The sequence below is a fragment of the Bos indicus x Bos taurus genome, chromosome 1 (assembly GCF_003369695.1).
Source record: "Bos indicus x Bos taurus breed Angus x Brahman F1 hybrid chromosome 1, Bos_hybrid_MaternalHap_v2.0, whole genome shotgun sequence".
In the NCBI taxonomy this organism is placed as follows: domain Eukaryota; kingdom Metazoa; phylum Chordata; class Mammalia; order Artiodactyla; family Bovidae; genus Bos; species Bos indicus x Bos taurus.
Genome location: NC_040076.1, coordinates 125,668,719 through 126,158,498, shown reverse-complemented (window position 1 = coordinate 126,158,498; position 489,780 = coordinate 125,668,719). Strand labels below are relative to the sequence as shown.

Below are 489,780 nucleotides of genomic sequence, written 5' to 3'. Positions count from 1 at the left end.
GCTAGTGGATTGGTTTATTGTTCTTCATTAACTGTGCGGAGTGGCATATGGACTCTTAGTTCCCCAACCAGGGATGGAACCCATCCCCCTGCATTGGGAGCTTGGAATCTTAGCCACTGGACTGCCAGGGAAGCCCCTTGGTTCATTGTTCTTGATTCAGGAGTTGCTCTGAGTTCCGTCACATCTGCATCTGACTCGGTTGCTGCTCCCCTCTGTTCTGGGCTCAGGCCCCAGAGGTGGCCACTAAGGCTTTCTTCCAGGCTCATTCCCAGCCACTGTCTCTCCTTACACTTTCTCGTCTAGCGGCAGGCCCAGAATTAAAACTTGGAGCAGCCTCCCACACTCTTGAGAAATGTGGATTCATTCCTCAGGGCTGGACCAGAAGTCTATGAGGCCACCATTCCCTGCCACTCCCTGAAGGGAAGTGAATGGGGCTTCAGGGCTGAGCCCAGGGACGCCGCCCCCACCCTCTCGCACCTGATGCCCTTCTCCCTCCAGGGAAACTGGCCACTGTCCCTCCCTCCTAGGATGACCGACTGTCCCTATTTGCCTGGTCTGAGGGGTTTCTTAAAACACAGGACTTTTGATGTTAAAACCAGAACAGTTTTCCTTACTACTGAGAGAGCAGGGGTCCACAGGGGACTTCCTTTGGGATCCTGGTTACTTCATGCTTAGGTGCCAGCCACTGCTTTTAGACAGTGAGTACCCTGAGTCTTTTCCCCTCCAAGATGCACAAAGTAACTGCTGAATGAATAAGTGAACAAACAACTTAATATTTGCAAGTCCTTATCAGACTTTACCTTCTGCCTGATGTGGCCACAAGACGCAGAGGGCAGTGCGACCTTCCTAACGTCTGTACTTCATCTGGGCGTGTTGTCCTCTGACCACAGATGCAGCCCTTCTCGTGTGGAGGGGGGTCTGGAGCTGCCAGCCCTGAGCCTGGCAGCTGGAACACCGGGACTAAGCTCCAGAACCCCATGTGAGCCTCCTTTCTCTTCACTCTTGTTCATGAGCTCAGTCTAACTTGGGTTAGGCTCCTGCCTCAGTACCTTTGCTCATGGCTGTGTTTGCAGTCCTGCCCGCAACACCTCTATAGGACACGGGTGGACTTGGGTGGTATGGCTTCATGTTCCCCACTTTGCAGAGGCCCCTGCCAAGGCCCTGAGCAGAGCCCTAGCAGGCTGTTCAGTGTCCTGTGATTTATGGCATCTGCAAAAGTGGATTCTTTTTGTATTATTTTCTTAAATGGGGCCCTCCAAATTGTACAAGCTTCAATTCCCAGAGAACCATAACCCTCCCACCAGGGGGGAAGTGGGGGAAGGGAGGGATAAATTGGGAGATTGAGACTAACATATACACGCTGCTGTATATACAATACATAGCTAATAAGGACTTACTGTATGGCGCAGGGAACTCTACCCGATACTCTGTAATGACCTATATATGGCAAAAGAATCCAAAAAAGAGTGCGTATATGAAAAAAAAAAGAGTGGGTATATGTATATACCTGATTCACATTACTGTACACTCAAAACTAACACAATCTTGTAAAACAACTGAGCGAGTGAGTGAAGTTGCTCAGTCGTGTCCGACTCTTTGCGACCCCATGGACTATAGCCTATCAGGCTCCTCTGTCCATGGGATTTTCCAGGCAAGAGTGCTGGAGTGGATTGCTATAACAACTATACTCCAATAAAAACTATAAAAAATGCCATAATCCTCCCCACCTTTGCAGAGCCCTCAAAGCCTGGACATGCTCATCTGGACCCCCAGGTGGTCTGGAATGCTGTCTGCACACACTCTGACTACCACAGTCCCCAGTTCCGCATTCAGAAATCCCTGAATACTGACATCAGCAAGGATGAAGGCTGTCCACCCTATACAGACTACTCAGAGCTGGCTTCCTCCATCTGGGCCAATTTAAGATCCAGCCCCTGACAATTCTCCCCATTGTTCTGCTGAGGTCCTTGCTTGCCTTCTTGTTAAGCCCATTCACTCCCCAAACCAGTCAAACTGGAAGGGGGAATGGGGGGGAAATCCAGAAATTCAAGTTCTCAGGCTAGATGTTCATCAAGACCTGAAAATAAAAGAAGACTTTGGGTCAGACCAAAATCTAGGGGAGAACTGGAAACTGAAGTTGAAAAACTATACCAGAAAACACAGGCTAAAGGAAGTTAATTTTTAAATAAAAAAGGAAAGCTTAGTTCCTTGCTTCCTAGCAAACAAAGCATAAAGGGAAACGTGAATTTCGTATCTGTGCAGAGGGAAAGGAGTCATGTGAGTAACAGTTGTGTCAGTCGCTATGACCTTACTTGTACGATCCTGAACTAATTCTCTCCAGAACCCAGGGAGGCGCACTGTGCTGTTACTGTGGGGAAAAACCACCCCCTCAAGGCTGCACAGCTAGTTTGTAAAGAAAGCAGGCTTCTTCCCCTATACAGTGGGCCTTCAGATAGCCTGAAATATCAACCTGTTTCCAGAAGTAAATAAGAACATATCCTGCCACCTGATAGGTCTGTACAACTCCACGGCATAGCTGCCACCATGTGGAAGATGTCTCCTGTCCTTAGCAGAGAGGGAGCTGAAAAGGTCCATGGCGTGTCTAGACCTGGCAGGGGCCCTGGTGAAATCAGTGTCCTCTACATGACTGAGCTGCTGGGAGCCTCAGAAAAGATTGCCATCTAATCTCTGGGAAACCAGAGCCACACCTGCCCAGGGATCTGCCCATCTCCATGCCCTTCTGAGGCATTCAGTGTAAGAAACTTGAGCTGACCCATTCGTCCGTGTCTTAAACTCTTCCCTCCTGAAAGGGATTAAGTGCCAGGAAATCTTTTCATTCACTCACCTGTCTATATACCTTGTGGGAGGGGAAGGAGCCCTCTCTGACCAGGTTTTTTAACACAACTTTCATGTTTGTGAACACCCAGAAGCCGGAAAATTCTGAAGCAAGGCCATTCTGCCTCCCCTCCTCATCCCAGTCATCCTGTTTCACTCGTGGTCAGAATCCTTTATTCAATGAATTGTTTAGTCACTCGGTCATGTCCGACTCTTTGCAACCCCGTGGACTGTAGCATGCCAGTGCCAGGCTCCTCGGTCTTTGAGGTTTTTGAAGCAAGAATGCTGGAGTGGGTTGCCATTTCTTTTTCCAGGAGATCTGCCCAACCCAGGGAACAAACCTAGTTTTCCACATCTCCTGCATTGGCGGACAGATTCTTTCCTGCTGAGCCACTGCAGAAGCCCTTCTTCAACTAGGGACATTATAAAATCTCAGATAAATGAGTTCTGTGAGTTAAGATTTAAACCACATTCAAGAATGGCTGAAAACACTCTTGGATACAAATAAAACTTTGTTTTTTGAGGAAAATTTTGAATTTTTGGTAGAAGGCAATTTTAAATCCAAAATAAAAAATGATACTGTAGAAGAAAATGTGGAAAACAAGCTGTTACTAGATTTAAGGTAAGTTTTCAAAAATAAAACTATCTCAGCCTTTTGACTAGGAATAAGCCAAAATAAAGAAGGAAACTGCTGTCTACTGCTTAGCTTCTATTGGCATTATTTTCTTCCCGGATTCCACAGGATTCTTTTTTTTTTAAAGTCATATTTATTGAGATGTACAGTTCAATGAATTTTGACAAACATATGCAGCCATGTAACCACAACCACCACCATTACGATAGAAAATGTCTCCATCACCCTAAAAAGTCCCTTTTACACTCAGTATTCCGAGTCCTTTACTATAAGGTGATGTTATCTACATATATAACTCAGAACTCTTGAATTTAGCTGATTGATCTCAGTCATTTCATATACACCCCATCCCAGAAAGAAGTTGCCAGTTCAGAAGAGCCAGATGTTTGAACCTAGGGGTTTTGGAGCTTCCTAGGTTGCTCTAGTGGTAAAGAAACTGCCTGCCAATGCAGGAGACATAAGAGACACAGGTTCGATCCCTGGGTCGGGAAGATCCCCTGGAAGAGGGCATGACAACCCACTTTAGTATTCTTGCCTGGAGAATCCCACGGACAGAGGAGCCTGGCGGGCTACAGTCCATGGGGTCACACAGAGTTGGACACGACTGAAGTGACTTAGCACACACAGGGATTTTTACCAAATGAAATGTTTATGTAAAGCTAAACAATAGCTTGAAAATTCCTGATTCATTCCTATGACTTGAGTGAATCCACACTGCTTGATATGGTTCTTAGCAATGAGAACATTCAGTAGGCATACATACATTTTATCCTGTCAAGGAAGGAAAAGCCCTGTTTTGTAAACTCTAGATAATACACTTTAATAAACTCTCTTATCCTGAAATATTAAGATAGATCCTTTAACTATAAAGAGGATGAAACTCAGAATAAAATCTAATTAACTAAGAACACAAAGTAAAGAAAGAAAGAAAACACCATAAAGAGTAAACAGTAGATGCTAAGTTAACTGAAAAAGAATTATAGTAGACACTCATAATTTGCAGTAGTTATGCTCTAGAAGGTTATGGCCAACACTGAATTGGCCAATACTGAGTCATTTCTCCCAGAGGAAATACAGGGTTAAGCTCCTGCATTTTCTGGTCACATTTGCAACAGCTGATCAATGTTCTGACCTTGTTCAATGTGTGTTTCCATTTGTGTGTGTGTGTTCAGTTGCTCGGTTTTTATTTATTTATTTTTTTAGTTGCTCGGTTTTTAAAGACATGTCATTTAATATTGTTGATTCATTGCCATTGAACTTAGAGCCAACAGCACTATAACTGATGCCTGAGTGAAGTGTATCTAACACGCGTATTCTCCCTGCAGTATATATTGTGGCCTGCCTGGGCTGCAGAGCACTTCAGAGCATTTCAGTACTATACTTGGGGCCATTTTAAACATAAAATCACCAACAAAAAGCACAAGCATGTGAAAAACGTGGCACTGAATAGACTATAGGAAGGACATGTGTTTACAGTATGAAGAGTGAAACAAGAAGGCAGAATGTCTTATTTGAGCTCAGCTGGAATGTGCACTCGCTGTCTCTAAGTCTCTCTGTATTTAGATTTAGTAACACATTTATTCGGAGAAGGCAATAGCACCCCACTCCAGTACTCTTGCCTGGAAAATCCCATGGATGGAGGAGCCTGGAAGGTTGCAGTCCATGGGGTCGCTGAGGGTCGGACACGACTGAGCAACTTCCCTTTCACTTTTCACTTTCACACACTGGAGAAGGAAATGGCAACCCACTCCAGTGTTCTTGCCTGAGAATCCCAGGGACGGGGGAGCCTGGTGGGCTGCCGTCTATGGGGTCGCACAGAGTTGGACACGACTGAAGCGACTTCACAGCAGCAGCAGCAGCAACACGTTTATTGGTCTTCCCTGCTGGCTCAGATTGTAAAAAATATGCCTGTAATGCAGGAGACCTGGATTTGATCCCTAGGTCAGGAAGATCCCCTGAAGAAAGGCATGGCAGCCCACTCCAGTATTCTTGCCTGGAGAGTTTCATGGACAGAAGAGCCTGGCAGGCTACAGTCCGTGGAGTCACAAAGAATTGGACACAACTGAGCAACTAACACTTCCACTATCTTATTTTCCCAGCAATGCTTTTCATATCTCAATCAATTTTCATCTTTCTAGGCCAGTTTCATTTTTCTCAGATTATACCAGTAAGTAGTGTCATAGTCCATGAGTGGCCTGGAAAAGAATTTCCATACATGAGACAGAATGAGAGGAGAATAAAATTTATTAAAAAGGGAGACGTGGTTAGAACAGCAGGCTGGCTCAAGGGAGAGCTGAACCTTTTTGCAGACTAGCAGTCAATTGTTATAGCCTCAAGACAGAAAAAATTCCTACTGGAATTCTGGCATCAGATGATTGGTTAGGATGCTATAGACCTTGGACTGCTAGGAGATCCAACCAGTCCATCCTAAAGGAAATCAGTCCTGGGTGTTCATTGGAAGGACTGATGCTGAAGCTGAAACTCCAATACTTTGGCCACCTGATGCGAAGAGCTGACTCATTTGGAAAGACCCTGATGCTGGGAAAAATTGAGGGCAGGAGGAGAAGGGGATGACAGAGGATGAGATGGTTGGATGGCATCACTGACTCAATGGGCATGAGTTTGAGTAGGCTCTGGGAGTTGGTGATGGTCAGGGAGGCCTGGTGTGCTGCAGTTCATGGGGTTGCAAAGAGTCAGACATGACTGAACTACTGAACTGAACTGAACTGAATAGGGTGGGTAATGAGTGAGTGTTAGTCGCTCAGTCATGTCTGACTCTTCGTGACCCCACTTACTGAAGCCTGCCAGGTTCCTCTGTTCATGGAATTCTTCAGGCAAGAATTCTGGAGTGGGTTGCCATTCTTTCTCCAGGGGATCTTCCTGACCCAGGTCTTCTGCATTGCAGGCAGATTGTTTACTCTCTGAGCCACGAGGGAAGCCCAGGTTGGGTAATAGGGTGGGTATTTTACCTAATATGAGGTCAGGGACCTGGCTGGGTCATGGCCACAGTTGCTATGGGGCTTGATCAATTCCAGAAATTTTTATCCTGTGACCCTGTTGCAGAGCTCCACACCTGTGACCTTGATATGGGGCTCGACAAGTAGTCCTTTCAGTGAGGATCTTTGAGGAATAAACCTCCATAGTTTCTGAATATCTAAACATATATCTTCACTCTTAAAAGATAGTTTGACATAGTAGAGAATACTAGTTTCACACTGTTTGCACTCTGAAAACACTGTTTCATTGGCTTCTAGGTGTAATTACTAATGAGAAGTCTGCTGCCAGTCTAATTCTCATTCTTTTGTGGGAAGTCTATCTTTTCTCTCCGGGGCCTTTAAGATTTTCTATTAAAATTCAATGTTCTGGTCTTCTCATGTGTTGTCTTCTTAGATGTGATCCTGCAGATTGAGGCCCTGGCCTTTAGTTTGGAAAATGCACTGCTGCTTTGTACATGTTGCCTTCTTCCTATTCTCCCTAACTTCTCCTATTAGAGATTTGATTTTAAAAATTATTTTGACACAGCTTCAGACTTACAGAAAAGTTACAAGATAGCACAAAGAATTCCCATATACCCTCTACCCAGATTTCTGAGACATTAACATTTTACCATATTAAGCTTATCTTTTTCTATTTATCTATTTATCCATATTTTTTTCTGAACCATTTGAGAGCAAGTTGCTGGCATGATGCCCACTTGGGTCAGACCTTCCTAAAAACAAATATATCCTCTTGCATAATCATCGTACACAAAGCCATTAGCTAATCTAGTGTTCTTATTCAGATTTCACCAATTCTCACAACAGTGCCCCTCACAGAAAATGAAAACCCCACACTGTGTGTTGCATTCAGTGTCATATTTTTTAGTCTCCTTTCGCTTGGGACCATTGCTCTGTTTTTGTCTTTAGAGATACTGACATTTTTGAAAAGTATAAGGCAGTCATTTTGTAGATAGTCCTTCATTTTAAAAATAATTTAGAATTTTTATTTATAATATTTATTTGGCAGCCCCTGGTCTTAATTGTGGCTTGTAAAATCTAGTTCCCTGACCAGGGGATCAAACAGGAGTGTGTGTGTGTGTGTGTGTGTGTGTGTGTGTGTGTGTGTATGTTAGTCACTCAGTCATGTCCAACTCTTTGCAACCCCATGGACTGTAGCCCACCAGGCTCCTCTGTCCATGGGATTCTCCAGGCAAGAATACTGGAGTGGGTTCCCACTCCATGGGAGAAGGGAAGCCATTCCTTTCTTCAGGGGATCTTCCCAACTCAGGGATCAAACCTGTGTCTCCTGCATTGCAGGCAGATTCTTTACTGTCTGAGCTACCAGGGAAGCCTGGATCAAACTGGGGCCTCCTGCATTCAGAGCTCAGAGTCTTAGCCACTGGACCACCAGGGAAGTCCCAAAAGTCCTTCATTTTGAGTTCATCTCATGTTTCTTTGTGATTTGATTCAGGTTATGCACTTTGGGCCAGAGCAGCACAAAAGCAACTTGCTCTTCTTAAACAGGGCTGGGACTTGGATAAAGCAGAGGAAGTACCCAGTGCACAACATTTAAGGAGATATCCATTCTTAGCTACATGCAAGTACAAGGTCAGCCCTAAATGCCTCATTTCTCCCACCTGAGTCCAGTCCTGCTTGCCAGTACATCATCTTAAGAAGTATGTGGTATCTATTAGTTTAATATGATGTTTGTTGGTCACTTGATAATGTGGTGCCAGATTTCTTCATTATGCAGAAATCTGAAATTAATAAATGTCTTTTGCAGTTAATGAACATCTGATATGGAGATACTTTGAGACTATATAAATATCCTATCACTCTTCAAACTCTCACCCAGTAAGTTTAATGTCCATTGATGATCCTTGCTTTAATCAGTGAAAAAAAAGTGAAAGTGTTCGTCACTCAGTCGTGTCCAATTCTTTGTAACCCTGTAGCCTTTCAGGCTCCTCTCTCCATGGTATTTGCCAGGCAAGAATGCTGGAGTGAGTTGCCATTTCCTCCTCCAGGGGATCTTCCCAACCCAGGGATCAAACTTGGGTTTCCTGAGTTACAGGCAGATTCTTTACTGTTTGAGCCACCAGGGAGGCTCTAATAAATTATTAAGATGGTTGCCAAATGGTGATATTTTAAAATTCCATCATTCTTTCTGTATTTATTGACTGACATTTTTATAACAGAAAAATTTGGGTTCATCAAACAACCTATATGTCACAATGAACTTCCTCTCCCAGACTGGATACCAAAATGTTAAATGAAACATGTGAAATTGAAAGAGGAGTCCATTCTTTCTTGCCCTGTTTCTCATCTGTAAGGCAGATATCCAGATAAATTTTCCTTAAGATCAAGGAAACTTTTTTTAAAAAGAGATATTGATGTAAAGCCTAGTTGCAGTCATATTTCTAGACTAAATAATCTTTATTCTTGTTTATATGTTTTATGGCCACTTATTTAGCACTTGAAAGTTCAAAGTCTATTTGACTGCTCTGCTCTGTTTTCCCACTTTGAGAAACTGTGGTTCCTAAACGGGTTGAATTCAATTAGTACTTACTAGAAGTTAGTTTGCATGTGTTCCCTGATGCTTGGGTGTTAGCAATTTGATATATATGTGAAAATTAAATCCTTCAGTTGGTCATGTTGGCTTTGATTTTCCTGATTATGATAGTTTGTCTGATGCCGGCAAAAAAAACCTGATTAGAATTATAGTGGCAAAGGCCTGTTTTTGATTAATTTTTATAGTATTAAAATTTAGTTTTTATTGCTACAGCTCGATGAACTTTTGCCCACAATGGCAACCCACTCCAGTACTCTTGCCTAGGAAATCCCATGGATGGAAGAGTCTGGTAGGCTACAGTCCATTGGGTCACAAAGAGTCGGACAAGACTGAGTGACTTCACTTTCACTTTTCACTTTCATGCATTGGAGAAGGAAATGGCAACCCACTCCAGTGTTCTTGCCTGGAGAATCCCAGGGGCAGGGGAGTCTGGTGGGCTGATGTCTATGGGGTCGCACAGAGTCGGACACGACTGACGTGACTTAGCAAATAGCAAAATATGATTTGGAGGATTAATCAGGTTTAATTGAGGAGACTCATTTCTCCATTGTATTTAACATCTCTGGTTATAAGAACAGTGTTGTTGCTACCTGTTTTGATAATAAGATAAGATTTGAATTTCAGTTTAATGTAATGCCTCCTAATCAGGATATTCTGTTCTTTTTTGTCTTGACAATAAGATAAGATTTAAATTTCAGTTTAATGTAATGCCTCCTAATCAGGATATTCTGTTCTTTTTTGTTTTGATAATAAGATAAGATTTGAATTTCAGTTTAACGTAATGCCTCCTAATCAGGATATTCTGTTCTTTTTCTGAAAACTAGAATAATGTCATCTGAAAAGTTGATCCTTTTATGTAAACAAAGCACACATTTTGTTTAAGCATGTTTTAAAAAATACCACATGTTGGAGTAAACAAACAATCTTTTATTAAGTTAGAATTAAAACGCAGGCAGGCTTCCTTTATAGTTTATACTTTGCAGAAATTGCATTTTGTACAAACTGAAGGTTTGTGGCAGCCTCATATTGACCATATATAACAGCACCATTTTCCCAACAGCATTATTTTTAAATTAAGTTATGTCCATTGTTTTTTCAGTCATAATGCTCTTGCACACATAAGAGTCTACAATATAGTGTAAACATAACCTGTATATGCACTGAGAAACCATAAAGTTGACATAACTCACTTTGTTGTGATACTTGCTTTATTGTGGTAGTCTGGAACTGAACCTGCAAAACCGTTCTTCTCTCTGAGGTATGCTTGTATTGAAAATAAGAGGAAATTATTTGGGGAAAAAAAAGTTGCTTAATGGAGTTAAGATAGACAAACAACCCAATTTAGTAATGGGCAAAGGAGTTGAATTGACGGCTCTCAAAAGAAAGCATGCAGATGGGTAACCAGCACAGAAGAGGTGCTCGCCGTTATCAGCCGTTAGGGAGACGCAAATCAGAACTGCAGAGGGGCACCACTTCATACCCCCTAGGACTGTCATAATTCAAAAAGGGAAAGTAGTAAGTGTTGGTGAGGATGTAGGGGAATTCGAACCTTTGTCCATTTCTGGTGGAAATGTAAAATCATGTAGCCTTTGGGAAGAACGGTTTAGAGATTCCTCAGTATTCCACCTACCACCCAGAAATTCCACTCCTACAATTATACTCTAAAGAATTGAACATAAGTATTTAAATAAAAACTCGTATGTGAATGTTTATAGCAGCACTATTCATAATAGCCAAAACATGGTAACAACCGAAAAGTCCATTACATGGATGAAGGAATAAAAAATATATGGTATATCTATACAATGGAATCATATTCAGTTATAGCAAAGAATGAAGTAGTGAGGCATGCTACAACGTGGATGAGGCTTGAAAACACTGTACTAAGTGAAAGAAGCCTGACACAAAAAATTGCTGACAAGTGTCTTGACCCAATTTAAAGTCATGGTGAAAATTCTTATTTCCTCTTCGTGGGCGGTTTGCTAAGCCTCCACCCTAACTACTTCCTTCTGGGGCTCTGGCACTCCTGGGGTATATATGCACATTCCCTGTCGCCAGAGGTCCCCAGATACCCAACAGGGGTGACCTCTTCTTCCTTAGACCTACATGATTTTTCAAAATTCCCAACTCCCAGGAAGCCCATAAAATCGAGTTAACCTCACCCTGCTGGTTATATGTGAGCTGCTTCCTCCAGCTCCAGCCTCTTCCTACCCTGTCTCGGGTTCAAACCCAGTTTGGTCCTTCAGGGAAGCCTTCTCTCATTTAGAGAAGTAACAAAGTGTTCTGCCTTTTCTCCACCCAGAATGTCTTTGTGTTGTGTCCTGTCATCCAAAGAATCTATAGTTATACTTAATATCTTGTAATTATTATCCTGTTTTTATAAATACCCAGAATAGGAAAATCCATAGAGATGAAAATCAACTTTGTGGCTGCCAGGGGCCACGAGGAAGGAGAAGCGAGAGTGACAAGTAGGGTTTCCATCTGAGCTGATGGAAGAGTTCTGCGGCTACGCACAGTAGTGGTCGCCCAGCATCAGACACGCACTTAGTATCACTGTGTTGTATACTTTTAAATTGTTAAAATGGTAAATGGTAAATGGTAAATTCGGTTATGTGTGTGTGTGTGCTTAGTGTATTTTACCACAATTAAAAAAAACTACAAGACAAAAAATAAGACCAAGTCAAAAAAAAGAGAAAGAGAGGCTAAAGGTACATGTTTTAAAATATGTCAATTCCTGTGAGTGCAAGAAAAGAAAGTCTTAACTTCTTTTGAGGTACACTTTTTTTCTATAACTAGATTGACTCTGGGAATTCCCTGGTAGTTCACTGGTTGATTTCGCCTTAAATGCAGGGACTGTGGGTTCAATCCCTGGTCAGGGAACTGAGATCCCGCACTTCATGGGGTCAAAAAAAAAAAAAGACTAATGGTATTAATGCATTTATCACAGAATAAATAATACTCTACACTCCAACAGAATAGCTAATACTAAAGATGAATAAAACAAAGTATGGTGGACATGTGGGATAAATTGAATTCTCACCCATGGATGGTGAGATGGTATGACCACTTTGAAAAAAGTCTTACAGTTCCTTATGTTACTGCTGCTGCTAAGTCACTTCAGTTATGTCTGACTCTGTGCGACCCCATAGACGGCAGCCCACTAGGCTCTGCCGTACCTGGGATTCTCCAGGCAAGAACACTGGAGTGGTTTGCCATTTCCTTCTCCAATGCATGAAAGTGAAAAGTGAAAGTGAAGTCGCTCAGTCGTGTCTGACTCTTAGCAACCGACCCCATGGACTGCAGCCCACCAGGCTCCTCCGTCCATGGGAGTTTCCAGGCAAGAATACTGGAGTGGGGTGCCATTGCCTTCTCCATCCTTATGTTACTAAACGTATGCATATCCTATGACCCACAAATTCCATCCTTAGGTATTTACTCAAGATAAATGAAAACAAATGTCTACAAAAAGACTTGTACAAAGACATTCATAATAGCTTTATTCATAAGAGCCCCAAACTGGAAACAGATCAGCTGTTTATCAGTTGGAGAATAAATCTCAAACTATGTTCTTCTCACAATGGGCTACTATTGAGAAATAAAGAGAAGCAAACTACTGATATACACAATAACATGAATGAATCCTAAAACACTGAGTAAAAGAAACCCAGTATAAAGCATGTATACTCTATATTGAATCCCTATATTTATACACCTGAAACTAATAATATTGTTTATAGTTGTTTTTTAAACTCCAGTTTTTTTTTTTTTTAAAGAGAACATACTGTATTTTTCTGTTGACATAAAGTTCTAGAGCTGACACAATTAATTTTTGGTGAAAAATTTTCAGAATAATGGGTGCCTCTTGGTACTTGGGAATTTATTGGGAAAGGGTGCGAGGGAATTTTCTGTGTGTGATGTTCCTGTTCTGTATCGTGGAGATGATTTACACTGCACATGTGTTTACTGTTTGTTGGACCTCACAGCCCGCTTAAGATTTGTACATTTCATGGAAATTTTACCTGTAGAGAAACAAAAATGAACCATACAATATTGAATTCTAGTTAGTGATGTGCATGCTGAAGTGTTTGGGGGAAGCATACTAACATCTGCAACTTACGTTGAAATGCCTACAACAATAAGATGGATTGGTAAATGAAAGAGAGGTGGACTGATGCATAGTAAAATATTAATGGTAGAATTAGGTGATGTGTATATGAATGTTCAGGAGTTGTTTTATTTTTTAACTTTTATGTATGTTTGGAAACTTTTTATAGTAAGATACAGGAGGGACTTCCCTGGTGGTCCAGTGGCTAAGACTGCACCTTCCCGATGCAGGGGGCCTAGGTTCCATCCCTGGTCACGGAACTAGATCCCACCTGCTGTACCTAAAACACCCTGCACATGGCAGCTAAGACCCAGTGCACCAAATAAGGAGATAAATAAACAATAAAACAAAGATATTGGAGAAAATAATAAAATATACGTTGTCAAACCCACGCTTATTGTCTGGAGTCTTAAAACGTCACAAGAAAATTGGACAAATATTCTTTAAACCTAGCCAAGTACCCCAAATTTTAAGAACTGTTTCTCTTTGTCTAAAAATCTCAGTGATCACCAAGAGCTGTTACAAAGCTTCTTTGTCTATCTGGACTGCATGGACTTTTGACAGCTGGGACAAACATTCCGAGTCAAGCTTCTTAGAATCAATTACTAAGCTTTAATGGCCAATTACATTGTGAACTGATGAAACCCTCTAATTTGGTGGAATGGATCCTTTACTGCCTGAGGGTAACTACTGTTCATTGTCAGTCTCTATTTCCCTACCAGCCAATATCCAACTGTGGTCTTTGCAGCCTCCTGGTTTTCCCTCTTCCTCCCCTTTTCACATCTGTTGCTGTCATCTTTCCTGAGAAAGCGCACAGATTACTGCTGAGTTGTGTGCTCACTATGCAGTAATACTATACAATAGAAGATGACCGATTCATGATCCATAAAGGAGAGGTTCCTGAAGCAGATGGGTGGTGATCCTAGACCTGGCCCTGCTGCTTCGTAGGTGTGTGACCTTGGGCAAGTCACTCAACTCCTCTGAGCCTCAGTTTATCAATCTCTGCAGTGGATGAAGCAGGCTGAGAGGTGCTCCAGGCAAGTTTTAACCCTAAAACTCACCTGCCATTCTTTCTTGGCCAAACTTCAGTTCAGTTCAGTCACTCAGTCGTGTCCAACTCTTTGTGACCCCATGGACTGCAGCATGCCAGGCTTCCCTGTCCATCACACACTCCCGGAGCTTGCTCAAACTCATGTCCATCGAGTTGGTGATGCCATCCAACCATCTGATCCTCTGTCGTCCCCTTCTCCTCCTGCCTTCAATCTTTCCCAGCATCAGGGTCTTTTCTAGCGAGTCAGTTCTTCGCATCAGGTAGCCAAACTTTTGAAGTTTCAGCTTCAGCATCAGCCCTTCCAATAAATATTCAGGACTGATTTCCTTTAGAATTAATCAGTTTGATATCCTTGCAGTCCAAGGGACTCTCAAGCATCTTATCCAACACCACAGTTCAAAAGCATCAATTCTTCAGCACTCAGCTTTCTTTATGGTCCAACTGTCACATCCATATATGACTACTGGAAAAACCATAGCTTTGACTAGATGGACCTTTGTCTGCAAAGTAATGTCTTTGCTTTTTAATATACTGTCTAGGTCGGGCATACCTTTTCTTCCAAGGAGCAAGGGTCTTTTAATTTCGTGGCTGCAGTCACCATCAGCAGTGATTTTAGAGCCCAAGAAAAGAAAGTCTGTCACTGTTTTCATTGTTTCCCTATCTATTTGCCATGAAGGGATGGGACTGGATGCCATGATCTTCATTTTCTGAATGTTGAGTTTTAAGCCAGCTTTTTCACTCTCCTCTTTCACTTTCCTTAAGAGACTCTTTAGTTCCTCTTCATTTTCTGCCATAGGGGTGGTCATCTGGGTGTCTGAGGTTATTGATATTTCTCCTGGCAATCTTGATTCCAGCTTGTGCTTCATCCAGCCTGGCATTTCTCATGACGTACTCTGCATATAAGTTAAATAAGCAGGGTGACAGTATACAGCCTTGATGTACCCCTTTCCTGATTTGGAACCTGTCCATTGTTCCATGTCTGTCTGTAACTGTTGCTTCTTGACTTCCATACAAATTTCTCAGGAGGCAGGTCAGGTGGTTGGTATTCCCATTTCTTTCAGAATTTTCCACAGTTGTGGTGATCCACACAGTCAGAGGCTTTGGCGTAATCAATAAAGCAGAAGTAGATGTTTTTCTGGAATTCTCTTGCTTTCTCTATGATCCAGTGGATGTTGGTAATTTGATCTCTGGTTCCTCTGCCTTTTCTAAATCCAGCTTGAACATATGAAAGTTCATGGTTCACGTACTGTTGAAGCCTGGCTTGGAGAATTTTGAGCATTACTTTATTAGCATGTGAGATGAGTACAATTGTGCGGTAGTTTGGGCATTCTTTGGCATTGCCCTTCTTTGGGATTGGAATGAAAACTGACCTTTTCCAGTCCTGTGGCCAGGACTGGAGTTTTCCAAATTTGCTGGCATATTGAGTGCAGCACTTTAACAGCATCATCTTTTGGTCAAACTTAAAATGTACTAATTTCCAAATGACATTTCCTAAAACTGTAATGTTTCTCCTGTTGACTTCGACCAATTTTATTACTTTTTCTCAAGGTTTAACATGTACTGTGTAGATAGAGTTCATGTTGAACAAGGCTTGTTTATGAAACAGCAGCCCACTCTTCCTGACATTTGTCCCTCCTCAGAAGTACTTACAATTTTTTCTTTTCAATCTGCAGGAGAGTTGAAAGAATAGTAGTCAGCATTCATACCTGAACAGTCCTCATCTAAAGGGCTCTTGCTGGCATCTGACCATGCTCCATCTTTTTCTACACTTCCTTTATGCCAGGCCATCTGAGAGTGGGAGGCAGATATATGCCATTTCACTCCTAAATACAACAGTGTGCACCTTCCAAGATTATGAAAATCTCCTACATAACTGCAGCATCATTGTTGTACCTGAGAAAATTGACCCTAATTCAATGGGGTCAGGTCAATAACAGCACCCATTTTCAAAGATACCCATTGTTCCATAAAATGCCTTAGAAATGTTAATTTTTCCTAACTTAGGTCCAGTCAGGGTTCACACATTGCATCTGATTGTTGGTTTTCTTTCAGCTCTCCCTGTCCTCCCTGCCCCTGAAGAGAACAGGCCAGCTATCTGGCCTGGATAGATGCCATAAAGTTTCCCTCTACTAGAGTCAGGACAAGCATTTTTGGCAAGAACACCACACTGGAAAGCCTGTGTCCTCCCCTGACATCATGTCAAGAAGCACAGAAGGTCAGTCCTTCTCTACCAGTTTCGCAACTATTGCCACACTTGACCACGTGCTTCAGAAATAGTGACTGCCACGGTGGAGGTACATTCTCCCTTGTACTTAATAAGTAATCCGTGGAATGATATTTTTGAGACTGTGAGAACATCTAATTCAGGATTTTTAAATCACTAATTGTTCTTGAGGTGGAGGTTTCACTTGTCAAATGCAGAATTTCCACCTATGGACCGTGAGAATAATAATAATAATAATGTGTTAGGGCTGAGAAAGATGTGAAAGATCTTCCTAGTTGATCTCTTTATTGTTCTATTTCATTTCCTCATAGGCATTCACACTAAATCTTCTTTCATATTTCCTTCCATTAGTGACATGTTTGATCACTTTTGGGGCATGATTCTTTCACCATGGAAGAATATATGCACATTTCTATCCACAACCACATACGTGCACTCTTCCCACCTTCCTAATTCAGTTATAACATGGTGTTTAGATTGTTATTTGGCTTCCATTATTGCACCGTACATTACAATATGGTTATTATAACCATAATCCGCAGTTGACCCCGTGTATCAACACTGTGTTCTATCTCTTCTGTTTACTTTCCTAGACTCACTTTTCATCCTTCTTCATTCCACTGGGTCCTCAAGGTTGATAGGCATGAACTCCATCGAAGGGGTCCCTTGCCCCAGGGTTACTCAGTTGGTTTTGACCAATAGAAAGCACCAATAGGACACTGGAGAGAGAAACAGTGGTCACAGCAGTTCTTCCCCAGACCCTGCATTGCTAGGCTGGCGTGCATTAGCTGCTTAGTTCTGCAAAAGTCACAGCTCTTGTCAGGCAACACCCTCTGCAAGATAGTCTCCTTGGAGTTGAGTGATGGCGTGTTCTTTTTGCCTTTTTTGTCCTGGAGTGGCAACATTCCCTAGGCTTCCCAGGTGGCACAATGGTAAAGAATTCACCTGCCAGTGCGGGAGACACAGGAGACTTGGGTTCGATCCCTGAGTCAGGAAGATCCCTTGGAGTGACAACCCACTCCAGTGGGTTTCAATTTTGTTTCAATTTCTTAAAGCCATCTCTTTTGGAGCTCTCTAACTTTTTCCAATTTGTACCAGTCAACTTCTAGACCTGATGGACAGCTTTCATAATGGGATCTCACTTTGCTATCATTGAGAAATTTATCTTGTGTAAATTAGAATTTCTCTTTCCATCTGGTTTAAATCTTCAGTCTTGGCTTACAGTTTCATGTTGCTAGTGCATATCATCTAGTAGTTTCTTCAGAAAGGACACTTAAAAGTTACACTATTTGAGATTTTTATGTTAGAAAATTTCTTTCTTATATCCTAACATTTTCTTGATAATTTAGCTAAGCATAGAATTCTATGTTAGAAATTATTTCCTTTCAGAATGTGAAAGAGATTGCTCCATAATTCTCTAGCATCTGGCACTGTCTTCCAGGTGTGTGTATGAGTGTGTGTGTTAGTCACTTAGTCATGTCCGATTCTTTTCGACCCCATGGACTATAACCCACCTGGTTCCTCTGTCCATGGAATTCTCCAGGCAAGGATTCTGGAGTAGGTAGCCATTCTCTTCTCGAGGGGATCTTCCTAACTCAGGGACTGAATCCAGGTCTCCTGCATTGCAGGCAGATTCTTTACCATCTGAGCCATGAGGGAAGCCCACCTTTGAGATCTTTGAATCATTATTATTCCTAATTGTTTGTATGTGATTCTTTTTTTTCTTGAAGGCTTTCAAAAGCTTCTTTGTCTCAATGCCATGATGATAGACCTTAGCATATGTTCATTCATTGCTGGGTCATTGAGGAAAACTTCGATCTGAAGAAATCTCAGAAAAAACTTCAATCTGAGGTGGTTGCCAGAGGTTGAAAGGAGGAGTGACTGGAGAATTATTAATTAATGAGCATACAATTTTAGTTAAGTTCTACATGAATTCAGTTTAGAGGAATAAGATCTAGAGACCTGCTGTATAATACTGCATCAATAGTCAACAATGTCATGTTGTACACTTAAATCCTGTAAAGACAGTAGATCTCATGTTCTGTTTTTACTGCAACAAAAGAAAAAGCTTTGAAAGTGCCCTTCTCAGAACACTGTGGTGAGAATTAAATGACAATACTATAAAGCACTTCGTCTGTAAGCAGTATTGCTGTTTTTCTTTGGCAATAAGCCAATTCTGAGAAGAGGACCTGCATAGAGCTAATAATCATGAGGATGGAGAGAAAAGAGCAGCTATAGGAGATAACATTGCATCACGGCTTGCAAACTACATGTGGGGGGTGAAGAAAAGGAGAAATCAAAGATGCTCATGCGATTGTGACCTCTATTATTTACTAGTAATAAGTGTAGAAACAATCATATGATGATACTTCAGCCAAAAATGATGACTTCTTTCACTTAGTGGCACTAAGGAAGTGTCATTGGAGAATTATCTTCTGAAAACCCCAGAGATGCTGTTTAAGAATCCACTGGTGTTTGATTAAGTTATTGAGGTGGGGGAAGTGGTTTGGGTGTGTTGAATTCAGGAAGCATTTATCTAGCAATGTTGGAGAGTGTGCATGCCTGCTTAGTCTCTCAGTCATGTCTGTTTCTTTGCAACTCCATGGACTATAGCCCACCAGGCTCCTCTGTTCATAAGAATACTGGAGTGGGTTGCCATTTCCTCCTCCAGGGGATCTTCTCGACTTAGGGATTGAACCTGCGTCTCTGTTTCCAGCATTGACAGCTGGATGCTTTACCACTGAGCCACCTGGGAATCTCTACCAATGGTGGACTACAGCTTAAAGAAGGAAAGCAAAGATCACAAAAGCAGCATTAATCATTTGTTTCACAGCTTATTCTGCAATATTTAGCTCCTGGATTCCTTGCTACGGACACCTGCATTTGTCTGATACTGTTAACTTGAGCTTTGCTTCGTATTCTTAGTTGAGTCTCCTTAGGGGGACTCTATATTACCCCATAATGGCTTTTTTTCTTTTCAGAGAGGAATAAATGAAATCAATGAGCTGTGACTAATATCTATTGTTCTTAGGCAAGCATCTATGTGCTCATTCTCCAGAAAAGACAAACATATTATTTTGCAACAATATTCCCAATCAAAAGTCCCTCTTTGGCTGGAAATCATCAGCTTACTTTTAAATGTTCTGATTAAAAAGAGAGAGAAAAAGAAAACTTCCCTCAAGGGTCCTGAATGAGGTAGGAGCCTTGTGTGATAAATATATAGTCATCTCTTTGTGAAGGGAATAAAGACTGTATGCTGGCTGATTCCTGGCTTTTCTTGCTCCTTTGAAGTTCTTCCCTGGAAACCTGGGTTTCCTGGCAGCACTCAGCACATAGTAGGCCTTCAACTAACACTTATGGAACCATATCAAAGCATCTCCTTCAGGTGGTGTTGCAGGTTCTCCCTTCTGCAACTGCCAGCCCCAGCCCTGCTAAATCTACCCTGGTCTCTGCTGGCATTTCCTCCACTAATTTATTGCCCTTGCTAGAGAGCTCACCTCTTCTGGTACTGTGTCACTCCTTGGATCCCCCTTTTTTTTTTTTTTTTAATAATCTTTTAAAAGTATTTTTATTTTATTTATTTAGGTCGTACCATGCAGCATGTGGGATCTTAATTCCCAGACCAGGGATCAAACCTGTGCCCCCTGCAGTAAAGGCGCAGACTCTTAATCACTGATCCACTGGGGAAGCCTCACCCTCTCCATTCTCCGAGGAGCACTTCTGCCTCAGCTATGTGTGGAAACGCCCACTGGCCTATTTGTACCTGTCACTGGCCCTGTAACCCGAGTCACAGGAGTGGGAATGTAGTCCTGGAGGAACCGACCTTAAGTACTCCTAGCAAGTAGTCAAAGCCAGTTTTGAGATAATGCTCTGTTTTTTAAAATGTTGGTTCATTCATTCACTCTTGGCCACATTCCTTAAAAAAATATCAGCTATGGAGGGGCACAAAACCTGGCAAGTTTGCACCTAGAGATCTGTACTGTCTTTGCAGTCTGTCCAGCTGTACTGCACACTAAAGATCTGGACCACAAATTTCCTCTTGTCAAATGAAATAAAGATCGATATACTGTCATAAATAGTGGTTCCTGCCATCCTGGTGCTGCAAACGGTTGTCTCTCGGGGTTGTTGTTCCAGAGGTATGAGTTGGATAGAGAGAGACCTGGATCCATTTTGAGAAGCTATCAACCATGAGGGCTTCCTCGAGTGTCTAGATTCCTGATGGTGCTGCCTCCAGAAAAGCAGGGACCCAGGACAGTTTGCTTTGGCAGTCTGATGTGTAATCCATTCTCTTTGGTCTTTCCGACTTTAAGTACAATTCTAGGCCATTCTGAGTGATTCCTTCACTCAAATAGTCTTGGATGTCCTGCAGGGTAGGTTGTTTTTCTGTAAAAGACCTCCATTCCAGGATAGAGAACTCTGCTGACATCTAACAAACTCTTTGGGTTCCACAGGTAGTTTGACCACTGCTCATCCAGTTAGGTGTCGTATCAGTCATCCAGTTAGGTGTCGTATCAGTCATTTGACAACCTGAGCAGAGCTAATTGCTCAATGAGGTGCTTGAGGGAGCTCTGCTAATGTGGATGGATGGATATGTAATGAAGCAAGTATGCTGCTGCTGCTGCTGCTGCTGCTAAGTCGCTTCAGTCATGTCCGACTCTGTGCGACCCCATAGACAGCAGCCTACCAAGCTCCCCCGTCCCCGGGATTCTCCAGGCAAGAACACTGGAGTGGGTTGCCATTTCCTTCTGCAATGCATGAAAGTGAAAAGTGAAAGTGAAGTCACTCAGTCCTGTCCGACTCTTAGCGACCCCATGGACTGCAGCCCACCAGGCTCCTCTGTCCATGGGATTTTCCAGGTAAGAGTACTGGAGTGGGGTGCCATTGCCTTCTCCGAAAGCAAGCATAGTAATATGTTAATGGTATTATCTAGGTATTGGTTATGATCCCCTGGTAGCTCAGAGGTAAAGAATCTGCCTGCAATGCAGAAGACGCAGGAGACTCGGGTTTGATTCCTGGGTGGGGAAGATCCCCTGGAGAAGGAAATTACAACCTACTTCAGTATCTGTGCTGGGGAAATGCTATGGACAGAGGACCTTGGCAGGCTACAGTCCATGGGGTCACAAAGAGTCGTACATGATTGAGCACACACAGGTATTGGGTATATAGATGTTTACTGTACAATATTTTAAATGTTGCTATCTATTAGAAAATTTTCATAGTGAAACGTTGGAAAAGAGAAAAAAACTCCCTTCAAGTGTCTAGCGCTGTGAGTGGTGATCAGCTATCTTTAGCTGTTCGACCAGGTGTTCAGAGAAGCCTGTAGACCTAGGAAGGGGAACATCATTGTGGCAGAGCATGCCAAGTCTCAGAGATACTTGCTGACAGAAACAGACAAGTTTCAGAATGATGCCTAAAACATGACACCATTTTCATAAAATAAAAACAAATAAAAACTTTGTTAAGTAGTTATATGTGCAGATAGTGTGTGGCATCAAAAAAAGATACATACCTTTTTTGTGTAGGATACACATCACATGCTCACAGCAATTACCTCGAAGGTAGTCACAAGATTTTACTCTTCAGTTCAGTCGTTCAGTCGTGTCCAACTCTTCGCGACCCCATGAATCGAAGCACGCCAGGCCTCCCTGTCCATCACCAACTCCCGGAGCTCACTCAGACTCACATCCATCAAGTCAGTGATGCCATCCAGCCATCTCATCCTCTGTCGTCCCCTTCTCCTCCTGCCCCCAATCCCTCCCAGCATCAGAGTCTTTTCCAATGAGTCAACTCTTCGCATGAGGTGGCCGAAGTACTGGAGTTTCAGCTTTAGCATCATTCCTTCCAAAGAAATCCCAGGGCTGATCTTCTTCAGAATGGAGTGGTTGGATCTCCTTGCAGTCCAAGGGACTCTCAAGAGTCTTCTCCAACACCACAGTTCTAAAGCATCAATTCTTCGGCGCTCAGCCTTCTTCACAGTCCAACTCTCACATCCATACATGACCACTGGAAAAACCATAGCTTTGACTAGATGGACCTTTGTTGGCAAAGTAATGTCTCTGCTTTTGAATATGCTATCTAGGTTGGTCATAAATTTCCTTCCAAAGAGTAAGCATCTTTTAATTTCATGGCTGCATCTGCAGTGATTTTGGAGCCCCCAAAAATAAAGTCTGACACTGTTTCCACTGTTTCCCCATCTATTTCCCATGAAGTGATGGGACCGGATGCCATGATCTTCATTTTCTGAATGTTGAGCTTTAAGCCAACTTTTTCACTCTCCTCTTTCACTCTTTTTCACTCTCCTCTTTTACTCTTACTTGCTTTCAAAATTTTAGGAAACTTAGCCATGTAATACTTAAATGGTTAAAAATTAATTTAAAAGGAAGAAGTAGACTAGAACATGGGTTTGGGCATTCAACAGATCTCTTCTGAATTTCAGCTCAGGAATATATTCTATCTTTGGGCAAGTCAGCCTTTTTTTTGTCTTACTTTCCTTATTTGTGAAATGAGTTAATACCATTTTTATGTTACTATGTTTTGAAGATTGAAAGTGTTATATGAAGTGAATGGTACCTAGTGGATAGCCTGTACCTAGTAACTGTTATTATCACTAAGCCTGGAGCACAAACCTTCAGTGCTATATTCATAGAGGCATAATTAATGACAGGATGTGGGAGAAAGTAATTCTCAGGAAGACTTGGAGCTCTTGTCTTGTTTCTAGATCCAATATGCCATGAATTGCAGAGAGAATCTCTGGTAAAATATTAATGTGTCAGCCTGAGAAGGTAATGCTGGAAACTCTGATTCTACATTTCTGTTTCTCTTTGCTGTCCAACATGCTACGCAATATAGGGAGTTTCTAAGAGTTAGTGAGGTTGCATCATTCTTCCTAAATGACTGAAATGGCTGTTTGTCTCTGATTTCCACTCTCTTTAATCTGTTCTCTGCAATGACACCAGTTTTCATCTTGAAAGAAAACAACCCCTTCTTAAAATCATGTGATGGCTGTTATGAGAATAGCATTTAGGAGTACCTCACATCCTGACCTTTTTTGCTTCAAAGAACATAGCTCTTTAGGAATGGGCTGCGGCAGCCATATTTGTGTTAGTTGATCTTACTTGCTTACATGGTGATGGACATCTGACACAAATAGTCATTTGGAGTTGAGATGGAGAGACGCTAGCCTTAGGCTGGTTGCTGGAACTGAAGCAATGTCCAAAGGGAATATGGAAGCCCGGTGTTAAACAGAAAGGCAGAGGTGAGACTAGAGAAGGGAGGTATCTTCTGATAGCTTCCTATTCTTGGTCCAGGCCCCTATGAAACTCAGGTATGTTTCTGCTTTTTGGTTCTAGATTTTCTGTGTTCATATAATACATTCTATTCCCTCCTTCATTTTATTTTTTTGAGTTACTTTAAGTGGGATTTTGTTACATCCAAACAAAAAAGCTTGGACTAAGCTTTTGGCCTGAAAGTCAGACACTTTAGCATGGTTTGCAGTGTTATGGTCTTATGCCTACCTTCACCTCCATTTTTCCTCTGATCCCGCTTAATCTGCACTATATACAATTCAGCTCTGGTCAATTTCCTTCCCTTGCTTGGCTCCTTTAAGTTTCAGCTCTTCTAGACACCCTGATATCTTCCGTCTGTGAGATATCCCTTTCTTCTATGTACTTGTTATATTGCTATTACTCTTGGTGGTTTAGTTGTTCCTTCTCTGCTAGACTTCATGGATGATCAAGACTCGGTCTAGGTCTTATTCATAACTCTATGCCTGAGCTAAACCCTTAAAAGATACCAATAAATAGCAAATGAAATGAATGAAATAATATGTTTAAAATAAAACTAGAGAGAATTGATATAGAAACTAGATTAGAAAGCCTAAGCTTTAGAGTAAAGCAAAGTAAATACCATAGGATTTGTAATCAGACTACTGCATAGGTGAAACCTGCCTACATGGTAGGGTCCTGAGAATTAAAGGAGACGATCTTTGTAGACCAGGTAGTATATTGGCCTGTGATATTAAATCCTTAATAAGGATTTAATAATTAGTAGGTATATTTATTTATTGTTTCTATATTTAGGAAGTCAGTGAAACATGGCTAAGACTCTTGCAACTGTAGGAATACATGACTTCATAAAGGACCTCAAAATTCTAAAGGCAACCATTTCCTAAGCTGAAGGAGTTTACTGGGATTACCCTTGTATGAAGGCTGTTTGCAGGCACATCAGAGTAAACTCCGATTACCATTAGGGCAAAGCTGTTTTACAGAGCCTCTTTTAGGTATGAACTGTAAGGACTGATTGCCAGCTCAGAATGTGGTTGTTTCTTAACAGCCTGCCTTTGAGAGGTCCAGGTTTCCTCAACAACCCACAGTCCAGTAGTGGTAGCCCCTCAAGGTGACCTGCCCCAATCCCCAACTATAGATGCTGGAACAAACACGTGATCTACAGAGGGTCACACTTCAGAGCCCATGGTCCCATGGAGAATAAGAGTGTGCATTTGAAAGTAACACCTCAATTAAGGTTCGGTTCCTAAGAAGCCTCGTTGTACTTCCTGGATTGGATTCTCTAAGACAGTCCTGAATTCTTACAACAAATTTCCTTTTCTTAAGCTAACTTGAGAGGACTTTGATTTGTTTATTGATTTTCAAGTAAAAAAACTGGCACTAAGTACCCAGTGCTTTAAATATATTACCCATACAAGGGGTGTTGTTTTCTTCCCTTAGGACATGAAGAAACTGAGGCATAGACATTACATAACTTGCCAATCCTAATATAATGACATATTTACAATTAGAGGCAGAGCCAGGATCTGAACTGTGGCATCAGAATCTATAGTTCAGACTTTCTCCACCAATCATCCTGTCAGATCAGATCACATCAGATCAGTTGCTCAGTCGTGTCCACCTCTTTGTGACCCAATGAATAGCAGCACGCTAGGCCTCCCTGTCCATCACCAACTCCCGGAGTTCACTGAGACTCACGTCCATTGAGTCAGTGATTCCATCTGGCCATCTCATCCTCTGTCGTCCCCTTCTCCTCTTGCCTCCAATCCCTCCCAGCATCAGTCTTTTCCAATGAATCAACTCTTCGCATGAGGTGGCTAAAGTACTGGAGTTTCAGCTTTAGCATCATTCCTTTCAAAGAAATCCCAGGGCTGATCTTCTTCAGAATGGAGTGGTTGGATCTCCTTGCAGTCCAAGGGACTCTCAAGAGTCTTCTCCAACACCACAGTTCAAAAGCATCAATTCTTCGGCACTCAACCTTCTTCACAGTCCAACTCTCACATCCATACATGACCACTGGAAAAACCATAGCCTTGACTAGCCAGACCTTTGTTGGCAAAGTAATGTCTCTGCTTTTGAATATGCTATCTAGGTTGGTCATAACTTTCCTTCCAAGGAGTAAGCATCTCTTAATTTCATGGCTGCAGTCACCATCTGTAGTGATTTTGGAGCCTAGAAAAATAAAGTCTGACACTGTTTCCACTGTTTCCGCATCTATTTCCCATGAAGTGGTGGGACCGGATGCCATGATCTTCGTTTTCTGAATGTTGAGCTTTAAGCCAACTTTTTCACTCTCCACCTTCACTTTCATCAAGAGGCTTTTGAGTTCCTCTTCACTTTCTGCCATAAGGGTGGCGTCATCTGCATATCTGAGGTTATTGATATTTCTCCCGGCAATCTTGATTCCAGCTTGTGCTTCTTCCAGTCCAGCGTTTCTCATGATGTACTCTGCATATAAGTTAAATAAGCAGGGTGACAATATACGGCCTTGATGTACTCCTTTTCCTATTTGGAACCAGTCTGTTGTTCCATGTCCAGTTCTAACTCTTGCTTCCTGACCTGCATACAAATTTCTCAAGAGGCAGATCAGATGGTCTGGTATTCCCATCTCTTTCAGAATTTTCCACAGTTTATTGTGATCCACACAGTCAAAGGCTTTGGCATAGTCAATAAAGCAGAAATAGATGTTTTTCTGGAATTCTCTTGGTTTTTCCATGATCCAGCAGATGTTGGCAATTTGATCTCTGGTTCCTCTGCCTTTTCTAAAATCAGCTTGAACATCAGAAAGTTCACGGTTCACATATTGCTGAAGCCTGGCTTGGAGAATTTTGAGCATTACTTTACTAGCGTGTGAGATGAGTGCAATTGTGCGGTAGTTTGAGCATTCTTTGGCATTGCCTTTCTTTGGGATTGGAATGAAAACTGACCTTTTCCAGTCCTGTGGCCACTGCTGAGTTTTCCAAATTTGCTGGCATATTGAGTGCAGTACTTTCACAGCATCATCTTTCAGGATTTAGAATACCTCAACTGGAATTCTATCACCCATTGACACAGATTCAAACATCAATATAAATGGATATGAGGTTTAAGTGAATCCTGTAATCTATTTTTAATATCACTGCAAACATACAAGAACAAAAGCTTATGAAATCATTCTCAAATGTTTAATTAAAATCCATATAGCATTTAACATGTATAGATGTTTAAACTCTTTCAGTGACTCATATTTTAAAATCCTTTTACACAACATTTTGAGGCTAACTTCATGCCAAAAATCTACAAATGTACAGTTTAAAACAAAAATACATTTGGAGTCCATTCCAATGCAAGTTGAAAACACTTTAATTGCAGACAATGTATAGATATTTAAAAAAACAAAAGCTAAAAAATGAGCACATAAAAGTCTTCCCTTTTGAATTTTTAATAAAATACTGCTTTGTATAAGATCTAATGAAAAATTCCAGTTACTTATAAAATACTTTTGTGAGGGAAAAAAAGAATTAAGATCTATACGTATGAATTATACTTATATTGTTTAAATGAAAAAAATGTTGAACATGTTGATGATACAGTACACTATTACTCATATATTAAAATAGATGCAAACACTCAAAGAAGCAATTGGATGCAGGCAAAAGAAAATATGAGACTTAAGGTAAAAAAAGCCCCTAAGTTCCAAAACAAACAAAAAATTCACTCCTATTACTTCATGAGAAAACAGTATGAAGATTTGGTTCCAATCACTAAAACATCTACAGGCATTTAATTATTTGGCCTTGGCAATTTACTAGTATGTCAACTGCTGAAATAACAGCAATAGGTGTATTGTTGGAAAAAAATTAATTTTTATAGGTTTAAATATGTAAAACTTTATCTACTGGAAACCAGAGTCTCCATCACGAATTGCACTTGAGATGGCTGAATGCATTGATTGAGCAAGGCATTATTGTTGATTCACTGAAACACACAAACAAACACAAAAGCAGCTATGGATTTCCGATATTCTTAACTATGAAGACTAGTACCTGTTTTCCTCTCTGAAAGACGCATCAGTGGTGTTGGAGATAAGCCAGTGAAACTCCAGCCTGTCCTCGTTCTGATCGTCATGGTCTCTTACTGCTCCCTGGCGGAAGATGGAGCAGTCTGAGGGAAATATCAGCCAGCTCTGTCTGAAACATATCCTAACTAGGAAAGGAAGCTCCTGCAAAAGACTGCTTCACTGACAAAGCTTATAAGATGTACAGAAAGAACACTGCCAGTTTAAGGTCTGTCACTCTCTATAAAAATGATAAGGGGACTTCTGTGATTCTTTTTTTTTTTTCAGAGGTAGAGAATGTCTGTCATTTCTCTCCAATAAATGAATTCCCCTCCCCAGTAAAAACACGATTTGGAAGCAAGATGGTTCTAAGAAATATAGCAAGCTCAGAAAGCTGGGAAATCATACATAGTAGCTTTTTAAAAAAAGAGGCTCTGGACAATGAGCTGAAGCATATTAGAATGAACTTTAGTGGGGAGGGGGACAACTCTAGCTATCTTAAACTAGACAATCACTATGATAATGTATGATTTACTAATACAAATAGAACAGATGATTTAAAAGTGAGTAAATAAATCACTGCAGTTCATCTATGTCCTTGAGCTAGGAAGAGTATAGTCTGAAAATGCAGTGAAGGACAGGTCTTATTTAACGGGTCTCCTTCTGCCTTCTGCCTCCCTATCTGCCCCTCCTCCCAAATCCAGACTAGTTTGAAAAATATCAGTTTAAAACCAAAGCAAGTACCTGATCATGAAAAAGGAAATAAACAACAAAACCTGCCGCAAGAGTTCTTCATCTCTTCCACCAATAGGAAAAAAAAGATCAAACTTTTGTTTGCCTGTTCTAAAAGAACTACTTATCCCTCTGAACAGCAAGGAAAGTCTTAAATTGAAACCAAAGTACACACAGAGGTGAAATTAATTTTTCAGGCAACTGAGTCTCAGATGTTTAAGACATGAGTCTGCATGATATTTAAATCAATTAATACAGTCTATCTGTAAAATGATAAGACTCAGGTAATGTATTGGAAATGGTAAAAAGGACTGAAAGGACCAAGCTTCACAATTCACTTAATCTGCTCAAAAAAAAAAAAAGAAAAGAAAACTTTATTGAACAAAGTTATCTAGAAATAATGTTTTAGTAAGGAGAGGAAAGTTTAAATAGATTCAGCTGCTCTTGTGACGTGGAAACATGAAGCATTTTGGGGAATCTGCTCTTCTGTGCTCTACACAGTCCACGGTTTCCACACACAGTCCACAACAGATTCAACAGCTGAATGGGCATATTTCTAAATTTTGGGGTAGTCTGAGTCTGTGCCATCCACAAAGGAAAAACTGTAAGTTTCCCAAATCTATCAGTGGACCTGGACTCCTCAAGACTGTCATGAGATACAGTCTCTGCTTCTCACATCCTCTCCAGAGAGAGCACACCTATTGCTCTCAGGCCCATCTCTGGAACAGGTATACAAGGTGAAGAAAATATAGACGAATGCATGACACTATCTGGTCATTATGGGTTTCTCTCCCATTTTAATTTCTCTTTAGTCTTGAGTTGCTTTAGGAGAAGAAGGAAAAGAAAACACTTACTGCCTATCCATCTAGAATTGTCAGTTTGCTTTGTTTGAATATTGAGGAAACCTCCTTATATGGGTTCAGTGGCACTATGCTTATCAAAGTTTCTCTTGAAGTTTTTGGAAGATGGCATGTGCTCCTTCTTCAGTGCTTAAATAAAGATGTGGGCTGTACACTGTTCATATAGGGTGGTCACAGAGAAATGATGAGTGAGGCAATTCTTGAATGCTGGAGTTTGTACAGATACATAAGGTGAAAAATATCATACACTTTAAAGTAGTAGAGGTTAACATAATCTTATGTCACAATTCAACTTTTTTGTATTTCCATAAAAAAAAAATTACTTTGTGAGGCAAAAAGGACACACTCTCAGAATTACTTGAGCCTCATTACTTCAGATCCTACTACAGAGAAACATGTATTCCCAAAAATGAAATGTTGGGAACCAATGAACATCTGAATCTAGGAAAATTAATAGAAAATAAAATCATAGAAACTCACATGACTATCATAAATGACAAATAATGAACACTTATTTCATACTAAAGGCACTACTAATATACAAATATCCTATTAACACTTAGAGAAACTCTTAACATTTAGCAATTAGAGAAAGAAATCCATTTAACTCAATAGTAGCGTTTTAAAAAACAAACAGACTAAGACTCATGGCAGAGTTTTCAATGAGCCAAATGAAACTAGATATAATAATAAGCAGCTCCATACAAAGATTGTGGTTCCTACTTTTAAAATACTTTTAAAAAAGTATGATAACTTACTTCCTTAAAAATATAAGCATATCACAAAAACTAAAGCATAAATATATATATGTATATATATATATGTATATAAATCCAGGCCCTGGTACCACTGAGAAATTTTCATAAACTCTGATATAATTTCAACAGCCACAGATTGAATAACACACACCCACACATGACATGTACAGATAAAATGCCAGAGTCACGGCACAGTTCAGCATAAAGCTAAAAGTATGGAAAGGGAACGAGGACGGGCATTTGTCATGTAAATAACGTGTATTATATACTAATTGTGCCTGTGCAAACCTTGGAATTTTTAAAAATTTAGAATTTCATCATCCCAGGAAACACTACTCATGGATCAACAATGGAGCTGTCATGTATGTTTAAGTAAGCAAATAAAAAGCTAAACAAAAGGCTAATACATTTTAACTACATGATTAATATTTTGTACTTCTATCAGAAGATTAATTTGTAATCATTATACCCTGTAGATTTTGAAACTTAATTTTTTTATTAGAGGTTAACTAATGCTGGTTCTTGAATAATCTAAAAAATTGTAATTATTTCCTCAAATCTAGATCACTATGTATAGTTCTAAGCAGTTAAATGAAATATTCTGATCAGTATTCTGAAATTGCTTTGGTACAAAATGGAGAATAAAGCAAAACTGGCAGCACCAGCACAATGTGATCACGTCACAACAGGTCTAAAGGACCCTCAGAGATAACAGAACATAAGTTAAAATACCTATAAATAAGCGCCACTCTCCTGACAATTCTATTACATCATTAAAAAGAGAAATAAAATCTACATTCAGTAAATTATACTTGAGGCCCAATTTTCATGCTCCATTTAATTATCCCTCAATGACAGTGTAAAAAAAAACGTTTATTATTATTGCAGTACCATGTCTAATTCATAGTTCAGGATGCTTTTAATGACAAGGCCAATGGTTAGAGTGGTACATGTGAATGCTCAGTCCACTGATAGTATTTTAACACAAGGTTTTAGTTTAGTTTTGTTTTTTTTACAGCTTTGTTGAGGTATAATTGATGTAAAACAAATTGTACATACTTAAGATGCACAATTTGATTTACAGTCTTTTAAATAGCATGAAAGTGCCTGGCAACTAGAAAATTAAAAAATTTAATTGAAATGTATTGTTTTAAAATAGTACATTGTAATTTCTTGTGAGACACAGATATGGATTTATAAAAAGGTGGGAGGAAAGGAAAGAAATTTAATTCCAAGTACCAAATTTATTCAGAAGGTTTAGAAACGCCAAAATTGACAGCCAGTTTTCTTGATTTTCTTCTTGAAGAGCTTGGTGCCGACTTCTGGTGAGGCATACTATGGCCTGGGGAAGCAGCTGCAACTTGAAAAGAAGATGCAGGTTGAGGGATCTGAGAGGATGGTAAGGAAGCTGATGAAGTCTCCTGTGGAATTCCTTTGGTGACATCAGAAGATGCTGACTGGCTAGTGTGAAGCGGGGTGACTTGATAACTCTGGGCCTCCTTATTCTCAAAGTTCTTTTTGTTCGCAACTCTTTTTTTAGTTACCTTTGAGGAATAAAAGAATAATTAAGTAACAATGTAGGCAAAAAAAACTAGTGTCAGAAAATACCATAAATCACGCTGCTAATACTTGTCAAGCATTGCTGACTTGTGACTTTCACTTATAATCTCCAAACCAGACTTTAGAAATTCAAGGAATGTAGTTATGAATAAGATATTTAAAATTTATCCATAATTTCAGTATAAAGAAAATTTATGTTCCTGATTTTAAATCACTGTTTTAGAAAAGGACATTATTACTTGCTACAATTATTTATTAGAACACAAACTCAGACAGCAGGAATTAGGTTAGACGGTTCACCAGTGGTCAAAATATATTCTCAGTACCCACTCCAGTACTGATCAGGCTTCTACTTGGCACTAAGTATGAAATCACTGAATAAATAAAATTTTATCAATAGCTTTGAACAGTAAAAAAAATTCTCTTAAAAATATAGCAATTATCTTCTAGGTCTCACCTGTAGAGGTATGAACTGATTGTGTACACCAGCTGGCATCCCCCCAGCCATGGGCATGGTCCCAGCATACGATGTATGATGGAAGGGCTTCCCAGGAACTGGCATTGGTGGTCCCCATGGCACTGAGCCAAAGAGATGAGATGATGAAGGCATGATATTAGCTATTAAAAATCATGGAAAAGCTATTTTAGCAAAATGGCATCATTAAAGCCCTGAAATTTAAGACCTCCCTTTGCTACTTTTCCTTTTAGCTTATTTCACTTTGGCAAAGAGCATACACTTAAGTTCTATTTAACCTTGCTTACAACATTCAAAGTCCTCTTAAGGAATATGAAACACCTACATTCAGCTTATCATTATGCTGTCTGGCCTATGAAGGCCAACAGTACCTTATATTGATACAAGCCTTAGGAATATTTGTAATACTACTAAAAAAAAAAAAAATAGGGTCATTAATCTGTCCCTTGGGGGAGAAAAGCCAGGGCAGAAAGAGAGAAATCTTAAGGATCTCACCTGCCCCCAATGCTAAGTTGCTTCCATAGTGATCCCAGCCTACAAAAAAAAAAAAAACAAACAGAAAAGCTCAAGTCTTGAAATTTGATCACTTTCATATGATATACACAATCTTTCTCTTTCCTATTCTAACATTTGTAATTCAAGAACTAAAAAAAAAAATCTCACAGCTTGTTTCTTGCTGAAAGTGCACTGAATCAGGGGTTCCCAAAACTGATTTGTTTGTCTGAATCACACGGAAGCTTGTGAAATACAGATTCCTGGGCAATACTCCAGACGTACTAATCAGACTCCGAGGGCCCAGGAATCTGTATTGTTAATAAGCTCCACAAGTGATCCTTACACAGTCAGTACCAGTGCAGTATTTGTGAACTACTGCACTGAACAGTAACAACCAAGACTCTGGCACACTGCCACCAAAGAAAGTCTGTACTGTGCTCAAAGTTTCTTTTCAGAGAGAGAAAAAAGCAGACAGAATTTAAGACTATATAGTCAACTAAAACTCAGCTACGTTTGAGAGAAGCTTGCGAGTATACCTTTAGATAACCTATATGTACTAATTACTTAAAACTAATTTATATATAGTTGCTGGATTTTTTTGATGTGGGTAATTTTTAAAACTTTTAATGAATTCATTACAATATTGCTTCTGTTTTTATGCTTTTGGTTTTTTGGGCCATCAGGCATATGGGATCCTAGCTCCCCAACCAGGTATTGAACCTGCATTGGAAGGTGACGTGTTAACCAATGGACCGCCAGGGAAATCCCCTGGATTCATTTTTGAAAGTGAAAAAGCAATCAAAATGGATTTTCCAAGTTATAGTGGACTTACTACCTTGAGTTATATGAAAACATCAGATTTATTATGCCATAAAAATTTTATGACTAACCATTGTTTATACAGGCAAAGGAATGCCAGTGTAGTATAGTAACAAAATTGTGGGTTTTGTTAACAGATAGATTTGCTTTTGAATGCTACTACTGCTACTTAGTAAGTTATGGCCTCAGACAAATTGCATTTTTTAAACAAATCAAAGTAAAAATAATTATACACATACATATTGTAATAAAAAGGGTTTTCAACAAAATATAGCAGTCATCTGGTGCCTCCCAGGTTTAATTGTTTTAGCTATTTATTTGCATACTGTTCAATAATTTTCTTATACTACTAGCTGATTTTTCAACGTTAGGCATTTTTAGACTAAAACTACTATGATAGATCAAAATTCAGTTCTTTTATACCACACTTCACTACTCGCCCTGTCCTCCCAATATATTATAATATTCGTTTAAAAAATACAGTGTTTGTGGTATGTCACCATATAAATATTATCACTTCAAAGCCAAGTAGGGTACTCTGATTATTTTTTGTTCCTTGTAAAACTTAAAAAAACTCTTTTAAGAGTAATTATCTTTTAAAAGCACCTTAGTCTTCTATGCATCTATCCTTCATGTTTTTTTTCCAAATGCTGCCCATCTATCAGATCATTATCTCACCTGCCAAGACCTTCCTCTGCCCTCTCAGTTGAGACCAGTTACTTTCTACACCTGCTGAGCAGCTGGCATTCTGGAATTTCCATTCATTGCATATTAGGTATCGTGCAGTTTAGTTTCATGTGTGTGTGTGAAAGTCGCTCAGTCGTGTCTGACACTTGGCAACCCCATGGACAATTCTCCAGGCCAGAATACTGAAGTGGGTAGCCTTTCCCTTCTCCAGGGGATCTTCCAAATCCAGGATTGAACCCAGGTCTCCCACACCGCAGGAAGGTTCTTTACCAGCTGAGCCACAAGGGAAGTCTAAGAATACTGGAGTAGGTAGCCTATCCCTTCTCCAGGGGATCTTCCTGACCCAGGAATCAAACCAAAGTCTCCTGCATTGCAGGCAGATTCTTTACCTACTGAGCTATCAGGGAAGTCTTTAGTTTCATGGTTTTCTTTAAAACAATCAAACAAACAAAAAAACTATTGCTTTGCTTTTTGGATGCAGAATTCAGTAACTTCTAAAGAAGAGTACATAATAAGAAAATGTGCCTGTCTGAAAGGTCTTCATTCTACCCTTGCACTAGATTCACACTTTAGCTTTAGAGAGAAATCTGAGATGAAACTAATTCTGTCTCAGGATTTTGAGGTAATCAATGTTCAACTGCTTTCTAGCTTCTAGTCTCTGTTCAATGATGCAAAAACATTCTGATTTTTGATCTTTTATTTGTATTTTTCCTTCATCTCTGACCTCTCTTTATTCAGTTCAGTCGCTCAGCTATGTCTGACTCTTTGCTACCCCATGGACTGTAGGATGCCAGGCTTCCCTGTCTGTCACCAACTCCCGGAGTTTACTCAAACTCATGTCCATTGAGTCGGTGATGCCATCCAACCATCTCATTCTCTGTCGTCCCCTTCTCCTCCCGCCTTCTATTCTTTCTCAGCATCAGGGTCTTTACAAATGAGTCAGTTCTTCGCATCAGGTAGCCAAAGTATTGGAGTTTCAGCTTCAGCATCAATCTTTCTAATGAATATTCAGGATTGATTTTCCTTTAGGATGGACTGGTTGGATTTCCTTGCAGTCCAAGGGACTCTCAAGAGTCTTCTCCAACAACACAGTTCAAAAGCATCAATTCTTTGGTGCTCAGCTTTCTTTATTGTCCAACTCTCACATCCATACATGACTACTGGAAAAATGAGAGCCTTGACAAGATGGACCTTTGTTGGCAAAGCAATGTCTCTGCTTTTTAATATGCTGTCTAGGTTGGTTATAACTTTTCTTCCAAAGAGCAAGTGTCTTTTAATTTCATGGCTGCAATCACCATCTGCAGTGATTTTGGAGACCCCCAAAATAAAGTCTCTCACTGTTTCCACTGTTTCCCCATCTATTTGCCATGAAGTGATGGGACCAGATGCCATGAGCTTAGTTTTCTGAATGTTGAGTTTTAAGCCAAGTTTTTCACTCTCTTCTTTCACTTTCATCAAGAGGCTCTTTAGTTCTTCACTTTTTGCCATAAGTGTGGTGTCATCTGAGTATCTGAGGTTACTGATACATCTCCTGGCAATCTTGATTCCAGTTTGAGCTTCATTGAGACCAGTGTTTCTCATGATATTCTGCATATAAGTTAAATAAGCAGGGCGGCAATATACAGCCTTGACGTACTCCTTTCTTGATTTGGAACCAGTCTGTTATTCCATGTCCAGTTCTAACTGTTGCTTCATGATCTGCATATAGATTTCTCAGGAGGCAGATCAGGTGGTCTGGTATTCCCATCTCTTTCAGAATTTTCCACAGTTTATTGTGATCCACACTGTCAAAAGCTTTGGCACAGTCAATAAAACAGATGTGTTTCTGGAACTCTCTTACTTTTTCGATGATCCAGTGGATGTTGACAATTTGATCTCTGGTTCCTTTGCCTTTTCTAAAACCAGCTTGAACACCTGGAGGTTCATGTACTGTTGAAGCCTGGCTTGGAGAATTTTGAGCATTACTTTGCTAGCATGTGAAATGAGTGCATCTGTGCGATAGTTGGAGCATTCTATGGCATTGCCTTTCTTTGGGATTGGAATGAAAACTGACCTTTTCCAGTCCTGTGGCCACTTCTGAGTTTCCAAATTTGCAGGCATATTGAGTGCAGCACTTTCACAGTATTATCTTTTAGGATCTGGAATAGCTCAACTGGAATTCCATCATCTCCACTAGCTTTGTTTGTAGTAACGCTTCCTAAGGCCCGCTTGGCTTCTCATTCCAGGATGTCTGGCTCCAGGTGAGTGATCACATCATCATGATTTTCTGAGTTGTGAAGATCTTTTCTGTATAGTTTTTCCATGTATTCTTGCCCCCTCTTCTTAATATCTTCTGCTTCTGTTAGGTCCCTACCATTTCTGTCATTTATTGAGCCCATCTTTGCATGAAAAGTTCCCTTGGCATCTCTAATTTTCTTGAAGAGATCTTTAGTCTTTCCCATTCTATTGTTTTCCTCTACTTCTTTGCATTGATCACTGAGGAAGGCTTTCTTATCTTTCCTTGTTATTCTTTGGAACTGCATTCAGATGGGTATATCTTTCCTTTTCTCCTTTGCCTTTCACTTCTCTTCTTTTCATAGCTGTTTGTAAGGCCTTCTCAGACAACTGCTTTGCCTTTTTGCATTTCTTTTTCTTGGGGATGGTCTTTATCACTGCCTATTGTACAATGTCATGAACCTCTGTTCATAGTTCTTCAGGTGCTCTATCAGATCTAATCCCTTGAATCTACTTGTCACTCCCACTGTATAATCATAACGGATTTGATTTAGGTCATACCTGAATGGTCTAGAGGTTTTCCCTACTTTCTTCAATTTAAGTCTGAATTTGGCAATAAGGAGTTCACGATCTGAGCCACAGTCAGCTCCTGGTCTTGTTTTTGCTGACCATATAGAGCTTCTCCATCTTTGGCTGCAAAGAATACAATCAATCTGATTTCGGTATCGACCATTTGGTAATGTTCATGTGTAGAGTCTTCTCTTGTGTTGTTGGAAGAGGGTGTTTGCTATGACCAGTGTGTTCTCTTGTCAAAACTCGTTAGCCTTTGCCCTGCTTCATTTTATACAACATGGCCAAACTTGCCTGTTACTCCAGGTATTTCTTGACTTCCTACTTTTGCATTCCAGTCCCCTGTAATAAAAAGGACATCTTTTTTGGGTGTTAGTTCTAAAAGGTCTTGTAGGTCTTCATAGAACCGTTCAACTTCAGCTTCTTCAGCATTAACTGGTCAGGGCTTAGACTTAGATTACTGTGAAAATGAATGGTTTGCCTTGGAAATGAACAGAGATCATTCTGTCATTTTAGAGACTGCATCCAAGTACTGCTTTCGGACTCTGTTGTTGACTATGATGGCCGCTCTATTTCTTCTAAGGGATTCTTGCCCACAGAAGTAGATATAATGATCATCTGAGTTAAATTCACCCATTTCAGTCCTTTTTAGTTTGCTGATTCCTAAAATGTCGATGTTCACTCTTGCCATCTCCTTTTTGACCACTTCCAATTTGCCTTGATTCATGGACCTAACCTTCCAGGTTCCTAAGCAATACTGCTCTTAACAGCATTGGACTTTACTTCCATACCAGTCACATCCACAACTGAGTGTTGTTTTTGCTTTGTTTATTGTTTCTCTTTATTACTGGTATTCTAAATTCCAAGGCAATCTGTGTCTCTTTTCATTTAGTGCTAAGCATCTGGCGGCCCTTTCAGTTTATAGATGCATGTCCCTTGGTCAGAAGAAACTATTTCTTTGATAACTTTCCTCCTTCCCATGATCTCTGGTCTCTTTCTGGAACTGCAATTAGATAGGTATTGGATGTATGGACAGTTCCTCTAAATCTCTCTTACTTCTTTTTTTCCTCCTTTTACATTGATCTTTTTCCTGAGAGTTCTATGACTTTGCTTTACCTATTGAATTTTAAAATTTTGGCTCTACAATTTTTGTTCTCCAATTATTTATTATTCGTGAATTCTTGTTCTTAATTTTTTTTGGTTGCAATACTGTTTCATTTCATAAGAATGCTAACCAAAGCTGTCTCTGAAGTTCTCTTCTTTCCAACACTATCTCCAGATCCCTTTCATTTATCTTCATTTAGGCTCTTATAGTGGAGAAGGCAATGGCACCCTACTCCAGTACTCTTGCCTGGAAAATCCATGGACAGAGGAGCCAGATAGGCTGCAGTTCATGGGGTCGCTAAGAGTTGGACACAACTGAGCGACTACACTTTCACTTTTTACTTTCATGCATTGGAGAAGGAAATGGCAATCCACTACAGTGTTCTTGCCTGGAGAATCCCAGGGGTGGGGAAGCCTGGTGGGCTGCCGTCTATGGGGTCGCACAGAGTCGGACACGACTGAAGCGACTTAGCAGCAGCAGCAGCAGGCTCTTATAGAGATTTTCCTAAAATGTTCAGTAGTCTATTACTTCTTCATATTAAAGACCAAGACATTAAAACTATGATTAGAAGCAGTGTCAGTGTTGGGAGGGTGTAGGGCTAGATGACTTGAGATCCTCAGCTTCTCCCTAGGATGACTGAATAGTGAGCCAGCCTTTTGGTTGGGACATCCTCCAAAAGTTGGTGGGTCTTTTGCTTGGAATTCAATGAATTTCTCAAAAAACCATCCCCCAACTTCCTATCTGGGCTAAGGCTTGTTACAGTGTGGGAATAGGATGGGAAAAGGAACTTTATATAACCTCAGTTTCCAGCCTAGTATCTCATTCTCTATTCTGTACCTGGTGTCTCATATGTATGGAACCTTCTGGAGACCATACCTCCAGGCTTTCGCCTGTAGATGTTAACTGCTTGACTGTGTGGGTGAAGGCTCTGGGGAGGGGTTCCATCACTCTTGCTACAGATGTTGAACTGACCCCCTCTTTTCAGGCCATGCCACTGGTAGTGTCTGACACTTTCAAGTTGTGAATCTCTTGGGAACTGTGAGGGACAATCTGCTCATCTTTTGGTTTGTATCCTCTTTTATTCACTCTTCAGTCTGAACATAACTCTACTCTGTTGCATTGGTTTTTATTTCTCTTCTTTTCTCATCACAAACTGTTTTCAAATTCTAATGTGCACGAATCGCCAGTCCAGGTTGGATGCATGATACAGGAAGCTTGGGGCTGGTGCACTGGGATGACCCAGAGGGATGGTACGGGGAGGGAGGTGGGAGGGGGGTTCAGGACGGGGAACACGTGTATACCTGTGGCAGATTCATGTTGATGTATGGCAAAACCAATACAATATTGTAAAGTAATTAACCTACAATTAAAATAAATAAATTTATATTAAATAAATAAAATGCAAAAAAAATTCTAATGTGCTGATATTTCTTTTCTCATCTCTTTGTCTTTATAGGTTCACATTTAAAATAGTTTATTATTCAGTTTAATGGAGTCTGGGCAAAGAGAAGAGATAACCAGTTTAATACTCCCTGCATTTCTAGATAAATCTGCAGGCTCTGGTTTCAGGCTTACCCCTTACAACTCCTTACATTACTGAGATATTTAGATCATTTCTTGGTTTCCTTGAAGTGATGCTTCTTAAAAGAACTTACTAAAAACAATAATTAAATGGTAAATATTTAGACGAGAAAGATACCTTACCAGTAGGCTGGGGAAAAACTGGAGGAATGGTTCCAGGTGGTACAGCTGGAGGATAACTTGGAAATACTGGTGGAGGCAAAGGGAAATTCACTCCTAAGGAGCCCTATGGAAGTATTTAAAGTTATAAAACAATGCATCAGAAACATCTAGAGGGATTATTTAAAGATTTAGTAGAGAATTCATGGGCAGTTCTCACCAATTGTTGTATAGCAAAAAATGCAGCTTTTTCCTTGGCTTCATTTTCAGAATGGCACTGTGGCCCATGTACCAGTAAGCCGTTAGATAATTTTACCTGGCAAACTGTCATTGTCTAAAAAAAGAGAACAGGAATGTTTATGAAGTTATCTGTCCAGGAAGTTGACCTCCTTCTAGAAAGCTTAAACAAGTAGAATAATTTCATCTAACATTCTGTAAAAAAAAATTTCAAGAATTCAAAGAGGGACTATAGCTTAAGTTTTCAGTTATGATACAAAAACTTTAAAACTGTTGCCTTATCTTTCAGTGTTTACAAAGTTAAAATGATCTATCTCTAAGCTAGCTGAAGGGTCGGAATCCTATTGTAAATGAAAGTCAGCTAAACTTTCTTCTTTACATCGAGGATCAGGAAACTAGGTTTCCTACTTGTTTTTGTACGTAAGATTTTATTGGAGCACAGCCAAGTCCACTCTTATGGTTTGCCTATACCTACTATAACTGCAGAGGGAAGTGACAGAGACCACATGGCCCACAGAGCCTGAAATATTTACTATCTGGCTGTTTATAGAAAAAATGTGCTGACCCCTGCTTTCCACCATCCTTTAAATAGCAGACATTTTACTAACATGAATTAACTGCCAAAATCTTAAAAACTCTGAAGTTCTGACTGATTTTATATTTACATTTGAATGACAATTCTTTACTGTATACTTTTTTCCTTTGATAAAAAAGATTTTTAAGAAAAATGCTTTTTCAGAAAGTAGTCATATTTATGTAGTAGTGACCTAGAGCCAGACATCCTGGAATGTGAAGTCAAGTGGGCCTTAGAAAGCATCACTACGAACAAAGCTAGTGGAGGTGATGGAACTCCAGTTGAGCTATTCCAAATCCTGAAAGATGATGCTGTGAAAGTGCTGCACTCAATATGCCAGCAAATTTGGAAAACTCAGCAGTGGCCACAGGACTGGAAAAGGTCAGTTTTCATTCCAATCCCAAAGAAAGGCAATGCCAAAGAATGCTCAAACTACCGCACAATTGCACTCATCTCACATGCTAGTAAAGTAATGCTCAAAATTCTCCAAGCCAGGCTTCAGCAATATGTGAACCGTGAACTTCCTGATGTTCAAGCTTGTTTTAGAAAAGGCAGAGGAACCAGAGATCAAATTGCCAACATCCACTGGATCACAGAAAAAGCAAGAGAGTTCCAGAAAAACATCTATTTCTGCTTTATTGACTATGCCAAAGCCTTTGACTGTGTGGATCACAATAAACTGTGGAAAATTCTGAAAGAGATGGGAATACCAGACCACCTGATCTGCCTCTTGAGAAATTTGTATGCAGGTCAGGAAGCAAGAGTTAGAACTGGACATGGAACAACAGACTGGCTCCAAATAGGAAAAGGAGTTCGTCAAGGCTGTATATTGTCACCCTGCTTATTTAACTTATATGCAGAGTACATCATGAGAAACGCTGGACTGGAAGAAACACAAACTGGAATCAAGATTGCTGGGAGAAATATCAATAACCTCAGATATGCAGATGACACCACCCTTATGACAGAAAGTGAAGAGGAACTCAAAAGCCTCTTGATGAAAGTGAAGGTGGAGAGTGAAAAAGTTGGCTTAAAGCTCAACATTCAGAAAACGAAGATCATGGCATCCGGTCCCACCACTTCATGGGAAATAGATGGGGAAACAGTGGAAACAGTGTCAGACTTTATTTTTCTAGGCTCCAAAATCACTACAGATGGTGACTGCAGCCATGAAATTAAGAGATGCTTACTCCTTGGAAGGAAAGTTATGACCAACCTAGATAGCATATTCAAAAGCAGAGACATTACTTTGCCAACAAAGGTCTGGCTAGTCAAGGCTATGGTTTTTCCAGTGGTCATGTATGGATGTGAGAGTTGGACTGTGAAGAAAGCTGAGCGCCGAAGAATTGATGCTTTTGAACTGTGGTGTTGGAGAAGACTCTTGAGAGTCCCTTGGACTGCAAGGAGATCCAACCACTCCATTCTGAAGAAGATCAGCCCTGGGATTTCTTTGGAAGGAATGATGCTAAAGCTGAAACTCCAGTACTTTGGCCACCTCATGTGAAGAGTTGACTCACTGGAAAAGACTCTGATGCTGGGAGGGATTGGGGGCAGGAGGAGAAGGGGACGACAGAGGATGAGATGGCTGGATGGCATCACTGACTCGATGGATGTGAGTCTGAGTGAACTCCGGGAGTTGGTGATGGACAGGGAGGCCTGGCGTGCTGCGATTCACGGGGTCGCAAAGAGTCGGACACAACTGAGCGACTGATCTGATCTGATCTGATTACTAAGTATAGTATTATTACTATTATTATTAATACTATGTTAGTATCATTATACTAACACAGTATCATTATACTAACATAGTATTATTACCATTATTACTAATGGTTGTTTTAGGTAAGAATATGTCAAGAGTTTGGATAAAGGATAAAACAGATTTCCTGTAGTGGTTCTCAAGGTGTGGTATGGGGACCTCAGAGGTCCCTGAGACCCTTTCCAGAGCTTCAAACTATTTTTATAATAATATGAAAATGTTATTTGCTCTTTTCACTCTCTCTTTCTCATAAGTATAGAGAGAACAAAACGTTCATTAATATAATTTCAAATTCTACAACTGCACTAACTTTAAAGAAAATACCATGTTTTAATGTTGTTTATCAAAAAATATCCACAATGATATGAAAAGGCTATTAAAATTTTCTTTCTTTTTTCCAACCATTCGTGTGAGGTCAGATTTTCTTCATGTATTTCAACCAAAACCATGTATTACAAGAGATGGATAGTAAGAAGCAGAGATGAGAATCTAGCTTCTCCTGTTAATCTAGAAGATGGAAAAGACTTGCAAAAATGTAGGGCAATGACATTCTTCTCAGTAAATTTTTTCAAAAAGTCATTTTTAATTAACTACTTAAAATTTTTTCATTTTTAATTTGGTAAATATGGATATAATACAAGTAAACAAAATTTCTTTGGGGTTCTCAAAAAAAAAGATGGGTAGTTTCTGAGACCAAACAGTTTGACAGCTGCACTGTACGCCAAGACCCCTAGCCCTGTCACCACTCTGAAGAATCCTGCGAGGTGACCTGCTGCCCAAGTTCCTGTCAGTGTCATGAGGGCTCTGGTTATGCATAAATGGAAAAGTATTCATCTACGCTTCTCATAAAGTGAAAAATACCAGCTCCACTATATTATTTTCAGCCAAAGATTTTCAGTTGATTTGTTTAAGCTCAGTGATAATAACTTATGCGAACAGAAGAACAGTAGTTTACCATACCTGTGGTGTTCTCAGAAAGGAGAAATCTGGTTGTGGCATTCCAACAAGGGAACAAATTCGAGAAAGTTCAGTTACTGGTGTGGACATAGGAGGAATCTGGCCAGTAGGCCAGCACACACTGTCCATAGACTGAACATTATGGTACTCACTAGCACTGTGAGGCTTGTTCATATAAGATGCTACAAAAAAAAGAGAAAAGGACGTATCTACATTAAATGATAATTCAAACTATGCAATTATGGCAGGGCTTTACAGAACAGCAAGTAAGACATAGTTAGAAAGTGAAAAGAGGAACATTTCCTATGAAGCAAATGTAAGAACTATTTAGTCTTGCCTAAAATAACTAGAACTAAATGAAGATTTTTAGATGATTATAATTAATTACTGATATATAATTAAGATAAAGATTAAAAAATATAAGTTGATGACTGCCAAAAATTAACATCGTGAGAGATTAACACATTGTAGGCAAAATCTAAACAAGCAAACGGCTTTCTTGAGCTGATTTATAATTAATTCTTAATGTTTTTTTCCTTTAATTTTATTGGAGTATAGTTGCTTTACAGTGTTGTGCTAGTTTCTGCTGTACAGTAAAATGAATCAGTTATATGTATACATATATTCACTCTTTTTTTTAGATTTCTTTCCATTTAGTCACCACAGATCACTGAGTAGAGTTCCTTGTGTTAAAATTCTTAAGTTTTGAGGCTTCAGCTTTGGTTTTCTCAAAATCCATCTTACTTTCTGAGCCACATGGATCAATGTTTTTTGCTCTAAAATAGTGCTTCTTGAATGTTTTTTCTGAAATCAAACCTTCCAAGTGCCTTTATATAGAATATGATTTTAAAAATTCTGAAAGAGCACATTCTTTATAATCAAGAAACTCACCAACAGAACAAAAGCACACCCTAGCGGAGAATGAATCTAAACCTCTAACTATTATAGATTAAAAAATAAGTGGCTTGCCCAAAGTCATAATTAGTTCTGTTACATGGGCTGGGTTCTGAGCTCTTCATTCTAAGGTATATAATACTTTTTACTGTACTGAAATATAGTAAAAGTTACTTGTTTTTGACAGTGGGATCATACTTAGCTGATACTGTTTTAAAATTTTATTTTGCTCTATTTCAAGAATACATCTGTCACTATGATATATATTGTTTCCTGAGAGTTATTGGAATTTTAATTATTTATCCTGATACTCAGTAGATAAATGAAGCTAGGCTCTGATATTGTTCCAGATTTTGATCCTTAATAAATTCAAATTGCCTTATTTCAAAATGTTTTTTACCTGAGAAACTTTTGTCCCCACCTACCATTATTCCTGGTGGACTTTTGAAGATAATTACAGAGACAAATATTAAGTATAGTGGACACAGAATTAGGGGCAATGACCGACATCTAGTGAAGTCCAGCTGTGTGCCACATGTTATGCTGTAGGCTTCACAGACTTATGGTGAGTGCCACTTTCCAATGTGTGCCTCCATTAATTATTTTTAATTGATTTTACAGCTTCTTCTTTTTTATGTGAGTCAAGTTATTTTAACATAATACTAATACCAATTATTGGCACCTAGGATGTGTTAGACACAGTGCTAACTGCTTTATATATGTCATATAATTACTGCAACAGACATCTGCAATGTTATTTCATAGATAAAAGTTAAATAATATATTTAAATTACATAATAATTTTTAAATTATTGAGAAAAAGCTAAAATGTAAAAACTTTTCTAGGTTTGGAATCTACAGAATGAGTATCTGTTACAGTATAATTTAAGTAGTTACAAGAAGATAATTAGAGATCTACTGGTTACAGTTATTTAATACATTGTTATGTAATGACATAAGCATAAGAAAACACACTTATTACCCTTCATTATACTTAAAAAAATAAAAGTAGTTTTATCTTTAAAAATTCCAAGATTAAAAAACCAAATGAACTGAATTTTTGAAGTTGGCTATTAGCTCACTTAATTTCTTATTAAGTACTTAGCTTACTTACTCAATTTCTTATTTTGTTTAGGTTGTGAGGAAGATCCATATTCATCTCTTCTACTAGAGGAAACAGTGACTTCATTACCAAACTGTTTCATTTCATTCTTATGATCCATACTGTCAGAGCTGTCAATTTTTAGAATTTCTTTAAGCATCCGAGTTCCTTTCTGCTTTGAAAATGATTAGTGTGGAGATGGTGGGGGTAGAGAGAAAAGTTAAACTTAGAGTTACAGAGCTTACTGATCCTCCTTTTAATAAGTTCTATTGTTAAAAATTAAGACAATAACTACATTCAGATAAAGAATAAGGAAAATCAATAGAGTTGAAAAAAAATCCACATTTCCTGGCAAAGAAATAATAATTATCATTCCTGCTTAATTTCTGACCAAACAGTCTGGGAACAATGTTTGAAAAACAAGGGATTCATTTTGATATTTGGCAAAACTAATACAATTATGTAAAGTTTAAAAATAAAATAAAATTAAAAAAAAAAAAAAAAGAAACACAATGCAATTTCATATGTGCAAACAGCTTAAAAGAACTAAGTAAAATCTAAAAACAAAATAACTATGAAAAAAAAAAAAAGAAAAACAAGGGAGCTATGGTGGCTAAATTGCCCAGGACAGCCCAGTTTTCCTCACAGGATGAAAATAATATGCCTCACATCAGTCTATGTAAGAGAAGGTATCTTAACTGTTGCACAGGGTACGTATGGCCAACAATAATAAAATTACCATATTGTACAAGCTCCTACAAAATACGAACCATAGCAAATGACTGTGGTGACAAATGTTCTTCACTTGGAGGCTCTTCATGATGAGATGACTGTATTTCACTTTCTTTGGAGATATTCAAGGATGCTAAGAAGTTCTCAATTCCAGGATTAGGCTAAAAGAATAAATATTTTGTGCATGAAGTTTTGAAAGTACAAGGACCTGAAAATCACTAAGAGTTTTATGTACAAAATTGATCATTTAATTTTCACTCACTCGTCTTTCCAAGTGTTAAAGTGTGGGAAGATAAACTGAATGAATGGTCTTTTACCTTATCAACACCACTTGGATAACCAGTCACAACCTTTTGATTTTCTGAGACTTCTGAATTTTCATTTCTCTTCAGTAGCTTAATATTACATTTGGCAGGCCCTCCAAATGCCTATAAAAGAGTAAGAATGGGTTTTTGTGCAAATAAAATTATAGTTACTACTTAACAGTATTCTAAATAAATCACTGCCAACTTTTTGGAGTGTTATTTTTTCTTTTATATCATAAGAAAAAAGGGGGGCCCATAAACTTGATGAGGGAAAAAATTACATCTTAACCTCCATTAATTTCTAAATAAGATTTAGCATTCCCTTCAATTATGAATGTAGGCAATAAACTATTAATACAATGGTGGTGATTCTAATGGCATTTCAATATAATTGGTTTTCTTTCAAATCTTATATATTTTATTGTAACATTAATACTATTATTCTCAGAAAGAGTCCATATACTTCACCAAAGAGGCCCACAGCACTAAAGAGTTTATGAACCCCTTTTCTAGAAGAAAGGAAATTATAGCATAAGAATTTCAGAAGGAGAAGGTTTGAAAGTCATGTAATTCAACCCTTTATTGGTATCTGAAAATTAATGGGTTCCATTACTGAGAACCTGTTATGTGCCAAGATATCTGCTAAGATATCTTTTATAAATATAGCTTATAAGAGATCTAACTTTTTAAAACACTTTGTTATAAAACATAATATGCATATAAAATGCACACATGTGAAGTATACACATGTGTACATGTGATTTAAAGTGTTTTTTATTATAAAATGTATATAGACTATCAATCAGCAGAAACTCTTAAAATAAAATATAAATGATCTCAGTTTCTCTTATTAACCTAACTCCACAGAATTAACTGTTAACTTTTCCATGTTGGTCTATATACTTTCATTGAATATATAAACATGCATGCATGCTTAGTCGCTCAGTCGTGTCCAACTCTTTGTGACCCCATGGACAGCAGCCCGTATTTCCAAATAGTTTATATATAAAATGTACACACACTCATATAAGTAGGCATGTTTGTAAGTACTTATATAGGGCTTTCCTGGTAGCTCAGCTGGTAAAGAATTCCCATGGAGAGAGGAGCCTGGAGGGCTGCAGTTCATAGGGTAGCAAAGAGTCGGACAAGAGTGAGGGACTAAGCAGTAGCACCAGACTATATATAATGAATGAGAGGCACAAGTGATATATTTTAGTCTCCATTTTAAAGATGAAGAAACTGAGGCTGTGAGAAGTGCAGTGATTTGCTCAAGGCCACTGAACCATGAAACAGCAGAACCAGAATGTATCTCTAATTCCAAGTCTTGGACTCTAGTTGCGCAACCTCCCATCCAAGGGACTGATAGGCTCAGCAACCCTCTTGCCACACACATTATGAATCAGGTTGAAAGGGCTGCAAATTTAAGGCAGATGCCACAGAGCCACCAATTCCAATAAAAAGTGGACTACTAGAAATTTGATTTTAAGAAGCTTACCTGCCTATTTGACATTTTTTGTGACCGACTTTCAGTTTTAGGACTCTTACACTCTTCTTTAACTAGACACAAGAAAATAGAAATTCTGTTAAATGAAATTTGTTCCATACCTATTAAATTTACCAAATATTTACCACAGCAAGGCACTGTGCTAAAGAATTCACTGAATTCCACGGAGGGAGAAAAAGGCCCTGCTTTTGAAGAACTTGTAATCTAGATGAGGGGGAGAAAAGATACAGGCAACAACAAGGGAAAAAGAAAGGTGGCATCTAATTGAGTCTTGTAGAACGGCAAGTTTCCAAAGGGCAGAATAGGGGGCTAAGTATTTCAGCAAAGAAAATAATAAGAGAAAAGACAAATAATAGGAGTAGCAGAAAGCAAGGAATATTTGTGGCACTCTAAATAGACAAGTTCTGCTGGAGGCTAAGAAGTATAATGCAGCTTAGTTGAACTAGAGGAGCAGGCTGCAGCCATAATCTGCCAAGGACTGAAGACTATGGAATTACACTGGAGGTAATGGGCATAATCACAGAAAAGTTTTGATCAGGTAGGAATCTGATCAGAATTGAGCTTTAAGAAAATTAAAATATAGCAGTGGCCTATTATATACAAGGAGTTAGAGACCAATGAGGAAGCTATGTTAGTATTCTTGTTAAGGGGAAATTAGGAGAACAGAAAGAAAATGAAAAAGGATAGATTAGAAGAGGAAGGAGGGAAGGGAAAAAGGAAGAAGGAAAGAAAAGAAGAAAGGAAGAAAAAAGGAGGAAGAAAGAGAGGGACACAAACGGAAAGAGAGGATGAGGAAAGAAGTAGAAGGAATGGATAGAAGGGAGGGAGGGGTTGGAATGAGAGAAAAGGGAAGGAAGGCACAAAGATGAGAAGGGAAGGGAGAACAGAGAGGGTAAGACAAGAAGCCAAGGAAGAATTCCTGGATTCAACATTAAACCTTTGTTGAGACACACAAGAAAACTAATTGGAATTCCACATAATGTAAATGGCTTACACACTTTTATATAAAGAATAACTTGAAGAAAAAATCACAAACATTTTAATTAACTATAAAATCTTGAAGCTTTAATTATCAGATTTATGGGGACATGAATCTATATTTTGGAGAAGGCAATGGCACCCCACTCCAGTACTCTTGCCTGGAAAATCTCATGGATGGAGGAGCCTGGTAGGCTGCAGTCCATGGGGTCACTAAGAGTCGGGCATGACTGGGCGACTTCACTTTCACTTTTCACTTTCATGCATTGGAGAAGGAAATGGCAACCCACTCCAGTGTTCTTGCCTGGAGAATCCCAGGGACGGTGGAGCCGTCTATGGGGTCGCACAGAGTCAGACACGACTGAAGCGACTTAGCAGCAGCAGCAGAATCTATACTTAACTTAAAATGTAAAAGAAACAAAAATAACATATAGATATTTGGAGAAGGAAATGGCAACCCACTCCAGTACTCTTGCCTGGAAAATTCCATGGATTGGGGAGCCTGGTAGGCTACAGTCCATGGGGTCACAAAGAGTTGTTCACAACTGAGCGACTTCACTTTCTTTCTGTAATTCCTTTTGGAGAAGGAAATGGCAACCCACTCCAGTGTTCTTGCCTGGAGAATCCCATGGACAGAGGGACCTGGTGGGCTATGGTCTATGGGGTTGCAGAGTCGGACACGACTAAGCAACTAACACACACACACACATTGGTGCAAAACAAAAACAAAAATCTGAACCAAAGCTATAAAACAAGAAAAGTTTTTTCAAAATAATTTTTAAAGAAAAACACCAATACAGTATACTAACGCATATATATGGAATTTAGAAAGATGGTAACAATAACCCTGTGTTCGAGACAGCAAAAGAGACACTGATGTATAGAGCAGTCTTATGGACTCCGTGGGTGAGGGAGAGGGTGGGGAGATTTGGGAGAATGGCATTGAAACATGTATAATATCATGTATGAAATGAGTCGCCAGTCCAGGTTCAATGCATGATACTGGATGCTTGGGGCTGGTGCACTGGGACGACCCAGAGGGAGGGTATGAGGAGGGAGGAGGGAGGAGGGTTCAGGATGGGGAACACAGGTATACCTGTGGCGGATTCATTTCGATATTTGGCAAAACTAATACAATATTGTAAAGTTTAAAAAAAAAAAAAAAAAGACTCCTGCTAAAAAAAAAAAAAAAGAAGAAAAACATTTTATAAAGACTATTCTTAAACTATAGGAAATATATAAATACATAAAATACCATGTGCATATAAAATATAATCAATTAGACTCAGGACTCGGCACTTGGTATTTCCTCTGCTGGAAAGCTCTTCAGTAAGCTGATTCCATTTCCCTTTCATTTGGGTCTCTATTCAAATGTGTCCTTGGAGAGGTATTACTTGACTACCATATTTAAAACAGCATTTGCATCACTCAATCTTCTTACTCTGCTGTATTTTTCATCATAGATTTATCATTACTACAGATTATGGAATTTACTCTGCCTATTATTAGTCTCAACCTTAGAATATAAAGTCCATTAGGTCAGAAAACTTGTCTGACTTATCCCCAGCACCTAAAACAATACCTTGCACATAAAACAGCTGAATAAATAAATGAATAACAAAAGAGTCATATTTTGAACATGAAGAGCAATTTGATACAATTTTGGAATACTATGATCAAGAGAAGAGAAAAAGTACTGTAAGATGAAGATTCTCATATGTGTATCTGTACTCCCTACTGTGCCTAAAACACAGTGGATTACTGAAACAAATGAAGAGTCAAAATACATAAAATACGTTAGAGAATATTAACAACAAAATACTTGCACATATTCTTAACAAAAATCTGTAATATAATTTGAATTTATTTATTCATTTATTTTAAATTTTTTGGCCATGCCTTGCAGCATGTAAGATCTTAGGTTCCCCAACCAAAGACTAAACTTGTGCCCCTGCAGTGGAAGCATGACGTCTTAACCACTGGACTGCCAAGGAAGTCCCTGGAGTAATGTAATAGGCAAGTGTTTATATACATAAAAAGGTAACTGGATTACTCTAAATAAAATTTAAATTTATCTCAAAATGTGGTTAGTGAGGTGACATCAGCAAAAATACTGAAGGACCTCTACAAATTCTTTTCTCCATAAAAGCAACAAGAAAATGAATATAAATCACCAGAATCCTAATTTTCAGAATGATAGAAATTAATCAAAGACTTGCAACAATCTGGGATGTATTTCTTCAAGAAAAAAGACTGAATCTAGTAAAAACAGTGAGTTTTGTGACATTTTAACTTGCCCTGCCCAGTTCTCTCTCTTACTCTCCAGTTCCATGAAGCCTTGAAAAAAAAAAACAGGTAGTATATTTTTGGTGAAAATCCATAGCCTGGCTGCTACTTGAGATTAGAATCAGGCTAGAGTTCTTTCAAAGTGTTATTCCAACATTCTATGAGCCCAGTATTACCATGATACCAAAATTAAAGACATCACAAGAAAATTACAAATGTCCTTTATGAATACAGATGTAAAGATCCTCAACAAAATACCAGTGAATAGAATCTTGTACTGTATAAGGAGGATGATACACCAAGATCTAGTGGGATTTATTCCAGGTATGCAAGGTTGGTTCAACATATGAAAAACAATCAGTGAAAAAAAAAACACATTGAATGCATAAAGGACAGAATCCATGTGATCATCTCAAAAGTCAAAGACACAGCATGCGACAAAAACTAATATCCCTCCTAGGTTAAAAAAAAATCAACAATCTAGGAATACAAAGAAACTTCTTCACCTTGAAGGGCAGCTACCAAAACCCTACAGTTAACATTATATTTAATGATGAAAGACTGAAAGCTTACCCTTAAGATCAAGACAAGGATGCATACCCTCACCACTTCTATTTGACTGGTGGTTATAGCCACAACAATGAGGCAAGAAAAATAAATAGAAGGCACCCAGATTGTATAGGAAGAAGTAAAACTACATTTGCGGAAGCCACAAAAAACTAGGGCTAATAAATAAGTTCAACAAGGTGGAGGAATACAAGATCAATATACAAAAGTCAGTGTTATTTCTATAAATTGTAATGAACAATATGCTCCCAAAATTAAGGAAACAGCTCCACTGACAACTGTAATAAAATACTTATTAATAAATTTAACAAAAAATTCAAGACTTATACACTGAATACTATAAGACATCGTTGAAAGAAATAGAGAGGCTTATTGGGTAGTATTGATGACAATACTACCCAAAGTGGTCTACAGATTCAGTATAATCCCTATAAAAATTCCAGCTGCCATATCTGCAGAAATAGACAAGCTGATCCTAAAATTTATACGGAAATGCAAGAGACCAGAACTTGACAAATAATCTTGAAAAACAAAGTTGGAGGATTCAAATTTTCTAATTTCAAAACTGATAACAAAACTATGGTAATGAAGATGATGTGTTGTGCACAAAAAGATGGAATATAGATCAGTGAAATGCAATTAGAGACTAGAAATAAACCTATGCATCTATGGTCAACTGATTTATGACAAGGGTGCCAAGACAATTCAATGCAGTGCAAAGAAAATTCAATGAGCAAAGAACAGTCTTTTAATAAATAGTGCTGGGACAACTAGATGTCTATATGCAAGAGAGTGAATATGGACTCATACCATATACGCACTTATTCAAAAATGGAAAAAAGACCTAAATGTTACAGCTAAAACTGTAATGCTCTTAGAAGAAAACACAGGTGTAAATTTTTGTGACCTTGAATTAGGTAATGGTTTCTTAGATGATACCTAAAGCACAAGCAACTAAAGAAAAATCAGAAATAGGTAAATTGGATTTGGTCAAAATTTAAAACTTTTGTGCTTCAAGGACACTGTAAAGAAAGTTAAAAGACAACCACAGAATGATAGCACATAGCTGCGAATCAAATATCTGAACAGCATATAGTATATAGAACATAAAAAGTACTTCATAGGATATGGAATATTAAAAGTACTCTTACAACTCAAGAACGAAAAGACAACCTAACTTTAAAAAATTTTATTTCCAAGCAATGTATTTTTAACTCGGATGCAAACAAACAAACAAAAAAGAGAGAGAGAGAAAAAGAGAGAATTCCTTGGGGACCAAAACTGTAAATCAAGGTAGGATTAGCTGATTTGTCCCTCTGGGCAGTGTTCCTGACCCAGTTTGATTTAAACTTCGGGTATTTGGCTCTTTCACTTTGCAGGTGGAGAACTGAAGGCTTGTAAGGGGCGTGGCATTTTCACATGGACATGACTTCTTAGGGGCACGGTTTCCTAGGAGAGGGGACCTGAGGCTTTGAACTCAATTGCCACAGTATGTGAAAGTGCAAGGTCATGGTTCTTATGTTCTCACACTAGTTCTCCCATTATTGTTATTACTACTATTGCTGCTGCTGCTGGTGTCATTAATAAAAGCACTGAGTGTTCCTGATGGAACCCAGAACCCAATGGCTGTTCCAAGGAGTCAATAAGGGCAGCTCAGCTGAGTCAGTCTTTTCTGGGTACAAATACCCTTAAACTTGACCACTGTCCACTGAGGACGATGCTGTTGTTCCATCTTCCAGAAGAGAAGCCTGAGGCCCAGCATGGAGAAGCCCAGGCTTGGCCAGGATTTTTGAAAACCCAGGGGTACAAGGAGAGGGCAGGCTGCATCCCAATACACTCCTGCTCCTTCCAGAATTCAGGGTGGAATGGCCACGGGGTCACCAAGGCTTGGCCACTGACACAGCTACTCCCTTGCCGGGCCTGCCACTGCTGGGGGCTGGGTACCAGGAGCAGTGGGGTACAGGCTGGCACACTTTCCCAGCTGAGTGTGTGCCCAACTGGGGTGCATGCTCCTTCCACACTTGCCTCCGGCCTGAGAGACACATAAGCCGTTACCCCACCCCCATCTTCCCCCAGACCCTGACAACCACACATCCACTCTTTATCTCTGTGGATTTTCTTGTTCTGGACGTTTCGTAGAAATGGAATCACACATTCTATGGCCTTCTGTGTTTGGCTTTTCTCACCTGCATTGTATCTGGGGGCTCATCTGCTTTGCAGGGTGTGTCACTGCCAAAGTTTGAATTTGTACTGCCTGCCCTGTGTCCCTGGGACCCCAGCAGCATAGCACCTTCCCACAGCCTAGGATCTGGAGAGGCACCCCACCACACCCCTGGCATGGAGTGTGGTGTGGCACATACACCCTGGGCCCAGTGGCTACTTGCACAGCTGGCCCTCTAATCTCTGCCTAGAACCCTTTGTCCTTCCCTTTCTGCAAGCCAACACTCACACACCCTCTTGGCCTCTTCTCACCTGCCTCCTCCTCAGGGAAGCCCTCCACGCAGGCATGGACCCCTGAAAGCTTGTCTCTTGGCTCCGTCCACTTTCCCCACCTTGCCCCTATCTTGTAGGGTTTGGAATGACACTTCATCCTGCCACCCTCTGTGCCTTATCTGTCTCCTGGGTTAGGCTGCAGATTCAAGTGGCCTGGGTGTGTGTGTTAGTCACTTGGTCATGTCTGACTCTATGCGATCCCATGGACTATAGCCTGCTAGGCTTCTCTGTCCATGGAATTCTCCAGGCAAGAATATTGGAGTGGGTTGCCATTTCCTCCCCCCATGAAGACAACCTAATTTTAAAATGAGCAAAGGATTTGAATGTTTCTCTAAAGAAGACAAATAAACAGCCAATAAACACATGAAAACATGTTCAGCACTATTAATTATTAATGAATTAGAAATGAAAACCACAAGGAGACTCCACTTTACATTTACTAGGATGACTATAACAAAAAAGTTGGATAACAACACTCCATAACAAGTGTTGTGAAGGATGTGAAGAAATTGGACTGTCGTATTGCTGGTGGGAATGTAAAATGGTCCAGCCATTTTGGAATACAGTGTGGTAGTTCCACAAAAAGTTAGGCATAGAGTTAACTCAGTTAACTCAGTAAATAAATAAAAGACTCAGTTATTCCTTTAATTCATATATGCTCAAGAGACCTGTAACCATATGTTCACACAAAAGTGAAGTCACTCAGTCGTGTCTGACTCTTTGCGACCCCATGGACTGTAGCCTACCAGGCTCCTCCATCCATGGGATTTTCTAGGCAAGAGTACTGGAGTGGGTTGCCATTTCCTTCTCCAGAGGATCTTCCCGACCCAGGGATCGAACCTGAGTCTCCTGCATTGTAGGTCGATGCTTTACTGTCTGTGCCACCAGGGTTTTCACACAAAAATTTGTACATAAATATCCACAGTAGCTGCCGTCTATGGGGTTGCACAGAGTCTGACACGACTGAAGTGATTTAGCAGCAGTACCAGTAGCAGCAGCATTATTTATTATAACACAAAAGTGCAAATGACCCAAATATCCATCAATGGGAGGATGCATAAACAAAACGTTGTATTCATATAATAGAAAATTGTTCAGTCTTAAAAAGGAATGAAGTACTGATATATGCTTCAACACGGATGAATCTTGAAAAGATTACACCGAGTGAGTGGAGTCGGTCTCAAAGATCACGTATTTTATGTTTCTATTTATAGGAAATGTCCAGAACAGGTCAATCCACAGAGGCAGAAGTAAGTTAGCAGTTGCCAGGGATAGGGGAATGACGACTAGTAAGTACAGACTAATGAGTATGACTACTAATAAGTATGATATTTCTTTTTGGGGTGATGAAAATGTTCTAAATTTAGATACTAGCATTTGGTTGTACAACTTTGTGAAAACACTAAAAAAACACTGATTGAACAATAAAAGGATGAATTTTATGATATGTGAGTTATAACAATAAAGCTGTTAATTTATAAAAATAAAAGGAAGCACTTAGCACCATATGTATACTTTCTAACTCATAACTTACATTTTCTGTGAGGCTCATGTTTTCTCGGCTTAACGCTGTTGTCATTAAAGCCAGTTTTATGATGTTGAGTTACTTGACTTATTTCTTGAGGTAGAACTGCACCCTGAAAGTTAAAATTCTTATAAATGATCTAAATAAACTGTTAATATTAAAACTACTTTTCTTTCTCAATGCTTAATAGTTAACTTTATTATTTTTTTGTAAAAATTATAGACTTACCTAGAAAAAGATTTAAGGAATTCAGAAAAGTAAAGAGAATTTAAGAAAACCATTCAAATTCTACCACCCTTGAAATAACTATTATTGACATTATGATCATCAGTCCAGACACTTCTCTATGCACTAGATAGCAAGGTACATAGAAAACAATCACTTTACAAAAATGCTTTCAACAGAAAGAATTAAGTTTAATTTTGTTTGAAGTTAATACAGAAACTAAAGATTAAATTTTAGTTGAATGTTTCTTCACAACAGAAATATCAGCCTCTAAAGATCTTTCTAAATTTGCTTCAAAGTAACCCTTCCTCTAGAGTATGTGAGATGGGAAATGAGTAGGTATTAAGAAGAGAGAACTGGACATGTTCAAGGTAAAGGATGAGTACTATTCTTTTGACTTCATTACTTTAAATATTTCCATTAATGAATTTTTAAAAATTTATTATTCCTGCCCCTATGTTGTAAAAGTTGAGGGTATCAGTCCTTCCACATCCCTTCCTTCAGCACCTGATCTTTATTAATATTTATATTGTCAAGGTATCCAAGTGCTGGAAGACTACTACTACCAGATAGCAAGACTGATTGCAAAGCTACTGTAACTGAGACAGCACATGAATGGACAAAATTAGCAAAATGACATATGAGTAAGTTTCACATAAAGATCATATCTGATCTTTTTGCTTTCTGATAGGGAGAAGAGGCATGAAGGCAAAAAGAGACAGATAACTTGCCATAGCAAGTGAGAGACAGAAGCAGAGTGGAGGCTGGAGATGTTCAATATAAATTAATCTCTCTATAATGATTAATTTTGCTTCTGGTGGACCCTATTTATTTTCTTCTGAGCACAGATGAATGAACACAGGGTATGAGCAAAGGCACCTCATGTTCTAGTTGGCAGTGGACATGCTCCAAAACAGCTGTGATATGCACCAAAGTGTGAAGGAAGGTCTAGTGAACTCACATGCACAGGAACATTTAGGGTTCTTTGGTCTTTAAGACTAAAGAAAAGGGCCAAGAGATTTCCATCTGCACAGCACAATGGCTGGTGGGGATTTGGGCTAAAGCAGTTCATTTGAGGGGATTCTGATGTTACAACAGGGAATCAAAACATCAGGATACAAATATTGTGTGTCTATTATGTGCCAGGCATAGTAAGATGTACTTTGCATCCATTATCTTAACATCATTATAATAATGCTACAATCATAAAAATGCTATGGTGTAGTCAGATTCCATGTTACAGATGACAGAACTGAGGCTCAAAATGATAATGGTTATAGGACTAAACAACAGGAGAGCTGACATCTGAGCCCTAACTCTAAAACCCATGTTCACAGTATGATTTCAGAGAAAAAGTGCCATAACTTTAATAAGAAAGAAAATATTCCACTTTTAACTATAGTTTTTTGAATTATTCTGTTTGATGTCTACATATCTATTTATGTTAGTTGTATTGTTATATTCTGCCAATAAAGACTTCATTTCTTAAAAGACTTTTTAAAAAAGCAGTTTTATCAGATCAGATCAGTCGCTCAGTCGTGTCTGACTCTTTATCAACAGGTTCACAATAATACTGAGAGGAAGGTACAAAGATTCCCCTATTCCCCTCACCCCCACCTCCATACATGCACAGCCTTCCCCATTATTATCATCTCCCACTGGAGTAGGACATTTGTGACAACTGATGAACCTACATTGACACATAACTGCTACTTAAAGTCCGTATTTTACATTGGTTCCACTCTTGTTGTTATATATTCTGTGGGTCTGGACAAATGTGTAATGACATTTATCTACCATTATACAGAATATATTCATTGCTCCAAAAATCTGTGCTCCATCTATTATCTCTCCCTTTCCCAATAATCCCTGGCAACCACTGATATTTTTACTGTCTCTATGGTTTTGCCTTTCCCAGAAGCTTGAACACCTTAAAAAAAAATCATGTTGAGTTCTCTAGAATTTGCTTATTAGATGAATACCAGGCTGCTTATTAATGCTTCATGGATATAAGGGTTATATGTGGTAGCTCATAATTCTTAGAATATAAAGTAGAAAAAACATGGGAGTGTTCAGCTGATATGAATAATGAAATAGCACCTTAATAACAGGAGATGCATACAGAAGATTCTATGGAAATACAAAATATCAAGTGTTGCGGCTGCTGCTGCTAAGTTGCTTCAGTCGTGTCCAACTCTGTGCGACCCCATAGACGGCAGCCCACCAGGCTCCCCCGTCCCTGGGATTCTCCAGGCAAGAACACTGGAGTGGGTTGCCATTTCCTTCTTCAATGCATGAAAGTGAAAAGTGAAAGTGAAGTTGCTCAGTCGTGTCCGACTCTTAGCGACCCCATGGACTGCAGCCTACCAGGCTCCTCCATCCATGGTATTTTTCAGGCAAGACTACTGGAGTGGGGTGCCATTGCCTTCTCCGGTATCAAGTGTTGAGTTCCATCTAAAGGAAATTGGTGATAATATGCCAGTAGACCTTTTGGCAGTGAGAGAGGAAAGAGAAGGAAGGAACAATGCAAACATATAACCTGAAATGGAAATTATCTGTTTATGGGAGAGGGAAAATAAGGAGATCAATTTGACTGGAAGAGAGTATTTTACCAAACAGCTGGACATACTTTATATAAGAACTGTACAGGGTTGGATTATAGAAGACCTAGACATTAGTTTGAGTTAAGGCTGAACTCCAGTAGTTTTAAACAGGGAGCCCTATACATTCTAGAATATTTGAATAACACTGTTTTAGGGTTTGAAAAGACCTCAGAGTTCAGCTAAGTCCAATGCCTTAATTTTATACCTGAGGCCAAAGAAGCCCAGGGAAATTAGATTTGTGCAATTTGAGGCACAAAACCTGATTTCCTAATTTTGAGTCTAATATCAGATTTATCTTCACTATACTGCCTCAGGGTATAAAGTGAGTTCAAAACCAGGAGTCTTGGACTTCCCTACGGGCATAGTGGATAGGAACCTGCCTGTTAACATAGAGGTCACGGGTTCAATCCCTGGTCTGGGGAAGATTTCACATGCCGTGGAGCAACTAAGCCCATGTGCCACAACTACTGAGCCTGAGAAGCCACAGCAATGAGAAGCCCACACACCACAACTAGAGACTAGCCCCCTTCACTACAACTAGAGAAGGCCCATGCAAAAGGACGAAGACCCAACGCAGCCAAAAAATAAATAAAAATTATAAAAAAACCCCCAGGAGTTCTTATTAACTAGATACTTGGCTCAATTATGCTATGGGGACAACACAGGTGAAAAGATCTTTAGGAAAGATTGTGTAGGTAGTACTACGTAAGAAGAGCTGCTGCTGCTGCTGCTAAGTTGCATCAGTTGTGTTCGACTCTGTGCGACCCCACAGACAGCAGCCAACCAGGCTCCCCCATCCCTGGGATTCTCCAGGCAAGAACACTGGAGTGGGTTGCCATTGCCTTCTCCAACGCATGAAAGTGAAAAGTGAAAGTGAAGTCGCTCAGTCGTGTCCGACTCTTCACGACCCCATGGACTGAAGCCTACCAGGCTCCTCCGCCCATGGGATTTTCCAGGCAAGAGTACTGGAGTGGGGTGCCATTGCCTTCTCCGAAGAAGGGCTAGAAAGACATAACAAACAGGAAGCACAGATAGGAGGTTTATCTAGGGCTAGGGGCACAATTTAAGGTCTGGTTGTAAAAACTGAGAAGGGGCAAAAAGATTTGGGATCTCAATGCAAAAAATATTAGAAAGAAGCAAAAACTTTTAACTTTATCCTTTCCAGATTATATGCCCGGGTAAATTATTATGCTGGAAATAAGGATAGAAGAGGTTTTAGGTGAGGTCAGTTGTGAGATATTTTGAAGTTGAGGTGATGGTATAGCATCCATCTATACCTGTCTTCTAGAAAGTGGAGATACTGGGTTGATCTTGATTGAAAGGTTGGAATCAGAGACACAGACAGAGTGGTAATTAGTAGAGAAGTAAGAGTCACCGTTAAGCAATGAGGCAACAAGGAAAACAAATCTGTTGTGTTTTGGGAACAGTCCCCAATGAAAGGTTGAAAGCACAGAGGTTAACAAAGAACTTGAACACAGAGGGAAGGGAAAGAGGAGATTCAGAGTAATGTTTTCTCTTAGAGCAGAACTCCTTGAAAGAATTACCTATATTTGCTTCCTCCAATTTCTCTCTTCCTCTTCTCTCTTAAACCCAATCTTATCAGTATTTTACTATCATTCAACTGAAACTGCTCTTGTCAAGGTTCCCAATGGCCTTCATGTGTTAAATTCTGTATGTAGTCAATTCTCAGCTTTTATCTTAACTGATCCATCTACAGCATTTGACACAGTTGATTACTCTATTCTAACATCTATTCTTCACTTGGCATGCAGAAACCACCCTTCCCTGGTTTCCTTCCTGTCTCATGGGCCATTCCTTCTCAGTCTTCTTTTTAGTCTCTCCAACACTTGAAGGATGGAACGCTCTAAGGTTAAGTTACTGAACCCTTCTTCTATCTATAACCAAGAAAGTGGATGTAGATAACATATATATATATATATATCTTGGGTATATTTAAATATATATATATATATATATATATGCACATATATTCACATCTGCACATACATACACACAAACATAAAATGATTCCAAATTTCAAATCTATCTCTCCAGCCTGGACAACATTTATGACCTTCAGACTCAAATGTCCAATTCTACATCTCCACTCAGATATCTAACTCTGATATCTCTTCTTAATGTTTAACATACATCTCAAACTTACCAAAACTGAACTCCTGATATTCCCCCACAGATCTACCAGACCTGCAATCTTTCCCACCTCAGTTAACAGCCCATCTATCATTTTAGTTACTCAGACCTGAAGAATTATATCCTTTAATACATTATTTCTCTTTTACCCCATATCCATTTCATCATCAGCTGGAAATCCCTTCCAATATGTTAAGAATTTGACTACTTCTCACAGGGTCCTACTATCCTGATCCAAGTCAATATCAACTCAATCTTGATGATTTCAGTAGTTTCTGAACTAACCTGTTTCCACCTTGGGTCCTCTATATTCTGTTCTCAAGGTAGTAGGCAGAGTGATGGAATTAAAATATAAGTCAAATCATGTCACTCTGCTGTGCAAAACCCTCTACTGATTCCTTATCTCACTGAGTAAAAGCCAGTGTCCTTATAATGATCCAGAAGGCCCTACTAGTATCTATCTGTTACCTCTCTAATCACATTTCCTACAACTCATTGTACTGATTCAGACACATGGTCTGCTTCCTTGTGTATGTCAGAGACCATCACTCCCAACAGAAACTTTGACTTCGTCTGGAATACTCTCTCCTCAGATATCTGTATATCCTCTTCTTCATTTCATTCAAATCTTTGCCCAAATGTTACTGGAACATTCCATTTAAAAAATTACAAAACCTTGCCTGCCCTCTCCACTAAATTCCCTATCCTGCTTCCCTACAATTTTTCTCAAACTTATATTATCATCTAATAACATTTATTTTCTTTTGTCTTATTTATTATCCTTTTCTCCCTACAATACTAATTGTATGTGAGTCCGGATTTTTGTTTTGTTTACAGCTATATTCTTGGTGCATAGAACAATGCCTGGCACATGGTAGGCACTTAATGTGCTGAATGAATGAAAGAATGATTTAAAAAAGCACTCCTGAAGAATGAGTGGTTAGCAGTATTAAATAAACAGAGGAATAAAGGGTTTAAAAATCTGGATATGGGTTACATTTATGTAGAAAGCACTTATGAATGTCTAAGGAAAACTTAAAATACAGCATATTGGCAGAGGTGACTTGTGCACTGTCACTCTCAGCTTTTTTTTTTAATTTTAGATTTTTTCCCCCATTTTATTATTTATTTATTTTAAAATTGAAGTATAGCTGACTTAAAATGTTGTTGTCACTCTCATTTTTATTTTAATTTCACCATCATTGCCTTTGCTTTTTTAATGGAACCCCACTCCAATACTCTTGCCTGGAAAATCCCATGGACAAAAAAAAAAAAAAAAAGAAAATCCCATGGACACAGGAGGCTGGTGGGCTGTAGTCCATGGGATCGCTAAGAGTCGGACACGACTGAGCGACTTCACTTTCACTTTTCACTTTCATGCATTGGAGAAGGCAATGGCAACCCACTCCAGTGTTCTTGCCTGGAGAATCCTGGTGGGCTGCCGTCTATGGGGTCGCACAGAGTTGGACACGACTGAAGCGACTTAGCAGGAGCAGCAGCAGCAGCACTGATAATGCTATCATTATCGAAGGTATTAGAATAAATTAGGCCCTCATGGTGCAGGCCACTGGTTTATAAACTTGAGAGGACGTTCCTTTTTGACTGAAGCTGAGAAGAAGGTAACTAGCTAAAAATGTAATAGGAATTTGTTTCTTTTCATCTTCTTTTATTTGGTGACTGAGTCTACTCTTTTAGCAGAATTTCTTTCCTCTTCTTAATCTTGATCAAGGATTTGCTCATTCATATTTAAGACAATCACCTGCCAGCATAAAGCTATACATTCAAGTAGAGGTGAATAAGTTAATACATACCATTAAAGCCTTTATTAAATTTAAAATATAGTTATTATGATTTGTAAACAACTAGAAAAAAATCCAAAACTGATTTAAAATAAAAATTTTCTATAGTCTTACTCATTGGTCCAAAAACATACGTGGTTGAAGAGAACTATGAAAATTTAAGATCCAAAGTGTTATTTCTCTTTTATGAGATTTCAGAAGAAAAACTAATCACTGCATACCTAAAAGAGAAATATAAAATATATTAAAAAAAAAAAGAAATGTCCATTAAGCAAGGTATACTAACCTTCTCTTGTAGCAGTGGCTGAAAGTGTTGAACCTTTCCAGATCCCTGTAAGGACTGCCAAATGTTACAAAATTCATCATCATCTCTAGCAGGTACCTGGGGAAGTACAAAAAACTTCTTAAGGAAAACTGAAGCATAAATATGCACCAAAAAAAACAGTAGTTATCTATAAGATTTGAGGATTTTTGCTTGTTTCCTTTGTTATCATCTACTTACCTGTTTCTTAATTAGTCTATAATAAACCTGTTATTTGGATTTAAAAGTCTCCTTAAAATTTTAGACCATGAAATTAAATCAAGTATCTCACATAAAACAATTCAAGTTTTGCCCTCAGGGAAATGAAATAAAGGAAATCACACATGAGTTATATGGTGGGCATTTGAAAACTGCTTTTGAAAAACATGATATAGCCCCCTCCTTTTTACCTTTCCAATTAATGTCATTTCGTAGGGGATAACATAGATCATTTGGGTGATATAATTCAAAATATAAGAGTTAATCCATGAAGTAAATGTATAAAGAGAAAACAGTTATTTTCAAGCTCATTATTTAAATAAAAATCTTACTTGAGTAGGAACAAAAAGTGATTGAGGGGAATGGTTCAGGCCTCCCAAATGCCCAGATGAAACTGATGAATTTGAGCTATAGTGATTCACAGCTGGCTGTGGTTTCACAATGGCTGTCAACTTCTGATTTCCAGTTTCAGAGCGACTCCCATGAGAAAGGTTTACCAAGGCACTTGTTGGCAGTCGATAACCTCTACCAGGTGAGCACCTAAAAGTAAAAAGTTGTAACAGGGTAAGAGGGAACTAAAACTAAATGTGCTAGGGAGAAGAATCAAATAATTTTGGGTGGACTGTTCATAATTTAATTAATAAATATTATTTTTATTTTCAATTAATTGATTGATTTATGGCTGCACCAGGTCTTAGCTGCTGCATGAAGGCTTTCTCTAGTTGTGGCAAGCGGGGCTACCCTCTAGTTGGGCGGTAGCTGCTCGGTGTTGTGAAGCTCTAGAGTGTGGGCTCAGTAGTTGTGGTGCACAGGCTTCATGTCCTTCCCACCCCGCTGCATGTGGAATCTTTCCGGACCAGAGACTGAACCTGTGTCCCCTGCATTAACCACTGGACCACCAGGGAAGTCCTGAATATTACTTTTAAATTCAGGAACTTGAAATTAGAGAAAAATCTCAATCTGTAAGATGATATATCTCTGGAAAGTTTTAGAATAGACTATTCAGCGCTATTAAGTGGGAGAAAAATGTTCTAGAGGTGTAGTTTTAAGTGGAGGGGTGTGTGTGTGAGCTAAGCTTGTCTTCAGAAGGCTTGCAAAAGAATAGCTTAGTTAACTAATGAATAAAATTCCAAACTTCTTTAAAAAAAATAGTGGTTTTAACAGTCTGGGTTATAAAGCTAGCCAGTGTGCAGCTAGTGTGGCTCTACTGATGCAACAGGAAAAATGTTAGCTTTGATCACTTCCATCTCCTGATCAATTGTTGAGTCCAGCTCTTTTTATCCTCATCTTTCCATCTTAAAGTTCTAGAATTGGGAAGGCTAAGAGACAAGCATTTGTGATTTCTTCCTTCTTGGTCATGATAAAAGTATTTAGATATTAAAATAAGCCCTCTGTGGTCAAAAGCTTTCAACTCTGTTACTTCTTTAGAATGTAATATTCTTATATTCTGAGATCATGGGGAAGTAGAATTCTTTCATAAGAAATCTTTGTAAGATTTCCAGAAAATATTTTTGTGAGAACTATACTATAAGATTCTGCATTATGAAATGAATATACTGCAGGCAGGCAATCTTTAATATAACTCTCAATCAATTAAGAAAGAAGTTAATCTTAAAAACATATTTCAAAAGTTATTTGGCTAAGGTTATTGGTAACCAAATGAAAATCAAAATCAGATATGGGATCCAGACTCTGCTGCTGCATTTAAAGGCACAGACAATGTCTTTGGGTAACAGGCACATTCAAGTTGCAAAACAATAATGGCATTCTGAAGGTGATCACTTGCTGTAAGGACTGAAGATTGTGATTTCATGCAAAGAGATTAAATAACAGTAATTCACTTTTAATTTTAATTACCACTAATCAAAACAGAAAAGAAACTAAACAAACTGCAGTTCAGTTTTCCAGCTGGTGTTTAGAAAAGAAAGGAAAACTGGAAAGGATTTCATTTAATCCTCACAATCACCTAGTGAAGTGTACATCTTCATTATGGATGATATTGAGGGTCAGAATGCCTCTAACTAATCTACCCAAGGAAACAACAAAGTTAAGTGAGAGAGGTCACAATTCTAATATTCCATGGAGCCTCTAACGATCCTTTTTTTCTGTCACTTTAAACTTTCTATTAATGGTCACCCAAAATAGACTTGAGGAAGTCTCCGCCATGGTAAGCTAAAAACAAACAATACAACCATCTTGCTTTAAACCTCCGAGTTCAGTTCAATAGTTGTCATGTCCAACTCTTGTGACCTCATGGACTGCAGCACGCCAGGCCTCTCTTCCATCACCAACTCCTGGAATTTACTCAAACTCATGTCCATTGAGTCAGTGCTGCCATCCAACCATCTCATCCTCCATCCAACCATCTCGTCCCTTTCTCCTCCTGCCTTCAATCTTTCCCAGCATCAGGGTCTTTTCAAATGAGTCAGCTCTTTTTGGTATCAGGTGGCCAAAGTACTGGAGTTTCAGCTTCAACATCAGTCTTTCCAATGAATATTCAGGACTGATTTCCTTCAGGATGGACTGGTTGGATCTCCTTGTAGTCCAAGGGACTCTCAAGAGTCTTCTCCAGCACCACAGTTCAAAGGCATCAATTCTTTGGGGCTTAGCTTTCTTTATAGTCCAACTCTCACATCCACACGACTACTGGAAAAACCATAGCTTTGACTAGATGGACCTTTGTTGGCAAAGTAATGTCTCTTCTTTTTTAATATGCTGTCTAGGTTGGGCATAACTTTTCTTCCAAAGAGTAAGTGTCTTTTAATTTCATGGCTGCAATCACCATCTGCAGTGATTTTGGAGCCCAGAAAAATAAAGTCTCTCACTGTTTCCCCATCTATTTTCCACGAAGTGATGGGACCAGATGCCATGATCTTCGTTTTCTGGATGTTGAGCTTTAAGCCAAATTTTTCACTCTCCTCCTTCACTTTCATCAAGAGGCTCTTTAGTTCTTTGCTTTCTGCCATAAGTGTGGTGTCATCTGAGTATCTGAGGTTATTGATATTTCTCCCGGCAATCTTGATTCCAGCTTGTGCTTCATCCAGACCAGCATTTCTCATGATGTACTCTGCATAGAAGTTAAATAAGCAGGATGACAATATACAGCCTTGTTGTACTTCTTTCCCGATTTGGAACCAGTCTGTTGTCCCATGTCCAGTTCTAACTGTTGCTTCCTGACCTGCATACAGATTTCTTAAGAGGCAGGTCAGGTGGTCTGGTATTCCCATCTCTTTCAGAATTTTCCATAGTTTGCTGTGATCCACACAGTCAAAGGCTTTGGCATAGTCAATAAAGCAGAAATAGATGTTTTTCTGGAACTCTCTTGTTTTTTTGATGATCCAGTGGATGTTGGCAATTTGATCTCTGTCCTTTGCCTTTTCTAAAACCAGCTTGAACATCTGGAGTTCACAGTTCACGTACTGTTGAAGCCTGGCTTGGAGAATTTTGAGCATTACTTTGCTAGCGTGTGAGATGAGTGAAATTGTGCAGAGGTCTGAGCATTCTTTGGCATTGCCTCTCTTTGGGATTAGAATGAAAACTGACCTTTTCCAGTCCCATGGCCACTGCTGAGTTTTCCAAATTTGCTGGCATACTGAGTGCAGCACCTTTACAGCATTAGGATTTGAAATAGCTCAGATGGAATTTCATCACTGCCTCTACCTTTGTTCGCAGTGATGCTTCCTAAGGCCCACTTGACTTCACATGATGCCTGGCTCTAGGTGAGTGATCACACCATCGTGATTATCTGGGTTGTGAAGATCTTTTTTGTATAGTTCTTCTGTGTATTCTTGCCACCTCTTCTTTTTTTAAAAAATTAATTTATTTTAATTGAAGGCTAATTACTTTACAATATTATAGTGGTTTTTGCCCTATATAGACATGAATCAGCCACAGGCGCACATGTGTTCCCCATCCAGAATGCCTCTCCCACCTCCCTCCCCATCCCACCCCCCAGGGTCATCCCAGCGCACCAGCCGTGAGCATCCTGTCTCATGCATCAAAACCTGGACCGGCGATCTGCTTCACATATGATAATATACATGTTTCAATGCTGCCCTCACTAATCATCCCGCCCTCGCCTTCTCCCACAGTCTAAAAGACTGTTTTCTACATCTGTGTCTCTTTTGCTGTCTCGCATATAGTGTCATGATTACCATCTTTCTAAATTCCATATATATGCATTAGTACACTATATTGGTGTTTTTCTTTCTGACTTACTTCACTCTGTATAATAGGCTCCAGTTTCATCCACCTCATTAGGACCGATTCAAATGTATTCTTTTTAATGGCTGAGTAACATTCCATTGTGTATATGTACCACAGCTTTTTTATCCATTCATCTGCTGATGGACATCTGGGCTGCTTCCATGTCCTAGCTATTGTAAGCAGTGCTGTGATGAACACTGGAGTACCCGTGTCTCTTTCAATTCTGGTTTCCTCGGTGTGTATGCCCAGAAGTGGGATTGCTGGGTCGTATTTGCCACCTCATCTAAATATCTTCTGCTTCTGTTAGGTCCATACCATTTCTGTCCTTTATTGAGCCCAACTTTGCATGAAATTTCCCTTGGTATCTCTAATTTTCTTGAAGAGATCTCTAGTCTTTCCCATTCTATTGTTTTCCTCTATTTCTTTGCACCGATCACCAAGGAGGTCTTTCCTATCTCTCCTTGCTATTCTCTGGAACTCTGCATTCAAATAGGTGTATCTTTCATTTTCTCCTTTGCCAGTTATCCTAACTGCCAGTTATCTTTTCTCCCCTTCAAGGTCAAACTTCTCAAGGGTCAGCTGTTTCTTGTCTCCTTTACCCCACTGGCTGTTCACTCCTCAAACCATTCCAACCTAGCCTGAGCGTCTACAATTTCACTAAATCAAATGACAAAGAGTTATCATGTCTCTTAATTCAAAGAATGTTTCTATTCCTCAAGTTATTCAACCATTAAAAAAATGCAGTCTGATCATGTCACATCTCTGATTTTGATAGCTTCACACTGCTTTAAGGATAAAGGCCAAGATACCACAATCCTTAGCATGTGCTGAAAGCAGGTTACCAGTTCCTGCACAGTGTGGTCCTTGTTCTTTTCCCTTACTCTAATCTTACATGGCTGCTGAGGCTGACACACCTGCGTTCTTTTAGTTTTTAAATGAGTGAAAATGTCCTCTGCTGCATATGCTATTCTGTTTTTCTGACCACCTGTTTCTACTCTTTCAGTACCTAGTCTTCATGTCCCGTTTTAAACATCACTTTAAGAAAGCCTTTCTAGAATGCTCAGATCACACTCTATTATAGACACCTGAACTATTAATACTTCTTCCCAGCACTTGTCACATTTTAATTAAAAAATTACTATTTTTAGTAAGTTAGTTATATCCCTTACTAAAGTGAAAGCTCTGTAAGGGTAGAAACCATGTCTGTCTTATTCAGTGTTACAACCCTATTACAAGTATGAGTCTCATATGTACTAGGAACTGAAATTGTGGACAAAAAAGCAAGTAATGTAAAGTCATTGGCCATATGGACATATTTTCGAAGTGTAATTATCATCTGGAAATACAAACCTTATTGTTAAGCCTCCAGGAAATTCTTCATCAAATAATACTTCAAATAGTACATCAGCTTCTCTATTAGCTGTTTAAAAAAGAGAGATTGAAAAATCATATGATTAAAAAAAATAGAATGTGAGTTTTTGGAGTATTAGAAGCATTACAACTATCAATACAGATGCAAATGAAAAGAAGATAAGCTCACAGATTCCCTTACTTGTATTATCTTAAAGAAAAATAATAGTATTTTAAATTAGATGCTGTGAGAATTAATTATATTTTTATCTGTTTTTTATATGTTGGAAATTATTCACAAAAAGAGAGTTAATAAAAGAGAGAACTCTGGAATTTGTAGTTTAGAAGGTTTTACAGTTAGACAAAGGAAACGGAGATTTGAAGACATGGCAGTAATGAGGGAAAGAGAATGGAGACAAAGGATATATTACTAGATAGAACTGGCAGGAGTTTGTGACCTGTGTAGATAAAAAAACTGGAGATGGCAAAGATGACTCCAAGGTTCTGGCAGGAGATGACTTGGTAGATAATGGATGTCATGATTGAGACATGAGACATGTGAGAAAGACTATGGTACAATAAACCTTAAAGACGAGCAGAGAAGAATAAATTTGGCAGACAGGCTAAGCCACTTCAGTCGTGTCCGACTCTGTGCAGGCTCCCCTGTCCCTGGGATTCTCCAGGCAAGAACACTGGAGTGGGTTGCCATTTCCTTCTCCAATGTATGAAAGTGAAAAGTGAAAGTGAAGTTGCTCAGTCACGTCCGACTCTTAGCGACCCCATGGACTGCAGCCTACCAGGCTCTTCCGTCCATAGGATTTTCCAGGTAAGAGTACTGGAGTGGGGTGCCATTGCCTTCTCCATTGGCAGAGAGGATGATAGGATAAAACTGGAAAGTTTAAATTTACCAAAGTTCCAAGGTAAAGTGAAATCATTAGCTATAATAACATTTGAATTCTAAGCCCAAATTAATCAGAGTCTATCACATAACTTCAGAACAGAATCTCTCTCTCTTCCCACCTCTACCCCCACCCTTTCCATTCCCTTGGTTTTGCTTCTCTGGAGAACCCTGACTAATACCATATCTGATACTGTGTTAACCCAGGGTAGATGTGGGGGATATTTCCCTCATTCTCAGTCTTTCATTGTCCAATTGGAACCAGGCCTGCAGAGCTTACTCATTCTCTCCCAGCAGCTTTATCTTTCATCTGACACTTTTACCTAAAATCTAAACCCAAGAAAGTGGGGCTCAATGAGAGGCAAGAGTCTCTTCTGTGAAGGTTTTTTTTTTTTTTTTTTTTTGTGAAGGTTTAAGATCTACTTTTTAGGTTCCTTTTCTTGTCTTAGGGAGGAGCCACTTACTGAAAAGATTATTGACCAAAGGATTGTTCACCCCCTTTAGTGGAGAATTCTATGGAGATGAGGCATCAGGTGAAGGCAGTAAGACAAATATTCCCCTTTATATTCTATGTCCATGGGATATATGTTTAATAAATGACAATGCTTTTTCCACTCAGTGTAGACAGATACAGCTTTAAAATTCTTCTCTAGACAAAATTCCAACTGGTCACTATTACTGACTGGGGTTGTCAGAAGAAAGGAAACTTCTGTTATCAGAACTAAGGCCTTCTCAGGACAACCTAATCAGAGTAGACTCCACTAAGCTCAGAATTTGAACTGCCAATGCGTGAGGCCGGGCAGACAGCAGGAGGGTTGCTTCATGACATGCATGTGACCCTTACCATACTTAGCCTGGGTTTGTTAACCTAGTTGACTGTCTTGTCGTTGTTTTAAGCACCAAAAAACACATCTAAAAAATTCAAAGAAGAATCAGAGAAGAAAATTCTCTTTTAGAGGTAGACCCCAAGAAGATGTGCAAAATACAGAGAACTAGCGCTCAAAGTCAGAAAAGAATCAGGGGAAGGAGTTCAAACCCCAGCTCTGTCACTTATTTGTGTAAACTTGGGCAAGTCACTTGAACTCTTGGATGACACAATATCAGGACTTCCCTAGTGCTCATTGGTAAAGAAGTCGCCTGCCAACGCAGAAGACACGGGTTTGATCCCTGATCCAGGAAGATCCCACATGCCTCAGAGCAACTAGGCCATGCACAACTATTGAGCCTGTGCTCTAGAGCTGGAGAGCCACAACTACTGAGCCCATGTGCTGCAACTACTGAAGCCCAAGCACCTAGAGCTGGTGCTCCACAACAAGAAAAGCCACCTCAATGAGAAGCCCACGCACCACAACCAGAGAGTAGCCCCCACTTGCCACAACTAGAGAAAAGCCCACACGGCAACAAAGACCCAGCACAGCCAAAAATAATTAAATAAAAAAAGAATAATATCTACTTCTCAGGTGGACGGGAGGGTTAAATGTAAAAGTGCCCAGCACACTGTTGCCAATAAATAAGCAATTCTCTTAGGCTCATGGCCTGTCTGCTCTTCCATCTTTCTGGACAGTGAGACCAAGATTGGGTGCCTGGGATATGGAAGGACAGTGCTGCCGGTGCCCTAGCCTCTAGGTACCCGATGTGTTCCTTTGTGTTGGGGTGACTAGTTTTAGAATCTGTATTGCAAAGCTTCTCACTCCAGGCATCCCTTTGAAGAATTTTTAGATTCTTAGCTAATTCTTCCCTTTTCTTTCTATACTCATTTTTCCTTTTTTTTTGGTAAAAAACACAACATAAAATTTATGGTTGTAACAATTTTTAAGTGTATAGTACTACAGTGTTAACTATATGTACATTGTTGCACAATGGATTGATAGAATTGTTTTATATACACAATCTAGTTGTACTCATAAAATTAAAATTAACATGTAAATCTCTTAACTGTAAATAAGCACATACATCATGTTTGTTTATTTCTCTGCAGAAATCAAGTGACTACAAGGACAATTAAGGCAAAGCCCTGGACACAGTTAGATGAAACCTAACGAAATGTTTGTCTTAGTTTCATGAAAACACATGTATGTATTCTCACTAAGCATTTAGATAATTTTAATGTGTTACACATAAGCTACCAAATTTTCAGCAGTCCTTCTCCAACTTTCACATCTTTTTAATAACTTCCCAGATGATTACACAGACGGAAAAGGACAATTTCCTCTGAAAACTAAAGCTGGGAAAATAATTAACTAAAACATAAAAGGATTTAGTGTTTTTCCTGATTTACAGTTGCTTTCTGCTTGTATATAAGACATACAGTATAAATGCAGATGGAGACATATCAAGTATTGAGTTATTACCCCCTTTAATTCCTATGATGGTGCCCCGAAGGCCAACTGGAACAGAAAAGTTCTCTCTCACATTTACAACACGGTCAAAGAGACGAAATTCTGCATCCCGATCAGGAATAACCCCATGTTGCTGTTCCAAAGGCTGAAAAGAAAGATGTAAATATAATTATCGACTCTCATTTAAAATTTTTTCTACTAATATACTGAAAACATTTTGTTCCTTCTGTACTTTCAAAGCAAAACAACAACTTAGAATTCTTTGACAGGAAACTTACTCTGTATAGCAAATGGGGCTTCACTGTCACTCGAACTTTCTTATTATTCTTTCTTTGCTGAGGAAAGAAAAATTTAAAAATATTTTTAAAATTAAAAATTATTATCTCGTATTTGCCTAAATTTTAAAAAGCCAGAAGAAATGAGTAATTTTAAGACTATATGACTTTCTTTAGATGCAAGCAAGGATGAATAAATTAATTCTTGAATCTTTTTAAAGTAAAACTTTTTTGTTGACATATAAGACATATAGAAAAAATTTTAATAAGATAAAAAATGACGGTCTTACTGACAAGTTTTCAGCCCAAGGCAGACCAGAAGTACTAATAAGGTACAACTGGCGCCTACTGAAAACAGCAAGAAAGAAAGATATGAGAAGAAATTTAAAGTAGTTTAAAAGAACTGTGCCTGGAAGAATGCATATGAAAATACAACCCATATGCTTAACACATCCCTAGACATTATTACTATCAATAAAAGTACAGCATTGATGAGAAAATATGGCATTCAAACCTGATTATGAGGCAAATTAACAAACAAGGGTATTTTCACTATAGGTCCTAATCCATAGCTACTGAATAAAAAGTTATGGGGAATAACTACTCAAAGTGTGATCACTTGGGAGCTTGTTAGAAATGCAGAACATCAAGAGCTGCTCATCTGAGAGCTGCTGCTGCTGCTAAGTTGCTTCGGTCATGTCCGACTCTGTGCAACCCCATAGACGGCAGCCCACCAGGCTCCCCTGTCCCTGGGATTCTCCAGGCAAGAACACTGGAGTGGGTTGCCATTTCTTTCTCCGCATCTGAGAGCTACTGAATCAGAACCTGTATTTTAACAAGATCCTCCAGTGATTCATTTGGACATCAAGTTTAAGAAGTACTGCTCTGAAGGTGGAATCCAGACTGTGTGTTTTTAAAAATACTTCTCCAGTAATTTTGATAATTAGCTGAGTTTGGGAACCACTGTCCAATAAGAAAACTATGGATACTTTTAATCATGACCCTGCATTAAAAAGAAAAGTTTAAATTATATTCAGAATGTTATGTTCATTTTTTAGTTTTTCTCCTTCTTTACCTAATAACACTATAAAACCAAAAAGGGAAAAAAAAATCACTCATAACTTCTCAACCTTGACTCATTAATAGGTTAAAAAAAAATCCTGTCTTATCTATATGTACACACATTTTTTAAATGCTATCATCAAAATGACAGACTACAACTTTGCATGTGCATCATCAGTTTGCAAAATAAGGGGAGAATGTGTAAAACATTTTACAGTGCTCTGCATCCAAATGGGTTCAGATAAAATTTGGGTACTTAAAAGATATAAACTTTTTGTTAAGTGGAAAACTCATTTAAAAAGTAATGCTGGACAAATAGACTTTACATTGAAAGACAATTATTAAAAAGAAATGCAGATTTTCTATCTTCAACTGAATATCATTAACCTTTCAAAATATCAAATTCTTGGCTTCAAGCGTTACATTTTTTTTTTTAAGAGTCATCTAGTGGTGATTTTCCAGGCTGTATTCACAGCTCTTCAGCATGTGATAAAAGAATTCAAATAATAACAGCTAAGTATTATTAAGCATCAGTAATAGCCAGGCATTATTAGAAGGAGTTTATATGTATTAATGCAGTTAATTTTTTTTTTTGAGGACTATATGAGATGGAATTATTTTATTCTTATTTTACCAGTCAGGAAATGCAGGCATGGAAAGGTTAACTATCTTGCCTAAGGTTTTAAGTATTGAAAGATGGATGGGGGACCAGGGCTTGAGACCCAGTTCTTAACTTAGGCTCTGCTATTAGTTCAAACAAGAGAGCACTGTGTGAGCAAAGCAACATTATTTTAATAAAAAGGCAAATGTGTGAAAAATAAAATTGTAAGCTTAGAAAAGGAACATAATTAGCCCATTTTCTATTTCATCAAGACAGAGAATCAAAATAGACAAAAACAGTTAAGCCTACACAGAAGGTTATTACTTTTTAAAATCAAGACATAAAAAACAGATAATTTAAGTGGAGTTTCAAAAATACACAGTAGTTGAATGAGTTTATCAGTGGGAAAGTATATTTTAGGAGTGATTCTGTAAAAGTGAAATAAGTGTAATTTTCACGTTTTATAAAAAGATGGGAACTTCCCCAGTGGCACAGTGGACAGGAATCCACCTGCCAATGACGAGAACATGGGTTCAATCCCTGGTTCAGGACGATTCCACATGCCATGGACCTAGGCATTATGTTCCATAACTACTGAGCTCAAGTGCTGCAACTACTGAAGCCAAGTACCTAGAGCTTGTGCTCCACAACAAGAGAAGCCACCACAATGAGAAGCCAGTGCACTGCAACCAAGAGTAGCCCCACTCGCAGGGACTAGAGAAAGCCCATGCACAGCAACAAAGACCCGGTGCAGCCAAAGGGCAAATAATTAAAATAAAAATGAATTGTATCTTTAAAGAACTTAGAATAGGAAAGAACTGAGAATTAACCTTATTTCTCAATCACAAACTTTTTATTGACTAGACTCATAAAATATTAATTCTTAAAATCAGAAACAGTCCATGGAATTCTCCAGGCCAGAATACTACAGTGGGTAGCCTTTCCCTTCTCCAGGGAATTTTCCCAACACAGAGATCGAACCTAGGTCTCCCGCATTGCAGGCGGATTCTTTACCAGCTGAGCCACAAGGGAAGCCCAAGAATACTGGAGTGGGCAGCCTATTCTTTCTCCAGTGGATTTTCTTGACCCAGGAATCGAACTGGAATCTCCTGCATTGCAGGTAGATTCTTTACCAACTGAGATATCAGGGAAGCCCTCAGAAACACTACAAGGACATAAAAATTTAAATGCTATGGGCTTTCTTATATTGACATACATTTATATTTATGTAGACAAACTTGATGGACACTATAAAAGGCTGGAATACTTTTTAAAATTATAGAATAATTTGATATAATTTAGAATCACTAAATATATGCTTTATTTGACTGAAACAAATTATTTATAGGATAACAAATAGTTCATTTAACTTTAAATCTCATCAGTAATCTTCATTATTGAAAATTATACCTTGCACTTTTCAATTTCTTCTTCAATTTTCTCAACAATAGCTGCATCCAGAATTTGTAAATCACAAGAAGACCGAGACAAAGTACTGACAGGATGTCCCTTTAGCCAAGTAATAATTTCTTGAACTTTCTCAGCACTGTATTAAAAACAATAATTTTTCACATTAATTAAAACTTCCTGAGGACTTATATAAAAAGCCTGATATACACTTTCTGAAGGCTGTGACTTATAAATGATATAAAATATTTAATTAATCACTATACTTAATTAGGGCTAATTATAAATCTAATGTAAATATGGACATGTTACTTCTCAGTCATTTTAAAAAAACACAAAAATTGGTTTAAAAGTACTTTACTGATATAAATGAAAGAAAAAATCATTTTAAGATCTTAAAGCAAGAACAAAACAATACAAAATTTTCCCCCCAAAAAGTAATATAAATTCTTGAGAAATCAACTACACTTAAAAGTGGAACCACTAAACTCCGAGGCGATGAATCTCGTAACTTTTGCTTACCCGTTCTCATTTTCTCCAGGCCAAATGTCATCTTCATAGAACACATCCTCTTGGCTATTTTTGGCTATGTAACTGAATAGCTCTGGAGCTCTAGCCAAAGAAACAAATGACAACACTGAGTTTAAAAATACACATGGCAAATTTCATAAAAACTTCTGATCAAATAATTCTGGGTCTTAAGGGGATATATTAAATATATTGAGAACTGATTACTATATACACATAAGGGATAGAGACTAAAAGATTGAAAGTATTCCCAGGCCCTCATAAAAAGACGATGGAGAAATGACAATTCATAAATATAATAAACTATTACAATACTTACAAACTCCAGTCACTGATTCTATCCTTCTTGGACTATAATGACAGGTGATAAGTATATAAAATAATATGTACAGATTCACAATAAAGCTAGAGCACTTCACAAGAGAACGAATGAAAATCCATTAAAAATTTCTTCTGATATTCTTCAAAATTCCATTGCTCCCTGAACAGTGTAGCAGTACTTCTAAATATAAATACCAGACAGAATATATGTGCTTATTTTTGTTTCTTTCCCAGCCCACGAAAACAATAGTAAAGGATAAAAAAGGGCATGGACCTAGAAGACAGATGAAGAATGAAGCAGAGAATCTGATAGCATATGTGAGTTAACAAAACTTTAGAAACTGAAAACTGAATAGATAAGTGTGAAATGATTTGACAGATGGGAATAAGCTGTACGCTAAGCCACCAGAGTGGGAAGTCAACAAGAACCAAGTTGATGCGAAATGTGGAAGTCTGAAAAAGCTCAGGAGATATGACCTCTGTATGTTTTAATGCCCCACTATAGGGTGAGGTTTATGAGGCTTTTAGTTGAAAATTTTGTATAATAAACAGTTAGGCAGTCACCTCTACCTCAGTGTAAATCCTGTAGTTTATTTTCGGAGAAGTTGAACAGGGGCTGCTCAAACCTTGTGTATTGCAGGCACAGGAAACTGGATGCGAAGGGCATGAGGAGGAGAGGCTAGGTGCTCTACTGAAAACAGGGCATCAGTGAAAGTATAACTACTCTACACTAGGAAGCAGGGTAGGAAGTATAACATCTTTAAGAAGCAGTCCCTGAGATGGAGATAAACATGGAGGAAGTTTATTAGTGTGGGCTGTGAAAACAACACCTGTGAAGGAAGCAGAACCGGGCACATGTAGAAGTTGGGCTGTGGTTCATTCTTAATGAACTCCTTGGCCAGCAGCACAGAGATCTCAAACCAGGATGGCTCCCCAGACTTATTCTGAAGTGGGACAATCAGGCTGGCTGAGCCTTTATATCACTTTATTTGTTTATTTTTTTAAACATATCTCCTTGTTGATGGGGTACTGGACATGAGGCTATTGCGGGAAAGGGATGTAACTGTAGGTGAGGCAGTTCTCTTCTGCCAGGCAATTTCTACAGAGGTCTTACTGCTGAGGGCTGAGAGACAGCAGCATTCCTGCTGCGCAGGGAATAGATTTTTAATTCTGAAGAGGCATCTGGAGGGGTACTACAGAATCCACTATGTAATGAGACCCTATTCCTCTGATTAATTTCCAGAACACTCGAAGTTTGTTTTGTTCTCCACATCTGTCCTCCAAGCAAAACACTGGAGAACACATTTCTGGGAAAATTACTCAGCCCACCAGAAAAGATATACATATAGGTAGTGATATTTCGAGATGCTCTGCCAAAATAGCCCAGTCCCACTGGACAAGCCTTACTGAAGCACATTAAATTTCCAATCAGTTTTTTAACACTGCACACTAAAATACGGTAAGACACTAAAGAACTACCACGCCAAAAGAAAAAAAAAAGCCTCAAAATAAACAAACAACACTCCCCTTCCCACCCCAAATCTGAAAACTCTAACATGAAAGGAGAGATCAAATCAAACAGAAAAGAAAAAAAAGAAAAGCAATCTGTAGAAAACAGAAAATACTGAGAACAGAAGAAAATCTAGATTGCTATCATTAGATAATAAAAGATATTTCATTTATTATAAGAAAAAGATTCTATAAATAAGGAATGTCAGAGAATGAGGACACTCTTTTAGAAATTAAAAATGGTTAAATAAAAATAAAAAATAGTATCAGTTAAAGGTGAAGAAATCTCCCACAGAGTAGAACAGGAGTATAACAATACAGAAAATGGATAAGAAGAGATAAGAAAATTAGGAGAATTAATCCTGTAGGTCTAACATCTATCAAAAGGAATCTTGGAAAGAAAATAACAAAATGGTGACAAGGAAATCATCAAATAAATAATACGAGAAAGTTTTTTGGAATAGAAGGGCACAGTTTCAAGTCTGAAAGGGCTGAACAGCAATATGAAAGAAAAATGACACACCATAGCATTATTAAACAGCTTTGGTAACGGAACATTCTAGAAAGTTTTCAGAAAATGAAAATAGATCATCCATAAAGATTCAGAATCAGAATGGCACAAGACTTCTTGACAGCAAAGGAAACAAGAAAATGGAGCAGTGCTTTTCAAATTCTGAACGAAGAGAATCTCCAATCTAGGACTCTAGACCCAGGTGAGCTATCAGTGAAGAATCAGGGAGGTTTGAAGAAATGTCCAGACATACAAGCTTTCTCAGGAAGCTACCTGCATATATCAAGATGAAAAGTCAAGGAAAAGCAGGCTAAATATGACATTTTAAAAGAAATATGGAGGTAAATAGAAGAAATAATCTAAATTTTCAGATGGTAATTTGGGGTTGAAATGAATCCCCTCCATCCCTCTCAAATAACAGATGAAGTTTCAACTCCTAGTACCTCAGAATGTGACTTTACTGTGAAATACGTTTTTTTTAAAATGTCTTTTTAAAAAAACTGAAGTACAGTTGATTTACAATGTTGTAACAGTCTCTGCTACACAGCAAAATTATTCAGTTAAAAATATATATATATACACATTATTTTGTATATTCTTTTCCATTATGGTTTATCACAGGATATGAATATAGTTCCCTGTGCTATTAGGACCTTGTTGTTTACGCATTCTAAATGTAATAGTTTGCATCTACCAACCCCAAACTCCCAATCCATCGCTCTCCCTCCCTCTTCCCCCTTGGAAATCACAAATCTGTTCTCTATTTTTTTTATGCTTTTAAAAAAATTGAAGTATAGTTGATTTACAATGTTGTAGCAATCTCCGCTGCAAAGTGACTTAGTTATAAACGCATTTTTATATTCATTCCCATTATGGTTTATCACAGGATACTGAATACAGGGAATAGGGTTCTAAAAGAAGTAGTCAAACTAAATGTCATTCAGTTCAGTTCAGTTCAGTTGCTCAGTCATGTCCAACTCTTTGTGACCCCATGAATCACAGCACGCCAGGCCTCCCTGTCCATCACTAACTTCCGGAGTTCACTCAAATTCATGTCCATCGAGTCGGTGATGCCATCCAGCCATCTCATTCTCTGTCGTCCCCTTCTTCTCCTGCCCCCAATCCCTCCCAGCATCAGAGTCTTTTCCAATGAGTCAACTCTTCGCATGAGGTGGCCAAAGTACTGGAGTTTCAGCTTTAGCATCAGTCCTTAAAATGAACACCCAGGACTGATCTCCTTTAGAATGAACTGGTTGGATCTCCTTGCAGTCCAAGGTACTAGCAAGAGTCTTCTCCAACACCACAGTTCAAAAGCATCAAGTCTTCGGCGCTCAGCTTTCTTCACAGTCCAACTCTCACATCCATACAGGACCACTGGAAAAACCATAGCCTTGACTAGCCAGACCTTTGTTGGCAAAGTAATGTCTCTGCTTTTGAATATGCTATCTAGGTTGGTCATAACTTTCCTTCCAAGGAGTAAGCGTCTTTTAATTTCATGGCTGCAATCACCATCTGCAGTGATTTTGGAGCCAAAAAAAATAAGGCCAACCACTGTTTCTACTGTTTCCCCATTTATTTCCCATGAAGTGATGGGACCAGATGCCATGATCTTCGTTTTCTGAATGTTGAGCTTTAAGCCAACTTTTTCACTCTCCTCTTTCACTTTCATCAAGAGGCTCTTTAGTTCCTCTTCACTTTCTGCCATAAGGGTGGTGTCATCTGCATATCTGAGGTTATTGATATTTCTCCCAGCAATCTTGATTCCAGCTTGTGTTTCTTCCAGCCCAGCGTTTCTCATGATGTACTCTGCATATAAGTTAACTAAGCAGGGTGACAATATACAGCCTTGACGCACTCTTTTTCCTATTTGGAACCAGTCTGTTGTTCCATGTCCAGTTCTAGCTATTGCTTCCTGTTATTAGGATAAGCCCTAATCCAATATGACCAGTGTCCTTATAAAAGGACGAAGAGGTAGACATAAACAAAGGAAAGATGATATGCATCAAAGGAACCCATAAACAAAACAAAAAGATAACTCAAAGAATGGGAGAAAATATTTGCAAACAAAGTGACTGACAAAGGATTAATCTCTAAAATACACAAAAAGGTCACATAGCTCTATGTTAGAAAAACAAACAACTCAATAAAAAAATGGGCAGATCTATGAGAAATATATACATTTCTCCAAAGAAGAAACACAGATGGCCAAAAGGTACATGAAAATACGTTCAATAGTGCTAGAGAAAGTGTGCAGAAAGGGGAACCCTCCTACACTGATGGTGGGAATATAAATTGATACAACCACTATGGTGAATAGTATGGAGGTTCCATGAAAGACTAAAAATAGAATTACTATCTGATCCAGCAATCTCACTCCTGGGCCAGTATCTTGAGAAAAACATAATCCAAAAAGATAAATGCACCCCAATGTTCACCACAGCACTATTATTTACAATAGCCAAGACATAGAAGCAACGGAAATGTCCATCAGCAGAAGAATGGTTAAAGAAGATGTATGCATATATTCAATGGAATATTACTCAGCCATAAAAAGGTATGAAATAATGCCATTTACAGCAACATGAATGGACCTAGATTATCATACTAAGTGAAATAGTACAGAGAAAGACAAATATGATATCACTCATATGTGGAATCTAATTCAAAAAAAAAGAGACAAATGAACTTATATATTTGTACAGTATACAAATGTACAAAACAGAGACAGACTTTCACAAACAAACTTATGATTACCAAAGGGGAAACGTGGGGGACAGGGATAAATCAGGAGCTTGGGATGAACACACATACACTACCATATATAAGACAGATAACCAACAAGGACAGAGGAGACTGGTGGGCTACAGTTCATAGGGTCGCATAGAGTTGGATACAACTCAAGTGATTCAGCACGCATGCATAACCAACAAGGACATATTATAAAGCACAAGGAACACTATTCAATATTCTGTGATAACCTGTAAGGGAAAAGAATGTAAAAAAGGAATGAATATATATATGTTTTAATATAACTGAATCCCTTTTTGTATATCTGAAAGACAATGCTTTAAATCAACTATACTCCAATAAAATTAAAAGAAAAAGATGATATTAAGACACATAGGGAGAAAAACCATGTGAAGATGGAGGACTGGGGTAATACAGCTATAGGCTAAGGAACAAAACTTATGAGGCTACAAGAAGCTAGGAGGGAGGCATGGACAGTTCCTTCCCTAGCACCTCCAGGGGACGTATGGCCCTATCAACACCTTGATTTTGGACTCTGGTCTCCAGAACTGTGAGACAATAAATTCCTGTCATTTTAAGCCATGCAGTTTGTGTACTTTGGCAAAGCAGCCCTAGAAAACTAATGATTCTCAAATATGAGAGAGTTAGAAACCAGTGAAGCAATGGAGAGAACATTCAATCATTTAATAGAAATAAGAGATATTTCCTGTAAATCTTTGACACTGAGTAAACTCAGTAAATCCTGGTACTCAGATTTCTCACTTTTATAATGAGGAGTTAAGACCTGTTGATTTTTCAGACTATTTCAGTAATAAAAATCAATAATTTAGGATAATAGTCGACTGTCCAGCTGGAGTTTTAAGAAAATTCACTATGCCAAGGGTCGTTGTATTTATACATACCAATTTTATTACTACTGACACAGACATTTAGACTAGAGAAAAATTTATGACAGTAAGTTTAAGAAATTTTTAATTAAAGGGAGGGCCAGTCTCATTATCCTTTTTCACTGTGAATAATTTAAGTACAGTATTTTCCCACTCTGTTTTAGTTAATGTCTATAACACTCCATGACTTTAAGTTAATTTATATGTATCATGTTTTACTAAAGGAAACACTTTCCTTATCAGGAAGGCAAAATCCTTATCACATTCCTACGTTTTTGGATGTCTAGTAGGATCCTGCCATAGGAACTTACCTCTCCAAGTACTCTGCAAGAAGTTGTTCTGCTGCAGATGAATACATCCATTCGTTTCCAACTTTCTTAGTATATCCAGGTACCTCCTCATTTTTTTTGTTGAATTTGAGATTCAAACCCACATTTGCTTTATGGTCTCCATGAGGGCTGAATTTAAACCACACACACACATACACACAAAAGTTTTAAAATTTTGTTCAAAGAATACAAAGCTTTGCTTTCAATTTTTAGAAAAGTTTTCTATGTTTTAGTTATCATGGTTATTTCCAAAGTAGTAGAAGTAGAAAAACTAGAGGAAAGGCTTCAAAACCCAAGTTAACAAAGCATATAAACAGATTATATAATTAGAGAGGAGAATGAAACAAGAAAATTCAGGGAAATATATTATGAGATTCACACACACCTTCTGATACCTTTTTTCAAGGTTCAATTTGTTAGCTGCTAAAAATAAGAACTGTCTTTCCAACCACCTACAGCATGTGCCATTTAGATGAAAGACCACCATCAGAGGATTTATACGTAATTTTTAAGGAAAATTCAAAGCAATAAGAGAAAATAATTACTGAAATATTAACCATTTTATTTTTATCATTTATTTTTTTCTGCCACTTTAGGTAAATTTCTCTAACATAAACTTACTTTCTCCTAGATCCTCTTCCAATAAAAATACTTCCTGTAAACCTTGAAACAAGGTATCCACTCACTCCAAGGCGACTGGCCAACACATATCCTGGGTTGTACTTTATAGAATATTTCTTTAAATATAAAAACAAAAAAGTCAATTATGGAAACACAAAGAATTAAAGCAGTATATCTTTACCTTTAAAATCTGGAGACAATCAAGACATCACTAACATTTTGGATTGTGGCAATGAAAAGATTTTTTAAAAAGTAAGTGACCTATTTTCCCACCCCACCTCACCCCCAACTTTTTTTAAAGAGGATTTATAGGTAGAATTTTTCTACTCTTTTCTATCCTTAAAGGACAGGATTCCCAAGGATGAATGAAAGGGGGAGGAAATAACACAGTCTGTGAAACTGTCTCAAGACAAAAACTCTACTGTAAGTACTAAATGGCAAGTTCTATAGATGAGAACTAGTTTTAAAAAATTACTTTTCATATTCTAAAAAGGACCTGGTAGAGTACCTGGGACAAAATGAGGTCTTGATAATTACAACACTGAATTAAAACATGAGTATGTCATCAAAATAGTTGCTACTGAGCAAAACTGAGTGCCCTTCATACGTGGATATATGTAATATTTATTTCTCCTAATTGTTAATTATCATACGAAAATAACATGTAGAGGCTCATAATAGCATCGTTAATATAATTCAGTCAATGAAATTTTATGTATTTAGGGGAAGAAACTATGAAGACAGTCAAATTAAAAAAAAGTATCAGATCATTTAATTTTTAACCCCAGGAAGCAAATTACTCACACATTCAGTACCAACAAGGGTAAGCTATCATATACTACTAATATCATGTGTACAATAATACACACATACTTATTTTATATAGATTTCATATACTATATTCTTATAAATGAATATATAAATACAATAAATGCTATATTTATTAATAAATTATATAATTATTTTATATTCTTATTTCATGGGAATATAAGGATAGTTTATCAAAAGTAAAGCAAAATTTCCAGAGATTTGTAAGGAATTATTTTCCACCATTTTTTTTTTTAATGATCATATCTATAATGATCCCTAAATGAACAAATTCTTTAGGCACTTGAGACATAGAGTCACTTTTTTTCTTAAAGTCACTCAGTTGTGTCTGCCTCTTTGTGACCCCATGGACTATACAATCCTTGGAATTCTCTAGGCCAGAATACTGGAGTGAGTAACCCTTCCGTTCTCCAGGGGATCGTCACAACCCAGAGATTGAACCCAGGTCTCCTGCATGGTAGGTGGATTCTTAACCAGCTGAGCCACCAGGGAAGTCCAAGAATACTGGAGTGGGTAGCCTATCCCTTCTCCAGCAGATCTTCCCGACCCAGGAATCGAACGAGGGTCTCCTGCATTGCAGGCAGATTCTTTACCAACTGAGCTACTAGGGAAGCCCCATAATGTCACTATCACAATACATTAATATGCTAGTAAAGAATGCAACACAATTTTTCCATCAAAATCATTATCAGATTTAGAAATAACACAAACAAATCAAGTAATGCTTTCCAGAATAGAAAGGAAGAATTAAGGCAGTAGTTCTCTATCACAGATAGTACTGCTTTTTGAATAAGCATTTGAAAACAATAAATGACACAGCCTACAAGTACTTAGTGTCCAGGGACCAAGGATGCCAACTGTCCTGCCATATACAGGGCAGTCCTCTTTAACACACAGTTGACCCACTCAGAAAATAATTAGTACTCCTTTTGAAAAATACTGGGTTATAGTATGGTTAAAATTAATTAAATCACCACAAATATCCTAGTATATGTAAAATAAGCAGTAGAGAAAGAAGGTTTGAGTGAAAGTTAAAGAAAGAAAATATACTGGAGAGGGCATTCCTAGCAACATTGTCCCCTTAGAACTGGGCAGGCTGTTTCAGATCTAGAAAAAGCCAAGGATGAAGCAACACAAGTTCTTCTACCTCCACTGACTCCCAAACAAAGCTCCAGCTTCTTCATTTAAAGGTTCACTTTCCTGATTTCCTGACTTCTGCATTATTTCTCCAAAAGAGACCCTGTGGCAAGATTTTAGGGCCTTCTCTGCTCTCCATAAAGGTTCCTCACGTGTATGCTAATAACTAATGCCTTAAATTCATTTCACAGGAAATAAAATTTTAGATTTTACCACTAGTGAAAATAAAGTATAAGTAGCAACAGCTGGCTAAATGTGAATTAATTTCAGTCAAGTTAATTATCTAATCAATCAGTATGAACAAATGATAGATATCAGGATTACCACCTTATTTTAAAAGTGAAAAATAAAAGAATGTCATGAACTTAAGTGAAGTTTCTAATTTTCTCCAGGGACTGTTCATCTTTAGCTGAATAGAGATGCATAACCTTTGCAAGAAGGTCATTTGTCACTTGTAACTGAAAGTTCAGGCTTTAATTATGAAAGGCTTTAAAAAACCTGTCTATTCCCAGAAGGTATACTAATCAATGTGCCACTTACAAGCTTGAACAAAATAACCCATAACAACTATTACAGATTAATAATAGGATTTGCCTCCCAAAGATCTGTTTTTTTCCCTCCCAAAGATCTGCATGAAGTTTTGAGCACAGATGCCATATTTATTTTTAAATAATACTAGAGGCAACTGTGAGAGAATTTAATCAGTGTTAAATAAAATATTTGCAATAACTTAAAGGAGGTACCAAAAATGTCCTTCTAACATTTTAAAAGTTAATTCTAAATTAAACAATATGGACTATTATACTCACATGCTGGTTTTGTATTAAAGCATCAAGATTGGGTTCACATGGAATGCTGAAAACCACACGAATTCTGCCTTCTGTAATCACATCCCCTGAATCCTGAACCTTAGAGGAAAAAAAAAAAAGTCACAATATATTTGAGTCTCTTTCATTACATTTTATTTACTTATTTTTCTACTTATTTGAACAGTGTTTATTATTTCTGCAATACAGTAAAACAAGGTGGATAGTGGAAATTTTCTTGGAACTTGTAAGTCAATGAGCTTATATTATAAATTTGAGTCACTGTACTTTGCTTTAACCAGTTGTTAACCAGTCTTTAAAAAAAAAAAAAAACTAACTTCAATTTGCAAGTAAGTTCAAACTACCAAAAAGTTGCAAAAATAAAAACAAGTCAAAGAACATTTACCCAGATTCACCTATTATCAGCACTTTACTAACGTTTGTGCTCTATGTGTATTTGTGTGATTCCATACTCAGTCACTAAGTTGTGTCCAACTCTTTGTGACCCCCAAGGACTATAGCCCAACCAGGCTCCTTTGTCCATGGGATTTCCAAGGCCAGAATACTGGAGTGGTTTGCCATTTCCTTCTCCAGGGGATCTTCCTGACCCAGGAATAGAACCCGTGTCTCCTGCTTGGCAGGAGGATTCTTTATTGCTGAGTCGTTGGGAAGCCCCATGTGTGTATTTACATACACATAATTACTTTTTGGAAATTTCTGAGGGTATATATTATATATATCATATATGAGCTTCCATGGTGGCTCATGGTAGGGAATCTGCCTGCAATGCAGGAGACCCTTGGATCAGGAAGATCCCCTAGAGAAGGGAATGGCAAATCACTCCAGTATTCTTGCCTGGAGAATTCCATGGACAAAGGAGCCTGCAGGATACATACAGTCCAACGGGTTGCAGAGTTGGACATAACTAAGTGACTAACACTTTCACCATGTATGTATTTACATGTACATAATTATTTTTTGGAAATTTCTGAGAGTGTATTATATATATCGTATCTGTAACCACTAAACATTTTGGTAAATAAAAAGAAGGATATTTTATTATATTACCATAGTATAGTTATTAAGTACATAAACTTATGACAAATACTTTAATTTATTGCCTGTATATCAATTTTGTCTGTTGACCTAAAAATGACTATATTTATAGAAAACTCTTTTCTCCCTCTACCACAGGACCAAGCAAGGATCAGATACTGCATTTTGTTGTCATATCTCTTTAGCCTCCTTTAATCTAGAATTTACCCAGAGTGCCTGTCTTTTATACACTAACCTTTCAAAGAATCTATTTCATTCCTCCCTCTCCACCCTGTGTTTTAAAAAAAAGTTCTACAATTTGGAGTTTTCTAGTGCTTTTTTGTGATTAGGTTAATGTTATATATTCTCAGCCAGAAGAGTGCACAGAAAATATGTCCTTTGTAGACTATCCTGTCTGGAGGTACAGAATATTCATCTGTCCCTCAATGATATTAATATTAATCATAAAATCAAGATGTTGCTCAACTTCTTAACTGTACAATGATAGTTTTTTGTTTTCCCTGAAATGAAATTAACAACCTATGGGGAGACATTTTCTAAGACCATGAAAATATCTTGTTCCTGGATCAAAGGCTCCCTTTAGATTTATCTTCCAATGACTGTTGCCTGATCCAACCTGAATCACAATGCGTGTTAAACGGTGGTTTTCCAACTCCCTCTGGTTTTCTAACTCCCTCACTCCCTCCACAATTACCCTTTAAATAATACTAGAAGCAAAAACTCTTCCCCTCCCCATTCATTTATCTATTTCTTATCACTATGGAATCATGCATTCCTAATGATTTATAATTAACATGTACTTGATTAGTTTAGTACTTAAACAGTCCCACATTTGGCCAGTCGGAGGCTCTTCAACCTGGTTCCTGTGTTTATGTGATATGCTCTCATCACTCTTGTGAATACTTCCTTGCTTTCCCACATAACTAGAGGTTCTAGGCTCATCTTCAACTTATTCTGCCCCAGCCCTGTATTCAGGCTTTTCTTTGAGAAGCCTCATTCCTTTTATTGGGATATGGTGTTAGAGATCAAGATCAACATGTTACATGGTACCACGGTGTCTTTGCTTCCAATTCTTAAAGCAAATAGAGCCAGAAAATATATCTATGTATTGAGACATATACATTTATGCATCTACAAATATACACACAAAGATATATACACACATGTGCCTATATACATACCTATAAATCTTTAAAGGTATTTTAGTAATTATGAGTCCACATTACTACCTCCAATTTTAATCTTTCCTCACAAGTTCTTCTTGCATTCTCCTGTTCTATACATGCATGTACCTCTTCTCATGTGAGAGGTGGAATTCCCCAAAACATCAACACATATATAAATTCATCATAATTTACATCTAAAATACATAATAATACATCTAAAATAATTTCAGAACCGCCTCATGCATGCTACCACAATAAATAAACCTACAAAAAACCAGATCAGAATCTGAATTCTTTTTCCATCACCTCCTGATCTCAATGTGCTCAACACTAAAAATATATAGCCAAATACTGTGCTTATAAATTAGATGAATAAATTTTTTCTTATTTTTCCCCTTCAGTATTACATTTTTACTTTACACCTAAATGAAGAGAAGTTAAATAATTGTATTAACTTGAAACCAGGAAGAATTTTAATTAGTAATAATAACAGAAACTAACCTCTCCAGTGCATCCATAGTAGGGTGTTCCCAGCATAAAGACCATACTTCTAGGAGGAAACAAGTCATCCAATGTTTTTATACTGGAGAAACGGGAGTCAAAAGCTCGGATGTCCTATGTAGAATGAAATACAAAAGTGAGTCATCATGGTCAAAATTTCTATAGATTGTATATCAAGATTTTTTTCCTATGGGATTATGACTATGTAGTCTACAAATGTCAAATGTAAAGATTTTCTACATAACAATACTAGAAATGAAATTTTATCTCCTTACATGCCACACACTCTTCTAGGTACTTCACAAATTTATTAGCTCATTTCATCCTCAAGACAACCCTCTGTAGCAAAGGCCATTACTAGACCCACTTTATAGATGAGGAAACTAAAGCATGGAAAGAGGCAATCTTGTCTTAGGTTATATAGCTAAGAAATAAACTCAGTCGGTGCTCTTACTCACTATGCTACACTATCTCACCAAAATTACATTATCGCTACATGCTTTAAAAAAACTTGGTCCCCTCACAACATCTAAGATCACAAACACAATAGCAATAAATATACTACTTTATTTAAAGCAAGATTTTTTAAGGATAAAAATAAATAAATACAAAAGACAAGTTTCCTAGACATACCCAGAATGAGTGTCTGAGCATGTTATACTCCTTTTAAAGACCATAGTATCTTGCAAATTACATTAAATAACAATATCAATTATATGTTGCTGCATATTAATATGATTTAATCTTTTCTTCATACAGTGTACAACAGTGTACATTAAGATAGGACGGAGACCTGATGGAGACTTACTTTGACAATGGTTTGATAAACAAATGGAAGAACTTGTTTTGACCACTGTTTCTCTAGACGGACTTCTCCATTTTGATTTATTTGATATTTACGACCTGTGAGTAACTGACCATATACAACTGCAGATGTTTCGTTTATTATTATTCCTTTTCTTCTCAGGTAGCTCAAAGAAAAAATAAAAAATAAATGAAGTCGTGTACGAGTGTATATACATTCTATAATGATAATCAACATCAAACCACCAACTCATAATCAAATCCATAAATAAATTTTAAATAAATATGCTAGTAGTTCTGAGTACCTAATAAGACTTTTTACACTATTCTGTGGCTACCCTTCCCAAAGTCTGTAAGATTAAATAAGAATTTAGAGAGTTATAAGAAACTCCTATGTTTCATACCCACTAGGCTGGCTATAACAAAAAGCAGCAAAAACAAGAATGGTGGAAAGGATATGGAGAAACTGAAACACTTGTACACTGCTGATGGGAGTGTAAAATGGTGCACCCACTGTGGAAAACAGTTTTTACAGTTCCTCAGAAAGTTAAACACAGAAGTGCTAAACACCCCAGCAATTTCACTTTTAGGTATATAACCAAAGAACTGGAAACATGTCATCAAATAAATATTTATAGACCAATGCTCATAGCAGTGCTATTCACAATAGCAGAAAGGTGGAAAGAAACCATATGTCCACCAACAGATGAACGCATAAACAAAAGGTGACACATACGTACAATGAAATATTTGCCCATAAAAAGAAGTAAGTACTGATATACTACAATGTGTATGAACCCCCTAAACATGCTATGTGAAATCAGCCAGATAGAAAAGGTCACATATTATGTGATTCCATTTGTATGAAATATCCAGAACAGGTGAATCTAAAAACACAGACAATAGAGACTGACTGACAGGCATTCAGTGGGCCTTTTCAATCTAAACCAGGGGTTGGCAAGCTATGGTCATTGGCCAAATTCAGACTGCTTCCTGCTGTTGTAAGTAAATTTTGTTCAAACAGCCATTCATTTATTTAACGTCAATGGCTGCTTTTGTGATACAACAACAGAGTTGAGTAGTTGTAACAAAAACCATAAAATCCACAAAACCTAAAGTATTTACTCTCCAGCCTTTACAGAAAGTTTGCTGATCCTTTCTCAGCTTGATTTTTTAGCTCACTGATTCAGTCTTCAGTATGCCCATATTAATACTTAGAATATCTAGTGAACTAATTATAAAAATCACAATTTTAATTTTTGTATACACGCTTATACTTAAATATATGTATTATATATATACCTAAGTATATTATATAATATGTATATATTATATTATAGTTACCTACATAGTATGTAGTTTAATAACATTACTATATATATTTTTTATAGCAAAATTTAAATTATGGTGAAAAAGCCAGATGTGTTCCCTATCCTTATGGAGCATACTATCCATGAAAAGAATCATTAATCATACTCATAAATCTATTAATTCTATTTACGTGCTATAAAATAAAATTCAGAATAATGTGAGCCATGACAAGGGTATCTGACTTACACTGCTGCTGCTGCTAAGTCACGTCAGTCATGTCCGACTCTGTGCGACCCCATAGACAGCAGCCCACCAGGATCCTCCGTCCCTGGGATTCTCCAGGCAAGAACACTGGAGTGGGTTGCCAACTGCTACTGCTGCTGCTAAGTCGCTTCAGTCGTGTCCGACTCTGTGCGACCCCACAGACGGCAGCCCACCAGGCTCCCCCATCCCTGGGATTCTCTATGCAAGAACACTGGAGTGGGTTGCCATTTCCTTCTCCAGTGTATGAAAGTGAAGAGTGAAAGGGAAGTCATTCAGTCGTGTCCAACTCTTAGCGACCCCATGGACTGCAGCCTACCAGGCTCCTCCGTCCATGGGATTTTCCAGGCAAGAGCACTGGAGTGGGGTGCCATTGCCTTGGGAGGCAAAAAATGCTCTACTTTTCCCTCTAACAGCTATCCTTTTATGCTGGATAGCTTTTCATGGTAGTTTTAAAATTTTTCCTGTTTAATAATTTTAGAATATTATGGCCTGGTATTAGCTCCTAAATTACAGAAGAGATATCTTCTTGAGTTCTTATTTATCAATAGATGCTATTACAGTTTAAACAAGAGGACTGATGGATGTACATTTATAACAACACTTTATGTGCCACTGCCAGTTTCTATTACTCTATCTTGATTTAAGGAATTCCAGTGTTTGGATGAAAAAAGAGAGGTACTGTTAGAGTGGGATCATGGGACACAAAGCATCCTGAAAATCCAGGGTTAGCTTCTTCGTTCATTAGTTGGTATAGAACTTGCATTTCTGAATTCAGGGGCATAAGGGGTTTGGACATAGGGAGACAGAAGCGTAGGGAGGAGGGAAGGGTGAAAAACAAAGGAGAGTATTCCATCTTATTCTTATTACTTACATGTGGCCAAGAAATTCATGACCTTATGGTTAGTAAAATGAATGCTGAAATTCAGGCAACTTATTAACTGTGTATTCCTAGGGTAAGTGATTATGTCTTTCCTTCCCTCCTTTCTTTTTCAGTACGTGGTGAAGTATTTTACTGACAAACTGGACAAGGTTCTAACTGCTTTTAATTAGGTTTTATTTTAAATTAGAACTCATTACTTTTTTAATATATAAAATGAAGATGTGACCACAGTGTTAAGTGAAAAATCAGTTAAAAAATAAGTACATTAGACCAGCACATTCTAGTTCAATGACATTAAATACTGTTTATAATACTCACTATTCTGAAATTCCTTGTACTTCTTTTGTCCAATTACATTGTTCTTTGTCTCCAAGATGGACCACTTTAGATGGTGGTGCAGTTCTTCCCAAATAAAGCTTCTGTGTTCCTGGAGGTTCTTCCAAGTAAAACCTTGAAAATTAAAATAAAAATTAAATTACCCCCAAATTTGTGGTTTAACATAGAGTTCCAGTAGTGTGAGTCTTCAGAGTGAAAAAATTTCTACATGGTATAATAGAAAAAAAAAACCAAAAAACCTTTTTTAAAACTGTAAAAGGAATTTCAGAACAAGGACTTGTAAAATATTTTAATCAAAATTTAAAAACAAATAGTATTCTGTCTCTTTAAGAAATTAAAATAAATACATAATAAAATACAAATTTTTAAAGAATTAATAATCTCAAATTCAATACAGTATTTTTGCTGAAAAAAAGTTTAACTTGATCCTAATCAAGCCACCATACCTAACTCCCAGTTTACAGGAAATATGTGGGATGGAGGACCAATTTAAATGACACTAATAGGAAACAACTACATAAATTCAGAATTCTACAAAATAACTGACCTGAACTCTAAGAAAAAAAGGCAGGGAAGTAAGTTTAGCTAGGTCTTAGGACATAAAATTAATATACAGGATCAATTATATTTCTGTATACTAGCAGGGGAAACGGAACCTTAAAATATAATACCATTTATTGTGGTTGTTTAGTCGCTAAGTAATGTCCGACTCTTTTGTGACCCCATAGACTGCAGCCTGAGAGGATCCTCTGTCCATGGAACTCTTCAGGCAAGAATATTGGAATGAGTAGCCATTCCCTTCTCTAGGGTATCGTCCTGACCCAGGGATTGAACCCACATCTCCTGCACTGTAGGCGCATTCTTTATCACCGATCCATCTGGGAGGCCCAATACCATTTATAGTGGCTTCAAAAATTTTAAATACTTATGTAGGTATAAACCCACTCCAGTGTTCTTGCCTGGAAAATCCCAGGGACGGGGGAGCCTCATCGGCTGCCGTCTATGGGGTCGCACAGAGTCGGACACGACTGAAGCGACTTAGCAGCAGGTATAAATCTAACAAAATATGCACAGGTTCAGTATGCTGAAACAACAAAATAGCGATAAAAGAAATCAAAGATTAAAATTAATGGAGCAATAAAAGGAGATCCATTTGGATCAGAAAATTCAACAAAGATGTCAAATCTCCCCAAATTATGTTTAATAAAATTCCTATCAAAATCTATCAAGGATTTTTTATAGATATTAAAAAAATTCTAAAATATATATGGAAAGGCAAAGGACCAAAAATATCTTAAAATAATTTTGAAAAATAAAAAAATGGTGGAAGGAATCCTCTACCTAAGGTTAAGACTCACTACATAGCTACAGTAACAACACAATGCGGTGCTGGCATAAAAACAGACACAGAGACAAATGGAACAAAATGGGGAACCCACAATGCAGATCCATACACACATGCTCAACTTATTTTTGACAAAGATGTAGAAGCAACCTAATGGAGGAAGGAGAGTTTTTTCAACAAACAGTGCTAGAGCAAGCAATTCAATATTCATAGGTAAATATATGAAACTGGACCTCATACCTCATATAAAAATCAATTCAAAATAGATCATGGATTTAAGTGCAAAAGGAGGAAAAACTATAAAAAAATTTCAAGATAATCTTTGGGACTTAGGGTTAGGTGAAGAGTGCTTAGACCAAAAGCATGATCCATTAAAAAAAAACAAACAACAACTAATAAAAAACTAAACTTCAACAAAAAGGCAGGGGAAGTGAATTCTGGTGATTAAAAAAGAATCCTCAAGATTCATATTAGGGTTGACTTCTCACCAACAAAATTAAATGACAAGACAAACTGAGATATGTTTGCAGAGATCTAAGGTTTCTAATTCTAAACATATGTGGGGGAAAAACAACACAAAAAATTTTTTGGATAAGTAATAATTCAGAAAGCATTAACATCCTTACATTTTCTCTGGAAAAAAAATTACTTTAGGAAGTTTTAAACATGAAAAAAGAATAAGACGTCAGACCAAGTTTATATGATATAAACATAAAAGATGTCAAAGAATAGATTGTCTAAATACTCACTGATAAAATGATTGTGAAATTTAATAAAGTGTTAAGAAATTATCTTTAGAATAGAAGATATATGTTTTAAAAATTACATATTATTTAAATGAAACCTGGGAAGGGTATGGAAAAGGTAAAGTTACATATGCTAGTCAGTCTTGTCAGAAATAAATATATTTGCTAACAATGACAACTGGTAGAAAAGAATTAGGATATGGAAACTTTCAAACTATTAAAAGGAAAAGAAGGCAAAAGGGTAAAAATAATATATGCATCTAAAATATATGCATCTCAAGGGATGTACAATAAAATGTCAACAGTGGTTGAACTTGAAGCGTGTGATTAGAGAACTTTCATTTCCACTAGAAAGTGTAAATATTTTACAAATACTGTATCAGTTAAAATGTATGAATGCTGCTACTGCTGCTAAGTCGCTTCAGTCGTGTCTGACTCTGTGCGACCCTATGGACAGCAGCCCACCAGGTTCCTCTGTCCACAGGATTCTCTAGGCAAGAATGCTGGAGTGAGTTGCCATTTCCTTCTTCAAAATGTATGAATAAAAGCCATCAAATAGCAAAGCATATACACACTTTAAAAATTACAAATAAAATCTTACTTAGTTTCTCCATCTGATACACCAACAACTCTAGCTTCTTCAAGATGAGGCCAATTAACAAAGACAGACTTCCCAAGCACTGATGAAGCTATATTTTCTACACTCTTAAAGTAAAAGCAGAAAAGTTCATTACTGTTTTAGGTCCAAGAGAAAATTTTACAGAGGCAAAATTAAATAATTAAAACTGGCTTGTGTTTACAACTGTGTACTTGAAATCTATAAAACCCCACCTTAGTAATTAAAATATAAAAATATTTGATCACTCAAGCTAATTATTCCCTGCTAGTAACTCCTCTTCACTACTTTATTTCAACTTAATTATTCTATCCAGTCAAATTTTGCTTTTTAAATTTCTCTTCTCTAACTTGTGCCTTTATTGCTAACTACTCTTTTTTTTTTCTTTCTAGGATTTCTGTTCCTTTAGATTTTTGGTTTTTTCCCCTTTCCTTTTTTAAAAAAATAGTTTTAAGTTGTTTTTACCTATCTGCCTTATTTCACTCTTTATAATTTATTATGAATCTGTGGAAGTTTACCAACATAACCTTCTCCTCTGCCAATCTCTTATTAGACGGGAACTATGACCAACTTAAGTACTTTTCAACAGTATAAATATCACACTAGGAAGCTTGCCTCCTCCTCATTTCTTCAACAGCATTGGCAGTTATTACTGAAGTATAGCCCACTGATTTTAATCCTAAATGAGATTACTTGGTGAGAAAAGAGATATCAGTAAATTCAAACAAAAGAACACTGACCTATAACGTGAGTATTATTGCTCATAATATAGCCAACATTAATAGAAATAATGTTCACCAAGAAACTCAGGTTTTTAGTTCTGCTTCTAACTAGCTGAGCCAATGTCTGCTTTTCAATCTCCTTAATTTAATTGTTTTTAATTTGTAAAATTAATGAGCTGGATTAGTTGCTTTACAAAATTCCATCCAGTAGTAAAATTCTATGATTCTATTATTCTCATGATTATCTGTTTATTTTTCTCATTGGAACTGAAAAAAGTGAAAAGAACAGCACAGATATCTAGAAAAGAGCTTTACTCATTATTGTATATCAGACGGACAGCAAAAAAAGAATCTAAGAAATGTGATTTCGTTTGTGATTGGTATGATTAAATAAGAACACTAGACTTATCTCAAGTTAGAAACCACGGGTTCAAAATTGGATTCTATTTCTTTTCAGCTACAGAGTGTTAAGCAAATCCTTTAATCCCACTGAGTCTGTTTTATGAGAAGCTGTAACATCTACCTCACAATATTCATTTAAGGATAAAATAATATACACAAAAACCTTTGTAAACTATAAAATGCTGTATAATCAGCTTTTTGTATCCATGGGTTCCACATCTGCAGACTCAACCAACCTCTAATGGAGAATACTTTGAGGAAAAAAAAAACTTCAGAAAGTTTCAAAAAGCAAAACTTGAATTTGCCAAATGTTGGCAACTATTTACATAGCATACAAATTGTATTTACAATTATTTATATTGTGTTAGGTGTTATAATCAATAAAGGGAGTATATATGTAGGTCATATGCAAACATTACAGCTTTTTTTTTGGGGGGGGGGGCACATGGATGTAGCTGCTCCGCAGGCATGTGGGATCTTCCCGTATCAGGGACTGAACCCATTTTCTCCTGCATTGGCTAGCAGATTCTTTACCACTGAGCCACCACGGAAGCTACAACACCATTTTATATAAGAGACTTGAGCATCCACTGGATTTTAGGATCAACCGAGTGTCCTGGAACCAATGCTCCATGGATACCAACTGATTACTGTATAAACTGTTTGAAAAATATCTTAAGTAAAAATTCTTAAAAGGAAACATTACTACTATTGGTTAGACAGCTTTGTAGTAGAAACTGAAGTTGAAGTATAAATTTTCATCCCCTTTTTATTATGCTTGATCATTATAAGCAAATATTTCTTTAATAATTAGAGATGACTATTTTTTGACTTTGGGAGATAACTTTATTGTATTTATTATATGAAGACATTTCTTACTGTGAACATATAAAAAAATGACTATTCTGATACAACAAGTTTCAATATTATTAGAACTAGGCTCATACTTTTCCTTTCTATATATCTAATTTCATTCTCCCACACTTCCCTTCATTTGGAGGAAAATTTATCCTACTTGCCCAGATTAATCCTTTCACTTAAGCCCTACAGGAAATCCCTTATTTCTTCACATCCGTTCCCTCCACGGTGACTTTAAGACCTCCGTTGTTCTTCAGCCCTACTGCTCTGCTTAAGAAGCTCTACTGTTCTGCTCTGCTTAACAAACTGCCTCTTCTTTACCTACAGCTATGTTTCCAGCCTTTTTTTCAATGAGAAACTTCTGAACTAAGGGGTTAAGATCTGCTTCCTTTACTTTCCATCTAACTAGTCGCAGACTAGTACTCAGGAACTGGACTTCTGCCTCCAACAACCTACTGGAATGGAATTCTCAAAGTCCAATAATGGTGACCAAAGGACCTAGTTTAATTCACTAGGTCTAATTCACAGACCTAGTTTTCACTGTTCTTGAACTGCATGTACCATCTGCTCGTGCTTTTGTGATACTACTTAACTTGGGAATCATTCTCTTTCTTCTCTGAGCACTCCCACTTTTACTGGCTCCTTTTCTACCCTTTATACCTGTGAACCCTTTATACCCTTTATACCCTTGAACCCTCAGAATTCCCTTTTTTCAGGGAAGTCAGCCCCAAGGCCCCAGCCATCATTTCCCTGCTCACGACCTGCATATCCCCATTGCCCTCCAAGCCTCAGCTCTACGTATTCAACTGAGTATAATCATCTTTCTTGACTGAAGTTTTTAATCTGAACCACAGAACACAAAAAACAATTGGACTAGGGATTTTACTAATTCTCCTAAGGATGATACATAACTAGTACTATTCCAAATGCATAAAAACTAATTTAATTTTTATAAGCAAATGGATGACTTAGCACATTAGGGCTTAAATCTCTTGTGGAACCCTGCTAAGAAAGGCTGACAGGGCAGCTCCAGATAAATGTTCTAGAACCAACTTAAAATTCTATTACTGATCATTTATCCCCTCAAACAAGTGCCTCTCCCATTTTAACTTCTTTATTCCAATAAATTTTTCAATTGATTAGTCTGATATTTAGAGTCAGTCATATTTAATATTTTCTTTTTCTTTTCATCCCCTATTTTTGAACAAATGATGGAACTTGTGAATTTAGTCTTGTTCATCTAGATCTATTACCACTTTCACAGTTTATGTCTTTATTATCTAAGGCTTCTACAACCACAACCTCAACTTACAGGCTTTTCCATTTTCTTCCATTTCTCTTTTATGCAATTTAGTCTATTATGCTGCTACCAAATTAATTTTTATGAAAATACCAATTTCAAGATAACAGTCACAAAAAAATAAGTCCAAACTCCTTAGCCTGGTATTCAAGGTCCTCCATAATCTGGCCTCAATCTGTTTTTTCAGCCTTATCTTCTACTATTTCCCAACACAAGTCCTCTGCTTCAGTCAGGTTTATCTATTCCTTCTCCTCAAATACATCACATTTACTCTAAAAAAAGAAAAAGTATTAAAAATTTCAGACATACAGAAAGGTTAAAAAGATAATATGCTAATATCACACTTACTTTTCACTGTAATTCCCAGCTCATGTTATTTTTTTCAACTGGCATACCCTTCCCCTCCTTCTTCCTCTTTGTGATAAGCTTTCTGTTAGTACCCTGCTTAAATCTATTTCTATCTACAGACCTGTACTTAACCTAAATTCACACAGCTCATCTTCCAAAATTCCTCCAGCATTTTTTAGCTCATTATGTCACAATTATACACATCCTTTAATCTGTGTAAATGTTTCTTTACTCTATCCTTATTTCCTGTGAACTTGTGGAGTTCCTACATGTTATACTACTTTGGCAAACACACTGCAGCTAGAATGCTTTTATGTATAATATACAGTAAAGAAAATACTTACAAGTTCATCTGACTCAGCATTCACTAAGATTTCCAACATCATGTTTTCTCCACGACTGCTTTGCTGGAATACTTGAACCCCACTTTTCTTTAAAAAAAACTTTAAAAGAATTCGTAGAATTTAATTTTTAATTATTTTTCCACAATTACTTCACTTTCAATACAGTAAAAAATTTCTGAACTAAATAGCCACTGACTTTGTGTTTGATGTGTTTCAAAGTAGGAAATCCACAGAAATATAATGCCTTCTGGTCAACCTTGGTTATGTTGTTCTTGCTTATATCTATACGCCAAGCATCTAATGATATTATTTTATACCTAGAAAATAAATCAAGGTATTTGATTTAAAATTCATACATTACAAGCAATCATAGTTTTTCAGCATCCCTTCAGTATTTTGCAAGAGTTACCCTTGCTTTTAAACATGAGAATAACAATTTGTCCTTTAGGAAAAAGAAAATATAAAGCAGCAGATTCTCTGTTGTTACTAATTTAGACACAACCATGACTGTAACATACTGAGTGGAAATTTTCCCATTTATTTAAGAATACATATAATATATATATATATATATATATGCATAAATATATATAATATATAAATTATACATGTATATATGATTTTTATACTAAAGGAATATATAACACATACTACAAATCTCTACATCTTCCATTTTCCAAAACCCAGAATGGAAAATAAACACTTTATAATGTCTATTTCATCTTTCCCTTTGCTTTAAGAAAAGGAAAAATTGTAATGGAGAGACATTTACTTTATCTGCAACTCAACTTCCATCTGGGTATTACTGCAGGGAAGATGAGAAAAGAGAAAAAAACAAGGAAAACATTTTAATGAAGAAGAGAAAGAAGAAATGGACTGAAATGGATTTGAGGCAAGAAAAGAGAGGAGCTCTTTTATTTCCTGCTTTTCTTCTTTCCTGTTGGGTGGTTAGGGAATGTAAAAGGTAAAGTCATAGCATGTCAAACAATGCTGGGAGTAGACACTGGCAATGAAAATAAAAATTCACACATTTCTTGAGGAAGAGAAGAGATATACACCATGGGATGCCAGGGGCAGTAAGTAGGGTGGGGAATAACTTTAATAGAAGAGAGAAACAGAGAAGCAGAATTGGACCAAAGCAGAGAACTACAGAAACAACTGAGACAGATAGAGAAAATTCCTTGGAAAGTTGGATGTAATTACCAGTTGCTTACATGTCATAAATTATCTGTTAATTCTCGAAACAGATATTTAAAAGCTTTGTAAAAGTTAATTTTATTATCTTATTTTTTGCACTCTCTGTTTTTGAAGAATTACCACACATTACCTTGCACAGCATCGCTCTACGGGAGGGAACTTTTCTGGCCATGGAGAGGGGTAGGTGAACTCTGTGTTGCTGTCAAACCAGCACATTAAGCACTCACTATGTTGATTTCTTTTTCTCTCTTCTTTTTTGAGGGAGTGGTTACATGTCTCCATGGCTTCTAACAACCGCTTCTGAATATAAGATTGAAGAGAGAGGTCATTAACATAAAAATTCTGTAATCCTAACACATAGAATGAATCTTTTCCCTCAAAAAACAAAATTACTATTTGTGTTCTTAAAAAGAAAAAATCTTAATAATAGAAATCTTTTCAATTTAATTATATGAAAAACTGATATACTATTCTTGTTTCTAAGGGCCCTAGAATATTTCTTGTCACTACAAATTCCTCTGAAAATATTACTCCAAGAACAGCCACTAAAGTGTGGATAAGAACAGCAGATAATCAAAATTTAAATATGAATTTATCACAATTCACTGCTCCTTAATCTCTCACATTGCAAATGTGCATTAATATATAAATATTCAAATTTATGATTATCTTTTATATTTAATGCAATTCAAATGAAAATCACAATGGTTTAAAATATATTTTTCAAAGGAAAAATGATGTTAGTGTTCATACTGGAATAATAAAGGCTGAACTAAAAAGTTATCAAGAACTTGTCTTACAAGATCCTATCTTTTTATAAAATCACCTATAAGCAAAACACTTAAGTACTGACACCACAAAAGACCCACAGAGAAGAAAAAGATAAATAGTTAAAAAACAAATTCAAATATATGTCAAACATAGTATTCCAGACACTTAAAATAATGTTTTGTCCATATGTGCTTTGTCCAAGAAAGCACATATATATTTCAATATCATACTATATATAAAATAAGTAGTAATAAGACAACAAAGTATTATAAGAAAATCTAGGAAAGTATTGATAATTACTTATCAATTATAAGTAGTGATTATTATCAATTATAAGTAGTATATCAAGTAGTGAAAAATTCTCAAGTAAGGCAGAAAAAAGCCTAGCCACTTTAAGGAAAAAGACATTTTTAATAAAAGAAAATGTATGTGATAAAAGAGGTCATGAACAAATCAACAGGCAAATGCCACACTGGGAAAAAATATTCCTAGCATACAAACAGTTGCTCAAAATCAAAAAAGAAAATGAGGGAAAGGATATAAACAATTTATAAAAGGGAAAATGCAAAAGACAAACACATATAAAAATATATCAAGTTAGGGAGCAGGTAAAAATAACTTGAATAATAATAAAATGGCATTCTTTATCATCAGTAGACTGGACAAAATTAAACAACAACATTCAGGACTAGAAAAGCAGAGAAGTAGGTACTCTCAAGTACTGATGGTGTGAATTAGACCAGTCTTTTTGAAAAAGAATTAATTAAAACAAAAACCATACACTCCCATTAATCAAGCATTTCTGCTTTGGGGATTCTACCTTATAAAAATAAAACTACCAATACATAAGAATATATTAACAAACAAAAAGAATACATAAATGCATAAGTACTTTTATCATAGCATTGTGTACAATAGCAAAAACATGAAGAATTGTAAGAATTTGTAAAATTAGTATGGTGTGTTCCCATGTACTTTTCACCCAATGATAACATCTTACATATAACCACAGTACATTATCAAAACTAGGAAACTGACACTAGTACACCATGACTACAGACTTACTCAGATTTCAGTGTGCTTAGTCGTTCAGTTGTGTCTGACTCTTAGGGAGCCTATGGACTGTAGCCTGCCAGGTTCCTCTGTCCATGGGGATTCTTCAGTCAAGAATACTGGAGTGGGTTGCTATGCCCTCCACCAGGGGATCTTCCCAACCCAGGGATCGAACCCAGGACACCTGCATTGCAGGTGGATTCTTTACTGTCTGAGCCACCAGGGAAGCTCCAGATTTCACTAGTTTTTATATGTAAATACCAAATAGGAAAAGCAGTATGTCAAGGCTGTATATTGTCACCCTGCTTAGTTAACTTATATGCAGAGTACATCATGAGAAACGCTGGGCTGAAAGAAGCACAAGCTGGAAATCAAGATTGCCGGGAGAAATATCAATAACCTCAGATATGTAGATGACACCACCCTTAGGGCAGAAAGTGAAGAGGAACTAAAGAGCCTCTTGATGAAAGTAAAAGAGGAGAGTGAAAAAGTTGGCTTAAAGCTCAACATTCAGAAAACGAAGATCATGGCATCTGGTCCCATCACTTCATGGGAAATAGATGGGCAAACAGTGGAAACAGTATCAGACTTTATTTTTTTGGGCTCCAAAATCACTGCAGATGGTGACTGCAGCCATGAAATTAAAAGACACTTACTCCTTGGAAGGAAAGTTATGACCAACCTAGATAGCATATTCAAAAGCAAAGACATTACTTTGCCAACAAAGGTCCATCTAGTCAAGGCTATGGTTTTTCCAGTGGTCATGTATGGATGTGAGAGTTGGACTGTGAAGAAAGCTGAGTGCCGAAGAATTGATGCTTTTGAACTGTGGTGTTGGAGAAGACTCTTGAGAATCCCTTGGACTGCAAGGAGGTCCAACCAGTCCATTCTAAAGGAGATCAGCCCTGGGATTTCTTTGGAAGGAATGATGCTAAAGCTGAAACTCCAGTCCTTTGGCGACCTCATGCGAAGAGTTGACTCACTGGAAAAGACTCTGATGCTGGGAGGAATTGGGGGCAGGAGGAAAAGGGGACGACAGAGGATGAGATGGCTGGATGGCATCACCGACTCAATGGATGTGAGTTTGAGTGAACTCTGGGAGATGGTGATGGACAGGCAGGCCTGGCATACTGCGATTCATGGGGTTGCAAAGAGTCGGACACGACTGAGCGACTGAACTGAACTGAACTGTGTATGTACAACAGTATGGAATTCTTATCATACGTGCAGATTCATGTGTGTGAGCTCAGTTGCTGAGTGGTGTCCGACTCTTTGCAACCCCTATGGACTGTAGCCTGCTAGGGTCCTTGTCCACAGGGTATTCTTTAGGCAAGAATAATGGAGTGGGTTGCCATGCCCTCCTCCAGGGGATCTTTTCAACTCAGGGATCGAACCCAGGTTTCCTGCATTGCAGGCGGATTCTTTACCATCTGAGCCACTACGGAAACTTCATGTAACCACCCCTAAGACTGGAATACAGGACTGTCACATCATTGCAAAGAAACTCCTTCACATTATCCCTTTATAGTCATACCCTATCCCCCAATGACCTGTTTTATGATAATTTCATCACTTCAAATATATTACATAAATGGAACCATATAAAACCTTCTAAGATTGACTTTTTCAGTCAAATGAACTTTTTCCCATCCTTTGTTTATATAAATAGTTCTTTTTATTGCTGAGTAGGATTCCATTATATGAATGTACTACAGGTTTTTTTTAATCCATTCACTCATTGAAAGATATCTGAATTTTTTTCCAGTTTGGAGTTATCACAAATAACTTGCTCTGGACAATAATATACAGGTTTTTGCCCACATTTATAGCCAGCTGTTTCAGTACCAATTGTTAAAAAGCTTTTCTTTACCTATTGAATAGCTCTGATGTCTTAATTGAAAATTTAACTGGACAAGTAGAGATCTAGGTTGTTTGGCCTCTATTCTGTTTCACTGATCTATGTCTATTATGATGTAGGAAACATACTGCCTTGATTACTTTAGCCTAATGATAAATCATGAAATCAGATAATGAAAATCTTTCAGTTTTGTTCTTCTTACAGATTGTTTTGGCTACTCTGCTGCTGCTATGTCGCTTCAGTCATGTCCGACTCTGTGCGACCCCAGAGACGTCTGGCAGCCCACCAGGCTCCCCTGTCCCTGGGATTCTCCAGGCAAGAACACTGGAGTGGGTTGCCATTTCCTTCTCCAGTACATGAAAGTGAAAAGTGAAAGTGAAGTCGCTCAGTCGTGTCTGACTCTCAGCGACCCCATGGACTGCAGCCTACCAGGCTCCTCCATCCATGGGATTTTCCAGGCAAGAGTACTGGAGTGGGGTGCCATTGCCTTTTCCGTTGGCTACTCTAGATACTTTGTAATTTCATCCAAACTTTAAAACTGGATTTTTGATAATCTATACAAACATTTGCTGCATTTTTGCTGAGATTATGTTGAGCCCAAAGATCAATATGCGAAGAGGTTATTTCTTATCAATATCAAATCTTCTATTCCTTGAACATGGTATATTCTTCCATTTATTCACGTCTCCATATCGCAACACTATTTGTAGTTTTCACTGTGCATGCTGTTAAATTTATAAATGTGTATTTTATATTTCTTTTGCTACTGAAAGTAAAAGTCTTTTTATTTAAAAAATTTATATTTTCCAATTTTTTGTTGTTAGTATATATAAAAACAATTGAATTCTGTATAGATTTTATATTTTGTGACCTTGCTAAATTTACTTATTGTTAACAGTATCTTTTTGAAGATTCCTTAGAATTTTCTGTTTTTGTGGCAATGTTATGTGCATATAAAAACAATTTTTCTTCTTCCTTTCTAATCTACATGCCTTTATTTCTTTCCCTTGACTTAATACAGTGGATTCCTAGTACAGTATTAGAGAGAACTGATTAGACTAAACATCCTTGTCTTAAACTTGATTTTATGAAGAAAACGTTCAAAATTTTACTATTAAGTATACTGTTAACAGTGCATACGTGTGTGCTAAATCACTTCAGTTGTGTCAGACTCTTTGTGACCCTATGGACTGTAGTCCATCAGGTTCCTCTCTCCATGGGTTTTTTAAACATGCACTTTATTTGGTTTTGACTTCCCTGGTGGGTCAGACAGTAGTAAAAGCGTCTGCCTACAATGAGGGAGACCAGGGTTTGATCCCTGGGTCGCGAAGATTTCCTGGGAAAGGAAATACTCTTGCCTGGAAAATCCCATGGACGGAGGAGCCTGGTAGGCTACAGTCCATGGGGTCGCAAAGAGTTGGACACGACTGAGCAACTTTACATATTTGGTTGAGGAAGTTCCCTCTTATTTCTAGTAGTTAAGCATTTCTATTAAAATTGGATGTTGAATACTCAAACATGGTAAATCACATTGAAAACCAATTTTATATTTCTAAAATAAATCTCATTTGGTTATGAGTATTATCCTTCTATATTATTGATCCCATCTGGCTTGACTGTGTTAAAAGTTTTCCATCTACTTTAGGAGGAATATTATCAAGTAATTTTCTTTTCTTATAGTATCATTGACTATTATGCTGGCTTAATATAATATATTGGGAAGTGATTATTCCTCTTCTATGTTCTCAAAGTTTGTATAAAATTTGTATTATTTCTTTCATGAATGCTTACTAGAATTCACAAATCAAGACATCTGAGCCTAGAATTTTTCTCTGAGACGATTTTAAATTATGAACTAAAATGTCTTTAAAAGATATAGGATTACTTAGATTTTTATGTTTTTTTTCCTGTCAGTTTTTCTGAATCATGTTTAAGGACCTGTGTTCATTTCATTTAGGCTGTTAAATTTGTTGGCATAAAATTGCTTACAATATGCCTTATCAATTTTAAAAATAACTATAGGATTTATAGGACACCTCTTCTTTCACTCTAAATTTATGTGTTCTCCCCTGGTGCTCTAGTTTTTTTAAGCCTTTTTTGATCTGTCTTCCTAGGATTTATCAATTTCATTAATCTTTCAAGAGGATCAACTTTTGGTTTCATTGATTTTTCTCTATTGTTTGTTCCTTTTCCATGGATTTCTGCTCCTGTCTTTTTGTTCTCTTCATTCTGCTTAGTTTAGATTTAAATTGCTCTTGTTTTTCTAGCTTCTTATGGTAGGAAGTTTAATTTACTTCAAAATATTTTCTTGTTTAGTATAAGCACCTAGAGCCTTAAGTTTCTCTTTTAGGTCTTGCTTTAATTTTATCACACAGATTATGATATGTGTTCTCATTATCATTCAGATAAAACATTTCAAATATTCCTTTAAATTTCTTTAATATATGGATTATTTAGAAGTGTGTTATTTAATTTCAAAATTTTTATAAATTTTCGGAGATCTGTTGCTGATTTTTAACTTAATTCTATGTGGTCAGAGAACATTCACATTATGATTTCACCCTTTTAAATTTATTCAGACATTTTTATGCCTTACCAAATAATCTTGGTGAACAGTCTTTCACTTAAAAATGTGTATTCCTTAGTTGTACTACACTGTACTACTACTGTACTACTACTACTACTGTACTACACTGTAGTACTATACTGTACTACAAATATTAATGAGGTTAAGTAGGTTTATAGTGTTATTTAAGTCTTTGATCTTTGGTAATACTCTCTGTTCTGAAGCCTACTTGGTCTAATATTAGTAAAGCAATGCCAGCTTCCTTATAATTAGCATACACAGAAGTTTTGATGCACAGAACAAAGATGAGAGTAGTTAAAACTCATTAACACAAATGGTGATTAAAATCCATTGTTCATTCATTTATGTGAAGTAATCTCTAATTAAAATACAAGTGTATATATAACCATTTCATGCACTGACCTCATCAATAAAAGGTATTAGTACCACAGCTTCCCATTCCTGTTGTTTCCCATTTAGGTCAGTTTTAAAATCAGGTGGATAATATTCTATAATTGGCGAATCGTCACTGGTCATCAAATGCTGTGAAAACATAAAACAGTATAATAGAAATGTAAGAACTAATATCAATGTAACTTTTTGTTAATATATTTATAATATTTACCTATTACAATTTAAAATTTCTAAGCAAAGCAAAAGTAAATTTTCACATCTTAGGTATGTTACAGTATACTTATTATATTTTGATTTTCAAATATGAGACTTCTAATTTCACTGCCACTCATCACTTTCTCATTCCACTAAGCTAATTATATAGCCAAACTATCCTTACTCTGAATTTTATTATTTCTGTCTTCTATAGTCTTTTCACTCTACAAGGCTCATCTAAATTCTGTTTTTCCATTCAGATTTCAGTTCATTTCACACACTCCATTTTTAATCTTAGACAATTTATTTTCATGTCATAATCAAAGAGTCAGACACGACTGAGCGACTGAACTGAACATAATCAACTGATTTTATTAAGTTATATAACTGTCATCTAAGATAATTTAAAAAGAAAAAAAAAATCCTAAAATACAAGAATCTCTTTACCACCAACAGCAAAGATAGAAAGCCCAATAAGACATGTTTTTAGTTAGAGATTTTATAACAGAAGTAGATAAACCTAAAGATATCCTCTAGGAAATGAATATAGAAGATCATGACATAAAAAATTTTAAAGAAATAAAAGCATATTTCTCAGGGTAATATTCAAAATAAAATAATCAGTTGTCATGGGTACAGAAGAATCAAAACTTATGTGGCTACAAAAACCTGCATGGCTATATTAATCCAGAGTGGTTGAGTATCAATTCTTAATGTATTGAAGGTAGGAAAAAAAGCATCAAAGAAACTAAAGGAAGGAAGGCCATGGGCCAGGATCAAGGCCCATGAAGGCCCATCAAGTTAAGTTTCAGAAAGATTTAGAAGGAAGCTGGATACTGTTCAAGCAGTGAAGGTATGTGATATCTATACATTTATGTGTGTCTATTTCAATTCCTGGCACAGACCACAGAATTAGAAGAATCGACTGATGCTCTAGAAGAACTAAACTGAAGTTTACCCTCAAAATCAGTTTAGTAGGCTTAGTGTAATTTTGGTGACCCAATCACCCCTGAAACAGCTTTCTCCTGGTATATGAAGTACGTTAATCAGAGAGAAGTTTTTTATTCCATAATTTGATAAATGAAATTCTTAAAATCCAAATATAAATGGAAGTAGCATTTTGTTGAGATAAACAACTTATTAGAATCATCCATATTCTATTAGGTAGAGGGTAAAAGAGAACAGAAACAAAATCTGTAATATCTGGACAGAGCAGATGGCTTTAGATTTTGCCAAGCTCTATTTACTTTCATCAGTGCAGAGACAAACTGGAGATGCGCTTAAAGATACTGAAAACAAAGAAGCTATGCTTTGAATGGTTTATGAAATGTGTTTGCATTTTTAAAACAAGTTAATTTTAAATCAAGGAATTACTTTTCAAGGGACTTGTTTAAAGAATACTATATTTGAAACTGAAAATAAATATATTTAGCTATTAAAGAAATTTGGTATGATATTTCTAGGTTTGGAGGAGGAACTCCTAAATATTAAAAAGAACACAAATATATTTAATTCTAAAACCCACCTGGTAGCATGCAGGAAGTAAATTTTTGCTAGCTGCTGGAAGTACAGCAAGAAGCTGTTCAAATGGCTTAAAAGGTTTTCCCAGTTCAAAATGGATTTTGAGTGTACTGATGTTGCGGATATCAGACAGGAAAGGTGCATAATGGTACGGATAAAACCTGTAAGACAAAACTGAGCTTTAAACAATTGACAAACTTTATGAAACAGATCAATAGTTAGTATATACTTCTCAATATTCTATTCTAACAGCTGTGCCTCTGTGCGTTATGTTCAGTCGTGTCCACACATAGCAATAATTCTAAAGAAAAAATCACTCACAATTATGCCACATGAATAGAAGAGATCAGCAATGTTGGAAAATGTAGATTATTTGGTGACAACAAGTATTTTATTTCCTTAATTTTTAAAGTGGTTTATATTTCAAAAACTTAGATGTATGTAATTGAAGGGTATATATATTAATAACACATTTAAAATATAATTTATTATTTATATAAATAATACAATGACTCCAGTTTCAGAAGTATTGAGTGTGAATCTTCCAAACAATAGATCCTCAGAATGAACTAATGAGGCAGTCAGAAGACATTCAGTTACTTCATGTGGGCCTGAGCTTCTCTCATGAAGACACAGGGAAGTCTGAGCTCATATGGTTGTTACTAGTCAGCTCTAAGAATCATCAACTTTGAATTAGTATGTATATATATATATTGTGTTTGTGATAAGGATTAAACCATTTGTCAATCATGCACACTATTTGTTTTTAAAATCTTCCCATATTTAACATGAAGAAATATTTTTAGAAATTTCAAAATTTTTAAAAAATTATAAAAATTTCAATGTTCTTAATGTCTGACTAAAAATACCAAAATAAAAGCCAACAAAATATTTTTATATTCCACAATTATGGCATACTTCAAAAGAATGGGAAAGTTTAGGAGGCAGAATGGCATGTGGAACAATGGAAAATGTATAGACTTCGGAAATCAGATAGGCGTGTACTTGAATATTGGTGTGTGATACTGGAAAGGCTATTTAACCTCTCTGAGCCTCATCTGTCAAAAGCAGAAAACAATATTTACTTTAAACAGCTCTGAGGCCTATATGAGCACATGCTTTACAAGTGCTTGGCCTCAATGCCTGGTAATAGAATAGGTATAACTTACACTCACCTTCTTAAAAAATGGCAAATCAGGGATTATTTTGTCACTACAGTGTTCTTTAGAGATGCCCTGAGAATCTTGTTAGTTATTGCAGATATTTTTTAAAAGGCTATTAGTAAGTGAGATTCTATTAATAATTAATGCCACATTATTGTGCACTGGTATGTTTTGCTGCTGGTGCTTTAACACAGAGCCTACAAGGTGCTCTGAAAACAAACAAAACAAGCAATCTCATCACTTAAAAGTGTCTATTTTTCCCTGTATCTATTTTTTACTTGTTTTCTATTTCAGTGGATGGTTTGGAAATGTAGATGGAACTTGCTGGAATAAAAAACATGAGATAAATAGAGAATTATTACTATTCCAGGAGAAGTAAATTCTTTTCTCCTTTCTTCATTACCCTTCCCAGTTTAACATTCATATAATCCATTCTTCATTACTCCTAACAGAAAAAATTTTCAAACACATAAAGATGTAGAGAAGAATAAACAATCCCACTTAACCATCACTCAGACCCAGTAATTGTCAAGACTTTGTGACACTTCATTCATTATGATAGAAAATTTTAAATCCTTAGATTAACAGAGAGCTTTTTATTATGGGCCATCTACTACAGCTAGGAGTATCTTTGTTATAAAAGGATCTTTTTAAAATATTACAATACTAAAAAAGATTCTTTTCACTTAAACTTGGCTGTATGTATTTTTTAAAAAATACTATTAATATCACAAATAAAAGTAAAAAGAAGAGATTATCAAATGAGCTTATAGTAGAATGAGCCATTATAAAATATAAAACTTTATTTTTGTTTTTATTCCCTCACCAGCTCCAGGACTGAACTCCATGATAGTAATAGTGCAAAATCCACTGTATTGCCTGAACATAACATGCAGCTTGATCAGCCAGAAAGTCACTGAAAATAGAAAAGAATATTTTCATTATAACATTATTTTCTGAAGACAGGCCATTGTGTTTAAAACATGGTATCTCCTAATATCACATTCTGTCTCACATGATTTAATCAATGAATAAGCCAAAAACTGCAATCAGAAAAAACTCTAAAGTATTATTAAAAAAAATTCTATCATGCCACATTAAAAATTTGCCTTATAGTTTTCCTAAACCAACTATCAGAATACTTAAACCTGCTGTACATACTTATTCAGTCAATGTACTATATCTTTGGTATCAAGTTTGAGGGTTTAATGAAGCTTTCTAAACAATGGCACTACCACTTTCTTACATATTCAGAGTGTGATAGAAGACAAAGATGGAAATCTTATTTAGGAGGATGCCTGAGTGAATCACAGAAGGAAATCAGGAAGATCTTAAAATCTGGTTATAGCAGCTAGAACATATTTTGAAAAGTGTTATATCCACTGAACAATATTCCCTTTAATGTCATTTTCTCAAAAAAACTAATATTTAAGGTAAAATAATCACACACACACACAGCAAAAAAAGAGCACCCTGGGGACTTCCTTGGTGGTACAGTGGCTGGGAGTCTGCCTGCCAACTAAGGGCACAAGAGATTGATACCTGGTCTGGGAAGATCAAGGCTATGGTTTTTCCAGTGGTCATGTATGGTTGTGAGAGTTGGACTATAAAGAAAGCTGAGCACTGAAGAATTGATGCTTTTGAACTGTGGTGTTGGAGAAGACTCTTGAGAGTCCCTTGGACTGCAAGAAGATCCAACCAGTCCATCCTAAAGGAAATCAGTCCTGGGTGTTCATTGGAAGGACTGATGTTGAAGCTGAAACTCCAATACTTTGGCCACCTGATGCGAAGAGCTAACTCATTGGAAAAGACCCTGATGCTGGGAAAGATTGAGGGCAGGAGGAGAAGGGGACGACAGAGGATGAAATGGCTGGATGGCATCACCGACTCAATGGACATGAGTTTGGGTAGGCTCCAGGAGTTGGTGATGGACAGGGAAGCCTGGTGTACTGCAGTTCATGGGGTCACAAAGAGTCGGACACAACTGAGCGACTGAACTGAACTGAACTTGGAAGATCCCACAGGCTGGAGAGCAACTAAGCCTGTAAGCCACAATTGCAGAAGCCTGCAAGCCGGAAAGCCTGTGCTCCACAAGAGAAGCCTGTGTACTGCGACAAAGAGTAGCCCCCGCTTGCTGCAACTAGAGAAAGCTCGTGAGCAGCAACAAAGACTCAGAGCAAACAAAAATAAAATTAATTAAAAAAAGAGGACCCTAGGTAAACCCCAAAGTGGCTATAAAACTTGTTAGTGTTTGTTACCAAAATTCAGGTAGAGATTTACCATCTGAGCCAACAGGGAAGCCCTCAGGTGGATACTTCTAAGTGAAATTGTAGATTACATATTTCTGAAAGTTATATTTTTTAAAATGAATGACTCTTATTATAAAAGAAATGTTTCATTATTGAAAATTTAGATAATGATGAAAAGCATTTTTATTACCTTATAGCAATCACTATGACATTTTGGTTTTTTTTTTTTCAGTCTTTTTATCCCCAAGTTTTTCCTTTTTAAATATTAATGAGAGTATACTGTGTATATGAATTTGTATCCTCTTTTAAAATTTGTATTTAATAATATACTGAAAGTATCTTTCTAAATTTTTATGAACTTTTCATAACTACCAGTTTAACAGTTCTATTATTCCAGAAGCACTAGAGATGGCAGAGATAGTGACTGTAATGAGGAGGAAGTGGAGACAATTATGATGAACCTTCTCACTGGACACACACATTGTTTCTAACTTTTTACTATTTAAAAAAATTTTGTAGTAACTTCCTTGTGTATAAAGATCATCTGTGTCTAGTCTATATTTTTATGATAGATTAATAATTAGAATTATTGGGTCAAAGGCTTTTAGATACATACTTTCAAAAATATTTTAAAAAAATAATTTCTATTTATTTTTGGCTGTGCTGGATCTACACTGCTGTGCAGGCTTTTCTCTAGATGCAGTGTGTGGGCTTCTTATCGCAGTGGCTTCTCTTCTTACAGAGAATGGCTCAGTAGTTGTGGCAACTGGGCTCTAGAGGACAGGCCCAAGAGCTGTGGTGCAAGGACTTAGTTGCTCTGCAGCATGTGGGAACTCCCCAGATCAGGGATTAGACTCGTGTCCCATGCATTGGCAGGTGGATTCTTTACCACTGAGCCACCAGCAAAGCCCTCCAAAATTATTTTGCCTACTTATATTTCCATCAGTAATTAAAGGAAGAAATCTACCACCACTCCCGGACCAACACTGAATATAACAACTTAAAAAGATTTGCTTATTTGCTAGGCAAACAAACCGTATCTCATTTTCATAACCTCATATTTTAATATATAAAAAGAAAAGGAAATAAAACAGAAGAGTAGTCCCCTAGCAAATCAAGCATTTAATTGCAGCTACTATACTTCTCTATAACATAATCAAGCAAATATAAGAACTAAGGAATAAAGAATTAAGTGCATAACTATTATAAATATTTTATTTCTAAGTCTCAAAAGTCCTACTTGCTAATGATATCTGCCAAAACTTCACATGACCTGATGAGTTGTACTACAATTTCTTTATCTCTAGCTACCAGAGATAAGTGTGAATACAGGCCTTACACAAAGGCTATGTCTAGACTAGAAAACAGTCTGAGTAAATGGAGCAACATGGAAATCTTGGGTCTTTCCTTGGGCAGTCTCTAGGAAAGATTCTCAGTATTTCATTTTTTTAAAAAGTAAAAATAATAGTACAGAAAATATCTAAGTATAGTACATACAATAAGGGTACAAAGAATTTTATGAAACTTTTATCTCACTGACAGAAAAACAGCCTCATCTGATGGTTAAGGATGGGCTTCGGAGCCAGACTGCCTGTTACTTATATTCTGGCTTTGCCACTCATTACCTATGTATGTCACATGGAGCAAATCACTTAAATCTCTCTATTCCTTAACTTCCTCTATTTTAAAATAATAATAATTCTACTTATCTTAAAAAACTGTTGTGAGAATTACAACAACTTAACATTTTCACATTATGTACATATATTTATATATGTTTATATTTTTAAATTATAAATGAGTTATTTTTTAAATGTTTAGCACAGTACCTGGCACTAGACCAGATGGTCAATATCGAGATCAGATTGATAATGTTCTTTGCAGCCAAAGATAGAGCAGCTTTATACACAGTAAGCAAAAACAAAACCTGGAGCTGACTGTGGCTCAGATCATGAGCTCCTGACTGCAAAACTCAGGCTTAAACTGAAGAAAGTAGGGAAAACTACTGGGCCATTCAGGTACGACCTAAATCAAATCCCTTATGAGTATATGGTGGAGGTGACAAATAGATTCAAGGGATTACATCTGATAGAGTGCCTGAAGAACTATGGACAGAGGTTTATAACACTGTACAGGAGGCAGTGAATGAAAGCATCCCAAAGAAAAAGAAATGTAAAAAGGCAAAGTGGTTGGTTGAAGAGGCTTTACAAATAACTGAGGAAAGAAGAAAAGCCAAAGGCGAGAGAGAATGGAAGACATACCCAACTGAATGCAGAGTTCCAGAGAACAGCAAGTAGAGATAAGTAAATGAACAATGCATAGAAATAGAGGAAAACAACAGAATGGGAAGGATGACATATATTCAAGAAAACTGGAGATACCAAGGGAACATTTTATGCAAAGACGGGGAAGATACAGAACAGAAATGGTAAGGTCCTAATAGAAGTAGAAGAGATTAAGAGATGGCAAGAATACACAGAGGAACTACACAGAAAAGGTCTTAATAACCCTGATAACCATGTTTGTGTAGTCACTCAACTAGAGGCAGCCATCCTGCAGTGTGAAGTCAAGTGGGCCTTAAGAAGCATTACTACAAACAATGCTAGTGGAGGTGATGGAATTCCAGCTGAGCTATTTCAAATCCTCAAAGACGATGCTGTGAAAGTACTGCACTCAGCATGTCAACAAATTAGGAAAACTCAGCAGTGGCCACAGGATTGGAAAATGTCAGTTTTCATTCCAATCCCAAGGAAGAGCAATGCCAAAGAATGCTCTAATGACCAGATAATTGTGCTCATTTCACATGCTAGCAAGGTTATGCTCAAAATTCTTGAAGCGAGGCTTTAGTATACATGAACCAAGAACATCTAGATGTACAAGTTGGGTTTCAAAGATGCAGGGGAACCAGAGGTCAAATTGTCAACATTTGTTGGATCATGGAGAAAACAAAGGAATTCCAGGAAAACATCTACTTCTGCTTCATTGACTATGTGAAAGTCTTTGACTGTGTGGATCACAACAAGCTGTGGAAAATTCTTAAAGAGATGGGAGTACCAGACCACCTTACCTGTTTCCTGAGAAACCTGTATGCAGGTCAAGAATCAACAATTAGAACTGGACATGGAACAACGGACTGGTTCAAAATTGGGAAAGGAGTATGATAAGGCTGTATATTGTCATCCTGCTTATTTATCTTACATGCAGAGTACATCATGTGAAATGCCAGGCTGGATGAATCACAAGCTGGAATCAAGATGGCCAGGAGAAATATCAGCAGCCTCAAATATGCAGATGACACCACCCTATGGCAGAGAGCGAAGAGGAACTAAAGAGCCTTCTGAGGAGATGAAAGAGGAGAGTAAAGCGCTGGCTTAAAACTCAACATTCAAAAAACTAAGATCATGGCATCCGGTCCCATTACTTCAAGGCAAATAAGGGGAAAAAATGGAAGCAGTGACAGATTTTATCTTCTCGGGCTTCAAGATCACTGCAGACAGTGACTGTAGATATGAAATTAAAAGATGCTTGCTCCTTGGAAGAAAAGCTATGCAAACCTAGACAAACCTAGAAAACAGAGACATCACTTTGCCAATAAAAGTTCATACAGTCAAAGCTATGGCTTTCCAGTAGTCATGTATGGATGTGAGATTTGGACCATGAAGATGGCTGAGCGCCAAAGAACTGATGCTTTCTAACTGTGGTGTTGGAGAAGACTCTTGAGAGTCCCTTGGACTGCAAGGAGATCAAACCAGTCAATCCTAAAGGAAATCAGTCCTGAATATTCATTGGAAGGACCGATGCAGAAGCTGAAGCTCCAATACTGTGGCCATCTGATGCAAAGAGCTGACTCACTGGAAAAGACCCTGATGCTGGTAAAGACTGAAGGCACAAGAAGAAGGGGACGACAAGAGTTTGAGATGGTTGGATGGCATCACTGATTCAATGGACATGAGTTTGAGCAAGCTCCGGGAGTTGGTGATGGACAGGGAAGCCTGGTGTCCTGCAGTCCATGGGGTTGCAAAGAGTTGGACACAACTGAGTGGCTGAACTTTAGAGGGCTGTAGTTCAGAAATGTGAGCCACCATTCTAGAGGTCAAGTTGTTAAGGAACTTTTATACTAGTTCTTAACCTGAGGCTGAGCCAGGTAGCCTTTGAGATAAGTGTGATGTGAGCTTCAGAAGAAATGAAGAAAAACACTAACCATTTTCTATCTGGCCATTTTTATCATAGGCATACAGTTGAGACTTGAACAATGCAGAAGTTAGAGATGCCAACCCTCTTGCAGGAGAAAATCCACTCATAACTTTAGTTAGCTCTCTGTATCTGCAGTTCCACATCTATGGATTCAACCAAATGGGAAACATGTAGTACTGTATTAAGTCTTCAGTAAAAACAATCCACATGTGAATGGACCTATGCAGATCAAGCCCATGTTGTTCAAGGGTATACTGCATAATACATGCCAATGAATATTATCTTCTCCAAAACCACAGTAGTTGAAAGGTCTACAATAATTTGTGAAACAAAAAATCCTTTCTTCCCATTACCATAATCATCAAAATTATGCTGTTTTCTGTAGAACTGCAAAGTCTACTTTTTCCTACTTTAAAGTAAAAGCAATGGCAATAACATACTCAGAAACTACGTCAACTCCCATCTTTGTCATGTAATATGTTCTTTTATATTGCCTAAACTCGGTTTCAAATAGGTCATCATCTTCCATCTCTTCTTCTACATTGTCTGGAAAAAAGATAGACAGACAGTGACTGACAATTATGAATATTCCATTTTTCCATTTAATGCTTTGATAAATATGTCAAAGTAGATGTTTATAAACTATCACAGAAATCTGTGAATTCAATATTACTGAATTAGTCCTAATAATGGAATATAATAACTATTCTGTCAAAAAAAATAACATATATTAAAATACAGTTTGTACTCACCCTTAGAAGTTACCACTTCTTCTCCATTTTTGTCTAAAGCAGCCCAACATATGGAATTTTCCTGGCCCTATTAAAAATTATAAATCAATATAAAAGCAAGATATACTTCAAGATGAGACATTTAACAGAAAGATTTATAAAATATTAAAGATAGCTGAATTATCTTTAAGTGACATACTGTAAAATTTTATTTTAAAAATAATCCTCAAATGCTGTGTAAATGTTTTTGGTTTTATATCACTTGTTTCCTGAAGCTATAAATCTTTATTATTACAACTTAACATTTAGGCCCCTCAATGATAAGTATTAACAATGCTCACCAATACAAAAAAGAAATATATTTAATTACATATGTTTTCTAAGAAAAAAAAATTTTCAAAAACATTTCATTTACTTAGAGAAAAGTACACAATCAATATCAAATCCTTTCAACTTCAACATTTTTATATGTCAAATTCCGGGCTACTGTTAACAAGAAACAATCTGTTTATAATGGAGTCCAATAATTACAACTATTACCTATTTTTTATATCTCTGGTTCCCATCATTCTTATACCTCTACCCTCCACTTCTATTTTCTTCCATGCAACTCATCTGCTTTTCTAAAGTTCTTCCATTTCATCACATCCTTCATATCCTGCCATCTATTTTTCCATTCTTGTTGATTTCATCCTTTCTCTTCTCTATTTTCTGATTGCCTACCAACTGCCAGTGACTTTCACTAGTTCTTCCAAACTAGGGCCTCTGCCACTTTTCTTGCCTGGGCTGTTTCTCCAGCTTCCTTTTTTTACCTGTGTCTCTAAAGTTAACTACATACCCCCAGATGACTTGTGAAGTTTAAGGAATGAGCTGAGGTGGGTGGAGCCAGGGATTACTAATATTTAATTTTGTGATTACACGTCCCCCAAAAGTTGCAGAGCCTGTTTTATTAAGATAAAAAACAGAGTAGAATACAGACTGCTGCTAAGTTCCACAGAGGAAAAGTTAAGCAGTTAGAAAGACTACACTAAACAAAATCAGGATAGCTGCCCTTTCTGGAGCAAGAGATATTAGGCTTGAACCTAAACAGAAGCAGTTCAGCAAAGAGAGTGCAGGAAGCTCATCAATATCACCAGAATCCAATAACTATAGATTGACTGAGGGAAATTCCAGAAGAGGTTTATTTTCCAAGCTAACACACATAAGACATTCTTTATGACTTACAAAAGGTGTTTTACAGGGTACTGCTACTGCTGCTGCTGCTAAGTCGCTTCAGTCGTGTCTGACTCTGTGCGACCCCATAGTCGGCAGCCCACCAGGCTCCCCTGTCCCTGGGATTCTCCAGGCAAGAACACTGGAGTGGGTTGCCATTTCCTTCTCCAATGCGTGAAAGTGAAGTCGCTCAGTCGTGTCCGACTCTTATCGACCCCATGGACTGTAGCCCACCAGGCTTCTCCGTCCATGGGATTTTCCAGGCAAGAGTACTGGAGTGGGGTGCCATTGCCTTCTCTTTTACAGGGTACTAGCATATTCTAATTGGCTCTATTATTCATTTATTGAGCACCTAACATTTACCATATACTGTGACACTGTATTGTATATATGATTTTATATATAAATTATTTCTAGAGAAAAATAAATGATCTTATAACATTAAATGCTATAAATATTCACATTTTTAAAGAGATAACTAATTTTCTGGGTTCTTAGAAATGTCTCTACACTTATTAATAGAATGGAAGAGCAAAGAAAAAGCAATGCTTTTCAATGGCAAAAATAAACTGCTTTTCAAAGATCAGATTTAAATGACAGTATCTAATAGAGAAAAAGAAATCAAACAATTTTTAAAATGTACATAAAGGAAAAGAGGAAATGAAACCAAAATGAGGAACCCCAAAATCATAAGAAAGAAAATGAGAAACAAGGAATATCAGTTTTACCTTTACAGGTAAAAAAATGAAAGGACACCTAAAAAAACGGACACCTTTGATTTTTTCTTTTCCTTGTAGCTCTTGGCTTCTTCCGCGGCAACACCTGCTGCTTCATTGAGGTACTTGTTACCAACTTTGCTTTCAAACCACTTTAGGTCCACAAAAACTTCACTGAAGTGTTCTCGATCAAACTATACAGAAACATTTAAATTTATTTTAAAATAACTTAAGTATGTCTAGAAGAAAATAAAACAAACTTTTAACAATGACTGCTTCTAGGGCATAGGAAATCAGAGGATATTACTTTTGATGCACATAGGGACATCATCTACTACTCTGAAAACTAAAACTAAAAAGCAAGTAGAAATAAAAATAATTTAGACGGAATTATTTATACAAAATAATTGGAGTAGAACTATAAAAATGTGTTCTTCTGGTATTATATAATTGGTTACTGACCATTTGTAGCTACCCTGGGACAGAAAAACAAAAACTTATAGTTACTTACATCCGATAGTTTCACAAGGTATTTTTCAAATCGAGGTAAGTTGAGATGCCCACTTTCATTAATATAACCTAAAAGGAACAAAATCTGAATTTGCACTACATGCTGACATTTTTAAAAAACAATTTTATAAAATTCTTTTTTACAAAACGTTGAGTTTTGACATTCTACTAATCAAGAAAAAACACTCAGTGTTGGACCATCTAAGTGACCCTAGTTCCTACAAACTTGATGTTACTATAATACACAATATGTAAGAATTGAAGCAAAACAGAAAAAGTTCCAGGTTTACATAATAATAATCCTCCTAAATTTCCAAACACTGGGGTGACAGTTAATTAAATTAAGTAAGTTCTAGAATTGAGGTCATTTATTTGATATACTAACTTAAGAAGAAAAAGACCAATATCCTGCTATTCGATTGACTGACTGATTGATTCACTGTATGGTTTGCAAGATTCTAGTTGCCTAGCCAGAGACTGAACCTGTGCCTTTGACAGTTTAAGTGTGGAGTCCTAACCACTGGACCGCCAGGGAATTCGGCTGTCTGCTTTATTCAGCATCGTCACTACCTGTCAGTTTCCCACTGTAACTTAAAAGTCTCTCCCTGATAGTAAATACTCTGATGCTTATCCATTCAGAAACTGAATTTCTACAGTTAAATATGAAAAGAGCTAAGTGAAACCAACAACCTCTGCAGGCTTTTGTAAGCCATTAAAGGTAGAGATTAGTTAGGTATCTATGAATAAATGAGATTGCTTAACTTGTGTCATTTCTCTGTTTGTGAACCATTGAAAATTGCAACTTTAGAACTTGGTGCCTTCTACTACAAGAAACTCCAAATTCTTTTTCTACTTTAGCTCTGCAAGCAATAATCTAATAAACTGAGTGACATTTCCAGGGTTAGTTGAGTTTTAAATTAAAGTAGCCTCAAATGAATATTAAACTTTTCTTACCCCCAAGTTCTGGCAGGATGGTAATATATGTTCCATAAAGAAGAGGCAGTGCATCATGATTAATATGTAAATGAGGTAGATGAGGGATAAAATCATTGCCAACAAGAAATCCCATCAAAATCCAATCATCTATTATCCTTTCAATATCATATTTAAATGTGATCTTGTCCTATAGCAATATGAAGAAAAGAGTCAAATCCTTTGGAAATTTCTGCATATTCACCTCTGATCTATTTATATTAATACTTACTTTTAATGCTGAAAACTCATAGTCAATATACTCTCTCATTAAAGACAAGTGTAGGAGGTGAAATGTGGTTTCTTCTGGTGCGCATACCCTGTAATTAGTCAAGATGATCAACACAGAATTAATTATATTTTTAAGGTTCAAGTTTAATAGTGCGGCTTGAAATAAAATTTATCACTGCAGTATAATTAATTCTTGACATTAAGGCATGTAATTTATATGTAAGCTGCAGGGTAATGTTAAGATAAAAACATAGTAACAATTATAATAGATATAAAGTTCAAAATAATTGGTTTACAGCATGCTTTCTGTGGAAGGACTCACAGAATTCAGAAAGTCTAAATAATAAATAACAAATGTAAGAAACCAATGGGATCTGTTCTGGCCCACTTAAGGCTGGCCACCAGCAAAAGGCATATAGACTAGTGAGTATACATACTTTTATATCTACTGCAGTATAGGTTAAAGCTTCAGTGGTGCAGCACTATTACTTTCTCCTCTTACCTTTCCCTGGCTTGGTCCAGGGGTCTATATTCCTGGCTGTTGGCTTATATTCCAAGATTAATTACAAGTAAGAATATAAGTTTTTAAGAGCATATTAAAAGCACTTATCCACCATGAACATATGGCATTTTCCACAGGAATGCAAAAGTGGTTCAAGATAAATCAATGTAATATACCATATTAATAAACAAAGGAAAAAACCCACATACTCATTCAACAGAAAAAGCCTATGTCAAAATTCAACACCCTTTCATGATAAAAATACTCAGCAAAGTAGAAATAGAAAGGAATTTCCTTAGAATGATTAAGGGAATTTATGAAAAATCCACACAGCTAATAGCATAATCAATGCTGAAAGACTGAAATTAACTTGAGATGGATCAAAGACTTAAATGTAAGAGTTAAAACTTATAAAACCCTTAGACTAAAATGGGAAAAAGCTTTATGACACTGGATTCAGCAATGATTTCTTGGATACTACACTAAAAAGTGTACACGACTCAATGGCCATGAATTTGAGCCAACTCTGGGAGACAGTGAAGGACAGGGAAGGCTGGCATGCTGCAGTCCATGGAGTCGCAAAGAGTTGAACATGACTGAATGACTGAACAACACTAAAATGTATAGGCAAAAAAAGAAAAATACAGACTGGAACTCATCAAATTTAAAAACTTTGTACATCAAATGACACTATCAACAGAGTGAAAAGGCAGCCCACAGAATGGGAGAAAATATTTACAGATCATCATATGCCTGTTAAGGGATTACTATTTCTAATTTAATTTCTAGTCTACCTTCCAATATATAGGCAGTATGATTTACCTTTGAGTCTTTTTGCCACCAAATCGAACTTCTTCTCTTAAAAGAGAGAAATGTGCCTCATGACTTGTTAATCCAAGCATAATCTGTTGAAAAATGATTATGAAATGTTTTTATTCTCTCATTTTTTATAGCATCAGGTTCACAAAAGCAACCAACATTTCTATATAAAGAAGAACATGCTTATTTAAGGAAAATAATTAGCAAGTTAAATATATAAACTTCAAAATATGATCCATTTATAGGTGATGAATGCGGTAAATTGTGTGTACTTTCCTAAGAAAACAATGTTCACCTTAGACTCACATAACCTTTACAACCACACCACTGCATCCCTATAATAATAATCTCTCTTGGTTTTTCTTTCTTTCTGCTTGCCATGCGGGAATGGGAAGGAATTAGAGGCAATAGCATTTCCACATCAGAAGAATACAGGATTCTTCTGGAGTTCAGGATACCTTTAGTATGTGAAAACTTGGGAAAAAAACTGGGAAAGGATCTTTTCAGTTAATATTCTCACATAGTATTCTAATCCCCAAAGTAAGTCAAATAGTTTAGTGAGACATATCAACAAACTGCAATGCAGAGTTTAATTTAATCCCGATTCACACAAAATAAAACATTTATGAATCAATCAGGGAAATGAAAATACTGAATGGTTTTCATATATATTAAAGTGATTTATTAATATTGTTTTATATGGGATAATGACACTGGAGCTATTTTATTATTTTTAATATTCTCAATCATGATTTATAGATTAAATAATATAATGTCATATACTTCAAGAATCCAGAGGAGGAGGAAGGATACAGATGATTAGGAAAAGGAGCTGAAAGTAATCGAAGGAGGAAGGACACAAAGATGTTCATTACGCTCGCTCTTCTATTTTTGTTTATACTTGCAAATTTCTGTAATAAAAAGTTAAAAAACGTCTAGCAGGGACTTCCCTTGGTGGTCCAATGGTTAAGAATCCACCTGCCAATGCAGGGGACATGAGCTCAATCCTAGTCCAGGAAGTTCTCACACTGCTGTGGAGCAACTAAGCCCTTGAGCCACAACTACTAAGCCCATGCTCTAAAATGAGAAGCCACTGCAAAGAGAACCCTGCACAATGCAATGAAAAATAGCCCCCACTCACTGCAACTAGAGAAAGCCCGCGTGCAGCAATGGAGACTCTGTGCAGCAACAACAACAACAACAACAACAAAGTCTAGCAAACTTTGGTTACGGAGTTATCAGATCAGGTGGTATTAAAAATCCCGTATTAAGCATGAGGATAAAAAGGGTCCTCTACCCAGAACTCAGCAGAGAATTCACAGCACTAGGGTCAGTCAGGTGTGAACACTAACTATATGCACCTGTTGATCATAAACAATGGCAAAAGAACACCTTTTCCAAATGTTTTTAACTTTGGTAACAGCAGAAGTAGCAATTATTATCATGTCTCTAATATTTCTTTCGGAGAAGGCAATGACACCCCACTCCAGTCCTCTTGCCTGGAAAATCCCATGGACGGAGGAGCCTGGTAGGCTGCAGTCCATGGGGTCGCTAAGAGTCGGACACGACTGAGCGACTTCCCTTTAACTTTTCACTTTCATGCGTTGGAGAAGGAAATGGCAACCCACTCCAGTGTTCTTGCCTGGAGAATCCCAGCCTGGTGAGCTGCCGTCTATGGGCTCGCACAGAGTCGGACACGACTGAAGCAACTTAGCAGCAGCAATATTTCTTTCCACAACTAGAAATCTGCTAATATTAAGACTAAGTTTCCTAAATAGGTATTTATCATAATGGCATCAGTTCAGTTCAGTCCTGATGAACTCTCACGCTCAGTCGTGTCTGACTCTTTGCGAACCCATGAATTCAGCACGCCAGCAGCAGCAGCAGCAGCAGGCCTCCCTGTCCATCACCAACTCCTGGAGTTCACTCAAACTCACGTCCATCGAGTCGGTGATGCCATCCAGTCATCTCATCCTCTGTCGTCCCCTGTTCCTCCTGCCCCCAATCCCTCCCAGCATCAGAGTCTTTTCTAATGAGTCAACTCTTCGCATGAGGCATTAAGACTACAATAACAATAAGCATTTTACCTACCAAGTCAGCATCTAAGCCATAAAGACAGTGCCTGGTGTTTGGATCATGATCTGGCTTTGCCTTCTCGGATCTGATAAACTCCATGATTTTATGCTCTCCTTCTCCAGGAGTCTAGATATAATGTTAAAAAAAAATGTAGTAATATGCTACATTTCTCAAGATTCAGCTAAAAAACTATTTAAATAAGAAAAGATAATAACCTCATGGCCTGAGAAGTAGATGGTAACTCCTTGCCACGATTTGTCTGTAGAAATTTTCATATTTACAAAGTACTTCAGATGTTCGTGTAACCTGGCCATGAATTCAGTCCCTTTAAATAAAAGGATTTTAGAAATTTAATCTGAGTAGGAAATAAAAACAGAGTTATCAGTGATAGCATGAAACTGGATATGGGTGTGGAGGTTGAAAGCTCTCTGGCTTATCTTGAAAAGCAAATCATGTTGCAGCTTTCCCGAGCAAAGATCACAGCTATTTCCAATTTCACTAGTCAGCCCTAAATGAAGTTAATGTCAGATACAGAAAGTCAAAGAATTTTACTACTTCCTTGGGAGTATACTTCAAATATTTTCACACAAGGGCAGAGTTTCAACTCTCTAACAAACTTAAATCTTCTCTGCTGGATTCTAAAAAGTTTTTGTTTTCTTTTTGTAAGACATGCAGCCTCAATAAGATTGCCAATAACCACAACAACTGTTATTATTACTACTTTTAACTCAAAAAAATTACTATTAATCTGGAAACAGAGTATACAATGATTATATTTTAGGAAAAGCCTAGATGATCAACAGTCAAGGCAACATAGTCTTAAACCATATAATGATACAACTGCTTGTTAAACTGAGCACTGTCATTAGGGCACTTAATGAAAGCAAAAACTACCACAGTAAAGAATTAATGAGAAGATACAATTTTAAGACTTTTCTTCAATGTGAAGGGTTATAATGATGTTAGACTCTAGGAAGTGCAGACTATGCTGTTGCGTTTAAAATTAAACTTGTAATACTGATAATTAATTCTTAAAGTCACAGAAGTCTTAACCACCTCTGAGGAGCAGAACAGTAAGCATTCTAGATAGGAAAAATGGCTTTCTTATCCAGAATAAAACAAGCTGGCTATATGAACCTGGGTGAGTCACAACCTCACTGAGTCAGTTTTCATACAAATAAATGTCAAGAGTAGTAGGACTGATCTTGTAAGTTCGGTCTAGGTCAGGAATTTTGTGCATGTGGGAGAATCCTGTCCACAGCTGCTTTTATCAGCATCTGTAAATTCCTACAGTGGGTCTTCATAGGGGCATTTATAACCAAGGTGACCAAACCATCTTATGAAGCGACATAACTGGGAAAATACAACAAATGGAATTCTAAGGACACACACACAAAATAGAGGTTACAAAAGAAAACTAAATTTACATTTTAAATTTCCTAGAATTTTTCTCTCAGTGAATTTACCTGGTGTAATACAGTTGGAATCAAATCTGGCCTCTGCAGGAAGAGTTTCTCCTTTTTCTATTGCCTTTTTAATTTTCTCTTCAGCCTCCTTTGCTGACCTTAAATGTTAAGGGGGAAAAAAAGAATCCTCAACTTTCTGGGGAAAAAAGAGATCTCTACATACAGTAAACTGTCATTTAGAAGCTTTTGTAACTAAAATACTAATTCATCAATTTTAAGTTCAAAACATGTAAGTTTTGAAATGACTACAGTCAATAAAGATGAGCCTTAGAGTTGTTTATTTATTTAAAGAATTAAGTTTTTCAGCTATGGACTATAGAAGCAGAACATTATAATGGTGTAAAACTGACGTAGAATGTTATAAATACTTATTATAAAATAAATCTTTTCTTATCACAAATATACATATTGGTTCTAGAAAAATTTCAAAAGTATAGCATAAACATTCATTATATGCACTACATTTAATAACATCAAACAAGAAGTACATTACTAAAAGGATCTCTAAGAATATTACATAAAAATAATTATAAAATTATAATGTACAACTTTGGATTCCCTCATGAAAATATCTAAAATGAAAGCCTAATAACACTAATGACATCAGTAGCCAAAATGATTTCATTTTTGAGGCAACAGAGTTTACTAGGAAGGACATGATTATTTTAGAGTCTGATAGAAATAGGTTTGAATATCAGCATCCCAATTCCAGTATGGTTTCTCTGGTAACTCGTGTATGGCACACAAATATGCCATATGGCACATAATTTAGTAAGTCCTGCTTTATGTACATTTTCTACAGCCCTGTTACTAGTTCTTGGAGAAGGCAATGGCACCCCACTCCAGTACTCTTGCCTGGAAAATCCCATGGACAGAGGAGCCTGGTAGGCTGCAGTCCATGGGGTCGCTGAGGGTCGGACACGACTGAGCAACTTCACTTTCACTTTTCACTTTGGTGCATTGGAGAAGGAAATGGTAACCCACTCCAGTGTTCTTGCTTGGCGAGTCCCAGGGACGAGGGAGCCTGGTGGGCTGCTGTCTATGGGGTCACGCAGAGTCGGACACGACTGAAGCAACTTAGCAGCAGTAGCAGTTACTAGTTCTAACTACTGTGTTCTGTTGAATTCTATTTCTGTGATAAACAAACTCTTCTTTGTATTTAACCTCTCTCTCACCAACCTCTTCAATATAATAAAAACTCTGAAGATAACAACTCATTTGTAATCTCTCCAATTGAATCCATTCTTTCCTCATTTCTCCTCTTTCTTCTTTGAAGAAATGATTATTCAGTGTTACTATGTGATAAGTTCTTGGGCTACAATAAAAAAGAAATGATTCCTCGTCTTAAGAGTTACATACTAGACAGAGTGCAAGAAAACAGTGAAGAGTCAGTCGCACAGTCGTGTCCAACTCGTTGTGACCCCGTGGACTGTAGCCTGCCAGGCTCCTCTTTCCATGGGATTCTCCAGGCAAGAATATTAGAGTGAGTACCCATTCCCTTCTCCAGGAGATCTTCCCAACCCAGGGATCAAACCCAGGTTTCCTGCATTGCAGGCAGATTCTTTACTATCTGAGCCACCAGGGAAGCCCTAGAGTATAAGAAATAGATAGAAATAAAACATTGTTTAATGTAGCTGCAACACAGAGAATGTCTGGGACAGGAACAAAGTAAAACTACTAGTCTAGGTAGAAGATTATGAAGGCCAGACTGACACAATAGCAGTAAAGATGAAAAGAAGTAAATAGATACGACTCAGATGTGAGGAATGAGGAAGAGGGAGAGGCCCAAATTTCTCTTGGACTTTGGAGTTGAGCAGCTATTTACATGGTGCTTTCACGGAAACAGGAACGTAGAAGGATGGCAAATTTGAGGCAAAGATGAGTTCAATTCTGAATATGTTAAGCCTGAATTGTATCTGTGGTATCCAGAAGGAGTCATTTAGCAGGCATTTGGATATATAGAAGTTCTGGGACGAGATATCCACCAGAAAGATAATTTGGGAGTCAGTACAGTTTCAGTAATTAAAGCCATTGGATAAAATCTCTCAGGACCTAGGACAGAACCTTAAGAAACATCAGTTTTCAAGAAAAAAAAAGCAGGGGAAGAGAAGATAAGGAGATTAAGAAGGTAGAGTCGGGGACTTCCCTGGTGGTCCAGGGGCTAAGACTGAGCTCTCAATGCAGGTGGCCAGGGTTCAGTCCCGGGTCAGGGAACTAAATTCCACACCCCACAACTAAGGCCCAGCACAACCAAATAAACACACTTTTTTTTTTTTTTAAGGTAGTGTTGGAGGCAATTCCCTGGTGGTCCAGTGGTTAGGGCTCGGTGCTTCCATTCCTGGGGCCCAGGCTGGACTCCTGGTCAAAGACAGTAGTTACCTGAAGGTTATGGGAAGGAAGTTCAAGAGAGAAATAAGGGTCAACACTGCTAAATACAAGAGATAAATGAAGTAATATAAAGACAGAATTATTCTTTAGATTTAGTCTCTTTAAGAAATTTGTTTGTAATTTTGTAAGGAAGTTTCAGTGACATGAGGGTGATGAAAGATAGGAGCAGATTTAAAAATGAGTAAGAGATGTGTAGAGATTATGATCAGAGAGTATGAATAAAGGAAAAAAGGCACTATGGAGAATGAGAAAGGGCTAACTGGGGGACTTTGGGGAAACATGGAGCACGGGATGCTACAAAGTATCGAGTAAGTGCCTGTGGTGGTTATGGTGAATTGGCCCTCAACATCCACTCCTTTCTTCTAGTTCATCTTCTGAGGTTGGAAAGATATAAAAAATTAAACTCTCAGGCTTCCTTCAGCTAGGCCTCTGGATGTGACTTAGATTTTGTCAGATGTTTCCACAAAACATTTGGAAGGGAGAAGTTTGGTGACGTGTACATAACAGTTGTGGCACTGGGCTTGTAGGCAGGGGTGTGTTTACCAATCAGTTCAGTTCAGTTCACTCACTCAGTCGTGTCTGACTCTTTGTGACCCCATGAATCGCAGCACACCAGGCCTCCCTGTCCATCACCAACTCCAGGAGTTCACCCAGACTCATATCCATCGAGTCAGTGATGCCATCCAGCCATCTCATCCTCTGTCGTCCCCTTCTCCTGCCCCCAATCCCTCCCAGCATCAGAGTCTTTTCCAATGAGTCAATTCTTCGCATGAGGTGGCCAAAGGACTGGAGTTTCAGCTTTAGCATCATTCCTTCCAAAGAAATCCCAGGGCTGATCTCCTTCAGAATGGACTGGTTGGATCTCCTTGTAGTCCAAGGGACTCTCAAGAGTCTTCTCCAACACCACAGTTCAAAAGCATCAATTCTTCGGCGCTCAGCTTTCTTCACAGTCCAACTCTCACATCCATACATGACCACTGGAAAAACCATAGCCTTGACTAGACGGACCTTTGTTGGCAAAGGAATGTCTCTGCTTTTCAATATGCTATCTAGGTTGGTCATAACTTTCCTTCCAAGGAGTAAGTGTCTTTTAATTTCATGGCTGCAGTCACCATCTGCAGTGATTTTGGAGCCCAAAAAAACAATAGTAGAAGAGATTTCAATATTTAGCAGCTTTATAAGTGCTGAGAAGCAAGGTCCAGGGCATTTTATTTTTCCCAGTATGGATATGGCAGGTATATTGGGGCCTTGGAGCTAACAGATAAATTTATGGCTTCTTCATTGTTGAATTATAACTGAATTGACCCCTTCATGGATCACAGCCTTGTCATGGTAAAGGGGGTTACATAACTTGATGAAGCTATGAACCATGCTATGCAGGCCACACAAGATGGACGGGTCATAGCAAAGAGTTCTGACAAAATGTGGTACATTGGAGGAGGAAACAGCAACCCACTTCAGTATTCTTGCCTAGAGAACCTCATGAATAGCATGAAAAGGCACAGATATGACACTGGAACAGGAGTGCCCCAGGTTGGAAGGTGTTCAATATGCTACTGGGGATGGGTGGAGGGCAATTACAAGTCACTCGAGAAAGAATGAAGCAGCTGGGCCAAAGTGGAAATGACACTCAATTGTGGGTGTGTTTGGTGGTGAAAGTAAAGCTGATGCTGTAAAAAACAATACAACGTTGGAACTTGGAATGTTAGGTCCATGAATCTAGGTAAATTGGATATGAGTAAGGAGATGGCAAGACTGAATATCAACATCTTAGGAATCAGTGAACTAAAATGGACAGGAACGGGCAAATTTAATTTAGATGATCACTATATCTACTATCGTGGGCAAGAAGTCTTTTGCCTTTCACAATGATTTTATAAGTACCCAATTCTCTTATTATATCCCTTTCTGCTTAGAACGAACTTCTATTACCTGCAACTGAACACTGACTGACACAATGGGCTCATATAATCCTTCTTCAACACTAGATTTTCTAGCCCAGCAGCTCCCCCGAATTAGTTTAACAATTATCAGGAGAATCTGGTAAAAAAAAAACAGTTTCTAGGGCACAGTTTTTGGAGATTCAGATTAAAGTAAGTCTTGGGTGGTACTTGAGAATCTAAATTTGAGTAAGAGATGGCCCCTGTCTTCAAGGATTTCATTGTTCCAATATCTTCAGTGTCTTTTCTCTTTTGATATTTAACTCTCTATAGTTCACCATCCTCTTCCCATTCTCAGGCCTAAACTCCTCCAAAGTACTCTCCCAACCTTCCTTGATCTTTTCCACATTTGATTCAACAGTGGCCTTTCTACTCCTTTACCAACGATTGTGATAAAAGGAAAGGATCTATTATGCTAATGACCTATCAAACTCACTAGACTCAGGGTTTCTTTCCTGCACTTCCAACAACCCTCTAAACTTTACTTCTGCTACTCAAAACAAGGACACAGCATGCTTGCATTGTTATTTAGAAATAACCCACAGGTACAGGATTTTTACTTTAGCATAGTCTTTCTGTGTACAATCCTTTTCCAACCTTTTACTTCTCTTACTCCGCAAGTCATCCAAAGGGCTAATAATATCTCAAGTGTCCTAACTCAGCTCTCTTCTACTCCACAATCACCTTCCAGTTTCATTTGCCTTTCTATCCAGGGAGGACCCATATTCAAGCAAAGTCAGAATCAAGCCCAGAGTCAAATTAAACGTCAGCAACATTCTCCTTAGCACAATCAATCATTCACTATGCAGTTCCATAGCTCAGGATGAAATACTATAGGAACTTTACTATGACTATTTCCGAATTACTAAGTTTTGAGAAGTCTGAAAAATTTGTGACAGAGAACAGAATAACTTTATCTAACCCAACATATACCCTTAGAAACAACATGCCATTTGAATAATTAATTTGTTTACTTGGTAAAATGTGACATTGTAAGTGTGAGATATTCCATTTCTGCAGGGGATTTAAGCAGAAAAGAAACATGAAAAGGAGATGCACTGTGTTAAGCCAAGCCAATTATCTTTAAAATATTACATTTTATTAATCTAAATGGCATTCTAAAACAAATCATAAATGTTTTACCTAAAACGCCTCCCACGCTGTTGGTTCATCTTTGCTCGAGGAGCCACACCATCAACAGCCATGAAGAATACTTTCCTGGGCTTAATAATGCGGAACAACACCTCCAAGTAGTGAAAAATATCAGTGAAGATTTTATCATCTGAAATTCTGAAGTGAACATCATCATCATTAGGATGGGAACACTGATGTATAATTCCATTCATATCCAGGTATAAGTTATCAAATTCAGGAATCTAAAAAACAAAAAAATGATCAAGACCATTATTATAATCAATCACATATACATAAGCATCTGATAAAAAGCAGGATATAGGGACTTATTCTGATTATATAAAAACTCAGTAAACACAGTTGAATAAATAAACAAACAGGAGGAATAAGGAAGATAAAGACATATTATATGGTTACACTATGCACCAAAAGCTTGATCACATTTACTGCCAGGAAATTATTTACTTATTTAAAATATGATAACCTGAGAATACATCAAATAAAGTACTTGATTGATCTGGTACCCAAAATATTAGTCTCCTTTCTTCTGTTTGAGATTAATTTCTAAAAGCCTCTATTTTCTCTATAAATGGGTAACATGATACACATTTTTATCAAATGGCTCTATGCACATGGTCATTAAAAGGTTTTACAAGTCATTTAAAGCCTTATTGAATATTTGGTTTCACTGAAGTGTGTGTGTGTGTGTGTGTGTGCACACGCTCAGTTGCTTCAGCTGTGTCCAACTCTTTGCAACCTCATGGACTGTGGCCCACCAGGATTCTCTGTTCATAGAATTTTCCAGGGGAGATTGACGGAGTGGGTTGCTATGCCTTCCTCCAGGGAATCTTCCCAACCCAGGGACTGAACCTGCATCTCTATGTCTCCTGCACTGGCATGCAGGTTCTTTACCACTAGCACCACCTGGAAAGCTTTCACTGAAAACAGAATCATTAGTTACATTAATTTAAAAAGCTTAGATTATGCCAAGAAATTTAGGAAATTTTGAAAACTGATTTTTCATACATGGACTAAATAATTTCTAAATTTTGGCTAAGAGGCATATGATTTTACAGAAAGGTTTTCATGGTTCTGATTCTGATCTACTTTTCCTCCATTTACATATTTATGAGCAAGGGTTCTCTCATGGCTCAGACTCAGGTAAATAATATGCCTATAATGCAGGAGACCCAGCTTCCTTCCCTGGGTTGGGAAGATCCCCAGAAGGGAATGGCAACCACTCCAGTATTCTTGCCTGCAGAATTCCATGGACAGAGAAGCCCGGCCGGCTATAGTCTGCTGCTGCTAAGTCACTTCAGTCATGTCCAACTCTGGCGACCTCAGAGACGGCAGCCCACCAGGCTCCTCCATCCCTGGGATTCTCCAGTCAAGAACACTGGAGTGGGTTGCCATTTCCTTCTCCAGTGCATGAAAGTGAAAAGTGAAAGTGAAGTCCCTCAGTCGTGTCCGACTCCTAGTAACCCCATGGACTGCAGCCCACCAGGCTCCTCCATCCATGAGATTTTCCAGGCAAGAGTACTGGAGTGGGTTGCCATAGTCTATGGGGTCACAAAAAGTTGGACACAACTGAGCAATTAACACTTCACTTCAAGGCGAATGGTCTGAAACAATATACAACACAAAAAACTGAAACAGGCACAACTTAATATCTAGAAAAATAAAGGAACGTGAGAGGAGTCTGCCTTATATGCCAACGAAAGAAAGGCATTTTGAATTTTGAAATATAAAAACATTATGGGCTTTCTTAAACTTAAAACTATTTCTGAAACAATTATTCAAATTTTACCATAGGCATAGGTAACAAAGGGGCTTCCCTGGTAGCTCAACTGGTAAAGAATCCACCTGGCAATGCGGGAGACCTGGGTTCAATATCTGGGTTAGGAAGATCCTCTGGAGAAGGGAAAGGATACCCACTCCAGTATTCTGACCTGGAGAATTCCATGGACTGTATAGTGCATGGGATAGCAAAGAGTTAGACACTACTGAGCGACTTTCACTTTCACTTCACTTCAGTCAGTTCAGTTCAGTCACTCAGTCGTGTCTGACTCTTTGCGACCCCATGAATCGCAGCACGCCAGGCCTCCCTGTCCATCACCAACTCCCGGAGTTCACTCAGACTCACGTCCATCAAGTCAGTGATGCTATCCAGCCATCTCATCCTCTGTCGTCCCCTTCTCCTCCTGCCCCCAATCCCTCCCAGCATCAGAGTCTTTTCCAATGAGTCAACTCTTTGCATGAGGTGCCCAAAGTACTGGAGTTTCAGCTTTAGCATCATTCCTTCTAAAGAAATCCCAGGGCTGATCTTGTTCAGAATGGAGTGGTTGGATCTCCTTGTAGTCCAAGGGACTCTCAAGAGTCTTCTCCAACACCACAATTGAAAAGCATCAATTCTTTGGAGCTCATTTTTCTGTAGAGTCCAACTCTCACATCCATACATGACCGCTGGAAAAACCATAGCCTTGACTAGACGGGCTTTTGTTGGCAAAGTAATGTCTCTGCTTTTGAATATGCCATCTAGGTTGGTCATAACTTTCCTTCCAAGGAGTAAGCGTCTTTTAATCTCATGGCTGTAATCACCATCTGCAGTGATTTTGGAGCCCAGAAAAATAAAGTCTGACACTGTTTCCACTGTTTCCCCATCTATTTCCCATGAAGTGATGGGACCAGATGCCATGATCTTTGTTTTCTGAATGTTGAGCTTTAAGCCAACTTTTTCACTCTCCTCTTCACTTCCATCAAGAGGCTTTTAAGTTCCTCTTCACTTTCTGCCATAAGGGTGGTGTCATCTGCATATCTAAGGTTATTGATATTTCTCCCAGCAATCTTGATTCCAGCTTGTGTTTCTTCCAGTCCAGCGTTTCTCATGATGTACTCTGCATATAAGTTAAATAAGCAGGGTGACAACATACAGCCTTGATGTACTCCTTTTCCTATTTGGAACCAGTCTGTTGTTCCACGTCCAGTTCTAACTGTTGCTTCCAGACCTGCATACAGATTTCTAAAGAGGCAGATCAGGTGGTCTGGTATCCCATCTCTTTCAGAATTTTCCACAGTTTATTGTGATCCACGCTGTCAAAGGTTTTGGCATAGTCAATAAAGCAGAAATAGATGTTTTTCTGGAACTCTCTTGCTTTTTCCATGATCCAGAGCATGTTGGCAATTTGATCTCTGGTTCCTCTGCCTTTCCTAAAACCAGCTTGAACATCAGGAAGTTCACGGTTCACGTATTGCTGAAGCCTGGCTCGGAAAATTTTGAGCATTACTTTATTAGCGTGTGAGATGAGTGCAATTGTGCGGTAGTTTGAGCATTCTTTGTCACTGCCTTTCTTAGGGATTGGAATGAAAACTGACCTTTTCCAGTCCTGTGGCCACTGCTGAGTTTCCAAATTTGTTGGCATGTACTTTCACAGCACCTCTTTTAGGATTTGGAATAGCTCAACTGGAATTCCATCACCTCCACTAGCTTTGTTCGTAATGATGCTTCCAAAGGCCCACTTGACTTCACATTCCAGGATGTCTGGCTCTAGGTAAGTGATCACACCATCGTGATTATCTGGGTCGTGAAGATCTTTTTTGTACAGTTCTTCTGTGTATTCTTGCCACCTCTTCTTAACATCTTCTGCTTCTGTTAGGTCCATACCATTTCTGTCCTTTATCGAGCCCATCTTTGCATGAAATGTTCCCTTGGCATCTCTAATTTCCTTGAAGAGATCTCTAGTCTTTCCCATTCTATTGTTTTCCTCTACTTCTTTGCACTGATCATTGAGGAAAGCTTTCTTATCTCTCCTTTCTATTCTTTGGAACTCTGCATTCAAATGGTATATCTTTCCCTTTCTCCTTTGTTTTTTGCTTCTTTTCACAGCTGTTTGTAAGGCCTCCTCAGAGAGCCATTTTGCTTTTTTGCATTTCTTTTTCTTTCTTCTGTAGAACGTCACTAACCTCCTTCAATAGTAAGGAGTGGTGGGTGGCGGCCGCATGACGCTGGAGCAGTGAGCAGCCAAGAGGAGATACGCGACGTCTAAGGTCAGGACCGGGGGCCGTGAGGAGATACCCCACGTCCAGGGTCAGAGAAACCCCAGTAAGATGGTAGTCACTGGGTGAAGACATCAGATGGCAGACAGACAGAAACCACAATCACAGAAAACTAACCAATCCAATCACATGAACCACACCCTTGTCTAACTCAATGAAACTATGAGCCATGCCGCATAGGGCCACCCAAGACAGATGGGTCATGGTGGAGAGTTCTGACAAAATGTGGTCCCCTGGAGAAAGGAATGGCAAACCACTTCCGTATTCTTGCCTCGAGAACCCCATGAACAGCATGAAAAAGCAAAAAGATAGGACACTGAAAAATGAACTCCCTAGGTCGGTAGGTGCCCAACATGCTACTGGAGATCATCGGAGAAATAACTCCAGAAAGAAAGAAGAGACGGAGCCAAAGCAAAAACAACACCCAGTTGTGAATGTGACTGGTGATGGAAGCAAGGTCTGATGTTGTAAAGAGCAATATTGCATGGGAACCTGGAATGTTAGGTCCATGAATCAAGGCAAATTAGAAGTGGTCAAACAGGAGATGGCAAGAGTGAATGTCAACATTTTAGGAATCAGTGAACTAAAATGGACTGGAATGGGTGAATTTAACTCATATGACCATCATATCTATTACTATGGGCAAGAATCCCTTAGAAGAAATGGAGTAGCCCTCATAGTCAACAAAAGAGTCTGAAATGCAGTACTTGGATGCAATCTCAAAAACGACAGAATGATCTCTGTTCGTTTCCAAGGCAAACCATTCCACACCATGGTAATCCAAGTCTATGTCCCGACCAGTAATGCTGAAGAAGCTGAAGTTGAACGGTTCTATGAAGACCTACAAGACCTTTTAGAACTAACACCCAAAAAAGATGTCCTTTTCATTATAGGGGACTGGAATGCAAAAGCAGGAAGTCAAGAAACACCTGGAGTAACAGGCACAGTTGGTCTTGGAGTACAGAATGAAGCAGTGCAAACACTCATAGAGTTCTGCCAAGAGAACGCACTGGTTATAGCAAATATCCTCTCCAAGAATGTAAGAGATGACTCTACACATGGACATCACCAGATGGTCAATACCGAAATCAGACTGATTATATTCTTTGCAGCCAAAGATGAGAAGCTCTATATAGTCAGCAAAAACAAGACCAGGAGCTGACTGTGGCTGAGATCATGAACTCCTTGTTGCCAAATTCAGACTTAAATTGAAGAAAGTAGGGAAAACCACTAGACCATTCAGGTATGACCTAAATCAAACCCCTTACTATGATACAGTGGAAATGGGAAATAGATTTAAGGGACTAGATCTGATGAAGTGCCTGATGAACTATACTTGATCAGCTTATACTTAAAAGTGAGTACTGTATCCTTATGTTACTCCATAAAGCACTACTGTGAAAAATTTTGATGGGAACCTAATTTCCTTTCCCTTAAAAGTCGTATGTTTCTTTTTTCTAGGTGACAAAGCTTTTTTCTCTTTTTCTTTTTAAAGTCCATGAATTTTACTAGAACATATTTTGATGTTGTAAATATTCTTGGGTACATAGTATATTCTTTCAACATGGTTTCAATTTGTTTTATAACTTCAAAGTTTTCTTTAATTATAGTTTTCATATTTTTCTATTATTTTGCTTTGATTTCCTTTTTCAATAATGCCTATTATTTGTGTTGATTATCATTACTTTCACTTGAATCTTTTTTCTCTTAAAATTTTATTTTCACCTTCTTTTTTCTTATGGTTAATTTGCTTTTGCCTTGCTACTAGGCTTCATTTCTGACATGATTTTGTCATTTACATCTAATTTTCTCTAGGTTCTGTCACCTATTCCTGAATTTTTGTAACTGATTATATGTTGTTTTTCATGCCTTATATCATTTTCTTAGTGCCTCTTTAGCTTATTCTGAAATAGGTTATAATTTTGATCTGTTTTGTGTGCATGTCTTTATTGCAAGCTTTTACTGTGTGTGTGTGTGTGTGCGCTAAGTTGCTTCAGTCATCTCTGACTCTTAGCGACCCTATTGACAGTAGCCCTCCAGGCTCCTTTGTCCATGGGGTTCTCCAGGTAAGAATACTGAAGTGGGTTGTCATGCCCACCTCCATGGGATTTTCCCAACCCAGGGATCGAACCTGGTCTCTAATGTCTCCACTGGCAGACAGGTTCTTCATCACTAGGGCCACCAGGGTTATTGTCTGTACAAATGTTATTTTGTTCCCCTTTCCCCCATAACTTTGCATACTATACACCCTTGACATTTTTCTATTGTTTATTTTTATGTAAATTTAATTTTTCCTGAACTTTTGGAAGAACAATGCATTTAGGAAAACTTTAAAGCTTCCTCTTCTGCTACTTTGGGATAGTATTAGAAATATGGTGGTTTGCTTGGTTTGTTTTCTAAGATTTCTTGACTCTGTAATTCTTCCCCACTTTTATCTTCACTTTCTTCTCTTATCTGTCTTGTCCCTTTCCTGATAAAATTTTATTTCACTCCTGGCAGTTTTTCTTTAGGGTAGGCTGTGCCTTAGAATAGTGCCTTGGCAAGTCAGTTTTGAAGGTTCACAGGAGTTAGTCGGCTCTTGCCATTTAAAACCCTTCAGTTACAGCTACTGCTACTAATAGGCTTGGAGAGTCTTAGTAAATATCCTGAAGTTCTGTTCTCAGGTTCATCAGATGCTACCCCATTTTTTTCTTCTTCCTCTTGCAGAGATGCCAGTATCAACAGGGTCTAGAGGTTACTGGTAGTCTGTCTCCACCTATTTTATCCTGGAATTCTTGGGGATACCCTGTCACACGGTTTTCTTGCAATTGTTTTATCAGTTTAAATTTTGCAATCTAGTATCTGTTTGTTTTTAAATACGTTTTCAGAGAAACCAAAAACTATGCCCTGTCATTACTACCATCATTTTACTAGAACTCACTCCTCCATCCAATCCCTTCCCCCAACTAGCTTTTGAACTACTGTGACTTACTTAGCACTACCATGTTTTAAGTACTGCTTGGGAGAGTAGCTGGTGATTGCTTTTGGAAAGACACCACTTTGATGATCACAGTTTTAAACCTATTATTAGTGTTCATGTCATAAAATTGCCTGAGAGCCATTATTTTTGTTCAGCAACAAAATTTCTCAAGATGGAGAAAATCCAAGATCCTTACATCAAACCAAATTCTTTGCCAAAGAGTAGGGAGGTAAGACAATACTGAACAGATTGTGTATTATCAAGTTAGTCTGAATGTCTTAATTTAGAGAGAAAGTGACTGATACATGGCAGGTACTCAAATGTTTGTTGCACGAAGGATCCAGGAAAAATCTAAGTTAGTTGTCACTATTTTCATCCTCTTCTCTGAAAGAAATGTTTTCCTGTCTAACTCAAACTACATTTCAGATAAATTAAAGACAAACTACCATTCTGCAAGTTTTGGTAAGCTTTTCCTCATATACCAAATCTGATAGGAATCCGACAACAAAGAATACCTCCGGGAAGTTTAACCCTACCTTCCCACTATTAGTATTTTTTACAAAGAATAAACCATAATTTAAGAGACAGCATGATCGTGTTCACTGGATTATTTCCCCTCATATTAAACAATGCTATCATCACAACTAAGTCAATAAGCTATACAAATTTAAAAAATAATTTTTCCCCTGTAAAATATAAAATGGACAAGAGATCTACCAAAACCATTAAATAAACACAAGCAACAAACACTAGCCCCAAATTCTAGTTTATCTAATATATTGCTGTCGTTCAGTTGCTAAGTCGTGTCGGAATCTTTGCCCGTCTACTGCAGCACGCCAGGCTTTCCTGTCCTTCACCATCTCCCGGAGTTTGCTGGCTATTTTTTTGCCACAGTTCCAATACATGAACTACATTTTTGAAGCGTGCACATAAACTCTTTGCTGGGGTCATTATATACCGAATATGACGATTACAAGTATTAGTGCTCTTACAGTCTGCTCCTCTCTCCGTTCTCCCCCCTGCTCCTCTCCCTCTCTCCCCTTCTCTTTCTCTCACACACACACACACACACACACACACACGCACATACACGCACAATGAAGCCTTCAAATAAGTGCCCTGGTCCGTCCAAATATATTTTTATTTCTTTCGGAACGGAGGATTGGTACGGTTCTTGGGGTAATAGAAAAAATGTACAGAAAGGCATCATAAATATGAACCATCAGCCACGTCAGAAAGTCTAGGCGTTGGGGGTGGGGCGGGATGCAGCCCGAGATAAGGGAAAGTAAACAGGGGTATCCAACGGCTGAGGCCGTTAGTAATGTTCGTGGGTGGGTCGGCTGGCTCTGGGTGAGGACCCGGGGGAGGCCCTAGGAGAACATCCACTCCGCTTCGAAACCTCTAGAAAGAAAAACGAAACCTGCAACTTCCTGGGAAGGAAGGGGAAGCACTCCCGAGAGCGTTGCTCCCCCGGACTTGATGTCGGAGTCACGCAGGCCCTGCCCCGGCAGGAGCTGTCAGAACCGCCGCATCCCCGCGGCTCTGCCCACAGGAGGGCGACCTGCGCGTTCGCTCCCACTCAGATCACCAGGGTGTCCTCAAATGTCCTGCTCCCCTCCCTTCGCCGCTCAGCCAGCTGACGACGAGCAGCAGGAGGCGGCTGGGAGCCCAGGTGCTAGGGTGGAGAGGGCCGCCGAGCCCCAGGCCCTCCGCCTTCTCAGCCGCTGCCCCCGTGCTCACCCACCTGATGCTCCTTCACCACTTCGCTGAGGCAGGGATATCGCTCCGAGATCCATCGGTAAAACTTGGGGACTCCCATTTCGGCCGTCAATATTAACTCCAGTCAGGGCCAAACGGAAACCAAACGCCCCGCCGGGGCCTACGCAGCCGCCTCCAGCCGTCGCTCCGCGGATGACAACACACCGCCCGCCCGACCATAGAGACCGGCCGCCAGGCCTAGAGCGGCCGGCTCCGAGGCCGCATCCCCGGGGCGGGGCTCTAGTCCCGGCCGAAAGGCCCGCCGCCGAGCTTCCTGGTGGGTTACACGAAAGAAACCCAAGGCGCGTTTCGATGTGCGTGTGAAATTCAATTCTGAAAATGTCAGTTGATGGAGCGGTTCTCTATCAGTGGATTTGTAAGTGGTGTGGAAACCCCATGAGACGACTGTAAGAATCCTGGCTCTTTCTGTCTCCTGGGATTACAAATCTCAGTGGTTTTCAACACGAATTTGTAAAGGTCTGATGATTTATTTGGTTTACTTTGTGAGCGTTAATTTTTCGAGGTTATGACGGTTTCTTTTCAAAACTTTCTTCTTCCAAATTACTTGCTTAAAATAATTTCCCAACACCCCTCCATCCAACTTACTCTACAACTGTTTACATTATGACTTTCCTTGAATAGGAAAGTACATGTTTAGTTTTCACATTTATACTTCTTGGGTTACCCCCATCACACTTAAACTGTACAAAAGGCAGAATTCTGTAAGGTGAACTTAAGTGAAATTACCATTTATTTGCATATAATCTCATTGCTTTGTAATTACTATGAATTATTTTAAATCTTCTGTAATAAAACATACCCCCAAATTTATTATTAAAATTGTTTAGGTTTTAAAACCTCATGAAATGTTACGTACTGCTTTTCCCCCAAACTACAGGATTCTGCATTCTGGTGCACTTTTAGTATGGTAGCATCTTTAGAAATTACAGAATGTTTATACAGTTTTCATATTCATGCTAATTGGCTAACTTTTCTCTCCCTATCATATTTTCAACCATACCAAAAAAAGGGAGTTTTACTAAATGAAGTTAATAATGTGCTGTGTATGTTTTACATCTCTCTTACTAGACAATTCCCAGATGGCAGGGCAACTATTGTTAGCTTTGTGCACAAATATAGCACAGTGTTAACATAAAGAGTATTTATTCAATATAATTTTTTGTTCAAATGAATCCTTATGCTAGCACTTATAATCAGTGAAAATTGTGAAATGAAATTAGGCTGGCTTGTTTTTTGCAAATATCTTTTTAGAGCATAAAAACATAAAATATTCCATTTCTCTATAATACACAGTATATATTAAGAAAAGTTTATTTCATAACAACATATATTATTTTAAATATTATTAACAATCAGGGAGAAATACCAGTTACTCTGAGAATATAAACATATGTTTTACTTTGGAACTGAATAGATAACAACCACAGATTAATGCACCAAATGCATTAAATTTAGATTATTAACATATTCTTTAAAGTAATTCCATTTTACATATATGGGGTCCAACCAAGGTACATCTGGCATAGCAAGTTTTCATCAGTAGCTTCTTGTATAAGGTAATGCACGTGTCCTTCGATAGATAATGGCAGCCCTGTCACTCTATTTCGGGTCTTGATTACACCTCGTAGTCGCTGCTCGATGTCAAGAACATGAGTCTTGGCCTAAAAAGAAATGGAAGATCATAAGAACTAAGGTCCTAGTGACATGTGGATGTATGTTTATAAACTGGAATTACTGACTTTCTGTTATTTAACAAATATTAATGCCATTTTACTGACCCTTACCCCTTTTGTTAAGAGCAAATACAGACAAAAGAGAGAAGAAACAAATATGATAACTTGAGATACTGATCTTAAAACTTGCAATGTTGACCTAACATCAACTGCGTGGAAGTTTTTCAGGACTAAGTGAAATATCAAGAATCTCTTCCACATTAGAAGTCTAGAAAAATAATTAAAAAAAAAAAAAATCTACCCTAAAAAGTGTTTAGGACATAAACATTTGAATATTAATATTCTAGGAATAGCAATAAAACTCTGATGCCTAATATCTTCCATTAGTTTATGCAAATGGGAATTCTACATGAGCACCTGGAATCCTACATATTTCTCTCAATCAAGATAGCATATCAGAATGCAAAAGTGAGAATGATGTTATTAGAATAACAATCCTCAACCTATTCTAACTTACTTAAAACAACTATCTGGAAAATTTGAGTCTTCAACCAATATAGTCAGCTCACTGCAGCCAATCATTCAACCAACAGTGGACTGAAAAAATTCAGGGAAAAACAATTCTAGAAAGTTCCAAAACAGAAAATTTGAATTTGGCACGTACCAGCAACTATTTACATAGCATTTACACTATATTTACAACTATTTACATGGTATTTACTTTGTATTAGGTACTATAAGTAATCTAGAGATGATTTAAAGTATATGGGATGATATACACAGGTTATATATACAATGCCATGTCATTTTATATAAGGGATTTGAGCAATCTGGGATTTTGGTATCCATTCCAAGGGGGTCCTGGAACCTATCTCCAATGGAAACCCAGGGAAAAGGGACTACTGTGTTAGTAGAGTGACTTCTACATATTGAAGCTGAGACCTGCTGCTCTATAAATTCAGGCAATTTGTGTTCACGTTTTTCCCACTCTTTATCATAATTGTGAATTGTTATGATTAAACAGGCATATCTTGAACTGTTTTTATTACATGAAGGATAATAGTGTTAACATTAGTAATGATGAGAAAACTTACGGCATTGTCCTACTACATGGAGAACTAGATTTCAGAGTATTAAGTGGTCAGTCACTGACAGTATTTAGAATCAGTTTCCATTTGCAGAGAAATACAATATCAGTTCATATCAAGCTGCACCTTCTACTGACCTTTTCATTGACAACTTCCCCTGTTTCATTCAGTGCTGCTTTGGAATGCCCTTTCACTGGTTTACTCCATTCCACAAGAGGATCATGTAGAAAAGTCTTTAAGACACTAAAATGGAAACAAATATTATAATACAGTGTTATTTTTATAAAAAGAATTCTCATTAAAGTCAACACTTAGGTGAAGGTAACTGAAGGATGAGAAGCTAATCATAATACTTTACTAAACACATTACTACTGCTTCAGAAAATGCTATACTTTCTCTTTCAGAGAATTTGCCTTTGCCTACACGTAACCAATGTATTCTACCATAATGCCTGGTAGACAGCTCTTAAATTAAAAAAAGTGGGTAAGTAAGCTTTACATGTTCTTCTAAAAAACTACTTTCCACAACTAACATCATATTTAATGGTGAAAGACTGGCTTCTTTACCCCAAAGGTTAGGAACAAGACAAGGATGTAGATGTCTCCCCACGGCTATTTGATGTTGATCTAGCTAGGGCGATTAGGTAAGAAAAAGAAAAGGCACTGAGATTGGATTGGAAAGAAGAAGTAAAATTCTATTTACAGATGACCTGCTGTTGTAGAGAGAAGAATCTTAAGGCATCTATAAAAATAACTATTACAACAAATAAATGGGTTCTGTAAGATTACAGGATACATGATCAATATATAAATTTAGTTATGTTTCTATACACTAGCAATGAACAAACATGAAATTAAGAAAAAAATTCCTTTCAGAATAGCATTAAAAGGAATAAAATACTTAGGAACACATTTTTAAAAAGTTAACTACAAGATTTGCAAACTAAGAATTATAAAACATTGTTGAAAGAAATTTAAGAAGACTTAAATAAATAGCCCCCTGGAGAAGGAAATGGCAACCCACTCCAGTATTCTTGCCTGGAGAATCCCATGGATGGAGGAGCCTGGTGGGCTACAGTCCATGGGGTCGCAAAGAGTTGGACATGACTGAGCAACTTAACTAACTAAATAAATAAATAGAAAGACTTATCAACTTCATGGATCAGAAGACTTAATACTGTTAAGATGGCACTGCTCCCTAAATTGATTTACAGTGTCATTCCTATCAAAATTTAGGCTGGCCATTGCTGAAAATGACAATATGATCTTACAACGCATATGGAAATGCAATATACTTGTAACAGTTAAATAATCTCGGGAAAAAAAAAAGTTGGAGGATTCACATTTCCTGATTTCAAAATTTACTACAAATCTACAGTAATCAGGACAGTGTTGCTGTTGGCATAAGGTTAGATATATAGATCAATGGAATAAAACTGAGAATCTAGAAATAAGCCTTTACATGTATGGTCAATTGATTTTCAACAGAAGTGTCAAGACAATTAAATAAGAGAAAAATAATCTTTTCAAAAATGGTGCTGAAACAACTGGATACACATATTTAAAATAATAAAGAGCCCAACTTCACTCTAGATGCACAAAATAACTAAAAATGATCAAAGATTTAAATAAGAGCTAAAACTGTAAAACACTAAGACATATATGTGACTCTTCATGACTTTGAATTATACAGTAGTTTCTTAGATATGACACCAAAATGTACAAATAACAACAAATGTAGATAAATTAGCCATCAAAGGTAAAACTGTTTTGCTTCAAAGGGCATCATCAAAAATTAATCAGCAATTCATATATCAGAGAAAATACTTACAAATCATATATTCATGAAGGTCTATATCCAGAGTATTTAAAGAACTCTCACAACTCAAAGAAAGACTAATAATTCAATTTTAAAAATGGGCAAAGGATTTAAATAGACATTTGTCCAAAGAATATATACAGGTGACCAATAAATACATGAAAAGATGCTCAACATAACTGATCATTAGGGAAATGCAATCTGAAACAATGACATACAATTTCACACCCACCAACATTGTTACTGTTTAGTCGCTAAATTGTGTCTGACTCTTTTGTAGTCCCATGAACTATAACCGGCCAGGCTCCTCTGTCCATGGGATTTTCCAAGCAAGAATACTGGAGTAGGTTGCCATTTCCTTCTCCGGGGATCTTCCCGACCCAGGGATCAAACCTGTGTCTCCTGCATTGGCAGGCAGATTCTTTACCATTGAGCCATGTGGGAAGCCCCAAATAAAATAGACAATAACAAGTTCTGGTAAGGATGTGGAGAAATTAGAACCCTCAGACACTGCTAGTGGGACTATAATGTATTACATCTGCTTTTCAAAACAGTTTGAAAACTCCTCAAAATGTTAAGCTTAGAGTTAACTTATGATCCAGGATTCTACTCCTAGGTATAACCAAAAGAAAACATGTATCAACATGAAACTTGTACTCAGTGTTCACAGCCACACTATACACAATAGCCAAACCAATCCAAATGTCCATTAACTGATGAACTGATAAACAAAAGGTGGTATATCCATATAATAGAATATTATTTGGCAATAAAAAAGAATGAAGTACTGATACATGTTACAGCACAGATAAAACCTTAACATTATGCTAGTGAAAGATGACACACATGAAAGGTCACATTTTGTGTAATTCCATTTATATATGAAATATTCAGAATATACAAATCTATAGAGACAGAAGCAGTGACAGATTTTTTGGGTTCCCAAATCACTTCAGACAGTGACTGCAGCCATGAAATTAAAAGACGCTCCTTGGAAGGAAAGCTATGACACACCTAGACAGTGTATTAAAAAAGCAGAGACATCACTCTGCCCACAAAGGTCCTTATAGTCAAAGCTTTGTTTTTTTGAATAGTTATGTATAAATGTGAAAGTTGGACCATAAAAAAAGCTGAGCGCTGAAGAACTGATGCTTTCGATCTGTGGTGCTGGAGAAGCCTCTCGAGAGTCTCTTGGGTTGCAAGGAGATCAAACCAGTCCATCCTAAAGGAAATCAGTCCTGAATATCCATTGGAAGGACTGATGCTGAAGCTGAAGCTCCAATACTTTGGCCTGCTGTGAGGAGCCGACTCATTGGAAAAGACCCTGATGCTGGGAAAGACTGAGGGCAGAAGAGAAGGGGGCGGCAGAGGATGAGATGCGTAGAGAGCCTCACGGATTCAATGGACGGGAATTTGAGCAAACTCTAGGAGTTAGTGGAGGACAGGGGAGCCTGGCGTGCCATGGGGTTGCAAAGAGTAGCACACGACTTAGCAACTGAACAACAACAACAAATAGAGACAGAAAGAGATCAGTGGTTACCAGGAGATGGTGGGGGAGTAGAATTGGGGAGTGACTGCTAATTTCTTTTGGAAGTGATGAAAATATTTTATAATTAGATAGTGGTGATGGTCACACAGTCTTGTGAATATACTAAAACCACTGTAGTATATGTATTAAGACTGAATTTTTTGTTATGTAAAATATATCTTAATGAAAGGTATTATTAAAAAAAAACTTCAGTACAAAGTAGCTTCTGTATAAAGAAAACATACTTAAGAACCAATAGTCACATCCAAAGTTACTATTAAATTGTTTACAGAATATAAAGGATTACCTCATTAAAGGCTCTCTCTGATCTCGCATTAGTCTCATTGTAACTTCACAAGCTCTTCGAAAAAGACCTTCCGTTCCCATCGGACCCATTCCGTTAACCATATTATGAGTCAGGCGAAATGGAACAATTTCTGGGACCTCAAAGGTTTCTCCCTTAAAACAAGGCATTTCATTAAAAAGTAAAAATGCTGTAATTTTAAACTATGCAAAAAATTTGAAGCTTCATATTTGACTCTTTTAGCAAAGAGCAAACATTCTCTCAAAATATTTATATTTGCAGCTTACATTAGTGGCCTATATCATGAGTCATATGACTCCACCTCTGCTTTTGAGGAATTGAAACACAACTCCTTGGATAAGATCTAGAGAATGGGTAGATTCATCTTTCACTGAATTACTGAAGTGAATAGCATTATAGAGAAGTATTTATGATTTATTATTTAGCCTTATATTAACGGGGGTTCCCTGGTGGCTCAGACAGTAAAGAATGCAATGCAGGAGACCCGGGTTCAATCCCTGGGTTGGGAAGATCCCCTGGAGAAGGGAATGGCAACCCACTCCAGTATTCTTGCCTAGAGAATTCCATGGGCAGAGGAGCCTGGTCGGCTATAGTCTATGGAGTCGCAAAGAGTCAGACATGACTGAGCAACTCACACACACACACACACATCCCTGACACAGGAAGTGTATGTAACATGTATTATGATGAAGTCCAGTTCATTTATTTTCTGCCATTCTCTAACCTGCCTTTCCTAGAATGTTTTCATCACTCTGGTCAGTTTCCCTAAGTTTCTCTCATGTATGAATCCCCTATACCAGTGATTTATCTCTGATTTGTTTTCTGTTGGGTCTGTGGCTTTTCGTGGTTTCCAAACAGCAGATGGCAACCCATAGAGAATCAGGATGAAGAAAATTAAACTGGGTTTAATTACCAGTTCACCTTTCAGGATCATAACATTGGAAAATTGGAGGGTGGGCTTAAGGAGAGTCCAACCTTCATTTATTACCAAACCCCAGTCTGGACCTACAGAATCTGAATTTCCTGGGATGTTTCCTAGGTATCTGCATTACAAAAAATTTCTTAGATGATTCTGATGTGCTGCCAGGTTTGGAAACAATCACATCAAATTACTGTCCCTTTAAAACTGAGTCTTAGTAAAATGAACTGTTCATTTAAGAGAACTATGAGTCAGAACTTGGATCTATACTTTTGGACTTAAAAAGTTCAGTGCTTTAGTTTAGTTTTACTGTATCACTCTTTTGAGTTCTCTCCAACCTAAGTTGCTTTACTGAGGGATATGGGATCCACTGACTAAAACCAGTTAACCAACTTGCAATGTCACTTAACTGAGACTGTAACTGCTACAAATTGTCTAGGAAGAACAGCTGTTGAGGAAAGGATATTAGGAGAAAACATACAATTACCTATGGTAAGTCATATCACATACCTTATTGAAGAGACAGTTGAAATCCACATGTACACATTCACCAGTCAAAGAATCAAAGAGAATGTTTTCACCATGACGGTCTCCAAGGCCCAGGATATAACCGACCATTGACATAACTGCGGTGGAACGACAGTATGCTGATCTGCTACTGTACCTAAAGGAAATATAATGCCTATCAAATATCCTTGTATCATATGAGGCAACATACATATAAATATATTTTTTTAAAAAGCTAACCATAACAATATATTATATTCTTGGTAACTAACCATGATGTAGGATCAGGGAATGTTCTCAGAAACCACTCATGAAAAACAGGAGGATGCCTGGGCAGGAGAAATTCTTGGAATACTTTGAGTTTTTCAGACAAAGCTGCTGATTTTGGCAGCATACACTGCCGAAGTTCCTTCCCTGTCATATAAACTCCTGCAAGGTAAAGTGATTTCCATTAATCACACAAGCCAAATGGAAAAAGGGGCAATTTTCTTTTGGTGAAAATAGGACAGGAAAATATCTACTTTTAATCAAATTGTATTCAAATTATTTTATTCCATGGGTTATAATCTAATACTGTCACTGTTTATTTTGGTGCTTAAATTATTCGATGTTTGGCCAGTGGGAGAGTCTAATCCTAGTCTAACACTTTGGTTTCATTCTAGCTTTATCTTTCCTTTTCTTTCTCTAATAATGTAAAACTAGCTCTCATTAACCATAGTGTATTTATTTACTTACTCAAGTCTAGTTTACACATAAAGTAGTTTAAGAATTGCTAACCAATAACTCCTAAAAAATTACATTTTCATATACATGTTTGTAAGCTATCTCAAATCCTTTTGGAATAAATAAAAAGAATTAAAACACAAGGAAGGAAGGAAGGAAGAAATGTCTTAAGTACTTCTGCATATAGTACCTAGAAATTTTACTATGGCTTATACCCCTAAAATGTACAATGATATATGTTAATAATTATTATACCTATATTATATGTTTATACCGTAAGAATTAATTTTAGTACCCTTTTCTTTATATAGTTTGGTCAGAATAGGTCTCAAACCAGCAGTGTTGTTGACCCATTCAATAATCCCACATTCATCATTCAATGGAATAACTGCATATGTTCGAATATGAAGTTCTCTTCTACGAGATTCTGCATCTTTTCTTAAGCACTATTAAAAAAAAACAACACACACACTTAAAAGTTAAAAATTTCTAAATGTTATGTCAAATCTATCTAAAGATTTTTCTTTTCATAGCAAAAGAATGTCAAATAAAGCTTACTATGTAGTACAGATGAATAATTCTTTAGAATGGTAGAGCAGGAAACTACTGGGACAGTATCCATAATTTATTACCAAATCATTAGAAATGCCTTTGGTAAGTACTTCTTTAAATTACTCACTATTAATATGACAACAATACAGTCTTCAAAAATATTATAATTATGACAAATAATGACAAAATAATCTTTAAAAATTGCTTCCAAGACATTCCTGAAACATTAAGTCCTTAGTCACAGAGAAGCTATTTAATTTTACCCAAAAGATGCATGATCAAAAAAATACGAGTTTTACGATATCCCCATATAGCCTCATTTGAAAAATCATCTAGCAGAGGAAAGCTTTTCACATCTCATCTGCTTAATCCTAAAATATACTAGGTAAGGATAAACAGTATGTTATTTAATTCTGGAACTGTATGAAATGAACAAACTATGCACAGATCTATAATTGTAACCTGTCAAATTCAAAAACACAAGCAACTGATCAAAAATACATTTTAAGTGTTAGGAATAAATAGGCTACACAAATGTCAGCAAAATAGTATGGCATGAGAATCACATAACAAGATCAGTAATATGGCCTCCTAGACCAACATAATGAGACTAGTTTTTCACCATCAGGCTATTTGACCATGTTAATGTGGGGGAATGGTAATGAAACAACTTAATTGGTAACAAAGCTGATTAAGATAAATTTATAAATGAAATCCAGGCCACTTGATACTCCCAACTAGAAAAACACTCAAGGAGCTTTGGAACAAACATACTGATAGTTTAATATCAGTAAATTAAGTACCAAGTTACTAAACAACATTTTAAATAAAGAATATTCCTTCCCTTCATAATACCTTTGAAATGGGTTTTTAATATGGAATTAGTTTTTAAACTACCTTTGGTTAAACTGAGCACAAATCATAATTCTTCTTAAAAAAACAAAACAAAACTCATCTGCTGCTATATGTTTTCTATTTTAAGGGTCCATAACTTTTCCTGCTAATAAAAGAGGTACCAGTAAAATGTAGGAAGGGGATAGAAAGGAAGAATGAATAGCATATCAAAAAAAAGTAAGGTTTTCACAGTATGGTTTAATTTTTTACCAATAAAAAAATAGATGCACTTATAAAAACCTGGCTAGAGAATAATTCAAAACACCAAAAGACCATACATTTATAATAACCTTTTAATGAGATTTTTCATACCATCTCTGAGACAGAAATCAAGCACTTACCAATAGCACTGGGAAAAAAAAAAAAAAAACCCCTAATGATCACCTTTAAAAAGAGTGCTGGTAAAAATAGAACTAACATTTTTTCCTAGCACTGAAACATAAAACACAAATAAATCTGATAGAAAAAATACATTATAGATAATTTAAACATTACATAGAAAATATTTTCCTTTGTTAATATGTCTTTTACTTCTTTTTCTCAATATAACAAAAGTATCTTACTTTTAAAAAATTAAGTGAAACCAGAAAGTTCCACTTCAGGACACATATCCAAAATACTGACAGCAGGGACTCAAATAGATATCTATACACCTAGGTTCATGGCTGCATTATTCACAACAGTCAAAAGGCAGAAGCAACCCATGTGTCCACTGATGGGTGAATGGATAAATAAAATGTGGATTACACATTCAATTCTATATTATCCAACCTTATAAAGGAAAGAAATTCTGACATGCTGTATATAAATGAACTTGATGACATAATGCTAAGTGAAAAAGCCAGTAATAGGGGCTTCCCTGGTGGCTCAGATGATAAAGAATCCGCCTGCAATGCAGGAGACCTGGGTTCGATCCCTGGGTTGGGATGATCTCCTAGAGGAGGGCATGGCAACCCACTCTAGTATTCTTGCCTGGAGAATCCCCATGGACAGAGGTGCCTGGTGGGCTACAGTCCACAGGGTCACAAAGAGTTGGACACAACTGATTGAGCAAAAAGGACAAATACTATTTGACTCCACTTAAATGAGATATCTAGAGTACTTAAATTCATAGAGACATAAAGTAGAATGGTGGTTACCAGAGCCTGGGCAAGGACGGGAATAAGGAGTTTACTATTCAATAGATACAGAGTTTCAGTTTGAGAAGATGAAAAAAGTTCTGGAGAAGGATGACTATACAACAATGTGAATGTACTTAATACCACTAAATTGAACTGAACACTTGAAAATGGTTAAGATGGTAAATTTTATGTAAGTATATTTTATCCTGATAAAATAAATTAAGTGAACATGAAAAAGGCAGTATAGCTCACTTCTTCAAGAGGGATCTACTTGCCTATATCTCATTAATAGTAATTATAGCAATTCTAAAATAAAAGCAAACTGTATCCAAACCTTATTAATCAAGGAATTGAATTCCATTAGTCTACAATCCTTTCTCAAGTCATCTTTTGGCTTACACATCATAATGTAGAACTTTCCATCAGATCCTTTTAAAGAGATCTTCTTTGGTTTCTGAAGAGAAGCAAGAATTTCTACCTAAAAGATGATGAGTTATATATAAATTAAGGTCAAATTTTTTGTTTAAATTTCTATGTGTATTGTTATCTCATAAATAAAGGAAAATATAATAACCTGTATTATATAGAAAGTTGACGGTTTTATTAATTTATCTTTATCTATGATCTATGAAAAGAATGGTTACCCATAAGTAGAGACACATTTTCACCCATTAGACATAGCTATTGAAGTAAAAGGATTACTTTGTCAGCAATGTAAGTTCATAGTATCCAAATTTAGGCAGCCTCTTAAAGCAGCCACAATGTTTAAATGATTTTTGAAACATTTTCCTTAGGACTTTTCTGTAGAACCTAAGACAGTTTTTAAATGCCTTTAATGGTAACAAATCAGAAAGAAATGGTAAAAAATCAGATTGATTATATTCTTTGCAACCAAAGATGGAGAAGCTCTATAAAACAGCAAGAACAAGACTGGGAGCTGACTGTGGCTCAGATCATGAACTCCTTATTGCCAAATTTAGACTCAAATTGAAGAAAGTAGGGAAAACCACTAGATCATTCAGGTATGACCTAAATCAAATTCCTAACAACTATACAGTGAGAGTGACAAATAGATTCAAGGAATTAGATCTGATAGAGTGCCTGAAGAACTATGGATGGAGGTCCGTGACATTGTACAAGAGGCAGGGATCAAGACCATGCCCAAGAAAAAGAAATGCAAAAAGGAAAATTGGTTATCTGAGGAGGCCTTACAAACAACTATGAAAAGAAGAGAGACGAAAGGCAAAGGGGCAAAGGAGAGATATACCCATTTGAATGCAGAGTTCCAAAGGATAGCAAGTAGAAATAAGAAAGCCTTCCTCAGTGATCAATGCAAAGAAACAGAGGAAAACAACAGAATGGGAAAGACTCGAGATCTCTTCAAGAAAATTAGAGATACCAAGGGAACTTTTCATGCAGAGATGGGCACAGAAATGGTATGGACCTAACAGAAGCAGAAGATATTAAAAAGAGGTGGCAAGAATACACAGAAGAACTATACAAAAAAGATCTTCATGACCCAGGTGATCACGATGGTATGATCACTCACCTAAAGCCAGACATCCTGGAATGCAAAGTCAAGCAGGCCTTAGGAAGCATCACTACGAACAAAGCTAGTGCAGGTGATGGAATTCCAGTTGAGCTATTTCAAATCCTAAAAGATGATGCTGTGAAAGTGCTGCACTCAGCATGCCAGTAAATTTGGAAAACTCAGCAGTGGCCACAGGACTAGAAAAGGTCAGTTTTCATTCCAATCCCAAAGAAAGGCAATGCCAGAGAATGCTCAAACTACTGCACAATTGTACTCATCTCACTAGCAAAGTAATGCTCAAAATTCTCCAAGCCAGGCTTCAACAGTACGTGAACCATGAACTTCCAGGGGTGCAAGCTGGATTTAGAAAAGGCAGAGGAACCAGAGATCCAATTGCCAACATCTGTTCGATCATTGAAAAAGCAAGAGAGTTCCAGAAAAAACATCTACTTCTGCTTTACTGACTATGCCAAAGCCTTTGATGTATGGATCACAACAAACTGTGGAAAATTCTGAAAGAGATGGGAATACCAGACCACCTGACCTGCCTCCTGAGAAATATGTATGCAGGTCAAGAAGCAACAGTTAGAACCAGACATGGAACAACAGACTGGTTCCAAGTCGGGAAAGGAATACATCAAGACTGTATACTGTCACCCTGCTTTATTTGACTTATATGCAGAGTACATCATGAGAAAGGCTGGACTGGATGAAGCACAAACTGGAATCAAGATTGCCAGGAGAAATATCAGTAACTTCAGATATGGAGATGACACCACCCTTGTGGCAGAAAGCAAAGAACTAAGGAGCCTCTTGATGAAAGTGAAAGAGGAGAGTGAAAAAGTTGGCTTAAAGCTCAACATTCAGAAAACGAAGATCATGGCATCCAGTCCCAGATCACTTCATAGCAAATAGATGGGGAAATAGTGACAGACTTTATATTTTAGGGCTCCAAAATCACTGCAGATGGTGACTGCAGCCATGAAATTAAGAGGCTTGCTACTTGGAAGAAAAGCTATGAGCAACCTAGACAGCATATTAAAAAGCAGAGACATTACCAACAAAGGTCCTTCTAGTCAAAGCTATGGTTTTTCTAGTAGTCATGTATGACGTGAGAGTTGGACTATAAAGAAAGCTGAGTGCCGAAGAATTGATGCTTTTGAACTGTGGTGTTGGAGAAGACTCTTAAGAGTCCCTTGGACTATCAGTAGATCCAACCAGTCCATCCTAAAGGAAATCAGTCCTGACTATTCATTGGAAGGACTGATGCTGAAGCTGAAACTCCAAGATTTTGGCCACCTGATGCAAAGAACTGACTCATCTGAAACGACCCTGATGCTGGGAAAGATTGAAGACTGGAGGAGAAGGGGACGACAGAGGATGAGATTGTTGGATCGCATCATCGACTCAAGGGACATGAATTTGAGTAAACTCTGGGAGTTGGCAATGGACAGGGAGGCCTGGCATGCTGCAGCCCATGGGGTCACAAAAAGTCTGACACGACTGAGTGACTGAACTGATACTGATACTGAATGGTAAGAAATGTTTATCAATAGAAAGTAATTTGATTTCTGACAAAAAAACTCCTTCAAAATCAGGTCCAATTAAAGATGGAATTTAATAAGCTGAATAATATTCTTAAGAACAAAGCATGATTATAAGTAACAAGAATGATTTCATTATGTGGCTTAGTAGCTGGCTCTGAAGCTAACAGTTAAAACATTTTGAGCCACAGAAGTACTAGAATAAATCTAGAGTTTTCAAAAGTATTTATTTAGAAGTGCTCTGGTACTATTTCTCTAAGATAGCAACAACAACAATGAAACAAACTCTTCCTAGCCGAATTTCACTTCTTCCCAAAACACAAATTACAAACAAAATTGTATTTTGTTCTCTTTCTCTCTCCATTTTTATGACAAAGAAGAATCTGGAAAAAGAAAATTATGGAAAAAATAAGGATTTTAGTCATACTAAGAGAAAATGAACATTTGAAAAATCAAAATACCAGATTGAATATGGGATTTTTATCACTTAATTTTGTCCCATTAGTATAATAAGAGTATTAATTTTCTGTATTTCTAATCATTTTTTTCTTCACAAACACAAAAAATTCACTTAGTCTCTGAGAAAAACACTTTTAAACTTAATTTGTATTTTTTAACAATCTTAAAAACAGCAACATAAAAATGCAGTTTACCGTATCATCAAAGCCTGCAATATAGGCCCAATGCCCAGGAAACGGCTCATGGTTAGCATGGGCACCTGGGATTGATGGAAGAGTAGGTATCATTACTGACTGTAAAGGAATGAGGATTTCACTAAACGTTGCTTCTTCTACCAGCTTTTTAAGCATTTTAAAATGAGTGCTCATGCTCAGTGTGGAACTACTTCCATCCACCTGGGGGGAAAAAAAGTAGTACATTTTAATTTCTCTGTTTACCTTCAATTACAGAATGCTTAATTTTACCCAAAGAAAAATTCTACTTCTATAATATCTTAATTTCAATGGCTCAGCAGCCTGTAGTTTTCTAATTTTTTAAAAAAATACATCATCTCATTTAAACCTCTTTGTACTCTTTTACCTCATCAATAATAATAGTACCTACATTATAGGATACTAAATGACAAGATAATAGTGGCCTACAATTTGTTAGCACACATTATAAATTCCAAAGGGGTCCTTACATCAAACTTTTTTTTGTACCAAATTTTATGTGATACCTGAATTTCTCACTTAGTACAAAGATTAACATGTTTTACTGCAGAAATAGTTATGTATCTGATTATGGGATATACTGTCAGATTACTCCTAGTGATGATACTTAATAAAAAGTATATGTATTGTATTACTTTTAAAAATCTGAAAAATCCTGAATTTCTAATGTAGCTGGCCATAAAGATTTTACATAAAGAACTAGAAGTTTGTACATGTAAAGCACTTAAAAAAGTGCCAGTAGTTTATAAATGCTGGCCATTATCATAACATTATCTTTCACAATGTCAAGTGCATCAGGGGTCACATAGGACTAATGCAGATAGCCAAAACAGATTATTCTTTGAAGATGTTTATTGAAGGGAAGGTGAGACATAGGGTATTCTATATTTTCTCACCTGTAAATAGATGATAGAGTGAATATTTGTAAAGTGAAGTTTAGCTATTTATCTTATAGTCTGTCCCTCCTTATAAACACCTTTATCCTCACTTTTACCTTTCCTACACATTCTTTAGGTATTTTCCCCTCCAATTCCTTAGGAAGAACAGCAGTTCATTCCTGTAAGTATATCCATATTCCAGTCATACACCTACTAAAAATGTAGCTATTACACTAGATGACAGCCATCTGTGTGGTTTCCTATGTGACTATGAGTACCTCAGGGCAGAAGAACATGTCTTATTCATCTTTGTTTCCCTTAGCACAGTGCCTATCCCCTAGAAGATTATGAAATGTGTACCAAGAGAATGAAACTCAAAACTTTCCTTTTGCATGTGTAGGTTAATGTATATGAATTTTGAAAGTTCGAATATATGACAGAAAACAATCATAGAGAGAACTCTGAATATTTTATATGCATATATTTCATATCTGCCACTTAAAAATTTTCTAATAAATACAGACAATTCACTCTCAGAAGAATTTATATTAAGAACTTTTAGAAATTTAGAGAATATTTGAGAGAGGGTATAAGAAATTAAAAAAACAGCTTCATTAAGGTAAACTGCACATATTTAAAGTACATGATTTGATAACTTTTGATATATGTGTATACTAAGATGTGAGAATTTAAATTTAACTAATCAAAGTAAAACCCACTAAAATCATATGGAAGTTTTGTATAAAATTACCCAACTTGATTTATAAGTAGTAAGATTTATGATAGTACCGATTTGTTGCACAATTCTAGAAGTTTATCTGTTAGGCGAGTTGCATCTCCAACAAACTTTTCTAAGGATTTTTTCATTTGAATAGCTTTATTTAGGATTTCCTTGCATCTGTTTACACGCATGGGGTAAGAAGACTGTCATAAAAAAAAAGTTCAATTGTTAAAATATTTTTAAGAGATAACAAAATCTTTTTTTTTTAAGATAACAAAACTTTGGTTGACAAAAATCAGCTTAAACAATATGCATGATGAAACTTTACAGTGATACAAATTTCCTGGAAATCTATTTGGCAATACTATCAACAGCCAAAGAAATGCTGCTATCCTGTGACCTGATGAATCCTCTTCTTAGGATCTACCCTGAAGAAATAATCAGAAATGAGAATACAGATGTGTCCAGATGTTTTATAACAGCAAAGTGAACAACCTTAATAATCCATAAGAGTTGAACATAGATGGGTAATCATTATAGAACTTTACAAACTTTAAAAAATTGTGTCTTCAAAGGAATATTTAATAACACGGGAACATGATTATGGTAACAATCTTAAGTGAAAAATATGAAATTATATATGTAATCCAAATTTAGTGCTAAAATATGCAGAGATAATACAAATACAAAAATACATCAAAATATTAATGATATAAACTGAATTTTAATTATCTTTTTTTATTCTGTATATATTCTAAATCTCCTAATATACTTACTCATTAAATATATTTACCAACTTGTACATTATTAAGATAATGCACTAAAAACTTTCTAGTATTAATAGCACAGGCACTTTTAATTAAAAAAAAACTTGAACAAAAAACTGGTTACCATTTTACACCAAGCACTAACAGTTTACTATACTATGCTGCTAAGTCACTTCAGTCATGTCCTACCCTGTGCAACCCATAGACGGCAGCCCACCAGGCCCCGCCATCGCTGGGATTCTCAAGACAAGAGCACTGGAGTGGGTTGCCATTTCCTTCTCCAATGCAGGAAAGTGAAAAGTGAAAGTGAAGTCGCTCAGTCGCATCCGACTCCTAGTGACTCCACAGACTGCAGCCTACCAGGCTCCTCCATCCATGGGATTTTCCAGGCAAGAGTACTGGAGTGGGGTGCCATTGCCTTCTCAGTTACTATACTATACTTTCATAAAGAAAATGCATGATAAATCCTTTGATCTTAAACACACTATTTACTTAATTTGATACATATTTCTGAATTTTATAATGAGAAATAGTGCTACAATTTCTTTTAAAAAATACTTAAAATGTATTTTCTTGCTACAAATCTAATATAAGAGAGATACCCTGGGACATGTATCAGCATTAAATAATCAATGCCACATAAAATGGAAAAAGACAATGGCTTTGGGTTTAATATATCACCTTTGACACAGCTGTCATCATCCACATTGCTTGCTGAGGATAGGCCAGAAGTACTTTGGCTATAATTTCCATCAAGACAACAAAAACTTCATCATGAGAATGACAAATTCGGGAGATCAGCTGTGAAAAGGCAGTCAAAAACTGATACGGAGCTAACTGATTTGTGTGCTCTGTGATAACTTTGTTTATTTTAACTAAATCATTTCTCATTTGTACACGATCAGAGCGGCCAGCTGGAAAAAAAAAAAAATCAAAGTTAAAAATACTATTAAAAAGAAAACAACACCCCAAAACAGTGTATCAGTTTCACAGAAAACAATCTTGCTTTAAAAACAGGTTTATGATATATGTTATTCCCAAGTCCAAAGCTACATCACTTGCCAGTTTATGAAAAGATAATTTTTCTATCCCTGTAGGAAAAAATATTTAAGTCCACTGAAAAACTCAAGGCCCATTAATTTTCACTAGAAGCAAAGAAAACAAGCCACAATCCATAGTAATTTTTAAGGTAAACTATTTGGCTTAAACTAGTATTTTTCAATATGTATTAGGCTGACCAAGGAACGAGCAAATCTTCACTTGCAGGCTTTGCAACTGCAACAACTTTAAAAAGTCTGTTTAGTCTTTCTCCTCTTTTTTAACACTTAATTTCTTGCTCACGTGTTAATTCTTCTCATTCCCTTAAAATTTTTTATCAAAAAAATCATACCTTTTTCCCATTCGTATGCCTTAGCACCAAAATCAAGCCATAATGATAACATTCGTGGCATTGATTGATATATGAACTGATTTCCATCTCATTCCCTTAAAATTTTTTATCAAAAAAATCATACCTTTTTCCCATTCGTATGCCTTAGCACCAAAATCAAGCCATAATGATAACATTCGTGGCATTGATTGATATATGAACTGATTTCCATACTGTAAAGATCTGTAATTATATAGAAAAGATATTAACATAGTATTAATTTTTACATCATATGGATTAAAATTTAAAGACTCTACCATTTAAGGAATATATAACCTTCTAACTATAATTCTGTACTATAATTATAGTATCAGTATTTTTCCTCTCTTCCCATTTGACTCATCTCTTCCAATTTTTCCTTTATAACTTCCTCACTAAGTTCTTCATTACACAGACCAAAAAAGCTCATGTTTTGACTGAGTCAAAGTCCTGTCAATACTTCTTCCAAATTGTCCTTAGGATTTGTGCCTTTATTTGTATTCCATGGCCATAAGTGTAGGTTAGGCCTAATCGCTCCATTTCTGGGGTGATCATTTGACATTTCTTTCCTTCAGTAAATTCCAGACTAACATTCCTGAAATTCTAGCTTTATTATACTTCCTCCTATTCAAAAACAGGAATCAATTATCTGTATATAAGACTATATGAATGACTCTGCTGAGGATTCAAATATATACAACCTTTTCTCTTTAAAACTTTGCAGTCTTAGTCTTTCACTGTTCACAAGCATACATCTTCTATCAAGTCTGATTTCCTCACCATCCTCTCAGCAAACCACGCAACCCTGTCTCTTTGTGAAAAGTTAATACAGGCATCAGTTCAGTTCAGTCACTCAGTTGTGTCCAACGCTTTGTGACCCCATGAACTGCAGCATGCCAGGCTTCCGTGTCCATCACCAACTCCTGGAGCTTGATCAAACTTATGTCCATTGAGTCGGTGATGCCATCCAACCATCTCATCCTCTGTCATCCCTGTCTCTTCTTGCCTTCAGTTTTTCCCATCATCAGGGTCTTTTCCAATGAGTCAGGTCTTCACTGACCAAAGTATTGGAGCTTCAGCTTCGTCCTTCCAATGAATATGACTGTCTTCCTTCAGGATTGACTGGCTGGATCTCCTTGAAGTCCAAGGGACTCTCAAGAGTCTTCTCCAACACCACAGTTCAAAAGCATCAGTTCTTTAGTGCTCAGCTTTCTATATGGTCTAACTCTTACACACATACACGACCACTGGAAAAACTATAGCCTTGACTAGATGGACCTCTGTCGGCAAAGTAAGGTCTCTGCTTTTTAATATGCTGTCTAGATTGGTCATAGCTTTTCTTCTGAGGAGCAAGCGACTTTTAATTTCATGGCTGCAGTCACCATCTGCAGTCATTTTGGAGCCCAAGAAAATAGTCTGTTACTGTTTCCATTGTTTCCCCATCTATTTGCCATGAAGTGATGGAACCACATACCATGATCTTAGTTTTCTGAATGTTGAGTTTTAAGCCGACTTTTTCACTCTCCTCTTTCACTTTCATCAAGAGGCTCCTTAGTTCTTCTTCGCTTTCTGCCATAAGTGTGGTGTCATCTGCATATCTGAGGTTACTGATATTTCTCCTGGCAATCTTGATTCCAGCTCATGCTTCATGCAGCCTGGCATTTTGCATGATGTACTCTGCATATAAGTTAAATAAGCAGGGTGACAATATACAGCCTTGCAGTACTCCTTTCCCAATTTGGAATTAGTCTGTTGTTCTATGTTCGGTTCTAACTGTTGCTTCTTGACCTGCATACAGATTTCTCAGGAGGCAGGTAAGGTGGTCTGGTATTCCCATCTCTTTAAGAATTTTCCACAGTTTGTTGTGATCCACACAGTCAAAGGCTTTGGTGTAGTCAATAAAGCAGAAGTAGGTGCTTTTCTGGAACTCTTTTGCTTTTTCTATGATCAGATGGATGTTGGCAATTTGATCTCTGGTTCCTCTGCATATCTCAGAAATATTTCATGTTTGGTATCAGACCACTGCGACAAATGGAATATCATAGTAGAGTGAGTCACACAAATTTTTTGGTCTCTCAGTGCATATAAAAGTCATGTTTACACTATACTGTATAGTCTACTAAGTGTGCAATAGCCTGGTTGACTATGATGTTAGCTGTGGGTTTGATGTATATGGCCTTTACTATGTTGAGGTATGTTTCTACTATAACTGCTTTATTGAGACTTTTTATCATAAATGGGTATTGAATCTTCTCAAATGTTTTTTTCTACATCTACTGAGAGGATCATATGGTTTTTACCCTTCATTTTATTAATGGGATGTACCAAGTTAATTGATTTGTGGATGTTGAATCATTCCTGCATCCGTGGAATAAATCCCACTTGATCACATGTTTAATCTTTTTAATGCATTGTAGCAGCTGATTTGCTAGTTATTTTATTGAGGATTTTGTTGTGTATGTTCATTAGAGATAATAGCCTGTAATTTTCTTTTTTGTGTGTTGTCTTTGTATGGTTTTGGTATCAGAGTGATGTTGGCCTCATAAAATGAGTTAGGAAGCGTTTCTTCCTCTTCAATTTTTGGAAAGAGTTTGAAAAGGATAGTGTTAAATCTTTGAATGTTTGGTAGAATGGACCTGTGAAGCTGTCTGCTCCTGTTTCATCATTCAGTCTTGGAAGGGTATATGGTTCTAAGAATTTGTCCATTTCTTCTAGGTCATCCAATTTGTTCAAATAGCTGTCTATAATATTCTCTTATAATCCTTTGTATTTCTGTGGTATCTGTTGCTGTTTCTCCTCTTTAATTTCTGATTTTGCAGAGGCTCCTCTCTTTTTTCTTGGTGAGTCTAGATAAAGGTTGGTCCATTTTGTTTACCTTTTCAGAGAATCAGCTTTTATTTTCACTGATCTTTTCTGCTGCCTTTTTAGTCTCTATTTCATTTAATAATTTCCACTCTGATATTATTTTCTTCCTTCTATGAACTTTGGGCATTGTTTGTTCTTCTTTTTCTAGTTCCTTTAGGTTGTAAGGTTAGATTGTTTGAGATTTTTCTTGTTTCTTAAGGTAGGCCTGTACTGCTATAAATTCCACTCTTAATACTGCTTTTGTTGCATCTGCCATATTGTCATTTTCATTTATCTTCAGGTAATTTTAAATTAAATTAAAATTAAATTCTTCTTTGATTTTTTTGTTGACCCAATAGTTGTTCAGTATTCAACCCACTCCAGTGTTCTTGCCTGGAGAATCCCATGGACAAAGAAGCCTGGTAGGCTGCAGTCCATGGAGTCGCACAGAGTCGGACACGACTGAAGAGATGCAGCAGCAGCAGCAGCAGCAGCAGCAGCATGCTGTTCAGTCTCCATATACTTGCCATTTTTCCACCTTTCTTCTTGTAGTTGATTTCCAGTTTCATACCATACCATTGGGATAGATGCTTGATATGATTTTAATCTTAAGTTTACTGAGATTTGTTCTGTGGCTGAAGATATGGCCTGTCCTTGAGAAAGTTCCATGTGCCCTTGAGAAGAATATATATTCTGCTGCATTTGGATGTTCTGTACAGATCTATCAAATCCATCTGCTTCTGCTGTTTCCTTGTTGAATTTCTCTCTAGATGATTTATCCATTGATGCAAGTGAGATGTTAAAATCCCCTGTTATTATTGTGCTGCTGTCAATTTCCATTTGCCTGTACTATCATCTTCCATTTCTTCAATTTGAGCTTATGTTTGTCTTCAGAGCTGATCTAGAGGCAGCATATCATTGGGTCTTGTTTTTTTAATCCATCCAACCACTTTGTGGCTTTTGGTTGGTGAATTCAATCCATTTATATTTTTGGTGATAGATGAGGACTTAGTACTGTCATTTTAGCTTTCATTTTCTGGTTGTTCTAGATCTCCATTGTTTTTTTTCCTTATATGATGTGTGCCATTTTGGTTTAGAGGTTTTCTGTCTTTCATAGTTTCCTACTTTTTTATGTTTCATGCTTCTACTCTAGATTTACATTTTGTGGTTCTCATGGAATCTGTATGAAACCTCTCATAGATAAAATAGTACTTTTGCTGCTGATAGGATCTTATCTTCATTTAACTACATAGGATCTGTCCTTTTCCTCTTTCCCTTTTGTATTTTTTGTTGTTTCAAATTATCCCTTTTTATGTTGTGAATTTGTCACTGAATTGAACAACAACTATAGTTGTTTTTTCAACTGTTTTCCCCCTTTAACTGCTATGCTATAACAGAGTGAGAGTTTAAAAACCTATTGTGAAATAGATGGAGAAATATACCATGTTCATGGATCGGAAGAATCAATATAGTGAAAATGAATATACTATCCAAAGCAATCTATAGATTCAGTGCAATCCCTATCAAGCTACCAATGGTATTTTTCAGAGAACTAGAACAAATAATTTCAGAATTTGTATGGAAATACAAAAAACCTCAAATAGCCAAAGCAATTTTCAGAAAGAATGGACCTGGAGGAATCAACCTGCCTGACTTCAGGCTCTACTACAAAGCTACAGTCATCAAGACAGTATGGTACTGGCACAAAGACAGAAACATAGATCAATGGAACAAAATAGAAAGCCCAGAGATAAATCCACGCCCCTATGAACACCTTATCTTTGACAGAGGAGGCAAGAATATACAGTGGAGAAAAAACAATCTCTTTAACAAGTGGTGCTGGGAAAACTGGTCAACCACTTGTAAAAGAATGAAACTAGAACACTTTCTAACACCATACACAAAAAGAAACTCAAAATGGATTAAAGATCTAAATGTAAGACTAGAAACTATAAAACTCCTAGACGAAAACATAGGCAAAGGACTCTCTGACATAAATCATAGCAGAATCCTCTATGACCCACCTCCCAGAGTAATGGAAATAAAAGCAAAAATAAACAAATGGGACCTAATTAAACCTAAAAGCTTTTGCACAACAAAGGAAACTATAAGCAAGGTGAAAAGACAGCCTTCAGAATGGGAGAAAATAATAGCAAATGAAGCAACTGACAAAGAATTAATCTCAAAAATATACAAGCAGCTCATGCAGCTCAATTCCAGAAAAATAAGCGACCCAATCAAAAAATGGGCCAAAGAACTAAACAGACATTTCTCCAAAGAAGACATACAGATAGATGGCTAACAAACACATGAAAAGATGCTCAACATCACTCATTATCAGAGAAATGCAAATCAAAACCACAATGAGGTACCATCCCACACCTGTCAGAATGGCTGTTATCAAAAAGTCTACAAACAATAAATGCTGGAGAGGGTGTAGAGAAAACGGAACCCTTTTACACTGTTGGTGGGAATGCAAACTAGTACAGCCACTATGGAGAACAGTGTGGAGATTCCTTAAAAAACTGGAAATAGAAATGCCATATGACCCAGCAATCCAATGCTGGGCATACACAATGAGGAAACCAGAACTGAAAGAGACATGTATACCCCAATGTTCGTCGCAGCACTGTTTACAATAGCCAGGACATGGAAGCAACCTAGATGTCCATCAGCAGATGAATGGATAAGAAAGCTGTGGTACATATACACAATGGAATATTACTCAGCCATTAAAAAGAATGCATCTGAATCAGTTCTAATGAGGTGGATGAAACTGGAGCCTATTATACAGAGTGAAGTAAGTCAGAAAGAAAAACACCAATATGGTATATTAACGCATATATATGGAATTTAGAAAGATGGTAACAATGATCCTATATGCAAGACAGCGTAAGAGACACAGATGTAAAGAACAGACTTTTGGACTCTGTGGGAGAAGGCAAGGGCGGGATGATTTGAGAGAATAGCACTGAAACATGTAAATTATCATATGCAAAATAGACTGCCAGTCCAGGTTCGATGCATGAGACAGGGTACTCAGGGCTGATGCACTGGGATGATCCTGAGGGATGGGATGGGGAGGGAGGTGGGGGGGAGGCTGAGGGTGGGGAACACATGTACACCCATGGCTGTTTCATGTGAATGTATGGCAAAAACCACCATAATATTGTAAAGTAATTAGCCTACAATTTAAATAAACTTTAAAAAAAGAGAAAAAAACCCTATTGTGATAAAGGTTTGTAATTTTTGATTCTATTTATCACCTTACTGAAAGTTTTGTGTACTTTTTTGCTGTTTTGTTTCTGTTAGAAAAGATCCTTTCAAGTTTTTTTATGAGGCAAGTCTAATGCTGATGAACTCTCTCAGCTTTCATTTGTACGGGAAAGTCTATTTTTCCTTCATATCTGAATGATAACTTTGCTGGACAGAGTATTCCTGAGTGACAATTTTTATCTTTCAGTATTTTCAGACTGTCACTCTACTTCCTCCTGGTCTCTAGCATTTCTGTTGAGAAATCTGATACCCAAAGAGGTAGTTTTGTGGGTTACCATCACTTTTTTCCTTAGCTGCCTTTAAAATTCTTTGTCACTGACTTTTGACAAATTAGTATAATCTGTCTAGAAAAAGGTAATTGGGTGTTTTCTTGGCTTTATGGACTTGTATATTCAGTTTCTTCTCTGGGTTTGGGAAGTTCTCAGCTATTATTTATTTAAATAAACTCTTTGCTCCCTTCTCTCTGCCTTCTTTTCTAGGATATTCACTACCCTTATGTTGCCCTTCCTAAAAGAGGTGGATAGCTCTTATAGAACTTCCTCATTTTTAAAATATTTCCTATCCGATTTGTACCATTTCTAGATTTCTATCTTCAAGCTGGCTAATTCTCTAATTTGCCTACAATTTCCAGTGCTTTAAAATGCATTCTTCATCTTGTTCATTGCATTGAACTCCAGAATTTGTGTGGTTCTTTTATAGAGTTTCAGTCTCTTAGGTAAGTACTCCTTCTGTTCATTAATTTTTATTCCTGACCCACTGAACTAACTGCCTTCCTAAGTTTTGCTCACTGAGTTTCTTCATCACAGCTGTATTGAACTATCTATCAGCCTGCACTGGCCTATGACTTTAAGTTTGGTTTCTGGAAAATGATTGGTTCCTTTTTGTGGTCCACTGTTACTGTAGTTTTTCATGGTGCTAGATGAGTTGTTCCTCTGCCAGCTTATTAGGAGCAGGGACAGGCTAGAGATTACAGGCCTTTCATTTGTTTTCCAGTAGGTGGCACTATAGTATAGGTTTTTGGTTTTTCTCTGCGGTGTCCCTGGTTCTTTCTGATTTTGCCCTTTCTGTCTTCCAGCTCCTCAGTTAGAAGTATGACTCCTTGCCCCAGTTATTGTTTCTTGTGCCTCTGGAGCCATTGGTACCTTCCTCCTGCCACTGTCACTGGTGTTGCTGCCTGGGCACCTGGGTGATAGGTTCTGCCATCTTGCCTGGAATCCCATGAACTGCAGGCTCCCCTGCCACAGGGGGAGGGTAATGAGGAAAGTTGGGAGGGGAGCCAAAGTTGTGTGGGCACCTCTGTTGTGTTTGTTTTTGTGGTGTTTGTGGGCTCTGCCACAGTGGACCTGGAGTCGTGCCTCAGCAGTTGGAGGGAAAGGATCTCAGGCCCCACTGCAACTGCTTCCCAGTTACCCTGGCCACAGAAACTTATGAGGCCAGGAGGCTGGAATGTGTACCTCCTTCCCGCTTCTATAAGGTTCTCTGCGGCTGCAGACTCAGTTGCTGTGGTTGAGAGCTGGGTTTGCAGGCACCACCTCTGCTGTTCCCTTGCTTTTATCTCCTCTCTGTGTTCTAGTCCACCCACCTTTAAATGTACTGATATATGGGTTCTCCATATCTTGATGTGTTCAGCAGAAGTATCTCTGGTGTACTGTGAACGTTTTACTTATTGTAGATGGAGGCAAAAGTATCTTTTCACTGTGCCATATTGCTGACATCACCCCAATCACAAAATGTATTTCTTAAACAATAAAACTTGAAAGCTGAGATTATGCCGATTCATGGCCTGAAAAAAGGATGTTGTAGTAGCAGGCATGAAAACAACATTAGTCTCACGATACATCTCTATTAGAAGTCTTGGGTGACCAGGTGCATTGTCAATGAGCACCTCACATTTTGAAAGGACTCTGTTTTTGAGTAGTAAGACTTGACTGTGGGCTCAAAATATGTAGTAAAACAAGTTGTAAATCCAAGCTTTGAGCTCCATTTATAGAGCATAGGCAGAATAGACTTAGCATAAATCTTAGGGCCCTAGGATTTTCATAGTAGTAAGTGAGCATTGGCTTCAAAGTAAAAGGCATCAGCTACATTAGCCCCTAATAAGAGAGTCAGCCTGTCCTTTGAAGCCAGGCATCAACTTCTCTCTAGCTATTAAAGTTCCAGATGGCAACTTCTTCTAACATAAGGCTGTTCTGTCGAAAAATCTGTTATTTAGTGTAGTCACCTTCATTAATGATCTTAGCTAGATGTTCTGGATAACTTGTGGCAGCTTCCACATCAGCACTTGTTGCTTCACTTTTCACTTTTCTGTTATGGAAATGGTTTCTTTCCCTAAACTTCGTGAACCAATGTCCGCTAATTTCAAACTTTTTTTCCGCAGCTTTCTCACCTCCTTCAGCTTTCCTAGAATCAAAGAGAGTTAGGGCCTTGCTCCAGATTAGGCTTTGGTAATATGGTGCCTGGTTTGATCTCTGTAGACTACTAAAATGTTCTCCACATCAGCAATAAAGCTGCTTCACTTCCTTATTATTTATGTGTTCACTGGAATAGCAGTTTTAATTTCCTTCAAGAACTTTTCCTTTACATTCACAAAACTTGGCTAATTCTTTGGCACAAGAGGTCTAGCTTTTGGCTTATCTCAGCTTTTGACATGGCTTCCTCACTAAGCTTAATCATCTCTTGTTTCTGATTTAAGGTGAGAGACATGTGACTCTTCCTTTCGCTTGAACACCTAAAGGGCTCTTAACAGGCTTAATTTCAATACTGTTGTCTTAGGGAATAGGGAGGCCCAAAGAGAGGGAAAGAGATGGTGGAACAGCCAGTTAGCAGAGCAGTCAGAACACACACATTTATGGAATAAGTTTGCTGTCCTGTACAGACACAGTCTGCAGTGCCCCAAAACAAGTCAACATCAAAGATTACTGATCACAGATCACCATTAACAAACACAATAATAATGAAAAAGTTTGAAATATTGCAAGGATTACCAAAATGTGAGTATCAGTTACCAAAATGAGAGACATGAAGTGAGTAAATGATGTCGGAAATATGGCACTGATAGACTTGCTTGATGCAAGGTTGCCACACGACTTTAATTTGTAAAAAATGCAGATGCTCAATAAAATGTGATATGCCTGTAATGTCCTCTCTTCTTTGAGTTTCAATTCAGTTCAATTCAGTCACTCAGTCGTGTCTGACTCTTTGTGACCCCATGAACTGCAGCATACCAGGCCTCCTTGTCCATTGCCAACTCGCAGTTTACTCAAACTCATGTCCCTTAGGTCAATGATGCCATCCAACCATCTCATCCTCTATTGTCCCCTTCTCTGCCTGCCTTCAATGTTTCCCAGCATCAGGGTCTTTTTAAACGAGTCAGTTCTTTGCCGCAGGTGGCCAAAGTATTGGAGTTTCAGCTTTAGCATCAGTCCTTCCAATGAATATTTAGGACTGATTTCCCTTAGGATGGACTAGCTGGATCTTCTTGCAGTCCAAGGGACTCTCAAGAGTCTTCTCCAACACCACAGTTCAAAAGCATCAATTCTTCGGCACTCAGCTTTCTTTATAGTCCAACTCTCACATCCATACATGACTACTGGAAAAACCATAGCTTTGACTAGACGGACCTTTGTTGGCAAGGTAATGTCTCTGCTTTTTAGTTTAATTACCTCTTAAATCCTACCTTCTTCATGAGGCCTAACAAACTTCTGCAGCAATTCAGTGCAAAGAGCTATATTACTTTTGATATCATGAAGCCAGAGGCTTCAGTTTTTGACTTCAGATTTGCCCCAGATCCATGACTACTGGACTTGTTTGGCTCATTTTTGGTATCTTGCTAATATCAAGAAAATATTTCTAATATCTATACCATTTATTTTGATATTCGATCACATTCTATTATGTACCATTAGTTAAACATTTTGTGTGCTAAGGTTTCTTTATCCAATTGAACTATAGCTCCTTGAGGGAAAACACTAATGATATTAGTAATAACACAGTAATTCAGTCACTCAGGGAATAAGCATCAATAGCTGAGTTTATTTACACCTTTAAACACACAAATGTTTTATTTTAACTACTATGGATAAAATATGTTCTAAAATAGTCTTATATTTTTTTAGTCCTGCTTTTTTAAACTGTACTTTTAAAAATCTCACATTACCTAATAGTTTTAAGCAGTCGAGGACTCTAAATAACTGGTTGTTTTAGAAGAAATGTATAAAATAAATTCTGTATACCAATCACATGATATATGTCAAAACTAAAGAGCAAATGAAAGGCATTACTCACTTTAGAAAAGAAAAATGCATATGCTCTGCTTATGCTTCCATTTCAAAATGCCAATATGCCAGAAATTCTTCCTCAATAACAAGCTATTAGTAATCAATGATAAATTAAATTAGGTTTGGATTTTATAAAACTTGAATTCCAAGGAGTTCCCTGGTAGGCTTAGTGGTTAGGACTCCAGGCTTTCACTGCTGTGGCTCTTACTGGTTGGGGAACTGAGATCCCACAAGCCATGCAGTAGGGCCAAAAAACAAACAAACAAAAAAACAAACAGCAACAACAAAAAAACCTCTGAATTCCATTTTGGGAAGAAAGGCTTTGCCAAATCTTACAATCTTAACACTGACAATGAATAAACAAATACTGCTTTAATTCCTAAAAATACTGAATTGAGAAGCCAAAATACCAAATAATAGGTAACTTTATATAGATTTATTTATCTGAATTAAGTTACTTTTCAAGGTAAAGCAATGGTACATGAGTATAAGAAGAATGAATAGAATGTTATTATTACTTCTCAGGAATTAACAATTTGTAACAATATAAACTGTAGGCATGAGATAATATACTATATGACTATAATACGCTAATATATGAAATTAAGTTACATTGTACCTGTTATCTAGTTTAGGAGATAAGCTCTTTCTACAAGTCTAATGTCAGAACCAGGCTTCCCAAGTGGCGCTAGTGGTAAAGAACCTGCCTGCCAATTCAGGAGACATAAGAGATGTGGGTTCTATTCCTGGGTCGGCAAGATCCCCTGGAGGAGGGCATGTAAACCCACTCCAGTATTCTAGTGGAGAATCCCATGGACAGGGGAGCCTGGCAGGTTACAGTCCATAGCGTTGCAAAGAATCAAACATGACTCATATGACTTAGCATGCACAATGTAAGAACCACTTTTATATATACTACTTCTTAGCAGAATGGTCTGGAAGGAAAGATTTCACTGGCAATTAAATAAAACCATTAAATACATTAGATTTAGGGTATTCTAAAATTCTAGGGAAGGGGACTCAGAGGATGAGGGTCCAGAGTGGGAAGGACACAATTTTCATTGTATGTTCTTGGTACTACTGAACTTTAAAAACACATGAATATATTACTTACTCCATTAAAATAGTTATTATTTAAAAGGAAGGGAAACATTATATAAAGAAAAAAACTTACATCTCATCTAAAGTGATAGTCTGAACCAGTGGTAAAGCAGAAAACATCCTACTTATGCAAAGATCTGTGATAACAGTTCAGTATCCACAGAACCATCCTGATCTGTTTAATCAGCAAACACGCAGTTCTTATTCTCACCTTCCGAAGTGAAGAAGTATATATCGAATGAGATCACCCTGCTTTTCCATTTTGTTATCTGTGACCATGGGCATCAATTTGTCATAATACTTGGCAAGGTAGAAATGTCCATCCTCCCACTCCGGCAGAAACAAGGTTACATCCTGTAGAAGAGAACACAGAATATTCACTTAAGAAAATCCCCCATTATGCTGGTAAGTAAAGCAAGAATAGATAATTAGGGATCCAAAGTATGAGACCCACATCTAGTCAGGGTGAAGTCAAAGGCAGACTGACACTTTAATGTAAATAAGAGCTACTTTCTTATAAAGCTTTTCTCAGGATGGCTGATGTTCTGATGGGTTGCCTACTGACCAACATGTCATGATAATTAGCTATGTAGGGGGAAAAAACTCCACTTCACTGCCACTATATATAATACATCAAAATAATTTTCAGATGGATTAAAGTATCTCATATATGTGTGTGTATGTTTATTTTTATTGTTTTAAAAAAAAACCTCAAAGAAAGAAGTAACGTCAAATCTCTGAAGAGGATAGGACTTTAAAAGCAAACAGATATGGTTAAAAAAACCACATATCTTATTTTTCTCTAAGATCTCTCATAAGTTATTGCTTCCCTCTTGTCAACTACTTCATAACCAGGCTTCTAAAAAGAATTCTCCATCTTACATTCATTCCTCAAACTGTCACTTTTCGCCTTCAGTTGACACCACTCCGCTAAAGCAGCAACTTAAACAGATACTTTCCTTCGGCAGCCTGCTGTTGTCTCCTTTGAATCCCTTTCTTCCTTTTGCTTTTGTGAGGCCACAACCTTCCAAGTTTTCTCCTACCTTTCTGGCTACTCCTTCTGAGTTGCCTTTGTCATTTCCTCTCCCTTTCCTTTATATTTGTATATTTGTGTGGTTTATTAATTTTTCAATGATATTATTTAAAATGTGATGAAAAATACATAGAATAGCTGAGTAAAAAATTATAAAGCTCTGCTCTTAATTCAAGAACATGGTTTAGGCCAGGAACCTTTAAATGAGATCTTAAGTTTTCTCTGAATTTAATCCCAAAACCTTCCAGATACAAACCTGCTTGTGGACAGGAGAGAATGACAGGACTAGATGTATGGAACAGAGATGCTGGATTCATGTGACTAAAACTGGCCACAGGGACGAGGATCCCAGTGTGCTTTTACCATCTAGTCATGAGAAGTGTGAAAGTGTTAGTCACTCAGTCGTGTCCGACTCCTTGTGACACCATGGATTGTAGCCTGCCAGGCTCCTCTGTCTAAGGAATTTTCCAGGAAAGAATATTGGAGGGGGTTGCCATTCCCTTCTCCAAGGGATCTTCCTGAACCAGGGATCAAACCCAGGTCTCCCAAAATGCACAACTGAGTAGCTGAACAACAACAACAACTGCTATACATACAGTATTCCATTAAATGAATATGTTATAATTTGTTTATCTATTCTATAACTAAATGACATTTTTACTTCCAATTTAAAATCTACAAATAATGTTGGTACAAACGTTTTTGTTTTTTTTCTATGTGTTATATGGAGACATGTTGAATGTTAGTAAAGTGGCTGTCATAGTATTATCAGCTTTAGAAGAAAACATCAAACTGTTTTCCAAAATGACTGTGACAATTTATACTTCCAGCAGCACTGTATGAGCATCTAAATGCTCCATAGTCTTTCTAAAACTTTAAAATATCAGTCTTTTAAATTTTAACCATTCTTGTAGGTATATAGTGTTAGGTCATAATACTTTTAAAACTGAACTACAGTTGATTTACAATATTTTATTAGTTTCATCATAATACTTTTTAAATTTGCATCTATTCTTATCTACTCAGTGAACATATTTTTTTTTTGGTGGGGTCATTTGTATATTTACTTTCATGAAGTTTTCTATTCAGTATTAAAATTGAGCTATCTGTATTTTTATTGCCTTTTAAGAGTTATTATATTCTAGATATGAGTCTCTTGTCATTTATATATTGGAAAATATCTTGTAATCCACAGCTTGTCTTTACATTCTTTAAAAAATATTTATATTAGGGGCTTTCCTGGTGGTTCAGTGGTAAAGAATCAGCCTGCTAAGAAATACTGGTTTATCTCTGATTTGGGAGGATCCCACATGTCGTGAAGCAGCTAAGCCCATGTGCCACAATTACTGAGCCTGTGCTCTAGAGCCCAAGAGCTGCAACTACTGAGCCCACGTGTCACAATTACTGAAGCCCACGTGCCCTAGAGCCTGTGCTCTGCAACAAGAGAAGCCACCGCAATGAGAAGCCTGCATACCACAACTAGAGTAGCCCCTGCTTGCTCTACCTAGAGAAAAGCCCACACAGCAATGAAGACCCAGCATGGCCAAAATAAATATTCATAATTATTAATAAATATATATTTAAATAGAAATACAGTTGATGTACAATATTATGTTAGTTTCAGGTATACTACACAGTGATTTGACATTTCCATACACAATGAAATGATCGCTCTAAGTCTAGTAACCATCTATCCCCATACAAAATTATTACAATATTATTGACCATATTCCTTATGCTGTATATCTATCTCCATGACTTAGTTATTATAACTGAAGGTTTGTACCTCTTAATCCCCTTCATCTATTCCCCCTCCACCCACCTCCCCTCACTCTTGCATTTATCTTTTTAATGGTACCTTTCCATGAACAGAAATTAATAATTTTATATTAGTCAAATTTATTCATTGTTTCCTTTTATGGTTGTTGCTTTTGGTCTGTTTAAGATGTCCTGGGCTACATCTAAGTTTGAAGATACTCTCTTATATTCTATTTTGGGAAATTTATTATTTTGCCTTTCATTTAGATCTACAATCTCCTTGAAGTTTATTTTTATGTTATAAAGAAGACATAAAGTTTGATTTCTCCCCCATAAGATATCCAAATGACACAACACCATTTATTGAAAAGAGTATTTCTCACAATTCTCTAATATCATCAAGAATACATTTCTGAGTTCTCTCTACTGTCCTACTGGTTGTCTAACCTTACATGAATAAGTATTCACTTGAAATACTATACCTTTATAATAAGTCTTAAAACACACGCTAGTTATTCTCAGTTGTTTGCCCTTCCAAACTATAGTTGTCACACTCTATTATTTTCTACCCTGCTCTGTGTCCCAAAAGATGGACACTGTTGATTTATATCAATGGGCCTACTTGCCTTCTGAAAATTGTTTTTCTTATACTTCCCTCATGATTGTTCCTTCCTTAGCAGCTGTTTCCATCTGGACCTTACATAGAGTTTTAGTTATATGTACATATATAGGTCAAAAAATTTAGAACTTTTCATCTAACTCCTTTTTCTCAGGTGGTCTAGCTCACAATTCTAGCCATCTGTCTTATTTTATTATTCTTTATCTTCTATATTCTAAGTGTTTAGGGTTTTTTTTTTTTTCCTGTTCCTTTTCTAACTCTTTGAAATTGATTCTTAGCTCATTAATTTTGAACTTTTATTTTCTTCTAACAATGTAATTAAATTTCAAATTCTCTTTAAGAATGGCTTTAGCTGAATCCAAGTTTTGCTATGTCTTATTTTTATTCATTTCAAAGTATTTTTAAATTTCTATTGTAGTTTTTTCTTTGACCCATGGGTTACTGAGAAGTATCCCTTTTGTAACACTATCTATGTAGGGCTTACTTTCTGGTAAGGAAGGTATTCATTGTGTTCAAAAATTTTCAGGCTAGGATATTTTGGGGAGGAGGGTGAAAGGGTGATTTGTGGAGTGCTAATACTCTACTTCTTGATATGAGTGGTGGTTTCATGAGTATATTTATTTTGTGATAATTCCTCAAACTATATACTTATATTACACACTCTAAAAAGTCAAAAAAGCTTCCAGGCTATTTTTCTACATGTTCTTCCATATGGAATTTAAAATAACTTTTCTATTTTCAAAAACAACAAAAAAGTGAGAAATTGCATTATACATACACTTACCTTATATTTTTTCATAACTGCATTGCTTTCAAAATTAGCTGTTTCTTCCATAAAACGGCCCACTAGTAGCGTAGCTCGACCATGGATTAACATGTTCTTACCCTCAGGTGGGGTTTTATTTTCAGGAAAACATAACTCAACACCCTTTTGAAGAACAATTAGTGCCTGGTGAACATCACCCTGAAAGAAAAAAGGCAACAAAAGATTTTTAACTTAAGAACCAATTTTCATTTTCTGAAAAGTAAATAATATTGTTAGAATTTATAGTTCATTAGGTATTGTATGTATAAATCTGTGTAATTTCATGTTCATCTTGCATTTTCCTTCTATGAAAGTAAAATCCTAAAAAGAAATTATTGCTTCATTTCATGTAGAACTCCTATATTCATTTATTCAATTGTTTTTTTTTTTTTTAACAATCAAAGAATAGGGCACTAAAGATATAAGTAGATGGTTAGAGATAGCCATAAATATGTCAAAATCTCCAGCTTAAAAAAGTTCATTGTCAAGTGAGGAAATAAACTATAAAACAACAACACAATGTGCCAAGTGCAATAAATAGAAGAATATACATGGGTATTACGGAAGAAAGAGAAGGGTCTGCTAAATCTACCTAAAAATATAAGAAAATAGAGTTGAGCTGTGGTCATGCAGGATAATCAAATGAGGAAAACCTGAATTAGGTCTTAATGAACAGTAATTTTCCTGGCAAAGAATTCAGTGAAGGCCTTTCTTGGTAGAAGGAATAATGATTTTAATTGGGAGAAGGCGAGTAGTCTGGTTTTAGCTGAAGACTAAAAGGTTTGTGAGATAGTGACAAATGAAGCCAAAGAGGAAGTCTGGACTCAGTGAGAAAGAGCCTTGTGTACTGACTTAACCCTAAAACTGCAAAGAATACTTTGAAGGATTTTAATGGGGGAGCAGTACGATTCAGTGTGCACTTTAGAATGAGGAAAGACTGTAGTAATGAACACCAAGAAGTGGTGAGACCTCAAGAAAAACAAAAACAAAAATCTGTTAATATTGTCAGAGGCTGTAAATGCTAAGGGCACGAAGGAAAATAGTAAAGATAAAGTAAGAGAGAAAGGATTAAAAAGATATTTTTAAGATACATTTAGTCTTCAATTAGATGTAGAAAGTGAGGGAGATTAAGGGCCAGATTTCTGTCATAGATAACAGGATGTGCTTAGAGCTCTACTTAGAAGAAGTGGGAATACAGGAGGGGAAAGAGACACTGAATTTTACATAATGAATTTTATTTTGAGCATACTGAGTTTAAGGTACTACAATATACACATGGACCATCACTGGCTCTGAAAATGACCAAATACTGACTGATGCAGGCTGAATTATTATTTTTACTTCCCATCTAGGAAATGCTTCCTCCCCTGTCCTTTCTTAGTCACCATAACACTTGGGGCATTTACAGATGGCACAAACTATAGTTACTAACTGTCAATTTCAGAACAAGCTATGCCTCTATTAATTCTAGACTGGTGGCAAGCATGAAGAGATGTAAGGAAGAGCCATTTAAATCTGGGGCACAAGTTTTTCAAGGAGTTTAGATATTTAAAAAGTCCCCTTCCTATAACCATAGCCTTAATCTGAGGATTGCTGAGAACTTTTGTTCTGAAGCTAAGCCCTTCCTAACAGGCTAGATTAAAAGTGAATTTGCACAGCAACATTGGCAAGTCTACACAAAACTAATTATCTGCCAAGAATGTAAGTAAGGACAGGGTTATGCTCACTTAAATATTTTTAAAGTACCTACGACATGCATTCATGTAAACATATAGAAGGTAAAATCAAAGTAAAAATTGGTCATTTCCTTCAAGAAAAAAATGAAAGACAAGATGAAAACTGAAAGAACTGCATTTTCAGTCTTGGAATGGGAAAATATTTGGGACTTCAGTACAGAATGAAGTTTCTTCCAAATGATGGTAGATAAATGATGCAGAAAGGTGACAGAAAAGGAAGGTTCTGAATTTAGATTAGGGATCATCTCTGTCAGGACTCTGTAGAAGTACCCAGTCTACAACAGAAGATATATATGATGATGATCCTTGGCCATTACCTTGGACCAGAGCCACTTTGCTCTTTCCACATACAGTTCAGCGAGTCGTGAATCTCCAGCATTAAGGAGAGCATTATAGGCTGTCTGGTGGTGACCAGCCTTTCGAGCTACTCTGGCACTCTGTAGCCAGCATTCTCCAACCATTTCACTGTAATCTGGTCTAAAGAAACATGACAAAACAGGGAAAAGAGCATTTTTAAGTATATTCAATAATTTAATTGTACTATCTCTTCCCAATATGGAACCCTCTCAGTATATCTTTTCAAAGGAATCAAGAAGATTAATTTGTTAAAAGACTAATTTTAATTTTCTTAGAGTTCTCCATTGTTATCAATTACAAGGCTATGAAGATTTTACTACTGACTTATACCTGTACCTCCCTCAAGTGTTTTGAATATTCAAAAAATATGATATATAGCACATAAAAGTAATTTTTAAGTTCTAGGTTCATTTCAACTATCTAGTGCAGTCTTGGCAATTGACAATAGAAAAAACAGATTCAGAGACAAATTTGGAAAGACAAATACTCCAAATAATATGAAAATATAATATTAAATACACAATAACTGACATAAAAAAAAGGGTGTAAAACCTTTTGTTGAGGCTTAATAAAGCTCTCCGGAGAGCCAGAATGGGCTCTTTCGCTCTGTAGGAATTCTGGGTCATTTCCAGTCGCGCTACCCAATTTAGTGAATCTTCTTGAATACTGTCAGCTGGAGACTGGTGAAAGAGTGGTTTGATGCTATGCTCCAACTCACACAACATGTGCAATCTGAAGACAGACAGAGCCTATATTAATATGTTGTCATATATTTAGTTACATTAATCTGACACATAAAGCATGTACTTTAACCATGAAGAATATGGAATGTGCAGTTTTCTTTTGAAGAACTTTAACTGATATATATTCTTGATATATAAACACTAACATTTATAATGTTTCAAATTGAGTATAAACACCAATTCATGTTGATTTGAATATTTAGTGCTATGCTATGATTCCCAGATTACCCTAATTAAACTGGAGAAGGGTATATATAACTAAATTCAAATGTATGAAAGCCATTTGAATATATAAAATTCAAAAAAAAAAAAAAAAAGAAGATAGTGTTGTTTAATTGCTAAGTTGTATTCGACTCTTTGAGACCCCATGGACTGTAGCCTGCTGGGCTCCTCTGTCCATGGGATTTCCCAGGTAAGAATACTGGAGTGGGTTGCCATTTTCTTCTCCAGGGAATCTTCCTGACCCAGGGAATCTTCCTGACCCATCTCCTGCTTGGCAGGAGGATTCTTTACCACTGAGTCCCCTGGGAAAACTCAACATAAATATTTGTATATATCGCTGGTGCTATTGTAAGAGGACCTGGTATGGTAGATGCCAGTAAAAAATTGTGAAATGAACACAATTTTAATTGTTCTTTTGCTAAGGCTGATGGAAACATCTGTGATACATTCATACCAGCTTCCTCCCATTTCTATGACAGCATTCAAGCATGCAGTTGAGTAGCTACAGAACCAAATTATTAATCTCAGTGATCCAATCTCTGGTTTCATTAAGCTGTTATCAAAGGGGCTGATACAAAATTTAATACATTTTTATGAACTAAAAAAAAAAAAACCTGCTTATTTTTCAATTTCCTACAGTTCAGTTATAACATGTTTTATCATTTTCTTCAGGTAAATTAACAGATCTAAAATGTTTTCCATCATTGCCTTCTTTACCTCTAAAAGTTAATATTCCTTGTGAGTAATGTAATGCCTACATCTGAGGGGGAAAATTTGAGGTGGGAAATGTCAAATGCATTTCTAAATGAGAAAAAGGAAAAGGAACCAAAAGTACTGACACCAATGTGCCAGGCAGAGTAGGTGTCTAATTATTTAGGCTATAAAGAAAAGAAACTATGACACTATATCAGGATGAATGTAAGATATTTTTACAATTTTTTAGCAGTCTCATAATTGCCTTTCTAATTAAAAGGATATACATTAAAAAAAAAAACTATAGATGGGGTGACTGTGAAGTTAAAAAAATGCAAGAGCCATTTGTGTAGCTATGCATGACACCAAACATACTATCGCTTATTTAGTAAGCACAAAATTCCAAGCTAGTCATATGACACCTACAAACCAGGAATATAAATATGGAAACCTCAAAATACCTCACAATATATTCATATCCACGTTGATAAGAGCCCCTTTCAAAGCTTGCAGCTGAAAGCGGCACAATTTGCTCTGCTCTCACTAGTTTCAATGTGTCATAAAAAGCTGTGGTATCTCTTTTCTTAGCTGATAATAATAGCTGTCCCAGTCTGACACTCCACGTTGTAGATTTCCCATCTGAAAAACAACTGACAGAGTCAAGAAATGCCATAATAGCTGGTCCCAGAACAAGCTTTATTTCATTTGGTAAAATAGTCAACAGAAATTTGGAACAGATGCTTTCATTCCACTTTGAACTAAACAAGGCAATCATAAGAAAAGCTGACAGGTTAATTATGAATGTTGTTTAGCTACTTAGGTCTGAATATTTATTCATATTAAAACTGGTTATTTTTTAAAAAGTAATTGTACCTGCTGCCAAATAGTTTTCTACTAAATCCCACTGTGACAATTTCCAAGCTGCTTCCACCCTGTATGTGTTTAATTCATCTGTCCATTCAGACCTATTAAAAGAAATCCATATCAATTAAACATGTATTTAAATTTAAGGTGGCATTTACAGACTTTTCATTGGTTTAGATACTCTATTTATTGTATTTTGTACTTAAGTACAAAATAATTAATTTCTATCTGCAACAATCCCAATTTTAATCTTTCCAGTCCCCCCAAATATTTTTTTCAATAATTACAATTGAAATTGAATTACAATTGAAATTGAATTACAATTTCAATAATTCAATTATTTTCAATAATTACTTCTGATAGAGCCATTTAAAAATATCATTTTTGACAAATTTGCCATATATTAAATCAGAATTAATGCTTGGATAATTACAAAGAACAGTTGTAAGATTAGCTGCAGATTTAACTTTAACAAAGAGCAGTGAGGAAAAAGAGCCAACTGAACATATATGTATCACAGGTAAGTAATTCTAATAACATGGGATTTTGAACAAAATTAAAGACTGCAGTCCATGGTGTCGCAAGGAGTTGGACACAACTGAGCAACTTCACTTTCACTTTTCACTTTCATGCATTGGAGAAGGAAATGGCAACCCACTCCAGTGTTTTTGCCTAGAGAATCCCAGGGACGGGGGAGCCTGGTGGGCTGCCGTCTGTGGGGTCGCACAGAGTCGGACATGACTGAAGCGACTTAGCAACAGCAGCAAAGACAAAAACATAGAAACTGGTGGTGTGCATTGAGCATTAGGGAACAAAGGATACTCAATAAGAAGAGCATAACCAAGTTACTAATTATGTGTCAATAGTGTAAAAAAAGATACAAAATTAGCTACCTAAAATACTTATCTATTCTTATTATTTTCAGTTACTTTAAAATTGGGGTTTGTAAAAGCAGTATGATATAGGTTACTATTTTTTTTAAGCATCCTACTTATGTGAGACTAAGATGGCTAGTGATATTTAGATCATGACTGTATAGAAGAAGCTACACTTTCCCCATGTTTCTTCTTTATTAAATCATATTATGTGAATACCTGCTATATGTTAGACCTTAGGCCAGGCACATTTTTCCATTTAATTAGTTAATAATACCAAAATGTACACATATCCCCATATTATAAATAAGGTAACAGATTCAGACAGGCTGGGATCAACGCCCTTAAAAGCCCTCTTTGTTCTTTCTGTAGTAAAAATACATAAAGAAAATGTAACAAATGAATCAATTATTAAAAAAATAAAGTAGCAACACAAATACTGAATATTTTCTAATTTCTGAATACCACCAAAAATGATTTAGAACAAACTAAAAGAAATACAGCAGAAACATAACTTTAAAAATCCAAATTTGAATAACTTCACAAGTTTATTACAACATGCTGAAGTATCAAAAATTTTAGGATCCAAATCTGAGTAGAATTAGCAAGAGTTGCTCTCCAGAGGGGACTGTTGTTCTTGTTCAGTCACTAAGCCACGTCCAACTCTTTGCAACCCCATGGACTGTAGCACACTAGGCTCCTCTGTCCGTCATCATATCCCAGAGTTTGCTCAAACTCAAGTACATTGAGTTGGTGATGCCATCCAACCATCTCGTCCTCTGTCATCCCCTTCTCCTCCTGCCTTCAATCCTTCTCAGAATCGGGGTCTTTTCCAGTAAGTCAGCTCTTTGCATTGGGTGGCCAAAGCACTGGAGCTTCAGCTTCAGCATCAGTCCTTCCAGTGAATATTCAGGACTGATTTCCTTTAGGATTGACAGGTTTGATCTCCTTGCAGTGCAAGGGACTTTCAAGTGTCTTCTCCAATACCACAATCTGAAAGCATCAATTCTTCAGCACTCAGTCTTCTTTATGGTTCAACTCTCACATTTGTACCTGACTACTGGAATAGCTTTGACTATATGGACCTTTGTCAGCAAAGTGATGTCTCTGCTTTTCAATATGCTGTCTAGGTTTGTCATAGCTTTAATTCCAAGAAGGAAGTGTCTTTTATTTCCATGGCTGCAGTCATCATCTGTGTGATTCTGGAGCCCAAGAAAATAAAACTGTCAATGCTTCTACTTTTTCCCCTTTTATCTGCCATGAAGTGATGGAACTAGATGCCATGACCTTAAAGCAGAGGGTCACACCAAGCACTGTACCAAGAAGTATTGTACCAAATGGCCATGAGGATCAGGCTGTGATAATACTTCCATAAATGCATTAAAAAGATGACTCTGTACTGCTGTATTTAAAATAGATAACCAACCAAGGACTTACTGTACAACACAGGGAACACAGCTCAATGTTACATGGAAGACTGGATGGGAAGGGAGTTTGGGGGAGAATGGATACGGGTATAATAAGGATGGCTGTGCTGTCTACCTGAAACTACTGTTTCATTGTTAATTGTTAATCTGCTATAACATTGTTAATCTGCTATACTCCAATACAAAATTTTAAAAAATAAAACAATGTGTAGTTTAAGCACAGACAATAATTTTGGAGAAATATTTGTTTAAACACAAGTATTCACCCCAAGAAAAACACATCCCCTCAATGACCACTTGCACCAGTGATATAGTATCCTTTTTTGAATACTGAAGCTTGCCTTTTCACAGTCCAATGATCAAGAGGCTCTATATATCCCAGACCCAAAAAGAAGAGCGTGCAGTATGCATCATAAGGAAATAAGACACACTGGCTTGAGCCATGACAAACTTTCCCAAATTCCTGCAACCCTTTTATTCATCAGGTCTCTCAAATAATCTGGAGAGACAAGTCTAAAACATGTATCCAATCTTTCCCTGTTTCTGTAAAGCTTTTTTTTCCCATCATTTTATAAATTCCACTACTTTGAAACCATACAACTAAGACTGAGTTTCTCTGCTCTCAGACACCGTAGAACAGTGGTCTTTAAAATCATAGTTTTGAATTTATAGAATCTGTTATTTAGAAGTACTGCATGAACTAACTAAAGACAGTGCCCTGTGCTCTTTGGTAAAGTAAGATGATCCTATCCCTTTTGACCAGATCTCACTGTCTGGACACTCAACTAGAGCTAGACATCCTGGAATGTGAAGTCAAGTGGGCCTTAGGAAGCATCATTATGAACAAAGCTAGTGGAGGTGATGGAATTCCAGTCGAGCTATTTCAAATCGTAAAAGATGATGCTGTGAAAGTGCTGCACTCAGTATGTCAGCAAAGTTGGAAAACTCAGCAGTGGCCACAGGACTGGAAAAGGTCAGTTTTCATTCCAATCCCAAAGAAAGGAAATGCCAAAGAATGCTCAAACTACCGCACAGTTGCACTCATCTCATACGCTAGTAAATTAATGCTCAAAATTCTCCAAGCCAGACTTCAGCAATACGTGAACCATGAACTTCCAGATGTTCGAGCTGGTTTTAGAAAAGGCAGAGGAACCAGGGATCAAATTGCCAACATCCGCTGGATAATGGAAAAAGCCAGAAAGTTCCAGAAAAACATCTATTTCTGCTTTATTGACTATGCCAAAGCCTTTGACTGTGTGGATCACAATAAACTGTGGAAAATTCTGAAAGAGATGGGAATACCAGACCACCTGACCTGCCTCTTGAGAAACCTGTATGTAGGTCAGGAAGCAACAGTTAGAACTGGACATGGAAAAACAGACTGGTTCCAAATAGGAAAAGGAGTACATCAAGGCTGTATATTGTCACCATGCTTATTTAACTTATATGCAGAGTACATCATGAGAATCCTGGGCTGGATGAAGCACAAGCTGGAATCAAGATTGCCGGGAGAAATATCAATAACCTTAGATATGCAGATGACACCACCCTTATGGCAGAAAGTGAAGAACTAAAGAGCCTCTTGTGAAGGTGAAGGAGGAAAGTGAAAAAGTTGGCTTAAAGCTCAACATTCAGAAAACTAAGATCGTGGCATCCAGTCCTGTCACTTCATGGCAAATAGATGGGGAAACAATGGAAACAGTGGCTGACTTTATTTTTTGGGGCTCCAAAATCACTGCAGTTGGTGATTGCAGCCATGAAATTAAAAGACGCTTACTCCTTGGAAAGAAAGTTATGTCCAACCTAGACAGCATATTAAAAAGCAAAGACATTACTTTGTCAAGAAACGTGTGTAGTCAAGGCTATGGTTTTTCCAGTAGTCATGTATGGATGTGAGAGTTGGACTATAAAGAAAGCTGAGTGCCAAAGAACTGATGCTTTTGAACTGTGGTTTTGGAGAAGACTCTTGAGAGTCCCTTGGACTGCAAGGAGATCCAATCAGTCAATCCTAAAGGAGATCAGTCCTGGGTGTTCATTGTAAGGACTGATGCTAAAGCTGAAACTCCAATACTTTGGTCACCTGTTACCCTGATGCGAGGAAATATTGAGGGCAGGAGGAGAAGGGGACAACAGAGGATGAGATGGTTGGATGGCATCACCAACTCAATGGACATGAGTTCGGGTAAACTCCGGGAGTTGGTGATGGACAGGGAGGCCTGGCGTGCTATGGTTCATGGGGTTGCAAAGAGTCAGACACGACTGAGTGACTGAACTGAATTGAACACTGTTCGGAAAAGTTATCTGGGGTCTGGCAAATATATTAAGGAAAAAGGCTTTCAGCTGGCAGAGCAAGGCAGTTTCAAGAGCAAAACCAACCTTCCTAATTATTTTTTATATTAAAAGAAACATGGATGCTTTAATCTTTGCCACGTATAAACAGTTTTTAGGGGGTATCATTTGGTTTGCTCTAAGAAACCTATTTTCTTTAGGAAAAGAAGATTGTTTTCATTTTTATTAGTCTTTTAGGGGAAAACAATCCCTAGATTTTAGAGTGGTATTCTTTAATTCAGTCACAAAATTTCCCTCTTTCCAACACATAAAATAACTGGTGCTGATTATGTAGGCACAGCTTAGATACCCTTTAGAAGCATGAATATGAACTTCACCCATAGTAGGTAAAGTCTGGCGGGTTCCTGTCATAAAGCAAATTTACTTCAAAGATGATTCTTTGCACAAAAGATAAGCTGTTAAGTGCTAGACTGACTTATGAGAGAGAGAGTAGGACAAAATATTTTTTGGTGCTTATCTCTAACACCATGAAAACAAAAAAGATTTCATTACTGTAGTAAACATTACTTCAACCCAATCAGTCAATTTAAACTTTCCCATTTCAAAACAATGATAAAAAAAAATTCTTTTCAAAAGCATTACCTGTTAGCATGCACTCCATTCACCTGAGTGATTACAGTAGACAGTTGACCAAGACCTAACATGGACTTCACAACACCATGATAGTGAATGATCTGGAAATTTTAAAGTATTTAAAATAGCAACTGTTACTTCAAATACATCTTAGGAACCAAAAAGTGTTTAACTACTTGTCCTTAAAAAATGCTATCTTCTTCACTGAGCCTACCTTTCTTAGTTTAACAAGTGATTTGCTTGGCTATATGGCAAAGTCCTCTGCCAATATTCTATACACATCTGAATTGTTTTTTTTTTTTTTTAATTCAGACAACTTCTAAAAAGCATCTCAGATTGAATTTATTATTTTTTCCCAGATAAGGTCTAATTTTTTGTTCAGATCAAATATAAAACTAACAGGATTTCTTAATACTTCATTTAAAGACTGTCATTATTTCTCATATAAAAATTAAACTCAAAGGTCACAATATTATTAGTATAGATTTTAGGCTATAGAAACTGAAAAGTTAAATAGGATTATGAAGTATTCTTTAAAATTGAGAACAAGATTGTGAAAAATAAAGGCCCTATACACTGAACTTCTGAGAAAATGAACAGGCCAATTATGACAAAAAAGGGATACCTAAGATTAGAGAGATTCTAAGCCAAGATTGTAAACCAATGATTCTAAACCTCCTTCCTGTTCTAATATACATGAGATACATGACGTGCCTTCATTAGTAACTGTAGCTCAGTGATACTAAGGGACCATTTCGGAGATTCCCAGATGGTGATGGGGCATGTGTAATCTGAAAAACTTTCTTAGGCTATAGAATCACTATTATTGTTAAAAATTGATGCAAGTCTTACACTTTTAATAGTAAAGCAAAATTACCTTAATTTCAGAGTAATTGAATATACAGCTTAAAACTAAGTATATTCCACAATAAATCTCATTCATTTGGGGGATTTGTAAGGTCATAGAAGTTTGGTACTGGAAAGGATCTTTGAGATCATCTAGCATATCTCTAATTTTATCAATCAGGAAACTCAAGTTCATAGACGGTTAAATATTTTCCAGACACAGAGTGACACTGGTAGAGACAGTATTGAAATTAAGGTTTCCAGAGATTCTAGTTCATAGTTCTTTTTATTATGTTGCCTTTCATTTCTTTTCTTACCTGGTCTGGTTCTAACTGAATAGCCCTGTCATAACAAGCAGTGGCATCCCTCAGTAAGCCGATGCTTTCATGTTCAAGGATTTGTTCTTTCAGAGATGGCTCTGCCTTTCGAATTGCACTTACTCCAGCCACTCCATCTGGTTCATGCATAGCAGCATATAATTTCTTTGTTCAATCATTAAAGAAACAGTAAAATAAGAAAAAAAGACACAACTAGAAATAAAGCCACCCGTTCATGTAAAAAAGCATATAAGTATTTTTTTTCCTCAAAGCAACAATAAGTATTTGTTTCAGGGTAGATTCACAGTAAACCTGCAAATTTATTTCCAGGCATTCTGTTCCACTTAAATATACCCATATTCCACTTAAATACAAATCTCCACTAGTAACTGCCAGTGACAATGAGAACTGTAAAGACTCTCAAGGTCTTGAACTCTTGTAAAAATCCGATATATAATAAATTCTGTTGAGTACAGTCTATAAGTTACATTCTAAAATTTTAAAATATTTTAAATAAGCATTTAATATATTGGTATTAACATACTTTTAAGAAACACACTGATGCTTAGAAAGACTGAAGGCAAAAGGAGAAGGGGGCAATGTAGATGAGATGCTTAGACAGCATCACTGACTCAATGGACATGAATTTGAGTCCAAGGGGTCACAAAGAGCTGGACACAACTTAGAGACTGAACAACAAGAAACACAAGACACTAAATCTGGGTTCAAAGGAGATATTCAGGCTGAAGATAAAAATTTGGGACCAATTAGCACAAAGATGGCAGGGGAAAGGATGAAGTGATTTATGAAATGAACAGAGGCAGAGAAGAAAAGAGGACACTAGAGTACTTCTATATTTATAGATGAGGAAGAACTAGCAAATGAAACTGAGAGCAGAGACTAGCTTGAAGAAACCTAGAATATGTGGTATCCCAGAAGTTGTGAGAGAAAAGAAAATGTCTTAATAAAGGAGTGGTCAAATGATGCCATGAGGTTAAGAAAATGAGGACTGGGAGGTATTTATTGGATTTGGCAACATGGAGGCCACCAATTTTCTTTCTTTTTAAACTTTTATTGGTGAATAGTTGCTTTACAATGTTGTGTTAGTTTTTGTTGTGCAACAAAGTGAATCAGCAATGTCACTGTTGTTCAGTCACCTGGCCATGTACAACTCTGCAAACCCAGGGACTGCAGCATGCCAGGCCTCCCTGTCCCTCACCATCTCCTGGGGTTTGCCTAAATTCATGTCTAGTGCATTGGTGATGCCATCCAGCCATCTCACCCTCTGAAGCCCTCTTCTCTTTTCTGCCCTCAATCTTTCCCAGCATCACAGTCTTTTCCATTGAGTCATTTCTTCACATCAGGTGGCCAAAGTATTGGAGTTTCAGCTTTAGCATCAGTCCTTTCAATGAGTATTTAGGGTTGATTTCCTTTAATATTGACTGGTTTGATCTCCTTGCTGTCCAAGGGACCCATAGGAATCTTCTCCAGCACCACAGTTTGAAGGCATCAATTCTTTGGTTCTCTGGATTTTTATGGTCCAGCTCTCACAACAGTATGTGACCATGGGGAAGACCATAACCGTGACTATACAGACCTTTGTCGGCAGAGTAATGAATCAGCTAACCATATACACATATCCCCTCTTTTTAAGAATTCTCTCCCATTTAGGTCACCACAGAGCAGAGTATTGAGTAGAGTTTCCTGTGCTATACAGTAGGCTCTCATTCAGTTCAACTGAATCACTCAGTTGTGTCCAACTCTTTGCGACCCCATGACTGCAGCACGCCAGGCTTCCCTGTCCGTCGCCAACTCCCAGAGCCTACTCAAACTCATGTCCATCGTGTCGGTGATGCCATCCAACCATCTTGCCCTCTGTCGTCCCCTTCTCCTCCCGCCTTCAATCTTTCCCAGCATCATGGTCTTTTCAAATGAGTCAGTTCTTTGCATCAGGTGGCCAAAGTATTGGAGTTTCAGCTTCAGCATCAGTCCTTCCGATGAATATTCAGGACTGATTTCTTTCAGATTGATTGGTTGGATCTCCTTGCAGTCCAAGGCCAACACCACAGTTCAAAAGCATCAATTCTTCAGCACTCAGCTTTCTTTATAGCCCAACTCTCATATCCATACACGACTATTGGAAAAACCATAGTTTTGATTAGATGGACCTTTGTTGGCCGTCTCTGGACAACAAGACATTCTCAAAGGAATGTCTCTGCTTTCTAATATGCTGTCTAGGTTGGTCACAGCTTTTCTTCCAAGGAGCAAGTGTCTTTTAATTTCATGGCTGCAGTCACCATCTGCAGTGATTTTGGAGCCCAAGAAAATAAAGCCTCTCACTGTTTCCATTGTTTCCCCATCTATTTGCCATGAAGTGATGGGGCCGGATGACATGATCTTAGTTTTCTGAATGCTGAGTTTTAAGCCAACTTTTTCCCCTCTCCTCTTTCACTTTCATCAAGAGGCTCTTTAGTCCATCTTCGCTTTCTGCCATAAGGATGGTGTCATCTGCGTATCTGAGGTTATTGATATTTCTCCAGGCAATCTTGATTCCAGCTTGTGCTTCATCCCATGAACAGTATGAAAAGGTTCTCATTAGTTATCTATTTTATACATAATAGTATATATATATATATGTCAGTGATTTTCTTAGCAAGAATAGAGTCAGTTGAATGGAGAAAGAACTCTTATTGGAATGGGCAAAGAGTAAATAAGAAATAAAGGTCTATAAAGAAGATAGGCAATTCTTTTAAAAACTGGCTATGGAGGGAAACAGAAAGTTGGGAAGTATCTGAAAAAAGATACTGTAAGATCTTTTCAAGGGAATTAGAAAAAAATTAAAATGTTCTGTTATACCAGAACATGTCTATATACTCTATTACTCTGGTTGAGAAAGAAAAGTTAATCATACTGGAGAAAGAAGGAATATCTGAAGGAGTGAAATTCTTGAAATCAACAACAAAAGTAGAAGAACTGAATTTTGGCAGGAAGGGATTCTTCCTTAGGAACAGAATAGAGAAGAAAAAGAATATGGTGCAGAATCCAATGAATTTTCACATTTGGTAGATTTGGCTTCTATTTTCCTAAGGAACAATAAAGCAAGGTCATCAACTGAGAATAAGTGAGGTGAGAAGAGACATGAAGAGAAGGTAAGAAATAGTCATCATGAAGAGAGGGAAAGTAGTCTTAATTGGAGAAACATAGACTGAAGGCAGTGTTAAAGAGTTCTGCTGAAGTTTGAGATTATGAATGTGAAGGAAAACCAGTTAAATATCCACAGTGTGATTTTACTCCAGTGATATTCAGCTGCTTACATGCAAACTGGGAAAACACATGGGTGAGTTTATTCAGGATTGGAGTCTTACAAAGTGAATACAATACAGAGGGAGAAAGACATGGGAGTTGAATACCCTTATAAAAGAATGACTTTAATAATTAAGAGAGACTAATGCTAGACAAGGAGGCAAACAGACAGGAGAGACTGTCACCAAAAGACTACAAGCTATTTTCCAGTTCTCTCACAGCATTCTGCTTTTCGACCTGAAAAGAAGCCCACCAATCTTGACCTCTTATTTAATTCACTGTATTAGTCCCACTGGTCCTTACTTTCTCTTCCATATACAATCATAGTATTATCATCTAAACCAATAAAATGAACAATCTAAACATAAAAGACTGGCAATATTAAACATCATTATTAAGTTCACTATATTAATTTCAAACCTGTAAAAATCCAAGATGCTCTTGAATGTTTTGCTTCTTTTCTGTAATAAATGATTCAAAGTGCATTACAGCTCGTGTGTATGCTTTGGAGCGAAAGGATGCTACTGCCAGAGTATCCTGAGGTATGAGGTCTAGAAAACGAGTTACACTCTGATAGTCTTCATAATCCACACTAGACACTAGATCATAAAAAGATAATTGAGTAATTAAAGACTTAGAAGATGAAATTTTAAAAGTATACATTTAATTTTATTTCATGAAATAAATTAATCTACATGTACCAGTGTATCTTATTTAGAATGTAACTACCAGCAAGATGATTGCTCAGAAGACTCTTGCTCCAACAGCAATTATTACTTACCTTACCTTAAACAGTCATTTAACTTATTTGAACTTCTGTTTCTATGGACAGAGGAGCCTGGGGAGCTACAGTCCATGATGTCGCAAAGAATCAGTCACAACTGAGCAACTAACACACACACTTTCCTATAAATACTAGCATCTGTTTTGCCTTCCTTAAATGTTGTAAGGATTAAATGTAAATTCACATTAAATGTTGAGGATATATAAAGATGATACAAAAGATGTGGTGGCAAAGAATCCTCCTGCCAATGCAGGTTAGATGTAAGAGATGCAGGTTCGATCCCTGTGTCAGGAAGATCCCCTGGAAGAGGGCAAGGCAACCCACTACAGCATTCTTGCCTGGAGAATCCCATGGACAGAGGAGCCTGGCAGGCTGCAGTCCATATACGACTGATGTAACTTAGCACGCAAGCACAAAAGATACAAAGATGAGTTATTTATTATTAATAACTATAAAAACAGTGATAAAGTATGAGTTGGAAAAAAGCAGAATTATGGAAATAGCTTTCTTTATTAACAATCTATTTCTTTACTGTGTTGCTATATCTACATTAACTATTAAGGTGGAAATAGAAAGTAAAAGTGCCTTTCAAGTAAAATCACAAATACTTTAAAATGGTAATTTTTTTAAAAGAATCTAAGAAAAGACCTAATTGAGAAACTTCTGGACTAGCTAGTTTAAGAAGTCTTATTTAAAAGCTATAGCTTTTAATAATGACTCATTATAGCATGTAGAAAACAGGAAACAAATTTCATAATCAAGATAGTAAATTTAAATGAAATTATATTTAAAATAAGTTTCTTACTTCCATCAAAATGTGTAATTCATTTCAAATTCTGAGAAATGTTAAAGGTAATGTACTATTTCAAATGTACTTTTGAAATATTACAAATGTTACTCTTAAAAGCTAGAATTTTTATTACAATGTTAGTAAGAAATGATAATAACTGAGTTCATGTTTGGTTTTTATGTACCATTTTCACATGCAGAAACAGAAACAAACCTTTAATTGTAGAGTTAATGTAAAACATATCAATATGTTGTAGAGAAAAAAAGTCATATTGTAAAGAAAAACATTCCCCTAAAAAGATAATTATTTGTCAGTCCAAAATATCCTAAAAAAATAAACTATTGTGCTTAACAACAGGAATGTTTGTGTCTCCACAAATAGAGGAACAAGAAGGAGATGCTCACAAGTGCAGAACTTAAGTAAAAGCCTCTTTAAGGGTCTTAGTCAGTTTTTCCAATTAGTCTCAAAGCTTTGGGGGAAAATAATGTATTCCCACTAAGATGGCTGAAGTACAGAGAACAGAACGACCATATACTTTACCCATTTGCCACAAGAATGAAAAGTGCAAAAGTTTAAAGACATTAAGTGTATCTATTAATGTCTGAAGAATGTAATTCATCAAAATCTTACCAAATGCTTATATCATAGGGGCAAGTGTCATTTTAGACTCTAATGAGATTCTTCTTTTAGTCACCTTAGTGGGAGTTGTAAAATCAAAGGGAAAAAAAAAAAACATGTTAGCAGGTGTAACAGGGGGTTAGTGTTGTAGTATATACTAACCATATTTTTTTTTTTTGGAGAGAGATTTTTTTTTTTTTGTAGTGGTGTTTTTTTAATTGCACATAATTGCTTTACAATGTTGTGTTAGTTTCTGCTGTACAACAAAGTGAATTAGCTATATGTATACACTTATCCCCTCTATCTTGGAGAGACTCTTTAGACTCAAATTAAAAGATATAACAATGCTGAACTGAAAGAAACTGTAAAGTGTGAATATTGTTTATAAATTAATTCAAACAAATTATTTAAAAATATGACATTCATGAGATAATTAGAACTTCGGAAACTAGATATTTGATATTAAAAGGGATAATGACCAGTTTTTTTAGGTATCATAAAGACATGTTGATTATATTTCTTTGCAAAGAGTCCTTATCTTTTAGAGCTACACTCTCAAATATTATAGATGAAATAATGATACCTAGGATTTACTTACAAACAATATGGGGTAGATAAGTACATAGCAGTACAGATTAACAAGATTACTAATTCCTTTTATTATTAATTAATTTATTTTAATTGGAAGCTAATTACTTACAACATTGTGGTGGTTTTTGCCATATATTGACATGAATCAGCCATGGGTGTACATGTGTCCCCCTGTCCTGAACCCCCCTCCCACCTCCCTCCTCATACTAAGCATATTTGGAGAGGCTGCTGGATACCAAACTACCAGAGACAGGGAAAAAAAGAATAAAATAAGTGAAATGAATAAAAAATAAAAAAAAATAAGTCATGAAATGAATGAAAGTAAAATCTTTGAAATGTAAAACTTAACTGTGAAAAAGACTGCAAAGAGTATCTCATAAGTGAAAAAAGATAAAGAACATTTATATACATACACATATATGTATATATACAATGTATACACACATTGAGGGAACATGGAATAAATGAGTTAACAGTGAGGAGTGCATTAATAACAACATTAACATAGCATTTATTTCACACTTTATAATTTACTATATATAATCATCAACCCACTTAATCCTCAATCTTCTAGGGGAGATAATATAAACCTTATTTTATGCAAAGAAAAATTAAGGAAAATTTTATGCAAAGAAAAATTAAGCAAAATTAAGGTGTTTTGCTTAAGGAATTGAGAGTAAGAGTTTAAAGAGAGGCTTTCTTACTATAAAGTCACCGCTTTTTCTCAGACAAGGCCATCTCCCAGGGAGGTGGGGGGGAAAGGCATGAAAGAGAATATAGGTCTTTTAAAAGATAATGCTTAAATTATAGATTGATATAGGAAGGAGCTAACTGGTTAATAATAAAGAGAAGGAAGTATATAGAACTTACGACTTACCCATGGAGTCTACCTTATCTCTATGTGATTTGCCTTGTGCGAATTTTTCAGCATTCAGTGCCTGAAACTTGTGCCTTGCCCATTGTGTGAGATGGTCAAGCATGGAGAACACAGTCTGTGTACTGAGTTGACACAGATCAGATGCACTGTCTTGGGTACTTAAGGTATGATGATCATCATGCTTTAGAACTGCCATAATTTCTGCATAAACCTAAGAAGAACCATTTTATGGTTAATGATATGTCTACATAATACTATTTTACTATTACCTGACATATAAGGTTGACCATTTTAGGGAATAATTTTCAAAAGAAAAAAAATCCATGATGGATTAATAATAAATTATCTTTCTCATTAAAATTAAGCCAATAAAATGTTTCTCTGAAGAGAAAATATACTGTAAAAGAGTCACAAAAATAGACTTGGCGAAGATGGTTGAGACTATCCAAGTGCCTGTGAGAGATTATGATGTCTCTTTCATGCTTCATCTGCAAACAGACACTTCAAACAAAAGGAAAGCCCGCTGCTCACTGTGGTAGTTTCTAGAATGTCACTGTCAAACAGGCAAGCAGATATTCATGTGCAAAGCCCTGTGGTAGGATTCAGACATTCCCCAGCTACGGGCTCTGGGTGGGATTCAGACTTTCACCAGCTATGGGTTCTGCTCCAAGAAAGCCCTCTTGTGTGTATACTTGATTGCACACACGAACAATACAAGGTAGCATATGATAAGGTATAAACAGAGTGACAATATCATGGAGCACTTAAGTGCTAAATATAAATACAGTATGGGTTTAGAGGTTCAAGGGAGGCAGTCATGACACATTGGGGTACTAGCCTGCAGTTTGATTTCCTTAAGGTGGGCCCTTTCCCCAAAGCAAAACTTTTATGCCTCAAAAATCTGATCTGTGTTAATTCTAAGGTCCCTTCTGCTCAAAGAGTCTGTGTTTCCATGTCATTTAACCTCTCTGTGTCTTAATTTCCTCATCAATAGAATGGAATAACAGACCATGCTCTGTAATGACACACCAATTCTAAAGCAAAACAAAATCACACTGCAAAGTTTTGTTGCCTTACTGAATCAGATCAAAGGGCACAGAGTGCCCTCCTTCTCATTTTCTAAGGTCTCTTGGTTTTGACAGTAGGAAATCTGTCAAGCTTGAATTTGCAAGCCTCTTAAGGCCTTTTAAACTAAAATGATATATTTGAAATAAAAAGTTAATAGTGACTTTTGTCATCATACTTTGGATTTGTGCTAAATGTTGTGTATTAGTTAATATTTAAGGAAATAAAGCAGAGTCCCTATTAAAACAAACAAAAACCAACAACAACAAAAAAAGTCATAAAAATAAATACAGTATCTGCAGAAATCATTTCAGAGTAATTGAAGGGCATGTACAAACAAAAAATATCAAAAGAAAATATGGAGAAATATGTTCATGATACTGGATAAGAGAAGGCATCGCATAAAAGGCTTAACATTAAAAAGTTATAAAATATATACAAATCTGGCATTTATATTTAAAATTTCTCATGGCAAAAGATATAACTGGAAAAAAATTTTCTACAATATGACTGGCACAAATTGGTATCCAGAATACATATCAAACTCCTACTAATTATTTAAAAAGGCACACACATACACAACCCCAAATCGGCAAAGGATATGAACTAAGCATTTAACAACTCTTTGATAAATAAAAGTTTAAAAAAGGATTTTGTAAGTGTTTAGATATCCCATTACATAGCATATACATGTCCAACTAATACATAGCCTTTTTAGTACTAACTACATTTCCCAAATGTTCGTACAAACAGAAACCAAATAAAATGATGTATCTCACCTCTTGTCGATCTTCTTGATTACACCCCAACAAAACATACACTAAAATATGTGGAAGAAGATAGATGGTCACCTTGAAATCATGCTTCATCATAATGCTACAGCAGGTGAAGATTTTACTGGCAAGATCATGCCGAACCTATAAACTCCAATGGTTTAGAGAGTAAGTAGTTTTGTACATTTTATTCTTTTGATTAACACCAAAAGACAACATGTGAGCTAGTCTATCATTGTAGAGTAGGTATTTTCCTATGAAGAAAGGCACTCAAATAGGGAGGATTTAGCTCACCATCTCTCTGGTCAAGTGTCTAAACTGCTGAGACCCCTACAAGAGCAATATAGCTACTTGGGCTGCCAACTATCTCAGCAAAAATGGTCTTTTCCTCCTAGATTTCATTTTAAAATGCATCACGTTTTGTTACAGATTAACCTTGCTAATTACATTATCTTTTACTTAGCTACATTAAATTTAGTACATTTATTCCCTGAACAAATAAATGAGGAAAGTAACCAGAAAGTATTTCCTGGGCCAGCAAATTACATACAAGATCACATTTTTATTAAGTAATCAACAAGGATTAACTATAGGAAAGAAAATGAAAGAAATAAAAAGTTTAAATTACTTGGTGTTAGAGTCAAATGTTATTGGTATGATCCAACCCTCAATTTACCAGCATTAACGTTCTCCTATAAAAGTTTAAAGGTTTTTCCTTCTTCAAATATAAATCCTTCACTAAAAAAAAAAAAAACTAAATACAGCTAAATAAAATATTCCACAGCTGAAAGTAATTAAATTGTATTAATTTAACATTTCACATATTATATTTTCAGTATATTCACTAAAAAAGAGAAAAACTTTATTGAAATTACCAAATATAGTTTATTATAATGCTTTAAAACACTAATAGAAATATGAATTAACAACAAAAGTTGTGAATTTTAAATACACGTTAAACATTTTGGGGAAACACAAAGGTACCTTTTTTCTGTCAGGTATGTAAAAATTTCATATTAGGAAAATATCAGGAACATATCTCTATTTTTCCATGAAATTTTATTTTTAAAAAACCTTTACTTTTTGGGGGGCTTCCCTGGTGGCTCAGCTGGTAAAGAATCTACCTGCAATGCAGGAGACCTGGGTTTGATCCCTGGGCTGGAAAGATCCCCTGGAGAAGGGAAAGGCTACCCACTCCAGTATTCTGACCTGGAGAATTCCATGGACGGGATAGTCTACTGGGTTACAAAGAGTTGGACATGACTGAACAACTTTCACATTCACATTATTTTTATTTTGGAGGAAGTTCAGATAATGTATTCTCTTTTAGAAATGGCCACTGAGGGATAATATATCTTTTTATTACCTAAGAAATCTTTTTATTATGTATAAAAAAGTCTGATAAGGCATTTATATTCTTTTAAACAATATTATTTAAAACATAAAATGATAGGACATAATATAATAGACATTTTACAAACACACTAAGAACACAATTATTTGCTTGATTAAAAAACTACCTTTTTACTCAAAAACTGTTACTAGTAACAAAAGAGAAACTCTCTATTAGTAAACGTTTTCTACAAAAATTTCTATCACTAACAGCACAAATATTTCAGTGCCTACTGTGTGTGCTATGCATTCAGATAAATGTTCTCATTTCCTTCACAATTTCTATTCAGTTAAATTCTGGACAAGGCTCTCTTACCTTTGTTATAAGATAACCTGCCCAAGATGCTGACCATTCCGCAAAATTATTACCTAATTTACTTAAGTAAATTGGCTTCTTTACTCCAGACCAATCTGTTGATTTCTGAGAACTCTTATATCTGTAATTTAAAAATTGTTTATTAAAAAATAAATATATATTCGTCTGTCTAGAACTTTAGTATAAGGAATTATATCAACTCTTTTGCTGACTACCCCACTACAGCCTTACCTTTACTGAAATCTGGCTAAAGACACTACTTTCCCTAAAGCCTTCTTAGTGATGGGGTGATAGTCATTCTTGAACTCCCCAAGTACAAAGTATTTGAGTCTGCTTCTTCCCTTCCTCAATGCTCTTTCAGATCCTTCCAACCCCACCCTGGAACAAAAAAGATCTGTTCCTTTGAAGTTCAAGTCATCCACATATATATACTATACTATACTCATTATGGACATCTACCAACTCACTGATACAGTTAGCAGACTGCTCAGCATTTTCTTTCCTCCCCAAGTCTTACCATCCTGAGTGACTTCAATGTCTGGTTGGACCATCTAGTCAAACTGAAAACTTCTCAATGACTGTCTCCTCTACTTCTTTTTTGGGACTCCCTTTCCAAAACAGAGAAACTTCTTCACTTCCAAAATGTACTACTATTTAGACCCCATTTTACGGCCACGGTTTCCCAAAGTTCCAGTTATTTCACCCAGTCACTGACACATCTGTTCTCTCTCATTGAGATCTTCTGTCTCTTGATTCTGCTAAACTCTTCTAATCTATAATACCTCCTTTTCATTTACTTCTTTTTCTAACCAGCTTGGTTTCTACGGTCCTTCACTTCAAGCATTCTCTTGGTAATATCCTCTATACACTCCACTGCCACACTGTTCTTTACCAGCTGGACCCATCCGCCAAGCTCCAAATCTTGGATCAGTCTAAATGCTTGCTTTCACTGAAACGATATCAAGGCCACTGCATTGATAGAGGAAAAATCATGAAATTGTTTATGAGATTAGTACTACTACATATCTTAGTTTTCAACCTCAGTGGACCTCTATGGTGCCCAGAAATCCTAAATATTCCTTATCAGCTCTCTCTTCTGTTTTCCACAGTGGCTATTACAAATAATCATTATTCTCCTTACATGACCTATTACCAACTGCACTGATACTTTCAGCCAATAATCTTATCTCTTATACCTCTTACTTCATGGAGAAAAAAGAAACCATTAACACAACCCCACAGTTAAATTTGTAAATAAGTTCTATCCATCATTTTATCTTGCCTTATTACAGAGAAAGAGACTTCACTTCCTTTAATCACCCATGAGATATATGGCTAGTATTCTGGATGCTCCTTGGGGCCTTATTTTATCAATTATCACTTCTCTCTCTTCCATAACTTCAACATGATTCTTTCTATATGCTCCTCAGCACTAACATTTAAAGCTGTTCAAATAGGTCTCATCTTACACATGCGTACAGCAACTATTGAGGTGAGTGGATTCCTTTTTAATCACCAGTGTAAGGTTTGGAAATGACAAATGTAATTAATGCCCTACACTCAAGGGTCTCAGCAAACATTATGTATTTCACTGTATCGCAAATTGCTAAAAAATGAAAAATCCAATGTCTCTCAGTTAACCATCATTATTTTGAACCATCATGAATATAATTCTCTGGATGATTTTTACAAGTTTTATGCTGAACTTAGAAAACTATAGATATTGGGGAACAAGTAAGGCTCTGTCAAGTCACATCCTGATATTTTCTCCTAAAATTATTTCTGTGGCAATTGTGAACCATAGGTGATTTATCTATCTAGTTCACAGAAACTCGTAAGCATCTATAAGTGCTATAAAATACAGATAAAGAAATGGAGAAGTATAGAGTTCTCAAAATAGAAAAAACAAACTTTATTTTATCTTAATAAACTATATCTTTAAATAGTACTATTCATAAGAAACAAAATGATGTTTAAGAGGTTTCTAAATATTAAAAGGTATGTAGCAAATAAGTATACATATTTAAGGGCTCTTATAAAACATTTTACTATGTACCTAGGTACTTTACTAGGGTTCAAAAGCTAAAGTAATTATCCAAGATCAAATAGCCAATAGTTTTGGGACTTAGACTACCTAAAACTAAAGTTTCTAACTAAAAATAATTAATGGGCTTCAATCAAGCCTAACAAAGTTTTTAAAATGGCAAAAAAAAAAGGTTAGAAATTTTTTTTTCTTAAAGGAGAAAAAAAATATTTTCACAGGGCTTCCCAGATGGCACTAGTGGTAAAGAACCCGCCTGCCCATGTAGGAGACTTAAGAAACACGAGTTGAGTCTCTCGGTCAGGGAAGATCCCCTGGAGGACGGCATGGCAACCCACTCCAGTATTCGTGCCTAGAGAATACCATGGACAGAGCAGCCTGTCAGGCTATAGTCCAAAGGGTCGCAAAGAGTTGGACACAACTGAAGTGACTTAGCACATACACATCAAAAGTTTCAACTCATATTCAATTTGAAGTAGATTTTTTCCAAAGTACTACTGACAATTGAATTAAAAAATAATCCTTTCAGCGTCAATGAATTTGTCTAAATATTCAAAGTTATAGAATTTAAACAATGAGCATATTGTTCTCATTTTGACAAGATTATAAACATAAATCATAGTGGAAAAATACATATTAGAACATACTAAAAACACTTTTAAAGCTAAAAAGTTATATCAAAAGTAACATTTATTTTATATAGTTAAAAACAATTTTATCAAAATAGTATTAATGAGTTTACAGACCTAGTATTTAGATGTGGTTCCAGTATTTCTCGAACATGCTCAGGAAATCGCCTCCACAATTGGTGACCGGGGCCATCAGTTTGCATCTCTCTGCAGTCATAAATGGAAAGTAACTCCTACAAATATATATTTTACAGTTGTAAATTATCAATGAAACAGATACACCTTTACATCCACCAATATTCTACATATTACAGCTATAAAAATACATAGAAAAGTATATAAAATTATAACATTTTGGAGTTATGAACTTGTTCAGATTTATCTCAATGCTTAAAACCATTCAGGTGATTTACTCAAGGTCACAAAGCTGTGGTAGTAACAATAATGGAACATGTAATTTGCATGCTACATATAACATGTTCTAAAATAAATGACTAAGAGTTATTCGGAGGAAAAAATTGGAATCTTCTATACTTGCAGAATTTTTAGAGTGTGACCTTTTCTGAATTTTAATTAAAGTACTATAAATCCAAAATAGTTCAAAAATTCAAGATATTTCAAATTCTAGATATAACATACTGAGTTAAAAATTCTGATAATAAGATGCAAATGTTAAACACCAATTTATTAGTCAAATCCAGCAATGAAATGGTTATATTTTACTTTCCTGAAAATAAAACAAGTGGGATTTTATAGATGAAGAAAAAAAACCTTTCTAATATCAATCTTTAACATAAGACAAATGTTAGTATATTATATCTTTCATCACCTACTATTCTTTCTTTATATTCCACTATAAAGGACAACATGCAACAGATATATTCCTATTAATAACAATTATAAACACTAATAGAATATGTACTTTATATTTAGAATTAGATCAAAGATACAAATTCCAGTTATAAATAAATATTAGAGATATAATGTATAACATGATAAATATAATTAACACTGCTATACGTTATATACGGAGAAGGCAATGGCACCCCACTCCAGTACTCTTGCCTGGAAAATCCATGGACAGAGGAGCCTGGTAGGCTGCAGTCCATGGGATCACTAAGAGTCGGACACGACTGAGCGACTTCACTTTCACTTTTCTTTTTCATGCACTGGAGAAGGAAATGGCAACCCACTCCAGTATTCTTGCCTGGAGAATCCCAGGGACGGAAGAGCCTGGTGGGCTGCCGTCTATGGGGTCGCACAGAGTCAGACACGACTGAAGTGACTTAGCATTAGCATATGTTATATATGAAAGCTGTTAAGAAGGTAAATCCTGAGTTCTAATCACAAGGGAAAACATTCCTTGTGCTAAAAAAATTTAACTTTTTAAAAATTTAATTTTGTATTTATATGAGATAAATGGATATTCATTAAACTTGTGATAATCATTTCATGATGTACTTAAGTCAAATCATTATGCTATGCACCTTAAACTTATACAGTGCTGTATGTCAATTATATCTCTACAAAATTGGAAGAAAAAACAAACAAAAAACACTAATATACTTAGAGTTGTTCACCTTGTTTCATATTTAACTGAGAAAATAAGCAATTACAAGATACCTCTACAACTTCCATGCTAATATCTCCCCAGCGTGACAATACCACATCAGTGCTTACATGCTCTGCTTTCCCTCTTATTACTAAAGATGAACTGTTTTTGCTTCTAATTAAGGCTAGACTATGCCAAAGCCTTTGACTGTGTGGATCACAATAAACTGTGGAAAATTCTTCAAGAGATGGGAATACCAGACCACCTGACCTGCCTCTTGAGAAATCTGTATGCAGGTCAGGAAGCAACAGTTAGAACTGGACATGGAACTAAATAGGAAAAGGAGTTCGTCAAGGCTGTATATTGTCACCCTGTTTATTTAACTTCTATGCAGAGTACATCATGAGAAACGCTGGACTGGAAGAAACACAAGCTGGAATCAAGATTGCCGGGAGAAATCTCAATAACCTCAGATATGCAGATGACACCCCCTTTATGGCAGAAAGTGAAGAGGAACTAAAAAGCCTCTTGATGAAAGTGAAAGTGGAGAGTGAAAAAGTTGGCTTAAAGCTCAACATTCAGAAAACGAAGATCATGGCATCTGGTCCCATCACTTCATGGGAAATAGATGGGGAAACAGTGGAAACAGTGTCAGACTTTATTTTTCTGGGCTCCAAAATCACTACAGATGGTGACTGCAGCCATGAAATTAAAAGACGCTTACTCCTTGGAAGGAAAGTTATGACCAACCTAGATAGCATATTGAAAAGCAGAGACATTGCTTTGCCAACAAAGGTTCGTCTAGTCAAGGCTATGGTTTTTCCAGTGGTCATGTATGGATGTGAGAGTTGGTCTGTGAAGAAGGCTGAGCGCCGAAGAATTGATGCTTTTGAACTGTGGTGTTGGAGAAGACTCTTGAGAGTCCCTTAGACTGCAAGGAGATCCAACCAGTCCATTCTGAAGGAGATCAGCCCTGGGATTTCTTTGGAAGGAACGATGCTAAAGCTGAAACTCCAGTCCTTTGGCCACCTCATGTGACGAGTTGACTCACTGGAAAAGACTCTGATGCTGGGAGGGATTGGGGGCAAGAGGAGAAGGGGACGACAGAGGATGAGATGGCTGGATGGCATCACTGACTCGATGGACGTGAGTCTGAGTGAACTCCGGGAGTTGGTGATGGACAGGGAGGCCTGGCGTGCTGCGATTCATGGGGTGGCAAAGAGTCGGACACAACTGAGTGACTGATCTGATCTGATCTGATTCTTCCCACTTGTACACTATATTCCACATCTCTTTACCTACTTAAAGTAGTGTTACATCAGTTGTCTTCTATATCATCACTATTCTTCTCTTGCTGAACTGTTCCCAAGCACATGTAAACACATTGTCATTTTTTCTATTTTTACCCCTCTTTCCTCCCTAGCTATCTCATTCTTCTGCTCTCCTTGATAGCAACACTCTTCAAAAGAATTTCTGTAATTTTTCTAATTCCTCTCCTCCCACATGTTCTTAAAAATACTCTAATGAGGCTTTCTAAACTACACTGAAACTGCTCTTTTCAAGGACAGCAATGATCTCTACGTTACTATAGCCAATGGTCAATTCTTAGTCCTGAAATTATTACACCTATAGAATATGGTCAGCATTTAGATCACTCCATACTTCCTGAAGGGGCTTCCCTGGTGGCTCAGACAGTAAAGAATCTGCTTGCAATGTGGGAGACCTGGGTCAGATCCCTGGGTCAGAAAGACCCCCAAACTACTCCCATGATGCTAAAGTTTCAGCTTTAGCATCATGGGAGTAGGAAATGGCAACCCACTCCAGTATTCTTGCCTGGAAAATTCCATGGACAGAGGAGCTTGGTGGGCTCCAGTTCATGGGGTTGCAGAGTCCAACATGACTGAGTAACTAACACACACACAGACATACTTTCTGAAACACTTTCTTGTCTTCCAGGACACCATCTTCTCCCACCTTACTGGTAGCTCCTTCTAAATTTTCTTACTTTTTCCCTCTTCTCAGTGACTCCTCATTATCCAGGTCTCAGTTACTAGAACCTTTTTACCTATACATACTTCCTCAGAATCATAGTTTTAACGAACTATGAACACCTCCAATTTGTATGTTTAACTCAGGCCTCTAATCATGAATTTCAGACCTGAATATCTAACAAAATAAAAAAATATTTTATTCGAAAAAATATGAAAAGGGGCAAAGAAAATCAAACTGGAAAAGTGTTTGTTACACATATGGAACACAGGGATAATTTCCACTACATCCAAATAGGTCTTAAAAGGTCAATTAAAAAACTAGATCATTACCAAGGGAAAAATGGGAAAAGATCATTTAGAGAAAATTCACAAAAAAGCAATAAATATATAAAAGATGTTACACTGCTCTTATTATTAAGTGTAAATTAATATGAAACAATATCATATCTTAACTGTCACATTGGCAAAGATTAAAAATTTTAATTAAAGGCAGGTTTGTCAAGGGAGTATAAAGTGGTGAAGCTTTTTTGATAATCAAATGTAAACTCTGTATTTGCTTGGAGATTTTAATTTTAAGATATCTATATTATTATATACTCACTCAAATACTCAGAAATTGTATATATGTTTTTTAAATAATTTTTTTGTAAAAACAAGCTATTGAACAGAACCTACTTATCTTAAAGTTTTTTTTAACAAATTACAGTATGTTATATTGAACATAAAGTCACCGAAAAGAATGAATTAGAGCTATATATACTGACATGGAAAATTACACAACATATACTGTTAAACACAAAAGAAAATCAACAAATATGATCTGCTTGCTTGCTGGAGAACACACATGTATTTGTATATAAATAGAAAAAAATGTCAAAGTATGTATAATAATGTTAGAAGGGTGCATTTCTGTACTCTTGAAATTTTTGTCAAGAACTTGTATTACTTTGATAATAAAAATGATAGTTAAAAATTAAGAGTTCCTAAAGTATAGAATTTACAACTTTCTTAATAGAATTTAATAACATAAAGCCAATAAGGTCTACATACACTCTTACCTGAATGGCATAAGCAGCTGAATCTTGAGCTCGGCTGTTATCTGCATATGCAAGGTAAGCTCTTGTTAGTTCCATCAATAATCCATAGGCAAAGTTTGAATCTTCTACTCCAGTCTCAAAAAAAAAAAAAATTATAGGATAATTTGTATACATTTTCTTAAATTGTACTGTGCATACCATGGTGAATTTAACTTAGTTATTTAAGTGAATTTAACTTAGAGAAGGAAAGCTCAGTAAGGATCAAATGAAGTTTGGTACCAAGTCTAAAATATAATCTGTAGCTAAGAAGCCAAATCTAACACTTCTTAAACTATTTTTAAAGTGTTAGACTCATTCAACTTTTACAGAGTCAGCAATATGCATATTTTGGTTTTTCAACTCTTAAAAAGAAAACTTGTTCTATAGAATTTCCTAAATTACATTCTGTAGAACCTTGGCCACTTGAGAAGCTTCAAAAAATAATTTTAACATGCCCTTCTGTAGGAGATTCATAATGTTCTCCAATATGTTAAAAGTCCTGTTTAATTTTGTTTTACAAGATTTCCCACACTCATTTGACCATGAAAACATTTTTATATACACACTATTAAAACACCTGGGAAATTAGTTTCTCATGGAGATATTGAGCAATTGGGTTTAAATAGTAAACTTTAAATAATCAATTAGATTTTAAGTATTTGTCACAATTATGTTAGAAAGTTTATTTAAAAGAATGCAGCACTCCAGACTAGGCTTCAACTTTATTTTTTTGGCTAAAGGTCTCTGCAATAGTATTAAGGAATAAACTCAGAAATTACCTAAATTATCTAGTTTAGACCAAGTTGCCACTAAGGACAAAACGAGTCGGCAGTGGTCTGCTGCAGGGATGGGGCCCTGGGTCCAGCTGATTTGGGTATAGCATAAGCCCTCTTGGAGGAGGTCACCATTAACCCCATCACAGAGCTACCAGAACTTACACCGGATTGGGATATAGACTCTTAGAGGGCACAACAGAACCTTGTGCACCAGAAACCAGGAGAAAGGAGCAGTCACCCTACAAGAGACTGTCCCGGACTTGGCAGTGGGTGTTCAGGAGTCTCCGGCAGAGGCGTGGGTCAGTGGTGGCATACAGCAGGGTTGGGGGCACTGAGTGTAGCAGTACATGCATGGGATCTTTTGAAGGAGGTCCCTGTTATCTTCATTACCTCCACCATAGTTTGCTGCTAAGTCGCTTCAGTCGTGTCCGACTCTGTGCGACCCCATAGACAGCAGCCCACCAGGTTCCCCTGCCCCTGGGATTCTCCAGGCAAGAATACTGGAGTGGATTGCCATTTCCTCCTCCACCATAGTTTGGAGCCAGGTAAATAGCAGGGAGAGAACACAGCTCCACCCAACAACAGAAAATTGAATGAAAGATTTACTGAGCATGGCCCCGCCCATCAGAACAAGACCCAGTTTCCCCCTCAGTTGGTCTCTACCATCAGGAAGCTTTCATAAGCTTCTTATTCTTCTCCATCAGAGACCAGACAGCCCGAAAACCACAATCACAGAAAACTAACCAATCTAATCACATGGACCACAGCCTTGTCTAACTCAATGAAACTATGAGCCATGCCACGTAGGGCCACCCAAGACAGACGTGTCATGGTGGACAGTTCTGACAAAATGTGGTCCACTGGAGAAGGGAATGGCAAACCACTTCAGTATTCTTGCCTTGAGAACCCTATGAACAGTATGAAAAGGCAAAAAGATAGGACACTGAAAGATGAACTCCCCAGGTTGGTAGGTGCTCAATATGCTACTGGAGATAAGTGGAGAAAAAAATTCGAAAGAATGAAGAGATGGAGCCAAAGCAAAAACAACACCCAGTTGTGGATGAGACTGGTGACGGAAGCAAGGTTCGATGCTGTACAGAGCAATATTGCATAGGAACCTAGAATATTAGCTCCACGAGTCAAGGCAAATTGGAAGCGGTCAAACAGGAGATGGCAAGAGAAACTTTGACATTTTAGGAATCAGCAAACTAAAATGGACTAGAATAGGTGAATTTAACTCAGATGACCATCATACCTACTACTGGGGGCAAGAATCCCTTTGAAGAAATGGCATAGCCCTATAGTCAACAAGAGTGAAATGCTGAACTTGGATACAATCTCAAAAACGACAGAATGATCTCTGTTCGTTTCCAAGGCAAACCATTCAACATCATGGTAATCCAAGTCTATGCCCCGACCAGTAATGCTGAAGAAGCTGAATGGTTCTAAGAAGACCTACAAGACCTTTTAGTACTAACAACCAAAAAAGATGCCCTTTTCATTATAGGGGACTGGAATGCAAAAGTAGGAAGTCAAGAAACGCCTGGAGTAACAGGTAAATTTGGCCTTGGAGTACACAATGAAGCAGGGCAAAGGCTAAAAGAGTTTTGCCAAGAGAATGCATTGGTCATAGCAAACACCTTCTTACAATAACACAAGAGAAGACTCTACACATGGACATCACCAGATGGTCAACACCGAAATCAGACTGATTACATTCTTTGCAGCCAAGTATGGAGAAGCTCTACACAGTCAGCAAAAACAAGACCGGGAGCTGACTGTGGCTCAAATCATGTACTCTTTATTGCCAAATTCAAACTTAAATTGAAGAAAGTAGGGAAAACTACTGGACCATTCAGGTATGATCTAAATCAAATCCCTTATGATTATACAGTGGAAGTGATAAATAGATTTATGGGACTAGATCTGATAGACAGAGTGCCTGATGAACTATGGACAGAGGTTCGTGACATTGTACAGGAGACATCAGTCAAGACCACCTCAAGAAAAAGAAATGCAAAAAAGCAAAATGGCTGTCTGAGGAGGCCTTACAAATAGCTGTGAAAAGAAGGGAAGCAAAAAGCAAAGGAGATAAGGAAAGATATACCCATTTGAATGCAGAGTTCCAAAGAATATCAAGGAGAGATAAAAAAAAGCCTTCCTCAGTGATCAGTGCAAAGAAATAGAGGAAAACAATAGAATGAGAAAGACTAGATATCTCTTCAAGAAAAGTAGAGATACCAAGGGAACATTTCATGCAAAGATGGACATAATAAAGGACAGAAATGGTATGGACCTAACAGAAGCAGAAGATATTAAGAAGAGGTGGCAAGAATACACAGAAGAACTATACAAAAAAGATCTTCACGACCCAGATAATCACGATGGTGTGATCACTCACCTAGAGCCAGACATCCTGGAACACGCAGTCAAGCAGGCCTTATGCTATGCTATACTAAGTCACTTCAGTCGTGTCCGACTGTGTGACCCCATAGACGGCAGCCCACCAGGCTCCCCCATCCCTGGGATTCTCCAGGCAAGAACACTGGCGTGGGTTGCCATTTCCTTCTCCAATGCATGAAAGTGAAACATGAAAGTGAAATCGCTCAGTCGTCTCCGACTCTTAGCGACTCCATGGACTGCAGCCTACCAGGTTCCTCCATCCATGTGATTTTCCAGGCAAGAGAACTGGAGTGGGGTGCCATTGCCTTCTCCACAAGCAGGCCTTAGGAAGCATAATTATGAACAAAGCTAGTGGAGGTGATGGAATTCTAGTTGAGCTATTTCAAATCCTAAAAGATGATGCTGTGAGAGTGCTACAATCAATGTCAGCAAATTTGGACAACTCAGCAGTGGCCACAGGACTGGAAAAGGTCACTTTTCATTCCAATCCCAAAGAAAGGCAATGCCAAAGAATGAACAAACTACCGCACAATTGCACTCATCTCACACACTAGTAAAGTAATGCTCAAAATTCTCCAAGCCAGACTTCAGCAATATGTGAACCGTGAACTTCCAGATGTTCAAGCTGGTTTTAGAAAAGGCAGAGGAACCAGAGATCAAATTGCCAACATCCGCTGGATCATCGAAAAAGCAAGAGAGTTCCAGAAAAACATCTATTTCTGCTTTATTGACTATGCCAAAGCCTTTGACGGTGTGGATCACAACAAACTGGGAAATTCTGAAAGAGATGGGAATACCAGACAACCTGACCTACCTCTTGAGAAATTTGTATGCAGGTCAGGAAGCAACAGTTAGAACTGGACATGGAACAAAAAACTGGTTCCAAATAGGAAAAGGAGTTCGTCAAGGCTGTATATTGTCACCCTGCTTATTTAACTTCTATGCAGAGTACATCATGAGAAATACTCGGCTGGAAGAAACACAAGCTGGAATCAAGATTGATGGGAGAAACATCAATAACCTCAGATATGCAGATGACACCACTCTTATGGCAGAAAGCTAAGAAGAACTAAACAGCCTCCTGATGAAAGTGAAAGAGGAGAATGAAAAAGTTGGCTTAAAGCTTAACATTCAGAAAACAAAGATCATGGCATCTGATCCCATCATGTCATGGGAAACAGATAGGGAAACAGTGAGAGGTTTTATTTTTTGGGGTCCCAAAATCACTGCAGATGGTGACTGCAGTCATGAAATTAAAAGAGGCTTGCTCCTTGGAAGCAAAGTTATGACCAACCTAGACAGCATATTAAAAAGCAGAGACATTACTTTGCCAACAAAGGTCCGTCTAGTTAAGGCTATGGTTTTCCAGTAGTCATGTATGGATATGAGAGTTGCACTATAATGAAAGCTGAGTGCCGAAGAATTGATGCTTTTGAACTGTGGTGTTGGAGAAGACTCTTGAGAGTCCCTTGAACTGCAAGGAGATCCAACCAGTCCATCTTAAAGGAAATCAATTCTGAATATTCTTTGGAAGGACTGATGTTGAAGCTGAAACTTCAATACTTTGGCCACCTGGTGTGAAGAGCTGACTCATTTGAAAAGACCCTGATGCTGGGAAATACTGAAGGCGGGAGGAAAAGGGGATGACAGAGGATTAGATGGTTGGCATCATCGAATCAATGGACATGAATTTGAATAAGCTCTGGGAGTTGGTGATGGACAGGAGGCCTGGCATGATGCAGTCCATGGAGTCGCAGAAGTTGTACACAACTGAGTGACTGAACTGAATTGAAGGACAAACTGAATAGTTTCTTGTAAATGGAAATTCCATTTCTACAGATTTCTTGTAGAAATCCCATTAGGAGAGAGAACTCTTCTTGTCATTCCAAATTATCATAACTTACCACAAATGTAAAATCTTTTCCTTGGGTGTCAGTGGTTGAGAAATCTAGTCGACCTGGGTCTATTGCCCCCAATTCCCCTAAACATTCTCCACAGAGCAACCGAGCTTGAGAGTTTGCATCTTGGCAACCTTTCAAGAGCACTGTCACCAACTGTGAGATAACAGGTTCCACGGTTTCACTATCTGTTGCATATCTGATCAGTTTTTCCTAAAATAAAAGTAGAAAGAAAGTTTATATGTAACTTCTACAAACTAATATACTTTCCTAACTAGAAAGCTTAAAAACATTAAGGAATATCTGATAAATATTGACAAAATTAAACTCTTGTTCTGCAGTCTTCTCACTGAGTTTTTGCTGAGTTCACATAATATAATTCACAATATGTTCTGTAGGATTAGAATCATAATTGTGTTTAAGAGTTTTTATTATTAATCCACTAAATAAATAGGGACTTAGTATTATTACATCAGTATACAGAAGTAAGACATGGTCTTATCCCAATGAGTTCACAATCTAAAGGGAAAATAGACATACAAACAAACAATTAAAATATCATACAATATGTGCATTAACAAATATATGTACAAGGTAAAGAAGTAGTGAAAAAGATGAAAAAGAGACCAGAGTATTTTTCAAGCATAATAGGTATTTCAGTAAATAATTCAAGAAGGAAGAGTTATTAGTTCAAATAAGAAAACTGAAAAGTATAAAAAGCAAGTACAGGAGAAAAAGATACAGGAAAAGAATTCGATGGGGATGAATTTTTTAAAAAGGACACAGGAAAAAGAGGTAGGCTTCATGAAAAAAATATGTTGGTTCAAATAATCTTTATTAAACCATCTCCTGAGGATGCTGTAATAAAAAACTTAGGGATAAGAAGTGACTACTTTCAGGCCAGGTAAGATTTATTGTATTGTATCTTTTTAACCATTTTAGAACTACTTCATACATAATTTTCCTGCTAGCAAAAGGCACATACAAGCACTTCAAACTCCATGTTAAAACTGTGATTCAAATTAGTGTAATATATTTCGAAAGAAAAATAAAAAGACAACTTTATCTCATCTAGAATCTTTAATAATAGTTCACTTAAATTAACATTATAGGTTAATTCAGGCATAAATACTTAAAAGAGATGAACTAGGAAACAATAAACAGCAAAACTAATAAAATTATAGGCATTTTTTACCTTGCTAAAATTAGATAATAAGGAAAAGAATATTTTAGTTGTAAAAGATAAATGCAATTCATACTAAATATATAAATGAGACACTAAAAGAAAGATAATTTTAAAATATACTTATTTAATAAGTTCAGACTTTCCTGGTGGCTCAGACGGTAAAGCGTCTGTCTACAATGCAGGACACCTGGGTTTGATCCCTGGGTTGGGAAGATTCCCTGGAGAAGGAAATGGCAACCCACTCCAGTACTCTTGCCTAGAAAATCCCATGGACGGAGGAACCTGGTGCAGGCTACTGTCCATGGGGTCGCAAAGAGTTGGACACAACTGAGTGAAATCACTTACTTAAAAATGTTTTTACTTCTAGGTTACATAAACTGGGTTTGTATTTTCAACAAAAAATATCCAATTCCAAAAGAATTATGTGTTCAATGCATCTATTTAGAAAGTGTTTTTAACGTATGAATCCAATTTTATCCTCTTCCAAATGCCTAACCAGTTGTCAAAAAACAAATCCATGTTTGCTCTAATTATTTGAAATGTTATTTTTATATCATAAATGTCCATATGTGCTTGAGTCTATTTTTGGACTTTCTATTTCTTCCCACTGGTTTGTTTATTCATGTACCAGTATCACACTTTTATAATAATTATAGAGGCTATAGGGTATACTACATAGAATATATTAATGTTTGGGAGGGCTACTGAACACTCATAGTTGCTTTTTTTTCCCCTAGATTTTTCCTAGCTATTTTTACATGTTTGTTCTTCTGTCTGAACATTAGTATGAAGTTTCTAGCTAAAAAAAAAAAACTTGGCATCTTTGGGATGGCATTAACTTTATATATTATACTAGGGAGAACTAAAATCTTCATAATATTGAGCCAACTTAATAAGTAAGGGGTGTTTCTGTTTAAATCAATTATATTTTTGTGTCTATCAGTAGTGTTTCAAAGTTTTCCTTACTGATTTATACATTTCTTGTTACACTTATTCCTAAGTATATTATCTCTTTCTGTTACTACTACAAATTGGGTTTTCCAACAAGTCTTCTACCTGGTTACTGCTAGTTATATGGAGATTATGATTTTTATATTCTCTTTACTGAATCTGTTTGTGTCTGAATTAGTTTATTGATAGTTTCTATAGTTTTTCAAGTATATTACATGTCATCTGTAAATAGGCCTATTATAATGTCTTTTCCAAATCTTATGCCTCTGATGGTTTTCTCTAATCTAAGTTCATTGGCCAATACTTCCAACTGAATATTAAATTGCAGTGGAGATAATGAGCAAGTGGAGATGAGTTTTAGTGGGAAGGTGTCTTATCTCCACATGAAGCATGCATGTGTGTGTGCACGTGTATGTAGTATACATATACACATGTATGTATATGTATACATTTATGATTTATCAAAGTATTATCCATCGATTTCTATTTTCTTGAGTGCTTTTATCTGAAATGGATGTTATAGTTTGTCAAAGGCTATTTCAGCATTTATGAAAACAACGGTATTATATTTTCTGTTTAATTCTATTATTAGTTCCCTCATCATTTTCCCCAAGTCTCTGAGCCCCAGGCAACCACTAATCTGTCTCCTATCTCTAGGAGTTTAGTTCCTCAGAAGTATATACATCCATAATGTATCTTCTTTGTAAGTTCTGTATCTTCTCTTGTATCTTTGTGAATTACAGCGTTTAGCACTATAAAGTGCCCTCTTTTTGTCACATTTGATACTTTTTGGTTTTTATTCTACTTTGTCTAGTGGCAGAATCAGAATTCCTGCTTTCTTATTTCAATTAATCTGTCATAAATTTGCTCCTTCCTTTACTTTTAGCCTTTCTAAATAATTTATTTTATATGTATGTATTACAGAATTGTTCTCTGCTTTGTAAAACAATTTGTAATTTTTTTTCTGTTAAAGTCTTTTCACATTTATTAATATGATTGATATGTTGGGCCTCAATTCTATCAGCTTTTTAAAATTATAATCAGATCAGAATCAGATCAGTCGCTCAGTCATACTATATATATTATAATCAGTTCCTAAGAGTTAATTTCTTTTGGTACAGAATAAAACTTATACTTTTTGTTCTACAGGTATCCTTTATATACATAGGTTTCCCTGGTGGCTCAGATGGTAAAGAACCAGCCTGCAATACAGGAGACCCAGGTTTAATCCCTGGGTCAGGAAGATCACTCGGAGAAGGCAATGGCAATCCACTCCAGTATTCTTGCCTGGAGAATCCCATGCCTTTTAAAATGATAATACTGCATGTATTATAACTAGCTCCTAAAATTTAATTTCTTTTGGTACAGAAGAAAATGTATACTTTTGTTCTAGAGTTATCCTTTATATAGAGGTATCCTTTATATAAATAAAAAGGTCCTAGAGGTATCCTTTATATTAATAAAAAAGTATCTTTATTTAATCTTCTTTAACCAGTTTGCCAGTTTTAAATAGTATATTTTGACTCCCAGTTATTGCCTACACAATAAGGACTAAGCTCATTTTACTCATATCTTAGTCTCTTCTTCTCTCATTTTAAAAAAAATGCATTCTTTCTATCTTATTAAAATCTATAGCATTTACATAGAATTCTCCTGAAGTTGTCCCCACTGTTGTTAAATATATAACTAGTAACCATCAGTTCTTTTGACAAAGTCTCCCCAGTCATTACTTCATTGAATGAAGCCATTCTCTAGCGTATCTCTTAGGAAGGGCTTGCTTGTGAAACTTGTATTTCTTCAGTTCTTATATGTTAAAACTCTGTTTATTATCCATGATATTCTAAGGACAGCTTGCCTTATTCTTTATGTCCTTTACATTTTTTAAAATGCTGCTATCCTCTAGGTCTATTCTGTATATTACTGTTGAGAATAATGATACTAATTTTCTTTTCTTGCCCTTTTAAGTGATTTTTTAAGAATATTTTTTTACCTGTAGGTCCTGAAGATTTCTTATTATTAAAGTCTAAGATAAGTCTCAGAGTTGACTATGCTGGGGTCAATTTTTACAGGTACACAATGGGTCCTTTCAATATACAGACTTAGGTCTTTCATTTAGAGAAAAATTACTTGGATTATAGCTTTAAATATTAGAACCATTGTTTTATTTTCCTTCTTTACAAACTTCATTTTAATGTGAAATCTTTGCCGAGTTTCCATTTCACCTGCTTCTTTGATCCTCTGTACTCCTTTCTCTAATCTCATTTTTGTTCTCTTGATTATTCTCCTGCCTTTCTTCAATGCTCCTTCCTAAAGTTTTAGTCATATATATTCCTCCTGTATGCTCCTTATAATTTAACCTTCATTTCTTCAATTTCTTTCTTCAGTTCAGTCACCTCTTGTTTCATACCTTGCTTTTTTGTCCATTTCTCTTTTTAAATTCTTCATTCAATTCCTCTTTTTTGGGGGAGGGGGGCATGCCAGATAGCTTGTGATATCTTAGATGATGTTATCTGCTTGCCACAGTTGGAAAAGAGATCATTTTTCTTGTTTGTCCTAGATGTTTTGGGGCAGTGTGCTGATTATATTTTCTACTGATAATGCAGATTTACAGATAGGAGAGCGTAATATCTACACTCAAAGAGATTCAAGGCTCCTCCATGTGGTAGCATCATGTCCACACTGGCTACTTCCCACTTTGGGTTTACAAGCTTACTGACCCAGAATGTACTTGCTACCATCACGTATATCATTTATCCTAAGAAAATGCTTCTTTCTATCATGAAAACAAATACAACCCAGTTTGCAATCCACTAACTCCTGAGGGTCTTAGGCTCTCACATCTTATCATATGAGTTCTCGATATGCAAAAATGAAAACTTCATTAACAATTTTTTTCCATTTTATAGATTTATAGTGATCTGGTATTTTAAATACCAATTCTCACTCTCACCAAAGTTCGGGATAACCTATATTATGTTTACAAGGAAAAGAATAAAGTTTACTGGCCTCATAAAAACTTAAAATTTAGCTTTATTAAAACTAACAATTAATTCCATCAAAATGAAAAATGGCAAAATTATTGAAATTTTACATGAAAGATACCTACAGAAAATTACATGAGAAGACTCATATAAACTGCATACATCCTTCCTTAGGAAGATGCAATAACCTAAAATATAACTGCCAAATCATGATCCTTCAAAAAAAACAAGAAAAAAATATGCAAACCTCTTCAGCCTTAAAGGGCATCTCATGAATTTACTGATTTTATTGTTAAAATAAAAATCACTTTTTTTCATTGAACCTACTGAATCTCAAGCAAATATGCCTATCGTCATCTTTTCTTGAAATCCACCCTTTCTTTCCTGTAGCTCTTTAATTATATCTTAGGCTTCCCTGGTGGCTTAACCTGTAAAGAATCTGCCTGCAATGCAGGAGACTTGGGCTTGATCCTGGGGTAGGGAAGATTCTCTGGAGAAGGCAAAGGGTACCCACTCCAGTATTCTTGGGATTCTGGAGAATCCCAAGGACAGAGAAGCCTGGTGGGCTATAGTCCATGGGATTGCAAAGAGTTGGATACAACTGAGCAACTGACACTTTCACTTTTCATACCTGATTTTTATACAAGGTTTCCTTCAAGCTCGTAAGAGCATGAATACGGACATCTACATTTTCATGCTGAATTGCTTTCATGGATAGCTGAAGAGTTGTCTGAAGATCAGTACTCTCAGAGGTCTCCTATAAAAAGACCACAGAGAGATACACCTTATCAGTTAATCACATCAGGAACCATTTCAGTAGGACTGGATTTCCTACACCATTATCATCAAAGTAGTTAAATGGTACCTCAATTGAATGCAGTTTTAAAGAGTAATTTCTATCTCTTCTTTTGTATAGCATATAAATTTTCAGTAATTCTCAAAGAAAGGGATTTTCTTCCAAAATTTTTAGTTTTAGAGAAAAATTTTATATCAACTAAATAATAATTTACTTATCCAAAATAAATCCTTCTTGGTAAGAAATACAAGTTTCCCTTAATTTAAAAAGGGCTACATAAAAGCCTTGATAAAGGTCTACAGATTATGCAGATAACTCACTCCTTATTTTGACTACTTACTTTCTTATGACTGATGATTTACCCAGTAAAAAAGCATATAAAGTCTTCAGAATCAATCTTGGGATCTGTAGTAAATACATTTTCTACTCTGACCCATGCTCAGGTATCCCACTTTCTGCCCTAAATTAAAATCACCAACAATCTTTTTTAAATTTCAGAGAGTTCACTGAATTTCCAGATGTTGGAATGACAGATGATTCTCCTTCTAAAGCTCAGAATTAGTCAGACCTGACATATCTATACCATGGTTTACAGCACAAAGTAATTGGAATCTTCCCACAGCATTTTTTTTCCTTTACTCAGAGTATGCAGATATGGTCACTTCTTTTAGGGACTGTAAGTAAGAACATATTGATCTGGGTAGGGATGGCACAAAAACTGTATCCTTTGCTCTCTGTTCTATCTAATTCTATGTTACATCTTTGATCCAGATGCTAAAACTTCCTTCTAAAAATCAGACTCAAGATAGGATTATACAGTCATCATAAATTAGGCATCACAATATGACTATAATATCTCCAGACATCATTCTAAAGAATCTCTATTCAGTGTTTTAGCACTTGGAAATAATTTTGTATGAACGATCTCCTAAACCACACATAAAAAATTGAATACCTTTCTATATTCCTGTAGAACCGCTTTTATCTTTTTTAATTCTTGATGATCAGGTAAAAAATATATTTCATGAAGAAAATCTTGCACAGCATCCCTAACAATCAGTTGAAAGAAAAAGAATTATTTACCAAATATGAACACTAAAAAAAAAAAAAAAACAACATACAAAGCAGTGGTTGAAACTAAGGCCAACTTAATTCACACTTAAAAGTGCTAGCTGATTGTTGACATGTCTAGGATGCTCAGTCAATACTGGCAAATAATCAAATCTGAGAAAATCACCCGGTAGCAGTCTGCCCATGTAGCGTCACTTCAGCTTCAATTTGAGCTAGGTGTGTGATTTGTTTTAAAAATTAGAATGTGGCAGAGGAGATGCTGAACTGACTTTGGGCCTAAGTGTTAAAAAGGTCTGGCAGCTCCTGGTTTTGTTCTCATGAGAGTCCTGAGTCACCATGTAAGAAGTCTGGTCACCATCAGGGACAAGCAACATGGAGAGAGTAAGAAGCTCTGAGACTAAATGGAAAGAGGGAGAAGTCCAGTCAAGTCTACCTACTGGCTGACTGCAATGACCACTGGTAAGAACAGCCAAGGAACTGACCAGCTGAACCCAGCCCAGACTGCAAAACTATGAGTACTAGGTTTTGAAGTGGTTTATAATGCAGCAATAGAAACTCAACCCCAAAATACAAATTCTCACAAAGATATATTAGAGAAAAATACATAAGTAATTCTTACTGGAGGTTACAATTTTTAACATGCTTCAAATATAAAGCCCTAATATTTCTAGGTCCAAATAAAAGGGTTTCTAAATTCTATCTTTACTAACTCATGCAACACACAGGTATTAAGTAACTCCTATGTGCTACTCTTTCCTAGAAACTGGGGATATAACAACCAAGAAAACTTCAATAATTCCTTCACTCAGAGAGCTTAAAGTCTTCTCTCTAGTAGAGTGAAAGAGAATTGTTTCATTATATGAAAAGGTAGAGAAATGATTCCTCTATAATAAACAGCACAGATAAACTATTTGTATAACAATCCAAAAGCTATTTGAAAAGTGATCTAGATCGGTGATAATGTTCTACTCAGAGAGCTTAAAGTCTTCTCTCTAGTAGAGTGAAAGAGAATTGTTTCATTATATGAAAAGGTAGAGAAATGATTCCTCTATAATAAACAGCACAGATAAACTATTTGTATAACAATCCAAAAGCTATTTGAAAAGTGATCTAGATCAGTGATAATGTTGTTCTACTATTTGTATAACAATCCAAAAGCTATTTGAAAAGTGATCTAGATCAGTGATAATGTTGTTCAGAATACCAAAAATAAAAGTATTTTAATTGGAAAAAACTCCATTAACTTTTTATTCTTTATTTACTCCTTGATTGGATAGTTCCTGAAAATGACTAATGGAATTGTAATAGCATATGGATAAGTAAGTAAATAGTACTTAAATTCTAATTTTTCAGAAGCAAAGGAACGCTGATATACAACAGTATGTACAAAAATGAAAAACAAAAACAAAAACAGGTGTACAGAAAAACATTCCAAACTAAAAAGCAGCGTGAGAGAAAAATAAAAATGGAAAGGAATAATACATATTCTTGCATTAGCAATGTGGATTGACTACAGCCTGGTATCTGCTTTGAGAAATCTTGGCAAAGAATTTTAAGAAATAAGATGTGGCCAAATTTTAGAAAGCTTTAAATATCCAGATAAACAATTTGGAATTCAGAAATGGAGAATCACAGAATGTCTCCCCATGCTGGAATGATAAAGATAGAGATGCTTTAAAACATGAACAATACGAAGAAACATAATAAAAACTTAAAGGAAGGGAGGCTGGTTAAAGGGTTATTGCAATGAATAAGGGTTTAAAATAAGGCAAGCTGTAGAAACTATGTGATTAGCCCTCCTAACCTTTTTCATGCATTCAACTGTCTGCCTTTTAACTGTAAGAAGAAAGATAAATTGAGCTTCACCTCTTTCAAAACTGATGAAAAATAATTTTGAGCTATTGATCTAAGTTTAAAATACAATTACAATAAAAGCCATGTCACAACTGAAAGCCATGTCATATCAGTTTGATATGTATTGACTTTAAACATGTCAATTACTTCTATTTATTAATGGACTCTAAATTAAAAAGAATGTGAACAGTTTACCCACAGTAATCCTAATACCTTGATACAAAAATGCAGTAATAAAAAGCTGCTATCTCTATTTCATTTACAATACCTGTTTTCAATTATGAGGTAGTGAAATATAGCTGCAGTTTCTTTAGGCTGGATATGTATGAGTGGTAACAAAGCTACTATTACATGACTGAGAAGGGAACCTAGATAAGCATGATCCAGGCAACGAACAAAGCAGTCCCAAGCTCTATGAGGAAAAAAAAAAAAAAAAGTTAAAAGTCACATCAGTTAATTATTAGCTGAACAAACAATGATAAATGCAAACAATAAGAATATAAGGCAGCTGTAAAAATGTAATAAAGATCAGTCAGTATACTCAAATCAAGTGACCTCTATAATACACTAAGTCAAAAAAAGCAAGATGAAAAACAAAGCTTATAATATGCTACCTTTGGGGGCAGGATTAATATGAAAAAAAAAAGCATCTGTGAGTGTGTATGCATCTGCTTATACTTTTAGAAAGGGGACTACACAAAATAAAATTAGATACATCTATTTTTAGCAATTTAGGAATGACAGCTAGGTTCTTTGAGTGTAACTTATTACACAAATTTGAATTTTGGACAAAGTAAATGTTTTATATGATTTTTAAATTAAATAAAATAGATGGAAAATCAATCTCTAAAAATATTAAGCAAACTGAAACAACTGAACCTCACAATACCAAATAGATGGCACAGGCACACAGGAAAAAATTATTTTACCTGACTTTAAAACATATTATTCTTTCTTAAAAAATTATCTTTCTTATTCTTTTCCATTATAATTTATCACAGAATTTTGAATATAGTAAAACATTATTCTTACTGTACATCTCCAATAAAATTTAGTCAAGAACAAAAAGAAACTTTAAAAAGCTTAAACTGCATTCAGGAGTTTTATTGTTAGTAGTAATACTGAAATTAACCGAAATTAGCAATCAGCCAAATCCTACGTGCCAAAATCTCAATGGCTGAAAAGAAATGTGGAGATGGTGTTTAAGGGATTAATCTATTTATAGGGCTTACTTAGGGGGCCATACAATCAAACGTGTGACATTTTATTTGGATTTTAATTCAAACAAGTCAACATCTTTGGGGAAAACATCTCTGAGACAATTGGAGAAATCTGAATTTTAGAATATATTAAGGAAATTCTTATTAATTCTGCTAAGTATAATAATTTATGATGGTTACATATTTTTAAGATGTCCTTATCCATTAGATACATCTAAGATTTTAGAAATAAAATGATACGATATTGGGTTTTCTTTAAAACATTCTAAGTAACAATAACTAGAAGTAGAAGGGTTAAATAAAATAAGATTAACAAGGTTGCTAAACTGAGGTTGGGAAGTGAGTATGCAGGGGTTCGTTATATTATTCTATTTCTCAGGATATTAAACGATTTCACAGCAAAATGTTTTAAAAGAAGTAAACACATTCTCTTTTCAGTGCAAATGCCTCTCTATATTACATCTGGTTTGAACCCAATTTCCCTCAAAGTGATAAGAATTCAAGTTAGTGTTACTGGAAGATGCAAAATATCTAATGAACTCAGGTCATCATTTACCTGCAACACAATTCAGGAAAATCATCCTTGAATCGAAGGCCAGTTCTCAGCGTGGTCATCATCTTCACCCTCACAGAACTGACATGTTTGGGTCCCATCAATTTCATCAAAGACATTAAACTGTTCAAGGCCTGAAAAGTAAGTAGGGCTTCAAAATAAAGCCATAAACAAGCTGGCAGGAGCAGATGAGCCCTAAGGACAAGTGCTTTCCATCCTAATCTCAGTGTATATCTATTCTCTGACAACACAAAGCCTAATGGCAGTAGTTTATTTTGTTCAAGTGCTTATGTAAGAATTATAATTTGAAAAAATACAAGTTGGGTTCCTTTTTTTTCCTGCTTTTGAAAGTGATTTGTTATTTTGGTCCTTGTGGTCTTCTTAAGCAGTAATTTTCAAATTTATTAAAACCATAATACCTATTTTTTAAACTTCTTCATATATATCCTGAACAGCTATGTAACACATGCATTTATGTCCTAATGGTACTAAATTCAAATGCTCTAATTTAGTAAAACAGGTAACTAATGACATACTCAGAAAATAGTACACACATTTTATTGTGTGGAACACAGAATCAGACTTGTATGAAAAGCTTCAGATTCCAATGAATGGGTAAAGAAACTCTCTGGTCAACCTTAATTCTGTGGAAAAACATGAAAGCTCTTTATGTTTTAAACAAACAAACTCTAGTTTTCTTAGATTTGAGGTTATCCTTTCACTTGGGATAACAATAAGAAAGATTTTACATAGACAGAAGTCATTTTGGGGATTAAATTCACCAGTTGACACCAAAAGAACAAGTATTTGTTGCTGAAATTTTTATAGATTAATATTGTACCCCGTCTTTCCTAGCTCTTTAAGGTCATTAAGAAAGTAGAGTACAGATTGAAAAAAAAGCATCTATTAATGGGTTTTTATTATAATTTTACTGACTGCAGAGTGGGAAGCAATAAAAAGGAAAATTTAATCAGTATCTAAAATACTATCCCAAACTACAGGCAAAAATTTCAATTTGTTTGCAATCATAATGAAACTACACTGTGCCAAATGTGTTTAAATATATACAGACAAATACAGAAGTTACTTTACTTTCTATCAGATCAGATCAGATCAGTCACTCAGTTGTGTCCAACTCTTTGCGACCCCATGAATCCCAGCACACCAGGCCTCCCTGTCCATCACCAACTCCCGGAGTTCACTCAGACTCACGTCCATCGAGTCAGTGATGCCATCCAGCCATCTCATCCTCTGTCGTCCCCTTCTCCTCCTGCCCCCAGTCCCTCCCAGCATCACACTTTTGGTATTCAAAAACACCATGGGACATGACTCACATGAGACCAATTTGGGTTAATGAATTTAAAAATGCAACTTTTGTTTCCTCTGTCAGGGAGTGCTGGTCTCTTTTTTTCCCATCGACCTACATGTTGTGATGATGTGAGCCTGAAGCTGCTGGGTCCATCACCTGGCACTTAAGTTAGAGCTAATCCAAGGAAATCTGAGCTAAGTGATTAATTCTGAGAATACAATATCCAAAATCAAGTTATACCAGAAGCTATGTATTATCTTTATATTTTTAGTTACCTAGACAACAAATTCCTTCAAGCCACTTTGGGTGAGTTTTCTGTCCCTTATAAACAAAAGAACAGTAAATGATAACATTTTCTTTTCAGAGTCCTCAAAAGCATATGTGAGTTGTTCAGGAATACAGAATATCATGTTTGATCATTTTTTTTCTTTGAATGTTTGCAGCTAGAAGCAGATGTCTCCTCCATATTCTATATGAATTCTGTTCTGGTCCTTTGTAACCAACTATCATCACCTACCATTTTCTTATCTTCAATGCCAACACTGGAGCTTAGTAACTGCATATTGAAAAAAGCCAAAATGCCCAACAACTTGGGTTGCAAATAATCAGCCTAAGGGGAAAAAACCAACACATAAAAAAGGTATTACATAGTTTCATACAGACCAAATTTCATAAGTCAACCATTTACTTAATATCATTTCTGTTTTATCTAACTACGTTAGAATACTGGAAATAACCAGTTCCAGAATTACATTTCTCCCAAAGCATATCTTTTCACATGTAATACTTTAAAAATTAATAAAACTGAGTCATTATTATTATGATAATATATGAGATAATATATGATTAAATAGTTCTGTACCGTGAGAAAATCATAAGCCTTTGAACTAGAGTTGAGCTATGATAGACTCCTCAGGATCTGACTCATGTCAGGATCCAGAGTGGTGAGGATATTTATCTTAGGGAGAAGAATAGAAAAAGACATGTGAATGTCCTTATTTAGAGCATGTAGAGCTAAGGTGGGAAAAAAAAGTTACTTGAACAAGGAACGGGTACTCTGCCAGAGGGGCTTTTCCCAGGTGCCACTAGTGGTAAAGAACCTGCCTGCCAATGCAGGAGACATAGAGATACAGGCTCGATCCCTGGGTCGGGAAGATCCCTGGAGGAGGAAATGGCAACCCATTCCAGTATTCTTGCCTGCAGAATCCCAGCAGAGGAGGCTGGTGAACTACAGTCCAAAGGGTCACAAAGAGTCAGACACAACTGAAGCAACTTAGCACGCATGCACACACACCCAGAATAACAGTCTGCCACAGCAGTCAATATCCCCTGAGGAAATAGTAAAAGGGCTACAAACCTTAGGCATCAACAGCTACAAGTTAGGTATCACTAATTATGGCATTTTGGGTCTCCTGAAGTTGACAGGGTTAACTCTTTCTTGAAAGAGGGGAGTAGAGGACAGGGTATGGACTTTAAGTCAGCCAAACCTGGGTCCAAATCCCAATTTTAAAACTTCCTAGTTTATGATGTTGGATGAGTTACTCAGCTCTTCTGAGTCTATAAGATGGGAACAATGAACGTATCAACTGCATACAGCTGCTGTAGAGATTAAATAAGATAATACGTATTAAATACTTAGAATACAGCTGGGACTTATTACAAACTGGGACTGTGAGTACACCGCAAAGAAGAATTTTCCTCTCTATAAAAGCCTTCAATAGGGGGCTTCCCTGGTGGCTCGGTGGTAAAGAATTCATCTGTCAGTACAGGTGACAAGGATTCAATCCCTGGTCCAGGAAAATCTCACGTGCTGTGGAGCAACTAGGCTTGTGAACCACAACTACTGAGCCTGTGCTCTAGAGCCCAGGAGTAACAACTACTGAGCCCACGTGCTGTAACTACTGAATCCTGACTGCCTGTGCTCCGCAACAAGAGAAGCCACTGCGATGAGAGGCCAGCATACCACATCGAAGAAAAGCTTCCACTCACCACAACTAGAGAAAAGCCTGCACAGCAACAAAGACCCAGCAGAGCCAAAAATTAAAAAAAAAAAAAAAAATCTTTAACAAAATTAGTTAGGACAAGGACATGAGTAATGTGCATGTTTAAGCTTCCACAATAAACACAATGAAGCTGTGATTAAAAAAAAAAACTTCGTATATAGGCAAGAAAAGGGACCAAAAATAAGGAGGGGAGCTGGGGAGAAGCAGCAATTAGAATATTTTCCAACTCCAGGAAAAAGTTGCATTGTTTGACACTGAAGTACCTAATTCAAGTATCTTTAGGTCACACATGCTACCAGGCTGGGTGAGGAGGTAAGAAAGGTGTACACTAGCTCACTGTAGAGAGGAAGCTTAGTGTCCAACACATTCTCCAGATTAGATGTTGGGATAAACTTTTTTCTCTTGCAGAGTACAGAGAATCATCTGTTTACCAAAGCCTAAAACTGCACTTAATTTACAAACTTCCAATTTGGATTAAGACTCAAGTTTAACATGTCATAATTCACTAATTGCAAGGCTCTAGCTCATTCTTAAATGAAAAGTTGATACAGGTGATACTCACATAATCTATGTCAACATTCTAATTTTAAAGCTCTTACACTTAGACAAATAGTTCATTCATCTGCCATTCACCAAATATTTATTATGTATGTCTAGAATACTCTGCCAGGTACAAGTGTACAAGATAAGGAGTCACTTTCTCCCTATTAGCTTACACGCGAGACTGATAGAAGAAGACGACATTTAATAAGTATGTAAATAGTGTGTAATAAGTGCTATAAAGAAACAGACATGGTCACATGAGAGAGAAGAACTGGGATGAAGTGACTGGGAATTTAGATGGGATGACCAAGAAACTCTGAGATCTAAAGAATGAGAAACATCTAGGAGCAAATTTCAAGTAAAGAGACTATCTACTGTAAAGGTTGTGAAGGAAGAAAAAGCTTGACATCTTTAAGAAATACAAACAATATGAAACATAGGCAGAAAGGAAGATAAAAGTTACACAATATGTGAGGGTGGAAAAGTATGCACCACATAGAGCCTTATAGATTAATGAAAATCTCAGAAGAAATTTAACCAAGGGAATGAGTTTAAGCTGTCAGAAGAGTACTTCAAATACTGTGTAAGTAACTGATTAAAGATGTAGGAAAGAAAGAGCAAAAAGAGAGAATAATTAGGAAGTGATCACAGTTGTCCTGGAGAAAGATGAGGTCACTTGTATAAGGGTGGTGGCTGAAGATAAGGAAAGACAGACTTGGGGGTCAGACTTGAAAGGACTTGTTGATACTTAACTTTAAGAATATAGGAAATAGAGGGCTCATGAATGCCTTCCAGGTTTTGATCTGAGGAACTGATATCTGAGGACAGATATTGTAGACATTGGTATCATTTCCTGAGAAGTAAAGACTATGAGAGGAACAGATTAGGGAAGGAAAATAAAGATTTTTATAATCTGGGCTTCCATAGTGGCTCAGATGGTAAAGAATCTGCCTGCAAGGCAGGAGATCCAGATTCAATCCCTGGGTCGGGAAGATCCCCTGGATAAGGGAACCAGTGGCAACCCACTCCATTATTCTTGCCTGGAAAATTCAATGGACAGAGGAGCTTGGCAGGCTACAGTCCATGGCGTCACAAAGAGTCAGACATGACTGACTGACTAACATTGGGGAATGGAAATGTAATGTTTGGACTTGTTTGAGATGTTTAAAAGACAGGCAAATATAGATGACAAAGAGGAAGCTGGACAGTCTCGGTTTGCCAATTTCCTTCATCCTCAGATCCATTCTCTGTTCTTTTCTGCCTGCCTATCTCTGCTTATTTCCAAGGCAAAACATTCAATATCACAGTAATCCAAGTATACCCAAACAGTAATGCTGAAGGTGAAGTTAAACGGTTCTTTGAAGACCTATAAGACGTTCTAGAACTCACACCCAAAAAAGATCTCCTTTTCATCAGAGGGGACTGGCATGCAAAAGGAGGAAGTCAAGAGATAACTGGAGTAACAGGCAAATTTGGCCTTGGAATACAAAATGAAGCAGGGCAAAGGCTAACAGAGTTTTGCCAAGAAAACGCACTGATCATAGCAAACACCCTCTTCCAATAACACATGAGAAGACTACACATGGAGATCACCAGATGGTCAACACCAAAATCAGACTGATTACATTCTTTGCAGCCAAAGATGGAGAAACTCTATATAGTCAGCAAAAACAAGACCGGGAACTGAAGGTGGCCCAGATCATGAACTCCTTATTGCCAAATTCAAACTTAAGTTGAAGAAAGTAGGGAAGACCACTAGACCATTCAGGTACGACCTAAATCAAATCCCTTACGCTTATACACTGGAAGTGACAAATACATTCAAGGGATTAGATCTGATAGACAGAGTGCCTGAAGAACTACAGATAGGGGTTCATGGCACTGTACAGGGAGCAGTAATCAAGACCATCCCCAAGAAAAAGAAATGCAAAAAGGCAAAACGGTCGTCTGAGGAGGCCTTACAAATAGCTGAGAAAAGAAGAGAAGTGAAAGGCAAAAGAGAAAAGGAAAGATATACACATCTGAATGCAGAGTTCCAAAGAATAGCAAGGAGAGATAAGAAAGCCTTCCTCAGTGATCAATGCAAAGAAACAGAGGAAAACAACAGAATGGGAAAGACTACAGATGTCTTCAAGAAAATTAGAGATACCAAGGGAACATTTCATGCAAAGATGGGCACAATAAAGGATAGAAATGGTATGGACCTAACAGAAGCAGAAGATATTAAGAAGAGGTGGCAAGAATACACAGAAAAAGTGTTCAAAAAAGATCTTCGCGACACAGATAATCATGATGGTGTGACCACTCACCTACAGCCAGACATCCTGGAACGTGAAGTCAAGTGGGCCTTAGGAAACATCACTACAAACAAAGCTAGTGGAGGTGATGGAATTCTAGTTGAGCTATTTCAAATCCTAAAAGATGATGCTATGAAGTGCTGCACTCAATATGCCAGCAAATTTGGAAAATTCAGCAGTGGCCACAGGACTGGAAAAGTTCAGTTTTCATTCAAATTCCAAAGAAAGGCAATGACAAAGAATGTTCAAACTACCACACAATTGCACTCATCTCACACACTAGTAAAGTAGTGCTCAAAATTCTCCAAGCCAGGCTTCAACAGTATGTGAACAGTGAACTTCCAGATGTTCAAGCTGGTTTTAGAAAAGGCAGAGGAACCAGAGATCAAATTGCCAACATCCGCTGGATCATTGAAAAAGCAAGAGAGTTCCAGAAAAACATTTATTTCTGCTTTATTGACTACTCCAAAGCCTTTGACTGTGTGATCACAATAAACTGCGGAAAATTCTGAAAGAGATGGGAATACCAGACCACCTAACCTGCCTCCTGAGAAATCTGTGCACAGGTCAAGAAGCAACAGTTAGAACTGGACATGGAACAACAGACTGGTTCCAAATTGGGAAAAGAGTATGTCAAGGCTGTATATTGTCACCCTGCTTATTTACTTCTATGCAGAATACATAATGCTAAATGCTGGACTGGATGAATCACAAGCTGGAATCACAATTGCCAGGAGAAATATCAATAGCCTCAAATACATAGATGACACCACTCTTATGGCAGAAAGGGAAGAGCTAAAGAGCCTCTTGATGAAAGTGAAAGAGGAGAGTGGAAAAGTTGGCTTAAAGCTCAACATTCAGAAAACCAAGATCATGGCATCCAATCCTATCACTTCATGGTAAACAGATGGGTAAACAGTGGAAACAGTGAGAAGCTTTATATTTTTGGGCTCCAAAATCACTGCAGATGGTGACTGCAGCCATGGAATTAAAAGATGCTTGCTCCTTGGAACGAAAGCTATGACCAACTTAGATAACATATTAAAAAGCAAAGACATAATTTTTTACTTTGACTAAGCGGACCTTTGTCAGGTAATTGCTAGGGAGAAGCAGCAATTAGAATATTTTCCAACTCTAGGAGAAAGCTGCATTGTTTGACACTGAGGTACCTAATTAATGTATCTTTAGGTCACACATGCTACCAGGTTGGGTGAGGAGGTAAGAAAGGTGTACAGCTCACTGTAGAAAGGAAGCTTAGGGTCTGCCTAGTCAAAGCTATGGTTTTTCCAATAGTCCTATATGGATGTGAGATTTGGACTATAAAGAAAGTTGAGCGCCGAAGAAATGATGCTTTTGAAGTGTGGTGTTGGAGAAGACTCTTGAGAGTCCCTTGGACTGCAAGGAGATCAAAGCAGTCAATCCTAAAGGAAATCAGTCCCGAATATTCATTGTAAGGACTGATGCTAAATCTGAAACTCCAATACTTTGGCCACCTGATATGAAGAACTGATTCATTGGAAAAGACCCTGATGCTGGGAAAGATTGAAGGCAGGAGGAGAAGGGGATGATAGAGGATGAGATGGTTGGATGACATCACCAACTTGATGGACATGAGTTTGAGCAAGCTCCAGGAGTTGGTGATAGACAAGGAAACCTGGTGTGCTGCAGTCCATGGGGTGGCAAAGAGTCAGACACGACTGAGTGACTGAACTGAACTGCACAGATGTGACTGGGAGGCCAACCAGATTCCATCACTCAATATTCCTTTTCCTCTGGGTTTCCCACTAAATTCAGTCAAGTGGAGCCACCAACAGGGGGACATAGGGCAGGAGTAGAGACTGTGATATTTATAACTTCCTGCACTATCTGGGTTGTGAGGTACTTCTGGCAGTGGTTATATTCCTCCACGACAAAAGCCCTTCCCAAGCACCATGGTTCTAGCTCTCTGGTGATACCATTTCTTCTTGCCCAGGAGGAAGGGGAGCATGTTTTCTGCTGTTTCTAGTCTTGGGTTTCTTAACACTCCCTGCTAGTTCTCTTAACCTTGCTTATGTCAATGAAAATAGCCCCTTCATTAAATTATTTTCAACGAAACATTTGCATGTTTGCCATCTATTTCCTGCCAGGACCTAACTTGGATTAAGTCCACAAGCCCAAAGTTCAAAAGAGCTCTGGACTAGAATTTCAATCATAAAATCATCAAAATATAGATCATATTAAGGGATCAAAGGAATTCAGATTCCCTCTCAATTAAGGAGAGAATATTTATAGAGAAAAAGACCCAATTAGATAGTACTGAATGTAAAATATAGAGAATAAGTAGATAAAGTACAGATTAAGAATGAGTGGACAATCACCAATGAATGAATATATGAATGAATATTATACACACACACACACACATACACACACATACACACACACACATATATGTATATACAATGGAATACTGTCCTCAGTCGCTCAGTCATGACTGACTCTTTTATGCCATGGACTATATAGCCTGCCAGGCTCCTACATCCATGAGGATTCTTCAGGCAAGAATGCTGGAGTGGGTTGCCATGCCCTCCTCCAGGGGATCTTGCCAACCCAGGGATCCAACCCAGTCTCTTGCATTGCATGAGGATTCTTTACTGTCTCAGCCACCGGGGAAGCCCAAGAATACTGGAGTGGGTAGCCTATTCCTTCTACAGGGGAATTTTCTAACCCAGGAATTGAACCAGGGTCTCCTACACTGGATTCGTGACCAGCTGAACTACCCGGGAAGCCAAGTGGAATACTACTCAGCCATAAAAAGAACGAAATAATGCCATTTTGAGCAACATGGGTGAACCTAGAGATTATCACACTAAACGAAATGTCAGAAAGAGAAAGACAAATACTATATGCTATCACTTATACATGGAATCTAAAATACGGCACAAATGAACTTATCTATGAAAAGAAACAGATTCACAGACATAGAGAACAGACTCGTGGTTGCAGGAGTGGGAGAGGGATGGATTGGGAGTTTGTGATTAGCAGATGCAAACTATTATATATAGAATGAATAAATAGCAAGGCCCTACTGTATAACACAGGGAACTATATTCAGTATCATGTAACAAACCATAACAGAAAGGAATATGAAAAAGAATAGATATATATATGTATAACTGAATCACTGTGCTTCACAACGGAAAGTAACAAAACACTGTAAATCAACCATACTTCAATAAAATAAATTAAGAAATAAAGAATGAGTAGACAGTGAAGCAAAAAGAAAATTAAGAAAATATGGTGTCACAGATGTCACATAGGAAGGGATGTGTCAGCTGTACTGAAAAAGAGAAGCAACCACTGGATTTGATAGCAGGAAGATCATTTTTGACCTTGACAAGATGAAAATTTCAGTCAGTTCAGTTCAGTTCAGTCACTCAGTCATGTCCAACTCTTTGCGGCCCCATGAATTGCAGCACGCCAGGCCTCCCTGTCCATCACCAACTCCCGGAGTCCACCCAAACTCATGTCCATCGAGTCGGTGATGCCATCCAGCCATCTCATCCTCTGTCGTCCCCTTCTCCTCTTGCCCCCAATCCCTCCCAGCATCAGTGTCTTTTCCAATGAGTCAACTCTTCGCATTAGGTGGCCAAAGTACTGGAGTTTCTTTAGCATCATTCCTTCCAAAGAACACCCAGGATTGATCTCCTTTAGAATGGACTGGTTGGATCTCCTTACAGTCTAAGGGACTCTCAAGAGTCTTCTCCAACACCACAGTTCAAAAGCATCAATTCTTTGGCACTCAGCTTTCTTCACAGTCCGACTTTCACATCCATATATGACCACTGGAAAAACCATAGCCTTGACTAGACGGACCTTTGTTGGCAAAGTAATGTCTCTGCTTTTGAATATGCTATCTAGGTTGGTCATAACTTTCCTTCCAAGGAGTAAGCATCTTTTAATTTCATGGCTGCAATTTCAGTAGAATATTTCAAACAGAGTCAGAGTTGAATGAGCTACAGAATGGTGCTAAATGAGAACGCCAAGACAGAAACCTCTCAAGATATTTTGCTGATAGTACTTTGAATACCTTCAAAGAATGAAGACAATCAAAAGGAAAAAATAGTAAGTCTGAGATTTATATGTTTTTTCTACATGAAGAAATAAAACAGTAAGATGATTTCAGATACAAATTTAAGACAGGGAAAGACAAAAAGGAATATTTTCTAACCTGCCTTAAACCCAACAAAGAATTTAAATATAGTTTAGAACTGATAAAGTTAGTATGTTGTGCCAAGGGAGGGATAGCAGCACCGGGGGAAGCTATGAATATATTCTGATCCATAGTTAAAAGGTAGTGAAGGAAAGTAAACAGCTTTACCCAGTGAAAAAATAAAATCTAAAATCATTTGAAAATGTTTATTTTTCAATCCTAATATGTATGCTGTGACCATGCAATTTAAATAAACAGTCTTTTCAAAACAAAAATTCCAATTTAAAATTTAAATAAATCTCTAGCATTTGGGAAATACACAAAACACATGTTTTTTCAATTCCATAAAGCTACAAAAAGGAGAAAAACAAACCAAAAAACCCATATAATGTATTCCTTACCATAAGTTCAGGTGATGTGATATCTCTTGGACCTTGATATGGATCATCACTAGATGCAAATGAGGCAAGTATTGACAAACCATTGAAAACCTGTTGATAGTGTTCTCCAATACGGAGCAATAATTCATTATGCAGTCCTTGGAAATCTTGTCTCAGCAGGCTCCCCAGTTCAATTTCTGTTTCATTCTAACCCAAAGATACATTAAAAAAAAAAAAGTTGTTTTTTTCCTCCATACTAACATCTTGGAAATAAGCGTATTGATTTTAATATACTATACTTAATCAGGAGCTCTGGATCAGGTGACAAGAATTACTAATAATATTAAAAAAGGCATTGGAAAAGGACTAATCTTAACTTTTCCTGGTAGGTTTGCCATGTACTACAGGTAAAAAAGTGAAGTGATCAGACTTTGTTTTGAAATAAAATTTTTAAAAGGGAGTATGGTTTTTTATAAAGTTTTAGAATGTCATTACATTCAAAGAAATGTAACCCCTGAGAGGAAAATTAGTGGCTCTGCCTCTCTCTGCTTTAGCTTTCTCATCCACAAAATGGAAAAATAATAGTACTTTATCTCACCAGGTAACTGAGAGGAGTTAACGCAAGTGAAATAATCCAAAATATTGATTAGCAAAGTTTCTGACATGTAAGCATTGGAATGCTGTTACCATTCCACTTTCATAACACAGATTTTCTTTCTCAAAATGAATAAATACACTCAATATTCAAAAAGACTCATGTAGAAAGAGATCCATAGCTGGCATATCATGAAATATAGGGAATAAATTAACATTGGAGAAAAACAATAGTTACATATGCATATCTGACAGGTTCTCTTGTTCCCATGTAGCCTCTTATTCCTCAGATTTTGTTGGTACTACGACACCAAAAAAAGCAGCACAGGCTATAATTTTAAATTTGAAAACTAGCAAGAAAGTGGGCCAAACTGTAATCAGAGCACTAAGTAACTAAATTCAATGCTGTCATTATACTACAGTTTAAGGATATTGCCTCTTCTGACAGATATAATTATCTATCATTAGTCATTGGTAGTTCCAATCAATAAATTCTAAAATGAAATTAGTTGAGAAGCTGATCCATGAATGGATGACTATCATATACCATCATGGTAAAACAATAAAAAAAACACAAAAGAATAATTCTATTTAATACTCTCCTTTGGCCCAGGACAATACTTATTTATGTACCACTTGAACTTATATTACCCTAAGATAGATTATAAACTACTCACTCTACTTCTATAAGAATGTCACAACAGCTTTCCTATAATGCTAATTTATACAAAGGAGTAAAACATATACAAATATTCAATTACCTTTAGATAATGAAGGGCACGTTCTAATTCATCCTTGGAACAGGAGCAAACCAAATGGGAAAAAATATACTTGAAGTTATTTATTAAAATCTCTCTACGATTGACATTTAATTGTTTTCCTAAAGTTCGAATGAGAGCAGAAGCTGCAGGGCTTGCTTTGGCAGCAAGGTCAGGTAGCAACACTTGTAATGTTCTCTGAAAAAGAAATACTACAATTACCAAAAAGCATATTTGACCAGGTGATAAAATATTCACATGAGCTATGTACAAAAATAATCAAAAATACCACCCAAATTTGGAGTCCACCTACGACATATCTGAATTCAAATTTACTACTTATTCACTCAACAGACGTATACTGAGCATCTACTATGGCACAGGCACTGCAGATACAGCAGTGAAAAACAGGCAAGGTTCCCGATGGTATAAAGTTTACACTGGAGGTGGGGAGAGATAGAAATAAATAAGCTAATGTTCAAGTAGCAAAGAAAATAATTTCTCATTAGTACATATTCATGCTCTTAATTAAAGCAGAGGTTCCAAGCTTGATTTATTATTTGAGGTAACTAGTATTTAGACAATAAACAAGAGGAACCATAAATACAGTATTTTACCTTCTTCAAATTAAGAAGTTGATGCTACAATATTAAAGAAAACCTTTTTAATACACCGCCATCCCAACATGGCAACAAATCTATTTTGATTTTGGTCTATTTCCTTTAAGATCTTGTTCTTAAATACTATATAAAATTCCAAACATAAAACGATTGGCCTTTCATTTATTCACATATCTAACAAACAACTACTACATGTCAGTGACTATTATAGGCACTGAAGATGTGACAATAAATAAGACCCAAGCCCTACCCTCAGAGGCACTTACACCTTATTTGTGTTATGTCTTTCAACTTAATGTTAATCCAGTAAGACTGGACATTATAAAGTAGTTTCTACCAAGTATTTATAATTATTGTGTTACAGTGCATAATATTTTACGACCTAATTATTAGATACTTAAGTTTCTTCTCAGGGTTTTGTTTATTTGATACTTGGAAAATGCTGCAGTAAACCTCTGTGCTTTGAGGCCCCCAGATGAAATTACTGAATAAAAAGGTTAAAAATATCTTTGTGGTCCTTAGTGTATAGTATCATAAGATTTGTCCAATTTACACACAATTTAATTTTGTTAAAATATAAAATGCTGTAGGGAAAATTTCTACATAGATCATTATTATAATTTATTAACTAATGATAATAAACTTTGCCTTTGGGAAAACATAAGAAGATAACCTACACCATCCATCTTTGAAACCTCAGCCCCACTAATGACTTTTCAAAGGCTTCCCAAACCACTACATACTACAAATTCGATTATCTGAATTCACATGTCATCTATAGCATTATTTTGTACTCCTACTCCTTAGGGATAGATATGATCATATTAGACTTTGCATTACCAACGAAACCCATCATAGCACTAAAGACATAAATGCTTGGTAAATGGAATTAATTAGCATTAATTAATTAGTATTAACTTTTCAAGATAGCTAACCATAAAGAGCAATGACTCAAAACAACACATATTTCACTTTTATAACATAAGTAATATTATATCAAAGTCAAAAGATAACATGTAAATTTGAAAATCTATGGTCCTCATTATACTTGCCAGATAATAAACAATGCCAAATTTTCTTAAAAAATAGAGAGAGAATGGAATAAACACAAAATACTGAACTGAAAACCTCGATTAAGTCAACTATACTTTGCAACGTACAGTAAGGAAACGATTAAGATCAGGAAAGTCAAAAACATTGGCAATTTCAGACAAGGTATTTAAAGCCATTTCTCGCTGGTGAGCCACATCTTGTTTTCGCATCTCAGCATTCTGGCATGGAGTACTAGGAAGTGCCGTCATCTGACTGGAGTGGAGGGATTCTACCAAAAACTAGAGCAAAATGATGTTAGTTTTCACACAAGGAAGAACATTTAACTATTATGTTTTAGGCTAACACAAAGGCCAGTATCAGAGTTCTAAACATATTACCTGAATAGTTCATTTAATTTTTATAACAACCTTAATGAGGTATATATAAACACCCTTTTATAGATGAAGTAACCAGGCTTAGTTAAACTGGAATACGTTCTTAAGGATTACACCACTAGCACAGAGCAAAGCCTGTATTTTAACATTTCCCAACTTTTCAGACTGAACCTTTCTTAAAACAAAGTACCTTATCCATAATATCAAAGCATAAAAAAGTTTATCACTAAAAGAAAGACTAATAAAAAAAAAGACTTCTCTTAATAGATTAACAATAGAGTAATAATTATTATAAGATGATTTTTTCCCCTCTCCCATTTATAGCCTACATCTTCAGACTAGGAAGCTAAAATATAAAATGACAAGATGTAGTGTCTTTTAAATAAACCAAATACATCATTAAAAAAGAAATCTCTCTCTTAAGAAAAGTAAAACATATGTATGTTCTTTTTTTAGCTTTTGCAAAGTAATGCTATTTCCTTTAGTCAAGGCCAGTGCTGAATCTCACCTGACAGATAGGTTTCTTATACTGGCTGAAAAAGTTCTGCAGTTTAACACTTTTAGCCGCAACCAGTGCTCTAATTTCCGTGTACGCTGCTCCAGAGACAGATGCTGACTTGGATAATAAACAGTGCAATAAGTGCAAGAGGGCAAAAGGTACCAAATCTCCTTTTGCTGCCCTAAAATTATTTAAAAAAAAATTATTATCAATGTCTTGAAAATAAAAATCTATAAATAAATGCAAACTGTTATCACACTTCTCTCTATAACATCACAACTCTCATATTACCATTTCTAACAGCAGGTAAACAAAAAAGATGAATGGCCAAAATAAATAAGGAAGTCTACGAAAGCCGCCAAACTTACCTTCCAATATCCCCTGTTGTAAGAATCAAGGTATCCTTCAATTCATTATTTCTTGAGATCTGAGCGTGTGTATATGCTTCCTTCATCCTTAAGACAAAAAGCTAGAACAATAGTATTAACTAGTTAAAGAAATTTTTAGAACCAGGTTTATGAAAATACGTAAAAATAAAAATTTAAACTAAAAGTCATCAACCTCTTTTATAAATCCATCCTCAGCATCCAAGGATTCCAATATATGCTTGATATTTCCACTAAAAGCCACTCTAACATCCTTGTCTGGATCTTCCATTAAATTTAATAAAGTTCCAAGAACCGTTTTTATATCTGTTTCATCTTCTCTAAAATCAAGATGCTTACAAAGATGATGCAGATTTTCTATGAAAGCTAAAAACAAGAGTATATAATACCTAAGTTAACACATTACATTAAAAAGTTGTACTATAAAAATATTGCCAATAAATAATACACTACAAATAACGCTAAGTTGTCTTATAAAATCAGTATTTTGTGTTTAAATTTGTAAAGCATATAGAATTGTGGATTAAAATGAATACGTGAAAAACTAATACCTATCAATTTAAATTTACTTTAAGGATTTCACTGGTGGTCCAATGCTTAAGAATCTGCCTGCCGATGCAGGGGACATGGGTTCCATCCCTGGTCAGGAAAGACCTCACTTGCCACAGAGCAACTATGCCAATGCACTACAACTATTGAGCTTGAGCTCCTGAAGCTGTGAGCCACAGCTTCTGAAGCCTGCCCTATAGAGTCTGTGCTCCACAACAAGAGAAGCCACCACAAGGAGAAGCCTGCACACCTCAACAAAGGATAGCCCTGCTCACCCTAACTACAGAAAGATGGCAGGTAGCAACAAAGATCCAGCACAGGCAAAAATAAATAAATCATCTTTTATATTAGAAAAAATTATTTTATGCTTTTTAGTAAAAGTTTTACATAATTTAAATCTAAAATAAATTCTAGAATTTTTAAAGTTATAAAATGATTACTCACTCAGATTTTTTAAATTACTGGGATAGACTTAAAAGCACATTTCTGTAATGTAAAGAAGTGTGAACAAAGGGAAAGCTTGTTGTTTTTGTTGTTTAGTCACTAAGTTGTGTCCAACTCTTTTGCTACCCCATAGACTGTAGCCCACCAGGCTCCTCTGTCCACAGGATTTTCCAGGCAAGAATACTGGAGTGGATTGCCATGTTCTTCTCCAGGGAATCTTCCCCAACCAGGGACTGAACCCATGCATCCTGCTCTGGCAGATAGGTTCTCTACCATTGAGCCAGAGAGTCTCTTGGACTGTAAGGAGACCCAACCAGTCAATCCTAAAGGAAATCAGCCCTGAATATTCACTGGAAGGACTGATGCTGAAGCTGAAACTCCAGTACTTTGGCCACCTGATGTGACTCACTGGAAAAGACCCTGATGCTGGGAAAGATTGAAGGCAAGAGGAGATGAGGATGACAGAGGATGAGATAGTTGGATGGCATCACTGGCTTGATGGACATGAGTTTGAGTAAGCTCTGGGAGTTGGTGATGGACAGGGAACTCTGGCATGCTACAGTCTATGGGGTCGCAAAGAGTCTGACACAACTCAGTGACTCAATAACAATAATCACTCAAAGCAAGCCACCATCCAAGTATGTGTATATATTTCATGCTCCCAACAAATTTGTACACCATTACCATTGGAAAGTGGTAAAGATAAAATCTATATTCCTCAGGGGGCAAAGTATCAGACTATTTGAAGTTCTGAAGGTCCAAAGCAGTGGCAGGGGACACATTAAGAAGGTCCCTGGGATCACTAAAGAGGATACAGCATACTGAACCTCACAATATTGAACTAAACAATAGGTATGTCCCTTACACTGTCCAATCACAAGAGCATTTTAAAACTCTAAAAATTACTTCCCTTGTTAGTTCTGTGATACAGTCTAATATCAGACATCCTGTTTATGAATAATTACATAAGCACTGAATCTATCAAGCAAGTCTAATTTTTTAAGGCTTCAGGCTAACTATACCATTGTTTTTGTTTTTGTTTTTTTAAAGGAGCTTAAATAGGTTTTAAAATATTAAATAAATCATAACAAACCACTTACCAAGTTTCACTGGGCTAGGTGTTTTTTTTTTCAGTAGGAAAAGGAATGGCTTGCAAACAGAAGCTTTTAGTCGAGAAGATGAACATTCAGGTTGAGAAGCGACTTTTAGGCTCTTACATAAGAGGTCAATATGCCCATATTCAGAGAGAGGTTCTGTTAAAGAACTTGTCAAATAAAACTTGCCATGAAGTGTACAGACAAGCTGACCAAGTACAGATGCAAATTCTTTTTTGACAATGTCAGAATCATCTTTGACTTTATCTCTGGGGGGTGGAAAAAAAGTACTAAATCTTTTGGTTTAATTTTGTGGTCTAAATAGTCTTGCCTCATTTGGGGCAAAAGTACTGATTAAACAAAGAATAGAAGCAAAAAAAACTTAAATTCTAAAACTAAAAGCAACACTTGTTCTATATATCCAGCAATAAACATAAATTTGTATATATGATATCTGTTCAATCAAGTTGTATATTCAAATTAAAATATTAATACATACACAAGAATCTTGGGAACTCTGTTATAAGGATTCTGCTGCTGCAGTAAGATAAAGAATCCATTAATACAACTTGTCCGGATTACTTCATGAGAACTCTGCAGGGCCCAGCTGTAAACTGCTGTTCTCCACTCAAGGTGTATTCTTCTTGGAAACAGAGTTAGAAGAAATACACATCGTGATTGGGCCTGTGGTGCTAAAAAAATTAAGTCTATTAATCAAGATTTCTAGGTGTTAATTTACATACACACACCATACATACTTATTCCTTATTGTAAAGTCAAATAACATTTAAAATACATACAGCATTTAATTAAAAACTCCTTTTCCATTTATTAAGCACGTGCACTAAAAAAGGTCTATGTATAATCTTACAAGTAACAGGGAAATCCAAATTTAAAACTACACCCATCAAATAGCAAAAAATATATATTTGTTTAGGTAGTTACATCTTTGACTTTTTTTTTTGGCTACACCATGCAGTTTGTGGCATCTTAGCTCCCTGACTAGGGATCAAACCTGGGCCCTCCACAGTGAAAGCACAAAGTCTTAACCACTGTACTGCCAAGGAATTCCCTCTCTTTTTTAAGATAGCAAAAAATTTAAAATTTGATAATGCCAAGTGCTGGTGAAGACATTAAACTCATAGTTTGCTAACAGCAATGTAATTTGGAATGACATCTTTGGAGAACAATGTGGCAGAATAGAGCTGAGGATGCATAAATGCTACAATTTACCCCTTTCTACATGTGCAACTCCTTTTTGAATTATTTAAAAATGTACCTTATTTTGTAATTATTAAAAAACAGAAATGATAAGTATTAGAAGTATTGTATAGGGATAAGTTAAAACAAAACAAATCACACATATAGAATTTTGAGACCACTTACAGTAGCTATCTGAAATCCTCTGGCTTAATGTTAGAAGACTGAGGGCAAATGTGGTCAACTTTAAAGAGTCATCATCAGAATGGAGACAAATCCATGGAAGTGAGAGCATTCCACATAAATCTTCCAGGATATGATCTTCAAATGAAGTGTTTACTACAGAAACACACAATAGGTGATTAATGATATCTTTTCTTTAATCATATTTGAAGCTATATCTTCTTTCAATTAAAAAAAAAGACATTCTACACATCAAATGGAATTACAACAAACATTCAATAAACAGGGGTTCTTAACATAAAGATGATGTTCTGAGGTCTGCGAATCCAAAGGAATTAAATGTGACTTTATGAAAATATGCATTTATATTTTTAGTAGCATTCTTTAGATTCTTAAAGTAAAATTTAAAAGTTATAAATAATTTCTACTGACTGAAAAAGAATACTAAAAGTATTATACAAATAAATTTAGAACTTATAAATTACTGATACGCTTAACAGAACTGAAATTAAAAATAAACTTTTGAGCATTCCCAACATTGGTTCATTTAGGCCTTAGGCAGAAAACAAAACCTATTTTCATACTGATTATTGGTTATTTTGATCTGTTGCTTTTTTGTACTCACCTTGAATATACATCAAAGCATCATATATTTTTACCACTTTGTCAATAACTGTCTCCAGATCAGGTTTCTGAACAGATTCTAACAAAGTCCTACAGCTCTTAAGCACCTTTGTGTAAAAATCCACAGACATCCAAGTTATCATTACTGAAGGTTTCTTCTTACACTTCTGTTGACAGTCCTTGAAATTATAGCTGCAGTTAAAACATTTTTTAAGACAACTAAAATGAATTTTATTATAGTCAAAACTAATATTGTAGTAAGCCAAAATAAATTGAGTATAAAACTAACCTAAAACTTTAAACCAATTCAAAGTAAATATGCATATCAATTAATATATCATTATTATTTTAAATTTAATCTCTTTATGTCAGTCTAAAGCACACAGGATTTGGTAATTAAAGTTAATCTATGCTATTTAAATGTGATACCACCAGGCTTTAAAATAACAGAAGATACAGCTGTGTAAACCCTTTCTTAATAATAGGACAAAAGCAGACTTTGTCCAAATTAGCTATTACTTTAAGTTATCTCAAATTTCAAATTTAAGGCAATCTGAATTAATACAGCTTATTTAATCTCCTTCATAACTTTGTATTAGCTAGTTAAGAGTGACCCAGGAAAATTAAAAGATTAAAAAAAAAACAGTGAATCAGGAAACACGGAATAAATGATCATATAAAAAATTATCAAGGAGTGTTGGTCTATAACATGGCAGTAAAAAATAAGACTAAATCTTCAGAGAGGGTTCACACTTTATCCTTCTGATAGAGTAATTAACCTATATTAACGCTAAACTAAAAATATCTCTAATGAGTTTTAAATTCCTGCTTTTATCATCATTAAATTCCTACTTTTATCATCAAAGGGAAAAGTTCTTTTGATGAAATATTTGGCTTGAAGAGCATTGAATTTTGAGTTGTATAAAAAAATGTTCTACCTTTCCACCCCAGAAAATTAGTTCAGGCTTCAGACAAAAAAGAGCCTCAATTTTGAATGTGTAGAGGACATAAAAACATTTACTTCACAGAATTGTTGTAAAGATTAAATAAGATATGTATAGTACTTAACACAATATCTGGCATTTAGCAGATGCTCAATAAAAAATAAATTTCTCTTTCACTGAAAAATTTTGTGTTCTAAGGTCACAAAAATCAAGTGAATAAAGAGGTCTTCTAAAACACTAAATTCAAATGTATTACACCCAGAAAATACAAGTTGTTTTTACCAGTCCATGTTTTGATGAGAACAGTGAACAGTACACAGAGCAGTCAGTTGTAGAATGACGGCAATTCCTTCTAAAGTCTCAATAATAGGATTCTTCACATTATTGGATTCAAGGAAAATTTGAAGGTCCTCAGCCTTCTGTTTCAGTGCACTCCATAATATGCTCTTTTTGTTTATATCCACATGTTTAATTCTGTAATTAATTATAACCAGAGTGTAAAGATTCATATTCATATGAATTTATATAATCTTGCTCGTACATGAAAAATATTTTAAACAAAAGGCGGCATGGCATGGCAACTACTGACATTTTGTTTGTTTTTTGCTATACCATATGGCTTGCAGGATCTTAGTTCCCCAACCAGGAATTGAACCCAGGCCACGGCAGTGAAAGCATTGAGTCCTCATCACTGGACTACCAGGGAAATCCCTACAACTACTGAAATTTATAACAACTTTTACAGTTGGCTAAAATATGGGAATTCTTTGGCTATATTACAAAAAAAATAATTTGCTAACTTTTAAAAAATTGTTGATAGATGTATAGTCACAGAGATTTTTTAATGTATTAAAAAGTCAAATCAGGCAAGTAAAGACTTTTAAGTAACCATATTTAGTCATGGAATCTTTTATACTAAAATAGACTACAAGAACTATTAGACTTTTTAAGCACTCCTTCGACTACTTAAAGAAAGAAAAAATGTTCTTGGTGTATTTAAGGCAAAGCACTTAAATAAAGGTGGTTTTTTAAGTCACTAAAGTTCTATTAAGTGGCTAAATACAAACTGAATGAAAGTCATACTCCTCAGTCTGTTTTGGTGCTCTTTTGGAAGCGTTTAAAGATGAGCTGAGTCGACGCCTTTTGGGTGACAGTCCATTGCTATTACTGCTGAGGTCTTCCTGTTGAATTTGGCACTGAACTTCATCAATGATTTCCATACTTTCCATTTTTAAGGCTGCATAAAGTGGGCCCAACAAATACTGAGAAAGCAAAAATAATTTAAAAAACTATTTCTTAGAAAATAAGTTTATATGTATTATTCATAGATAGCAAAAATGCATTAGGTATTAAGATTCCAAAGAAGGTAAATTATTTTCAGAGTCTCATCAAGCAAAACAAAAACCTAAGTTAATCTAATTATTTCACAGTATATATATAGACACATATATAGCTCTATATCTAGAACTACGGTTCTATAGTTTTAGAAGGCCTAAGACAAATCCTTCTATAACTTGTTTTCCCTTGACCAAAATGCCACAAAGAAAAATTCTACAAGGAAATGACTAACTTCTTTTATACAACAAATCTAGCAAGATTTACAGATAAAGTAAAATATTATTACATATAAACTAAAATATTTAATCAATTTATTGCATATCTATTGTATCACACTCCCACAGTTCAAATAGAAAAAAAGGCATAATTTGGCATGACTAGTACTATATACTCATAGATTTTCTAGAAGTGATCGATTATAACCTGTCAAAGAAAAAGTCTCGGTGAGTGCTCAAAGTTTTTGCAATGAAGTTGATACCTGGCTCCCTTTTAATTAATAATGCAACAAACATGTTTACTCTTCACAAACTCTACTTTAAAACATTCTACTCCATTGGCAATTCATTACCAACATAGTGAACAAATCTTTCTGAAACCAAATTAAAAATCCGTAATAGGAAGTCAAAGTAGATTATGAAAAGTATCCCATTCTGAATGTACATTATTATAGATATTCTAGCAACCAAAAAAAGATATTCTATTTCCTCTTTATTACTCTTGCACAATACATCCACTTAAATTAAGGTAAAAATATATGCTTAACAAGTAACCTTAAAAATGACTTACCTCCACATCTGCCTGAACTCCAAGCACATCTACAAGAGCTTTACAAATATTTCTCATATAAACCTTCCTGACTTGTAAAGCAGATTCATACCCAGCTGGCACATATTTAAGGAAATACTGCAGTAAGTGGCACAAAGCTGCTTTTAGCAAATCAGACTTAAGCTGCAAAAGCACACCATCTTCAAACATGACACAGAGTTTTTCTAGCAGCATATTTAAGTAGACAGGCTCAATATTTCTATAAGCTTCTGTTTCAGAGGAGAACAGGGTCTTTATCAGCTTTGATAATGGCTCTTCATAGAGTTTCAATTGGTCAGCATCCATTTCTACTAGTTGTTTTAATAATTCAAAAAATGAGCTGAAAAAAGTGCTGGCTGGTTGTGCTGGTAGTCCTCCAAGCTCAAAGAGTTCAGTTAAAAGGCTAATTGCTAAGGATTTAACTTTTGGACTCCCATACTCTAGCAGAACACAACCTATCTGCCAAAGTAAGAGTTCTTGCCTTCTAAAAAACACAATTGCAATAATACGAATAAGAACTGTCAATAAAGTGACTTCAATAAACTCTAAATTTTGCATGTTCATGAGCTGCAAAGGAGCTGGCTGTAAATATCCTACATGTTCATCGAATTGACTTAAAAACCGGTGAACTACCACTGGCCATTCCACAAAGTGTTCTACTGCATATCTTTTGTGGAAGTAAATCAAGTCTTCAAAAAGATGTAATAATTCCTTCATCAGTACTCCAAAAATAGCAGGACTCTTGCTTTTAAAAAGAAATAATAATGCACAGATGACTTCACAGATTTTTTTGTGTAACATATGACAGGATGGAGTGGCTGCAATCCGCAGAAGTCTTGTTATGATCCAATTACTGAACTCTTTGAAATAAACAGAAAAAGATATTAAATAATTAAATATATTAGAGTGCTACTTAATTTGCTAAATGCTTGATTTATTTTTAAAGTATAAACTTCATTGACAAAATAGTCTAAAACATTCCCTACACAATGGAAACATATTATAATAATTTAGAATACCAATTTGGAGTCAGACAAGATTCTAGCTTTCCACTTAGTAGTTGTGTGAACTTTTAATTTCTCTAAACTTCTATAACTTCATTTTGAAAAGGGGACAATGACACTTACTTTATATGTTACCCCGACCAAGTAAGATAATATATATGAAATTTTCTGCATAGTGCCCAAAGTTAACTAAATGCTCAATATATAGTTATCATTCCTACAAATATTATTGAATGGTGACTCTGCCTTAGATGCATAAGAACAAATCAGTCATAGTCTTGTCCTCCTAAATCCTATAATTTCCTGAACTTTTAAATTGCAACTAAGAGATATATTTTATATCACAGTGTAGCATAAATATGCATATTATTTTAATAAATGATAAAAGTTTAATAAAATATTACTTATTCTGCAATGTACTATGATATTTCTAGTCAATTATATTTCATCTTTAATACCCACTAAATGGGTTATAACCTGTTGTTTAAAAGTCAGTGTAGCAAAGAATATAGATTAACAAGTATTTATATTTTTCCAGTGGTCATGTATGGATGTGAGTTGGACTGTGAAGAAAGCTGAGTGCCGAAGAATTGATGCTTTTGAACTGTGGTGTCGAAGAAGACTCTTGAGAGTCCCTTGGACTGCAAGGAGATCCAACCAGTCCATTCTAAAGGAGATCAGTTCTGGGTGTTCATTGGAAGGACTGATGCTGAAGCTGAAACTCCAATACTCTGGCCACCTCATGTGAAGAGTTGACTCATTGGAAAAGACCCTGATGCTGGGAGGGACTGAGGGCAGGAGGAGAAGGGGATGACAGAGGATGAGATAGCTGGATGGCATCACCGACTCGATTGACATGAGTTTGGGTGGACTCCGGGAGTTGGTGATGGACAGGGAGGCCTGGCGTGCTGCGATTCATGGGGTCGCAAAGAGTCGGACACGACTGAGTGACTGAACTGAACTGATAATGTATTAATAGTTTAATAAGTACCATGACAGAAGAAATGTAGAACACTTTGTATTAACACAGCATAAAGAAAGAGTACCTAAGCTAGTCCTAGCATAGACCATCAGTAATGGTCAGAAAAGACTTTTTAGAGAACATACTATCAAAGTTGACTCTTAAGATTCAAGCAAAAAATTTTTAAATACTCTATGCATTGTACAGAAAAAAAGATATTTGCTTTACATCTCTTTATGATGAAGCTAACAAAAGGACAAAAGTAGTGAGAATAAGGAGAAAAGCCTGGAAAAAAGTTTCAACATCCAGAATGGGAGTAGTAAGCTTGTTCTGAGAGGGCCAAATATGAAATATTTCAGGCATGAGGGCCATATATGAAATATTTCAGGCTTAAGGGCCATATGATCTCCATGTCAACTACTCAGTTGCCTTTGAAGTAGCTGCAGACAATACATAAATGAATGATCATGGCTATGTTCCAACAAAACTTTGTTTCCAGAAACAGGCAGCCAGTCTATGAGCCATGGTTTGCTAATGCACGATCTAAAAAAAGACATTATCAAAAACAGAAAAAAGAAAACTGCTTAAATGTTCAATGGCGTATAAACATATTCAGTTACTTCTGCTCCATTTGTGGTATCTAGTTCATAATAAAAGAAAACAAGGATGCATGAAATAAAACCATTTTGCTCCCTCAACTTAATAGCAAATTTGACCAAAATACACATAACAATGTGTTTGTGACACTTCAGGAGAGCAGAAGAGGCAGAATTCATAAAAGAGATCAAAAATAAATGTACAAAACAGCAGAATTTACCAATACAACTGCCTTTGGCTTCATTTTGCCCATGGCTTCCATTCACATTTACAAACATAAGTGGGGAGGACTTCATGATATGCTGGATGAAATCAAGCAACATCACAGAGGTTGGTTGAGAGTCAGTTTTCTTCACAAGTTCCAGAGCAACTAAAACAACAAAAGATTCATTTTAAAAAGTCATAACAAATTAAATGGCAGTTTTTTGTTAAGAAACTAGTCTCTGGTGACAAGAATTATGTCCAACACAGTGTTTATGATAAATTCATGGGACTAAACACTACAATCCTATCTTCCTAATTTTAAATGTTTAATAATCACATGTATTCATCTATCATATATCCACTTACCAAACATGTAGGCTATAGGCCTATAATATTCCTGGCACTGTGTTAAAATCTGAGGATTAAAAAAAACCCCTAACAATCAGATGAGGGAGTCAGACAAATAAATTAGTAATTATATCAATAATATGATGTGTTAACTATACTAATCTACAATAAATGAAACAAGGGTCTGGAAAGAGCCTGTGAAGGAGTTGATTCCTTGATGATGAGAAGTTGGTCAAACAGAGAGGGTAAGGACAAGTGGTCTAAACAGATGGAGTACCATATGAAAACACATTTTGCAAGTACTCAGTAGTCCTTTGTTATTTTTCAGGAACTCAAAATTTTACTGATTGAAAAAGAAAGGCTAGATGACTACTGTAATTCTTAAAATCTATGTCAAATTTGGAATTAAATTTATAAATCATGAGCCACATGCCACTCCAGATTGTCCCTTCCATGTAATTTCAACAGACATGGCACATATGACACCATCTTACCAAGTTGGTAGGATTTGTCTTTTAGATTGTCACAAACAGTAAATAGTTGATTCAACAACTCACAGAATCTTATTACCTTTCATTGACAAAGTGGCCAACTCTTATACAAAGAGTTTCTTAAAATGGCATTTGCTGTTTTTCAACCACTGACATAAGACCTATCTAAAAGAGAACTGGCCAAATATTTTTATTTAAAATAATTCATATATCAAAGAATCATGGCAAGCACTATCTAGATAACAATGAGGAAAAGAGAATTATTTTAAAAGTGTAAATCACATTATATAATAAGAAATACATACTTTAATATGAACAACAACAAGTAACTATCATAAGTCCTAACTATATATCTAAAGCTACATGGAGAAAAATGCTACTATAATGTGCATACATGAAAAAGAAAACAATTCATGATTTATATCAGAAATAACTTTTTCTTACCAACATTTACGTCTGTAAGTATTCGGTCAATGAACTGACATAGAATTTGTCTTGGCTTCTGTACAACAGTATTATATTCCTCTGGACTGGCACTAAAACACAAATAAAATGCTTTTAACCCTTAAAGGGATGATACCATGGATGATACCACTCTAACGGCAGCAAGTGAAGGTGAATTAAAGACCCTCTTGATGAGGGTGAAGGAGGAGACTGAAAAAGCCAGATTAAAACTAAATATTAAAAAAACTAATATCATGGCATCCAGCCCCATTACTTCATAGCAAATAGAAGGGGAGAAGGTGGAAACAGTGAGAGATTTCCTCGTGTTGGGCTCTAAAAATCACTGTGGATGGTGACTGCAGCCATGAAATCAGAAGACAATTGCTTCTTGGCAGGAAAGCTATGACAAACCTAGAGAGTGTATTGAAAAGCAGAGACATCATTCAGCCAACAAAGGTCCACACAGTCAAGGTTATGGTCTTCCCAATGGTCACGTAGGGTTATGAGAGCTGGACTGTAAAGAAGGCAGAGCACCAAAGAATTAATGCCTCTGAACTGTGGTGCTAGAGAAGACTATTGAGAGTCCCTTGGACAGCAAGGAGATCAAACTAGGCAATCTTAAAGGAAATCAACCCTGAATACTCATTGGAAGGACTGATGTTGAAGTTGAAGCACCGGTATTTTGGTCACCTGATGTGAACAGCCAACTCTGGAAAAGTCCCTGATGGCAGGGACTGAGGGCACAAAGAAAGAGGGTGTCAAAGGATAAGATGGCTGGATGGCATCACCAATGCAATGGACATGAACTTGGGCAAACTCTGGGAGATGATGAGGGACAGGGAGGCTTGGTGTGCTGCAATCCATGGGGTCACAAACAGTTGGACACAACTGCGCGAATGAACAACAACCCTTAAAGGGACTCACGATTTCATCTGTAAAAAATTCTCTAAAGTTGAACTTATCAAATGTGTTTAGTTTTAATGTTGACACTGATAGTATTCTGCAAAGTATACAATCTGCAAAGTCTAGACCTATCTTGCCCAATATGGTAAACCTTTACCACACACTATTGAGAACCTGATATACAGCTAGTCCAAAATGAAATGTGCTACAAGTATGAAATACACATTGGATTTGGAATATTCACTACCAAAAATGTGTAATACTGCATTAATAATGTTATATTAATTACATGTTAAAATGATAACATCTGGATATACTGAGTTAAATAATATATGTTGGGTTTCTTTAGTTTCTTTTATTTTAATAGAAGCATAATTGACTTATGACATTGTATTAGTTTGTGGTATACAGCAAAGTGAATCAGTTATCATATATTCTTTTCCATATTATTTTCTATTATGGTTTATTACAGGATATTCAATATAGCTTTCTGTGCTATACAATAGGATGCTGTTGTTTATCCATCTGTATATAATAATTTGCATCCGCTAGTCCCAAACTCCCATTCAACTCTCCCCTGCTCCCCACCTTTGGCAGCCATAAGTCTGTTCTCTATGTGTGAGTCTGTTTCTAATTCATAAATAAGTTCATTTGTGTTGTATTTTAAATTCCACATATAAGTGATATATACAATATGGTAATAATATATATTGCTAAAATTAATTTCACCTATTTCCTTTTTGTAATGTAGCATTTTGTAATGTGAGAAATTTTCAATTATATATGTGACTTACTTCATATTTCTATTGAATAGATCTAGACTTCTAGAAAAATAAAAAAAAACAGTTTCTTCAACAAAGAAATTCCAAGGGAAAAAAGAGAGAAGAAACTAATAATGAAGATTTAAGAACCGTATCGACCAAGTACAGTGGCTAGTCCTACATTGGATTCTGAATCAAGAATAAAAATAGCAAACTATAAATGACAACTGAGAAAATTTGAGCAGCCTAGATATTTGATGTTTTTAAGAAATTAAAGTTTTAGGTATGAAAATGGTATTGTGGTATGTCTAAAAAGTCTTTACACTCTAGAAATAAATAGTGGTATTTCGCTTACTCCTTGGAAGGAAAGTTATGACCAACCTAGATAGCATATTGAAAAGCAGAGACATTGCTTTGCCAACAAAGGTTCGTCTAGTCAAGGCTATGGTTTTTCCTGTGGTCATGTATGGATGTGAGAGTTGGACTGTGAAGAAGACTAAGCGCCGAAGAATTGATGCTTTTGAACTGTGGTGTTGGAGAAGACTCTTGAGAGTCCCTTGGACTACAAGGAGATCCAACCAGTCCATTTTGAACGAGATCAGCCCTGGGATTTCTTTGGAAGGAATGATGCTAAAGCTGAAACTCCAGTCCTTTGGCCACCTCATGCGAAGAGTTGACTCATTGGAAAAGACTCTGATGCTGGGAGGGATTGGGGGCAAGAGAAGGGGACGACAGAGGATGAGATGGCTGGATGGCATCACTGACTCGATGGATATGAGTCTGGGTGAACTCCTGGAGTTGGTGATGGACAGGGAGGCCTGGTGTGCTGCGATTCATGGGGTCGCAAAGAGTCAGACACGACTGAGCAACTGATGTGATCTGATTGATAAAATGATGTCTGGAATTTGCTGCGAAGTACTCTGAGGAGTAGATTTAAATCTATTAAAAAGTCTATTTAAATCTATTGAGAAATAGATTTAAGGGACTAGATCTGATAGACAGAGTGCCTGATGAACTATGGACGGAGGTTCATGACATTGTATAGGAGACAGGGAAGAAAGACCATCCCCAAGAAAGAGAAACGCAAAAAAGCAAAATGGCTGTCTGAGAAGGCCTTATAAACAGCTGTGAAAAGAAAAGAAGCAAAAAACAAAGGAGAAAAGAAAAGACATAACTCTGAATGCAGAGTTACAAAGAATAGCAAGGAGAGATAAGAAAGCCTTCCTCAGTGATCAGTGCAAACAAATAGAGGAAAACAATAGAATGGGAAAGAGTAGAGATCTCTTCAAGAAAATCGGAGATACCAAGGGAACATTTCATGCAAAGATGGGCTCGATAAAGGACAGAAATGGTATGGACCTAACAGAAGCAGAAGATATTAAGAGGTGGTGGCAAGAATACACAGAAGAACTATACAAAAAAGATCTTCACAACACAGATGATTACGGTGTGATCACTCACCTAGAGCCAGACATCCAGGCATGAGAAGTCAAGTGGGCCTTAGGAAGCATTATTATGAACAAAGCTAGTGGAGGTGAAGGAATTCCAGTTGACCTAGTTCAAATCCTAAAAGATGATGCTGTGAAAGTGCTGCATTCAATATGCCAGCAATTTTGGAAAACTGGACAGTGGCCACAGGACTGGAAAAGGTCAGTTTTCATTCCAGTCCCTAAGAAAGGCGATGCCAAAGAATACTCAAACTACCGCACAATTGCACTCATCCCAGGGACGGGGGAGCATGGTGGGCTGCCGTCTATGGGGTCGCACAGAGTCAGATACGACTGAAGCAACTTAGCAGCAGCAGCAACAACAGCATACGCTAGTAAAAAATGCTCAAAATTCTCCAAACCAGGCTTCAGCAATACGTGAACCGTGAACTTCCTGATGTTCAAACTGGTTTTAGAAAAGGCAGAGGAACCAGAGATCAAATTGCCAACATCCGCTGGATCATCGAAAAAACAAGAGAGTTCCAGAAAAACATATATTTCTGCTTTACTGACTATGCCAAAGCCTTTAACTGTGTGGATCACAATAAACTGTGGAAAATTCAGAAAGAGATATGAATAACAGACAACCTGACCTGCCTCTTGAGAAATCTGCATCCAGGTCAGGAAGCAACAGTTAGAACTGGACATGGAACAACAGACTGGTTCCAGATCAGGAAAGGAGTACGTCAAGACTGTATATTGTCACCCTGCTTATTTAACTTATATGCAGAATACATCATGAGAAACACTGGTCTGGATGAAGCACAAGCTGGAATCAAGATTGCCAGGAGAAATATCAATAACCTTAGTTATGCAGATGAACCACCCTTATGGCAGAAAGCTAAGAAGAACTAAAGAGCCTCTTGATGAAAGTGAAAGAGGAGAGTGAAAAAGTTGGCTTAAAGCTCAACTTTCAGAAATCTAAGATCATGGCATCTTGTCCCATCACTCCATGGCAAATAGATGGGGAAACAATGGAAACAGTGAGAGGCTTTATTTTTCAGTTTAGTTGCTCAGTCGCGTCCAACTCTTCGCAACCCCATGAATCGTAGCACGCCAGGCCTCCCTGTCCATCACCAACTCCAGGAGTTCACCCAGACTCATATCCATCAAGTCAGTGATGCCATCCAGCCATCTCATCCTCTGTCGTCCCCTTCTCCTCCTGTCCCCAATCCCTCCCAGCATCAGAGTCTTTTCCAATGAGTCAACTCTTCGCATGAGGTGGCCAAAGGACTGGAGTTTCAGCTTTAGCATCATTCCTTCCAAAGAAATCCCAGGGCTGATCTCCTTCAGAATGGACTGGTTGGATCTCCTTGCAGTCCAAGGGACTCTCAAGAGTCTTCTCCAACACCACAATTCAAAAGCATCAATTCTTCAGCACTCAGCTTTCTTCACAGTCCAACTCTCACATCCATTCATGAGCACAGGAAAAACCATAGCCTTGACTAGATGGACCTCTGTTGGCAAAGCAATGTCTCTGCTTTTCAATATGCTATCTAGGTTGGTCATAACTTTTCTTCCAAGGAGTAAGTGTCTTTTAATTTCATGGCTGCAGTCACCATCTGCAGTGATTTTGGAGCCCCCAAAAATAAAGTCTGACACTGTTTCCATTGTTTCCCCATCTATTTCCCATGAAGTGATGGGACCAGATGCCATAATCTTCGTTTTCTGAACGTTGAGTTTTAAGCCAACTTTTTCACTCTCCTCTTTCACCTTCATCAAGAGGCTTTTTAGTTCCTCTTCACTTTCTGCCATAAGGGTGGTGTCATCTGCATATCTGAGGTTATTGATATTTCTCCCGGCAATCTTGATTCCAGCTTGTGCTTCTTCCAGTCCAGCATTTCTCATGATGTACTCTGCATATAAGTTAAATAAGCAGGGTGACAATATACAGCCTTGACGTACTCCTTTCCTGATTTGGAACCAGTTTGTTGTTCTATGTCCAGTTCTAACTGTTGCTTCCTGACCTGCATACAAATTTCTCAAGAGGCAGGTCAGGTGGTCTGTTATTCCCATCTCTTTCAGAATTTTCCACAGTTTATTGTGATCCACACAAAGGCTTTGGCATAGTCAGTAAAGCAGAAATAGATGTTTTTCTGGAACTCTCTTGCTTTTTCGATGATCCAGCGGATGTTGGCAATTTGGTCTCTTTATTTTGGGGGGCTCCAAAATCACTGCAGATAGTGACTGCAGCCATGAAATTAAAAGACGCTTACTCCCTGGAAGGAAAGTTATGACCAACCTAGACAGCATATTCAAAAGCAGAGACATTACTTTGTCCACAAAGGTCCATCTAGTCAAGGCTATGGTTTTTCCAGTAGTCATGTATGGATGTGAGAATTGGACTATAAAGAAAGCTGAGTGCCAAAGAATTGATGCTTTTGAAGTGTGGTGTTGGAGAAGACTCTTGAGAGTCCCTTGGACTACAAGGAGATACAATCAGTCCATGCTAAAGGAGATCAGTCCTGAGTGTTCACTGGAAAGACTAATGTTGAAGCTGAAACTCCAATACTTTGGTCACCTGATGTGAAGAGCTGACTCATTTGAAAAGACCCTGATGCCAGGAAAGATTGAAGGCAGGAGGATAAGGGGATGACAGAGATGAGATGACTGGATGGCATCACTGACTCAATGGACATGAGTTTTGGTGAATTCCAGGAGTTGGTGATGGACAGGGAGGCCTGGCATGCTGCGGTCCATGGGGTCACAAAGAGTCGCACATGACTGAGCAACTGAACTGAACTGAACTAAACTCTGAGAAGAGGCAGAGAGCCATGAATTTATTATTATCATTATGTGAAATGGAAAATCTATATACCATTTTCTCTTTTATTGTATGTTCAAAACTTTCCACAATAAAAGTTCAATAATCGTTAGGAAAAAATATACATAGAATCCTAAGAACAACCAAGAAAAAGTAATATTAAAAGGAGATACAATAATTAATCTGAGGAAGAGTATCCTAGAATCCTGAATGAATTCAACTTGAGTTCTATAATTGTGTATAAGTAACCAAGGAATAGAACATAACAATATAATAGAAAGTCTGGGTTCCACTACAGGATGAGGAATCATACAGTCAATCATGTAATCAACAAACACTTATTGAGTGCCTATAATGTACTAGAGAACTCATCAGAAGCTACTATTGGGAAGGTAAAGTGAAAGTGAAAGTGAAGTCGCTCAGTCGTGCCTGACTCTTTTCGACCCCGTGGACTGTAGCCTATCGAGGTCCTCTGTCCATGGGATTCTCCAGGCAAGAATACTGGAGGGGGTTGCCATTTCCTTCTCCAGGGGATCTTCCCAACCCAGGGATCCAACCCAGGTCTCCCGCATTTTGGGTGGATGCTTTACCATCTGAGCCACCAGGGAAGATCTCCATTGGGAAGGTAAAAGATAGTTTAATACAGGAGACTGATAAATCAATCTAGCCCTCTATCCAGACCAATTATGACCTAATCACCAAAACAGTTAACACAGGTGGAAACACAGGTATGGGGAGGAAAAAACCCCAGTTTTAGAAACAGTGAGTTTAAGGTCTCAAGGGAACTATGGGATGTCCTAAAGACTGTTGGAATTACAGTTCTAGACCTCAAGTGAAATGGGATATAGACTAACTAGCCTAGAGATATAGACTGTTATTGATATATAATAGTACATATCAAGCAAAGCTAAACATATTGTATTATTTCATATTTCACATGAAACAAAATCAGGAAATTAGACCCTAATTTTCACATGAGGAAACTGATTCTTATGCAGATTATATAATCTACCAGTATTAGAGCTAGTAGTAGTGGAAGCCTTGAATAAGAATGCAAAGGTAGTAAGTAACAGGAAAGCCAAAGACAGAACCTTAAGTTAATTAAGGTTAGAGGAGCCATGAGGAGAAAAGAAAAGGGTCAGAGAAACAGAAAAGCTATGAGAGATGTGTTCTAGAATCCAAGGAGGTGAGAATTCTAAGGAGGAGCTGTCAACAAGATCAAATAAAATTAGTTAAAATGTCCTTTGCATATATATTTTATATGGTAAAATACATTTAACATAAAATTTACCATCTTAACCTTTAAGAGTACAGTTCTGTGGCATTAAGCACATTCACATTATCCTACACCATCACCACCATCCCTCTCTAGCACTTTTTTGTCTTCCCAAACTGAAACTGTACTCGGTAAACAATTATCTCCCTACTTCCTCCTCCTCTTCCTCCAATTCTGTTTCTATGAATTTGACTACATCATACAAGTTGCATTCTATATTTGTCCATTGTGACTGACTTACTTCACAACACATATGTCTTCACAGTTCATGCATATTGTAACATGTGTCAGAATTTCCTTCCTTTTTAAGGCTAAATAATATTCTATATACTGTGTGTATGCTGCTAAGTCGCTTCAGTCGTGTCCAACTCTGTGCGACCCCACAGACGGTAGCCCACCAGGCTCCCCCGTCCCTGGGATTCTCCAGGCAAGAACACTGGAGTGGGTTGCCATTTCCTTCTCCAATGCATGAAAGTGAGAAGTGAAAGTGAAGTCACTCAGTCGTGTCTGACTCTTAGCGACCCCATGGACTGCAGCCCACCAGGCTCCTCCGTCCATGGGATTTTCCAGGCAAGAGTACTGGAGTGGGGTGCCATTGTCTTCTCCGACTGTGTGTGTATATATCACATTTAATCTATCTTTCCACAGATACTTGAGCTGCTTCCACCATTTAGCTACTGTGAATAATGCCCCTACAAAGGTGAGAACACAATATCTGTTTTATTCCCTTTCAGTTATTTTGGGTATATACATAGACGTGAAATGCAAAATTGTATGGTAATTCTATGTTTAATTTTTTTGAGAAACTGCCATACTGCTTCCACAAAGCTGCACCATTTTACAGCCCTACTAACAATTTACAAAGGTTCCAATTTTTCCTTATCCTCACCAACACTTGTTATTTTGTTGGTTTTCTTTTTTTTTTTAATAGTACCCATCCTCATGGGGTTGCAATGGTATCTCTGTAGTTTTGATTCACAATTTCCTAGTAATTAGGGATGTTGAACATCTTTTCATGTGCTTTTGGCCCATTTGTCTTTCTTCTTTGGAGAAAGTCTATTCAAGACCTTTCTTTATTTTTAAGTCTCATGCTCTACTGACTCTCTCATTTTTAAATCAGGTTAATTTTGTTGTTGCTGTTGATAATGAGCTATAGTTCTTAATATTTTTTGGATGATAACTCCTTACAGATATATGATTCACAAACATTTTCTTTCTTTCCATGGGTAGTCTTTTCACTCTGCTGATACTGTGCTATATAAAATTTTTAATTTTGATAATTTAAAATTTAATTTATTTTTTGATACGCTGTCATGCTTTTGGTGTCATATTCAAGAAATCACTGTCAAATCCAATGTCATGAAGCTTTTACCCTAAGAGTTCTAAGAGTTTTACAGTTTTTACTCTTTGATTTAGGTCTTTGATCCATTTTAAGTTGATTTTTTAAAATGTCCTTTGAATTTTAAAATTTTAATGTAGAGGTAAAGGCAGAAGCCAGATTTTAAAGGGTTGAAAAACAAATGAAATGTGAATATTGAGAAGAGCATGCTCTTTCTAAAGCTTGACCATGAAATGAAGGGAAGAATTGGAGTTGGTGCTAACTAAATGAAAACATGAGATCAAGACAACTTTGTTTTGTTTCCCTTAAGATGAAGAGACTTGAACAACTAATTCTTGAAACTTGGCTTTCCTTCCTGGGATCCATGTTCAAGTAGAGAGAATCCTTTGACAGCATGATTATCATTAGTCATAATGATAATCATTAATATATATTTATTAATATAGGATGAAAAGATGAGTAAAGGTACTAGTAATAAATTCAAAACACAAATAAAGCAAGATGCCTTGCTTCAAGGAAGTTGCTGGGGAGAGGGGAAGAATGCACAAAAATAATAATCAAGCATTATATACACCCGCAGCAGGAAATAACTAACTCTGCCTAGAAGACTCATGGAAAGCTGTGTATAAGTGATGAGCTTACTTCATCACTTCTACTGGCAAAACAGCTGAGGATATATTAGGTAAGCTGGTTATTTACAAAAAATAAAATTAAGTATTTCATATAAATAACTTATAACATTTATATAGTACTGTAAATGTATATACATTTTCCCACTTAAACAATGCTAAAAGAAAAAATGAGAAAGCTAATTATTTTCTTGATTATTCAATCACAAAGTCCAATTATAATTGATTACATACAGGACCCAAGGCATCTACAGTGTATAACTGCCACGATGGAAATGGTCCTGATACATAGTAAACAGTCCAAAAAACTTTGTTGAATGAATCAATGGTTCATAAGAATCTTTCTGAATCTTATGCCTCCTTCATCCTTAATGTATAATCTTTTCCGAACCTGCGGAATATCTACCAATAGACCATAGGATCCTAGAGGTGGGAGATTATGTTTCTCTATGAATTTCTACACTACCAAGAGACCATAAGCTGCTGCAGAAGAGAAACTGTCTTTTAATTCTCTTTGCATTGCTTACACCCCACCTAGAATTGTGTCCTGTTTGACCAAAAAAACCATTAAATGAAATAATAAATATTTACAAATAATGTAAACCCTAGGCACACAGAATCAAAGAATAAGTAATTGTATTTATACATGAAAGAGAAAAAACTGTGTTATTTATCTTATTATTTAAATCAGAACTGGCCAATAGAAATATAATGCAAGCCACATGCATAATTATACATTTTCTAATAATCACATTAAGAATGTAAAGAGAAACAGGCAATTTTCATTATAATAATATGTCAAAAATATTATCTGAAAATGTAATCAATATAAAAATTATTAATGAGATTGTTTATACTCCTTTCGGGAACTAAGTCTTTGAAACCTAGTATCTCATATTTATAGCATATCTCAATTTTAGATTAGACACATGTGAAATGCTCAGTGGCCACATAAAGTTGGTGTCTATAGTATACTATAGGACATCACAGATTTAATATAACCAAAAAATTTTCAAGTCTGAAATTACAAGGTAACATGACTTGTTTTAGACAAAATCAGGAAATTTTGTCATAAACCAAGTATAATTTGACAAGTGTCACTTAAAAACGTGAATGAGGAGGTCTGTGGTGAAGAGGAACTGGGATTGTGGGTGGCGGTGAGAGTTTCCTATAAAGTCTAAGTTTGTAAAAAAGACTATGCCTTCATGTGTCATTTGCATAATTTAAAAAAATCAGTTTATAAAGGTGAAGTGATTATCATTTATTAGATGTACTATTAGAATAAAGAAATTCATGGGAGGGTAAGCATTTCTTATTTTGCAACCTCGACATTAGGTGATGGACAGGGAGGCCTGGTGTGCTGCGATTCATGGGGTCGCAAAGAGTCGGACACAACTGAGGGACTGAACTGAACTGAAATGAAGAGGGAATACTTTTTCAAAAGTATACAATAATATTTGGGTGGTAATTTTAGTACCACATAGAGTTTGGATACATTTAACAAACACTTGAGCACTTCGCCTGGGCAAGCATCAAATACCAGGAAAACCAAGATGCCATGTATTTACCAAGTTGATGCTTTTGAAGTGCAGTGTTGGAGAAGACTCTTGAGAGTCCCTTGGACTGCAAGGAGATCAAACCAGTCAATCTTAAAGGAAACCAGTTCTGAATATTCACTGGAAGGACTGATGCTGAAGCTGAAGCTCCAATACTTTGGCCACCTGGTGCAAAGGGCTGACTCATTAGAAAAGACCCTGATGCTGGGAAAGATTGAAGGCAGGAGGAGAAGGAGACTACAGAGGATGAGACAGTTGGATGGCATCACCGACTCAATGGACATTGAGTTTGAGCCATCTCCGGGAGCTGGTGATGGACAGGGAAGCCTGGCATGCTGCAATCCATGGGGTTGCAAAGAGTCGGACACAGCTGAGCAACTGAACTGAACTGATGTACCTGCTCTAAACCAATGAGTAGTTTAAAGGAGAAAAAAGTAAAAAGGCAATTTTAACACAGTGTGGTTAAGAGTTAATACAGCCAAGACAGAACATAGAAGGGACACTAAGTCCTGAGCAGGACCTGGAGGAGTCAAGGCCCTTGGAGGAGTCAAGGCTGCCTGGAGGAGGTGACACAAAGTAGAATCCCTAGGGGCTGGGCAGGTAAAATAAGGGAAGGAAGAGGGGTATTCCTGTGGAGGAAACATGTGTAAAGGCTCAGGAAAAAGAACATAAGCTGCTCTAGAAACTGTCAGAGGGTCTGCATGGCCAAAGACCAGGGAGGCATTATCTGGAAATGAAGCTGAAGAGGGACAATAAGGTCAAAGCTCAAAGAACCGGCTAAGGAGTTTGAATTCTGTACTGAAGGCTGTTGGGAGCCGCTTTAGGCATTACTGACAAAATGGAGGCGTGGCCCTAAACCCCCTCCCTTTGTTCCGTAGACATGGACCCGGAATGAAGGAGTTAGGCTTTGTGATTCTGACTTGTTTTTTCCTTTCCTCGGCTGAGTTGACTGAAGAGAATATTAAGGTGCTTATTGTTTTTGAGAGGAGCATGAGAAGGCATAAAGCCTTCTGCAGCTATACTCAGAGAATAATTTATAAAGTTAATCACTGACATTTGTTCAAGGACTTTTACAAAAAAGTGTTCCAGGGTGAGCACACAGGCCGCAGCTTGAGACCATGGGAGGGATTGCTATCTGAAGCCTATTTGTGAGGAAAGTGTTTATGGCAAAGGAGTTTGCCGAATTTAGGGCTTAGGAATAATTAAAATAGTTAGAAGCTAAAGATTTAAGGGATGCTGTAATGTTAGTATATTCTACTATAGCTTATAGAAATTAGGGACTTTAGAGATATTATTAGCTAGAAGCCCTAAGAAACACTGAGCTTAGGATACTAGGGGCAAACAGGACTTAGATAAGAAATAAACTGAAGAATGTGGTATGCAGCCCAGACATTAGCATGAGTTACAGTGTATTCACAAGGACACATGAGAAAAAGTAGATAAGAGTATCGCTAGGGAAGGAACTCCTTTTGAGGGGCAACAATGATTTTTGGAGAAAAATAAATCTGGGTCAATGGGAACTAAAAATATCAAACCTCTGACCTAATGCTTTTGTAAAAGTATAAAAGAGAATCATAAGCTTGAAATAAACAGGCAGTCCAAGAAAACTGAGAGGCTGCCTCAGTTTCTCGCCGACACCGCTCACCCCTTCAGGTTGAATCCCTGGCTGCTGGAGTTGGACTCTGGCAGAAGGCGATGGGACTGCAAAAGGTTCTAAGTAAGTGAATGAATTTACATGTTTTAAAAACATGAATTCAATTATATTAATTCCATGGCTTCCTATTAAACTTAAAGTCTACCCTATAAAGTGCTAAAGTATCTGGCCTCTGTGTACCCCTCCATCCTTAATACTACTCTCCTCTTTGCTCCCTATGTTCCAGGCTTCTTCTTCTTTACAAAGCAGGCTTATTCCCACCTAGGGATCTTTGTATTTCCTATTCCATCTCAGACACTTCTCCTTTCAGTTTCACATTATGAGCTTCTTCTCACCATCTAAACCTTCTCTAGTGGCTAATGTTGCTGTTCTCCAGTCCCTCATCTCCCTCCCATTGTCTCATTTAACATTTTAATGGGAACTATCACTATTGGAAAATATTTTGTGATTACAAAGTAATTTTAAACAGGAAAGCCAGAGACGGTCCTTGGAAATGATTTCTGAATGGAATCAGCCAGTGTTTAGATAGAAGAAACAACAAGTGTAAAGGAATGAAGGCAGGAATGATCTTGGTGTACTCTAAAAATAAGGCCAATGTCATTGGTATAGAGTGGGCAAGGGATGAATACACAGCTATGAGGAGAGGCAGGCAGAAGCCAGATTACGGTGGACCTTAGAGGCTCTGGGAAGGAGTTTGGATTTTATTCTAAGTATGCTGGAAAACCAAGGGAAGATTTTGAGCAGGGGAATAATATTATATAATCTACAATATGATTCATGGTTGTAAAAATCACTTTGGTTGCTGAGTAGGAAATCCACTATGAGTGGGTAAAAGTAGAAATGAAGAGATTAACTGGGAAATTACTTTAATAGTCTAGATAAGAAATTATGGTGATAGCAGTAGAGATGGTGAAAAGTGTTTTTTTAAAGGTAGGGTGGACAGGATTTGCTGATGGATTATTAAGGCATAAAGGAAAAAAAATTAAGGATAACTCTTAGGCTTTTGGTTGGTAAATTTATAATAACCTGGGGAAGGAACAGATTTAAGGACAGTAAATCACAAGTGCTGCTTTGAATATATTAATTTTAATTTCTGAGTGTAGATGTTGAGTAAGAACCTAACATATATCTTTGGGCTAGAGATATAAATTTGGGAGCCTTCAGCATATGCATGCATGTGTGCTAAGTCACTTCAGTCATGTCTGATTCATTTTTGATGCTATGGACCATAGTCCACCAGGCTCCTCTGTCCATGGGATTCTCCAAGCAGGAATACTGGAGTGGGTTGCCATGCTCTCCCCCAGGGGCTCTCCCTGACCCAAGGATCAAACCCATGTCTTTTACATCTCCTCCATTGGCAGGTGAATTCTTTACCACTAGCACCACCTGGGAAACCCTATCAGCACATAGGCAATATTTAAAGCCATGGGACTAGACAAGTTACTGAGGAATAAGATGGAAAGAGGGGTTTGTGTGGTTAAGAATCCACCTTGCAATACAGGGCACACGGGTTTGATCCCTAGTCTGGTAAGATCCCACAGGCTGTGAGGCAACTAAGCCCGTGTGCCACACCTACTCAGCCCACACACCTAGAACCCATGCTCCACAACAAGAGACGCCTCTGCAATGAGAAGACCTCACACTGCAACTAGAGAGCAGCCCCAGCTCGCCACAACTGGAGAAAGGCTGTGTGCAGCAATGAAGACCCATCACAGCCAAAAATAAATAAAATAACAATAAATGAATATTAAAAAAGAAAAAAGATGGAAAGAAGACTACGGATATAGCCTGAATGCACATATGGAGTCAAGAACGACACCCAGATTTCTGGTTTGGAAAAATGAATGAACATGGTATCATTTACTGAGAGATCTCTACCTCAGCAAATGAGAGAATTAAAAAAAAAAAAAAAGCTTGGAGAGGTTGGGATATGTGGAGAATTTGTACTGGATATATTGAGTCTTAACTGTACACAGGACACCCAGGGAACAAGTGGGTTACACTAACAACTGCCAATATACAGTTGCATTTTGATTCTACAGGAAGGAAATATGGTTTGGAGACACACATCTGGAGTCATCAAATAGCAGATGGTAGTCAAAGGCAGGAGAATGGATGAGAATACCAGAAAGGCTATGCAGAGAAAAAAAAGTTCAACCAGCAAAAAACAGGAGCAAAATTTATCCCTGAGAGACAGAGGAAGAAGAGACTACACATTAAAATAGTAAAATCTTATTTTTTTCAGAAATGTAACTGTGTGATCAATTAAAGGGGGGGAGGGTGGGGAATGGGAAAATAAAGCTTTGATGACTTGACTCTGTAAACCTAGCTCCAATAACTGCTATCTCTTTGACTTTAATCCTTCAATTTTCATGACTCCATTTCTTAATCAAGTGATAGTATCTGCTCCATTCTCCCAGATCATGGAGATACTGGGAGACTGAATAAGCGTGAATGAAGCAGTTGCAATGAAAAAATCATGATCATTAAGAACTATTACTAGACAATTCTATGTGTCAGTTTTTCTACTCCTTCTATTAGAATGGCTACAAATGAGTAAAAGGTAACCTAAGTTCTGTTGATGAAAGAGAGTATAAACAAATCCAAGATACTATTATTTTCATTAACAAGTATCACAGAGGAAGACAGAAAAGGGAAGAGAAGTAATAATCAGTAAGTTCTAAAAGCAAGGCAGGGAAAACACACTGAGCTTCATACTGAGCCTGAAAGATGAAATCTGTATATCAGTTTCCCATATGAAGACTTGCCTTCATCTTATTTTAGAAAGGCAGATGTTACTTTACAAAATGTTAACACAAGTATGCTTGCAACATTCATGCAAAGTGGGGAAAAAATTATACACACAACAATAGGATGATTCAGTTAAGATAAGTATGGTCCCTTCATTTATATCTTCCTATCTATGTAACTGAGGAAGACTAAATGTCAATGTTTGTAGGATCTACAAGTGGAGATAGACACAAATGTATGGCAAAAAGAAAGGGAATTAAATATCCCATGGGATTAATGTCAGTTGTGGCTGTGTGCTAAGTTTCCAAGCAGTTTAAGAAATCGAAAAACAACTATTCCAATTGACAGTTCAATTGCAGCAGTGGTACAAGCCCACTTATTTTCTATTCACAGTGTATTATAAAAATTAAACAAACAAAAACCCCGTCTCTCGTCTTCAGGCCAGGTTTAGGAAAGGCTATGTGTGTGTTGAATGGGGATAGCAGCCACTGACATCTGTCCCCTCTCTTTCGGCAGCTCGTTTATAGAATTTTACTTTTACTTGGGTGGTAAAAAATCCACCTGCCAACGCAGGAAACGTGGGTTCGCTGGGTCGGGAAGACCCACTCCAGTATTCTCGTCTGTAAAATCCCTTGGATAAAGGAGCCTGGTTGGCTGCGGACAAAAATGCCATCGACAGAGGAGTCTGGCAGGCTGAAGTCCATGGGGTCACAAAGAGTCAGGCAGACATGACGTTTACAGGAAATAACAACTTGCAACTGGAACATTAAGCTATCTTCAAATTTTAGCAACATTCTGTGAACATTTATGCTTTGTGGACGTTGTGGGAGATCCCTGGGATTTCTGAATAAAATAACGTTTTGAAGAGTGGATTATCAGTATGAAAAGGTCCCACCTCCAGAATGGCCTACGGTCTAATTTAGAAACTTTTTAAAACAACTGGGCTTCCTTGCACAAAATCAGAATGAGTGATTTTTCTTCCGAGGGTAGTTTTGGGTCAAAAGCTAAATACCAATACCAAATACTAAATACCAACAGTGATCATAAAGCATAGGAACTGGGGAAAGTGCAGGGGGCAAGCACCCTATCTAAAGGGACGAGGCTTTTGAGAAGCAAATGAGTGAAGGAAAGTGACGAGAAAGTGATCAGAAGGCAGCTTCCCTCCCGCCACTGAGGCAATCGCCTGGGGATCGGGATGGGAGGTGGGGGAAGAACTCCAGCCCGCGGCTGAGGTAAAGTGGGACCAACAGACGACCCGTCCCCTCCAACCCGTATCCCGCGGGTCTGCGGCGACTCCCCGCGCCCCGCGACCTTTCAACGGCCTCTCTGAGAGAGAAGCGCTCCAGTCAGCCGTGGAGCATCTCCACAAGGGCCGCGGTCGGGGTTGAGGGGATCGGAGCATGGACGCGCGCGACCGGTGAGGAAGAGCACGTTAGACGCCAGCCTGGCCCTACCTGCCCAGCTCCCGGAGGGCTGGGATCATAGACGCCAGCTCCAAGCCATGCTCGCCCATTCTGAGGACGCGCGGCACTCTTCAATTACAACGAGGCGGGCTCCTGGCGTCTCCACAACTACCTCTGGAGAGGAGGCGCGGCGCCCGACGGAAACTCGCAAGGCCCAAAACTCCTCCCGGAAGCCGCGGCCGGTCAGCTCTCTAGGCCTGAGTTCGTTTCCGCGTAGGACCCGGGGGAGGCCTGGCGGTCGTGAGGGGGCGTGGCGAGGGGCGGGACGCGCTCAGGTCCGGTTTCCCGGGTAAGGTTCTCTCTGAGCCTGGAGCGCCCGGCAGGCGAGATTTGCTAGTTTTGGTTTTTAGCTGCTCTGCTCTATCACTCCCAGCCACAGAGGCTCAGAGAAGCCAGACCTCTGAATCTGGGGACGACAAGGGCGTGGTGGGGACCAACCCAGAATCCGTCGCATCAGAAACTTGAAAACTGAGGCAATTCAGCAGCTAAAGGCCCGGAATTAGATCGCCGGTTTCCTCCCCTCGGAGTCACGCTCCCAGGTTCCTCATTTTCTACCACTCTCTTGACATCCTTTCTGAGAGTTACGGGGCAGAAGTTGGGCTCCTTCTTGTCCTTTCTGTTTCAGCAGATTTCACCACCCTCTCTCCCCCGCCAACTAGACGTCTCCCTTAGGTTTCCTTGAGGGTTCTCGCACTTTTAATATTGAAAAAGAGAGTTGAATTGTATTTATTTGTGTTTCATAAAGTAAGCAACAGTGCTATGTATTTAATATATTTATGTCACCGTTACGGGCATCTATTACCTGTGATTTAATTTTTAAAGTAAAATCAGTGGCTTTTGGCTGTGGATATTTTTTAGCTCAACCCAGTTTATGAAAAATGGTCATAATAGGAGACTGTTAACATGTCAAAATTATGTATTTGATCAGACAAGGCGAGCGGTGTGCTTACATTTGTTACTTAGCAAATGAGAATAATCATTACACAGTATCTTAAAAAAAAAAACAAACCTCAAAGTGATGGAGTGACAGCCAAATACACTCCTGCCTCAGGGATTTTTTGCATTTGTTGCACCCTGCTTATTTAACTTATGCAGAGTACGTCATGAGAAACGCTGGGCTGGAGGAAGCACAAGCTGGAATCAAGATTGCCAGGAGAAATATCAATAACCTCAGATATGCAGATGACACCACCCTTATGGCAGAAAGTGAAGAGGAACTAAAGGGCCTCTTGATGAAAGTGAAAAAGGAGAGTAAAAAAGTTGGCTTAAAGCTCAACGTTCAGAAAACGAAGATCATGGCATCCAGTCCCATTACTTCATGGCAAATAGATGGGGAAACAGTGGAAACAGTGGCTGACTTTATTTTTCTGGGCTCCAAAATCACTGCAGATGGTGATTGCAGCCATGAAATTAAAAGATGCTTACTCCTTGGAAGGAAAGTTATGACCAACCTAGACAGCATATTAAAAAGCAGAGACATTACTTTGTCAACAAAGGCCCATCTAGTCAAGGCTATGGTTTTTCCAGTGGTCATGTATGGATGTGAGAGTTGGACTATAAAGAAAGCTGAGCACCGAAGAATTGATGCTTTTGAACTGTGGTGTTGGAGAAGACTCTTGCTAGTCCCTTGGACTGCAAGGAGATCCAACCAGTCCATCCTAAAGGAGATCAGTCCTGGGTGTTCACTGGAAGGACTGATGTTGAAGCTGAAACTCCAATACTTTGGCTACCTGATGCAAAGAGCTGACTCATTTGAAAAGACCCTGATGCTGGGAAGGATTGAGAGCAGGAGGAGAAGGGGACAACAGAGGATGAGATGGTTGGATGGCATCACCAACTCAATGGACATGGGTTTGGGTGGACTCCAGGAGTTGGTGATGGACAGGGAGGCCTGGCATGCTGCAGTTCATGGGGTCGCAAAGAGTCAGATGCGACTGAGCGACTGAACTGACTTGACTTCTTTCATGTTGAAATGTCACCTGAGAGCTTCATATATACTAGCACACTTAAACTCACTCTGTTCTCCTCCATCCTGACTTATTTCTTCATGACACATAGAACCAAATTTTATACTATTTTATTAGCTGTCTCCTCCAATTAGAGTATAAGCTCCTTGAGAGCAGGATTTTTTCTGTTTTATTCACTGCTGAGATATCCCAGGATCTAAAACAATGCCTGGTACATAGTTGGTGTGTACTAAATATTTGTTTAGTAGTAGAATAGTAGAATGCTTCACAGGGAACTCTACTCAATACTCTGTAATGGCCTGCATGGGAAAAGAATCTTGCAAAAAAAAAAAAGAATGGATGTATGTATATGTATAACTGATTCACTTTGTTGTTTGTAAATAGTTGTAAATCAACTATACTCGGATTAAAAAAATTTTTAAGTAATAAAAATAAACATTAAAATAAAAAGAAATCAAGAGAAAGAACACATCAGGCCTCACCAAAGGGGTATACCATTCTTAATGAAAGTCCTTTAACAAAGTCAACATATTCTTGGTTTATCACAAAAATTCACTTACAGGACAGTTCATTGTATGATATTTTGCTAAAGGTGGTATTTGCAGAGGGAGATGTAGAGCTAGTAACTGTTTTGTAAAGGTTTAAGGTTAAATTTTAGTCTTATTAAAAAAAAAACAGTGGAATGCTATAGTGGGAAGAACATGAGATTAGGTTTTGAGGCCTTGTGCAAGTTCTCTTTTCATCTGCTAGAAAACTATAAAGTTGTTCAGTAAAGTTACTTAACCTCTTTTACTTGTTTTTCATCTATAAAATAAGATTAATAATACCTATCTTGTAAGATTACAGTAAATACTAAATAAGAGGTGGTAGTGTCCTATAGCCAGAGAAGGCAATGGCACCCCACTCCAGAACTCTTGCCTGGAAAATCCCATGGACAGAGGAGCCTGGTGGGCTGCAGTCCATGGGGTCACTAAGAGTCTGAGACGACTGAGCAACTTCAATTTCACTTTTCCCTTTCATGCATTGGAGAAGGAAATGGCAACCCACTCCAGTGTTCTTGCCTGGAGAATCCCAGGGATGGGGGAGCCTGGTGGGCTGCCATCTATGGGGTAGCACAGAGTCAGACACAACTGAAGCAACTTAGCAGCAGCAGCAGTGTCCTACAGCAAAATACCATTTTTTTGTTCTTTTAAAAAGTTTTTAATTGACGGATAATTGCTTTACAGTGTGGTGTTAGTTTCTGCTGCACAACAAAGTGAATCAGCTATAAGTATATATATATATATATCCCCTCCCTCTTGAGCCTTCATCCCACCTACCCCTTATCCCTCCCCTCTAGGTCATCACAGAGTACCGAACTGAGCTCCCTGTGCAATAGAGCAGCTCCCCACTAGCTGTCTGTTGTACGCAAAGTAGTGTATGTATGTCAGGGCTACTCTCCCAATTCGTCCCGCTGTCTCCTTTCCCCTCTGTGTCCACAAGTCCATTCTCTGCGTCTGTATCTCTGTTCCTGCCCTGCAAATGTGTTCATCAGTACCATTTTTCTAGAGTCCATACGTAATATATGGTATTTGTTTTTCTCTTTCTGACTTTGTTCTCTGTGACAGACTCTAGGTTCATCCACCTCGCTACAACTGACTATTTCATTCCTTTTTATGGCTTAATAATATTCCATTGTATATTGTATATACAACTTCTTTATCTAATGTGTACTGTATATACAACTTTATTCAAGAATACCATTTCTTAGGGAAAATAAAGTATGAATTCTGAAGATGATAAGTGAAAAAAAGCAAATTGCAAAGAGATACATAACAATATTAAATCACTACATTTTAAAACCAGACTTTGTGTGAGTAAATCATGTATACATACATATCTGATAAAAGTATAGAAACATGGTTGGGGAGGATATACATCAACTCCTGGAGAGTAGTACCTCTGGATAGGGATAAAAAGGAATGAAATTATAAGGTTTCAGCACTTTCATGGTTTTCTTTTAATAGGATTAATCATGATAAATTTAACATTTGTTGTATTTGAGTGACCTACTGACCTCTCCCAAATTCTTCCTTCTGTTCAGATGGCTCTCTGAGCTTTAAATGTCATATGTCTACCTTTCTGGTGCATTTTTTTCTTGAATTTTTCCCAGGCATTTTATTTTTGTTTACATTTTTATTATGGCAATTTTCAACTATACACAAAAGTAGTGGTGTTGGAGAAGACTCTTGAGAGTCCCTTGGACTGCAAGGAGATCCAACCAGTCCATCCTAAAGGAAATCAGTCCTGAGTATTCATTGAAAGGACTGATGCTGAAGCTGAAACTCCAATACTTTGGCCACCTGATGCGAAGAACTGACTCATTAGAGAAGACCCTGATGTTGGGAAAGATTGAAGGCGGGAGGAGAAGGGGACAACAGAGGATGAGATGGTTGGATGGCATCAACGACTCAATGGACGTGAGTTTGAGTAAACTCCAGGAGTTGGTGATGGCCAGGGAGGCCTGGCGTGCTGCAGTCCATGGGGTCACAAAGAGTCAGATACAACGAAGCAACTGACCTGAACTGAGACCTGAGTAGGATAAGGAAAGCGCCCCCCAACCCCCCCGCTATGACCATCACTCAACTCAACAACTATCAGCATATGGCCAGCCTTTGTTTCATCTATAACCACCCCTCTTGTTTCCTCTCTCTCTAATTGGATTATTTTAAGGAAAATCTCAAGACAACTCATCAAGTTATCTGTAAACACTTTATTTTGTGTCTCTTAATGGTAAGGCGGAGAAGGCAATGGCACCCCACTCCAGTACTCTTGTTTGGAAAATCCCATGGACGGAGGAGCCTAATAGGCTGCAATCCATGGGGTTGCTAAGAGTCGGACACGACTGAGCAACTTCACTTTCACTTTTCACTTTCATGCATTGGAGAAGGAAATGGCAGCCCACTCCAGTGTTCTTGCCTGGAGAATCCCAGGGACGGGGGAGCCTGGTGGGCTGCCGTCTATTGGGTCGCACAGAGTCGGACACGACTGAAGTGACTTAGCATAGCATAGCAATGGTAAGGACTCAATTCTACCTCCTGTAAGTGTCAAACCCATCCACTTCTCTCCCAGTCCCAGTGCTGTATTGCCATTCTAGTTTCAGAGCATCGGATGTCTTATGCCCAAATTACTTCAATGACATTCTTGCTTGTCTTTCTTCCCTTGGGCTTGTTTTTTCTCCAATCTATTCTCCTCACTGAAGTGTTCCAACTTTTTTTGCTCTTCAACAGTATTATTGAAAACATTTAAAGTAGGTACACTGACATATACATATTTATTAACCACATATATTTAGTGCTATATTCCAATATACAGGGACATAATTCAGCTATGGATTGCTTCTTGTCTTCCTCTCATCCTCTCCCCCTCTGTCTCATTTGGGGTAGTGGAATGTGTAGGGAGAGAAGCAGGAAGCAGAGAATCTGACATGAGTGGGTTCCTGCGTCCTTGGGACCTTGGTTTCCTAACCCAGAATCTCAGGTTAATTGACAACAGGACACCTACCAATGTCCTGGAAGTTTCAGCCAGCCTGTGTATACTATTATTCTATAATAATTATAGAATTGTCCCCACTGTGACTAAACTTCCCTGTTGGCTCAGACAGTAAAGAATCTGCCTGCCAGTGCAGGAGATGCTGGTTCAATCCCTGGGTCAGGAAGATCAGGAGAAGTGAATGGCAACCCACTCCAGTATTCCTGCCTGGAGAATCCCATGGACAGAGGACCCTAGGGGGCTACAGTCTCTGGGGTTGCGAAGAGTCTGACACGACTGAGCAACTAACACTTTCACGTGATTAAACCACAGTGAGAAATGACCACCAGGTGGCACAACAACCTAAATGAGACCAGGATGAACTTGTTCTGTCAGATGCCCAAACCAAACTCCTGGCTGCTTACCTCAGCAAGTCCCATTGAAATGCACTGGACTTTTTGTTTTAAATTCCGTTTTCTCAGGAGTTTACTGTATATACTAAAATAGAAATCTTAAAGAAACGAGCTTAAGGAATATAAACATTTTTACAAGTTCCTTTCTACAACTGAATGGACTTCAATACACACCTCCTTGGTACACACGCACACACAGATTCACATTTCAAATTATTTTTAATAACTTTCATTTCTTAAAAATTTTTAAAGTTATTTCTTTTTTTACTACTTAGTAATTTTCATTTTTAATGGTTTTTAAAACTTTGCTCCTAGGCGATGCCAGTCCTGTTTGGAATTGTTCTACACAGCAGATAGAGCATCTTTCCAAAACCTGAATGTGATTATGCCATTCCTGTGCTTCAGTAGCTTGACCATGTGTTGAATATTGTCAGTTTAGTGGGTAAGAAGGGGCACATGTCTGTTGGTTTTCACTGGATAAAGCCTCAAGTAACAGACCAACGTAACCACAAGTCAACATTCTGAATAACGCACAACAAGTGATTCTATACAGCCAAGCTGCATTAATGAATTAGTTTAATTCTATTAAATCCATTTAAGAGAAACATTGCAAAAGTGCATTATTAAAAAAACACCTTGTTCTCATAATGGAACTTAAAATATTGAAGAAACTTAAACATAAACTATTTGTCTTCCTACCCATGTGTACATCTACTAAAGCTGTATTACAGGAGTAGGACTCCATTCTATTTAGAGATAATACAGAAAGACATGGAGTACTTTTGTATGTGTCCAGGAGATTTCTATCTCAGGATTGAATTATTGGCATTTACATTGCTAAGGTCTGAAGAATGACCCTAAGATTATACCAAATGTGTTCAAATGGTAAGGATTATCTGCATTTGCAACCATTATTTTGTGTGTGTGCTCAGGCATATTTGACTCTTTGCAGCCCTATGGACAGTAGCCCGACAGGTTCCTCTGTCCATAGGATTTATCAGGCAGGAATACTGGAGTGGGTTGCCATTTCCTCCTCCAGGAGATCTTCCTTTCTCAGGGATTGAACCCGAATCTCCTGTGTCTCCTGAATTGGCAGGCAGATTCTTTACCACTGAGCCACCAGGTGGTGCAGGTTTGATCCCTGGGTCAGGAAGATCTCCTGGAGGAAGAAATGGCAACCTGCTCCAGTATTCTTGCCTGGGAAATCCCTTGGACAGAGGAGCTGGCAGGCTACAGTCCATGGGGTTGCAGAGAATTGGACACAATTTAGCAACTGAACGCAGGAAGCTCTGTGATACAAATAAAGCTTAAAGAGATGATTCTGAGTTCTCCAACTTGAACATGCATAGAATCACCTGAAAGGCTTATTAAAACAGATTCCTGAGCACTAGCCCATCCTAATTCAATGGGTCTGAAAGGGACCTCAATGACTTGCATTTTTAATGGGCTCTTAGGTAATGCTAATGGAGAAGGCAATGGCTCCCTACTCCAGTACTCTTGCCTGGAAAATCCCATGGATGGAGGAGCCTGGTGGGCTACAGTCCATGGGGTCTCGAAGAGTCGGACACGATTGAGCAACTTCACTTTCACGAATTGGAGAAAGAAATGGCAACCACTCCAGTGTTCTTGCCTGGAGAATCCCAGGGACGGGGGAGCCTGGTAGGCTGCCGTCTATGGGGTCGCACAGAGTCAGACACGACTGAAGCGACTTAGCAGCAGCAACAGCAGGTAATGCTGATGCTGCTTGTCCATGTACCACACTTTGGGTTAGCACTATTTTAGAGTAGTGTTTCTTACCCTTGACCACACATTGAAATTATGTGAGTGAGAAGGTTTTTAAAAGTATCTGGGTGATGGTAAACCTCATTAGAGTCCAAGAAGGCTGAGTAGGAAGACCTTGAGCTAACCTCATCCCACAGGCACATCAGAATTATTGATATAATTATTTACAGAGTAACTATTGTTGAGAAAGACTGGAAGACCAGAAGAAAAGATCTACAACTAAAGATATAAGGAAGGAACCACAGTGTGATAGGTAAGAGGGGCAGAAACATGGTATAGTTAAGACCCAGGTGGGCAACACACAAACTGAAGCATAATCATATCTGCCCACCCAAGGAGCGAGGGGTTTGAGCCCCACATCGGGTCCCCAAACTAGGGGTTCTGCACCAGGAAGACAAGGCCTCAAAAAGTTTGCCTTTGAAGACAAGTGTGGGAGAGCCAGAGGGCTGGGGGAATTAAAGACTCTTAAAGGGCACACACAATATCTCACATGCTCCAGAACTCAGGACAGAAGTGAGAATTTGAAATGAGCCTGGGTTAGATCTTAAGAGCCTCCCAGAGAGGCACAGCAGTAGGAGTTCACCCTGGAGACATAGACAGTGGTAGCAGCCATTTTGGGGAGCACTGTCTACCACAAGGACACTGGAGCTGACAAATGCCATTTGGAATCCTGTCACTGGCAGGATTAGCACCAGGACTCAGCCCTGCCCACTGGCATTTGAGAGTCTCACCTACCACCAGGCGTGCTGCCTTAAGACTCCCTGAGCACACAGCCACCCTAACTCAGCCCCACACACTAGGGAGCCCTGGACCTGGCCCTGAACACCAGTGCATCAGTATTAGCCTTAGGGCCCCACAGCCAGAGACCCTGGGATCTGGTTCCATCCACCAATGGGCTGGCATTAGCCCAAGGACTGGCCTCAGCCACCAATAGGTAGACACCAGCCCTAGGACCCCCTGGGCCCCAGCTCCACCCACTAGTAGGCCAAAACACCAGGTCAAGGACCCCAGGCTCTGCAACCAGAGACCCTAGGGTGCAGCTCTGTCCAATAGTGGGCTGGTACTAGCCCCAGGAAGTGGCCTTACTCAGCAGTGGGTGGATGCTAGTCCCAGGACTGCCACAGCCCTGCAGCTTGCTGTACCAGGACCCAGCCCACCCATCCACAGGCCAACACCAGTCCCAAGACCCCCTGGGTCCTAGTCCAGCCCACCAGCAGACCAACACCAGCCCTAGGACACCCTACCCCCACCCTGGACCCTGGCCTTGCCCACCAGCAGATGGATGACAGATCTGAGACAAATTAGACCCCTCACCCAGCTGCCCTGGGATTGAGCCACACTCACCAGTGTGCCAACACTAACTTTGGGACACCTTATATCAGGAACTGGCCACACTCAGCAGCAGGTCAATACTAGATCCCGCACCTACAGCCCTGCAATCATGCACCCCAGAACCTGACCCCATCTACCAGGGGCCAGTACTAGTCCCCAGACCCACCAGGGCCCCACAGCCAGCAGCCTCTACACAAAGCAGGACCTGGCAACTAACCAGATCAGGGACCAGCCATGCCTACAAGACCACCCACAGTAGTCAGCATGTCTCAAAAGAAGGCATAGCCCGAGTGGGGAGCACTCCTAGAATATAGGTCTGGTGACCAGAGGGCAGTGTGCTGTTGGGACTCATAGGACATCTACAAGAATCCACTTCTCCAAGGTCAGGAAACATAACCAACCTACCTGATACATACAAATAAAGGCAAAAAATTAGGCCAACAGAAGCAATAAGGGAATATGTTCTAAATGAAGGAAGAAGACAAAACCCCAGAAGAAGAACTAAGTGGAGATAGGCAATCTACCCTATAGACAGTTCAAGGTAATGATTATAAAGATGTTCAAAAAACTAGGGAGAAGATTGGGTGAGCAGAGTGAGACATGAGAAGTAATTAACAAAGAGAAAATATAAAGAAGAAACAGATGAAGAATAATTGAAATGAAAAGTACACTAGAAGGGATCAAAGTAGATGGTACAGAGGAACTGATCAGCAGGCTGGAAGACAGAGTAGTGGAAATGCTGAAACTGAACAGAGAAAAGAAAAAAAAAAGAAATGAGAACAATTTAAGAGGTCTCTGAGACAACGCCAAGCATACTAACATTTCTATGAAGATCCCAGAAGAAGAGAGAAAGGAACAGAAAACATCCTTGAACACATAATAGCTGAAAACTTCCCTAACATGGCAAAGGAAACAGACAATCAAGTTCAAGAAGCACAGAGAGTCCCCAAAAGGATCAACCCAAAAGAGACCACACCAAGACATGCTGTAATTAAAATGACACAAATTAAAGGTAAAGAAAATATTGAAAGCAGTAGGAGAAAAGCCACAAACTATGGGCAAGGGAACTCCCATCAGTCTATCAGCTAACTTCTCAGCAGAAACTCTGCAGGCCAGAATGGAGTGGTGTGATGTATTTAAAGAGATAAAAGGGGGAACCTACAATCAAGAATATTCAAGCCAGGCAGAGCTTGCTTGCCTGCCAGCTTGTATCTCTTACAAGCGTCCTATGTTAATAAATCTATTTCTTGCCTATTACTTGGCCTCTCACTGAAGTCCTTCTGTGCTGAGACACAAAGAATCTGAACCTCAGTAAGTCCAGACACCAGGCAAGACTCCAGCCTCCGTGACCTTTCCTGAGGTCCAAACAGCTGATCAACAGTTGCTAATCGAGGGAGGAGTGGCCAAGAAACCACCTGACGCAAGGTTACAGGGACCAGAGAAGAACATCGAGCTTATGTATATATATAAATGCATTTGTCTCCTTGCCAACAAGTTCAAGCATCTACTCATATGCCTATTAATCATTTGGATTTCTTTTTCTGTTAATTACCTACTTAGGACTTTATCAATTTTATTTTGGTTGCATCTTCTTATTGATTTATAGGAGCATTTTAATATATTATGGACATTAACTCTTTTCTGATAGATACTCTGAAAATACTTTTTCTTTGTCAGTTGCTTGTCATACAGAAATTTTATTTTTTATTGTATCAAGTCTGTCCATATTTTCCCTAATGTCTTCTGAGTTTTGAGTATTGCTTAGGAAGATAAGAGCTTCCCTGGTGGTAGAGGTTTATTTGCTAAATCTTGTCCTACTCTTGTGAACCTATGGATGGTAGCCTGCCAGGCTCCTCTGTCCATAGGATTCTCCATGCAAGGATACTGGAGTGGGTTGCCATTTCCTTCCCCAGGGGATCTTCCCAACCCAGGAATCAAACCCAGGTCTCCTGCATTGCAGGCAGATGATTTACTGACTGAGCTACTAGGGAAGCTGGTGGTTTTAAGTAAAGAATCTGCCTGCAATGCAGGAGACACAGAAGACTTGGGTTTGATCCCTGGGTCAGGAGGGACCATGTATTTGTTGTCATGCCCTGGAGGAGGGCATGGCAACCCACTCCAGTATTCTTGCCTGGAGAATACCATGGACAGAGGAGACTTGTGGTCTACAATCCATACAGTTGCAAAGAGTCGGACAGGACTGAAGCAACTTAGCACATACACAGGAAGATTAACCCCAAGGTCAAAAGTGTTCCTTTATAGTTTATACCAAGATCGTTGTATTTGAGTTTCCTAGTATTCGTTTATTTATTGATCATTTTTGAGTAAGACAACATGTTTCCCATATGGACCATATATTTGTTGGGATTGAAGTCCCTTTTTCTAGTTTAAGAATAAAGAGGTTTATTACAAGATGTAGATAAGATACAGAATTGTTGGGAGAAACGGGCTTCATCATGAGAATTCAAGAACTCCCCAAATTATCTGTTAAAGTGGTTGTGAACTCTGAAAAGGATCAGGAAGCTGCCAAAAGAGGATCATGCCTTCCCTCTCTTCTCATACAATTCAATTTTCAACCAAAAGGTCTTACATTTGTGATCCCATGGATGGTTTTTATTTCTTTAAAAAGGCTGCCAGTCTCGGTCTATGAAATTCTCCAGGCAAGAATATTGGAGTAAGCAGCCATTCCCTTCTCTGGGGGATCTTCCTGATCCAGGGATTGAACCCAGGCCTCCTGCATTGCAGGCAGATTCTTTATTGTCTGAGCCACCAGGGAAGCCCACAATGACTTGATGAAGCCTTACATGACTTGATGAAACCTAAATCATATCTGGAACCATACCAATAAGTAAATTTGGGTCGTTAGAGTTTGGCTCTCCAAACTTCTTAAAGGCATTCAAGAAGGTAGCTGGGAAAATCCACATTGTCAGTTAGTATATTATTGACTAGTCTCTCACTTTCCCATTTAAAAAAATTTTTTTCACTTATTTAGTTTTGACTGTGTTAGGTCTTTGTTGCAGCACATGGGCTTTCCCTAGTTGCAAAGAGCAGGGGCTACTCTCTAGTTCTGGTGTGAGGGCTTTTCACTGGGGTGGGTTCTCTTGTTTCAGAGCAGGGGTTTTAGGGCGTGTGGGCTTCAGCAGTTGCAGCATGTATGCTCAATAGTGTGGTACACAGGCTTAGTTGTCCTAAGGCATATGGAATCTTCCTGGACCAGGGATCGAACCTGTGTCCCCTGCATTGGCAGGCGGATTCCCAACCACTGGACCAACAGGGAAGTCCACTTCCCCATTATTCTGATGTATCATCTTCTGCATAAATACATGATAGATGAAAAAATATTTGGAGACAGTCTGTTACACCCACAGCTGTTTTCCTTTCCTATTTCTCATCTGTTACAATTCATGTTGCACAGTAGTTTATTTTTTTCAACTAAGAATGTGGAAGATGTGGAGGATAGAGAATATAGTAAACAGTCCCAGATCACCCTTCCATGCCTTCAAGTGATTTCCCCTCAATGTCTGTCAGGCTGACTTAGTCCTGGAAAAATTCCTCAGCTGGTTCTTCCAGTTCCTACCTGCTCATCTACATCTATTCTAAAATGGGCTCATCTATTTCATCCTTTATCTCAGTCATCAAAGTTTTAAATTCCCAACTATCTAATCAAAATTTTTGTACTTGAAATATATTATTATTCTTTGAAGGTATTAATAATATTTTTCAAATGTTATCTTCTGATTATTGCCTAGCTCTGTTTTCTCCAGTATTATTTGTAGAGATGGTGCTTCTCACAGTCATTTATCCTCAAATGTGTGATATAATGTATAGTTATCTGTTCAATTTTGTATTTTATTTATTTTTATTGAAGTATTGTTGATTTAACAATGCTGTATTTTAGAATTTCTCTTTTTTTTTTTTTGGATCTTAGTTCCCTGACCAGCGATCAGACATGCATCACCTTTGGTGAAAGCATGGAGTCTTAAACACTGGACCACCCGTGAAGGCCTCATTTTACCTTTTTATTCACTGTAGCCATCCTCAGGGCTTCCCAGGGGGCTCAGTGATAAAGAATCCATCTACCAGTGCAGGAGATGCAGGAGATTTGGGTGTGATCCTTGGGCTGGGAAGATCCCTTGGAAACCTACTCCAGTATTCTTGCCTGGGAATTCTCATGGAAAGAGGAACCTGGTGGGCTTACAGTCCATGAGTCACAAAGAGTTAGACACAACTTAGTCACTGAGCATGTGCATAGCCATCCTCTAACAATCTGGGGTAACGAACAGTACTCTAGAGGTAAGGATGTGTTGGTAGCTCACCCTCTAGGTATGGAAGACTCTGTTCTTATTCCTGGAACTCTGTAGCTAACTGGATCACAGTTTAGACCCCACTGAGGAGTAGAAAGGTGTTGGCTAACCTGGCTGCTCTAAACCTCTCAGGGCCCTCTTTCCATTTCTTGATCTGTTAGCTGACCTTGCACACCTTTCCCTCAACTGTTCCATCCTTTGCCTTAGCCTCCTCCTCTGCATGATTTGAGCTGAATTCTCCTTCCATTTTCTTTCTCTGAGATGTGATCTTTCTGCATTCTGGTTTTTTTTTTTTTTTTGGCTGTGCTGGGTCTTCACCACTGCACAGGCTTTTTCTCTAATTTCATAAGTGAGTGGGGACTACTCTCTAGTTGAAGTGTACAGGCTTCTCATTTTGGCGGCTTCTCTTGTTGTGGAGCACGGACTCTGGGCATGAAGGCTTTGGTAGTTGTGGCATGTGGACTTCAGAAGCTGTGGCTCCTGGACTCTAGAGCACAGACTTAGTATTTGTGGTGCACGGACTTAGTTGCTCATGGCATGTGGGACTTTCCCAGCCCAGGGATCAAATCTGTGTCTCCTGCGTTGGCAGGTGGATTCTTTACCACTGAGCCACCAGGAAAGCCCTGTATTCTGTTTTCTCAACATTCCTGGTTTGTTGATGGCATTTTTTCTTGTTTTCCTAGGACTTTTTTTAAACTTCTTAAAGGTATCTTCTCTATCATTTCTTGAAATTTTATGTGGTAGGTAGGGTATAGGTGCATGTGTTTGGTTGGCTATTTTGATCCAATTTCTATTAAATAGTGTATCTGTGTGTGTGTGTGTATGAGAGAGAGAGAGAGAGAGAGAGAGAGAGAGATTTTGCATTATTTACTATTTCATTTCTCAGATTATTCTTTTCTTCTCCAAAAAAAATAAAGCTAGACTTACACTGAATCTTAGCCTTTTTCACCTGTTTTATTCTTCTTTATTCTTGAAAGAATAAGAAAAGAATATTAAAGAATAAAAAAAGAAAAAGATCAAATAAAAATTTTCCTACCATACCTCTTGGTATTAGCCAATGCCATTGTAAATGCTCCCAATTTAAGGGAGCATTTTGCAAGGGGGCATAGGTTTGGTGGTTGAGGAATGGTCCCACAAGCTGCATAATGTGGCCAAATTTTTTTAAATTTTAAATTAAAAAAATTAAAATGCTCCTACTTTTCCTGAAATAGGAGGTAAATTGGTAGGAGCTGACTTCAGGATTAGGATCAGGGAATGGGTAGCAATGGGTGTGGTTATAAGCATTTTAGAAACCACCAGACTCTGGGGAACTAACACTAACCACATTCACAGAAACTCACTTTATAACCCCAAATACCTGGTTGGTTCTTGGTTTTTTTTGAGTATGGGATATACTTGCCTAGTGGTTCAGTCAGTAAAGAGTCTTGTCTGCAATGTGGGATACCCAGGTTCCACCCCTGGGTTGTAAAGATCCCCTGGAGAAGAAAATGGCTACCCACTCCAGTATTCTTGCCTGGAAAATTCCATGGACAGAGGAGCTTGGTGGGTCGGACTCAACTGAGTGACTAACACTTTCCTTCACTTTTCTTTCTTTCATGGGATATGTTGTAAATTTGCAGGGACTTGTTGTGATAACACAAATTTGGAGTTGGATTTGAGTTGGAATCCTAGTCCACCACTCATTCATTCTGTTTTTAATATTTCTGAATCTCCACCTTTATGCTTTGTTGTTATTCAGTTGCTAAGTCTTGTCTGACTCTTTGAGACCCCATGAACTGCAGCTTGCCAGGCTTCCCTGTCCTTCACTATCTCCCTGAGTTTGTTCAAACTCATGGCCATTGAGTTGATGATGCCATCCAACCGTCTCATACTCTGTCGCCCCCTTCTCCTCCTGCGCTCAATCTTTCCCAGCATCAGGGTCTTCTCCAGTGAGTTAGCTCTTTGCATTAGATGGCCAAAATATTGGAACTTATGTATTATTCTTATTATTATATTGCTAATATTTTTATAAGCTGTAGAAGAGCCAGAAAATAATCCCTATTTCAATTGAAGTTGGTGATTTTATTTTTTTTAACCTACAGGTGGAGCATATAATTGGGCATAAATTCATGTGATAAACAAATGTTTAAAATTGGGACTATTCTGGAAAAACAGGAACATAAGGTTATGATAACTAGAGTGTATACTTTTGAGTGTATACTTCTGGCACAACCAGATACTTGTGCCAACCAAATACAACATCTTTTCTCTGTGACTTCTTCCTACCTGATGGCATTATTTCCATTGCTTTCAAACTATTACTCTTTCAATTAAGAGTGGGATCTTCTTATCAAATAAATTCTCAGAGTATCCCTGGATAAGGAAGTAATAGTGCTGTGGTTGGACTGGGATCCTTAACCCAGAGTTCTGCTTATTTATCATCTCCATGACACCCCAGGCTCCTGGAAACACAATTTGGAGAACTTATTTCTCACTGGTGGATATGTAATCAGGTAACAGTTTTCTTTATCACTATTATGCATTCATGTGCATTTCTAATTATGTACTTTGTTCACAGTTTTATTTTTGTGAGATACTTTGGGGAAATACTTTATTTTTTCAGCAATACATTTACAAATCACATTTGGGAGTTGGTTACTTTTGGAAGTGGGTTGTTTCAGATATTTTATATTGATTATGTTTAGCTTCTTCTACAGACAGTGATTTTTTGTTGTTGTTTTTGCCTTCTCCAAAAATCAGGTTACACCATATTTAGAGTTTACACTTCCTTAAGACCTCATCTTGGTCAATATCCCCCACTAAATAAAGAACTCATAGGAGTCTTTGATTAAATTTTCTTTACCTTTATTGGAAAATATACAAATGAATGTCATAAATTTAAAGTGTACAATTTAGTTTTGACAGTTGTATATTTCTGTGAAATTTCCACTGTAGTCAATAAAAGCTTTCTTTTCTATCATCCCCAAAAGATTATTACTGCCTCTTGATAGCCCATTCCTTCCTTCCCTCCTTGCTCCAGGCAATTACTAGTTTGCTTTTTGTCAATTTAGGTTATTTTGAACTTCATATAAATGGAATCATTTATTTGCCTCTGGCCTCTTTAACTCAGCATAATAATTTTGAGATTTATCCATGTTGGAGCCTGTATGAGTAATTCTCCCCTTGCCCTTTTTCTGATGAGTAGTATTCCATTGCATAGATGCACCACAATTTGTTTATCCATTCACCTGTTGGTGGGCATTTGGGTTCCTTCTGATTGGGCCTAGGGTGAAAAATAGGCCTTCCCAGATGGCTCAGTTGTAATGAATCCCCTTGCCAACGCAGGAGATGCAGGGGACTTGGGTTGGATCTCTGGGTCAGGAAGATTCCCTGGAGGAGGAAATGGCAATCCACTCCAGTATTCTTGCCTGGGAAAACCCACAGACAGAGGGGCCTGGCAGCCTACAGTCCATAGAGTCACAAAGAGTGGGACAGGACTGAGCATGCATGCAAGAATATTGTGAAAAAAAAAAGCTGCCATGAACATTCCTATTCCAATCTTTGTATGATTATATTTTAATTTCTCTTGGGTAATATCTATGAATGGAATGGCTAGATTATATGGCAGATGTGTGTTTAACCTTTTAAGAAATACATTGTGAGAACTTACACCTCCTCTTATACATCTGGGCTCAGATAAGGAGCCACTGATTTCTCTAGGTTTAACACAGGGAAAAATCCTCATCCTCCTCAGCCTTAGCCTTGCTCAGTTATGTCCGACTCTTTGTGACCCCATGGACTGTAGCCCCGCAGGCTTCTCTGTTCATGGGATTCTCCAGGCAAGAATACCGGAATGGGTTGCCATGCCCTCCTCCAGGGGATCTCCCCAACCCAGGGATGGAACCTGGATTTCTTGCATTGCAGGCAGATTCTTTACCACTGAGCCACCAGAGAAGCCCAGCCTTAGCCCACCTACTTCCAATTGCTTATCACCTCCTTTGGGTTTCTAAAATAACTCCAACATCCTTCTTCTTCTCTTAAGCTGTACTAATATCAACTCAGGATTTCTTGAGTAGCTGTTTTGTACCCAGCACTGTGCTAAACACTAAACGGTCACACAAAACTTAAGAGTTAAATGGGGACCCCCTCTTGTTGCCTAGACACAGTCTGAGAGACCACAACAATAGGTTATGCTACAGGCAAAATACATGAGTACTCTTGTGGTTGCATTCCACTCATTTGACTCACATGCTAGAGGAAATATTCCACCTTTATTTGCTTGTAAGCTGTAGTTATTTATTTATTTTTAAAGTAGGTGTGGCTGTTAAATGAAGAGGAAGTGCTATGTGAAATCTCAGAGAGGAGGAGAGAGAAAACTTTCTCTTTTAATATCTATATCTATATATCTTTTCTCTGGACCAGATGTCAAGAGAAATATGTAATTTGATATATGCACTGTGCTCAGTCGCTCATTCATGGCCGACTCTTTGTCACCCCATGAACTGTAGCCTGCCAGGTTCCTCTGTCCATGGAATTTTCCAGTCAAGAATACTGGAGTGGGTTGCCATTTCCTTCTCCAATTTGGTACATACATATATTTAATATATATTAAATTACATACATATATAACATAAATTTATACATATACACGCAGCTTCCAGGTGTCTCAGTGGGTATAGAATCTACCTGCAATGCAGGAGATGCAGGAGACGCAGTTTTTATCCCTGGGTCAGCAAGATCCCCTGGAGGAGGGCATGGTGCTGTGCTCTGCTTAGTCGCTCAGTGGTGTCCGACTCTTTGCGACCCTACAGCCCAGGAGGCCCCTTGTCCATGAGGATTCTCCAGGTAAGAATACTGGAATGGGTTACCATACCCTCCTCCAGGGGATCTTCCCAATCCAGGGATCGAACCTAGGTCTCCCGCATTGCAGGAGGATTCTTTACTTTCTGAGCCACCGAGGAAGCCCATATATATGTGTGTGTGTATATATATATCTACATCTTTTCTCTTGATCAGAAGTTCGCATGTGGTATCCGAATTAGCAGCGCCAGTTTCCCCCGAGAAAATGTTAGACATGCAGATGGTGGGGCCTCATCTAGATCTACTTGAATCTGAACTCTTGAGAGTGGGATCTGTGGTTCAACAACCCCTCCAGGTGATTCCTATCCACGATCAAGTTCGCGAAGCACTTGTAAGCTCACTCAAGTGGTGTAGATGGTCATCTTTAGGTCTGGCGGAGGATGTGTCCTGGGTCGCTTTGGGCAGTAGGGATAAAGTTGCGCAGGTCCCCTCCACCTCTCCCCCTCTCCCCCTAGCCTCTCCCAGCACCTGCAACTCCACTTCAGCTCTTGGCCTCGGGTCCTTTCCCCCGGGAGCCGCAGTCAAAACGCGGCAAGTGGATTCGGAGTCTGCCTGCCAGAATGCCGGCCGGGCATGCGTAGTGGCGCCAGGGCAGCAGCTAGGCTGGCGCGACTGGGGAGCCGCAGAGCAGACTTGCGTGTGCCGGGATCCGGAGCGGTAGCTGAGGGCTCAAGGGCAGAACGGCGGCTGCAGGTACGCTGCGCGGTGAGGCGGAGGGGATCCGAGAGAAAGCCTGGACCGATAGGCAGAAAACAGAGCTTTACTTCCTCGCCGGCTCGGCGGCTCCAGAGGAGTCTCTGCGGGTTTCCCTCGCTGGAGAGGTGTCTCCGGCGCCCGCCGACCTCCGGGTGCGCTTGTGTCCAGTCTGGCTAGCAAGTAGTGTGGGCAGGTGTTAGTTACATCCTGTATTTATGCTGTTTGCACAGTAAGCTGGAGAACGGCATTATGATTCTTTGCATGAAGTTAGGCATTTGGTTAACTTTTCTATTTTCCTCTCTCAAACTTTGGATGCCTAGTGGTGAGGCTCTTTGATCCAGCCTCTTTTGCTTGTGTGACTGGTTTATTTGCCTTTGGCCTTTTGCTGCAGAGGATCAATAGGACTGGAGTGAGATCTGTGGTTTCTGGTTTGGGTGCCTTTTCCGGAGCGGGGTGTGGAGGGGTCTCCTGGATGCGGCATTAAAAAAACAAAAAAAAGCCAACTTTCAGCATATTTCAGTGCCAAAAACTTTATGCATTTCAGCCGCATTTTAAAGTAGAGACGTTGTGTGTTTGCTTCGGCAGTACGTATAATACAAACTTCGTAAAGTCCAAGATGTATTTTCCCCTTACTTTTCTACATTACAGTTTTTTCAGGCATCGTTTGGTACTCTTGAAAGGGAGCTGTTTCTTAGATGAGTAACAGAGCTCTCACTGTCTCCCCTTTCTTTACCCAGTCACATTTTCTAACTCACACAGAAATATTTTATCCTGGGTCTGTCATATTGGACACACTCATAAGATGTTAAGGCTGTGCCGCACACATTTCTTGGATAATCTGTGAGACATAAACAAAATTTTTGGACTACACACTGAACATTCTTTAAGTGTTAAATCTGCAAGATGGGAGGCAGATACATAGAATTAATAAGTTTAGAAGAAGGCAATTTGTAGTTTAGGAGCAGACACCTGTATGGAAAGATAATACAGATATTGCCATTTCCTTCAACTCCCCCCGACCCTCCCCCTTACCATGATGAATGTTTTAATGGAAGAAATAATATACAGTTGGTTTAGTTTTGGCCTGTGGAGACCTTCGAGGTCAGGCAGTTCAGCTGCTTCAGTTTACAAGTGAGAAAACCGAAACCAACCAGGTTAAATGACTTGATGTGGCTGTGGAGCCCCTCCTTAGCAAAGCTGGGCCTTGGACCCAGGTTTTCTGATTTGCAGGGCTCTTTATGCCATCCCCTGCTGATACTCTCCTCAGAGTTTACTGAGATTATTGTACTTTCTTTTTCTCTTCTACCTCTTTATATTGTGTGTGTATGTGTGTGTGCACACATTTAGTCTCTCAGTGGTGTCCAACTCTTTGTGACCTCATGGACCGAAGCCTGCCAGGCTCCTCTGTCCATGGAATTCTCCAGGCAAGAATACTGGAGTGGGTTACCGTGCCCTCCTCCAGGAGATCTTCCCCAATGAGAGATCGAACCCAAGTCTCTTATGTCTCGTGCACTGCAGGCGGATTCTTTACCTTCTGAGCCATTCGGGAAGCCCCCTTTTATTTTGTAGTCTGGCTGAAATCGAAAATTAGCTACTCCTGCTACTGAACTTGCTTACCTTGTAAACTCATTTCAAACAGTACCTTCTAGGGGCCTCACTGGAGGTCCAGTGGTTAAGACGTCAAGTATCCAGTGCAGGGAGTGCAGCTTGATCCCTGGTCGGGGAACTAAGATCTGGAATGTCGGGTGGTATAGCCATCCCCCCTACCCCCACAAAACAAAAAGTACCCTCTCAAGCCCCCGCTAACAATTGACTGGTCTTGAAATTGCCCTCCTTCCTTGTCTCAGAGTATCTGTTTGCCTCTTTCTCTGTTGAAGTCTTGCCTACGAAGCAAGGTGTAACTCAGGTGTGCCTCTTCCTAGAAGCCTTCTTCGATTACTATAGCCAGAAAGTAGCTCTCCCCCTTCTGAAGCCTCTAACATTTGTTAGTGTTGTCTGCCCTAGTATCCCCCTTCATCTTTAGTATCCTGGATTGTTGAATTTTAATACGTGACCCAACTTCCTGACCAGTGTGTGTAAGCTCTGGGAGCTTCAGGCCTATGACGTAGACATCCCACACAAAACTAAGCAAAAATAATGCTCTTGGTATTATTTGTGGGAGGAAGTGAAACAGGGACAGTTTGGTGAAGGGATTTGATGTGGATGTTCTGTGAAATGAAGGAGGTCACCTTAGAGCTCTAGCAAGACAGTGGACAAGTCAAACCAGTCTGATGGGATGTTTCTCGTATCTTCATCAGAGGTCATGGATCATGACCTCTAAGTTCTGAGGATAGGGGTCAATCCATAATAGAGGAGAGTTGCCTACGGCCTGGACATAAGCATGTGATTCTAAGTGCAGAGTGAAGAACTCAGATGTAAGAAATCATACAAAGGGGGAGGCATTTGGTAAAAGACTAGGTGCAGGAATATCCCTGGCGACCCAATGATTAAGACTCAGAGCTTCCACTGCAAGGGGCAAGAGGGAGTTCGGTCTCTGGTCAGAGAACTAAGATCCCTCATGCCTTGCCACATGACCCCACCCCAAAAAAAGGGTAGATGCAGAAAAGAAAAGATATTTTGAAAATCACTTTAGTTTCAGGTTTGGGATGTTGGTAATGATAATTTTCTTCTTATATTATAAATAATACCCAGTTATGACATTGTCTGCTTCTCTTTTTCATATAGTTGTGTGGTTGTCTCACTTCCCATTCTAGATGATAAGTTCTTTGGGGGATGTTCTTTAATTCCTCACAATGCCAGGCACGTAGCTTTGCAGTATTAGATACTCAACTGTTATTGCCTGAATAAACAAACAAACAAGTGTATTTGACATGGGGAAGGTGGGCATTAAGGATCTTACAGCTATGTACTGTGCTTAGTCACTCAGCCATGTCTGACTCTTTGCAACCCCCTGGACTATACAGTCCATGCACTTCTCCAGGCCTGAATACTGGAGTGGGTAGTCTATCCCTTCTCTAGGGGATCTTCCAGACCCAGGAATCAAACCGGGGTCTCCTGTGTGGCAGGCGGGATTCTTTACCAGCTGAGCTACCAGAGCTGTGAGGTAGCCCTTCATCCAGGCCATCACCCCCTCATGATGTAGAGGAGGAGCTGAGATATACTTAACTAAGCTAGTTAGTGGTGTAACCAGATCTGCTATACTTTCATTAACCCTAACTTTTCAAGGTTAACAATCCCAAGATTCATTTGCCATGGAGATATTCTGTGGATCTGGGGGGAACTTGGTGGTTAGTGGAAGGATATCTGTGTAACTGGAAGAGATGAAACACAAGAGGTGACCGGCCAATTCAACGTTGAGTGCACAGAATAGGGGCATGACTGCAGACCTGGGGACCTCCACATGATGAAGTCGAGGACTTCCCTTCATCGAGGGAAAGGATGTGGTAGCTTATCTTGTCAGGGGCAGCAGATGGGCCCCAGGTGGGCCCCAGATCCTTGGACTGAGAGTGTGTTTGAGAGGGACATTTTACATTACCAGGAGCAATGTTTCTGAGAGTAGTGTTTATGGCCAAGGAATGTGGGGCTAAGTTTGAGATAGAATTGTGATCAGACTTTCCACCTGGAAAAAACAGACAGAAGGCAGTGCTTCCCAACCCATCTTGGATCAAGAAGTAGTTTGGTATATTTTGTTTATTTCGAACAGATGTTGCAAATAGCTGTTTTGCAAATCAAAACACAGTCTTTTCATTGAGCTTTCCATGAGCACACAGCATCAAGGGAGCTGTTGGAAGGCACCCGTCCTTTCTGTTGTCAGTCACACTATAGTTGATCACCGTCTTCAACTGGCAGTGTTGTCTCCTCTCTCTCTCTCTCTTTTTTAAAATACTGATTTGTTTGGCTGTGCTGATCTTAGTCACGGCACACCAGATCTTTTAGTTGCCACATATAGGATCTAGTTCCCTGACCACTGATTGAACCCAGGTCCCCTGCATTGGGAGTTGAGAGTCTTAGCCACTGGACCACCAGGGAATACCTCCTCTTGTAAGAGTTAAGAAGAAAGAGCAGTTGAGCAGAGAAACTGAGCTTGAGAGATGGTTACTCATGGGAAGGAAAGGCTTGGCCAAATATAGAGGAATTACGTTTTTTTTTTTAATCATGACGTTAGTCAAAATTGATTGGACAGCCAAATGCAAAATCAGGCAGTACATAGAAGTTAATATCTCATACACTTAAACAATACCCAGATACTAAATTCTAGAGTAATATATCATAGCCCTGTGTAAAATGACTACATTACCTAACTTTTTAAAAATAATAATAATATTCATAGCTTGTATTTTAGGATGTTTTCTACAGACCAGACACTGTACTGAACACTTTACCAGCAATATATCATTGAATCTCTACAAACCATTCTGAGAAATTGGTGCAGTTATTCCCATTTTATAGCCTAGAAGGCTGAGACTTGTGTAGAAATCACATTTCTGATGTCACATCATTAACAAGTGGCTAAGCTGAGCTTGGATCCCAGGCCCCCGTGACTTCAGGCACGGGGAGCTAAAGTAAAATGCAAAACTTTATCTGTGGTAACCCTAACAGATGCTTAGAATGGCTACAGATTTTATCTGGTGACACTTCCAATGGTCTATGAGCCAGAATTTCATAAGAGAAACAAAACAACAGGGATGCATCTTTCTGGGTTTTGTTTTTATAATTATCCCACTAAGTCTTTATCTTTTTACCCTCAAAGCCTTTCTGGAGGCAGCAGAGATGGCATCTACTTCTCTGAGTGCACGTAAAGCTCTTTTGAGGTGATGGATGTGAGTTGGTGGTGATCCAGGAAATGCCTCTGGGGTATGAAAGTGAGACACTCATCTTGTGTATGAGCCTAAGGACTCTAGGGTGAACAGTTCACAAGGACTTTTTCACCTGGGATCCATGGTGGGAGTTCCTGGAAGATCTTTGGGTCCTGCCCCTTACCCTGGTCTCAGATCTTTAAACCGTGGTCAAAATCCTCAGGCTGAATGTGCACCTGGACACTTCCTCCAGGATCCTTCAGTCCAGGGAGTTCTGAAGTCAGGGTCGCAGGTGGAGGTGGGTGTCGATACCTCAGGGAGTGCCGCAGGTCAGGGGCCTGAATCATCTAGACCATTTAGGTGATTTAGAGGCAAGACTGGCAGGCCCCACACTTGACCAGCTGACTCGGCTGTAAGAGAATGTCCCGTCCCTCCCTCCTTGATGGACCTCATTGCTCTCTCCTGGGAGCCTCAGCCTGGAACCCAGTGAGGACATTTCTCTCCTCCCTGTGCTGCCTGAGCCCCTCTGTCTCTGGCTTCTGCCTCCGCTGAGCTCGTCCTGTGCGTCCTCAGGGTCAGTCTCTGGACATGAAAGAGAAGGCTGCCTGCCTCAGGCCCTTACCTATTACATGTTTCAACATCCAATGATCCCAGTCAGCCTTTTGATGAAAATCAGGGAGAAAGAGGCCTTTGTGCTGTCTGTTGGTTTATTGGTTATAAAATGATGATGCAGTTTTGATTGCTGGAAATTTTGCTGACTTAAAATCACATGAGATGTGAGGCTGTGTCAACTTTGATCATCTTATTTCTTTTCAGTACTACGGTGTCTGAAAGTGCCTACTTGCCATTTTTTGGGTGAGAAATATAGAGGGTGTCTTCTGTGAAAGCAGGTTGCTTTTTGGTAATACTGTGGATGCAGAAAGGGTGAGAGAGGGCTAATTAGGAGAGTTTTTCTCTTATGTGAAACACATGTTTCATCAGAAAGTATCGATGTTCTTTTGTAGGAGAGTTAGAGATAATCTGTTCATAAATTCCAGTTGTGAAGGAGACTTTAGACTTTACAACAAACTAAATTTTTATGATCGACTCTTTTGAGCAATTCAGAGCTATAAAACTAGAATATTTGGGTTATAACTCACTGCACAGAGACATGTCTGCCTCAGAAATTTCAAGAAATTCCAAAGAAAACAGGAGAAACTGACTTTTCCCGATAGTAAGATAAATGGCTATCTATCTTAGTAAGGTGGAAGAGGGTTTTGCCGTGGTGTGGCTTTCACTGTAAAAAACAAAAGATTTTGGGGGGAATGGTTGACAGGAGAAACTCAGAGGAAACCAGAATTGTTATTGAGAAACTCAAATTGTTTAAAGATCCAGTCCCAGGAAATAACATTTAAAATAAAAATAATGAAAGTCCCTTTAATTTGTTGGAGAAGTAAGAAACAGGAGATGTTAGCAGTGCTGAAAAAATAGAACTTCTATTGAATTTGAGATTAAAACATTGGTAAATGTGTGTAGAAGAATGTTATTTAATTACAGACCTTCCCCACTCGCCCATCCCTCACAATGAATTCCCACTGTGGGGCCCTCTGCATTCCATAAATAAAAGAGTAGACTTATCTTCATGCATCACAGTTGAAAAATCTCAAATGATGCATGACAATCTGTGACCTAAAACTGATGTTGATCAAACAGATGTGAATGCCTTAGACAGAAAGTACTAGCTGTATTCACACTTTGTTCCCATAGCTAGTGCTCAGAATCCAGATTAAATTGTCCAAATTAAAAAAAAAAAAGGTTCAGAACCCACTCATTTACAGTGAATGATCAAAGGCACGTTGTTTCATTTCACTTTGTCATTGTAAATGCCACCTTTTATGGCTCTATCGGTTTCTTTTTCTTTTTTGTCCTTGATGATATATATTTTGTACTGTTTATAGATAAAAATCAATGCAAACTAGAATTCTGAGGTTTGATAAATGTGACTCTGCTTAGGGTTTTAATGCTATTCATCAATAATTTGCTGGAAAAACAGTATCAAATAAGTACATAATTGAACCTTTATGTCTATAGCAAGTTAGTATTTATAACCATTGGGAACAAATCAAAAGTTCTCGAGACTCTGAAATTCTTTCACCTGAAAGCTCTCTCAGCATTCTATGCTGGTAAAATCTCCCTTTTCCTCCCTTTCTTCTCAGTCTTAGGGTCACTGGGACACTGTTTGGTTCAAGGGTATTGTCAAGAGCTTCCCAGTTCTTGCAGAGTTGAAGTGTTATTGGGTCAATGAGATGCCAGCCATGAAACACAGCCCACAAAAACCCACTGATGTTTTTTAGCAAAAGTTTTCATGCCAAGTGAATTAGTTTTGGAAAAACAACCGTAGCAGCAATTGACTTGCTCACTTTTTCCATCAAGTTAAACCCCAGATCTCCATTAGTAGAAAAAAGGTAATCTGAGAGGCTCTGAATGTTTAGTGGTCAATCAGAATGAGCTCCTTAAGGTAATTTAAAGTTTAGATAGCTGAAATCAGTTGGCTTATGATTAGGGCCATGCATAGAAGTCAAAGTCTATGATTCTGTTTCTGACCCCTTGAGAAGAGAGGCCTTCTCTTCAGCTGCAGGTTTGATGATTAATCAAGATAGTAAATGTGAAAGCAATTAGTAAACTGTAAGGCAAGGAGGTAAGGTATTTATTGATATAATAGTTTTCCATCTTTGCTGCCTTTCATTGTTAAGTGACCAAGGCTTTGAGAATGAATGACTTGCCTGTTTGAGTCTACATGGCTTGAAAAAATGATAGAGATGGAATGCACATCTTTGTCTTTTAATTTTGACGTTTGACAAAATGTCAGGGCTCAGTGTTGGGACCATAGCGATAGCCAAGACAGATACAGGATCCCTGTCCACATGGAGCGTCAGTCTATCCCAAATACAGTGCTCTTTCAGTCAATCCATATTTTCTTCTTTAACTGACGAGAGGGAATACTTTTTCTATGAATTGATATGTGGCTTTTATAAGATGCTAAATGTGCTTATGGCTAAGCCTTGACTATGGAGCCCTTTAAGTGGTTTCTCTGTCCCCAAAGGTGCCTTCAATAGCTGCCCAGTAAACTTCCGATCTCACTGGATGGGCCTTTTATTCATCTCCATTGTGGAGAGAGGAGTTGGATGCCTCTCAGCATCCTTCTCATGGTCAATCAGAGGCTTGTTGCAGAAAAATACTTTTCTCTCCTACTCTGCAGAATCAAAGGAATCAGATGGCCTCAAGGGCTGGGGACAGCACTGTGAGTGAAGTATAGTCCTTGTACTGACAGGTTCTCAGTCAATTGAGGGAGGCAGACACAGGGCCAGGCTGTGACAGGAGTGAGCACCAGAAGGAAGGGCAGAGTGAAGCTTTGGGGGAGCCCGAATGGAGATCATTCTGTTAAATCTCTTGAGGAAAGTGTTAAGACTTTTGAGCTGATCCTTGAAAGGAAAGCACAAGTTCAATCTACAGGGACTAGCTAGAGGAAAAGGCATTCCTTGGAGAAGGGACAGCATGAACAAAAGTACGGAAACAGGATGGAGCTGATCTGTTTAGGAAAATTCAGGTCCTTTAATGTGTTCTAAAATGTGAGCAGGATACGAATCAGCTGGACAGCTTGTAAATGAAGGCGTTGCTGAATCCCAACTGCAGGTTCTCATTCTTTGGGTCTGAGGTGGGGCTGGAGAATTTCATTTCAACAAATTCCCAGGTGATGCTGAGGCTGATGATCTGGGAATTTTGAGAGCCACCAGACTAGAGTGTAGTGTAGGTGAGATAAGAGAACTAGAAGCAAAGAAACAAATGGTTTTCTTTTGTAACTGTACTATCTGTACTATCTTCATAGAATTGATGTTTTAAGGTATTTTTTTGGTTTTGTTTTCTTCTTAAATTAGCCTCATTTCCAGTATTCTTGTCTGGAGAATCCCATGGACAGAGGCGCCTGGCAGGCTACAGTCCATAGCATCACAAAGAATAAGACGTGACTGAAGTGACTTAGCACACATGTACCAGTGGTTGCTGCCTGTGCCTCTTGCTGTCCTCTGGAAGTTCCATGCCTGCTCCATCCCACCCCAACCCCCCAGCTCTCCCCAAAAATCAGACCTTTTGTTTTTTTTTTTTTTAACATTTTATATTTTTTAGTTAGTTTTGACTGCGCTGGGTCTTGGTTGCAGTGCATAGGCTTTCTCTAGTTGCGGTGAGCAGGGGCTACTCTTCATTGCCATGTGCAGGCTTCTCTTGTGGAGCACAGGCTCCAGGTGCATGGGCCTCCGTAGTTGTAGCACGTGGGCTTAGTAGTTGTGGCACAGGGGCTCAGGTGCTCCATGAGAAACCAGCTCTTTTCTTGCATTCCGTGTTTTTAAGTAACTGCTGTTCAGCCAGAATGACATTCCACCTGTGATGTCCTAAACAGCTGACATTAGAAAGAAGATGTTAGAAGCTGACCCACACTAAGAGTGAATGATGAGTATACCCAATGAGTATGTTTGTATTTTATTTTGTTAATCTGGATATAATGTTAAACTGCATCCAGTAAGTAATTTTGGAATAGCTTGCAAGATCTGAGCTCAGAGGTAGGATGTACACAATTGAAGAAAGTTCCTTTCTTGTTCTCAGAGAATGTGCAGTCCTATAGTAAGGTTAAGATAGATGAATTCCTGGCTCCAGTACAGGGCAGCTGGTGCTGTAAGTGCTGTAAGAATGATAGGAAACCACAATGACAGGTCTGAGAAGGGGAAAGGTTCACTTTCCATTGGGACAGTTAGGGAAAGCAGAGCAGTGTTGAGGATAATGTTTTATCCATCTTTGTGAGCCAGCTGATCATTTGTCTATGTAAAGAAAATAGTGGAGGAGGGGCATATGAAGCAGGGGGTGAAGGATGGGCAGGTGCTCATAGGTAGCATGGGCCCTGGGGGAATTACTGGAGAGATGGGCCAGACAGACGGGCAACTGAACCTCAGAACAGAAGTGAAGCAGGAAGTGCAGGTTCAGCCAGTGCTGGGGTCTCTGATTCGTTCTGGCAAGTACAGAGAGGTAAGACTAGAAAGGCATTTAGGGAAGATTGCAGAACCTTTTGAGTATGAGGCTGCGGAATTTGGAATTTTATTCTATAGGCAGTGTGAGTCACAGACTTGCTTATCTATCGGCTTACTTTTACTTCCACTTCTCTCTTAACCCCCAACACCTCAGAGGAGGAGGAATCCCATTTTTTGCTGACCATTGATCTGTGGTTCATACTCTTTTGGAAAAACACAGAAAAATGCTTTTCTGTGGCTCTGATTTTAATTCTTTTTTGGGGGGGATCTCCATGCCTCGTGGCTTCTGGGATCTTAGTTTCCCAACCGAGATCGAACCCATGCCCTTGGCAATGAAAACACATAGTCTTAACTACTGGACCACCAGGGAATCCCCTGACTTTAATATGTGTATTTCAGTCATCTTACAGACTTGCAAAAATGAATCCATCATGTTAAAGGTTTCTGTGGCTTTCAAAATATGTAAAATATGAAAGGACAACCAATTTCCATTTCTGAGTGACAGTTTATAAAAATAAGTTAAAAATAATTCAATCACCAGGTAAAAGTGGTTACAGTACTTGTTCAGTGTTGTTCTGGGAAGAGAAGGGAATTCAAAAGTGAAGGCTGAAACCGAGGGAGAATCTCCAAGTCATTCAGCCTGTCTGAACCTTGGTTTTTGTTGTGAAGTTACTGTTGTTTGTATTTTGTTGTTCTTTTTGTTGTGGATGAAACAGGTACAATAGGAATGAAAGGGTATACATTGTATTTTATTTTTAATTTTTAAAAATTTTGTTACTGGAGTATAATTGCTTTTGGGCTTCCCAGGTGGCTCCGTGATAAAGAATTCGCCTGCCAATGCAGGAGACATGAGTTCGATCCCTGGTTGGGGAAGATAGTCTGGAGTACGGAATGGCAACCCACTTCAGTATTCTTGCCTGGGAAATCCCCTGGACAGAGGAGCCTGGCAGGCTGTTGTCCATGGGGTGGCAAAAGAGTAAAACACAACTTAGTGACTAAACAGCAACAACAATAACTGCTTTATAATGTTGTGTTAGTTTCTGCTGTACAACAAAGGGATTCAGCTATATACATACACATATATGTATCTCTCCTCCCTTTTGAACCTCCTTCTCACCCCACCTCCATCCCACCCCTCTAGGTCATCCTAGAGCACCAAGGTGAGCTCCCTGTGCTTTACAGCGGCTTCCCACTAGCTGTCTCTTTTACACATGGTAGTGTATATATGTCAGTGCTACTCGGCCTACCCTCCATTTCCCCGGCTGTGTCCACAAGTCCTTTCTCTACATCTGTGTCCTCTGTTTCTGCCCCCTGCAAAATAGATTCATCTGTACCATTTTTCTAGATTTTGTATATATATGTTAACATACGATATATTTGTTTTTCTCTTTCTGAATTCACTCTGTGATATACATTTTAGATCAGAATCTTCTAGTATGAAGATTTACTTTTTCTTGTGGCCACATGTGTGCCCACACCTGGCCATGTAGAGAGTCTGTTTCTTGAGGGCAGGATTATGTCTAATTCAGTTTGTATCCTCATTGCCTGAATGCCAATGACTGTACAAGGAGGCACTTGATAAATTGTTGAATTAACGGAACATGAAAAGGAATGGATGAATGGATGAAAATCTGTACCCACCTCCACCCATATACTTAATGTTTTCTAGCTTCTACTTGCTTGTAGAGACTTAAGATCCATGGTGCCTTATTTTCAGACTGCTAATCCCAGGTCTGTGTTTTATTGACAGTAAATTTTGATACTCCAGCCTTATTCAAGAGACAGCTGCATAGCTTGAATTCAAAGTATAAGGATCTTTGTGGATTCATAAGTGTTCTAAACTAATTCCAGAAATGAATTAAATAGTATTATTTAATAATAATGTTTTATATATCGATAATGCTTATATGAAAAATTGATTCACCTCTAAAAGAAACTGACAAATATAAATTGAGGTTGTATTCTTCTTGAAGTGTTTCTTATTGTTTAAGAGAAATCAGATTAGAGGTGAGTAGGACAATAACTTATGGAGATGCTCAAAGAAATGTGTATTAATACTCTAATCTGCTAGAGACTTGAGTACCTGTTTTACCTGCAGTTAAATGAAACAAGAACCAAAACTTGATTATACCTTAGGTTTTACAATATCTCTAATGTTAACAGAAATTCAATTCTTGATTCATGAAGTTCCATGTGATTTACATGGGAGAAAAGTTCATCTCTTTCATTGTGAACAAAGTAGTTTGGTTTTCAAAATTATTGTATTTCCTGTTAATATACACCTGGAATGTGTAGGATAAAGAAGATGAACCTTTTTAAATTTTCACTGAGTTATAGCCTAGTGATATGTATTGTGCTGTGGGAGACTAAGCTCATTTGCATATTTCCGAGTGAGTTTTACATTTCTCATAGAACTAGGACAACAAATGATAGAAGAACTGAAAGCATTATAATTTTCTAGTAATTCAGAGGAAATGACTCCATTCTGAGGTAGTAGGCTAAAAAAGGACACAGCGATACCCCCACTTTAGGTAAGCTAGCCAGTCAGTCATTCAGTTGTGTCCGACTCTTTGCAACCGCATGGGCTGTAACCCGCCAAGCTTCTCTGTCCGTGGGATTTCCCAGGCAGGAATACTGGAGTGGGTTGCCATTTCCTCCTCTAAGGGATCTTCCTGACCCAGGGATTGAATCTGTGTCTCCTGCATTGGCAGGAGGATTCTTTATCACTGGGCCACATGGGAAGCCCGTTCGTAAGCTAATTATAATACCAACAGGAAATTTCTTTTGCATCCTCTTTTACATCTCAGGCACACTTTAGGGAGGCCTTATGTTTATGTATCAGTAGTTTGCTCATTTAATCTGAGAAGCCTCATTCAGACCTTCTGTGTGCACAGGTTCTTTCATTATGTTCTGCCCTTCGTCATTATACTAAAGGTATTACAAAATCAAACAGAAGGCTTCCCAGGAAATTAAAGGTTTCATATCAATCAGACATTGTCAGGGCTTCCCTTATAGCTCAGTTGGTAAAGAATCTGCCTGCAGTGCAGGAGACGGGTTCATTTCCTGGGCCAGGAAGATTCCCTAAAGAAAGTGCCAACCCACTCCAGTGTTCTTGCTTAGAGAATCCCATGGACAGAAGACCTTAGCAGGCTACAGCGCATGGGGTCATAAGAGTCATATACAACTTAGCGACTAAATCACCCCTACCAGACACTGTCAAAATATGTGCCTTGAATAGCATTGAATGTATTCCATCAGTGTTCTTGGTGCACATGATGTGTGTGTTTTTTTTAAGCTAATAGCTTTATTTATTTATCAAGGTATAATTCACACACCATACAGTACATTCATTTAAAGTATAAGAGTGTTTTAGGGTATTTTCATCACCCTATACCATTAGCATGCATTCCTCATTTCCCCATTTTTCTAAAAATATAGTGGACAGTACTTTATTTGGAAATGTGCCTTCCTATAATTAAAATCCTGTTAGTCAATCTCTACCTCTCCCCAGGCAATGACAGATCTTCCTGTCTCTATAGTTTGCATATGCTTGACATTTCATATAAAGGGAATCATACAGTGTGTGGCCTTTTGTGTCTGCTTATTTCGCTTAGCACAATGTTTTCAAGGTTTATTCATGTTGTAGCACCAATACTTCACTTTTTATGGTTGAATAATAGTCCACTGTGTTGATCTACCACATTTTCTTCATTCATTCATCAGTTGATGAACACTGAGTTGTTTTCACTTTTTAGTTACTATGGATAATGCTGCTATGAACATTTGTGAACAAGTTTCAATGGGACACGTGTTTTCATTTCTCTTGGGTATATACGTCAAAGTGGAATTGCTGGTTCACTTGATGACTCAACAGTAAACACTTAGAGGAACTGCCAGACCATTTTCCAAGGTAACTGCACCATTTTACGTTCCTACCAGCAATGTACGAAGGTTCTAGTTTCTCCACATCCTCACCAGCACTTGTTATTATGTCATTTTGATAATGACCATCTGGCTGTGAAGTGGTGTCTCATTGTGTTGACATTTACAGTTCTAGATAGAGAAAATGTACAGAGATTTTCCGTGTGCCTCACACTGATATACAGTTTATGCTGTCATTAACATTTTACATTAGTGTGGTAAATTTATTATAATTAATGAACTGATATTGCTATATTATTAATTATAGTCTATGGTGTATTCACATTCCCTTAGTTTTTGCCTAAAGTCCTTTTTCTATTACACGATCCCATCTGGGAATCCTGATAGATTCCTGATGAACCCACATTATAGTTAGTTGACATTTAGCTCCTTAGTCTCCTCTTGGTTGTGACAATTTTTCAGACTTTTTCCTTGTTTTTTGATGACCACAAGTGTTTTTTTTTTTTCTTTTTTAAAATTTGTTTTTTTTTTTAATTGGAGGTTAATTTCTTTACAATATTGTGTTGGTTTCTGCCATATATCAACGTGAATCAGCCATAGGTATATGTATGTCCCCTCCCTCTTGAACCTCCCTCACACTGATGGTACTGATGAACAGGGCAGCAATGGAGATGCAGAGATAGAGAACAGATTTGTGGACACATGAGGGGAAGGAGAGGGAGGGAAGAATTGAGAGGGTAACATTGAAACATATATAATACCATATGTAAAATTATATAGCCAGTGCAAATTTGCTGTATGATGCAGGGAGCTCAAGTCAACAATGCTCTATGACAATAATGAGTGTTTTGAGGAGCTGTTTCCCAGGTGGCTCAGTGGTAGAGAATCCACTTGCCAATGCAGGAGATGTGGGTTTGGTCCCTGAGTCAGGAAGATCCCCTGGAGAAGGAAATAGCAACTCACTCCAGTATTTTTGCCTGGAAAATCCCATGGACAGAGGAGCATGGTGAGATGCAGTCCATGGGGTCGTGAAGACTCGGCTACGCCTTAGGGACTGAGCATGTGTGCACAGACACATATGCTCACACACACAGAGTTAGGTACATTGTTAGATGCCCCTCAGTTGGAATTTGTCTGATTTTTCTTTTTTATGATTAGGCTACATTGACATTAATTTTTAGTATTAAAAAAATAACCGAGAGCAATTTACTTGGAGCATAAAAATACATAATCAGAACTGGAAATCAGCAGACGGATGGGTAATAGGAAATTCTTCGGAATTTTAAAAGTTCATTTGCCCCTGGAAAATGGGCAGAAGTTTAATTCCAAGATATATTTTCATACCAAGGACTTGATCATATTATAAAAGGACCAGATTAAGTAATAGAATTTATTTTCATGTCTGTCATAGACAGCATCTACTCTAAGGATAAAACCAAAGATATATTTTTCACTGCTTTAAATGTACCTGAGAAAGTTGTTTCGCTTGTAATAAAATATAAAGGAAATATAAATTTTAATCGGCTTTAAGGAGAATGCCATGGTTCTGAGGAATTTCCTGCGGTCCAGTGGTTAAGACTCCATGCTTCCACTACAGCGGGCACAGATTTGACCCCTGGTCAGTGAACTAAGATCCCACATGGTGAAGGGTCAAAAATTTTATTTTTGTGAAAAAGAATTCCACAGTTCTGAGGCATTTAAAAAAACAATCCCACAGATCTGAGGCAGCAGCGGTCTACCATACAGTCAGTGTTTCCATCTATATTCGTTCTGTTGATCCTCACGGATTCCTTGTGGAGTGGGGCAGGGAACTGAGGCTCTTACAGGCTGTGTCTTTGTCTTTTGGCCTGACTCACACAGCTGTCAATTGTTGAGCTGAGATTTGGACCCAGGGCTGTGGAACTTTATACCCTACTGTTTGCCAGGCCAGGCTCCAGACTTTCCAGTGGTTTTAAATCGGGCATGTATCAAAGAACACAGGATTGAGTCCTTATCTTAGTGGGTATTTTTACTGCCAGCTGGAGGAGATAGCATCTCTCTGAGTTCAAAGCCCCACCAACATCAGTGTGTCCAATGAACAGCTTACCTGTTGACTGCTAACAAAAGAGAACTGGGCCAGCTCTGCTCAGAGCTCTCTACCATCTTGTCCATGGAGTGTAACCCCACTGCTACATGTGTCTCCTGAAAATGAAGAGTCATAAAGTAGGACATGAGCCATGTGGAAGAACAACATATTCAGCTAAGGTTTGTCAGTGGTTAGTTACAGTGTTCAGTGAACATCACTCAAGGTACATTGCTTGATGTGTGTCTCGGTAAGATCTTAAGTTTTATTAATAACGATGATTTGGTTGTAAATACTGATTTTTGAAATAGGAGTAGGTGTGGCAATAATTTGTGAATGTGCTTGAAGTGAAATAATAAAGTTGCCCACATACCTGTCTGAGGAAGGTTTGGAAAATTTCCCTATTTAATCCTTGTAAATGGCTGAGATTGGTTGATCACAGGATACAAGGCTTCTGTCTGCTCAGCTTTTCTGTATATGTCAAGATAGAGTAGGCTATGTTATAGGAACAAATCAACCGTGATACTTCCATTGATTTCTTGTTCACATAAATGCCAGTGTGCATTGGCTCTCCTCCAGGGCAGCTGTTCTGCATTCAATGACTCAGAGATCCAGGCTGCTGTAATTTTTGTGATTTTGCTCTTTTGACATGGGACTTCTAGGTTGTTGCAGCAGGAAAAGGGGAGCTAGAGGATCACATGGCTCTGAAAGGCTTTGTCCTGTGTTCGCGTGCTAAGTCATTTCAGTCGTGTCCAACTCTTTGTGACCCTATGGACTGTAGCCTGCCAGGCTCCTCTGTCCATGGGATTCTCCAGACAAGAATGCTGGAGTGGATTGCCATTTCCTCCTCCAAGGGATCTTTCTGACCCAGAGATCAAACCCGAATCTCCTGTGGCTCCTCCATTGCAGGCAGATTCTTTACTGCTGAGCTACCAGGAAAGCCCATGCTTTGGCCTAGAGGGACACAAATCACTTCTACTCACAGCCCATTGGCTGGAACTAATCACATGGCCCTGCTGAAAGTGAGGGGCAGCACATGGCTATTCCATGAATTTTGTCTTTGCTTCACCACTTTAGAGTAAGAGAACTGGTTAGTTGAGGGAGAACCTTCCATAAAGAGAGGAGTTTATTAGGATAGTGATAATTGCCAGATAACTTGCTGCTGCTGCTGCTGCTGCTAAGTTGCTTCAGTCGTGTCCGACTCTGTGCGACCCCATAGATGGCAGCCCACCAGGCTCCCCTGTCCCTGGGATTCTCCAGGCAAGAACATTGGAGTGAGTTGCCATTTCCTTCTCCAATGCATGAAAGTAAAAAGTGAAAGTGAAGTCGCTCAGTCGTGTCTGACTCTTAACGACCCCATAGACTGAAGCCTACCAGGCTCTTCCATCCGTGGATTTTCCAGGCAAGAGTACTGGAGTGGGGTGCCATTGCCTCCTCTGGCCAGATAACTTAGGTATGGCCAATTAGGTGACTTGATACCATTTGGCTAGTATCTTCTAGTAATAGACTAGTAAGGCTGCATCTTCTAAGGGGATATCATTAAAGTGTACTTCTTTCATATTGTAATTCTTCAAGTGATGGTGCTGATGATCAAAGTTGTATTTGGTGAGGTGTCCCAAGTGTTTTTCCTGAATTAGATTAATTCAGACTGAGGACTGTGATTTCATCACCTTGGTAAATACTTTGCAGTTTTATCAATTTGCCTTGTTGGATATGGTACCTAGATTAGACCATTACCATGCTGATAGATCTCTTCTAGAAACGGGATCGTCACTAAACTAGCTTACAAAGAGCCTCGTTACATTAAAGGTGGCACTCTGTTTGTTGTCTTAACTAGCACTAATTACAACGAGACCCAATATTTACTGTGATTTGGACCCATACTCATATGTACGCAACTTAAGACTTTGCAGACCTCTTTAGCAGCTGTATCTAGAAATAAGGCTTGTGGTGAGCTAAGGCCTGAGGTCATAGATTTTTTTTTTTTTTTAGGTATATGTTTTCTTCCCAAATTAATTCTCTTTGGTTGCGCTTTTGTGATGCCATTTTTTATTAAAAATATACTGCTGGTAAATGCAGAACTCCTGTTTATTTTGTCCTTATGATCTTCCCTTTCCCCATTCTCCATTGTGGCCTAAAATTCTACCACTAGAATTAGCTGGCTCAGATTAAGAATCTGCCTGCAATACAGGAGACCCAGGTTCAATTCCTGGGTCAGGAAGATCCCCTGGAGAAGGGAATGGCAACCCACTCCAGTACTCTTGCCTGGAGAATTCCATGGACAGAGGAGCCTTGTGGGCTACAATCCGTGGGGTCACAGAGTCAGACACGACTGAGTGACTAACACTTTCACTTTCACTATGATCTACCCTTTCCCCATTCTCCATTGTACCCTAAAATTCTACTGCTAGAATTAGCTAGGATATCAAAAGACCCTAGCTGATCCTTGGGGATAATGTTTAAGAGGATCTAGAAAACTCGGTGGTTTTAACTTATTCATGTCTGTTAAAAGTTTCCTCAGGCTTCTCTGGTGGCTCAGTGCTAAAGAATCTGCCTGCCAGTGCAGGAAACATGGGTTCGCTATCTGGTGAGGGAAGATCCTGCATGCTGTGGAGCAGCTGAGCCCGTGTGCCACAACTAGTGGGTCTGTGCTCCAGAACCCAGGAACTGCGACTACGGAAGCTCACCTCCCACAGCTACTGAAGCGTGTGTGCCCTGAGCCCATGCTCTGCAACAAGAGAAAAGCCCATGCAGCAGTGAAGACCCAGCAGAGCCAAAAATAAAGAATAAATAAATTTTAAAAAGTTAAAAAAATTTCCTCATTAAAAGGGAGTCCTCAGGTTGGGGCTATTCTGGGGAAAGGTGTCACCATGCACAACAAACTAACTTTATTATCATTTTTTTTTCAAACTAACTTTAAAAAGCATGTTGATTAAAAAAAAATGTGAGTGCACTTGGGAATTCCTTGAATTCTGTGCAATAAACATTTTTAAAACAAAAAAACAGCAAAAAAAAAAAAAAGACCCTAGCTGGGCTGCATAGATTGGAGCAGCCCCTCTTGTTCTCTGTCTGAAAATGGTTCTCTGTTGTTTGAGAACAGCTCTTAAGCACACAGGAGAGCCCCACCTCAGGCTCTTTATGTTGACACCATGTTCACTCATCAAATGTTTACTGAACACAGTCTGGGCCAGGCACTGAGCTAGGCCCCACAGCCTCTGCCCTCATAGAAACAGCAGTCTAGACCAAAGGTTGGCAAACTCTGTAAAGGGACAGATAATAAGTACTTATCTGGGTTATGGTCTCTGTCTCGACTACCTAATTCTGCTCAAAAGCTGTTGTAGACAGGATGTAAGTGAATGAGCTTGTCTGTGTTCCAGTGAACTTTATTTGTGGGCACTCACATTTTGATTTTTTACTGTCACATGTCACAAACTATTATTCTTTTGAAAGAATAATTCAATAATAATAATTCTTTTGAAAAAATTATGTATTTATTTGATTGCACTGGATCTTAATTGCTGCATGCAGGCTTTTCATTGAGGCATGTGAGATCTGGGTCCCTGACCAGGAGTTGAACTTGGGCCCCTTGCATTGGGAGTGCAGAGTCTTAGCCACTGGACCACCAGGGAAGTCCCTATCCTTTTGATTTTTTAAAAAATCTATTGAAAAATGTAAAAACCATTCTTAGTTCACAGGTAGTATACAAATAGGCAGTTGGCCAGATTTGGCCTTCCAGCTGACTTTGTTGATCCCTGGTTTAGAACTAGCTTTTCTTCTTCTTTTTTTTTTTTTAAACAAATCTCTAATAACGAATCCATGTAAGTATTTGAATTTAGTTATAAAGCTCTGTATGAATTTCTTCTCACAAATAGATAGGGAACTACCTTAATGATTACTTACATTATTCAAGTTCAGTGTTTAAAGATAATTAACTTCATCCAGGCCTTTACTTAATAAATCAGTTATTGGGAGACTTTCCAATAACTTTCCAATAATAATTTTCTGATATTTGCAGAAAATATTTATGCAAATTGAGATGATTTTTCCATATACACATCCATGTACCCATAATATACAAGTGTGTTCACAACTGTATTACTTTTGAGGACTGTTGTGGTCAGTGCGTGGGTTGGTAAAGAATTTCCAGACATGAGGCAGAATGGAAGGAGAATAAAGTTTATTAGAATGGAAGTCGCTCTCTCAAGGGAGAGCCAAACCCTTTCACAGGGTAGCAGCCAATTTTTATAGTCTCAAGACAGAGAAAATTCCTACTGGAATGGTGACATTAGGTAATTCGTTAGGATGCTATAGGGTGAATAATAGGGAGGTATTTTACCTAATATGGGGTCAGTGAACTGGCCAGTTTAGATCTGGAGGCTTGTGGCAACAATTACTATGGGGTTTGGTCAGTTCCAGAGATTTTTATCCTGTGACCTTGGTACAGGGCTCCACACCTGTGACCCTTGGTACAGGGTTCCACATTCCACTAACGCCATGAATCACCAATATGTAAAATAATAGCTAGTATCTACTGGGCACTCTACTATACATCAGACCCTTTTCTAAGCCCTTTGCTGTTTATTTTAATTAATCCTTCCCAGAACTCTATGAAGTTGAAATTACCACCATCTTCATTTTTTGGCTATGAAGACCAAAACTCAGAAGGACTCACCTGAGGTGATGTAGTTCATAGGAAGTGGAGAATAAATTCTTCAGAATTCTGACTCCAGAGTCAAGGATCCTAGTGATAAATTACAACTTTCTGGGTACTGAAATATATGCATGAAAGTAGTTAAACTTTGTCTTTAAGTTTTATATAAGAAAATAGAAGTGGTGAATAAAGATTAAATATTATTTTTCTGAGAAGCAAGCATATAAAAGGAAACATTTAGGAAGCAAGTATTCTAATAGTTTTTCACTAATTTAATTTTAATTTGTGTCTGTCCATGAGCGAAGATAATCAACTTTGACTCTCAGTGTGCTGAGAACTTCCTCTTTCCTGAATTATCACTGAGAATCAGGGCAGGGTTGGATTTACAATAGTATGATGCATCATGTCCACCTCAAATATCATAGTATGGATACTTTGTATTTGTATATACATTTAGAAAATACTCTCTTGTTTGTGACACTCTAGGTGGAAGCACTTTGTAACCTGCAAATCATATTCCAAAGTGATCATTGCTAGTCATTCCAGTGGCCCATTCCGCTATAGATACAGCCTTCGCCCTACTTTCATTGCTCCTGAAGCTGGATCAGTAGAAAAGGTTAGGTCTCAAGGGAACATAACCTGTGAAAGATTCCTAGTGGGCCATTGACCATTTCCCTCATTTACTTTTGGACCAGCTTTATGTTGATCCAGGAGGAAAAAGACTACAAAATCTATTCTTGTCCTGGGAAGTTTCTGAGAAGTAGGCTGGACACATTATATTTTCCCATTCAAGTGCTGGCCTTAGAGGGAAAGAGGTGAGAAAGAGCAGGAAGCATTCTGGAAATCAAACATTTACCTTGACACTGACTCATTCATCTAATCTTATGGGCAAAGACCAGGAATTCCAAAGGTACCCTAACTTGTACCCCTCTGGGGTGAGTCTCTGGCTACAGCACTGCGTCATTTGGTGGTAGTACAGCAATGCTTTCAGCCAGCTCATGGTGCATGCCAGTAACAGGTGATTCGAGACAAGGAAAGATCTTTGTACACTTTTATTGCACAGTGATTATTTCTTAATTAATAATTCTCTAAGTTTTTTGTGGTCTAGCTTATTGCTAAATAAAAAGGGCCAGCAGGTGACAGGGTCTTTCTGAAAACAAACTTTAATTTGCTTTATATATAAGTAAGTGGACCATAAAGTTCTATATCTGGTGACTTCAGATTATGGATATTTTGTCTTGTAACAATAAAGGATATAGCTACTTTTTCTTTTTGAGTCCTCATCTTTTAAAGACCTTGAGATGTTGGAAGAGGGATTGCCTTTTAAAAATATATTTGACTGCCCCAAGTCTTAGTTTTGGCATATGGAATCTAGTTTCCTGATCAGGAATTGAACCCAGGCCCCCTGCACTGGGAGTGGGGAAGTCCTGGGCATGCCTTTTTATTTTGAGTCTCTTCACCCTCTCTCTCTCTCTCTCCTCACCCTTCGTGAATCTGGGCCACTCTGGAGTAAGCACTTGCCCATTTGTTCATAATTCCTGTAATTACAGCTTCATGACTGAGAATGGAAGCAACCACCAAGTGAAGAGAAAAAAAATAATGTTTCTTTCTCTCATGATCATAGTAATTTGATTTGAATATCCCTTCCTCAGGGATATCTGTGGAAGTTAACAGCAGCAGGTTGTAGACCTGCGCTTAGTCACTGTTGGTTCGTGTATGTTCTGTGGGAGAAAGGCTGTGGGAGAATGGGGATGGTGGGGGATGTAAGGCTGATGGTCAACTTTACCCCTTGTCTAAAGGGCATGATTGTCACTGGCCTAGTTCAGTGTTACCGTGTGAAAATGTGGGCTAACTATTGCCAGTTGTTCTGATCTGAAAAGAGAAAATAGAAATCTGAATTTTATGTTTATCTTCTCATTTTTATATATTTGCTCCAAAATTTAACAAATACTCAGTGAGCCACAGAGGACACATGTCCAGGCAGGATTTGGCCCACGGTACCCTTTGGCAGCCAGGAGGGGCCTCTCAGTTTGGTGAAAATGTTATAAGAGCCCTGAGATGAGTGCACCAGAGCATGGAGGCCGTAGAAAAGAAGACCTGGCTTGAGTTTCACCCTCTTCCCTCTTTTTTGTTTGGCTGACAAGGTTGTGTTGTAATTTTTCTGCTCACCTGAAGGAAAACCTTGTGCTTCCAGATTTCCTGAATCCAGATTTCCCTCCTGGAGAAGAAGGGAATGGGGATGTTGAACTCAGCTGGGGACTTCAGGAGCTGAGTGCAACTGAACAGAGGTGGGGCAAGGCTGGTTACACCACAGGGTTTGAAACCAGGCTGCCTCTGAGAACTGAGACGCAAATGCATCTCTGCAGGATCTGGGCGGGTGGACAAAACATGGCACAGAGCAGAGCTGCCAGGCCCAAGGATGGAGCAAGGCTTGAGTGGGTGGCTGAGAGATGTCCAGGGAGCTAAAGAACAGCTCAAGGGCTTGTCTTAGCTGTGGGTGAGGAGGGAGTTGTTAAGCCAGCCAACCTGGACTGGATGGTTGTTGATCATTGACCCAGAGCAGTAATCTAGGCTGAATTTCATGAAGGTCTTGTATCTTCTCGTCTCCATCTACATCGCTTGGGCAACAACTCTGTTCTTCAAGAGCAGGAACATGTGTGTATGTGTTAGTTGCTCAGTTGTGTCTGACTCTTTCAGACCCCATGGACTGTAGCCCACCAGACTTCTCTGTCCATGGGATTCTCCAGGCAAGAATACTGGAGTGGATAGCCATTCCCTTCTCCAGGGGATCTTCCCACCCCAGGGATAGAACCCAGGCAGATTCTTTAGTGTCTGAGCCACCAGAAAAGCTCACAGGAATGTTATTCCTTTATTTATTATATACACAGTTGATGTGACATGGCTTCAGCATTATGACTCAGACAAGACAGGGTCACTCTGCTTCCAGATTGAGGCTACAGCCTTTGGAATTCCTCCTCCTATTCCCTGTCATTCCTATGATTGTTATCCTGGATGCTCTTGGATTGAGGAGGCTGATAATTCAGACTCTTCTCTTTATTCTCAGAACTGATTGAGAAACTGATAGAGGCCTCTTATAGAGTTTTCACTGGTGGAGCTGGATCAGGATGACAGTCCAGGCCTGGGGCCAAATACCTTTCCTTCCAGAATTTTAACTTCTACCCATTCCATTCCAGGCACACCTACTGAAAAGGCCTCTGGGTTGCTTATCATGTGGAGGCAGAGGAGAGTCAAGTCCTGAGGACAAACTCTGGCTAAAGAGGGAAGGGGCAAGCCACATGAGGACAGTGGTGTGGAACTACAGCAGTGGTTCTCAAAGTGTTGTCCTTAGGTGACCAGCCTCTGCATTACCTAAAAGTTGTTAGAAATGCAGTTTTGTGGTCTCTGACCCATGAGAGACTCCAGGGAGTAGGGCCCAAGAGTCTGTGTTTTACTTAGCCCTCCTTATTCTCTTGCAATTAAAGTTTGAGAATCATTGCAGTGGAGCTAGGAGGTTCAGGGGACCCAAGACACTTACCTTCTCATGAATAAGAGAAATCGTTTTTCCTTCTTCAGAGGAGCGTAATAAAGAAGTACAGAGAAAGAGGCCACAAGTCCTGCTTTAACAATTGGCCCTCATGGAAACAAAGACGCCATACGTGGGTTTCCCCCAACAGTTAATCCTGCCCTCTGTGGAGGACTGGGACTTTCCTGGTGGCTCAAGAATCTGCCTGCCAACCAAGAGACATGAGTTCAATCTCTGAATCAGAAAGATCCCTTGGAGAAAGAAATGGTAACCCATTTCAGTATTCTGGCCTGGGAAATTCCATGAACAGAGGAGCCTGGGGCCTCAAAAGAGTCGGACGCAACTGAGCGACTGAGCACCCTCTGTGGAGGACTGTAGTCTGAGAAGGACCAGCAGATGAGAACAGGAGGATTTTCTTCAGGTGCCCCTTTACTTTTTGCAGAGATCTGAAAGCTTTTAAAAATATTTGTTTGTGTACGTGCATGTGTGCTCAGTCGTGCCTGACTCTTTGCGACCCCATGGACTTTAGCCCACCAGGCTCCTCTGTCCATGGGATTTCCCAGGCAAGAATACTGGAGTGGGTTGCCATTCTCTTCTCCAGGAGATCTTTTCCACCCAGGGATCAAACTCGCGTCTCTTGCATTGGCAGGCGGATTCTTTACCACCGAGCCACCTGGGAAGCCAGTTACTTGTTTGTTTATTTGGCCGTGCTGGGTCTTAGCTGTGCCACATGGGATCTTTAGTTGTGTGTGAAACTCTAGTTGTGGCACGTGGGATCTAGTTCCCTGACCAGGCCCCCTGCGTTAGAAGTGACGAGTCTTAGCCATTGGACCGCCAGGGAAATCCTCAGATGCCCTTTTATTATCTGTTAACGCTCCCTACCTTTTCTATAAAGGAAAAAAGAGTGGAAAGGGAATGATGAAGTAATATACACAAGCAGAGAGGAAAGAACACTAAAAGATATAAACGGAAAGTAATAAATAGGTATTCTGTTGCTTCCAGCATCATTCTTTACAGTTAGATCATCATTTATTTTGTATTTTACTAATTTAGTTTTTAGTCTGATTTATTTTTCTAGTTGTGACCCCAACTCCAGGCCAATTGGCTGTGGTAGAATCATTGGTCATCTGCACGGACTCAACGGTGCTGAGCTGTTTGCTTCCTATTTGTGCCTATTCATTTTCATGTTATTGAAACGTGTATCATTCAGTGACATGATTATTTATGTCCTTCACATTCACCTGGCAGTTGAAATTCTATGACTTGTTCTATAACCTTGAGCAGGAAATTCATTTTCACTCTCTGCAGTCTTCAAATCAGCCACTAAATGTTCAGTGACGACCAGAACTGCTCTGAACCATCCATAGAGTCAGCGTTTCATATTCTAAGGTTGAAAACAGAGACGTGTGCATGCGTGCTTAGTCACTAAATCGTGTCTGACTATTTGCAACCCCATGGACTGTGGCCGGCCAGGCTCCCTTGTTCTTGGGATTTTCCAGGCAAGAATACTGGAGTGGGTTGCCATTTCTTTCTCCAGAGGATCTTTCTGACCCAGGGATTGAACCCGCATCTCCTGAATTAGCAGGCAGATTTTGTACCCACTGTGCCACCTGGGAAGCCTGAAAAACAAAAGATACATTTCTCAAATGCTTGTACTTGGGGAAGATGTCTTTTGGCTTCATCCCACCTTTCTAGAGGCTTGGTATGAAATTATGCCTCCTTGGGTATATACAACCTCAATGAGATAGAGATATCATGGTTTCCTTTATTTTCTCCACAACACAACCTCTTGTAAACACAGCCAGTCTAAAGGGGAAGCTTGTTTCCATTATATATTTAATCTTTCTAGATACTGTTCCAGGAATGAAAATTGCTAAAAAATTTGAACTACCTCTGCTTATAAATATTTTGCTTTGGTTTCATCTGGAAATGGACTTATGGTGGTGTTAAAATCACATGAACTGAATAGTTGTTTGTTCCTAAGAACTGTGTTCAACCTGTTGCCACAACCCTGTGGGTAGGTAGATCATTCCCTTTGTACAAATGAGACAACTGAGCCACAGAGAACTTAAGTGACTTTCCCCAAACACTCAAAACACTCCCTTCCTAAGAAGTTAAAGCAGAATCAAATCCAGATTTGTTTATATCAAAGTTATATTCTTGGCCTTCTTGTCTACTAGATGGGCCAGCTCCTGGGCTAACTCCCAATATGAATTGCATTTTGGGCTTTGGGCAGAATAGCAGACGTCTCCAGTGGTTGGTGCAGAGAAGGCAGTGGCAACCCACTCCAGTACTCTTGCCTGGAAAATCCCATGGATGGAGGAACCTGGTAGGCTGCAGTCCATGGGGTCGCTAAGAGTCAGACAGGACTGAGCGATTTCACTTTCATGCATTGGAGAAGGAAATGGCAACCCACTCCAGTATTCTTGCCTGGAGAATCCCAGGGATGGGGGAGCCTGGTGGGCTGCCATCTATGGGGTCGCACAGAGTCGGACACGACTGAAGCGACTTAGCCACTGGTTGGTGGGAGAAGTAGATAATGTTTTAGCAACATTAGTCATTTGTTAGATGATAAAATTCAGAAATTCTTCATTTTGATTCTATCCAGATTATTGGGCCCTACTCTAAAACTTCAGAATAAGTATCTCTGGAGAGGAGATCCAGGAATCTGCATTTACTATAAGCTCCACTGGTTGTTCCTGTGACTGCTGATGAGAACCATCATGTTGAATTGCTGGGTAGCGCTTAATGTTTACTGCAGGGATCTCCAAGCTCCAGTAGGATTCAGACAGGCATTTCTGTTCACCATTATTGGCAGAATATTGAATATTTGAATTTTTGTTGTGTTTTTCTCTTTAAGTGGCTAACATGAATATTTGACTTTCAATATGTGGGTGTGTATATCCTACTGGAGGGAAAATTTTAGGAGAATTGTAAAGCTGATGTTGGCCCTTATCCCCAAATATACTCTTCCTTTCCCTCTGCTTCCCCCAAATGCTAACTGTTCCCTCTTGTGGACAATCCAAGGCCTAGGTGATAAGAACAAAACTGCCTAAGCTTGTTTTAGTTTTCTGTTGCTCTTGTAACAGAATATCACACATTCAGTAGTTTAAACAACACAAATTTATTATCTTATAGTTCTGTAGATCAGAAGTCCAATATGGGTCTCGTTGGGCTAACATCAAAGAGCAGTCAGGAGATACTGTGTTCCTCTATGGAGGCCCTAGAGGAAGATCCTTTCCATGGCTCATTCGGAGTATTGGCAGAATTCAGTTTCTTGAGGTGGTGAGCCTGAGAACCCCGTTTTTCTACAGGATGTAAACTGAAGGCCATTCCCAGCGTCTAGAAGCCACCTGCATTCCTCGGCTGTGATCTGTTTCCTCCATTTTCAAAGCTGGCAGCAGCCCTTCTTACTCATTGAAGTTGTTCCACCTTTTCCTATTTCTTCTCTCAGCCCAGCAGGGGAAAGTTCTCTGCTGTTAATGATTCAGGTGATTAGATTGGCCCTATCTACATAATCCAAGATACTCAACCCTTTCCCAAAACCCATGCATATCCTTAGTCACTTCTGCTGAGTTACATGTTGCCATGTAGGATAACAAGTTCACAGGTTCTGGGGATTAGGGTGTGGGCCTCTTTGTGTGTGTGCTCCGTCACTTCAGTTGTGTCTATCTCTTTGCCATCCTATGGACCATAGCCCACCAGGCTCCTTTGTCCATGGGATTCTCCAGACAAGAATACTGGAGTGGGTTGCCATGCCCTCCTCCAAGGGATCTCCCAAATCCAGACTTGAACCCGGGTCTCTTATGTCTCCTGCATTGGCAGGTGGGTTCTTTACCACTAACGATGGGCCTCTTTGGGGGAGTATTATTCTGCCTGTCACAGACATATTGTCTGCCTTTGTCTGACAAATAAGACAGTAGGAGTTGTCATTGACACCGGGGCTTCAGGCATTAATGTTGATGCACAGGAGAAAAATGTGACTGAACTGGATCGTTTTCTCAATTGAAATCATCTCAAGGTCAGATTCTAATGCAAGTAATTTGGGAAAGGATGTTTCAGGACTTTTGTCCAGTCAAGCAGAGCTGCAGCATCACTTATCTCTGTGTGTTACAAAGGAGGTAATGCCTGCTTTTCTGGTCATTAAGAGTCAGAAAAAAATGGTGATGATGTGAAATAGGCACAGACATTCAGCCAGGATATTGGCTTTCATTTGGCCACTGATTCCACTCACTCTCAGGCTTCTGCAGTTTTGATTGTACCCTACTGATTTCCTAGTTTGCCCTTCTAGCTTTTTGCCCATTTATCTGTAACAGTACATATTTATGGCAAATTTTGATACCTACTCATTCTAAGAAACACTTTCCAAGGTGCTGAAAAGTATATCTAGTCATTTTTCCCAGTTGCTGAATTCAAATGATAAAAAGAATCCATGTTATCTCCCAGTCTTTCGAAGGCTTTTTTTGAGTTCTTCTCTGGATATCTTCCTCCATAAGTTCCTGTTCAGCACTGAAAAAGCCTGTCATGTCTTGGATATAGTCGGTACCCAAAACTACTTATGGATTTGAAGAAGTAAAACTTAAACAGTTGCAATTGTATTGTCTGTACACCCCAATTCTGCAAGATGTGCGTACTTACTGTTTCCTTACAATGTTGTTAACAAAGAGAACATTGCTAAGAATGTCAAGAGTAGGTGAGGAAAACTGGGATTGTTAGAGATGAAGTTTCCAATTCTCCTTTACTGAATATATTAAATCATGTTCAGTCAGTACTTAGCAGTATATTGGGGGTGAGGGAATAGACTACAAAGGGGGTCTGTTTTTGAATATTCAATGATATATGTGTGCAGAAAAATACACATATGGTAAATGTGTAACGATGAATTTTTACAAAATGATACTCCCATGAAATCAGCATCTATATCAAGAAACCAGAATTGTTACCAGCACCCCAGAAACCTTTCTGCTTCCTTTTAGTGGTTACTACTGTCAAGGGTAATCACTACCCTGATGCTTTAGAAGTTTGAGAAATGGACTGTTTTTAAAATAGAGAAAAATTCATATAATTGTGGTAAAAATACTTCTTTTGAACAAATTCCCAAGCAAAGGTATGTGGGTTTGTTGTTGTTGTTTAGTTGCCAAGTTGTGTCCAACTCTTTGCAACCCCATATACTGTAGCCTGCCAGTCTCCTCTGTCCATGGAATTCTCCAGGCAAGAATACTGGAGTGGGTTACCATTCCCTTCTCTAGAGGATCTTCCCAACCCAGGGATCAAACTCAGTCTTCTGCATTGGCAGGCAGGTTCTTTATCCCTGAGCCACGTGAAGCCCCATGTGGGTTTACAGAGATTTAAAAAAATCTCTCCTGCCCTGAATGTGCATTTAAGCACAAAATGGTAAATTCTTTTCTAAATATTCTTGGTTTATTTGATAGTTTGAGTTAAAAAGCAACTTTGAGTCAGATTATTTCTCAATATTTATTGAATATTTTAAGGGTTAAAACAACCCCTTTGCCTCGAATACTCACAAGTTGTTAAAACTGTACCAGGCACTTGACCCTGATTGATGACTTGGCACCACATCCGTTTCTACATATTTTTTTTATTGAGATCAAATTAGTGTATTTTATATTTTCTCTGGAACTTTGGTTGAGGTTCATAGTAGTGTACTCAAAAACAAAAAAAGAAACTGTTGTCAGTAAAGGTGGCAGTCCCCATACCACATATTTTAACTGTCTACCACAACACTTTCTTAGCTGAGTGTAAAGTGAAATTTCTTGTAGCAAAATGAAATGGATAAAATGTTAGAAAAGTTGGATTCAGGCCTGTAGTTCTCTTATTCCCTATTCATTCTCTGTGTTAAAGGATGTCAAAACATTATTTCTAAATGTAAAACATTGGGAACAACCTTGCCTAACCAACATGAGTGCTTAAATAAATCATGGTATAGTCATGATGTGGACCCTTATGAAGCTGTAAAGGCACGTTTCAAAAAAATGCTTAACTATATGGAAAAATTCTTAATAGAATTAACTATGTACTGAAATATACCAACTTTGTAAAAAAAAAGATGCATCCTTGCACATGTGTGTAGACAAAAGACTGGAAATTCATAACCCATTGGCTCTCAGTTCAGTTCAGTCACTCAGTTGTGTCCGACTCTTTGCGACCCCATGGATCGCAGCACACCAGGCCTCCCTGTCCATCACCAACTCCCGGAGTTCACTCAGACTCATGTCCATCAAGTCAGTGATGCCATCCAGCCATCTCATCCTCTGTTGTCCCCTTCTCTTCCTGCCCCCAATCCCTCCCAGCATCAGAGTCTTTTCCAATGAGTCAACTCTTTGCATGAGGTGGCCAAAGTACTGGAGTTTCAGCTTTAGCATCATTCCTTCCAAAGAAATCCCAGGGCTGATCCCCTTCAGAATGGACTGGTTGGATCTCCTTACAGTCCAAGGGACTCTCAAGAGTCTCCTCCAACACCACAGTTTAAAAGCATCAATTCTTCGGCGCTCAGGCTTCTTCACAGTCCAACTCTCACATCCATACATGACCACAGGAAAAACCATAGCCTTGACTAGACGGACCTTTGTTGGCAAAGTAATGTCTCTGCTTTTCAATATGCTGTCTAGGTTGGTCATAACTTTCCTTCCAAGGAGTAAGCGTCTTTTAATTTCATGGCTGCAGTCACCATCTGCAGTGATTTTGGAGCCCCCCAAAATAAAGTCTGACACTGTTTCCCCATCTATTTCCCATGAAGTGATGGGACCAGATGCCATGATCTTTGTTTTCTGAATGTTGAGCTTTAAGCCAACTTTTTCAGTCTCCTCTTTCACTTTCATCAAGAGGTTTTTGAGTTCCTCTTCACTTTCTGCCATAAGGATGGGTGTCATCTGCATATCTGAGGTTATTGATATTTCTCCCGGCAATCTTGATTCCAGCTTGTGTTTCTTCCAGGCCAGCATTTCTCATGATGTACTCTGCATATAAGTTAAATAAACAGGGTGACAATATACAGCCTTGACGTACTCCTTTTCCTATTTGGAACCAGTCTGTTGTTCCATGTCCAGTTCTAACTGTTGCTTCCTGACCTGCATATAGGTTTCTCAAGAGGCAGGTCAGGTGGTCTGGTATTCCCATCTCTTCCAGAATTTTCCACAGTTTATTGTGATCCACACAGTCCAAGGCTTTGGCATAATCAATAAAGCAGAAATAGATGTTTTTCTGGAATTCTCTTGCTTTTTCCATGATCCAGCGGATGTTGACAATTCGATCTTTGGTTCCTCTGCCTTTTCTAAAACCAGCTTGAACATCACAAAGTTCACGGTTCACGTATTGCTGAAGCCTGCGTCTGAGGTCAGGGGCAGCAGCCCTAAGGAGCAACCCCACGCCCCCAAGCCCGAGGCCAGGGGCGGCGGTCGAGAAGAGCTACCCCATGCCCGAGGCCAGGGCGGCGGCCGGGAGGAGCAACCCCACGTCCAAGGAGCGGTGGCTGCACGGGCGCAGGAGGGCCTAGAGGAGCTATCCATTGGTTCTAGTTGTTTCTAAATAGTGTGCTTGAGTGCAACTTAAATTTTTTCATTTTACAAATATTTCGTTTTATAGATTTCTTTTCAAAAATCAGAAAATACACAGAATTCTTTTTTTTTTTTTTAAGAGGATGTGTTGGGCGGATAATGACTTCTCCTGAGAAGTAAAGTCTTTGGGGGAAATAAGACATGGCAAATAAATGGCCTAGTCAAGAGGTGGGCAGAATTCCACACCACAGCCACAGGGTCACAAACATCTATTCATGAATAATTATCCTTGAAATAATGGAACTTTCAGTGCAAAAAACTTTAATGGTCACTTCATCCAATTTTCTATGTAAGAAACCCCAAAACAACAACATCTGCCTAAAATGTACTTTGAGCCTAAATTGGAGCAGACTCAGTGAGGAGACCCCCAATGTTCCAGAGACAGCCCAGGTTGGTTGTGGAGCACTTGCTAGGATATGTTTCCTTATGTTGATATGGAATTTGTTTCTTGGTATTTCGGCTTGATGGATCTAGTTCTACCATCTTGTGGCCATACAGAGCAAGAGAAAGCCTTTCTTCATTACAGGTACCTTTCAAATATTTAAATCTATGTATGTGTATTTTTAGCCATCATTGAAGGGTAAGTTAGGTGTAATGGGCTGTACCCATTTAAAGTGGACTGTTTCTTTTTGGATGTGCTGGATCTTCATTGCTGCAAGCAGGCTTTCTCTAGTCACAGTGAGCAGGGGTCTCCTCTCTAGGTGTTGCGTGGACTTCTCATTGTTGTGGCTTCTCTTGTTGTGGCTCACAGGCTCTAGAGTACACTGGTTTCAGTAGTTGTGGCATAGGGGCTCATCTGCCCTGTTCTGTGACATGTGGAATCTTCCCCGACCAGGGATTAAACCCATGTCCCCCGCACTAGGGTCCCAGGTGGCACAATGGTAAAGAATCCACTGCTAATGCAGGAGACACAAGAGGCGCAGGTTTGATCCCTGGGTCGGGAAGATCCCCTGGAGAAGGGAATGGCAACCCACTCCAGTATTCCTTCCTGGAAAATTCCATGGACAGAGCAGCCTGATGGGCTACAGTCCATGGAAACGCAGAGAGTTGGACACGACTGAGCATGCAACCACACCCCCTCCCCACAACCCCCTCACCAGCATGCGGATCCCCAATCACTGGACCCCCAGGGAAGTCCTTGGTGTGTTGTGACAGAGTATACACCCCACTCCAGTACTCTTGTCTGGAAAATCCCATGGACAGAGGAGCCTGGAAGGCTGCAGTCCATGGGGTTGCTAAGAGTCGGGCACGACAGAGCGACTTCACTTTCACTTTTCACTTTCATGCATTGGAGAAAGAAATGGCAACCCACTCCAGTGTTCTTGCCTGGAGAATCCCAGGGACGGGGGAGCCTGGTGAGCTGCCATCTATGGGGTCGCACAGAGTTGGACACGACTGAAGCGACTTAGCAGCAGCAGCAGCATACACCCTTAAAATCATCAGCACAGTCACGATGCAGAACATTTTCATCACTCCTTAAAGTTTCCTCCTGTCCCTTTGCAGTCCATCCCTCCTTCCTCCCCTGTTCCAGGCAACTATTGATCTACCTTCTGTTACCATCGATTAGTTTGCGTTTTCTAAAATTTCATATAAATGGAATCATACAGTAGGTACTTTCTTTTTAAAAACTGGCTTGTAACATAACTTTTTCTTTCACTTTATGAAGCAGTTTTGCTCCATTCTTTACTTTTATGGAGCCATCATAAAAGGTGTTTCAGACTTTGTCTTCAGAGAACTAACCATTTAGTGAAAATGTTTTATAGACTTTATGAGTAAACTTTCGCTCACTTAAAAAGTAGAGTTGAATTATAACCCTTGAGGGCACTTTCCAGCTTTAACACTGTTTCATTCTATGTAATGTTTCTATTTACTCTTCAAAGATAATGCTGTACATTTGATTGAAGTTAGTCCAGTGACTATATTTTTTTAAAAAAACTCAGTAGGCTGTAGGGTTTTGTTGTTGTTTCAATTTTTAAAGTTTAACACAGTTTCCTTATCATTTTATGAATCTCAGTGTATGTGAAATCTTAATGACTTTTCACATGGGGAAGGAAAACTACAGTGGCAAAGGAATATTTATAAAATTCATGTAAGACCTCATAGGGCAGGCAGTCCCATGTCATAGGAACTTCTTCCTTCTTCTACCTGTTTAGTAGAATCTAAAAGGTGAGTATCCTGACATATATATGTACTTAAATATGTATACGGTGAATATCGTGGTACATTTTAAGCTGTACAGTCATAATCAAACAGATAAGATGATGACATTCACATTTTTGCTTTTTTTTTTTTTTTATAGTTCCAAACCACACCCAGTGCAAATTGACCTGACTGCTTGAGACCAATTGTTTTTTGAGATTGAAATCTATAGTAGTAGGCAGAATACTTAAGTGTGGAGTTAGTCGCTTGTTTTCTTTGGTCAGATACTGACTTTGACAGAAGATTATTTGAAAATAGACATAGTTTAAAGTGACTGAATTTTGAATCTTCTGAATTGTTCTCTTGGATGTCCAAATCTCAGGTGATCACACCACCAGAAACAGGTATGCAAATTTTTCCTTATGTTAATAGGAAAATACAGCCTCAGATTCTAGAGCTGCTTTTTAAAAATGAGATTGTTAAATTGAGATAAACCTCCTCATGTTTGTTGTTGTTGGTTTTAGTGCATTCTTGCTTTGGGAGTCTAGGTAACTCTGCATAATCAATGCACAGTGACCATGATGTGAGGGTCACATAATTTTTAATTCTCTTAATCTTTCTGTCTTAAAAATTATTTCTTTCTTAAGCAATATTTGTTGGGTAAGAAAGGACTGATCTGGTTTATTCAGGGTTTGATAAAAAGTTAAATTCATAATTTTTGTTTTGGCATTAATTTTCCGTTTAGAAAGATACATGCAATTTTAGGAAAATGCTAAAATGACTGAATGTTCTCTTTTTGTGTCATCTAGAATGTATATGTATTATTGCTTTGAAGCCTGATTCTTTCATTCTGATGAAACAACACTTGTAGTCTATAGTTTAGTCATGTAGAAGCAAAACTCCTCTTTTTTTCCTAAAGAATTCCTACAGATATATAAAACAAATATCAATAGAGGATATTGTAGATTCTAGGGCTATGACACAATTATATACATCCACCTGGAGTCTGAGGAAGACATCTTATTTGAAATTAATTCTTTATCATTACTTTTGGGAGATAGTGCTTCTGCTTCAAAGCTTATTTTCACTGTTTCACTGAATTTGAGAAGAGACTGTAGGCTTTCAGAAAGGGCTTCCTATAAACTGTGTGCAAATTCTAGAAAAACAGTTTGCCTTTCAGTGAGCCTTTTTAATGGTTTCTGAAATTGGCTGAAGAATCTACGTATCTTTACCCCACATAGTCTTGGTGTCTGTAGCTGCCTTGGTTTAGCTCTTTTTCTCAGTAAAGCAGGAAATGTACAGTTCCCAGCCCTGTAACACTGAGATGCTCTTGAATGATACATGTTGAGGAAACCTAGATACTGGTATCACTGGCAATTTGCATCGATCTTATTGCCAGAGAATGAAAGACTCTTGAGTTTTCTAAAGAGAGACCAGCTTTTAAAAAGTTAAGTGTGTTTCCTTTGTGCAGTGACCTGAGGTCTCACACTGAAGTAGAAAGTTAAGACTTATCTGTTTAGCTCTGTGAAGCAGTCAACTGTTTATTCTTAGTCATCATAGAATACGGTGACTCTGGCTCTTACTAGAGAGACAAACACATCATGACCAATTAACTCTGGAGACTGAGTGCCATGGACAAATTCCACATAATTCTTTAAAAAAAAAAAAAAAAAAAGAGGCACCAACTCTTGAAGGCTTTCTCAGGAGCCAGAATTGAATTCTCTTTCCTGTATTATGCCCAGAGTCCAACAAAGGCTGTGCCCTCCTGCCAGTCCTTTCATAATGAACAAGCCAAGTGTTCAATTGTGTTCTTGTGGAGGAGGGGGATAACATTCCTTTATGATCCCCAGTTTAGATCAGCTTACCACCCAAAGCATGATATTTGATTACCCTTATTATGTTACTTTGCGTAGCTACAAATGTTGCTAATGGTGCGGCCTTATCTAGCCATTTAAAAGTCCCTGTTCATGCTGCTTTAGTGGTCAATGCTATAAAAGCCCCTATTGCTAAGGACCCTAGTAATAAGTAATAGGAGCCGATGAAGAGGGAACAGTATTTGGGTTAGGCATGCACTGCATGCATCTTGAACTCCTGAATATATTCCACTGACTGCCTGATGCCCATTTTTTTCTTCTAAGTGCTGATTTTAATCTCTAATATCCAGTGTGCCTGGGCCTGAATTGCTTTGAGAATGATAAAAGTTTGCTGGCCTTTTCTGATGGCATTCTTCTTTAGCATTGAGGTTTCTAAAGTTCCTTCTTTTTCTTTCCTTCCAAAAGTTTCTGACTTAGTTCTCAGCCTTGCAGGATAGAAGCCATGCTGTCATTAACTAGTAGGAGCAAATGAAGAGAAATTATCCTTTTATCTATTCCAGCGGAGGTAGAAAGTTGAGTGCTTTTTCCTTGGAGTAGTGGCCTTTAGGCTTTTTTTCTATTTCTTTTTTCTTTACATTTTTATTTTATATGTACTATAATTGACTTACAATGTTGGGTTCGTTTCAGGTGAACATAGGCTTTTTTTAATTGTTCTACTCCCATCAGTTAAAAAAAAATGTATACACTTTCAAGGTATACATTTTTAACTTATTAATATATTCAAGTGCTACTTAATGTACATGTGATATATACTAGAGCCCATGTAAAAATAAATTTGAAAGAATAAGGTGATTTTTTAAAAAAAGTTTATTGTTAATTAGAAGGATTTTATAATACCCTTAGCAGATATGATGCAAGGGGCAATATGGTTTATTTTATTTTTTAATTGGAGGAAAATTGCCTTACAATGTTGTATTGGTTTCTGTGGTACAGCAGTGTGGATCAGTCGTAACACTGTATGTGTATGTGTATATACATGTGTGTGTGTGTGTGTGTGTATGTGTATGTAGATATATATATCTCCCCTCCCTCGGGAGCCTCCCTTCCCTCCCCCAACTCCCCATGGAACATGGGCCTGGGCCCCAGGCACAATGAAAATAGTACCATCTTTGACACCAGTGGATGACCTAGGCTGTGTAGGTTTACCTTACCTGTTTACTTGTTTTATTCTCATGTAAAATGAGAATAAAATAATATGAGGAAACATAATATTGGGTTGGCCAAAAACCTTTTTCCATAAGATATTGCAGAAAAATCTGAGTGAACTTTTTGGTCAACCCAATACTATTATAGTGTGTGTGTATGTATATATAATCATGATTATAATATTTTCAGTTTTGCTTAACTCACTGGGTTGATGTGAGACTTGAAGGTCATATGTGAAAGTGCTTTATGAGTTAGGAAGTGTGTAAGACTTAATTCTCTTACATGTGGGACATGTTGGTGGTTTTCTTTAGTCTTTGCTTTTAGGCCACTATGAAGAATCAGTTTCATACTTATTTTTTCTTTCACAAAGTTGAGGTCATTATTATTAGCTAAGAATAAAATCTCTAGTAAATTTGCCTGGCATGCTTATACTAACTGAATAAACAGAGTTAAGGAAAAACCTGTCACATTAAAACATGCAAACAAAAAAACATGGAATCAGCCTATTTAAGTTATTTTAAGATACTAGAATTAAGTAAAATTTTCCAAGATTGCGGAAGTTGGGTAGGGTCAGACTAACTCTGTAAGCAGAATGATTAAATTACCCTGGGGCAGGTCCAGCATACCTTCCTGGGCCCAGCCTTATATGGAACAGTGGAAACATGGACCTTGTCACTTGTTTGAATTATATGACTCTAGTGCTCACCAGCTGAGTGGTATTGGACAAGTTTCTTAACCTTAGAGAGCTTGAGTTTCTTTATCAGTAAAAATGGATGTAACCACTACTTTGGGAGGTTGTTTTAAGGATTAGAGATAATTTATATCAAGTGCCTGGCAGTAAATTCTCTTAATGTGTGCATAATATCAACTGTAAAAAATAAATTACACTGTTCCATGTTTGTGCTTTCCTGTGTCCATGCAGATCTGCTGTTATAACCCCCATTCATCATTTAGCCTTTCATTCCAGATGTTTTTTATTTAAACTTTGAGGATGAGATGGTTGGAGGGCATCACCGACTCAATGGACATGGGTTTGGGTAGGCTCTGGCAGTTGGTGATGGACAGGGAGGCCTGGTGTGCTGCGATCTTTGGGATCCTATCTTTGGGATCACAAAGAGTCGGACACAACTGAGCAACTGAACTGAAAAACAAAATCCTGACATTCTTAAGCATTTCCTCTTATTTCCAAATTTAAATGTTAGCTTAGAGAAGTTGCTATATAATTTAGTCTGAAAACAAGCTTTCTACTATATTTTCTTAAGACCAAATAAAAAGGATGATTAAGTAAGATGGAAAGCAGGACCACTGTATACATATGGTTGTAGAATGTTCCCTAATGTAATATTATTCTGTTCAAATTTTATTTAATATTTTTAATTATAAAATAAAGCATGCAGAAGAATAGAATAATATAATATATGCTCATTTTCTCTACCCTGATTTAAGAAATGTCAGCAATTTGTATATATCAGCTCTTCATTTTCTGTAAGAAATAAAACACTAATGATATGATTGAAGGCCCTCTCCCATTTAATCCCTTTCCTCATCTGAAATTGGCATGTGTTAGTTATTCTTTCTATCCATCTTACTATTTTTCCATGAACACTTTTCATTAATAATATAAAGTACTTGAAACTTTTTACAAATATCTGCTATACAGCTTTCTCATTTAACATGTGTCCATGATTTTTTTCATATTAATACAGATAACTACTTCATTTTAACTTGTTGTGGAGTATTTCACTAAATGAATATTCTAAAATTATCTAGTCTTCTGATGATAGACATTCAGGTTGTTTCCAGTTTTTTGATACTATAAATAATGGTGTGCTTTTACCTATATTTTGACTTATTTATACAAGATTTCCTCTGGGATGAATTACTAGAAGTAGAATTGTGGGTCATAGAATATGCGTATCTTCACCTCTTTTAGATATACTACTTTGGAGAGCAGTATGGCAGCAGGAGTAACTGATCTCTTATATTCTCTCCAGAATGTGGTGTCTCTGTCAGTTTTATTTTTGGCAGCCTGATGGGTTGAGGATGTTAGGTCATTGTTTTCATTTGCCTTTTCTGTTTTATGTAGCTATTAAAAGAATATTTAAAATCTATGCCATCACTCCATTAAATAATCATACATGTACCTAGGTATGTATATATAAATGAGTATTTGTAAATTTAAATAGTCCAAAAGGGTATTGGGTAGAATATGCAGAAGCATTTTACCTCAGTATTAATAGTGGGGAATCATTAGCCCTTAGAGCATGATTTCTCAGCCTCAGCACCATGGAAATTTTGCACTGGGTAACTCTTTGTTACAAGGGGATCTGCTGTGCATGGTATGGTATTTAGGAGCATCTCTAGTCTCAACACACTAGATGCCCATAACACCTCTTCACTCATGAGAGTCAGAAATGTCTCTAGACATTGCCAGATGTCCTCTAGGGAACATAATCATCTCCTGCTGGGGAACCACAGCCCAAGACTAAACTCTGCTTTGTCCTGCCTACCAGAGCTTAAACATAAGACCTCCAAAGGATCAAACCCTTCCCAAGGACTTTTCTGCATTTGAGAACAAAGATCAAGAGTGGTTATAGGGCTTTCTTTTTTTTTTTTTTCTGAAATAGAAAAAAAAGAAAAAAAAGTTAAATGAGATCTCAGTGGGTACTAAGTAGCCAAAACAACCTTGAAAAAGGAGGACAAGGTTGTAAGACTCACATTTCCCAATTTCAAAACTTACTACAAAACAATAATAATCAAAATGGTACTATACTGGAATATAGACCAATGGGCCAGAATAGAGAGCCCAGGAATTCACCCTTGTGTATCTGGCCAAATGATTTTTGATAAGGGTCCCAAGACTACACAACAGGGAGAAGACAGTCTCTTTAATAACTGGTGTTAGGAAAACTGGATATCTACATGCAGAAAAAATGAAGTTAGACTCTCCTAATACAATATATAGAAATTAAAGTACATCAAAGACCTAAAAGTAATACCTAAAATTGCAAAACTCCTAGAAAAATACATAGAGGAATAGCTTCAGGACATTACATTTGGTGCTGATTTGTTGAATATGACAACAAAAGCAAAAGTAGACAGGTGGGACTACATCAAACATTAAAACTTCTGTGTATCAGAGGAAACAGTCATCAGAAAAGGCAACTATGGAATGGAAGAAAATATTTGCAAATAATATAGCTGACACAAGTTTAATATCATTTCCCTATAAAACATATAGGGGACTTCTGCAAGGTACAGGCATACCTTGGAAATATTGTGGGTTTGGTTCCAGACCACCATGAGAAAGCAGATATTGCAATAAAGTAAGTCATATGAATTTTTAAATTTCTCAGTGCACGTAAAAGTTATGTTTATACTATACTATAGTTTATTAAGTGTACATAGCATTATGTCCCAATGTATATAATTAATTTTAAAAATACTCTATTGCTAAAAATTGCTAATCATCTGACAATGAATGGTTACCACAAACCTTCAATGTGTAAAAAAAAAAAAAAAAAGCAATATCTGTGAAGTGCAATAAAGCAAAGCACAATAAAATGAAGTATGCCTATAACCCTGTTAAAAATGAGCAAAGGACTTGCATTAGCAATTCTCCAAAGAATATACCCATGTGGCCAATAAGCATATAAAAAGATATTCAATATTACTATTCATAAGAGAAATGTAAATTAAACCCATAAAATCACCTCACACTCATTAGAATGGCTAATATCAAAGGAACAAGTGTGGTCATGGGTGTGGTGAAATTGAAACTTTGTGCACTGCTGGTGGGAATATAAAATGATGGAGCTATTATGGAAAACAGTATGCTTCCTCAGAAAATAAAAAATAGAATTATCATATGATCCAGTAACCCCACTTCTGGGTGTATATTGAAAATAATTTAAAGCAATACCTCAAAGAGATATATTTGCACGCCTATGTTCATCGCAGGGCTTTCCTGATAGCTCAGTTGGTAAAGAATCCACCTGCAATACAGTAGACCCCAGTTGGATTCCTGGGTCAGGAAGATCCGCTGAAGAAGGATTAGGCTACCCCTCCAGTATTCTTGGGCTTCCCTTGTGGCTCAGCTGGTCAAGAATCAACCTGCAATGTCAGAGACCTGGGTTTGATCCCTAGGTTGGGAAGATCCCCTGGAGAAGGGAAAGACTACCCACTCCAGTATTCTGGCCTGGAGAATTCCATGGACTGTATAGCCCATGGGGTCCCAAAGAGCTGGACACGACTGAGCGACTTTCACTTTCACTTTCATGTTCATTGCAACATTATTTACACTAGCCAAGAGACGGAAGCAACCCAAATGTCCCTCAAGAGGTGAATGGATAAAGACTATGTGATATATATACAATGAAATAACATGCACCTTAAAAAAATAAGGAAGTCCTGTCACATGCTGCAACATGGGTGAACCTCAAGGACATTATGCTAAGTGAAATAACAAAAGGACAAATACTATACGACTCCATTCATATGAAGTATTTAAATTAATCAAAGCCATAAAAACAGGAAGTAGAAAGATAATTGCCAAGGGCTTGGGCGAGGGGAGTGCTAATATTTTGTAGGTATAGAGTTTCACTTTTTCAAGATCAAAAATTTTAAAGATCAGTTGTATGACAATGTGAATATACTTAGTTTACTGAACTGTAAACTTAAAAGTGGTTAAAATGGAAGTTTTAATGTTCAGTCTTTTTAATCACAGTAAAAAGTTAAGAATAATTATAGGGATGCAAGAATATCAGTTACTCAACAAAGTAAATTTTACAGTGTCTCATCCAATCAAAATGTACCAGGCATGCAAAGAAGCAGGAAAATAATGACCCATAATGAGAGAAGTCTATCAAACAAAACTGATCTGGAAACTGAGACAGGTATTATGATTATCAGACAATGACAATAAAAGGATTGTTAGATTCCATATGGAGACATGGAAAATATTTTAATAGACCCATATTGAACTTCTAGACAGAAAATTATAACATCTGAGATGAGCAATATGGTAGATTGGTTTAAGGGCAGATTAGACAGTGTAGAAGAAAAGAATAGTGACTTTGAAGCCAGGGCATTAGAAACTATCCAGAATAAAATAGAGAAAAGAATTACAAAAAAAAAAAATTAAAATATCAGCGATTTGTGAGACAAGTTCCAGTCACCTAATATACATGTATTTAGAGTCCCTGAAAGATGAGGGAGAACAGGAAAAATATTTGAAGAAATCATGGTTAAAAATTTTCCAGATTTGATGAAAAGTGTAATCCTACAGATCCAAGAAGCTCAATTAACCCCAGCAAAAGATGTGTAAGGAAGATTATATCAAAGCACATTACAATTAAATTGTTCAAAAGCAGTGATAACAATCTTAAGAGATACCAAAGAACAAAGGCATATGACATATAGAGGAAGACAGATAAAGATGATACAAATTTCTTGTTGAAAACAAAAGTATACAAGACAGTGGAGGACCATCATTAAAGCACTGGAAGAAAAACCTTTGACCTATAATTTTTTTTTTTTTGGTCACACTATACAGTATGTGGAATTCTAGTTCTCCAGCAAGGGATTGAACCCACACCCCCTGCATTGAAAGCATAGAGTCTTAACCACTGGACAGCCAGGGAAGTCCCTAACTTACCATTCCATACTTAACAAAAATATATTTCAAAAACAAAGATGAATTAGACTTTTCAAACATGTAAAAATTGAAAAACTCCGTCACCAGCAGACTTGCACTATAAGAAATGTTACAGGAAGTCCATCAGGCAGAAAGAAAATGATACCACATGGCAATACAGAAATACGGATCTATACAAAGGACTGAAGAGCACCGGAAATGGAACCATATAAGTAAACGTAAGACCTGCTTAAAAAAACTGCTTGGATGTGGTGTTTAGTATGTACACACTACATTCTAGCCATACCATCTTTGTCTTTGAGGCTCATTTTGGAATGTAATGATATACTACCTTGTATTATATTTGATGTTAAGAACCTCTGTAGCAGAATATTAATTCCCAAGCCTCAAAATTTTGTTTGTGTAAGAAATGTTGTTATTTTTCTACACAGTCTCTGTCATCAGTACCCGTATAGAGGAAGACGTTTTTAGTTGTACAGGGTAAAATTCAGTCATTTCAAACTGAACTCGGTTGTCTTCCCTGGGTGGTATTTAGTTTTCAGAAATTTCATGGGTATGAGCGTAAGGAGTTTCGTTCAGGGCTGTGCTGCTCTGTCACTGGCTTCTGCTGGGACCTCAGTTCCTGCTTAGTCCCTGGGTGTGGCTGGCCCTCTGCTGCCGTCTGCAGAAGCGTCTGAATCTCCACTTCATCCGTAGTCCGTGTGGTGTCCCCTCTTTAAGACCTTGAATCCTTTCAAGTCCACCTGGTGGTAGTGAAATGATGGAGGGTGTGGGAAGAGGGAATGTAAACGGTAAGTTACTATTGATCAACTTCATTCTGTTGTACCTGAGATAACATATTGCCTGTCCCCAATTCTCATTTCTCCCTGAAACACTCTCTGGATCGTTGGGGTACACAAAAACCTCTCCCTCTTAATTCTTTGTGTCCAGACCACAACCATGCCGTCTACCTAGTGACATCTCTCGGGACATCTTAAAAGTGATCTTAACATCATTTATAATGTTTTTAACATTTTTTTCCTGATGAGTGCTATTGATTATATGTGTAACACTAACATTGCTGTGTTTTTTCACCCTCCTTGACTTGTGTATAAGCTCCTGGAATGCCCAGATCAGAGATTTGATGTCTTGATGCTTTTCTTCGTGCTTAGCACTGGGCAAAGTGCATAGTTGGTCTTCAGTAATTATTGGCTGAATGAACAAATGAATGAATGTAAACTTTTTGAGTACAGAGAATTATTTCTTTTACATCTCTTATGATGCTTAACATAGTATTGAATACTGAGCAATCCCAAATGATTTACTTAATTTAATTGAACTGAGAGTCATTTTAACTTAATTTAAAAAAGTTTTTTAAAATTATTTATTTGGCTGTACCGGGTGTTAGTTGCAGCATGTGGGATCTAGTTCGCTGACCAGGGATTGAACTCAGGTCCTCTGCATTGGGAGTGTGGAGTCTTAGCAACTGGACCACCAGGGAGGTCCCTAAAAAAATTTTTTTGGCTGCACCATGCAGCATGGGGGGTCTTAGTTCCCCGACCAGGGATTGAACCTGGGTCCCCTGTGTTGGAAGCGTAGAGTCTTAACCACTGGACCACCAGGGAAGTCCTTGAGAATCATTTTATGTTAACTCTTTCTACATATATTTACAGTGCCTGAAGAAGTCTAGAGAAGCCAGGTCTTCTACAGACTGCTTATTGAAAATAATTTAAAGTATTGGTTAAAATCAGCTGGGAGAGTTTTATAGATAGAATAGAGAAGGAAGGTAAAATGAGTGTGATTGCATATAAGGTATAATCATTTCATCAGTAGGAAATAAAACTAGGCCAGAAAAATAAAAAACCTAGCCAGTACTATTTGTGATGTAATTGCCATCACAAATAGTACTGGCTAGGTTTGTGATGGCAATTACTCAAGACGACGTAGGACTTCCCTGGTGGCTCAGACAGTAAAGCGAATTCCTACAATGTGGGAGACCTGGGTTCAATCCCTGGGTCGGGAAGATCCCCTGGAGAAGGAAATGGCAACCCACTCCAGTATTCTTGCCTGGAAAATCCCATGGACGGAGGAGCCTGGTAGGCTACGGTCCATGGGGTCACAAAGAGTCAGACAGGACTGAGCGACTTCACTTTTCAAGAGGATGTAAGCAGACAGTGAATAGATGAATCCAGTTCATTTCTATGAGGCTAAAGGAGAAAAAGTGCTGAGCAAACGATTCCCCTGGTTTTATTGGTAGGATTTTAATGATCTTCTACTCTTTCATTCATGTAACAAATGTTCGTTGAGCACCAACTATAGGTAAGCAGTGTGTTGGACAGTCAGTATTCAGCGATAATCTGACAAAAGTTGTTTCTAACATCCCCAGATGCTTAGTCCTTGATGCAGGTGTGGTGGACAGAAAATACAACGTGCAAAATGGCATTCACAGAGTGTTGAATGACTTTTTTTGGCATCACTGAGCAAAACATCTGCTCAGGGAGGAAGATTCCACCGGGGTATGGTCTTTGACCTGGATCTGGAATCATTACTGGGAATGTGCACCCCACCAGTGGGGTCTGGTTTGCATCCCATATAGCAAGTTTTTATGTTTCCTGGCACCATTGCTCTAACTGACTCTTATACTTTTTAAATTATGGGTGCTAGATTTCTGGGCAGAACAAGGAAATTTCATTGTTTCAGTTTTTCATTTAGCTTTTGGATGGTGGTGTTCAGTCGCTCAGTCATGTCTGACTCTTTGCGACCCCATGGGCTGCAGCACTCCAGGCTTCCCTGTCCTTTACCGTCTCCTGTAGTTGGCTCAAACTCATGTCCATTGAGTTGGTCATGCCAGTCATTTAGCTTAATGGTCATTTAAAAAAGATATTTTCAAGGACTTTCCTGGAAGTCCAGTGGTTAAGACTCTAATGCTCCCAATGCAGGGGTCTTGGATTTGATCCCTGGTTGGGGAACTAAGATCCTGCATGCCATATGGTGCAGGAAAAAAAAAAAAAAGATCTTTCAGTAGGTTAGTGATTTCTCAGTTAAATTTTTTTCTTAAGCAGTCATATATGGAGTCTGTCCTCTAACTATCTTGTCCTCTTTTGGTACTTGCTATTCCCCTGCTGTCTTCTAAGGAAGTTAGATCCTTAGGTGGGAGTTGTGTTGGGTGATGGGTGAAAGGCTGCACGTGGTAGAAGCTGAGGAAAGAGTTGAACTGCTCCATGTAAGATAAATGATTAGGGTAGAGACTAAGGATAGCAGACTGAAGCCCAGAGAGGGGACAGTTCAGGAGTTGTGGTAGAGAAGGAGGCTTTCTCCCAGAGGGGAGTTTTCAGGAAAGAGGGGATAATTAAAGGAAAATTAGCAGAGTTTTGCCCAGTGCTGTGCAATTTGATGCTTTTGAACTGTGGTGTTGGAGAAGACTCTTGAGAGTCCCTTGGACTGCAAGGAGATCCAACCAGTCCATCCTAAAGGAAATCAGTCCTGAATATTCATTGGAAGGACTGATGCTGAAGCTGAAGGTCCAATGGTTTGGCCACCTGATGTGAAGAACTGACTTATTGGAAAGGACCCTGATGCTGGGAAAGATTGAAGGCGGGAGGAGAAGGGGATGACAGAGGATGAGATGGTTCGATGGCATCACTGACTTGACGGACATGAGTTTGAGCAAGCTCCGGGAGTTGGTGATAGACTGGGAAGCCTGGCATTCTGCAGTCCATGGGGTCCCAAAGAGTCAGACATGACTGAGCAACTGAACTGGACTGTGCAATATAAATTTTCTTCTCTACCTCTCCATATTTCTTTTTTTCCCCTCTCCATATTTCTTATTCAATGCATTGTTAAATTGGCTCTACCTAAGGGAAATATGTTGAAGCTAATGGGCATAGAGTAAGAGTCAAAGACTGGATGAGGAAAGTCAGGGAGAGCAGAAGTGAACCTCCTGAGGTAGCCCTTACAAGGCAATAGATTGCTGGACTAAGGCAGTGACAGGTAAAGATGGAGTGGAGAGGAATATTCCAGAATTTGGTTTTGGTGGTAAGTTACTGGTTTTGGAAGGGAGAGAGTAATAGAGTCGAGATGACTTTGAGGCTTGCAGCTGGGGAGAGTGCAGCTGTAGGAGATGTCCCAAGTGACTGGGACTGACCCTGGGAGGAAAGGTCACTGTTTCTGGCTTGTAACAGGGAGAGTGGATGCCAGTGACTTTCTCCTTCTTTTTTAATTTAGTTTAATTTTTTTTTCCTCTTTTGGCCCCAGGACTTGGCTCCATCATGTGGCCTATGGGATCTTAGTTCCCTGACCAGGAGAACCTACACACTTTGCGTTGGAAATGAAGAGTCTTAACCACTAGACCACCAGGATGTCCGATGCCTGTGCTTTTAAATGTATGACATAAACCTAAAAGAGGAAGCATCTCTCTTGCTTACTGAGGATGCAAGGGTTCTTCTTGTTGTTCCTGTTCATATATTCTCCATGGTCCTATTATAACTCAAGAGAGTGGAAAGGCATCTATGTGACAACTGGTGTCGCTCTTCTCAAGTGATACTGAGTAGGCCTTAGAGCTAATTTTGATTTAATTTAATAAAACAAAGGGTATATTCTGAGGGTCATAGAAAATATTATACCCTTTCAAGTTAATTTTTTTCCCCCTATTTTTTTTTGGCCATGCCACATGGCGTGCAGAATCTTAGTTCCCTGACCAGGGGTCAAATCCGTGCCCCCTGCCTTGAAAGCGTGTTGTCTTAACCACTAGACTGCCAGGGAAGTCCCTACAACTTAATTTTTTTTTTCAAATTCTTTTGTCCTTATTTGCTTTTGCCTAATTAAACTATCAATACTTAACATCTTTTATAGTAATAGTGCTCTTGTTAATTTCTAAAGCTATATAACTCATGACATATAAACATTAATGCCTGTGTGTCTTAATTTTGACTGTATTTTTCTTTAATAGTTTTTCCTTTGAGTTCTCTTTTGATGTACATCTTCTCATCCAGCATTTCTGATGACTTGTCTGGAACTCTGAACACCTCAGTCTGAGTGCCAGCTCTTTCTCTGTGGAGTAAGAAGTGTGGACTGGATTTTATCAGTGTTATAAATAATTAAAATTCATTGTGTCTAGATTTCTTTATGTCTAAGAATGAGGCGATCAATGTGAATCTACTTTGGAAAGTATAAAATGCTTGGCAAATATATAGTGCTGTTATTAATTTTTGTAGTGCCGAGATTCTGGTGAGAAAATTTCCGGAGCTGGTAGTGGGTACTGCTTTCTTCCATTGTCTGATAGCAAAGGAACTTCATAATTCTTGAGCAAATATCTAGTTGTGCTGTGAGGGTACCCATCTCTTGTGAATAGGAAAAGACTCGAACTTGTTCTGTTTGGCTGTTAGAACCCTTAACTGGCAGCACACAGGCTGTTAAAAGAATGATAAAACTATAGATTTGTTTTCTAGTGGTACTTTTTAAGAAAATCATATTACATTTTGATAGTTAAATTTTTGTCTTATGGCATCCTTTGCATTTGAAAATATTTTTCAGTACTATTGATTTTTATCCATAATTTGTAGAAACTTGGGGTTTTAGGTACCCACTCCAGTGTTCTTGCCTGGAGAATCCCAGGGATGGGGGAGCCTGGTGGGCTGCCATCTATGGGGTCGCACAGAGTCAGACACGACTGAAGCAACTTAGCAGCAGCAGCAGCAGGGTTTTAGTTAAGACTTCTATGGATCCTTGAAAACACACACCTATAAATGATAATTCCTTCCTTGTTAATAAAGAAATGTCAGAGTTGGATTCTGCAGGTTGTAATGTAAAGGACCTCAGAGGGTCAGCTCCGGGAAAATACTGGTTTAATTTTTCTGCATAAAACATGAAGACTTCACAGTGTGTTCCGAGCACCAGCAGTGTGTGCTTTGGGGGTTGAAGTTCAGACACTGACACAGAAACATCCTGGGGAGGACTCCACTGTTCACTTGGACACAAGTTGGACTGGAATTTCTCTGTTGCTGTGAATTATTTACATAGAGTTTCTTGGCTAGAATCAGGAGAAAACGAATTATAAACTAGCAGCAGGTAAGGCCCGGTTTATTCCAGTGCAATGGGAAATGACTCATGGATTCCTTTCTCTGACAGCACTTTGATATTGGTGTTGAGGCATTCATTCTAAATGAGATATTTGGCAATATAGGCCGTAACAATCTAGGCAGTTACCTCCCTAGTGTACACTTTCCCGTGACTAAGTCATACGTGGATAATAGGAGCAAAGTAATTTTCCAGAAACAAACAAAAAACAAAGCTGTTGTGAAATAATTCATATCACTTCCCCAAAGCTCATTCAAACCCTTCTACCCATTCCATCAGTTTCTAGCAAGACAGATCACCCTGTATCCACACTTCATCCTAACAGTTTATCCTGACAAGGAAGGTTCTAGGGCAGCTTGTAACAGGAAAAGGCCACAGGATGTATAACTTGAGATATAGGGATGGGATTGGAGAAGGAAATGGCAACCCACTCCAGTGTTCTTGCCTGGAGAATCCCAGGGACGGCGGAGCCTGGTGGGCTACCATCTATGGGGTCGCTCAGAGTCGGACACGACTGAAGTAACTTAGCAGCAGCAGCAGCAGGGATGGGAAGGAATAGATGGAGACTGCTGCTATGAAGGCAGTATGTAATGAAGGATCTGGACTTGGCAGACTCCCTGAGTTTGAATCCCAGCTCTGCCACTTATTGGGAAGCTTTTGACCTCAATTGCTTTAACTGTGAAATGAGGATTATAATATTACCAACCTGATACTGTTGCTGTGAGGATTAAATGAGACACTATGTGTACTGCTCAGAACACTGCTTGGCCTTTGTGACCACCCAAGTCTCCCCTGCTACGTTGGGACTTGCGTTGTGTGTGAGTGCTGTGTTTTGTTTGGGGATGGGGATCTTGGGGGAGATTTTATGAGTCAGGTTTATATGACCTTCTGGTGTTTTTGTCAATCTTAATCTGTATTTATTTATTTAGCTTTGGTTGTGCTGGGTCTTTGTTGCATTCTCTAGTCTCGGTGAGCCAGGACTACTCTTCATTGCAGATCACGGGCTCTAGGACGTGCCAGCTTCTGTACTTGCAGCACATGGGCTCAGTAGTAGCAGCTCCCAGGCTCTGGAGCACAGGCTTATGGGCACATGGGTTTAGTTGCCCCCCAACATGTGGAATCTTCCCAGATCAAGGATCAAGTTGGCAGGTGGGTTCTTTACCCCTGAGCCACCAGGGGAGCACCTTCAGGTGATTTTTGATTGAGTGAGATTAGTTCAGGTCAGGAGAAGATCGTCAGGAGTGCTTGCATCTGCTTTGGAATCAGATTTAAACTTTTATCTTGGCTTCATGCAAACACAGAGACATGCAGAAGGCAAATGAGATTCTCTACAGCTGTAGGTCTTGTTTTCCTGGTATCCTCTGACCACCAGTGGGCATGAGGCCTGGGCTCTGCCCGTCAGACTCCCCATCCTGGGAATGAGCCTGTCCTCCATGGATAGTGGTGGCTGAGGCATCTGGAGCTAGCATTCCAAAGTGGAACGTCATAGTGTCTATTGTGGGTCTCCTTAGACTTCCTGGCACCAGCCCTTCCAGAGACTGCTTTTTAACCCTCTCTTGATTCTTTGAGCCAATCTTCTCTCAATTCTTTGAGCCAATCCCCAGTGCAGGCCCTTATTGCTTGCAATCAAAATACCTTAATTGGCACCAATACCAAGCAGATAGATTAACGTTTCTATTGTCAGTAGGTAAGGGAACACACATGAAGCCAAGAGTCCTAGAAGTCATAGAAAAGTCCTCTTTAGACACTGTGACTTGGAGAAGAATATAATTTGTTTCCTGAGGTGCAAAAAAGGGTGACTTTGTGTTCAGTTCAGTTTAGTTCAGTCGCTCAGTCGTGTCTGACTCTTTGCGACCCCATGAATCACAGCACGCCAGGCCTCCCTGTCCATCACCAACTCCCAGAGTTCACCCAGACTCACGTCCATAGAGTCAGTGATGCCATCCAGCCATCTCATCCTCTGTTGTCCCCTTCTCCTCCTGCCCCCAATCCTTCCCAGCATCAGAGTCTTTTCCAATGAGTCAACTCTTCGCACGAGGTGGCCAAAGTACTGTTGTCTTACTTGAATGGTAAAAAGAAAAGACTTCAGATTGGTCAATGTGGGTCTGTTCTAAATACAAAGTGTTGTCTGCAGCCATCTTTAAAGATAGCAGGGTTTTGTTTTGTTTTTTTAATATGTCAGAAATGGAAATTACCATAAGCAAAAGGGCTAAAAGAAAAGTTAAAGACTTTCAGAGGAGTTACACTTATTGAGTAGAATCACTCAACATCATTGTCATCAAGGAGTTAAAAATGGATTTTTAAAATAAGTATTTATATTTTATTGCATCATCTTATCACCCTGAAAATTTTAAGTTTCTTGAGGGCAATGGCATAGCTTACATTTCTTCTGTAATTAAAACTTACATGGTGATAAGATGCTCTAATATGACATGGATACTTAGTTAAGGGTTCCCAGAGATGCAGACATAGAGAACAGACTTGTAGACACAGCAAGGGAAGGAGAGGGTGGGACGACTTGAGAGAGTAGCATTGAAACATATATGTTACCCTTTGTGAAATAGATAGCTAGTGGGAAGTTACTATATAACACTGTGAGCTCAACCCAGTGCTCCGTGACAACCTAGAGGGGTAGAGTGGAGAGGGGTGGGAGTAGGTATATGTGTACTTATGGTTTACAAGAGGGAGGGACAGAGGGGACATATGTATACTTGTGGCTGATACACATTGTTGTATGGCAAAAACCAACACATCATAATAAAGCAGTTATCCTCCAATTAAACATAAATTTTAAAAAATTGTTTTGTCAGACCCGTGCTCTAAGGGGAGACCTCTAAGACTTTTCTCCCTTAACTGGGATTTGCATGTTTCTCTCTATTCTTATTCATTTTTTAAGGTCTCAAATGGTGCCTCTTCTGTAAAGTTTTCCTTGAATCTTCCAGAAGATTCTTCCTTTCCTGTTTTTTTTCATTACAGCCTGTACTGTGGTTGTGGAGGTCGCATTCAGTTCATTTTGAAGCCTGACCCCCTCGTAGGAGCTTTGTGAAGGCTCATATTGAAAAAGGGATCCTGAGGCTACTCCAGGCTCTGTGGTTAAGAACTGGCAATTGGAGTCATGTTGGGAGTGGATGAGGGAGTCTCATGCATTTGCCATTGCTGTCAGCTGTGGTTTATTGACTCCCTTCCTAGATTATAAATTCTTTGTGGTCCCTGTGTTAGTCAACATTTGATTGCCTCCAGAACTTAGTACAACACCACGCACTGCAGATGTTCTCAATAAACATGTGTTAAAATGGAATGAGGGCAATGAAGGAAGTCATGGTGGAGTTTGAGCTGTGCTTAGAAATAGTAAGTAAAATGAAGGAAAATTATGGGACCATCAAGAAGAGGCCTCAAGAGGAAGAGAAGGCCCTTCTCAGGATAGAGTGGGAAACAAGAATTGCTCACAGGGAAAAAGTAGAGTCTGGAGGCATAGGTTTAGTCAAAATTGTTGAGGCTGTAATCTGATGAAGGAAATTGAACGTAGTTTAAAGGGACAAAAAAGACAAGAGAGAATACTTTCTGGGAAACATGAACTTTTGGAATGATTTCCTTCTCTAGAATTTTCTTTCTTTTTTTTTTTTCACTCATATACGTGTATCTCGGAGAAGGCGATGGCACCCCACTCCAGTACTCTTGCCTGGAAAATCCCATGGACGGAGGAGCCTGGTAGGCTGCAGTCCATGGGGTCGCTAAGAGTCAGACACAACTGAGTGACTTCACTTTCACTTTTCACTTTCATGCATTGGAGGAGGAAATGGCAACCCACTCCAGTGTTCTTGCCTGGAGAATCCTAGGGATGGGGGAGCCTGGTGGGCTGCCGTCTCTGGGGTCGCACAGAGTTGGACACGACTGAAGCGACTTAGCAGCAGCAGCATACATGTATCTATTCTTTTTCAAATTTGTTTCTCATTAAGCTATTACATAATATTGAGCAGAGTTCCCTGAGCTATACAGCAGTCCTTGTTTATTCATTTTAAATATAACAGTGTATACATGTCAACACCAAACTCCCTAATTGTCCCTTTTCCCCATTCATACCCTCTGGTGGTAACCATAAATTCATTCTCTAAGTCCATGAGTCTGTTTCTGTTTTGTAAGTTCATTTGTATCGTTTCTTTCAAGATTCTGCATATAAGGGATATCATATGATATTTCTCTTTCTCTGACTTTCTTCACTCCATATGACAATCTTTAGGTCCATTCATGTTGCTGCAAATGGCGTTATTTCATTCTTATTAATGACTGAGTAATAGCCTATTGTATATGTGTGCCACATCTTTATCTATTCCTCTGTAAATGGACATTTAGGTTGCTTCCATGTCTTGGCATGGACATTGGGGTGCATGTATCTTTTTGGACCGTGTTTTCCTCTGGATATATGCCCAAGAATGGGATGGCAGGAAAAGAGGATAATTAGGTAGCTTGTGTAATTTTAAACAGCAATATAGTGATGTCTTGGGAAATTTTTGTAAACTGGAAGTCCAAAACAACAATAAAAGCAGGAAATAGACTTGATAAAGAAGCTAATAGAGGAGAAAACTAGAAAAAAAGAAGACACTCCATTAATTCCAAAGAAATCAAGAAAGGACAGAAAGATAAAACAAGTGGGAAAATAGAAAACAAATTACAAGGTGGTAGCCTTATGTCTAAACACATCAGTAATTACATTAAGTTTAGTTAAGTAAATATTCCTATTTAAAGATAAAAATTGTTTGGATATTTGATATTAAATTGCTTATAAGAGCTATGTCTTAAATATGGGGATTCAGAAAAATGGAAAGAAAGAAGCACTAATCCAAAAAAAGTTGTACTACTGTCAAAGAAAGTTTTGAGGGAAGGAGTCCTAAAGTTTAGCATTTTAATAAAATTTGTTGTTTATTAGTCATATCAATATTAATTTCTTGGATTTGATATGTACTATGGTTATAGAAAATGTTAACATTTGGGGAAGATGGGTAAAAGGTATATGGAGACACTTTTCACAATTTTTACAACTTTTTTGTAAGCCTGAATTTGTTTCAAAATAGCAAAGTTAAAGTTTAGCATTTTATAATAGAAATGGGTCAGTCCATCAGAGGATAGAACAATTCCACATTTATATGCACCTAACACACACATACACAGAGGGAGAGCAAAAATTAAACAAAAAGGAGAAAGACACAAATTTGCAATTACACTGGGAAATTTACAACAATGAGAAAAATTCTCAGTAACTGATAGAAGACAAAAAAAAAAAATCATAAAGGGTTTAGATGATTTAAACAGTGTTAAATCTTATCTATGTACAGAAAAGAAAGATCTGTCATTTCTAATGTTCATATCCAAAGTTTATTTCAGGCCAATTTCCTTGAGAAGCCATGTGATATCTGATAATGTATAAAAATGCTATTATAAAAATAGAAAAATAGTTTTATTTATTCAGCCTCATTCATTCCTAAATCCTGTGTGCCATGCATCTTTCTTGTTCCCTTTGTATGTTGGAAGCACATTGCTGTTCCACACAGCAGATTATAGTATGAGTCCTACTGTGGTCTGGGTTAAGTATCCTTTTGGAAATTGCACTAACTTACAGGGACTTGATGCCTGAGGGTACCTATTTTGGGTTGAGCATGGGATAAACCTCCAAACATCTTGTGTGTTTATTTTTTTTTACTCTGAGAGACTGTGTAAATTATTTTTTTCCCCTTCTACCTGCATTGAGTTAGTAATTTCCTGATTTTAATGATTTGTTGACTTTGAATGTTCCTTATTGTAGCTAGATTGCCGTGCCCTGCCTCATACCAGAAATATCTGTCATTTCTCATACTATATTACTATTTAGTTTATCATCTCCAGTTAGAAGTGACTTATGAGAGAAGTAGGAAAAACCTTTGTGGATAAAGAGAAGGAAAAAAACAGTACAAAGAAGCCGTAGACTGGGAGGCATTTAGGCTATGACTATAATCTTAACGCCGATGATTGCTATGGGAGCAACCGTAAACTAACTGACGCATTGAATTTCTGGGATTAGGTGTGGTGGGGGTAAATTACAAATTATGAAAAAATGATGTTTCTTATCTAAGTGTAACTCTATTCAGAAAATATAATTATGGTTAATTTCTTTCCCAATTCAGGATGTCCAAATACTCTATCCTTTGAGGAAATGACACCCACCTTTTTCCATTTTCTTTTTGTAAATTATGTATGTCATTGCTCTTTGTTATCAGTTTGGACTCATTGTTGCAAGTAACAGAAAACCAGTTTAACTGGCTTTAAAATATAGTTTCAAGTAGCTAGAAAAAGCACTGGCACCCCACTGCAGTACTCTTGCCTGGAAAATCCCATGGACGGAGGAACCTGGTAGGCTGCAGTCCATGGGGTCACTGAGGGTCGGACACGACTGAGCGACTTCATTTCCACTTTTCACTTTCCTGCATTGGAGAAGGAAATGGCAAGCCACTCCAGTGTTCTTGCCTGGAGAATCCCAGGGATGGGGGAGCCTGGTGGGCTGCCGTCTCTGGGGTCACACAGAGTCGGACATGACTAAAGCAACTTAGCAGAAAAAGCACAAAGGCTTTAGCATGGTGGAATTCAAGATTCAGCCCTGCCAGGTGTGGTGTTTTCTCTTTACTCATCGTCTCTGCTTTCTTCTGAGTGTCGGTTTTAGCTTCATTCTCAGTCCTGGGTTCCTTCTTCATGGAGGCAGAATGGCTACAGATGCTCTGGCCTCTACATCCTCATCAGTAGGGATCCAGAGGAGTGTGTAGGCCCTCATTATAGAAAGTTTCACAAAAACTTTCTTCTGTCTTGTTGGCTCCAACTGGGTGATATGCCTGTCCCTAAACCAAATCACTGTGGCTGAGAAGTACGATGTGCTGATTGGCTTGGACCCGGAGCTTTGCTCAAATGTCATGGATAGATTACAGGGAACGAGTAGAACCCCCCAGATAAAATTAATGCTGTTACCCAAAGTTCAGAGATAGTTGCTAGAGAAGAAACAAAGCATGTGGAGAAAATAATACTTGAAGTGTTGATATTGTAACACAATATGATAGGAACTTGGGTAACACTTTGTATTGAATTTTCTCAGCCAGAGAAGTCCTAAAGCGGGGGTAGGGTTGGGGGAGAGTAGATGGGATATAAATAATAAATGAGAAGAAAAGATCCTGGGATGGCGGGCAGATCCAGTTACCTGAGTGGGAATCTGATTGATGGGCTCGTGACCTGCTGGCCCCTCTTCTCTCAGAGGAACTGACCCTTGGAAATGTCCCTCATTGGGATCAGGGATGTCATGAGTGGTGCACAACTGAGGTTGTGTTTTCATACATCAAGGGACTAAATATTTTCCTCTGGCCCTTAGAATGAGCTAATTTGTTTGGAGTGTTTCTAGAGAGACACAGCATTTCCTCTGAGGTCCTTAGAGGGGCCAAGTGGAATAACTTAAAATTAGGGAGCTGCAGAACCAAAATGAATAGACCAGAGTTCTAGTTTGATACCCCTGGTGTTTATAGTAATTCAAATTGTTTCCCAAATTTAAAAATCAAAGTTCATGTAAAAATGTGGATTTCTGAAGGAAAAAAAGCATTTCTGGCTTCCCTTTAAACACCAGAAGACCAGGCAACTTTGGGCCTGATTCTGCTAGACAACAGTTTACTGGACCTCTGCCTTGACTTCCCCTTTTAAAGCCCTGGTTAGCATCATGGACACATCAGGAAAAGGGGTGGAGAATGGGGAGTCAGATACAGGGACCTTCTATATAGGATATAGGGACCTCCTCCCTCGTCTTAGACTTCAATAACGGGGAAGAATTTCCATGGCTTGCAGAACAGAGATATTGCTGAGCTTGGGGTCATAGGGCTTCATTGGCCAGTAGGCTCTGAGAAGTACCAATTGCCACTTCATAGATCATAATAACCTCAGTTTTCGTTATATTCCTTTAATTTTGAATTTAGAGCTTGAAGCTTCAGGAAGACTGGGGGACTAAGGCTTCCTGTTGTTTCACACCTCCAGTGGTTCTAATTACAATCTTCTATACATATTCTTGACTTAAACTTTGATCAATAAACTCTACTTTGTATCTTTTCAGTTCAGTTCAGTCACTCAGTCGTGTCCGACTCTTTGCGACCCCATGAACCTCAGCATGCCAGGCCTCCCTGTCCATCACCAACTCCTGGAGTTTATCCAAAACTCATGTCCATTGAGTCGGTGATGCCATCCAACCATCTCATCCTCTGTCGTTCCCTTCTCCTCCTGCCCTCAATCTTTCCCAGCATCAGGGTCATTTTCCAGTGAGTCAGTTCTTCCCATCAGGTAGCCAAAGTATTGGAGTTTCAGCTTCAGCATCAGTCCTTCCAATGAATATTCAGGACTGATTTCCTTTAGGACTGAGTGGTTGGATCTCCTTGCAGTCCAAGGGACTCTCAAGATTCTTCTCCAACACTACAGTTCAAAAGCATCAATTCTTCGGTGCTCAGCTTTCTTTATAGTCCAACTCTCACATCCATACATGACTACTGGAAAAACCATAGCCTTGACTAGATGGACATTTCCTGACAAAGTAATGTCTCTGCTTTTTAATATGCTGTCTATGTTGGTCATAACTTTCCTTCTTTTAGCTATCCATTTAATGTAGTTTCCTATTTCTCAACTTAAAAAAAATTACTAACTTTGGCTAACGGAGGGGCAGAGCTTTCCCTGCCCCTTGGACAGGCTGCAGTGGAGGAGCTGTGTCTACACCATGCAGGCATGGTGGATCCTTTAGAACACCTGTCCGGGTAGACCGAGGGCACAGAGTGGGAGATGAGCTTTACATATTGTCCCCTCTGCCTAGGCTAGTGCTTTACCGCTTCTGCACTTGCACCCACTGTCAGTATTAGGGTTTCAGAACTGAGCCAGCACTTATTTGGTTTTAGTCAGGAATAATGAGGAGAACTCTGATAAGGGCATTGTGAGGAAAGACCAAATTATTAGTATTTTTTTACACACTCATTTAATCATTCAGTGAGCAACTCAGACTCTTCACAACTACTCATTCAGTTGCATAAGTCAAATGACTTTTGAACCTCTGTGCTTGAGTGACCAAATCACATACACAAAGTATTGAAGGTCAGAGTTGTGGTGCCAGCAGCTTCTGGTGTCTGTCCTTGGGATGGTTATTTTTTCCAAGTCCTTCTGTATAATCTGCTTTTTTTGGGTCTGAGTCCACTTTTGGACTCCAAATACTTGTTGACTCACCACATGCTTTTACATAGGTATTTTGATTTGGGTCATGCCCACCTCTGATTTGCACTTTTGTTTTAAGAAAGAAAGAGAAATAAAGTAAGAGAGTTTTGCTGCAACATGAGTCCTTCACCTGCTAAATGCTTCTCTGAGAGCTCCTGTTTCTGTTTTATTAAAAAGTTTTAGGTCTCTTTCTCTCATTCTTGTTTTCTCTCCAATGCATATGTTTGCGTGTGCTGTGTACATACACATGCATGTGTACACACACACACATACACACACCCTTTTAGCCTTCTTGTATTCTACTACACACACACACACACACACACACACACACACACACCTCTTTTAGCCTTCTTGCATTCTACTCCATATGCTATGATTGCCTTGGCTACAATTCATCCAGAAAGTTCCAACCCAGGATTATATATGATATATACTGAATGCCCCTACAGGAAATGATATATAGTGTAGAAGAGGGGCCTTTAAATCCAGATTAAAACAGAAAGTGAATTAGGAATTGATTCTCGTTTGTTTATCAGAGAGATGTAATCATAAGATTACTTTGTCATTTACCCCAAAATCAGTTTTAGTTAAGCTTCTCAGGTGTTTATAGCTGAACGTGGTCAGTATTATATTGAATGTTGTTTTAGAAGAGACTGATTCTTATTCATCTTTAAATCTCATTAGTCCAGTCAAATAATACTTACTCATTGAGTACTTGAATGAATGTAAGCTCCCCAACCAGAGGCTTCATAATGGGGCTTTAAAGTAAATGGATGTAGAAAGATCTTGGTGGAAATTCTAGCAGCCACTCAATACTCAGAAGCCAACCCCAATTCCATGCTGAGGTGTACAGAGACACAGAACTACGGTGAGTGTAACTGAGGCTGGTCACGGAGGTGACCCATGCAACGAGTGGGGACAAGATGTATACAGATTCTCTCTGCTCTTCTCTACTTTGCTGATGGAGCTGGTGATGGACAGGAAAGCCTGGTGTACTGCAGTCCATGGAGTCGCAAAGAGTAGGACATGACTGAGCGACTAAATTGAACTAGGAAAAAGTTGGCAAAAATTATTTTGCAAGATTTAAGGGAAAGGTTGACTAAAGATTATTTTGAAAGATTTTGAACCCATGTGGGTTCAAAATTTCAGTGCCATCTTTGTGCCTCTAATACTCATCACCATGAACAGGTGCTCGTAAGTCATTGTTGAATAAATAATAAGGAGGGGAGAGAATGAGGACTGGTTACTGAGATGCTGAAACCCCCACTTAGTCTTTTTACCCATCTGTTGGTGACACATTTCCCGTGGACCGTTGTTTGGTTTGGCCCTTTTTTGATCTAGTACCATCCCTGCTCTTGGAGCTTCTCTGGTGGCTCAGATGGTAAAGAATCTGCCTGCTTATGCAGGAGACCTGGGTTCGATCTCTGGGTTGGGAGGATCCTCTGGAGAAGGGCATGGCACCCCACTCCTGCCTGGAGAATTCCATGGACAGAGGTGCCTGGTAGGCTTCAGTCCATGGGATCACAAAGAGTTGGACACGACTAAGCAACTGACACTTTCACTTTTTCATCCCTGCTCTATGAAGGGAAATATCGCTATTAATAAATTTTACTAATATTTTCCCATATATATAATATGATAAGACCATGGGGAACACAAAAAGAAGAAAACATATATTTTTTACCTGCAAAGAGACAGCAATGATGTTAGGAAGATAAGAATAAAATAGCAAAATGTGACTATTACAAGACAACACATATTCAAGAATACAATAATGAATGTATTATTGTATCCATTGCCATCACAATAATGTATGTAGATAATACATAAGAGGCAAGGAAAAGACAGAGGTGCTCATATCTAAGGCAGGTGGGAAGGAGTTAAGGACATGTCGGGGGTGGTGAGTGGACTGTTGGTTGAGAGTTAGGGGCAGAAAGCATGTTAACTTGGTAGTGTGGGGAGTAATGAGATGGTTAAGACTTGGAAAAACTAAAGAGGGGGGAAGAGCCCCAACATTAAGATAGCAATAACAGTATTGTTATTTTTTTGTCTTGTTTGTTTTAGCAGGAGATTGGCAGGCGTCCCTTTGAGAGGTCACAAATGAGTCAACCTGGAGCCAAACCCCTTCATCCCAGGTGTTAATCCTGGCTTAACTCCTCATAATGGTGTCTAATTATGTTTTCTGGTGCAGGCACTTAGGAAGTTATTTTGCTTATTTGAGAAAAAGTTAATTCATAGTAACCATAGCTACTATTTTAAAAAATAGTTTGGGGGTTAAAAAATTCTAGCTGTTAGCAATCAAATTAATCACTTTTTAGGAATGTTTTTTACCTAACATGTCTGCCTCTTGTAGAATGAATGAGGAAGTTGAGCTCAGTTCTGTCAGACCAGAAGGATGCTCAGGGAAAATTTGAATTAGTGTACCCATTAAAAATTCTCTCTGTCCAAAGGGCTATCCTGGTTGGTATGTAGAGTAGGAGACTAATATTTAACAAACTCAGTGGTATCCAAATTCACACTTATATTAGTGAGTCGGTGGACTTTCCTGTTAACTAAAGAAAGTCTGATTTGAAAAACTGAACAAGTTGATACGGAACATGAATGTTTGCTTTTTACAGAATGAATGATGCAGTGAAATACAATCAAAAAAGGCAATTGCTGGAAATATTATAGACAGATGAAAATATTTTTCCAGATTTCCTTTACACTAGAAAGAAAACTCTTCAATTAATTTATATTTCTTTGCTGTTTACGTTTCACATAGGGATATATTCCAGTGACCCTGTGATCTTTCAACTGTAATGGAGAGTTGAATAGAGAATGTAACAGGCAAAGAGGAGGGCTGTGGTGGGAGCTAGGATCACAGTTGGTGAAGAAGGGAAGGAGAGGACACCAGTAGAAGGTACTGAAATGCCCTGGCACCTCTGATCCTAGTCACTTCTCTAGAGAGACACCATCAAGGCTTTTACCGTAAAAAAGTCAGGTAGGAAAGAAATATCACATTTCTTTATATTCTATTTTTTGGCCACATGACTTGGGGGTTCTTAGTTCCTGGACCAGGGATTGAACCGACACCATCGGCAGCAAGAGTGTGGAGTCCTGACTGCTGGACAGCCAAGGAATCCCCTCTTTATGTTCTTGAAAGCAACTTTATTTTGACTGTGATGCCTCATCCTGCCTGAGTCCCGTCAAGTCTTAGGCACCTGGAATCTGTCCATCAGCCTCTGTTGTCTCGGGATCTTAGAGACGGCAAAGGCTGGGAGGAAGTGCTTTCATCCTTGGTCCTTCATCCTCTGAGGGGGCCTGGGAAACATGCACCGGCTCAGCCCGTGGGTCCCTCCAGCAGAGGTTCTGTGGCACTTCGTCCCTTCTCTCTGCCTCCCCCGGGCCTCTTTGCTCACATCCACGGCTTCCCCTCCGTTTCCACCAGGATAATCTTTCCTCCTCTTCATCTTCTTCAGAGGTGGTCTTCTCCTGCCGCCCCATTCCCAGCACAACCAGCCTAAGTGAGCCCCGAGAAGGCTTGTGCTTCTGTCCAAAGACTGAAGGGACCGCAGGTTCCAATCTGCTTTTGCCTTCTGGACTGCCAGAACTCCTAAGACAAGATTTAGTTATTGGTTTTTGAACGGGGTGGGAGAATAAATACAAGTTATATTTCAATAAATTATTCTGCCCCAATATTATTAACTATTTTTATTGCTTATGATTAAAGTATTAAAGAGATTTTTTCCCCAAAAAACCTTGAGGGGCTTTGGGAAATTTTTCCCTTTTCAAAACACATTCTTTTGTTATCCTTATTATTTTTACTGAGTTTAAAAATTAAAGTAATGAATTATTTAAAACAGATGTTAAAAGTTTACCATAATTGTTTCGAATTTATCATTAAAAAAAAAAAGATCAGCTCTAGCCCGCAGATGTGCCCCTTACCTCCTTCTCCACATGCATGCGTGTGCCAAGTCGCTTCAGTCATGTCCGACTCTTTTTGACCCTATGGATCATAGCCCGCCAGGCTCCCCTGTCCTTGGGATTCTCCACACAAGAATACTGGAGTGGGATGCTGTGCTCTCCTCTGGGGAATCTTCCCAACCCAGGGATCGAATCCACATCTCTTAAGTCTCCTGCATTGGCAGGTGGGTTCTTTGCCACTAGCACTACCTGGGAAGCCCTTCTCCTTAGACAACCTGGGAAGCTCCTTTTCCATAGACAAACACTATTCTTAATTTGTTGTGTCTTTCCCGTGTGTTTTTAAGTCTTACTACATGTGTACGGTAGGATAAAGGACACGTAAAGTATTCTGTGTTTTATAATTTACAATAATTGGTATACTGTGTGTATCCTTTAGCACTTTGGTTTTTCGATTTACTATTTTTTTTAAGAAGCAGGTAGATGCAGTTCATTTATCCTACTGTTGTATAAATATTTTGTTGATTAAACAATCATGTATTTACCCATTATTCAACTAAAGAAAACAGGCAGATGCCCTTAAAATAAAAATACGGTTGGAATAATTTAACACCTTGAGGGTTTGTTAGTCACTCATACATAAGTGTCAATTGGTCCTCAACCCTTTCTTCAAAACTACGTGTGTGTGGGAACTACCTGTGATGCTGGCAGTGGGAGAACAGGGATAGGGACATTAATTGAACTGTATGTAGATTTGAGAGCTTAGGTTAAGAAGCTGATTTGTTTTTTAATCTTCTATTTTGCCTGCCTGCCTTGGGCAGGTTATCTAATCTCAGTAGTCTTCTAATTTACATTTTAAGGGAGGATGTTTGTTCCATCAGTAGAAGAATAGGTAAATGGTGAGGTTATTGTGTGAGGAGAACAGCATGGTTCCAGCCTCACTGAAAGTTCTAAGTATTTGCCATCAGCGTTTACAATACTAGAGAAGGGGGAGTGAGGGAAGAAGGGAATTTTGGAAGATGGACTAGGGGGAAGGCTGCGTGCCCTGAGTCAGTGGCTCCCTCAAGAATTCAGAATCTCAGGTGACCCGGACCTGGGACCGCAGTGAGAGGAGGGCAAGCAGAAGAGCTGGGAAGCCAGAAAGTACCAGTGAAGACAGCTTCGGTCCCTCACAGTTTGGGCCTTTGGGACTGGTAGAAAGGCATCAAAGTCTTGGTGGTCTCAGAGTTGTTTCTGATGCCTTTTTTTCTGAAACTGTCCAAAGAACTTTAGAACCTGCCAGCCATAAAGAGCTACTTAGGCTAATTTTGGTAAAGCTTTTAGAGGTTCAAGGAAGCTAGAAATTTGAGGGAGGAGAAAAGATCAGATCCAATTTCATCTAAATTAAGAAGTCCATTTTTAGAATATACTGTTAACTTTCCAAATTTATGTTTGGTTGTGTCAGGGTACACTTAAGAATTAAGACAGGGAAGAAAGGTTTTACTTGGTAAAAGAAGGTGTTATTTAAAATTATATGGGCTAAAAAAAGAAAAAAACAGGAGGAAAGAAGAGTTGCAATTACTGAAGATGTATAGGACCGACACATAAGATGTACCTGTCTAGAAAATCCAGCATAACCTTCCCTGTTGCTGGGTCTCTGACAGTGATCCTGGCTGTCTCTGGCTCCTTTTCATAGGACTGACTTTGGAAAGCTGTGCTGTTCTGAGCCATCTCAGGCATCCAGGTAGGTGAGCGTCAGTGCCAGGTGTCTGGGTACCGATTAGTGATGGGTGCTTCATTTCTAAAACTACAGAGTGAATTCTAGTGACTCTGTGTTTTGGTGTTTCAGGACTGACAAGTTATGTGCTTGATAAGTATGAGTTGACCTAGTTGGAAGTTTGTCCCCAAAACTTTACAAAGAATTTTACAGGGGCTGATTTCTTTTAAAATGCAAATTCTTATTTCACAGGTATATATGCTTCATATGTTACATAAATTATTGTATGATTATTGGACAGTTACATATTTATACATTTTATGGTTTGATATCAGATTGTATTGGGGAGACTTCAGAAGGTACTGGCCTAGAGGAAGGAATAAGACACAGTAGGGCTCTGCTACAGCTTGGTTCGGAGCCTCTGAGAGTTCTTCACGTTGGGACACTGAGAAAGTTATTGAATCCTCTGAACCATCCCTTTGTCAATTATAAAATGAGGACAGTACCTGCCTTATGGAGTCATGAGAAAGAGAATGGACACAAAGCATTTAAGAGAGTGCATTAATCATCTAACTATGGGACTAGTAAGAAAAATATTGGGCTACTAGCTATAGGGTCATTGGGGTTTTCTTCTAAAATGTTACCTACTACTTTGAAAATTTAATTCTCTTCCATAAAGTTTTAGGGCCTTTCCTGGTGGCTTAGACAGTAAAGAATTTGCTGGCAGTGTGGGAGACCTAGGTTAGATCCTTGGGTTGGGAAGATTCCCTGAGAAGGAAATGGCAACTCACTCCAGTATTCTTGCCTGGAGAATTCCATGGACAGAGGAGCCTGGTGGGCTACAGTCCATGGGGTCGCAAAATTTTAAGAGTCTGTGCTATCTTATTGTAGCAGAAACATTTTCCCATGGAAAAACATCATAGTAAGCAATTTATTTGGGATCATGTAGCTAGAACAGTTTTTTATACATCAAATTCAACAGCTGTATTTTCTCAGCCAACAGTGTGTTACTCCTGATAGGTTTATTGTGCAATATAAAAATGCTTGTTAAGATACACTATGTAGTGTCTTAGTTTTTTGCATTGTACTTGATTATCATAATTTTGCAAAAATCTAGAAAAATACTGATACTGTATGCATGAGTCTGCACTTATGAAAGAGGCGATATGTTTTCCATTACCATTCTACTGCTAAATCTTCATGCCTTTGTAGAAAGCTATAAATTATTTTGCTATTTTAATCATAGTATTTTGCCTCTAAGGAAATATGAGGCAAATATTACTTAAAATTGTAACATATAGTGTAAGAACTATATATAGTAATCTTATTGTCTGTCAGTATTCAATAATGTATACTTTCAAACCACTAGTATTTATTTTGTTTCCATTGTCTTTCCACAATTACTTCTTTTTTAAAAAAATATTTATTTCTGACTGTACTGGGTCTTAGTTATGGCATGAAAACTGTTGGTTGCAGCATGTGTGATCTAGTTCCCTGACCAGGCATCAAAACCGGGTCGCCTGCATTGGGAGTGTGGAGTTTTAGCCACTGGACCACCTGGGAAGTTCCCATCACAATCACTTCTCTTGTTTTTCAGTTATTTTTTATTTTGGCTGCCTTTAGTCTAAAAAAGTGACTAAAAATATGTAATGAAAAATAAGCTCCCTTTTTACTTGGCCTCCAATTCCCCATTTCCCCTAGAAAGGCAATCACTATTACCTTTCTTTGTATCCTTCTGGAAATGCTTTTATAAATATGCAACTGATATAGCTCCCCCTCCCCCAGCCATACTGAATTTTCTGCTCCTTGTTTTATTCTTTTAATAATATATCTTAAAGGGACTTCCTTGGTGGTCCAGTAGTTAAGACCCCATGTCCAATGGAGGGGGCGAAGATGCTATTCCCGATTAGGGAACTAAGATCTTGCATGTTGCGGCCAAAAAAAAAAAAAAAAACCAGAAGAAGAATATATTTTAAAGATTGTTCTGTATCTATTATATTTGCTTCATTTAAATACTAAAGGACTTGTGTAATGCATCTATTATATTTGCTTCATTTAAATACTAAAGGACTTGTGTAATGCTACAAACTTCTTTATACTTATAATAACATTTGGGTAAATTGCTTTTTCACTAATTTTATGTGCTGGTTCTGCTGGATTATGGGAGAATAAAAATATTTCATGTAATTAACAAGTGACATATATTTAAATAGGCTTGAGCAAAGAATGGAACCCCAGGTGTATTTATCATTTCATAGGCAAGGTCAACACAAGGACCGTTAATTTGCAGCATTTCTGTGGAGTGCAAATGCTAAAATTGGACCACTATTTTTAAAACTTGAGGCAAGGGATAGAAACCATTCTGAATATGGGAAAGGATATGCAGAATGACCAAACCACAGAAACTGGAAGCCAGCCACAGCAGAATTAGCATTTTGCAGACTGGGAGGTTATTCTTAAACGTTCTAAAAGGACTGTTTCATCTCTTTCACCACAAAATAAGTAAACATTCTAAAAGTGAGAATTCAATAAAATGTGAATATGTACTTACTGCTAACATGTAAGAAATTGCATTTACTGCCTTTTTCTTACTCTACAGAACTGAGCTCTTCAGGTTTTCTTAAAAAAGTGTAGAAAGAAATAGAGGGCAATGGTGTATGTATGTATTTAAAAACTAAACAATTTTATTACATATTTAGTTAGAATCAGGCCCCAGAGTAACTGTAAGACATAGAAATCTGTCATTTTGCAACCTACTGAATGGGAGAACAGATTTCCAAATGATAGGACTGATAAGGGGTTAATATCCAACATATATAAACAGTTCATATAACTCAAGATCAAAAAAACAAACAGCCCAATTAAAAAATGAAGATAAGAACTGAATAGACATTTTTCCAAAGAGGAATTACAGGTGGTCACAGCCACATGAAAAGATGCTCAACATCACTGATCATCAGGGAAATGAAAATCAAAACCAAATGAGATATCACCTCACACCTGTCAGAATGGCTATCATCAAAATGACCGCAAATAACAAATGTTGAAGAGAATGTGGAGAAAAGAGAACCCTTGTACACTGTTGGTGAGAATGTAAATAGTGAAAGTGAAAGTGTTAGTCACTCAGTTACGTTGACTCTGGGACTCCATGGACTGTAGCCAGGCTCCTCTGTCCATGGGATTCTCCAGGCAAGAATACTGGAGTGGGTAGCCATCCCTTTCTCCAGGGAATCTTCCTGACCCAGGGATCAAACCTGGATCTTCCACACTGTGGGCAGATTCTTTACCATCTGAGCCACCAGGGAAGCCCACCATGGACAACAGTAGGGAGGTTTCTCAAAAAACTAAATATAGAACTACCACGCTGCTACTGCTAAGTCGCTTCAGTCATGTCTGACTCTGTGCGACCCCATAGACGGCAGCCCACTAGGCTCCCCCATCCCTGGGATTCTCCAGGCAAGAACACTGGAGCGGGTTGCCATTTCCTTCTCCAAGAACTACCATAAAACCCCAAAATTCCACTCCTGAGTATATAACCAAACCCCCCCCAAAACGCTTTCCGAAAGATACTTATACCTCGATGTTCCTAACAGTTTTATTTGCAGTAGCCAAGATATGGAAGCAACCTAACTGTCCATCAGTAGATGAATGGCTAAAGAAGATGTACATACACACACACACACACACAATGGAATACTGCTCAGCTGTAAAAGAGAATGAAGTTTTGCCATATGCAGCAACCTGCATGGACTTGGAAGGCATTATGCTAAGTGAAATAAGTCAGAGAAAGACAAATACTGCATGATATCACATACACGTGGGATCTAAAAAAACACAATAAACTAGTGAATATAACAACAACAAAAAAGAAGTGGACTCCCAGATTTAGAGAACAAACCAGTGGTTACCAGTGGGGAAAGAGAAGGGCAAGGGGCAACACAGGGATAGGGGATTAAAAGGTATAAACTATTAGGTGTAGAGTAAGTGACAAGGATTTATTGTACAGCACAGGAAATATAGCCAATATTTTATAATAACTATAATAGAGTATAACCTTTAAAAATTGTGAATCACTATATTGTATACCAACTGTACTTTAACAAAAATAATGTCTTTTGAAAGAATAACAAAAATCCTAAACAACTTGGTTTACAGATCATGAATGACAAATATACTGTACTCTTTAGAAGGATTCACATAATTTAATATGATTTTTAAGTAATCAGTGAAATGGCACCCCACTCCAGTACTCTTGCCTGGAAAATCCCATGGATGGAGGAGCCTGGTAGGCTGCAGTCCATGGGGTCGCTATGAGTCGGACACGACTGAATGACTTCACTTTCACTTTTCACTTTCATGCACTGGAGGAGGAAATGGCAACCCACTCCAGTGTTCTTGCCTGGAGAATCCCAGGGACGGCAGGGCCTGGTGGGCTGCCGTCTGTGGGGTCGCACAGAGTCGGATATGACTGAAGTGACTTAGCAGCAGCAGCAGCAGTGAAAATTTTAATTCAATTATTTCAAAAAATTATATGCTTCCCCCCAAATCAGAGATGTTCAGGGATGATGTTGAACCTCTTATATAAATATGTGTATAAAAATTTTTTTTCCTACTTAGCTTCAGTACTTATTTAGTTCATTTTCACTTTCTGAAATACACATTAAAGTAATGAGGTGTGTATAAGAGGTATACATAATTTGTACTCACCTTTAGCTTTATATTGAATAGTCAAACCACGAAGTCACTTTAAAAATAGGAGTTGCCATTTCTCCAAAGAAGACATACAGATGGCTAACAAACACATGAAAAGATGCTCAACATCACTCATTATCAGAGAAATGCAAATCAAAACCACTATGAGGTACCATTTCACACCAGCCAGAATGGCTGCAATCCAAAAATCTACAAGCAATAAATGCTGGAGAGGGTGTGGAGAAAAGGGAACCCTCTTACACTGTTGGTGGGAATGCAAACTAGTACAGCCACTATGGAGAACAGTGTGGAGATTCCTTAAAAAACTGGAAATAGAACTGCCTTATGATCCAGCAATCCCACTGCTGGGCATACACACTGAGGAAACCAGAAGGGAAAAAGACACGTGTACCCCAATGTTCATCGCAGCACTGTTTATAATAGCCAGGACATGGAAGCAGCCTAGATGTCCATCAGCATACAAATGGATAAGAAAGCAGTGGTACATATACACAATGGAGTATTACTCAGCCATTAAAAAGAATACATTTGAATCAGTTCTAATGAGGTGGATGAAACTGGAGCCTATTATACAGAGGGAAGTAAGCCAGAAAGAAAAACACCAATACAGTATACTAACACATATATATGGAATTTAGAAAGATGGTAACAATAACCCTGTATACGAGACAGCAAAAGAGACACTGATGTATAGAACAGTCTTTTGGACTCTATGGCAGAGGGAGAGGGTGGGATGATTTGGGAGAACGGCATTGAAACATGTATAATATCATATATGAAACAAGTCGCCAGTCCAGGTTCTATGCACGATACTGGATGCTTGGGGCTGGTGCACTGGCACGACCCAGAGGGATGGTATGGGGAGGAAGGAGGGAGGAGGGTTCAGGATGGGGAACACAGGTATACCTGTGGTGGATTCATTTCAATATTTGTCAAAACCAACACAATATTGTAAAGTTTAAAAATAAAATAAAATTAATCCTGCTATCTGAAAAAAAAAAAAATAGGAGTTGCCTTGTTACATATCAGAAGTATTAAAAATGTAAGTAATTCTTGGGAATTCTCTGGCAGTCCAGTGGTTAGGACTTGGCGCTTTCACTGCTGTGGCCTGAGTTCAGTCCCTGGTTCGGAAAATCAGATCACTGCAAGCTATGAGGTGTGGCCTCCCTCCAAAAGTCAATAATTCCTCCTTGAGATATTTATTTATAGCAATAAACATGGCTATGTACAGAGATTTATCTGTAAGGCTGTTCATTGTAGCATTCATTTACAATGCAAAATTGGAAGCAGTGCAAACACTGTGAAACAAGGGATTTACCAAATAAGTTATTATGTGGCCACTAAAAATTATGTTGATACATATAATATATTAGCACAAAAAATTATACTCACATTTCACGCCCCCATAAAGGTACAGGTGCATTTGAAAAGCAGACCAGAAAGATGTAGATGACAAAAAGTACTAGTTGATATTTCTGGAGAGTAGGATTGTGGATAAGTTACATTTCTGATTTGGGCATTTGTTACCAATTATTTTCTACAATGACTATTATATACCTGCTTTTCTTACAATCCAGTTTTACATCAGTCTTCTTTTTTTTGGTTTTAGTTTGTTTATCCTGCTTGGAATAAGAAAGGCCCCACTAATCTGGGAAAGACCTCGCTCAAGGAAAGGGAGAGGAGGTGGCTGTGGCTGTGGTTGAATAATGTAAAGTTGAACATTTGAGCCACAAGCTCCATCCCGAAATCATCAGCCTCTCACTTACATGATTCACGTCCTAAAATTTTACTTTTCGACCACATCCTGAGTATTTTTAAATGCTATACTTTTCTCAACTTGAAATGCTTATTTTTCTGAAACAGTGAAGTCAAATAGAAAGGAAAATTATACAAGCCATTGAGAAATGCCTTTGCTTTGGATAAGCACAGGGTGTGAAAAAACCAGTGTTTCTTCCCTGTTATTGTCTGCCTGACCTATGTTGGGAAAGAGTGTTACCAGGGAATCTATTCCTACTTGTTCCTTGTCAGCCTTACCTCTCAGGTGGTTTCTCCCAGATGCTTTACTGCCTGTGTCCTCTGTTCTTGTTTAGATAAATGTTTGCAAAGGGCTCATGTTCTTTTTTCTCACGTTGCTTTTTCCAGATATAAAGACCTGAAGGTAGTCTTTCCTATTCAGAGATGGAGAACAGTACCACCACCATTTCTCGGGAGGAGCTGGAGGAACTACAAGAAGCCTTTAATAAAATAGGTATGCTTGAGAAAAACTAAATGCACAGTTACTATTCTGCTGGATACCAGCCTTCCAGGAATGGAACAATGCCTTCCATTGCTTCTACTGTTCTCTAACCCCCAGATGTATTCCTTTTTCTTTTGTATCCCATCTGGGTTTCACTGGATTCTTTTCTTTCTTTCTAAAAGATAAACTAAGACTGGCTTGAATTTCTGGGAGAATTGGACTTTGAATTCTCTGATCATTTCTTTGCAGAGAATACTCCAGGTTAATGAATGACAGTGTAACTGAATATGCTTAATGTGATCTCATTACAGAGAAAAAAATATGGAAACACTTCCTTGTGTGTAAACTGAACTCTGGCCTCCGTGTGTTTGTCATGAACAATGACATGTTCTGACTTCATGCAGAGTATTTTAAAACCTCGATATGATTTTTAAAGACCATATGTCTTATTTTCCTCTTCACTTGTGCATAATGTTTTTTAAAAGTATTGTTTTTAAAGGCTGCATGCCTTATACTTCTTCTTTCACTTTTATTTATTTATTTCTTCTTCTTTCACTTTAAAAGCCATCCAGTGTTTTGTCTCTATGTCATTTTGACAGCTAGGTCTTTTTCTTCCAAAAAACTCCCCCATCCTCTGATGGATCGTGATTCTCCTGCATTTTACTCGTAGGAGAACTGTGTTGATACCGTCTTTTCCTCTACTCTGCAAGTGGTGAAAGATGAGCACAGGAAATAATAGACATAGAAACAGAGACAGCCCCAATGTTGTTCCTGCCTCAGGGGGCTCCTGCCTTGGTGCGTTGGAGCACCCCATGAAAAACAGAGTCAGACCAGGGAGGATGGGGTGGTCACAGTTGGTCTTGGGCCTCGATTTCTCTTAAACTTAGTGAATAATGTCTAAAATTAATGTATGAAATGTAGTGCGGAAGTTTTAGAAACTAAGATAAAGAAAGGAAGACTTAACTTAAAACAAAAAACAAACAAAAAAAACCCAAGGCTCCCTTTCTCAAAAAAAAAAGCAAAAGTAATGCTTTCAGGAAGCTTATGACTTACAAAACATTGCTATGAAATAAAGTGAACTCTGCACATCTGTGGGCCTTTCCACTTCTCCTTGCTTAGCTGTTTTGAGAGTAACTCAGACCTTGAGAATACAATCCACCTGGTGGCCGCCTTTGGCTCATAATGAATTCCTTAACCTTGGTCTTTATTTTAATGGGCTTCCCTGGTGTCTCAGACAGTAATGCGTCTGCCTGCAATGTGGAAGACCTGGGTTCAATCCCTGGGTTGGGAAGACCCCCTAGAGAAAAAAATGGCAACCCACTGCAGTATTCTTGCCTGGAAAATTCCATGGACTGAGGAGCCTGGTAGGCTACAGTCCATGAGGTCGCAAAGAGTCGGACACAACTGAGCGACTTCACTTTCACTTTCTTTACTTTGGCAGTGCTAGAGCACTGCATGACTATGATGTGGTTTCTAAAACGTTACTGTTAAAAATACATTTTGGGCTTCCCTGGTGGAGCAGTAGTTAGGAATCCGCCTGGCAATGTAAGAGACACGGGTCTGATCCCTGATCCAGGAAGATTTTATATACCGCAGATCAGCTAAGCCCGGGTACCGCAACTATTGAGCCTGTGCTCTAGAGCCTGGGAGCCACAACTCCTGAGCCCGTGTGCCACAAGGGCTGAAGCTCACGCAGCCTAGAGCCCGTTCTCTGCAATTAGAGTGTAGGTCCCGCTTACTGCGACTAGAAAAAAAGTCCCAGCAGCAATGAAGACCCATCACAACCAAAAATAAAATAAATCAGTAAAATTAAAAAAAAAATTATGGAACATTGTATGCAGTGCACAGAGTCATTTCAAGAAAGAAAAAGTGGGAGCAATGTTGGAATATTCTGCTAATTCGGAGCACTGAAAGAAAGGAAGTAGTGAAAACATAGCTCCAGAACTTCCCCGGTGGTCCAGTGGTTAGGACTCTGTGCTTCCACTCCAGGGGGCCTACGTTCCTTCCTTGGTCAGGGAACTAAGATCCTGCATGGTCTGTAGCACAGCCAAAAAACAAAACAAACCCTGCCCCCTCCCCTTATCTCCTAGTTTGGTTGTTTTTGTTATTTTATAGGAGCAGTTTGGCAGCTTGAGTAAAAATGCTACCTTGGTCCTAGTAAAATAAATTAGTAGTCTGTTTTCTTTCACACACCAGCTTTAATCTTTATAACTCATGGATGTATAATCTTGCAATATTTATTTAATGGTATTTTGGATGAATCATTGATGAAACAATTCTGACAGCAAGGCAATTTGCTGTGTGTGAGGGAAGTGCTAACACTAGCAGAATATATACTTCCTTACTTTATTTACAAGATAAATTGCTACTCATGAACTCTGTAACCCTCTACTAATTGGTCCCAAACAGCTTTTCTCAGAGACGGAGAAAGATGCCCATCTAACCTTGCTAGATGGGATATTTTTTGGTCTCTAGGGAAAAGTAAGACGTTAAAATATTTGTCCTGTTTTTCTGCAATTGTGGTAAAATACACACAAAATTTACTATTTTAACCATGTTTTCAAATGTACAGTTTGTCGACTAAAAAAAATGGCACAATGTGAAAGTTGCAAGTTAAGTTTTACTTGGGGAAAAATGAGGATTGCAGCCTGAGAGACAGCACCACAGGTGGCTCTGAGAAACTGCTCCAAAGAGGCAGTGGGGGAGGTCAATATATGCGATTTTGATGAAGGGAGAGTTCCTTTAATCAAGCAGTTATCTTTACAAAAGATTTTCTGCTAGTCACGAGAAGCTGATGTTACCATGAAAGAATTTAGTGCTTTTCTAAATGTGAAGAGGTGCGAGGATTGCACTTATAAAATCAGTTTCTGAAAATATCTAACTGTTAGGAAGACCTGTGCCACAAGTTTCCTTGGAGCAGCTGCTGAGTCGCTTCAGTCGTGTCCGACTCTGTGCGACCCCATAGACGGCAGCCCACCAGGCTCCTCCGTCCCTGGGACTCTCCAGGCAAGAACACTGGAGTGGGTGGCCATTTCCTTCTCCAATTCCCTGGAGCAGAGAGTGCCTTATTTCTGCTGTCCATCCTGAACTCCCTTCAGGGTGTGTGGAGACAGGATTCACTCCCCCGTTTAGGCAGATGGCAAATGACCTTGGCAAGCACCAGTGTAGTAGACAAGTTTATGGGCATTAAGTATATTCACCTTGTTACTCAACCTTCACCACCATCTATTTCTAGAACCTTTTCATTTTCCCAAACTGAAACTGTACTGTTAAAAACTAACTCCTCAACAGTCCACCTTTCCCCAACCCCTGTCCTCTGGGACTACCGCCATTCTACTTTCTGTTTGTATGAGTTTGGTTACACTGGGTAACGTATATAAGTAGAATCATATAATATTTGTTTTTCTGTGACTGGCTTATTTCATGTAGCATGATGTCTTCAAGGTTCATCTGTGTTGTAGCATGTGTCAGAATTGCCTTACTTTTTAAGACTGAATAACATTTCATTGTTTCTACTAAGTTTTGTTTATCCATTCATCTGTTGACAGGCTTCTGAGTTGTTTCTACCTTTTGGCTATTATGAGTAATGTTGCCATGAACATGGGTATTTCAAATATCTGTTCAAGTCTCTCTCCTCAGTTATTTTTGGCATATACTCAGAAGTGAAATTGCTGAATCATTGACTTTTGTTTAATTTTTTGAGGCACTACCAAATAGTTTTCAATTGTGGTTGTACCATTTTGCATTCCTACCAGCAATGCACAAGGGTTTCAATTTCTTCAAATTATGCCAATGATTATTACTTTCTGTTTTTCTGTGTTTGTTTTTACAATAGCTATTCTCATGAATATAAAATATTTCATTGTGGTTTTGATTTGCATTTCCCTAATGATTAGTGATATTGAACATCTTTTCATGTGCTTATTGGCTGTTTGTATGTCTTCTTTGGAGAAATGTCTATTCACGTCCTTTGCCCATTTTAAAATCAGGTTGTTCATTGTTTTGTTGCAGATTTGTAGGAAAGTCTTGTTTCTTTATAAACTGTGATTTTATGGCTATTTAACCTAAGCCTTGATTACCTCATCTTTAAAATTAGAATATTATTATTAACTACCTCAAAGTTGTATGGATTTCATTAGACAAGTTCTTTTTTTAAAAAAAGATTATTCTTTATTTTTGGTTGTGCTGTGTCTTTGTTGCTGCATGAGCTCTTCTCTGGTTGTGGTGACTGGGGGCTACTCTCTCGTTGCAGTGGCTTCTCTCGTTGCAGAGCACGGGCTCTAGAGCATAGGCTCAGAAGTTGTGCACAGGCTTAGTTGCTCTGCAGCTCCGGGAAGTGGGATCTTCCCGGATCAGGGATTGAACCTGTGTCTCCTGCATTGGCAGGTGGATTCTTTACTACTGAACCACCAGGGAAGCCCTCAAGTTCTTAACAAACCACTTGACCCAGAATATGTGCTCATTAAGTGGTATCTATTATTTCTTGTTACATCATACCCAAACCACAGAGGTTGTAGGGAAGGAGCTGGCATTTAAGCACACAGATGTGTCCATCTTCAGAGCCCAACTCTTAATGTTAGTTTAGTGTGATGGTTAGCACATAACTTTTTCATGATCTTGTTTAAATACTCCTCGCCACAGTGCTGTTAGGCACTGAGTCTGCCTCGTCTATTTGTCTATTTCAGAATTATAGGAAGCAATTCTGAACTGGTGATGTACTAAGTAATGAGATTTTACTCTAAATTCAAAGAAAGCAATTATTGCAATATCATGCAATTTAGCTTCCTTTGGAGATCACAGCACTGTTTTGGTTCTTGGTAGATTCTAGTTTAAATTTCCACCATTCTGAACAGTATTAATTCTAAAACTTGTGTTTGAGAGTTTAAAAGAAATTTCTGTCTTATCATTCATTCAGTTAATAGTGATGACAGCTCTTTTACTGAGAGGAAAAAGAGACATAGGAAGCAAAGTAACTACTACCAGATGAGTGAAGAGAGCCAGTACAAGGTGGATCCAGGCAACTAACCAATCAATCCTAAGCCCTGTTGCCAACTCTGGCCACAAGTGTTTAATGTTGCCTTTCTTCTGTGTCAAGAACTGATAATCCAGTCTCTCGGGAAAACCCAGGGAAGGTTATATCAGTGATGACATGAAAACGCCCAGAAACCTATTTCCATAAATCCAAATGTAGGTGTGAAATTATTTCTTGAACACTTAATCTCAAAATGACATCAAACATGATTCAGCCTACATAATGATATCATAAATACATAATGAGGAAGCAATGAATTATTGACAAGTGAAACAGAACTGCCACCAAGTGAAATGTTGAACAAAAGTGCCTTATGTGTATTTTACATGATGCACGAATTTTGTATGGAAGGTGGGGCCCGCAGATCCATTTGGTTAAGTTCCAGGAAGAAGTCAAAGTCTGGGTGGGTGTTCCTCTATGACTGTTGCTGCTGTATTTCCCTTAGATATCTGAGACCTCCCCATGCTTAATTCTTTGTAACTTAGAGATGTGCCACACTTGAGGTTTTCAGCTGTCAGTGCAGTGTTCTTATTACACACTTAAAATATATATGCTAGCCCTGAGTCTATGGGTGGGGGGTGAAGTTCATTAAGAGTATGCCTACAGTGCGGGAGACTGGAGTTCGATCCCTGGGTTGAGAATACCCCCTAGAAGGGAATGGCTACCCACTCCAGTAATCTTGCCTGGGAAATCCCATGGACAGAGGAGACTGGCAGGCTACAGTCCATGGGTTCGCAAAGAGTACTACACGACTGAGAGACTAACACTTTCACTTTCAAAGTTCATGAAATATGAGTTTTTTGATAAAGCATTTAGCTTACCTTGTACAATTTAGATGCAGGAGAAAAGGTTATTGCCACTTACGAAACAAAGCTGGAAGGCTCTGCCTGCCCGTGAATCTCCCAAGCAGCCTCCTGAGTGCACATCTGCAACAAAGTACGAGTGAGATCTGATCATTCATAATTTATCTTTTTAGATATTGACAATAGTGGGTATGTCAGTGACTATGAACTCCAGGACCTGTTTAAGGAAGCAAGCCTTCCTCTGCCTGGCTACAAGGTGCGTGAGATTGTGGAGAAAATTCTAGCAGTTGCTGACAACAACAAAGATAGCAGAATCAGCTTCGAAGAGTTTGTATCGGTAAGTAATCTAAATCCTCTCCTTGGCTACTGGTGGGTTTGCTTCGAGCAGAATTTTAGTAATGTCATTACTTTCTTTGGTTAAATCTGGCTTCAGAAACCAGAAAAAACACTGCTTTTAAAGGATGATGATGGTAACAATAACAGCAATTTCCACAAATAATTCATAAAACAAAGGAAAAGTTACTCTTAAATTGTTGGATTTGAAGTCAGGTTTAGATAATAATCATTTATCCTGTATTAAAACTATAGTTGAGTTTAAATGGTTATTGGCTGTCTCTGTAAGCAAAGTATTTTCATACCTTAGTACTTGGTCTTGAGAAGTGAAATATTTTTGTAATTGAAATAGCTAAGATTTGGAGGATATAGCTCCTAGAAACTGGTCGTTTTCTTGTGATAAGTTATATATGTTCAGTTTCTGTAAATGCCACCCGGTGAATTTTGATACCAGCTTTGGGTTCATCATTAAACTCCCTGGAGACTCAGGGAACTGAACAAGATACAAAATAATATATGACTCCACCAATAAAAGAAAAATAGAACTAAATACTGAGTATCATGTATTTTAAACCTCTCAGGCTGAGAGAGATGACTAAGTTGCCGTTGCCAGCTGGCAGTTGAGCAAGGGCTGTCACTACCTTCTATCAACAGCACCATGACTGTGCTTTTTGTACAAAAATTAATGAAATAGTTTATTTACTAATATAAGTGAACAGATGTTTAGGAAATAGTAATGGTCTGCTTTTATATTCTTTATTCGTTGAGCTCCTTTCATACCAGGAACTCTGGTATTATGAGTAATGTGATGAACAAAAAGAGATGTAGCCCCAGCTTTCATGAAGTTTGTAGGTGGAGGGGAAGACAGAATCTCACAGAGAGGTAAAAGATGACTGATACATGCTCTGACAGAGCGAGACAGGTCGCTTGAAAGTTTGTGTAGGAGGAATTGAACTTGGTGGGGAGATGAGAGAATGCACAGAGATTCAGTGAAATGGAACTGTCTCCAATGCTGTGAAGACAGAATTGCCGTCTGAAGGAAGATGTTAAACAGATAAAAGGAGTGGGTGGGGAAAATAAGTAACTGCAAGACGGGCTGAGGTGATGGCATGTGTAGAGCCTCTGTGGCTTTAGGGATAGTAGATGTTCTCAAGCACTTGGGGAAAAAAGCATCAGTGTGGCTGGAGCTGAGATATTGAGGGCTAGGAATGTGTTTAGACAAGTGAGTCAGGGTCAGATAATCAGGCCCTTGTAGAATTTTTTGTTTTTATCTAAGAGCAAAAGGAAGCCGTTGATGTGGGAGGAATAGAGTATGAACTGACATGATCAGATATGCATTGTTTAAAACTCACTCTGGCTGTTGCATGGAGAACTGATTGAATTCAGTCTAGCCGGGCTCCAGAGTCGCCAGTGACAGGACCTGGCAGAGGGCACTTGTTGAAGCCTGTGTAATTTCCTACAAACGCTGACTCCTTGACTTTAACATATACATTGAAGCTGTTCAGATTGGAAAATATCTTCATTAAGACATTTAAAAATCTTTATCATGTACTTAGTTATCCTTTAGTTGTTAGTACAAGAGATCACAGCAAGTCTAGATGAACAATTTCAATGTGTACAATTTGAGCTTAATTATAGGTTGTGGTGCAAACCTTTTTCCATTTCATGTTTTTATAAAATGACATGAGGATTATCTGCCTACACAAGCAATAAATGCAAGAACAACTGATTTGTATTTATTTTTATGTCATTCCAAATAAATAACTATCTTTTACACAGCAAGGATTTTAATGGCTATCTAATCGAGGGTCAATTTTACTTCTCTCCCGTTCCAGCTAATGCAAGAGTTAAAAAGCAAAGACATCAGCAAAACATTCAGAAAAATAATTAACAAGAGGGAAGGGATTACTGCTATTGGAGGAACTTCATCCATTTCCAGTGAGGGCACACAGCATTCTTATTCAGGTAACCAACCACCTGCTCCAAATTTAATCTTTCAGTCACTGGTTCATTCAACAAGTCCTGTATTTCACAGGATCTAAGATGCCATTTATTGTAATTTACACTGTTGTTTTATATGCCATTGTTTTATAAGCCATTGTTTTATAATGAGACTAAATTATAATGTGCCATTAGATTTGAAATGTATCATAATTTCAGAAGTGTCAGAATGAAAAATCCTGGAATTATTTAAGATAGATAATAGTAAGTGAATGTTTACTGTGTGTTAGAAACAGTGAACAAGAGATTAGAAACAGCAAAATAGGAGTTTATATTTTCAGCATTGAATGTGTTTAATCATGACCTTGGGGTGGATTTTTCGTCCTGACTGGTGACATGAGTTTAGTTTGTTGCTGCTGCTGCTGCTAAGTCACTTCAGTCGTGTCCGACTCTGTGCGACCCCATAGACGGAAGCCCACCAGGCTTCCCCGTCCCTGGGATTCTCCAGGCAAGAACACTGGAGTGGGTTGCCATTTCCTTCTCCAATGCATGAAAGGGAAAAGTGAAAGGGAAGTCGCTCAGTCATGTCTGACTCTTAGCAACCCCATGGACTGCAGCCCACCAGGCTCCTCCGTCCATGGGATTTTCCAGGCAAGAGTACTGGAGTGGCGTGCCATTGCCTTCTCCGGAGTTTAGTTTAGACCTATAATTTTAGGGATGGTGGAGAGGTTTATTGGAAGGACTCCCCATTTGGGAGGAGCTGAGATTCCCAATTCATCTTTTATCAGACAACCCAGTAACTAGTAGAGCACAGCACCTGGTTTGCTTGATCCGATAGAATCACTGGACCGTTGCCCAGTGGGAGATCCCGAGTCATATGGACTCCGAAGAGGAGACAGCTTGCCCCATGCTAAGGCTGCTTCTCAGGATCAAGATGCCTAAAATCCTTTGGCCAAGTTCTTTTTGTTCATGTTGACATAATTAGAACTATACTCTTGGAATTTTTGATAAAAACTCACTTTAACTTTTCCCTCTTTCTTTCTTTGAGGTCTGAATCTGTTAATTCTCCTCTTGATTCTCTTGTTTTTTAAATGGATTTTCCTCTAATAATACACTCACACTTCTACTCACCGTATATATTTTCCTAACTTTTTCCCACCAGGGAAGTGCAGTGGTGAAGGCAGTGGTCTATAACTCCTACCTCCTTTTTCTGAAAGGTACTTACTCTTTAGCTCTGTTTCTGCCTGTCCATTCTAATGAAATGGCATCTTCATTTTTTATTAAGGTGTAATATGCATTTAGCGAATTGCTGCAATCGTTATGTGTATAGTTCAGTGAGTTTTCACATGTGTACACATCTTGTAGCTACATTCATGCAGCTGCCCAGTAGATTAACATGTAACATTTTCTTCACCAGGATTATTTCTAGATTATTTAAGTCTAATAATATGTAAATTATTAGAAACTCTATGAAAGTAAATGTACACCATTTTGAGCATTTCATATTACAAAGATTTTCTTGCTTAAAGGACTTTAAATAAAGTAAAATCAGATTTTTTCCCTTAAATTGAAGGAAAAAGAGAAAGTGAGGAAAGGGAGGAAGAGAAGAAGAAGTGAGAGGTTCTGGGCTGGTAGAGCTACATGAAAGACAGGAGTAATTTTTCCATTGATTTAAAACATTTCTTTTTGATCTTGTTGATTCTAACAGTCATTACTGATTATAAAGGTAACCCAAATGAATGAACCTGTAACCAGTTCATAGATATGGTCATTTAAAAAATTTTAAATCCAATTTATTTAAGATAAAAAAAATTCACCAATTTCTTCCACTCTCCATCACCCCTTGCTTCTTGTAACCACCAGTCTGCTCTCTGTATCTATGAGTTTCAGTTCTGTTCTCCAGATTCTACATTAAAAAAAATGAGATTATACATAGCATATACATATATGTGTGTATATATATAACATATATGTATATATAGCATACATATATAAAACATATACATATGTATGTATGCAAAGCATATATATATATAAAGCATTAACATTTCCTTCGCCCTGAGTGGCTCCCTCACACCTCTAGCCGTAACTGTCCACTTTTCTGATGTCTGTCACCATAGATTTTTTTTACTTGTTTATTGAGGTATAAGATGCACAGAGTAAAGTGCATACAGTGCCCTATTGTTAAGCATATGACTTGATGGTTTTTTACATATGAATACACCCACATAACCATTATTTAAAACCCAACACAGAACATTTAGGGGCTTCCCACGTGCACTAATGGTAAAGAACTTGCCAGCCAATGCAGGAGATGTAAGAGACTTGGATTCAATCACTGGGTCAGGAAGATCCCCTGGAGGAGGTCAGGGCAACCCACTCCAGTATTCCTGCCTGGAGAATCCCATGGACAGAGGAGCCTGGTGGGCCATAGTCCATAGAGTTGCAGAGTCGGACACAACCAAAGTGACTTTTCACACATGCACAGAACATTTAACTGCTTTAAAGAAAAGAACAACTTTATTGAGACATAATTGAAACACCATGAATCTTTGTAGTTTTTAGTATATTCACAGAGTTGTAGTATATCAGCACCATGTAATTTTAGGACACTTTCATTACCCCAAAGGGAAACCCCATGCTTGTTAGCAATCACTACCCATTTCCCCCTCCCCCCAGCCTTGGGCGACCATTAATCTACTTCTTATTTCCATAGATTTGCCTATTCTGGAAATTTCATAGAAATGGAATTATACAGTAATGACTTTTCACTTGACAGGCTTCTTCCCTAGCAGAATATTTTCGAGGATCATTCATGTTGTGGCATGTATTGTACATCATTCTTTTTTATGGCTGAATCATTTCTGTTCTGTTGCTAATATCATGTTTTGTTTATCCTTTCAACTGCTGATAGACATTTGAGTTGTTTCCACTTTTTGGCTATCATGAATAATACTGTGTGAACACTTGTGTCCACATTTTTGTGTGGACATATGCTTTGAATATGTCCACACAAAAATGTGGACAGGCTGTATATTGTCACCCTGTTTATTTAACTTCTATGCAGAGTACATCATGAGAAATGCTGGACTGGAAGAAACACAAGCTGGAATCAAGATTGCCGGGAGAAATATCAATAACCTCAGATATGCAGATGACACCACCCTTATGGCAGAAAGTGAAGAGGAACTAAAAACCCTCTTGATGAAAGTGAAAGAGGAGAGTGAAGAAGTTGGCTTAAAGCTCAACATTCAGAAAACAAAGATCATGGCATCCAGTCCCACCACTTCATGGGAAATAGATGGGGGAAACAGTGGAAACATGTCAGACTTTATTTTTGGGGGCTCCAAAGTTACTGCAGATGGTGACTGCAGCCATGAAATTAAAAGACGCTTACTCTTTGGAAGGAAAGTTATGACCAACCTAGATAGCATATTCAAAAGCAGAGACATTCCTTTGCCAACAAAGGTCCGTCTAGTCAAGGCTATGGTTTTTCCATTGGTCATGTATGGATGTGAGAGTTGGACTGTGAAGAAGGCCGAGCACCGAAGAATTGATGCTTTTGAACTGTGGTGTTGGAGAAGACTCTTAAGAGTCCCTTGGACTGCAAGGAGATCCAACCAGTCCATTCTGAAGGAGATCAGCCCTGGGATTTCTTTGGAAGGACTGATGCTAAAGCTGAAACTCCAGTACTTTGGCCACCTCATGCGAAGAGTTGACTTATTGGAAGAGACTCTGATGCTGAGAGGGATTGGGGGCAAGAGGAGAAGGGGACGACAGAGGATGAGATGGCTGGATGGCATCACTGACTCGATGGACGTGAGTCTCAGTGAACTCTGGGAGTTGGTGATGGACAGGGAGGCCTGGCGTGCTGCAATTCATGGGGTCTCAAAGAGTCGGACACGACTGAGCGACTGATCTGATCTGATCTGATGCTTTGAATTCTCTAAGGTATATATACCCAGGAGTGGTCATTTGTTAACTCTATGTTTAACATTTTAAAGAACTACCAAACTGTTTTCCAAAGTGGCCACAGCATTTACATTCCCACAAGCAATGTATGAAACTCCCAATTTCTTTCCATTCTCGACAACATTTGTTGTTGTCAATTTTGTTTATTACAACCATCCAGGCGTTGTGAAGTGATATCTCATTTCTAGTTCCTATCAGTTCAGCTCAGTTCAGTTGCTCAGTCATGTCTGACTCTTTGTGACCCCATGGACTGCAGCATGCCAGGCCTCCCCGTCCATCACCAACCCCCTGAGTTTACTCAAACTCAAGTCCATTGAGTCAGTGATGCCTTCCAACCATCTCATCCCCAGTCATTCCCTTCTCTTGCCTTCAATCTTTCCCAGCATCAGAGTCTTTTCTAATGAGTCAGTTCTTTGCACCAGGTGGCCAAAATATTGGAGTTTCAGCTTCACATCAGTCCTTCCAATGAATATTCAGGACTGATTTCCTTTAGGATGGACTGGTTGGATCTCCTTGCAGTCCAAGGGACTCTTAAGAGTCTTCTCCAACATCACAGTTCAAGCGCATCAATTCTTTGGTGCTCAGCTTTCTTTACAATCCAACTATAAAGAAATAATAATTTCTTTCCCTTTCCCTGCCCATTTTTTCATACCTATTAAAAATGTACCTTTTAAATAGTTCCTTCCCCATAAATAGCCTTTTGTTGATCAACCTGATGAGAAATTTTTCTTTCTTTAAATTCTTTGAAACATTGCTTATATCTCTCTTATGGTATGTTCATTTATTGCATTTCTTCATATATCTGTTTTATCATTACCTTAAAAATTCCTTGATGGGAGTTATAACATCTTCAGGTCAGTGCAGTCGCTCAGTCGTGTCCAATTCTTTGCAACCACATGAATCGCAGCACGCCAGGCCTCCCTGTCCATCACCAACTCCTGGAGTTCACCCAAACTCAGGTGCATCGAGTCGGTGATGCCATCTAGCCATCTCATCCTCTGTCATCCCCTTATCCTCCTGTCCCCAGTCCCTCCCAGCATCAGGGTCTTTTCCAGTGAGTCAACTCTTCGCATGAGGTGGCCAAAGTACTGGAGTTTCAGCCTCACCTTCAGTCCTTCCAATGAACACCCAGGACTGGTCTCCTTTAGGATGGACTGATTGGATCTCCTTGCAGTCCAAGGGACTCTCAAGAGTCTTCTCCAACACCACAGTTCAAAAGTATCAATTCTTTGGCACTCAGCTTTCTTCACAGTCCAACTCTCACATCCATACATGACCACAGGAGAAACCATAGCCTTGACTAGACGAACCTTTGTTGGCAAAGTAATGTCTCTGCTTTTGAATATGCTATCTAGGTTGGTCATAACTTTCCTTCTAAGGAGTAAGCGTCTTTTATTTCATGGCTGCAGTCACCATCTGTAGTGATTTTGGAGCCCAGAAAAATAAAGTCTGACACTGTTTCCACTGTTTCCCCATCTATTTCCCATGAAGTGGTGGGACCGGATGCAATGATCTTCATTTTCTGAATGTTGAGCTTTAAGCCAACTTTTTCACTCTCCACTTTCTCTTTCATCAAGAGGCTTTTGAGTTCCTCTTCACTTTCTGCCATAAGGGTGGTGTCATCTGCATATCTGAGGTTATTGATATTTCTCCCGGCAATCTTGATTCCAGCTTGTTCTTATCTTTAAATCCACTCATTTAAATCCACTTTAAACCTTTAAATCCACTGATTTAAAGATAAGTCCCTAAGGAGGTATGTATAGTGAGGCAAGAAGATAAGAAGACAGATAATGATCTGTACAAAAGTAAATATTTATGTCTTTATTGATTGATTGTGATACATTAAATTTTGAGAGTACCTGCCCAATATGCCTTTAGGAAAATTACCTAGTTCTAGGAATTAGGGCAATAAACAGGAAGTCCAGCTACCCTGTGATGGGAATGAGCATTATTTTCTTTCAGATTTTGTTAAATCATTTTTATGCTTACAGAATAATAATAAAACAGTAGAACAATTTTCCTTTAAGTTCCTTCCTACTTTCTTCACTGCATAGCCCACCAATATTTTTCTGCCTAAAGATAAATATTCCCATGCTAGAAGCCACAGCTTGAGAAGTTGCAGATGAAGATGGCTGATAGTCATACTGGTATTTAGATGTGTTAGTTTCCTTATAATAGAAATTTCACAGAAATGTAGCTATTTTATTCATTCAAATAACTCAATTAAAATTAGTATTCTGTTGTAAGTTGCAAATCACAACTTTATGAAAAATTTTTTTCTGGGACAGGTGGAATTGATTGATGTGGTTATTTCTTACATTTTCCCCTTGGGATGTGTGTGTGTGTGGGTGTGTGTGTGTGCGTGTGTGTGTGTGTGCACGCGTGCATGCGTGTGTGTGCATGAATTGACCTCTGATGTTTGGTCCCTGATCCATTAATTCTCAGAAGAAATATATGTGAAAAGTTTTAGAATCAAACCGAATATTTATTTTGCTCATTTAAGCTATATGCCTTCCTCGTCCCTAATATATTGATGAAAAAGTGGAATGAATTCCTCTTTCTCCTTAAACCTAAGCCCTCTTAAACCCTTTAGTGTTTCAGTAGAGTTTTTAAAATTGGCATTTATTATTTTTGAACAGAAATTTTAAAGTATATTTTTGTAGTGCAGTAGGTGAAATGAGGTATGGCAACTAAGATTTTCTGTTTTCAGAGGAAGAAAAAGTGGCTTTTGTTAACTGGATAAACAAAGCCCTGGAGAATGACCCTGACTGTAAGCATCTCATACCGATGAACCCCAATGATGACAGTCTGTTCAAATCACTTGCTGATGGCATCCTTCTTTGGTGAGTTGAGCACTGGGTTAAGGGAGTTGTGTTCTTACTGTCTCTACTGAAGAGCAGTCAATGAAAACTACAATTCAGTGAGTCCACTGTTTTTTGAAATTAGTTAACAAGTAGTATACAGTTCTTGAAGTTTTTATATTGCATAGAAAATTAAGTACAATATGTTTTCCAAGATTTTCCTTCAAATGCAATCTCTTATTTGGTATCTTTTTCATTTATTTTCTTAATTATGCCAGGAAACCTTTACCTCTCCAATGCATTTAATAATGTTCAAAGGGTTTCTTTTTCTTTTTTTTTTTGGCTGCATGTGGCAGGTGGGATCTTAGTTCCCTGACCAGAAACTGAACCTGGGCCACAGCAGTGAAAGCTCTGAGTCCAAACCACTGGACTGCCAGGAAATTCCCCGGAATTTTTTTTTTCTTCACTTATCAATATGGCGTGCTGTGATTCATGGGGTCGAAAAGAGTCGGACACAACTGAGCGACTGATCTGATCTGATCTATCAGTAAGGGAGTGTTGATCAAGGCAATGTCACCCAACGCCAGTACTCTTGCCTGGAAAATCCCATGGACGGAGGAGCCTGGCAGGCTGCAGTCCATGAGGTCGCTAAGAGTAGGACATGACTGAGCGACTTCCCTTTCACTTTTCACTTTCATGCATTGGGGAAGGAAATGGCAACCCACTCCAGCGTTCTTGCCTGGAGAATCCCAGGGACGGGGGAGCCTGGTGGGCTGCCGTCTCTGGGGTCGCACAGAGTCGGACATGACTGAAGCGACTTAGCAGCAACAGCAGCAGCAGATCATTGACTAGGACTGAAACATGAGGAACTATAATAGAAATATATACCTCATTTGTGCTTAAATCAGATTAATATTTTAATTTGATATTGTATTCATGGCTCTTTGCAATCTGTTTCTGCTTCAGTTCAGTTCAGTTCAATTCAGTCGCTTAGTCGTGTCCAACTCTTTGCGACCCCATGAATCGCAGCACGCCAGGCCTCCCTGTCCATCACCATCTCCCAAAGTTCACTCAGACTCACGTCCATTGAGTGGGTGATGCCATCCAGCCATCTCATCCTCTGTTGTCCCCTTCTCCTCCTGTCCCCAATCCCTCCCAGCATTAGATTCTTTTCCAATGAGTCAACTCTTCGCATGAGGTAGCCAAAGTACTGGAGTTTCAGCTTTAGCATCATTCCTTCTAAAGAACACCCAGGGCTGATCTCCTTTAGAATGGATTGGTTGGATCTCCTTGCAGTCCAAGGGACTCTCAAGAGTCTTCTCCAATGGCTGTCTCTGCTTACTAGACTGTAAACTCTCTAAAGGCATTATCTTTGTGCTTGGTTGTGTGTACTGAAGACCCAGCATACTTCTTTGTAAAACTAGATGTCTTTTATTTTTTAAGTTTATAAAAATACAGAAAATGTTCAAAGAAGAAAATAACCACCATGAATATTAACAGCCATAAGAAGCTATTATTGATATTTTGGCACATTTCCTCAGTCTTTTTTCTGTGTGTTTACTTAAAAAGAAAAAACTACCCAAAATTACGGGATATTAATTTTCAAGACGTTCAGTTCAGTTCGGTCTCTCAGTCGTGTCCGACTCTTTGTGACCCCAAGAATTGTATCTTAGTCCACCTACAATTCAGATCTCTTCCTGTAACCTTCAGAGTAAATTGCTATTATGAACTGAATGGGTGTTTTCTTATCTGTGTTTCATAATATAAAATGTATTCTAAAACACAGAAGTAAAATTTATGTTAGTTTCTTTTAAAATGTGTGAATTATTGAAATTTTCGGTCAAGTCTCTGCTCTTTATTTTTCTGCAACAACAGTAATTTTAACACTGTTGATACCACTATATGAAATTTGACTTCTTGAGGATTTTTTGTTTTATATTTCAGGCTGCTGAATGTCAATGATCATTAAATGAAATAAAAGCAAGATTCACATAAAGATAATGCAAGACTTTGAAAAAATTAGAAGAAATGCTAAGATTACTATTACAGTGAATGATGAATTTGATTTAGATTAGGGAATATTTCTTAGGTTTTTAAAATTAAATCCCTGATATGAAGTATATTTTAAAGAAATGGATTATTACTTTTCAAAATTTAACTTTATTGTTTACTTACAAAAATAAACTAAAAACATTTCTGAGTGTCTTAAACTGATTTATTCCCATTTTCTCTTTAGCAAAATGATCAACTTATCTGAACCAGATACAATTGATGAAAGAGCCATTAATAAGAAAAAGCTCACCCCCTTCACTATTTCTGTAAGTATTTGTCCTTTGCTGGTAATCATCTTACTGTAAGGATCATGGATCCCTTATGAACTGATCTTTAGGTCTAGGCAAAACCATTCATTTAACCTACTTTTGGTTTCCTATAAAAGCTAGATTTTTACTAAGTAAAAATTCAGCTGAATTTTTTTAATGAAGAAATTAAGATTCAGACTATGTTGGGTGAAATTTCTTAAGAAAATAGTATTCAGATTAAGTTATTATAATTATTATTTTCATTAATGAATATTTGCTTGATGCTGGTGTTCTTGTTGGTTGAGATAAAAATACTCCATGGTTTTACCACATCTTTTACCATTGCACAAAATTTTAACCATTTTTTTGTACCAAACTGTTTTGTAGTCAGCTTCTCCATTCAGATCTTATTAAAATTCAGGAATTTATAGTCACCACAGTTTTCCCCTTAAAATCTCTGGCTCAATAGGAGAATATTATATTAAGTACATTTTAGGTATCAGACACTGTCCTAAACACACCACATGAATTACCCTGTGACTTTTCCCAGTGCCCTTAAAATAAAGTAGATACTCTGATTTTACAGATGAGGAAACTGAAGCACTGAGAGGTTACACAATGGACGAGCCATGATCCCAGTAGTCTAGCTCCAGAGCCCATCCTTTAAGGAATTTTGTTTCAGTTAAGTTCAGTTCAATTCAGTCACTCAGTCGTGTCCAACTCTTTGTTATCCCATGAATCGCAGCACGACAGGCCTCCCTGTCCATCACCAACTCCCAGAGTTCACTCAAACTCACATCCATCGAGTTGGTGATGCCATCCAGACATCTCATCCTCTGTCGTCCCCTTCTCCTCCTGCCCCCAATCCCTCCCAGCATCAGAGTCTTTTCCAGTGAGTCAACTCTTTGCATGAGGTGGCCAAAGGACTGGAGTTTCAGCTTTAGCATCATTCCCTCCAAAGAAATCCCAGGGCTGATCTCCTTCAGAATGGACTGGTTGGATCTCCTTGCAGTCCAAGGGACTCTCAAGAGTCTCCTCCAACACCACAGTTCAAAAGCATCAATTCTTCGGCACTCAGCCTTCTTCACAATCCAACTCTCACATCCATACATGACCACAGGAAAAACCATAGCCTTGCCTAGACGGACCTTTGTTGGCAAAGTAATGTCTCTGCTTTTCAATATGCTATCTAGGTTGGTCATAACTTTCCTTCCAAGGAGTAAGCGTCTTTTAATTTCATGGCTGCAGTCACCATCTGCAGTGATTTTGGAGCCCCCAAAAATGAAGTCTGACACTGTTTCCACTGTTTCCCCATCTATTTCCCATGAAGTGATGGGACCAGATGCCATGATCTTTGTTTTCTGAATGTTGAGCTTTAAGCCAACTTTTTCACTCTCCACTTTCACTTTCATCAAGAGGCTTTTTAGTTCCTCTTCACTTCACCACCCATAAGGGTGGTGTCATCTGCATATCTGAGGTTATTGATATTTCTCCTGGCAATCTTGATTCCAGCTTGTGTTCTTCCAGTCCAGCGTTTCTTTTGTTTATATGTATTTAATTTTTTTTTTTTTTTTTGGCTGCATGTGTGGATCTCAGTTCCCATACCAGGGATTGGAACCCATTTTCCCTGAGTGGAAGTGCAGAGTCTTAACCTCTGGACTGCCAGGGAAGTCCCTGTATCCATCCTTTTAATCATCATGCTATACTGCCACTCTCCTGAGGTGGTAGTAATAAGCAACTAGTTAATATGCAAATCACAGCTGTAGCTATTAAAAATGAGCTACTGCTAAGCTGTTTCCTTCATTTCTATTGGCAGGGTATAATTCTTGATTTTGCTAAGGTTATTAAGTCTCTTCTATAAGGAAGCTACATCCTTTAGAGCAGTGGTACTTGGTTAGTCTCAGACTAAGGGTTCCTCCCATTTCCTGTTATCCTGAAGAAGTATATAATTGGCTGTTGACTAACACGGCTTTCTTGACCCTCACTTTCCAGTAATGTTGCATGTTCCTAGCAGAAACTATTATTCTTGAAGAAGCTCCTTTCAGACTGTAATGGCCAGAAGTTTATTTTCTTTCCCATCTTGTGTCAGATGTGAAAGAAATACCTATCATCTAATACCTATCATTGTTGAAAATACTTACATTTATCTTTTTAGGATACTTGTCACACAGTTTTTTATGTTCCTGAATCTGAACTGCAACATCTCTTACTATTGTATAAATTAATTTTTAAATTAATTTATTAAAAATTTAAATATTGCTTCTAATACTTACATGTCATGCATTTGGAGAAAATAAAGAAAAAATGTTCTGCAACTATTTTGCAATAACTGTAGGATGTGTCTGAGGGACTGTTTAATATTTCTATTTTTAATGGTAGCATTCTTCTACCAATATGAGTAGGGTTAATAGTCTAGGTCTTTAGGATGCTTGAAAAAGAGTACTAACGTAGAATGAGAAAAGACAGCCTTCTGGGAAGAGGCAAAGTGTTATTGTGATTGTTAAATCAGTTTTGTTTACTCAGTAATTTTAGAGCTCTGGGAATAGATCTGCCAGAAAGCTACCAGTTTCCCATGAAACTTTATCTTGAAGAAGCCTAATACATTTGTAAAAGATTGTGATAGTATAGTTTTTCACCTCACGAAGATAGGTTTATGATGTATCAAGATGTGTGAAAGGAGAGAAATATAAAAAGATGAAAATGACGTACGGTGACTGTGAAAGCAAGGGAAAGGGACCGATCAAGTAGCTAACAGCAGGATTCATGTATGATCTTGGAGACTTATCTCTCTTCCTACCCAATGTGTTACAGAGCTGCATTCTTTGGATTGTTTATCATTATTGGAAAAAATTATGTAAAAGTCTGAAAAATGGATGTCAATGATTTAAGGACCTAAAAGTCAGGAAACTAATGCAAGAGTAGGTACAGGAGATTGAATCTGTTCCTTATAAATGCAAAACATCCATTGTAATTGATATATTCACATATACACAAAGTTGTATGTATATACTTTACCCTTACATATGTATACAAATGTACAAACACATGTGTTAGTCTTCATTTCAATTATAGTTTAAGCAGGGAAAACATAAATCTCATTTGTATGTTGCAAATGGAGTAAAAGTGATGGTATGTAAAATAAGAATGAAATCTGAATAACAAATAATGTCTTTGTCCTTACTGACCCAAGAAATATATAACAGAGCCCTCTAAAAAATAATTAACAAAAGAGGACCTATCTGGAATTGAAGCCTTATTGGCAATGAAAATTTGCAAGGTGGAATGAATGAAAAGAGAGAAAAGTTGCAGTCCCTATTTGAGACTGTTAAAACTGCCATGTTTGCTTGAGTCTTTTGTTAATATCTCTGGAAGGTAAGATACCCTATTTTACAGGTTAAGACACTGAAACACAAGGAGGGACAAGCACTTCTCTAATGTCTCAGTTGTGGGAGCTTCCCCAGTGTCCTTTTCTATCCCCACCAACACAGGTCTTCAGGAAGAAAGGCTGAGCATGACAGGCAGTTGTCCATGACAGAACTTGGAGAAGAACCTCTGTGTGGGGTTCTCCTGTTACTTCTTATTTTTCAGAATTGACTCTAGACAATAGCAGTCATTCTAGTCCCTCATCACCAGTAGGGCAATATTGTATTTCAGTTCAGTCCGTCAGTTCAGTTGCTCATTTGTGTCCGACTCTGCAACCCCGTGGACTGCAGCACACCAGGCTTCCCTGTCCATCACCAACTTCTGGAGCTTACTCAAACTTACGTCCATCAAGTTGGTGATGCCATCCAACCATCTCATCCTCTGTTGTCCCCTTCTCGTCCTGCCTTCAATCTTTCCCAGCATCAGGGTCTTTTTCCAGTGAGTCAGTTCTTCGCATCAGGTAGCAAGAGTATTGGAGTTTCAGCTTCAGCATCAGTCCTTCCAATGAATATTCAGGATTGATTTTCTTTAGGACTGAGTGGTTGGATCTCCTTACAGTCCAAGGGACTCTCAAGAGTCTTCTCCAACACCACAGTTAAAAAACATCAATTCTTCAGCACTCAGCTTTCTTATGGTCCAACTCTCACATCCATACATGACTACTGGAAAAACCATAGCTTTGACTAGATGGACCTTTGTTGGTATTGTGTTTACCAATTAGAAACTACCATTTATTTGAGGAAGCACATTTTCACTCCTTATTTTCAACCCATTTTTTGCCAATTACTTGTAAGTCATTTGCAATACTTGTAAAACCAACATCTCTGAGTAAAATTAACATCAAAAGCTGGTTGTCCACATGTCACCAACATAACTTGTAGATATGACAAAGCTGAGTTTCACTGCTTACAGCAGTAAGAGAAAACACCACCTGCAAACCTGTGGCAGTGTCTTTAGGCTGAGGTTGGAACTGGAGATTTGGAATTGCAGTTGAAGCTGGGTCTTTCATGGTGGGCAAGGGGAAGAGAGGGGATGGATGACTAGGTAAGGATCACAACACAGCAGTCAGGACTGGTGGAGATTGCAGGGACAGGTTTAAAGGTGAGGGACTCAAAGAATCTTTAGAGTATTAACTGTCTATTGATGTTTTCCACTGAAGATCTTCAGTAGTGGTGAAGATAGTGCCTTCAGTGAAGTAGTGCCTGCAATGAACAAACAAATACTCTGCTGCTTCTCCTAGAAGAGTAAAATCATGCCAGTAAGATAGACAAATAAGTGCAAAATCATGTTAAGATGTGGCTTTCTTATCACTGTCCAGGCTGAGAGAAGCAGTGGAAGATTTTGGTTCTCACTAGTTGTTACAGTCAGTTTGGTGAAATTACATTTCTTTTGGCTACAGTACCATGATGTCAATGTAAGGTGTCACTGTAAGATTAATACTATTCCTGGAATCACTTTCAGTATGGTTCCTTCCCCAACATTCAGGGGAATCACAACTGGAGCAAACATGCTTTATGTTCTTGGAAAAGAAGACAGAAAAATATTACTGGTCTAGCATGAATTGGTAGAGGCTGTCTCTTGAAAATTAAATTGATTTGATTTAAGATAATTAAACATATGAAAATAATCTTCTGAATAGAAAAGATTTCAAATTTACCAATAATATTGTCATATTTATCATATTTATTTAGGTTGTAAATATATTGAAGAATCCTCTGGTTCTGCCTTCTTTTGGGAGAACTGAATTTTAAATGAACATTGCTTAATTCTGCTACAAAATAATTTAATTGCAAGTGCTTACTTTAATTACCCTTGACTGAACCCCAAGAGACACAGCCATTTACTTGGAGCCGAGCAAGATAAATTGCTTCAGCATACTGCAAGAAGAAGCCACTGAAATAATTACTCTGCTTTGTAAGCCTTTGTGTAGCTTCTGGCTAATAAACATAAAAATTTAAACAAACACGGGAGGCCCCACCCTAACACAGACTATAGAAATATAAGAGGAAAAGACAATATTTTCTCCCCAAAGAAAATCAAACACAATTAACAATAAATCCCCTAGCTCTTAAAATTATCGCTTCTTAACTTTGGTGAATTTAAAGTCTGACTGTATTGATTATTTGTTGCCATTAAATGGCCACAAAAACAGTGCCTAATAGCAAATGGTGTCTTTCCAAAGGGTGAAAAAGTGACTGGGAAAAAAGTCGTCGCTACATACTATGCATGTGTTATTTCTAGGGAAGAAATTTGCAAAGGGAATAAAATAGCTAAAAGCCAAGGTAACTCTGAATTTTTCTAATTCATTGTCTTTTCCAACTTGCCATCATGTGTTGTCCCAAAGTATTCTTTCGTTGTTGTTTGGTGGTTCTTTTTCTGTACATTAGTGTTTCTGGTCACTGGTACAGCATTGATCAGTGAAGTTGCTCAGTCGTGTCTGACTCTTTGCAATCCCATGGACTAGAGCCTACCAGGATCCTTCATCCATGGAATTTTCCAGGCAAGAGTACTGGAGTGGGTTGCCATTTCCTTCTCCAGGGGATCTTCCCAACCCCAGGAATCGAACCCAGGTCTCCTGCATTGCAGGCAGACGCTTTACCGTCTGAGCTACCAGGGAAGCTGGATAGATGACAACTAAAGGAAACATTAATATTAATTAAACATTGTTTTCAATTAAGCTTTTAGATTAAAATTAATGGCATATTTGGATAAAAACAACTTTGAGTTACTTGCCCCTACCCCTGTCATTTTATCCCCTTCTGTCACACTGAGTGGATCTTAGTTCCCCAGCCAGAGATCATACCTGCCCCCCTATACTGGAAGCATGAATCTCTAGACCACCAGGAAAGTCCCTCTAACCTAGCCTTTAGCATGACGGTTGTGAAATTGTTTCTTCAACTCCAGCACTTCTCCACATGCACCAGTTATTTATTATTTGGCATTCTTCTGTAACCCAGAGACCTCACTTTTCTCTCTCTCCTTCTTTCTCCTTTTCTAGCATTGATATGGACTTAGGAATTCCTATTTTTTCCAGTAGCTTAATTCATTAGTGTTCTTGATTATTTTGGTACTTAAATCGTTCCAGGTTTGGCTGTAGAGAGCACCTTCAAGGTGTTTCTTTTCCCTTTTTTTCATTGTTGTAAATTACACATAACATAAAATTTACCATTTTAGTCATTTTTGAGTGTATAGATCTGTGGCATTAAATTCATTCACATTGCTATGCATTCATCAATAGCATTCTTCTCCAGAGCCCTTCTCATCTTCCTAAAATATAACTCTATACCCATTATGTAATAATTCCCCATTCTCCACTCCCCCATCCCCTGGCTATTCACCATTCCACTTTCTGTCTCCATGAATTTGGCTACTCCAGATACCTCATATTGGAATCAGACAATAGTTATTTGTGTGTGTGTGACCAGCTTATTTCACTTAGCATAATGTCTTCAATGGAGAAGGAAATAGTAACCCACTCCAGTGTTCTTGCCTGGAGAATTCCATGGGCAGAGGAGCCTGGTGGGCTACAGTCCCTAGGATCACAAAGAGTCAGAAATGACTGAGCAACTTTCACTATAATGCCTTCAAGGTTCACCCATTTCATAGCATATGTCAGTATTCTCTTCATTTCTAAACCTGAATAACATTCTGTTGTATGTCTACACTATATCTTACTTGTCTGTTTAAATGATGGACACTTGGATTGTTTCCACCTTTTGACTTTTGTGAATAATGCTCTATGAACGTGGGTATACAAATAATCTAAGTCCTTGCTCACAGTTTTTTGAGTATATACCTAGAAGTGGATTTGCTGAATTACATGGTGCCACCATACTTTTCGCTCAGTTGTGTCTGACTCTTTGTGACCCCAAGGACTGTAGCCTGCCAGACTTCTCTGTCCATGGATTTCTCCAGACAAGAATACTGGAGTGGCTTGCCATTCCCATCTCGGTGGTATCTTCCTGACCCAGGATCGAACTCAGTTTTCGTGTAATGCAGGCAGATTCTTTACCATCTGAGCCACTAGGGAAGTCCCAAGATGACATGGTAATTCTATGTTTAATTTTTTGAAGAATTGCCATACAGTTTTCCATGGAAATTCCACCATTTTATATTCTCACTAGGAATGAACTAGGGTTCAAATTTATTCACATCCTCTCTAGCACTTGTTATTTTGTTTGTTTTTTTAATAACAGACATCCTGATGGATAGAAAATGGTATCTCATTGTGGGTTTGATTGACACTTCCCTAATGATTTCTCCTGTTGATCATCTTTTCAGGTGCTTACTGTCCATTTGATATCTTCTTCAGAGAAATTCATGCCCTTTGCCCATATTGTAATCAGGTTGTTTGGTTTTTTGTTGTTGGGTTGTAGGCGTTCTTCCTCTGTTGACATAATCAGAGCTCATACTCTTAATAATAATAATAAATATGTAATAATAATATGTAAATATATGTAATAACAATATGTAATAAACATTATATCAATATGTTATAATATATGTTATATTAGTTAATAATAAATATGTAACTGTATAATATGTCAGAGAATGATAAAGAGTAAAATAAAGAATAATGAGTGCCAGCAAAGAGTGTGGTGATGTGGTGATGCTTGTTATTTCATGTAGAATAATCAGAGAAAGCCATTTTTAGAGCTGGAACAGAGTGAGTGACAGGACACAGTGGGACATAGAGAACATTTGATGGGTTTTAAAGCCAGGGAACATGGTCAGGTTCTCATTTTCCCAAGATCACAGGGTATTTAAAGTACCTAAGTATAGGTGGATTGTAGAAAGTAAGTCTGAGCATGGGTATTAGGAAGGAATTAAGAAACTTGAAGAAAGACAGTTTCCAGGGGTTTTTAGAAGGTGAAATTACACAGCAATTGCTCACAGGCTATAGCAGGCAAGAAGAGCAAGGATTCTGCTCAGGTTGCCTTCTTAGGAAGAAAGAATGAAGGTTGGGCCTATGGACCAAAACAGAAAATAAAGGAAAACGTAGTTTTAACAGAGGATTAGAGGGAGACTAGGGAAGTATGGCCAGAAAATTGCTTCAGTTTTGGACACATTGACTTGGAGGTACTTGTGAAACATCCAGGTGGACATAGCCAAGGGTGTATATTGGTGTAGAGCTTACAGTGGGGGCTGGGCAGAAGTGTGGCCCGGAGATAGGTTTCTGAAAGTCACTGGCATACAGAGGTGATATAAGTACTAACTATGTTGAAAAATCTTAAGTTTTAGCACCGATTGTTTATTTACCGCCACAACTTGTTGACAAGTTTAGAAAGTACTTTCTCACGTTTATTTTTCTTTGTGGCAATTTAGGAAAATTTAAACCTAGCCCTGAATTCTGCCTCAGCCATTGGTTGTACTGTAGTCAACATTGGGGCTCAGGATCTCACAGAAGGAAAACCTCACTTGGTCTTGGGACTTCTCTGGCAGATCATCAAAGTTGGGCTTTTTGCTGATATTGAGATTTCCAGGAATGAAGGTAAGGTCATCAAAAATATTTGCTTCTCATTGACATATATTTACTGTGGGAAGAATTTATATTTCCTTGTTTTCCTCTCAGCTCTGATTGCATTGCTAAAGGAAGGTGAGGATCTAGAAGAGCTAATGAGGCTATCTCCAGAGGAATTACTGCTGCAATGGGTGAACTACCATCTGACCAATGCAGGATGGCCTACCATCAGCAACTTCAGCCACGACATTAAGGTTCATATTTAAATGCTCAGATTTGTGACACTAAAAAAAGAATGTCAAAACACATGTCAAATTTGTTTTGAATGTCAAATGGGGTTTAGAAGTAAATTAGAACTGGAGTTTAATTCTCAAGCACACAGTATAGAAAATGAAATTTTGCATTTCTCCATCTGAGGTGATCCCCCCACTTATAATCACAAAATCTTTTGCAAAAAAAAAAAAAAACTGGTTTGTTGGCTTGTAATAAGAAATACAGCTGGGAAATTCCTTATCGCTCCAGTGGTTAGGACTTGGCACTTTCACTGCTGAGGACCCAGGTTCAATCGCTGATTAGGGAACATAGGTCATGCAAGCCAAGTGGTGTGGCCAAAAAATAAGTAAGTAAATTAGAAAAAAGAAATACAACTGGTTGTAAGAGGAAAGAGATGCTAGCATTAGCAAATTAAAGCATTCTTTTTCATTTTCTGTGATACAAATAGACTAAGTTATAATGAGGATATCAGTCTGTTAGAGTGAGAATTATTATCTGTTTGCTAGACTAGAGGCCCTGGTAGGCATAACCTGTTTCTTACTCTTACTTCCACTTTGCCAATAACCAGTTAAGAGGAAACCAAAGGGGACTCCCTTGGTGGTACAGTGGATAAGAATCTAATTGCCAGTGCAGGGGACATGGGTTTGATCCCTGATCTAGGAAGATCCCACATACTGTGGAGCAACTAAGCCCGTGTGCTGCAACGACTGAGTCCACACTCTGGAGCACATAAGCCACAACTACTGAGCCCATGAGCTGCAACTACTGAAGCCCGTGCTCCTGGAGCCAGTACTCTGAAATAAGAGAAGCCATCACAATAAGGAGCCCAATGCAACAAAGAGTAGCTGCCGCTCACTGCAACTAGAGGAAGCCCGTGCGCAGCAATGAAGGCCCAGTGCAAGCAAAAATGTATTTAATTTATTAAAAAAAAAGGAAACCAAAGTATCTGAGGGCATAGGGAATCAGTAGACAGAAGGAGGTCTTCAGGCTTCTCTCTGAACCAAAGTAACTTGAAACCCCATCCCTCCCCATCACCACCCACCCACTGGAGATGCAGATGCTTAGGAGTGTAAACAAAGGAAAGAGGTGAGGAAGGGCAATGAAAGAGTGTAGTAGACAGTGTTGCTAGAAGCTCTGAGGTGCAAAACACAATTGCTAGAATCTCTGAAGTGTGAAACAATGTAGTGCATTCAGAATCCTGGAGTAACAAGTAAAGGTTGCTAAGTTATTGAATAACTCATTCTGTGAAATGAAGGCAATTTCTTCAATGAGTACTTTTTTCCTAAATCCAGTGGTGATTTTATTCACTTTTAAAATTCTGTTGTGTTTCTTCCCTTAAAGGATTCAAGAGCCTATTTTCATCTGTTGAATCAGATTGCACCTAAAGGTGACCGGGATGATGGACCTGCCATTGCCATTGATCTTACAGGATTTAGTGTGAGTATAATTTTTAACTAAAATTAAAAAAAAAAAAATTTATAAAATACGCACAGCATAAAACTTAACATTTTAACCATTTTTAAGTGAACAGCTCAGCAGCATTAAGTACATTTACATTATGTGCCATCAACACCACCTTTCCTCTCTGGAATTTTTTCCTCATCACATAGTAAAGTCTATAGGCATTAAACAATAACTCTCCTTCCCCCTCTCTCTCAAGCTCCTTGTAACCAGTGTTCAACTTTGTACCTCTATGAATTTGAGTAGTGAGTAGAGTCATAGAATTCAGTTCTCTACAGGGGCATTCCCTGGTAGAGTCCTCAGCCCTTCATTAGACTTTGGCTTTTATGCTTTTCAGAAGCTTTTTTCTGTGCCCTAGGCTCCAAATTTCCATGCTAAGCCATATGGCTGTCATGAGTGAAGAAAGGGATCCTGACATTGAGTATGTGTCGAATCAACTTTATGCCCACCTATATGTCCGTGGCACAGCATCACTGGAACTCACTCGGGTGCTTTTGTAGCTGTGACAGTGTACAAGGAAAGGGAGCAACAAGCTGCTAATGGATTCATAAGCAATCAATTATCATTTCTTCCCATTTATATTTGGCAATACACAAAATAAAAGATGGCAATTCTAGTATTTATGATGTAGAAAGGACTGATGTAAATCCTGGGTCATCTAAAAATTTCCTAGGGAAGTCCATTCTTTTAGCATAAACTGTAAATACCAGGGTTACATCTAAATGTTAAAATCTGATCAGATTACAGTTTGTATAAAAATCTATTAAGTGCTTAAAGTGTAACATCCAAGTTTAGTTTTAAAGGCAATTCGAGTCACCACTAATTTTATTTCACATTATTATAAAATCTAAAAGCAATTATGCACAATTTGCAAATTTGCTTGAGTACAAATATTAGGAACTGAAAAAAACTTACGGAAAGTTTCAAAGTTATTCAAAAGTGAACAGACAGTATACTGAACTACCATGAGTTCATTCCTCAGGTTCAACAGCTATCAATGCATGGTCAGTTTTGTTTCTCCGTTTATTACCTACCTATTTCCTTCATCTTCCATATTATTTTGAAGCAAATTCTAGACATATTATCATTTCATCAATAAGTATTTTAATATGTATTTCTAAAAGATAAAGACACTTTGAAAATATAACCATAGTACCTAAAAAAATAACAGTAGTCTGTAGTATCAAAATGATTAATCAGTGTTGACATTTCCAGTTGCCTCATAAATGTCAGATTTTCTTTTTATCATTTATTTGAATTAAAATCTAAATAAGGTCCATGTATTATGCCTTGTTCATGTCTACTCGAGGTGCTTTTATTGTTGTTTGATAACATTGAATTTATTGCTTTCTCTGATTTCAGTTACATTTTATTTACAACTCTAGTGCATAAAATTAGATAAATCTTAGTCTTTGGTCATGATATACTCTAATCATGGGTCCATGCATGTTTTTGTTTAAATTTATTTTTCTTTGGTAGTTGTTTGTTGTATTGAAATCCAACAAGAATGCTAGGACTTTGACATCAGATTATATAAAGCTGTGTAGTTCTTCCCTGTCCCATCTCTCTGCCTGCCTTTAATGTGATAATCATTGTCTTTATTCTTATGCTCATGTTCTTTTGCTTTTAATACACTTTTTTTTCAACTAAGTGTATTTCTTACAGATTTAAAATTTGCATTTTATTTTTTAACTTCATATAAAGTTTATCATGTTGTACTTAAATTTCTAGTGTTTATTTTGAGTGTATTATATTACTGAGAGTCACTCCTATTGTTGTATGTTCTTATATGACTATTAACACAGTTTCAGTTTTCATCTGCTCTCCTGTTGATAAGCATTGGTTTGTTTCCAAGGTTTTGCATTTGTGAAAAGTGTGTTCCTTCTGATTTTAGTATTTTTTTACATGTATCCCAACGTGTTTTTCACTGAGAAAAGAATACACTGGAAATACCAGAGTAGATATCTTTTTATTAGTACCATTTGTAAGTAAGTCTCTTGGCCAGAAGGCACTCTAATATATGGCCCTGAACAAGTTACCTATAATTCAGCCAGTAGCAGCTTACTTGGAGAAGGAAATGGCAACCCACTCCAGTGTTCTTGCCTAGAGAATCCCACGGACGGAGAAGCCTGGTAGGCTGCAGTCCATGGGGTCGCACAGAATCTGACACGACTGAAGCAACTTGGCAGCAGCTTACTGATAGGATATTTGAGAGTTTTGTTGAGTACTTTAGCTTTGAGGATGAAATATTCTTCTGGTTCCAGCAAGAAACCTCAGAGACTTGTTCTTACTGATTTAAAAGAAATGGGGAAGTTAATTTGGAATTGCTGTGCATCCTGACCTCCTTTTGAGCCATCCATTGATTCATTTCCAGAAAAGTAATTGCTTATAAATACGTATATGAATAAGAAATTATGCTAATCAAAAGTTTAATCTTGACCACTTTTGTTTTATTTCATTGTTTAGGAGAAAAATGACTTGAAGCGTGCTGAATTCATGCTTCAGGAAGCAGACAAACTGGGCTGCAGACAGTTTGTTACTCCTGCAGATGTGGTTTCAGGCAATCCTAAACTTAACCTGGCTTTTGTAGCTAATCTGTTTAACACGTACCCAGGCCTCCACAAGCCTGATAATAATGACATCGATGTGAATTTATTGGAAGGTATGCTCTTTCTGTCTCTAACTGATTCACTGTGTATCTTTTTATGACATCGTCCTACTTCACTGTCGGAGGTAGGGGATTGCGGAGGGAGATGTAGCTGACTGTGTGCTGGCATGTGCGTGCATTAAGAAGTTAAAGAAAATTGTTGTTCATTTGGGTTAAAAGCAAATGCTGAGGTAAATCGTACTTGTCTGTCATTTCTCCATAAGAGTTTAGTGAAAACCATCATACGTTTAAAATAGTCTCTTAAATGACTACATAATTCCACCACCAATATGTACAATGAAATATAGCTATTGAAAAAATAATTATTTGTAACTTTTTCCTCCTTTGAAAGCTTCAGTTTGACTCCAGTATTGTTCTCTTTTTTCTGTTTTTAGTTCACTTGAAAAAATTGACAATATTCATTACTTGTCTTGTGTGTGGGCTGTTGTTTTCTGTCTCATAATTTATAATACTTTCCTATTTTGCTTCATGAAATGCAGATTTGACCCCTCCTAATGTAGGTACTGTATTTAGTACTTTTCTATACTCTATAAATATATTCATTCTGAATGTGCTTTTTATCAGTACTATTTGTTCTTTCTATCTGGGTTGATATTTTTTGCATTGTTCATGTTGTGTTTTGGGGTTTTTTTTAATCTGCCTTAATATGCCTAAAGAATGAAGGATGACAAGCAAGAAACAAATGAAACTTAATTAGAACAGCAGGGCAAGACTTGATTAATAAACTCTATCTAATTTGCCTTCTATAATTATGGGATAGTGGAGTTGTAAACACATTAGGGATCAGTTTTGACAACTGGATGTCATGATTTGATGGAAAGCCTTTATCCCTCTGCTGTGAATAAGCACACTTATCTTTTATCTCAAGAATCTCTGAAAGGATTGATTTAGGATCTATAACACATATCATTTTGTATTGCTGAGCTATGTTACTTACATTTACTAAATGTCATTGACACTTACAGTATATGAATCATCATAATGACAAAAACATGCTCAATGTCTCATTCTTTCTCATCTGTTCCAGTCTCTCTCTCCTTTTCCTCTCATCCTCACAACTACTCACATGTATACCAAGACCCACATTCGTACTAGAACCAAAAGTAAAAATAGTGGCAGCAGTGGCGGTTAGCAGAGGTTAGGGACTACTCAGACAGTAGCCTTGATAGTTGCCTTTGGAGAAGCTGGTTCTGAGGCGAGGATTCTTCCTGGTGGGGAGAACCTGAACTTCAGTGTTCACTGTCTCACATCACCCATCTTACTCCCTCTTCGTCTGTGAGACAGAGTGAGAAATTAGCCCTATCATCTTTTTCTCTTTGACTACCACGACCAGAGTTCCAATGTCCTGGTCACTTTATAATGACAGATTTTTGATTAACGAAAGAAGCTTCAGATTTAACAAATACATTGTTGGAGGACTATGATTTTACCTCACTCTTTCTGAGATTCAGTAAAATAAAGATTGTGTTCTCTACATAGACATGTAACTGAGAGGTAAGATAGATTAAAAAATGTTGATTTCTCAGCAGAGAAATTGAGGGTGAGGGGTTAGAACTTTTAAAAAAACTAAAAAGGGAGATGGCTGTGTTTTTTTTATCAGTCTGGAAAATTTCAAAATTCCTCTCTGCCTTATAGTAGAAGGCATTGTTTAGAGTGGCATATTAAAAATGACCTGCTTTTTATAGTCACTGAATTCTTGCTAGATATCTTTTCCAACTTGCTCGTTCTCCTATTTGTCACGTTTGAATTCTTTTGCTGGTGTTCAGCATGCTTTTGGGATTTTTCAGTGTGAACAGGATTGCTAAATATTTCCATTAGTATTTATTTATATAAAAAATACTGTGGGAAATATTTATCAGTCATCTTTATTTAGAACATATGTATGTCCTGATACATCTGCCAAAAATGAATTTGACGTCGACTATCACTGGAATTTTTTCTTCTGTACATTAGTTTTTGTAGATCCTTATGAAATTTGAAGCTTGACCTTATCACCTTCATATTCATGTATTAGTATGTCCTCATTGGCAAAGAATTTTATCTGTATGGAACTAAAGCAAAGTAAAGGCCCAATTAAATAATAAATCTTCATATTAAATTGAGCCAAATATGGGGCTACCGATACAGAGACCATCTCAAAATTTATTTGTGGTAATAGAAAATACATAGACCATGGAATTAGACTTTGTCTAAATCATGATACCCCCAGTTTAATAACTGAGCACTTTTATGAGCCTTGGTTTTCTCATATATAAAACCAGACTTAATAGTAATACTTATTTTGAAGAGTTCCAGAGCAAGTTAAAGTGACCTTTCATTAATGAACAAATTTTGTGTGCTCTCTAATGGTCGGGAAGAGGAAAACAATACACCACTTTAGCACATGTAGTGAATGTTCAATATATTTTCCTTCCTTTCCTCTTAGTAGCCTACTTTTGTTATTTTCTCTAAACTTTTATCAATTGCAATGTCAGTTTAGTCCTAAAAATGAAGAGAATGTCTTATAATTCTTTCTCTCTTTTCTATCAGCCTTTAAGAGTTTACGCCCAAGATTGCTTTAGTTGTCTGAACTCCAGACAACACTTCCGGTCTGGAATACATATGTTTTTGTAATGCTTTACCATGACTCCTCCGCGAATGCACAGTGCTTCTGGCCTTGAGCATTTATTTACCAAGACAACTTGAAATGGTAGTGGATAAATAAATGCTCACTTTTAAAATCTCTTTTACTTTCCAGGTATCAAAAGTTAAAATAATGATACAATTAGTTTAGAGCAATAGGAAGAAACAGAAAACACTGGTCTATAATAGTTATAGAAGTCAATGAAAATGCAAGTTTAGTGTCTTGTCTCATCAGGTCCAGCAGAAACTGGATATTATTTTAGTAAAATTTAAACTGTTGTTACACTATTGGTGTTTGAAACCTTAAAACATAATTGGGATTTTCCTAGATGAAAATAATGTAAAAATTCTCTAATTACTAGAAAAAATTTATACATATAACAAAATACCAGAATGTAATAGAGAAATAACTAAAAGATAAATTCAAGTCACATGCATCAAGCTGCTAATCATAGTATGGTTACATTTATGTCACTTTCAGGAAAGTTGAAATATTTAATTTGCACCTAGTTCAGTTCAGTTGCTCAGTCGTGTCTGACTCTTTGCGACCCTATGGACTGCAGCACGCCAGGCTTCCCCGTCCATCACCAACTCCCGAAGCTTGCTCAAACACATGTCCGTCGAGTCGGTGATGCCATCCAACCTTTACATCCTCTGTTGTCCCCTTCTCCTCCTGCCTTCAATCTTTCCCAGCCAACAGGGACTTTTCCAGTGAGTATCAGGTGGCCAAAGTACTGGAGCTTCAGCTTCAGCATCAGTCCTTCCAATGAATTTTCAGGACTGAATTCCTTTAGGATTGACTGGTAGGAAGTCCTTACAGTCCAAGGGACTCACAGGAGTCTTCTCTAACACCACCGTTCAAAAGCATCAAGTCATCAGTACTCAGCTTTCTTTATGGACTGACTCTCGCTTCCATTTATGCACCTTTTAATAACTCCCAAAACAAGGCAAGCATGAGTTCTAGGAGTAGTTTAACTTTGTTCTTTTTAAAAAGATTCTCATATCAGTTATGTATTATAAAATGACTGTGGCAGATACAACAGATGGATCCTTTTTGCAGACCTTTTATATAGACCAGAGGAGACAAAATTTCAGCAAGAAATTATGCTATGCTATGCTAAGTCACTTCAGTCGTGTGCGACTCTGTGTGACCCCATAGACAGCAGCCCACCAGGCTCCCCCGTCCCTGGGATTCTCCAGGCAAGAACACTGGAGTGGGTTGCCATTTCCTTCTCCAATACATGAAAGTGAAAAGTGAAAGTGAAGTCGCTCAGGCGTGTCCGACTCTCAGCAACCCCATGGACTGCAGCCTACCAGGCTCCTCCGTCCATGGGATTTTCCAGGCAAGAGTACTGGAGTGGGGTGCCATTGCCTTCTCCGAGCAAGAAATTATATGGCTATATAATTGAATAGAGAAGAATTAAAGCAGATTATGGGAAAGGCTTTAGATAATGGTATTGAAAACCACATGAAAATGCAAGGGACAGTCAACACAAAAACCAGAATCTTTTAAATTTTACAAGATTTGGATTTCTGTTCTGGGTGTGTAGGTTTACTCTATGTGTGACACTCAGTCTGAAGAAGACTGCAAGGATGACGCGATAGGAATGGGCCCCTGGTGCTCAGATGGTCAAATGTGATAGATTATCCTGGGGATCCCCCACAAGCCAAAGTTCAGATGGTGACCTGGACTTGTCCACGTCTTGGAAGTGATGAGACGTATAAACGTTTCCATTTTCAAGAGTCTAGTGATGAGAGGTAGGCAAGGCTATTCCATTGTCCCCTAACTTAGCTGAAAAACAAACAATAATATTTCTAGATGGCCCCTTAGGACAATCTGCAATGCTGGCGATTCCTAAAAGGTAGATATGGCAAAAGAGCCCCCATCTCTCTCTGTCCATACCAGAGCCCACATTCCCCTTATGGATGGGGTAAGCGCTGCTATGAAGGGGAAGCTCAAGGACCATACGTAATCTCAGGTTTAATAATACTGCCTCCAGGAGTTACTTCTTGAGGTGATCTTTGAGGTCTAGTGACTTACTATACTATGATGAACTGTGTCTTTTCGCACTCTGTATAGGGGCTATGTCCCTTATGTGTTTTCTGTAGGGACAATCTAAAATAACCCAGGAAGCCTATAAAATAGTTATAGCCCCTCATTGCTTGTTTTTATATTACCTCTAATCCCCTCTCCTCTTCATTGCTGTTTGGTGTGATGAAAATGTAGGTTTGTGTGCTCAGACACTTTCCTGTGTAAAGCCATACTCTGTACAGATTTAGAGATACCACACTGGGAAAGGTAGAGCTTTTCTATTTCTGTTTAAAGTGCTAATGTTACCCTAAAAGGTTGTTTTATTAATTTTGCACCAGTCCCCTTTGCATGAAGTCATAACTACAGATAGGACCACATAGGTTTACCTGTTACTTTTCTGAACACAGAAACTAATGGCTCAGTAATTTACAAACACCAAGTAAGGGACTCTAGATGAAGACATTTAGAAAGCAAATGGAGACTTTCTAGACAGGGGGAAAGGGAGCTTTGGTGGAAAGAGATTTTTTTTTTCTTCCCTAAAAAGATTGTCCTGGAGAAGGAAATGGCAACTTACTCTAGTATTCTTGCCTGGGAAATCCCATGGACACAGGAGCCTGGTGGGCTACAGTCCATGGGGTTGCAAAGAGTCAGACATGAATTAGTGACTGAACAACAAACAAAAAGATTGTTGTATCATAGGAACCATGGCATACAAAATATGTATGACCAGTTTGTGCCTGCCAGAATGGTTTAATATGCAATTCTTGATTCCTTTTTTGTCCTGAATCATCAGTGTCAACTTGTGTCTACTTTAGGAGAGAGCAAGGAAGAGAGGACATTTCGGAATTGGATGAATTCCTTGGGAGTCAACCCATATATTAATCATTTGTACAGGTAAATATTTTATGTGTTTTAGCTTTCTGGGCCAGAGTCCAACTTCTCTAGTTTCAAACTGTAGGTGTGTTTACATGAGAATATTTTGTAAAAATCTCAAAAATTTTAGCCAACATTTAGAGTTTCAGAATCCTGAGGATTGGCAATACAGTGGATTTTAATAGAAAAGTATTATTTGAAAAGATAATATTATGATGTTATTGTTATAATTTTTGATGATATAAATAATTTAGTAAAGATAATTCATCTTTTTTATAATTGCTAATCAGGAAAATAATAAATTATTTCAAGTTTAACAGATTAGAAGAACAGTAATATTAATTGCTCTTATTTTATCAGTGTTCATCATTATAATTCACATTCTATTTATTTTTGCCCCAAACTTTAATTATCCTATAATTTGTTCTGAATACTTTTTTCTAATTTGTAGAAATAACTTCGTTTCCCTTCATACTTGTTGTTTTATTCTTTTTTGTTTAAAAATGACAACACATTATTAACATTGATAGAATTAAGAAAATATTTTACTGAACCATTTCTTGTGCTCACCAGTAGTGCAAATAAGGTGTCTTTCTAGGTGTAGATGAGAGGAAACCATCCTTCTCCATTACAAGATCTACCTGAGCATGCCTAAAAATGCAAAAGAACTCAGCTCCAGCTAATTGTATATTTTTCTAATTAACTAAACCTATTAATAATTGACACACCAAGGAAACTTCTTAATGAACAATAACTGCTTTTATTTAAATATGAACTGAAGATTAATACCACAAAAGACCATGTTCACTGGATCAGATTTATGGTATAGTTATTTCTTGGTGTATATTCAAAATAGTCTTTAAAATCAGTATTGCCTGGTTGTGGTAACTAGCTTTGATGTGATAGACTTAAATTTCATAAAGTCTTTAATAGGAGTGTGTGAATTCCAACTGGATGACAAAAGACATATGTCTTTTAGACTGGAACTTCTCAGAGTAGTGGTGCAGTAAAGAACTCTAATACTGGAGGTAAAGAGGGATGCTAATTAAGCTTATTCTTCTAAAGGGATAGCAGTTTAATAAGACTGCAAACTCTGTTGCCTTCTTTATCTTTCTAAGTGTGATATCTCACTAAAAATCCTTGATTCAAAACCCTCAGGTGAAATATTACTTTTCTGAACCCACTAAATATTGCCACAATTAAAAGGCAGAAAATACATAATTCAGAGATTCTCAATTTTTCTCTTGTGATATACTTGTTACTTGAGGTAAATATATAATATGATACTGCTTTATCATTACTTTTGTACTTATAATAAATATAGAAATTTTCTTCTCAAAAAAAAAAGGTTAGATCTTTATGGACTCATTTGAAAGAATGTCTACAATATATAACTGAGAGAACATAATGATATAATAGGACTACTATAATCTCATTTTTATTTTAAAGTTGAGTATATACATATACGTATTTGAATTTTTAAAAAATCTAGAGGGATTAAAACCAAACTGTATACAACCTAGAGAGGAGGGTTAAGGTAGTGAGGAGACTTAGTTTTAATGTTAGTAATTTAAATATGGTTTTGGAGGGTTTTTCTTTGTTTTACAATAAACATGTATTTTCTTTTAAATTAATAAGGACATTTAAAACTAGGAGATTAGAATTTATTGAGACTTCATGGTAGCTTCATAAATGTCAGGAATACTAGAGTTCTCTGTGGTTGACAGTGGAGAATAATTGGCTAAATTTTTTAGCTAAAGATGATTATTTTTATTTAGTTCCTAAACTGCTAGCACAGGGTTTCCAGGTATAGGTAATTTTTGGAGGGGTAAGGGAAGTTCAGAAAATTCTCAAAAATCACCATCAAGATATAGAAAAACAAGAACCAGAGGTTTAGTTGGCACCAGAACTGTATGTCCATAAATTTGTGTCTGGGTCATATTCCTAAACCAACCCCTAAGTGATTAGCTCCCCACCCGTAGTATACCAAACCCAACCTAAACCAAAGCAAAAGAATCATTTAGATTGTTTTTAACTGAAAATTCTCTCCTTTCAAGTTATTAAATATATTTTAAGAATTACCAGCCCTAGAATTTTCTATGACAGGTTGGTTCTAGAACACATCTGGAAACCGTTTCAACTCTCTGGGCCTCAGTTTCCCTATTTGCAAAACATGAGTATTAATACCATACTACATAGAAATAAGAATGAATTCCTTTAAAGTAAAAAAACAAAAACATTCATGAAATGAGATTTCAGAACCTATACAACTACTTCAGTGATTTACTTTTCATACAGCTTTCCCCATGTGCTGATAGATGACTTAGCTCTTGTTTACCTTCATCAAAAGAAGACGCTTCTTTTAAGACAGGAGGACTTTCTCTCTCCTTCACTCAGTGCAGGGCGCAGCCCCCTGCATGGCCATATGGTGTGTGCTCAGAGATGCAAAGTAACTTTAATATGAACCTTAGCAAAACAGAGCTCAATGAACAAGCTGTTGAGGGAGAAAACTCATGTAATTCAGCATGGAGCTAGCAATTTAAAAATCAGTCACTGTTGCTTTATGTCCTTACCATACAGAATTGAAAACAGATTCAATAGATGTACTCTGGGTGCCTCAGGAGAACATGTTTTTCTGAATCCCAAGTAGTAGTATTTTTACTTCAGTAACTCCTACTTTCTCCTAAATTCCTTCCTCTTAACCCTCACTGTTTGACATGAACAGCTTCCTACTGAGTAGCTATTGTGATTTTTAAAGTTTAAAAAATCATAATACATAAGTAATAGATGAACTCATTCTCATGGTACAAGCTTCAGGAAGTATGTAAGTATGTAGAACAACAACAAAAAAAAACCATGATAATCCCATCTTACCATCCCATGTTCCTTTTTTTCCTGCCCAGAGGTAATGGCTATGAATAGAGGTATTTAAATACTACTAACTCTGAATATATTTTTAATCTTTTAGATTAAAAGATTAAAATGCATAAATGTAATTAAAATACATTTAATAATATCTTAAATAGAAATATTTAAAAATAATATTTTAAATACTTAAATATATGCCTCTTGCTTTTTTAAACTTAGTGTGTTGTATAAAGCTTTCATATTAGAACATAGGGATCTACCTTGTTCCATCTTATAATGGTCCAGGAGTCCAGGGTGAGGTTAACTTACTCAACAGCCCCTACTGTCAGGCATTTAAATTGTCTCTAAATTTATAAATACCATGGGAGTGAATATCCTTGTACATATATCTTTGTACACGTTTATGAAAAAAATTTGGACAGATTCCTAGATTACAAGTTCTGGGTCAAATGATCTATTCTGCCTGCCATTCTTTAAGCATTCAGTAGTCCTGTTGTATTTTTGTAGACAAAGCCCATCTCCAGTGTGCTTAGTAAAACCAGATCATACCGACATTTCCTCCTCCTTCATTTTCTTTTTCTCTTGTCTTAGTGACCTTGCAGATGCATTAGTCATCTTTCAGCTCTACGAAATGATCCGTGTGCCAGTTGACTGGAGCCATGTGAACAAACCTCCTTATCCTGCTCTTGGAGGGAACATGAAGAAGGTGAATGAAATAATGCCCGTGGATCTGTTGTTATTGTTCTCATATAAAACAGAGGACTTAAGAGTTTCATAAAGCTTAGTAAATGTAATCTGTCCCCACAGATTCATCCCAAATCATGTTATGCTTATTATCCTTAATACAGGTGAGCTTTTGTGTTTGGAAAGATGAAACTAGTCCTCCAAGTCAGACACTTTGTATAACTACAACTTTAACAAGTTGTTGAATTTAAGACGGAGAAGGCAATGGCACCCCACTCCAGTACTCTTGCCTGGAAAATCCCATGGACGGAGGAGTATGGGGTTGCTGAGGGTCGGACAGGACTGAGCGACTTCACTTTCACTTTTTACTTTCATGCATTGGAGAAGGAAATGGCAACCCACTCCAGTTTTCTTGCCTGGAGAATCCCAGGGATGGGGGAGCCTGGTGGGCTGCCGTCTATGGGGTCCCACAGAGTCAGACACGACTGAAGTGACTCAGCAGCAGCAGCAGCAGCAGAATTTAATATTCTTGGAGATGCATCATCCATGAATTCCTATTTTATAATTGCCAAAACTTGCCAGATATTTACTGGTTATTTGTTAATATTTTCAGTAGATATTAATTGATTACCTACAACCTGAATATACTGTACAATGCAGGATATAAAATAGAGCAAGTCATGGAGTTGGTCCTCAGGAAATCCTAAAGAAATTAGATAAGATATGTGTGTGTGCATGCTAAGTGGCTTCAGTTGTGTCCAACTCTTTGTGACCTCATGGACTGTAGCCTGCCAGGCTCCTCTGTCCATGGGATTCTCCAGGCAAGAATACTGCTGTGGTTTGCCCTGCCCTCCTCCAGGGGACCTTCCTGACCCCAGGATCGAATTCGCATCTCTCTCTTACATCTCCTGCACTGGCAAGCAGGTTCTTTACCACTAGTGCCACCTGTGAAGCTCAAGATATGTGTGCAAATAACTATGATACAATGCAATGTGGGCAAAAGTGAGTATTATGAGTTCTAAGGAAGCCTTTGACAGATCACAACAAACTGGAAAATTCTTGAAGAGATGGGAATACCAGACCACCTGACCTGCCTCCTGAGAAATCTGTATGCAGGTCAAGAAGCAACAGTTAGAACTGGATATGGAACAACAAACTGGTTCCAAATCGGGAAAGGAGTACATCAAGTCTGTATATTGTCATCCTGCTTCTTTAACTTATATGCACAGTACATAATGAGAAATGCTGGTCTGGATGAAGCACAAGCTGGAATCAAGATTTCAGGGAGAAATATCAATAACCTCAAATATGCAGATGACACCAACCTTATGGCAGAAAGTGAAGAGGAACTCAAAAGCCTCTTGATAAAAGTGAAAGAGGAGAGTTAAAAAAGTTGGCTTAAAGCTCAACATTCAGAAAACGAAGATCATGGCATCTGGTCCCATCACTTTATGGGAAATAGATGGGGAAACAGTGGAAACAGTGGCAGACTTTATTTTTTGGGGCTCCAAAATCACTGCAGATGGTGACTGCAGCCATGATATTAAAAGACGCTTACTCCTTGGAAGGAAAGTTATGACCAACCTAGATAGCATATTAAAAAGCAGAGACATTACTTTGCCAACAAAGGTTCGTCTAGTCAAGGCTATGGTTTTTCCAGTGGTCATGTATGGATGTGACAGTTGGACTGTGAAGAAAGCTGAGCGCCGAAGAACTGATGCTTTTGAACTGTGGTGTTGGAGAAGACTCTTGAGAGTCCCTTGGACTGCAAGGAGATCCAACCAGTCCATCCTAAAGGAGATCAGTCCTGGGTGTTCACTGGAAGGACTGATGCTAAAACTGAAACTCCAGTACTTTGGCCACCTCATGTGAAGAGTTGACTCATTGGAAAAGACTCTGATGCTGCGAGGGATTGGTAGCAGGAGATGAGATGGCTGGATGGCATCACTGACTTGATGGACGTGAGTCTGAGTGAACTCCGGGAGTTGGTGATGGACAGGGAGGCCTAGCGTGCTGCGATTCATGGGGTAACAAAGAGTCGGACATGACTGAGCGACTGAACTGAACTGAACTGTGAAGTTAGCCTGCAGTATCATGAGTTAGAAATTATCTCTAGTGAAATATAATCAATAGAACTATAACCATATTCCTGGATAGAAATCTAAATATTATAAAGACATTCAAATTCTTACAAATTGACTTACAGGTGGGAAATAATTCTAGTTAAAATTACAATAAATCTCCTTATGCATATGTGGGCATGTGTGTATATTGGGGGATGGGATTATAAAAGTGATTTTAAAGTTCAACAGGAATAAGAAACAAAAAATAAATAAATAAATAAAAAGGAATAAGAAACAGGCCCCAATCATCAAGAACATTTTCTAGGAATGTTGAGGGAGAAGCTGTTAGCAAACATAAAAATCTTATGATAAAGCTAAAGTAATTGAAATAGTTTAATATGCATACAAAAATCAAATGGATTACAGTAGCCTAAAAACCTATCCTAAAATATAAGAACTTAATATATAACAAATTGCTTACTGAATCCAGTAGGGAGAGAAAGGATTATCCAAAATATGATGCCGGAACAAGTGAGTAAATATTTTGTAGGGAAAAAAAGTACTTTTCACCATAAATCATCCACCCAAAAAAATCCAGTGGAATATAAGTGAAGACTTAAAGGCTTAAATGTAATAAATAAAACTTTAAGAAAATGGAAGTGAATTATAATTTACTCTTACAATGATAAATTACAAATAAATTATTGATATAGTAGATTACATACAAATTTAAAACTTCTTATGCAAAAATAAACACCAGAAACAAAACTTAAAAGTAAATAAAAATAATAAACTATGAAACATATTTGCAACAGAACAATAAATGGTTAATATCCTTAACATAAAAGTAGTTTATACAAATCAATTACGAAAATTGTAATAGCAAAATGGGAGAGTAAACAATATGTGTGAACAATTCACAGAAAAATAAATAATGATAGATAATATACACATGAAAAAATATTCACCCACAGTAAAGAAATGCAATTTAAGATGAGAAACAATTGGGAATTCCCTGGTGGTCCAATGGTTAGGGCCTGCTATGGCCTGAGTTCTATCCCTGGTTGGGAACTAAGATCCCACACGCAGCATGGTGTAACCAAAGAAAATAAAACGAAAGAAATGGATTGTACTACATCCAGTGTTAGAGGGAGTGTTCATCTGTATAAACTCTCTAAAACAGTTTGGTAATATATATCAATAATCTTCCAAAAGTCCTTTTAATTGACCTATAATTTCACTTATTATCTATCATTATTATTTATCTTTTTTTATATGTAATAATGTGTATATGTCAATCCCAATCTCCCAATTTATCCCTCCTCCCCTTACCCCTGGCAAAACTATATTTGTTTTGTACATCTGTGACTATTTCTGTTTTGTAGATAAGTTCATTTGTACTCTTTTTTTTAGATTCTTCGTACAAGTGATATCATATGATGTGTCTTTTTCTGTCTGACTTACTTCACTCAGTATGACACACACATACACAGACACGTGTTCAAAATGGACTTCTTCCTCTTGATCTCTAGACTGTGTATTTATAGACTGTAAATTTTTTTTAAATCCTATTTTTGAAAGAAAGACAAGGAAGAAAGGCATCATAATATTAAAAGTAATTAAATGGGTAGTATAATTACAAGAGGTTTCTATATATTCACATTTTTCAGTATTTCTAGTGGTTGGACTATCTGTGTTTTATATTTTATTTGATATGCCTGTAATTATCATGGGAGTAAAATTCAGGAAATTTTGTTACCTAATTTCATATAAGTTTTTTAAATCAAAATTTCAGATGCAAAATGTAACAGGAAAACCAACTGAACCCTCATTCATTATACCTGGAGGTTTTTAATGTTAATTATATGATGTCACAAACTAATCATATGTAGAATGTTCCCTTTCAACAAATACTAGCTATTTATAGAATGAAACACAAGTCCTGAAATAAGTTCAAGATATTTAAAAAATAAAGAAGCAGTACTTTCATGACACAGTATCCAGGGACTTCTTTTATCAACTTTGGGCATTCATCACCGGATGTCACTTAGCTTCATTTGTGAAGTTGGTAAAACTGCACCACTTAAATAGCCTTTCTTCAGTGTTTCTTTGGTATTTCTTTTCCCTTGGAACTCTGTCTCCCATTATATAGTTTTTTTCATTTTCATATTATCTGATCTTCACTTTTGAAATGCTTGGTAATTGTTTCTTCCATTAATTCTGTGAGACTATATACTCTCCAGTTTTTTCATGCTTTGTGTTCTTCTTACCTTTCACAGGGTTTTAAACTTTTAGCCTGACAACTCTAGGCTCAGTTCCAAGGCTCAGTTCTTGGTCTAATGCTCTTAACGTTCTGTATTTATATTCTTAGGGAGCAGATCCTTTTTTAGAGTGTTAAGTACCACCATAAACATGGCTTACTTCTAGGAACCTAACTTCTTATTCTTTCTCTAGTTTGGTACCTCTCTTCATCTTAGAACTATTTTGCCCAACTTGGAATCAAATGTTGCCAAAAAGTAGAACTCATCTTTTCCCTTATGCTAGCATCCATTTCCATTTTCTCTTTCACTGCTCGTCACATCAGCATCTCGGCCCTCTAAACTATTAACCCCGAGCTCTTTTCTCACCATCGTTCTCATCAGGAATTGTACTCAAACTAGCCATAAAATAGATAGCCCTTTGTTGAAATACATTTTACATGAGTAATTATTACAATTTGTTCAAAAATTCTCCTGTTGCAATGACTGGCAGTGGAAAACTTGCTTTTTTAAAAAATCTTTTGCCCATACTTTGTAGCATGTGGGATCTTATTAATATTTCCCTGGCCAGGGATCAAACCCATGCCTCCTGCATGGAGGTCCCACTGGACCACTAGGGAAGTGCCCCAAATATGCTGGTTTTTCTCTCTTCTATCCACACTATTACATAAACAGAGCTCTGATGCTGTGTTCCATACATAGGAATCCATTTTTTCAGTTATGTGCATATTTCTATTTAGAAGCCTAAATCTGTAATCCTGGGAAAGAGAAAGAATTTTGTAACATTATCTCCATGCATTAAAAAAAAATGAATGCATATCAAAGATTTAACTCATTAAGGGAGCAAGGCAGATATTACAGCAGGTTCAGAGTATCTTCTTACATTTTTATTTGTAACACACTGACCTCTGGGAATTTGCATTCTGCTTTTTAAAGAACAGTACCCATTAATTTATACAAATTCTGTTATTGTGTAGTCCTTTTCTCACTTTTCCTGGAAACATTTTCTTCTTCTTAAAAAAAGGTATATCTTTGTTTCTCAGGTTTACTTGTTTTGTAATTAGGTCTTAACTAACTTGGGAAAGAAAATTAGGAGAAATCAGTCATACTGTTTTTCTTAACTAAATGTTTGAAAGTGGAAGTGTTAGTCAGTGATGTCCAATTCTTTGCGACCTCATGGACTACAGCATGCCAGCCTTCCCTGTCCTTCACTATCTTATGGAGTTTGCTCAAATTCATGTCTCCTGAGTCACTGATGCCATCCAAACATCTCATCCTTTGTTGCCCCTTTCTCCTCCTCCCCTCACTCTTTCACAGCATCAGGGTCTTTTCTATGAGTCAGCTCTTTGCATTATAGCTTCAGCATCAGTCCTTCCAATGAATATTCGGGATTGATTTCCTTTAGGATTGACTGGTTGGATCTCCTTGCAGTCCAAGGGACTTTCAAGAGTCTTCTCCAACACCATAGTTCAAAAGCATCAATTCTTTGGTGCTCAGCCTTCTTTATGGTCCAACTCTCACGTCTGTACGTGACTACTGGAAAAACCATAGCTTTGACTATATGGACCTTTGTAAAGTAATGTCTTTGCTTTTCAACACAGTGTCTAAGTTTGTCATTGCTTTTCTTCCAAGGAGCAAGTGTCTTTTAATTTCATGGTTGCAGTCACCATCTGCAGTGATTTTGGAGCCCAAGAAAATAAAGTCTGTTACTGTTTCCATTGTTTCCCTATCTATTTGCCATGAAGTGATAGGACCAGATGCCATGATCTTATGTTTTTTGACTGTTGAGTTTTAAGTCAGCATTTTCACTCTCCTCTTTCACCTTCATCAAGAGGCTCTTTAGTTCTTGTTTATTTTTTGCCATTTAGGGTGATGTCATCTGCATATCTGAGGTTATTGATATTTCTCCCTGCAATCTTGATTCCAGCGTGAGCTTCATCCAGCCCAGCATTTCACATGATGTACTCTGCATACAAGTTAAATAAGCAGGGTGACAATATACAGCCTTGATGTACTCCTTTCCCAATTTTGAACCAGTTTGTTGTTCCATGTCTGGTTCTAACTGTTGCTTCTTGACCTGCATACAGATTTCTCAGGAGGCAGGTAAGGTGATCTGGTATTCCCCTCTCTTAAAGAATTTTCCACGGTTTTTTGTGATCCTAACAGTCAAAGGATTTAGCATAGTCAATGAAGCAGAATCAGATGTTTCTCTGGAATTCTTTTGCTTTTTCGATGATCCAACAGATGTTGGCAATTTGATTTCTGGTTCCTCTGCCTTTTCTCAATCCAGCTTGTACTTCTGGAAGTTCTCAGTTCATGTATTGTTGAAGTCTCACTTGAAGGATTCTGAGCATTACCTTGCTAGCTTGTGAAATGAGCACAATTGTGTGGCAGTCTGAACATTCCTTGGCATTGCCCTTCCTTGGGATTGAGCATATATATGTGCATACACGTATGGGGCATATATATATGTGTGTGTATATGTATATATATATGTATACACTCATTTGTGTGTGTATATGTATATGTATATACACACACAAATGAGTGTGTGTTCTGAGATAAGTATAATACTAGATGACTGGAAATAATGAACTTCTGTAGAGGCTAGGATAGACAAAAACTTTTTAATTGTACTTTTATCACTGGAAAGAAGTAGTTAGATAGTTTACTTGGTATTCATGCATCAGATTCTTACTATAGGGGACAGGGCTTCCCTGGTGGCTCAGATGGTAAAGAATCTGCCTGCAATGCAGGAGACCTGGGTTCGATCCCTGGCTTGGGAAAATCCCCTGGAGAAGGAAATGGCTATCCTCTCCTGTATTCCTGCCTGGGAAATCCAATGGACAAAGGAGCCTGGCAGGGTACAGTCCATGGGGTCATAAGAGTAAGACATGCCTTAGTGATTAAACCACTACCATGCATCCGATTCCTACTGTAGACAGGACACTGTGCTGAGTCCTGAGCTAGGGGTGGGGAGAATATGATACAGGTTTGTGCATTTTATAGTTTTTTTCCTTTAAAAGGAGCTTATGTATGATTGGCAAAAGAAAGTTCATAAAATGCTAAGTAGAAGATGGTGCATAAGCATTATAAGATAATCATGATTGGAAGTTCAACAAAGAAGCAAAGTTCAAAAAGAAGCAGATGATATAGTTAAGGTTAATCCTTTTTTGAAAATCATTGGCTAAAAGCTTAATTTTAAAGGATGGGTGAGATCTAGATATAAAATATTAGAGATGAAGTTAGATTCTTAAACAATTTCGCTGTTCACTAATTTTAAATGTAGACAAAAGAACACTGATTACCTCAACTGATGGAATACAGAAAACTAGGTTTTTAGTTTCAGATTTACCACTAATTCACTGTATCATCTTGGACAGTCAAGACTTTTAAGAGTAAGAGAGGATCTTTAAACTTTTCAGTCAGTTGTTTCCTTACCTGGTTAACCCCTTGGTGATCTGATATTTTCAGCTATAAAATGGAATAGTTATTTCCTAATTTCACTGGTTACTAGGATATGAAATTGTTATAAATTTTCAGTGTCATCACAAGTATTTTTCAGATGACTGAACTAAGCTGGCCTATTCAAGAAATACATTAAAAAATTTGTCGTGATACCTAAACTTTTATTTACTATTTACAGATTGAAAACTGTAACTATGCAGTGGAACTTGGGAAGAATAAGGCCAAATTCTCCTTGGTTGGCATTGCTGGGCAGGACTTAAATGAAGGAAATTCAACACTCACTCTGGCATTGGTGTGGCAGCTGATGAGAAGGTAAAGACTGACTTGTTTGTGGCATCACTATCAGTTTCCTTCAACAAGTCATTTGAAGGAAAATTTTAGCTACTTTTGTAGAATAGCAAACACAGAAGAAATATACAATGCAAAATATATTGTTAATGATTTGTTGTTGACAATAAATTTTTTATGTTTACTTTGTTTTGAAAGTGACTCAATCTCTAGAAACACAATTATTCTTATTTAATGACTCTGAAAAACTGCTTAGTAAAGACTTGTTTTAATTTTTTAATATACTAGATAGTATTTTTTGTTTCTGATTACTGAACTCTGTTTGGAATCTACTAAGTGCAAATACGAGAGTAAAATTAGAAATATTTATTAGAATTGAAATATTTCTTAAATATTCATCTAAATATTGATATAAATGATATAAGAGTAAATTTCACCACTTTCAGCCTTAAATATGTATCTTTTCTGTTACAGGTACACACTGAATGTGTTATCGGATCTTGGAGAGGGTGAAAAAGTAAATGATGCAATTATCATTGAATGGGTCAATCAGACTCTTAAAAGTGCAAACAAAAATACTTTCATTTCCAGCTTTAAGGTAATCAAAAGCTATTTTAAAATTTGGGAGGGGTAAGAAATTACGTTTAGGAAAGAATTTTTATTGGGGATTACACTGACTTAGGTTTTGTTAAAACACCCAGTTGATGAGCTTAGGCATACTGATTATTTGGGATGTGTAAACCAGAAATATTTAATTTGAATTCATATATTTTGACTGGTTATCCTATTGAATATAAATGCAGGTTAATATTATGGGACTCTAGTCATATAATGTTCAAGAAGAAATTGAGCCAAAAATCCAATTGTCAAAGGAAAGAGAAAGATAAATAGCTATTGTTTATATAGGACTATAATGTTTTGTGCTCCTTAGCAGCAGTCTCAGAATTGTATTGACATCATTTCCAAGGCATAACAGAGCCAGCCAAACCGATTCAAGTGGGAATTGAGAAAACTGGTAGGAAAAAAAAAATCAAATCCTGTCATCTGGCTTCATAATGGCACTTACCACTCACTTCCGAGCATTTGTGGATCATTTGTAAAGCACTCAGAATGTAGCCTGCACATACATACTGACTAATTTTCATGCATTTCCACTGTGTTTTGCTTTTGCATGTAAGCTGATAGTAGCTACAAATAAGCATGTCTGCTTGTTCACATCCATTCAGTGAGCCTTGTGTTTGTGATTTTATTATATGTGAAAATTTAGCCTTCAATTTGTATTTGTTTTAGTGACTGAAGAGTGCAAACAGATGAAACCCTAAACTCGCCCCAAAGTTATCTACTCATTTTTACTTTCTTCTTTGTCTTTGCTATATGTGTTTGACAATATGGTAGAGCAGAAGAAATGTCAGAAATTGATAAATTCAATCTTCTTTTCTTTACCAAAAACTGAGCTGGATGTTGGCAGAGATGTCACAAAGTCCTAGTTCAACAGTGTTTCTTTCTTTTCCATCTTGTAAGGAACTAATTACATTTGAGTTTTTATTGTTGCTGATATAAAAAGAAAAGAATTTTTAGGCCATGATTTGTCTTTATATAAAACACAACTTAAAATGTAAGGCAGGAAGGGGGATATATAAAACTCTCTAATTGACAGATACTCTTTAAAATTGTTATACTGAAATTAAATTCATTTGTACATTAGTTTGTGAAAAATAATAAGCATATAGATCATTAAATATAATAGATAATATCTAGAAACAAATTAATAAAACATTTTTGAGGTCTTAGCTATTAAGTAACATTTTTAGGTAAAGAAAGGATGTAAGAAATTATTTCAGCTCTCAGAGTATTTGCCATTTATTTGAGAGAGAAGATTGGTATAACTGAGGAAGTAATACTACTACAGGGTAAACGTTAAAATCCAAAGATATAATACAACTAATATTATGGGAAAATTTAACGAATTTCCAAATGAATGGTCAGTTGAAGGGTAGATGGAGAAAGCTGGATTTTATTTGAGCATCAGAGATAGAGGCAGGATTTGAATGCATGGAGAACAAGGCTTCCCAGGTGGTGCGGTGGTGAAGAATCTGCCTGCAAAGAGTTGGATGTGACCCAGCACACAGGCACCAAAGAACAAAAGGGTAATAATAAGCTAGAAGAGGGTCCACCTTGAATAAAGGTAAGTCTCAGAAGTTTAGAAGTAGTTTGGATAGACAGAATGGTTCCTAAGGGATGTGGTGCAAGATATAGGCTGGGCCAAGACTGTGGAGGTGTTGCAGGAAGGGGTCTAGATAGAGCCCGAGAATGGGCTCTTGTCTAACACTTGTAAATGAATTGTCTGAGGAGACACATGTGCTGACAAAGCAAGAGATCTTATTGGGAAGGAGCGCCTGGGCGGAGAGTGTCAGGGTAAGGGAAACCAGGAGGACTGCTCTGCCACGTGGCTCTTAGTCTCAGGTTTTATGGTAATTGGGTTAGTTTCTGGATTGTCTTTGGCCAATCATTCTGACTTAGGGTCTTTCCTGGTGGTGCACCCAGCATTCAGCCAAGATGGATTCCAGAGAGGAGGATTCTGGGAGGTTGGTAGGACACGTGCCATCTCCTTTTGACCTTTCCCAAATGCTTTTGGTTGGTGGTGGCTTGTTAGTTCCATGTTCATTACCAGGACCTCCTGACATAAAATAACTCATGCAAACGGTTATTGTGGTGCCTGGCCAGGGTGGGCAGTTTCAGTCAATGTTTCCCCTAATAGAGAAATCTGGCTTTAAAGAGGATATTGATAAGGCAAGTAATGTAAGCAAAGTATTTTAGAAATACTGTTGTGAAGGTAGGGAGTATGATAGGAGGAAGAGTCGTGTTAAGTGCAAGGAAGCTATTGAGGCAGAACTCAAGGTAATACAGATCCTGGGTAGGGGTGGGAAATGGGCACTGGGATCTGTAAGAATGGATGTGTGTCTGTGTGTGTGTTAATCAGTTGTGTCCAACTTTTTGTGACACCATGGACTGTAGCCCACCAGGCTCCTCTATCCATGGAATTCTCCAGACAAGAATACTGGAGTGAGTAGCCATTCCCTTCTCCAGGGGATCTTCCCGAACTAGGGATCTAATCACCATCTCCTGCACTGCAGGCAGATTCTTTTCTATCTAAGCCACCAGGGAAGCCCAAGAATGGATAGTTACTTGCAAAAAAATAGGTAGGATTTGGCTTCTTAACTTAGGGATGCACAGGAAGGAGAGGAGTTATTTAAATGGACAAGTTATTTAACTTATCTAATACTCTTTTGCTTATAAAGTTGAGAGAATTGAAAGAAACAATGTGTTAGTATAGTGATACATAGGAATCAGTCAATGGTAATTATGATTATTGTTATTGGCTGACATACCACCTCCTTATCTTCTTGGTGAGAAAAAAAAAACTGGGTATTTGGGGCCTGGGTAGTAAAAAGTGGGGATGTCTGAGATACAGCTGCTTTCTAAACAGGCAGTGAATTTAACAATCATTTTTCAACTTATTGAATTTGAGGTAATTTTCAGGAAATTAGTTGGATTAAAAGAAATATTAAAACTAGAATTACAACTTGGTGATCAGTTGAACAGAAGAGATAGTTGAAAAATGGGGGCTTCCCTGATGGATCAGAGGGTAAAGAATCCATCTGCAATGAAGCAGGCACAGGAGACCCGGATTCAATTCCTGGGTTGGGAAGATTCCCAGGAGGAAATGGCAACCCACTCTAGTATTTGTGCCTGAAAAATCCTATGGATAGAGGAGCCCCAGGCTACAGTCTAAAGGGTCACAAAGAGTCGGACATGACTGAGTGACTAACACATACACAGACACACACACACACACACACAAACCATTTAAGGGGGATGGCTTAAGAGAAAAGCAGACTTGAGACTATGGGTTTACTAGAACTGAGGTGGAAAAAACATATTGCAAAAGTGCTTGGCATTTACATATGTTTGATAATAAAACCTTTAGACAGAATATAAATAATTAAGAAATACAGCAGTGAATGCTAAAAAATATCTGGGCTAGGGAGGTTTCTTCCAGTTTGGTATGTTATATTTGAAAGCTATAGTAAGTGGTACTAGTAAGAACCTATTAATCAAGGCAGTGCTGTACCCAGAAATTTTAGAAAAGACAAATTTACCCCTTTTAGTAGCAATGTTACTTTTCCTCACCAAGAAGATAAGGAGGTGGTATGTCAGTCAATAATGATAATCATAATTACCATTGACTGATTCCTATGTGTCACTATACGAACACATTGTTTCTTTTAATTCTCTTTTAATTCTATTAATTTGCTTTTAATTCTATAAGCAAAAAGTTTTAGAAAAGTTAAATAACTTGTCCACTGTCATTGAATGTTAAGCAGAATAGCTGGATTTCACATCCAGATCTAACTGCAGGTTGAAAGCTAAGCTATGGTGTTGTTAGCCCTGGGTTTGACATAGGCTTAGCTACTTATTAGCTGTGTGACATACTGCTCATTAATTCTGTAAATATTCAAAGCTTCTTCAGTTCAGTCGCTCAGTCGTGTCTGACTCTTTGCAACCCCATGAATTGCAGCACGCCAGGCCTCCCTGTCCATCACCAATTCCTGGAGTTCACCCAAACTCTTGTCCATCGTGTCGGTGATGCCATCCACCCATCTCATCCTCTGTTGTCCCCTTCTCCTCCTGCCCCCAATCCCTCCCAGCATCAGAGTCTTTTCCAATGAGTCAACTCTTTGCATGAGGTGGCTAAAGTATTGGAGTTTCAGCTTTAGCATTATTCCTTCCAAAGAACACCCAGGACTGATCTCTTTTAGAATGGACTGATTGGCTCTCCTTGAAGTCCAAGGGACTCTCAAGAGTCTTCTCCAACACCACAGTTCAAAAGCATCAATTCTTGTGTATCAAATTAAGAAATGTGTATCAAATTAACAAATTAATAATTTTCACTATCTTGAAAATCAAGCCAAACTCTAGACAAGTTGTCTATAAGATTCTGGCATTCTTTTTGCTTAAGTAATTTCTATGTGATTAACTTAAAGAAAGTGAAAGAAAAATGATGAAAATGTATTTATATACTAAACTAAGGGAGATATGCAGATAACACCACCCTTATGGCAGAAAGTGAAGAGGAACTCAAAAGCCTCTTGATGAAAGTGAAAGAGGAGAGTTAAAAAAGTTGGCTTAAAGCTCAACATTCAGAAAACTAAGATCATGACATCTGGTCCCATCACTTCATGGGAAATAGATGGGGAAACGGTGGAAACGGTGGCAGACTTTATTTTTTGGGGCTCCAAAATCACTGCAGATGGTGATTGCAGCCATGAAATTAAAAGACACTCCTTGGAAGCAAAGTTATGACCAACCTAGACAGCATATTAAAAAGCAGAGACATTACCTTGCCAACAAAGGTCCGTCTAGTCAAGGCTATGGTTTTTCCAGTAGTCATGTATGGATGTGACAGTTGGACTGTGAAGAAGGTTGAGCGCCGAAGAATTGATGCTTTTGAACTGTGGTGGTGGAGAAGACTCTTGAGAGTCCCTTGGACTGCAAGGAGATCCAACCAGTCTATTCTAAAGGAGATCAGTCCTGGGTGTTCTTTGGAAGGAATGATGCTAAAACTGAAACTCCAGTACTTTGGCCACCTCATGTGAAGAGCTGACTCATTGGAAAAGACTCTGATGCTGGGAGGGATTGGAGGCAGGAGAAGGGGACTACAGAGGATGAGATGGGTGGATGGCATCACTGACTCGATGGACAAGAGTTTGGGTGAACTCCAGGAGTTGGTGATGGACAGGGAGGCCTGGCGTGCTGCGATTCATGGGATCGCAAAGAGTCGGACACAACTGAGTGACTAAACTGACTGGACTGAACTGAAGGGTTTTACCATAACCCCTGCTCCTTTTGCAGTAAAATGTCTTTCGCTGATCATATGCAAATCAGAGGAGTTGGAGGATAGGTCTGTTGGTTTTTTCTGGAAACAGGAAGATAAGGGATCCAATATAATCTTTAGAAACAAATTTTTCATTCAACTTAGTAAGTTTTTCACAAGATGAATCATAAGGAAATAGGTGAGAAAATCCTTGTTTCCTAAATCTAAGTTAAGAAATATCTAAAATACCACAAAAAGGTATAAAGTTTCAGCTATAAGATGAATTGAGGGGAGGAGGGGAAGGGGGAGACAGAGGATGAGATGGTTGGATGGCATCTCAATGGACATTATTTTGAGCAGCCTCCAGGATAGGCCTGGCATGCTGCAGTCCACGGGGGTCTCAAAAAGTTGGACACAACTGAGCAACTGAATAACAATAAAAAGACGAATACGGTCCAAAGACCTAATGTATAACATGGTAACTATAGTTAACACTATTTTAATATAACTGAGATTGGCTGAGAGAGTAGAACTTATTTGTTTTCACACACACAATATATATACAGAAGTGAGTGACAAATGTATTAACTAGATGGGAGGAATCTTTTCACAATGTGTAGGTATACCAAATAATCAAGATGTACATTTTAAGTACCTTAGAATTTTGTCAATTTTAACTCAATAAAGCTGAAAAAAGAACAATTTTCCCCAAACTTAAAAAACTCTCCTAAGTATGTAAATAATCAAAATATAACAAAATTAAGCCACATGTCTGTTTTTGAACCACCATAGAAATATTATATGAAAGTAAGCACATAGAAAATTTTAGTTTATTATAGAATGACATGCATGTTAAGCTTTTAGAAAGTGTAATATGTAATTAGATTCTTGTAGGAAGCTTATTAAAAATGTAGATTCCTTGCCCCATCCACAAATAACCTCTCGTTACTCTAAGTGCAGGGATTAATTTGTACTTTTAATAAGCATCTTAGGCGACTTTCATGTAGGTGGTCTGCAGACTGTACATTAAGAAAACATGTGTGAGATTTTTTTCGGAAATAGAAAAGATGCCCCTAAAACAGAAGCTGGATTACTAGCATCATAAAGGACCCTAAAGTGTGTGTTAGTCACTCAGTCGTGTCCGACTCTTTGTGACCCATGGCCTATAGCCCACCAGACTCTTCTATCTTCTTCACTCCAAAAAACCCATTTCATAAAATGAACATTCTAGAAAATGAAGAATATACTTTTTTAAAAATAAATGTAGCAGTTCATAGATCCCAGCCCTCAAAAAGAACTCTGCATTCTTCACATAGCTTCAAATTGTTTTATCAGTTATTAAGAACCACATTTGGCCAGGAACTCTACTAGATGTTTTCATTTAATATTCCCAAGAATCCTGTGATATTTCCATTGTAGTGATTAGGAAAACAGTGCTTTTGGCTTCAAGTAAGAAGGCAATGGCACTCCACTCCAGTACTCTTGCCTGGAGAATCCCAGGGACGGGGGAGCCTGGTGGGCTGCCGTCTATGGGGTCGCACAGAGTCGGACACGACTGAAGTGACTTAGCAGCAGTAGCAGCAGCAAGAGATACTCAACTTAAGATGAGTTAAACCAAAAGGAAAGGTACAGAAAAATAGCAGAGATCCTGAAGTAGGGCAGACGTCAGGATTGGCTGCACCAGTAATTGAAGAAGGTCTTTCAGGTCTTTATCATCTCTGCTTTGCCATCCAAAGGGCCAGCTTCCTTCTAAAGCTGGTTTTCCTCTTATCTTCGGATAGCTGCTTGTTGTGACAAACATTTCATCCTCTCATTTACATTCAGGAAGGGGTGTTGCTAGCTTTCCATAGCTCTTCTTGAATATAAAAATTAAGCCCAGATAAATCACTATAGCAATCAGATGGGATTCCTCTCATTAACTCTTTGACTATTTTTCCAATCTTTTTCATTCTTGTCTGCCTAATGAGTCTTTTAGACATTTTCTTCCTAAATTTCTGCCCCCACCAAAAATTTAATGCCATAGATATTAGTGTATCTGTTATTTACAGTATGCTCTATACATAAAAAGAGTAAGTTTACCACCTCACCCACAGAATAAATGGTCTACACTAATTCAGGGTCACCCTTGGAGCTGTGGTGGGGTTAGTTTTCGTTGAAGCACACATCCATGTGTGGGAGGTATGCATTCAGAGTAAAAATGTGGCTTCTGTCAGGATGGGGAAAGTAGTGAGGAATGAGTGGGCTCTGGTGCAAGCAACAGGTGCCACTATTCATGCTGAGAGACAGAACAAATAATTTGTTCAAGTACTGATAAATGGTAAAATCAATTCAGACCATGATTTCTGACTTCAATAGCAAAGTTCTATCCATTAGAATTTTGTTGTTCATTTTTAGTTGCTTTGACAGTAACACCAAAACTGAAGAATCCTGGGCATTAGAGTTGGACAGCTATATGTTCAAATACTGGTTCTGTACGGACTGGTTGTGGAATAGGTCTTTTGAGCTCTCTGACCTTCATGTTCTTCATCTTAAAAGAGAGATTCTAATTTATTACCAGACTGTTAGGATTAAACAAAAACATGTAAAGCAACAAGAATAATGCCTTTGTAAATATTAGTTCCTTTTCATTATTATTTTTTTTTCTGAAAAATATTAAGTGAAGTCTTAGGAATCCATGGTCTAAGATAAAGAATACTGCTAGAATTTGCAAAACTGTTCATTTAAATTTCATCTATTCCCTTTTGAAAGTTGTTTGTTTTTTATAGAATGGATACTGTAGTTAGCATACTTAAGGAACTGTCATATCCCCAAACTTTATTACAGGTATGGTGACCATTCTCTATGCTGTAAGCTCAGCAAGGATAAAAGGAAAAGCATATTTTAAATGGTTTGTGATATGTGTTGGTTGCAGAATAGCTGAATGTTAAGTATAATGAAAATTTTTGAATTGCTTTTACTTATATGGTTATGACCTTCCAGTCTAACATGCACCAAAGATGTTTATGAATGTTCATCTTTATTTTCTAGGACAAATCAATTAGCACTAGCTTACCTGTCTTAGATTTAATAGATGCCATTGCACCAAATGCAGTTCGTCAAGAAATGATTAAGAGAGAAGACCTTTCTGATGAGGACAAGCTGAACAATGCTAAGTAAGCCTTATGGTTTATATTAGAACATAGTGGCTCTTTCATTCTTAATCCTTATATGTGAAGTATTATGTCCTAAAAATTGACGTTTTAAAATACAACTTATATGGGGAATATGATTTATAGACTCAGAAACTTAACTTTATCGTAAAGTTAATTGTGTCAAAATGTTTCATTCTTTTGTTAACATATATTAAGTGAAAACAAATACCAAGATATTTGTCTTGTCTTTTCAAGATACGCCATTTCTGTTGCTCGAAAGATCGGTGCCCGGATATATGCCTTACCTGATGACCTTGTGGAAGTGAAACCAAAGATGGTTATGACAGTGTTTGCATGCTTAATGGGAAAAGGACTGAACAAAATAAAATAATGAAGCATTTAATATGATTTTCTGCCACATTAAACACATGGAATGTCTCACAGTTTACAGAATTCTGAAATGTAGTAGGTATAAAACCAGAGATTATTTGTATGCTCAAAATAGTTGTAGAAATCATTAATGATTTTAATAGCCTGTTCATACTAGTTAGGATTTGTTGGTCTTTTTGGATAACACAATTAAATTTACCAGTTGATACTGATAATAGAATATGTTTATTTTCAAGATGATACTTTATGATTATTTTCATTTCCTTGAAGTCTCCTTAAAACAAGACTAATTCATTCTTTTTCATGGTTCGAAATGATCAATACAAAAATTTTTCTGCAAGCCCTGATGTGAAGTATGTTTTGATTTTGTGTGTGTGTTGATTTTGATCATAAATGTATTCAGAGTCAAAATCCAGCTTAATCCTTTTATTTTTTTCCTCCAGCTATGTAAAGTGGTCCAAAACTTTAGCTTTTCTGTAAATTTCTATAGTGTCTAAAATTTTTAAGCGACAAGTATTGTTAACACTAAACTTTTTTTATATAAGGACTAACTCATGAATAAACTTCAAAGTTCATTCTCTTATATAAGTATTAATAGCAGGAGATTTTTACTTAACACTTAATTTTAACTACATGATACTTTATATATACTGCATGACATGCAGATATATATATATATATATAGGTAAGATGTTATTAGAGAAATATGTGTGTGTACGTATATATATTTTGCACCTGAATTACCCAGGTTTTCTTAACTAGTATGTATACAGACAGCCCTCCATATCTGATGCGTGCATATCAGATGGTCCCACATCCATAGATTCCCACAACTGCAGATCAAAGATATTTGGGAAAAAAAAAAGAATTCCAGGAAGTTAGGAAAAGCAAAACTTAAATTTGCCAAGTGCCAGCAATAATTTCCATTGCATTTTCATTGTATTTACAACTATTTACACAGTATTTACATTGTATATTAGGTATAAGTAATCTAGAGATGATTTAAAGTACATGGGAGAATATGTGTAGGTTATATACAAATACTGTTTCATATTAAGGATGTGAGCATCTGTGGATTTTGGTATCCTTGTGGTGGGTGGGTGGGGGGCTGGTTCCTGGAACCAACCCTCTGGATACTGAAGGAAGACTGTATTGGTCGGTTAGCCAACCGTGAAATAATTATTGTGTCCCCACTAGCTGTGTAACACTTTTCAGTTTGTAGCTATCTGGTACATGAAGACTTCTTTTAGAAATATTCATTTTGGGTATGCATATAGTTACTTTTCAACTGCTTTCAAATGTTTATAGCGACTGTGGCTACAGCTCTCAAGACATGTTGATGCTGTGTTGTTAGCTTCATGTTACACATGCTAATTTTTGATACTCTAGCCCTAAATAATTTAGAATATGCCTGTTAAATATCTTTAGAAGAAAGTAACACAAAGCTAATATTCAGCATATTTTCACATTTTCCCAGTTTCCTTCAAATTGGCAATGTTTGATTAATATTTATGTCACTTGGGAGTAGCAATGCTTCAGATGTATTTTTGTCTGAATTTTTGGCAATAGACCGATTCTGCTCCTAACAGGTGAATCCAGAAGTCTAGTTCCTTCATCTTCCACTGTTTGTGCCAGTGAGCAGTACTGCTGTACTACAAAAAATGCTGTCATTCTATCTCACTGTGAATGAGTAGTCTAAATCCCCCATCTACCATGGATTAGAACATTCATGTTGGTAAGAGTGAGACAACTCCTATGTTTAGAATAGAAATTTTTTTGAAAGAAATATCAACAGGTGAGACTTTGAAATATATTCTTCTATAAAAGAAATAAAAAAGATTTCCTTTCTTAATTTTATAGTTTGATGATGATTATCTTATATGAAGATGTGTTCTTGCTCTTTTGTGAGATTATTTAAATTATGTTTCCCCTTTTGATTTTTTTTTCCACCATATTCGCTAAGTTCTCTAACTTACATGAAATTTGGCACTTTAGACTGTTCTTTTTCTCACAAAAAATTTAATAAAATTCTGTGTATGTACAAATGTGTCTGTATTTATTTCATTTAAAGAAAAATACATAACTTTGAAAATTAATCTCACAGACTCATTTTCCAGAAAAGACTTTGTCATAAATGGATGTTGAATTTTGCCAAAAGCTTTTTCTGCATCTACTGAGATGATCATGTGGTTTTTATCTTTCAGTTTATTGATACGGTGCATCACATTGATTGATTTGCATGTACTGAAGAATCCTTGCATCCCTGGGATATATCCCACATGATCTTGGGGTATGATCCCTTTAAATTAAAAAAAAAAAAAAAAAGGAACAATCCCTATGCTTGAGTAAAACAAACAAAAGTTATTATTTTGGGAGAAGCAAAGGTGGTTCTATGATCCTTTAGTAGGAAGAATTTTTGGAAAGATCAACACATGATTAGTTTAAATTTAGTTTGTGATGAAATAACTTGAGTTAATTAACTCATTAAAATAAATTCATCTATTATGACCCAGGTATAATGCTAGACACTAGAGATTCAACTGAGAAAAATATAGACAAAGTTTCCTGGCCTCATGAATCTTATTTCCTATTGGAGAAAGATGGTAAACAATAAGAGTTGCAAATGGTGATAAATGCAATAAGAGAAATAAAACAGGGTAATGTGATACAGAATTAGGAACTGGGGTAAAGATTTTAGTTTGGTAGGTCAGGAAAGGTCCCTCTAGCATTGTGATATTCAGGCTGAGATATGAATGAGAAGTCTGATAATTGTTCAATAGAAGGAACAAGTGCAAAGGCTCTGAGGCAGGAAGAGTCTTGCAGGCATTTTAGGCAAAGAAATATGCAAATGTGGCCTTAGAGAGGGAGAAGAAGAGAATTTGGAGATGAAGATAGGGCCTGTTACTTATAGAACTAAATCTGAATTTTCTCTCCAACTGGAGTTGTAATGGCTCTTCTCTTTGGTACCTGAGGTTCCCTGAGTTGCTTTAAGCAATGTGCTGCTTCTGAATCTTGCATGCCATTGTTCATTATAATTCTATCACTGATTTCATATCAAAGATGAAAAATATAGAGGATCCTAAAGTACCCCAATTTATGCTGGATAAAAATGAACACAAGAAACAAGGGAATCTTTTGCATCTGGGATGATTCAAAAAGACGTCTGAAGATACAGGTGCAACACTAGCTTACTTTGAAGGAGGAAAAACCCTCTAATTCTTTAGAATGTTTCCTAAGACTAGCTCCTAAAGTACATTGGAATTCTCCTGAATCTAAAAAATCAGTCCAGCCCCTGAGGGAATCCTATGGATAAGGAGTCACCTAAACCCAGAAGCTTGAAAAAACTACTGATTATAGTTCTGAGCCACCTTAATTTTTACCCTGAAACACTCCGGAACTTTTGGAAGGGTCAGGGTTAGAGTTGTTCTGCTACTGACAAAAATTTTTTACTGAACTACAAAGAGTGTGTAAGCACACACACATGTAAACAAATATGTACCACTGTGTTCAATGGCCAGATTTATTATGAGCAATTTTGACAGTCCACCAGATACACAAACTTAGAACTGTATTAAACATTAGAGAAGGGCAGATTTACGATCTACTAGGGATAAGAGAGGAAAAGCTAACATGATTCAATAGATAACCATTTTGAAGTAAACAGATGAAAATGTTTGGAAAGGTGGGCAGTCTAGTCTACTAAAGATCTCAGAGATGATGGAAAGAGGACTTTGCATAATGAGGACGATATATTTAGGAAATCTGGGAGTTAGTGTTGGCAGGACAGGGATGGAGCAAGTCAACTTGAAAAGAACAGGAAGTATTTCTCTCGAATATGTGATACTCAAGTAAATTTATATATTGCCTTAAAAACCCAAGCACTCGGGGCACAATTGAGATTTTTGCATAGTTGGCTGTGGAAAGCAATGAAAACGATTCGGGATACAATTTTCAGCCCCCCTCCCCCAGTTCTTAAAGGTGCAAAAATATGCTTTAAATCAAGCATAATTTTTTAAAAAATATTCAAGGAAGTAGCACTTACTGCATTCAGTTAGCTTTTGCTTAAATAACACTCATCTTCTAAAATCTGAGTTATAATAATATATGTGAATATGAACAAGAAACTACTGGAAGGACTGTGACATAGATAGATCCTAATGATGTGCTTATCCAATGGTTACAGGCAAATAAATGTATGACACCAGAAATGTCATGCAAATTTTGTATCACAAACTAGTTTTTTAAAAAGTACAGTTTTAGAAACGAGGGTAGCTAGCCCAGTATAACTGCACACAAACGGGTGTAGTGGTGTGGCAAGGGTCCTGTCCTTTATGCTTTAGCCAGAGGACAAAGGAATATGCAATAATTCGACAATTCCACTAGGGGTTTCGACTCAGCGTTAAGTCGTCAGAGGCTCAACGAACCACCCCGCCACATGTTTACATGTATGCACCCAGAGACCGCGAGGGAAATTACCTCAGACTTGCAACTCGGATGTCGAGAGGGTGCACCGGACCGTTCTCCTTTTCCTAGGCTGCAAGGATGCCTTCCAGGAGGCAGCGCAAGGGGTAGAGGGCGGGGTGTTCGCAGACCCCGCCTCCGTCGCAGGCCCCACCCACCGCCGATCCCACTCCTTCGTCGTAGCTAGCGCTGAGCAGAAGATGACGTGAGGAGAGCCGCGAACATCTCCTCCGGGCACTGCTCGGCTGATGATTCCCAGGGCCTTGGAGCCCGGCGCGTGTAGAATCTCCTCTTGGAGCTCCTCTCCCACCGATTTTCGTCGTCCTCTCTGGCCGGGCCGCCCCCCGCGCGGCCCTTGCGGCTCCTGGCACGGCCCCTCGCTCGGCTGCCGCCCTGGCGCGCGCCACCCTGTCGTCCCCGGACGGGCGCGGACCCGCTCGGCCTGGGCGCCGGCGGCTGGGGAGGGGGCGCTGGCCCCGGGGCCGCGCATGCGCTGCCACCAGTCTGGGGCTGTCTGTGGAAGGCGAGTGCTGGCTCCGTGGGGAGGCGACGCCCTTCGGGGCCAACGGGCCTCGAGCAGAGGCGGCCGTGGGAACGACTCATCCCTTTTCCAGCCGGGGGGCGGGGCTGGGATCGGGGTCGGGGCTGGCGGGGGCCCCGCCCCCGTCCCCTGGCCTGCCCCCTTCATGGGCCGCGATGATGGCGGCCCTGTACCCGAGCACGGACCTCTCGGGCGCCTCCTCCTCCTCCCTGCCTTCTTCCCCATCCTCCTCTTCGTCGCCAAACGAGGTGATGGCGCTGAAGGATGTGCGGGAAGTGAAGGAGGAGAACACCCTGAATGAGAAGCTTTTCTTGCTGGCGTGCGACAAGGGTGAGAGCGAGGCCCCTTTCTCCGCTTTTGGATGCTCCTGCCTTCCACACCCCTCACCCTCTTCCCGGCCTCAACTTGGGGCATTCCCTCTTGCTCTCGCGCCGAGCGTCTGTTCCCGCCGCGCCCGCTGCATCACTGGGGCCGCCGGGCACCGCCTCTGCCTCGGGTGTGCGGAGCTGAAGGGCGGGAGCAGCCGCGGGTGCCGCCCTCGGAGCCCCGCGCCTGGGGGCGGCGGCTCTGCCCTTGGTCTCCTTTCGTGGGGTCCGGAGTTGAGGTAGCGTCGTGGGAGCCGAGACGCTGCTAGGGTTTCAGCCTCAGCTCCGCTACTGCCCACCTGGGTCTCCTGATCTCCCCTTTGGGGTTTCAGTTCTTTACGGAAGCCCAGAGGTTTTGTCTAGTTTGGGACTTTTCAGTCCTAAAATCCCATGTCCTTGCTTGGGGGGTTTCTCTTGCTTATGGGCTTTCAGTTGTTTTTTGTTTTCTTTCTTTCTTTCTTTCTTTTTTAACGTTACTTGTATTATTTAACTCCAGCCACCTAGTGTTCTGTGATTGTTGGATGGGATTAGGTATTTTAGTATCCTAGGTGGACATAAAGACAGGGCTTTACCGAAAATTCTAAGTTCCAAAGTTTCTCCAAATTTACGGAACAGCTTTGTTCATGCTTTTTATAGGAGAGAAAGGTTTATTGTTCTTCCTTCTTCGGGAAATACAGGTAGTACAAAATAATTTGGGGTCGTAAAAGAGTCGGACAGGACTTCACGACCAAACAGCAACGAACAAAATAATTACAGGGCAAAGATTTGGAATATATTTAATGTGTTTCTTCTTTTTCTTTAATCTGGAAATCGATCAGTTTTATGGCCATAATAACGTCTCTTCACTTAAGCGTTCATCTCTCTATTGATGAATATAATAAAAAGAATGGGAAATTCATTGCCCGAAGACTGCTTTTATTTCCTACATGTAAAAAAGCGTTCTAACTTTTCTTTGTAAATTTATTCAGCTTGGCTTCCAATGGCCATGCTTACTTAGGAAAAATGTTTAGGATCATGCAAACTTCCAAAACATAAACCCAAAGGGCAACTTACCTTGTGAAAAGATTACAGAGGATTTTTTGGTCTCTGTGTTTTTTAAATAAATGACAGCCTCCTTAACTCCTGTAACTGTTTTTGAGATAGGATTTTATTTACACAACTTTTTGAAAACACATTTAAGTATAAGCAAAGTCTACCTGTGTCCATCGTGAGTAACTTTTATGCTTTTATGTAATAGTATTAAATTATATGATGAAAGCATATGTGGAAGTCCACCATGGACACAGTTTGGAGTAGTCTTGAAAATGTAAAGAAACATACAACCTCATAAATGTCACTGTCTGTGGATTATGTAAAATTTTTAGTATTTTGGAGTAGATAGTCTGAATTCTCTTCCTTTAAAATTTCTCTCAGAGGGGAAAAAAAAAACTCGGGGTGGAGGGTGGGGAACAGATTGTGTTTATACTAGAATTACTAAGTGGCTGCTACTTCTTTCTACCCCAGCTTACTGAGCAACGGTTATTTTAAAGCAAACAGAGATTATGTCAAGAGAGGCAATTTAATATTCTTGTCAAACTGAGGACAGAGGAATGTCATAATGGAACATAGCTTGAGTAAATACTTGTATGGTGTGTATATTTAGGATTATTGCATGACATATCTCAAGTGTTTTAATGTATGATAGCTTTGTAGCCTGTCCAGTCATGCCATTTGAAATAGCCTTGGTATTCTTTGTTAGTTTCCTTTTTATAACATCAGTAAGATCCTTGGAGAGATTTGGCTTTTGGAGGTAGGGTGAAAAGTAAATATGTATGCTTTTTCTCTCACATGTAAATTAAAAAGAATTTTAACAAGTGAGATGAAATAGGTACTTTTTGTTTCAGGTATGTTGAGATGAATTCTTGGGTTAGATTTTGAAAAATGGCTTATTTCTTACATGTACTTATGATATACATTTATGCTAAAAAATAAATTTAAATTTGAATTATAGCAGGTTTTTTTTTTGTTTGTTTATATTCACTAATAGTTAAACCTTTTTCAGGGTTACCCAAACCAAATCTAAAAGTGAAAAATTTCCTAAAGTAGCTATGGTTTTCACTATTACTTTGGAGCTTTCATCAAGCCAAATGGCAAACATTTACTCAGACAGCTTTCTGGGTAGAGTCATATGCTTTTCATAGATGATTTCATTTAATCCTCACAACCCCGTGAGCCAGATATGTTGTTACCCCTGTTTTCCAAATGAGGAAAATGAGGCTTAGCAAAACTTTATAATTACTTTGCCCAAGGTTACATTAGTTAGGAAGTAGTAGAACTAGGATCTATTTTGAGTCTGTACTCTTTAAACTACTGAGTTTTATTGATGTAGTTGTAGTTGAATGAATGAAAATCATTTGTGATAGAAAAGACACATCCATATTTGGAAGTTACTTGTTGGAAATTAAACTTGCTCTCTATGACTCTTTTTTTAACTGAGCTTTCCATGGATTATATTTGTCCAGTAAAAGTAAAAAAGGATGAGAGCAAATTTGCTATAGATGATCTGTGTTTCTCATCCTTTTTCATTTAGCAGTTTTTCTCTATGTGTGTAAAATGTTCATAATGTATTCCACTTGAGAATTCCTAAAGCAGAAATTGTGAAGATGCAGTGTTAATCTATCGTTAGGTGGGTGGCTCTTTGAAAATTGTGTACAGATTAAGGAATAAAGGAAAAAAATAGGAAATAAAAATGATTTTACAGTTTGATTTTATAGTGTATATAGCTGGCTTTTATGTAAATTAGTTCTATAGATCTAGGCAAGTGCTGATCCAGGTTCAGTTCAGTTCAGTTGCTCAGTCGTGTCCAACTCTTTGCGACCCCATGAATCGCAGCATGCCAGGCCTCCCTGTCCATCACCAACTCCCGGAGTTTACTCAAACTCATGTCCATTGAGTCGGTGATGCCATCCAGCCATCTCATCCTCTGTAGTCCCCTTCCCCTCCTGCCCCCAATCCCTCCCAGCATCGGAATCTTTTCCAATGAGTCAGCTCTTCGCATGAGGTGGCCAAAGTACTGGAGTTTCAGCTTTAGCATCAGTCCTTCGAAAGAACACCCAGGACTGGTCTCCTTTAGGATGGACTGATTGGATCTCCTTGCAGTCCAAGGGACTCTCAAGAGTCTTCTCCAACACCACAGTCCAAAAGCATCAATTCTTCGGCGCTCAGCTTTCTTCACAGTCCAACTCTCACATCCATACATGACCACTGGAAAAACCATAGCCTTGACTAGACGGACCTTTGTTGGGAAAGTAATGTCTCAGCTTTTGAATATGCTGTCTAGGTAGTGGCCACTTAATAGTGGCTGTTGCTGATCTTGAAAGTGTGTCAGAATCATCTCAAAGGTTACATTGGTTCTTGTCTTTCTGAAAAATTTAGAAGAAAAAGTAAATAGAATATTCCTGTGCCAGTTTTTGTAAAGTCTGCCCCAACCACCTAGTAAAATTCTGAGTACGCATGTTCTTTTTAGACATAGAATGCTGTAGTTTAGAGGTAAAGGTTAGTTGAAATAAGAGCGGCTATACATGTGGAGAAGGAAATGGCAACCCACTCCAGTGTTTTTGCCTGGAGAATCCCAGGGACGGGGGAGCCTGGTGCGCTGTCGTCTCTGGGGTCGCACAGAGTCGGACACGACTGAAGCGACTTAGCAGCAGCAGCAGCATACATGTGTTATTTTATGAAGTATCAAGCAGTGATTCTTAGCACCCATTGTCTTTTTCCTTTCTCATTTAGAGTTAAGTGTAGTAATGAGCTGCTTTTATTTGTGGGAGACAGTGGTTTACTTCAGGCCTTTGGGCTGGAGAAAAGATTAATACCTTTATTTAGGGAGCACCTAAGCTGGAGAAGGCAATGGCACCCCACTCCAGTACTCTTGCCTGGAAAATCCCATGGACGGAGGAGCCTGGTGGACTGCAGTCCATGGGGTCGAGAGGAGTCAGACATGACTGAGCGACTTCGCTTTCACTTTTCACTTTCATGCATTGGAGAAGGAAATGGCAACCCACTTCAGTGTTCTTACCTGGAGAATCCCAGGGACGGGGGAGCCTGGTGGGCTGCCGTCTTTGGGGGCGCACAGAGTCGGACACGACTGAAGCGACTTAGCAGCAGCAGCAAGCTACATACGCTCTTTGAAAGAAACTTGAGTAGATGGTGGCTTTAGTATAAATCCTTTAATTTGCTGATTATCGGTCATCAGTTCTAGTGCAGAAAAAGAAAATGATGAAAGGACTCAGTCTGGATTCATTCCCTGTCAGCTTTTCATGAAGAGCATTTTCAGGAAATTTGATTTGCAATTAATGTCAGGAGGCCTTTGAATTTCAGCATTTAGGAGTCAGGGGAGGGATGGAAAGAATCGAATTTCACCCTTATTCTTGGGCTTAATAATCTAGAGTCTTGTGTCACCTTTGTGGTATGATTTGTTGCATTGTATGGAGCATGCTTTGATGCCTGGATTACACTTAAATTTTGCTTGCCTTTGTTTCAGCATGCTTTTAAAATGGGTAACATTTCCAGGAGAAGTAATATCAAGCTGCTGTTTAATAGCACTTTTACTTAATGTATTTAGTGGGACTTTTAAAGAAGCTGTTTGAAAAGAGACTTTGAAGTGTTTGGGCTTGGAGAGGATGGCAGTGGGAAGAAAAAGTGCAGAGTACTGGGAACTGCCGAGAACTTATGTTGACAAGGGACACCTAATGTAAAGAGGTATGTGGTGTGACGGGAGAAAACTTTGCAGCAAGGAGAGGTAAAGAGGGTACTATAGACACAATTCTACAAACATTTCACAAATGTCATTAGTGTAAGTATTTTGGACAAGAGAGTTTTTCAAATCACCAGTGGTGGCATGCCGTATGGTTCAGTTATCTTGTGGATATTGTATAACAGACTGATCATCAAGCAGCCAGCTACTTCTTAGTTCTGTACTGCTAGTATTTCTTTGTAGTGATTTCACAAGTTTCCTTATTTCTTTATTTCATTTTTAATTTGCTGCTCTTTTCTACAATTCATCATCTGAATGTATAATATTTATCAAGTTAATTTTGTTAAGGCACTGTAAAGGTGGTTTATCAAGAAATTACTGACTACATCCCTATCTTTTTAGTAGCTTCTTGTGTAATGAAGATGCTCTCTTGTGAGGAGCAGTAAGGAAAAAAAGTATGTTTGGGCCTAATCTGTCTCACGGGAAGAAACAAGTGCTCAATTTAACTACATGGCCTATTTATGATTTGGAAGATGGGATATTCTTAGTATACAGTCAGTCTTTTATCTGGGAAGCTAAACAAATGTAACCCAAGCCAAACCCCTTTACCTAGTATATTATAAACTTCGGGGAGGATGTTAAAAGATTAGGTTTTATTGCATGGATATTGTTGCAACCTAGGAATAATTCCTCTTCTTCCCTGCTTCCAGTATTTTAAATATCTTCCTTATAATTGACTTCATATACTGACTTCATACAGATATATTGATACTAAGAAGTTTAAATTCTAGGATTAGTAATTTAATATGTAATGAGTTCAAAAGCTATCACTAAAAGGTGATTAAGTAGTGACTTTTAAAAACATAAACAAATTATCAGGACTAATATGTGGGGTTATCCAATACCATATCCTATAGTTGTGAAATTCAGTGGAATTTCTTTGGATGCCCAAACTTTGTGACCTATAAAATGGTGATCAGCACTGTTATTAATATTAGTTTCTGTTAAAAAACAAACAAACTCATGTTTGTTTTCTGGTCATATTTGTTGCTACATTACTAGTCCTTTTATATTTTTGTAGCTCCATTTATATTGATCATTAGTGTACTTTTTCAGTTCTATAAATATGTATAATTTAAATGTATGTGAGATTAAATTTAAGCAACACAATAAATCATTTATGAAACTGTAATACTATATACCTGATATTAACAAAGTTTTACAGTACTTGTAACATCACTGTGAATTGCGTCTCAAATCATATTCCAGACTGTAATTACAAAGTAAACATTGCTTCTAATAGATCCAAAAATATATTAGCGGTTTTAAATTTATAAACTAATTTACTCTAAAAAAAAAAACCACACCATTACCTTCTATACTATTAATATAATATTTTCCTGAAGCATTTCAGCTTTGCTCTTTTGCCAGGTGATATTCATTATCACTAATTGTCTTCATTAACAGATATAAATGAGAAATTACAGTAATAATTGTCTTATTACAGAAATATTCAGAGTATTATGGACAGGTCAGTATACCATGCTTCTGAGTATCTAATTTTGGAGATTTCATTCACAGCAATGTGAATGGAAATCCATTAGGGGTCTATGATAAATACGGGCTTGTGCGTGTTTGATAAAGCTACATTTTTAAATCATTTTCACTCTAAAAGTCTTACATGTAGTTTTTGTCTTTTTTTAAAGAATTTGGTTCAAACTAATTTGAAGTTTGCTGTGGAGTTAACATTTTGATCAGTATTGTTACTACTTATATTTCTAGAGCCAACAATTGAATTTGATCTTGGCACTGTATTTTTTATCTCATTATTTTTTCCTCTTAATAAATAAAATCTGTTTTAAGCATCATTAATATAGTTCAACTAGAATGTCACATGTGCCATAATCAAAAAGTTATAGAAACTTGGTTTGAAAACAGATTTTTTGACATATATCATCCCATACTTCACAACTAACTGAAAATTTGGTTACTATAAAATTAAACTGACCAACATGAGTGCTCCCATTTCAGTGATTTTGAAATTTATCGTCATATGCCAGAAAATAAAATGAGATGCCACCAGTTCTTCATTGATACTATGACATTTCTCCACTGTCTCAAATTGAAAGAAAGTGAAAGTGAAGTCACTCAGTCATGTCCAACTCTTGGTGACCCCATGGACTGTAGCCTACCAGGCTCCTCTGTCCATAGGATTTTCCAGGCAAGAGTACTGGAGTGCGTTGCCATTTCCTTTTCCAGGAGATCTTCCTGGCCTAGGGATTGAACCCAGGTCTCCTGCATTGTAGGCAGAGGCTTTACCGTCTGAACTACCAGGGAAGTCCTTCTCAAGTTGGCCAGGGTGAATATATCAAGGTGGTCAGGGAAAATTTTTGCTAAGGATCTATGGAATTACCCTGGTATTTTTATATACGATTTCATTTTTTAAAATTGTTGGTTAGGACTTGCTGTATTGATTTCGTGACTGCAAATGGGTTGCAACCTGCAGTTTGGAAAACTCTGGTTGTAAAAAGATCATGGTGAGAGAGAGAGTGGCTCCTAGGTAAATTCAGAATGGTAGCAAGCCCTAGGTCCCATAGGGCTTAGTAAGCCACAGTAAAGATTATAGAACTTACTAAAGTGTGATTAAAAGTCTTGAGGATTAAAAACCTGATTTTCATATGATCACTCTGGCTGCTGAGTGGAGAGTGGATTAAAGGGCTGATGCCAGGTTAGAGGTGGGCCCACAGGCCAAATCCAGCCACCACCTGTCTCTGTAAAGCCTGTGAGCAAAGAATGGTTTTTACATACATTTCAAATGGTCAGGAATAAGTCAAAAGAAGAATATATTTCATAATGTGAAGATAATATGAAATTTAAACTTGAGTGTCCATAAATGAATTTTTATTAGAACATATTGAAGCTCATTGTGTACATATGGTTTATGGTCACTTTTGTGCAGCAAGAACAGGGTTGAGTATTTACATCGGGGATAGTATGGCCCACAAAGCCTAAATATTTACCATATGGCCCTTTAGAGAAAAAGTTTGTTGACCCCGGTAGTAGAGTTTAGGTAGCCATATCAGTGAAGAGGTAGGTGCAGAGTCCAGGAGAGAGATGATGGTGTCCTGGACTGAAGGTAGCAGTGTATGTGCATGGGTACAAGTAGATAAGTATGGGAAACATTTTGGAGACAGGACCGAGAAGTTTTGCTGTTGAGTTTGTTTACTGGTGGAATTGATTGAAAGTTTCTTTTTCCTTCACTGAATAAAGACAGCCATCTAGCCAAAAAAGTAAATGGATCATGTTGCATTTCCTGCTGTATGTAATATTCGAAAAGATGTATGTAACTTTCAAAAGCAACTTTAGCGTAAAATGAAAAACATTTCTACGTTTGCCTGACCCATAAGACATTTTTACTTGTAATCCTTCTCTATAACTAGCTTCTTGCTATGTATTTAAAATTTACTAACCTCTTTTCACATATACACCCATTATAAATATTAAGACTGTTTTGGGCTTTCTGAATACAGTACATTGTTTTAAATGGCTTGCAAATTTAAACTTAAGTAGAATGCTTAGGAACCACTCTAGGTCTCTTATTGGTTCTGTGACTATTGTTTGTGGTTGTTTTTTTGCGTGAGTGTGTCAGCTGTGGCAGGGTGGAAATTTTAATAAAATTTTTATTATGAATTTTATTTATATTTTCCTTGTATAGCCCCCTAACTGTAATGGAAATAGTCTTTGAAACCATAAAGCCGTAGATTCTGAATTTGCAATACAAATTACTTTTTAAACAGTAATTCAAACTTTAAAATGTGTAGCAGTTGTTTTTGATCATTTGTTATACGTGAAATTTATAAAATTTTGTAAGAATTGTATTTATATAGTTCTTTATGCCTTTCTGTCTCTTAACAGTATTGCTGACTAAATAATTTGAAGACCCTTTTGATTCAAATCACATAGAAATTTTAGATAAAATATAACAAACGTCCATTTAAATGAATAACTGAGCTTTCAAGAAAGTAAGGAAAATTCAAGCATAAAGAAAAGACTGAAAAACAGAGGAGTGTGTAAGCAGACATTTGACTGCTCTGTGGGTGGGAGCAAGAGTTAATGGTCTGCACGTTGTTGGGATTAGACTTTTAATGCCCATGTGGAAGTAAGTTACAAAGCCTTGAGTTTGTACAAAGTGGAGAGTTGGAACAGCATGCAAGCATGAAACCAGGATCCATAAAGGACTATATACTTCTAGCAAAGGGGTAGATGAGGAAAAGAACCCATCCATCAGCAAAGGGAGACTACAAAGAAGCTTTTAAATACGATTTCCCTAAAGATTTGTAACTGTTCCTGCCTCTTGTTGGCTTGGAATTTAAATTAATATTAACTTCTTGATCTGGGAAAACCTAAACTGAGAAATTAATATAAAAAAAGATTCGTGGTGTAGCAGAACCTCTGAGTTATTTGGAAGAAGTGAACACATACATCCTTGGTGGGGCAAGCTTTCAAACTAGGCTGTCTAGGTTCCCAAAGTTAAACCACATGAAGTTGAGTTTGCAGTACCCAATTGAAAATTTCATTATCACAGATGACACAATGAATAGGGTTAAATCCATAAGGCCCTCAGATAATTATTGTGTTTTGTTGTTATTTAAGCACTAAGTCATGTCTGAGTCTTCTGCAACCCATGGACTGTAGTCTGCCAGGCTCCTCTGTCCATGAGATTTTCCAGGCAAGAATACTGGAATAGGTTGCCATTTCCTTCTCCAGGGGATCTTCTCGACTGAGAGATTGAACCCATGTCTCCTGTATTGGCAGGGGATTTCTTTATCACTGAGCCACCAGGGAAGCCCAGTTGTCATATAGAGACCATAAAATAAGTGTTTAAATGACAAAAAGCTTAAAATAATGAAAACATAAAGTAGATCAAAAGATTCGGAAAGGAATCCAATAAAGCTTAGAGAAATAAAAAATATAGTCAGTAAAAAAAATAATGAATGGAGAAATCAGCAGAAACAGTTAAAGGAGGAATAAAGGACTTGAAGAGAAATGTGAAGAATTTATCCTGAAGCAGAAAAGAGAGGAAGAAAGAAGAAAAATATACCTTTAGAGACACAGAATTTGGAATAGGATGATCTAACATAATACCTAAAGGAGTTCCAATAGGAGAAAGAATAATATGGAAATGAAGCAATATTTTAAGAACAAATGGCTGAAATATTGCATATTAATGAAGGGCAGAGTCAGATTCAGAAATGAGTCCCAAGGATAAAGAAAAAAAATGTTCCTCACCTAGGCACATCATGAAATCAAAGAAAATAGAGCCAGAGTTTTTATGGGTAGCATTCTCCTACAACTAAGACACTGAAATAAATTCACCTGAAATAAGGTTTTAAAGTTATTTTCTAGGATTAGTGATAAATTTTCACTGATCTATCTGCATGTTCACTATTGGTTCAACTTGTGATTCAGAACTTCACTTTGCAAAGTGATAAGTTTTAAGTTTTTGCCATGGAGCGTTAGTATTTAAATATAAATTAATAGTGCTTTGAGGAAATAATTTCTTTTTCTGACTGGTTTTCTTGAGGGAACTAAGGAATACACCAAGAAAACTACCATTCAACACCTTCCAAAAATGAGGACTTAAAAGTCACTGGTTAAAAATAATAGTGTAATTTGAAATGTTAACCAAAAAAAAAAAAAAAAATCTGTTACTTTTCTTTGTTATTCACTCAGTCCAGTTTTAGAATTTCTCTTTCTGTATCATGAAATCATTCATTTCTTTTTCCTTCTGGTTTCCACTCTGATTGTTCTCTTCCTGTTTCTTATTCATAGACTGACAAGGAACAGCTATATTTGCAAGTCACTTTAAATGGTTTATTCATCTTATGTTTAAAAAGCAAGATGAAATAAAGCAAAACCCACTTAGCTTTTTTTCTCCATTTAATTAGCATTTCTCTTTTGATTTTTTCCCCTTTTACTTACTGCACCAGCTGGTTAGCAGACAAGTATAGTGGGCCCTCTGTGAAAATGATTACTCCATAATTATTCTCATTTTCCCCCATTCATTAGCTGTTTTGATGTGGGGTAGAGTGAGGCAGAAGCTAATCTGCATAATCCTGACAGGTCAGATTTCATTTTGAAATAGTCTGACATTGGCCTCTACGAGCATTAATCATAGTCCTGCTTTAGAGTTCTGTGAGCTGAATATCCCATCATGTAACCTAAACAGCTTCATTAATGAGATGTGTGTGTGTGTGTGTGTGTGTGTGTGTTGGTAGAGTGGGGAGGAGACTAGTAATTTCGGGCATCTCCCTCTTAATGTGCATATATACATTTACTGCTTTTCCAAAGTAAACCTCTTCATAACAGCCTCCATTTATTACTAGATCTTGTTTTTAACCATTTAACAATTAAATGTGTGTATGTATTTGAGATATAAAACTTAAATCCTTTCTATCTTATTTTTCTAGCACTCAGTCTGTACTTTTAGACATTCTTTATTATTATAAATATCTTCTAAAAGTTTTTCTCCTTATCATCAATCAGTTTTGCATTTTAAACAACTTATATTTTAAACTGTACATTTAAAATTTTTCTATTTTTTCTGTTTGTTGCTGATGTACATATCATTTTTTAATCAGGGTATAAGTTTTCAGCAAGGAAATGTTCACATTTTCTTTGCATAGTTCCATATACAAAAATGAGTTTAGGTTTTTTAATCTTTTAAATCATCAAGCTAAGTTTTCTTTATAGTTGTTCTTATTTAATGTGTCATGGATATTAAATTATGTTTGTGTATTGTTATTTAGGTGACTATTATATGGTTAAAAAGATTTTGGAGGAAAACAGTTCAGGTGACTTGAACATAAATTGCGTAGATGTGCTTGGGAGAAATGCTGTTACCATAACTATTGAAAACGAAAACTTGGATATACTGCAGCTTCTTTTGGACTACGGTTGTCAGGTACAAGGCTAGATAATTTTATCCAGTAGCTTTTAAGTACTGTTAGATATGCCATGTTCTGTCCTTTCTCTCTAGTTTTCTTCCTCTCTTCCTTCCTTTCTTTTTTTCCTTCTTGCTTTCTGTTTTTCTTTTCTCTTTCACCTTTTGTTTTGAGCTACTAAAAATTTAAAAACAAACCAAAAAAAGCCTTTTTAAAAAATATAATATTTTGACTTGATTTTTTCCCCCAATTATCACTCCTCCTCATCTTATATGTTTTAAAACATCCAACAGAGGTAAATTATTATGACTTATTAAAGATGACTTTGTTTTTATTACTTATTACTATTTATCTTATATATCTAAAAATAGTAGAAGTATTCTGGAAGTATCAGAGGAACAGGTATTTCTGTGGCCCATATAACTTACAAGCATAAGAACAAAGTACTTCTCACATACAAAGCAATTTTCAATTTGACTTTGATTTTCTCCTAAGTTTAATTAAATTTTTCTTTTTGTCTGAAATTTAGTGTTTACTTATAACTAAATGTGAATGAGATTTTTTAAATTGGAAAATATTGACCTTTCTTGCTTATCTTCATAGAAGTTCAGGTAAAAAAGTAGGCATGTGTATCTTGAAAGAATTTAGTTCAGAGATGTGAAGGAATTTAATGTTATTTTCCTTCCTTTTTGTTTTGCTTATCATGGGACTTTGCATTTGAATTCTGGCTCTTTTTTTTCCTTTCAAATAGTTTGAGCATTTGCTATGTTATTGCTTTAAATTAATGAGCCTTTTTAAAGAGTGATATCAGGAAGTACTCATAGATTAAAAAAAAATAGGTTAGTTCTATATACATTTCTATTATAAATATTATATATATATGTATTACAACATGTGGTATCCTCTCTGTATATACATGTTTAAGTAGAAAAAAATTGCTTTTCCAGAAATTTCATTTATCCAGAATACCACCAAGAACCAGAAAATAAGTAAAAAATACCCCTGATCAGCCAGATTAGATGTGATGAGGTTTCCCATTTATGAACTTATCTGGAATCTTCTCTCAACTCTATTTTTTCTCATTTTAGATTACACTTTTAACAAACTTACTTAGTTTTCTAATCCATAGAGAATTATGGGAGCAACAGAAGAGGCATGAGGCTACAGTGGAACAAAGTTAGGCACAGTACCTCTGACTCTGTTTAAGGAGATCAACAGCCTAACATACCTGATAATCTCTAAGGGAACTGTATGTTCGAGTGGTAATTAATGTTTATAACAATAGCCCAGAGTCAGTAAGGGAAAATTAAGTTACGTTCAGTATATATTGCTTGAGAAGAAAGAGGAATATATATAGTACTTCTGAAAGCAGAAAAATTCTGTCAAAATTGTTTAAATTTTAAAGTTAAATACTTAAAAGCATAAGCTTCAGTTACCTAGAAAATAAGGTTACAAGGGAAGTCTCTGATGATTCCATATACAAGAGGTATTATGGTACAATAATCATTTTCTTTTTATATATGTCTGTATATAAAATTTCTGTAATTTACATGGTTCTTTCAGATACCTGAACATATTTGAATGTCATAGCCAGCCTATATAGATGTTATATTTTATAGAGCAGAAAACTGAGGCTCATAGACTGTAATGTATTGCCCAAAATTCTAAAATAAATAAGAGCTCAGATTTGAACCAATTCTTCTGTCCGCAAATCCCATGCTCTTTCTAGTTCACCGTGTCCTGTCCTGGGTTACCTGTGTCTTATTTCTCAGTCAACAAATGTCCAAAACCTTTGGTTGGGTGTCTTTGTGGAAATGAATAAGTAAAACATGAGTTCTGTACAAAAGTATGTTAAAATGAATTGAACAATGAATTTTAAATCAATTAATAGAAAAGTATATTTCCTACGTGCTGAGTGGTAATGATAATTGATCCTTGTATATTGCTTAGGGGTTTTAAAGTGCTCTCATGTATTTTATCTTGTGTCATACTAGTGACTCTCAACTGGACAATTTTGTCCCTCAGGGACATTTGGCAATATCTGGGAACATTTTGGTTTTGCAGTTAAGGGGTGGGTTTGTACCTGGCCTCTGGTGGGTAGAAGGTAGCGATGCTATTAATGATCCTATGGTGAACAGGACAGCCCCCACAACAAAGATTGATCTGGTCCAAAATGTCAGTAGTGCCACTATTGAGAAGCCCTGTTTTATTCTTAAACTTTAGTGGTTTACCATAAGTGTTTTGGAAACATAGGAAAGAGATCACTGTGGATTGGCACTATCAAGAAAGCTTTCATGGAAGTGTCAATTGAGCTCAAGCCTTGAGATATTAATAATTGCAAATATAGTCACTTCTTAATCCCTACAAAAGCCCTATGAGTTAGGTACTACTATTATCCCTGTTTTATAGAGGAGGAAACCGAGGTACAGAAAGCTTCAGTAACATGCCCAAACTTATTCCATAAATGCCAGATCTGGAATTTGAACTCAGGTTCTGACTGCCAGAGTCCATGCTTTTACACTATTACTTAAAACAACTGTAAAAAATATGTATTTAATAGATAGGAGGGGAACAGGATATAGAGAAGGATATAAACAAAGATAAGTACAATATGTGTTCTTGAGACAGTGACTTGACTTAGGCTTTTTGAACAAGATATTTGGGTTGGATGGTAGTGGAAATATCTGGAAAAATAACTAAAAACTGATGAAAAGGGCCTGAATGCCGGTCTAAGGAATTTGGGTTTTATGTGATAAATAATGGGATCATTACAAGATTTTTGAGAAAGGATGTGATGTATACAGTGGTATTTTAGGAAAACTAATCTAGTGGCTGTGTATAGATTAAAAAAACAGGAAATGGGGAAGGCTATAAACAGCTTGGGTGAGCAGTTTTTATAGTAATCCAGATAAGAAGAGGTTAAAGTCTGAACCGGAATAGTGGCTATGAGAATAGGGGAAAAATAATGGCAAATGTAAGAGATATTGTGAAGGAAGAATTGATAGAACTTAGTGAGTATTTAACTTTGGAAGGGAGGATTGAGAAAGAGTCCAAGATGATCTGAAAATCATAAACATGGGTTACTGGGAGAATGATGAAAGGAAAACAGGAAGTTACAAAGCTAGGTCAAACTTGGGGCAGAGAACTGTGAATTCTGGTTTTAGCCTTGTTTATTTTGGGGCTATCAGGAAGTTTTCAATGGAAAGCTTACATCTCTAGGGAGAGGTTGGGCTGGAGAAATACAGCAGTCATGGGCATGAGGATGATCCGACACCGTGAGAATGGATGAAATCACAGAGAAGAGCAAACAACTAGAGCTGATTCCCTGATGCTCTCAGGGAGCATCTACATTAATAAACGTCTTTAGAAGGAGAGGATTTCATTAAAGGAGTTAGGATCATGGACCGTTGTGAAAAAACAAAAAAACAGTTTTCTTAGTTGGTTAAAAATCAGGAAAATGATAGGAAAGGCCATTGGATTTTGAATCTCTGGCATCAGTAGAATTAGAGAAAATGACACGCATGAGTTTTAGAAGTCTGGCAGAATGAGAGAAAGAAAACTTGAGTGGTAAGAGAAAGATGGGCTTCCCAGGTGGCTTAGTGGTAAAGAATCTGCCTGCAATGCAGAAGACTCAGGTTCGATTCCTGGGTCAGGAAGATCCCCTGGAGAAGGGAATGGTAACCCACTCCATTCTTGCCTGGGAAATTCCATGGACAGAGGAGCTGGCAGGCTGCAGTCCATTGGGTCGCAAAGAGCTAAACAACGACAACTTCTCCCACCAAATAAGCTGCTTGATAGCAGGGACCTTGTCTTGCTCAAGAGAGAGGATGAAGTCAAGTCAGCAAAGAGTGAGGAAGTATTTCATGTTTTGGGAGGTAGGGGCTAGGATTTGGTATTTCTGCGAATGAAGGACCAGGGTCCTGTGGAAGACAAGAGCAGTAAATAGAATACCAAGGTGGAAATTTTATTGTTGGTAAGGAAATAGATAATTTATGAGAATCTGAGCTTAGAGGAAAGAGTATGGGAATTGTTGACAAAGTCTGAGATGAGAAGGGAGTAACTCCATTAATACATAATAAATATGTACTAAGCAGATTTAATAAAGAATAGTCAAATATCTGTAAGAAATTGGGAAACAAAACTTATGAGGACATTTTGTGTACATATAGATATTTTAAAAATAATTTTTCCCCTTCAGAACTACCTTTTTATATATCAAGTAACAGCATTTGTATAGAACATGTCAATGGCAACTCGTTATTTACTTGACTTTTTTTATGTAAATAAGTATTTCTCTACCTGAAGCTTATCCTTTTAAGCTTTGAAAGATTTAACATGAATCTTTCTTTATTCTTTACTAAATAGTGTATCTGAATATAATTTAACTTTAGCATCATAAGTGGGACTCATCAAGAGTATAATCATTTTATTTGCTTCTTGTAGTCTGAAATTATTGATATGTTTTTGCTTACATCAAATGGTTTCAGACTGCTTTGAATTGATAGTGGTTTTGGTATGCTGATATTTTATCTTCTCAGTGATCAACTTTTAGCAATTTTTTGTCCTTCCTCCCTTCTTTGTTGATTTTAATCTAGCTGTTCTCTTATTCAATAAAGACTGGAAGGGTACTTGGGAAAGCCAGATGTCTGTAATTTATAGACAACTCTTAAGTCAGTGTGGTTGAGGCAGGTCCTTCTAAGGAATAATGCCCATAAAGTTAGTTTGTGACAGCTCAGTATGGTTTGGGAAGAAATGTACAGCTGAATTCACGATGATGTTTCAGATGATTGGTATTGCTTGGTGTTTGGACTTTGAGAGCAGTGGCATTACTATAGTTAGCTAGCTTTATAGGTTAAAATTAAAAATCATAAGTGAACTGTTTCGTAGAAATGAACACATGGTTCTTTTTGTTTGTTTCACTTGACCAAGTACCAAACTGAAGTTAGAAATGTATGCAAAGCAGAATAATAATAGTGCTAGATTTTAAAGAATAGGCTACAGCTCAGTGAAACCTTAAAGTTTTAAGGGATAAAATAATGAATTAAATTTCCCGTGATGGTGAGGAGTTTTTCCTATGGGAATACACAGGCAGTTCCTAATGGTTGAATGTGGCCCCATCCGATTCCTTGGGGTGCTTAGTCCTATTCTTAGACATCCAGATAAAGTCTGCCATTTTTAGTCCTATTTTTAACATCTAGATAAAGTGGATGAAAGCTTTATTCTTTTCAGCTACAAAGATTAAAGATCTGATACAGTTTCACTTTTATCGGAGATAATGTTGATTTAAATAGTTATTAAAGATTATAATAGTTTAAAAATGTATATACTGAAAATAATCAGTGTTTTCTTAGATTAAATTGTTACTTATCCCCGCTTTTTGTTTCTGCCTTTATGGTTTTCCTTAAGCCAAACAAAATGAAACCGAAAACCTGATCTCAGTTGCTAAGTACCATAATAGGACTGAAGGTTTTGTTACACTGAGAAGCTGAAAAGTCTCCATTTACTCCGCTTGTATTTACTTTTTTCCTCCTATCAGAGTTGGAGTTTCAAAATGAGCTATAGTTTGGGAGTCAAACTGTAAAGTCACTTCTCTTTGTCTCTGAGGACATTGATTCCTCAGAGAAAATTCTTTGTGATTTTTACTTGGTAAAATTGCTAATATTGGGAATTTCCTGGCTGTCCATTCGTTAAGACTCAGAGCTTTCACTGCCGTGGCCTGGGTTCAATCCCTCGTCAGGGTACTAAGAAAGCACAAGCAGTGCAGCAAGGCCAAAAAAGGAAAAAGATTGCTAATATTAATGTCATGATTTACACAATTTCAGTCAGCCATATGTGCTTTAAAGACGAGAACAGCAGCTCCTCCTGCTTTTATTTTCCATTGTCCCCTAACTTCATGGTTGTATTGATTATATCCTTTGCTTGTAGTAATTTTTCTTGGCAATTTCTTTTATAGATTTGGAATGTTAGGATTCTTTTGATCCAGTGTTCAAGAGTAAATAAACATCTTGGAAAAAATAACATATCAACTTTAAATACTACCTATATCAGCCCTGTGTCATTAATAAACCCCACTATCAAGCATTCATTATTTGATCAGCTCAAGCAGTGAAACCAGAATAAAAATGTGTGTGTTGTGGTACACAGAAGTATGGCTAAGGCAAGCAAATGTTCTGTTTGGATAGTCTAAATTTTTAAAAATTCAGTATTACTGTATATAATACAGTTTAAATTAAAAAAAAAATAGTTTTCTTTATGAATTAGTAAAAATAGTTTACCTTTTTCCCTCCATTTTCATTTTTAACTTTTTTTTTTTTTAAAGTCCGCAGATGCACTTTTGGTGGCAATCGACTCTGAAGTAGTGGGAGCTGTTGATATACTACTTAATCATCGACCAAAACGATCATCAAGACCAACTATAGTAGTTAGTACTCTTAAATATTTATTAATTTGAATTTTTAAACCAAAATAGATCTGCCCCATTGCCATTTTTTCTTCCCCTCCAATTTACTTCGTTTTATAGAAATAGATTTTTTTTTTACTCTGTAAAAATATTACTTTAAGTAGACATTTGCAAGAATAACTAATATTGCTCTCAGGAAACCTTAAAATTCGTGATATTTCTAGAATTTTGTTGATGCAATCCAGTATTTTTAGTTTGGAACATTCTACAGGCTAAGTTGAAAATATAGATCAGTTTCCAGTTGGATTTAAGATTTAAATATAAACAATGAAACCATAAAACTGGAAGAAAATGTAGGTGAATATTTAACTGTTTGAGAGGGAAGGACTTTGAACAAAAATCACAGTAGCACAGCCTTTGGTTGTATAGAAGTTAAACTTCTGAAATCAAGACCTCAGGAAAAATTAAGCAGATGGGTAACTTTCAAAAGATATTTTTAGCATATATCTCAAATTCATAATCTTAATATTGGATGAATTGATGAAAAACTTAAAAATCAGTAAAAGATGTGGAAAAATCTCAAAGTGCAAAATGATAATCTTACTAATAATTAAATATGAAATGCAAATGTTTGCTTATCAGATAGCAAAGATTGTTTAAAAAGTACTAACCATTGATAGCAAAGGAGTAGTATAGTCTCATACACCACTGGAAGGGAAGGTAGTTTGAAAAGTGGTTTGGCAGGAAGTATCAGTAACAAGAAATATGTTCATATTCTTTAAACTATCACTTCCTCCTCTAGGAATTTGTCAAGGAAATGGTCAGAAATGTAGACAAAAATGTTACTTGTAATCTTATTTGTAGCAATGAAAAAACCATGTGACATAATTTAAACATCCCAAAATAGATTTGAATATAAATAACTACCTGTATATTAAAATAGTATTTTTAAAGGAATAATTAGGAACACCTAACATTCTAACATTGGGACAGAATGGTAAAAAATGAGAATAGTAAACTGTATATATAGTATTATCTGAGGTTAAAAATATGCATAGAAAAGGAATTCTATGGAAATATAGCAAAATGTTACCTAACAGCAGTCATCACATTACCAAATTAAGGATATTGTTTTCTTTATTGCTTTTGTGATTAAGAAGATAGTCACTAATGCAATAAATTCTACTGTAAAAATGAGATATTTTCTGTGTATGTATCAAAATGTAACAGTTATAACATTCATTATTGGTGAGGATATAGTGAAATAATCAGTAAAAATAATTTCTGGGAGTGTTGTAAACTGGCTATAATCAGAAGAAAAATATTGTTTAAGAAAGAATTATAAATTCATTGCAAATGATCTGCCATTCTCTGAGAAAGATGAGAAGCTCCCCTAAATTGAATACTTTATATTAACTGAAATAATTTTCCCTCATTTAAACTATGACAAAATTTGTGTAAGCATAATTTTCTCCCAAGGATAGTTCCAGCTAATTTTAAGTGGTAGCAAGCAACCAACAGTGTAGAGAAAAAAGAGCTAATAGTATAGTTCCTGTTCAAAAGATCAGAAATGTCTAGAATCCTATTCAATTTTCTGTCACCTGTCCTCCAGTTATAGTATATTTTGGTATCCCTACCTGTTCAACCTCCTAACCTCTTAACCCATTTACTCCCTTGAGGAGGTTGAGTGTAGAGTTCCAGGATATTGGAGCAACTGATTGATATTATTTCATCACCATTACCACTGCCAGTCGAATCTTGAGTTATAAGGCCAGGCAGTCCTCACCTACTCAGTAAGAGAACACTTTTTCAGTGTCTCTAACAAAAAAGGCTATCCAGCCTTTGCTTTGAATACTTCTAGTGACAGCAAGATCACTTTTTAACAGGTTGATTACCTCTAGACAGGCAATGTCAAGTATTTTTATATACTTTTTAAATTTGTCATCTCAGTGAATTCATTCTATATTCTTGGCTTATCAAAATTGTCTTTTGATAAATTTTGACTTTCAAATACAGGTTTCTTTTTTATAGTATGTAGATTATATTTTGTGCAATGAAATTAGGGATTTTAATCATCTGTTTTTCACATAGTTAAGTATGTTTCATGGGAAAAATAAGGACCATTTTTTTCGTAAGAGATTAAATATGACTTCCTCCTCTTTATAACTTCTTCTTTTGTAATTAGGGGAAATGGAGTAAATTTTTATAGATTTCTCTGTAATTTTTAAATAAATTCATTAATTTGAAGACCCCAATAAATAGAAGGGAAGTATATAAACAAACTATTCATAAAAGGAAAAAAATAAGAATGTCAGAAAATAATAAAATTTACCAGTAATCAAAAGTAAATTAATATTCGTGATAGTTTTTTCGCTCATAAATTGGGAATGATCATGCCCAGTGCTGGTGAGTAAATCTTAGAGTGTGGGTACATTCCTGTGTTATTAGTAATATAAACTATTAAAAGGTCTTGATAATACGTATCAAAGCTTCAAAATTGTTCATGGCCTTTAGACCTATAATTCCATTTCAAGGGTTCTATGTTAATGAGATAATCCTAAAGTTTGAAAAAGCTGTATTCATAAAGATGTTTGTGATAGTATTATTTATAGTAGCAAAATAAAATACCTTGAACGTAAAATCTATGAACTTCCTTAAATTGCATGCAAAATTCTGTACAAAAGGTTTTTTTTCCAGAAGAGTCTTTGTTATAGCTTCCTTGAAGTTGCCCTTAAAAGCAGGTGTGGTGGCAAAAGGATTAAAAACAAATACTATAGAAACTGGGTATTTTTATTTCGGCTTTTGTATATTTTTCAGGTTTTTTATAATGTGTGTACTATTGCAATGTTAGTAAAAATTACAAAAATTAACTGTGAACTTGATGAGCTTATACTATGGAATCAAACAGCTCACAGGAAAACAGCTGTGAAAAAGTGATAAGTATTAGAAAGAATATACAATAGTCATAATATAGTCAACCTTATTTACTTTACCTGGCTCTTTATTTACTGATGTTTCTTTCCTCATGTTATGCAGTCACCAGGCATGAGCCCATGTAGTGAAAGGAGCTCGGGCTCCAGAGGACCAGACACCTGGGTTCTATCTGCACTTTGCCACTCTGTTGTATAGCTCGGGCACATTCACTTCTCTGAGCCTCAGTTTCTTCATGGAGATTATAATGCTTAATTTTGCAGGCTATTGTGGGGATTAAATGAGATAATAAATACAAACTGCCTAGTGGTTCCAGGAGCTGTGATTGTTAGTGTTTTTGTGCATTTGTAACAGGAAGTATAAGTGGTGTTTGAAAATATGTAGAGAATTATACAAAATGAAGAGTGCCTCCTATTTTCTTATTCTTTACAAGTAACTTCATTGCTATCAATGTGGCAAGGTTTTGTCGTAGAGGTGGATTTAAACATTTTTTTCTCATGCCTTTATACTTTGCCTATTTTTAACACTTCTGTTTTTCCATTATATTCTCTCTCTAAAATTCTTGTTCTTTATCCTTGTCATGCATGTTGCCATAATCTTGTGAAAATGAAACGCTTTTTCCTAAAGTATTTCTCCAGATATCCACACTTCTTCTTTGTTAGGAAAACAAAACTCTGGCTATATGAATATTTCCTAGTGAAGATTTTGTCTGTCATGATTATACTGCATTTACTAACTAAAGTTGTTTTGAAGTTTCAAAAAAGATTTAATCCTAGTAAAATGTGATTATATTTCTCAAAATAATTTTTATATTCTTTGTGTCTTTTGTTCATTACATTTTTTAGATAAATGCTTTTTTGATGTCACAAGTAAGAACTTTTGGATGTTTATATAAATATTTTTCAGAAACTAATGGAGAGAATTCAGAATCCTGAGTATTCAACAACTATGGATGTTGCACCTGTCATTTTAGCTGCTCATCGTAACAACTATGAGATTCTTACAATGCTGTTAAAACAGGATGTATCTCTACCTAAGCCCCATGCAGTTGGCTGTGAATGTACATTGTGTTCGGCAAAAAACAAAAAGGACAGCCTCCGACATTCCAGGTCAGAAAATTAAGATTTAAATTAAGATGTGTGATGCAGTAAGGTATATGTCAATATAGTTTTTATCGTTGTTCTGTTTAGACTTTTAAGAAATCTGGTATTGCAGTGAATAATGAAAGCTAAACTTCTAGCTCCTTTGCTTAATACAATGAATTCTGTATTTTAAAGAAATGTTTACTAAATGATGAATAAGCAGGAAAACTTTTCAGATTATGAATAAGGTTTATCTCATAATTCTGCTGGTCAGAGATAGGGTCACTATTTGCTTTTTAGAAGTAGGGTTTATTAATCTAAAAGAATTTGCAAGTAGTGGAAGGGATGAAGATAACTACTTCTTATCTTATTTATAAGTAAATAAATACTGTTACCTATCTAAATATTCAGCCTGTTATGCCTCTTTGTCCCCTCTCACACAATATTTAAGTCTTTTTCTCTTCCCATTCTCCCCAGTCAAAAGTATTAACAACTGAGGGGTGAATGAACTCAAGAAAGTATCTCTTCCTGGACAGGTTGAGCAAGATCACACATGTGCATGTGGTATAACGTGTGTGGTTTTGGGCTAGACTTGAAAATCTCATTTTCAGCATAGCCTTTATGTATATATTATCTTTACAGTGGTCAGATGTAGTTAACATAGTGTCAGATAAAGCATTTACTACAGAAAATATGGTTGGAAGTCCCATGTCATCTGCTGTCACTGTTTTCTAGTTAAGTCTTCTTGTACAGTATGTGTGAAATTAGCTTTAAAGCTGTGCGCCATCTACCTTACCTCATTCCTCTCCTTAAGAACAGATCTTTGGTGGATCAACAGATAGTCACAAATCCATAAATTGGAAAAGTCTACTGGGAATCGATTTAATGTTTACTTGCAGAGATTGTACTGAAAATTTTTTCTATTTCCAAGTCTATTTTCCAATGAGATCTATGTTTCTCTTTGATAAGATCTGGTTGGTAGTTATGGCAATTTTAAAAACCATTTTAAAAATAATTTTATTTATTTGTTTTTGACTGTGCTGGGTCCTCGTTGCTGCGCGTGGATTTTCTCTTAGTTGCGGGGAGCAGGGGCTACTCTCTAGTGCACAGGCTTCTCACTGTGGTGGCTTCTCTCATGGAGCATGGGCTCTAGGGCAGTCAGGCTCCAGGAGTTTCGGCATGTGGGTGCAGTAGTTACTACTCACAGGTTCGCAGGTTCTAGAGCAACAGGCTCAGTAGTTGTGGTGCACAGGCTTAGTTGCTCCATGGCATATAGATCTTCTTGGATCAGGGAATTAACCCCGTCCCTTGCATGGGCAGGCAGATCCGTTGCCACTGAGCCACCAGGGAAGCCCAGCTATGGCAATTTATCTAACTTTTTAGTTTTATAATGACTCAGATCAGATCAGATCAGATCAGTCGCTCAGTCGTGTCCGACTCTTTGCAACCCCATGAATCGCAGCACCCCAGGCCTCCCTGTCCATCACCAACTCCTGGAGTTCACTGAGACTCAACGTCCATCAAGTCAGTGATGCCATCCAGCCATCTCATCCTCTGTCGTCCCTTTCTCCTCTTGTCCCCAGTCCCTCCCAGCATCAGAGTCTTTTCCAATGAGTCAACTCTTCGCATGAGGTGGCCAAAGTACTGGAGTTTCAGCTTTAGCATCATTCCTCCCAAAGAAATCCCAGGGCTGATCTCCTTCAGAATGAACTGGTTGGATCTCCTTGCAGTCCAAGGGACTCTGAAGAGTCTTCTCCAACACCACAGTTCAAAAGCATCAATTCTTCGGCGCTCAGCCTTCTTCACAGTCCAACTCTCACATCCATACATGACCACAGAAAAAACCATAGCCTTGACTAGACGAACCTTTGTTGGCAAAGGAATGTCTCTGCTTTTGAATATGCTGTCTAGGTTGGTCATAACTTTCCTTCCAAGGATTAAGCGTCTTTTAATTTCATGGCTTCAGTCACCATCTGCAGTGATTTTGGAGCCCAGAAAAATAAAGTCTAACACTGTTTCCAGTGTTTCCCCATCTATTTCCCATGAAGTGATGGGACCGGATGCCATGATCTTCTGTTTTCTGAATGTTGAGCTTTAAGCCAACTTTTTCACTTTCCACTTTCACTTTCATCAAGAGGCTTTTTAGTTCCTCTTCACTTTCTGCCATAAGGGTGGTGTCATCTGCATATCTGAGGTTATTGATATTTCTCCCGGCAATCTTGATTCCAGCTTGTGTTTCTTCCAGTCCAGCGTTTCTCATGATGTACTCCGCATATAAGTTAAATAAACAGGGTGACAATATACAGCCTTGACAAACTCCTTTTCCTATTTGGAACCAGTCTGTTGTTCCATGTCCAGTTCTAACTGTTGCTTCCTGACCTGCAAAGAGATTTCTCAAGAGGCAGGTCAGGTGGTCTGGTATTCCCATCTCTTTCAGAATTTTCCACAGTTTATTGTGATCCACACAAAGGCTTTGGCATAGTCAATAAAGCAGAAATAGATGCTTTTCTGGAACTCTCTTGCTTTTTCCATGATCCAGCGGATGTTGGCAATTTGATCTCTGGTTCCTCTGCCTTTTCTAAAACCAGCTTCAACATCAGGAAGTTCACGGTTCACATATTGCTGAAGCCTGGCTTGGAGAATTTTGAGCATTACTTTACTAGCGTGTGAGATGAGTACAATTGTGCGGTAGTTTGAGCATTCTTTGGCATTACCTTTCTTTGGGATTGGAATGAAAACTGACCTTTTCCAGTCCTGTGGCCACTGCTGAGTTTTCCACATTTGCTGGCATATTGAGTGCAGCACTTTCACAGCATCATCTTCCAGGATTTGAAATAGCTCAACAGGAATTCTATCACCTGCACTAGCTTTGTTCGTAGTGATGCTTTCTAAGGCCCACTTGACTTCACATTCCAGGATGTCTGGCTCTAGGTGAGTGATCACACCATCGTGATTATCTGGGTTGTGAAGATCTTTTTTGTACAGTTCTTCTGTGTATTCTTGCCATCTCTTCTTAATATCTTCTGCTTCTGTTAGGTCCATACCATTTCTGTCCTTTATCGAGCCCATCTTTGCACGAAATGTTCCTTTGGTATCTCTGATTTTCTTGAAGAGATCCCTAGTCTTTCCCATTCTGTTGTTTTCCTCTATTTCTTTGCATTGATCGCTGAAGAAGGCTTTCTTATCTCTTCTTGCTATTCTTTGGAACTCTGCATTCAGACGTTTATATCTTTCCTTTTCTCCTTTGCGTTTCACTTCTCTTCTTTTCACAGCTATTTGTAAGGCCTCCCCAGACAGCCATTTTGCTTTTTTGCATTTCTTTTCTATGGGGATGGTCTTGATCCCTGTCTGCTGTACAATGTCACGAACCTCATTCCATAGTTCATCAGGCACTCTATCAGATCTAGGCCCTTAAATCTATTTCTCACTTCCACTGTATAATCATAAGGGATTTGATTTAGGTCATACCTGAATGGTCGAGTGGTTTTCCCTACTTTCTTCAATTTAAGTCTGAATTTGGCAATAAGGAGTTCATGGTCTGAGCCACAGTCAGCTCCTGGTCTTGTTTTTGCTGACTGTATAGAGCTTCTTCATCTTTGGCTGCAAAGAATATAATCAATCTCATTTCGGTGTTGACCATCTGGTGATGTCCATGTATAGAGTCTTCTCTTGTGTTGTTGGAAGAAGGTATTTGTTATGACCAGTGCATTTTCTTGGCAAAACTCTATTCGTCTTTGCCCTGCTTCATTCCGTATTCCAAGGCCAAAATTGCCTGTTACTCCAGGTGTTTCTTGACTTCCTACTTTTGCATTCCAGTCCCCTATAATGAAAAGGGCATCTTTTTTGGGTGTTAGTTCTAAAAGGTCTTGTAGGTCTTCATAGAACCATTCAACTTCAGCTTCTTCAGCATTACTGGTTGGGGCATAGACTTGGATTACTGTGATATTAAATGGTTTGCCTTGGAAACGAACAGAGACCATTCTGTCGTTTTTGAGATTGCATCCAGGTACTGCCTTTTGGACTCTTTTGTTGACCATGATGGCTACTCCATTTCTTCTGAGGGATTCCTGCCTGCAGTAGTAGATATAATGGTCATCTGAGTTAAATTCACCCATTCCAGTCCATTTCAGTTCGCTGATTCCTAGAATGTCGACATTCACTCTTGCCATCTCTTGTTTGACCACTTCCAGTTTGCCTTGATTCATGGACCTGACATTCCAGGTTCCTATGCAATATTGCTCTTTACAGCATTGGACCTTGCTTCTCTCACCAGTCACATCCACAGCTGGGTATTCTTTTTGCTTTGGCTCCATCCCTTCATTCTTTCTGGAGTTATTTCTCCACTCTTCTCCAGTAGCATATTGGGCACCTACTGACCTGGGGAGTTTCTCTTTCAGTATCCCATCATTTTGCTTTTTCATACTGTTCATGGGGTTCTCAAGGCAAGAATACTGAAGTGGTTTGCCATTCCCTTCTCCAGTGGACCACATTCTGTCAGATCACTCCACCATGACCCACCCATTTTGGGTGGCCCCACGGGCATGGCTTAGTTTCATTGAGTTAGACAAGGCTGTGGTCCTAGTGTGATTAGATTGACTAGTTTTCTGTGAGTATGGTTTCAGTGTGTTTGCCTTCTGAACACCTACCGTCTTGTAACACCTACTGTCTTACTTGGGTTTCTCTTACCTTGGGCGTGGGGTATCTCTTCACGGCTGCTCCAGCAAAGCGCAGCCATTGCTCCTTACCTTGGATGAGGGGTTATCTCCTCACTGCCGCCCTTCCTGACCTTCAACGTGGGATAGCTCCTCTAGGCCCTCCTGCGCCCACGCAGCCACAACTCCTTGGATATGGGGTTGGTCCTCCTGGCCAGCGCCCCTGGCGGTTACTAGTCTATGAGAAATTCCCTGGCAATCCAGTGGTTAGGACACCATGCTTCCACTGCCAAAGGCAAAGGTTCAATCCCTGGTGAGGGGACTAAGTATTAAAATCCTTTATTAATGTTAAATATAAATTATTTTCCAATAGTATGCTTACATGTGTAATAAGCATTTGGAGATAGGGTTTGATGCTGGAGAGAACACAATGCTGTTTTGATTTGAGATGTGAAAAAAGCTTGCTCTGAAAGCTTTTAGAGGCGTGTGGCTTGAGCTCAGTGTTTAAGTATGAATAAAAATTAAAAGGTAAAAGGCATTTTACATAGTACATGAATGTGGTTTATTTAGGGAACTGCAAGTGGTTTGGTATATTTGTTGAAGGCTTTGAGAGAGTTTGTTATTAATGTTTGAGAAAACAGTTACAGCAAATGTCAAAAGAGCTCTGACTAAAGTCATTTTCAGGAATTGCTAAGCAGAGCTGCAGGAGAAAAGAAAGCTAACCAAAAAAGAGATGGATAAAGGTTTCAGGGAAGTTGAAGAGCCAGTATACTAGCAATAAGGAAGAGAGGCAGTCTGTGTTTGTGAGATACTGGTTTTTAAATTTCAGAGCAGTGCTAGGTGGTACAGTCTTTCCATTTGTAACAACATGGTTAGACCTTGAGAGCTTTATGCTAAGTGAAACAAGTCAGATGGAGAAGGACAAATACTGTATGTTTTCACTCTTTTGTGGAATATAAAGCACAAAAACACCTATGGTTTAGTTGGGGAATGCATTCAAAGTTGCAGCCATTTCTTAAGAGTTCCTTGTCTTTTTCTTTTTATCAGACTTCCTGATGCTCTGCACACATGCCTAATTTTTTAGTCAGCTAGGAATTTGTGGAGACTTTGTATATCTTTTCTCATTTCCAAGGTCTCCCTATTAAATTTCCATTTGGTCCACTGTTTCCCTCACCTCACCCTGCAAACTTGGTCTTGTAAAAAACTGCAGGTTTTCCTTGGTCATCCGTATTAAGTCCAATCCTTTCAGCCAGCAGAGCTGTAGGTTTTTACCTCCCAACAAATGGATTTATACCCCGTTAGCACAGAGAAGGCAATGGCACCCCACTCCAGTACTCTTGCCTGAAAAATCCCATGGATGGAGGAGCATGGTAGGCTGCAGTCCATGGGGTCGCTAAGAGTTGGACACAACTGAGCGACTTCACTTTCACTTTTCACTTGCATGCTTTGGAGAAGGAAGTGGCAACCCACTCCAGTGTTCTTTTCTGGAGAATCCCAGGGACGGGGGAACCTGGTGGACTGCCGTCTATGGGGTCGCACAGAGTCGGAAACGACTGAAGTAACTTAGCAGCAGCAGCAGCAGCACAAAGGTGCAGATTTACCAGTTTCAGAACGGAAAACTACGGTTATCCTTAAATGAACTGAAAGCAGAGATGATGGATGTGGCCTTAGGCAAAAAGGCCACAGGTTCCAGCCATTCCTGCCTGAAGTTCTGGTAGTTTTCCAGTAATTGATTGTCAATAGATAATTTTGAGTGACCTGAAATAGTTGATTTTTTAAAAAATGATTTTGTCCGTTTTATGCATATTTTTGTACAGTAAAATCATTGATCTCTTTATATTCCACCATTACTTTTGATAGTGTTTTGAATACCAAAATGACAGATTTTATTTTATTTTCATTTACTGAAGTACAGTTGATTTATAACATAATACTGATATTAGCTATACCCCAGTGTGACTCAGAGATGCACATATGTACATTCTTTTTTATATTCTTTTCTTTATGGCTTATCAGAGGGTATTGAATATAGTTCCCTGTGCTCAACAGGAGGACCTTGTTGTTAATCCATTCTACATATAGTAGTTTGCATCTGCCAACCCCAAACTCCCAGTCCATCTTCTTCCCCCCTCCCCCCTTGTCAACCACAAATCTATTCTCTATGCCCAAAATGACAGATGTTATAAAGTGGTGCAGCCTCATTATTTTTCTGATTCTATCTAATTTCTTTCCGTACTATGGCACTTCATTGTTATACAGCCACTTGTTTGCCACCAATACGAGCAGTTTTTCTGTGCATTATGTCCCTAATCCATGTTTTTAGACATGATAATGTAGGCTAATACAAAAGTCATTGTTACAAACAACCCGCTGAAATTAATTACCATAAAAATAGTACAGGCATAATGATGGAAACAAATTAGTTGCTTAAGTGTATATATTTTTTCTCAAGTTTTTGGAGCAGTTTTGGTATAGACAAATACCGCTTTAGAAATCCTTGCTTAAGATAAAATAATTGTACTAGTTTATTAAATATCTAGATCAAAGTTGGATTTCATAAATATTGTTTTCTTAAAAATGCATTATATAGCGCCCATTTTTGTTTCTAAGACATGAGACCTAGCAGTTAAATAAGAAATAGTTCAATAAATTTATTTCATAAAAGTTTTTAATTTCTATACAGAAAAATTTCATTGCAAAGTAAAAAGACAACCAACCAACTGGGGAAAAGTATTTAAAACACTTTTGACTAGACAGAGGGCTAATTTCTTTGATATATAAAGAGATTTTACAAGTTGATGAATTTTTTTAAAAATCACCAGAAAAACAGGGAAATACAAATGAACAGATAGTTTACAGAACTATAATGAAAAGTAAACATGAAAAGATGCTTGAGCTTTTAGAGAAATTTAGAGTAATACCACTCTTAAAATTCCATTTTTCTTCCTTTAGGGTGGCAGCATGAAGATGTGGGGGGGAAATGAGCTTTCCTTATTGTTTGTGCTTTGGAAACATCCTCCAGATTTTAAGATACACATGCCATTTTATCCAGCAATTCTGAGTGTGCAAAGGATATATGAGCTAAAGAATAATCATTGTTACATTATTAATTGAAGTAAAAAATTAGAAGCAACCTAAATTTCCATTAAGTTGGACTGCCATCAAATGGAAAACCATCCAGTTTTAGGAAATAATGAGGTTACTCTGTATGTAGTGACATAGAAATAATTGTCCCTGTATACAGTATGTCTGAGCACTTTTGTGTATGACTAGAAAATATCAGGAAAGATTTTTCACAATTCTCTGAAAGGTGACTATCTTCGAGGAGTAGACTTGGTAGAAGGAGAAAAATTGCAGAGCATTATGTTTCTAAACTGCTTGCTTTTTAAAAAGAAACAGACATATATTAAATTTTTATTTAAAAGTAAGAATATATAATAGTTACCAAATTTTAAATTAAGAATTATATGTTTATAAATGAAAGAATAATAGCAAAACTTTTTTGATTTGGTTCCTGTTAGATATTGAATATGAACATTAATTAGCTCATGGAAGGTAAAGGGAATACTTTTCTATTAGCTAGAAATTAGGCATAAATGAATGATTTTATTCTTAAGATTTGAAAACGTCTTTCAAAAATAACCTGATTGAATGAGTCATGTGTTGTATATATGTAGCATATTAAAGTAAATTTATTGCTGGGGAAGGAAAATTTAATAAGCATCCATATATTCAATTAGTTATTAGCAGATTTCATTTAAAATAATACTAAGTTCAGGAATAGAAACTTTTTAATTAAATTGAAGGATACAGAGTTTTAAATCTATGAAAAGAAATACTAAAACGATTTGTTTAAAAGCAATGGTATAAAATTTTTCAATAATTATTTCTCAGAATATTTATTTTTAAGTCTTTATTTTTATGTAGGCTTTATAATAAGTGTATTGTAAATGTTTTATTTTTTTTAATTTTATAATATTTTAAATTTATGGAAATTATAGGTTAAAAATACTAATCACATGTATATAATAAATGTTTTACATAATGGAATCAAATTTTATCTCAGGTTTCGTCTTGATATATATCGCTGCTTGGCCAGTCCAGCTCTAATAATGTTAACAGAGGAGGATCCAATTCTGAGAGCATTTGAACTTAGTGCTGATTTAAAAGAACTAAGCCTCGTGGAGGTGGAATTCAGGTGGGAATGAATGGAAATTGTAAATTATCTCTCTTTTTTTCCAAAATATTTTCAGCATGAATTTTTTCATAGGCCAAATTATCACTTAATGTTTATTTACATGTGATCCAAAATGACCAGGCCTTCCTGTCACATACTTAGGATTTTCCTCTTCTCTCAGTGGAACAGATCCTAGTATCACTTATCACTTAGGTCACTCTTTCCCCAACTTCACTCTTCCACCCTCCCTTAAATCCTTACTTTGTTCAACGTTACCAGAGGCATTCTACGGCAATGTGAAGAATAAAGGGAATGGTAGCCATAAACAAGAGCAAACTTACTTACAACTGCTCTCTTTCCTCATTCTCAGATTCTATAACCATCCTTGGAGCCCAGCCCTTCATAACTTTCAGAAACATATCGAATGCTTTTTTTGCATGTCAGGTACATTTCACACACCCAGACATTGTCCCATTTCACTAGTGAGATTTTCTAGTAGGAGAAACATAACATGTAGACATAAAACTAATTAGGTAAGATTACAATTAAATTTTTAGACTAAGTAGTAGATAATACTTTGTTAAAGAAATTCAACTAGTTATTCTACCAAACTTAGGTAGTTTTGGTTATGTAGTAAATGCAAAGAATAGATGAGAAAATGTTAGCCGGTAAGGAAAAGTTTTTAATTCTTTGAGTTATAACTTTATGCAGCCAGTTCATGGACAACTCCATTGAATAGAAAATTAATCAATGAAAAATTCTTCATATTTTCCCTTCCTTTCACTTTAAAAACACTGAATAAAAAATTAGTTTCTGGAATCTGATCCCAATTGTTTCATAACTATTTATTTCTAACTTTATTCTTAAGTTGTTCCACTGAAGCTTAAGCTTAATGTAATTGATATTTTATAAAGAATTGCCTATTAAAACTTCTTAGTTTCTCACAAGTGATTTAGGTTTGCCTTTAATAAGCAGGTAAGTCCTAAGTTTCAAGGAATAGTGATTCTGTACTAGGAATGTTTCAGTGTTTCTAACTTGAATTTTGTTCAAAGGAACATCTTAAAAATGCAACAAAATACTATTTTGATATCAGAAGTAGTGTAAACATGTTTCAAACTATCATTGAAAAAATTTCTGGTTAAAAATCATATAATAATATTTATTGGATAGGAGAAGGCAATGGCACCCCACTCCAGTACTTTTGCCTGGAGGATCCCATGGACGGAGGAGCCTGGTAGGCTGCGGTCCATGGGATCGCTGGAGTCGGACATGACTGAGCGACTTCACTTTCCCTTTTCGCTTTCATGCATTGGAGAAGGAAATGGCGGCCCACTCCAGTGTTCTTGCCTGGAGAATCCCGGGGACGGCGGAGCCTGGTGGGCTGCCATCTCTGGGGTCGCACAGAGTCGGACACGACTGAAGCGATGCAGCAGCAGCATCAAGATATTATTATCTATTGTTTATGTAAATAATATAAAAGAAAGCTTTATACAGAACTTACAGAGAATAAAGGCAAATGAGTTACATGAAGAACATGTTGAAAATATTATCAGAATTTCTAGGAATATCAATATATATAAGAAAACTCTGTACTCATCTGAGATTATCAGTGTGAATGCAGAGAACATAATTGTGTTACAATTATGGACACGAAGTCGGACACGACTGAAGCGACTTAGCAGCAGCAGCAGCAGCAGCAGGTTCCTTCGACAGCACAAAATGACTTCAGATGTTGTGTAGCACTGTCAGAATTAAAATGTTATTGAGTAATATTTCTAGTGAAAACACCTTAATTAGAAGATGGAAGTGGCATTTCTAATAATAGACTGTGCACTTTGCAGGAATGATTATGAGGAACTAGCCCGGCAGTGTAAAATGTTTGCTAAAGATTTGCTTGCCCAAGCCCGGAATTCACGTGAATTAGAAGTTATCCTAAACCATACATCCAATGATGAGCCTCTTGACAAACGAGGATTACTAGAAGAAAGAATGAACTTAAGTCGTCTAAAACTTGCTATCAAATATAACCAAAAGGAGGTATGAAGTTTTCTGTGATATATTTAAATTATTTCCTCCACAGTAGTCTGTGGCTCAGGGCAAAGGCTTTGGAGCAATACATTTACATTGAGATCCTAGTTCTGCTTCATAAAAACTGTATGTCCTTGGGAAAGTTATTGAATCTGTCTGAGCTTTAGTTTTAAGAATTAATTAAGGATATGCATATTTAAAGAGTTTAGTACAATGAGTATTACCTTTAAGTAAGTACTCAATAAATGGTAGTCGCTATTATTTTTAACAATAATAATACTATGGATATTAATGTAATGTTTTTGCTAAATAGTAGCTAGGCAGGTAAGATTTTGAATAGTAAATGCCTTCCTAATGCAGTTTCCACTTTGTGTTATGTCTGTTACGAATTTATATTATTAACCTAGTTATAAATAGTCCTTTCTACAGATAGAGGGCCTTTCTGTTTAAAAATAAAAGTATCAGATATTATGTTCCTTATTCTTATTTGTTAATTCATTGTGAAACCCAAAGGTGGAGAGACGTATGCTATGATAACTAAGTTGAATCTGGCTCTTCTGGCATCATCCCTTCCTATTAAGGGAAATACCTATTTCTACTCCCCATACACTCACATGCATATGATTCAGGAACTTGAAGAAGGAAGGTATGCATTTTTAATTTCATTTTTTGAGATAAGTTAATAGACATAGATATTTATATGCAGACAATGATGTTCAGTTGGGGAATGCTGGTGTATGATACTTTTAAGGTATTGCTTCTAAGACCCATTATTCTTATTAACAATATAGATATTGGAGTAAAACTTGCTTATCACAATTATATTAGTATAAAAATGGGGCCCAAAATAGATTATGGTAGAAGGCAAGATATAGGACCTTTGGTGCTCAGAGCAGAGTTTTTTATTATCTTGGTTGACAGTTTGAGCCTCTGAATAGCTTTGTGACTTGGGAGATTGATATAGGAATTTTCAGATGTTACTATAAGATTACCTAGATATTATATTTCTCATCCAGATCTCTGGCTTCAAATCCTATACTTTTTCTAGTACTCTGAGGTTTCTTACTTAAGGTAGAGGATTCATAGGAAAAAAATTAAGTATAAGAATTTGGATCTAGGTAGCTATAAGATGGTAAATTAATAACATACCTATGTTGCTTAAGAAGGAAATACAATGTTAATATGTATACCTAAAAACAGAGAACTCTGATATAATCTTCCTCTAATATACATTTGAATAGATCTTATGTTTATTTACTTTTGTGTTCCACAACCTAAAATAGACATGAAATACTAGAAAATGACAGAAAAGATATAGCAGGATACAAAATCAACTTAAGTGATTGGAAAAAGAATCTCAAAAAAGGTGGAAAAAACCAAGATTATCCTGGTAAGGGGAGAAAAACTAAGGAAGTTTCCTAATGAATGATATATATATATATATCCCTGAAGAATTCAGAGGATAACCAAATGTTCCATTCTAAAGAAGATTGCTCAGTGTGCTCAGTCACTTCAGTCGTGTCCGACTCTCTGCAACCCCATGGACCACGGCCTGACAGACTCCTCTGTCCATGGGATTCTCCAGGCAAGAATACTGGATTGGGTTGCCATTTCCTTCTCCAGTGACAAAGTGTGAAGTGAGTGAAGTGAAGTCGCTCAGTCATGTCCGACTCTTTGTGACCCCGTGGACAGAGGAGCCTGGTAGCCTGGTAGTCCATGGACTGTAGCCTACCAGGCTCCTCTGTCCATGGGTTTTTCCAGGCAGAAGTACTGGAGTGGGTAAAGAAGATTAGAGAAAAGGAATAAGGAGTAATGGTAATACTTTTTAGTTGGGAGGAAAATATTCTGTAATTTTAAAAATGAATGAAATATAAATTAGTTTTTTACATTGGATTTCTAAATATAATCAAAGGGAAAGATAATATTTTCTCAGATAGTTGATATATTTTGTTCTGGTGCTACATCCTGAATAACAAACTGCCCTGATACTCAAGTGGTATAAAACAATATTTCATAGTCATTTTGTAATAATTTCATTATCATTTTATTATGCTCTTGAGTTTTGTGAGGTCACAAATCTCTTGAGGTCAAGAATTAGGAAAGGGCACAGCAAGGTTGATTTGTCTCTGCTTCACCATGTCAATGATCTCAGCTACAGTTATTTGGGAGGTTTCTTCACTCATATGCCTGGTGCTTGAGCAGCACCTGAGGTCTCAAACAGGGAGCTCTGAGTGGGCAGGATGCTCAGTAGGCTGGGTCCATTGAGGGCAGTCTTCCTGAGAACTCAGGACTGGAACCATGGAGGAGCATGGCCCTCATGGTGCGCTGGCTGCAAGGAGATGGTCTGAGAAGCCTCTGAGGGTTAATCAGAGTGGCTACATGTAGCCTCAGCTTCTTTGTAGGCTGGTGGCTTCAGGGCAGTGGGACGTTTTATATGCCATCTTTTGGCTCCAAGAGCAAATGTTTCCCCAACAAGGTGGAAGCTGAATGTCCGTTTAAGACCAGCCTTTAGAATTCACATAGCATCACTTCTTCCAGAATCTACTTGTTAAAGCAAGAACAACCTTGGTGAATTGAAGGGTAGGGAATATTGGTAGCCTCTCTGTTGTTGATGAGAAGAGTATCAAAGAATTTGTGTCTATATTTTAAAACCACCACAGACTTAGAATATCTCCAGTTGAAAGTTCTTCCAATTACATATTTAACATTATGGTTAATTAAATCATCATTGTATAGAGAGATGACGAGGGTAGCAGTCAGTCCTGAGATTGCTTTGATACTTGGGAGAAGGATGAAACTACTGAGTTTGGGATGCTACTAAACTGGGTGGTTGGTGGGAAGAAAATGTGTATTTTTCTCCCTGATAGTTCCTTTTGAGGGACAAATTAACAATTCCCTAACAACACTGAGAGCTAAGCAGAAGGACAAATATTAATTGCCAAAAATAGGTATGGCTTATTAGGAAATTTCTTGATAAGCACAATAAACAGCAAAACTCTGTCCAAGGTTTTTAAGTACACTGTTGCATTCTATAAATTATATTCTGTCTTGGGATGAAACATTTTAAAACACAACATTGACCAAATATTATTGAATATCTGAATGATATTATAATCATTTGTGCTTTACTTCAAGCCTGGTTACATTACTGAGTCCAGAGTCATCAGAATCCTTAACTTATACTTCCCAGCATGAACATTATATTGGGAAAATACTACTTCTGAATTTTGCAAACTAAGAATCTTTGTAAACTTCAGTAAATTAATTTCTATATTTGAACTAGAATTTTCCTCCTATTTGGGAACATTTTTCCTTTTCTTCTCACACAGAATTCCATTTTATGAGGATTTAAGAGCGTCTTTAACACATTTTAAGAAATTCTCAGTGTTTTCATGGAACATAAATATATGTGATGTTTAGCCTTTAATTGCTTTGCTGTGCTTGACATGTTGGTTTCTGGAAACTGAAATCCTTAATTTTTCTAGGCTGAAGTCTCTTTCTATGGATTATGCTTGTTAATTTTGAAATTTCATAAACACTGTTATGAGTCTTTATAAAGTAAATGTTTCATAATGGCCAAGCAGGCTAGTAATAGTCACTAATACTTAAGTGATGCATGCTGTGACCAGGCACTATTCTAAGAGCTTTACATTTAATTCTCATAACCAGTGTTTGGCTAGATACTATTACTATCTTCATTTTATAGATGGAGAATTAGAGGCTGAGAGAGATTTAAAAACTTGCTCAAGGTCATTTAGTAAGTTAAGTGGCAGAGTCTGGAATTAAATCTAGATAATCTGGCTCCAGAGTCTATGCTCTTAACCACTACACTCTTTTATTACATGTAAGAAAAATAAACTGGACTATATAGAACTGATTTCAAGCTATAATTAAAACTTTGAATATCAACGAAATAATAGTACTATTGGATCCTGTTTACAAGTTATATTTTACTTGTGTGTGTGTGCTTCCTTTTCAGTTTGTTTCCCAGTCCAACTGTCAGCAGTTCCTGAACACTGTTTGGTTTGGACAGATGTCAGGTTACCGTCGTAAGCCTACCTGTAAGAAGATAATGACTGTTTTGACAGTTGGCATCTTTTGGCCAGTTTTGTCACTTTGTTATTTGATAGCTCCAAAATCTCAGTTTGGCAGAATTATTCACACACCTTTCATGAAATTTATTATTCATGGAGCATCATATTTCACATTCCTACTGTTACTAAACCTATACTCTCTTGTCTACAATGAGGATAAGAAAAACACAATGGGGCCAGCCCTTGAAAGAATAGACTATCTCCTTATACTGTGGATTATTGGTAGGTATCAAGTTAGTTTAAAAGGTTCTGCCTTTATTTAGCCCGTTAATTCTCCCTTGATTGCTGGCATTATAAACTGCATTCAACTTATAATTTTACACAGTTTATACGGCAAGAATTTGAACACTTCCATAATCATTGAGTGCTCGCTTAGGCAGCACATACACTCAAATTGGAACAATACAGAGAAGATGGCTGTATTTGTGAAGCGTTCCATATTTGGGGGGGCTTCCCTGGTGGCTTAGATGGTAAAGAATCTGCCTGCAATGCGGGAGACCTTGGTTCAACACCTAGGTTGGGAAGATCCCCTGGAGGAGGGCGTGGCAACCCACTCCCAGTATTCTTGCCTAGACAATCCCCATGGAGAGAAGGGCTTGGTGGGTTACAGTTCCAGGGGTTGCAAAGAGTCGGACATGACTGAGCGACTAAGCACATGATCATTGGAGACATAGCTTACATTTTTTTTAAAAGATAAATGTTCTTAAACTTGATAATAAGGAAGCAGATCTCTTCATATGATTTAATTACATGGGAGCTAAGAATTCTTTCTCAGTTACTAAAATTGTTCATGCTTGTTAAAGACAGATTTTGCTGATGAATTTTTTTTGGTTATAAGAATATGAACATTTTCTTAGGTATTTTAAAATATAATATATTTTATACTTGGTTGCATTTTAAGAGTTAACTATTTTGTTATATCATTAGTTTTTCTTTTAAGAACCTATGAACTTTTGCAAAAGCATATTACCTTACTTCTGTTTGTGCTCAGTTGCTCAGTCATGTCTGACTCTTTGGATTGTAGCCCTCCAGGCTCCTCTGTCCATGGGGTTTTCCAGGCAAGAATACTGGAGTAGGTTGCCGTTTCCTCCTCCAGGGGATCTTCCTGATCCAGGGTTCAAACCCACGTCTCCTACATTTTAGGCGGATTCTTTACTCCTGAGGCATCGGGGAAGCCCATCTGTATTATAGAAGCATTACTTAAATTTGAATTTAGAGGATTCCCTGGTGACTCACTCTGTAAATCAGTTCTTCACAATGATAGCCATATCTCTTTAGAAATAACAGTCTTTTAAAAAGATATTTTATTTGCTGAAAATTGTTTTTTTATAAGTATTATGCTGTAAAATAAATAATGACCTTCTGCAGTTTTTACTGCCCTTGCCCTTTTTGAGAGGGGTTGTGCCTGCTTGTTTAAAGGCATTCCTTGGTTCAGTTTACTTTTTCATGCAGTGAGTACAGTGACTCCTGACTCATGATACCTGGCTTTTGTACATTTATTTTCTGTTATTTTCCTTAACCCTCCAGAAAAATAAATAGGGTTGAATTACAAAGAGCAAGGTAAAAAAAGAAAAACAATGTGTTGTTGAATCCGCAGACTATTAATGGTATCCATTTAGTTAGGTGTTTTTTTTTAACTGTTGGAATATAATAGAACAGCCCTTACAAAAAGGTACATTTTGACATGTTATATACCTGCTTTGTCCTGGCACAGGCAGAAACAGATATGGCCTAACATGCATGATGCTTATGATCTAATTATTGTTTTTAAAAAACTCAGTAACTTGAGAATCACACAGATAGAATAAATAATTATATTTGAGTTAAGTGCTACTAAGTAAAGATCATGGAGCTAAGAGGGCAAGCATATTATAAGGGCTTTTTACCTAGTTGGGGGATTGGAAAGGCTGTCCTGAAGAAGTGATAAATAAGCTAAAATTTAAAGAATAAATAGGAGTCAACTTGGAGAATTGGGAAAGAAAATTATTCTCAGAGAATTGGGAGAGAAAATATTCTAGGCTGATACAAAAGTTACATTCAAGGACCCTGTGACAAGAGGCACAAAGAAGGGACTGACTAATGGTCGAGCAAGGAGAGCAAGAGAAGTGGAATTCAGGATGAAGCCATAGATACGGATTTCGCACTAGACCCAAAACAGCCTTGTCGGCCATGTTAAGTAATTTTGACTTAATACTAAGAACAATGCGAAACCACTGATTTTTTAAGTGGGTAAGTGACAAGATCATTTTGGCTACAGTATAGAGAATGGGTTGGGAGGAAGAGCTGTGGCAAGAGTAGATGGAGGGAGACCAGTAAAGAGCCTGTTGCAGTAAGCTGATGGATACCTTGAACTTAGAATGGTCGTGATAGAAAAAGAGAGAAAGAATCAGGTTCAAGAGATTATAAAGTAAAGCAAATAGAACATGCAAATATGTATATATCACATATGCATATCACACACATATACATATCATACATACATGTATATACACATCACACATATATATATATTTCCATGTATATATATATATATACATGTATATATATATAGGAGGAGAGGAGGTGGGGCATTATTAAGCAATGTAAGTATTCTGGAAGAGTACTAAGTTTGGGAATTTGTGAGATAATAGAATCTGAGAGTGGTTTTGGATATGTTGAAGTTGAAAAGTCTGTTGAGATACTCAAAAGAGATATCAATCATCCAATTGGTTGATTTTATAGTCTAGAATTCAAGAGGAAGTTTAAGCGTGAGTTAGCAGTATGCAGGTAATCTACATATATGTTGTATATGAAACTATGGGCGTGTATGAGACACGTGAGAAAGTATAAAATGAGAAGAGGGGACCTAGGAGCAAGCCTTGAGAAATCCCCAAATGATGGGATTATAGTTTTTCTAATATTAATAATTCTGTATATATATATATAGTCCATTGATTATGTAGTGATTGCATTGCTTATAATGGTTTAAAATTGTTGTGTTCTTCCAATCCAATTCAGAAATGTGAAATAGATCAAGTATATTAGCTTCATTTTGGTGTGGGGTGTTGCATAAGAGATGGGAAAATACCTGTCAGTGGTACTTAATATTCTTTCATATATCTGCCTTTTTAAAATCAAAATCTTATCCAATCCATGTTGTAATTTTTGTCAAGAGTTCCACTGAGGTATAATATTGCATTTTACAGAAATAAAACACTTATTTCTGTAAGCATCTTAGTTTAGTGTTTTAGTGTTACAGTGTTTGGGTTAATAAAATGTAAGTTATTTGCTTTAACATTTTTGATAGTTTTTATTTATATTATTTTCAGTTTTTAAAAATATTTATTTGGCTGTGCCAGCTCTTAGTTGCAGCATAAAGGATCTTTAGTTGTGGCATGTGGGATCTAATTCCCCGACCAGGGATTAAACCTGGGCCCCCTGCATTGGGAGCACGGACTCTTAGCTACTGGACCACCAGGGAAGTCCCTATTCATTTTAAATAGAAGCTCTTCCAAATGGAATTTTTAAAAAAGTATTTTTTGTGTCAGGTCAATTTTTAAAAATGTATTTTCTGTGTCAGATCTGCAGATATTTAAAAATGATCTTGTACATAAAGTATATGTTCTATATAATTAAGATATTATGAACAGAGTCTTTCAAGAATACCCGCAAAATACTTTTCCCAGGGGACTTAGTCTATCTACTGGTAAGCCAGAGGATGATTCTGATGGCTTAACTTGATCTTCACCCATATGTAGGTTGTAGCACTCTGTTCTTTTGTCATTTGTTGTTGTTCAGTCACTAAGTCATGTCCACCTCTTTGTGACTCCACGGATTGCAACATGCTAGGCTTCCGTCTTCCACTGTCTCCCCTGAGTGGGCTCAGGCTCATGTCCATTGAGTCAGTGGTGCTGTCTAACCATCTCGTCTTCTGTTGCCCTCTTCTCTTTTTGCCTTCAGTCTTTCCTAGCATCAGGGTCTTTTCCAATGAGTCGGTTCTTCGCATCATGTGGCCAAAGTATTGGAGCTTTAGCATCAGTCCTTCTGATGAATATTCAGGGTTGATTTCTTTTAGCGTTGACTGGTTTGATCTCCTTGCAGTCACTTTACATTCTCCTTAAAAATATCTTAATGGAGGAATGTATGATAAAGCAATCCTCGATTGCGGTACTGTTCTCTGGTACTCCTAGGAATATAAAACTGGAGAAACTTCTAGCCAAAGAAGAGGAAGGAAGTTTTGGTTTGGTTGGTATTTATTTATGTGTATTTATTCATTGAGCAAGTTTTTTGAGCACCTTCTGTGTATCAGGCACTATTTAGGACATAAAGGACATTGGTTGATAAATATTCTTACTTTTGAAGAGTTTTTACCCAAAGTGGGAGAAAGATAGTCAGTTAATAATAGACATAATAAAGAAACTATGTCCATTGTTTAAAAGTGATAAATACTAAGGGAAAAGAAAGAGAAGCAGAGTTGGAGGATTGGGAGTGACAGGCATAAATTTGCGATTTTAAATAGGACGATCAGAGTAGGTGGTGAGCAAAGATGCAGGATGGATGTCTGGGTGAGGAGCTTCCAGCTGGAAGAAGAGCCAGTGTCCCATTTGGGAGTTTTGGGTGTTCAGAGAACAGCAAGGAAGACAGGAGGCCAGTGTGACCAGGGTAGTGGAAGGAAAGATTGAGAGGAGAGGAGATCCAAGAGGAGAGGTAATGTAGGGCCTCAGAGACCGTTGTAAAAAATTTGGTTTTGACTCTGAATAAAAGGAGACATGAGGGAAGGTGCAGTGTGCAGTGCCCGCTATGCACAGTCAGCAGCAGTGGTCTTAGGTTCTTATTAACAGTCACACTTGCCAGACACCACAGGCAGAAACCTGACACCAGATTTACTTAGCTCTGTAGAAGGATATAAGGCAGGAAATAAAGCATGACAGCTTCAAATACGTCTTTATTGGCAGTTCTTACAAAAGACTGGGACTTCTTAGCCCCATAGAGGGCACACTCAGTTGTGTGGAATGAGGCCATTTTCATGGGTGTGGGCTACCCCAGCCAGAGAAGCCTGAAAACTGGCAGGATTTCTTATAAATCAGGATATCTTAAAAAGCCGCAGAGTGTAGTTCCCACTACAGGCACACTTCAAATTAAAGAAACATCGCACAGAGAAGCTGAAACCTGTGTTTCTTAACATGTTTTTATATAGTCCTGTTTGTGTATACTTTTGGGGTCTATGATTCCACTTATGCAGTTTCCCAGTCAGTGATTGTTTTTATAACAATGTTGAACACAGCTGACTTTCCATACTTTCCTTATACGTTTCCAAGGAAACCACTTTAATAAATGATAACATGAGGTTTTGTTCCCATGGGGAAAGAGTTCTGTCCTGCAGTTAATTCTTTCTCCTCTGGGACTTGCTACAGGGTTTTGATGAGAGAAATAACACTTGCATTTTAAAGATTGTTCTGATTGCTGTGTTGAGAATAGATTTCAGGAAAAACACAGTAGAAGCAGGGAGACCAAGTGGGTTGTTTCAGACATTCAGGCCAGAGAAGATAGTGGCTTGAATTTGAAGTGATGGTGAGAAAGGTTACTTCCTAACTATATTTTGAAAATAGAGCCAACGGATTTATTATTGCATTGAATGTGTGGTTTAAGAGAATATCAGTCAAGGGTGAGGCAAGGACATTTAGAGTGAGCATCTAGGATGGAGTTGCCATCAGCTGAGATACGGAAGTCTTCAAGTGCTGTGAGCCTGGGAGCAGAGACTAGGAGTTCAGTTCGGACATGTTGGGACATCCAGTTTGAGATTTAGAGTAGCCAACTACCTGTGCAAGTTAAGTTTAGGAGGGAGGTTTAGAGATACTTATTATTGTGTAAATACAGGTTTAGTTTAAAATTTGAAAGTCTACCACATAGATACTATTTAAAGCCATTAGACCAGACTGGATGAGGTCACTATAGGAGTGAGTGTAGATAGAGAAAAGAAAATAATCAGGAACTGAGCCTTTGGGGAGGGGACATTTAACAACGATTTATTTGTTTTCTTATGCTTATTTCACATCATTTATTAAATCCCTGTCTGGGAAAGATATTGTCAGATGAAGCTTAAGATTCCTTTTCTTTGAAATTTTAAGAACTTTTTACTGAATGTTATTTTTTTCTTCTGAATAAGGCTACAGATGATACATGTTATTTAATACTTTGAATCTTAATATATCTTTTTAGTTTATTATTGAATTAAGGCTACAGATGATACATGTTATTTAATACTTTGAATCTTAATATATCTTTTTAGTTTATTATTGAATTAAGAGAGCATCATCTGAGTTTTTTTTTCTTTTTTTTTTAGGAATGATATGGTCAGACATTAAAAGACTCTGGTATGAAGGGTTGGAAGACTTTTTAGAAGAATCTCGTAATCAGCTCAGTTTTGTCATGAATTCACTTTATTTGGCAACCTTTGCCCTCAAAGTGGTGGCTCACAACAAGGTGACTGTTAACTATGTCAATTGAAGGCACAAGTGAAGTTTATTTAGGGAAAAACCCAAGATATTTAGCTATGGATCTCAGAGTTACTTTGGCCCAAATCTGTGTCTGATGTGTTTTCATTTTAAACCTATCTTTGGCAAGGAAATAGTGCCCATTGTTTCCTTCCTTACTAATACTTTCAAGGGTGTTAATTACCTTTAAATGTTGGTTACCTATTATATGCCAGGTACCTTGGTTGATACTTGCTATACTTTATCTCATTTTATTCTCACAGGGATTCTATGAGACAGATGTCCTTATCCCCATTTTGCAAATAAGGAAAAGGAAGCTCAGAGATAATAAGTAACTTGTCCAAGACCACACAGTAAGAAACCAAGACTGGATTTAAATCCAGGTCTGTCCAGGCATTTTCTTTCTTCCAAATGCCAATTCCTTATATCTGAGCTAGGTTCATTTACCTATTACTTAAAATGAGAACACAAAGTTATTTAAATTGGTCATATTTACCAGGGAAAAGTTTATCTGAATGGAACTCATCATAGTGTTTTACACATTCCAGATCATGACGGTTATCTCCCATAGCTTAAAAAGTGATGTAAATTTAATTATTTTCTGATGCCTAAAGTTTTATATTTAAAATTTGACAAAAATCCAACCTTATAGACATCTTACAATGTTACTTTTATAAAGATTGATTTAAAGTCCAGGAAAGGTAACAGAAATTATGTTGACTATCTTTGTTTACACCTGAGTTTAGAATTCTGAGGTGTCACATTCAAGGAACTATTATATAATATTTTTTGAGTTTTGGCTAATTTACAGACTAGAGAGAAAACAAACTGATTTTCTTATACCACTTTATTAAAAACTCTATTCGTGTATTTGAGTATTAGTACAGAACATGTTTATTAGGTATGTTCAATGACCAGAGTTGAGAGGTTATTAAGAAAATAAAAATTGATCACTTATAGAGAAACGGTTGGATAGAGAGGTTGATGGTCATTGGTTTTTTTAGACTGGTCCCTTTTTTAGACTGGTCTCTTAGACTACCCTATAGAAGCAGGGTACCCATATAATTTTATTATTTCAAACTAAGACACACAAATGAAGAAAAGCACAATTAATAATTAGGCCAGGAAAACTGGTATGTAATCTGGGAGTGTCCCAGGCAGTTGAAACATGTGGTTACTCGGTGTCCAGGTATAATAATACACCCTTTTTGTTCTTGTTTGGAAGGGAGAAGAGCTATGGTACATTGTAGAATCTTGAGTCAAGTAGCTAGCTTAATTTAATGTGAAAGTTAATGAATTTCAAGCTTGTGTTGCGGAATTTAAGAAAGACTAGCAAAAATTTCATTCATAAAAAGTTTAATGACTGTCTTTAAAAAATTATTTCGTCTTTTAAAGCCTGAGAATTTCTGAGAAAAGCTCTTCATGGAACACAATATTGCTACACATGTGTAGAAATTATCTATTTATTTAAAACAATGTTATTTCTATTAAAAGAGAAGTTTATGAAACATAAATGGTGTTCTGCCATAAGGAGACACAATATGGTTTTCTTTAAACGGTCAGAGTATTTGTTTTTATTTTCCTAAGTTGAGAGAGCCACTTACCTTTGGCTTTTTCCTCCTAATCTTAGTTTCATGATTTTGCGGATCGGAAGGACTGGGATGCGTTCCACCCTACACTGGTGGCAGAGGGACTTTTTGCATTTGCCAACGTTCTGAGTTATCTTCGTCTCTTTTTTATGTATACAACAAGCTCTATCTTGGGTCCATTACAGGTAAGCAGTTACAGTTTCTTAAAGAATATTTGTTAAAGCTACTACACCTTTTTCTTGTCCACTGGAATATTGTTTTTCATGATGTCAAAACTAAATTTTGCTTTTGAAAATAATTAACAGTTGAAAAGTAACAGCGTGTTCATCTGCTTTGTTTCTGGCTGAATGACAATCCTTTGCTTTTAGGTATCCAGAGTTTTATTAAGTTGTGGTCCATTGTCCCTCTTTCCCAAGTCCACAAACATGGATGTATTTGAAATAAATACTTCAGACAGTAGAGGGACATAAAAATTTGCTTTTTACCAAGATGAACTTCACATTTAGAGTTTTAAGTGACAAATATAAGGGAAATATTGTGCAGAGTTCATACTTTATGATGGTTTTGAAAATAAGTTATATTTCATAAAATACTCCCTCACATTACTTAATAACTATTAAACATAATAAGTTAGAAGAGGGCATATTTAATTTCTTTAGGATTTATTTATTTTGGCTGTGCTAGATGCACACTTCCTGTGCAGGTGCAGACTTCCTGTGGTTGTGGCGAGCGGGGGCTACTCTCTAGTTGCAGAAGTGTGGTCCTCTCACTGTGGTGGTTTCCCTGGTTGTAGAACACAGTCTCTAGGCATACCGTCTCAGTCGTTGCGGCTCGCAGGCTTGGTAGCTGCAGCTCCTGGGCTCCAGAGCATAGGCCCAGTTGTTGTGTTCAGGCTTAGTCGCTCTTTGGCATGTGGGATCTTCCTGGAGCAGGGATTGAAGCCGTGTCCCCTGCATTGGCAGGCAGATTCTTAATCACTGGACCATGAAGGAAGCCCAGAAAATAACATATTTAGAGCTAAAAATTTCATAGTTTATGCAGTCTAGCTTTACACTTTATGGTACTTTTACAGTTAAGGAAATCAAGCTTTTATTTATTCAAAGTAATATGATTATTATTGAGAGAGTCCAGGGATAAATTCTGAGTCTCTTTACACTAAAGAAAGGACTCAGACTTGGTTGCATGTACCCCGTAGATTTTAGTAGTTGGTTGTTCTTGAAAGGTGGGGTCAACTCTGCTTGTGACCAGCTCTACATAATACTCTGTTATTTTATAAGTCTGGATATCTGAGCAATATTCAATCTTTCTTAAGTCAAAATTTACCAACAATTTAGATTCTTTTTTATATTTTTAAAGAAGATATTTTAAATAAAATGCATAATTACCTTCTCCAACAGAGATATGAAAACAAAATATGTAGGAAAAACCCAATTTGATTTGATTTGACTTGTGCTGTCATCCTTCACAGTGTTTCCTGAAATGTGGCTCCCTCAAGCCAAGTCCTGTGAGATGCTCTGACTGAAATAAGTTTGGGACACACTGCATTCCATATAACCTCTTTCGGGAATTCACAGTACACATGATGACATTAAAGCCTATGAGAAAGAAGTAACGAAACTTGTTTAACCTTGTTCAAACTATCATCGCCTAAATTAACATCATACCCATTTTTCATGAAACATGCTCAGGTCTCTTTTTTTTCTCCAAAACATGATTTATGAAATACTGGTTTAGTTTGTCTATTATTTAAATGTTATTTCGGTTTAATTTTGCCGCTAGTATCTTGTATAAATGTTTTAGCCAGGAGTCAGCAGTGTTTTACACGCACATTGTTTCTTAGCTAAAACCTAGTGGTGTCACCAGGTTTCTATACTGGAAACTGCTTTATAGATTTTTACGAGGGGTTAAATAGGAGAAAGTATATTAGTATTTCTTGGTAAATTATTTGTTTCTTTTTCTGATAACAGTTGAGTCAGGTCTTCCTGACTTAATCTCTTCCCAAAAGAACTGCAGATGTGTGTACAAATACTGCATAAATGGATATTTGTCTTTTCAACTGTGGTGTGTATTTTTCCTCCTCCAGCAGAGTACTTTATATTGTTCAAATAGCCACAGAATTAACAAATAATTAAAGTCAAGCTAACAAATATTTATTTTGTTCCTGTTTTTTAAAAAAGGTCTATAAGTTAATCATAATATATATTAAAAGGTTACGATCTAGTCCAGCAAATGAGTTTTTAAAAATTATCTCGAGACTTCCCTGGTGATCCAGCGGTTAAGACACCCTGTTCCCATTGCAGGGGGTGTGGGTTTGATCCCTTTCAAGGAACTTGATCCCACATGTTGTGGGGTGTGGCCAAAAAATAAATAATAAAAATTATCTTTATTAAGGTATCATTTTCCATACAGTAAAATGCACCCATCCTAACTGGATAGTTTGATAAGTTTTGCAAATGTATAAACTTGTTTAGAGTATGACTGCTTCTCAAGGTTGCAGGCTCCCTGCTCCAAGTCATTATATCAAGTCTGCATTCAGCAGGGAAAAGGGGAAAGGCAGAAAGCATGAGCCTGCTGTCTTTCTTTTTTTCAATAAGAGGACAGTTATTTTCCCTCGAGGCCCACCGGATACTTTCACTTATAACTCATTGGCCAGAATAGGGTCACATGGCTATTTGTGTCTCTGAAGAGATGAGTACTTTTTTAATTGAGCATGCTGTGCCGTGTCATGCTGTACTAAGTTGCTTCTGTCGTGACTGACTCTTTGCAACCCTGTGGACTGTAGCCCACTAGGCTCCTCTGTCTATAGGTTTTTCTAGGCAAGAACAGTGGAGTGGGTTGCCCTCCTCCAAGGGGTCTCCCGACCTAGGGATCGAATCTGTGTCTCTTATGTCTCCTGCATTGGCAGGTGGGTTCTTTACCACTAGTGCCACCTGGGAAGCCCTTAATTGAACATATTGCCCCTGAGAAACTAAGGTCTAGTTAGTCAGAAAGAGGATGAAAAATAGAAATTGAATAGGAATCCGTGGAGTCCTATCTTCAGGTGTTTATTTTAAAAATTTCTCCAATGAAGACATTTGTTTTCCAGACTAGTATTATTAACGTGACAGACTTGAAATATAGATCAATGGAACAAAATAGAAAGCCCAGAGATAAATCCACGCACATATGGACACCTTATCTTTGACAAAGGAGGCAAGAATATACAATGGATTAAAGACAATCTCTTTAACAAGTGGTGCTGGGAAATCTGGTCAACCACTTGTAAAAGAATGAAACTAGACCACTTTCTAACACCATACACAAAAATAAACTCAAAATGGATTAAAGATCTCAACGTAAGACCAGAAACTATAAAACTCCTAGAGGAGAACATAGGCAAAACACTCTCTGACATACATCACAGCAGGATCCTCTATGACCCACCTCCCAGAATATTGGAAATAAAAGCAAAAATAAACAAATGGGACCTAATTAAACTTAAAAGCTTCTGCACATCAAAGGAAACTATTAGCAAGGTGAAAAGACAGCCTTCAGAATGGGAGAAAATAATAGCAAATGAAGCAACCGACAAACAACTAATCTCAAAAATATACAAGCAACTCCTACAGCTCAACTCTAGAAAAATAAATGACCCAATCAAAAAATGGGCCAAAGATCTAAATAGACATTTCTCCAAAGAAGACATACAGATGGCTAACAAACACATGAAAAGATGCTCAACATCACTCATTATCAGAGAAATGCAAATCAAAACCACTATGAGATACCATTTCACACCAGTCAGAATGGCTGCGATCCAAAAGTCTACAAATAATAAATGCTGGAGAGGGTGTGGAGAAAAGGGAACCCTCTTACACTGTTGGTGGGAATGCAAACTAGTACAGCCACTATGGAGAACAGTGTGGAGATTCCTTAAAAAACTGGAAATAGAACTGCCTTATGATCCAGCAATCCCACTGCTGGGCATACACACTGAGGAAACCAGAAGGGAAAGAGACACCTGTTCCCCAATGTTCATCGCAGCACTGTTTATAATAGCCAGGACATGGAAGCAACCTAGATGTCCATCAGCAGATGAATGGATAAGAAAGCAGTGGTACATATACACAATGGAGTATTACTCAGCCATTAAAAAGAATACATTTGAATCAGTTCTAATGAGGTGGATGAAACTGGAGCCTATTATACAGAGTGAAGTAAGCCAGAAGGACAAACACCAATACAGTATACTAATGCATATATATGGAATTTAGAAAGATGGTAACGATAACCCTGTATACGAGACAGCAAAAGAGACACTGATGTATAGAACAGAAAAAAAAAAAAAAGAAGTCTAAATCATTTTGTGCAGAAGATTTGTAAAACATTTTTTTCTGTTTTGTTAATCATAAGCCAGGAACTCACTTAAAATAGATTGACCCAGTTGTGAGGAAAATTGACAGTAAGTTAACTACTTTAGCTAAAGTGTAACTTTTTTCTTTACATACATAACCTGCTATATCAGATACTGTTTTTATGTGATTCCTGCAGTTGTCTGTTAAATTTATCTCCATAAATAACTAACATTATTTAACATAAATCACTAACATTTTGTCCTTCCAAATTTTTGTAGATTTAGAAGCTGACAGACTTTTATTATAACTGATTATATAGTAGGAGTCTAGTTCTCTCCCTTAGTTAGAATGACCATGATTTATTATTCTTATAGAGACACTTTGGAGAATGAAAAGATGTTTTTCATTACTAAGTTGGGACGACAGCTCTGAACTGGAGCTATAGCAGGCAAATCAAGGTCATAGAATTATCCTGTATGGGACATATAAAATGATCCTGATTCAGCAGTGATTGACTCTTAGAAGAGACAAACATAAATATTGGTATAAAGTGAAAAATATAGAGATTACATACAAAGGACTTGGGAGCATTACTGAGGGGGTGCTTAGAGAGAGTCAGGAAGCTTGAGTTGTAATTTCTCTGTGTATTTTGTATATTAACCCCTTATCAGATACATTGTTTGCAAATATCTTCTCCCATTCAGTGTGCTGGCTTTTAATTTTGTTGATGGTTTCCCCTGCTGTGCAAAAGGTTTTAAGTTTCAGTAGGTTCCATTTATTTTTGTTTTTGCCTCCCTTGCCATTCGACATATCCAAAGATGTATTGCTAAGACCAGTGACAAAAAGCATACAGTGACAAAAAGCATACTTGTGTTTTCTTATAGGAGTTTTATGGCTTCGGGTTTTTGTATATGGTGTGAAAAACGTAGTCCACTTTGATTATTTTGACAGATATAAAGGACGTTTTGGGCATGAATAGCTTGATTAGATTGGAGAAGGCAATGGCACCCCACTCCAATACTCTTACCTGGAAAATCCTATGGACAGAGGAGCTTAGTGGGCTGCAGTCCATGGGATCACGAGGAGTCGGACATGACTGAGCGACTTCACTTTCACTTTTCACTTTCATGCATTGGAGAAGGAAATGGCAACCCACTCCAGTGTTCTTGCCTGGAGAATCCCAGGGATGGGGGAGCCTGGTGGGCTGCCGTCTATGGGGTCGCACAGAGTCGGACACGACTGAAGTGACTTAGCAGCAGCAGCAGCAGCTTGATTAGATAGAACTTTTCTACAGATAATTATGGGTTTGTCTCAAGAAAGATTTGGAAGAATGACTAGAAGTTATTTTTGTAATTCTTGTCAACAACTTTTTAAATTTAACACATGATATGCCCCCTAATGATATCAACTCTTTCCTCTATCAGGCATTTAGCATATGTCTGCTATTCTACATAGTGCTCTGTGCATGAGGCTTTTTCTTATGTTAAATTATTTCATAAGGATGTCTTGGCTTCCTAGGTGGCTCAGTGGTAAAGAACCCACCTGCCAATGCAGGAGACACAAGAGACTTGGGTTTGATCCCTAGGTCGGGAAGATTCCCCTGGAATAGGAAATGACAACCCACTCCAGTATTCTGCCTGGAAAACCCCATGGACAGAGGAGCCTGGTGGGCTGCAGTCCATGGGGTCACAAAGAGTTGGACACGACTGAGTGACAGAGCACACATAAGGATGTCTTGGGCTTCCCTGGTGGCTCAGATGGTAAAGAGTCTGCCTGCAATGCATAAGACCCAGGCTCAGTCCCTGGGTTGGGAGGATCCCCTGGAGAAGGAAATGGCTACCCACTGCAGTGTTCTTGCCTGGAGAATTCCATGGACAAAAGAGCCTTGGTGGGCTCCTAGATAATACATCTTAAAAGTAGTATTAACCTATTAAAAGATAGGATTCTCATGGTGCCTCGGTATTTGTATATAAAAGGATGTATTAATTTTCAGTCACAAAAAAAGAATATGTTCATCACATTCATAGCTTTAGTGTTCTCCTTTTTCCTTCTATTATCGTAGTAGTTTTCTTTAATTTCCATTTTTCTGATTACTAGGAAAATATTTTTCTGTGTATACTATTGTATAAATTTCAATATTAATTTTTAAATTACTATGTTTTTTACTACTTACTGTTCACATTTCTCAAGTAAAACTGCTAACTAGTTTTAAATAAATAAAATAAATATTTAAGGAAGCATGATTGTTATTTTTACAAATAAGCCTTGTAATATTTCTCAGACTAAAATTAGTTTACTACTTTTCATGTTTGCCTTTCACATATTCAAGCTAATGTCCACGTCAGTGATATCCACTGTAGGTAATTTTGGTTCTTCCATCTTATACAAGGATTAATATCATGTTTTTAAAAAACAAGTCATGAAGTTTGTGGTGTTCTTATCAATTATTGCTCATCTTGATACTGAAATTGAATTACACTTGTCTTTAAAACTTAGTAATATTAAATGAAGAATTTTACTTTCGGACTTAATTTTTGAAATTACCTTTAAGCTCGCAGTGTCTAAATTTTCTTCAAATTTAGTCTTTTCTATCATTATCTAAAGCAGTTATTGTATTCTTAACCGTCATACATTATTAGGTTCTCTACTAACATGACATGGCTTTATTCTAAGCACTTATAATCTGAATAAATGATTTCTTTCCAAAATGACATAATAAAGCTATCCTTGATGAAGAGAGAAATGGATTTCTTCTCTTTCTCACACAGTTTGAGCTTTCCAATTCTAAAAGCTCTCTGTTTCTTCCATCAGAATTTTGCAAGAGGGCCAAGTGAGGGAAGCATGAGATTTTGAAAACTAGCACATGCTGATCAAATGCACAGACATCAGGCCTGGTGGACCTCTCCACTCCAAGTTGCCTGAAACACTAGCTTGTCCTGTGCCTGAAAATTTTAGCACCTCTTCTACTTAATTAGCTGGCTCCCTTTAGTAGGCTGGAGGGGCTTGGCCACTTGCCTGCTCCTACTGTTTGTAACATTGGCAACTGGCATATGTTATGTTGGCAGGCTTGAGGCAGTTCAGAATTTTATTTGAAATTGGATTAACAAACTATATAAATTTGACCTGGTTACATTGAGGAAGGATTATTTCTAAACACTAAGTTTTTTTTATCTTAAAAAATGCATATAGCAAAGACGATTCAAAGGAGTGTAAAGTGAGAAAGTCTGCCTTCCACACCGCTAGTCCTATAGGTAGGCACTGTTAATGGTTTCTTGTGTAAACTTTCAGGAATTTCCTGTGCATATCAAACTTTATCTATATGAAAAAATATATTTGATCTATTCTTTAAAAAATAGCTGTTATAATACTATCATGTACCTTGCTTTTTTTGACGTAATATTTTCTAGGTACCTTTCTACGTCACCACATTGAACTCCATTCTTTGTAACAACAGCTTTAGAATGTTCTAATTTTTGCTACAATGCTCCACTGAAAATCCTTGTATGTAATGCATCTTTGTGTACTTCCTATGGGCTAAATTCCTAGGCATAGAATTTCAGGGTCAAAAGGTTATGTTAAATTAGTCTCCAAATTTGTATGGAATTTATGAAAAGCACCTATTCCCCAGATTTTGAAAGAGTATTGAAGGAGAATGAAATTAGGCTTGAATAAAGCTTCCAGATGCGCTGCTGCTAAGTTGCTTCAGTCGTGTCCGACTCTGTGCAACCCCATAGACGGAAGCCCAACAGGCTTCCACATCCCTGGGATTCTCCAGGCAAGAACACTGGAGTGGGTTGCCATTTCCTTCTCCAGTGCATGAAAGTGAAAAGTGAAAGTGAAGTCACTCAGTCATGACCGACTCTTGGCAGCCCTATGGACTGTAGCCTACCAGGCTCCTCCATCCATGGGATTTTCCAGGCAAGAGTACTGGAGTGGGGTGCCATTGCCAGATGCGCTACACATATCTAAATTACAAAAGATACTCACATACAAATATTAGACCCTCTCATTTGACTTAACTCATATACTTTTTTCTTAATAGACCTCAAATGAAAATTCATCACCCTGGCAACAGAGATTAGGTCAGTCCTCAAGGAGGAAATGCTGTTCTTTAAGAAGTGGTTTAGAATTGGTTACAAAATTTGAAAACTTAATGTCAAAATGGTTTTGTATTTGTAAACTTTACGAAACTAGAAATGTAAGCATTTATTTCCCTTTAGGTTTTAGCAAGAAATTTTCCTTTCATCACTTGCAAATTAGGCCTTTTCTTCCATTTCCATGCCTTTTCCTCTGCCTTCATAGCAAGACTATCTTCTGCAGACTCGGTCCAGATTCAAGAAATGTACCATCTAACACTCACAGTGCTGGCATGATCAGAATGGCTTTTTGTCTGGTAACTGGGTTTTTGATGTTTAAAAGTGCCAAATATCTCACAGGGGAAAAAGAGGAATAGCCTTGTGGATCATATATTTTCTTGCCTGGTCATTTAGTTTTTCATATTTTTGTTTTCCAGATGATTTTAATGAACACCTATGTAATATTTCCACAGATTTCAATGGGACAGATGTTACAAGATTTTGGAAAATTTCTTGGAATGTTTCTTCTTGTTTTGTTTTCTTTCACAATTGGGCTGACACAACTGTATGATAAAGGCTACACTCCCAAAGAACAGAAGGACTGTGTAGGCATATTCTGTGAACAGCAAAGCAATGACACCTTCCATTCGTGAGTGTCTTTTAAATTTTTAGTAAACATATTTCTTTCTGCCCTGTTACGTGTGAATTCATACCTATAGAACTAGAACTTCATATTTTCTTTAAGATATGCCTTTTGAATAAGAAATACTTACTTGTCATGAATCATTTGATACTCATCAACAACAAACACCTTCAATATGCCAGACACTGTTCTAAGTGCTAAAGAAATGAAGTATCAGTGAACAGAAGCTACTCTCATGGAGTTTATTTCCTGGTGAGGTGATACAGGCAGTAAAAATAAGAATAAGCCATGAAATTAAAAGACACTTGCTCCTTGGAAGAAAAGCTATGACAAACCTAGATAGCATATTACAAAGCAGAGACATTACTTTGCCGACAGTGGTCTGTCTAGTCAAAGCTATGGTTTTTCCAGTAGTCACATATGGATGTGAGAGTTGGACCATTAAGAAAGCTGAATGCTGAAAAGTTGATTTTTGAACTGTGGTGTTGGAGAAGACTCTTGAGAGTCCCTTGGACTGCAAGGAAATCCAATCAGTCCATCCTAAAGGAAATCAGTCCTGAATATTCACTGGAAGGACTGATGCTGAAGCAGAAGCTGCAGTATTTTGGCCACCTGATGGGAAGAGCTGACTCATTGGAGAAAGATTGGGAACGACTGAAGGCAAAAGGAGAAAGAGGCAGCAGAAGATGAGATGTTTAGGTAGCATTACCGACTCAATGGACATGAGTTTGAGCAAACTTAGGGAGATAGTGGACAGGGAAGCCAGATGTGCTCAGCTCATGGGGTCGCAAAGAGTCGGACATGAACTGAACTGATATTATACAATATTGATAAGGACCAATAGCCCAAGGAAAGCTTGGGCCAAGGAGGATTTTTGTATAAGAGGGTGTGTAGCTTTAGTTAGATAGGAGGTTAGGGAAGCCCTCACAAAAGATGACATTCAAGTAAAGCTATAAAGCTGGTGAAGGATCAAGTCATGAAGAAGAATCTGGAGGAAGAGAGCTGGCAGATAAGGGAATGGCAAAGGCAAACGCCCTGAGATGAGAGTATAACTAGCATGCTCAAGGAAAAGCCAGAAGTCTAGATGGTATGTAGTGAATCAGAGGAAGAGTTGTAGATTGACTCAGGAAGGTAATGCGGAATTGAGCTTCCCTGGTAGCTCAGACAGTAGAGAATCTTCCTGCAATGGAGGAGATCTGGGTTCAGTCCCTGGGTCGGGAATATCCCCTGGAGAAGGGAAGGCAACCCACTCCAGTATTCTTGCCTGAAGAATCCCATGGGCAGAGGAGCCTGGCAGGCTATAGTCCATGGGGTCAAAACTCATGACTCAGCTCATGACTGAGTTGCTCATAACTGAGCAACTAATACTTAAATTTTCAATGGGGAATAAAACAGATCAAGATGGGAGAATAAGAGGACATGGAGCTCACCTCCTTCCACAAACATATCAAAAATGCATCTACATGTGGAATAATTCTCAGTGAAAGCCAGCTAGAAATGGGCAGAAGGACCCCAATACAACCAAGGCTGTAAGAAAGGTACACAGGTAATTGGGTAGGATGAGAAGGTGATTGATCAGGACCTGTACCCCTACGGGGGATTCAAAGGAAAAGGGAGATTACACAGGCGGACACTTACCCTGGGGAGTGAGTGGGTCAAGTCACAGACTCTCCTAGTCTGGGGTTTATGCATAGGAGACAAGCTGCCTTAGCTGGTTGTTTGGAGAATCCCTGGGACACATAGAAAGACTAGAGAAGCCTGGACTCCAACTCATGAGGAGTGCAGGTGCTGGCTTGCCCCTGGCTAGGGGAGAGGGAGGTCTGCCCAAGTGGCTGCCAGGTTTCCTCTGACCAGCTCACTGCTCTCCCCAGCCTGAACTGAGTGAATACCCCAGCGCTGCTCATTCTACCTCACAGCGTGTCCCTGGATCTAGGGCATCAGGACCTGGGAAAAGACTCTTGAGACACAGAGGCAACTCAGTCCTGGAGTGTAGCCCAGGGGAGGAGGTAGTCGCTGTTCTTGCAGCTTACTCCAGGGGCACTCTGGAAGCAATCCATAGTTTTGACAGCAGCATAGCTGCTGGGTTTCCTGTGACCACCTTGCTGTGTGCCCAAATCCAATCTGAGTGAATGCTCTGGCCCCACTCGCTCCACACCACAGTGCCGCACTCAGTGGCCATGACCAGGGAAGAAACACAACCACGGGCCGCATCTGAACGGAGCCATGGACACTTAAGACAGGTAGCGCATGGGACTCTGTAAGTACACGAGCCCCACTTGCTTCAGCACTCCCCTCCTTTGGGGCAAAGAGCCTGGTGTGGGGGGAAGAAAAAACACACACACTTAAAAGGAGCAGATCCAGCTCCAGATTGACTCTCAGGGCTTCTACTCCAGCAGCTTGGGAGTAGATCCCACCCCTGACCACAGGGCGGTGATGGCCACTGAGCAGAGAGATGTCCCTTCTCACACCCTGCATGGGCTCTAGACCTTCCATCTCCAGCCATTCCCCCCACCAAGGTGAGAGCTGCCAGCACATCCTGAGGAGAGACTGGTGTCTTGCATCAAATCCAGCCATCCCACCAAATCCTATGGGGACACCCATAAGAACACCTCTTCAAGACCACAGTAGGCAACTGTTCCATCTAAATTCATAGAGGCAGAGAAAGTTAAGTAAAATGAAAAGGCAGAGGAACTACTCTTACTTGAGAAAGAGAAAAACCTTGAAAAGATAATGAAACAGAAATAATTAACCAGATAAAGAATTCAAATCATTGGTAATAAAAATCCTAACTAAATTAGTTTACATCAAGAGAACATATCTAAACAAAGATCATTTTAGCAAGGAACTAGAAAATATAAAAAAAGACTCAAAAATAAGCAATTCAGTATGTACACCTATGGTTAATTCATGTTTATGTATGACAGAAATCAAACCAATATTGTAAAACATTATCAATCAATTATAAATATTAAAACAAAGATAGGCAATTCAATATCTGAAATAAAAAAACACTAAATAGCAGACTATGTGACACACAGGAACTCATAAGTGGTTTAGAAGATGGAATAATGGAAATTACCCAATCAGAACAGCAGAAAGGAAGACAAAGGGAAAAAAAGTAAAAGCAGTCCACTAGATTTCTAGGATAACATTAAGCAAATAAGCATTCACATAATAGTTCTAGAAGGAGACAGCGAGAAAGGGATTGAAAATGTATTTGAAGACACTACGCCAGAAACTTTCCCAAACCTGAAGAAGGAAACTGATATCCAGGTACAGGAAGCACAGAGGGTCCCAAGAAAGAGGAAACCAAACAGACCCACATCAAGACATATCATAAGTAACGTAGCAAAAGTTAGAATTCCAAAGGCATCAAGAGAAAAAGAGGCATATACAAGGGAACTGCATAAGGTTATCAGCTGATTTCTCTGCAGAAACTTTGCAGATGATAGGGAGAGTCATGATTTATTCAGTGCTGAGAGGGAAAAACCTATAACTTAGGATACTCTACTCAGCAAGATCATCATTTAGAATAGTAAGAGAGATAACAAAGCATCAAAAACTAAAAGAATTCATCAATATGGAACCTACCCTAAAAGAAATGTTGAAGGGTCTTCTCTAAATGGAAAAGAAATAAGAATCTATAGGAAAGGGAAAATCCCACTAGGAAAGGCAGGTATAGAGTAAGGATTGAAGATCACTTTAAAAAGTGATAGATTAAAAGAAAAAATATAAAAGCAACTATAAATACAGTAAACAGTTGAGAGATAATCATGAAGATGTAAAATATGACATCAAAAACTGTGGGTGAGTGGGTACAAAAAGTGTAGATCTTTTAGAATGTGTTTGAACTTAAATGACTGTCAGTTTAAAACAAGTAGATATAGGCCAATGTATATGAGCCCTATGGTAAAGGACCATCAATAGATGAATGGATTAAGAAAATGGGGTGTGTACACACACACACACACACACACTGGAGTGTTACTCAACCATAAAAATGAAATTCTGCCATTTGCAACAATGCATGGACCTGGGTAATACTATGTTTAGTGAAATAAGTCAGAGACAAATACTATATAATGTATTGTGGCATCTAAAACATGATACAAATGAATGCATATGCTGAACAGGATAGAGATTCACAGACAGAAAACAAACCTATGGTTACCAAAGGGGAGAAGAAGGTGGGGTTAATCAACTATACTTCAAAGAAAAAAAGGAAGGGGAAAAAGGAAAGATAATAGGCTCACGTAGGACCTTGTTGGCTCTTGTATGGACTTTGGGCATTGGAGCTTGAGAGCCATTTGAAGTTTTTGAATAAAGAAGTGGCACGGTCCTGTTAAGTATTAATAGGATCATAGGCTGCTGTGTTGTGAAAGAACAGTAGTAAGAGATTAAACAGAAATGGTTTGTCTTCCTTTTGAGTTTGTTTCCTTGTTTATAGTATCTGTGATGCTGGGTCCATCCTTAGTTATTTTACAAAATATCTATTCTTTATGTAATGTTGTATTAATAAATTCTTTATCTTTGCTAAATAGCGTCTTAGAATGCCTTTCAAATAGAAATATCATTGTCTTGACAGGTTCATCGGCACTTGCTTTGCTTTGTTCTGGTATATTTTCTCCTTAGCACATGTGGCAATCTTTGTCACAAGATTTAGCTACGGAGAAGAATTACAGTCCTTCGTCGGAGCTGTTATTGTTGGGACATACAACGTTGTGGTTGTGATAGTACTTACCAAGCTGCTGGTGGCAATGCTTCATAAAAGTTTTCAGTTGATAGCAGTAAGTATTCATTCTTATAAAATGTTTATATTCTCTTCAGGTCATACCAAATGTATATAGTAGGTAAGACAACCAAAGATTTAAAAGAATTAAGAATTAGTATCTTTTAAAAATTAAGTGTAAATCGTTTTAAAATGTAAATAATGTATATTAATTGCAAGTCTGGAACAAAATTTTTACCTCCAAGGTGTGGAAACATTTGAACAGTTTTAAGCAGTGCATACCAGTCCCACCATGTATGTACGTGTGTATGCATGCCTAATCATATCCTGTGTTAGTTTTTCATTTGCCTCTTATAGAATCATGAAGACAAAGAATGGAAGTTTGCACGAGCAAAATTGTGGCTTAGCTACTTTGATGACAAATGTACATTACCCCCACCTTTCAACATCATTCCTTCGCCAAAGACTATCTGCTATATGATTAGTAGCCTGAGTAAGTGGATTTGCTCTCATACATCAAAAGGCAAGGTTAAACGGCAGAACAGCTTGAAGGTAAGAAGTTAGATGTTTGAACTGCAACATGATAATTTTAATAATTCGTAATTTCAGATGTTTCCTAAAGCATAAATATACAGAGTCCTAAGGGCTAAGATTTATGCTGTTTTATACTAATTTGTTGTAGTCATAAAGGAATTAGCAAAACCGCTTAAGAAAACGGGCTAATCCTGTATCCCTAATGCATGGCATAGAACCTATCATAAAGTACGGCTTCAATAAATATTTACTGAAAATGCAAGAGAGGTGTGATTTTTTTTTTCATGAATTCTCATCTCACAGTTTTAGAACAAGGAAAATATTCAAGATATCTAGCCTGTCAGCATAAATAAAGAGTGACTCCCAGAGTGAACTCATATTTTTTTCATTCTTTTTGAAAGTTGTTTAATATATGAATAATTCAATCCATGTTGCTATAAACCAGAAGTTGGCAAACCTTTTCTGTAAAAGACCAGGTAATTAATATTTTAGATTTTGTGGGCCATGACAAAATTACAGATTTTATGTGGGTAGTAATATAACAAGAGAGAAAACAAATTTCCATAAAACTTTTATTGATGAAATTAAAAATAAAACAATAATTGAGTAATACTTCTTTATATATAATATAGGTCCATTAATGAAAAGAGTGGAATTCTATATTGGAATAACCCATTTTGTTTAATCGGGGTTCAAAGTTAGTTTTCCCCATCATCAAGTTAGTTACACATGTTCATCCATAAAAGCCACTCTTTGCTCATAGGCCGTCAGATATAAGAAGTGGGCCATATTTGGCCTGTGGGTCGTAAGTTTGCTAATCCCTACTATAAGGATTTTAAACTAAGATAAGCATACAGGTAAGTGAGTAAAACAAATATGCAGGGCATATTTATTTGAAACATGTTGAATATTAAAAAATATCATCTAATAAAGCATTACAAATATATATTTGTATCTGTAAACTTTTTTAAAAATTCACCTCATTTAAGTATTTTCTTACGTACGTTATTAGTATCGTATCACTTTGTTTTGAAGGAATGGAGAAACTTGAAGCAAAAGAGAGATGAAAACTACCAGAAAGTGATGTGCTGTCTGGTGCATCGCTACTTGACTTCCATGAGACAGAAGATGCAAAGCACAGATCAGGCCACTGTGGAAAATCTAAACGAACTGCGCCAAGATCTGTCAAAGTTCCGAAATGAAATAAGGGATTTACTTGGCTTTCGGACTTCAAAATATGCTATGTTTTATCCAAGAAATTAGCCATTTTCTAAATTGTGTAGAGAATAATTTTCAATATTATAAATCTAAAAGACTGCATTTGCATAACTTACAATTAAATTAATAAGATATATATTGAAATAAAGAATTATGTAAAAGCCATTCTTTGAAATATTTATAGCATAAATATATGTTATGTAAAGTATGTATATAGGATTAGTTTTTTTAAAACCTGTCAGTGGCTTTTTGCAGGAGTAAAACAGATTGAGTAGATAGATTTTGTTAGCATGCTATTTAGTTTTCTTGTTTAAATAGTGCTTAATTTTTTCCTTTCTGCTTAAGAAGTGCAGTTAGAACTGTCTTAACTATTGCCAGAAGGTTTTGTAAAAATGAAGATCAGCAAAGGTGGACTGATCTTTCATGTGACACACTTGAGATACAGAAGTCACGTTTTTAAAAATCTTTGTTTTAGGAGTTTACATATAGTTCAGTATTGTTGTTTCAAAATATAGGTTTGCCTAAAACAGTATTCTGTTTTGTTCTTTTGTTATAATCTTAAGCAGCAAAGATAAAGCTCTAATGAATATTTGAATCTATTTATGGGTCTATACATTAAATTCACTTCAATGAATTTGTTATTGTAATATATTTACTTTTACATGGTTGTAATCACTTTATATCTTTCTTTTTTTCACTTAATAGTATTTTATATATACATTTTCATTTATTGATAGTCAGTCCACATATTTAAATTTTTATAGAATTATATAGCTTTTGAAAAATATAGTTAGTAGACTTTCATTTTATAGCTATGGAGTATTTGATTATGTTTATAAGTTTGCACAACTGCTTCTGTGAAATTAGGTATTTATTGGCTTTTATTTTTTTTATTATCACAGTAGTGATGTAATTTTTTTTCAAGTTGGAGTGAATGTTCCTAGTTATAAAGCTAACTCAAAATAAGGACTTAGAAGATAATTCTTTAGCATGTTTGGTCACAGCCTGTTTTGTTTTTGTAAACATTGAAAGACCTTTTAATGTAAGGATTTGTCATATTTTTGAACTAAGGTTCTTGATCTTGTCTCCCAAAGAATTCCCCAGGATTTAGCAGAGCTGCTATAAAAGTGACTTCATGCTTACTTGTTGCTCATTCTTGACGCTTAGAATAAAAAGCATTGACTTTTTAAATAGAATAAAATATATATTTAAATTTTTTCCTGTGTTCATATAAGGGATATAGATAACATTTTTCATAGGGTACTGCTTATATATTCTTGCAGCATTTCCAGTTAAGACGTTATTATATATATACAATTATCTTCTTAACTGAATGTCTGATGGTCTTAAGGCCACAGGGTGCGGGTAGCCCTTGGTCTGTAAGTACCACCAATCCAGGGATCATGTTGAAATAGTATTGTGTTTCGTCTGCTTTTTACTTTTTATTTTTTAATTTCTAAATTGTAAGTGTTCCCTCTTTTGGGCAAATTCTTATAAAAATGTTTATTGTAAAGTTATATATTTTGTCTATGATGGGATTATGCACTTCCCAATTGGGATTTTACATCAGGGTTTTTAGTCATTCTAAAAAATATCTAATTATTAAATCAAAATATTTATAGAGTGCCTACTGTATGCATGAGTTACTTATGAGGTATATTTTGAATGACAGCATATTGTAAGAAAAAAGGTAAATAAAACTTGACATTAGATTATAAATTGGCAGAGTCTGTTCATTATATTATTATATACTTTGAGATATAATTCACATATCATAAAATTCTCTCTTTTAAAGTGCATGGGTCCCTGATTTTTTTTTTTAATTATGGCAACAAAGTTCTAAAATTCAAAGTGTAATATCAGACCCTTATATATCCCTTCCTCCCTGTGGTGGCAATTACGTTTAACTCTTGTAGCTATTCCTTCTTATGTTTGTAAATACAATATTTTGAAATGATATGTCTATACAAACACCCTGTATATGAGTATTTATTGCAACTTTATTCAAGATCCCAAGTTGAAAACAACTGAATGCCCTTAAGCTGGTGAATGGATAAGTAAATCATACATCCATACAGTGGATATCTTCTCAGCAATAAAAAGGCATTGTATGAGCCAGAGTTCAGCCAGAGAAGCAGAACTACTAAGATATTTGCAGGCACACCTGTATGTGTGAGTGATTTGTTCACAGGGATTTGACATCACACAATTATTGGATTGGATAAGTAGTCTCCAGCTCTGTTTTTATATCTAATTCTGGAGCTTGAAGTTCATAGGGTAGGCTGTTGGGAGAGGAAGACAGATGTCAAAGTGGAGGAAACACAGACAAGCTAGAACCCATGAGGATGGACTGAGACCCATGTCACTTGTCACTGTCTCCAGCCTTGATGATGTGGGTATCCTGTGGGAGAAGTTACCCTTTGGCACATTGATGAACACACTTGGCCCAGGAATCAGAGAAACTGAAGGACAGTCCAAGGAAAAGTGAAACAGTTATAGTCCTGGCTGCTGCCCCTCACCAACCAGTTGATCCAGGAGATAAGTTTCAACATGTGTCAACTATGAAAGGGCCTGGAAAAAAATCCCAAATGCCTGCTGCTCCATTTCTGCCCTCCAAATTTCACACTGAAATGTGTCTTGGGGCCCACCCTACTTGTTGGCATACAATGGAGAGAATTCTGGGAAACATAATTCAGCCTGCTCAAGTTGACACAGAAACAAACTGTTGATATATGCAGTAACATAGATGATTCTTAGAAGTACTATGCCACCTAAGGAAGCTTGTCACAAAAGGCTACAGGCTGAGATTCCATGAGTATGACATCTTAGAAAAGACAAAACTATATTATGGGTTACCAGGATCTGGTGGGAGGAGAAGATTGATTGCAAAACTCATCAAAGTATACATTTTAAAAGCGAGAATTACACTTTAGTAAACCTGTCAATCACCAGATGGTCAACACCAAAATCAGATTGATTATATTCTTTGCAGCCAAAGATGGAGAAGCTCTATACAGTCAGCAAAAACAAGACCAGGAGCTGACTGTGGCTCAGACCATGAACTCCTTATGGCCAAATTCAGACTTAAATTGAAGAAAGTAGGGAAAACCAATAGACCATTTAGGTATGACCTAAATCAAATCCCTTATGATTATACAGTGGAAATGAGAAATAGATTTAAGGGCCTAGATCTGATAGATAGAGTGCCTGATGAACTATGGAATGAGGTTTGTGACATTGTACAGGAGACAGGGATCAAGACCATTCCCATGGAAAAGAAATGCAAAAAAAGCAAAATGGCTGTCTGGGGAGGCCTTATATATAGCTGTGAAAAGAAGAGAAGCGAAAAGCAAAGGAGAAAAGGAAAGATATAAACGTCTGAATGCAGAGTTCCAAAGAATAGCAAGAAGAGATAAGAAAGCCTTCTTTAGCGATCAATGCAAAGAAATAGAGGAAAACAACAGAATGGGAAAGACTAGGGATCTCTTCAAGAAAATCAGAGATACCAAAGGAACATTTCGTGCAAAGATGAGCTCAATAAAGGACAGAAATGGTATGTACCTAACAGAAGCAGAAGATATTAAGAAGAGATGGCAAGAATACACAGAAGAACTGTACAAAAAAGATCGTCATGACCCAGATAATCACGATGGTGTGATCACTCACCTAGAGCCAGACATCCTGGAATGTGAAGTCAAGTGGGCCTTAGAAAGCATCACTACGAACAAAGCTAGTGGAGGTGATGGAATTCCGGTGGAGCTATTTCAAATCCTGAGAGATGATGCTGTGAAAGTGCTGCACTCAATATGCCAGCAAATGTGGAAAACTCAGCAGTGGCCACAGGACTGGAAAAGGTCAGTTTTCATTCCAATCCCAAAGAAAGGCAATGCCAAAGAATGCTCAAACTACCACACAATTGTACTCATCTCACACACTAGTAAAGTAATGCTTAAAATTCTCCAAGCCAGGCTTCAGCAATATGTGAACCGTGAACTTCCTGATGTTGAAGCTGGTTTTAGAAAAGGCAGAGGAACCAGAGATCAAATTGTCAACATCTGCTGGATCATGGAAAAAGCAAGAGAGTTCCAGAAAAGCATCTATTTCTGCTTTATTGACTATGCCAAAGCCTTTGACTGTGTGATCACAGTAAACTGTGGAAAATTCTTCATAGATGGGAATACCAGACCACCTGACCTGCCTCTTGAGAAGTTTGTATGCAGCTCAGGAAGCAACAGTTAGAACTGGACATGGAACAACAGACTGGTTCCAAATAGGAAACGGAGTACATCAAGGCTGTATATTGTCACCCTGTTTATTTAACTTCTATGCAGAGTATATCATGAGAAACGCTGGACTGGAAGAAACACAAGCTGGAATCAAGATTGCCAGGAGAAATATCAATAACCTCAGATAGGCAGATGACACCAGCCTTATGGCAGAAAGTGAAGAGGAACTAAGAAGCCTCTTGATGAAAGTAAAAGTGGAGAGTGAAAAAGTTGGCTTAAAGCTCAACATTCAGAAAACGAAGATCATGGCATCTGGTCCCATCACTTCATGGGAAATAGGTGGGGAAACAGTGGAAACAGTGTCAGACTTTATTTTTCTGGGCTCCAAAATCACTACAGATGGTGACTGCAACCATGAAATTAAAAGACGCTTACTCCTTGGAAGGAAAGTTATGACCAACCTAGATAGCATATTCAAAAGCAGAGACATTACTTTGCCAACAAAGGTTCATCTAGTCAAGACTATGGTTTTTCCAGTTGTCATGTATGGATGTGAGAGTTGGACTGTGAAGAAGGCTGAGTGCTGAAGAATTGATGCTTTTGAACTGTGGTGTTGGAGAAGACTCTTGAGAGTCCCTTGGACTGCAAGGAGATCCAACCAGTCCCTTCTGAAGGAGATCAGCCCTGGGATTTCTTTGGAAGGAATGATGCTAAAGCTGAAACTCCAGTACTTTGGCCACCTCATGTGAAGAGTTGACTCATTGGAAAAGACTCTGATGCTGGGAAGGATTGGGGGCAGGAGGAGAAGGGGACGACAGAGGATGAGATGGCTGGATGGCATCACTGACTCGATGGACGTGAGTCTCAGTGAACGGGAGTTGGTGATGGACAGGGAGGCCTGGCATGCTGCGATTCATGGGGTCGCAAAGAGCCGGACACGACTGAGTGACTGATCTGATCTGAAACCTGACTAAGATACATAATATTACAACATACCAAGATAAAGAGCCAAGAAAGTAATAGTAGAGGGACTTCTGGCAGTACATTGGTTAAGGCTCTGCACTTCCACTACCTGGGGCTTGAGTCCCATCCCTAGTTGAGGAACTAAGGTCCTGCATGCTGTGTGGTGCAGCGCCCCAAAGAAACAGGATTTTGTGATTTATTACCACTCCCAAAGGGAGCAATGGAATTTTTTTGGCCACACCACGTGGCACAGGTGATCTTAATAGTATCCCTGCCGGAGATTGAACCTGCGTCCCTTGCAGTGAAAGCACAGAATCCTACCCCTGGACTAACAGGGAAGTCCTGAAAACAGTGGTTGAATATTCAAAACGGGTAACTCATCACTAACCCAACACAGGTAAAGTACAGTAGTAAATGCCAAGGTGAAGGATTTTGTATTTTTGAAATTTATGTTAGCGATTCTAGATTTTTTGCTATTTCATATAAATTTTGAAATCTACCCATGAATTTCTACCCAAAAAGCTTGGGATGATTTTAATTAGAATTGCATTGTTATTGAAAATTTTGTTTTCTTCAGAAACTACAGTTATAAAATAACAAATAGGCTGAGGTTATAGGCTCTGGGGAGTGAAGTTATTCGAAATTACACTAAGAAAATATTAATAGTACCTGAGGTAATGGCTGCTCTGAATTTTTTTTTAAATTTTTAATTGAAGGATAATTGCTTTATAGCATTATGTTGGCTTCTAGGAAACATCAACATGAATCAGCCGTATGTTTACCCATGTTGCTCTGAATGTCTCATTTGTAAGTAAATTCATTAGCTTTCTGGCTGCTATCTTGATAAATACGTTGTGTTTCTTAAAGATATACTCAGAGGAAGTGCCAATGACAGTGTTCTTCATTTGATCATTTCACACTTTTTTTTCCTGCTCATCCTGCCTTCAGTTTGAAATACATACTTCAGATATGCAGCTCAAGAGTAGGAAAATTTTTATATTAGCTGCATGCTTATTTTTTAAAGTCGTCTTTAAGAAGCATGATTTCTGATATAAATTAAATTACTATAGTGCAAGAAGCAAGGCAGCATATTTGGGTAGAAGGTAAATATATGTTTCAATAACGAACTTTTTCAGCCAGATAATGACAGGTTTCTTCATCCTGCTACCAGCAATCCAGACCTTTCTCTCTGTCTCTCTTTTTCCATTAGAAAGACTATTTGATCAATCCTTTCAGTTATAGACAAAATTATTCTTATTGGAAGATAAAACTATCCAGTGCCATTTGAAAAGCGTTTTGAGACAGAAAGTGTACTAGCCACCTCATTAACTCATTCAGAAATTAATTCTGGGAGATAATTCAGCTCCACATTTTAAAACTCATTTCCCCCATTTTATATTTCAGTGGAAATAGCAATTACCATATTTACAGATTATTTTAAAGCAGAGGGGTTTTTCTTTTTTAAGGTATAAAACTAAGCTAAGCAGAAGAGGGGGCAGTTCTCTTTGTCTCCATCTTCTCAGCTGCTGGTGCTGATGTTAAGATTCACTGAATGAAAATGTACCCATTATCTATTTGTGTAAATATCCTGGAAATGATGGATATCCAGTCAGTTAGACAGGCTTCTAACAATTGCAGGCTCTAGCTGTCCTATTCCGTCAAATTGGATTGGACAATAACTTCGATCATCTACTTCAAACTTTTCAGTTCATAGAAAACTGACATTTTAAGTAATTTGTCCAGGTTGTATAATGACTGACTTGAGATCTTGAATTCAATTTATTTATGTTGGGAAAGATATATCCCCAAACTTTGCCTTTTTTTTTGGGTGGGTGGGCGGGTAATGAACTTCTCACTGCAGTTTCATCTTGGTCAGAGAATAGAACTTCAGATGTCCAGTCCCTACTTTTCTAAATGACTAGTTTGTGAAAGACTTTTAAGTTTATGACCAAGGTCAAAAGCAGAGAGGAAGATGAGCAAGAGGAAGAAGGAAAGGATGAACAGTGTGGTAGTAAGTATAAATAAAAAAGCACAAGTCAATCTTAGAAAATAAACAAGCCAGACCATGGAGGGGCCATGTGTTTAGAAGGGAGAAAATGGTTAGTTTTATTTCTGTGCCACTTTATATCCTGATCAATTTGGTTATTCAAGGATTTGGACCTGTACAGAATCTCAGAAAGAATCCAATTAAACTTTGTCATTTCAGAGATGAGGAAGCTACATCTCCAGTGCTACAGTATGAAGAAGAATCCAAGTCTTTGTCTCATCCAGGAGGCTCTTCATTGTATTATGTTAGTATTAATATCAGTTTCTTGCTCATGAGGTAAATTTATCAGCTGTATAAAGTCATACATGAAGCTTGTAATTTTTCTTAATATATTACTATCTCTATACTTTAAAACTCACTGTTTAAATTTAACCTAATCTTGGTATTAGAATGCCACAGGGACATCCTTTAAGCAAAAACTACTGTTTCAAATTTACATCTAATTAAATTTTAGCCTTTTAATTTTTTCCTTTGGTTTAATTTTTATTGGTGTGTAGTTGCTTTATAATGGTGTGTTAGTTTCTACTGTACAGCAAAGCAAATCAGCTATACATAAAAATGCAGTCCCTTTTTTAGAATTCCCTTCCCATTCAGGTCACCACAGAGCACTGAGTAGAGCTCCCTGTTCAGTACAGTGGGTTCTCATTAGTTGTCTATTTTATACATAGTATCAATAGTATATATATGTCAATCCCAGTTTCCTGATTCATTCCACCCCCATTTTCCCTCCTTGGTGTCCATATGTTTGTTCTCTACATCTGTGTTTCTGTTTTGCAAATAAAATCGATACCATTTAAAATTTAGCCTTCTAATTAAAAAAAAACCTAATTGTTGATGTTTTTAAGAGGAAGAAGCAAATTGCAAAAACAAAGTCAGACTTTTAAATAACTTTAAAACCCCTCAAAAAACTTCCCTGAATGTCCTAGAGCTTCTTCATCTGAATCTCTAATTCTCCACATCCATGTACACCACCACAGGTTCTGCATTAAAAAGAGACTGTTAGTGTGTGAATAATATCCCTCAGGTACTTAATTCGAAGTGCTTAATTATAAAAGATAAAATATTTATAGTTTGTTTTGGGTTAGGGCTACGGGACAAACTTGTAAAACAATTCTAATCATTGCTTCAGGTTTTCTATTTGGCTAATCACATCATCTTTGCATTATAATAGTCTTGTTTCTTCCTTTCTAATATCATTTCTTTTTCTTGCCTTACTACACTGACCAGACTCTTCAGTACAATTTTTAATAGAAATGGTGATTTCAAGCATTCTTGCTTTATCACTGCTCTTACATGAAATATTTTCAATATTTCACCTATAAATATAAGATTTGCTGCAGGTTTTCTTCTCAACTTGAGGAAATTCCTCTCTGTTTATAGCTTGCTCAGAATTTATTTTTGTCATGAGTAAATGTTGAATTATATCAAGTGCTTCTTCCCACTTTAATCTATTGTGAATAGGGCTTAACAGGACCTTTCCCCATTAAGAGATGGTCTTTGCTTAGCTCTAGCTTAGTTTACCTGGTAATCTGATAATACAATGTGTCAACTATGTTGCTCCCTGATTGGTAAATTGCATTGGATTGAGAGGAATCCAATCCAATATAAATAAACTATAAATACCTGAAGGGGAGCCAGAGCTTTGGGCTTTCCTGAGTGTAACTCTTGTAACCAGGTGTGTCATCTATGAGGAGTCTGGGAGCTTGGCCTATGGAGTTGTTCCAAGAAATACTGGCTTCTGTGGAGATAGGACCTTCAACGGAGTGTCTGCATCCACCGGGCATGAATCTCGTCTCCTCGCATCTGAGACATCATTTAAGGAGGCAAAGAGAACAGCTCATGGATAGCTGATGTGAACTGCTGCCAGGTGGCTGCAAAGGCTCCCGTAGAAGAAAGTGTAACGGTGTCTCGTTAAGCTTTGGTGCCTGAGCTAAACCTTTCTGAGGATTTGATACCAGTGGAGGCTTGTGGCATTGCCAAGTCTGAGTAATTGTCCCTCAGATTCCCTAGTTGGGTATTACAAATCTATTAATGCAGTGAAATATGATTAGCGACTTTTTCTTTTTTTAAAATGACATTTATTTCCCCATGTTTCAGAAACATTTATTGTCTGATCCATTCTTTTCTAAAGATTTATTTATTTACTTGGCTGCCCCAGGTCTTAGTTGCGGCATGTGGGTTCTAGTTCCCTGACCAGGGACTGAATCTGGGGCCCCCTCCAATGGGAGCATGGGGTTTTAGCCACTGGGCCTCCAGGGAAGTTCTGATCATTGATTTTTCTGGTGTTAAATCAATCAAAACATTTCTGGGATAAACCCAACTTATCATGACCTATTTTTATCCAGAGTTTTTTTGGACAATATTTTATTTTAAGGTTTTTGCACTTACATTCATATATAAAATCAGACTAGTGATTTTCCTAAATCCTATTGTCTGTGAAAATTTTGATGTTGAAATTGCATTAATCTCATAAAAAGAATTACTGAGTGTTACTGCTCTACTTATATTCTAGAATAGTATATATTAGATGGGCAGTATTTGCCCCTCAGATGTTTTGTAGACCTTCTAAGTAAAATGTCTGGGCTTCGGGTTTTCTTTAAAGACAGTTTTAAAATTAGGATTGAATTTCACTAATGGTTATAAGACTATTTAGGTATTCTATTTGAGTCTGAGTGATAAGTCCTCTCCCCTAGCCAGGAATTTTCCCACTTCATCTAAGTTCTCAAATCTATTGGTATAAGTGGTCCATACTGGCATATGTGGTTTCTTACTGCCTTTTATGAGTCTGTAACATCTGTTGTAAGGACCCTTTCATGCCTAAATTGTTTTCTTGTCAATATTTTAAAACTTATTTTCTTGCTTAATCTTGTCAGTTTTATCAATTGTATTAGTCATTTTAAGAGAACCAATTCTTCATTAATTTTATTTATGATTCTATTTTACTCAATTTCTGCTTTTAGGCTTATTTCCTCCTTTTTTGAAGTGTATTCTGTTGTTATTTTACTAACTTTCTAATTCATATCATTCATAAAATATTTTTAACTTTTTTCTTTAGAATGTAAACATAAGGTTATATATTGCATTTCACACGTTTTAAAATTCAGTGTTTCTATTCAGTTTTTAATATTTTCTATTTTTCATTACAGTTTTCTTTTGATCATGAATTATTTAAAAGTACATTTCTCAATTTCCAACATCTGGGTTTTTTTTCTCTCATATTTTTTAAAACTATTGTGTACTTTGTATTATTAACTTCTAATTATTCATTGTTACTGAAGAAGGATGTCTGTGTGATACTAGTTCTTTGATATTTAATGGAATTTGTTTCATGGTGTAGTAAGTAGTCAAGTTTTGAAGAGGTTCCCTACTGAAATTAAAAGTGAATTTTGGTTCTGTTCTATGTCCATCAGATAAATTAGTTAACTGTTTCATTCAAATCTGTATCTTTTTCCCCCTTTACACCTGCCAGTTTCTGAGAGAAGTATGTTAAAATCTCTCACTATGATGGTGAACTTGTCAATTTCCATTTATGCTCTGCCAAATTTAGTTATATATTTTGAAAGATGTTATTCAGTTCAGTTCAACCGTTCGGTCATGTCCGACTGTTTGCGACCTCATGAATGCCAGGCCTCCCTGTCCATCACCAACTCCCGGAGTTCACTCAAACTCATGTCCATCGAGTCAGTGATGCCATCCAGCCATCTCATCCTCTGTCGTCCCCTTCTCCTCCTGCCCCCAATCCCTCCCAGCATCAGGGTCTTTTCCAATGAGTCAATTCTTCGCATGAGGTGGCCAAAGTATTGGAGTTTCAGCTTTAGCATTAGACCTTCCAATGAACACCCAGGACTGATCTCCTTTAGGATGGACTGGTTGGATCTCCTTGCAGTCCAAGGGATTCTCAAGAGTCTTTTCCAACACCACAGTTCAAAAGCATCAATTCTTCGGAGCTCAGCTTTCTTCACAGTCCAACTCTCACATCCATACATGACCACTGGAAAAACCATAGCCTTGACTAGATGGACCTTTGTTGGCAAAGTAATGTCTCTGCTTTTGAATATGCCATCAAGGTTTGGTCATAACTTTCCTTCCAAGGAGTAAGTGTCTTTTAATTTCATGGCTTCAATGGCTTCAATCACCATCTGCAGTGATTTTGGAGCCCAAACAATTAAAGTCTGACACTGTTTCCACTGTTTCCCCACCTATTTCCCATGAAGTGATGGGACCAGATGCCATGATCTTTGTTTTCTGAATGTTGAGCTTTAAGCTAACTTTTTCACTCTGCTCTTTCACTTTAATCAAGAGGCTCTTTAGTTCCTCTTCACTTTCTGCCATAAGGGTGGTGTCATCTGCATATCTGAGGTTATTGATATTTCTCCCAGCAATCTTGATTCCAGCTTGTGCTTCTTCCAGCCCAACATTTCTCATGATGTACTCTGCATATAAGTTAAATAAGCAGGGTGACAATATGCAGCCTTGCCGTACTCCTTTTCCTATTTGGAACCAGTCTGTTGTTCCATGTCCAATTCTAACTGTTGCTTCCTGACTTGCATACAGATTTCTCAAGAGGCAGGTCAGGTGGTCTGGTATTCCCATCCCTTTCAGAATTTTCCACAGTTTATTGTGATCCACACAGTCAAAGGCTTTGGCATAGTCAATAAAGCAGAAATAGATGCTTTTCTGGAATGCTCTTGCTTTTTCCATGATCCAGCAGGTGTTGACAATTTGATCTCTGGTTCCTCTGCCTTTTCTAAAACCAGCTTCAACCTCAGGAAGTTCACGGTTCACATATTGCTGAAGCCTGGCTTGGAGAATTTTGAGCATTACTTTACTAGTGTGTGAGATGAGTGCAATTGTGCGGTAGTTTGAGCATTCTTTGGCATTGCCCTTCTTTAGGATTGGAATGAAAACTGACCTTTTCCAGTCCTGTGGCCACTGCTGAGTTTTCCACATTTGCTGGCATATTGAGTGCAGCACTTTCACAGCATCATCTCTCAGGATTTGAAATAGCTCAACTGGAATGCCATCACCTCCACTAGCTTTGTTCGTAGTGATGCTTTCTAAGGCCCACTTGACTTCACATTCCAGGATGTCTGGCTCTAGATGAGTGATCACACCATCATGATTATCTGGGTCGTGACGATCTTTTTTGTACAGTTCTTCTGTTTATTCTTGCCACCTCTTCTTAATATCTTCTGCTTCTGTTAGATCCATACCATTTCTGTCCTTTATCGAGCTCATCTTTGCATGAAATGTTCCTTTGGTATCTAATTTTCTTGAAGAGATCTCTAGTCTTTCCCATTCTATTGTTTTCCTGTATTTCTTTGCATTGATCACTGAGGAAGGCTTTCTTATCTCTCCTTGCTATTCTTTGGAACTCTGCATTCAGATGCTTATCTTTGCTTTTCTCCTTTGCTTTTCGCTTCTTTTCTTTTCTTAGCTGCATACAATTTTTAGAATTGTTGTATCTTCTTGTAACTGTCCTTATCTTGAGAAATGCCTTAAAGTATGTTTTTCTCCTTGTATGACTAAAGCCACATCAATTTTGTTTTGGCTAACCTTTGCCTGGTATATTTATGTTTTTATATCTTTTCCCTTTCAACTTTTCTGTGTCCTTCTGGTTTAGATGTTTCTTTCAAATAGCATATAGTTGGATTTTTTTTTCCAATCCAGTCTGATAATCTTGGCTTTTAGCTTTTTAGTCTAGTTGTATAAACTGAAATTATTGATATATTTGCATTTTTGCCATCATATGTTGTTCTCTTTTCCTTTATTTCACTTTCTTTGATTTCTTACCTTTTTCTCCTCTGCTATTTTAAACTTTTCAGAAAATACTCTTTTATGGTTACCCTAGATATTTTAATATAAATACTTTAAGTTATCAAATTAATCAATATATTTATCCTTCTCTTTCTCAGTAGAAAAGGCTTAGGACACTCAAACCAAGACTTGTTTTTTTAAATGTTTTCCACATGAACTTACTATTTTTGCAAATTTGTTTGCATGTATATGATTACACCACCCTTATGGCAAAAAGTGAAGAGGAACTAAAAAGCCTCTTGATGAAAGTGAAAGTGGAGAGTGAAAAAGTTGGCTTAAAGCTCAACATTCAGAAAACGAAGATCATGGCATCCGGTCCCATCACTTTATGGAAATAGATGGGGAAACAGTGGAAACAGTATCAGACTTTATTTTTCTGGGCTCCAAAATCACTACAGATGGTGACTGCAACCATGAAATTAAAAGACGCTTACTCCTTGGAAGGAAAGTTATGACCAACCTAGACAGCATATTCAAAAGCAGAGACATTACTTTGCCAACAAAGGTTTGTCTAGTCAAGGCTATGGTTTTTCCTGTGTTCATGTATGGATGTGAGAGTTGGACTGTGAAGAAGGCTGAGCGTTGAAGAATTGATGCTTTTGAACTGTGGTATTGGAAAAGACTCTTGAGAGTCCCTTGGACTGCAAGGAGATCCAACCAGTCCATTCTGAAGGAGATCAGCCCTGGGATTGCTTTGGAAGGAATGATGCTAAAGCTGAAACTCCAGTACTTTGGCCACCTCATGCGAAGAGTTGACTCATTGGAAAAGACTCTGATGCTGGGAGGGATTGAGGGCAAGAGGAGAAGGGGACGACAGAGGATGAGATGGCTGGATGGCATCACTGACTCGATGGACATGAGTCTGAGTGAACTCCAGGAGTTGGTGATGGACAGGGAGGCCTGGTGTGCTGCGATTCGTGGGGTCGCAAAGAGTCGGACACGACTGAGCGACTGATCTGATCTGATCTGAAATACATCTGTGAATATAAGCAAAAGAACTTTTTGGTTAATACTAGCTCACACTAGAGCTTTTGGATTAGCAGCTGTTTTATTATAGGACTTTTCTTTAAAGAAGATTTTGTCTTTTGTTTCTTTCACTTGATAGTTCAGAAAGTCTAATGGGAGCCTGGCTGCACTTTACTATAGGAAGGGAAAAAAAGAAGGTAAACTTTTTCCAACTAAGTTTATGACAACATTTAGGATTTGGGAACTTTGCAGATTCTCATGTTTTTATTATAGTAATTGAATTGAATTCAAGGATGAAAGTTAGGCCAGCAGGACCCTCTGAAACATATCACAGAGTCTGGTTTTTATCATTTTGAAATGTGTTTTGTGGTGGTTTAGTATGCTCACCCCTTTGTTAGTTACATGTATTTTTTATTCCCCAAATGCAAATACCTAAAAACAAAAAACTTTATCAACTATTTTTTAAAAAGAAACAAAACTCTTAAATGATTCCTAAAAGGGAAAGTAATATGGGACCCCAGAAGTCATCTGGTCTAACTCCTTCAATCTATAACTAGGGAAGCTGAAGTTCAGTTAGAATAAATGATGTAATAAACAAGAAATTAAGGGATGGTTTTTGAACCAGAAAGAGCAATGTCACTATTCAGCTTATTTTCTGTTTGTTTGTTTGTTTGTTTTAAATGGGCTGCATAATTTCATAGGCTAATGAGTGGGAGGATTATTTCAACTCTTCTGTGGAAGGGGTGGAGATTTCTAGAAATTGGGCCACTTTCCACTTTGGGCCTTTTTTAAGGTTGGCCTCAGAACTGTCACGGCGTTGGTTGGACCTGCAAGGCACAGCAGCTGGGAGCTGGAGTTTAGGGATTGTGCAGCAACCCCAGGGCGAGGGCTGCTGTTGACTGGGAGAGGTGGATTGAGGATGTGAGGGAGGAGACTGTGGTGGGAAATGCCTGTGGAGGAAAGCCAGGCAGCCATGGAAGCAAGGCAATACTGCTGAGTCATGCATAGAGGGTGCAGCCATCACCATAGCCTCTCTCTCCCCACATGCCAGCATCAGTAGCTGAACAAGAGACAGGCTGGCCCATCAAACGCCTGATGCACTGAACTACAGAGTGCTTCTCTAAGTGACTCATGCACCAAACTACAGAGTAGGACCCCACCCAGGGTGCCCCTTTAAGTGCCTGACACGTTGATCTACAGAGTAGGACTCCAGCCAGAGGGGCCCCTCTATCTGCCAGATGCACCCAACAACAGAGAAGGACCCCAGGCAAGGGAGCCTTCTAAGTACCTGAACAGGCAGAGCTACAGAGAAAGGCTGGCCAAAGAGGGCTTCTGATCACCAGCTACAAGAGGCTCAGAAAAAGACTCTGATAGGGCCATAACTCCTGTGGAGGAGGCAATCCATGTCCCTGCACATGGCTTACGGGTCCCCTTAAGCCAAGCAGCTGTTCCACCTTCATGCTCAACTCTCACTGGGGCAGAGCTGCCACAGACCAAAAAGTCTTACCTCTATGCATGCAGGGTTGCTTTGGTAGTGTCCGACTCTTTGTGACCCTGTAGACTATGGCCTTCAAGGCTTCTCTGTCAGGGAGGTGGGTTCTCCAGGCAAGAATACTGGAGCATATTGGCCAATACTGGTGGTCATACCTTTCTAGAGCATATATTTCCTGCTGCCTTAGCCGCCAACTCCTCTGAGTACCTGGTGCTGCCAGAACCCCTGCAACCCAAGCAGCTGCACCACCTCCACACCTGGCCCTCACAGGGGCAAACCCAAGTCCTCCAGGGCAGCCTCAGGAGCAAACCCCAGTGGACGACTCACATGCAGAGGTAGAAATAAAACCACAGTTGAAACCCAGAGGCAGTGTGGCTGAGGAAGAAGACCCAAAACCTTCCCACCAGCTGTACAAGCTGCAGATTAAATCCACATGATCAACTAGGCAGACTCTGTGTCTATGGAATATATAAAAGGTCATTGAGAGCTCCCACAAAAGAAATGCATTAGTTCTGATAGCTGTGGACATTGGAGGCAAGAACACCCAGGAGTAGGACCAGATTAGAATCTGAGCTGGCCCCACAGCAGGTCCAAAGACCAGAACAGTTTTGGAGGGCATCCTAGGGAGGTGAGGTGGACTGTGACTCACAGCGAGGGAAAGGAATCTGACGTCAGTGACTCAAGAAAAACATTTATTATGTTTTCACTTGTTCTGTAAATTCCTTTTTTCCCCTCTCTGTTGTAGTTGTCGATTTCATTGGCACTCTGAAATCTAATTAAGCTTTTGAGCTTTTTTCCTTCTCAGTCACATTTTTTTTATTGTTGTTATAAACCTCTGCCTCTACGTTGGGCTTTTGCAGTTCTGTGGAGTTTTTTTTTTTTTTTTCCCGTCTCTTTTTTATAATTTTAATTTTTAAAAAAGTATTATATTTTTCTACATTTATTCCTTTGTTTGCCTTTCCTACTATTCTTTTCCCCTTGCCTTTAATCTTTAATATATATAAATCTTAATCTATCTCTATTTAACTTTTCATATCTATTCTTTCTTTCCTTTCCTCTCAACAGATTTGTTAGTCTTTTGTTTCCATTGCTTTAGTCACCACTTGGCACCTAGCTTTAGTTTTGTTTTCCAGTTTGTGCTTTAGTTAGTTTTGTTCTTAACTGGTAAATATAATTTTTTATTTCCTTTGTTCACCTTTGTCAATCGACTGTACTTTATTTTTGTTGGACTGTTTTGAGTTTGCTCCTGGGTGTATATGTATATGTGTATATTCCATTATTTTAATTATTATTTGCCTGATTTTGTAACTGCCATTTCTGGGGTTCATCTTTGGCTTTTCATTTTTGGATATTTGTTTTAATCTCACTTAATGCCATAACAAACCACTTGTGGAAACTTTGTTCCTGACCAGAGATCAAGCCCTGAGCCTTTGGAGTAGGAGCACTGACTCCAAGACCCTAGACTACCAGAGTACTAATCCTAGGGAGTATCAGATAGTGAGAACTCACACAAAGGAAACCACTTGAACATCAGACCTGGCATCACCCAACCAGCAGTAGCACCCTGTGCAGGATGCCTCACCTAAACAGCAAAC

The 489,780-nt window shown here is 37.8% G+C and overlaps 5 protein-coding genes and 1 non-coding gene across 20 annotated transcripts; 2 read left to right on the top strand and 4 right to left on the bottom strand.

Annotated features, from left to right (window-relative positions):
• Positions 1-26,821: 26,821 nt before the first annotated feature.
• Positions 26,822-139,262, bottom strand: XRN1 (5'-3' exoribonuclease 1). Of its 4 annotated transcripts, none has more exons than XM_027544378.1 (43): positions 138,878-139,262; positions 130,131-130,363; positions 124,660-124,757; positions 123,409-123,518; positions 123,209-123,319; positions 121,121-121,203; positions 119,798-119,885; positions 119,548-119,716; positions 118,595-118,662; positions 118,140-118,277; positions 116,177-116,243; positions 115,865-115,970; positions 109,808-109,897; positions 107,823-107,979; positions 106,112-106,231; positions 99,571-99,740; positions 98,440-98,560; positions 98,244-98,342; positions 94,255-94,358; positions 91,545-91,676; positions 88,776-88,938; positions 87,968-88,081; positions 85,248-85,346; positions 82,474-82,589; positions 81,835-81,981; positions 75,542-75,631; positions 75,023-75,158; positions 71,953-72,009; positions 71,687-71,819; positions 68,438-68,507; positions 63,214-63,421; positions 62,648-62,743; positions 55,593-55,695; positions 47,726-47,787; positions 46,243-46,353; positions 45,964-46,086; positions 45,206-45,365; positions 43,201-43,379; positions 39,891-40,004; positions 39,695-39,797; positions 32,596-32,634; positions 32,083-32,243; positions 26,822-31,609 (listed from the first exon to the last, which is right to left on the bottom strand). In XM_027544378.1, exons 1-43 carry the CDS (start codon positions 138,950-138,952, stop codon positions 31,310-31,312), a joined length of 5,223 nt encoding a protein of 1,740 aa, XP_027400179.1. In that variant the 5' UTR covers positions 138,953-139,262; the 3' UTR covers positions 26,822-31,309. The 4 variants fall into 4 exon arrangements, with proteins under 4 accessions (XP_027400179.1, XP_027400188.1, XP_027400196.1 ...); XM_027544387.1 differs by having other exon boundaries at positions 32,083-32,204; XM_027544395.1 differs by lacking the exon at positions 32,596-32,634.
• Positions 139,263-140,187: 925 nt separating this feature from the next.
• ATR (ATR serine/threonine kinase) lies at positions 140,188-260,757 on the bottom strand. Of its 2 annotated transcripts, XM_027544362.1 has the most exons (48): positions 260,595-260,757; positions 244,021-244,112; positions 242,754-242,903; positions 239,954-240,831; positions 238,913-239,091; positions 238,112-238,303; positions 236,887-237,077; positions 236,265-236,417; positions 235,378-235,570; positions 234,885-235,147; positions 232,967-233,157; positions 232,774-232,874; positions 232,415-232,586; positions 231,640-231,810; positions 229,863-230,057; positions 228,529-228,714; positions 219,610-219,702; positions 217,787-217,917; positions 216,279-216,422; positions 214,041-214,134; positions 212,921-213,046; positions 207,178-207,384; positions 202,077-202,190; positions 197,593-197,708; positions 194,806-194,926; positions 193,104-193,241; positions 191,260-191,470; positions 188,020-188,198; positions 184,297-184,461; positions 183,143-183,234; positions 177,919-178,010; positions 177,507-177,684; positions 175,940-176,119; positions 175,348-175,507; positions 173,274-173,453; positions 169,291-169,433; positions 157,715-157,785; positions 157,564-157,590; positions 156,855-157,087; positions 155,475-155,609; positions 153,790-153,990; positions 150,396-150,539; positions 147,790-147,940; positions 147,044-147,200; positions 146,775-146,928; positions 145,328-145,479; positions 141,811-141,916; positions 140,201-140,573 (listed from the first exon to the last, which is right to left on the bottom strand). In XM_027544362.1, the coding sequence occupies exons 1-48, from the start codon at positions 260,651-260,653 to the stop codon at positions 140,400-140,402; spliced, it is 7,935 nt and encodes a 2,644-aa protein (XP_027400163.1). In that variant the 5' UTR covers positions 260,654-260,757; the 3' UTR covers positions 140,201-140,399. The 2 variants fall into 2 exon arrangements, with proteins under 2 accessions (XP_027400155.1, XP_027400163.1); XM_027544354.1 differs by lacking the exon at positions 157,564-157,590 and having other exon boundaries at positions 140,188-140,573; positions 157,688-157,785.
• An 18,476-nt stretch (positions 260,758-279,233) lies between these two features.
• PLS1 (plastin 1) lies at positions 279,234-408,716 on the top strand. Of its 4 annotated transcripts, XM_027544317.1 has the most exons (17): positions 279,345-279,443; positions 342,682-342,729; positions 349,558-349,663; positions 355,660-355,823; positions 357,655-357,784; positions 364,443-364,575; positions 366,770-366,851; positions 375,582-375,747; positions 375,829-375,971; positions 377,332-377,427; positions 379,918-380,113; positions 385,589-385,667; positions 389,106-389,220; positions 397,166-397,299; positions 397,750-397,873; positions 406,178-406,302; positions 406,537-408,716. In XM_027544317.1, exons 3-17 carry the CDS (start codon positions 349,594-349,596, stop codon positions 406,670-406,672), a joined length of 1,893 nt encoding a protein of 630 aa, XP_027400118.1. In that variant the 5' UTR covers positions 279,345-279,443; positions 342,682-342,729; positions 349,558-349,593; the 3' UTR covers positions 406,673-408,716. The 4 variants fall into 4 exon arrangements, with proteins under 4 accessions (XP_027400109.1, XP_027400118.1, XP_027400129.1 ...); XM_027544308.1 differs by lacking the exon at positions 342,682-342,729 and having other exon boundaries at positions 279,234-279,443; XM_027544328.1 differs by lacking the exons at positions 279,345-279,443; positions 342,682-342,729 and adding an exon at positions 293,052-293,206.
• Positions 323,335-323,407, bottom strand: TRNAG-UCC. The gene has a single exon. It is a non-coding gene; the product is annotated as a tRNA-Gly (tRNA).
• LOC113898139 (translation initiation factor IF-2-like) lies at positions 338,863-411,820 on the bottom strand. The gene is made up of 3 exons (XM_027551023.1): positions 411,148-411,820; positions 355,505-355,609; positions 338,863-340,698 (listed from the first exon to the last, which is right to left on the bottom strand). The coding sequence occupies exon 1, from the start codon at positions 411,818-411,820 to the stop codon at positions 411,149-411,151; it is 672 nt and encodes a 223-aa protein (XP_027406824.1). The 3' UTR covers positions 338,863-340,698; positions 355,505-355,609; position 411,148.
• Positions 411,691-474,393, top strand: TRPC1 (transient receptor potential cation channel subfamily C member 1). Of its 8 annotated transcripts, none has more exons than XM_027544251.1 (13): positions 411,691-412,003; positions 423,580-423,734; positions 430,034-430,135; positions 433,952-434,154; positions 442,846-442,977; positions 444,798-444,993; positions 448,964-449,300; positions 455,401-455,540; positions 457,182-457,325; positions 466,024-466,199; positions 470,779-470,980; positions 471,280-471,474; positions 472,492-474,393. In XM_027544251.1, exons 1-13 carry the CDS (start codon positions 411,829-411,831, stop codon positions 472,717-472,719), a joined length of 2,385 nt encoding a protein of 794 aa, XP_027400052.1. In that variant the 5' UTR covers positions 411,691-411,828; the 3' UTR covers positions 472,720-474,393. The 8 variants fall into 8 exon arrangements, with proteins under 8 accessions (XP_027400052.1, XP_027400043.1, XP_027400060.1 ...); XM_027544242.1 differs by having other exon boundaries at positions 465,988-466,199; XM_027544259.1 differs by lacking the exon at positions 430,034-430,135.
• The last annotated feature ends 15,387 nt before the right edge of the window (positions 474,394-489,780 follow it).

Coding starts and splice junctions, on each gene's coding strand:
- PLS1 (XM_027544308.1), top strand. CDS start 349,594: ATGGAGAACAGTACCACCACCATTTCTCGGGAGGAGCTGGAGGAACTA. Junction 355,824..357,654: donor GCTTCGAAGAGTTTGTATCG/GTAAGTAATCTA, acceptor CTCCCGTTCCAG/CTAATGCAAGAGTTAAAAAG. Junction 366,852..375,581: donor TCACCCCCTTCACTATTTCT/GTAAGTATTTGT, acceptor GTGGCAATTTAG/GAAAATTTAAACCTAGCCCT.
- ATR (XM_027544354.1), bottom strand. CDS start 260,653: ATGGGCGAGCATGGCTTGGAGCTGGCGTCTATGATCCCAGCCCTCCGG. Junction 242,904..244,020: donor ACTTACAGACGTAAATGTTG/GTAAGAAAAAGT, acceptor TTGTTGTTTTAG/TTGCTCTGGAACTTGTGAAG. Junction 240,832..242,753: donor AGCCAAAGGCAGTTGTATTG/GTAAATTCTGCT, acceptor TTTATTTCAAAG/AGTTCAGTAATTGGATCATA.
- TRPC1 (XM_027544242.1), top strand. CDS start 411,829: ATGATGGCGGCCCTGTACCCGAGCACGGACCTCTCGGGCGCCTCCTCC. Junction 430,136..433,951: donor CATCAAGACCAACTATAGTA/GTTAGTACTCTT, acceptor AATATTTTTCAG/AAACTAATGGAGAGAATTCA. Junction 434,155..442,845: donor GACAGCCTCCGACATTCCAG/GTCAGAAAATTA, acceptor ATTTTATCTCAG/GTTTCGTCTTGATATATATC.
- XRN1 (XM_027544378.1), bottom strand. CDS start 138,952: ATGGGAGTCCCCAAGTTTTACCGATGGATCTCGGAGCGATATCCCTGC. Junction 94,359..98,243: donor ATGCTGAGTCAGATGAACTT/GTAAGTATTTTC, acceptor TTTTACTTTAAG/AGTGTAGAAAATATAGCTTC. Junction 85,347..87,967: donor ACTATGGATGCACTGGAGAG/GTTAGTTTCTGT, acceptor TTTTCCTCTAAG/GTTCAGGATTCAGGGGATGT.
- LOC113898139 (XM_027551023.1), bottom strand. CDS start 411,820: ATGAAGGGGGCAGGCCAGGGGACGGGGGCGGGGCCCCCGCCAGCCCCG.